Source organism: Homo sapiens, chromosome 2 (genome assembly GCF_000001405.40).
Source record: "Homo sapiens chromosome 2, GRCh38.p14 Primary Assembly".
Classification (NCBI taxonomy): Eukaryota; Metazoa; Chordata; class Mammalia; order Primates; family Hominidae; genus Homo; species Homo sapiens.
This window is the reverse complement of record NC_000002.12, coordinates 87,740,020-88,316,735: the sequence shown is the minus strand read 5'-3', so window position 1 is coordinate 88,316,735 and position 576,716 is coordinate 87,740,020. Positions and strand designations below refer to the sequence as shown.

At 41.0% G+C, this 576,716-nt stretch overlaps 6 protein-coding genes, 3 long non-coding RNA genes, 4 other non-coding genes and 7 pseudogenes across 47 annotated transcripts, besides 18 other annotated features; 10 read left to right on the top strand and 10 right to left on the bottom strand.

Annotated features, from left to right (window-relative positions):
• Nucleotides 1-9,272: 9,272 nt before the first annotated feature.
• Nucleotides 9,273-9,376, bottom strand: LOC124906155 (small nucleolar RNA U13). The gene has a single exon (XR_007088744.1). It is a non-coding gene; the product is annotated as a small nucleolar RNA U13 (small nucleolar RNA).
• Nucleotides 9,377-31,585: 22,209 nt separating this feature from the next.
• Nucleotides 31,586-32,408, bottom strand: LOC124907855 (uncharacterized). Its single transcript, XR_007087131.1, has 2 exons — nucleotides 32,158-32,408; nucleotides 31,586-31,909 (listed from the first exon to the last, which is right to left on the bottom strand). It is a non-coding gene; the product is annotated as an uncharacterized LOC124907855 (long non-coding RNA).
• Nucleotides 87,072-87,164, top strand: RNY4P15 (RNY4 pseudogene 15; annotated as a pseudogene).
• Nucleotides 114,392-114,982: an enhancer, noted in NCBI's record as "H3K4me1 hESC enhancer chr2:88501273-88501863 (GRCh37/hg19 assembly coordinates)". NCBI's record gives its function as "activates a minimal SCP1, AML or CMV promoter by ChIP-STARR-seq in primed H9 embryonic stem cells {active_cell/tissue: H9 hESC(primed)}" and the evidence as "EXISTENCE:reporter gene assay evidence [ECO:0000049][PMID:30033119]".
• On the bottom strand, nucleotides 130,109-146,390 carry THNSL2 (threonine synthase like 2). Of its 21 annotated transcripts, none has more exons than NM_018271.5 (9): nucleotides 146,280-146,390; nucleotides 143,363-143,597; nucleotides 141,903-142,097; nucleotides 141,335-141,487; nucleotides 137,723-137,953; nucleotides 133,889-134,037; nucleotides 133,663-133,788; nucleotides 131,257-131,408; nucleotides 130,109-130,838 (listed from the first exon to the last, which is right to left on the bottom strand). In NM_018271.5, exons 2-9 carry the CDS (start codon nucleotides 143,583-143,585, stop codon nucleotides 130,613-130,615), a joined length of 1,455 nt encoding a protein of 484 aa, NP_060741.3. In that variant the 5' UTR covers nucleotides 143,586-143,597; nucleotides 146,280-146,390; the 3' UTR covers nucleotides 130,109-130,612. The 21 variants fall into 21 exon arrangements, with proteins under 21 accessions (NP_060741.3, NP_001231605.1, XP_024308743.1 ...); NM_001244676.2 differs by lacking the exon at nucleotides 131,257-131,408 and adding an exon at nucleotides 131,012-131,185; XM_024452975.2 differs by having other exon boundaries at nucleotides 143,363-143,598; nucleotides 146,295-146,390.
• Nucleotides 130,113-130,930: an enhancer, noted in NCBI's record as "H3K27ac-H3K4me1 hESC enhancer chr2:88485325-88486142 (GRCh37/hg19 assembly coordinates)". NCBI's record gives its function as "activates a minimal SCP1, AML or CMV promoter by ChIP-STARR-seq in naive H9 embryonic stem cells {active_cell/tissue: H9 hESC(naive)}" and the evidence as "EXISTENCE:reporter gene assay evidence [ECO:0000049][PMID:30033119]".
• Nucleotides 146,454-146,523: a silencer, noted in NCBI's record as "silent region_11729". NCBI's record gives its function as "represses an Ori minimal core promoter by ATAC-STARR-seq in GM12878 lymphoblastoid cells {active_cell/tissue: GM12878}" and the evidence as "EXISTENCE:reporter gene assay evidence [ECO:0000049][PMID:35858748]".
• On the top strand, nucleotides 178,198-179,530 carry LOC101928347 (uncharacterized). The gene is made up of 2 exons (XR_245041.5): nucleotides 178,198-178,401; nucleotides 179,435-179,530. It is a non-coding gene; the product is annotated as an uncharacterized LOC101928347 (long non-coding RNA).
• Nucleotides 179,531-188,673: 9,143 nt separating this feature from the next.
• FABP1 (fatty acid binding protein 1) lies at nucleotides 188,674-193,754 on the top strand. Its single transcript, NM_001443.3, has 4 exons — nucleotides 188,674-188,785; nucleotides 190,388-190,560; nucleotides 192,150-192,242; nucleotides 193,632-193,754. Exons 1-4 carry the CDS (start codon nucleotides 188,719-188,721, stop codon nucleotides 193,680-193,682), a joined length of 384 nt encoding a protein of 127 aa, NP_001434.1. The 5' UTR covers nucleotides 188,674-188,718; the 3' UTR covers nucleotides 193,683-193,754.
• Nucleotides 193,972-194,266: a silencer, noted in NCBI's record as "tiled region #11659; K562 Repressive non-DNase unmatched - State 21:Repr". NCBI's record gives its function as "represses a minimal TATA promoter and a strong SV40 promoter by Sharpr-MPRA in K562 cells {active_cell/tissue: K562}" and the evidence as "EXISTENCE:reporter gene assay evidence [ECO:0000049][PMID:27701403]".
• Nucleotides 203,352-248,911, bottom strand: SMYD1 (SET and MYND domain containing 1). Of its 2 annotated transcripts, NM_198274.4 has the most exons (10): nucleotides 248,735-248,911; nucleotides 232,244-232,420; nucleotides 228,661-228,874; nucleotides 225,594-225,724; nucleotides 223,181-223,219; nucleotides 219,952-220,141; nucleotides 213,586-213,678; nucleotides 210,248-210,411; nucleotides 208,197-208,365; nucleotides 203,352-206,382 (listed from the first exon to the last, which is right to left on the bottom strand). In NM_198274.4, the coding sequence occupies exons 1-10, from the start codon at nucleotides 248,869-248,871 to the stop codon at nucleotides 206,224-206,226; spliced, it is 1,473 nt and encodes a 490-aa protein (NP_938015.1). In that variant the 5' UTR covers nucleotides 248,872-248,911; the 3' UTR covers nucleotides 203,352-206,223. The 2 variants fall into 2 exon arrangements, with proteins under 2 accessions (NP_938015.1, NP_001317293.1); NM_001330364.2 differs by lacking the exon at nucleotides 223,181-223,219.
• Nucleotides 208,631-209,130: an enhancer, noted in NCBI's record as "H3K4me1 hESC enhancer chr2:88407125-88407624 (GRCh37/hg19 assembly coordinates)". NCBI's record gives its function as "activates a minimal SCP1, AML or CMV promoter by ChIP-STARR-seq in naive and primed H9 embryonic stem cells {active_cell/tissue: H9 hESC(naive and primed)}" and the evidence as "EXISTENCE:reporter gene assay evidence [ECO:0000049][PMID:30033119]".
• Nucleotides 209,131-209,632: an enhancer, noted in NCBI's record as "H3K4me1 hESC enhancer chr2:88406623-88407124 (GRCh37/hg19 assembly coordinates)". NCBI's record gives its function as "activates a minimal SCP1, AML or CMV promoter by ChIP-STARR-seq in naive and primed H9 embryonic stem cells {active_cell/tissue: H9 hESC(naive and primed)}" and the evidence as "EXISTENCE:reporter gene assay evidence [ECO:0000049][PMID:30033119]".
• Nucleotides 224,532-224,591: a silencer, noted in NCBI's record as "silent region_11728". NCBI's record gives its function as "represses an Ori minimal core promoter by ATAC-STARR-seq in GM12878 lymphoblastoid cells {active_cell/tissue: GM12878}" and the evidence as "EXISTENCE:reporter gene assay evidence [ECO:0000049][PMID:35858748]".
• MIR4780 (microRNA 4780) lies at nucleotides 234,137-234,217 on the top strand. Its single transcript, NR_039940.1, has one exon. It is a non-coding gene; the product is annotated as a microRNA 4780 (primary transcript).
• Nucleotides 244,992-245,286: an enhancer, noted in NCBI's record as "tiled region #1533; HepG2 Activating non-DNase unmatched - State 21:Repr, and K562 Activating non-DNase unmatched - State 23:Low". NCBI's record gives its function as "activates a minimal TATA promoter and a strong SV40 promoter by Sharpr-MPRA in HepG2 and K562 cells {active_cell/tissue: HepG2 | K562}" and the evidence as "EXISTENCE:reporter gene assay evidence [ECO:0000049][PMID:27701403]".
• Nucleotides 249,055-249,455: an enhancer, noted in NCBI's record as "ENSG00000115593_2:88147915-88148315 (NCBI36/hg18 genome assembly) insert fragment". NCBI's record gives its function as "drives selective reporter gene expression in differentiated C2C12 myotubes {active_cell/tissue: C2C12}" and the evidence as "EXISTENCE:reporter gene assay evidence [ECO:0000049][PMID:22144875]".
• Nucleotides 258,878-259,243: a transcriptional cis regulatory region, noted in NCBI's record as "candidate enhancer chr2.3248 targeted for multiplex CRISPR interference". NCBI's record gives its function as "positively regulates KRCC1 gene expression with high confidence in K562 cells {active_cell/tissue: K562}" and the evidence as "EXISTENCE:mutant phenotype evidence [ECO:0000015][PMID:30612741]".
• Nucleotides 260,626-260,805: an enhancer, noted in NCBI's record as "active region_16167". NCBI's record gives its function as "activates an Ori minimal core promoter by ATAC-STARR-seq in GM12878 lymphoblastoid cells {active_cell/tissue: GM12878}" and the evidence as "EXISTENCE:reporter gene assay evidence [ECO:0000049][PMID:35858748]".
• On the top strand, nucleotides 260,953-289,531 carry KRCC1 (lysine rich coiled-coil 1). Of its 3 annotated transcripts, none has more exons than NM_001304526.2 (4): nucleotides 260,953-261,110; nucleotides 279,685-279,793; nucleotides 282,505-282,602; nucleotides 288,151-289,531. In NM_001304526.2, exon 4 carries the CDS (start codon nucleotides 288,173-288,175, stop codon nucleotides 288,950-288,952), a length of 780 nt encoding a protein of 259 aa, NP_001291455.1. In that variant the 5' UTR covers nucleotides 260,953-261,110; nucleotides 279,685-279,793; nucleotides 282,505-282,602; nucleotides 288,151-288,172; the 3' UTR covers nucleotides 288,953-289,531. The 3 variants fall into 3 exon arrangements, with proteins under 3 accessions (NP_001291455.1, NP_057702.1, XP_016859781.1); NM_016618.3 differs by having other exon boundaries at nucleotides 282,444-282,602; XM_017004292.3 differs by lacking the exon at nucleotides 260,953-261,110 and adding an exon at nucleotides 261,226-261,433 and having other exon boundaries at nucleotides 282,444-282,602.
• Nucleotides 260,976-261,255: a silencer, noted in NCBI's record as "silent region_11727". NCBI's record gives its function as "represses an Ori minimal core promoter by ATAC-STARR-seq in GM12878 lymphoblastoid cells {active_cell/tissue: GM12878}" and the evidence as "EXISTENCE:reporter gene assay evidence [ECO:0000049][PMID:35858748]".
• A 6,053-nt stretch (nucleotides 289,532-295,584) lies between the features above and the next one.
• On the bottom strand, nucleotides 295,585-300,097 carry LOC105374852 (uncharacterized). 3 transcript variants are annotated; one of them, XR_940335.4, is made up of 3 exons: nucleotides 299,868-300,081; nucleotides 296,135-296,226; nucleotides 295,585-296,040 (listed from the first exon to the last, which is right to left on the bottom strand). It is a non-coding gene; the product is annotated as an uncharacterized LOC105374852 (long non-coding RNA). The 3 variants fall into 3 exon arrangements; XR_940337.2 differs by lacking the exon at nucleotides 299,868-300,081 and adding an exon at nucleotides 299,445-299,858; XR_940336.4 differs by lacking the exon at nucleotides 296,135-296,226 and having other exon boundaries at nucleotides 299,868-300,097.
• Nucleotides 297,167-297,682: an enhancer, noted in NCBI's record as "H3K4me1 hESC enhancer chr2:88318573-88319088 (GRCh37/hg19 assembly coordinates)". NCBI's record gives its function as "activates a minimal SCP1, AML or CMV promoter by ChIP-STARR-seq in naive H9 embryonic stem cells {active_cell/tissue: H9 hESC(naive)}" and the evidence as "EXISTENCE:reporter gene assay evidence [ECO:0000049][PMID:30033119]".
• Nucleotides 299,697-299,766: a silencer, noted in NCBI's record as "silent region_11726". NCBI's record gives its function as "represses an Ori minimal core promoter by ATAC-STARR-seq in GM12878 lymphoblastoid cells {active_cell/tissue: GM12878}" and the evidence as "EXISTENCE:reporter gene assay evidence [ECO:0000049][PMID:35858748]".
• Nucleotides 300,017-300,166: an enhancer, noted in NCBI's record as "active region_16166". NCBI's record gives its function as "activates an Ori minimal core promoter by ATAC-STARR-seq in GM12878 lymphoblastoid cells {active_cell/tissue: GM12878}" and the evidence as "EXISTENCE:reporter gene assay evidence [ECO:0000049][PMID:35858748]".
• RNU2-63P (RNA, U2 small nuclear 63, pseudogene) lies at nucleotides 300,189-300,378 on the top strand. The gene has a single exon (NR_199865.1). It is a non-coding gene; the product is annotated as an RNA, U2 small nuclear 63, pseudogene (small nuclear RNA).
• Nucleotides 300,379-305,533: 5,155 nt separating this feature from the next.
• On the top strand, nucleotides 305,534-305,634 carry LOC124906185 (small nucleolar RNA U13). The gene has a single exon (XR_007088769.1). It is a non-coding gene; the product is annotated as a small nucleolar RNA U13 (small nucleolar RNA).
• Nucleotides 309,372-309,666: an enhancer, noted in NCBI's record as "tiled region #1338; K562 Activating non-DNase unmatched - State 23:Low". NCBI's record gives its function as "activates a minimal TATA promoter and a strong SV40 promoter by Sharpr-MPRA in K562 cells {active_cell/tissue: K562}" and the evidence as "EXISTENCE:reporter gene assay evidence [ECO:0000049][PMID:27701403]".
• Nucleotides 312,842-313,413: an enhancer, noted in NCBI's record as "H3K4me1 hESC enhancer chr2:88302842-88303413 (GRCh37/hg19 assembly coordinates)". NCBI's record gives its function as "activates a minimal SCP1, AML or CMV promoter by ChIP-STARR-seq in naive and primed H9 embryonic stem cells {active_cell/tissue: H9 hESC(naive and primed)}" and the evidence as "EXISTENCE:reporter gene assay evidence [ECO:0000049][PMID:30033119]".
• LOC100419917 (lysine-rich coiled-coil 1 pseudogene) lies at nucleotides 312,997-313,728 on the top strand (annotated as a pseudogene).
• Nucleotides 313,414-313,986: an enhancer, noted in NCBI's record as "H3K4me1 hESC enhancer chr2:88302269-88302841 (GRCh37/hg19 assembly coordinates)". NCBI's record gives its function as "activates a minimal SCP1, AML or CMV promoter by ChIP-STARR-seq in primed H9 embryonic stem cells {active_cell/tissue: H9 hESC(primed)}" and the evidence as "EXISTENCE:reporter gene assay evidence [ECO:0000049][PMID:30033119]".
• ANAPC1P5 (ANAPC1 pseudogene 5) lies at nucleotides 323,877-331,009 on the top strand (annotated as a pseudogene).
• Nucleotides 326,918-560,776, top strand: RGPD2 (RANBP2 like and GRIP domain containing 2). Of its 10 annotated transcripts, XM_017004845.2 has the most exons (26): nucleotides 326,918-327,040; nucleotides 327,567-327,627; nucleotides 330,822-331,009; nucleotides 335,947-336,021; nucleotides 498,113-498,177; nucleotides 499,759-499,870; nucleotides 500,315-500,467; nucleotides 504,530-504,760; nucleotides 505,106-505,251; nucleotides 509,845-510,040; nucleotides 516,044-516,131; nucleotides 518,562-518,771; nucleotides 520,888-521,069; nucleotides 521,153-521,328; nucleotides 521,496-521,619; nucleotides 522,543-522,701; nucleotides 522,968-523,105; nucleotides 523,368-523,514; nucleotides 524,395-524,574; nucleotides 524,663-524,746; nucleotides 527,897-528,014; nucleotides 531,567-531,661; nucleotides 532,389-534,612; nucleotides 541,653-541,792; nucleotides 544,372-544,567; nucleotides 559,310-560,776. In XM_017004845.2, exons 2-26 carry the CDS (start codon nucleotides 327,585-327,587, stop codon nucleotides 559,342-559,344), a joined length of 5,505 nt encoding a protein of 1,834 aa, XP_016860334.2. In that variant the 5' UTR covers nucleotides 326,918-327,040; nucleotides 327,567-327,584; the 3' UTR covers nucleotides 559,345-560,776. The 10 variants fall into 10 exon arrangements, 8 of the variants coding, with proteins under 8 accessions (XP_016860334.2, XP_047301690.1, NP_001071638.2 ...); XM_047445734.1 differs by lacking the exon at nucleotides 335,947-336,021; XR_007081580.1 differs by lacking the exons at nucleotides 326,918-327,040; nucleotides 327,567-327,627; nucleotides 330,822-331,009; nucleotides 335,947-336,021; nucleotides 559,310-560,776 and adding exons at nucleotides 490,940-491,078; nucleotides 542,475-542,580 and having other exon boundaries at nucleotides 544,372-544,388.
• On the bottom strand, nucleotides 343,046-344,235 carry WBP1P2 (WBP1 pseudogene 2; annotated as a pseudogene).
• On the bottom strand, nucleotides 347,706-348,147 carry NDUFB4P7 (NADH:ubiquinone oxidoreductase subunit B4 pseudogene 7; annotated as a pseudogene).
• MTATP6P28 (MT-ATP6 pseudogene 28) lies at nucleotides 491,370-491,632 on the bottom strand (annotated as a pseudogene).
• On the bottom strand, nucleotides 491,593-491,794 carry MTATP8P2 (MT-ATP8 pseudogene 2; annotated as a pseudogene).
• On the bottom strand, nucleotides 557,260-568,649 carry PLGLB2 (plasminogen like B2). The gene is made up of 4 exons (NM_002665.4): nucleotides 568,534-568,649; nucleotides 564,354-564,489; nucleotides 563,102-563,208; nucleotides 557,260-559,916 (listed from the first exon to the last, which is right to left on the bottom strand). Exons 1-3 carry the CDS (start codon nucleotides 568,580-568,582, stop codon nucleotides 563,103-563,105), a joined length of 291 nt encoding a protein of 96 aa, NP_002656.1. The 5' UTR covers nucleotides 568,583-568,649; the 3' UTR covers nucleotides 557,260-559,916; nucleotide 563,102.
• Between the last annotated feature and the right edge of the window lie 8,067 nt (nucleotides 568,650-576,716).

Sequence of the window (576,716 nt, the reverse complement as noted above, 5' to 3'; positions counted from 1 at the left end):
TTCATGCCAGTCAGAATGGTGATCATTACAAAGTCTGGAAACAACAGATGCTGGAGAGGACGTGGAGAAATAGGAATGCTTTTACACTGTTGGTGGGAGTATAAATTAGTTCAACCATTGTAGAAGACAATGTGGCGATTCCTCAAGGATATAGAACCAGAAATACCATTTGACCCAGCCATCCCATTACTGGGTATAAATCCAAAGGGTTATAAATCACTCTACTATAAAGACACATGGACACGTATGTTTATTGCAGCACTATTTACAATAACAGAGACTTGGAACCAACCCAAATGCCCATCAATGATAGACTGGATACGTGGCACATATCCAATGTGGCACATATCCAATGATAGACTGGAAATGTGACACATATACACCATGGAATACTATGCAGTCATAAAAAGAATGAGTTCATGTCCTTTGCAGGGACATGGATGAAGCTGGAAACCATCATTCTCAGCAAACTAACAAAGGAACAGAAAACCAAACACTGCATGTTCTCACTCATAAGTGGAAGTTGAACAATGAGAACACATGGCCACAGGGAGGGGAACATTACAGGCCTGGGGCCTGTCAGGAGCAAGGGGGCAAGGGGAGGGAGAGCATTAGGACAAATACCTAATGCATGTGGGGCTTAAAACCTAGGTGATGGGTTGATAGGTGCAGCAAACTACCATGGCACATGTATACCTATATAACAAACCTGCACATTCAGCACATGTATCCCAGAACTTAAAGTAAAATAAAAATAAAAAATAAAAAAAAGAAAAGCAATTAGACAGTATCAACTACATAGCCCGGCAATTCCTCTTCCAGGTGTGTAGCCTGGGACAGCAGTTCTCAAAGTTCTCTCCCCAGTGCCCCGGAAGGGGTCCATGAAGCCACAGCTATTTTCATAATAACATTAAAATGCTATTTTGCTTTTTCATTCTCATTATATCATAAGTGTCCAGCTGAGTTTTCTGGAAGTTAAATAATATGTGATATGACACAGATTAAATGCAGAAGCAGATATGAGAATTCGATTTCTTAAGCTAGACATTAGAGATTTTTAAAAGTATAAGACACTTTCACTCTTCTCTCTAATCTTTTTGTTTTAGAAATGAACATATACTTGTTTATCTTCTATGTGTCATTTAAAAAAATTAAAGTAACATTATTTATAAAATTATTTAATAAATACCTAACATTTTCTCAGTTTTAGTTTCAAATAGGGTCAACACTGGCAGGTATAATATGCATAAACAAAAGCTCTTTGGGGTCCTCAATGATTTTTAAAAGTGTAAAGGGGTCTTGAGACCAAAAGGTTTAATAATCACTGTCCTAGTGATTCTCACTAGGACATAAATGTCTCATATTTATGTGCAAAAAGATATGGATCAGGATGTCCACTTTAGCACCGTCTTAGGCAGTAAGAAATTGGAAACAAGCTGGATGGCCATCCCTAGGGGACTTGCATAAATATTTTAATATATTTGTAAAATAGCACACCATATGGCAGTTGTAGTGAATGAACTAGGTGTATGTGAATCAACACTAAAAATCTCAAAAGCAACATTGAAAGAATAAAAAGCGAGTATCAAAAGAATATATTCAGTGGCCGGGTGCGGTAGGCTCACACCTGGAATCCCAGCACTTTGGGAGGCCGAGGCAGGTGGATCATGAGGTCAAGAGTTCAAGACCAGCCTGACCAACATGATGAAACCCCGTCTCTACTAAAAATACAAAAAATTAGCCAGGCATGGTGGTGCGTGCCTGTAATCCCAGCTACTCGGGAGGCTGAGGTAGGAGAATCACTTGAACCCGGGAGGCGGAGGTTGCATTGAGCTGAGATCACACCACTGCACAGCCTGGGTGACAGAGTGAAACTCTCTCTCTCTCTCTCTCTCTCTATATATATATATTTAGTATTATTCCACATATTTAAAATGTAAAGACACAAAGTCATTCTATGCATTGTTTCTGGAAACATGCAGGTATACTTAAATTTTAAAATATTAATGGCTAAAATAAAATAATACTAACAATAGCAAGTGCTGGAGAGTCTGTGGAGCAACTAGAACTCTCATACACTGCTGGTGTGAACACCAATGGGTGTTACCACTCAAGAAAACAGTTTGGCAGTCTCTTACAAAGTTAAATATACCCTATCATATGATCTAGCTATTCCATTGTTGGGTGTTTATCCAAGAAAAATAAAAGTTGTGGTAATATACACAAAGACATGTACATGATTTTTTTCTCTATTTCTTTCACAGGTGTGGAATGTACTTGAATGTTTATAGTGGCTCTATTGTAATCACCAAAAACTAGAAACAACCCAAATCTCCTTCACAGGTACACGGATAAACAAACTGTGGCATATCTATCCAATGAAATGTTACTTAGCAATAAATATCCACAACAACTTGAATGGATCTCAAAAGCATAATGCGAGTGAAGGAAGTCAGCCTCAAAATGTCACATACTATATGATTCCACTTATATGATACTTTCGAAGAGACAATATTATAGTGATGAAGAACAAATTAGTGGTTGCCAGGGGATGGGTGGCAGAAGGGTATAACTACACAGGGATAGCAGGAGAGAGTTTTTGAAAGTGATAGAACTCTTCTGTACCCTGATTGTGGTGGTCATTATACAAATCTGTGCATGTGTTAAAATTCATAGAACTATACACAAAAGTTTGAAAAGCAATTTTTATATTATTTTTTAAATTTAAATTTTATTTTTAAATGAACTTTTTATTTTAGAATAGTTTTAAATTTACAGAAAAGTTGCAAAGATAGTACAGATAATGTGCATATGCCCCACACTCATTCCCTATGAAAACCCTACATTAGTATGGTACATTTGTCACAAGTAATGAACCAATATTGCTATGTTATTATGAACTAAAATTCATCCCTTACTCAGATGTCCTTAGTTTTTACCCATGTCCTTTTGCTATTTCAGGATCCCATCCAAGATACCACGTTATATTTTATCATCATGTCTTCTAAGGCTCCTGTAGACTGTGACAGTTTCTCAGGCTCTTCTTGTTTTTGATAACCTTGACAGATTGGAAAATAACGACCAGCTGTTTTGTAGAATGTCTCTCAGTTGAGGTTTGCTGTTTTTTTTTTTTTTTTTAATTTAACTGGGATTTGGAGTTTTGGAGAAGAAGACCACAGAGAAAGTGCCATTCTCATCACATCATATCAGGGATTCATACTATCTAAATGACTTATCATTGTTGATGTTAATATTTATCAGCTGGCCAAGGTACTGTTTGCCAGTTTCTCCACCACAAAGCTATGCTTCCCACCCCCATTGCCATATTGTGCTCTTGGAAGGAAATAATTACTTGCAGCCCACACCTAAGGAGTGTGCAGTTATGCTCCACAAGGTCAGGAGTTTGAGAGCAGCCTGACCAACATGATGAAATCCCATCTCTACTAAAAATACAAAAAGTTAGCCAGGCATGGTGGTGTGCGCCTATAATCCCAGGTACTCAGGAGGCTGAAGCAGGAGAATTGCTTGAACCCAGCAGGCAGAGGTTGCACTGATCCGAGATCACACCACTGCACTCCAGATGTTCCTCGAGGAAGGAACATCTACATAAATTACTTGGAATTCTTCTGCACAGGAAACGTACTTATTCTTCCACACTTATTTATTTAATCATGTATTTATATTAGTATGAACCAATGGATGTTTATGCCGTGGATTATAATTCAATTCTGCATTATTATTGTTATCATTATTTCACTCTAATTGTTGGGAGCCGTTGGGAACTCTTTATGTTGACTCATGTGTCCCTTTGACACGGCCCCATTGTTATATGTGAGTGTGTTTAGCACTTCTTCACTTTCTGGCACTACAAGAAGTCCCAGGATCATCTTGTATATTTCCTGCCCCAGCCCCAGAATCAGCTGCTTCTCCAAACAGCCCTGGTTCTTTTTAATGGAGAATGGTGTTAGACAGCAAGGTCTGGGCACTGGGTGTGCTAATTGATACTGGGGTGTCATCTTCAGGTCCTCTTATCTGACAGAGCAAGAAAATGTATGTGTGTATGCTTCCCAATGTACATATGCATATCTATAAATGTGTCCATTTGTATCAATATTAGGCTACCCATGAGTTCATATTGATGCCTCCTACTCTAATTTATCAGGTATTATTCTAACCTTCCCTGTAACTTGTCTGTAACCTCCCACCAGTGAGAAGCCTGGCTCCCAACATCTGCTATCCATTTACTCAATTGATCAATATCTATATATGTGTTTAGTGGCTTCAAAATTGTTAACCTATGCCCCTAAGGGAAAAAATTTTACCAGTTAAAGTACAGTAACTGTCTGCAGTTCCTTTTGCTTTAAGTCATATAGTCTCCCTTCATTTTCAAGGTCATTTTGGTCAGCACTCTGATCAGTGAGGTTATTTCATACATTTCATACATTCACATATTTCATGCACAAATTCTTGTGCCTCAGTCTTCATCCTATCTAGGTATCCTCCAACTTCCTAAATGATTTTTATTTAATTTGCATGCATTAGAGTTTACTCTTCCTACTGTAAAGTTCTATAGGTTTTGACAAATGAATAATGTCACTTACTCCCCTGTACAATATCACTCTGAATAGTTTCATTTTCCCAAAAAATGCCCTTTGCCTCACCCACTCAACCTTTTCCCTTTCCCAAATGCCATGCAACCACTCCTCTGTTTGCTGTCTCTATAGCTTTGCCTTTTCCAGAATGCCATTTAAGTGGAGACTTTTCAAACAGGTTTCCTTCACCAAACAATATGCATTTGATTTGCACATGTTTTTGCATGGCTTGATAGCTCATTCCTTTTAATGGCTGAATAGTACTCCATTGTTTGGATGGATGACAGTTTGTTTATCCATTTTCCAATTGAAGAATATCTTGGTTGCTTTCACTTTCTGATGGTTATATTAATTTTTAAAAAGCTGATAACAACATTAAGGTGTTGGATTTTGTGTGCACATAACTTTTCAAATCAGTTTGATAAATACCTGCAGCTCAAGTGCTGGATTTCATAAGGCATCAGTCTAAATTAATTTGTTTTTCTTTTCATGAACACTGGAGGAAAGGATCTAAATTAATTTTTTCATTTCATTTGATTTTTCCTCCAAGAGTGCTTTCAAAGTTTTTAGGTGGCATATCTTCTGTAAATATTTTTATTTTCACTTTGAAGTAACAATATGATTAGATATAAAATTTTAAGCTTAAATTTTTTCTTGAAAACTTTTAAATATGTTCAATTGTCTTATGTTTTATTTTCTTACATTAGACTACGTTATACTTTAGAAATACCACAATTTTTAAAAAGGCATTTTCATCATGTCAGTCTTTGAACATAAAAGTTCTTCAAGGTGTGAAAGTTCTTCAGTATATAAGCAGAGGAACAGGCACAGTGGTTCACACCTGTAATCCCAGCACTGTGGGAGGCCGAGGCAGGAGGATCGATTGAGGCCAGGAGTTTGAAAGCCTGGGCAACCAAATGAGGCCCTGTCTCTAAAATAAAAATAAAAATAAAAATAGATAAGCAGAACTTGGAAAGTGGATGGCCTGGCACCTCTTTCTAACACTTAGTGGTGGGTATCAGTCAACAGACTCACCTGACAGACCCATCATCTTCACATCTTACACCTCATGTAAGTAGAATTGTGCACCATTTGTCATTCTGTGACTGCTTATTTCATTTAGTCTAATATCTTAAGGTTTATCCATGTTTAGCATGTGACAGGACCTCCTTTTTTAAGGCTGCATAATATTCCACTATATGTGTACACCATATTTTCTTTATCCACTTCTCTGTCAGTGGACATTTGGATTGCTTCTACCACTTGGATATTGTGAGTACCCTGCAATGAACATGGGAATGAAAATACCTCTTTGAGATCCTGATTTAAATTTTTTTGGATAAACGCCCAGAAGTGAGATTGCTTGATCTTAGGGTAGTTCTATTTTTAATTTTTTGAAAAATCTCCATACTGTTTTCTGTAGTGGCTGCACCATTCTACATTCCCACCAACAGGGCAAAGGGGTTCCAGTTTTCTCCACATCGTCACCAACATCTGTTATTTTCTTTATTATTTATTGAATAACAGACCTCCTAACAGGCGTGAGGTGCTATCTCATTGTGGTTTTGATTTGCATTTCCCTGACGATTAACATTGTCTTTTCACTCTGTTTATTATTTATTTTCTTTGTTGTGTAGAAGCTTTTTTTTTTTTTTTTTTTTTTTTTTGAGACACAGTCTCACTTTGTCGCCCAGGCTGAAGTGCAGTGGTGTACCCTCAGCTCCTCAGCTCACTGCAGCTTAGACCTCCTGGGCTCAAAAGACCCTCCCACTTCAGCCTCCCGAGTAGCTGGGATCACAGGCAGGCCACTAGGCCTGGCTAATTTTTTGTACTTTTTGTAGGGACGAGGTTTCGTCATGTTGCCCAGGCTGGTCTCAAACTCCTGAGCACAAGAGATCCACCCACCTCGGCCTCCCAAAGTGCTGGGATTACAGGTGTGAGCCCCTGCACCAATCCCAGAAGCTTCTTAATTTAATATAGTCCCATTTGTCCATTTTTGCTTTTGTTGACTGTGTTTTGGTATCGTACCCCCAGCCCCAAAACATTACCAACACCAATGTCATGAAACTTTCTAATTCTGCTCTCCTCTGGGAGTTTTATGGTTTCAGGCTACTTTAAAAATTTAAAAACGTTATTCCATTGTCTTTTTGCTTCTGGTGTTGCTATTCAGAAATCAGATGTCAATGTGATTCCTGGTTGCTTTTTTTTTTTTTTTTTTTTTAATCACCTTCTTCTTAAAAACTTTTAGCACTTTGTCTTGATGGTCATATATTTTATTAAAATGTATATAGGGTTTTTTATAGTTGTTTCTGGTTGAACACAGGAATGATGTATAGACATTACACCTGCTGTCAGTCCTTCATATGTTTGTTTAAAAACAGCCAATCTCATCACAAGCCATTCTTTTTTTTTTTTCCCTGCCCCAAGCCATTCTTAACTAGGTCATTAAAACAATCTTTGGGCAAGAGCACCTCTGCCAGGATGGCCTCACTGCTTGCACCAAAAACACACTTCTGGTGGCCCCACAACTCTGGCTCCATTGTTTTCAATATTTGTTGGCCTTACTTCATTTTTTACAACTTTATATATTTTTAATAATTTTAATAACTTTATCTGAATAGACATATAATTCATATACAATGCAATCTACTCCTTTAGAGTGTACAATTCAGTGATTTTTAGGATATTTCCTAGGTTGTGCAACTATCACCATTATCTAAATTTAGAACATTTTCTTCACCCCGTAAGGATATCCCACACCCTCTAGCAGTCACTGTCATTTATCTTCTCCCCCAATCCCCTAGCAAGCTTTCTGTCCCTATGGATTTGCCTACTGTGGACATTTCATAAATGGAATCATCCAACGTGTAGCCTTTAGTAAATGGCTTCTTTCACTTAGCATAGTATTTTCAAGGTTCCTCCATGCTGTAGCAGGTATAAGTACTTTATTCTTTTTTATCACCTAATAATATTCCATTGTATGGATTTGCCACATTTTGCATATCCATTCATAAGTTAATGAACATTTGGGTTGCTTCCACTTTTTGACTGTTGTCAATAATGATGCTGTGGACATTCCATTTCTTATTTTTTTAGCAGTGGGGTCCTTCTGTGTTGCCCAAGCTGGAATGCAATGGCTATTCACAGGCATGATCATCACACACTATGATCTGGAACTCCTGGGCCATGGGATCTTTTAGCCTCAGCCTCCCAAGTACCTGGGACTTCAGGCATGTGCCGCCATGCCCACTGCTATGAACATTTTAAACAATTTTTTTGTGTGTGGACATATATTTTCAATTCTGTTGGTTATACATATAGGAGTGGAACTGCTGGTCATAAGGTAACTATGTTTAACATTTTGACGACTGTCAAATGTTTTCCAAAGTGACTACACCATTTTGTATTCCCACCAAGAAAATATGAGAGTTCCTATTTCTCTGCATCTTTGTCTTTGGTATTTTCAGATTTATGGATTTTAGCCATTTTAATAGGTATGTAGTGGTATCTCACTGTAGTTTTAATTTGCATTTTTTCTAATGACAAAAGACATTGAACACTTTTTCCTATGCTTATTTTCCATCTGTGTATCTTCTTTAATAAAATGTGTGTTCAGCTCTCTTGCTCATTTTTCATTGGAGAATTTGTTTTCTTATTAAGTTTTAAGAGGTTTTTGTATATTTTGGCTACAAGACTTTAATCAGATATGTTATATACAAACTACATGATAATTTCAAAGATGAAATTAAAAAAACACGTAAGCCATGAGAGGAAGGAAAAAAAAGCGTGCTGGGGGTATTTCGCGGCACAGTCTCTGGTGCTGGTGATCCTGAGTCCTGCTTCAGGCTTTGCTCCTTGTTAATGGTATGTTCTCCCTGAGTCTCAACTTCTCCCTCTGAAAATGGAGAAAAAATAATATTTCTCTTTGAGTTTGGCTGTGGGAACTAAATGAGGTGATGTGTAAAGATTGCTGGTGCTTAGTGAAGGGTCAATAAATGGTACTTTAAATGGACTTAACTTACCCAGGATTCTCTGGGCAGGGAGGGGAGGAACCAGACACAAACCTTGGGATTTCTGCTTTCAAAACTCATGTCTTTTCCATACTGTCCCCACCAGAGGGCAGCATTAGAAGTCAGGCAGCCCTGGGGAGCCAATTTTACCTCTGCTACCTGCTAGCTGGGTTAACATAGGGAAGGTGACTTCACCTCCTCTCTGAGTCTCAGTTTCTCTTCTCTAGAGTGAGGGTTGGATGAACTAATACACACACACACACACACACACACACACATATATATATATGTCTAGCACTATCTCTGAGACATAGTGTATGGTATCTATTTCATTCATATACATTACCTTTTTTTTTTTTTTGGAGATGAAGTCCAGCTTTGTCACCCGGGCTGGAGTGCAGTGGCGCTATTTTGGCTCACTGCAACCTCCGTCTTCTAGGTTCAAGCGATTCTCCCGCCTCAGCCTCCCGAGTAGCTGGGATTACAGGCACCCACAACCATGCCCAACTAATTTTTGTATTTTTAGTAGAGACGGGGTTTCACCATGTTGGTCAGGCTGGTTTCGAACTCCTGACCTCAAGTGACCCACCTGCCTTGGCATCCCAAAGCGCTGGGATTACAGGCGTGAGCCACTGCACCCAGCCCATTTAAAAATATTTTATGTTTTTCATGTCAGATAGGTACTGTGCTGATATCATAGCAAGGTTTGAGGGAAACACATCTTACACATGAGTGTGAAAACCCAATCATCACACTTATGAGCTGCAAAAGGATCTATACACATTGTTTAAAAGATGCACCATGGTGTATTGGGAAAACATGAACTAAGAGACAGAGTCCTGGGCTCGTGAGCTATCTTGGTCTTACCTTGCTAAGTGACCTCATGCAAGTCTTGACCTCTCTGGACTTTGGAAGACTCTTCATCTAGGCTAAAACATGACAGTCACCAGTAGGGGGGGGCTTTCAAAATCCCAATTAAAAATATGAAATATATATATGTGAATGGTTAACACCAAAAGCAAGATAACAGATGCATCTGAAGAAAAAGAGAAGGGGATGAGATTGAAGAAGGAGGTTCAACTGTATTTACAGTGCTTTATTTCTTAAAGAAAAGTTGGAGTAAATAAGGCAAAATGCTTAGCTTTGATAAATCTATGTGGTAGAACACAATGGACAGTGTTCTCTATGCTTTTAAAAGGGAGAAAAGAGTTTGGTGAAAAGGAGATAGAGGATGGAATATTGGGTAAGGACATTTCAGGCATAAAGAAGTGAGCAGAGTGGCTCACGCCTGTAATCCCAGCACTTTGGGAGGCCGAGGCGGGCGGATCACGAGGTCAGGAGATCGAGACCATCCCGGCTAAAACGGTGAAACCCCGTCTCTACTAAAAAAAATACAAAAAATTAGCCGGGCGTAGTGGCGGGCGCCTGTAGTCCCAGCTACTTGGGAGGCTGAGGCAGGAGAATGGCGTGAACCCGGGAGGCGGAGCTTGCAGTGAGCCGAGATCCCGCCACTGCACTCCAGCCTGGGCGACAGAGCGAGACTCCGTCTCAAAAAAAAAAAAAAAAGAAGTGAGCAGAGACATAGAAGAGATAAAAAGTATGGAATTTTCCAAGATATTTTGATACATAAAATTCAAGGAAGGGACTGGCTGAGATAAGCAAGGAGTAGTAGAGAGGTCAAGTCAAGGAGGGCCTTGTGTGCCAAGCTGGGGAGTATGGACTTTATCTTTTCTACTGTGGAGGTAGGAAGGACAGTCACCAGAGTTGTGTGATATGTACTTTTGCAGTTTGAAATCATTCATTCGTTTGTTCTTCATTCATTCTTTCATTGACCCACTGCCTTTCCAATCTCATGCCAGTCATTGTTCTGGGCATTACAGATGCAGTGTTGAACAGGATGGGCACCATCCTTTCTTTGATGGAGTTACTCTCTTGGGAAAGCAGAGACTGAAGTAATTGATTATAACATTGATTAATTTCAAATGTGATTCACTACTTAGTAGCAGTGTAGAGGCTGGAGGCAAGGACACCAATTAGGGCTTATGACAGTAGTCCAGAAAGGGGAATTAGAGGCCCTGGACCAGGGCAATGGCAGATAAGATGGAGATGAAAAGACAGCATTGCAAATATTCTAGAAAGTGATGACTGGTTGAATGAGGAGGGGAAGAAGAAAGAGCAAATCGTCAATAATATTTCGGCCTGAGTGCCTGGGGGGAGCAGTGGTGCCACACTTTGTGAAGGAGAATAATGTCTTCTAAGTCCTTTCTATTTCCTGCATTTATGGTCCTCAAAATTGTTCAGCATCTAGGGTCCTTGTGTTTTCTGTAGAACATAATGAAATAATGATATTTGTATTCTGCAAATAAAATATATAATTTTTTGCTAGTCAAGCATCATGTTATATTAATTTCTAGCATAAGCAAGTAAAAATAGGTGCTTCAGTTTGAAGTAAAAATTCCAGGAGAAAGAGTTAAAATTAGAAAACATAGTCATTAATTTTTTTCTCTGAAAGTCTAGGAAATGACTTTAGACTTATACTACTTTAGCTGCAGAAAACCTTGGTCTGCTTTGAGGATGCCAGGATTCTTCAGGAACATCATTGGAAGACCTCTATCTTGTATAGCGAATCAGGGCCCTTCCTGGTGATGCTTATAGAGAATGTCATGGATATACTAGTTTTCCTTCCTAGTGGCAGAGAAAGGAGTAATGGAGGGAGAAGGAATAGCCCTACCACGGGGGATTTTTGGTGCTGATGCTGGTAGCGGGAATATCTGTCTAATCCTGAAGCTTCTGGTGATACCAGGATTGGAGGAATTTTCAGTCAAGAATGGGGCTTTAAAATAAAGTGAAGAAAGGCAAACAACCCAATTTTTTAAATGGGCAAAAGATTTGAACAGGCATTTTTCCATTATCAATGCCAATAAGCACATGAAAAGTGGTCAACATTATTGGTCATTGGGAAAATGCAAATCATAATGAGATGCCACATCACACTCCCTATTTTGGCTGTAGTCAGACAGACAGACAGACAGACAGACATGGAATGTGGAAAGTAAAACTCTGTGACATAATTTTTTTTTTTTTTTGAAATAGGATCTCACTCTGTTACCCATGCTGGAATGCAATGGCACAATCATTGCTAACTGCAGCCTCAAACTCCTGGGCTCAAGTGATCCTCTGGCCTCAGTCTCCTGAGCAGTTGGGATTACAGGCATGTGCCACTGCTTCCAACTTTGTTTTCAATTTTCAACCAAAATCTCCAAAGCACAAATTATTAGGCAAAAGGACCCCCTGAGAAAAACCAACAAAAACACTAAATGCAAAAGGCTAAAGAGCATATAAGTAGTCAAATTAATGGTAATCAGAGAAACGCAAATTAAAAGAATAACTGCCAGAAAATACACTTTAGCTATTAGACTTGGAAAAAATTAAACATCTAGATAATGCCAGGTGGCACTGGAGATCAGGGATTTAGGAATTGTCATGTGCCACTGGTGGGTGTATAGGTTGATGAAGTCATTCTGAAAACTTCTCAGTTCTGTACCTGGATAGGTAGCCCCCACAGAATTCTCATATACATATGGGGTTGCTTTGGCAGTTGACAGTTGGAAGCATTCTGGTTATCCATCACTTGAGAACTGGATTAGTAAAATGTGTCATATATATCTGAAGCAGTTAAAAGCATTAGTCCAGACATACAGATAGCAACATGGCTAGATCTTAAAAATGTTGAGAAAAGCAGAAACGGAATTAAATATATACAATTTTAAAACACGTGTCCATAAAAATGGATGTTATACCAGAACATATACAAAAGAAGGATACATATCTAAAATATCAAAACAATTTCATCTGGGGGAAGGGGAATGGAACTAAGAAATGGAAAGAAAAGTGTATGAATAAAGGGATGAATGGATGGCTGGAGGGATGGATGGGGGGATGGATGGAGGGATGGATGGAGGGATGGATGGAGGGATGGATGGGGGGATGGATAGGGAGATGGGGGTGGGAGGATGGGTAGATGAGTGGGTGACGTAAGGATTTCTCAAACAAGAGAGTGACCTTGCAAGGACTTCCAATGACGATATGCCTCAACTGAGGAGGACGATCACCTCAACCCTCTGCATGAGAAGTGCCATTTCAAAAACAAAACAAATCCCTAAATATCAAAGTGATCTCTAGCAACATTGATGAATTTTCATCAAGAAAGCATTTTTAGAGCAAATTCTATTAAGATCTTTGCCTTCTTGATTAGCTTTTTATGCAGCACTGGAGATCTTTATTGAATCTTACTTATGCCAGACACTGTTCCAGGTGCTGGAGGTGCATCCATGAAAAAACAAAGATCTCTGTCCTCAAGAAGCTTATATTCTGATGATGAAGAAAGACAATAAACATGAACATTGTAAATATATCAATTTTATAGTATAATATATCAAAAGTGCCTTTTTAAAAAAAACAGGGCAAAATAGATCAGCAAGGTGTGAAGCAGATTTTTTTTATTATTATTATTAATAGAGAAGTCACTTTGGACCTCACTGAAAAGGTGACTTGAAGAAACTTAGGGAGGAAGCTAAGCAGATATATGAGACAAGAGTTTCCAGAAAGATAAATGAGGTGGAGCAAAGGCCCTGAGGCAGAAGCGTGCTAGGAGAGCAGTGTGGCTGGAGCTATGTGAGGAAGAGGGGAGCAGTGGGCTATGAAGTCAGAGAAGCAAGGATGGGGCTGTGTCTGGGCAGATGATCACGCGGAACCTCAGAGGCAATTGTCAGGACTTCGGCTTTTACTCGAGTGAAAATGAGAGCCATTGCTGGATTTTGAGCATTTTGGTCACTGTGATGAGATCAAACTGTGGAGGGCAGGGGTAGAATCAGTGAGAACCGTTAGAAGGCCAGCGTAGGAATCCAGGTGAGAGACAGTGGCAGCTTGCAGCACAATGAATGGAATTGAGATGGTTAGAAGCCATTAGATCTTGGATACCTTGTTTATTTTGTTTTGAATTTTTTTGGCATTAATATATATAATAGAATTACTATCATTTTTGTTTTATAGAAATTGCATCATATTAGATACATCTTGCTTTTCTCACTTATCAGTAAATTATGGAAACTTCACCAAATCATCTAATATAAAGTTAATTCTTATAGTGGTAGTGAGATGCCTCACAGTGTACATTCAGAAATGTATTCAACCACTGTGCAGTCATACCTACAGATATTGTAGGTTCAGTTCCAGACTATCTCCATAAAGTGACTATCGCAATAAAGCAAGTCACACACATTTTCTGGTTTCCCAGTGCGTATGAAAGTTATATTTCTACTATGCTGTAGTTTATTAAATGTGCAATAGCATTATGTCTACAAAATGCATATAGCTTATCTATAAAATTCTTGGCCGGGCACAGTGGCTCACGCCTGTAATCCCAGCACTTTGGGAGGCCAAGGTGCACGGATCACGTGGTCAGGAGTTCCACACCAGTCTGGCCAGCATGGTGAAACCTCGTCTCTACTAAAAATACAAAAATTAGCTGGGCATGGTGGCACGCGCCTGTAGTCCCACCTACATGGGAGGCTGAGGCAGGAGAATCACTTGAACCCAGGAGGCGGAGGTTGCAGTGAGCCTAGATCGCGCCATTGCACTCCAGCCTGGGTGACAGAGCGAGACTCCGTCTCGGAAAAAAAAAAAAGCTAATGATTGTCTGAGACTTCAGCAACTTGTAATCTTTTTGGTGGTGGAGGGTCTTGGCTCCATGTTAATGACTGCTGACTAATCAGGGTGGTGGTTGCCAAAGGATGGGGTGGCTGTGGCAATTTCTTTCTTTCTTTCTCTCTCTTTCTTTCTTTCTCTCTCTTCTCTCTTTCTTTCTCTTTCTTTCTTTCTCTCTCTCTCTCTCTTCTAGTTGATGAATTTGTAGATTACTACAATGGGCCAAAGCTCATCAGATAGCAGTTTTTTGTTTTTGTTTTTGTCTGAGACAGGGTCTCACTTTGTTGCCCAGGCTGGAGTGCAGTAGCACAATCTTGGCTCACTGCAACCTCTGTCTCCTGGATTCAAGCAATCCTCCCGCCTCAGCACCCCGAAGAGCTGGGTCTATAGGCGCATAGGTGCACACCACAACACCTGGCTAATTTTTGTATTTTTTGTAAAGACAGGGTTTTACCATGTTGCCCAGGCTGCTCTTGAACTCTGGAGCTCAAGCGATCTGCCCACCTTGGACGCCCAAAGTGCTAGGATTATAGGTGTGAGCCAGGGTGTGTGGCCTGCAGTTTCTTAAAATAAGACCACAGTGAAGTTTGCTGCATCCATTGGGTCTTTCTTTCACAAAAGATTTCTCTGCAGCATGCGATGCTATCTGATAGCATTTTTACCCACAGTAGAACTTCTTTCAAAATTGGACTCAGTCCTCAAACTCTGCCCCTAATTTATCAACTAAGTTTATGTGCTATCTTAAATGTGTTGTCATTTCAACAATGCTCACAGCATCTTCGCCATCTCAAGAAAGTAGGTCTCGGCCGGGCGCGGTGGCTCACGCCTGTAATCCCAGCACTTTGGGAGGCCGAGGCGGGCGGATCACGAGGTCAGGAGATCGAGACCATCCCGGCTAAAACGGTGAAACCCCGTCTCTACTAAAAATACAAAAAAATTAGCCGGGCGTAGTGGCGGGCGCCTGTAGTCCCAGCTACTTGGGAGGCTGAGGCAGGAGAATGGCGTGAACCCGGGAGGCGGAGCTTGCAGTGAGCCGAGATCCCGCCACTGCACTCCAGCCTGGGCGACAGAGCGAGACTCCGTCTCAAAAAAAAAAAAAAAAAAAAAAAAAAAAAAAGAAAGTAGGTCTCATCTCAGGAAATCATGTTCTTTGCTCATCCATAAGAAGCAACTCCTTGACTGTTCAAGTTTGATCATGAGATTGCAGCAATTCAGTCATATCCTCAGGCTCCATTTCTAATTCTAGTCCTCTTTCTATTTCCAGCACATCTGCAGTTACTTCCTCCACCAAAGTCTTGAACTCCTCAAAGTGATTTATGAGAATTGGAATCAACTTCTTCCAAACTCATATGTATGTTGATATTTTGACCTCCTCCCTGAATCACAAATATTCTTAATGACATTTAGAATGGTGAATCCTTTCCAGAAGGTTTTCAATTTACTTTGCCCAGAGAAATCACTACCTATGGCAATTATAACCATATGAAATTTATTTCTTAAAAAATAAGACTTGAAAGTCAAAATTGCTCCTTGCTTCAGGGACTACAGAATGGATGTTTTGTCAGCAGGCATGAAAATAATGTTAATTTCGTTTTACATCTCCATCAGAGCTCTTAGGTGTTTAGGTGCATGGTCAATGAGCAATTATATTTTGAGAGAAATCTTTTTTTTTTTCCTGAGCAGTAGTTTTCAAAAGTGGGCTTAAAATATTCAGTAAATCATGCTGTAAACAGGTGTGCTGTCATCCAGGCATCGTTGTTCCATTTATAGAGCACAGACAGAGTAGATTTAGTCCTAGGAATTTTGTAATGGCATATGAGCATTGGCTTCAACTTAAAGTCATCAGCTGCATTAGCCCCTAACAAGAAAGTCAGCCTGCCCTTTGAAGCTTTGAAGACAGATATTGGCTTCTCCTCTCTAGCTATGAAAGTCCTAGGTGGTGTCTTCTTCCAATAGAAGGCTGTTTGTCTACACTGAAAACCTGTTATTTAGCGTAGTCACCTTCATCAGTGATCTTAGCTAGATTTTTTGCTAACTTGCTTCAGCTTCTACATCAGCACTTGCTACTTCACCTTGCATTTTTATGTTATGGAGACGGCTTCTTTCTTTAAACCTCATTAATCAACCTCTAGCAGTTTCTCACTTTTCTGCCACAGCTTCCTCACCTCCCTCAGCCTTCACAGAATTGGACAGCATTAGGGCCTTGCTCTGGATTAGGCTTTGGCTTAAGGGAATGTTGTGGCTGGTTTGATCATTTATCCAGACCACTCAAACTCTCTCCCTATCAGCAATAAGGCTGTTTCGCTTTCTTATAATTAATGTGTTCATTGAAGTAGCACTTTTAATTTCCTTCAAGAACTATTTCTTTGCATCCACAACTTGGCTAGCTTTCAGTCTGTCTCAGCTTTAGGTATGCCTTCCTCACTAAGCTTAATTATTTCTAGCTTTTGGTTTAAAGTGAGAGACTTGTGACTCTTTCTTTCACTTGAATGTTTACAGACCATTGTAGGTTATTAATTGGCCTAATTTCAATATTGTTGTGTCTTAGGGAACAGGAAGGTCTGAGGAGAGGGAGAGAGAGAGGGGAATGGCTGGTCGGTGGGGCAGTCAGAAACACATTTATTAAATAAGTTCACTGTCTTATACAGGTGTGGCTGTGGTGTCCAAAATGATTGCAACAGTAATATCAAAGATCACTGATGACAAATCACAATAACAGCTATAATAATAATAATAAAGTTTGAAATATTGTGAGAATTCTCAAAATGTGACACAAAGACAAAAAGTGAGCACATGCTGTTGGAAAAATGGTGCCAATAGGCTTGCTCAACACAGGGTTGTCACAACCTTCAATTAGTTGTAAAAGATGTAGTATCTGTGAGGTACAATGAGGCAAAGTGCAATAAAAGGAGGTATCCCTTTGTATCCACATTGTTATCTCTTCACTTCATTTTCACTATTTGTGTCTTTGAAAACAATGCTGAAGTAAAGATCCATGTATATGTATTTTTAATTCTGTTATTTATTGTTTTTTTAAGAGACTAGGTTTCGCTACGTTGACTGGGCTGGTTTTGAACTCCTGAGCTCAAGTGATCCTACCACCTTGGCCTCCCAAAGTGTTAGGATTACAGGCATGAGCTAGCACGCCCAGCCAATATATATGTATTAGTATGCACTACTGCTTTTACTAATATGGATAGATTCTTTTTTTTTTTTTTTGAGATGGAGTCTCACTCTGTTGCCCAGAAGAGTGCAGTGGCATGATCCCAGCTCACTGCAACCTCCACCCTCCGAGTTCAAGCAATTCTCCTGCCTCAGCCTCCCGAGTTGCTGGGATTACAGGCGCCTGCCACCGTGCCTGGCTAATTTTTTTTTTTTGTATTTTCAGGAGAGATGGTGTTTCACCATCTTGGCCAGGCTGGTCTTGAACTCCTGATCTCGTGATCCACCCACCTCGGCCTCCCAAAGTGCTGGGATTACAGGTGTGAGCCACCGCATCCGGCCTAATATGGGATAGATTCTAAAGGAATGGGATTGCTGAGTTCAATGGCAAATGCAACTAAGAACATTGTATTATGGAAAATTTCAGACATGCACAAAGTACCGATAATAGTATAATACAATAAGCCTCCATGTACCCATCACTCTGCTTCAACCATTACCAGAACATGAGCAAACCTGTTTCATTTAAATGCCCTCTCCCCTCACCTTCTCCCCACCCCAACAAATGCTGAATTATTTTGAAGCAATCTGGTATACATTTCTAAGGTAAAGACAAGATTTTCGGATACATGGAATGAATGACGTGTATGGGAGAAAAAAAGAGGAGTCAAAGATAGTTCCAAGATTGTTGGACTAGGCAACTGAAAGTCTACCATCAACAGAGATGGCAAAGTCTAGGGAAGGAGCATATTTGGGGGGAAGATCAGGCATTTGGTTTTGTACAGATTGAGTTTGTGACTTATTAGGCAGCTGACTGGAGGTATCTCATCATCAGTGGAGTAAAGAAATTTAGTCTGGGAGAGAGGAAGGGCTTGGAGAGATTTAGGAGTCATTGACTAGTGTTATCCATGAGCCTGGATTAGATCATCAGACAGTGAGAGTAGATAGAAGAAGAAGAAGAATGCCTGCGGAGGCAGAATAACAGCCCCCAAAGATGTCCAAGCTCCTGAACTTGTTACTATGTTATCATAAATGGCAAAAAGGACTTTGCAGATGTGATGAAAGTTAAGGACTTTTGGATGAGGAGATTATCCTGGATTTTCCAGATGAACCCAATCTAATCACATGGGTTTTTAAAAGTGGAGACCCTTTCCCCGCTATGGTCAGAGAAATCTGTAACAGTGGAAGAAGAGTCAGAGATGTAACATTGCTGGCTTTGAAGATGGAGTAAGGGAACCAAGAGCCAAGGAATGCAGACAGCCTCCAGGAGCTGGAAACAGCAAAGATATAGATTCTCCCCTATAGCCTCCAGAAAGTAACACAGCCCTGCGGACACCTTTTTAGCCCAGGGAGACCCATATTGGACTTCTGACCTCCAGAACTGTAAGATAATAAATTTGTATTGTTTAAGACACCACGTTTGTGGCAACTTGTACAGCAGCAACAGAAAATGAATATGCCTTCCTTCATTGAAGGGTAGAGAAGAGGGAGCCACTCAGGGGACTGAGGGGCAGCCAGTGAGAAAGGGGGAAAAGGAAGTTTAGTGCAGTGGCTCATGCCTGTAATCCCAGTGCTTGGCTAGGCCGAGGCAGAAGGATCGATCCCTTGAGCCAGGAGTTTCAGGCTACAATGAATTATGACTGTACCACTGCACTCCAGCTTGAGCAACAAAGAAAGACCTTCTCCCTCTCTCTCTCTCTTTTTTTTTTTTTTTAAAAGGAAAGATAGAGGAAAATGAAGTGAATGTAGATCCTGGAAGCAAAAGAGGATGAGCCAGAGCCAGGGTCATCTGTTACTGACAGGTCAATTAGGATGAAGACAGGGACGCGGCCACCGCAATTAGGGAGTTTGGGGTAATTCTTCTGAAGACAAAGAGGAACAAAGAATTGTGATGACTGTTAAGAGATATTTGTTGTTACTGTTGTTCAAAATGGGAGAAATATTATATAACACTTTCAGTTTGCAAATATAAAAAAATTTTTAAAATGGGAGAAATAATATGTTTATAAGCTGATGGGAGTGACACAGAGCAGGTGAGAAACTGGTGTTTAGAATGAGCAGAGACCAACTGAGGATGTCCTTGAGTCACAGGACAAGGCCTAGTGCACAATTAGAATCACCTTTTTGTTTTCTTCTTTTTTCCCATTTATTTATTTATTTAAAGAGATGGGTTCTTGCTCACTGTGACCTCGAACTCCCAGGCTCAAACGATCCTCCTGCTTCAGTCTCCCAAGTTGCTGGGACTACAGGTGCATGCCACCCTTCCCCCTGCCCCCCAAATTGGCTTTTGACAGGAAAAAGAATGGCAGCGAGTAGGTGAGCAGAGGACATGGAGGCTGCTGCTGGGAGCGGGTGGCTATGGTGGGAGTCTGTGGACCTTCTCTTCTGTTTGCACCAGTTTCCTCAGCAGGAAGATTAAGGCAGAGCAAGGAGCTTTGCAGAGACAAGATGTAGAAAAGTCCTCTCTGAGAGTGGGAAGCTGAACGGACTAGGAAAGAACAGTCTGACTCCCAGGCCAATTAAGGTTCAACTATTTCCAAAAGGAAATAAATGAAACAGAAAGCATCACTAAAAATCGATGTGCAAAGTACACGTTTTCTCCTGATGCTCAATCTCCAATTCCCAGCCCTCATTTGCCTAACAGAGGCTGTGAGCAGCTCTTGGTCTTGGTCTCTCTCTTAGCAACTTTTTGGCCCCTGGGCTCTGTGCTGTTGCCTGCCTTCCTGAAGCTAGTCTGATGAATATCCTGTTCTGTTTAAGGCCAGATGAAATGAATTTTTCTGTTTCCAGCTGCGCCACACCCTTTAGCGACCTCCCACTGAGTTCTGGTTTCTGGTCTAGACAAGACAGTTGGTTTTGGTTGTTATTTTTTGTTTTGTTTTTTGCTCATTTTCATAGCAGAGACTATTGACATCAGCCAGATGCCAGTGAGTGCACAAACCTGTCTCAGCCCAGTTTCTCAGCCCCAACCCCACTCTAGCCTCCTCTCCCAAATGGGAGCTCCCCTTTGCATGGAGAATATATATAGCAAAAGTCTCACATATGAGTAACAATGATACACGGCCTGTAGAAATGACACCATGATCACCAAGGCGTGTTCTTGCACAGACCCTGAGCAGCCAGGGGAAAATGAGCACGACCCTGGAGAGTGAGGGGGAGGAAGTGCTGATTACAAAGGCGTGGTCAAAGCCAAAATGTTCCTAATTCAGTTTGCTCATATTCTGGCTACATATAGGACTCCCAGGGAGGTGAAGCTAGAAAGAAGCAAAAGACCTAGAAGAGCAGTTCTAGTTCGGGAGATATTTTACATGCATAGGAAATAGTCTATACTTCCTGTGGAAGCTTCCAGGACTCCCTGCTTTGGGCCTCTGCTCCATTGGGAGTGGAATGTTTGCTCTTTTAGCTGGAGGATAGCCCTTTTCCTACCTCCATAATCCTATTCACCCATTCCCTCCACCTAGAGACCTCTCCTCCCCTAATCTCCAACAACCAAAATCCTTCTCAGTGTCAAGTCCCTTTTCAAACTGTACATCCTCTGTCAAGGCATCCCTGGTTTCTTCCACTAGTTTTCTTAAGCTTCTTTATGACATCTTGAAACAGTGTATCTCAAACCTTTTTTTTTTTCATTATCACCCTGCTAAGGCATCTTTTAAAGACATTTTCTTCTGTAGATACACCCCTTCCCTAATGAAATTGTAATAGCCCATGGTAAGAGTGTCCAGGAGAAGGTGAGGTCTCCAGGATGTTAAAGCCAAGGTAATAAGAAGAAAGCAATACAAGTCACATGGCTGAAGAACTGGCACAGCTGATTTTCTGCAATGGCCTGAGTGAGGTTCTATCCACAGGATTCCAGATTCTTTCATCCCCTCTTTGATCAGAATACCATTCACTCAGACACCAAAAATCTGGCTCAGACATTGAATGGAAGGCATACTTGAACCAGCAAGGACACACAAAATATAGAATACAGCTCCATTTTGAAAATCTTAACTTTTGAATCAAATAAACTATGGATAGATTACAAAAGATGATTCACACTACAAAAGGCCTTAGATTGTGTCTTTACATAGTAGCATATGGTGAGCTAGAGAAAACAGAGTTTGATTTACAAAAAATATTCACAAAATTTTGGGAATACACGTTAGATTAAACACAGTACACTAACATAGACTCTGAGTATCCAATATCAAAAAATAACTTTTGAAAACATTCTTTTTCTAATGATAAAACAATGCATATTAATTGTAGAAATCTAGAATATATATAATAACCTCTCCCACATTAAAATCACATAACATTAACATGCAAAGTTTATTATTGTTAGTAAACAGCCTACATCCTTCTAATGTTTTTTAAATGAATATTTGTCTTTTTCTAAGATTGAGATCAAGCATCAGATATTGTTTTGTAATCACACCTTGATTTACACAAAACATAATCATTTTTCAATACCATCAAGTATCCATTGACACTATACTTTTTCCCAGTTATATGGTATTCCGTCCTATGGATGGGCTATGAATTATTACTTAATCTCTTATTAACGTTTCAAATGTGTGTGTGTATATACATATATATATATACACGTATATATGTGTATATATATGTATGTGTATATATATATGTATATATATACACACACACACACACACACACACACACACATATATTTATTTATTTGAGATGGAGTTTTACTCTGTCACCCAGACTGGAGGGCAGTGGCATGATCTTGGCTCATTGCAACCTCTGCCTCTGGGGTTCAAGCAATTCTCCTGCCTTAGCCTCCCGAGTAGCTGGGATTACAGGGACCCACCACCACGTCTGGCAATTTTTTTTGTCTTTTTAATAGAGACAAGGTTTCACCATGTTAGCCAGGCTGATTATCATATTTTTTGCTATTATAAACGGTTGAAAGCAAACTTAGTAGGATTTATCGACTTTATTAATATTTTCAAAGAACTAAACTTTGGCTTTATTAATTTTCTTTATTGTCTGTTTTGTATTTCAATTATTTCTGCTTTTAAAACATTTCCTTCTTTCTGCTTACTTTGGGTTTAATTTCTCTCTTTATCTGGTTTCTTAAAGCACAAACTTAGATAATTGTTTTTAAATTGCACTCCTTTAGGTAAATCCAAAAAATTTTGATATTTTGTGATTATATTTTCACTTGCTTCATAATATTTTCTAGATTTTCTGTGATTTCTTCCTTAATCCATGGATTGTTTTAAAGATGTATTGTTTATGGACCTAAAGATGGAAATAATAGACACTGGGGACTTTAAGGGAGGGGAGGCTAGGAGGGAAGCAAGGGTTGAAAAATTACTTATCCTGGCCGGGCGCGGTGGCTCACGCCTGTCATCCCAGCACTTTGGGAGGCCAAGGCGGGCGGATCATGAGGTCAGGAGATCGAGACCATCCTGGCTAACACGGTGAAACCTTGTCTCTACTAAAAATACAAAAAATTAGCCAGGCATGGTGGTAGGCGCCTGTAGTCTCAGCTACTAGGGAGGCTGAGGCAGGAGAATGGCATGAACCCAGGAGGCGGAGCTTGCAGTGAGCCGAGATTGCGCCACTTCACTCCAGCCTGGGCAACAGAGTGAGACTCCGTCTCAAAAAAAAAAAAAGAAAAATTACTTATCCAGTACAATGTTCACTATTTGGGTAACGGGTACACTAGAAGCCCAATCCCCACCAGCATACAATATACCCATTCAACCAACATACACATGTACCCCCTGAATCTAAAATAAAATAAAAAATTTTTAAATAATTAAATTAAATGAAAACGTATTGTTTAAGTTCCACATACTTTGGTTTTTCTGTTTTATTGTTATTGATTTCTAATTTAATTCCATGTGGTCACAGATATATTCTGTAATATTTCAATTTAAAAAAATGTATGGAAACCTATTTAATGGCCTAGTACATGCTCTATGTTGGTGAATTCCATGTGCACTTGAAAATAATGTGATTCTGTTGTAGTTGGATAGAGTGTTATATAAATGACAATTGGGACAAGTTAATTGATAATGTTCAAATCTCTATCTTGACTAATTTATTGCCTCGTTATTCTGTTGATGGCTGAGAGTTGGTGTTAAAAATCTTGACCTCTGATTATACATTTATCAATTTATCCTTTTAGTTCTATCAGTTTTTATTTCACTAACTCTATTATTAGATGCACATACATTTAAGATTGTTTTGTCTTCTTGATGAATTGACCCCTTTATCACTATTAAATGTCCTTTATTCTTGCTAATATTGAAGTTTTGTCTTGAAGTCAAATTTTCTAGTATTAACATAATCATACTAGTTTTTATATGCTTACAGAATATATGGTATATATTCCTCATTCTTTTACTTGAAAGCTACCCGTGTTTTTACATTTTAAGTGTATTACTTTTAGTTGGTATATACTTGAGACTGCTTTTTTTAACCATTCTGACAATCTCTGGATTTACATTGGTAAGTTTAGTCTATCTGTATTTTTTTCTTTGTTGTTTTGTTTTGTTTTGTTTCGTTTTGAGACGGAGTTTTGCTCTTGTTGCCCAGGCTGGAGTGCAATGCCACTATCTCGGCTCACTGCAACCTCCACTTCCCAGGTTCAAGTGATTCCCCTGCCTCAAGCTTCCCGAGTAGCTGGGATTACAGGCACCCGCTGCCACGCCTGGCTAATTTTTTGTATTTTTAGTAGAGACGGGGTTTCACCATGTTGGTCAGGCTGCTCTCGAACTCCTGACCTCAGGTTATCCACCCACTTCAACCTCCCAAAGTGCTGGGATTGCAGGCGTTGAGCTACCATGCCCAGCCTAGTCTACCCATAATCTAATATAGATATTGTTAGGTTCCTAAGTATGTCATTTTGCTGTTTGTCTTCTATTAATTTCTTGTTTTTTTTTTGTTGTTGCTGTTTTTGTGTTCCTTCTTTCCTACCTTCTTTTCAGTTAATCATTTTTTTTTTTAGTGTTTCATTTTAATTCTGCTGGCTTTTTAACTATACTTGTTGGATCGTTTTTAGTGGTTGTTTTAGACAGTACCATATCCATCTTTAACATAGTCTACTGTTCATTAATATTGTACGAATTCATGAGAAAAATGTTAAAGTTTTGTAACTGTAAATTTTATCTATCATCTCTTATCCTTTGTGCAACTTCTGCCATATTTTAATTTCCATATTTGAAATCTTATAATACTATGTTTTTCACAAAAGTATTCATTTTAAAGAAACCAAGGAAAGATGCAGTCTTTTGTACTTACCCACATATTTAACGTTTCCTATGTTATTTTTTCTTCTCTGTGTCTCAAATTCATATGATGTCAGTTTCCTTTGGCCAAAAGAACTTCTTTATCATTTGTCTTAATGTAGCTCTGCTGGTAACAAATTCATCTTTCATTTATCTGCAAATGGCATTACTTGACCCTCATTTTAAAATGGTATTTTCGTTGGTATAAAACAGAAATGTTTTCAGAAGTTTTATTCTCTCTCTCACTCTTAAATCTTACGGATCCCATTCCCTTGTTTTAAAGCCTGTTTTTTGTTATCAGAAGATCATCATCAATTATATCATCGTTTGGTGTGTTTTTCTCCTTCCCGGCTGATTTCAAGATGTTCTTTGAAACGTTTTTGTTGCTTTGTGCGTGCATGCTTTTTTTGTTTTATTTATTTACTGAGTCTTGCTCTGTCGCCCATGCTGGAGTGCAGTGGCGCTGTGTCCGGAGTTGGTTCCTGCCGGTGGGTTCCTGGTCTCACTGACTTCAAGAATGAAGCCACCGACCTTCAGGGTGAATGTTACAGGCTCTTAAAGGTGGCACAGACCCAAAAAGTGAGCAGCAGCAAGATTTATTGTGAAGACAGAAAGAACAAACCTTCACAGCAGGGAACGGCACCTGGGCCAGTTGCTGCTGCTGGCTGTGGTGGCCAGCTTTTATTCCCTTGTTTGTCCCCGCCCATGTCCTGTTTCTGTCCTATCAGAGTGCCCTTTTTTCAATCCTCCCCGCGATTGGCTACTTTTAGACTCTTGCTGATTGGTGCGTTTACAGAGCGCTGATTGGTGCATTTTACAGAGCACTGATTGGTGCATTTTACAGAGCACTGATTGGTGCATTTTACAATTCTCTTGCTAGCTACAGAGTGCTGATTGGTGTGTTTTACAATCCTAGCTACAGAGTGAATCCTCTTGTAAGACAGAAAAGTTCTCCGAGTCCCCACTCCACCCAAGAAGTCCAGCTGGCTTCGTGTCTCAGCGCAACCTTCACTCACTACAACCTCCGCCTCCCGGGTTCAAGCTAGTTTCCTGCCTCAGTCTTCTGAGTACCTGGGATTACAGGCTCCCACCGCCAAGCCAGCTAATTTTGTATTTTTAGTTGAGACAGGGTTTTGCCATATTGGCCAGGCTGGTCTCAAACTCCTGACGTCAGGAGATCCACCCACCTCAGCCTCCCAAAGTGCTGGGATTACAGGTGTGAGCTGCCATGCCCAGCTATGTACTTTGATTTTTGGGGGGTCTGAAAATTGATTTTTTTTCTTAACCAAATTTGGAGATTTTTTAAGCCATTTTTTGCCCAGTCTTTTTTCCTGCCTCATTATCTCTTATTTCCTTCAGAGGCTCTAATCACACATGTCTTGGGCTGCTAGATATTGTCCAAAGATCACCGAAACTCTGTTTCAATTTTTGAAAGTCATTTTTTTGGTCTGTTTTCAGATTGGATTATTTCTGTTGACTCATCTTTATGTTTCATTTACTTTTTCTTCTCTCATCACCAATCTGCTGTTAAGTCCAACCAATTAGTGAATTTTCGTTATTTCAGATGTTACAATTTTCAGGACTAGAATGTCCACCTGGTTCTTATTTGTAATTTCCATTTCCCTGAGTTTGTCTTTCTGTTTACTCACTGTGATCACCTTTTCCTGTAAGTCCTTGAACATATTTTAAAACATCTACCTTAAAGTCCTTGTCTGCTAACTCTAACAACTATGTCATCTCGTAGTTGTAACAACTATGACATCTCATAGTCTGTTTCTATTGCCTGATTTTTTTTTCACTATGGGTTACATATTCCTTTTTGTCTTCACATGTCTAACAGATGTTCTATTATGTACTAGAAATTGTGGATGAGACATTGTAGAGACTCTAGATTATGTTGTTTTTCTCTGAAGTATGTTGATATTTATTCTAGCAGTCAGTTAAGTTACTAGATAATTAACTTGAATTGTGGGGGCTTAGTTTTACACTTATGTAGGTCTGTGGAAAGCCCTGGGTGTTTACCAAGCCTCTCTAATTTGGTAGGATTGAAACTCCAAACTTTCTAGTCTATAGTGAGCGGAAGTTGGGGATATCTCCTTTCAGTTCTGATAGCCTTTCAGTTTTTGCTTTCTGCTAGGTTCCTTGGAGTCTCCACAATACGTGTGCAGTTCAAGGGTTAACCAAGAATTTAAATGCAGATTTTGGGGGCTCCCTTTGCTGTGGCACCTGTATTTATGGGATAAGTTCCTTCCCTCACTTTCCAGACACTTTGGCAGCTCTGAATGTTGTCCTCTGATACCCCAAGCCAGTAAGACCAAGATGTTCTTCTTGAATTGTAGTTACTCTGCGCCACACAGACTTGGGGTCCTGTAAAGGAAAAAACATATTATGTGAATCTCATACAATATGCTCCCCTTTTTTCCATTAGTCAAATCCCTTCCAGTTTCTGCTTGCTTTGGGCCATTTTTCCATGCCTTCAAATTGTAAGTGCAATTTGTCCAGAGTTTACCATTGTAGTCTCTGGGAGGGTTAGACTGATGTAAGCTCCTCTATCATGATGAAAATTGGAGGCACTCCTTTTCTCTTTATAAAAGTAAATCTTATAATGAAATTAATGTTTAATCATTGAAGAAAAACTGAAGGATACCAAAAAGCATAAAGAACAAACTGAAGTAATCCTAACTGGCCGGTTTGCTAGAACTAGCCACTGCCAATATTTTGGTGAACTTCTTTCCAGTCTTTTTGCTATCTATCTATCTGGCAATCAATCATATACATTTCTCTTATCTTGGGGCACCACTGCTTTTTAAATGTGTTTTCCTCCTTTTTTTAGCCATTTTTTAAAAATGGGTTTCTTTTACCCTATCCATTCTTACAACACTGATTGTATCTTTTTGGCAGGTACAACCTGTAAAGTGTCTCAGTATCTTCAGTCCTTGGCAAACTACAGGCATTCAATGAATATAGGCGGAATGACTGAATTTTTCCAGGCAAAGTAGAGATTTTTGTTAACCCACAACTATGCATTCTATGGTAACTACCACAGCCGTTTACAGATGTTTGGTTCTCTCTTCTTTTAACACATGGTAGATTGTACTTTCCTGCTCTGTTGAACATGGTTGGGGCCACGTGACTTGATTTGGGCAGTAATAGCTGTGTGCCACATCTGGGCAGAAGCTTTCAAGACCAGTGCATACTTTGCCAGTTCCTCTCCTTCTGCTGAGGCGATTAGCAATGTGCCCTATAGAGGCTCCTCCATCAAACTGGTCCTGGCTTAAGGATGACGGTAATGTAGAACAGAGCCATTACCCATCACCCAATCCCTGATGGACATAGAGCACAAGCATGAAGTAGGCCTTTATTATTTTAAGCCAAGGGTTGGTAAACTATGCCCGAGGGCTAGTGGTATTTATAAATAAAGTTTTATTGGAACACAGCCACAACTATTCATTTACATAATGTCTGTTTTCACACTACCAAGGTGGTGTTAAGTAGCTGCTACAAAAACTGTTTGGCTTGGCCTGATGCAGTGGCTCACACCTGTAATCCCAGTACTTTAGAGGGCGCAGGTGGCCTGATAGCTTGAGCCCAGGAATTTGAGACTAGCCTGGGCAACGTGGTGAAACCTCATCTCTACAGAAAATTCAAACATTAGCTGCATATGGTGGTAGTCCCAGCTACTCGGGAGGCTGAGGAGGGAGGATCGCTTGAGCCCAGGAGGCAGAGGTTGCAATGAGCCAAGATGGAGCCACTGCACTCTGAAAAGAAAAAAAAAAAAAGAGACAGAGAAAGAAAGAGAGAGAGAGAGAAGAAAGGATGGAAGGAGAAAAGAAAAACTGGAAGGAAGAAAGGAAAGAAAGAAAAGAAAAGAAAAGAGAAAAGAAAAAGGAAACAAAACGAAACTGGCCTGCAAAGCAGAACATATTTAGTATCTGGCCCTTTAAGAAAAGTGTTCTGATTTCTCTCTTAAGTTGCTGAAACTTGGGAGTTTTTGTCACCGCAGTATAATCTAGGCAATCTTAACAATACACAAGCCTTTTATTGTGTATTGTTTTCTTAATTGACACATACTAATTGTATATGTTTATATTGTATACAGTGATGTCTTGATATATATAATGTCTAGTGATCAGATCAAGGTAATTAGCATATCCATCATCTCAAACATTTATCATTTCTTTGCTGATACATAATTCTAAGTTTCCAAATGAGTAGCAAGAACAGCTGGAGGAAGGAAAAGCCATACGCAGTGACCCTAAGGGACCTGACTAGCTAAAGCTGTGCTTCTAAATCTTTTAAAACATATCACATTCCTTTTTTTATATAAACATTTTAAAAGCTCATACCATTCTTGATGTTAAAAATGTAAATCACTCATTCTTGACCAAAAATATCAAAATGGATAATTTCTGGAGAAACTTCCATTTTGATCTTGAAAGAGCCACTTTTTATTTTGTTTTGTTTTTGTGGCATATCATGGTGAACACTAATTCTCCTTGTAAGTGGAGAATGGAACATGGTGGGTTACTCTCAACATCAGTTTCTTCTCTGCTTTGTAATCAGTGACATCCTTCCTTCTAGATTCTGCTAACCACTCCCCAACCCCTAGGAAAGATCATGGCTCTATAAGAGAAACTTGAGGGTAGAAGCCAGAGGCCTGTGACCAGGGCTTCAATAGAAATGTATTTCCTTAATCTGTACACTAAATTCCTGTGACATGCAATTCACTTATATAACAAGCCTGCACATGCACCTGTGAACCTAAAATAAAAGTTCAGAAAATATATTTGTTCAGGTAAGGCAGAGAAAGATAAATACCGCATGTTCTCACTCATATGTGGGAGCTCTCTTTTTTGTTTCGGAGATGGAGTCTCGCCCTGTTGCCAAGGCTGGAGTGCAGTGGCGTGATCTTGGCTCACTGCAACCTCTGCCTCCCGGATTCAAGCGATTCTCCTGCCCCAGCCTCCTGAGTAGCTGGGATTACAGGCACACACCACCATGCCCAGCTGATTTTTGTATTTTTAGTAGAGATGGGGTTTCACCATGTTGGCCAGGCTGGTCTCCAACTCCTGACCTTGTGATCCACCCGCCTCAGCCTCCCAAAGTGTTGGGGTTACAGGCATGAGCCACCGCGCCTGGCCATGTGGAAGCTCTTTTTAAAAAGTTCATGAAAGTAGAGAGTTAAAATTGTGGTTGTTAGAGGCTGGTAGGGAGAAAGAGGGAGAGGGGGAGGTTGGTTAATGGATATAAAATTCCAGCTAGACAGGAGGAATAAGTTCTAGTTCTCCATGGCACTGCAGGATGAATAAGGTTATCAGTAATTTATTTTTTATTTTCGGAAAGCTAGAAGAGAGGATTTGAACTGCTCCCAGCACACAGAAGTGATAAATGTTTGAGGTAATGGATATGCTAAGTACCCTAATTTGATCATCACACATTGTATACATGCATCAAAATATCACTCTGTAGTCCATAAATATGTACAATGATTACATGCCAACTAAAAATAAAAGAAAAAAAAGGAAATTTCTCTCATCCAGTGTCCAAAGGGGAGGCTGCAGGCAGCCTCATCATTGAAACAGAAGGATGAAAGGAGGACTGGGGGTCGGAAGGACATAACCTGGGGTGAGTGTTTTGAGAATGGAGGGATCTTCAGATTAAAGTGGGGCTGACAGGGAGTGCCTTGTACCTGAGCCGAGTTCCCTGCACAATAGAGACTATTCTTGTGAGAGTCCTGAGTGACTGCTGTCTCTACCTGCTGGTGGCACACATGGCTTCTGGTGGCCTCTGTGGCCCAGTGAGTTTCTTTGGCTTCCCTTCCTTCTCCCAGGGCTCCTCTCCTTTCTCTAGCTGTCACAGCCTTCCCTACCCACTGGGGTCCTCAGATCGACACACCCACAGCCTCACAGTCTCACCCCACTTTTCCCCATGGAACAATAACAAGGACCTTTTGCATTTCACCCAGTGCAGAGGCCCGAGGACTGAGACGTCCTGCCCCCACCCCTCGGGTTCTAGCTCTACCTTGACCGGTGTCTAACTGCAACCTTGGGCTGGTCACTTTTTTTCTTGGCTTCATTGTCTTTACCCGTAAAATTAGGAGTTGGATGATATAATCTGTAAGCTCCCTTTTAATTCTCAGGATGTTTTTGCAAATCACTTCAGGGAAATCAGGACAATACAAAGGAAACAAAGAAAAGCTGTCAGCTTTTAGGAAACCTCAATTTATCATCATAAAAAATTCCTCTGAGTTATGGTGAAATGAAAATGGGACCATTTCTTTCTCCACCTTTTGTTGACAGAGGGAGAGCTCCTATGAGACAGGAAACTGCCATTTTTATGTCAAAAGATGGGACTCACAGACCAACAGGTAAGTTTCATGTTGCTTCCAACTGTGAGGAGTCTAAGTGGCAATTTGGGCCCCAGAAACCAATTTGTCCAAGATATTTTCATGATTAATGAGCACACCAGGACTCTTGGAAATCAGGATGGGCCTGAAAATGTTGGAATATTTGGCCATTAAGTGTGCTCTTATTCTATTCCTTAAAAAGGAAAAAAATAGTTTTATTTTATTCAGGGCCAGTGAAGCTCATCCAGCCTCTCCCTCCCTGGAAATCCTGGCCTTCTCTTGATTCCACCTGTCCATTGAGGCCAGACCACTCTTTAGAAGGCCAGATAATAAAAGGTTCAACAGTGGACTCCAGGGTCAGTCAGCATGAGTTTAAATTTCCTCCCACCCTTATCTACTATGGGTAAGTACTTAACCCTTTCTAAGCCTTAGTGTCCTCATCTGTACAATGGGGATCTTATAGGACTGCTAGGATTCAAGGAGAGAAAGCAAGTCATGCCCTTAGCATAGTGTCTGGGGGAACAGTGAACATTCAAACAGCAGCAATTTTTATTATATGAAATCTGGGTGGATTAGGTAAATTCTGTAGCAGGAGGCCCCCAGGCCCCAGTCTGCCATCTGCTCTTCTCCCTATACTCCTTTTTGTAGGATTCATGCTTCCTTGCTCTCCTGAAGGTCAGTGTGCCCTTGGACTTGTGTGCTCAGCAGCAGGCAGAGCAGAAGAGCTGCCTAAGAAACTAGTGGCAACCAAGGGCTCCCGGCATTCGGACTCCAAAATCTTCCCCTTTCACCTTTGGTTGGCAGGCAGGAGGCAAAGCGAAAACACGAGAGGCAGTGGGTGCCTTCCTTCTGGCACAGGGGAGAATGGAGAACATCAAAGCCTAGCTCTGCCAGTGACTTGGCCAAACTCGGTACAGGTGGAGTGGCAAGATGCATGCTTTGCCCCTGCTATTGATGGTGGCCTGGGAAGCCACGTGAGAAGGCGCCAAGTCCCCAGCAACAGCACTCATCTCCCCTCCCCTCCCCACCTCTGCCTCCTCTTCTCCCTGCCCCGAAAAAAGTTCTCGCCTGCCTCCTTCTTGGTTGTTAGAGTTTACCTGGGGTTTCCCCTTGCCCCAGACACCGCAGCCACTCCTGCACCACCTGGGAGATAGAGTCTCACCAAAGCCGGGTTGGGGCCCCTTCCAGGTGCAAAACCAGTAATCGGGCCTGCCTGGGGGCAGGCGGCAGCTGCGGATTGGCAGGTTGGGCGGCCCGACCCGCGAACAGCCGGATCCCGCCCAAACGTGGCTGGAGCTGCGGGCCGCTGGGGGCCACATCAAATGCCGTGAGTCCCTGGGGTTGTGTTCGGGGCGCTGGGCCCCGGGGAGCACAGGGCCAGGCGGAGGCGGAGGGGCCGACGCCTGGTCGACCTGCCTATTTCTGGTTCCCTGGAGGATAAGAGACAACTCCTCTATAAAGACAGTGGTCGCCTTCATCTTCCCGCGGAGCCGCAGTCCAGTCATCCTCCGTGGCTTGGAGAGGCTGCCGGGCGTCTGGGCTGCAGGCGCCCCCAGGGAGTGGCTGGGCACCTGACGACAGAAAGGGTTGAATGACGGCGACGTGACCGCTGTGATTACGAAGATGCCAACATCCGCGAAGATGCTGGCACCCGAACCCCGCAGCGGCCCAGGCAGGCACAAGGCTTCCCTGGAGGAGGATTGAGGCTCTCAGTCCCAGCCCTGTCGTTCTGGGCTGGACAGAGGGATGGTCATTTGCCCCCAGGAGCATTGGAGCAGGAGGGAGCAGCTGGGCTCCCGGGCACGCTTTTTCCTAGGGGGTGACTGGGGGAGAGGCTGGGCCGCAGAAAGGGGTACTGAGGGGCTGCTAAGGCAGGTTACGGGGGTGGGGGCTCAAGACACCCCCGCAGCTGACTTCTGGAAAAAAGACAACCTCGAAAAGCAAGGGCGGGGATAAAAGAATGGCTAAGAAGAAACAAAGATGAAGAAAACAGCAAGCAAACCAAAGACAATGGGGAAAGAGGGGCAGAACCAAGGAGACCAAAACCAGAATTCTCAAATCTAAAGTGGTTTAGGCCGGGCGCGGTGACTTACGCCTGTAATCCCAGCACTTTGCGAGGCCAAGGCAGGTGGATCACTTGAGGTCAGGAGTTTGAGACCAGCCTGACCAATATGATGAAACCCCGTCTCTACTAAAATACAAAAACTAGCCGGGCGTGCTGGTGAGCGCCTGTAATCTCAGCTACTCGGGAACTGAGGCAGGAGAATCTCTCGAACCAGGGAGGCAGAGGTTGCAGTGAGTGGAGATCGTGCCGTTTCACTCCAGCCTGGGAAACAAGAGAGAAATTTCGTCTCAAAAAAAAAAAAAAAAAAAAAGTGGTTTGATGCAATACAGTAGCTCTGAAAGTACAGCCCTGGACCAGCAGCATCGGCATCCCTGGGAGCTTACCAGAAATGCAAACCCACTGAATCAGAAACTCTGGGAGTGGGCCCAGCAATGTGTTTCAGCAAGTCCTCCAGGCGATTCTGATGCTGTCTCAAGTTTGAGAACCACAGGTGTAAAGGAAGGGGCACTGGCCTGAGGGCTGGGAAACTGGGTCCCTCCGTTTTCCCATCATTGAAGGGAAGGGTGGGACTAGATCTGGGGACACGCAGGCAGAGCACACAGAATGAGGTGGGCCAGGTAGGTAATGTCACGGCCCCGAGGGCCTGCACTTTGCGCCAGCCAGTTGTTGCCTGGCTTGAGTTTGGGCCGATGCTACCATGTTATCTGATTTTGCAAGAGAAACTGGAAACCTGGATTTTTAAAATGTGAAATCTCCTGTTTTTTCAAATGTTGGCAACTAATTAAACATTTTTAAAATACTGTTTGGGTCCTCACTACAGGCCAAGCAAGACACACTTGCAGCCTGGATTTGCCCTGTGGGTCCCTATTCATGTTCTTTAGACTCCAGGATCTCAATAGATTCTGAAAGAGCCTGTGATCCTGACATACAAATGTAGCCGCTGCCCTGACATGGAAGAGTAGGGCTCCCCTGAAAATATTATTAGGAGAGAAAGTTGTTTGTTTGTTTTGAGACGGAGTCTTGCTCTGTCACCCAGACTGGAGTGCAGTGGTGTGATCTCGGCTTACTGCAAGCTCCGCCTCCCGGCTTCACACCATTCTCCCGCTTCAGCCTCCTGAGTAGCTGGGACTACAGGCGCCCGCCACCACGCCTGGCTAATTTTGTTTTTGCATTTTTATTAGAGACCCGTGTTAGACAGGATGCTCTCGATCTAGGAAAGAAAGTTTTTATAACACTTCATAGTTAATCATTTGAACCCAGGAGGTGGAGGTCGCAGTGATGGAGCTGAGATCGCGCCACTGCACTGCAGCCTCAGTGAAAGAATGAGACTCCATCTCAAAAAAAGAAAAATTTAAAAAAAAGAACAACTCATAGTCACACAAAAATATTATTGTTCCTTTAATTCCTTCTTTGCTGTTCTCTATTATCCTCCTACTATGGGAGTCCCAGTGTTCTCACTATAACTTAGACCTAAAAAATGCTGACCCACAGAAACATTAAGCAACTTGCTCAAAGTCATCTGCCAGATCCAGCCTGTGTTCTGCCTTCTCTCCAACCACAACTTCCTTGTTAAGGCCCACTCTAAAAACAGCTAGTGTTTATCAAGTGTTTTTTCTGTGGGCCAGACATAGTTCTATGTGCTCTACATGTATTACTCTTTTAATCCGACAACAACCTGATGCAATAGGCATGGCTATTGTCTCCTGTTTATAGATGATGAAACAGAAGCCCAGACAGGTCAAGTTACTTGCCCAAGGTTACCCAGCTTGCATTGCAGTAAGTGGCCAAGCTGGGATTCGAACCCAGGCAGCCCTGCTATCTTCAGAGCACATTGCTTTACCATATCCCCTGCTCTCAATGAGAAGCCTTATCCTACCCCACCCAGATGGGGTCCCTAGGAATGGGGCATAAGGGGTCTGTGCTGATGGAGCAGAGCAGGCTCAGTGCACATGGGGCTGTGACCTATCCAGGTTGGCCCCTCTGCAACATGCCCTCTAATGTAGTCAGTGGGGCTTAAGCTGTCACAGAGTTTGACAGCTTTAACAAAGGAGGTGTCATCCAGAGAAGATGAAAGAGCAGAGCTGTTTATCTGAGGATTAGAGCCTTAAGAAATGTCTGTAACTCTGCAGGCTGCATTTCTGCATCTTATCCTTCTTGTTCCTGATAATGTTCTCCGGGCTTTCGAGCTAAGACTGCCCGGTAATCTAATTTAATGTTACAAGGCTTTCTAGGTAGGAGAGTTGCCTCTCTACGTGTGGCATTTATTCTTAAGTGCTCCAGAATGAAAGAGCACTGAAAAAGGAGTCAGGAGACATGAATCCTAGGCCCAGCCTTATAAACAATTGACTGTAAGACCTGGGGAAACTTATTTTACCTTTCTGGATTCCAGATGCTTCCTTTCCTGTGTTGTCCAAAATGGTAGCCACTCACCACATGTAGCTAGATTAAAAATTCAATATCTCAGTTGTTCTAGCTACATTCTCTGTGCTAAATAGCCACATGTGGCTAGTGGATGTCATATTGGATGGTGCAGATGTGTAACATCTGTCATTGCAAAAGTTTTATGCTTGTGATTGAATTAATCCTAAAGGCTTTGACCATGTAAATTCTACTTTTTGTTTGTTTCTGATGCATAAGCAGTCACTACTCACTATCTGCAAAATATTCGATGGGGATGGCTAATCTCCACCAGTTGGTGGGGTGCTGTGAGCTAGCCACAGTCTAGGCTAGTCACTTCACCTTGTGGATAAAAGGTAGGAACTAGAAAGACCTCCAGTCAGAATTAGTGATGCAGCTTTTGACCATGTACATTCCTATTCTATGTATCCCATTGGCCCATAAAGAAAGTGAACCCTGGATCACGTTATTTGGGGGTAAAGGAAATAATATTGTTGCAACTTTAAGAACTCTTAACAGCCTGCCCCTAACCTGGTGTTGTAATGAAAACATTGGAGGGGCACCATCAAATAATGGTAGAATCTAATATTTATCCAGCACTTAGGCACTGTCCGAAGCACTGAACATGCTTAACTCATAACCCTTTAGCAATGTTATAAGATGGGCACTATTATCCCCACTTTACAGAGGAGGAAGCTGAGGTACAGAGATGTTCAGCAGTGCACTGTGTTACACGGCTAATAAGTGCTGGAGCTGGGATTAGGGCTGCCAGATAAAACACGACACTGAGATTGTACTGGGTATCCTGTACTTTTATTTGCTAAATTGGCAACCCCAGATGTGCTACAAGTCCAGGTATCCTGGCTCCAGTCTGTACTCTTAATGCCTCTGTTTTTCTGCCTCTTAAGGTGGGCCAGGCACAGTGGCTCATGCCTGTAATCCCAGCACTGTGGGAGGCCGAGGCGGGCAGATCACAAGGTCAAGAGATCAAGATCATCCTGGCCAGCATGGTAAAACCCCGTCTCTACTAAAAATGCAAGAATTAGCTAGGCGTGGTGGCGTGCACCTGTAGTCTCAGCTACTCAGGAAGCTGAGGCAGAAGAATCACTTGAGCCCGGGAGGCATAGGGTTGCGGTGAGCCAATATTGCACCACTGCACTTCCATCTGGTGACAGAGCTAGACTCTGTCTCAAAAAAAAAAAAAAAAAAAAAGGTGATTTGGGATGCTATCTTCTAAGACGCAAGACAGCACCTCTTGGAACTATGCAGTACCCCCTCAGTGCCACCTCCAAATCCTCATACTCAGGCAAAATAATCAACCAGAGGGCAAATAATCTGAAAGTACACGATTTCTACAAACTGACACATTACAGATGCTCTGCAAGAGGATCCAGCCTTCCTCTCCTGAAGCATGAGCCCTGCTTCACCCCTAGATGAGTGGGTGCCTTTATTCCCAGAACTCCGCCCACTACCCAGTAGAAGCCCCCTCAACACCAGCTTTAACATTGGACTCAAAGTCAGGCTGGTTCATGAGAATACGTGGGGCTTATATTTTAAAACAGTTTCATGAGATCTGCTAGATTTGAATCCCCAGGGGTGGGGATAGCGGGATCTATATTTTTAAAAATCTTCCCAGGTAGTTCTATTGGGTACCCGAGTTTGATGACCGCAGTTCAAAGGTGCTGCTTGGAGCGTCTGCCTAATCTCAGGAACTTTTCCATCCTCTTAGGGCCTAATCTACATCACATTCCACATACCCCTGTCCCCAGTGCCTACTGCCTACCCTGTTACCCTGAATCTCTGAATCCCTTCTAGTTTCTTCTACTCTTGACTATTTCCATTTTTTTTTTTTTTTGAGGCAGAGTCTCGCTCTGTCACCCAGGCTGTAGTGCAGTGGCATGGTCTCGGCTTACTGCAACCTCCCCTTCCCAGGTTCAAGCCATTCTTCCTGCCTCAGCCTCCCAAGTAGCTGGGATTATAGGGATCTGCCACCATACCCGGCTAATTTTTGTATTTTTAGTAGAGACAGGGTTTTGCCATGTTGGCCAGGCTGGTCTCGAACTCCTGACCTCAGGTGATCCACCCAACTCAGCCTCCCAAAGTGCTGGGATTATAGGCGTAAGCCACCACACCCGGCCCATTCACTCTTATTTATTCATCCCACCGTATAGCTGGATCCTCTCCAGCCTGTATCTCCTATGAATTGGCTTCTATGTAGTCAAATTTCTGGCCCATCGCTATACAGGCATACCTCAGAGCTATTCCAAGATTGATTCCAGACCACCATAATAAAGGGAATATCACTATAAAATGAGTCGCACACATTTTTTGGTTTCCCAGTGCATATAAAAATTATGTTTATACTATAGCGTAGTCTATTAAGTGTGCAATAACATCATGTCTAAAATAACAATGTACATACCTTAATTAAAAATACTCTATTGTGGGTTGGGTGAGGTGGTTAAGGTCTGTAATCTCAGCACTTTGAGAGACCAAGGAAGGAGGACTGCTTGAGCCCAGGAGCTCAAGACCAGCATGAGCAACAAAGCGAGACCCCCATCTCTACAATAATAATAATAACAAAATACTTTACCGCAAAAATGCTAATATCATCTGAGACTTCAGCAGGTTGTAATCTTTTTTGCTGGTGGAGGGTCTTGCCTCGATGTTGTTGGCTGTTGATTGATCAAGGTGGTGATTGCTGCAGGTTGGGGTGGCTGTGGCAATTTCTCAAAATAAGACAATAAAGTTTGCTGCATTAACTGACTGACTCTTCCTTTCACGAAGGGTTTCTCTGTAACATGCAATACTGTTTGATAGCAATTTACCCACAGTAGAACTTTTTTCAAAACTGGAGTCCATCCTCTCAAACCCTGCCGCTGCTCCATCAACTAAGTTTATGTAACATTCTAAATCCTTTGTTGTCACTTCAACAGTGTTCACAGCATCTTTACCAGGAATAGCCTCCATCTCAAAAAAACACTTTCTTTGCTCATCCATAAGAAGCAACTCCTCATCCATTCGTGTTTTATCATGAGATTGCAGCAATTCAGTCAATCTTTAGGCTTCACTTTTAATTCTAGTTCTCTTGCTATTTCCATTCATCTGCAGTTACTTCCTCTACCCAAATCATGAATCTCTCAAAGTCATCCATGAGGGTTGGAATTAACTTCTTCCAAACTCATATTAACGTTAATATTTTTACCTACTCTCATGAATCATGATTTTTTTTTTTTCTTGAGTTGGAGTCTTACGCTGTCGCCCAGGCTGGAGTGCAATGGTGCGATCTCAGCTCACCACAACCTCCACCTCCCGGGTTCAGGTGATTCTCCTGCCTCAGCCTCCCGAGTAGCTGGGATTACAGGTGCCCGTCACCACACCCAGCTAATTTTTTGTATTTTTAGTGGAGACGGGGTTTCACTCTGTTGGCCAGGCTGGTCTTGAACTCCTGACCTCTGTGATCTGCCCACCTCGGCCTCCCAAGTATCATGAATATTTTTAATGGCATCTAGAATGGTAAATTCTTTCCAGAAGTTTTCAGTGTACTTTGCCCAGATCCATAAGAGAAATCACTATGACAGCTATAGCCTTATGATATGTGTTTCTTAAATAATAAGGCTTGAAAGCCAAAATAATTAAATAACTCCTGGATCTATGGGCTACAGAATGGATGTTGTGTTAGCAGGTATGAAAACAACATTAATCTCCTTGTACATCTTGGCCAAAGCTCTTGAGTGACTAGGTACACTGTAAATGAGCAGAAATATTTTGAAAGGAATCTTTTTCTGAGCAGTAGGTCTCAATATTGGGCTTAAAATATTCAGTAAATTATGGTGTAAACCAATGTCATCCAGGAATTGTCCCATTTATAGAGTACAGGCAGAGTAGACTTATCATTAATTTTAAGGGCCTAGGATATTTGGAATGGTAAATGAGTATTGGCTTCAACTTAAAGTCACCAGCTGCATTAGCCCCCAACAAGAGAGTCAGCCTGTCCTTTAAAGTTTTGAAGCCAGGCATTGGCTACTCCTCGTTAGGAAAGAAAGTCCTGGATGGCATCTTCTTCCAATAGAAACTTTCAGTAGAATCAAAATATTCTTCCAATATTTCGTCTACATGGAAAATCTATTGTTTAGCATGGCCGCCTTCATCCATGATCTTAGCTAGATCTTCTGGATAACTTGCTGCAGTTTCTACATTAGTACTTGCTGCTTCATCTTGCACTTTTATGTTATGGACCGGGTTCTTTCTTTGAACCTCATTAACCAACTTCCGGCAGCTTCACTCTTTTCTTCTGCAGCTTCCTCAGCTTTCTCAGCCTTCACAGAATTGAAGAGAGTTAACGCCTTGCTTTGGATTAGGCTTTGGCTTAAGGGAATGTTGTGGCTGGTTTGATCATTTATCCAGACCACTCAAACCCTCTCCTTATCAGCAATAAGACTGTTTCCCTTTCTTATCATGTATGTGTTCAGTGAAGTAGCACTTTTAATTTCCTTCAAGCACTTTTCCTGGTGGGGCATGGTGACTCACACTTCTAAGGCACATGAACCACTTGAGCTCAGGAGTTTGAGACGAGCCTGGGCAACAAGAGGAAACTCTGTCTCTAAAAAAATGCAAAAATTAGCCAGGCATGGTGGCGCACGCCTGTAGTCCCAGCTACTTGGGAGGCTGAGGTGGGAGGATCACTTGAGCCTGGCAGGCAGAAGTTGCAGTGAGCCAAGATTGTGTCACTGCACTCCAGCCTGGGCAAAAGAGAAAGACCTGTCTCAAAAAAAACAAAAAAAAAAAAATAAAAAAGCACACGATGGATTAAGTTCAGCATCTCAAGTGGGCATGGTTCATGGCACCCCAGAACGATTACAATAGTAATACCAAGGGTCATAATCACAGATCACCATAACAGATACAATAATAATAAAAATGTTTGAAATATTATGAGGATCACTTGAGCCTGGGAGGCAGAAGTTGCGGTGGGCCAAGATTGTGCCACTGCACTCCAGCCTGGGCAAAAGAGCAAGACCAAAATGTGACACAGAGGCATGAAGTGAGCAGATGGAAAAGTTGTGCTGATAGACTCACTAAATACAGGGTTGCCACAAACCTTCAGTTTGTTTTTTGGTTTGTTAGGTTTTTTGGAGAGACAGGGTTTCACCATGTTTCCCAGGTTGGTCTTAAACTCCTGGGCACAAGCGACCCACCTGCCTTGGCCTCTCAAGATGCTGGGATTACAGGTATGAGCCACCATGCCTGGCCAAAACTTCAATTTGTAAAAGATGCAATTATCTACGACATACAGTAAAGCAAAGCACAGTAAAATGAGGTATTCGTGGAATCAACCCAAATGCCCATCAGGGACAGGCTGGATAAAGAAAATATGGTACACACACACCACAGAATACTATACAGCCATAAAAAGGAATTAGATCGTGTCCTTTGCAGGGACATGGATGAAGCTGGAAGCCATCATCCTCAGCAAACTAACACAGGAACAGAAAACCAGACACAGCATGTTCTCACCCATTAGTGGGAGCTGAACAATGAGAACACATGGACAAAGGGAGGGAAACAACAGACCCCAGGGCCTGTGGTGGGGGGTAGGGGGAGGGAGAGCATCAGGATAAATAGCTAATGCATGTGGAGCTTAATACCTAGGTGATGGGTTGATAAGTGCAGCAAACCACCATGGCACACATTTACCCATTAACAAACCTACACATTCTGCACATGTATCCTAGAACTTAAAATAAAATACATTTTTTTTTAAATGAGGTGTTCCTGTATTATAGTCTCACGACTCATTCTTGTCCTACCTCCACCATCATAGAATCTTAAAAATTTAGATTTGTGGATAAGGCCTCAGAGAAAAACCCTTATTTTACTAATGGGGAAAAAAAAGCCTTCAAGAGATGAATAAAGCAACCCTCCTACATTGTAGAGAGTGCCTGAAAGGAAGCTATCTGCGAGTTTGGCCTCTGAAGCCCAGACATATGCACATAAGATATATTAAATGGAAAAAGACTACCATTCCAAGCTAGGTTTGATTTAAAGCTAGGTTTTATCTAAAACATGCTTATCCAACCTGTAGCCTGTGGCCTGCATGTGGCCCAGGACAGCTTTGAATGTGGCCAAAAAATTGGACACCCCGATCTAAAACAAAAGCTATTTGGTGAATTTTCACTCCTGCTCCTGGGATGGTTTTAACAATTAGAAATTAGTTAGTGAATGGTCAGGTCAAATCATCTGCCCACAGCCTAGGAATTCTTGGAGACTCTAAAATGTGAGGTAAGTGGGCTGTCAACCATTTGACTGTGAGTCCCCTGAAGAAACTATGACTCTACTACCAACAATCTATGCTGACAGGTGAGACCAACAAATGGGTAGTGGGGCAGGGGAGCTAGGTGTCCTTTACAATCTTCAGCTGAGGGACTAGACAAGCACCCTTCTTTTCTTTTAAAAACCTGCCCTAGGCTGGGCACGGTAGCTCACACCTGTAATCCCAGCACTTTGCGGGGCTAAGGCAGGTGGATCACCTGAGGTCAGGAGTTCGAGACCAGCCTGGCCAACATGGTGAAATCCTGTTTCTACTAAAAATACAAAAAATTAGCCAGGCGTGGTGGTGGGCGCCTGTAATCCCAGCTACTCAGGAGGCTGAGGCAGGAGAATCGCTTGAACCTGGGAGGCAGAGGTTGTGGTGAGCTGAGATAGGCCACTGCACTCCAGCTTGGGCAACAAGAGTGAAATTCCGTTGTCTCAAAAAAAAAAAAAAAAGAAAAGAAAGCCGGGCGCGGTGGTGGCTCACGCCTGTAATCCCAGCACTTTGGGAGGCTGAGGTGGGGAGATCACGAGGTCAGGAGATCAAGACCATCCTGGCTAACATGGTGAAACCCCTGTCTCTACTAAAAATACAAAAAAATAGCCAGGCGTGGTGGCAGGCACCTGTAGTCCCAGCTACTCCGGAGGCTGAGGCAGGAGAATGGCATGAACCCGGGAGGCGAAGCTTGCAGTGAGCCGAGATCGCGCCACTGCACTCCAGCCTGGTGACAGAGCGAGACTCTGTCTCAAAACAAACAAAACACACACACACACACACACACACACACACCTGCCCTAGAGCTGCCGTCTATTAGTAGTCTAATCTGACAAGAACCTTTTGCGTATCCACTGTGTCCCCAGCACATTTAGGCACCCTAGTGTATGACAGAAGGAACGTGAGCAACCTTATTAGAGACAAGACAGAGATGGGACAATTAAGGTGTGCATGTTCCCCACTGGTACCCAAATCAATGAGGACCAGCCTGCATTTGGAAGCCCTAGGAACTCTTCCATGCATTCACAAAACTCTTCAATTCGTTCACAAAATGAGAGGACCTACCATGTGTTGAACACTGAACTGAGTGCTGAAGAAGTGGATGAAGGCCAATAGGACGCGGTCCCCGCCCGCAGGGAGCAAGAGGCTGTTGCTGGAAGTGAAAGAGACCATGGATCCCTAGCATTTGGCCTTTGGATGCATAGGGGACTTCCACTGCAGTGATAGAGTGTTGAATGAAAAGACATTTAGGCCTGTGGGGGAGGGGTCCCTGTGGACCCCAGGATTACTTTGAATGAAAAGGGGGTCCGTTTTTGATACACATTCTCATACATGTTATCCATGTTCTATCATTTAGTAGTTGTGTGATGTTGGGCAAGTTACTTAAACTTCCTCTGCCACCATTTCTTAGCGCTTTTTCCATTTGCTCTGAGAATACTCACTGGCCACGCTTGTGGCTACAGCATTTACTCCGAGATAACTTTGCTGCGAAATATCTCACTTTGATTATTATTTGCTCATCGCTCTAGTACATTGACTTTGGAAACAAGAGACATCATTCTATTGATAGCATTCTGTTTTTAGTAGCAGCATTTCCATTTACAAAATGCAGTAATTCTCCATCACCGAAAATGTCAAATCCTAGAAAACATAGCATTCCTACACGTGATGTTAGCTATCATTCTCAAATAGTTGTTGGCCGAAGATTCATTCGATGGATCTGATTTTTCCAAAATAGACAATTGTGATGATTCAGAAGATTCTGATGTTAGTTCTGTTTAGAAATAACTCCAAGAATGGTTTTTATACTTCATTTTCACATTGAAAATCAGTCAGTTTGCTTCAGCCTCAAAAAGTGTGTCTATGTAAAATTAAATGAGCACTGGCTTTTTTCTAAACAGGAAAAGGGTTAAGTGGTGAAATAGAGATGGTTCTAAAGAGGGTCACCTAACCACCCAGTCAATTCTACCACTGAGTTTTAAAAAAAAATTGTCCTGTCGCTTATTTGATTTTGAATTCCGTAGAAACACTGGAGGTTGATTTTATCACGGTGTGGGACTGTGGCAAAGTGTGGCAAAAGAAGGAGAGGGAGGAAGAGAGACAAGAGCAGAGAAAGGGTAGAAAGGGGGAGAAGCAGTTGGGAGGAGGAGGGAGAATATATCAGACACAATAAGAGCCAGGTGGGAGAAATACTTGATGTTCACTTTTGACAAGTCATTCATAGCCCACACAAAGGAAAGCAAAGCTGTAATAGATAATTATTTAGATCGTATCTGCTTAATCAGTCCCAAATGGTACTCAATTACCAGAGAATTAGAAATCCTTAATTATTGGTGTGGAATTTCAAAAGGCAAACCTAGGGAATATGCAAATGTTCCTGCTGGGTGCCCAGGTGGGACCCAAGTGTGCCAGGCTGCTGCCAGTCATTCACCTGGGAGAGGCACTGGGCCGATGTCTCCAGCAAGCAGCTGGGACAATTACACATTTGTGGAGAACAGCTGGAGATCCAGGAGAAACAAGAGGAAACTAAGCTGTGCCTGAAGCTATATTTGGGTAGTTGTGTCTCATCTATGGCTTTTTTACTTAAAAAAGAAAGAAAGAAAAAATACAACCATGGTACATGTTAAATGAATGAATGAGAAGGTGGAGAAGCTTCTATTAATTTACCGAGCACTCTCTCTCTCATATTGGCCACATTTCACAAAACAGAGAAAATAAGATTTATGTTTAGAAGAGAGAATACCACTTATAATAACGTAACACTTTTTGCTGGGAATTATTTTAGGTGCTTCACATAATTATGTAAGCCTCAGTAACTACCCTGTGATGGAGCAGAGTAGCCTCCTCTTACCCATGATTTGGCTTTCCGTGGCTTCAGCTGCCCTCAGTCTGAAAATATTAAATTGAACATTTCTGAAATAGTCAATTTATAAGTTTTAAATTGAGCACATTTCTGATTAGAATGATGAAATTTTACACTGTCAGCCGGACGCAGCGGCTCACACCTGAAATCCCAACAGTTTGGGAGGACAAGGCAGGTGGATCACTTGAGGTCAGGAACTCAAGACCTGCCTGGCCAAAATGGCAAAACCCCTGTCTCTACTAAAAATACAAAAATTAGCCCGGCGTGATGGTGCATATCTGTAGTCCCAGCTACTTGGGAGTCTGAGGCATGACAATCACTTAAACCTGGCAGGCAGAGGTTGCAGTGAGCTGGGATCACACCACTGTACTCCAGCCTGGGCAACAGAGTGAGACTCTATCTCAAAAAAGAAAAAAAAAAGAAAGAAAGAAAAGAAAAGAAATTTCACACTGTCATGCTCATTCCCACCTGCCCAGGACCTGGGCCATCCCTTTGTCCAAGGTATATGCTACCTTCCCATTGGCGGCTATCTCAATGACCAGATGAAAAAGCCTAGTATATGTCTCACTTTCTCATTTTGGGAGAAAAAAGAGAAAAACCTAGTATATCTAGGGTTCAGTGCTATCTGCAGTTTCAGGCATCCACTGGGGATCTTGGAACATCTCCCCTGTGGACAAGGGAAACTACCGTACTATTATCATTCCCATTTTACAGATGAGAGGATGGAGGCATAAAGGTTAACTAACCTGCTCAGGATTTCGCAGCTGAGTGGTGGAGCTGAGAACCCCACCTGGCAATCAGGTTCCAGAGTTTGCATTTCTAACCAGTAGGAAACACTTCCTTTCCATTCAGTGTATGAAGAGCTGCCTTTGACATGGATACAGTGAGGCATGAAAGGAATATGACATTTTCCTGGAGATTCCCAAACATGGAAGAGGCACCCACTGAGGCCACCTGTGTTGCCTGCTCTTAGCGGCTGACTATGGCATGAGCTTTGGGCCTCTCCTTGTCCCAGCCTGCCCTTGGGCTTCTCTCCTGCCTTTGGGTTTTTCCCCTGGGGCATATTCCCCACCAACCTCTCAACTTTTTCAAGGGAGTGATACCCCACATATAAGTTCTTTAGAGATTCATAAAATGACAATGTGTGTCGATTTTGGATGACATTTACTCAGTGAGCAGAATTCTTCTCCCTGCTCCATCACCTCCCAGCATCACCAAAAAATAAATAAATAAATAATTTAAAAAAAGAAATTCCAGGAAGACTCCACTCCAGGGTCAGGGGGTCCTACAGGTAGTTGAATTGTACCAAAGATTTCTTTCTTTGTGGTCTCATCAAAGTTATGCCAATGGGCTACCTCTTGAATGACCAAATGGAACCTTAACTAAAAACTAGAAGTTCATCTGTGATATAAGATTAAAGATCTATTGCTAGAAAAAGGCCCTTTCCCATGGATTGGTTGTGCAACACTGGGGGGGCAGTGAGGAAGCAGCAGATGCTGAGGAGATCATGCAGGGGATTCTTGGGGCCCTCTATCTACCTGGCAGAAGCATTTTCACTCCAAGTTAAACTTTCAATCTGTTGTCTTATTTTCTATATGTGTATATGTGTGTATGTATGTATGTTTGAATGTATGTATTTTGCCCTGATCAGGAGCATAATGAAAAGTGGCTTGGTCTATCAGCCAGGAGAACTGAGCATTTCTGACTGTCCCCATGAGCTGTGCAATTTTGGGTCTGTCAGCTTCCCTCTCTGGGCCTCACTACTTAAATTTTTAAGACATAGGAGTTGGAAGAGATGTTTTAACCTGGGAAATAATTTAGAATCTCCTGGAGGAGATACAAGGACCACCCCCTTAGCAATCCCTGATGAGAAGCTCCTCCCAGACCCCACCAAGTCCGAGTCCTCCCTTCCTAGCCCAGTTGCCACCCTGATGCAGCCACCCATGAGAACTACCTCAGCCTTCCTGTTGACATTTCAACACTTTTTCTCCCCCGTCACTCCCCCTGCCTCGCTGTGGAGGCCAAAGCCACAAGCAAGTAGGCATGTTCAAACCTTGGTTCTCACGGCACTGCCAAGCAGGCTGTTTGCAGAGGTGAGCCCCATCTTGACCCAGACTTCCAGCCCAGCTTGCTTATCTGCAGATGGCTCTGTGCCTCCAGGCCCAGCACGAGACTCAGTTTCAACACAGCCAAGAAGATCTCAATCTTCAGGGCCCACCCCCTCCACAGGCACTGCCTCCAGCACCTTGCTCACCCCTCTCAGAGACTTGGCTCATTGTCTCGAGGGATGGAGGCACCCCTCACCCTTTTGAGTTTCCCTAGTCCCAGGCAGGAGTGGCACAGCAGCATGGGTGGGGGTAATTGCACAAGTCTCCTCTGGAGGGGCAGTGAGAGCATCTATTTATTATTTTCCTGCTGATTTATTGGGCTGGCGGAGCCCCACCCCTGGTGAGAAAGCTTCTGGAGCTCCTGACATCGCTGTTCTTGAAACCTGAAAGATAGTGGCGGTGGCAGCAGCATGACAAGGCTGGAAGGTTTTGAGTCTTAAGAGATGGTTCTACATTGCATGTGACAGGGCAAACCCCAAGCACTCAGGTCCCCCTTGGGGGACACTCTACCTGTGGTCCTCAGAGAGGGAGTTACTATTTGGGAGACATTAAAGAGGCAGCCCCAAGCAAATTCTGCCCGTTCTTACGGTGTGAAAAACTGTGTCAAAGCATTTATTCTCCTTAATAGGTAATAGGTATAGGTAAGTTCACATACAAGACACTATTTAGAGTTTGCATTTTGCCAACAATTGACCTTCACTGACATCTGAGTTCAGCTAATTATGAGCATTTAACAGAAACCAAAATAAACTCACATTTGAGCACGATGGCTCATGCCTGTAATCCCAGCACTTTGGGAGGACGAGGCATGAGGATTGCTTGAGCTCAGGAGTTCAGACCAGTCTAGGCAACATAATGAGACCTCATCTCCAAAAAAACATTTTTAAATTTGCTGGGTGTGATGGGGCACACTTGTAGTCCCCGATACTCAGGAGGCTGAGGTGGGAGTATCGCTTGAGCCCAGAGGTCAAGCCTGCAGTGAGCAATGATTACACCATTGGACTCCAGCCTGAGCCACAGAGCAAGACCTTGTCTCCAAGAAAACAAAAATAAATAAAATTGACTCAGGAGTAGCAAATGTACCACTCCAGGCTCCCCAGACACCTAATACCTTGATACTCTCTGAGGATTATCATTATTATTATTTTTTTGAGACGGAGTCCCGCTCTGTTGCCCAGGCTGGAGTGCAGTGGTGCGATCTGGGTTCACTGCAAGCTCCGCCTCCCGGGTACGCGCCATTTTCCTGCCTCAGCCTCCCGAGTAGCTGGGACTACAGGCGCCCACCACCACGCCCGGCTAATTTTTTTGTATTTTTTTAGTAGAGATAGGGTTTCACCGTGTTAGCCAGGATGGTCTCGATCCCCTGACCTCGTGATCTGCCTACCTCAGCCTCCCAAAGTGCTGGGATCATAGGTGTGAGCCACCGTGCCTGGCCTCTCTGAGGATTTATACTCCATTCTTCTATGCTTTCTCTCTAAGCTGTTACCTACATCTCCTTCAAGTCCTAGTCCATGTCTAGCCTTAACTAAAAACTAGAAGTTCATCTGTGAGATAAGATTAAGGCTCTATTACTGGAAAAAGGCACTTTTCCATTGATTGCTTGTGCAATATTTGGTGGTAGGTGGGAGGAAGTAGTAGATGCTGAGGAGATCATGCAGGGGATTACTTGGGACCCCCTTCCCATCTTGGAGAAGCATTTTCACCTCAAGTTAAACTCTCAGTCTGTTGTCTGATTTTCTATATGATCAAACTTTCCCTGATCATCCCAGGCCCCTTGACTGCACCTTTTCTGAGCATCTACAGCATGCAGAGCTGACTACATCACTTGGCCCTCCACCATGCAATATTGTCTGTTGTTTGATAACTCATCTGTAAGCGTTATCTCCCTAAATAATCTCCACCACTAGGAAGCCTATCTTTATTTCTTTTGGAGCCTGTCTTCCATTCATTCCTGGCACAGTGCTGATCACAAAGTTGGACTTAATAAATACTTGCTTGATTGAGAAAGATAATACATTGCCAACAGATCAAAAGAAGTCGGAGATAAGGTACAACTGTTCCAATCCCATGTAAGAGGCAGTTGTGCTTATAATTGTTGCTCGAGCTCCCTTCGTTCTCTGATCTTCCTCTTGGGGCTCATGTGATTAGTTCTGGCCAGTGGACTGTAAGTAGCAGGGCCAAGCATCACTTCAAGGATGAAGTGATGGACTTCAAGCTATTGTACATTTTCGCACCCTTCTCTATCCTCGGCCACTCATCCTGTTGTTATGGCAGCATAACAAGATGGCGGTATCTCCATCAGCCAGGTCTCCGCTTGTTCGTGTAGAGCAGGGACTGCAAGGTGAAAGCCATGGGGTGTCTCCAGAAGTAAACTTTGACATGTCTATTAGTTTGCAAGGGCTGCCATAACAAAATAACACAGGCTGTGTGGGTTGAACAACAGAAATTTATTTCTCAGAGTTCGGGAGGCTGGAAGTCCTAGACAAAGATGCCAGCAGGTGTGATCCCTTCTGAGGCCTTTCTCCTTGGCTCGCCACCTTTTTGCTGTGCCCTCGCATGGTCTTTTCTCTGTGTGCGCATGCCCCTGGTGTTTTTCTCTCTGTCCTAATCTCTTCTTCTGTTTTTGAGACAGAGTCTCGCTCTGTCACCCAGGCCGGAGTGCAGTGGTGTGATCTCAGCTCACTGCAGCCTCCGTCTCTTGAGTTCAAGCAATTCTCCTGCCTCAGCCTTCCAAGTAGCTGGGATTACAGGCGTGTGCCACCACTCCCAGCTAATTTTTGGATTTTAGTAGAGATGGGGTTTCACCATGTTGACCAGGCTGGTGTTGAACTCCTGATCTCAAGTGATCTGCCCACCTCGGCCTCCCAAAGTGCTGAAATTACAGGCGTGAGCCACTCTGCCCAGCCTAATTTCTTCTTCTAAGGACACCAGTCAGATTAAATTGAGACCCACTCTAATAACCTCACTTTAACTTAATTACCTTTTTAAAGGACCTATTACCAAATACAGTCACATTCAGAGGTTACAGGGGGTTAGGACTTCAATACATGAATTTTGGGAGGACACAATTCAGTTTATAGCAATGTGTAAAGCCTCTGAGATGTAGGGGTTTGACATCAGTGGAGACTAACCTGACTAATATGGCTCTTGCTCTTATTTTTCAGAAGGAAGGATGATCTCCAGTTTGGAAAGGGAAACACAGAAGATAAAGAGAAATAATTTTAGCCCAGTCTAGGCTCAAAAAGAGCATCTCATCAGGTGTTTCTCAAAGTGTGGTCCAGGGAACGCATGCATTAGAATCACCTGAGATGCCGGTTAGAGCTGCAGATCCCAAACCCCACTCCAGACCTACTGAGCCAGACTCTTTAAGGGCAGCACCTGAGCATCTGCATCTTTACCATACTCCCTGGCAATTCTTATGCACAGGTAAGTTTGAGAAGCTCTGATCCTACCACTTTACATGAGATATTTTCAAATTAGTGGCTCAAAATCCTGACTGCACATTAGAATCATGCAGGAAGCTTTTTTTTTTTAAACAATTTTATTTATTTATTTATTTGAGACAGAGTTATGCTCTTGTTGCCCAGGCTGGAGTGCAATGGCACGATCTCAGCTCACTGCAACCTCTGCCTCCCAGGTTCAAGTGATTCTCCTGCCTTAGTCTCCCAAGTAGCTGGGATTATGGGCGTGTGCCACCAAGCCCAGCTAATTTTGTATTTTTAGTAGAGACATGATTTCACCATGTTGGTCAGTCTGGTCTCAAACTCCTGACCTCAAGTGATCCACCCGCTTTGGCCTCCCAAAGTGCTGGGATTACAGGCGTGTGCCACTGCAGCTGGCCAAGCTTTCTTCTTTTTTTTTGTAAAATGCTGGTTCTCTGCCTTATTCCTAGAGAACCACTGAAATGGTCCAGAGAAGGGCCTAGAGATCATTTTATCGGTGCTCTTGTTATTGTTTTATTAAAGTTCTCTCTGATAATTCTGATATGAACCATTGATCTGGATTAATTGTTTAAAAGCATTTTCAGTTCTTATTTCAGAGGGTTACATAAGAAGAAATTGTTCCAAGCTGATATGAATGTAAACTGGCATCATGTCCTGATTTAAACATGTATGACCTTCAACAAAACAGAAAGTGACTCATTCATCTGTGACTCATCCCCATTCAGATGTCACCACGGACACAGCACAAAGACAGCACAGTCGGAAACCGTGTGTGTAGGTGGTCAGATTGAGGGACATTTCTCTGGCACCAGCAACTTTATCTTCACAAGAAGAATACTTCCTTTAAAATGACCAGTTTTCATGAAAGAATATTTCTTGTCTCTCAGTTTTGCTTCAACTTCCTCATCTGGAAAGTGGGCTTAGCAGCAGTTCCTGTCTCATAAGGTTGTTGTGAGGATTAAGTAAACAAAAGCAAGTTACACACACACACACACACACACACACACACACGGAGCTTGGTTGTACACAAAACTTTTGATTTGACACAAGTAAGCTGTCAGTAATATTAGAATCTGTGGAAAGTTAAATAAGTGTCAGTTGGCAGGACATAAGCAAATGTCTCTTTTTTTTTGAGATGGAGTCTTGCTCTGTCACCAGGCTGGAGTGCAGTGGTGGATCTCAGCTCACTGCAACCTCCGCCTCCCGAGTTCAAGCGATTCCCCTGCCTCAGCCTCCCAAGTAGCAGGGATTACAGGCACATGCCACCACGCCCAGCTAATTTTTTGTATTTTAGTAGAGACAGGGTTTCACAATGTTGGCTGAGATGGTCTCGATCTCCTGACCTGGTGATCCACCCGCCTTGGCCTCCCAAAGTGCTGGGATTACAGGCATGAGCCACTGCACCTGGCCGCAAATGTCATTTTTTTAAAAAAACTTTCATCCTAGTAAGTACAGACTAGTAAATTTGCTCTCTATAGACGCCAACATTTTAGAATCATTCCATCAACAGTGACCACCAGGAGCTAATACAGGTTCACTGAGAATAAGCCCTGTTAAATAAAGGCCTCTTTCTAATATGAATGATTACTGAATTGGCAAATTGGAAGATAAAATACATCTTGACAATTAGCAAGGCATTCGGCAAGTTGTTTATATATAATGAGACTTGTGAATACAATAAAGGCATGTGCTTTTAGTTGAATTCCCCAATTAACTTTTTTAAAAAATGAATTGACAGCTCTTTGAGCTTTCTCTAATGTTTGGCATTCTTCACGGTGTCTTAACTTGGAGCCTTCAGATGCCCAGTGCAAACCCTTAGTCAGTGTGAACACTCCATAAAGATTCATTAAATGAATGCTCCGAAGGGATAAAATTCTAGTTAAAGTCCCCCTCACTGCTCTCTCCTTGGTTCCCATTGTGTTGAATATATTAACTGATAGCTTAGATAACAATGATGGATGATGAGATCAAAGCTCTAAATATTCTCTACATGAAATCAATGAGGAATAAGAAGATAGGCTGGGTGTGGTGGTTTATACTCGTAATCCCAGCACTTTGGGAAGTGGGAAGATCGCTTGAGGCCAGGAGTTCGAAACCAGCCTGGGCAGCAAAGTGAAACCTTGTCTTTACAGAAAAATGAAAAACATTAGCAGGCTGGGACTACAAACGCACACATTTCTAGTTCCAGCTAGTTGGGAGGCTGAGGCAAGAGGATTTCTTGCACCCAAGAGTTCAAGGCTGCAGTGAGCTATGCTTACGCCACTGCACTCCAGCTTGGATGACAGAGTGAGACCCTGTCTCTGAAAAAAAAAAAAAAGATTAAAAAGGAAAAAAAGATGACCTCTTTTTGCTTAATAAGCAAGGACAAAAATGTAGTTGGGAGATCTGGCTTAGCAGCATTCTTGTAAAATCAATGTTCACTTGACAACAAAGTAAATTTGAACCAGGATTGTTCTTGGCAACGGACACATTAAAAAACGTTAGCAAGCATTAAGTTATCCGATGATCATAAGTAATGGTCTTATTGTATTCAGCACCAGTAAGACCTCATTGGAGGATTCTCCTTGATTCTCGCTGTAGAGGGTTGAATTGTGGTCCCTCAAAAGACACATTCATCAGGAGCCTGTGGATGTGATCTTATGTGGAAAAAGGGTCTTTGCAGGTGTAATTAAGGTGGGTAAAGTTAAGTGAGATCATTTTGGATTCAAGGTGGGTCCTAAAGCTAATGACAGGAGTCCCTTTAAAAAGAGAGGAGGGGGATGAGTGAAGATGGGGACAGGGGTTGGAGTGATGCAGCCACGAGCCAAGGAAATCCAAGGATTGCTGGGAGCCACCAGAACCTGGAAGTGACAACAAGTGATCTGCCCATTGAGACTTTGGAGGGAGTGAGGTTCTGCCAACACCTTGATTTTGGACTTTTGGCCTCCAGAGCTGTGAGAGAATAAATTTCTGTCATTTTAAGCCACCAGGTTTGTCAGTGGCATTCCCAGGAAACTAAAACATCCATTATCCTATTTATGCAGATGTGTAAATAAATCAATAAGCACCACAAGGAAGGTAACTAAACTAATGTACTGATTAAGGAGAATAGAACTGAGGTCTTGACATATTTCAGAGGAAAGTGCCAGAGAAGACTGGGAAAGACAGTGACACTGGCCGAGGGCTGCTCTGACTCAAGTCCCCCATGCATCAGCCTCACAGCACTCTTCTCCATTTGCTACTTCGTTCATTCCTTTCTGCAGAAGTATTTCCTGAGCACTGACTATGTGCCAGGCCCACTTCCAAGGCACTGGAGATAAACCAGTGATCAGACAGAGAAGAAAGGCCTGCCTTCATGGAGGTGGAGTTCTGGGGGGGAGAGTTCAGAGAAGGTAAGTAATTGAAGAAGGGAACAAAAGCCAGAATTTTGTTTGTTTTTGTTTTTAATGCCCAGCTCAGATGAAGATTGAAGTCACCAGTAGCAGCCCCAGGAAAGGCTTTTGACTTGAGGAAGTGTTCACATCAAGGGTGAGTTAAAAGAGACCCTTCTTTCACCCTGGAGGAAAACCAAAGTCAGAACTATCTTAAGCATTGATTAATAATAAAAAAGAGTTTGTGGAAAAGTTCCAAATTTTTATCTAGATTTATTTTTCTTATAATTTTCTTCTTTGGGACTCTTGCTTTGTGGTCATAACCAATGTTAAGGCTTTTACCTTTCAAAGGTACATCTAAAGAATTGTGTTCCTTTTTCTTTGGGGCAAGGACCCTATGAGAAGCTTGGGTGGTGGAATCATGAAGCATTACTATCCAAATGGTGGTAATTATTCTAATTGAAGACAAAATGCCTAGGAGGAATGGAAATGCCTCTTGATTGTTACTTTCGAAACCCAGACTTTAAAAAGACTGTGAGAAGCAGAGAAAGCGTTTTCAATTTTACAAAGAAAATTAAGAGAAAAACAATAGGCTTCCCTTGGAAACAGAATCTACTACGAGTTAGCTTTGCTAGAATTCAACTCTTCTGTAAAGTAAAAGATGCCGGTTATAAATGTACCTGGATTTGTAAAAAAGCCAGGAAATTCCAACAACACATCTATTTATCAGAAACAGAGAGTTTTTGGTTACATAGCTGCAGAAGCAGTCTGCTCTATAGTCTTTGATTATGAAAATTTCTTTTATTATTGACTTTGCTTTTAATCCAATGAACTTTGTTATAGAGCTATGTTCCCAAGGGATTTGTTATTTAAAGTAGTGCTGTGTGTGAGAAGGAACAGATGGAGGTACAGAAAAGCAAACCCCATCTTTTCTCCTGGGAGAATTTCTGCTAGGAACAATATTAGTCAACAGAATACATGCAAAGGCAATGAAGACCAGAGGATTTCTTCTTTCTGTGATGGCCAGCAAAGAGGAGCAATCCAGAAGCTGCTGGCCTGAGATCTCACAGGGAAACCACATCCAGGGCTGTGGATTTACCTGAACAAATAGACGGAGGCCTTCCAAAGCTGCAGTCTAAATGCTGTTTATACTGTAAATAAGAAAGACACAAACAGCTCTCTGATGAGCTACTGTCACATCTGGGCTGCCTCGTGGGAACGGAGGTGGGTTAGGGAGGGCTGGGCTGGCTGGGAGTGCTAAGGTCTGCCCTCCTGGTAAAACTTGGGAGATGCAACAGATAAGAGATCTGGAAACACACAATCCTGCACTCTCCGAAAACAACATGGGGGCTGAATTCCTTGCCTATCATTTCTCCAAAAATTAGCCATAGGGGAATGTGAAGCAGGAATCAGACAGCTCATCCAGTAGCCTGTCCAGTGACTGGAATCCCCACCACTCCCTCTTACCCCTTTGGTTGTGCCATTGGTCTGCAAAGGCCCAGATACTAGCATTCAGTAGGGGTTGGTGTCAATAGGGTCAATATTTGTTGGACACTCTGCATAAAGCTCTGTGCTACTGGGTATGGAAGATACAAAGGAAGACAGACAGTCCCTTTTCTCAGAGCTTTCAGCCTAATTGAAGACATAAACTGGTAAAAATTCAGAAAGTGAAGGAGGACTAAGGATGGACCCCAGGGGAGGTGAGCCAGGGCCCAGCCCTCAGGCTGATGGCTAAGACCTGTCTGCTTCCTCTCCATATCTTTCTCCAGCTAGTCCAGTCTTCTGCTGGCTTCCGTCACACTTTGCTTATGACCCCCTGCAGACAGCCCCTTCCCTTCTGGCCTGCTCCCATCCCTTCCTCTTTACCCAGCCAAGCCAGCAAGCCCGGCTTCAATTTCTCCTCCTCCACGAAATCTGTGAACCATCTTAGTGGAAAGTTTTTGTTCCTCCTTTGAGTGCTCACTGCATTTATCGTGTAGAACTGTGGTTCTCAAACTGTGTGCCGATGTGCTTAGGGCACTGCATTGAGCTATGGAATATTGTCCATTTTCTCCAAGAAAACATCTGTCAAACATCACACAAACTCCTAACTCAAGGTAGTGCCCAGTTTCAACATTAGATTGTACCACATTCCTTTTGATGGAATTTTTTTTCCAGTTGCTGTGATTAAAACAAATAAATTCCATGTGAAAATCAATGTGGAACAGAAAATGAGGGTGGCTCTGTACAGCCTGATTCCAAGATCTGAGAAGTTGTGTCGTGCCCATAAATAAGTCATTGTAATTATTTAATAATGGAATACAAACCTTTTTTCTTTCTACTTTTTGCGTATTAATTTTTCAAATGGCTACTAAATTTTTAAGCCACAAACACTTATTAAGTCGTTTGGACCTAATTACTTAATTACTTAATAAACAGAAGTGTTGGTATTTCTTTTGGCCTGGGGCACCATGAGAAAATTACAGAGACACTAAGTTTCCATGACTGGAGAAAGTTTGGAAACTTCTGGTCTAGAAGATTCACTAGACACACATAGCATTTAAGACGTGAATTCTTGTTTTATCTTCTCGTGTGTGTACTTGCAAAGCAAGCTAGGTTTTTCTGCTTGTTTGTTTGGTTTACCCTTGGGCTGGGCTTGAGAGAAATAAGAGAAAGTTTTCTCTGCAAGACCCAAAGACGCTACTAGAAAGGAGAAAAAGTGACCAGCAGTTGGATCTGAAAGAACTAGAAGAGCTTAAATGGGAAGAGAACCAAAGCAAGGGAAAGGCCAGGAGGAATCCATAAATAAAATTAGGTTTAATTAAGTGAGCAGTTAGAGGATTGTATCACTTTTACTCAAAGGCATTTTACTCCTCTGCACAAAAGCTTTTGAACAGCATATGTTGTTTCTTATTTCATAATGAGGGGTAGATTTTAAGTAAGCTTGTTTTATTACTATTAATAGATGTTTTAAGGTTAATACTAATGAGGGAATGAAAAGTTATTTCCATTTATTTGTTTGTTTGTTATGTTTTGTTTTGTTTTCAGTGCTTTATGTCTACAGTTTTCCATGCCGAAAACACTCTACTTAGCTATTCAAACAAAGCACCAGTTCATCCACGGTTGATTGCAGGTGGAAAGATGAACTTGGGAGGAATCTTCTCCCGGTGAATTTGCCAGCTTCTGGTAGGTGGGGATGGTGCCAAGTGCGAAGTTCCTTGGACTCCCTGCAAAGAGTCTCGAATGCTAAATAGCTAAGGGTTTTTGATTGATTGGCCCATGGGGCCCATGAAGGGAGGAAACTTGGGAATTTATAATGATAGTTTAGAATTTAGATCACTTTATGTTGACAGTAGGTTTTTGCCAACACTGTAGTAAGATTAATGGGTGGTAACTCAACCTCTTAGAACTCAGTTTCTTCACAGCATTGATGTGAAGTTTAAATAAGGTCATATGACAGGACAGTGCACAAAATAAACAAGATGATGGAACATGTGCTTCCTTTACACCGTCCCTTTCTTTTGTCCCTTCCTCCAGACATTCTGGCTGCTGACCGACCAGGTGGGCTTTGGCTATCCTTGTTTTGCCCTCTTGGTACTGTATTCTTTTGATTTCTCTCTGTCAAGCTGCCCTCCGACCATCGGTGCGCTGGTTCTCACATTTGTGTGTTTGGTACCTTTTGGTCTGGATTCCTCCCCAGTGCCCTTAGTCTGCCACGGCCAAGCATGACGGCTGGCTTGGCGAGGTTTCAACGGGGATTAGAGGCGTGTGGCTGTGACCACATCTTCAAACAAAGCTCAAACCCGGGGACTCCCCTCCAAAAAACTGTGGATGAGATTTTCCTCTGATCTCAGAAATTTAGAATCAAGTAGTGGGTAAATAGCTGACCCCTGTTCTAAATTCTGGCTCCACCATTAACGGCTGCAGGGTCTTAAGCAAGTTACTTAGTGTATCTGAGCTTCAGTTTCCTCATCTATAAAATGGGAATAAAAATAGCATCTACTTCATAGGGTTGCTGTGAGGATTAAATGCTCATACATGAAAGTGCTTAGAAGCGTGCCAGGTATAGTGGAGGTGCCCCATCCAGTGGTTGTCACCCGTTGAAGTCCTTAAACCTCTCTTGGCTCCAGTCTTCTTCTTTTTTTTCTTTTTGGAGGGTCTTTCTCTGTCACCCAGGCTACAGTGCAGTGGTGCAATCATGGCTCACTGCAGGCTCAACCTCCTAGCTCAAGCAATCCTCCCACCTCAGCCTCTGGAACAGCTGGGTGTGCGCCACCACACTCAGCTAATTTTTAAATTTTCTGTCAAGACAAGCTATTGCTATGTTGCTCAGGCTGGTCTCAAACTCCTGGGCTTAAGCAGTCCTCCCGCCTCAGCCTCCTAAAGTGCTGGGATTGCAGGGATGAGCCACTGTGCCCAGCGAGCCCCAGACTTCTTATCGGCCCAGGGTTGGCAGCATCCGCCCACCTGCTTCACCGTGGTGTTGTAATGGAAATTGCAAGAGGGCTTTCTAAATTAGAAAGTTCTGTACAAACATAAGGCTTCTATTTGTTATTACTGACTTCTTTTATTATGGTCAATGGAGAGCATGGCTGTGCCCAGGCATCCCCCACCACTGTGTGGGACTCACTTCCAGCAGCTGCCTCAGTCCCCAGAGGGCACCCAGGGAGATGTGATGCTTGGATCCTCCCTGGGCTGTGAACAAGTCCAGAGCCTGGTTTTCCATCTCTCCTTTCCTCAATTAGGGGAACAGTCAGGCACTGTCAGTTCTTTTTCAGGTCCCAACAAGCCCTGGGCTGCCCTGGAGGGAGAAGGAGAAGAGAGGAGAGGGAGGAAACTCTCCCTGTAAAACTTGGCTTCAACTGAATAGCTTCCAGTTGCCTTGAAATCTAATCTTCTTTTGAACTCAAATTTGCCGTCAGTCACATTCTTGGAAGGCGATGAGCTCCAGCCCCATCCTGACGGATGGGAACGATAATACCTTTCCAAGAACCCCACTCCTGGGGTGGTAGGAGCTGTCTGTCCGCTAAGGTTTTCTTTCACCTGTTCAGGAAGACTGAAGTGTCTGGGGAGCTTCAGCCCTGGGGAACCCTACAGACATCCTATTATCTGGGCATAGGAGAGACAGTGGCCCTCTTCTTACCTGCTGACGCTAGAACTGAGGAAGATTTTTATATCCCTTTCACAGATGCTTACTGAGTTCCCAATTCCCTGGTTTTTCTATTCCAACCAGCAAAACTTGACCCCATGTGACACTCACTAACTTGTGAATTAATTAATCCAACAAACATGTGTTGCATACTTACCCTGGATTCTAGGCACTGGGAAGGACAGTGGACAGGATGAGCAAACACCTGCTCTCCATGACGTGCACCCCCAACACGTAGCTAACAGAAAGGTCAGGACTGAAATCAGCCAGAGAGACAGGTCTGGACTTCAAGTCAGAAAGTTTGGGCTTGAGAGAGAGCTCTGACAAGTGAAAGATGTGTGATTTTGGATAAACCACTTAGTTTCCGTGAACCTCAGTTTCCTCATCGTAAAATGTGCATGAGTCAGTTTGGGATACTGTAACAAATTACCATAGACTGGGTGGCTTATCCAATAAGCATTTATTTCTCATAGTTCTGCAAGCTGAAAGTCTGATGTCAGAGTGCCAGAATGGTTGAGTTCTGGTGAGGGGCCCTTTCCAGGTTGCAGATGGCCAAGTTCTCATTGTGTCCTCACGTAGAGGAAAGGGGCGAGAGAGCTCTTTGGGAGCTTTTTTTTTTTTTAAATAAGGACACTAATTCCATTTGTGAAGTTTCCACCTTCATGACCTAATCACCTCTCAAAGACCTCACCTCCTAGTACGATCACATTGGGGGTTTGAACCTGTGAATTTGGGGAAACACAAACATTCAGTCTGGAGCAGACATAGTATGACCTGCTCATTCACTGCCGTTGCAATAAAATGAAGGGAAATAAATCATTTGGGCCCAGACATGGTGGCTCACGCCTGTAATCCCAGCAGTTTGGGAGGCCAAGGCGGGCGGATCACCTGGGGTCAGGAGTTTGAGACCAGCCTGGCCAACATGGTGGAACCCCCAACTCTACCAAAAATACAAAAATTGGCTGGTCATGGTGGTGCGCACCTGTAATCCAGGCTACTCGGGAGGCCGAGGTAGGAGAATCACTTGAATCTGGGAAGCGGAGGTTGCAGTGAGATCACACCACTGCACTCAAGCCTGGGTGACAGAGAGAGACTTTATAAAAGAAGAAAAGAAAAGAAAAGGAAGGAAACATTTGTTATGCTGTAACATTACATGCAAATTGGTCCAGTATAGATCAACTGTGCAATTTCAAACTTTGTATTCAGTGACATGACAACATTCGTTGAACACCTACAATATGCCATGGACTTGGATTGCACAGATGATTATTCATCTGTGTACAAATATGTATCTTATGATACAGCCCCTGTCTTCTGGTAGAGACACAGAAGCAGTTGGTTATAAAGCTATGCAGTGAGAGCAATGACAGAGCCACAGAAGAGAGCTATGGGAGCATGGAAGAGAGGACATTTCTGATTAAAAGGTACTGTGAACAAAAGAATGTAAACTAGCTACAGCAAGGTTCTGTGGTTCTATGGCATCGAATATTGACAAGGAGTTCTAGAAGAACAGAGCCGATGGTAGAAAAGGTCTTCCATAAGGTAGGCCCTGCAGACTGTATCTTATTCATCTGCACAATCCAAGAGATGGCCTATTGTAGGTGTTCAATGAATGTTGTCACATAACTGAATACAAAGTTTGGAGTTGCATGGTTGATCTATACTGGGCCAATTTGCATGGTCCTCTCTACCATGGTGATAGAGTTTACCCTCTAGGTGACAGGGTAACACGGAAGGGCTTTGAGCAAGGACATCATAATAGTATCAGATCTGTGTTTTAGTTAACAGCAGTGTGTGAAGGACTGGTTGAATGGGCAACTGCAGAAATAGTGAGTCAATATTACGGTACACCCACAAGCAAGATGGCGACATGAAGTGGGGTGGTAGAAGGAGTTTAGGATGGAGTTGTGAAATATTTAGGATGTGGAATGATAGGGATTGGAAACTGGATGTAGAGTGAATGGGATCAGGAGATGAAGGGATTCCCACATTCCTAGCCTGAGTTTCTACATGGAGGGTGCTTTGGGGAATCAGAAAAGAGAGAAGATTTAAAGGGAGCAGTGGCAAGTTTGAGGTGCTTGTTGGATTTCCAGGTGGCGATGTCTAGCAGCCAACTGAACACAGGTAGTTCTTGCTTTGCATGGTTCTGACAAATATAAATTTCAGTTGCAAGATACAGTTCTTACCACCAGTCCCCCAACAACATGGTTCAACTTTCAGTTACCACAGACATTAACTGTGATTAATGGCATCATGCATCCACTTTGCTGCTAGCTCTGCAGTCCAAAAATCCACCCCATAAATAATAAATGTGCATCATGATCTATGACCAGTCTCATCAAAAAATTCAAAGTCTGTCGAGATTCAAACAATACAGAAATCATGAGGACAGCCCCAAGTCATGCTAACACCCATCTCTGGCCTTCTGCTCCCATCCCAACTCCCCTCACATGGGAAGGACTTCCTGGAAGAAATGGGGCTTCAAGCAAGTCCCAAAACACAATGCTAGAGAACTGTTACATCTTCTGATGTGAAAAGTGAAAGCTAGAAATTCATCAGACTAGCTGGACAGAGATTTCCTGTTTTGTGGAAACAACGTGATTTCTGTCCTACCAGGCATGGAAACTACACCCAGCACCCCAGAATCACAGAAGAAAACAGAGATGACAGAAGACAAATGTCACTGTTCCTCTTCTCTGCACCCCCACCAATGTCCAGTGGCTCTTGTTGGACTGGGGAAATGGGAGAGGAAATAGAAAGTGGGACTGGGGTGAATGGTAGAAACAGCACTGGCCTGGGAGCTTCAATTTCCTCATCTGAAAAATGGGACTATGAAGCCACTTCATCAGCTCGTTGACAAGCGCAAAAGAAATAATGTGTGAGAGAACCTTTTCAACTATGGAAGCCTGTTCAGTGTTCAGCGCAATGAAAATAGCTGAAGAGAGGAGAAAATCGGTCAGGAAAGTGGTATCCTGGTTTCCACCCACCTCACAAACAATAACAGCAGCCACAAATGTTGATGTCATTCCTACTACATGCCAGTCAATGTGCTGTGATTATTAGCTTCTATCTATTTTGTGCTTGGAGCAGGTGACTTGAGATTTACAGGGGTTATCTCATTGAGTTCTCGAAGGATTACAACTCAGCCTTTTGTTATCAGCTAGCACCTCTGTGGGAATGAACTTATCAGGATCCACAGGACAGGGCTTTTTAGATTTGCAAAGGTCCATGGGATGGGCTGCTCCTGGGAAAGCCAAGTTAGGGCACCGGCAGGGCCAGCAGTGGCAGGAAGAGGGAAGGCTTGGGGTCCACTGAATCTGGATCAAGGCTCAACAGCCTCCACTGAGCATCTCTGTGATGATGGGCAAGTGAGTCACCTGACCTCTATTGACCTTAATTTTCAGGAACAGCAGGATATTAATAGTACTCATATCATAGCAATGCTAGGAGGCTTAAATTTAACAATGCACTTGCTACTTTTGCTGTAGGAAATGCTAGCTCCCAGCCAGACCAAAGGGGCTGGTGAGTCTGTCCCCTCTGCCCACTGTGGAGGCTTCACCAGGCAGCACCAAGAAAAGAGCCTAATTCCAGGGGCTGCCTCCAGGGAGCTCCTTGTCAGCCCAGGCCTCACCCCACGAGAGGGTTTCTTGGCCCCCAGAGTCCTTCATGCCTCTGTTTGAGGACAATTTGAGCTGTTCTCAATGTAGAATTCTGGGCTGGGAGTCATAAACAATAGTCAGGGACTAGTCAGACACCTATTGGGCTTGATCCAGACTCTTTACTTTTTTTTCTCCCTCCTACTCTCCTTCTTTCCTTCCTTCCTTTCTTCCTTCTTTCCTTCCTTCCTTTCTTCCTTCTTTCCTTCCTTCCTCCCTCCCTCCCTCTCTCCTTCCCTGTTATCTTCTCTGCCCCCTTCTTCTCATACTTTTTCTCACCTCTCTTTCTTCCTTCTTCTAAAAAAATATTTATTGAGCATCTACTATAAGCCAGATATATTTCTAGAGCTGGGAGTGTAGGAGTGAACAAAACAATGCCCTCATCCTCAAGAGGCTTAAATTATATCTGGGAAGAGAGACAACACAGCAAAAATATGTGCTGATTAAGACCATGGGAAAATAATCAAGGAGGGAAGGTAGGCAAAGAGTCAGGGTGGGCAAGGATGGCATTTTAAGAAGGTTTATTGGGAAGAACTCATTGGTAAGGTGATATTTAAGCAGAAGCTTGTAGTGGGGTGGATTTTATTGGTGCCATCAGCAACCTGGCAGCTGCCAACATCTAAACACACCCATCCATCCTGTGTATAGACACAGTTTTTGTGTGCAGTGTACATATCTCTACGTAGGTAAACGCACACGCGTGTGAGGGTGTTTTCATAGGATCGGTCCTGACCTCCTGATAGAGATGCACCTTGATCCCATGGCCATTCACCAGCTGGCTGGCAAGACAAAACTCCTGTCCTCCCCCACTGCGGCTTGATCGTTGCCTTCCCTTCCTGCTCATAACTGCAGACCTCACTGCAGTGAGGACAGCTTCTACCTCTTCCCCCAAGCTCTCACTGACCCTGTGCTAGTCTGGACACTCTGAGTCTGTCAAGGTGACTGGAAGGGAGAGAGAGGAAGGAAGGTCATCTTCAGGGTCACTTCTCCTGTTTTCCCTTGTAGCCACTCACTGCCAAGGGGCCCTACAGACATGTCCACACACCCTTCTTGTTTCCCACCTGTGGAAACACTCATCCTTTCCTCATCCCCAAGTCCCCTTCCCAGCTCTTGGGCTAAACATCTTGTGAGGCATACTGTACCTGTTTTTCCCTCTCAAGAGAATCACCCATAGCTTCATCATCATTAATGCCTGCCTTTTCCCACAGGGATTAGGTGAAAAGAGGAAAAAGAAAGAGAGAGGAAGGAAGGAAGGAAGGAAGGAAGGAAGGAAGGAAGGAAGGAAGGAAGGAAGATGAGGGGAGGGGAGGGGAGGGAAGGGGAAGGAAGGGGAGGGGAGGGGAGGGAGACGAGGGAGGGAAGGGAGGGAGGGAAGGGAGGGAGGAAGGAAATGAGAAGGCTGGGGCTTTTCACTCACAGAACTATCATTTTTGTAACTGGCCACAACAAGCCTTAGAAGCTCTCAAAGGAGTGGGGTTTGGCTTCAGAGCACCGTGCTCGGGCCATCCTTTAATGCCCCCTGCCTTCTGTTCTGCAGTAACACAGGAGGAGAGAAAACCTGTCAGAAGCAACAGGTGACAGAGGCAAAGGGGAGGACCGAGGATGAGGCCTCGTTGAAAGAGCAAAGGAAGATGCCCAGGGCCACTGGGGAAGGGTCCTGGGGGTGTCCTGCCAACAGACTCCCTGAATCCCTGATCCTCCTCACCCCCTATCCAGCTTCAGCTCCAGCTCTTTTGGAGGCCCTGCCAGGGGCCATGGGACCCCCATCAGTGCCTGCTAGGGGAACACGGCAGTGCAGTTGGTGGTAAAGTCCCAGATACACCCATGGTCTGCCTACCTCAGCCAGAGGGACCCCTGGGCAAGTCTTGTGCCCACACACTTCCTCATGCATGGAAGGGTGCTGTGTCTCCCAGGAGCAGAGGAAAGAACTGCCAAACTCACTTCTGCTCTGAAGTCTAAGAAAACCTAGTATAAACACAGTAGACTCTTTGAATTATCCACATGAAATGTTTAACACATTTAGCCTGGAGGAGATGAGATTTAATAAGGGGATGTTCCCATGGTGATTTTATTAGGAACTTTAATAATCAGCTACACTCATAGAGCGCCTGGTATCGTATCAGTCACCAGGCTTCAGGCACCTTGCCACACACTCTTTTCCCTGAAATCCCTGTCAGGACCCCCCACCCCGACACACACACATACACCACCACCACCAGCACCACCAATGTTACAGCAAGGAAACTTCTCTGAGGTCCAGCGGCATTAAGTAACTAGCTCAAAATCATGCAACTAGTCAGTATTAGTCAGACTTGGAAGCCAGAACTGGCTGACTCCAAAACCTGAAGCCTCTATCACTGAGCTGTTCATCTTCAACTTACACTTCAAGGATTAACCAGGCAGGCAAATGCAATCCTTACAGCGCTGGTTCATAGAAGGCAAATTTGATGACTTGAGTCCTCCATAGTTCTATTGCTTTCTCCTAAAATCTAAGCAATTCTGCAAGACTTAGAAGCTTCTGGAGGCAATTCAGAGATATTTACAAAAACGTTATTCCATTTACGGGTAAGCACCTAATGCTATACAAGTACTTTTAAAATCAACAGTAGGCCAGGCACAGTGGCTCATGCCTGTAATCCCAGCACTTTGGGAGGCCAAGGAGGGTAGATCACCTGAGGTGTCAGGACTTCAAGACCAGCCTGGCCAACATGGTGAAACCCCATCGCTACTAAAAATACAAAAATTAGCCAGGCGTGGTGGCACACTCCTGTAATCCCAGCTACTTGGGAGGCTGAGGCAGGAGAATCGCTTGAACCCGGGTGGCGGAGTTTGCAGTGAGTCGAGATCACGCCATTGCACTCCAGCCTGGGTGACAAGAGACAAACTCCATCTCAAAAAAAAAAAAAAAGGAAAGAAAAGAAAAGAAAAAGAAAACAACATTATCTTTTTAGACATTTTATGTGTTTTATTTTTAAGTTATAATTTGTTACATAAACATGACAACATTCATAGGAATCAAACAATAAGGAAGAATTCACCCCCAATTTTACCTTTTCAATTAGTTCCTTTACACATTCATGGGGAAACCACTTGTAAGACACTTATATACTTTGCCAGAAACAAAATAAGACAAACTCTTTGAAAGTTTCTAAACAGAACTCCTCAAAAACAAAGGATTTGATAATATATATGTTTCCACCCAACTCAAAAATTATCACAAAAGAGGAAGACACTGAATCATTATCACGAGGTTAGGAGTGTTTTCCTAAATACATAGTTCTTATTTCATTGCTTCACCATTCCCCACCGACCCTCACTGCAATTGTTTACCTCCTGCTTTTCACCTTCTATGTCTCAAGTTCTTACCTTCAACTGCCACCAACCCTAGACAAGTCAGCATCTATTATCTCTTTCCTGAATATTATAATCACCTCCTACTCTTTTCCTGCACATGCACAGTTGCTCCTCTGCCATCTATTTTCCATACTGTACCTACAGCGATCTTTTCAAAACACAAATCTGATTGTTCTTAGAATAAAAACCCGAATTCTTAACATGACTCTGAAGGATATTCTTGGCTGCCCAGCAGCAAGCATAACCCTTTTCCTCCTTCCTATGAGAAATGTTATCAGTTAGGGCGTGTTCATATGCAAGCAACAGAGTACCCGACTCACAGCAGCTTAAGCAATAAACACTGTCAATCATCTCATCTATGTTTCACGTTTGGTGTTGCTGCTCGACAATGCTGTCAAAGGCCCAGGCCTTTTACTTGTGCTGTCATCTCCAGTATGTTGGCCATTGGCCCTCAGTAATCTGTCACCTCCTGGGTGCAAGAGGGTTGGTGCAGCACTAAATGTCACAGCTGCATTTAAAGATAAGAAGCCTGGGGAAGACTCTGAGTGGTTAAGGGGCATTGCTTCAAGTGCAGTATCATTTCACAAACAAAAGAAATATTCCTAGAAGCTCCCCAGCAGACTTCTTAAATCTCATGGGCAGGACTGTGCCACATGGCACCTTCCAACCACTAAAGCACCTGGGAATGAAAAAATATGGGAAAGGGAAAAGGTTATTGCCATCACTGACTTAATCCAACCACAATTCATTCCCTGGGACAGAGGGAAGGGCCTATCTTCTCTGTCCTCTACCCTAGCAGAATTGGTGGTTCTGTTAGCAGGAAAGAAGGTGTACGGGGTTGCAGGATGGAATTAGCAGTTGGGACAGTGGCAGAATTTGCCATAGGTCTCCATGCTGTCACCCCACCACCCATGTTTTTGGGGCAGCTGGCCTCGTCCCCTGCTCCCATGGCAGGCCCAAGTCATCAAATGGCAATTTCATCCCTCTGCCAGTAACTGACTTAGTGGGCTGATGAGACATGAAGGGAGGCCTGGGGAGACTTCTGGGAAAGTTCTTCCTTTATTTTTCTAGGAAAGCATTTGGATGCAATCTTGAACTCTTCCTTAGGATATAGTCTTGCATGGAGGTAAAGCTCTTAAATCCTGTAGCCATCTTGCTTCCAGCCTGATATACAAGAATGAGCAGAAGTGGGGCAGAGTTGAGAGATGAGAGAGATCAGAGAAGCACAGATGGAGCCTGTGGCCAGCAGCCTCTGAGATGGCCCCATGGTCCCTGCCTCCTCGTATTCATGCCCTTGTATAATCTCCTTCCTTCAGTGTGGGCAGGACCTAAGAACTCTCTTCTAATGCATAGAGTAGGGCGGAAGTGATGGCATATTATTTCTGATATTAAGTTATAAAAAGATAACACCTTCTGTGTTGGGTTCTCACTCCCTCTCTGCCTCTCTCTTTCTCTATCTGTCCTTCCCTCTCACTCTCTTCTCACTTGCAACTGGGGAAGCAAAGCTTCCATGTTGCAAGCATCCTTATGGAGAGGCCCAAATGGTGAAAAACAGGCTCTCGGCGTGATGGTGTGAGAGGAACTAAAGCCTATCAACATCCATGCAACAGATCTTGGGAGCAGATCCTTCAGCTTGTCAGGTCTTGGGATGACCACAGCCCTGGTTGATAATTTGGCTGCAACCTCTTGAAAGATCTTGAGCTAGAGGCATCCACCTAAGCAATTCTTAAGATTCTTGACTCAGAGAAACTGTGAAGAAAAAGTATATTTTTTTCAGCTGCCAAGTTTGGAGGTAATTTGCTATGCAGCAATAGATAACTAATATGGAGATATTAGATTAAGCCAGTTCTGCAGACTGCTTGTGCTTAGGACTTGCAGTCATATGAGACGATACATTTTCTTATTTCTTAAGCCAACTTAAGTTGGGTTTCTGTTACTTGCAGCTAAAAGCACATTAACTGATAAAAAATAAGGCTTCACATTATCTGTCTGTAGCCTGCCTCTCCAGCAGCATTTGACAATACTTTCCCCCTTCCTTGGCAAAATTCCCCAACCTCCATCTGAATTACATCAAGTCCCCCTGTGATGTGCTTTTCATAGCACTTGTATCTTTCTCTGGGGATTTAAACACAGTGGAGAATTAGCTTTATGGAATCATTCGATTATTTCTGTCTCTCTTTTCTGAGGACAGGACTCATATCTTCCTGGGCACCATTGTATTTGAGGTAGGAAGCGGGACTCAACTCCAGAGGTGAGGCTTGGACATGGAACCAAATTGAGGACTAGCTAAAACGGCCAAGGCAGAAGCAGCTTTCCATAAGACACACCCACCAGTGTGCCCTGTCAGTTTACCATTGCCATGGCAATACCCGGGAGTTGCCACCCCTTTCTGTGGCAATGACCTGATGACCCAGAAGTTACTACCCTTTTCCTAGAAATTTCTGCATAAACTACCCCTTAATCTGCATGTAATTAAAAGTAGGTATAAATATGACTGCAGAACTGCCCTGAGCTACTGCTGTCTGCCTGTGGGCTAGCCCTGCTCTGCAGGAGCAGTCACAAGGGCCATAACGCTGCTGAAGCTGTAACACCACTAAAGCTGTAACACCGCTGCTTCAATAAAGCTGTTTTATTCAACCTCCAGCTCACCCTTGAATTCTTACCTGGGCAAAGCAAAGAACCCTCCCAGGCTAAGCCCCAGTTTGGGGCTCACCTGCCCTGCACCATATCCACATTGCTGGACACATGCTGGAGCAGGACAAGATCTCAGTGAATAATTAGGGAGAAATGAACAAATGCATTGGAAATATACATTGGTTGCTCTAGAGAAAGGCCAGAACTAAGTAGATAGATTTCAGAGTCAGCAGTATAAAAGGCATATTTGACTTCCTCCTGGGAATGTGTGACTCTCCCAGGAAAAAATATGTGGAAGTGAGGGTGAAACTTGAGAATGACCAATCTGTGGAGGTTGGGGAGAAAGAGAACCCAGCAGAGGGGGTTCACAGGTGATGAGCAAGACATCCTGTAATGCCAAGGTCATTTGGCTCTCAGAAGGAACTCCAACTGCTTGAGAAGTGACAAGCACTGTGCATGCAAAGATGTGGCTCTCAGGGTGTCAAGCGGGAATTGTACCCACCAAGCCAGGCTGCAGAACAGCACCTCAGAGTGTGGGGCCTGAGAAGGGCATGTGAGCTACTCTTCCTTATGAAGTGAATGGACCAGGATGAGTCATCCCCCTCCCCACACCCACCTCCCTGTGCCCCATATCACCTAGTCAGCATGGGGATGAGGCAGACAGCGGAAGTGTAGCCTTTGAAGACAGTGCCAATCACACCACTTTTTAACAAGAAAGGGGGTTTTCTCCCAACGCAGATCTAATTGCAGCATCCATCACTGCCAACCAGAAGGCTGCACTGACTGCAGAAGAGTCCCGAGAGGGTGGCCCAGGCACCCAGCGAGTGCCATCGATGTGGAGAATGCAGGCTCCACCTTCTCTTTTCTTTAAATAGCTGAGGCAGGGACTTAGATTATCCTGATAATTGTTTATCCCCCTACTTTTTGTTCAGCCTCTAACTCACGTGTCTAGCTGAGCCTAAAATCCTATCTGGCAATATTGAATGAGGGACAAATGTGGCCCTTATTAACACAGTGTCTATCAAAGTAAGTGCTTGAGACAGAAAGCTAAATGTCCAGATGACTGAAATGTGCTCATTGAACACTAAAAAATAAAGAAAGAAATTAAGCAGTATCAAATTGAACACACACGTGTCACTCACTCTGGCTGCAACCTACAACTCCACACAACTGCCTTCCCTCTTTCCTTCCTTGATGGGTTAAGGAGGGTGGTGGAGGAGTGGGAAACGCATGGTTGGGAAAGGGGATTATCTAGAGCAGGAGTCAGTGAACTTTTTCTGTGAAGGGCCAAATAGCAAATATTTTAGGCTTTATGGACCACGTAGTCTCTGTATTAATCCACTCTCACATGACTGTAAAGAAACACCTGAGACTGGGTAATTTATAAAGAAAAAAGGTTTAATGAACTCATGGTTCCACAGGCTGTACAGGAAGCATGACATTTTCTGGGGAGGCCTCAGGAAACTTTCAGTTATGGCAGAAAGTGAAGGGGAAGCAGGCACGTCTTACTTAGCCGGAGTAGGAGGAAGAGGGAGCGAGGAGGGCAGTGCCACACACTTTTAAACAACCAGATCTTGTGAGAACTCTATCACGGGAACAGCACCAAAGGGGAAAATCTACCGCCATGATCCAATCCTCTTCCACCAGGCCCTGCCTTCAACACTGGGGATTACAATTTGACACAAGATTTGGGCGGGGACACAAATCCAAACCATATCAATCTCCATCACAACGAACTAACTCTGCTGCAGCAAAAGCAGACAGACAATACGCAAACAGATGAACGTAGCCGTGTTTCAATAACACTGTATTGAGGAATATTGAAATTTGAATTTTGTATAATTTTCATGTGTCACAAAGTCTTCTTTTGATTTTTTCAACTATTAAAAAATGCACAAAGCATTCTTGGTTCACACACTATACAAAAACAGGTGGTGGGGCAGATTTGGCCCATGGGCTAAAGTTTGCTGACTCCTGACCTAAAGTAAGGAGAGGAGTGAAAACCATCAAAAGGAGCTTCTAAGACTCCCTTCCCCCTTCCTGCCTTCTCTCCCCTACCCCACCTTTCACCCCATAATATTTAAACTTTATCCTGTAACAAGTATTCTTACATTCCCTCTTAGCTTACCTTGCCTATCTTCTCACAAATACTTACATTTGTGTTAGCATTCAAGAAATTGGTCCTTAACCACACATTCCATTTTCATAGCAGAAGGATTAAGGAAAAGCCAGAACTTTCTACAGAGTAAGATCCTTAAGAAACAGGATAGGTGGATAGGTGGAGAAACAGAAACATGGAGGTGGTAAGACCTGTCAAGAAAAAGTGGCTTTTAAAATTCAACTCTAGTGTGTATATAATTTTTTTTTGAGATGGAATCTCGCTCTGTCACCCAGGCTGGAGTGCAGTGGTGCAATCTTGGCTCATTGCAGCCTCTGCCTTCCTGGATTCAAGGGATTTTCCTGTCTTAGCTTCCTGAGTAGCTGGGAGTACAGGCGCACACCACCACACCTGGCTAATTTTTGTATTTTTAGGAGAGACGGGGTTTCACCATGTTGGCCAGGCTGGTCTCGAACTCCTGACCTCGGGTGATCCATCCACCTTGGCCTCCCAAACTGCTGGCATTACAGGAGTGAGCCACTGTGCCCGACCTAACACAATTTTTAAGAATGGAAAAAAATTCAGCTGTATAAATGTTAGGTTCAGTCAAATGTTCTTTCTATTGCTATACTGTGAAGTGAAACTAATTTCTTGCTAATTATAGTGCCTGTATTTTATTTTTCTTACCTCCTCAAAATGTTAAATAAGCTTCTCTAAGATCTGAAAATCTTCATTCATCTCACTTCAATGACTTTGTTTCATTTGGATGAAACAAATGTCAGATACTGTAACTCGCAATAAAGGAAAGGCCTCACTGCACATACTTATTGTGTGCTAATGCGTTTGAACTTACTATATTTCCAGAAACTTCAGCCTGAGTAAATAAAGGCAGTGGGCATCATGTTTGGAGTCAAACAGACCTGGGTCCAAATCCAGCTCTTTTATTTATTTATTTATTTATTTATTTATTTATTTATTTATTTATTATTTTTGAGACAGAATTTTACTCTGCCACCCAGCCTGGAGTCCAGTGGCATGATCATAGTTCACTACAGCCTCAAACTCCTGGTGATCCTCCTGCCTCAGCCTCCAGAGTCGCTAGGATTACAGGCTCAGGTCACCATGCCCAGCTAATTTTAAAAATTTTTTGTAGAGACAGGGCCTTGCTGTGTTACTCAGTCTTGAACTCCTGGCCTCAGCCATCTGTATTAATCCATTTCTATGCTGCTGAAAAAGACATATCTGAGACTGGGAAGAAAAATAGGTTTAATGGACTTACAGTTCCATGTGGCTGGGGAAGCCTCACAATCTTGGCAGAAGGTGAAAGGCACTTCTTACATGGTGGTGGCAAAAGAGAATGAGAGAGAAGTGAAAGCGGAAACCCCTTATAAAACCATCAGATCTTGTGAGACTTACTCACTACCACAAGAACAGTATGAGGGAAACAGTCCTGTGATTCAATTATCTCACACCGGGTCCCTCCCACGGGAGCTACAAGATGAGATTTGGGTGGGGACACGGAGCCAAACCATATCATTCTGCCCCTGGCCACTCCCAAATCTCATGTCTTCACATTTCAAAACCAATCATGCCTTCCCAATAGTTCTCCAAAATCTTAACTCATTTCAGCATTAACTCAAAAGTTCACAGTCCAAAGTCTCATCTGAGACAAGGCAAGTCCCTTCTACCTATGAGCCTGTTAAATCAAAAGCAAGTTAGTTACTTCCTAGATACAATGGGGGTACAGGCTCTGGGTAAATATAGCCATTCCAAGTGGGATAAATTGGCCAAAACAAAGGGGCTACAGGCCCCATGCAAGTCCAAAATCCAGCAGGACAGTCAAACCTTAAAGCTCCAAAATGATCTCCTTTGACTCCGTGTCTCACATCCAAGTCACACTGATGCAAGAGATTGGTTCCCATGATCTTGGACAGCTCCACCTCTGTGGCTTTGCAGGGTACAGCCTCCCTCCCAGCTGCTTTCACAGGCTGGCTTTGAGTGTCTGCAGCTCTTTCAGGTGCACGGTGCAAGCTGTCAGTGGATATACCATTCTGGGGTCTGGAGGATGGTGGCCCTCTTCTCACAGATCCACTAGGCAGGACCCCAGTGGGGACTCTGTGTAGGGGCTCTGACTCCACGTTTCCCTTCCATACTGCCATAGCAGAGGTTCTCAGTGAGCACCCAACCCCCACAGTAAACTTCTGCCTGGACATCCAGGCATTTCCATACATGCTCTGAAATTTAGGCAGAAGTTTCCAAACCTCAATTCTTGACTTCTGTGTACCTGAAGGCTCAGTGCCATGGGTTTGGCACTTGCACCCTCTGAAGCCATGGTCCAAGCTGTACCTTGGCCCCTTTTAGCCATGGCTGGAGTGGCTGGGATGCAGGGCACCAAGTCCCTAGGCTGCACACAGCAGGGGGACCCTGAGCCCAGCCCACAAAACCATTTTTTCCTTGTAGGCCTCCAGGCCTGTGATGGGGAGGGGTTGCCTCAAAGGTCTCTGACATGGCCTAGAGACATTTTCCCCATTGCCTTGGCAATTAACATTTGGCTGCTTGTTACTTATGCAAATTTCTGCAGCTGGCTTGAATTTCTCCTCAGAAAATGGGTTTTTCTTTTCTATCCCATTGTCATGCTGTAAATTTTCCAAACTTTTATGCTGTTTCCCTTTTAAAACCGAATGCTTTAAACAGCACCCAAGTCACCTCTTGAATGCTTGGTTCTTAGAAATTTTTCCTGCCTGATACCCTAAATCATCTATCTCAAGTTCAAAGTTCTACAGATCTCTAGGGCAGGGGTAAAATGCTACCAATCGCTTTGCTAAAACATAGCAAGAGTCACCTTTACTCCAGTTCCCAACAAGTTTCTCATCTCCATCTGAGACCACCTCTGCCTGCATTTCATTGTCCATATCATTATCCACATTTTGGTCAAAGCCATTCAACAAGTCTCTAGGAAGTTCCAAACTTTCCTACATTTTTCTCTCTTGTTCTGAGCCATCCAAACTGTTCCACCCTCTGCCTGTTACCCAATTCCAAAGTCGCTTCCACATTTTCGGGTATCTTTTCAACAGTGCCCCACTCTACTGGTACCAATTTACCGTATCAGTCCATTTTCACACTGCTGATAAAGACATACCTGAGACTGGGAAGAAAAATAGGTTTAATGGACCTACAGTTCCACGTGGCTGGGGAGGCCTCACAATCATGGTGGAAGGCAAAAGGCACTTCTTACATGGCAAAGGCAAGAGAGAATGAGAGAGAAGGGAAAGTGGAAACCCCTTATAAAACCATCAGATCTTGTGAGATTTGTTACCACCATGAGAACAGTATGGGGGAAACTGCCCCCATGATTCAATTATCTCCCTTTGGGTCCCTCCCACAACACGTGGGAATGGAGCTACAAGATGAGATTTGGGTGGGGACACAGAGCCAAACCATATCACTGTCCTACCACCTTGGCCTCCCAAAGGGCTGGGATTACAGGTGTGAACCACCATACCCAACCCAAACCCAATTCTCCCGTTGGCTATAGGACTTCACTTCTGGAAGCTTTGGTCCCTTTGATGGTGAAACGAAATACTAGTGGTCAATCGTTCTCATGTTTAATGAGCTCACAAATATGAAGTGCCCAGTTAATTTTAGTGTTCTTCATGCCTTCTATATCTGAGACTCTCCGAATCTCCTGTCAATCTGTTAAAACTTACTTTGAGCACCATTGTGTTCACAGAAGAGAGCTCTCATAATCCCACAATTTTTTTTTGATATAGGAGTAAAATCTTAAAGCAGAGCAAGTAGTTTTAAAAAGCATTCAAAGCAAAACCTTATAAAAGGAAGATAATTTTTTTAAGGCAGTCTCAGAATGTTCAACTTAGGTTCAATTACTTGTAGCAATAATTAATAGCTATTAATAAATGAAGCTGGCTTTCTAGAAGTAACAAAGCCAGAGCAGGACATGAGCTCATGGCTGCTCTTGGCTCTTAAATCCCTGCCAAGAAGAAGGGGGAGACTGCCAAGGAATGTTGGGGGGAATTATCAGGCTTGTGGGTTTGCCAGGGCAGAATTAGCCAGGCTATAATGTGTGCGGGTGGGTTGGGGGGTGCTGTGCAGATGGGAAGATGGCTGGAAACAAGGCAGGATAGGAGGAGGTGAGAGGCTGCAGGGGAGGGCTTGAAGGACTGTGGGAAATAGGGGCTGTGGTTGTGATGGAAAGTGGAGGGGCACTGGGACCAGGAATTGGGCCTTGGAGTTACACATGAGCCTTGCTTGTAAGGCCCAAATTCAGTCTCAGAGCTGAAAAAGGCCTCAAGTTTAGGGTGGCTCTAACTTCTCATACAGATTAAAAACTGAGGCCTTAAGGTGTTTGAACTGGCCAAGGACACCCATGTTTTATAAAGAAAGAGCCTCATTTTATATGGCTGGCTTTGTAGGAGTCATCCTCAGAGATGGAAGTCCACCGTCATGTTTTGGCCAAAGCAGAATAGATGTCCAGCAAATGCTGAGCTCATCTTGTAAAAGTCCCAGAGCAATGCCAGCTGCTTGTCCACCAATGTTCCGCAGAGAGAGGGTCTCACACACAGACACACACCACCACAGTCTTTCTTTTGGAATTTGGGGATTGCAGGAATTGAAGCTCACAGTTCTAGCTTTTTAAAATATTTTTGTTGCTACTGCAACAAGTGTTTACAATATTTATTATAATAAAATATTAACACTGATATGAACCCGACACCAGTTTATGGAAATGACTCAGTCTCCCTGGTCCTCTGTGCTGAGAAAGGTGCATGTCACTGGATGCCTGTGACCAGCCTGGATGTCTGCAAAAACACACCTCCTGACCACCCCATCGGATAGTCTCGCAGGAAGAAGTGCCCTCTCCCCTGCTGACTTACACTCGGAGCCACTGGGGCTTCAGCTGGAGGGCTGGGGTTGGAGGCTGTACCTGGATGACCATCCCCTGCCCACTCCTGGGCTCCTCCTCTGGGCGGAGCCTCCCCTTCTACACTCCTCCCTGCAAGGAGAGAGCCTAGCAGTGGGGAGAAGGTGGCCGGTGGGTTTTGCTGGAAAAGAGGTGCCAATTATAGCCTTTATTAGGCTCACACCCGCCGTCTCGCTGCCTTTCGACTGCTCCAGACCACACACACACACTCAGTTTTCCTGCACTGGGATGGGAGACCTGTGTGGTCCTGCCGGCTCACTTATAATAAATCTGTGAGCTTAATAAAAGGCATCACTTCTATCTTTTGATCTCTCTTGAGTTACTCATTAGCTCTGGGTAACACACTTCTTGACTGACAGGCCCTTCCCAGGGAAAACCCAGGTTTGGTGATTCTTCAAACAAAAAATGATGTGTGTGTGTGTGTGTGTGTGTGTGTGTGTGTGTGTGTGTTGGGCATGGGGTACGCTGTGATTTGTGGAGAAGGAAGAGGGAAGGAGGAGCTTGGCCATCTCAGAAGATGTCTAGTGCAATCCCCAGAGGGGAATGAGCTTCCCCAGGACCTGCTGCTGCTGGTGGAGGGCTCAGGGCCCTCAGGGTTTTGGGCCTTTGTGGGCCTCATCTGTTCCAGTCCTTCCTGCTCTTCTTCACAATCCTTCTCAGGACTCCGTTTCTCCATGAAAGCTCTCTGTTTACTCTCTGCCAGCTCCAAGTCTTCGCCTTAATCCAATCTGCTTTTGTTATAAATACACTAAGGCCACTTTCTTGTGTAACCTTTTGCCTATAAATTCCTTGAAGTCACCAATATTCCATTTTCTTTCCTACTCCTTGGCCCTCCTCAAGTCAGCCACACCAGCCATTTGTGGGTGTTGGCTGCCCTTCCTCTGGGTGAAACACTGGCCTTAGGTTTTTTCTGAGTCTTCACAACAGCACCGTGAAGTGAGGATAGCTGAGGGAAACTGAGGCTCAGAGAATTTAGGCAACTTCTCTGAGGTCACACAGATAATAGACAATGGATCAGGGACCCCATCCTAGGGCTGCCTGAATCCACAGGCCCTGCTTATACCCACATTGCCTCTAACCACCCACACTGGGCCCTTCTTGTGAGCTGGTCCCTGCCTTTTGCACTCCTTCTCCACCCAAGCTCAATGTCGAGGTGAAATTCCCAGTGTTCCTGTCTCCCTGGGACTCTCATCGTGCCCACTTTCTCCCCATGACTTCACCCTGGGCCGCGGGCTGCTGTGGGAAACCACAGCCACTTGGAGAGTTGCAGGGAGGACGCCAGACTCAATATCTACTCACTGTGTGTTGGCGTTTCAGCTGACAAAACAACACTACCAGACCAGCCGTGCTTGGTCCTCCTCACCACACAGACACAGCCTTCTTCACAGCCACCCCCACGTGAAACCGCAGGCTCAGGGGCCACAGCAGAGGCAGCGCTGCCGGTTGGCTAAGGGTGCAGCCTCAGCAGTCAGCTGAGGTGGTGTTAGCGTCTGTTTGACCTTGAGCAAGTTACCCAGCTGCTCTCTTCAGCCTCTTCCCATATAAAAGGAAGATAATAATAGAGCTCACTTCACGTACCTGTTAAATGAGATTACCCATGCAAAAGAGCCTGGCATCCAGGAAAATCTTTTGTTTAAAGGTTAAGTATGATTAAGGTTATAGGTTGAATTGCATCCCCAAAAATGATACATTGAAGCCCTAACCCCCAGGACCTGTGACTGTCATTTTACTTGGAAGTAGGGTCTTTGCAGATGTAACCAAGTTAAGCTGAGGTCATTAGGGTGGGCCCTAAACCAATATGACTGGTGTCCTTATAAGAAGACAGAAATTCAGACAGAGAGGAAAACACCGTGTGAAGACACAGACACAGAGGGGAGACAGCCACGTGAAGATGGAGACAGAAACTGGAGTTGCACTGCCGCAGCCAAGGAACTCCTGGGGCCATCAGAAGCTGGAAGAGGCAAGGAAGAACTCTCCTCTAGAGGTTTCGGAGGGAGCGTGGCCCTGCCGACACCTTGATTTCAGACTTCTGGCCTCCAGCCTGTGAGAGAATAAGTTTCTCTTGTTTTAAGTCACCAAGTCTGTGGTACGTACAGCAGCCCTAGAAAACTAATGTAATTAGTATTAAAAAGATCATTAGTATAGCAGCCCCAAGACCTCATAGTTTTGACTTTGCTTTTTATTAGTTGTGTGCCCTTGGACAAATTATAGAGGCATAGGCTATAAGAATTGGAAAAGACCTTATGGCCAGGTGAAGAAACCGAGGCCCACAGAGGGTGGTGACTAGTGCCTCACCCCACTGAACCTCAGTTACTTCATCTGTAAACACAAGATAAATATGCCTACCCTGCCTGCTTCACCAAGCTGTGCTTGAAAAGTCAATAAATCACTTAGGCAGACCAGTTGCCATCATGGTCATGGCAACACACAGACTACTTTCTGCCTTCAGACCAGCACCATGGTCAGTTAGAACCCTGCTTACTTCTGAAGAAGGTGCCAGGCCTAGGATGAGCTGTTAGAAGCAGATGAGATCAACGGCTCACAAACTGGGCAAATGTGGAACAGACTTGGCACCTGAGAGACATTGTGGATGGCACGGATTGGCATCCACAAACAAGGGCTTGGTCTCCCAGGGAAGAATATTGATGAATCAGGACACCTGGGTCCTGCACCTGGTGTTGCTGCCCAACTCACTGTGCATTCTCAGGCAAGTCCCTTACCCTCTCTGGGCCTTCCCTTGCCTGTTTATAAAATGTAGAGCTGGGACCTGCAGTCAGGTTGGCATGACTTCAGTCTCTGATCTTAACCACCATTGTATATTGCCAAAGAGATGAAGAGATTTGCCATTCCTGGGGGTACAGGGCGTAAGTAGCATATATGTGTCCTGAAATCATACAGCTAACAGGCTCAGGAGGTCATCTGGTTCAATGTGCCAGGTGATAACTCATAGGCAGTTATTTATATCACTTCTGGATATTCCAGTGATGTTTGCCTCACTCCCCTTGAGGACGCTCATTCTGTTGGCTTGTAAATAGTCTTCCTTATATAGAAAATGATGAATATAAAGATTAAAAATTTATACAATTCTTATTTTATAAAATGCTTTGTTTCTGGGTTTGTTTGTTTGTTTTTTTTCTTAGCCTATATGACTTTGGGCAAATTACCTTGCCTTGCTTAAACTAATGTGGAGACACTGTGGAGTTGCTGCAAAGGGGAAGAAGGGTAAGGCTGTGGACGCTGTCAGCATCCCTGGATCATGGCAGGTGCTCAAGAAACATAGGTTTTTTTCCACCCTTATGCTGATCTGGAGCTAGGAGATTACGCCTACTCTGTGCCTCTGTCAGTGCTGAAGACAACGTTCAAGTGGTTGCCAAACTCTTAGCATTCATATCACATTCCTCCTCATCCTCATTTTCTTCTTTGTCATCATAACTAACAACTGCAGCAGCATCAACCTCCTCAGCAGCACCAACATCCTCCTCCTCATCATCTTTATCAACATCATCCTCACCAATGTCATCATCTTCTAACATTATTCTCTTTGTTATCACTGTCACACCATACACTTGAATTAATACTAGAATTTACCATGTGTATTACTCAGGATTCTCTGGAGGGACAGAACTAATAGGATAGATACATATTTAAAGGGAAGTGTATTAAGTATTATCTCACAGGATTTCAAGGTCTCACAATAGGCCGTCTGCAAGCTAAGGAGCAAAAAAAAAAAAAAAAAAAAAAAGCCAGTCTGAATCCCAAAACTGAAGAACTTGGAGTCCAATGTTCAAGGGCAGGAAGCTTCCAGGACAGGAGAAAGATGTAGGCTGGGAGGCTAGGCCAGTCTAGTCTTTTCACTTTTTTCTGCCTGCTTTATATTTGCTGGCAGCTGATTAGATGGTGCCCACCCAGATTAAGGGTGAGTCTGCGTCTCCCAGCCCACTGACTCAAATGTTAATCTCCTTTGGCAACACCCTCACAGATATACCCAGGATCAATACTTTGCATCCTTCAATCCAATCAAGTTGACACTCAGTATTAACCATCATACCATGTATTCCCATAAGTGTGCCAGTCAATCCTTCAACAACTCAATGAACTAAATATTATTTTTATTTTACAGATGGTGAAGCTGAATCTCAGAGAACCAAAGTGACTCAAGTTCACAGAGCTGTAAGCTTCAAAAGCAGGAGCCTAACCTAGGTTTTTAGTGGGCATATCATCCAGCCAGCTCAGGTTACACATGGCTGAGGTAGGAACCTGCAAGTGTATTTCAGTGAAGTTTGATATACTCCATCATACCTCATGAATCTGACTTTTCAAACCATAAGGAAAGATCTTATGCTTGAGTGTGTGTGTGTGTGTGTGTGTGTGTGTGTGTGTGAGAGAGAGAGAGAGAACGTGCATATCCCTGGAAACCTCTGGAGCTTTCTTTCTGCCAAGCAGACTTGGGATTCAGCCCACACCTGCAAGATTTGGATGTCTTTTGTCCCCTGAGAGTCTCACTCTGCCTGGCTAATCCAGGCAGAGCTTCCTGCTACCTCCTTACAGGACGCAGTTCAGACCAGAATATTAATGGAGATTACAGCAAGGAGAAGAATAGATTTGTGTGGGGAGCGAGCTGCCTGGCAGAGAAGCTAGGTACCCAGGTAAAGGCCTTCCATGGATGATCTTGAAGCATTCACTGGAAGCAGGATGGGATGTAGTGGGCCCTTCCCAGAGATGCCTAGAACTAACCCATGTCCTGAACTGTGTCTAGGACAAATCTGCCCACACTCTTGTTTTTCTAGATAGATGATGTGCATGCATCTTTTTTCCTTCTGCATGTCAAATTCTACCCAATATAATAGGATGCAGCCCAGTACACGTACATCTCAGTTTGACTAGGATAGTTAGGCTCGCATCTTTTGTACTGATACCTCATCTGGTTTGCCACTGGTCACCATCAAAACTGTCTCTATTTAGACATTAACTATAGTACATTCTTCCAAGGTTGAACATCAAAGAAGACAGGTGACAAGGACCATCAAATGAGAGGTTTGTCATCTGGCTCAGTTGGAACAGCACTAGACTCAGAAGCAGAGGTCTTAAATTTATCATTTAAGTGGTGAACTGTACCACTTTCTGCCTAGGTAGGACTCAGTTGTCTCATCTGTAAAATGGGCATGATTGTACCCATTTCAGAGTTGTCAAATGTGAATGGCCTTAGTAAGCTCTGTTCTGTTCTCTGCAGCCATTCCTTTTAATGATTTGTTTTACTTTCATTTTTCAGTTTCAAGTCAGCCAGTTTTTCTTCAAGGTAGTTAACATCTGGTCCCATGGAATCAGTGGGGATGTTGGGCCAGGGTCAGGGAGCTGTGACAATCTAGTTATGCTTGGAAAAATCCAGCCCATCTCTCAGTGCTGCAACAGCTGGAGCAGCCATGCCCCAGGAACTGCTAACTGGAGAGAGAGATTTGAAAGATCTAGAAGATTATAAAAAGCACTTACTCATTGGAGGTTTAGGAAATTGGAGCCAAAAAAGCAGAAAATGGTATTGGGAGGTGGATTAACTACAATAAAGGCCTGAATTTGTGCAGGGAAGGAAAGGATTGAAGTCGGCCCTGTAAAGCCATGCCCTCGGGGAAGCTGGTTCACAGTGGTCTCTCTAACCTGGTTACTGAGCGCAGCCCTCCTCACCAAGTCCTATGTTGGTGAGTTGGACATGGTGGACACGGTGTGTCCAGTGCCGAAGACACTGCCAACCTTTGCTCTGGCTGTTGCCTCTTCTTGGCAAGCCCCAGTTCTCCCCACCATGTGAATGCAGCCACTTTTCAACAGCCAGCTAAAGACTGTTGATGTTTCCAGCTTTTCCTTGACTCCATCTGTTCCAAGAAGTGTGAATTGCTCCATTCTCATTGTTTTACTCTAAGCTAATCGTTTTTGCAAATGTTGCCATGTTTTATAAGAGACTCTCTGTATCTGTCTTCCTCCATCCACTGTGAGCTCTGAGAGGACAGACACTCTCTTCACCAATCCCCACAAACCCAATGCCTCCAAGAGAGACCTTGGTCATGTTAACGTCGCAGAGACTCTTTATCTGGACCCAAGACATTTTCATCCTTCTGTGCTGGATATTGTTTAAAGGGGGCCTGCGTTTGTTCCTACCCACTTCTATACACTCCAGTGTACTGCAGAGGCTAGAAGGCTGAGAGCTACATTTCCCCAACTCCCTTGCCATCAAGGCCAAGGTTCTGCCAATGGCCAAATTTGCAAGAGATTTGGCAGCTTTAGCAGATGGGAGTTTTATGGTGGCCAGCGATATTTCCCGTGCTCTGCCTGTCATCTGTGCTAGCAGCAGCAGGTTCCTGCAGCCTTCTGACCTCTGGATTGCAACTTCCCAGGGAGCCTGACCACGAGTCTAGTGGTGGCCCCTGACTCCACCCCTTTACTCTAAGTACCTCATTCCCTGCAATACACTCTCTTTTTGAAATATCTAAAGTGTTGTTTTTCTTTTTCTGCACTGAATCTAGACGATACAACATTATACTGACCTGAAACTATTTGAACTCTGGGTTTATAAACAGAAAATTTTAAAAATAGAATTATACTAATATTAAAACATTTTCACCAACAGAATATTTTTGGGATCAAATCTCATCAAGCCAATATAATTTCTAGATTGATTTTTTATATGGCACAGTTATATACCTCCCTCTCCCATTTTCATGTTTATTTTATGGAAAATTTTTTTATCAGGATTGTGTTTTCTTCTCTTTTTGCTGTAAAACTTAATGAAAGATTCAGTTATCAAAGGGGGTTTTATTTTTTGTCAAATTCAATAATACTTATCCTATCTTCTAACATTGTGATTTTTATTTTGTGGTTTTATGTCTGCCAAATCTAATTTTCCTAGTGAGATCCTGTAATTCTCAATTTTGCTGAGAAAATTTAATTATTCTGTCAATTTTTAATCCATAACAAATTTTACCACATACAGCTTTAGCTGTTGACAGTTTAATTAGACACTGAATATTTTTACACAGCCCAATTTTTCTTAGATCAAATTTTTACAGCTTTGATGTTTCCCACAAGATATGACTCTTCAGTTTTTCTCTCTGCCACATTTCACTGTGCACCATTTTAGCTGGTATCAAATTTCTTTCTTGGTTATTATTTGTACAGGTCAATTCTAACAGTAATTGTCACTGTAAATTAATTACATAAAGATCGATTCTTTCCATTGTTTTTTAATTGAAACAAATATCATCAGAAGGACAAAGATAGAGGATGTGTATGCATAATAACATTTCTTCTTTTGTTTCTTCAACTATAAAACCTACTTGTTTTGACGATTAAATTAAACAACACACAAAATACTTAGCATATTCAAAGGACAAACTCAATAACTACTAGTAATTATTATATTAATTCCAAAGATTTGTGAGCTAAATTGAACTGTTAACCCTGTGAGATGGGTATCATTATTATAATCTCATTTTACACCCAAGGAAGCAGACTGGATTGGTGGCTGGCCATGCCAATCCAGGCCATGGGCTCAGGCCTTCTGAGAGTGGATGCCAGGCCTTTCTCCTACTCTATATAGCTCTGCAGGGAAGAGAATGCTTCTGCCCCAAAAGGAGACAGCTCAGCTCTGGGACACATTAAGTAAATATAGGTGTGATATTCATGCCAAGTTATTGTAGAAATTCCATCAGAACATTGGCAAGGGCAGGCTAGGATAGATCTACCCACTGGAAAACAGAGTAAATGTTGCCCAGAAAGTTCGGGCAACAGGCAGAACTCACCAAACAAAGACCACTGAAGGGGGCCAATGACACCTCAGCAACCCCAAGAGCTTTGGGCAAAAGGCACCAGAAAGGAACCTGATCGTACCAGAGATAATGAGACCCCTGCTACCCGTCACCCAGTGCCCAGCCGGCTATCATGGTTTGAAAGAAAGGCAGGGCAACAGAGGGAAACAGCAGCTCATTCTGAACATTGACTGGGGCTAGGCCAGGGCCAGGGCTGCATGTTAGTTCCCTGTTGCTGCTCTAAGAAATTATTACAAATTTAGTGGCTTAAATGATAAAAACATATTATTATATAATTCTGGAGATCAGATGTTTGAAATGAGCCTCACTAGGCTAAACCCAAGGTGTCAGCAAGGCTGCTCCTTATGGAAGCTCTAGCGGAGAATCCGTTTCCTGGATGTTTCCTATTTCTAGAGGCTGCCCACACTCTTTGGCTTCCTTTGGCAACTCGAGGCTGAGTCCTTCTCCCGCTATCATCTCTTTGGTTCTCCCTTCCAATTTTCTCTTCCACTTTCAAGGACTTTTGTGATTAGAGTGGGTCCATTTGGATAATCCAGGATAATCTCCTTATTTTAAGATAATCTAATTAGTAACCTTAATTCCATCTGCAACCTGAATTCCATTTTGCCATCTAACCTAACATGTTCACTGGTTCTGGGGATTATTAACACAGAGACATCTTTGGGGCCCATTATTCTGTTACCACAGACTGACAGAAGTCAACCAGGGTAAAAGTAAGGGCATGAGAGGCCAGATCACTATAGAAAACTGATCACAACCTGCATTACATTCTAGTTATTGGGCAAATTCCTGGGAGATGGTATGATGTAGCTTTGGTATCAGGCAGAAGTGGATTCGAAGTCTGGCTTTAACACATAATGACAGGTTAAGAGCCACACTGTGATATTTCCTCATTCGTAGGGTGGTGATGTTAATACCTAAGTCACATATTTTTAGCAAGAATTCAACAAGACATTATGTATGAAAATGCCTAATGTATTCCAGATATGCTTAATGTCCTTCTACCATTGCTCACTTTACAAGATGCAGCTTTTGTTTCCTTCCTAACATTCATTTATTTGGCAAATATATATGGAACATGAACTATGTGCTGAGTACCATATAAGGTGCTGCAGGGGAGGCAGTACATGGACTCTATCCACCTTCAAAAACACAGCAGAGGGTAGAGGTGGACAACGGGCCAGGCAAGAGGCTGCAGCAGAGAACTTAGAGGAGGGATGGCAGGGTTTTTGCTTCTTCCAAGATCCTCATGAGTCAGACTTTACTGGGCAGTGACTGAGGGAGTCCAAAATCACACAGCAAGGAGCATAAATGGGAGAGGCCAGATGTTAAGAGCATAGAATTTGAATTCAGACCTGGTTTTAAAAATAAACTTTTATTATTTAAAGTTCCAAATACTAACAACAGAAGAAAATATAAAACTGTGTTGTCTAATTCAGTAACCACTAGCCACATATGGTTATTGAGCATTTGAAATATGACTAGTTCAAATTGAGATGTGCCGTAAGTGTAAAACATCCATCAATTTCAAATAGAGTATAAAAGAGAATGTAAAATATCTCATTAGTAATTTTTATAGTAATTATTTTGGATATGTTTGGTTTAAAATATTATAATTAATTATCTTTTATTTCTTTTTTAATATGAATACTAGAAAATTTTTAAATTACATACATGGCTCATATATTTGTATTGAATTAAGCTGGTGTAGAATAAAGGATCTCCAGTTTGAACAATTACTCAGCTTCCATAATTACCAACTTCTGAACACTCTTATTCAATCTATATCCCCACCAGCCTCTGCCTCCACTGAAGTAAATCCCAGACATCATATTATATACATACAATATATTATATTATATTGTATGTAAATATTTCAGTATGTATCTCTAAAACGACTATCTTTAAAAATATAATTTTATTATTACACCTAAAAAAACTAATAATAATTCTTTAATATTATTGAATAGCGATGTCTGGTTCCAGACAAGATCTAATAGACACACTTCTTTCTATTCCTCCAAGTACAGCTAAAAACTCTGGACATAATTGAAAGGACAAATATAAGAAGACTCTGAAAGGTGGAAAAAAGAACTGACTAGGAGCCTCAAGGCTTGAGGAATGACATGGTGGCAAGTTCCTGGATTTTTTTTATTCCTTCATCTTTCGTATATTATGACTTTTACAACCTAGAAATGCAAAAAGGTGTAGACAAAATAATGCTCAAGAAAATACTGTTCTCTTTAGGCAAAGGATAAGAAAAGGGGCAGCCCAGCAGATAAAAAACATTTTTGAAGTTATTCACTCTACTCCATCCAAACACCATGGGAAAAATGAGGCATCTGCCAATTGCAGAAGTCAAATAAGGAGCCTAGGCTTTGGTTCCTGCCCAGTGGTAACAAGGTTCCTCTTCTACTCATGGTGTCAGCAAAGGCTGAGTAGGAAACCTGGACTTCTGCATTATTTTGTGGTAATTAAGTGGCATCCTGCTTTACCCTGCTGGTTCAGTGTCAGCAGAGGCCTGCTAGAATAGAGTGCTTAAATAATTGCCAGAGTTTCATAAAATCCAGCATGTCTAGGATACAATAGAAAAACACCTCTTATACCAAGAACCAGAAATACATCAATTTAAATGAGAAAAGGCAAGAAAAATCACCAACATGGAGATGACACAGACATTGGAATCATCTAACTAGGATTTCAAATACAGGTATCATAAAAATGCTCCAACAAGCAATTACAAACACACCTGAAGCAAATGAAAAACTGGAATGCCCCAGCAAGGAAATAGAAGATATGAAGAAGAACAAAATGAATATTTTAGAACCGAAAAAAAATAACTGAAAGAAAAACTCAATAGATGAATTCAATAGCAGAATGGCAGTGACAGGAAAGAATCAGTAAACCTGAAGATAAATCAAAATAAATTCCCCAATCTGAATAACAGTGAGAAAATAGACTAAAAAAGAACATTGCCTCAGGAATCTGTGGGAAAATAACAAAAGATCTAACATTTCTGTCATTGGAGTCTTAGAAGGAAAAAAGAAAGTGTGGAACTGAAAAATATTCTAAGAAATTATGGCTGAAATTGTCCTAAAATTTTAAATTAAATGGAGTAAACCCCAAACAGGAAAACCCAACAAAATACATACCAAAACACATTATAGTGAAACTTATGAAAACTCATGACAAAAAAAAGATCTTGAAAGCAATAAGAGAGAAATGACACCTTGCTAGAAGGGAAAAAAATTGAATTACAGCAGATTTTCTCATTCAAAATCATAGAAGCCAGAAGGAAGTGGCACAACATTTTTCAAATGCTAGAAGATAAGAACTGCTAACTCGGAAGTCTATGGCCAGCAAAAATATCCTCAAGGAATGGAACAAAAATCAAGGCATTGTCAGATGGACAAAAACTAAGAGAATTTGTCACCAAAAGACCTACTCTATGAGAAAAGCTATAGGAAGTTCTCTAAGCAGAAAGGAGAGGATGAAAGAAGAAATCTTAGAACATCAAGAAAGAAGAAAGAATAATAGGGAAAAAGTTAAAATGTAGGTAAATACAATAGATGTTTCTTCTCCTCTTGAGCTTTCTAAATTATGTTTGATGGTTGAATTAAAATTGAAACACTGTATGATGTATTTCTCAATGTAGAGGAAATACATAAGACAATTATAAGTGGAGGAGGGTATGGAAGCTCAATGGAGGTAATATTTTCACATTTCACATTAAGTGATAAAATGTTTCACCAGTAGACTATAATGTTACATATGTATATGTAATACCTAGAGCAACCACCATTATTAAAAAACTATGCAAAAACATATATTCAAAAACACTATTAAAATGTTCAAGTAGGCTGGTTTGATGGTAGTGGGCTATCAGAACTTATTAACATTAGTGTCATTGAAGTTGGTATACAACACCCCACTGCTAAATTTGACTGGCTTGAAAAAAATGTTCATGCAATCCACAGAAATGCAGGAAAGGGGAAATAGAACAATGGAAAACAGAAGCAATAAACAAAAACAAATAATAAAATGTCATATATCAGCCTTAATATATCAATAACTGTATTAAATATAAGTGATCTGAATACACTAATTAAAAGTCAGAGCTTGGCACAGTGGATAAAAAAGTGTGACTCGACTATAAACTACATGCAAGGAACTCACTTCAAATATAATTATACAGATATATTAAAAGTAAAATGATACGAAAATATACCATGCAAAAATTAATCAGAGGAGAGTAAGAGTGACAATATTACTACAAAATAAAGTAGGCTTTGGAGCAAATCAAATTACCAGAGACAAAGAGGAATGTAACATAATTAAAGGGTCAGTCCACGAAGAAGACGTAGCAATCTTAAATGTGTATACACCAAGCAACAGTGCATGAAAATATATAAGGCAAAAACTGATAGAACTGAAAGGAGAAATAGACAAACACACAACTCCTGATGGACTTCACTACCCTTTTCTCAGCAATTGATACAACTACTAGACAGAAAATCATCAAGGATACTGAGTTCAACATCACCAACCATCAAAAAGATCTAACTGGCAATTACAGAACACTCCACCAAGATAAAATCTATGGTTCTAGATTTTGGTGAATGTCATTTACTCTGGGCTTGGTGCCCTGCATAATAGAAGTCCCTTAAGAAAATGTATACAAAAGTACAAATGATTTTTAGTAACTTCTGATTTTTTTAGATGATTATTTTACTTGTCCTCTGTGACTATAAGAAAACTGGGCCCCAACTAATATGCTGAGAACTCGGTGCCTTGAACAGTGCCTAGCACATACATAAAAAATTGTTGGTTATGATTTGTCCTTCTCAAAAACCCTCACAATGTGGCAGAGAAGACTTTATTACTCTGATTGTCCAGATGTGGAAAATGAGAGAACTGTTGAAAGTTTTTTCACCATTCACCTCAGCATCCACCATTTTGCAAATCAGTATGTTTTCACAGACCTCTCATTGTAAATTTTGGACTGGCCAACGAAACTGGGTGCTAATTGTCCATTATTTCTGGCAAAGAGTGACTTCACTGCATGTTCATGTTTGTCATCTGACCCCTTCATTTTTGTCATCTCATAAGGACACTGCCTCCCGCTTGGCAGTCTCTTTTTTTTATCTAAAATAGCTACCAAATCAGTTACCTATGGCTACAGAATCAGAAATTCAAAAGCAGATCAATATAAGTCACCCAAACTAAAGCATAAAAGGAAAAAACAGTGCATGAGAAAGAAAAAGCTGAAAGTTTTGTCCCAAATTTTTAACTAAATTGAATGCTCCATATTTATTTTTGCACCTTCAAAGACACCCCCTCCTCAATGGCTGCAATACCTCAGTGGGTGTAAGTCCCATCTGAAAGCATGTCCTGTATTATGATTAAGGTCCTTTCTGATGCTGAGGCTTCACCATCAGGTCCTGGAATCACCTGGTAGAGAAACATACTTTTCAGTCTACTGTCCATTTTGACAGAAATGTGTGTGAAGAGAGGTCCTTTAGGGCTTGGTTAGTTTCCGTTCTCTTGTTCTTGTTTTTCTCTTAGGATAAGGAAGGGGCGCACAGCAAAGAGTTCAGACAGGGAGAGCTCTGTTCAATTCTTACTCATGATCATGTAAGGTTATAATTAAGATCACCCAGCACAGGAGTTCTCCAAGGCTGGCCTATGACAAAAACGTGTGGCCCAGCCATCTCCCAGCAGCTTCCCTGTGGCTCCTGTTTCCTTTCCATTCTTGCATTTTCCATTTTGCCTTTTGCCCTGAGACCAAGTTGGGGGAGAGTAGCTCCCTGTCAGGAAGTGACTGCAGGCTAAAGCCTGGGCTGACCCCTGGGGAGTCGTAATCCACCTCTCCCCAAGAGGCAAACCAAAGACTTCTGATCCTGTCACCCGTGACTGAGCTCAACATGCACATTCCTGCTCCCAGAGTCACCAGCCCAGCCTATATCCTCATCAAAACTGACAGGGAAGTGGAAAAAGAAAAAGAAGAAAAAAAGCATTCACTAGGGAGGCAGCTTAGGGTAGAGAGTAAGGGCGACCTATCGTACCCCAGGCAGTATACTAAGTGTGTTAGGGTGTATGAATATTTCTAATTTAATACCACAACAGTCCTACAAATGGTACTGTTACTCATATTTCACAATTAATAATAACATTCTAACATTTATTAAATGCTCATTGTGTGTCAAACATTATGCTAAGTGCTTTATGTACATTATCTCATTTAATTTCAAAATCTCTTATGAGGTAGGTGCTATGATAATCCCCACTTTACAGATGGGGAAACCAAGGCACAGAAAATCTATGGAACGTTCCCAGTCATATAGCTAGTGAGCAGAGAAATCATGATCTGAATCCAGGCCCTCTGGCTCCAGATCTTTTGTTTTTAACCACCTTTCTCTAACTGCTTCATATATGAGGGAAACTAAGGCTCAGAGAGCAAAGTCATTTGTTCATAGTCACACCCAGCTCAGCTGCCCACAAAACTCAAATTAAAACACAAGTCTGATGCAAACACACAGGCTTAAGTGGTTCCAAGATGTATAAAGGGAGGAACCCAACATTTATTGTGTAAGTTTCTACTATGGCCCAAGCGCTGGGCCCAGCACTGTTGCATAAATGTTTAATTTAATCCCCAACCATGGGAAATAGACAATAGGACCCACATTTTTTGAATAAAGATTCTGAGGCTCTAAAAAGTCCAGACCACGGCACACTCAGATGTTGAGTCTTCTGTCCTCCAAGCTGCACTTTGCTCCACGACTACTCAGTTGCATCCTCAGGCGTGGGTGAGCCATGGGACAGGCTCCTACTGTGCTCCTGCTCTGGCAAGAGTGAACTCCCTGCCTTCCAGGCAACCAGCATTCGGAAGGATTTCCCAAATCAGCAGCCCACCTAAGGCCCACTGATTGCATTGGCTGTGATAGTGAGCACCATGGCAGGCCATGAAGAAAGGGGTTTGGGAATGGTGAGGCGTTTTCATGTCCCTCAGTTGGACTCTGGACCAATGTAATACAAGCACATAGTGCTGGCCCAAGGAAAAGAAGTGTCTCTGTTAAAGCAATGGTGGTATAATCCCCAGTTTGAGGTAGAGATAAGACTTCACAGTGATTAAGTTGCGTTGGACCTGGAGGCAGAAGACCAGCACTTTCAGCTCTGTCTCTATCTCATTACTAGTGGTGAGACCTCAGACAAGGGGTCATTTACCATTACTTGGCTCATCTTTGGAAAAGTGATCAAGTGATACTAATCTGAGCTCACACCTGTACCTATGGGACCTTAGACAGGGTAACATATCTTCACCATGACTCAGTTTCCTCACCTGTAAATCAACATAATTACACCTACTTCACCTGCCTCCAAGTCCCCACCCTCGGTGCTTTAGTTAAGGTAGATGTCTTCACTTCTTACCTGGGTTTCAGCAATGGCTTCCTGACAGGTCTTCCTGTCTCTTGGCTGGCCTGGATGGCTTTTCCACATCCTCTCCTAGCCAAGCTCACCATCTGTTATGAGTTTTATTGTATCCCCCAAAAAAATATGAAGTCCTAACCTCTAGCACCTATACACATGACCTTGTATAGAGTCTTTGCAGGAGTGATCAAGTTAAGATGAGGTCATTAGGGTGGGATCTAATCCAATATGACCGTATCCTTAAAAGAACAGGAAACCTCTATATAAAGAGAGACACACAGGAATGAGGCTGCAGAAGAAGACACTGGAGTGAGGCAGCTGCAAGTCAAGGGACAGCAGAGATGGACAGTCACCACCAGATGCTTGGAAGACTCAAGGAATGATTCTACCGAGAAGCTCAGAGGGGGCACGGACCCTCCCAACACCTTGATTTCAGACTTCTGGTCTACAGAACTATGAGCGAATACATTTCTCTTGTTTTAAGCCATTCAGTTGTGGTACTTAGTTATAGCAGCCCTAGGAAACAAACACACCTCCTCCTTTACAATTGGGCATAGTCCCCTCCTCCAGGAAGCTGCTCCTGCACCAGCCTGCCCAACACTCACGCTGCCACCACCATGCCAATACTGTGCTCCCACATCACCTGTGCATGCCACCTCCCGCATTCACCCCAAAGTATTGGGATGGACAATTCACTCGTCTGTCCCCTCCACTGATGGGGTGGGGGAGTGTGAGTACTTCCACATGGGACACAGCAGACTTTCTGTGAAAGCAAGGAGCATGACTTCCCTCCTTCTTCCATTCATTCATTTAAAAACTAGCTTTTGAGCACCTATTACCCACCAAGCACTGTTCCAGGCCTGAGGGATATGTCATTGAATTGGACACAAAATATCTCTACCTTCAAGGAGTTTTCTATTCCCGAGAGCTGGGAGAGACAATGTGTTTAACACGTTAAACAAATAAATGGACAATTTCAGATAGTGACAAATGCTATAGAGGAATGTAATGGGCAAGAGAAGGAACGGTCCTGGAGCATGAAGAGGAGAGAGGAAAGGTTGAGGTGCCCTCACAATGGGTGGTCATCAAAGGCCTCTGCAGGGCAGTGAGGGAGGCCAAGGCCATAATGAGAGTCAGCCACACTCTGGGGCGAGTCTGCCTTCCTCAGGACATGCTACGTGGAGTTTGGGAGGGTGTCTGTGGTGCTTGTCATTTTGTTACCAGCTTCTGTGATTTATAGCGCTGAACCCTACCTCGAGTAGGTGCTCAACAAAACAGTGTTTTGTTGAGGGACTGTCTGAAGAGGGGTGTTATGAGAGGAGTCAGAAACTGCAGAAAGGGCCTAGTATACTGTAGGTATTCAATAAATGTTCTCCTCCCCCTTTCCCAACATTGTTGGCAGCACAGGTAAACTTGGAGCCCATTGGTTCTATACAATTTCTCCATCACCTCTCCAAAGAGGCCAGTTTCCGGAGGCTGCTAACCACCTTGACTGCCTTCCGCGACCCACACACAGTGCCAGGAAGATATTTCAGTCCCTTACAATGCAAGCATTTAACACTGGTGATAAACAGTCTTACTGATAACAAACGAGTTAAACTTTTAAAACTTTTTCACATCACCATATCCCTTCATCTTTCCAACAACGCTTTAATGCAGAAAGCACTATCTCTGCCATTTTACAGGTGAAAATCCCATCTCAGAAAAGGGAAAGATAGCCCAAAAATTCCTCCACAATAAGCAGTGGGGCCCTGGCTCCAAATTCCATGCTCCTCCCACCACATGACAGGAGGGCTGGGAAGAGATTCCAGTTCTTAGATTCACCAGACTGAGGGAGGCTTGGGGAAGAGACACCTGTTAGTGCAAAGCCATGTGACTAGAAGCTGCCACAGTGTGACACCCACAGGTGGCCCTCAGTGAATACTGTCATTATTGGCAGTGAAATTTCCAGAAGCAGAGAAATTCACTGCTGACTAGATAGGTGCCACCAAGTAAGGGGTCAGGGGCTCTACATATGAGATTCTCCAACAGCTGGCTCGGTGACCTAGGGCACGTCAGTGAACCTATTGTTTGATTACTCTTTTGTTTATGAAACAAAGTAACAAACAAATTAAAGCAAAACAAAACAAAAGGAAAAACAAGGATAAGTTTTGTTCCCTTCCTCCATCACAGGGCAGCTGTGAGGATGAACCAAGGCTAGAAAGTGGAGCCAAAGGATGAGGGGATGCTGCTGTGCACCTGGAGGCTCACCCAGTATCTGACTAAACAAGATGCCTATCCAGAGAGAGGGAGAGAGACAGACAGAGATGGAGAGGCAGAGAGACCCTCCTTCCAGAGAACCCTGGGATGAAAGACAGAAGATGGTTAGTTCTTAAACCAGTGGCTGGGGCAAGTGTCCTCCAGCATGTGACGTGTGTGCTAAATCAGTGGCCAATAAACCCAGCTGTTTCTCCCACAGCCAGGATTCCCAGGTCCCAATGAAGGAGTGGAAATGGGAGCCGCTCCTCTCACTAGTCCCTGGTGACCCACACCCAGTGTTTTGCTTCCCAACTCCACGACGTTGGGCCTTGCTGGTCTAGAGGTCTTAGTCCCTGTATTAGTCCATCTTCTGTTGCTTATAACAGAATACCTCAAACTAGGTAATTTATAAATAAAAGGAATTTATTTCCTGCAGTTCTGGAGACTGAGAAGTCCAAGGTCGAGGGGCCACATCTGATGACAGCATTCCTGCTGGTGGGGGCTCTGCAGAGTCTGAGGTGGTGCAGGGCATCACATGACAGGCGGCTGAGAGTGCTCCCGTTTTAGCTCAGGTATCTCTTCCGTTACTTATAAAGCCATCAGTTCCTTCCCCCATGATACCCATTAATCCATTAGCCCATGAATGGATTTATCCATTCACGAGGGTAGAGCCTTCCCGATCCAATCACCTCTTAAAGGCTCCTCCTATCAATATCGCCACATGGGGGATTAAGTTTCAACATGAGTTTTGGTGGGAACATTCAAACCACAGCAGTCCCCAAGGGGGACTCTTCCACAGGGGACAGACACAGCAGGGGTTCCATGGAAGTGGAAGTTGAGGCTGCCACCTGGTCATGCTGGATTCTCGCTCTAGAGAACCAACAAGCAAAGAGGCCATGATAATGTGATTGATCCTGACTCTCAAGGGGAAACCAGGTCGCAACTACACAATGGCGGTAAGGAGTATGTCTGAAATGTGTGGCTTCCCTAGAGTGACTCTTATAACTCCCACATGCTGTGATAAAATTCAATGGAAAACTACAACAGCCCAATTCAGGCAGGATTGCCAGTGACCCAGGCCCCTCAGGAAGAAAGGATCTTGTCACCAAAAATGGAATGGGCAGTGGAAGAAGATAATTATAAATACCAGTTGCCACCACAAGACCAGTTGCAGAAACAAGGGCTGTAATACTTACGAATATTTCTTCCTCTTTTTTGATATGAATATGTTTGAGTGCATATTAACTAATGTCTTACTCCTCTCCCATTCCCCCACCATCTACTATAAGATGCACTAATAGTAGTTAACCTTATATGTCAGTATTTAAGTTATAGGATATCAAAGAACGAGTGTGAATCAGCTAGAAGAATGAACACCACCCAAAGAAGGAAAAGGCACCCTGTATCCTCCTTTTGGGGAAAGAGCTTTACATGTTATCATTGGTTGTATGTTGGAATAGTTATACCATGTCAGACAATAGTATGAGTTTGCTATTGCCTCTATTTGCTAAGTGTGGTTTTAAGAGGTATATATGAGTGCCAAATTGACAGGGGTGTATTGTGGTGGCTTTGTAAGGTGTTGGCAATTCTCTTTCCTGTACGTTTTTGATTAGGGTAGACCACAATATTTTCCTGAGTTTTGGAGGGTGGAGTGAAGCAGTAGCTGTATGGTGTGTAAGCTGAGGGGGCACCAGGCATTGTTGCAACTCCCACATATTGTCACTTATTTGCTGGCTCACTTTGTTGGAATGGGACAGTGGCTATGCCTGTGGCTGCTCCGTCTGCCCTCCTTTTGGCTTCCCCAACTCCACAGCCAGTGTGTGTTCAGCTTCACAATGAAGGGCACTAGCTGCTCCTGCAGGACAGCCTCATGGTGGCAGTGGGAGGCAGGGAGGGCCTGTTGTGGACTGAACTGCATCCCCACAAAATTCTTACACTGAGGCCCTAACTCCCAACATGACTGTGTTTGGAGATAAGGCCTTCAAAGAGGCAAAGTTAAATGAGGTTGTAAGAGTGGGCCCTAATCCCATAGGACTGGTGTCCTCATAAGAAGAGAGACAGCAGAGAGGTGCATGTGCACAGAGAAAAGGCCATGTGAGGACACCAAGAAAGGGTGGTCACCTGCAAGGCAAGGAGAGAGGCCTCAGGAAAAACCACACCTGCTGACACCTTGATCTTGGACTTCCAGCCTCCAGAACTGTGAGAAAATCTATCTCTGTTGCTTAAGCCACCCAGCTTATGGAATTTTGTCATGGCAGCCCGAGCAAACTAATACAAGGCCTGACACAGGGTCCAACTCATGTGTGTGGAATCCAGGCTATGCTTGACGTTCCCCACTTGTCACCCATCTTCCATTCCAAGCTGCTTGCCCTGTGGACTTCAAGCTCTGGCAACTGAGAAGACAAGCCTTCTAGAGACTGCTAAGACAGCTCCCACAACAGCATAAGGACGCATCCTGCGACAAACTCCAGGGTCCTGCTTCTTTGACAGAAGCCTGGCTGGTAGAGGAGGGGAGGCTCATGCACAGGCCTGTGTGGTGGCCCCCGGAGGGTTGGAACTCAGTTGTGTTAAATGGTGGGCACTGGCCAGGGGTGTGGGCACATTGGCAACATGTCCTATGCATCTCTCTCCCAGCCTGGGCAGGAAGGAGCCAGCTTGTCATCAGGGCTCCTCCTAGCCACCCCCAGGAAAGAGGAAATAGAGGCAGAAGCAAGATGAGCAGATGGAACCAGCCATGCACCCAGTCCACTGGGCAAATGCCAGCGACCCCACCTGTAAGCTGCCAGGCCCTGTGCAAGATCAAAACCCTGCAGTCTCCACCACCTGTGCACCAAGCAGCCCAGCCCTGCTGCAGCAGGTACAAACCCAACAGCCAGCTGCTTCCTCCCATATGACAAAGCCCAGAGCCTACAGCTGTCAGGGATTAGAGGGCGCTGCCATGGGTCACTAAGCTGTTAAACTACAGACGCTTTACCTCCTCTGCCACCTGAGCTGACTCCCCCAGCTTTCTCTGCCACCTCCCCCTGCTCTCCCTGGCTATGCTTTCTACTGAAGGCTCTGGGATTGGAGCAGGTTTTGGAATACGGTCCTCTTAATAAGGCCAATGCGGCTTTTAGGATTAATTTTTAAAGAACATAGAATTTGAGCAGCCTGGTTCAGGAGTCCAGAGGCTAGTGGAAAAGCAGAAATCAAAGAGCTCCTACTATGTCCAGTCACAGGGTAACTGTCATGAATTAAGCTTGTATTATGTACCAGGTGGGTTTACATGTATAATCTCAGCAACCCTATGAAATCAGTCATAGCATCTGTACATTCTAGAGAATTGTCTGAGGCTCAGAGAGGTTAGAGGACTAAAAAACCAATAAGAAAATCAAAACCCAGTTTGCCTGACTGGCAAGTCCTTTCTCTCTACCTGGAAGCTTTTGCTTGTTTAAATCCCCCTGGCTTGTCCCAGATGGGGCTAGGGTGTGCATGGGGGTGAGGGGGAGAAGCAAGACGTAGTGAAGTGGTTCTCAAAGTGTGGTCCAACTGGCAGCGTCAGCATCACCTGGAACCTCATTGGAAATGCAGATTCTTATACCGCTCCAGGCCTCCTGAGTCAGAAATCCAACAAGTGCTCCAGGTGATTCTGGTATGTGCTCAAGTTTGTGAACCACTGGCCTAAAAAGCTATGGCTCTCTAGGCATGGCCTCAGGGTGACCTGGCTGAGGATGTGGGGGCTCTAGGGTTAAAAGGGCTGAGCATAGGCTCATACCCTAATAAAATAACACTGCCTGGGGTAGTACAACCCCTTTCATTCACAAAGCCCCTTTCCAGACCTCATTCACCAAACCCTCAGACCAACTACAAGGATAATTCATGTCATGGCCTTCTTTTTTCTGATAAGAGTTTCTGAAAAATGCTGGGTTCAAATCCTGACTTTGCCATTCCCTAACTGTGCGACCTTGGCCAAGTCACATACTTTCTGCGCCTTACGCTCCTTGTCTGCAAAATGAGGTGATCCTGTGCCCCCACCTCCAAGGTTTGAATCTCAGGTTAAAGCAGATGCTACGCCAGGAGCCCAGTGCCGTGCCTGTCACAGCAACTGCCTGTGAAACAGTCGATGCATGTCATTGCTGTGACTGGTCAGGGCTCCGAGAGAATGGAGAGGCTCTGAAGACTAACCCAGGCTGCCTCTCTAACTGCCTGAGGTCCGATCCCTCAAGAACCTGGGAAGGAAGCGTAGTGCCCCAGCTGTTACTCTGCTGCCTGCTAGCAGGGCACCCTCCCAGAATTCTAGAGAAGGCACGGGATTCCCAGGCTGCTGCCCATGCCTCTGGCTTCAGGACTCTGGACTCCTCATTCATCTTCTCTGGGCCTGGGTTTCCTATAAAGAGAAGGGGCTAAATGTGCTCAGAGCTTATCCACTTGCTTGGAGGAGGCTCCCTGGGCTTGTGTGGAGGAGGCCGCGAGGCTATCTGGGCACCAGTGAAAACAGATTCATTTCAGGACCTGTGCAACATAAAAGAACAGCTACACCAAATGCACTCAATCCATTGTAACATCTCAGAGTTATTACAGTGTGGGTTTCCAAACTGAGGAAACTCAGGTTCCTTGGCCCTGAGCACCTGGCTCTCTTGCCACAGCCAGTTTTGCCCCTGCGGCCCCTCTAAGAGGCAGCAGGAAGCATCAAGTGCCTAATCACTTCCTCCTGGATGGATGCGGGAACCTGATCCGCACAGAGGCCGCCCCTCACATTCAGCCATTCTTGTGCTTTAGGAAGAGGCAGACACTGGATGTGCATACTGGTTTCAAGCCCCACCGCATGTGCTGTTTCCTCTCATATTCAATCACAGGATGAAAACCTTCCCTTTAAAAATTAAACAATGTATCCAGTGACCAATGCCTGAAACTCTGTGGTCTCATTTGCTCCTCAGAGCTGCTCTGAGAGCATGGCGTCATTGTTCCCAGTTTTCTAGAAGCTTGCACAGCTATAAAGCGGTGGGGTTAGGATTTGAACTCCTGTCTTCTAACTATAAATGCAGTGTGCTTTGCTTGGAGCTCCCAAGGGTGTCCTGTGACGCTAGAGGCATTGCAGGGAGGCCAGCATGAGGGCCCTGGGGAGGGGTCTCTGCTTCAGCAGGCAGGGTACAGGTTCAGATAGCCTGGCTTCCCATCCTGGCACAGCAACTTTTCAGCTGTGTGTCCTTTGACAAGTCAGTCTACTCTCTGAAGCAAGTGTCGTTGCTCGAGGCTATAAACGCATAAGTTGAAGTGGCAACCCTAGTTATTTTATGGGGAGAGAAAGCTCTGATTGGCTCCGATTTGATAAATAAAATGAATGGAGCTTCATTGTTTCATAATAAAAGTGGTTGATTTGATAGGCAAAATCTTTGAGGAATAGATTCCATAGAGTGGAAGGTAAATAAGAAAGGCATTCCAAATGATGAAAAGATTAGGGACTGTGCCAACCACAGATGCCAGCCAGAGCCCTCAGCCCACCTTTGGACTGGGAGTGATTTTCTCTCAGAGGAGAGAAGGGTTGATCCAAGTACTCCTGGTGGCAAGTCTTCCTGTGGGGCACCTCTCTGTGTTATACCTGCAGGGGCTCATCTGCCTCTCCTTGAATACTTCCAGAAATGGGAGATCCTCTTATAGGCTAAACTCTTGCAGGTTGGATGGCACTGATTGTTAGAAAACCTTTCTGTAGAGCAAGCCAGAACCAGCCTCCCTGGGACCATGCCTTTGGTCTCACTCTGGCCTCGGAGGCCACGTGGTAAGTCCTGGCCAACAGCCCTCCGGGTTTTTGCAGACAAGCATTGGTGTCTCCACTAGCAAAGGCTCCTGTTTGTTTTCAGTACATTGCCCTGGCACTCATAACTACCCAACACCTTACCCCTAGAATGTTCTGGTGTTGTTTAAAAATCAAAGTTAATTGGGCCGGGCGAGGTGGCTCATACCTGTAACCCCAGCACTTTGGAAGGCAGAGGCGGCGAATCCCTTACGTTCAGGAGTTTGAAACCAGCCTCGCCAACATGGTGAAACCCCATTTGCACTAAAAATACAAAAATTAGCTGGGCGTGGTGGTGTGCACTTGTAATCCCAGCTGCTCAGGAGGGTGAGGCAGGAGAATTGCTTGTACTAGGAGGCAGAGGTTGCAGTGAGCCAAGATCACACCACTGCACTCCAGCCTAGGCAACAGAGCGAGACTCCATCTCAAAAAAAAAATACAGTTAATTAAGTTCAGATAGAGAATTTTATAACCTCTCCCATGCTTAGATACCTAAGGGATAATAATACCACCGCTACCCATTCCCCCATCTGTGTAGTCCTTCATTTCCTTCAAAGCACTCTTGCATTCTTTATTTCATTTGATCTCCTCAGCACCCCAAGATAGGCCAACGGGAGACTATTATCCTCATTTCACAGATGAGGAGACTGAGGCTCAGAGAGATCAAATGACTTGCTCAAGGTCACCTGCAAGTGAGTAATGAAACTTATTGAATTAAGGATTCCTGACTTCATGGTTGGTGCTCTTTCTACTACAGCTTATTATCAGAACTAATGCTAGGTTTTAAAAAAAATCAATTTCTAAGACTCTGTCCCACAGGGATATTTTTACAAAAGAAGGCACACGTTTCTGTACAAGGATGATCACAACATTGCCTGCATATTATTGCTTGCAAATGACTGTTTGCAATCCGACTGCCCATCAATGAAGAATTGGTTAAAAATTATGGAACAGCCATTAATGGAATTCTACACGGTTTCCAAAACAGATGAAGTGGTTCAATGTGTATTCACAGGAGGAATAGGTATGCTGTTTGGCTGAGTGTAGAGGGGAGGAAGAATCCACTTCCAAGCTCATGTGGTGGTTGACAGGATTCAGTTCCTTGCAAGTTGTCAAGACAAAGGCTACAGTTGCTTGCTGTTTGTTGTCTCAAGCCACCTTCAGTTTCTTGCCACATGGGCCTCTCCACAGGGCAGCTCACAACACGGTAGGTGGCTTTCTCAAAGTTGCAAAAAGAGAGTCTCCTAGCAAGATGGAAGTTACAATCCTATGTAATCACAGGAGTGACGCCCTTTGTTGCATTCTATGTGTTAGAAGCAAGTCGCAAGTTCTACCGTCACTCAAGGGAAAGGATGCCACAAAGACAGGCATACCAGGAAACAGGAGTCATGCAGGCCATTTAGAGTCTGTCCCCACAGGGGTCAGCCTTCTTTTTCTGTACAAGCCAGATAGCATTTATTTTAGGCTTATACATCAGACGGTTTCTACCGTAAGACAGTTGCAAAGACTCAGCTTTGCCTTTATCACACAAAAGCAGCTATAGACAATATGTAAACCAATGACTGTGTTTCAATAAAACTTTATTTATGGACATCAACATCTGAAATTTATATAATTTACACATGTCACAAAATATTCTTTTGATTTTTTGTCCCCAATCATTTAAAAATGTAAAAACCATTTTTAGCTTGCAGGCCAGATAAAAACAGGCAGTGGGCTAGATTATGGGCCATTGTTTAGTAATCCCTGCCCTAATTTATTAGTTGGAAAAATTAAATTTTTGCATATCAAATTTTTTTAATGAGTTACTCCAGAATTGGAGGCCTCGGGACAGCCTCTCTACATGATCAACTTCTGCTCATTGGAATTGTTCAGTTTAGAGACTCTGCGACTCGTTTTGAAGGAGGGAGATAATCCCTCCATTTGCTAAACCTCAATTCCTTTCTCATTTTCAATATGGTACATTAGGCATGCAGAAAGGCGAATTGGTCTTTTTTTTTGAGATGGAGTCTTGCCCTGTCGCCCAGGCTGAAGTGCAGTGGTACAATCTCGGCTCACTGTAACCTCCACCTCCTGAGTTCAAGCGATTCTCCTGCTTCAGCCTCCGAAGTAGCTGAGATTAGAGGTGCCCGCCACCACACCTGGGTAATTTTTGTATTTTTAGTAGAGACAGAGTTTCACCATGTTGGCCAGGCTGGTCACGAACTCCTGACCTCAGGTGATCCACCAGCCTTGACCTCCCAAAGTGCTGGGATTACAGGCACGAGCCACCTCACCCGGCCCAGCGTATTGGTCTTGAACTGACTTGTTCTGAGGCTAGTAAGTGACCTCTGATCAGAATATACAGGCCACAAATTAGGAACCCAAGTCCAGAGGGGCAAGGTGACTGCTCCTCACTGCCAAGGAGAGGACTGGACACCCAGCCTCCCGCCGCCCAGTGCATGGTCTTCCTGTCTGCCATGTCAGCCCACTCTGATCTTTCCTTGTTCTCACTCTCACTCTCATCCTCTTTCTGTATATGTGTGTGCATCCTAACCCCATCTCCAATCCCCAAAGCTTACTCAAAGCTCCCGGGGGCCTGGTAGAGTGCCTCCCTTGTCTTCTGTCTGCTCATCTTTCTTTTTTTTTTTTTTTTTTTTTTGAGATGGAGTCTCACCCTGTCACCCAGGCTGGAGTGCAGTGGTGCTATCTCAGCTCACTGCAACCTCCGCCATCTGGGTTCAAGTGATTCTCGTTCCTCAGCCTCCTGAGTAGCTGGGACTACAGGCTTGCACCACCATGCCTGGCTAATTTTTTGTATTTTTTAGTAGAGACAGGGTTTCACCATGTTGGCCAGGCTGGTCTTGAACTACTGACCTTGGGTGATCCGTCCACCTCAGCCTCCCAAAATGCTGGGATTACAGGTGTGAGCCACCGCATCCAGCCTGTTTATCCCCTTTGCCTTCTCTCACCCAGGCATTGACTGGGGCATAGAGGGTGGTGGGTCCATGAACAGCAAGAGGTGGGAGGAGGGAAGCAAGTTCTCCAGGAGTCCAAGTGAAATACAATGAGGGTATCTACAAAGGAAGCATTTGGCAAATAAATGTTTGCTGAGCTTTTTGCTTTGGAGAAGAAAGAAAGAAAAGAAAAAGAAAGAAAGAAAGAGAGAGAAAAAGAAAGAAGAAAGAAAGAAAGAAAGAAAGGGAAGAGAAAAAGAGAAGAGAAAAAGAGAAAGAAAGAAAAGAAAGGAAGGAAGGAAGGAAAGAAAGGAAGGAAGGAAGGGAGAAAGAAAGGAGAGAGAGAAGGAAGGAAAGAAAGGAAAGGAAAGGAAAGGAAAGGGAGCGGAAGGGAGGGGAGGAGAGGACAGGAGAGGAGTTGAGTTTGACTTGACTTGGTGTCTCCTCCAGCGGCTCCCACTGGACTGGGAGGAAAGGTAGCTCCACATGGCTAGTGGCAACAGAGGCTGTTCTCACTCAATTTTTGTTCAAGGGTTTGTGAATAATAAATGAACCGTCACTTAATGAAATTATACCCAGGGGCTTAAAATAGAGCTTGTCTCTAGACAATAAAGTCTAGAGTGATCTTTTAAAAACATTAATGGTATCATGCCTCCCCCTGCTTGATATCCTTAGGATAAAATCCCAACTCCTCCCTGCAGACTACAGCCCTGCAGCCCGAGCTGCCCCTGCCTGTTTCTCCCCACTCCTACCCCTGCCTTCACATTGGCCACAGCCTTCCTGGCCTCCTTTCTATTCCTTCAATAATCAGGCTTATGCCCCACTCAGGATGTTTGCATTCTCTGTTCCCCTTGCCTAAAAGTTCTTTCCAAGCTCAGCATAGTGGCCTGTAGTCCCAGGTACTCGGGAGGCTGTGGTGGGAAGATCACTTGAGCCCAGGAGTTCAAGTCCAGCCTGGACAACATAGTGAGGTGCCCTCTCTAAAAATAAATAAATACATATATATATATATGTGTGTGTGTGTGTGCGTGTGTGTGTGTATAGTATATACATATATATAAACTCTTTACACATATACATATGTCAAGAGCTTTTCCCCATAAATGTATACAAATAATGAAAACAAAACTCTTGACTTTTGGAAGAGTTGATTCCGTATCATTCAGGTCTCAATTTTAATGTTGCTTTCTCAGAAGGGCCTCCATCCACCTCCTGTCTGAAGGAGTCATGTACTCTGGTAATTCTCCACTTGGTCTGTCTGTTTCTTTCATATCCCTTAACATCCCCTGCAATCATCCTCTTTGTTTATGGGTCTGTGGTCTTCTCTCACTTACTGCTACATCACCAGTACACACTGCAGCACCTGGCACACAAGGGCAACTCCATAAATGTTCACTGAATGAATCAATAAATGATTCCTTTCCTTTATAAAGGATAATTGCAACCCCAGTGTCCTTCGATGGGTGAATGGTTAAACAAACTGTGGTACATCCATGCCACCAATACAACTAAGCAAGGAAAAGGTGGCAATTATTGATGAACACAAAAACTTGCCTGGGATCTCAAGTTAATTAAACTGAGTTGGGGGAAAAAGCCAATTTTGAAAGGTTACATACTGTGTGATTGCAGTTATGCAACATTCTTCAACTATCAAGACAGACCAGTGGTCTCCAGAAGTTGGGGACTGGGGTCAGGGGAGAAAGCGTGAGTCTGCAAAGGGATAGCATGAAGGACCCCTAAGGTGATGAAACAGTTGTGTATCTTGATTGCGGAGGTGGTTATACAAAGCTAATCATGCGATCAAATTGCATAGAACTATATACATGCATGTACACAAATGAGTGCTTGCAAAACTGGTGAAATATGAACAAGTTCTATGGATTGTATCAAAGTCAATTTCCTGGTTTTGATAGTGTACTAGTTATGCAAGATGTTAACATTGGGGGAGGCTGGGTGAAAAGTGCATGGGACCTCCCTATATACTCTTTTTTTGCAACTTCCTATGAATCTACATTTACTTCAAAATTTACAAGTTTTTTTTTAAAGTTCTGCATAATCTAAAGAAGACAAATTAAAATATTTTAAATATTAAATTCGTTCATAGGCAATATTGTTATTGCCATTGTGATATAAAGTATATCTGATACAATGAAAAGCCTTTTGCAACAATAATTGAGTAATGTGCTTTGCCTCTAATATCAAAGAACAATCCTCTTGTCTTATTGTTGAATTGGCATTTCTACCTGATTAATATCTAACATGGATAGATATTAATAGATACTTGACTGAGAGGTAGAGCATGAATGATTTAGGACCCAGGTCTCCTAATTCTAAATTCTTCATCTTCCCCTTTTCCACCAGTGACAGTTTGGGTAACTGTTTGGAAATCCTAAAGTAACTTAAATGTATTCAGATTTTCAGGCTCTGATGCCTGCACCCATTCCCTCCTCTAGAGGTGCTGTGGCCTCCCAGCCCCAGCCAACTCCAAGAGGCTAATTAGCACTGCTTTTCAAAAACTCAAGGTGGACTAAGAGAGAAAAGCGGCTCTGTTGGTTGTTGCTCATTTGCGGATGTTTTCCCTGCAAAACCACATCAAAGCAGGGAAGCCCACCGTGGACTTGGCCAGAAACCAAAGCTTGCTGGCCAATCTGAGAAGCAGCAAGTTTCATCAGGTAGAAAACCATTTTATCTTCTGGGCCCAGATTCCTCACTAGAGTGGATGGAGGCGGAGCATCTCCCAAGCAGCAAAGCTCTTCCTAAGCTCTGAGCTGGCGTAGGGAGCCCCCAACTTGGAGAGTCCTATCGTGAGCAGGCAGGACTGAGATGGGAGGTGAGCCGCCAAACAAACCTCACAGATGGTCACTCGGTGCCTACGAGGTGCAGGGCAGGGTCAGTGTGGCTTTGGGGAGCAACCCCATCACACTGAGGCACTGAAAAAATTAAAATGTGTTTTAATCTTCCCAAAAGACATTACTGAACACATGCTGATTTTTTTAAAGAGAAATCAGAGGAGTTGCTCTGTTAGAAACTGAAGAAGACAAACAATAAAAATGCCGTGGGCCCCACCTCCTCTCTCCCCACACAGGTCTCCAGGAGATTCCAGCATTCAGGACACACAGAGGAACATGGAGAGTCTCCCAGTGAAGAGTCTATATTGATGTGAAAGCAGCTCAGGATTTAGCAGGATACATGGATTGGAGTGGTAATGGGAGTGGGGTTAATTTGCTGTACTCAGGAGGGCAATTCAGCAAGAGGGACCGTGCATACTCTGATGCATGTGGTCCTGTCTCTCCAGATGCAATTGGGTTTATAGCCATCTCCTCAGCTATGCCCTGAGCTCCTTGAGGGCAGAGTCCATGGCTTTCATCCTTTTTTCTTTTTATTTATTCATTTAAAAAAATGTTTTGAGATAGAGTCTCAGTTTGTCACCCAGCCTGCAGTGCAGTGGCACAATTACAGCTCACTGCAGCCTCAACCTCTGGGGCTCAAGCGATCCTCCCATCCCAGCCTCCGGAGTAGCTGGGAATACAGGTGTGCACCACCATATCGGGCTAATTTTTTTTCTATTTTTTGTAGGAATGGGGCTCTCACTATGTTGTTTAGGCTGATCTCAAATTCCTGGGCTCAAGCAATCCCCCCTCCTTGGCCTCTCAAAATGCTGGGATTATAGGTGTGAGCCACCGTGCCTAGCTGGCTTTCATCTTTAGATCTCAAGTGTCTGGCACTGTAACTGGTACATAATAGGCACCAATAAACTTTGAGTGTGTTAAAAGAAAAACCTTAGACAAATTAAATTTAACAGAGCTTAATTGAGCAAAAAAACGAGTGAATCAGGCCGCCTCCCAAACCAGAATAGGTTCAGAGAGGCTCCAGTGTTGCCACGTGGTGGGAGCAAATTTATGAATAGAAAAAGGAAAGTGGCAGACAGAAAATGACCAGGTACAGAAACAGCCACAGTGTTTACAGCTCAGCATTTGTCTTATTTGCATGTGATTTGAACAGTTGGCTGCCTGTGAGTGATTGAAGTATGACTGCTGGGGTTGGCTGAGACTTAGCTATTGTTACAGAGGCATACTCCTAAATTAGGTTTTCAGTCTGCCTACCCACTAAATTAGGTTATGGTTCAACAATAAGAACCCAAGTGTAGGAGTACAGAGGCTTTCTCAGGCCAGATTTTAGCTTGAAATTAACAAGTGAATGAATGAGTGAATAATGAATGGCTATTCTCCTGGTAATGGAGATTCATCCATGATTTCTGAGCTGTGGAGATGATGCAATTTTATATATGTTTTAGAAATACCACCTTGATAGCGTGTAAGTTTTGCAGTAGGATGAGGGTTTGGGAATTTTAGCTAGGCATCCTAAATCTGTGAGGATAGGGCAAGTCACTTTAATCCTCCTCCACTCTCAACTCTTACCCTGGTCTTAAAAATAGAGCCATGTTGGGGCTTGGTGCATATAGAATCTGAGAACCCTTGAGCTCTTGGAGGTCTGAGGTTTGGGCTAACGTGACAGTCACCTTCCATTCACTGTGCTTTACAGGGACCTTGGACTCTGTAAATATTTGTTGATTCATTAAATGAAGAGGCCTGCGGACTATCACGACTTTGGGAGTATAGACCTTTGTCAGTTCTTAGCTTTGATCCTCCTTCCTATGTTATAGAAATTCCCCACCTTATGAATCTTATTGAAAAGAGCCCATCTCACACTAAGGAGGCAGAAACCCAAGAAATTGCTTACCCAGCCTTCCTTGCAGCCAGAGTGCTGACAGGGACTGAAGCTAGACAACCAGATGCCACCACCTCCCTGGACTTTAATGAGGTGTCAATGACTCCCATTCAATACCCCAGTCATGAACTTCCTACAGGACAAATGCCACCATGGATCACTGCAGACTTCAGTGACATCCAAAGAGCACTCAGTAGATCCAAGGACTCCTCCCTCCCTGCTGCCACAGGTCACAGTGGCCTCAGCTCTGTCCATACCAAGGGATGTCCCCTTAAAGGAGAAGCAGACCAGATCCACCACGTTTACCCAACTCAGAAGGACTTCAAATTCACAATGGAGACTTCTTGATTCAATATTTCAGGTTGTAGGCAATGCTCCATTGTCAAAGGCCAGAGAGTACCTGAGAATTTTTTTCTATTCTATTATTCTCTGAATGTTTTCAGGAGGCAGCACTTTGAGGCTGTTTTATACTAGATAAGAAGTTAAAATCATAATGTAGAGGCTAGTAACATGGACCCCAGAATCAGAGAAACTAGTACTTTGCGCTAAAACCCTCCAGCTGTGTGACTTTGGTACCTAGCACGTGGCGAGTTCTGTCCATTGTGGCTACTATTACTGTAACTAACTGAGGAGACTGTGGAGTCAGGGTGGGAGAGAAGGAGAAGGGACAGGCTGACTCCAAAGACTTGGCCGTATGCCTGGCTGAGCTGGCCAGACAGTGGAAGAGGGATTAAATCTACTCAGTGGAGGCCTGAGGGCAGAGGAAGAACTGAAGGTGTTTGGCCTGGATGTAAGACTTTCTAACAAACATCGGAAGAGGTGCCAGGGTCGCTCTGTGGAGAGCGTAAATCTCCTGTATGGAAGGTTTTTAAGCCAAGACTGGAGAAATGCTTGGTGAGCTATTGGAGAGAGGATTAAATAGACATCTGATTTGATCTAAAGTTTAAGCAGTGAAACCTCCTTTTTAAATGAAATATTCTGTGAAACCCAATCAATGCTGTGACTACCCAAAAAGCATACAAAGCACATCCTCAGAGCCTCAGCAAAGTAGGGAAAAGGAGAGAGAGAAGTTCCATTCGAATAAATGAGCTGAAATCTTTCAATTGGCATACCTGAAAATGAGTTACTTTCATGGAAGCAATTAAAAACAAGCTGTATGTAGGAACGGCGGCACCACAACCTTGGCAGTAATCAGTATTCAGGGCTTTGAAAGTCTTAATTGGGTCCTGAACCCATTATAACAAACAGACAAGCAGAGCTGTTTTGGAGAAAGTAGCAGCAAGACGCTTAGAGAGTCCCAGAGTCCAGTTTGAAGAATCCCAGAGATTCCGTCTAGACGGAAGGTGGGGAGGTGAGGGGAAGTTCTTGCCATTATTACGCTCACTGGCTTACGTCAAGCCCTGCTTAGCATTTCATCTATGATATTATTTAACTTAAATTTGCGTAATAATTTTAACTTTTCCCTTTTTCTTCCATATCTATTATCTTAGTTCTACTTTTATAACATTCCCTGAGGGAGGTTGAAGAGTGTCTCCTTGATCTATATCTTACAGATGAGGAAATGGGTCCAGATCACACAACATTTTTCAGTGGGGAATTTATATTAGGTAAAAAGTGGAGGCAGAAGAGTATGATGAACCCCTATGATATGGTTTGGATCTGTGTCCCCACCAAACGTCACGTCAAATTGTAATCCCCAGTGTTGGAGGCGGGGCCTGGTGGGAGGTGATTGGACTGTGGGGTGGAGTCCTCATGAATGGTTTAGTACCATCCCTTTGGTGCTGTTCTTGTGATAGAGTTCTCATGAGATCTCGTTGTTTAAAAGTGAGTAGCACCTCCTGCCTCACTCTCTCTTCCTTCTGCTCTGGCCACGTGGAGTGCTGGCTCCCCGCTTGCCTTCTGCCATGATGGTAAGCTCCTTGAGGCCTCCCCAGAAGCAGATGCTGCTGTGTTTCCTGCACAGCCTGAGGAAACATGAGCAAATTAAACCTCTTTTCTTTATAAAGTACCCAGTCTCAGTATTTCTTTATAGCAGTGCAAGAAGGAACTAATACACCCTAATTATCTATTATTCATCCCTGACAACAACCATCAACCCCTGGCCAGTGATACCTTATCTATACCCCACCCAAGTTCTCCTTCTAGTTTTATTTGAAACAAATCCCAACCGTTGTATTATTTCATTCGTAAGTATTTCTGTGTGTATCTTTAAAAGATTAAGATTTCTTTCTCTTTTCAAAACATAATCACAATACTATTATCATACCCCCCAAATTAAATACAACTCTTTAATATAATCAAATATCTCTTTGGGGTTTATGTTTCCAATTGTTTGGTAAACGTCAGAATTTTTCCTTTTTTTTTTTTTTAAATCATGATCCAAGTAAGGACCACACATTTCAATCTGTTGATAAATTTTTAGATAGTCTTTTAATCTATAATCTCTCTATCTCATCTTACAATTTATTTGTTGAAGAAATTCAGGCATTTGTCCTATGGAGTTACTCATAGTTTGGATTTTCCCGATTGGATCCCTCTGGTGTGACTTAAGTGTTCTTCTCTTCTCTCCCTCCTCTGTATTCCCTGTAAACTAGTATTTGGTTCTAGAAGCGTGATCAGATTTGGGTCACATACATATTTATGGAAAGCAGGAAATAGCCTTGGTGTGATGATACCCATGCTGTTGGTCCCATGCATGACTTCCATCCCTGCCACCCCGGTTACCGTTCATGAGCCATTGTGCAAACACTGAGCTAGCTGAGGACAGAAGTAGGCTGAGATCCATTGGCTGAGTGATCCTAATTGCTCAGTTGTTTAGTCCCCTCTTTTGCAGTGAAAGCTCGTTGCTGAGCATTAAGGGGTCAATATAAAGATCCTCACACGTGGTTGAGCACAGTGGCTCATGCCTGTAATCCCAGCACTTTGGGAGGCCAAGCCAGGCAGATCACGTGAGGTTAGGAGTTCAAGACCAGGGGCCAACATGGAAAAACCCCGTCTCTACTAAAAGTACAAAATTAGCCAGGCATGGTAGCACGTGCCTGTAATCCCAGCTACTCAGGAGGCTGAGGCAGGAAAATCGCTTACACTTGGGAGGTGGAGGTTGCAGTGAGCTAAGATCGCACCACTACACTCCAGCCTGGGAGACAGAGCAAGACTCCATCTCAAAAAAAAAAAAAAAAAAATCCTCACACTTTGGGCCACTCCCATAGATCCATCCACAAACCTTTTCTCCAAAGTTCTTTGTCCCTGATCTTCCAATGTTGCTTCTTTCAGGTTCCTAACAAGCCAGCCAAGCAATTCACCACAGTCCAGAAGTCTATGTTTACTCTTTCTTTAGGCAACTGCTCTGTCCACAAAAAGAAAATGACCAGATGTAGGAGATATAGGAAAAAACAAAGTATCTTTTTCTTTTCCTATACAGTTAACACAGAACACTTCACCTGTGTGTATGGAATGGAGAGAAGTCACGAATATGTATATGGGGATTTTTCCTCACATACCAACCAAGCAGTTCTCCAGCAGATACCAACTGGGTATCTTATAATTAAATTCAATTCTAACACTATCTACCAGGAGTTAGATCCCACAGGTTGAGGGCTCAGCCTCACAAGACTGCCCCAACTTCAGATGCCAATTGCAAGCTCTAGGTTGTGACCTGTGCTTCTAACTATAAATCAATGTTCCCACCACCCCCTTGTTAGATTCAATTAATTTACTAGAAAGGCTCAGGGAAACACATTTACTGGTTTATTTTAAGAGATATTACAAAGGATATGGATGAACAGCCATATGGAGGAGATACATAGGGCAAGGTACAGGACAGAAGGGGCACAGAGCTTCTATGCCCTACCTGGGTGCACCACCCTCCAGGCATGTGTTCAGCTACCTTGAAGCTCTGCAAACCTGTTTGTTTGGAGTTTTATAGAGGCTTCATTATGTAAGCATGATAGATTACATCATTGGCTACTGGTGATCAACTTAACCTTCAGCCCCTCTCCCGTCTCCAGAGTTTGAGGGGTGGGCTGAAAGTCTTCTGGTGACCAGCCTCAATCCTGAAGCTATCTAGGAGCCAACGGTCACCTCATTAGCATACAAAAGCATTCTTATTCTGGAGATTCCAAGGGTTTTAGGAGTTGTGTGCCAGAAACCAGGGCCAGAGACCAAATGTGTGTATCTTATTACATCATATCACACCAGGTGTCCATTGGGAGATCTCCTGACTGCTGTCTTTTAGGGCCATGCTGAGAGAGGCTGTAGTGCATCCACAGTCCACTTTGGGCCTGCAGCTACCACTAAGCTGACTTATGCATCAACCAAGATTGAACTTTTTCCTCCTCTGTCAGCTGGTCATAGGGAGCATCCTCCCTCCTGCCCAAGACCATAGGTGTGAACTGAGGAAGATGCATTGAACAATGGGGTAAGGGATATGGATGTCAGGACCATCTATCTGTGTGGCTTACTTGCCCCCTACCCCAACCTGCATAGACCCAGTCTCCAGTGTACCACTTTCATTTACGATAGATTTCTGCTGCCCAGCCCATTCTCCTCCCTCCTGCCACCTTATGACTTAGCTCTAACAATACCCAGCTCATGGCCTCATGGCTACTTAACTTCCTGTGGTCAGAGGCTCAATTTCTACAAAGGCCCAGGAACATGTCAGGAGCTGTTCTTGAACTGATGGTGTATAATTCTCTGTTGCAAATGCCTTGACCTCCCTCTAGAATCCTAAGTATTGTGCTGCCACTTTCTCATGGGAGTTTGCTGGACAATCCAGATGGCATCTTTCCATCTTTCTCTGCCACAGATATATTTGATATCATGCAATCTTCTAGACTATATGAGCCAAGCAGCAAGGCTGCTTGTCCTATAGTCTGAACCTGCTATAGGGCCTGTTTTCACTCTGGACCCCACTCGAAGCTAGTGATGTCTGTATCAACTGATAAATGAGTCACAGCAGTATTCCTAAGTATGAAATATGCAGCTTCCAAAACCCCAAGATATCTACTAAGTGCTATTTTTCTTTCTTAGTGGTAGGAATTTTAAGGTACAATAGGTTGTCCTTTACTTTGGAGGGAATATCCTAACCATGTTCCAGAGCACTAGACCCTTAAAAACTTCATCAGCATAGCAGGTCCCTGAATCTTTCATGGCCTTTCTGCTATACTCTAGAGCACATGTCTTTTACCAAGGCAGCCAGAGTATTTGCTATTTTTTTGCATCTCAGGTGAAATTAGCATGATTTCACCAATTTATCATGTCCCATGGGATGTTAATAGATGTTTCACACACACACACAAAAAAACCCTCAAAGCTATATTACCTATACTTTTGCTCTAAAAAAATTTTAAATCTCTGCCTTAGAAAAATACTGGTCATTTATATAGGTGCCGTTGATATTATTATGTGATAATATGCTTTTTAAAAATGGTGTGCCTTATTGAAAAAATATGGAACCAGCCAAAAAGCCCATCAATCAATGAGTGGATAAAGAAACTACGGTATGTGTGTGTATATATATATATACCATGAAATGCTAGCCATCCATAAAAAGAAATGAAATAGGCATTCACAGCAACCTGGATGGAATTGGAGACCATTATTCCAAGTGAAGTAACTCAGGAATGGAAAACCAAATATCATATGTTCTCACTCGTAAGTGGGAGCTAAGCTATGATGATGCAAAGGCATAAGAATAACACAATGGGCCTGGTGTGATGGCTCACGCCTATAATCTCAGCACCTTGGGAGGCTGGAGCAGGCGGATCACCTGAGGTCAGGAGTTCGAGACCAGCCTGACCAACATGGTGAAACCCCATCTCTACTAAAAATACAAAAAAATTAGCTGGGTATTGTGGCAGGTGCCTGTAATCCCAGCTACTTGGGAGGCTGAGGTAGGAGAATTGCTTGAACCCAGGAGGTGGAAATTACAATGAGCCAAGACTGTGCTATTGCACTCCAGCCTGGGCAACAAGCATGAAATTTCGTCAAAAAAATAATAATAAAGAAAGAAAAAAAGAAGAATATAATGGACTTTGGGGCCTCAGGGGAAAGGGTAGTGAGAGGGAGTTGAAGACTAAATGTTGAGTACAGTGTACACTGCTCAGGTGATGGGTGCACTAAAATCTCAGAAATCACCACTAAAGAACTTATTCATGTAACCAAACACCACCTGTTCCCCAAAAATCTATTGAAGTTAAAAAAAAACAGTGTGCCTTATTGAAGAATCCCAGGCAGCATTACCTGATCATAAACATGTGACATCCAATGTAGCTCCATCTATGTGTGGCATACAATAATTGATCCTTGTGTTACGTGATTCTTCAATGATCATTATCAACCCATGCTGTATGTTCAGACCCATAAGATCCAAATATATTTGTGAGGCAATTAAGTATTTCTTGTATTGAAAACATTTCTACTACCTCATAATTTTCATGGATCTAGAAGAATTTTATTTTTAATTGACACATAACAATTGTATATATTTATGGGATTCAATGTGATGTTTTGATATAGCTCCCTGTATTAGTGTGTTTTCACACTGCTGATAAAGACATACCTGAGACTGGGCAATGTACAAAAGAAAGAGGTTTAATTGGACTAAGGTTTAATGTGGCTAAGGAAGCCTTACAATTATGGCAGAAGGCAAGAAGGAGCAAGTCACATCTTACATGGATGGTGGCAGGCAAAGAGAGAGCTTGTACAGGCAAACTCCCATTTTTTAAAACCATCAGATCTCGTGAGACTCATTCACTATCATGAGAATAGTGCAGTGCAGGAAAGACCTCCCCTCATAATTCAATCACCTCCCACTGGGTCTCTCCCATGACACGTGGGAATTGTGGGAGTTACAATTCAAGATGAGATTTGGGTGGGAGCACAGAGCCAAACCATATCACTCCCACATATGAGTGAGAACATGTGATATTTGTTTTTCTGTGCCTGGCTTATTTCACTTAACAAACAAAATTTTTTCTAGGTTTATCCATGTTGCTACCAATGACAAAATTTCCATCTTGTTTAAGGCTGACTAGTATTCCATTGTGTATACATACCACATTTTCTTTACCCATTCATTCGTTGATGGACACTTAGTTTGATTCTATAACTTCACCAGTATGAATAGTGCTGCAGTGAGCATGGGAATAAAAACATCTATCTGCAGCAAACTGATTTTCATTCCCTTGGATATATACCTGGAAGTGGAATTGCTGGGTCATATGGTAATTCTATAGGAAGTTCTTAAGTAAAAAGCAGAATCACGTGCTCCCAAACTGGTTCTGACAGACAATCACAAAGTCAGGCAGCCTCCAAATGAAGAGACACCCTTCAGTTTCTAAAAAGCTGGGAGGAGAGCTGTTCAAAACAAAATAATTAATTGCTAAAAATAATAACAATAAAGCACTGTACAAATATTGCAAAATAGGCAGTTGATCTTTTCTTCTTTGCTACATTGTGCAGTGAGAAAAATAAAATATAAAAATAGACTTGATATTAAACCTGATAACAAAGATCCAAAACAGCTACCTTGCTCTTTATATTAAATGGAAAGATGGTTTTTAAATAATGCAGAGATTTACTTCAATTTAAAAAATTTCTAGGGATCATACTTTACACCAAAAGATATATCTATATTTTTTAAATCTTGATCTATTTAGTTATTAACAAAATAAAAAGTTTAATTTCTGGAATTTCACAATTCTATTCTAAAGTAAAAATATAAATCTCCCTTCAATAACTTCTTGCTCCAAAGAATCTGTGAGACCATGTTCTGCTGTCTAGTGAGATCCAATAACATTACTACATTTTAATCATCTTCATGTCCCTTCAATACATTGTACTTGTAAAAAATATTTCAGAATGACAAGTTCTCTCTCTCTCTCCCCACTCCCCCCCAACTCCCTCCCTCCCTCCCTCCCTCCCTTCTTTCTTTCTTTCCTGGGGTTTAGCTCTGTTGCTGAGCCTGGGTGCTATGGTGCCATCACAGCTCACTGCAGCCTCAAACTCCTGGGCTCAAGGGATCCTCTTGCCTCAGTCTCCCAAAGCACTGAGATCACAGGCGGGAGCCAAAATGCCCAGCCCTTTCAGCCGTTTCTTAACTGTGAGTCCTGGGACAAGCTCCTCAACCTACATCTCCATTTTCTGGCTTTAAGGCAGAACTCCAGTTTCTTGGGGGAGGAGATGGCCATGCTAAAATAATGGTAACCATTAATATCCGCCAGGCATCTGTAGTGTCTGTGCGAGCTATTCCACCCACGAGGGCTTAGGGAGCGGCTGTGGGGCCAGCAGCTTCAGCTTCCTCAGGAAGGTCTCTCTGTGCTACCACCTTCATGTCTCCTAAAAGTACCTGTCCTGTTCCCTCAAACTACCAGATTGCCACATGGCTTTGAGAGGCTGCAGTACAGCCCAACTACCGTCCCCTTCCTGCAGATGCCTTTTGTCTTAGCGGATACATCTGAATTAGCCCAGCAACTACACAGTTTCTCAAGGAGCCTTTGGCGCGTATGCCTTAGTGAGCGCCAGCTTTCTCTCTCTCTCTCTCCTTTTTCCTCTCTCTCTCCTCCTTCCTCTCTCTCTCTCCTCTTTCCTCTCTCTCTCTCCTCTTTCCTCTCTCTCTCTCCTCTTTCCTCTCTCTCTCCTCTTTCCTCTCTCTCTCCTCTTTCCTCTCTCTCTCCTCTTTCCTCTCTCTCTCCTCTTTCCTCTCTCTCTCTCCTCTTTCCTCTCTCTCTCCTCTTTCCTCTCTCTCTCTCCTCTTTCCTCTCTCTCCTTCCTCTCTTTCTCTCTCTCTCCTCTTTCCTCTCTCTCTCTTTCTCTCTCTCCTCTTTCCTCTCTCTCTCCTCTTTCCTCTCTCTCTCTTTCCTCTCTCTCTCCTCCTTCCTCTCTCTCTCTCCTCTTTCCTCTCTCTCTCTCCTCTTTCCTCTCTCTCTCTCCTCTTTCCTCTCTCTCTCCTCTTTCCTCTCTCTCTCTCCTTTCCTCTCTCTCTCTCCTCTTTCCTCTCTCTTTCTCTCTCTCCTCTTTCCTCTCTCTCTCCTCTTTCCTCTCTCTCTCTCCTCTTTCCTCTCTCTCTTTCTCTCTCCTCTCTCTCTTCTCTGTCGCTTCTCTCTCCCTCCTTCTCTCTTCTCTCCCTCTCTCCTCTCTCTCCCCGCTTCCTCCTCCTCCTCTCTCTCTTTCTCTCTCTCTTTCTCTTTCTCTCTCTCTCACACACACACCTCCTTGGGGTTGAAGGGCACACTACCAGCTCTTGGGAGTTCTTTGTGGACAGCCAGCACTCTGGTCCCTACGTGGAAATGGCCTCCTTTAAGGAATGTCACCTGACCCAAGGCTCCCCTTCCTGGACTGCCCGCCCCCAGCGACTGGTTGAGACAGGGGATGGAAACCCACTCCTGCCTCTTTTCCTTCCCTTCCCTGTGGGATGCCACCCAGGGTTCTCTTTCTCTGTTGCCCTCTGGCCCCACCCCCAGGGACTGCCCTGCTCCAAACCCCTTCCAGGAGGCATCTCCTCCGGGAAGTTTCTTGGGCCAAAACCTCCTTTTCCCACTTTAATCTGTGAAAGTTCCTGTTTTGTTTTGATTCATTTTTTCCCTTGGAGAAGGAAAGAGGGAGAACCTCAGAAGAGAAGAGGGAAAGGAAAAGTAGAGTAATAAAACTGTGCTTTTGTAAAGCTTAGTCCAGTTGGCAACAGGATTTTATCCACATTATCTTAGGAAAGAGGAAAAGGGACTCTTCCCTCCAGGCAGGAAAACTACAGGTGATCTTTGTTTTCTTTCTTTCTGTTGCTTTTTGCTTTTCTATATGTTCAGCATTTTTTTTTTTTTGCAATGATCAAATAATCAGAAGGAAAAAACAATAAAGCTATTCTTAAGGAGAAGAAGGGAGCGAGGCCACAGGGCTGGAGGGCTGGACTTCTGTCCCTCTTCATTCGGCACCGGCACCTCCTCCCCGCCCCCGCGCAGCGGCTCAGTTGAGGGCGGCTTGGGCAGAGGAAGTGCGGCTGCGAAGCTCAGAGGCGGCTCAAAGCTAGGATTTCTGGTCGAGCAGATCCCCCCATTCTTTGCTTCCAGCCTCAAATCCCACGCTTACTCACTTCACAGCACCTACTTTTAACCTGCCAAATGCCACTAAATCTGCAAATTAAACCTCTGATTACAGAATTCCTTTTGATGTAAAAAAAAAAGTGGGGATTTTTAAAATGTAATTATTCATACACTAAGATTTTAATTGTGCTGCTTTTCTCCCTCTCTCGCCTTTTTTTTTTTTTTTTTTCCAGGGCAAGGTGATTCCCCTGTGCTGGGCCTGCCCAGGCAGCGCCAGGGGCCGGGTGCAGGAAGGAGCCTGCAGGAGTTTTCTGATGGGGATCAGGAGATCAGGATGCTCCATTCCAGGGAGGCGGGAAGGGGTCTGGGCAGCAGCTGGTGGTCCCAGGTCTCTGCCCCATAGCCTCCCCATCTTAGCCACATATGACAACTAGATGCAAGGCTGCAGTGTCATTTCGAATGTGGGGAGCTTTGAGCCAAGTCCCCCAAGTCCTGGCCTCTGCTGCAGGTTTAACACCCAAAGTGCTGGGACCTAGGCACGTTCTCTGGATGGACAGTCTGGAGCCAGCCGGTTAATGCAAGGAGCAGCGGGGACAGGGCCTGGGCTGCCCACTTTTCTCCAGCTTGCTTCTCCCTCCCCTCTCCAATGGGCAACCAAACAGATCTTTTTGCTTTTTAAAATTGTGGTAAAATACACATAACATAAAATTTACCATTTTAACCCTTCTTAAGTGTACAGTTCTGTGGCATTAGGTACATTTACACTGTCATGAAACCATCACCGCCATCCATCTCCAAAACGTTTTCATCATCCCAAACTGAAACTCCATACCCATGAAACTTCCCATTCTCCCCTCCCCACAGTCCCTTCTAACCACCTATTCCCTTTTCTGCCTCTATGAATTTGACTACTCTAGGTCCCTCATAAAAATAGAATCCATCATACAATATTTGTCCTTTTGTGTCTGACTTCTTTCACCCAGTGTAATACCCTCGAGATTCATCCACGTGTCACAATGTCATTCCTTTTTAAGGCTGAATAATATTCCACTGTATGTATATACTGCATTTGGTTTGTCCATTCATCTGTTGAAGGACATTTGGGTTGCTTTCATCTTTTGGCGACTGTGGGTAATACCGCTGTGAACATGGGAGTTCAAATATCTCTTCGAATCCCTGCTTTCAGTTCTTTGGGTATATACCCAGAAGTGGAATTACTGGATCATATAGTATAGACTGATCTTTTAAACATGCAGATTAAACCATTCTGTTCCACTGTTTGGAATAAAATCCAAACCCTTCTTGGAGCCTACAAGGGTCTGCCTGATAAGGTTCCTGTGGACTCAGGGACCTCCTCTCAACCCATCGTCCTTGGGGGCATGGCCACAACCACATTTACCTTCTTTGGGATTCTCAAACACCCCAGCTCTCCCCAGCCCTAAGCCCCTGCTCTGACCTGTAACTTCCTCCTGGAGTGGTGTGAGCCACTGCTCCAGAAGGAAAATATTTTTATAAAGACAAAAAGATACTTTAAGGAGTTATTAGTTTTCTGGGGCTGCCATAACTATTATAAACTGGGTGGCTTAAACAACAAACATGCATTGTCTCACAGTTCTGCAGGCCAGAATCTAAAATCAAAGTGTCAGCAGGCTTGGCTTCCCTTGAGGGCTCTGGGGGAGAATCTGTCCCAAGCCTGTCTCCAGCTTCTGGTAGCCCAAGCATTCCTGGGCTTGCAGCTGGCATTCTTCCTATGTCTTCACATCATCTTCCTTCTATGTTTGTTTGTCTTCAGGTCTAAATGCCCCTTTTCATTAGGGCACCGGTCATATGGGATTAGGACCCACCCTAATGACCTCATCTTAAACTTGATCATCTGCAAAGACCCTATTTCCAAATAAGGTCACAGTTACAGATCCTGGGGGTTAGGACTGCATCATCTTTTATGGGGTCACAGTCCAACTCATAACAAGGAATGGCATGGAAATGTGCATGGATAGTTTAGATGTGGCGAGAACTTTTATTTGTTTAGCCCCTGTAAACAGCTGCACCACCAGGGCAGGTGGATTGTATTGTCTTGTTCTCTCTTCTACTGAACTTTGGAGGAAAACACTGAAAAAGCCGTGGCTCTTTTATAGATCAGGCACCTGAGCCCAGGGAGGGGACGTCCTGCCTCTGGTCATGAGGCTGTCTTAAGCGGAGTGAGTGCAGGAACACAGAGTGCTGACTTCCCGCCAGGGCTCTTTCCAGATCGGACCTTTTCAGGTGGAAGGGGAGTCTCCAAGATATGGAGATGGAAAATTGTGTGCAAAGACTTTTGTGGGGTGTACCCTCAGGAGATATACCCGTGAGGAAGTGAGGAAGGCAGGACAGGTAGAAAGAAGATGACTCACAAAGCAGCTGCAACAGAGGACTCAGACAGTCCTGTAGGGGCCCAGGAGCTGTCCTTTGTATCCCAGCCTGGACCCCTGGGAAGAGGTGTAGCCTTAGGTGAGGCAGCTCCCTGCCACCCAGGGCAGTGTCCACCAAGGGATGCAGCTGTAAGCTGTGAGCATCTGGTATTCCCAGCAGCTGGAGGATAGATAGGTGTGTAGACCCCAAAGAGGGAACCTGGGCAGAGCATCACAGCATCTATTACACAGCTGAGTAAATGTTTGTGGACAGATGGGAAGGTCAGCAAAGTGAGAGCTCTTGGATGTGGGCCACAGTGAGCAGCACCAGCCCAGCCAAAATGACAATGATGATGTTGGAGGTGAACAGCAGGCAGAGGGAAGCCACGACCTAGCAGTGTGGTCTTTGGCATGCAACATACTTTTCAGAGCCTCTGGTTTCTCATCTGAAGGCAGCGTTTGGGGCACTTCACATGGGGTCGTGTGTCCTGCACCTACCCGGCACACAGGAGCTACACCACAGAATTTAGTCCTTTCCCTTCTCTTGTCAAGGCAAGCTGATCTCTTGACTACATTCCAGCATGCTTTGCCTCTTGGCTGGTGTATTAGTCAACTAGGATTTGACCGCCATTACAAAGTATCACAGCTGGGAGACTTAAACAACAGGGCTTTATCATCTCACTGTTCTGGACACTGGAATTTCAAGATCAAGGTGTTGGTGTCAGCAGGGATGGTTCCTTCTGAGGGTCATGAAGGAAGGATCTGGTCCAGGCTTCTCTCCTTGACTTTCAGGTGGCCATCGTCTCCCTGTGTCTTCACCTGGCCTTTCCTCTACACGTGTCTGTGCCCAAACCTCCTCTTTATAAGGACATGAGTCATGTTGGATTAGTGTACATCCTAATGACCTCATTTTATTACAATCATCTCTTTATAGACCCTATCTTCAAACACAGTCACATTCTGAAGTACTAGGGGTTAGAACTTGAACATATGAATTTTGGAGAGGGAAGAGACACACTTCAGCCTATAACAGCTGAAGGCCTCCCTTAGCCAAAACCTACCACCCTTTAGTAACATATTTGACTCACTCCCTCTAGGAATTTTTCACTAGGTGCCCAGCACTGTACCAATGAGTGCTCAGAACCATCACAGGAAATTGCCTAATGTCCCACTCCTTATGCGTGCGTGTGTGTATTTGTGTATGTATGTGTGTGTGCACGTGTCTCTGTGTGTCTGTGTCTTTGTGCATGTGTCTGTGTGTGCATGTCTGTGCATGTGTGCATGTCTGTGTGTCTCTGTGTGAGTGTATGTGTATGTGTACATGTCTGTGTGTGTGTGTGTGTGCAACTCTGTGCATGTCTGTTGATGTGTGCGTGTGTCTGTCTCTGTGTGCATATCATGTGTGTGTGTGTGTGAATGTGTGTGTGTGTGAATGTGTGAGTGTGTGTGTGTGTGTGTGTGTACAGCTCTTCTGTCCAGGGCCTACCTTCTTTAGGATGCTTCCTTGTGCTTACCTAGGTGCCAAATACTGGATGTTCAACTGTCTGTTGACACCAAACCTGAGATGGAGAACAGCACTTTTTGTTCTGAGGAATCCCATCCTCTCCCTCTGAAGGACCAGCACAAGCAAAAGATGCTGCCCAACGAGGGGTTGTTAGAGTCCAAGGGCACGGGGACTGAGAAAGAAAGCAGAGGACATGGGGCTGTGAATAGCCCAGCCCCACTGATTCACAGACAGGGCCCTGCAGTGCAGAGAGGTGATGAGGTATTGGAGGGCATCCAACCAGAGAGCAGCAGGGGCAGGAGCGGGGAGGAGGCCTCCTGACTCCCAGGCTACTCCTCTATCCACCGAAAGCATCACCTCCGTCCCCAGGACAGGTCTCTGCTTGGAACCATCTACCTAAACCTATGCCAAAACATAGCACGCTTTCTTTTATCTAGAATAGAAATGAGGTTTCAGTTAGATAGGAGGAACAAGTTCAAGAGATCTATCATACCACAAGATGACTATAGTTCATATTATATGCTTGAAAATTTCTGAGTAGAGAAAATGAGGTATGATGGTTCATTGAGAGTAATCACTTAAATCGTAGAAAAATTATCAATTTTCAAAAAATTGTAGAGACTAGAAGGGAAGATTCCTAGCATTAAAATGGCACTGAGGAGACTGTCATGCTTTCTTTGAAGATGCTGATGTCACTGCTGGTGCTGACAGGGTCTCAACACCACCATTCCAGCCTCCTCAGCAGCCTATCCACTGTGAGATCCATGAGACTGCACCAACTCAAACGCGTTCCCTGGAAGTTGAGTTTTACAATAAATCTCCAATATGAACATGCTTACCTGTTTTATTCCTCTTTTTCATCAATCTGAGAGCAGAATAAGGTGCATTGCCAATTTGCTTATTTACCATATTTGCACCATTTTACCTTTTTTTAGCCATTACTTATCACTTTGCAGTATCCCATCCTCCACACTGCCTACAAAGTAATCTCTCTATATCATAAATCACACCATTTCGGCTTCTTCTTTTCTTCTTCTCTCTTCTTCTTTTCTTCTCCTTCTCCTTCTCCTCCTCCTCCCTCTTCTTCCTCTTTTTTTTTTGAGACAGAGTTTCGCTCTTATGGCCCAGGCTGAAGTGCAATGGCGTGATCTTGGCTCACTGCAACCTCCACCTCCCAGATTCAAGTGATTCTCCTTCCTCAGTCTCCCAAGTAGCTGGGATTACAGGCACCCACCACCAAGCCCAGCTAATTTTGTATTTTTAGTAGAGACAGGGTTTCGCCATGTTGGCCAGGCTCATCTCGAACTCCTGACCTCAGGTGATCCCCCCGCCTCGGCCTCCCAAAGTGCTGGGATTACAGGTGTGGGCCACTGCACCTGGCCTCGGCCCCTTCCTCTAATCATTCAATCCCCTAGACCATCCACCCCAAGCCATCACCTATTGGGATAAAGCACAAGCTCATTAGAATGGCAGCCATGTCACACCACAGATGCCATTCTCAGGATGACCCTTGCCTCCCTCTTCACATGCACTCCATCACTTAGGATGCCTTAGCTGCAAGGTACAGAAAACTCAACTAAAACGGGCTCAAATATAACTAGCCTTGTCATCTCCCTGACAAAAAGTGCAGAGGTGAGAAGCTGCGGGGCTGCTCAGCTCAGAGGTTCTCAGCATCACCAAGGCCCTTGCCCCCTCATCTCTGCTCTGCTATCCTTATAGGCGACAAGGTGGCTGCAGGGGCTACAAGTTGCACTGGCTTTCACCCCAGTGGCAAGAGGCACCTATGGTCCTGAATGAGTTTTCCCTATCTCAGGGCCAGAACCAGGTAACAGGCCATTTCTGAAGCTATCATAGAGGATGAGGTACCATGATTGGTTTACACCAGTCCGGCACTTCCCAGAAGCTCAGGGCTCATCCTGACGCTCACCTTTCCTTTGAAGGATTTCCTGTCCCGTGCCTGGCAAGTCTACTAGATATCTTCTCATCCTGTCATTCAACAAACCTCTACTGAGCATCTAGGAAGCGCCAGGCATGGACAACATAGCAGTGAACAAAAACAGTCATTTAGTTACCCTCATTTTGTCCATATTTCCATGATAATACTTGACATGTTTATAATGTTTTGTAGCATATGTGATATTAGGCACCTCTCTGAGCCTCAGTTTCCTCATGTATAAAAGGGGGATAATAATGTACACCTCTTTGTTGCAAGATTTAGAGATAATACACCTAAAGAACCCAGGTGTGCTCAATTTATAGTTGATGCACAGGAATTGGTAACTCTTGGCCAGGCACCGTGGCTCATGCCCATAATCCCAGCACTTTGGGAGGCCAAAGTGGGTGGATGGCTTGAGCTTGGGAGTTCGAGACCAGTCTGGGCAACATAACAAAACCCCATCTCTACAAAAAATAACGAACATTAGCCGGGCATGGTGGCACATGCCTGCAGTCCTAGCTACTAACAAGGCTGAGGTGGGAGGATCACTTGAGCTCAGGAGGTTAAGGCTGCAGTCAGCTGAGATTGTACCACTGCACTCTAGCCCTTGTGACAGGGCGAGACCCTGTCTCAAAGAAAAAAAAAAAAAAGGTAACTCTTTACAGATGTGTTTCCCCAAGACAAAGGGTGTTTCTGTTGCGTCATGAATTCCTTTGACAGTCTGGAATATTTTCAGATGCATAAAATAAAATACATGGGAGAAGAAAGGAAACCAATTATATTGAAAGACAGTTATGAAAATATTTTAAAATATTTGAACACAGAAACATATACTCTTTCTTGATACTTAAATAACACAATATGGTGTCAGGTCTAATAATGTATCAAAGTAGTGATGATGAGTGTTAATGATATTTCAAGATTCCCACAACTGCTGTAATGTCATGTGAAAAGGTCTGTGACTTCTATTGTTGACAAAGACACAGGTGTTGCTAGGATTAACTGGTTTGCTGTCGACATGTATATTTGAAGGAAGTGTTAACCTTTCGTTACAGGCTAAGGAAAATAAAATGCAGGCTTTTTTCCCCCTTCAAGTTTTCAGACCCCCTGAATTCTGTCCATGGACCCCTTGGCGGTTAATAGACTTCATGTTAAAAACCTGCCCCTGGAGTTGGAGCAAAAATGGATCTTTTTTCCCAAGGCCCTAATAATAGTATCCAGTATGGCCTCAATACCTGAAAGACCTTACTAATAGGCTTTTTAAAAATCAGTTAATGAGGCTGGGTGCAGTGACTCATGCCTGTAATCCCAGCACTTTGGGAGAACGAGGCAGGCAGATCACTTCAGGTCAGGAGTTTGAGACCAGCCTGGCCAACATGGTGAAATCCCATCTCTACTAAAAACACAAAAATTGGCCAGGCATGGTGGTGGGCACCTGTAATCTCAGCTACTTGGGAAGCTGAGGCAGGAGAATCGCTTCAACTCGGGAGGTGGAGGTTGCAGTGAGCAGAGATTACACCACTACACTCCAGCCTGGGCAACAGAGCAAGACACTGTCTCAAAAAAAAAAAAAAAATCACTAAATGAGAACACACACAGAGCCCTTGTTTGGGCCTTCTTGCCAGACCTGGAGTCCAGAAGAGATTTAGGGTTTCCAGGGAGATCTGAGACAAAGTCTTCGCATCTGCAGCAGTGGCTGTGTCTACGCAATTTCATTTTCTGAGCTTTGGAAGATGGCTGCTTGAAACCTGCAGAAAACTCGACCCCAAACTGGGAGAACTCATCTCTACAAGCATCCCCAGGGCTCCTTTCCCAGGGCCCAGCCTGTCTTGGGCTGCCTGAGGGTGCTGAAAGGAGGCACTGCTGTACAAAGTGAGAGGCCCTTGAGTTCTCCAGCTGCTCCACCCTGATTAGCTGTGTGACCTTGGCTAAAGCAACTCTCCTCTCTGAGCCTCAGTTTGCTCATCTGTAAGAAGCAAGGGCTTGGGGGGGGATGATGTTTCTCAAATGGTGCTCCAGGCACGCATTCTTGCTGTTTCAGAATTCTCTATCAATGATGTGTGTATGTGTGTGTGTGTGTCTGTGTGTGTATGTGTGGCAGTGGGGGATGATTTCATCTTGATTTTTTTTTTTTTTTTCTGAGAAAAGACATTTTCTGGATCATCAGTCTGGCCACCTTAAAAATACTATCTCAACTGTCACAGGCCAGTAAGGAGAAGCAGACAGAAGGGACACATATACGACAAGCTGGCAACAAGTGAAGACCATATGACATGGGATGTGCTTGGGATGCTGTGCTTGGGATATTTCCCTGTGGTTAGAATAGGAAAAGGACGGAAGAGCAAAGTTATTCCATCAAAACGGGAGATAAATATATGGAATAAACAACAACAAAAATCATGTCCTAGGAATGAAGTGCCAGAGTCCCTCTGCACTGGAGTTCTGAGGGCAGCACGTGATATAGCACAGATGAATGAGATTGTTTTGAATTTTTAAAATTTTGTTTGTAGGTTTGTCCATATTTAATTTGAATACTCATTTCGGCTTATCCTTGTATGGGAGCTATCATCAGTACAAGGAGTTCATTGATTTTTTGTTTGTACATGTTTAAGTAGCTTTATTACAAAAACGAAAACTGTTTCAGACAACATTGGAGGTTTCTGTGATTTTTTTTTTCTTTTAAAGGAGGGAAGTCCCAATATGAAATCTGAAAAGCAATCAATTTAAAATATATATTTGGGGCCCCATTTCCTCGCCACCCCGCCCTCCGACCTGCAGGGCCTCGAATTCCCAGAGAACAAGCTCAGACTTGCCTGCCTGTGGGGTGTGGGAGTGGGGCTGGGGGTGAGGTGGGGGCAGGAAGGGTGGTCAGTCCTCTTTGGAGGGAGGACCTTGGGTGTACTATGCTGCCCTCTTCTGGCCACACAAATCATTGCTGAGTTTATCTTGGGCTTGGAAAATTTGGAGGGTGTGTTTGGCCCTTTGGGCAGGTGGCAGGTCATAGTGACCTTTAGTTGCAGGACCGTTGCACAGAGCTCGCCTCAACCCACCTAAGCCCTCATGGCCTGAATTGAGCCAATTTTACAAGCAAGCACTGTCCCTGTTTGGAGGGAACCTTGGATAAGGGATGGTGGGAGGAAAACGATGATCCAAGCCAGGGATGAGATGAAGGGAAGGGGCAAGAGGGTGACCTCCATGGCCTCCCTGGTGGCCAAAGCAAGGGGAGGTTCCCGCAGTTTCACCCTGTCCTGAACAGTTCAAGCCCTGCCTCCATTCTCAACTGCGTCTATTGCAGGGCTTCTTGGCCTTGGTTACCTTAGCTCCTGAGCATCCATTCAAGGGGAAGGAAGTCCCCTCCCCAGCTGCAAAGACACTTCTGCCTGCAACAGGAGGCCCTGTGCCTTCTCCAGGGTGTGGGTTTATGATAAATCTTTGCAATGACCACACCACTGAGGAGAAGAAAATAGTCCTGACTCTAGAAGGCTCCCTGGGCTCTCGCAGCCATTCAAGACCCAGACCGTTCTTCTCCACACACCCCCAGCCCCCAACCCAGGCATCTTTCTGGGCCTGCAGCTCCTCCTACTGGTTCTTCTCCGGTTGAGCATTCGCAGTGAAGGCTAGATGTGGGGCTAGGGCCTGGGTTTATGGCAGTGGCCTTTGAGGAATGGGTAGTGGGGAAGCGGACCCCGAAACCAACCTCTCAAACACCAAGGTCAGTGCAGGGGTGGAAGGGTAAGAGGTGCCTGGATGCCTGCATGGGAGAGCACATTGCTCAAGCCATGGGGCAGCTCCTGGGCACGGCCATGGAATTCCATCAACCCCAGCCACATCTTTTCTTAATTTTTACCTCTCGCTTGGTATCCAACACTGCCCAGCACATGGTAGGCCTCAGCATCTGCCCAGCTCTTGGCCCCTGGGAGGCTCCCCGGCTGTGGAGGACTGATGGGTGGGATCTGAAAGGGCAGATCTGAGAAGGAAGACTCTTTTGGGCAAAGGCAGTAAGCTCCCAACACAGAAGCTGACCCTGTCCTCTTTCCAGGAGGCTGATGGCCCTGCCCTCGCTGTGTTGCTCACCCCGTTTTCCTGGGGACACAGCTGAGAAAACTCAGCAAATGCTCCCAGGCCTCGTCTATCTCCCCTACTCTTCCAGCAGGGCCCACCCAGCTGGGCCTCCCTGCCAGCAGCTGGAAATCCCCAGAACCACTCTCACTTTCTTCCTACAACACCACCCTCCCCTGACCAGACACCTGCTCCCAACCATCCTCACAGTGAGGAGCTCAGCTCCACATGCAGCCCTAAGTCAGAGGGAAGTTCTTCCCAAAGCTCCTGGCTCCATGCCCCCTGCCCAGGGCATCTGGCCCTTCTCCTAATGATGGGCCCTCTCCTCTACCCTCTACCTCCCCATCTAGCCTTCAGACCACCACACACTGATTTGATGGGAACTTGGAGGCCCTGGGCCCAAAGCACTCCTCCTGGTATGGTAGTCTATCCAAGTGGTTAGGCTCACAGATCCTATACCCAGCCTACACATCCCTCCTCCAGCACACACTGGCTGTGTGGCCTTGGACAAGTTACCTAACCTCTCTGAGCTGCATTCCCTCATCTCTACTTCTTCCTAGACTCATGAGGATTAAGGGAATCAATGTTTGGAAAGTGTTTTATAAAGGTCTCGGCACATCATTGGTGCTCAAGAGAGGAATTGTACTATCCTCATCATCACTGCAAATTAACATAGTTTGTTAACTGGCTAGCAGAACCACTACTGACTAATCTGTGGCACATGGCCCCCAGTGACCCTAACAGATCCTATTGCAGGGCATATTGGCTGGGCCAGGTCAACCTCTAACCCTGTGCCCAAAGCTGCATCAGCACTGTGGGGGGCCACAGAAGAACTTTATCCTTAAGGAAGAGGCAATATCACAGGCAAGATAAGACTAATTCACAAAGCAATTAGTAAAAAATACAAGATAGCTTAAAAGTACTAAATTGTTCAGTGCAGACTATAATTGTGTTAATAGTAAGAACCATTTGTATGGCATTTGAGAGTTTACCCAGCACTTGGAAATACATTATCTCATCTCATGTAATCCTCAAAGCAAACCAGCAAGGTAAGTACAGATGTTCCTCAACTTACAATAGTTACATCCCAATAAACCCTTCGTAAGTTGAAAATATCCTAAGTTGAAAATGGGTAATACCCTCAACCTACAGAAACATCATCATTTGGCCTAGCCTAAATGTGCTCAGAACACTGACATTAGCCTACAGTTGGGCAAAGTCATCTGTCAATACAGCACACTGTGGAATATGGGCTATTTATCCTCGTGATCACAGGGCTGACCGGGAGCTGGGCTCACTGCTGCTGCCCTGCGTTACAAGAGACTATCATACTGCATATCGTTAGCCTGGGGAAAAATCAAAATCTGAAGTCTACTGAATGCATACGAACTCAGGTCTACCGGATGCATATTGCTTTCGCACCATCACCATCCTAAAGTTGCAAAGTCTTAAGTCAGGGATCATCTGTATTGTTCGATGCAGATGAGGAAACCACGGCTCACAGAGATTAAATGGCTTAGTTGTGATCACTACCAGTAAGTGGGTGACTCAGAAAAGACTCCACCCTGATTCTCACTTCATCTGGTACTAAGATCCTGGCTTTTTCCATTAAGTGGTGGGCGTGTGTGTGTGTGTGTGTGTGTGGGTGTGTGTGTGTATTAGTCTGCTCAGGACTGGGTGAGATTTAAATAATAGAAATTTATTTCCTCCCAGTTCTAGAGGATGGAGGTCTCAGATCGAGGTGCCCTCAGCGTTGCTTTAATTCTGGGGCCCCTCTCCTTGGCCTGCAGATAGCAGCCTTCTTCCTCTGACTTCACGCAGTCTTCCCTCTGTGCCACATGTCTATGTCTTAATTTCCTCTTATAAAATAAGGGACACCAGTCCTACTGGTTTAGGGCCCAGCATAAAGACTTCATTTTAATTACCTTTTTAAAGACCCTATCTCCAAATACAGTTACATTCAGAGATACTGTGGATTCAACATATAATGGAATTGACACTATTCAGCTCGCGTGGTGTGTGTGTGTGTTACAGGGGTGGGCACTTCTCCAGACTTCATCTCGTTCTCATCCTTTTTCTCATTTCCCCAAGACTCCCTGTGGCCAGTGTAGCCTCAGTTCAGGTTTCCTGTCGATGTGCATTGTGCCTGGTGTGGCCTTATTCTGGCCTCCCTCACAGGCATGGTGGCCTCTCAGAGCTGGATAGGTCTCAGAACCATTCAGGGGATGGGGTTTCCCTGTGACCTTGGCCCTGCCCTGAGGTCCTCAGAATATGGCAGCAAAAGAGAAGGAGCCACCTGCACGGGCCTGCCCACAGCAGCGCCCAGTGCCAGTTAAAGAGGCCCGGAAAACAGGGCTGCAGCAGCCCCTGGAGGACTCTTGGAGAAGCACAGCCATGCTCCCAGATCCATCCAAGAAAGGAAGATGGCGGGAGGACCCAGGAGCAGAGCCAGGGCCTGGGGAAGGATGGAGGGAGGCAGGCAGCAGAGAAAGCCCCATAAGAACGTGCCCGCTGACACAGGAGGCAGTGTGAGGAGAACTACACACCAAACTGGAGGCCACAAGGTCTGGGTTCAAGTTCCAGCCTCTCTGTTCCGTGTTGCCACCCTGGTAAGTTATCTCGTCTCTCGGAGTCTCAGTGTTCTCACCCGCAACATTGTGGGGGAAACAGTAGCACTAGCTTCACACATTGCTGTCAGGATTAAATGAGCTAATTTTTGTAAAATGTCACCTGGCACACAGTAGGTGCTATCAGGGCTGCATAGTAACTTTTGTGGGTATTAGGCATTTTTGCTTTTATGGGTGTCTTCCTCTGTAAAAAAAATACTTAAAATTCTATTGTACAACTGTGTTAGAAGAAAGATGAATAAAATCCCAGCTCTATTATACTGTTTTCTTTTGGTTTTAAGAGAAACGAAGACATTTTCATGGGCCTCTAATGAATGGTGGCCCCTAAGCATTGGGCCTATCATATCTAATGGGTAAGTGGCCCCAGGGGCTGCATCAGTGTCTGCTGCTGTGGATGTTAAAGTGTCTCAGGAACTGCCAAGTGTCATGGCTGGTAAGGAGTCACTGTCACTCCTTTAAGAACACTCCTTCTGGTAAGGAGTCACTGTCACTCCTTTAACAACACTCCTTCTGTCCTCCTGGAGTCCAGCATCCCTGTCCTCCCCCTCTGGGTACTGACTGCAGTGCCTCAATGTCCAGTGTTTCAGCAGAGGGCGCCAGAGGCCTTTCCCTTTAGTCCCACGGAGATGCAGGGCTGGGATGTTCTGATGGGGAATGCCAGGCAGAGATCGCACCTGGCTGAGCAGCGCCTTCAGACCTCAGGCAGGCAGGAGAAGGAGGCTCTGGAGGACAAATGCCCATTAGGTCATTTCACAGCAGCCTCCAGGGTGGCGGCAACAACGTCCTCTAGTGGCAAAAAATCCCTCCATCCAATGCCTGCCTCCCCTCCCCTCCTAGGGGCTCCCAGCGTCCAAGGCATGGGGCTTCTGTTGCCGTTCATGTGTTTGTCTAAAACTCTCCTCAACCCACACAGGACTAGAATCTGATGAAATGGATTGGAACCTGAGTCAAATGGGCTCAATCCCAAGTGATGTATGAGCAACAGGGCGCCTTGACTCGGTTTGCACATTGATGCCAATGCTTTCCCACAGGGTCTCCATCTGGTGAGCCCCACCTCAACCTCTATGGATGCCAGCACCACCAGGGCCACTGGCCCATGCCTGCTCTGCTGGCCCCTCAAGCCTGGGCCAATGCAGGGCAGCAGGGGGATGCCGCACACACCTCAGCCCACCACTCAGCGGCCCCCAGGGCTGCCCACAGTCCTGCAGCTTTTCTAGGAAGGGACCTGCCCAGAGACGTGCCGCTCCATCACACTGAACAAGCATTTTATTCCAGGGATTCCCAACATGTGAGCAGGGTGGAAGCCTCTGACAAGGTGGGCCAGAACCTTTGGATTTGGTTTGGGGGCCAAAATCAACTAAGGCTCAGAGAACATACAAAGCCTGCGTGAAGGTGGTGAGCTGCTCCCACCTTCACAGGTCTGGGGTCCTAAACCCCTGGAGCCATGGTCAGTCCTGTGCCCAAGCCTCTTCTTTTGCAGGCCCTGAAACTTTCACTACAGCTCAGACACTGCTGCACGGGCCGGGGAGGGAGGGGGTGCTTCCGGCAACTGTTCACAGCCCCTCACTCAGCCTCCCTGGTGACCAGGCACAGACTAGCCAGGGAACGGAGCAAAGCCAGCTGGCTCCAGATCCAGCTGAGCAGCCTCCCGGAAACCTCCTAACCTACGCTTAATGGGGAGGGTGCACAAGGCAGCTCAGAAGGTGCATCTTCCTGGGATCTGAAGCCTAAAGAAAGCCACCTCCAGCCAGGCTACTGGGAGGTGTTGAGGGCATGACTCCTCCACTGTCGGCTAAGGTCCTCAATGGTGTCCCGAAGCATCAGCATCCAGTTGTCACCTCTCCGCATCAGGGTGCAGCGTGTCTCCTTGTGCTCCAGGGCTACGATCTCCGCGGGAGTCTCAGGGGTCAGGCCAGCAGCCAGGACAGCTTCCGGGAACTTGGCTGCAGAGGCAGGGGCGAGGCAGCACCGGGGAGTGCTGTGGGGATGGGGGCAGGTGGCACCCGGAGGACAATGAGAGAATAGAGAGATGGGAAAGGAGAAGGTGGAGGAGGAATAAGAAACAGAGGAAGTTTAGGGATGGGGGGGTATGGAGGACAGAGACACAGACAGACAATTGGCACCTTGAACTTATTGCTACAATGACGCTACCTGGCAAACTGCTCCTCCTGGTTGGAGGCCAGCTCAGCCACCACCTCTGACCATGGCTGTCCCTGGGATATCTGTCACGCTCCCTCTTCTGGGCCCACAGTTTCCAAGGCACAGTTCCACACAGCACCCATCACACTCCATTACAGCCATTTTTTCGTAGTCCTGTCTCTCCCACTGCTTGGAGAAGAAGAGGGCCCCTGAAATTCAAATGGTCCCTCAGTGGCCCAGGCCCCCATTGCCTGTACCTGGGCTGCTGCCTGTCTATCTGCTGGTAATGGTAGTTCACGGCCACCGCTGAGTGGGGGCACAGCAAGTACTGGTTCTCATCCCAGCAGCGGCCCATGGTCTGGGTGATGGCTTCATCCGACACTGACACGGATGTCACTGCCTCTGAAAGCTGAAGGGTCCCAGGTCAGAAAGATGAGGTGTGGGGGGGGGATGTAGGGAAAGATGACAAAACCCCACTCTCCACCACAGATCCACACAAACCCCAGGGATCCAGTGGGACATTCAGACCGAATGGCTCAGATGTGGCTCACAGTAAAAATCTGGCCTCCTAGTTTTGAGCTGACTCACTCAACTTGGAGGAAAGATACGTTTGAGTTTTATGTCAATCCATTTAGTTGGGATTTGGCTCCTAATCAGCAAATATAGATTTGTTCAACAACTTGCCACAGCCAGAAGGCTCGGGGCAGCCACACGTCTGGTGCTTGGTTGTTGGCACACCTCCTTCCTGTCAGTTCCTATTCAGCTCACAGAGCACCTCCCCCAGGAAGCCCTCCCTACTTCCTTCAGACAGAGGAAGATTCCCTTGTCTGTGCTCCCTCGGTGTGTTTGGTTTATTTGATCATCTTCTGAAAATGTATTGCATGCTTACAATACACCAAACACCCTGCATATACTTGACTGCAGTAGGGATCATAGAGTATCACAGATTTTTTTTCTTTTCTTTTTTTTGAGACAGAGTCTCTCTCTGTCACTCAGGCTGGAGAACCGTGACACGATCTTGGCTCACTGGAACCTCCACCTCCCAGGTTCAAGCAATTCTCCTGCCTCAGCCTCCCAAGTAGCTAGGATTTACAGGCATGTGCCACCATGCCCAGCTAATTTTTTTTTTTTTTTAGTAGAGACGGGGTTTCACCATGTTGGCCAGGCTGGTCTCAAACTCCTGACCTCAAATGATCCGCCTGCCTCAGCCTCCCAAAGTTCTGGGATTAGAGGCGTGAGCCATCTCACCCGGCTGGTATCATAGATTTTCATATAGCTACCTGCTGTGAATTAGGGTTCCCAGCAGACAATGAATGTATTTTACTTGTCTTTGTGTTTCTAGCACCTAGCACAGTTCCTCGCTCACAGTAGATATATAACATGAATGCATGAATGCCATTCCAGCAAGTGAAGTGTCTCCTATGTGTATAGCCAGAGAGAGAATGAAGGAGTGGGAGGTATGGTGTCTGTCTTCATGGAGCACCTCATTTATATGAGGAGAAAGAATGTGAATGTCAAAACACACCATTAACCAAATAAATTGATCTTTGGGTGCATCAAAAGAAGCACAGATTCCAGAAGGCCGGAATTCCACTCCAGTCTGCATTGGTATGGCTCAGCCTAGAGAACTGCATCCAACTTTGAAAACAACACTTTAAGGTGGATATTGACCTTGCAAAATTATGTCATGCAAGGGACCACTAAAGGAAGTGGGAAGACTAACTTGGTAAATGAGGATTCTCTAAATACTGGAAACACTCGGATGTAGAATCAGACTGTGTAAGCTAGAAGGAGAAGATTCTAGCTCAATGTAAAGACTTTTGTAATGGTGAGAGCTGGTATGAGGTACTGAGAGTCTGGTCACTGGAGGTATGCACAGTCTGGATGGCCACTCAGTGGGAATGTGGTAGAGAAAATTAAAGGCAGCTTCAGAAATCCTTTTTTTTTTTTTAAACACAGAATAAGTACCATCACCAGGTTGCATTAAAATAAAAACAATCCTTCCCAATTAGATTCCTATCATTCCAAGGGAATAAAATTTCTCCTTTTCCAAGAAAAATAAGAGAGAGAAAGGGAAGGAGGGAGGGAAAGAAAAAAGAAAGATGGAAAGGAGGAAGGAGAGAGGGAAGAAGGAGAGCGAGGGAGGAAAGAGAGAGGAAGGAAAAGGAAGAAAGGAAGAGCTCAACGGAAACAATGGTCTCGGTTCATACTGGATGGGCAAAATGGCTTCCAGTTGACAGTATTATTGGAAATTAACAATAATAATAAGTAAAAGAAAGTTAATGTATCAAGCCATATATTACCAGGAAGTATGCAAAGTGCTTCACATATATTATTTGACTTAAATCTCACAACAACTCTATGAGGTAGGCATTCTTATTATCCCCATTTTATAAACGAAGGAACCAAGGCACAGAGTTTAGGAAACTAGCCCAATGTCTCAGAGCTCACTTGGGATTGAGCTCATTTGACTCTAAACCATGTTCTCTATTACCTCTCCTCATTCAATAAATTATTCCATGTAAAGTGGCCGTAAAAGTGGTGGGCTCATAGCAGGTACTCAAGAAACAGGTGTCCTCTTCCCTTGACCAGACTTCCAAACCCCAAGTCTGCTATGTGGCTGTACCCTTTCCTTTCTCTGTGGTGTGTGGGTAGTGACTGACCTTGCTGTGCAGTTCCTTGGGCAGATTCACACTTTGGGTCCTTTCAAACTGCTCCATGAGGGCTCTTGTCACCTGGCTGTCAGAGCCAGAGAGCAGCCAGAACACCCTCTCCATGTTGTAGGGCACCTGAGCAGAAAGTCAGTTTCAGGTCCAGACTGATCTCAGCCCCATCGAGCCCCACCCAACCAACACCTGGGCCAGATCTGCACACCTCCCCCAGGCCTACCTGAATGTCCATAGCTGATGCCAAGGTTGATTTAACAGCCTCAGAGAGAGAGAAGTCTCCCTGCTGGACAGTCCTGTGGATGATGTCATTGCGGTTCACTGCCACGACCAGACGGATGGGCAGGCCTATCTTTTGAGCAATGTACCCAGCTTAAGACAAGAGAGGAGGAGAACAATGGCTTTTTAGAAATAAAAGCAAAAAGAAAAAAGTAAATTGGGCTTCATCAAAATTAAGAAACTTTTGTGCTTTTTGAAGCTTTTGTGCTTTAAAAAGGACACTATCAAGAAAATGAAAAGGCAACTCGCAGAATGGGGAAAAATGCAATTCATATATCTGATAAGGGATTTGTATCCAGAATATATAAAGAACTGTTGCAACTCAATAATAAAAATACAAATAACCCAATTAAAAATGGGCAAAAGAACAGGCATTCCTTCGAAGAAGACGTACAGATGGCCAATGAGCACATGAAAAGATGTTCAACATCATTAGTCATGAAGGAAATATAAACAAAAACCATGAGATATTACTTCAAACCCTCTAGGATGGCTGGAATCAAAAAGACAGATAATAAAAAGTGTTGGTGAGGATGTGGAGAAATTGGAAAATTCCCACATTGCTGGTGGTGACAAAATGGTGCAGCCACTTTGGAAAACTGAAGTCTGTCAGTTCCTTAAAATATTAAACAGAGTTATCATATAACCCAGAAATGCCACTCCTAGTTATGTACCCAAAAGAAGTAAAAATATATGTTCACATGAAAACTTGTACACAAATGTTCACTGCAGCATTATTCATAATAGCTGTGTTAAACAATCCAAATGTCTATCAGCTGATAAACTGATAAACAAAATATACCACTGTATGGTATATCCATACAATCGAAAAAGTACTGATATATGATACAACATGGATGAACCTTGAAAACATCACGCTACGGGAAAGAAGTCAGGCACAAAAGACCACATCCTGTATGATTCCTTTTATAGAAAATGTCTAGAATAAGAAAATCTATATATAGAGACAAAATAGATTCGTGGTTACCAAGGGCTGGCGAAGGAGGTGGTCTAAAGAAAAGTGAAGAGTGACTGCTAATGGGTACAGGGTTTCTTTTTAGAGTGATGTAAACATTCCAAAATTGGTTATGGTGATAGTTGCACAAGTCTGTGAATATATTATACTAAAAACCACTGAATCATACACTTAAAATGTGTGAATGGTATGTGAATCATTTAGCAATAAACCTGTTACAGACACACACACACACACACACAGCAAGAGAGAGAGGAGAGAGAGGGGAGAGAGAGGGGAGAGAGAGGGGAGAGAGAGGAGAGAGAGAGGAGAGAGAGAGGAGAGAGAGAGAGGGGAGAGAGAGGGGAGAGAGAGGAGAGAGAGAGGAGAGAGGAGAGAGAGAGGAGAGAGAGGAGAGAGAGAGGAGAGAGAGAGGAGAGAGAGAGGAGAGAGAGGAGAGAGAGAGGAGAGAGAGGGGAGAGAGAGGAGAGAGAGAGGAGAGAGGAGAGAGAGAGGAGAGAGAGGAGAGAGAGAGGAGAGAGAGAGGAGAGAGAGAGGAGAGAGAGGAGAGAGAGAGGAGAGAGAGGGGAGAGAGAGGAGAGAGAGAGGAGAGAGGAGAGAGAGAGGAGAGAGAGGAGAGAGAGGGAGAGAGAGGAGAGAGAGAGGAGAGAGAGAGGAGAGAGGAGAGAGAGAGGAGAGAGAGAGGAGAGAGAGGAGAGAGAGAGGAGAGAGAGGAGAGAGGAGAGCGAGCGTGGGAATGACTAGGAGTGCATCACCAGCCCTGAGGCTGTTTTATGTGTCAACCCCCTGCCAGCTGCCAAAGTATTTAATAGATGGCTGACTACTGTAAAACACCAATTTTTGGAAGAGGAAATGAATGTTCCAAGAGGTCTAAATGACCTGTCCAAAGCCTGTTAAGTGTCAGAGTCAGGATTCAAAATATGCCTAAGTCCGGAGCACATGCCCTCCCTCGACTCAGCCTCCTAGAGCCAGCAGTTTCAGACTACTCTCCCTGCACAGGCACCAGGGGAGGCCAGAGCAGTAACCTCAGTCCACCCCAACAGCAGTTCTTGTTTGCATGGAACAAGCAAGGAATTCCTCTCCCTAAGAGGTGTACAGCCCGGACACGTGACATTGTTTAGGAAGGTTTTACATATGGTGCTTTCGTGAGCAGTTTATCTCTGGTGAGTAGCTAAGGGGAGTTAGGGACAACCACACCACCCAACATCACTGTTAACCTGGCAAAACACTTTTATTTTTTTTTTGAGACTGAGTCTCTCTCTGTTACCCAGGCTGGAGTGCAATGGCACAATCTCAGCTCACCACAACCTCCACCTCCCAGGTTCAAACGATTCTCCTGCCTCTGCCTCCTGAGTAACTGGGATTACAGGCATGCGCCACCACACCTGGCTAATTTTTGTATTTTTAGTAGAGACAGGGTTTCACCATGTTGGCCAGGCTGGTCTCGAACTACTAATCTCAACTTTCTCTTTCTTATTTCACCTGATCCTCATGAGAACATCATGATATCCTTGCCTGACAGCGGAGAAATGGAGGCTCAGGAAGGTCCAGGGTCTTAAAGCCAAAGAGTTGGTTCCTGACAGAGCAAAGATGGATAGGAACACCCTCAGCAAATGTTGGTCACGTGTTTATTTTGTATCGAGCACTGTGGTAGGCTCTGGGCTGCAGAGGGCGGCTGGCCGCACGACTCAGTGCATCACTAATTGGAGGGCGATGGGAATGGGGAGCATGGTAGGCTTTATCCCATGAGTGGCAAAGAAGCCCATCCCTCTTTGCCTGCCAGCCCGCTGTTCTCTCCACCCTTCTGTTAGTGGCAGAAGTCAGGAAGCTTCCTAACCACTAAGATGCTTCCGTGCTCTCAGCTAGACCATCCTTGGTGCCCATCAGAACCAATGCCATTGCCGGAACTATCAGGAACAGTAATTCCCCTAGCCTCACCAGCTCTGCAGCCAGACTACCTGGGTCGCGCTTCTGGCCCAGCTCTGTAACCAGGGCATGACTCCTTTCTCTGTGCCTTTGTTCCCTCATTATAAAATGGAAAGTGTCCTCTCCACAGGTGGATAAATGAGTTCATATGTGAAAAGCATTTAGAACTGTGCCAGTTGCATACTAAGTGCTTGATAAATATTAATGATTATTAGAGAAAATGATTTTAATGCTACACAGCTGTACAGCACTTTGCCCTTACAAAGTTTGCATGCACACAGGAATCTGATTCGCTCATCGAGGCAGTCCTGGGAGATAGGATGAGTGACACAATCTCATTTTATAGCTCAAAGGTTGAGTCTAAAGGACTGCTCCACAGCCTCTCAGTTAGTAAAGGACAGAAATGGGGCCAGAACCCCAAGTCCAGAACTCTTTCCACCTCACACGGGGTCAGGGTGGTGTGTCCAGGAATGGGAACAAATGTGCCAGTCAAGCCGCTTGCCCTCACATTGGGTAGCTGGCCAGGGCTGGGAGCAAAGTCCACATTTCTGATTGAGGGCACTGCCAGCCAGCCATAGCGGCTGACCCTTGACCTTGCCTCTCCACACTCTGCTGAGCCAGCGAGCACATCAGGTCAGGCTGTGGGAGCATGTGGGGTTAAGCCATCACCCTCTGCTGCCGGCAGCAGGATCCCAGGATGCTGCCCCAGGCAATGAGGGGGGAAATCTCCTGGGAACTTCTGTGGGGTTTCCCATCACCTTCAGAACTGGGACTCCACCTTCCTTCTCCTCACAGTTGCAGCCAAAGGGCAGCTAGAAGGACTGGGGCCACAGGCATTTTTCTGGAAAGCCCATTTGTGCCCCGGGGATTCCTTACCTGCAAGGTTACCGGCAGCCCCTGTTGGCACAACCACCTCCACCAGGGGTAGGGGATGTGTGTCCAAGGATGGCGTACACTGGAAGTAAGCAAAGAAGTGATGGGCCATCTGCACCAGGACCCGGGACCAGTTGATCGAATTCAGGCTCATCAGATTGTGCTTCTTGACAAAAGCCACATCGGCAAACACAGTCTTGATCGGCTCATCGAGCTCATCGCTGTTTCCCTCCACTGCCAGGGGGGAGAGAAGAGGGCAGCTGTCAGGAGCATGTAGAACCCCCAGGAGGTCAGCACTCACCTGCGACAGGGCCCTCCCAGGCTGAGCCCACCCTCCTGGGACCTTCGCGCAGCCTAGGTTTCTTTACTTTCACGTAGCTTGGCCTCACTATCTAGACTCAGTATTAAGCTCCTCAAGGACAGAAATCATGCCTCAGATTCTTGTGTTCCTAAATATCTGCCCTAGCTTAGAACAGAAAGGGTAGCCAGAACCAGTTCCAATGTTTCTACCATTATCTAAAATAAGATAGCAAATGGCAACCTTCTGGGATCCTGGGAGAATTTCTCTTTGTAATCCATGCCCACTTCCCCCACTCTTCCGCAGAGGAGAAACTGTGTGCCTGATTGGAAAACGGTGAGAGACGTAGCCTTTCCTCCACAGTCCTCTATCAGGGGCCAGGGTGGAAACAGTCACCATTCCCCTGTGGTCTGCCCTCTGCCCTCATTTAGATCACAGAGTAGGTGTTCTGCTCTCTGCTCCTACATGGCAGGTAAGCTTCCATGGACAGAACTTCCCCTCCCTGAAGCTGGGTGTGTACATCAGTGTAATTTATGAGTGAATTACCAGATAAATTTATGGTGAATTGTCCACTAATACAAGTTATATCCTCCAGTCTAGCTCAATGAGCAACCAAGCCAATATTGATTTCTTATCTGATACCCGAGTATGTCTCCATTGGATCTACACTTGGAAGGAAGAGGGGTGAAATTTACTGGGAAACGTGCCAGAGAAGGCATTAAGGGTGCTAACCATTCTGCCCTTCAACACTGTGTAGCAGCAATGGAGCTGGGGGACTGACTCTAGATCCATGTGTGTACCCAGAATGGCCGGGGCCAGTCATGGTGATTCCATTCCTTTGCCAGGACCAAGCCAATCAGTGCCTGGTACTCTCATGGGGTCAGGGTTGGCTCCACAATGAGCATGTGAATAAATTCCGATCAGTGAACCACAAGGACATGTTAGCTGGGTTCTAAAAAAAGATTCACTGCTTTAAAAAAAAGAGCAACAGGAAGGGAGAGACCTGGTTACCTCAAGCAATCACCATATGACCACAAGAGGAATGAGCCTTAGGACTGAGGAGGGCAGAGCAGAGAATGGGAAGGACCTGGGTTCCTGAGAGCATTGTGAGTCACTGAATCAAACAACTGGAAGCCCACTCCACCCCTGGCCTTCCAGTTACGGAAGCTGGAAAATATTCTTGTTGAAGCTGGTCTGAGTTGAATTTTTTGCTACTTCTAGCCAAAAGCATCTCAAATAACAATAAATACCTAGCACTTGCTGATTATTCTGTGCTTAAGAAGAACCAAGTATACAATGTACATGGAAATTAATGACTTTATAAACCAGCTGTCCACATACAATAATCTAAGTGGTCCATCCCTACTCCCTAAGCTTACCAGTCTACAGAAAAATACATATTTGCTGTTATATCCTGAACTAACACACATCCTCCTTAAAACCAAACCAGAAAGCTCTAGAAAGGAAAGAAAGGATCTGAATAGTGTCGTTTATAAACAAAACTGATTTCTGTGAAGTCTGCTGTCTTAGTTTCTCATTTTCTTGAACATGTACACAACAGAAACACCCCCTTCAGGTCCAGCATTTAATGATTTATTGCATTCATCAGATTCCACATTTCTGCCATTACTTTACAACTGGGCACTGTTCTCCAATCCACAAGTCAGGAATGGAGCTTTCACTCACACCCTTAGGTCTGTGTACAAAAAAGACAAGGGAGTAGGAGGCAGGACAGAGGCACAGAACGCTATTCTCTGCTTTGATTCTAGGAAAAAACAGTCCTAGATCTGTAACTAGCAATTTTGGTGCTTAGGGTACAACAAGGACCCTCAGGAGCCTGAATCTTGTGCACTAAAGTCTTGCAACAACTGCAGGAAAATGCAGCCAAATATGAGCAATTAGCAAGGCAAATGTGTAAGATGACACCAACACCTGCATTAGCTAAACCATGGACTTTTCACTGGCAAGTGTATGCACCTGCTAAAGAACAGAGCAGAGGGGCAGTTCGCTTGCTCTTGAACAAACTGACAGAGGGTATTTATGCTGCTCCTTTGGATAAGGTTTGTTTTCACTGTGCTTTTGCTCCTTGTCAAAGCTGATGTTATACAAAAATAACCTCTACAGGATTATCACAGGAAGCCAGGCCAGTTGTAGAAGGAACATTCTCTGCCATCACACTTGCTGTTCTGTCAGGTGAGTGACCAAACTAAGCCAGGCCTCCTGGAAAGCCTGCCCAAGGCCACAGCTCGCCCAGGCCAAAACTTAATCCAAGTCCCCACCTTGCAGCTACCTGGGGTCCAGTGGGGTGTGAGAGGTAAAAATAAAAATGTACAGCTCCACCCACACTCACCCCATCTTTCTCCACTCTCAATCCCTATAATGATTAAATCCATTAGGAATAGATGGCCTGATATTAAAAAAGATGGCTTTTGCCTTTCTCCAAGCACAAAATGCTGTGATTCTCATGATGTGACTCAGGTAGCAGTATAACCAATGGTGGGTACCACTGAGTAGTTCCCTATTTTAAATATTTAGACCAGATAACCAGTGCATGGCTTAGTTGTTCCCATACTGTAAAGAACAGCAGGAACTGTCAACATATAATGACACATTCCTTTTTTTTTGAGACAGGGTCTCACTCTGCTGCCCAGGCTGAAATGCAATGATGGCATGATCTTGGTTCACTGCAGCCTTCTGGGCTTAAGCGATCCTCCCATCTCAGCCTTTGGAGTAGCTGGGACTACAGAAGCACATCACCATGCCCGGCTAATTTTTGTATTTTTTATAGAGTCAGGGTTTCGCCATGTTGCCCAGGCTGGTCTCAAACTCCTGGGCTGAAGCGATCCACCCACCTTGACCTCCCAAAGTGCTGGGATTACAGGCATGAGTCACCACACCTGGCAACACATTCTCTTAAAATAATTATCTAACATGTTGGTGTCCTCTAAACTTCAGAGTCTTGGAAAAAAACCCAAATCACTTGGCTCAGGTTATGACTCTGCATGGTTGCTGACATACATGACACTTGCAGGTTGGACATGCATGGAGGTGGCATTTTTTGGGGTATGGTTTTCAATCCATACTTAGCATGTTGTACTGTTGGTATCAGTTTATGCATCTGTCACCTCCAATAGTTTACTGTGTAGCCAGAACCCTGCCCAGAGCTGAGCCAAGGCATACACACCAACCTCGAATATGATGATGAAAGGAGGACAGTCAGCTACCCAACTGTGCAATTTTGTTCCAGTCCATCTCCCAAAGCAAACCCAATTAAGGCAGGGCTGCACTGTCCCTAGAGCCTCTGCCTCAGCACACACCTCCAAACACATGTACGTTCTGCTTCAGCACCGTTGTCATCTGGAGCTCCTGAATCTTTGTGCAGTGACCTTTGGGCAGCAGAACGATAATGTCCATGTTCTTTGCCCCTTGAACACTCTCAATGGCAGCACTTCCTGTGTCCCCAGATGTTCCTGGATGGGAAGAAAGGAGAACTCTCCCCCTTTAGAACAAAGGGAATGAACGAGGAAAGAAATGGTCCCCAAAGCACTGTTGTCAAATATAGCAACATCTACTTCAAATACTTGGATGATATGAACCTAGCACTCCACCTAGGGTCCATGGATCCACGGATAAAATTCAGGACATAAGTGAACTTGTGAACCACATCATCTTAAGCATTTTGTGCACTTCAAACATTACTCTGAGAAAGTTCCATAGCCTCCATCAGCCTGGCAAAGGGGTCTATGGCACCAGAAAATGTTAGGAACCTTGCTCTGGAAGAACCAGTACCACAGTTCCTGAGTGGCTCTATGAACAGCATCCTATAGGTGGACACCCTACAGTCACAGCACTCAGGTATTCTGCGTTTGTGCCCCAAAAACACACCTACAACCACAGTGACGTGCTTCTCCCTCTTCTCCAGGAAGTACTGCAGGAACTGTGTTGTGCAGGACAGGGACAGGTCCTTAAATGCATATGTGACGCCATGCCACAGCTCCAACACGTTCAGCCCATTCCTCAACCTGGACAGATGGACCACTTCTCTGTGACGGAATCTGCTGAAGGCTCGGTCGATCAGATCTGTGAGGGTAGTGGGGTGGATAGCCAATGAGGGGCCTGGTCTCTTTCTCAAGTTCCCTCTCAGTCTCTGAATATAAAGTTTCCAACTCCTGCTACTAAAAGGCCAAAAATCTTCATCTTAAATGATACCATTTTTGAATACAATTGTAAAAACCTAGAAAAAAGTCTGGGAAAACATGCACCAAACTGTTCATAGATTCCTTATAGTGATTTCCTCAGTGACCAGAATTGGTACTAGAAGACTTTATTTTTCATTTTTTATACTTCTTCATTGTTTGACTGTCTCGTGAGCATGTATTCCAATCAGGGGTCAATTAAATAGCTACATAACACATCAATGTCGCATCCCATCTAATGTTCCTTCCTAAAGATAGGAAGCTTTTTGTTTCTTACATTACTAAATCTCACACCTGTGACGCCAGAGCCTTTGGATGGTTGATATACAGCCCTCCCTAAGGCAGGACTGGAGCAGTCCTAGAGCACAGCTTCTCAAACTGTCACTGGCAAACCAAGCACCTGGGATCTTGTTAAAATGCAGGCTGGTTCAATCAGTCTGAGGCAATCTCGGATTTCCAACAAGTGCCCAAGCAATGCCATCACTGCTGGTCATCAGACTGCATTTTAAGTGGTCCTTTCTCTTCCCCAACCCCAAACCACCACCATTACATTATGGATTTTGTTCTTGCTGTTTAAAGTGTGGCTCATGGACCAGTAGTCTAGTATTATCTGGACATCTGACAGAAATGCAGAATTCTCATTCCTACCCCAGACCTACTGAATCAGAATTTGGTTTTTAACAAGATCCCCCAGGGAATCCATAGGCACAGTAGAGCTTAAGACAAGCTGGTCCAGGACAGTCTTGAAGTCCTTTCTGGAATTAACATTCAAAAAATAAAATAGCAATTTGGGGGTCTGGGTGCTTTATGTGAAGGAAGGAAACACCCCAACATTCAAGTCACTCAAGATGATTCTAAAATCCCTAGTGTTGAAGAGGTTTTTGTTTTTTTTTTTTTAAAGAAAAAGAAAGAAAGAGAGAGAAAGAAAGAATTCTCTGAAGAAAATTTCAACATTCATCTCCCTGGAGACAGGACGAAATCTTTCAGAATATTTTCAATTCTGGGATTCTAGAGTCAGGAAAAGAAATAAAACAAAGTTTGAGAAGAAATGTGACTAGAGACTTCCTAGTGGTTTGGTGATGGATTTACAATTCTGTAGACTGAGCTGGCAGGGGCTGGAAGAGTGAAAGTACAGGTGGGAGCACTCACCATTTAATTCATCTTTTGGAAGGAGCTCAGAGCCAATGAAGAGGGCACACAGCTCCTTCACCAGGCCAGGATAGGAGAGTGTGCTCCACTGGCACAGGGTCCCTCTGTCCAACTGTGGGAGCTCTTCAGGCATAAAGAGGCCCCCGTCAGGTGCATAGCCAGAGAAGAGGGCCCCCTCAAAGTTGACCCGTGGGGCTACGCCCCTGGTGCTGACATACCACATGATCCTGGAGGCCTGCAGAGAGGACAGTCCCAGAAGCACCTGGTCTCCAAGCTCCCACACCCCACCGGGCAAAGCCAAAGCACACACAGTCTCACAGTTAGCCTCTAGACCACCAGTCTCCGGGGCACATGTCCCAGACCTAGAGATGGCAGTCCTGTATCAAGTCTCATGCCAGCTTCATCTACAACTGTGTAAATCATGATTCCACCAATCAAAATGAGGCAATTCCACTGACCTCCTGTCTTCAGGGAGAGGGTATCGGAGCATGCCGGGAAAAGAGAAAGCTTGGTCCTCACCAATGAGAAAGAAGGCCTGGCGGTGGGGACAGATAATAGCAATAGTAGGCAACTGCCAGCTTGATATCCCTCTTGCTAAGGCGAAAGACCAACGCACAGAGTCATACACCCCTTTCAGGGACGTCTCGGTCCACTTCTGCTCAAAAACCAAACATCTTCAATGGTTATTGGAAACACTGTCTACAGCCTAGTAGTTCTCAACTGTGGTAGCTTGTTGGAATCAACCTCAGAGCGTTAAAAAAAATACAACTACCTGAATCAATTAAATTAGACTCTAAATGAGAGGCTCCTCAAGAGAGTCTAACGTGCAGCCAGGGTTGAGAAGAGGGTGACCAACTCATCCCAGTTCGCCCAGGAGTTTTCTGGTCTTAAAACTGCAAGTCCCATGTCCTAGGAAACCCCTCAATCCCAGGCAAACTAAGATGGTTGGTCATCCTAGTGGATAACCAGTGTTCTACCTCTTAGCCTAATCCTAGGACCGTTATAAGTGCTGATATGCAGTCTTTAAAACTAACTGGCCCTGCATGGACTGAGTTCTCTGGTTCCTGGGGAAGCCCAGGACCCCTTAGGCCTAACACTGGTCACACTTCCACATCAGTTACTTTCCCAGGAGCCAGATGCCATGTCAAGGAGCTGGGCTTGAACTCTGAACACCTTCTTCTGGATCATGACAGTGAATTTAGGGGCCCTGGCTTTGACGCCCCACAGTAACTATGGGGATGAATTTGACTAGACATAGCTCTCAGTATTAGCTTGGACTTTCTGTGCCAGGGTGGGAGGGGATCCCCTGCCCTCTAAGGGCAAAGCCACCCAAAGCTCTCTACCTACATGAGGCATATGAGCACTGACCTGGAGGAATTCTCATTTCCTAGTCTGTGGCTCTGACATCTGTGGGCCCCCGTGCAAGTCTCACGTGGGCTGCCACGTGCCACTCTCTTAACTACAAATATTAAGTGTATCTCACTTAGAGACAGAGACAAACTTGATCATACAAACCATGAATCTTTTGAAAGTGATTATGCTGGGACAATGGTATAAGCCAGAACTCTCTCTCTGGCAACCTAGGATACAAGGTCACTCCGTATGGGAGTCCATGTCAAAGAGATGAAATATGGGTAACTCCAAAAGTTAACTGCAGTGGATAAGCAAAGCAGGCAGTATTTCACAAAACAGAACCAGGGTCGGGGGGCAGGTGCTAGCGGTGCCCTCAATAAAGAGAGGAATTTCTGCAATTCTGTGGTAAGAGTTAGAGCCAACGCAAACTGCCCAAGACCGTGGAGTAACAGAAAGGCCTTCATAGGACCAGACTTAAACGCTACGACTGAGCTGCCAAAGAAACCATCGCAGGAGTGAGGGCAGGAGCGAGCAAGGCAGTAAGGTACAGCGAAAGAAAATATTTTTCAAATGCCCTTCCCTGGGTGGAAGGAATATCACACCTGGGGCACTGGGAAGGAGGATATGGAACAACTGTCCAGGAACAGAGGACAGAGGGGCTGGCACGGGGCTCTGAGCAGGTCATGGAAGGAGCTGGCCTGATGAGCACATACCCATGCCCCTCACGCAACAGGACTGTCCCTGTTCTGTCCAATGCCTTCCAGGGGCAGCATTCCCAGGCCAATTCAGCAAAGCTAAAGAGAAATACACATGGTTGGGTTCAATGTAAGCCAGAGGCGGAAATAGCAACCACAGGAGGTGGTGAAGTTGAGGAAGAAAATCAAGTGCTGTTGTTGGGCTGCTCTATGAGGGCTCCAAGCATGGGATGGAGACCCGGACTACGTGTCCCCTGGGATTTTATATTCTAATAATTTTCCCTTGCCACTCCTCTGGACCCTATTCCAGAGTAGAGAAGGTCAGAAAAACTCTGACCAATAACCAGGATAAATAAATACGGAAAATAGGAGTAGCCCGAAGGCTGGGAACAAGAAGGTGGGTAGACAGGCGCCCCTCAGGGAGGTGGAGGGGTTTTGTGAGAAGGGGTGGGACAGGGCGGAGACTCGGACCCCAGGAGCCGACGGCACCCCTAGGGGTGGAGGCAGACCCCGGGCTCTCTGAGGCTACCGGTGCCAGTCATCCCGCCAAGGAGGGCGGCCTAAATCCTCAAGGGACTCGCAGGCGCCTGAGATTCCACTCCCAGCCCCTGAAAACACCACGGACTTCAGTTTCGGGGTTCTCAAAGGACTGCTCAAATCCCGCAGAAAACGCAAAGCATCAGAAACCCCCCGCACCACCCTCCCAAGTTCCTCAAGTCCGAGCGCCGGAACCAAAGGTTCCAGAAACGGGCGGGGCGACGGACGTGGGCCTGCGGGAATCAGGGCCGAACGGAGCCGCGAGAGCGTCCGGAGCTCAGAAATCTCGCCCGCGACGACCCCGGGAGGGCGGCGAGGTTGGCGCGCGTTACCGGTGCGGGGCGCGGGGCGCGGGGCGCGGGGCGCGGGGCGCGAGGCCCGGTGCGCAGCAGGGCTGCCCGGGCTGCGAATGTGCGCACTCCCGAGTCCGCGTCCCTGACGGTGCGGTGGGGCTTCCGGTCGGGGCCGGAGCTAGGGTTCTCAGCTTCGCAGTGGGAAGGACCTGGGGATGGGGCGGGGGGCGGGGGACGGAGGACACAGGACAGAGGAGAGTGCGTGAGCAGCGGTGCGCGATCCCGGAAGCATCACGAGGGGGAAGCCCTGTGCCCCTCCCGCGGCCCCTTTTTTTTTTTTTTGAGACGGAGTCTCGCTCTGTCGCCCAGGCTGGAGTGCAGTGGCGCGGTCTCGGCTCACCGCAAGTTCCGCCTCTCAGGTTCACGCTATTCTCCTGCCTCGGCCTCCCGAGTAGCTGGGACTACTGGCGCCCGCCACCACGCCCGGCTAATTTTTTGTATTTTTAGTAGAGACGGGGTTTCATCGTGTTAGCCAGGATGGTCTCGATCTCCTGACCTCGTGATCCGCCCTCCTCGGCCTCCCAAAGTGTTAGGATTACAGGCGTGAGCCACCGCGCCCAGCCCCGCGGCCCATTTTTTAAGGCGCTTTAGTAAACGCTTTATTGACGTTCAGCCTCGGAGTCTTCGCTGCAGGGTTGTGAGCCCCACAGAACCTCACTTTTCAGTTTAGAAAATGGACAGCAAGGTGTGAAGAAGAAAGGCCCTGCGTTCCTTTAAGATTCTTGCCTCATGTCTGCAGCATCAGAGAGCTGGAGAGCATGAGAGCCTTGCTTCTCAAACTGCGGTTAGTATGTTAGGACTTCAGAACTCACCAGATAGGTGACATCAGCTCCACTCCAAAAATTCTTTATAAAAAATTTTCAGTGGTTTTGGGGGGTATGAAAATTCTTCATATTTTTTGAGAAACACTTTTTATTAAGCGTAGGTCTATTCTAGGATAAAAGCCCGTCACCCCCATTCATTCTTTTAAGAGAAAAAAATGGCAAGAACTTCAAGGAAAAACAAAACAGCAACAACAAAAACTCCCTCTAGATATGCCCAAATGCCCCTGGATTCACATTGAGCTCTTGAGGCCCATCCCACTGAAGCAAAATTAGAGGAGGTAGACCAGAGAGGTTCGGGCAAAGGTTTAGTCCTGGGTAGGCCAGGTCACTCTGGCAGTCCCAGCTGGGCCTCCAGTGGCCCTCTGATGTTGCCTGTTCCCCCCTCTTTCTTCCTCCTATCTCTGACATCCTCCTACATTTGCGGTTTCTGCTTACTCAACTTACCTGTTCTCCAAAATTCAGCCCATACACGGTGCCCACTTGACATAGCCACACAGGTTCATGCAGCTACCATGGACTGACCCTAGTCTGGGTGGGTCTCAGATTCTGGAAAGAGAGGGAGAGACTGGTCACTGCTCAGCTAATGGGATTGGCCTTCTTGTCCCAAGCTGGGGCTGAGGACTTGTCACAGAGTTCACACAGGGGTCAGAGGGGACATTCCAAGAGAGACGGGTATAGGCCAGGCAGGGACCCCCAAAGGGTTTTCATCCCTTCTATCAGGTGTACTTAATCACTCAGAGGCCAGGGAAACTGAGGCCGATGGCAAAAATAAGATTCAGCAGCGTGTTTTACAGCACTCATGTGTGTTACAGCGTGTGTTACAGACTCAACCAGTAGAGTCTGCAAAAGGACAGATGCACCTTCCACGGACCTCTCCCACAAGCCCTCTGCCACACTTACACGGGCCTGCAGGCCTTTGTGATTCTGTGGGCAGGAGGAGTGGCCAGAAGCTCTTCTGTGAATTGTAATTTAACTCCCCAGAAAAGAGAGAAGCAAAACGCTCAGGGAACAACAGGGTTCATTAGGAATCTCTGCCTGGCACATAAAGAACAGTACAGCCGCAGAGAACAGAAACTTCTGCAAGGAAGTTTCTGGCCCATGAGGAAGAAAGAATTCTGAATCGCGAAGCAACAGTAGGGTTGTGGAGTTCTCAGAGACTTCTACATGGTATCAACATTTAGTTTTTGTAGGATTAGCAACCGCTTGTTTTTTTCTTTTCAACCTTATTGATTAGAGTGCTTAGCTGTCTATAACGTTGAAGCCAACGATCTTCCAGCCAATGCTGAAGCAGAGCCCTGGGGTCCATGCAGTGCTGTTTCTTCTGTGTGACCCAGGTAGAGCTATCTTTAGAGAGGCTTCTCCAAAGCTGTACAGGAGAATTTACCTTTGTCACCATGCACTGGATGTAGGAGTTAGGGACCAGATCCCTTGCTAAGGATTAGGTTAGGGCCTGGACTTCTGGAGAAGAAAGCAACCTGCTAAAAGTCCTCCAGCCTTTGTGCAGGGCAGAGGATAGAACTCAGGCTGCTTCTGGTATCCCAGCTGGGCAAAGACAGCAGGGCGGAAGAGAGAGAAGATGACATTCCAAATCAGGACACTATTCTCTCTGAGCGTTTTTGAACTCCTAAATTGATGATACATCATTTTGCCAGATATATGTGGTGGTGGTTTGAGGAAATGGGGTAATATTTAAGTTTAAGTACCCTGAGTCACCCTCACTTCTTGAGTTCCTGACTCAGTAACAAGAGTGCCAAATAAATAGCCCCAAATTGTCAAGCAAAACCTGACTGGCATAATTCCAACTGCCTTCTTTGCAGAAATGATCCTAAAATTCATTTAGAGGTGCAAGGAACCCAGAGTAGCCAATATAATCTGGAGGACTTACACTTCCTAATTTTAAATCCTAGTACAAATCTATGTAAATCAAGATGGCCTGGTACTGGCATAGGGATAGAAAAACAGATCAATGGGATAGAATTAAGAATCTAGAAATAAATCCATACCCATACGATCAATTGATTTTTGACAAGGATGTCAAGACTATTCAATGGGGAACGAATAATCTTAAATAAATTATAACTGGACAACTGGACATCCATACACAAATAAGTGAGTTTGGACCCCTACCTCACACCATATGCAGAAATTAGCTCAAAATGGATCAAAGACCTAAGTATAAGAACTAAAACTATAAACCTCTTAGAATTAAACATAGGTTTAAATCATCGTGACCTTGGGTGAGGCAACAGTTTCCTAAATATGACACCAAAAGCACATGCAACAAAAGAGAAAACAGATAAATTGAACTTCATCGATATTAAAACTTTTGTGCATCAAAGGACTATTAAGAAAGTGAAAAGACAACCTACAAAGTGGGAGAAAATAGTTGCAAATCATATACCTGATAAGAATCTAGTATCCAGAATATATAGAAAGCTCTTACAACTCAATAATAAAAATATCTAAGTCTTAAATGGGCAAAGAACATAAATGGACATTTCTCTGAAGAAGATAGACAAATGGCCAATAGGCACATCAAAAGATGTTTAACATCATTCATCATTAGGTAAATGCAAATCAAAACCACAGTGAGATACCGCTTGTCACGCACTAGGATGGCTTGAATCAAAAAAGATAACAAATGTCAAGGATGTGGAGAAATTGGAACCCTCATACGTTACTGGTGAGGATGTAAACTGCTGCAGCCACTTTGGAAAAACAATTTGGCAGTTCCTCAAAATGTGACCCAGCAATTCCACTCTTAAGTATATACCCAAGAGAATGGAAAACATAGGTTCATGCAAAATACAGCGTAAGAATGTTTGTAGCAGCACTATTCATAATAGCCAAAATGTGGAAACAACCCAAATGTTCATGAACTGAAAAATGGATAAACAGATGTGATCTATCCAAACCGTGGAAAATTATTCAGCCATAAAAGGAATGAAATACTGATGAACAGTATGAATGAATACATACTGACATGGATGAACCGTGAAAATATTATGCAGGTGAAACAAGCCTGACACAAAAGGCTGCATATTGTGTGGTTCTATTTATAAGTAATACCCAGAAACTTGTTCTGGGCATATAGATTTACTTAAATCTATAAAGGCTGAAAATAGATTAGTGGTTGCCAGGGGCTGGGCAAGAGAAAAATAGGGAATGACTGCTAATGATTCCATAGTTTCTTTTAGGGGTGATTAAAATTTCTGGAATTAGTGAGAATGGATGTACAAATTTGTATGAATTTACTAAAAATCATGGGATTGTACACTTTAAAGAGGTGGATTTTATGCTATGTGAATTATATTGTATTTGAAATCTACAAAAAATATAAAAACTGATTGGCTAGGAGTCGGGTTGCATTATCCAAAACAGCTGCCCAGAGAGGAAGGCTTTTAAGGCCTGCAGGGTAGACTGAGTCCTGGGAAGGAGCATGCTGCTGCCACTGGGAGAATAAAACCACCAGAGAAAGCCTGATTCAGGCATGATTTAATTCGTTAGTAAACAACTTTAGAAATCATTTCTAAAATTCAGAGAACAAAGCATCCTCTGTTGCTGGGAGCTTCTCATATGTATTAATATTATGTACTCTTTCCTACTGTTCCAAATACATTCTTCCATTGCTGAATTTATTAAATAGCAGTGAATTCTGCAGAGTTAATACAGATGAGAGATGCCTTTTAGTATTCTGATATCTAGTTTTACTCAATAGCTTTTGAGAAACCAGCAGAATACATCTGAGAAGGGGACAAACAGTTCTGTAGTTATTTTTACTTCTGGGGCTGTTCTTTCACCATCTGAGCAGTGTGTGTTTATAAGAGATGTTTGTAATAAGGACTGGGTGCTGGTTTTCCAGTCATGCCTTTTTCCTTCCCTTGGCCCATGCTAAGCATTGCTCTGTATGCCTGAAAGCATTTGTGTTAAATTCAAAGATACTTCTGTTCAAGCAGATAGGAAAGACATGTCTACCCATTTATCCCTATTGAATAGAATTAAGTAAAAGCAGAGTTTACATCCCCAAATTAGGAGTTTCAGAGGCCACTGGTACATCTGCTCATCCTTCCCTCTAGGGAGAGATTACTCATTAAAGAAATACCCTTCAAGGGAGAAGAGGAAGGCATCACTTGGTTGATCATCCTGGATTGTAAGAAATGTCTCCAAGATGGAAAAAGAGAGGAATTTAACTCTCCAGATCTCTTAGGAGTTCTATACCTTTAGGGAGATACTGTCTTCGGTTTCTAAGGCCATGGCAATCCAAACACTTCCTCTGTTCAGAAAGCCTGACCCATGAAAAACTATGAAATATTCATGGAGAATTTTCTTCCAATGTCCGGAGGCACAGCTACCTGCCACCTTGTATCATGAAGAAGAAAGCCACAAATTAATGATAAGAGAGCAGAAAGATAGAAGGGGCCTGGGACCTTGGTGGCTTCCTTGAGCAACTCAACAAGCCTTGTACTTGCTTGTCTAAACCTTATTTTCTCTTGCAAGGAGCCAAACAATATCCTAACTGCTACGTCTCTTCTATCAGAAACTGACAGGACAGAAGCGAAGCAAAAAAGAAAAAAGTGTAAGGGGCATAAACAATTGTTACAAAACTAGAGTATGAAATGAAGTGCCCGTGTCATCTTCAATGCAACATGCCCTACACAGAACTCTGCATTCTCCCTGCTACCCTTTCCCCACTCTGTAAGCAGCACTGCCATTGGCTCAGCTGCTGAGGCCCCCAAGCAGGCCTTCTTGATTTTTCCCTTTCCCGTATCACCCATATTCAATCAGTCAGCAGGCCCCATGGGTTCTACCCCCAGAATGTATGGTCCACTTCCCACCACCACCACCTCCACCTCCTACCCACTACTACACCCTACTATCTCTGCCCTTCCACCTCACAGTCCATTCTCCCAGCAGCAGAACTGGTCCCAGCACACCAGTGATTAAAGCCTCCACAATTCGCATCGCCATTCCACCATTCATCTCTGAGCCCGTGTGTCCCTGAGTGATTTCTCTAGTCTCACCTTGAAACTCTCCAACCGTCACCCACTGTGATGCTCGAGTAGTATTTAGCTTTCTTCCTTTCTAACACAAGCCAAGCTTTTTCACATCTTTGGGCACTGCTGTTCCTTGTAATTAAATGCTGTTCCCTAGGGTCTTCCATGACGGGCTCTTTCTCACGACTGAGGCATCGGCATTAACATCACCTTCTCAATGAACATTTCCTGATCATTCTCCCTTCCCTGTTTCTCTCTATGATATCGCCATTCTTTCTTTCCTTATTCCACTTACTGCAGCCTGAAGTTGCCTTCCTTATATTTTGTTTTGTTTATTGCCCACCTCCAGCCCAACTCCTGCTGGAACATCAACTGCTTGAGATCAGAAGCCTGCCCCGTTCACCACTGTGCCTACAGCCCTTGGGCCACATACTTGAACTCTTAATAAGTGTTGGTTTTGATAGGTGTGATGGCCACCTCTCTTTTCTAGGAGTGAGATAATAGTTTTAAAACTTCAGAGTGGCCTTAGAGCACCCGAAGAGCCCATCTGCCCATAGTCACTCTATCGTGCTGCCGATTTATTGCCCTCATACCACTATTGCTATCAGATTCATGTGCTTGTTAGTTTTTTCCCCCTTTCTATTCTAATGGAAGCTCTGTGAGAGTGGGAACTTATTTTTTGTATTCAACACTCTCCTCAGCACCTAGAACAGTAACTAGCAACACTCAGTGCATGCTTGTTGAATGAATGAATAAAACACGTACAAAACAACATTGACTTGCATAAACTTCCAGCCACCTGAATATCACTAATAGCACAGAGCCAGCCTGCAAAAGTGGATTTGATACCAACATGAAATTCCGCAACCGGTGGCCATGATAAACACTCCTGGAAAACAATTGTCAGCAAGGACATTGCAAGCTTCAGAAAGGGGGCACACTTCTGCAGTTGGATACATTGAAAACTAGAAAATCTTTGTAGATTGAAGCGGTCTCACATGCAGAAAGGGAACCTGCAGACTGCATAAGTTCCTTTTCTACTGGGCAAGCCAAGCAACCATTTCCTGGGACCCAAATCTCAGTGTAGACCCTATTCTGAAAAAGTCTGCTGTCTCCCTTTAATAGCATTAAATCAGTGGTTCTCACACTCCAGGATGTAAGAAGAAACATCTAGGCCTGTTTTTCTCAAACTTTAATAGGCAAAGGCAACACCTGAGAATTTTGTTACATGTGGATTCTGATTCACTAGACCTGGCATAGAGCCTGAGATTCTGCATTTCTTTTTTTCTTTTCTTTTTCCTTTTTTTTGAGATGGAGTCTCACTCTGTTGCCGAGGATGGAATGCAGTGGCACCATGTTGGCTCACTGCAACCTCCATCTCCTGTGTTCAAGCAATTCTCCTGCCTCCGCCTCCCGAGCAGCTGGGATTACAGGCGCCCATCACCACGCCTGGCTAGTTTTTATATTTTTAGTAGAGATGGGGTTTCACCATGTTGGCCAGGCTGGTGTTGAACTCCCGATCTCAGGTGATCCACCGCCTTGGCCTCCCAAAGTGCTGGGATTACAGGAATGAGCCACCGCACCTGGCCAGATTCTGCATTTCTAAAAGTTCCCAGGGACTCATGCTGCTGGTCTGAGGATCACACTTTGTGTAGCAAGTACCTAGGAAGCTTATTTAAAATGCTGATTCGTGAGCTCAACCTTGAGATTCTGATTTACATGATCAGTGAGAGGGACCCCAGAGTCTTTATTTTTAACAAGTGCCCCAGGTGATTCTGATCCAGTGGTCTGTGGATGTATTTAGAGAACTTATGCATTTGTTTGTCATAATGAAGAGTAATGAGCTAACAAGCTGCCTTGAATAAAGGTGGCTAAAGAAATAGCTAATGGATTGCGGGCATGGTAGAGAAGGAGCCCTTTATACAGGTACTTTCTTACGGATGATGAGGAAGAGTGATGTCAATATGATGTTTGCAGTACGATGTTTGCAGTACAGTGTTTGCAAACAGCCTTTGTTCAGATACCTAAAAATTTCCAACACAGAAGCTCATGAATGTGCTAGTGAAGTCATGAGTTCTTTGGTCTCACTCTGTTGCCCAGGCTGGAGTGCAGTGGCACAATCTTGGCTCACTGCAAGCTCCGCCTCCCGGGTTCACGCCATTCTCCTGCCTCAGCCTCCTGAGTAGCTGGGACTACAGGCGCCCACCACGACGCCTGGCTAATTTTTTTGTATTTTTAGTTGAGACAGGTTTTCACCGTGTTGGCCAGGATGGTCTCAATCTCCTGACCTCGTGATCTGCCCATCTCAGCCTCCCAAAGTGCTGGGATTACAGGTGTGAGCCACTGTGCCCAGGCAAGTCATGAGTTCTTAATACAGAATTTGGCATTGTTCATAACAACGGGCCGGGATTGATATTTCAGGAAATAACCAGAGCTACAGCACATGTGTTTTTGGAAAGCTGATTTTCACAGGCAGTTAGAAGTGTAGGATTAAAGTCTAACTTAATCCCCTACACTCTACCCTTTGCTCGCTCTGCTCAAGCCACATGGCACCTGACTATTCCTCCACGTGACAAACACATCGCCACCTCACATCTTTGCATTCACTTGCCCTTCTGCCTGGATCGGGCTTCCCCTAGAGATCTTCTCTCTTAATGCAGCCAGGTTTCTGCTCAAAGTTCTCCTGTTTAGAAAGGATTTCCCTAAGCACTTTGTCTAAAACAACCCTCTTTGTTTAGCACTTTGTCTAAAACAATCCTCGGGCTTAATTCTTCTGCATAGGCTTATCACTACCAGACACTGGAGAAAGTCACTGGTTTCCTTTCACCATAAAATAGGGCAAGGTCAGCATAGAATTTATTACTTCAGGTGACTGGAAAACTTTAGGTGAACTTCAAGTCGACACAGGTACTATACAGGACATCTGGATGACATAGTTCTGGGTCATGAAGAACAAGCCTGAGACTACAAGAGGCCGAGACTCATTGGAAGACAACACGTGAGTCAGGCAAGACAGCCATAGATCAAGCCCAGGCTGGAAGTAGATGTTGACTGCCTAGAACAGCATCAGCAAACTATGATCCATGGGCCAAATCCTGCCCACTGCCTGATTTGTAAATAAAGTTATACTGGAACCATTTGAGTATCGCCTATGGCTGCTTTTGTACTCCAACAGTACAGTATTGTATAGTGGCAACATAGACCGTGTAGGCCGCAAAGTCTAAAGTGTTTACTGTCTGGCCCTTTACAGAAAAAATTCGCTGGGTTCTGGTCTAGAAGCTCTCTCCTTGGTACAATTACTGTCTGAGAAGTGAAGATGGGCAGCGTTTATTCGAACACTGTTGGGGAGACTCAGAACTTGTGGACTCTATATCTCTCACAATGTGAGACTCCGCGAGACAAAGTTTGGTATTTATTTGTCAAAGGAAGGGGAAAGGAAGGAAGGCACTGGAGACCCAGGAAACAATCCAAGACACAAAGGGATACAGAGGCAAAAGGAACAGTTGAAAACACAGACAACATTGCCAATTAAACCACAGTACTCAGCTGAGCTTGCCTGAGTGCAGAAGGAGCAGGGACACTAGAAGTGTGTCCTGGGCCGTGGGAGGGGCGTGTTTCTGCAGGTGCAGAGATGGGGTGAATTACTCAGGGCCTGGGGAAGGAAACACAAGGAAGACACATTAAGCCCCTGAGGGCAGACCTTAGGAACATCACAGCATCTTCAGGAATCAGAGGTGAATCTCTAACTGTGGGCCCTCATACTCCCACACTAGTCAGGTATTGGATACGGCCGCCCCAGGAGGAGCGCTGGCCTTAGGCGAGCTGTTTCTTCAGCTGACACAATTTGCAACGAAGGTTACAGCTGAGGACCTTCTGCCAGCAGTTCCCAGCAGCTGGGGAAGAAGCTCTCTCTTCCTGCAGGAGCCTCTAGGCAAAGCTTTGCAGCATCTGCCACGTCTACAAAATGATTTAAGAGAAGCAGATGTCGCATTCTTTTGGAACTGACATTATTAAAGTAATGGACATTTACTCTGTCATTCACTCATTTTTATTCCATAAATTGTATAATTATATATATATATATATGTATAATGTGTAATTTTGTATATATTATTTATATGCCAGGCGCTAGGCATATAAAAGAAAGCGTGAAACAAGACCTCTGCCCTCCAGAAGCCCATAGTCTGGAGAGCAGGAGAGGGACAGACAGAGGGACATACATAGCCCAGCTGAGAAGTGCTCTAAGGGAAGCAAGCACAGGCCCTGGCACATCACAGAGAGTAGAGGGGCCTGTGAGAGACTCAATGAAGCCTTCTCGGAGGAGGTGACCTCTGAACTAGCCTCGGTGACTTTGTTTGCAGTCATAGGTGGAACTGAAGAGAGTTTCTGTTTACCCACCTGCACCAGGCAGAAAGTTGGCTGATGCGGTGTTTGACAGCCTTCTTTCCTACATGGTACTGGCACCCTGAGATTAAACTTTCTGGTTCCTTGTTCCAGCAAAAAACCCGAGCTGGTTACACTCACTGCCACTAGATGGCAGTACTTGGTCAAAAGTGCTTGAAACCAGGGTTTTATTACATACCAGCCCTACGTCTGGTTTTGGTTTGGAGGGAGGAGGAAATCCTTAGGAGTGGCAATAGAATTGTATGGATTACAAAGAAAATTTTCTTTAATTCGTTAAATTGCATAAGTCATATATATTCATGTGCCAAAAGAGTTTAAAAATCAAGCAAATATTGGCTGGGCACGGTGGCTCACACCGGTAGTCCCAGCACTTTGGGAGACTGAGGCAGGCAGATCCCTTGAGGCCAGGAGTTTGAGACCAGCCTCGGCAAGATGGTGAAACTCTGTCTCTACATCAAATACAAAAATTAGCCTGGCATGGCACCATGGTTCTGTAGTCCCAGCTACTCAGGAGACTGTGACCCAGGTGGTTGAGGCTGCAGTGAGCTGTGATCACACTACTGCACTCCAGCCTGGGCAACAGAGTGTGACCCTGTCTCAAAAAAAAAAAGGAAAATCAAGAAAATACTAAGGTGTTATAGGCTGCTATAGCCAAAGCAGATTGGAAACTATTGCTAGAAAAAAAGAAGAAAAAGGAGGAGGAGGAGGAGGAAGAGGAGGAGGAGAAGAAACAATAAATGTTTTTCCAGAAAATTATCAGCATTGGAATTTTTTCTATGAGAATTATCTTTCCTTACTATGTCTCTGCTACCTGTTGGTTAACTACCAATTGTGTACCCACATTAGTGATGTTATATTTAATTTGTTTTCCTTGATCTCCAAGTAGCAGTGACTTTAGCCCTTTTTCCTGTTCCCTCGGCTTCTCTGTTAAGTAGATGATGATCGGAAAGCAGCAATTGTCTAAAATGTTTGTAACATATTAGAATCAGAAGATAGGTTGGGCCTTCCCCTACATTTTACAGATGGAACAAATAGAGTTGAGGCTCATCTTCAAGGTCACCCGACTCCTTTTCCAGTACAGGCCTACCTTGGAGATATTGCAGTTTTGGTTCTAGACCACCACAATAAAGTGAAATCAGCAAGTCATATAAATTTTTTTTGTTTCCAGGTACATATAAAAGCTATGTTGACACTATCCTGTAGTCTATTAAGTGTGCAATAGCATTACGTCTAAAAAGCAATGTACCTACCTTAATTTAAAAATACTTAATTGCTAATGTACACAAATCAGTAGCTCTCTTATACACCAACAGGAACCAAGCTGAGAATCAAATCAAGAACTCAACCCCTTTTACAATAGCTACAAAAAAAAAAAATACTTAGGAATATACCTAACCAAGGAAGTAAAAGACCTCTACAAGGAAAACAACGAAACACTGCTGAAAGAAATCATAGATGACGCGAGCAAATGGAAACACATCCCATGCTCATGGATGGGTAGAATCAATATTGTGAAAATGACTATATTGCCAAAAAGAGTCTACAAATTCAATGCAATTCCCATCAAAATACCAATATCATTCTTCACAGAACTGGAAAAAACAATCCTAAAATTCATATGGAACATAAAAAGAACCCTCATAGCCAAAGCAAGACTAAGCAAAAAGAACAAATCTGGAGGCATCACATTACCTGATTTCAAACTAGATTATAAGGTCATAGTTACCAAAACAGCATGGTACTGGTATAAAAATAGGCACATAGAACAATGGAACAGAATAGAAAACCCAGAAATAAACCCAAATACTTACAGCCAACTGATCTTCGACAGAGCAGACAAAAACATAAAGTGGGGAAAGGACACCCTTTTCAACAAATGGTGCTGGGATAATTGGCTAGCCACATGTAGGAGAATGAAACTGGTCCTCATCTCTCACCTTATATAAAAATCAACTCAAGATAGATCAAAGACTTAAATCTAAGACCTGAAATTATAAAAATTCTAGAAGATAACATTGGAAAAACCCTTCTAGACATTGGCTTAGGCAAGGATTTCATGACCAAGAACCCAAAAACAAACGCAATAAAAACAGATAAATAGCTGGAACTTAATTAAACTAAAGAGCTTTTGCACAGCAAAAGGAACAGTCAGCAGAGTAAACAGACAACCCACAGAATGGGAGAAAATCTTCACAATATATACATCTGATAAAGGACTAATATCCAGAATCTACAACTCAAACAAATTAACAAGGAGAAAAAAAAATTCCAACAAAAAGTGGTCATGGCTAAGGACATGAATAGAAAATTCTCAAAAGAAGATATACAAACGGCCAACAAACATATGAAAAATTGCTCCACATCACTAATCATCAGGGAAGTGCAAATCAAAACCACAATGCAATACTACCTTGCTCCTGCAAGAATGGCCATAATTTAAAAATCAAAAAATAATAGATGTTGGCATGGATGCAGTGAACAGGGAACACTTCTACACTGCTGATGGGAATGTAAACTAGTACAATCACTATGGAAAACAGTGTGGAGATTCCTTAAAGAACTAACAGAACTACCATTTGATCCAGCAATCCCACTACTGGGTTTCTACCCAGAGGAAAAGAAGTCATATGAAAAAGATACTTGCACACACATGTTTATAGCAGCACAATTCACAATTGAAATAATGTGGAACCAACCCAAATGCCCATCAATCAACGAGTGGATAAAGAAACTGTGATATATATATGTATATATATACACATCACCTGATTTCAAATACATATATATGATACATATATGTATATACACACATATATATATATGATGGAATACTACTCAGCCATAAAAAGGAATGAATTAGTGGCATTCGCAGCAACCTGGAAGAGATTGGAGATTATTATTCTTAGTGAAGTAACTCAGGAATGGAAAACCAAACGTATGTTCTCACTCATAAGTGGGAGCTAAGCTATGATGATGTAAAGGCATAAGAATGACACAGTGGACTTTGGGGACTCAGGGGGAAAGGGTGGGAAGTGGGTGAGGGCTAAAAGATTACAAACTGGGGGCCAGGCGCAGTGGCTCACACCTGTAATCCTAGCACTTTGGGAGGCCAAGGCGGGCAGATCACCCGAGGTCGGGAGTTTAAGACCAGCATGACCAACATGGAGAAACCCCGTCTCTACTAAAAATACAAAATTAGTTGAGCTTGGTGGTGCATGCCTGTAATCCCAGCTACTCGGGAGGCTGAGGCAGGAGAATTGCTTGAACCTGGGAGGCGGAGGTTGCGATGAGACAAGATCGCGCCGATACGAGATTGCGCCATTGCACTCCAGCCTGGGCAACAAGAGCGAAACTCCATCTAAAAAAAAAAAAAGACTAAAAATTGGGTTCAGTGTATACTGCTTGGGTGATGGGTACACCAAAATCTCTCAAATCGCCATTAAAGAACTTACTCATGCAACAAAACATCACCTGTTCAGTAATAACCTATGGAAATAAAGAATTTTTAAAAATTAAAAAATAAAAATACTTAATTGCTAAAGCCAGGTGTGGTGGCATATGCCTGTGGTTCCAGCTACTTAGTAGACTAAAGCAGGAGGATCCCTTGAGACCAGGAGTTCCTGTCTAGCTTGGGCAACATAGCAAGACCCTGTCTCGCAATAAAAATAAAAATAGATAAATAAAAATACTTTATTGCCAAAAATGCTAGTGGTCTTCTGGGCCTTCAGCAAGTTGTAATATTTTTACTGGAGGAGGGTTTTGCCTTAATGATGGCTGCTAACTGACCAAGGTGGTGGTTGCTGCAGGTTGGGTTGGCTGCAGCAATTTCTCAAAATAAGACAACAATGAAGTATGCTGCACCCATTGACTCTTCCTTTCACACAAAAAAAATTTCTCTGTAGCATAGGATGCTGTTTGATAGCATTTTACCCAGAGTAGAACTTCTTTCAAAATTGGAGTCAATTCTCGTAAACCCTGCTGCTAATTTATCAACTAAACTTATGTCTGTTCTAAATCCTTTGTTGTCATTTTGACAATGTTCACAGCATCTTCACAAGGAGTAGATTCCATTTCAAGAAACCGCTCTCTTTGCTGATCCATAAGAAGCAACTCTTCATCTGTTCAACTTTTAGCATGAGATTGCAGCAATTCAGTAACATCTTCAGGCTCCACTTCTAATTCTCGTTCTCTTGCTGATTTTCACATCTGCAGTTACTTTCCCCACTGAAGTCTTGAACCCTTCAAAGTCATCCATGAGGGTTGCCATCAACTTCTTCCAAACTCCTATTAACGTTGTTATTTTTACCTCCTTTCATGAATCACAAATGTTCGTTTTTCTTTTATTTTTATTTTTTCTTTCATTTCTAGTTATGTGTAATAATTGTACATATTTATGGGATACAGAATACTTCAACACATGTATACACTATGTAAGGATAAAATCAGAGTAATTAGCATATCCATCATCTCAAACATGTATTATTTATGTTGTAAACATTCAGAATTTTCTCTTCTAGCTTTTTGAAAATATACACTAAATTATTATTAATTATATTCACTCTACAATGCTACAAAATACTATAACTTATTCCTCCCATAGAGCTATAATTTTGTATGCATAACCAACCTCTCCCTATCTTCCTCTCTCTACTACTCTACTCAGCACTTAATAACCACAGTTCTACTCTCTACCTTTTATAAGCTCAATTTTTTCAACTCCCAGATAAGAGTGAGAACATGTGATGTTTATCTTTCTGTGCCCAACTTATTTCCATTAACATAATGTCCTCTGGGATCATCCATGTGGCTGCAAATGACAGGATTTCATTTTTTTTATGGCTGACTAGCATTCCACTGTGTACATATACCACATTTTCTTTATCCATTCATATGTCGATAGACACTTTGGATGATTCCATTTTTTGGCTGTTGTGAATAATGTTGCAATGAACATGGAGGTGTAGGTATCTCCTTGACATACTAGTTTCCTTTCCTTTGGGTAAATACTGGATATTATTGCTGGATGTTATGGTAGTTCCACTTTTAGTTTTTTGAGGAACCTCCACACTATTCTCCATAATGGCTATGTTAGTTTACATTCCCACTAACAGGGTATAAGAGTTCCCTTTTCTTCACATCTTCACCAGTGTTTGTTTGTTTTTGTTTGTCTTTTTGATGATAGCCATTCTTACCGGAGTGAGATGATAGCTCCGTGTGTTTTTAATTCACATTTCCCTGATATTAGTGATGTTGAGCATTTTTTTCATATGTTTGTTGGCAATTTGGTTTTCTTGTGAGAAATGTTTATTCAGATCATTTGCCCATTTTAAAATCAGATTATTTGGGCTTTTGGCTGTTGAGTTGTTTGAGTTCCTTGTATATTCTGGATATCAATGCCTTTTCAGAGGAGTAGTTTGCAAATATTTTCTCCCGTTCTCCAGGTTGTCTCTTCCCTCTTGTTTGTTTCCTTTGCTGTATGGAAACTTTTCAGTTTGATATAGTCCCATTTGTCTATTTTTGTTTCAGTTGTCCATGCTTTTGCGGTCTTAGCTGTAAAATCTTTGCCTAGACCTATATCCTGAAGTGTTTCCTTTATGATTTCTTCTAGTGGTTTTATAGTTTTGGGTCTTACATTTAAGCCTTTAATTTTTTGAGTTAATTTTTGAAGATGGTGAGACATAAGGATGAAGTTTCATTCTTCTGCATGTAGATATCCAGTTTTCCCAGCACCATTTATTGAAGAAGATGTCCTTTCCCAATGTATGTTCTTGGTGCCTTTATTGAGAATCAGGTATAAATATGTGGATTCATCTCTAGGCTCTTTATTCTGTCCCACTGGTCTATGTATCTTTTTTTTTTTTTTTTTTTTTTTTTTTGAGACGGAGTCTGGCTCTGTCGCCCAGGCTGGAGTGCAGTGGCGCAATCTCGGCTCACTGCAAGCTCCGCCTCCCAGGTTCACGCCATTCTCCTGCCTCAGCCTCCCGAGTAGCTGGGACTACAGGCGCCCGCTACTACGCCTGGCTAATTTTTTGTGTGTTTAGTAGAGACGGGGTTTCACCATGTTAGCCAGGATGGTCTTGGTCTCCTGACCTCATGATCCGCCGCCTGGGCCTCCCAAAGTGCTGGGATTACAGGCGTGAGCCACCGTGCCCGGCCCCATGTGTCTTTTTATACCAATACCATGCTGTTATGATTACTATAGGTCTGTAATATATTTTGAAGTCAAGTATTGTGATGCTTCCAGCTTTTTTATTTTTGCTAAGAATTGCTTTGGCTATTCAGTGTCTTTTGTAGTTCCACAGGAACTTTAGGATTGTTTTTTCTATTTATGTAAAGAATGCCATTGGTATTTTGATAGGGATTGCATTAAATCTGTAGATTGCTTTGGGCAGTCTGGTCATTTTAACAATATTAATTCTTCCAATGCATGAGCATGGAATGTCATTCCATTTTTGTCTGTTCTGTTCAATTTCTTTAATCTGTTTTTAATTTTCATTGTAGAGATCTTTCACCTTCTTGGTTAAATTTACACCTATGGAGTTTTTTTAGAAATTGCAAATGGGATTGTTTTCTTGATTTCTTTTTCAGCCAATTTGTTTTTGGTGTATAAAAATTCTACTGATTTTTGTATGGCGATTTTGTATCCTGCAACATTACTGAATTTATTTATCAGCTCAGAGTTCTTTGGTGAAGTCTTTAGGTTTTTCTATATATACTATTATATCATCTGCAAAGAGGGATAATTTGAGTCTCTTTTTTCCAATTTGGAAACCTTTTATTTCCTCTCTTGCCTAATTGCTCTGTCTATGACATCTAATAACAGTGATGAAAGTGGCCATCCCCCATTCAGTATGATATTACCAGTGGGTTTCTCATATATGGTCTTTATTGTGTTGAAGTGTGTTCCTTCTATATCTAATTTGTTGAGATTTTTTATCATGAAGAAATATTACATTTTATCAAATGCTTTTTCTGCATCTACTGACATGATCTTGTGGTTTTTGTCCGTCGTTCTGTTGAGATGTATCACACTTACTGATTTTTGTATGTTGAACCATCCTTGTATTCCTGAAATAAATTCCACTTGGTCATGATATATTATCTTTTTGATGTGTTGTTAGATTTAGTTTGCTAGTATTTTGTTGAGGATTTTTGCATCAGTGATGTTAATTTTTCATTAGTGAAACTGACCTGCAGTTTTTGTTTGTTTGTTGTGTACTTGTTTGGTTTTGGTGACAAGGTAATGGCCTCATAGAATGCGTTAGGAAGAATTTGCTTCTCCTCAACTTTTTTGAGGAGTTTGAAAATAATTCTTGTTCTTTAAAATGTTAGTAGAATTCAGTAGTAACGCCATCTAGTCCTGGGCTTTTCTTTTTTGGGAGATTTTTTTTTAAGTGCTTATTCAGTGTTACTGATGATTGGCCTGTTCAGGTTTTCTATTTCTTCCTGGTTCAATCTTGGTAGGTTATAGGTGTCCAAAAATTCATCTATTTCCTCTAGGTGGGCATTTGTTGGCACATAGTTCATAAAAGTCTCTAATGACCCTTTTAATTTCTGTGTTATCAGTTGTAATGTCTTCTTTTTTGTTTCTGGTTTCATTTGGTCTTCTCTCTTTTTTCCTTGGTTCCTCTAATAGCTCGTCAAATTTGTTTATCTTTTCAAAAACCAACTTTTCATTTCATTGATCTTTTTGATTATTGTTTTAGTCTCTATTTCACTTTGTTCTTCTCTGAATTTTTATTATGTTTTTCCCCTCTACTAATTTTGAGTTTGGTCTGTTTTTGCTTTTCTAGTTCCTTGAGGTAGATTATTAAGTCATTTATTTAGTCGTCTTTCTTTTTTGATTAGGTGTTTATTGCTATAAACTTCCCTCTTGGTATTGCTTTTCCTGTATCCCATAGGTTTTGAAGTGTTGTGCTTCCATTTTAACTTGTTTCAAATAATCTTTTGACTTTCTTAATATTTTCATTGACCCATAATCATTCAGGAGCACATTATTTAGCTTCCTTTATCTGCACAGTATCCAGAGTTTCTCTTGTTATTGATTTCTAGTTTAATACCATTTTGGTCTGAGACAATATTTGATATGATTTTGCTTCTTTATTTGTTGAGATTTGTTTTGTGGCCAAATATATGGTGTATTCTAGAAAATGTTTCATGTGCTCATGAGAAGAATGTCTGTTCTTCAGCTGATGTATAAAATGTTCTGTAAATGTCTATTAGGTCCATTTGGTCTATTGTGGAATTTAAGTTTGATATTTCTTTGTTGATTTTATGTCCAGGTGATCTGTCTAATGCTGAAAGTGGGGTGTTGAAGTCCCTAACTATTATTGTATTGGGGTCTGTCTCTCTCTTTAGCTCTAATTATATTTGCCTTATATATCTGGGTGCTCCAATGTTGGGTGCATATATATTTGCAATTGTTATATCCTCTTATGCAACTGATCCCTTTACCATTATATAATGACCTTCTTTGTCTTTTTAAATTTTTTTTATTATACTTTAAGTTTTAGGGTACATGTGTACAACATGCAGGTTTGTTACATATGTATACATGTGCCATGTTGGTGGCTGCACCCATTAACTCGTCATTTAACATTAGGTATATCTCCTAATGCTATCCCTCCCCCCACCCCACAACAGGCCCTGATGTGTGATGTTCCCCTTTCTGTGTCCATGTGTTCTCATTGTTCAATTCCCACCTATGAGTGAGAACATACGGTGTTTGGTTTTTTGTCCTTGCAATAGTTTGCTGAGAATGATGGTTTCCAGCTTCATCCCGGTCCCTACAAAGGACATGAACTCATCATTTTTTATGGCTGCATAGTATTCCATGGTATATATGTGCCACATTTTCTTAATCCAGTCTATCATTGTTGGACATTTGGGTTGGTTCCAAGTCTTTGCTATTGTGAATAGTGCCGCAATAAACATACGTGTGCATGTGTCTTTATAGCAGCATGATTTATAATCCTTTGGGTATATACCCAGTAATGAGGTGGCTGGATCAAATGGTATTTCTAGTTTTAGATGCCTGAGGAATCACCACACTGACTTCCACAATGGTTGAACTAGTTTATAGTCCCACCAACAGTGTAAAAGTGTTCCTATTTCTCCACATCCTCTCTAGCACCTGTTGTTTCCTGACTTTTTAATGATCGCCATTCTAACTGGTGTAAGATGTTATCTCATTGTGGTTTTGATTTGCATTTCTCTGATGGCCAGTGATGATGAGCATTTTTTCATGTGTCTTTTGGCTGCATAAATGTCTTCTTTTGAGAAGCGTCTGTTCATATCCTTCGCCTACTTGTTGATGGGGTTGTTTGTTTTTTTCTTGTAAATTTGTTTGAGTTCATTGTAGATTCTGGATATTAGCCCTTTGTCAGATGAGTAGATTGCAAAAATGTTCTCCCATTCTGTAGACTGCCTGTTCACTCTGATGGTGTTTTCTTTTGCTGTGCAGAGGCTCTAAATCTCTTTAAGCTGATAAGCAACTTCAGCAAAGTCTCAGACTAAAAAATCAGTGTGCAAAACTCACAAGCATTCTTATAACCAATAACAGACAAACAGAGCACCAAATCATGAGTGAACTCCCATTCACAATTGCTTCAAAGAGAATAAAATACCTAGGAATCCAACTTACAACGGATGTGAAGGACCTCTTCAAGGAGAACTACAAACCACTGCTCAATGAAATAAAAGAGGATACAAACAAATGGAAGAACATTCTATGCTCACAGGTAGGAAGAATCAATATCGTGAAAATGGCCATACTGCCCAAGGTAATTTATAGATTCAATGCCATCCCCATGAAGCTACCAATGACTTTCTTCACAGAATTGGGAAAAAACTACTTTAAAGTTCATATGGAACCAAAAAAGAGCCCGCATTGCCAAGTCAATCCTAAGCCAAAAGAACAAAGCTGGAGGCATCTCGCTACCTGACTTCAAACTGTACTACAAGGCTACAGTAACCAAAACAGCATGGTACTGGTACCAAAACAGAGATATAGACCAATGGAATGGAACAGAGCCCTCAGAAATAATGCCACATATCTACAACTATCTGATCTTTGACAAACCTGACAAAAACAAGAAATGGGGAAAGGATTCCCTATTTAATAAATGGTGCTGGGAAAACTGGCTAGCCATGTGTAGAAAGCTGAAACTGGATCCCTTCCTTACACCTTATACAAAAATTAATTCAAGATGGATTAAAGACTTAAATGTTAGACCTAAAACCATAAAAACCCTAGAAGAAAACCTAGGCAATACCATTCAGGACGTGGGCATGGTCAAGGACTTCATGTCTAAAACACCAAAAGCAATGGCAACAAAAGCCAAAATTGACAAATGGGATGTAATTAAACTAAAGAGTGTCTTTTTAAATTTTTACTTAAAAACTTCTTTATCTGATATAAGTATAGCTACTTCTGGACAATTTTGGTTTCTGTTTGCATGGAATATCTTTTTCCATCTCTTCACTTTCAGTCTATGTGTGTCTGAAACTAGGTGGAGTGAGTTCTTGTAGGCAGCATAAAGTTTGGTCTTTTTTAAAATTCATTCCATCTGTCTTTATGTTTCAGTTAGGGAATTTAAACCATTTACATTAAACATTATTATTGATAAGTGATAAATTACTGCTGTCATTTTGTTCATTGATTTCTTATTGTTTTGTATATCCTTTGTTCCTTTCTTTCTCCCTTATTATTTACTTTTGCAATTTGGTGGTTTTCTGCAGTGATATTTGATTCCTTTCTTTTTCTCATTTGTGTGTCTACTCTCTCAGTGAGTTTTGTACTTTTGTGTGTTTTCATGGTGGTAGACATTGTTTTTTCACTTCCAAATGTAGGACTTCCTTAATATTTCTTGTAGGGCCAGTCTAGTGGTGATGAATTCCTTTAGGTTTTGCTTTTCTGGAAAAAAAAACTTTTTTTCTCTTCTGTTTCTGAAGGATAGCTTTGTTGTGTATAGTATTCTTGGCTGCCACTTTTTTTTCTTCCAGTACTTTGAATATATCATCCCATTCTCTCCTGACTTATAATGTTTCTGATAAGAAATATGCTGTTAGTCTAATAGAAATGTCCTTATATGTGACTTGACATTTTTCTCTTGCTGTTTTTAGAATTCTCTCTATATCTGTGACTTTTGACAATTTGACTGTGATGTGCCTCAAGGAAGATCTTTTTGGATTGAATCTATTTGAGTACCTTTGAGCTTCCTGTATGTCAATGTTTATATCTCTTCATTTACTTGGGAAATTTTTAGCTATTATTTCATTAAATAGATTTTCTTTGTTTTTCCCTATTTATTGTCCTTCTGGAACTTCCAAATTTGAATGTTTGTTCTATTGATGGTGTTCCCCATGTTATGTAGGTTTCTTTATTCTTTTTAATTCATTTATTTATTTTTTGTTTTTTGGTCTGACTGGGTTATTTCAGATCTGTCTTCAAATTCAGAAATTCATTTTTTTCTTGATCTGGTATTGTTGAAGCTGTATTATATATTTTTTTCATTCATTAAATTCTTCAGTTTCAGGATTCTAGGATTCCTGTTTGTTTCTTTTTTTATGATTTTGACTTCTTTTTAAAATTTTCCATTCAAATCATAGAATAGTTTTCTTATTTCTTTGTATTATCTATCTGTGTTCTCTTATATCTCACTGAGTATCCTTAAGATCATTATTTTGAATTCCTTTTTCAGGCATTTCATTTATTTCATTTTCTTTGGAGCCTATTACTGAAGAATTAGAGTGTGTGTGTGCATGTGTGTGTGTTTCACATGTCATGTTTCCTTGCTTCTTCATGTTTCTTGTGTACTTATGTTGATATTTGTGCATCTGGTGTAATAGTTGGTTCTTCCAATTTTTGGAATAGCCTTCATAGGGAAAGTCTTCTTCCTATAGATATATCCATAGTGTTGGTTGGGTAGGGTACTTTTGCTGTGGTTCTGGGTAGGCACCATAGTGTACTCTGCATGATTTATTTGGCTATAATCAATGTCAGTGGTGTCAGTGAGTTTCTCAGTGGCTTAGGCTACTATTGTTTGTAGAGGTTGTGGTGAGGCTTTCCTGGGAACTGGGGTACCAGGCAGGCCAGTTCTTAGGCCCCTGAGTGGTGTGGCTGAGCACCATCTGTTGTGGTTGCAAGCCCTGATCAGTCTGGTCCTTGGACCCCTGGGCAGGGCACACAGGTGGCAATAGCAGTGAGATGAGTAGGACAGTCCTTGAGCCCCCAGGAAGCATATCAGGCAATTGAAATGACAGCAACAGTTAGGGTGAGCTAGTTCTTGGGACCCTGGCTAGGACACATGAGTGTCCAAAGTGGTGATGGCATGATTGTGGCAGCAGGCCAGGCAGGCCAATCTTTGGGCCCCCAGGTGGTATGTAAGAATGTGAGCAATGGTGGTAGAAGTCCAGGAAGGCCAGTCCTCAGCCTCTTGGGCAGCATATGCAGGTGTCTGCAATGGCAGTGGTGGTCCAGGAAAGCCAGTCCTTTGGGCCCTGGGCAACAAGTGCAGATATATGCAGTGGCTGTGGTGGTCTGGGCAGACAGCCAGTCCTCAGGCCCCCATGCAGTATGCATGAGCACCTGTGATGGCACTGGTGGCCCAGTCAGGCTGGGTTTTGGGCCCCCAGATGGCTCATACAGGTACACAGCAGCCCCTTCTCTGGAGGGAGTGGGACTACAGTCAATGGCGGTGGTCCCAAGCAGGTGGCTCTCAAATTCTGTGGAACATATGTTTTGGCTCCCTATGTCCTAGGAGCAGCCTCCCTGAGGTGCTGAACTCTCTGTTCCCTGGGGTGTAGGCCACTGCAGGGGCTTGGGTGCTAGGAACACAGCCGCATTGCTGGGTCCAGCCAGGGTTGTAATGCTGCAGCTCTCTGAGTGGGTAGGTATCCCAGAGCAGGATGTTGTGTGGTGTTGGCTCCACTCTCAAAATTGTGCCATGTTGTAGCATTTGGGTCCCAGGAGGAGGATGTGACCCAGAGTAAATTCCTTCTCTGGGACATTAGGCAGCTCTCTATACTACACTCAGGGCCTGTGAGGGCCAAGGGGCTCTCCTGTAGCTAGGATTGCAGGTGTCTGTGGTGAGAATGTGAACCATCCCATCCTAAGTGGAGAAAACAAAGAATATTACACTACTGAGTCCTTAGCAGAGGACCCTTTTAAAAAAAAGTGAACATAAATGAGAGAACAACCAATGAAAAATTATGGAGTATTTTATCAACACTGATGAATTGGGAAGATGATATACAGTGAAAAGTGTGCAGGCAGGGGAATGAAAACACTGGAGCATAGGAGAAGGGTAGCAGAGAGGTTGCAGGTAGACCTTGCAAATCAGGAGAATGCAAAGATCCCCTCCCTTACCTGCATGTTCCTACTGAGGTTTGTTAATGATTCCTAAGTGTGTTGTGGGATCAGGGAAGCTGTGGAAGGCAGCTAGGAATATGGGTCATAGAGCAGCTCTCCAGTGCTTTCCCAGATAAACAGAGATTGAACCTGCTGTGACAGGTGAAGTGGGGTAAGTCAGTTGTGATTCTGGAGCATTCCCTGAAAATGGAGATGATAGGGGTGTGCCCAGGTGGGCACCTGAAAACCAAATCAGTCTCATGATCCTTAATTTCCATGATAATAAATCAGGTGATAATATCTTAAGCTAAAAGGAAAATGAGGAGGAAAATGGGGAAGAGGAGGAAAGAAAGCTTATAAAAACATGTCATTTAGAAATGTGGAGAAAGTAGCTAAAAGAGTTGAAACTGGTTACAGCCATCTCATTACTTTATCTTTTTTGTGTGTTTTTTAATTTGGGGAAGGGTCCTGGATTGCCAAACTTTAGTGTGTCCCCAAAACACCAGGGGAGCTTGCTAAACACCTAGGCCCTGTCCTGAGACACTCTGACTCAGTAGGTCTGTGATCGACCTAGACGTCTGAATGTTTAACTTGATATAGGAACTGAGTGGACCACTTTGGGGAATTCTGCTCTAGATTCCAAGTGGGAGTAGAGAGTGGAATGTAGCAGACCCCAAGTTCTCTTCCAGCTCCACTCCTTCCTACCTGTGTTACTTGTGCAGATTACTTCACTTCTCTGTTTGCTCATTAGTTAACAAGGGATTGCATTAAGTCAAGGCTTCTTGAACTTTTGGGAAGGTTGAGTTTGAGAATCTATTGAAAGCCTTAACAGAAAAATGTAATCTGAAATTTTACACATTCAGGTGTTTCTGGGCTCTCTAGGCTCCTAAAGACTCTTAGTTATAATTTCTTAGAATTAATGTCCTCAAAGATCTGTCAACTTTGACATTCATGGATGATCTGGATTTTGGATGCTGTGGGCAAGCTGGCTGGGGAGAGGACACAACTTGCTTTAGACAGCAGGTTTAGAATCCCAGCTTGTGGGTGGTCTTCTGATATGCATTGAACCAGCACCTCATACTGCCTTTTGCAGGGATGAAGAGCTGGTCACTAACTTGGCAGATACAAACAGGACACCAATCTCCCCCACCTTCACCAAGATAATATTAGCTAAGCATCCTGGGTGTGCTGAGTGACCAAGGACATCCAGGGCAATAAAAAAGCAAAATATCTCAAAAGGGCTGCATTTATCAGAAACTGACTATCAGGAAAGATAAACGGATCAGCCTGAGGAAGTGACCTGAGCTCTACCCTTCTCCTTCAGATCCTAGAACAAATGGCCTTTCTAGAGAAGTACAAAATTTCTTATAGTAATGATTTTGATAATGGCTGCGGTGCTAATTCCTCATTCCATCCATGGACACGTAAATGAAAAACTGGGTTGGGAGAGTTCACACTTACTGGGAAGAGGTGAGGCAATCTGTGTAGTCATAGGTTCAAACGTCCTTAGTCAACTTTGTCAAGACTGACGAGACCTTTCACCTAGAGGGGAGCCATGGTACAGCTCTGCCCATTTTCTAGGGTCACTGGAAGCCTCTGGAATTGAGTGTTGACTTCATACTATCCAGGTCTAATCAAAAGAGCCGTTGATTAGATTGCTGCTTCACAATCTGAATAAGACTATTACGATATGTGGCTCATGGCCAAATGGTCAATGGTCACAGGGCCAAGTTTTTAGATAGGAAAAGTAGGCTCAGGGTCACTAAAGGTGTGAGCCACCCTACTGGGACATACATGCTGGCACCGGGCTCCTGACCTCTGTTCTGCACTCCTCCCATCCTAGAGTGGGAGGCCGCCTACATGGGAGTGGAGAAGTAGAGAGGACCTGGTTTGACCGCGAGGCACACATAAGAAGACTTACCTGCCAAAGATATTAATTTTGTTATCAGCCTGCTGTTCTATATTTTCATTCTGAACCTGGAAACCCAACTGTTACATCGTGACTGGGTTACAGAGCAAATCAGAATCAGGTTGCCAACCGGGCTCAGATTATGCCTTTCTTGCCTTTTTTGTTATTTATATTATGATGTGATCATCTATAGTAATTATTAGTTTTATATTTTAACATCTTTGCAACCAAAATTCTTTTGAAAATGTTATTGGTTTATGAATTTTAAAAACCGGAAACACTGGGGTATAAAGCAGGATTGCTAAAATGCCCCTCTTCACTGTGCCCTGCCCAGGTCTTCTTATTCTGCTAGACTTCTTTTATCACTTCATCTGGTTAACACAAAAAAAACCATAAAACAATGAGAATAGGCAATATACTTTCCAGGGTTATATGCCCTATATTTCAATAGAGAAGATTCACAGATCAACTCAGAAAAGAGATACTCTCCACAATAAAAGTTAAAAATTATCCAAAAACCATCAAGACCTGACTTCATTCCCATTATTTCCTCAAGCACTCACTTCTCTAGTCACATTGACTATTTGCTTTCACACGTTTCTGCTTGGTATATGCTTTTCCTTCTGCCCATAGTGCTATTCCCCTTTGGTCAGACTGTTGAACTCCTGTTTATCCTTCAATATTAGGCCTAAGTATTACCATTTCTGTGAAGTCCTCCATGACTTCTCCCACTCTCTTTCTTTCAGGCAAGTCATATGCCCTTTATCTCTGTGCCCATAGTAACCTGGATGTATCTCTTGTTTAGCATCTAACACACTGCATTTGAAAAAGCTGACTTGATTTTCTGCCTTCCCTATTAAACTCTGAGCTCCCTTCCTCAAAGACTCTATCACCTGGCTCTTTCTACACCCAGCACCTAAAGTACAATGCTTAGCATACATTTGCGCTAAGGAGATCCCTTGGACTCAAATGAAAAATAAGGAAGCAAGTGAAATTGATTGGCTAAAACCTACACCAACCGCCATAGTTAAAAATGCAAGAATACTTTAAAATTTAGAATAAAACAAGATAATCCACTATTACCATTATTGTTATCACAGTTCTGGCAGTTTTAGCCAAGACTATAAGGCAAGAAAATGAAATGATATATAGAAGAATTGGAAGGAAAGAGCTAAGATTATCGCTACTTGAAGATAATATGATTATCAAAAAAATTTTAACTCCTGTTTCTGGCCAAGATTAATCATTCTGCATGGCACAACCAAAAAGCAAACTACATAAAATAGTTTCCAAGACACTAGTCATCATACAATGAAGGAAACTGATCTCTGAGAACCTGGAAATAAATTATGAGAATCTTACAATTGCCCCAGCTTATTGCTTTGAGAGAGTTTCTAGGTTATGGCACAGTTAGGCAAAACCCAGGCAGACTGTGGTTAATTCCTTGAGTTGAGGAAACAGAGCTAAGAGTTCAGGAAGACCAAGTCAGCAAGAGTTTGCAGAAAAGAGTACTGGAGAGGAGACAGATGCACAGGTAAGAACTCCAGAGATCTGCAGATCTTCAAGTAGTCCCCAGACAACAGATCAGCAAGGAAATTATCCAAGGCTAAGGAAAGAACCAACCAAAAGGATAAGAGGGTAACAGTATCTGGCACTCACATAGGGCCAGGAATAGCGCCTGTTTCTACCAGCACAAATGAAAAATCTCATCATTTATGGGCATTGAACACATTATGCTAAAACGTCTTGTCTTAGTACTAGGTGAAGGATTAGCCCTGGCCAGACAGTCCTGCCTATCAAATCTTAAAAGCAAGACTTAAAAAGATCAAAGTATTTCAAAGTAACTAAACTGCATCTCAGAGCAAAAGACCCAGAATATTTATGGGATACAAAACTATTCTCTACTCAACACAGTAAAATTTACAACATATGGCATCCAATAAAAAACTACTAAACATGCAAAGAAACAGGAAAAAATAGCCATAAAGAGTAGAAAATTCAATCAATTGTACCTTTTCAAAATTTATGAATATGCTAAAAATAGAAAACAAGGATATTGAAGCAGTTACTATTCTTGTATTCTATATGTTTACCATGTTAAGTGAAGATAGAAAATATCTAAAAACCAACCAAACAAAACCACATTGAATGTTTAGAGATGAAAACTGCAATGTCTGAATGTTTGAGATGAAAAATAAACTGGATGGTATTAAAAGAATATTAGCAACCAAGCATGGTAGCTCATGCCTGTAATTCCAGCACTTTGGGAGGCCAAGGCAGGAGAATTGCTTGAGGCCAGGAGTTCAAAACCAGCCTGGACAACATCGCAAGACCCCGTCTCTACAAAAAAATTTAAAAATTAGCCAGGTGTGGTGGCACACATTTGTAGTCTCAGCTACTCAGGAGGCTGAGGTGGGAGGATCACTGGAGCCCAGGAATTCAAGGCTGCAGTGAGCTATGATTGCACCACTGCACTCCAGTCTGGGCGACAGAGCAAGACCTGTCTCAAAAAAAAAAAGTTAGACATTATAAAAGAAAAGATTAGTGAACTTGAGGACACAGCAGTAAATACTATACCAAATGACAAACACAGGGACAAATAGAATTTTAAAAATAAACAGAGCTGTCTCTGTGAAGTTTCCTCTGACTTATCCCACCAGCTTTCCTTCAGGCAAGTCATGTGCCCTTTATCTCTGTGCCTATAGCCCCTTGGACATTTCTCTTGTTCCGCATATGATACATTGCACTTGGAAGAGCCAACTCGCTTTCCTGCCTTCTCTACTAAGCTATGAGGCAGTGAGCTATAAGACTTCAAGTAGGCTAATAGAAGTCTGATTGGACCCCCCAAAGGAGAGGAGAGAGAAAGAGGTATGGGAAAAATATTTGAAGAAATAATAACCAAAGCCTTTAACATGTAGATCCAAGGAGCTCAACAAACCCCAAGCACAAGAAACATGAAAAAACTATACCACAGCTCATCATAATCAAATTGTTCAAAAATCAATGATAAAGAGAAAAATATTTAACACAGCCAAAAGAAAAGGCATGTTACCTAGAAGAATAAAGATAAAAATTATAGAAGACTTCTCATAGAAAACAACACAAGCACAGAGTGAAGCAACATCTTTAAAGCAGTGAATGAAAAAAAACTCTGTCAACCCAGAATTCTGTATCAGTAGAACTACCTTTCACAAATGGAGGCAAAATAAAGACTGTTTCAGACAAACAAGCTGAAAGAATTTATAACCACCAGACCCACACTACAAGAAATATTAAAGTCTTATAGGAAGAAAGAAAATGATACCAAATGGAAGTCTGGATACACAAAATGAATGAATACCAAAGGAAATGGTAACTATGTGATGAAATTTTAATTATTATTTACATCTCTTTAAAAGATAGTCATTTAAACCTAAATAATAACAATGTAGTCTGAAGTTTATAACATACATAAAGGTAAGATGGATGATAACAGTAGCACAAAATTCTAGCGGGAAGAAATTAAAGTCTACTACTGTAAGGGCTGGACGCGGTGGCTCACGCCTGTAATCCCAGCACTTTGGGAGGCCAAGGCAGGTGGATCACCTTTGGTTGGGAGTTTGAGACCAGCCTGGCCAACATGGTAAAGCCCTGTCTCTACTAAAAATACAAAAATTAGCTGGGCATGATGGCAGGTGTCTGTAATCCCAGCTACTCAGGAGGCTGAGGTGGGAGAATCACTTGAACCAGGGAGGCAGAGGCTGCAGTGAGCCAATATCATGCTGCTGATCTCCAGCCTGGGTGACAGAGCAAGACTCCTTCAGAAAGAAAGAAAGAGAGAAAGAGAGGAAAGAAAAAGAAGGAAAGAAAGAAAAAGAAAGAAAGAAAAAGAGAAAGAAAGAAAGAAAGAAAGAAAGAAAAAGAAAGAAAGAAGAAAGAAGGAAGAAAGAAAAGAGGGAGGAGGGAGGAAGGGGAAGAAAACTACTGTAAGGTAGAAAGAAAGAGAGAGAGAGAAAGAAAAAGAAAGAAAGAAAGAGAAAGAGAGAAAGAAAGAGAAAGAAGAAAGAAAGGAAAGAAAACTGTAAGGTTCTTGTACTATATCTGAAAAGACATATTATCACTTAAAGATAGCATGTGATAAGTTAAGATGTGTACTTTAAACCCTAAAGGAATCACAAAAATAATAAATATTTCATATCTAGTAAACCAAAAGAAGACAGAGAAAAGAAATAAAGAATACATTAAATGGGACAAATAGTAAACAAATAGCAAGACGATAGATTTCAACCTGACTGTTATCAATGAACACTTTAAAAGTTTATGGTCTATAGGTTTAGGCAATGGTTTCTAGATACAACATCAAAAGCACAAATAATAAAAGAAAAATGATGAATTAAATTTAATCCAAATTAAAAGCTTTTTTTTTTGCTTCAAAGGACACCATTACAACTCACAAAATGAGAGTGAATATTTGCGAATTATATATCTGATAAGGAACTTGTGTCTAGAATATATAACGATCTCTTGCAACTCAACAACTAAAAGACAAATAACCTAGCTTTAAAATGGGCAAAGAATTTCAATAGACTTTTCCCCAAAGGAGATATATAATTGGCCAATAAATGCTCAAGATCATTAGTCATGGGAGAAATATAAATTAAAACTACAATGCAATACCACTTTATACCCACTAGAATGGCTATACTAAAGATGGAGTTGTAACAGCAGTTGGCAAACATGGAAAAATTAGAGCCCTCATACACTGCTGGTATATGAAAAAGATTGTGTTTTGTTAGCAAGGACGATGGGTAGGGTTGGATGCTAGGAAGCAACCAAAGTGTCTGCTGCATTAATAGATATGTGCAGAAACATTCCTGGGTTAGTAGTTGCCTTGCATTTAGGATAAAGATATGAAAGGGAGGCATCTCCAACGTAGTGGAGACCGTTCAGGATTATTCTCAGAAGACCTGCCTTCTCTGCTGTTTCCTGGCTGTGTGGCCTCAGGCAAGACACTTTCCTCTCTGAGTCTCAGTTTTCTTTCTGGTAAAATGGAAGTCAGTGTATACATTGTGTCTACCAAATAGGTAGTTGGACATGAGTAAGTCTTGGTGAGCTGTGCTACGTAGGATAAGGTTTCATCATTTTATTATAGTCTTCGGGAATTCGAAGTCTCTTGAATCAGTCTTTCAATTGATATTAACCAAAAATATATACAAAAACTAGGGTCAGGAGTTTGTTCACTTTGGCTTATTTGGAAAAGGAGTCAAGTGAATGGTTTGAAACCCCTGAATGGTCCCATTTATCCCACATATCTCTGTAAATAAAGGTTTGAATCCTAATTATCATGGCTAATCCTGCCCCTTCCCAAAACACTAGGGTTTCACTTTGCACTGACTTTGGAAAACGATTCCCATCAGAGCTACTTTCAGTAAAAACATCCAAAGAAGGCTGACAGCTTCCAGTCCCATAAGTTATAAGGGAGCAGTGTAGTCAAATAATATTAGTTGAAATTTAACCTAACTGTCAAAAGCTTTGGTCAAAGAGGAATTTGGGGTCAAAGTTGAACCTGTGATTTAACCCGTCCCACATACACACACCTATCAGCAGATGGGGTGATCTGTCTCACTCCCACTCTCAATGGACAATGTGCATTTTGTGAGCTCTGCCTGCATCATGCAATCTTGTACTTCCCAGGCAATTTCCCTGGGGCCACTTCCCATCTAGGGCAGTGGGCTTTAGAGTTTCTATGAGATGCTTATAAGAATATTGCTAAATAGAGTCTTGGCTCTATCTCGTAGACCTCTAATTATTCTCTCATCTTCACTCTGTGCAAGGCATTTGTTTTTATGTGTAATCAAAGATCCTGCCAAGAAGCACTTGTAGATGAAACTGGAGACATTTGTTTTATTCTTATCCGTGCACTCAGGCATTCAATAAGCACATTCTCAGTGCCTTCTAATCTCAGCAACTTTGCCAAGCTCCAGAGATACAAATAAAAACAGTCCCTGCCCTCAAGAAACTTACACAAGTAATAAGCAGAAGAAAATAGAAAAAGAAATGTCATTACAAACCCAAACCTCCCTGTCCAATTTTCTCATTGTACCCTTGACTTAATATTATGATTAATATTTCCTAAAAGTTGAAATCCTCCTAGTAATAGATCAATAGACTGAAAGTAAGCAGTAGAAAATTTGCTTTTTGTGCTTTCTGAAAACTTTGCTTCTTAATCAAATTTTCTAATGTTTTAAATTTAATAGTTCAACCAGAGTTTGAGGCACAAAGGGAGAGATAATAATTCAGGGCACCTCAAGATTTTCCCTTCAACCTCCGACCGAATGGAGCCTTCGGTACCTCTGTGCCTATTGGCCATGCTGCAGGAAAGCTCAGTTATGAAATCTTCCACTCTGAGATCTTGGCAGATCAAAAACTATACGGAGCATTTGGTGAGGTACCATTTATGTGAGGCAGTCCCAAATGTTTGGCACATTTATGGGAAGCATCCTGATGAAGGATTTACAGTGGTTTCTTCTAACTGGGATCACTCCTAGGTCTAGTACTAATAAAGAGAAGAAGATCGGAGCAGCTTTGACATGAATGGATCCATCTGGCCTGGTCTCCATACAAGTTTCCTATGAGTTTGGTGAGTGTGGATCCCCATGGATCATAATCCACCTGGGAAATCAGATGGAGTCTGACTTCTCATCTTGCATCAATGTGACTGGTAGGGATGGGTCCATGCTCTGGAGCTGGACTCTGTGGGTTTGAATCCTGGCTCCTCTGTTTCTGCCCTGAGAGAACTTGGCTAAGTTCCCTTACTTCTCTGTGCCCCAGAGTGCTTATCTCTAAAATGAATTATAATGTACTGTAAATGGGAAAATTAATATAGTGTGCCTAATAGCAGTGAGCATTCAGCAAGTATTAGCTGTGTGTGTGGCTGTAACAGCCAAGGACCGGCTGGAGGAATGCGGTGACTCTACAGCAGTGCACCTCTGAGTCCTAGTGAGACAAGCGACTGTGGTCCAGGTCTGGAAGGAGGCTGGGCAGCGGCTTTTCTCATCTCTACAGTTGGGAACTAGCACTCATCCTTCTCAGGAAGAGGGAGAGAGTGGACTGAATATTTCTCACAAAGCAATGACTGCCTCATTAAAAAAAAAAGTAATCATATAAGAAATATGTGAAGATATTGTGAAAAAATCAAATAAAACAAGTAAAAAGTATCTTTATATTCCCCTTCCCTTCCCACTGCTCTCTTCAGAGGTAACCACTATTCACAGTCTGGGATGTGCCCTTCCGGACTTTGTGGATGTGTATGGGTGTATGGCATACGTAATTTTGGTTACTGGGTTGTTAACTGAAATAAAATCATTCTACATATTTTTCTGTAACTACCTTTTGTTACCTTAACAGTACATTTTTGGAAAATATTTCCAAGTCATTACCAACAGAACTCATTCATCCTTGGTAATGGCTACACGGTAGCCATTCAAATCACAGATGGTCTATAATCTAGGTAATTGATCTGTAATCAAAACTGCTACCAGCCAGCCTGGATAACAGAGCAAGACCCCGTCTCTAAAAAACAAGTGAAAAAACGTGATAGATATTTTGGTTATCTGCCCCCCAACCTATTTCTTCATGAATCCAAATAAGTTCAAACTTCTTGGTTATTCCAGGTCACAGACCCTTCAAGCAATTGTTTAAATGAGAAGATGCTACATTTTCAAGCAGAGACTGATTCACTGTAGCTTAATAAATTTTTACTGAGCCCATACTGTGTATATTTTGTCCTGAGCTTCAGAAACCAGGAAATCCCATTGGGTAAGGGGAGCCTGGTGCAGGGATCAGCAGCCTGAATGAATTCTGCTAAACAACTTTCATCTGGCTTTAGCTATTTCTGTTGAGCTGTCAACACAGATGTTGGGTTTTGCTCTCAGAACTTTAAGGACACGTGGCAATGGACAGACGATCTACTGGAACTGGAGGAGAGGGGGAGGCGTAGTGTGCAAACACACAAATGGCCATTGTCCCAATATTACAGCCATTGCTTAATTCACCAGACATGTATTGAGCCTGTCTGTGCCAAGGACCAGGAAAGACCAGTAGGGGAGACAAAATGAATCCCTGTACCCTGCCACCGAGCACCTTAGTGTCCAGAGGAAAGGAAGGCATAACCTAGGTGAGGTTGTAAGATACAGTGGTCTAAAAAATAAGAGGCCCAGTGATCTAGAGCAGGACAGTTCAGAGTGAAGAGAAATGCTTCTAGCTAGGAGAAGGGGGCAAAAGGAGGGGCAAGGATGACTTTTCTCCCTACATTGCTCTCCTTAGTGGGTGCCATTAACATGCCCATGGTCACCCAAGGTGGGCTTCCAGGGGTATCTTCAGCTTCTGCTCTTCCCTCATGCCCACCTATGATGGACCCCCAAATGCTCTCTGTTACAGTTACAGAATGTCCCTCCAATTCATACCCTCCTGCCTACTCCCAAATTCAGGTCCTCATCCTCTCTTGCCATAACTTTTGCCAGAGTTTCCTAACCCATTTCTGTACCTCCAGGTCTCCCCCCATCCCATCTTTCCTGCTGCCTTGGAAGTAATCTTCAAAAATCACAGATCTGGCCATGTCACTCTTCTGCGTGAGAACTTTTGCTGACTTTTCATTACCTACTGCAGCAAATCCAAAATTTTGTCACTAGCATATCAGATTCACTATTTTAGTTTTTGTCTTATCTTTGTGTGTCCTTGTGCCAGTTGTTTACCTGCATGTCTCAGCTCCTAACCCTCACTTCATCACTCTATTCTGTATTTGGGGATCATGGTGTCTACACATTGTATTTTCCAGACTTCTTTGCTAGCTGTGTCTCTGCTAGGACTAGAATATGCCAATCACCTGCTCAGTGGGAATTAGAAGTCAGAAGTAAGAGACAATCTTCCTTCTGCAGCTTTGCTGGAAATTCTAGTGGTTGCTATTGTGGCTGCAGCCATGCAGTGGGTCTAGCTCCCAGCAGCCCGAGCAGAGGAAGCACCTTTTTCATGGTTCAAACCCTGGTGGAGGTGACGCCACTTTATTGAATCCAGAACTGAAGACACTGTAGAAGCAGTTGTAGATACTTGGGTTCCAGCCCAGGCATTAGCAGCTTTGAATCCTTCTTCCTCTGCTCTCCCAGCTCTTTCCACTCCAGGTAACCAATCTCATGTATTAAATTCCCTCATTTGAAATGCCTAGGTTAATATCTGCCTTCCATATTGGACTCTGACTGATAACGCTCTTGTACTATTTTATGCACTATTTTTCTCTCAATGATTCCCTAAAAATGCTTGACCATATTCTAAGCAATAATATCCATGAGATCATAAGTTGGTCTATATTCTTCTAACACATATTGGACTAAATGCTTAATTATTAATATTAAAAATATTCATCCACGTACCATCTAAAACCATCTCAATTGCTGATATATGCCCACTCTGGGAAAGCATGGTCCAGTCCACCTCCCTCTCACTAGCTAGTGTGGTCCCCTCTCCAGCGCCCACATCCATCTCCCCACTCAGACTCTCCCATGCTCCTCTCTGTCCTGTCCTGAATCAAGGCCTTGCTTCTGCAGCAATTTTTGTGCTTTTGCATGCTTCGCTCTTTCTCCATGAAAGCATCTTGACTTCTTCCCTGACCAGAAAATTTCTTCTTGCTCTTAATTCAAATATTATCTAGATTTTGAAGTTTTATTCAAACTTCATCCTACTCAAAAGGCAGCTTTAACTCCCTTTATGTTTCCTACTAGATAGCAAGTTTTTCATACATTCAAAATGTTAGCCCCGCACAAATCTCACATAATAGGTCAGAGGATGCTTGATGAGTGAATAATTAAGCAGTGGATAAGTCATCTGATGTCTTGTGGCTTCAGCAGGATCTGAAGTTGAAGAAGGAAACCCAAGGGGAGGGAATAGGATGATGCTTGTGATTATGATGAAACACAAGATACATAATTACAGCATGACCCAGATGGGGTAATTCCAGTAAATACAGTATTGGAAGAACTGTAAATCCTTGCTTTGAAGAATTGGGATTCAGTATATATGCTTTACACTGAACCTCTGATAAACACAAGAGTCCAGCAGCCACCCCAGGATCTTTAATTTCTTGAGATCTCTCTTCATGCACATGGACTGTGAGGCTCTTTGTTCTGGAATAAAAAGACATTTCTGAACCAACAGTAACCCATCAATGAATGACTCAAGAAATCAGTGGTGGCTAGACTATTGTCCTGTCAACATTTTCTAGTCATATACTCCATGAAAAGTGTAGTGCTAAGCTCCAGCCTAGAAGAATTTTTAAGCGAGAAGACAAGCTATATCTTTAAAAATTATAATATGGAAATAATAAAAGTCAAAAACACAAGCTTTGGAGTCCAGCAGGCTGGATTTGTGTTTCTACTTGGCAACTTCCAATCTGGGCAAATGGAGGCAGTTATGGACCTCTGTATACCTTAGTTTTCTCAACTGAAAAATGGGAACATATTGCTTGTCTTAAAGTATTATTTTGAGAATTCAATGAGATAGTACAGAGAAAGCACCAAGTGTTAAATTAATGAAAGCTGTTATCATTATTAGTGTATTAGAATAGAATAGAAATTGCTTTGGGGATGTTGGTCTAGGGGTGCAGAGAAGGCAGAGACCTCAGGAGGGCTTCATGGAGAGGAACCAAAGCTCTGAGTTTTGAAGGAGGCCAGGGCAGTGCTGCCGTGGCTCTGAAGGGTTGATTACCCATGGCTTTAAAGCAGAGAGGTTGCAGGGTTGCAGGACTGGGGTGATAAATTGGTCCAGGATTGCTTGGGAGATATTTCTCTTTAAAGTGTCAGGCTGACATTAAACCACCAACTGGACATTCAACCCTCAGGGACAAGGGACATGGGACAAATAAACAGTATTAGCTCTTACAGCCAAAATAGGAACCTAATGAACCAGGCTTGCAGGTAAGTTTTGGGTTCTGTCTTGATTACATCAGCTGACACATGATTGCCACTGCCTGCCACGCCATCCACGGGCTCTACCCTCTACCATGTAAAGGAGAGCTTGGTGGGAGTCCTAAGGTAAATCATGGGAAGGCCTCATGTCATACAACAAGGACATTCCTAACAAGTTATCATGTAAAGGAAAAGATTGTTCATTCAATACACTTTTCTGTGTAGTATAATTCAACAGTGCAAACCACCACCCACAATTTTTGTTTAGCATATTTTTATTTTTGCTCCTCCCCATGGGTTCTTTTAGCAGGGAAGCCTCTAAAAATGCTAAGGATATTGAATGGTTCCTTAGAGCAGGTCTCATTCCAAATACTGTACAGCTGTTACAGGGGAATTCTTTAAAGAACTTACCATGATTGAAGAAACAAAATTGGTGTATATAAAATAAGTCTTAGAAATATCCTTAAATAGTTTTTTGTTGCGGTTTGCACATCCTGAAATTCTACCAAAAGGATTGAAAACAGCACATAGTAAAAACACAAGACTTTCAGGACCAACGACATGGCCAATGAAGCTGATGCAAACTCTTCCCGCAGCATGGCTAGAGTGTCCAGGTTGAAGCATAATAATTTTTCAGCTGAGGTCACAAGAAAAAAGGAAAATCCCAGATGCTAGGAACACAGAAGGAATTAAAAGTCAGAGCAGTAAGCAGTGAGCTGAGTCTGGGGCACCTGAGGTGGTTGCCAGAATTGAAAATTACTCAGATGGCCAGGAGCTTGGGTTTTGCCATCTGGAGCAGGAGATGAAGCCTCAGCACTGCACAAGACACAGCTGCACCTTCAGGAAACCGGGGAATGGAGGCACTACCCACTGGCCCAGAGAGATGGGAAGGAAGCTCGTCCCCAAGCCAGGAGATTGAAAAATTGGTCCTCGCTGGTCATACCTCTGGGACATCTGACAGATGCAAATGCAAAGTGCTCCGATCCCCTGTCATATGAGTGTCACATTTCTGAAGGACTTGACAGTTTACACAATTCTTTTTAAATTTTTTTATTTTTACAATAACCACTTAAAGTTTTTTAAAAAAATTTTAACTTTTATTTTAGATGCAGGGGTACATGTGCAGGTTTGTTATTTAGGTAAACTGCATGTAACAGGGGTTTGGTTTACAGATAATTTCATCACCCAGGTAGTAAGCATAGGACCCAATAGGTATTTTTTCTGATCCTCTCCCTCCTCTCACCCTCACCCTCAACTACGCCCCAGTGTCTGTTGTTCCCCTACTAGTATCCATGTGTTCTCATTGTTTAGCTCCCACTTATAAGTGAGAACACACAGTATTTAATTTTCTGTTCCTGTGTTCGTTTGCTTAGGATAATGGCCTCTAGCTCCATCCACGTTGCTGCAAAGGACATGATCTCATGCTTTTTTATGGCTGCATCATATTCCATGGTGTATGTATACCACGCTTTCTTTATTCAGTCTACTGTTGGTGGGCATTAGGTTGATTCCATGTCTTTGCTATTGTGAATAATGCTGCAATGAACATACTCATGCATGCGTCCTTATGGTAGAACAATTTATATTCTTTTGGGCATATACCCAGTAGTGGGACTGCTGGGTCAAATGGTAATTCTGTTTTAAGTTCTTTGAGGAATCACCACACTGCTTTCCACAATGGCTGAATTAATTCACACTCTCACCAGTAGTCTGAAATGTTCCTTTTCTCTGCAACCTTGCCAGCATGTTATTTTTTGACTTTTAATAGTAGCCATTCTGACTGGTGTGTGATAGTATCTCATTGTGGTTGTGATTCGTTTACGCAATTATTTCACAAGGCAAAAAATGTTGTGACCATTTAACAGATAAGCAAGTAGAGGCTCACCAAGGCTCCACATCAGGTATAAAGAAGAGCTGGGCCCAAACCCAAGTCCTTTCCCTCTGCAGCCCTGCCTGTAGCAGAATTATGGGCTCCTCGGGCCACCTCCTATGTTCAAAACACCCAGGAAATGGGCAGGCTGGCATTGCAGGCACTGAGGTCAAAGGCGCTTGTTCTAAAATGAACACCTGTCATATCCTGGCCACCAAGAGGTGACTCCCCTCCTTTCCCACACCTGCACGCTGCCCGTCTGAGTAGGGATGTGAGAAGAGGGGATGTCTAGTGTGGAGTGAGCAGGGCCAGAATCTTTGGACACTCCAAAGCTGTGCCCACAGAGTGGGAGTCTCTTTTTTTCTTTCTTGAAAGCCACTTGAACTTTGTCATTGCAATTAAGCTTATCTCTTCTTGTGTTTGCTCAGCTAGTGGGTGGAAGATGTCATTACCCTCTCCTAACTTTATGGAAAACTCATGAGTATTAGTTTTTGAAATGGCTACTGATCTCTGTGCCCTCAAGATTCACACACACACAAAAAAAAAAGACAAAGGGAAGTCATCGGGGGTTGCCTAAGAATGGCCATATCTCAGACCTGGGGGAGAGGGGGAGTCCTGGCCTGGCGTTGATCAGCTCAATTTACTTGTCAGGCTGCCCATCTGCCAGGGAAACTGTCAAGGCTTCACTGGTTGTGCCAGGCCCTTGACCAACCTCTGGGTCAGCTGCATTCCCAATGCTGTTCTGAGTCTGCAGGCGTTGCCTGGACAGGGTAGGCAGGAAGTGCAGGGTGAGGCAGAGTGGTCCACAAGGAGACAGCTCATGGGTCCTGCTGTTCCTCAGACACCAGGAAAGGTGCACCTGGTCCCTACTTCACCTGAGGCCTCCGGGGTTGGTGCTGACTTGCTCTATGGAGAAGCTTTCATGACGCTCCTTCCCACTCCCCTCCGTAGATCCCAGAAAGCAGCAGTGTGGGGCATGATACTTGACATTTGCGATCAAGGGGAGAGGGCCTAGTTGTGGAATGTATAAGCCAGACATCCCTTTATCTGAGCGGGATGTCAGGCAGGCAGCTGGGGGCATGAGATAACATGGGCACTTGGAGCAGATTCTCCCAAACGAAGCAACTGATGGGTGTGATGGGAGTTGGGCATGGTAATGACTCTATCACGGTCATTTTCCTCGGTGATTATTTCATTGATTTTAGGCTGCAAAACTCCTAAGCTCCCCATCTAAGCAAGTGTTTACGTATTCCTTCCTTGACAAATGCTAGAAGAGCTCTTTAGGTAGGTAGTGAATAGGATCTCAGGTATAGAGCTGAATTTAGCCCTGGGCTGAACCTTCACATGGTCATTAGACAGACATATGCCAGCTATTGGTGCAGGCTTTAGGTGTCACATGTAACCCAGATGGGATCTAAATAAAATGACCTTGAATTCCTCCAAAGCCCTTCCTAGGATGTCTAGGGACCTGGGGAACCCTGTAGGGAATGCATCCCCACAGACACTCCACTTCCTGGTACTGCTTCTGCATGTGCCATCTCAGCCTCATCACATCCATCCAGAAATAAAGCTCAGCCTTGCATCATTTTCCACTTGCTCACATATTGATTCAGGCACTATATTTTACTGAAGCTTTTGAAATAGTTGGGGTGGAAATTAAAGAAAGATGGATGGGGATTCACTGCAGCAAATGAGCAGCTTCAAAGCCAATGCCATCCTGGAGCTCTTCTTGCCTTGCGGTCACTGGGGGTATCTCAGTGACCCATCACCCCATGCCCTCTTGGTGGCCTCTCTCCTGCCTGCCTGCCACATTCCTCTCTCTCCTTTCTGCAGTCTGGGGGAGGGACAGGAAGACACACCCAGCCTCTCCTGGTCTCCTGCATGAGGGAGCTGCCCTTCTCTTCACCAGCTTGGCTCTCGCTGACACACGGGTCTGAGGTCTGGGGTCTCACACACTCTGTCTCCCAGGCAGCTAATCCAGTCATTTACACACACACACACACACACACACACACACACACACACACACTAGGAATTCTCATGCCAGTTCTTAAGACAATGGATTTTTTACTTCCTTACATATACAAAAATGAAAAATCAGCATCCCATCTGGAGACCAGGGTCTAATATGGACCCCTTTAGTACAATAGACATGTTAAAAGATGTATAATCAAAGCTCAGAGCAAGATGAGAGAAGGACTGTGGGTGTGCCCATACTTCTTTGAGCCACCTCGCCCCTTCCTGCCCGCTGTTCAGGTAGTCGTGGTGATTATAAAAAGCCATAAGTTCTCAGCATGCAGGCCCACTTCGCTTGCTGCAGGGACAGCCCCAATTCATGGCCTGGGAGGCACCTTGTGTCCTAGACACTGTCAGAGGAGGGCCAAGCAGGGAGGGCCAGAGCACCCCTCTGTGCTGGAGGGAAAGGTCTGCTGGTGCCAGAATCTGCATGGCAGGACACTCCATTAGTGAGTGTTCTCTGCCCACACTGCTCCAAAGGTGAGGACCTCCCTGTGGCAGGGTACACCTTAACACCACCTGTCAGGGATGCTGTAGAAGGACCCTGGCACTGGGACTGTGGGTGGAGGAGAGAACTTCTGAAGTGCTTTGCTGGATCAACATGTCCAAATGCTGGAGACCACGGAGGGCAGAGAGAGTGGCATGGACGCCCCCGATGTGTCCACTTGGCCCTGTGGCTGGAACTGTGGCTTGAGGAGAAGGAAGGAAAAAGGATGGAAAGGTAGACTGGAGTTGCCTTTTGAGGGCTGGCAGCCCTGCTAGAAGTTTAGGCAATGGGAGTCATTTTCCAAGCCAAAAATTAGAACTCATGATAGGGACATGGAAGTGTTATTGGGGGTGGCCATCATGACCCGTCACGTGACACTAGGCCATCCAGGACCTGTGGCCTCTGAAGTGATGGGAACCACTGAGGCTCATGCCTGGAGCAGTGGCCCGACTCAGCCTATGCTTCAGGATGATCTGTCTAACCACAGAGTAGAGGAGGCCCAGAGGATGAAGGCTGGAGGCTGCAGGTGAAAAGGTTGACGCCAAAGTCCAGACAAAGAAGGGAGAGAATCTAGGGGTGAGGGGGTGCTTGTAAGGAGCTGCCTCAGAGGCAGGAACTGGGACGTGCACCCATTGGGCACCACGCCTCTCTGTGCTTCACAACAAACTGGCACATCCCAAGGCCACTGGAAGCCCTGCTGGGCCATCTCCCCAAGGCCAGTGCTGTACACATAACCCTACAAGACCAGTTTCCTACACATAACCCTACAAGACCAGTTTCCTACACATAACCCCAGATCCCTTGTCCTGTCTTCTCAGTGGGGCTGGAGCAAGTCAGCAGGTGCCACTTTCTCCTGCCTTGTCTCTGCCTAATAAAATGCGTCTCAATGTTTTACACCTGCCATTTAGCATGGACTGCTTTAACACCTCAAAAAGGCCTGTGGAGGAGCCTATAATCATCAAGGAGGAATTCCCAGAATACAAAATAACACTAGCGGCTGATAACAACTCTAAAAAATAAGTTTGTGTAATAATGGGGGTGAGAAGAGATCATAAGGTTATGTAAATAAGGTGAGGTTTTGAGTTCAAAGGAATTCTCTGGTATTTTTCTGTGTGTGTACACATGCACCCACACACTTGTGTGTATATGTGTACAGACATATATAAACACATGCATATAATGTGTATATATGCATTACATATATGCACATTCATACATCTTTATGTACAAAATACATATATGTATATATAAACACCGATGTACAAACACATACGCACACATCTATATACATACACATGTGTGTGCACATATACACATACCTGCATATACACACATTTCGTGGGGTGCGGAGAGTCACTTAAAGGCTGCAGGGCCATAAGGCTTCCTGCTTGACTGATATTCATTAATGTTTGCTGAATTACAGCAAACCTTTGCTGTGCCCATCCTGTTCTTTATCATTGACCATTGCTCTCAGGAGTTAATGTTTGAACCTGGCCATAAAGGAATCAACAGCTGCTGACCTCTGGCCGCTATTCGAAGGGAAGGGAGCCCCCTATAAAACAGCCTACAGTGGACAGTCTGGTCGGCAGAGCCGCAGGTCAGTCGTGAAGAGGGAGCTCTATTGCCACCATGAGTTTCTCCGGCAAGTACCAACTGCAGAGCCAGGAAAACTTTGAAGCCTTCATGAAGGCAATCGGTGAGTGCTGGACTGAAAGGCAAAGCTGTGGGTCACATCAGTGAGGGTCTAGCTCTACCAGCAGTGGCTATTTAGGGTCCAAATGTTGAGATGGGGGGAGAGATTCAGGCTATATACACAAACTAGGGGGCATTTTACTGACTTCTGGAGTTATTTGCAGCAAGTCCTCACTGCACAAGGCCACCCCATAGGCAAGTGGAAAGAGCACTGAACTAGGGTGTGGTCTGGATTGATGGCCATGTCATTGGCACTTCGTTGTGTGATCCTATTCCTGCATTTATTCATTCTTCAAACAAACAGTGATTCAAGGCCAACCACACACTGAGCACTGTGCTGGATAGATACCAGGGAGACAGATGATAAAGGCAATAAGGCATTTTCTTATCAGGGAAGAGAAGAGAAGAAATAAAGGTAATAAGGCATTCCCTCAGGTGTATGGAGCGCTGACTGTGCCAGGCGACTGTGCTGACCATGGGATATGCAATACCCCATCTATTCCTTGCCAAAAAACTAAGCTGGGTACCATTATTTTCCCACTTTACAGTTAATGCAACTGAAGCCCAGAAAGGTTTAGTAATCACAAGCAAGGTCATGCAAGTAGGAAGTGTTTAAGTTAGGATTGGAAGCAGGCACTGGTTCTCAGAGACCCTGCTTTAACCCCTGTGCCTCCTAGGGTCATGTACAGGAGGATGTGGCTCACAGAGAGCATGGGGGGATGGCTCAGTGGAGGTAAAGAGAAGGCTCAGGCTGAGCTTTGGAAGACAGGTGTCTAGGGAACTGGGGGCAGGGAGCATGCTCCAGGCAGAGGGAGCCCTATAAGCAAAGGGTGTGGCATGGCAAGGGAGGGTGCCAAGAATGAGAAGGGTGCTGAAGACAGCAGGGGCAGGGAGAGAAGGACCTTCAGTGCTGCCAGAGAAGGATCTTCTGCAGGCAAGCCATACCACCTCTGTGTCTCTCATCTCTCCCTCATGCAACAGGACCCTCTGTGCTCACTGTCCACCCACAAAATTTTTGTGAACCTCAATTTGTATAACAGCATAGACAAGTTCTGAAACTGGTAAAGCTCTATCCCAGGGCAAGGGATTGCTGGTATGTCTTCCTCCAGAGCCTTGACTGCAGAGGTGGACACAGGCTTGCCTGGCACAGTGCCGCTTTGTGTATGTTGGCCTGGCATGATTATCAGCAGCTCCCCTTTCACTTGCAGGAGGGACCTAGCTTGGAAGATCAACTCTCTGGTCACCAGGGGTATGGGGAATGAAATGCTCACACTCCAAGAGCAAAGTCATCAAAGGAGGAGGGAATGAGGAAGGAGAGTGAGCAAGAACCAGGGTGCTTACAAGAGGAACGGTTCTTCAGGCCAGAAGAGTGTCCTTTTTATAAATTGACTGGCAAGATAGCAGCAGGCCAGGCCAGGTCACTGTCCCTTCCTTTCTGAGGCCACAGCCGATGCTGCTGACAAGCCCCCAGTGAGTTTCTGTGGCCCCTTGGGAGACACAGTGCCCTTCTCTGTCCCTCCATGTCATGTCGTTTCTCTCACCTACCTACCACGGTCATGAAACTCCCACCTCTGCCCATATCTAAACCTCAGACGGTTTCCACCAGGTCTGCCGGAAGAGCTCATCCAGAAGGGGAAGGATATCAAGGGGGTGTCGGAAATCGTGCAGAATGGGAAGCACTTCAAGTTCACCATCACCGCTGGGTCCAAAGTGATCCAAAACGAATTCACGGTGGGGGAGGAATGTGAGCTGGAGACAATGACAGGGGAGAAAGTCAAGGTAGGAGGGCATCCCTTCTGCTGTCAGAACTTTCCTTGGAACCTGGCCCTGGGACCTCATTCCTCAAGGCTCAAACCTCACAATTCCACCCACAGATACCATCTCTGAACCCACCTCCCATGTGGGAGAAGCAGAGAGACAAAGGCAGCTCTTAGGGAAGAATCTTATAGAGAAGCTGCTCTCCTCTTCCCAGGGACTGTCTGGGGGGTGTTCCAGCCCCTAAAGTCTGAGCTCTCCCATATGGAGGATATGGGAGAACCAGGCATACAGCAGGATTCTAAGTCTCAGGTTCTCCCAGGCCCAGTGCTCCTAGCACTAAGAGTCCTCTAAGCAGGGCCCAGGAGTGGGGCAAGTGGGAGTTTGTGAAAAACCCTTAACTGAGCCCAAAGTCAACTGGCCTTCACTGAACCTAGAGCTGGTGGTGATAGGGAGAGACTTCTTGAAGGAGGTGCTAGCAATACCAGAATACCAGGGCCCCAGACAGGTGCTCAGACCCTGCCTTCAGGGGTGGTCACAAAGTCTCTGGCTTCAGCCACCCCATCTGTAAAATAAGAACAGTCAACCTCCCTAGACTGAAGGCAGTGCAGGGCAGCATCACTTCTGCTGGGCACAACTCATGGTGTGCAATGACAGCTGGGGTGTGGGCTGTGTGAGTGGTTGGCAGATGGTGGCAGGGGGATCCTGGCAATGGGGGTGCCCGTCTCCTCCTCCCTCTGAAACACTCCATGCTCTAGCAGCCCTCTTCTCTCCTCCCCGTGGACAGCTCTGTTCATTGGGCTGGGCGTGTTTGCTTTTTATCTCTTCTGGTCACTCTTTATTTCTGCCTCTCCAATTAGAACATTACAGGTCAGGATGATTTTAGGAGGATAATATTCTTGATGTGCTCATGGTCAAGGGATTTAACTATGGGCCTTTTCCAAATTTTCTTTTTGGAGGCAAAATGTTTAATGTTGCCCAGGGTCTTTGGCTCCCTGCTGGGTTCCTGTCATCTCTTCCAGGATGTATAAGGGCTTGGAAGGAGGCCACAATATGAAAAGTTAACGCTCTGGGAAGAATAATACATACCTGGTTGGGCGGGTGGCTCATGCCTACAATCCCAGCACTTTGGGAGGCTGAAGTGAAAGGACTGTTTGAGCCTAGGAGTTCAAGACCAGCCTGGGCAACATAGCAAGACCTCATCTCAATTAAAAAAAAAAAAAAAAGAAGAATACATACCAAAGCAAAATATGTATTCTCTACTGGTCAATATTTGAATTTTGCCACTACCTCCCTCCATTAGCTTGGGAGAATTGAGATTTTACTTGATTTGATTTTAGCATTTGTATTTGGGGCCACTTAGGTGTTCCATGCTCATTTCTAGATCACATGCCATGAATTAAAGTTCTGACAAAAGAAGTCGTGACATTTTATTTAGTTCTTAAATGCACCTCACTTCTATTTGGAGCCAGAGAACTAGAGGCTTGGGATCATAGGAACCAGAGCATTTTGGTTGTTATGAGCTGAGACCTGTGCAAAGGAAGCAACTTCATTAGCAAGGCTCTTGCCCCCCACCACCCCTTCCTCACAGGTCACCTCTCTGTTCCCTGCAGACAGTGGTTCAGTTGGAAGGTGACAATAAACTGGTGACAACTTTCAAAAACATCAAGTCTGTGACCGAACTCAACGGCGACATAATCACCAATGTAAGTTGGTGGTGCTCTGAGCGTGTGGCTCCCAGTGCTTGAGGGGAGAGGGGAGGTGAAGCATGGGGAGCGGCTCACATACCCTAATGCCACCCCTCCACCCTCCAACCCCCAAACTTCTTTCCTGTGGTCAGTATCTGCCAGCACTTACTGAGGATCCATCATGTCCCAGGCAGTTTACACACATTATCACTAATCCTTTCTGCTCAGCGCAACCAACCAGCCACAGAGGCCTCCACCTGCCCTGCATGCCCAGGGTGCTTCATAAATGCCTTTGCCCATTTAGCGTTTATAAAGAGAATCCCATTCATGGTCATATTATGGCAGCTTACAAGCCTGGCACAGTCCAGTTATGCAGTCAGCCTTGGTGCCTGGCTGCCAGCCACATCCTGTACCCTATTTGGGGGTGAATGGTGCAGTGTTTCTCCTGCAGGTATGTCCCCCTGACTCTTCTTTGCCCCCAGAATATGCTTTAGGGAGTCACAGACAACAGAACACTGCCTCAGGGCGCTGTCATCACTCTATTCAAATGGAAAAATTCTTAAACTAGAGAGAGTGTGAGCATCAACCACCCAATGTGCAGTTTCCACCTCCGCCCCAGCACATTCCCAGGAGAGCAGGGGAGCAGGAGATGAGCTATCCTGCAGTAAGTCCTGGCCAACGCCCTTTGATAGGTTCCATCTCACCTAATCCTCCTGTCTCCTTCGAGGGAGGCTGGATGAGGGATTCAATAGACAGGTTGACCTGTCCAAGTCATCAGCTAATAAATGTTAAATCCAGGGCTCAAACCCATCAAGCAGCAACTATTGCATTGCTGCTGAAACTGAGGGGCTCCTTTTCACCCTGATGACATGGTATGTCATTCCAGCAGTCTTATTCAAGAGAACTGGCAGGGGTGGAGGAAACATCCTTAAAAACTCAAAAGCTGATGCATCCACTGTTTTTATATGCTTCACAGCTATAGGAGGACAATTATGCACTACCCACTGCCTTCCAGGCTGTGTGCCTAGTTGTGTCCATGTACATGTATCCTTGGTGCTCAACATGTATTTGGTGCATAGTAGGTACTCAATGAAATTTTGAGAAATTAGATTGGGCTGGTTTGGATGGTCTTGCTATAACAGTCATTGATGTAGAAAAGAATTCAGTCAAAGGCAGGAGGACTTTCCAGGTGAGGAGGAGAAGTGACAAAGACTTGGCATAGGATTTTGGAAAACATTGCCAACCTTTCCTCCGGTCCTACAGGAAACCAGACGAATTTTTGAATTGTTTCATATGCCAACATATTTGGTGCTGTTTTTTAAGCTTAATTTTGTTTTTTATGCTTAATTTTGTTTTTTACAATACAACATCAGATGAACACTTCATAATTTCTTTTCTGGCTTTCAGACCATGACATTGGGTGACATTGTCTTCAAGAGAATCAGCAAGAGAATTTAAACAAGTCTGCATTTCATATTATTTTAGTGTGTAAAATTAATGTAATAAAGTGAACTTTGTTTTAAAAAAAAATGTCTTCTCAATGCCTTTTCATTGATGGTGCTATTGCTCACCATATTCTCGTAAATATACTTTCGTAAATGTTGATAATCCACATGATCCACACTACCAGGTCAAATCCGAAGAGTAATTCCCTGAACACAAAACCCATGCTGCACACCCAGGTGTTCTGCCAGGAAAGCCAGGTGTGGCTAGATCTGCAGGAAGGCCCTGGAATGCCCTTTCCCAGTCAGGCACACGGGCAAGGAGCTGGAGCCAGAGGATGTGCAGTGGGCTGGCCTTGAGGGTGCTCTCTGTGGGGACAGGGAGCAGGAAGACTGGGCAGAAAAGGAGAGCTATACCCACAAGCACAGCCACAGTACCAGCCCACCAGCAGACAGGTGCAGAAAGGTCGACACTGACCCGCCCAATAAACTTTTCCTCCTGTGGGAGGCTGAGCAAAGGGCTTAGTGAGAGGCGCCAGAAGTGGACAGAGGAGGCTCAGTGGAAGTTCCCTCCATGCTATGGGCAGGGGCAGAAGGTAGAGGAAGGGGAGGAGTCCCTTCAACACTACTTTATGCCAAACTGTTAGGGGTTGAGTTGCATTCCCCCAAAATTTATATGTTGAAGTTCTAGCCCCCGGTATCTTGTAATGTGACTTCATTTGGAAATAAGGTCATTGCAAATGACCATAGGTGGGCCCCTAATCCACTATGTCTGGCGTCCTTATAAAAGGGGGAAACTTGGACACAGAGACATGCACATGGGGAGTGTCCATGTGAAGACTAGAGCTATGCTGCCACAAATCAAGGAACTGTTCGAAGCTGAGAGAGAGTCCTGGACCAGATCCTTCCCTAACTCCTCCAGAGGGGGCATGGCCCTGCTGTCACCTTGATCTTAGGTTAATGGCCTCCAGAATTGTGAGATAATACATTTCTGTTGTTTAAGCCTCCCAGTTTGTGGTACAATGGCAGTCCTAGCAAATTAATAACAGTACTCATACCCCTCAGAGCTGCCATTTCTACCTTCACAAGACCGTTCGGCACCCAGAACTGTAAGCCTTGATGAATGACTGAATCATTCACATTCCCCCTCTTCTCTTCCCACTTCTAGAGTTGAAACTATTACTTGTTACTTGGATTGTTTCCCAGGCCACCTGTAGCACCTCCCTGCCCCACTCTCACCTGCAACTCTCCAGCCCACAACAGCGTCCTCCTCCTTAAACAGGCCACCAACCATAATGCATCCTACCTCATTGTCCAGCACGTAACAGTCACACTCCTAAATCTGGCATCCAAGCCCCTATATCATGGGTCAGCAAACTTTTTCTGTAAAGATCCAGAGAATACATTTTCTCAGCTCTGCGGGCCATTTGGTCTCTGTCACAAATACTTATTTCTGCCATTGCAGTGCAAAAGCAGCCACATCCAAATGGTGTGGCTGTGTTCCAACAAAACTCTACCAGCACTGAAATTTGAATTTCATATAACTTGTACATCATAAACTATTACTCTTCTTTTAATTTGTTCCACCATTTGAACATGTGGAAACCATTATTAGTTTGTACCTTGTATAGAAACAGGTGGCAGCCAGATTTGGCCTGTGAACTGAAAGGATGCTGACTCCTACAGTCATAGCCTGTCCAACCTCTTTTAGCCTGTAATATACATTCTAATCGAACTAAACAACCTTCCACTCCCCTCACAATTCAAGCACCACCTGCTGTGAGATGTCTTCCCAAACTGCTCCGCTGAAAGTGCTCTCTCCCTCTCTCTGCCGTTTTATCTGGACCAGTCTTTGCAATGCCGTTCCTCCTGCCTCGCACTATTATTTTCTCCATATATTTGTTCTCCTTCTCTCACCTGAGACTTCTTCTCAGCCTTGAGGAAGAAACAGATCCATTATTTGGAGAACTAAGGCAGACTGAAGGAAACAGTTTCAGTCTGCCTTTAGAGAATGATATTACTTCAGTAAGAAGTCAGAGTTGGGAGTTACAGGGAGCAAGAAAACAACAGCACACTATGATATGCCATTCACAAAAGTAAACTCCAGATGAACTAAAAAGCTAAATAGGCCAGGCGCAGTGGCTCAAGCCTGTAATCCCAGCACTTTGGGAGGCCAAGGCAGGTGGATCACTTGAGGTCAGGAGTTTGAAACCAGCCTGACCAACATGGTGAAACCCTGTCTCTACTAAAAATACAAAAAATTAGCCAGGCATGATGGTGGGTGCCTGTAATCCCAGCTACTCGGGAGGCTGAGGCAGAAGAATTGCTTGAACCTAGGAGGTGGAGATTGCAGTGAGCCAAGATGGCACCACTGCACTCCAGCCTAGGAGACAGAGCGAGATTCCATCTCAAAAAAAAAATAATAAAAATAAATAAATAACAAGCTAAATAAATATGAAATGTTAGAGATAGATATGACTGTAGATAGCTTCCAATTATAGAAGACTTTTTTATACCAGATTTTTTATGCAAAAACCATCTAGGAAAAGATTAATAAATTTGACTACCTCAAAAACTTAAAGTTTTATATAAAAAAGGCACCATAAACATAGTTTCAAAAAAAGGTGTGGCTTACATAACAAAGGTTAATAGATATAAAAATATTCCCCAAATCAAAAAGAAAATCAACAAGTCAATGGAAAGGTGAGTTAAGGACATTAACAGACATCTCACAATATAAAATACGTTTAGTCTTGTAGTAACCAGGGAGGAGGGATACAAGATGAGGTACCATTTAAAAAATCAAACTAGTAAAAAATTAAAAGGTTGATAACACCTGGGGTTTATAAGGATGTGATGAGCTCTGCCTTTGGTGGTAAAGATATAAAGTGGTGGGCTGGGATTGGTGGCTGATGCCTGTAATCCCAGCACTTTGGGAGGCCGAGGCAGGCAGATCACCTGAGGCCAGGAGTTCGAGACCAGCCTGGCCAAGAGACCAGCCTGGCCAATATGGTGAAACCTCACCTCTACTGAAAATACAAAAATTAGCTGGGCATGGTGGCGGGCACCTGTAATTCCAGCTGCTCGGGATGCTGAGGTAGGAGAATTGCTTGAACCCGGGAGGCGAAGGTTGCAGTGAGCCGAGATCACGCCATTGCACTTCAGGCTCAGCAACAGAGCAAGACTCTGTCTCAAAAAAATAAATAAAATTAAAAAAAAATATATATATATATATATATAAAGTGGTGAACCCCATATGGAGCAACTTTGACAGCATCCATTAATATTTTCAATGTGAAGTCCCTAAAACCTAGCAAAGCCACTGTTGTGTCTCCCTTAAGGAGAGTTTACACACATGCACAAGAAGCGAATAAAGGATGTAATCGCCAAAAACTGGAAACAAATGCTCCTCAGTAAAAACAGGGTTCGATTAACTGTGGTACAGCCATACTCTGTCATAACCTACAATAGAGTAAACCAATGAAGTAGATCTGTATGTACTGACATAGAAGTATCTCTAAGACAAAGCGTTTCTTTTAAAAACTAAGTTTTAGAAATAATATTGACAGTATACTATATTCAAATAAATGTTGTTAAAACATGAAACAAAATTATGTTGATACATCTATGTATGTGAACTCATAGAAAAAAAATCTAATAGTTGGACATCATTATCCAGAACACCAAATAATAGCCATTACCTCTGGGAACAGAACTGGTGGGAGGTCGAGAGCTTTTTGCATTATTTATATCGTTTGAATCTTCTGCAAAGAACTCATTTTGTGAAACTATTATTTTTTATGAGCAATAAATTTTTTTAAAGGCAGATGACAAAGTAAAAATATTGGGCATGAAGACATGGTTCTAGTTAACTAATCTACAACTGTGGACCTCAGCTTTCTCTCCTGTAAAATGGGTAAGACAATCCCTTCCCTCGTGGCTTTTGTAAGGAGCCCATGAAATGATGCAAGCCAAATGCCATCCAAATAAAACATGTCATTATTTCCATTCTCAGATTCCTCAGGGGATGTCAGTTGGGTTTGATACTGAGATTGTTAGCAGAAGCTGTGGTGCCCAGAGAAGTGAACCTCTGAGAACAGATGCAGAGGCTCAGGGAGGAAAAGAGGTTTGCTCTGGCCCACCAAGCCGACAGACAGTGGCACTGAGGTGCTTTGACTCTGGAGTCATGGGAGAAGAAAGTAATGCAGACAAGGTCTTCTCAGCAAAGCTTCCAGGGATCTGACAAAATTCCCAGTCTCCCCGCTAAAGGGGTTCTTCCCCTGAGAACATCTATGGGTTTTTGAGGGGATTGTTTGTGCTTTTTCCTGAAAAGGAGAATTAATTTTATATGTTGAATTTAGATTTTGTACAGGTGCCCAGAGAACTTTGGGCCGGAAGCCTGCTTAAATAAATGGAATAAACAGCTGTTGATGGTGTGGGCTATTTTTACCTTGACCCCTCCCGCACTTCGGGACCCTCCACGCCTCCTCTCTGCCTGTCCTGTGGGCATCCCACCAACAGAAAGTGCTGTTTCCCGGTGACAGACCATTAATTTGCAAAGAGCCAGTTTGGATATCTATGTCCACACAAAAGTAGCCTTTTATTTCCTTTTTTTTTAAAACTCACTGCCATTAGAGTAAGTACAGTGATTGGTGGGCAGGGGAAGGGGCGGGGGTGCTGCCTAACTTAGTCCATGCTTTATCTTCAGAGCACTTTTTCTGTATACACCAGAGGCATGTTGACCATCCCATGATTTTGTAGCATGTTTTACTAGAAAAACATGGAGATGTGGAATTAAATGCATCTTCTCCACATAGCCTAGCCTCTTTCAGCCAAAGCAGGGCTGGGCAGTGCTAAGCCCTGAGGATACAGTGATCCCCGGGTGACTCACTGTCAGTGGGACCATAAGCGTGACAGTGTCATCCACTGTGATGCAGGTGGGTACTAGCTCCAGCCCCTGCTGCAGACCGGATAGGGGTGGTGCCTAGAAAAAACATCTCAGAGGCGGTATGAAAGCATCTAAGGGTATTTGCTTCACAGGGAGATGTGTATAAATGGGGCTTGGCAGAAGAGGAGGCAGAGAAGGAACAGAATCTCTACCATGAGTATCCTATGACTCTAGCAATGAGTCTGAATTTGATCCTGAAGACAGTAGAGAATCATTGAGGGGTTTTAAGCTCTAAGAGTAACATGATACTAAATGGTTTGTAAAAAAAATTTTTCTGGCCACAGTGTCAAGGACCAGTGAAAAGAACCAAAGCTGAATAGAGAGAGGCAATGGTCCAGGCAAGAGATGCTGGGGGCCTCAACCAAAGCCGTGCCCATGAGGACGGAACATAGCAAAAGGTTTAAGCATATTTAGGAATTAGAATCCACGGGCTCTAGTTACTAGACCTGGGATGTGCGTTAGCAAGATGTATCAGTTAAGATGTATCAGCAGGAACTAACGCACACTGTGAGAATTTAATGAAAGTGTTAGAGTAGGTAGCTAGGTAGACATGAGCAGGGCAGGAGAGGGCCCCCCACCAAGGAATGTCAGGCAATCATCAGGTGATGGTCAGGTAGTTGTTAAACTGTCTCTCTAAAATAATAATTGGTCACAGCCAGCGCCAGGGAAAAGCAGTCTCCCAATAGATAGAAAATCCCTTAAGATGGTGGTCAGCAGCTTCCCAATAAGAGCTCAGGATTTGGGCAAGTGGGTTCAAGCATGTTCATTAAGAGACAAAATGGCGGAGCTTAACTAATACATGACCTTCCTCTAGGAACCTTCAACTAGTGAGGAAAAAAACACCTCAGATGAGCATGTGCGCAACTCCAGTAAACACACTGCGCGTGCAGCCCCGCCCAAGTGCTGGCAGGCCACTGCACATGCGGACAGCCTGCCCCAAAGAAAAATCAGGGGAGGAGAGACACAAAAACCCAGGAGCATGCCAACATATAAAACCCCAGATCAAAGGTCAAACAGGGCACTTGGATCTCTCAAGTCCCCCGCTTGGTCCTCTTCCAAATGTACTTTACCTTTCGTTCCTGCTCTAAAACTTGCCTCAGTCTTTCACTCTGACTTATGCCCCTCAGACGAATGCTTTCCTCTCGGGAGGCAAGAATCACACTGCTGTGGACCCATTCGGATTTGCCACTGGTAACAAAAGGACTATTTACAAAGATGTGGTTAGAGTAAAGGGAACCCATTAGGTAGCTGAGGCGCCTAGCCGGCAATGCAGGAAGCCACCACCACCTGTAGACCTGAAGAGACAATGCAGGGGACAGCGTTACCGGAGCCCAGGGAGACCTAGAGCCGTAGGACAACCACCCAATGGGAGCTGGACCGCTGGCTGGGCAGTTGTCGGGGGTGTCTTTCTGCATTCCAGTCTCCTGCTGGTGCTTCTTATTGGTTAAATGAGAAAGAAGAAGTCAGCCTTTCTGACACAAAGCAGGGCAGAGAAGAGTGGAGAAGGCCTGTGGGAGAAATGGAGAAAAACCAGCACAATGGGAACTCCTTCAGTTGCAAGTGAAAGAAATCCACCCAAATGGGTTAGGTCAAAAATAAAAATGGGGCAGGGGGAACATGGTTCACTAGCTCATAGAACTAGAAGGGACAGACGGATCCAAAGCTGCATAACAACTCAATATTTCTCCATCAATATAAGCTGTGGTCTCCGGGGCCTCTCCACATGGCAGAGAGTATGATTGTCAGCACCTCCATGGTCACAAACAAAGCTTGCATTCCTAGAGAACAGCAAGGACTCCTCCTCCTCCAGTTCAGAAGGGAAAGGGTTGCCTAACAAGGGTCCAATTGCCTGGCTTCAGTCACAAGCAGTATGGTTGGAGCCACCTAGTCCCAGGTGCCGATTCAGCATACAGCTTAGCATTTGACATCGGCCTTCGCGGGAGTGTTTACACCAAGGAAATCGGCAAATGCTACAGATCAGGGCTCTTGTTCACATTGTTTTTAAATCTCTACCGGCACTCCATTGACTCATGGGCCATGACTGTGTGTCAGGAAATGCTGTGCTGTAACAGGTTCAGGCTCCATCCTGCACCAGCCTCTCCTGAACCGCCTCCTCAGAGCCTCCTGGTGCAGAGCAGTGTCCCTAGAGAAAGGGCTGGAAAGTGTCCACCAAGGCCAAATATAAGTGCCACTGACGGACACAAACCACATATCTAGAATTCTATCTGCTGCCTCAAATTGTAGTCCCTTGCACTGTCCCAGCTCTTGGCCATTCCCCAGAAAGGTGCTGGGTCTGTAAAGCGATTCCACACCTGCCCAGCACAGATGAGCAGAAGGGAAGCAGTGAGAAAGGGCTGTGACCTACAAAGGGAGAATTTTAAAACCCTGCCTTGGTGAACAGGGAAGACAAAGAAGGCAAACTGGACATGGCCATCAAAGAGCTGTATGGAAAGGAATATTCATTCTCCAGGGGTCTGGACTGCAGGATTCAAGTCCCAGGTCTTCTGCTCAGAGGCTTGCAACTGTGGATGCATGGCGGGTCCGAGGACTCGATAGCAAGACTGCTGTGGTAAGCAGAATGAAGTCCCCCAAACAGTCCATGTCCTAATTCCCAGTCCTGTTTATGTGTTACCTTACATGACAAAGGGGATTTTGCAGATGTGATTAAGGTAAGGACCTTGAGATAGGGAGATTATTCTGGATGATCCTAGTGGATCCAATGGAATCACAAGGGTCCTTATCAGTAAAAGAGGAAGGCAGGAGGGGCAGAGGAGACATGATGACAGAAGGAGAGTCAGAGTGATGTGATTGCTGGCTGGGGGCCACTGCCAAGGAATGTGGGCATTTTAGAGGAAGACGCTTGCTCTCCTGGAGCCTTCAGAAGGAACACAGCCCTGCTAGTGCCTTGATGTTAGCCCCGTGACACCCATTTTGGACTTCTGACCTCTAGAACTGAAAGATGATATATCTGTGTTGTTTTAAGCTACAAAATGTGTGTGTTAATTTGTTCCAGCAGCCATGGGAAATAAACACAACTCCTAAAGACATCTGGGGAACTGTAGCATTGTGCTTGGGCCAGATTGTTTTCAGACCAAGCTTCGTGAGCTGGGGAGGCCAGGACTGGGAAATGAGGACTGAGTGTCTGCCAGAGTGAGCAAAACAGTACCATGGCTTACAGCCGTGCTGCCTATTGTACTTCTCTACGACAGAGGAGTCCTCCTGGCCCAGTTGAGACTGGGATGTGAATGTAATTAATGCTGGGCCAGGAGGGGCAGGGAGCTTCTAGAAGGGCTGTTTACTTTCATGCACTGGATGTTATCCACAATTGTGCACGCCTTGGTCCAGAAGCTTGGACCTCCAACTGCCCTCAGAAATGTTATTCTTGGCCAGGTGCAGTGGCTCACACCTGTAATCCTAGCACTTTGGGAGGCCCAGGCAGGTGAATCAGTTGAGCTCAGGAGATTGAGACCAGCCTGCACAGCATGGTGAAACCTCAACTTTACAAAATAAATAAATTAGCCAGGGGTGGTAGTGCACGCCTTGTGGTCCCAGCTGCTTGGGAGGCTGAGGTGGGAGAATCGTTTGAACCTGGGAGGTCGAGACTGCAATGAGCCATGATCGCTCCGCTGCACTCCAGCCTAGGTGACAAAGGGAGACCCTGTCTCTAAAAAAATAATAAGAAGAAATGTTGGTATTCTCTCTGGTATGTGCCCCCAACTATATTTTTCCCTTTGGTATCCTTTAGAGAAGTACACTCTGTGACTCACCCAAGCAATGGCTATGTCTGCCCTTTAATACATGTATTTGTCAATACATTGATGGTGCAGTGGGCAGATGGCTTCATCTAAAGGGTAATCAGAGGTCTTAGACTTGCTTGGCATGGCCCTAAGGAATAGAGGTTTCAGGATGCATATTTCACCCCAGTTTAAGTGAAGACTTCTTTAATGATCTTTCTACTATCTATTTTGCTACTCCCATGTAGTGAAGCTCCTTTATAGATTGACAACACTGCAAATTAATGTGTTCTGAAGTTAGGCCATTACCATGGTTTAAATATTCCCACCATGGCCAATTTTAAGTTATCAGTGTGATGTTGATGAATGTAGAGTTGGGAAGAGATGTGCCCTGCCGGCTCTCCCAAGCTGATAAGAGCTAGTTCCATCACACCCCTGCTTGCCTCAACCCTTCACCTTCATCTTCTAACTGGGAGAAGGAACTTCCCAGGAGAAGCAAGGTTGGAATGCTCAAAGTGTAATAATAGCTAATAATAGTCACTAAGCACATATGATGGGTTGGGTTCTCAGGGCTTTACTCTTTAAAAAGTTAGTCCTCACAGTAAACTTATGCTAGGTAGAAGTCAGGAAACTGAGGCATGGGTGAAATAACTAGTCTAAGGTCACAAGGATAAGATTAGGAAAGCTGGGATAAAGACAAACTTAGACTGTTTTTCTTAGTGTCCATGTTCTTAGAAATGACACTGAAGTATTTCTCTAAAATTGCACACTCTAATGTGGTAGCCACTAGCCACATTGGCTAACTATGTATAAATTAGTTGAAATTAAATAACATTTAAAATTCTGTTCTTCAATCATATTCCAGTGCTCAATAGTCACAAGCTGCTAGTGGCTACTGTACTGTACTGGACAACACAGATATAATACATTTCCATCATCACAGAAAATTCCATTAGACAGCGCTGCTCTAAAAAGATTGTCAGAAAGAAAGAAGCCACACTTATTTGCTTGGAAACACAAAGTATTTAATAGGATTTGCTGACTGCTATAACATAGAAACTCAAAATACAGTTTCATGGTTCTTTTGCCTTGAAGTAAGCAAATTCATTCATTTGTTCATTCATTCATTCATTTATTCAACACACATTTACTGAGCACCTACCACATTCCAGGATCTGTGCAAGGTTCTGGGGATAGGAAGATGAATAGAAGGACACAGCTCCTGCCCTCCAGGAGCTCACAATCTGATGGAGGAGGTGACGTTCTTGGGTGGTGTTCCAAGAAAGAACAGATCAGAGGAGAGGAGACAGGAAAGAGAAAAAGTTTCACTTTGGACATGATGAGTTTGCTGGGCCTGCAGAACATCCGAGAGGATGAGTGGGGCTGGAGCTCAAATGCAAGATCGGGGAATACAGATTTGAGAATCATCAGCCCTAAGGTGGTCATTAAATGAAGGGTCTGCCTGAGTTCATGCAGAGACTGTGTGCAGAATGACATGAGAATGAATCAAGGACAAAACCAACTCCAGGAAATGTCAATATGTCAGGGGCAGGGAAAGAAAAAGGACCAGCGAAGGAACCTGAGAAACTAGATCAGAAGATCATCACAGGGAAGTGGGTCACCAAAATCAATGGCTGGGAGTGATGATTGACATCGAAAGGCCAAATCACATAGGAACTAAAATGTACCCATTAGATTTGATCTTGGTAAGAGCCCTTTTAGTGAAGGAGTGGGAGTGGAAGTCAATCTGCAATGGATTCAAGAAGAAATGCAAAGTGAAGAAAGGCAGATGATAACTATACAACTAAAAAAAACTCAGTCATGAAGATTAAGATCCAAGAGTTCTCAGCATTTTTACTGATTGCACCTGAGAAGGCCAGTGGGGTGACAAATGTCAAGGATCCAGGATGGAGAAGCAATAATAGATGGAGCAAAGTCTGGGGGTCAAAGCAGGGGAAGGGATCCAGAGTACATTCCAAAGGGAAGAAGGACTTGCATTCCAGTGGTCTGAGAGGGAAGGAGGAGCACAGACACAGAACACAGTTTGTTAAAGACAACAAATATTAGAAAGATAGGATGGAAAAAAAGACTACGAATATGGGGAAATGACCAGGGGCTTAGCAGATAACAATGACAAAGAAGGGAAAAAGGTTTGGGGGAGACATTTTATATGAAGGTAAAAGAGTGATAATTTGAACTAGCCAGTTAGATCCCTGGGAGAAAGTTAGTGCCGTCCCTAAGCCTGTGATGTGGGGGCTTGAAAGACTATCAGTCTTCTTGTAAAACCTTCCAGAAAGGAAATTCTTCAAACAAGACCTAAGTGTCAGATACAAGTATTTTGCAAAAGTGTGGCCCATTTGCAGAGTTTTCAGCCACTGGGTAGTGCTCAGAGGGACACAGCAGGTCATCATGTGGTGAGGATGGAGAAGCTAACATTTAGGCAGAGATAACAAACGTGGGACCTGGTGGGATCAATTTACTTCAAGATGTGGGGTACAGCTCTGAGGTCAATGGTAGTCCTGGGTTGTGTAGAAGTCTTGGTGACACCCCAAACTGAAGGGATCTTTTCCAGGATCTCCCAAAACATTGGTGAGAAATTTGGGGTCTCAGTAGATAACAGGATAACAGGCTAATCTTGGGACTGGTTGATTCTCAAGACCCTCATTTCTTAGATGGAAATCACAACAGCCTTCCAGGAGATCGGGATAAATTGGCCACACCTCTGAACAGGGTCTAACCCAGGTGTACAAGAATCCAGATTCAAATGTTCTTTCTGGTGAGAAGAGCAGAAGCCCCCAGGGCATGACAGAAAAAGAAACTCAACAAGGGAAGTAATAATTATTCAGTATTGAGAATGGAGCTTCATGGGGGCCCATGATAGAGTCTAAGCTGGTAAAGACCACCCAGGCACATGTAACCAAATAAAGCCCCCAAGGGCCAATTCTGCAGGGCCCATGATCAACAGGTATGTGTGTTTCCAAGATTCTCTCTCAGCTTCACTTTGAAAATATTTTTTAAATCCTACTAGGCAAATAGCCAGAAAAATATCAGACATTATCTAAAATCACAGGGAACCACAAGGCTTGGTAATAAGGGTGATAGAGGGACTTATTCCCTCTCTGTGTGTTCTAGAAATATTTCTAGAATTCTAGTTGGAACCCAGACTTTTTTTCCCTGGACTTTAAGACCTCAGTTGGTTTGGGCAAGGCCCCCAGCCAGCTCTTTCGACATATGCACCATTCTGAAGTGGTTTCAGGTCTCTGAGTAGAGCCTACGTGGCCCAAACACAGCCCCTTCTTCAAAACTCCACACCAACCACACAGTATCACATATCCTGCTCAGCCAATTGTGTCTACTGCAGACCACAGGTGAGACCAGCAGCCCCAGAGACACCTGCACAGATGGGTGAGCAGCCACCTGAGACTCCAGGCACCTGCTACCCTCAACTCAGATGTCATACTCTCTGTGATACCCCCACTGCACACACACACATCACACACCAGACACATTCCCTCCTCTGCACCCTCCTCCATATAGTTTATAATTGCATTTATTATTACAGTGTGCTTTAAATGTTTCTCTACATTTTGCTTCCCCACCCAACGACATTTGGAGCTCCTTTATTGGGTTCTAGGGCCTATCATCCAATAATATTTGTAGGAGGAGTTGATCTGGGCTGGGCTAGAGTTAACTTGAATTGAATAGACTTGAATTGAGCCAAAATGGCTCTGGGAAACATAGGGCAGTAAATTCTCACAGCAACAATGTTAAGCATTACCTCAACTTCCTCATTAGGGGTCTCCCGAGAGACCCACCACCTCCAGAGTCTCTCCCTAGCTCCCCAGCCACATCGCCCCTCCTCCACTGGGCAGTCCTCATTGCTTCTTGTGGAACAGAGCTGGGGATGGCTCATTGCTGGGCTCGGCCATGACCTGCATGGGCTGGTTGTTCAGGGCAGCCTCGCGCATCTTGTAGTACATGAATTCGTTCTGGCGGAACATGCGTAGCTCCATCTCCGTCTGCACCCGCATGGCCTGTGGGACACAGATACACCGTAAACAGTGATAGCAAGCCCCTAGGACATGCTGGTCTCTGATATACCTTGGGGTAAATTATTTCCAGCCACGGAGATTCAACTCTACCCCCTCAGAATACACACACACACACACACACACACACACACACACTCATTCATCAAGGGCCTAATGTCCTGGCAGTGGGCCCACTTTGTCAGGGAGAGGGAGTCAGAACCCTGAGAGAGTAGCTGAAGGAACCGTTCTCAGAAAAGAATGCTTGTTCCCAGGAACTGCCCAGTGGGGACCTGGATTTGAACCCTGGCCCCTGCAGATACTAGTGTGGGACCTCAGGCAAGAGACATAATCGCTTCAGCCGTCAGTTTTCTCACCCATTTTGTGGCTTCATACCTTACCGTGGGTTGGGAAGATGACAGTGTGTGACACACAGAAGAGCCCTCATCCTCCCACATGTCCATTCAAGAAATACTTCTTAAGGGCCAGGCATTCAGAGGCCGAGGATACAGCTGTGAGTAAAATTGACAAAGGCTCTGCCTTTGACAGGCTCGGTACCCTAAACATAAAGCTAGTTAGTCCGCTTCTCTGCCCCTCACTTGGTCCTCCTGCCAATTTTAAGGGGCTAATATATTATTTCCATTTTATAGATGAGGAAACCTGGGATCTGAATAGTAAGAGGACATCCATGTCTGAGACCACGCCAGTCCTAAATGTCATAGTCATCCTACATTTTATAACACCAAAGTCTGTCCACCTTCCCTAGACTGTACTGTCTGAGGACAGCCCTGTCACTCTCAAATAAACCAGCTTTTCAAAGCACCAAGGACATCAGCAGCACCATTTGCCAGGCACTAAGTGCATTTCACACATTGACTCATGAACACGCATCACAACCCTATCCTTTCCCCCTATTTTACTGATGAGGAGACTGACAGCCATACATTCAATATTTGCAAAATCACACAACCAGAAAGCGGTGAAGCTGGAACTCAACCTGGAGGTCTGATTCCAGAGCCTGTGATCCCTAACTCCACTCCATGTTACACAGAATACTTTCTAATATAAATGGCTGTGTGCATGCACACACGCACACATGCACACCCCATTGTTTACGCTTCCTCAGTCCAGGCTTGGGGTGTTATGATTCAACAGACTCAGGCTTCAAGTCTTAGCTTTGCCATTAGCTCGCTATGTGACTATGGACAGATTGTCCTCCTTCCCTGGGCCTCAGTTTCCTCATGTGTGAAGCAAGGTGATATGGTTTGGATATCTGTCCCTTCCAAATCTCACATTGAAATGTGATCCCCAGTGTTGGAGGTGGGGCCTGGTAGACGTGCTTGAGTCATGGGAGCAGATCCCTCGTGAATTGCTTAGTGCCACCCACTTGGTAGGAGTGAGTTGTCGCTCTGAGTTCACACCAGATCTGCTTGTTGAAAAAAGCCTGGCACCTCTGCCTCTCTCTCTTGCTCCCTCTTTCATCAGGTGACACACTGGCTCCCTTTCCCTCCTGGCATGATTAGAAGCTTCCTGAGGCCCTCACCAGAAGCAGATGCCAGCACCACACTTCCTATACAGTCTGCAGAACCATGAACCAACATAAGCCTCTTTTCTTTATAAATTACCCAGTCTCAGGTATTCATTTAGGGTAACATGAACAGTCTAACACACAAGGGTAGTGGGCTAAAGCGTTTCTGAGTTCCCTTTTGTCTAGCTGGGAGTATGTGGACTTTTCTAAAGCAGAGTCCACCTGAACTCACACTCCCATCCTCAGAAAGCTCAGGCCAGGAAGGGAACACCAGCCTCAAGACGCTACTTGCCTCTAAGTCCTTAGTGATGGGGTGGGAGGGTCCGTGTGTCACCAGGAGAATGGCATAGGCTTTGCAGATCATCCCGTGCCCCACCTCAATGTTACCAGCATGCCAGTTGGTCAGCCCTGCCCGCATCACGGCCATGCCCAGTTGGGCATTGTTGGGGTGGTAGAGCTTCCTGTGGGAGCATAGCAGATAATTATACATCATACCAATCACCCTTATATCTGCACTTAATTTAATAATGTATAAAGTGCCCTTGTTGATTAAGCCCATCTGTCTTCCCCTCAGCACTGCAAGGCTTCTGTAGCCGCCAAGGGGGAACTGAGGCACAGAGATATGGAACAAGTTGCCAAACATTCTACACAGTGAGGCTGTGACAGCTGAAACTCCGGCCTGGGCTGCCCAGCCAACTCCTTGTGAGAAAAAGGGACCAGGATCATACTTTCTGAGCTTGGGGACTCTAGCCAAGATGGCCGAATAGGAACAGCTCCAGTCTACAGCTCCCAGCGTCAGCGACGCAGAAGACGAATGATTTCTGCATTTTCAACTGAGGTACCAGGTTAATCTCACTGGGGATTGTCGGACAGTGGGTGCAGGACAGTGGGTGCAGCGCACCGAGTGTAAGCCGAAGCAGGGCAAGGCATGACCTCACCTGGGAAGTGCAAGGGGTCAGGGAATTCCCTTTCCAAACCAAGGAAAGGGGTGACAGACAGCACCTGGAAAATTGGGTCACTCCCACCCTAATACTGCGCTTTTCCAATGGTCTTAGCAAATGGTACCCCAGGAGATTATATCCCACGCCTCGCTCGGAGGGTCCTACACCCATGGAGCCTCGCTCATTGCTAGCACAGCAGTCTGAGATCAAACTGCAAGGCGGCAGCGAGGCTGGGGGAGGGGCGCCCGCCATTGCTGAGGCTTGAGTAGGTAAACAAAGCCGCTGGGAAGCTCGAACTGGGAGGAGCCCACTGCAGCTCAAGGAGGCCTCCCTGCCTCTGTAGACTCCATATTATCTGAGCTTGAGCACAGGAAGCTCACAGCATTTGGGAGTACCTCAGACGTCTCCCCAAAAAGTGGTAGGAAGGTCAAGGGAGAAAAAAATAATTTAAATGTCCTTTTTGAGACAGCATTGTATTTTCACCTGGTTGGCACCCTTTTGCAGGGCTTCCTTAGCATGTTGTACAGTTTATCTACATTTTGTTTATGACTAACATCCTCTCAAAGAAATGAACGTGTGTCAACTTATTTGGCCAGAAACACAAATTTGCATGACAACATAAACACAGAAAGCAAGAGAGGGTATTGGCAGATGGAAGGCAAGGGAATTGAATTTTACAATTTTTTTTTTTTGAGACAGTCTTGCTCTGTCGCCCAGGCTGGAGTGCAGTGGCGCAGTCTAGGCTCACTGCAAGCTCCGCCTCCCAGGTTCACGCCATTCTCCTGCCTCAGCCTCCCAAGTAGCTGGGACTACAGGTGCCCTCCACCATGCCTGACTAATTTTTTGTATTTTTTAATAGAGACGGGGTTTCACCATGTTAGCCGGGATGGTCTCTATCTCCCCACCTCGTGATCCTCCCGCCTCGGCCTCCCAAAATGCTGGGATTACAGGCGTGAGCCACCGCGCCTGGCCAGAATTTTACAATTTTTAAGCAAAGTGATTGATGGCTCTTTTAAAAATAAATAAATAAATAAATAAAAGCTCCTAGACTTGCCTGTGTTGATTACAGGGTGGAGGGCAGGGTCCAATCACTTAAAATCAAGCTGGGGTTAGCCTGAAGGAAGTCAAAAGCAGAAGATGCCACCCAAGTGATAGATGTGCTGGAGAATTTGGGAAAGACCAGGGATGACAAATAGGTTTCATCTCAAGCACAAACTCTGATTGGTCATTAACACTGGAGCACCATGATAAAAAGACTCAGTCAAAAAGAGAACCATGATGGATTACTGACGCCTGCTGTGGGTATAGGAGGGAGAGGCACCAGTAAATGTGCCATCTATTTGCCATCCCTGGAATACACACACTTCCAGGAGACTATCTGAGACCTAGAATCGTCACCTACATATAGCCGTCCACCATCCTCCTGGCATAGAACGAGGCCTCCTCAAAGGCCTGGAGGTAGGAAAGGACCTCCGAAACAATGCTCAGCATCCGCAGCATGTAGATGTTGGTGTCAGCAAACACTGGCTCCTGCTTCTCCAGGCACTCCCGGCATAATTTCACAACCTAGAGTGAGACAGAGGCCCTGCCCATTACCATTGCACCAGAGCACACGTTTAATTCACATACGCGACCATCATGGTGATACCAGACAATCATTCTTTTTAAGACTGGGGCAATTGCTGACAGAGGTGGGAAAGCACAGGTTTGGGGTATGAATTGCAAAGTGGTCCTGTTGGCTAAGGTGTAAGAATGGGAAGGGTAATGGTGTGAGACATGGCAGATGCAGCACAGCGAGGAGTTTCCAAAATCAATAGGTAGCAGGAAGCTATGAAAGCTATACATACACACACACACAAACACACACATATATGTACAGTCAGATCTGTATATGCACAAGTTCCACATCCATGGATTCAACCCACTGCAGGTCAAATATATATATATATTTCGAGACAAGAGTCTCACTCCATTGCCCAGGCTGAAGTGCAGTGGCTCAGTCTCAGCTCACTGCAACCTCCCCGTCTTAGCTTCAAGCGATTCTCCTGCCTCAGTCTCCTGAGTAGCTGGGATTACAGGTGCACACCACCACGCCCAAATAATTTTTGTATTTTTAGTAGAGACAGGGTTTCTCCATGTTGCCCAGGCTGGTCTCCAACTCCTGAGCTCAGGCAATCCGCCCACCTCAGCCTCCCAAAGTGCTAGGATTACAGGCATGAGCCCCACCATACCTGGCCAAAAATATTTTAAAAGAAAGAAAGAATCATACAACAGCAAAAAACAATACAAACACATCAATACAGCATAACAGCTATTTACACAGCATTTACATAGTATTAGGTGTTATAAGTAATCCAGAGATGCTTTAAAGTATATGGAAGGATGTGCATAGGTTGTACGCAAAAATACACTATTTTTACAAGGTACTTGAGCATCTGAAGATTTTAGTATCTGTGGCAGTCCTAGAACCAATTCTCTAAAGATATCGATATGTGTGTGTGTGTGTGTGTGTATATATGCATGCGCATATATACATATACAAATATATTTATATATCTTATAAGAACACATTGAGATGAGTACTACTAATAATCCCATTTTACGAGATGAGAAAACTGAAGCACAGAGAGGGTAAATACTTTGCCAAAGTCACACAGATGGTGAGCAATGGATCAAGCACTGAAACCAAGCAGTTGAGCCGCAGCTTCACCACCATTCCTGTGATTCTCCACTCACTGTGCTTTGGAAACATCTGAAAGCTTTTTTAAAACACTGAAGTTCAAGTCCTACCCCAGACCAATTGAAACCAAATATCTGGGAGAGAAACCCTGGATGTGTAGTTTGTATAAGCCCCTGGGTGGTTCTGAGGCTCAGTGAGTTTGAATAATTATGTCCTACTGAAGTGTTCAAGATGGATGAGCAGAGAAGGAGGCTCCCAGGAAGCTGGGAAACATCCCCAGAAGGATGCAGCCTTGGCCCTGGTGAGGAAAAAGATGGACCTGACCGCAATCGTCCTGGAGTCAGGCTTTTCTGACTGACTCTTGTACAGACATAGGATTAGGCCCTACCCTACAAAGTCTAGTGGTCTCTAGATTTTAGGTGTTTGTTGTTCTCCTCTCCTTCCTTTGCTGCTCTCATGGGAGAAATGTCATACAATTCCATTTGAAATCAGTGAGAACTAATTTTGCTCTGAGACTTTCCCAGAGTTCATGAGGCAACCCGAGGTGGTGGGGGCCACCCCGAGGTGGCGGGGAGTGGAAAAATGATGGTGGCAATCAATTCATCCTGAAAACAATCCTCTTAAACCTATGGAGGCAGTGTCCAGAGCCACACCTAGCCCTGCCAAGTCTGAATGGAGAAGGAGAAGAAACGAACAGGAGAGAACCCAGGGCAATGGAGCCAGTGGGGCCCTCCTGCTCACTCCAGCTCCCACCTCGTGCCTCTGACAGATTTTCCATGTTGTACAATAACACTTTGTGTGTGTGACTGTCTACCCACCTGACAGAACTCCTTCCAGGCAAGGAGAGTGTCTTGTGTTGGCCACCCCAGTAAGGGTTTAGAAATGTGCAATAAATGAGTTAGTAAAGAAGGAGGAAGAGGAGAAGGGAAATAGAAATAGAAATGAGGCCAGGCGCAGTGGCTCACGCCTGTAATCCCAGCACTTTGGGAGGCCAAGGCGGGCAGATCATGATGTTGGGAAATCGAGACCATCCTGGCTAACATGGTGAAACCCCTTCTCTACTGAAAGTACAAAAAATTAGCCAGGCGTGGTGGCGGGCACCTGTAGTCCCAGCTACTTGGGAGGCTGAGGCAGGAGAATGGCGTGAACCTGGGAGGCAGAGCTTGCAGTGAGCCGAAATCGTGCCACTGCACTCCAGCCTGGGTGACAGAGCGAGACTCCATCTCAAAAAAAAAAAAAAAGAAATAGAAATAGAAATGAATAGAAATTAATCTCCCAAATCTGCATGCCCTAGTGACATTAACATTCGAGTTGCTTAGCGAGCTTGAGGAACAAAATACTAATTCATGGTCCCTGTTTTCTGTTGCAGATTGAATGAGTCACATCTTAGAGTATGAGAATGGAAATCAGTATTTCCAATAAGCTGCCCAGGTTAATTCAATGCAAATACCCCGCAGGCCAGTGTTTGGCAGTGGGTCTCGGCTTTGGTTACACATTGAAATCACCCAAGAGCTTTAAAAATCTTGATATCAGGGTCCCATGGCCAGAGATTCTGGTGAAATTGTCCTGAGTGGGGGCCTGAGCATCAAAATTTTTCAAAGGTGATTCTAGTGTAGAGCCAGCTGAGAATCCCTGGTGCTTCAAGAGCCAAGGTTGAATGCTCATTTGGGAGAGACTGAAAACTGTAGCTGGCACATGCATTCAATTATGGGAAAACAAGCAACTCACTCCCAGTATGTCCACTGGCATTTGCATTCCCCCATCTCCGATACCAGGTTTAGCTATCACAGATCCCCCAGGGACAAGTGTCTGGCTGCATTTGCTCCCCTCAGACCCAGTTTCATTGGGTTAAACAGTCACTGAGAACGCACCCCTAAGAGATGCTAAAGATTTACGGACAAGAAGAGTCATGATCTCAACCAAGGGACATCTTCTAGAAAAATAACCTGCTTGGTAGCCCCCCTCCCCCGCCGCCCGTTCTCACGCCACTTCCCTCCCTTACTGGAGAATGTTTCCACCCTCCTTTCTACCCCCATCCTCTATAACAAGTGAATTCTTACCTCATGATACAAACCCTCGGAACGAGCCTTGTCTATCTTTTCCAATGTATCCTTGGAGAATTGTATCATCTCCTTCACCACTTCCTGAGAGGGCTGGGAAAGAGAGACACATTGAGCTAGAGATGCCTTCATGAGGCAACCCATTCCACCTTTGAATAGTTGCCATCTTTGACATTCAATGTAGCACAAGGTTAATGTCTTCCTCATTCTGAATGCCTCATTCCTGTAAATGCTACCCAAGATCCTGTAGCTATTCCAGTTCCCTCATCATATTTCTGACTTGTGTTTTCTATTAAGCCAAGTCCCAGACCCTTGCTGTCAGCCAATCATCCCAGCCTGTGCAAATTCCTGGCCCTTTGAACCCCAGGGCAGAACCTGACATTGATCCCTATTGTGTTTTCTCTGGCATTTTGGATTCTATCACCCAAAATATTTGCTGCTCTCCCTCTTTGTTTCAAGTCAACCACATATTCCACAGGTACATCCTTACATTTTTGTTTTCATCCAAGTCATTGATTTAAATACCAGCCAGCACAGGGCTGAAGACAGAGCCCAGGGACTTGACCCAAAAATCATACTCCAATTTGTCTTCGAGTTCATTAAGGAGGCTCCTTGTGATTATAATTATTCAAACTCTTCCAAATGTCTTAGCATCCAGCCTGTATTTCCTTGTCTTGACCAAAAGGATAACAGGAGAATATCTGTCAGCTGTTCCTGTGAAATCTAGACTCATTAGGATTATTACATTTGCCTAAGCAGCCTAGTGATCTTACCAAAAAAAACAAAACAAAACAAGGTTTTGATATTTGAGGCAAGGAAGTGCCAAAATTAAGAAGGCAGTTCCCACAGGGACATAATAATTTTGAAGAAAAAGAGCCAAATTTCTCAAAGTCCAAACAAGAAGTTTACATGCTATGCTTATTCCTATCAGAAGTCCTTTTCTGAAACATTTTTTTTTTGCTTAAGCAAATCTTTTATAACTTTCTTCCAAAATGAAAATAACTTTATTATTTATTCTGACTGTAAAATTGACATATGCAAGTTGTGAAAATTAAAACAATATTAAAAAGTATGGTTAAAAAAAAAAGAAATCCCTAGAACCCACCTAATGACTACAGTTAGTATCTGGGGGAACATTTTCCTATGCATGCATACAGAAATAATATTTAAAATACTTAATGACTGATACAGAAAAAGCACTGACCAATCAAAGCACAGACAGGGACCATCAACAATGGGTATGTCAGCCCAGCACGATGGCTCACGCCTGTAATCCCAGCACTTTGGGAGGCCCAGGCGGGCAGATTACCTGAGGTCAGGAGTTTGATACCAACCTGGACAATAGGGTGAAATCCAAGCTCTACTACAAATACAAAAATTAGCCAGGTATAGTGGCACACGTCTGTAGTCCTAGCTACTAGGGAGGCTGAGGCACAAGAATCACTTGAACCTGGGAAGCGGAGGTTGCAGTGAGCCGAGATCACACCACTGCACTACAGCCTGAGTGACAGAGTGAGACCCTGTCTCAAAAGAAAATTAAATTAAATTATTAGATTAAATTAAATTAAACAATGGATATGTCTAAATGACTTTACCAGTAAGCACTGGCTGAATTTCAGTCCTACGTGTGCACACACATGCATATGTGTGTGTATGTGCCTATAGGATTGACTATTTTTTCTAACTGGAATTATACCATATATCTGTCTATAGCATTTTTTCACTCAGTATATTGTAGACATTTTCCCATATCAATATAAAACTATCTATATCATCATTTTAATAAATGTAAAGTTTTCCGCTATATGAAGCTAGGATAACTTATTTAACCAGTTCTCTGGTTGTCCAATTTTTTCACTCTGAAGAGTTAGACTCAACAGCTTCCTTTCGATTTGCGGTTTACATTGTTTTGTGAAGCCACCCTCAGTAAACTACCAAAAAGTAACAAGAGAATGGGCTTTTGTTCCAATGAAAATGTATCCCCCTCTGTAGACCATCTTCCCTCCTTCTTCCAGCTGTCCTGGACCAGTTCTGCCATGGGTTTTCATCTCGCAGTATGAGAGTCCTCTGGCCAGGACACCTTGCTTCAGGGTCAGGCTCTCCTAAGGAAAGGGGTACTATATTTGTTCTTCTGCCCACCTCACCTACTTTGGCTTTTGTGTAGCTCTTGGCTATCCCTATAATTTTGGCTATCCTTGTTTCCATATCCTTCTGTATCTGGGCCTCCCGGGAGTTAGTTATTCTATGTGTCTACCTGTATTTGTTCCATGGCCTGACTCTGACAATGGATGCACCCATCAGTGCGCTAGCTTCTACTTGCAGGTCTCACTCCTAGCTTAACTTTTGCCTTGACCTTTGATTTGGCTGAGATTTCTGGCTTTGGCTGCCCTCCTGCCTGCTACCAGCTGCTGCCTTGTGCCCCGGAATGCTGTTCAGCCCTCTGTGAACTCAAATCATGTCTTTGTTCCAAAGAAGTCATTTCAGTGTGTGACTGCTTTCCTAAGCCTATTGGAATTAAGCCCATGTCTTGCCTGGTTGTGCAGAGTTCTGTGACTGGTGGACCAGAGGTGTGCCATCAATCTGTCAAACCTACATTTCTAGTTATAGCCGTAGCTTATTGCCCAAGTAATGACTCACAAAATCATGTATAGTGTATGACCCCTAATATCTAATCTACTGTAAATTCTATTATCTTTAAATCTCAAAATTCTTAGTGAATCTTCTGGAGTAATCAGAAGCTTGTAGGATAGATTAAGAGAATACTAACTGGTTAAGTGTTCATCAAAGTCTTGCTCAATTTGATGATGTAAGGGAGTGTCACTTGAAGCTCTGGAAGTGAGTCAATTTTTTTTAAAGAGGCAACTTACAAGATTCCCCAAAACAACCTGGCAGAAAGGTTGTTAATTAATAAGTGCAACATGTGATAAATCTACTCTGAGAAAGGAAACGGGGCTGTTCCACTTGGCTCCACTCTTCAGAGAAAAGGCAGGAACACTCTGATTTGCAGACAGGATTTAAGGAACCCCCGCTGTGAAAGGCCGCTGTCACCAGGAGCATCAAATTCTACAGAAAACAAGGAGGAAGAGGGGGGGAGGAGCCAGAGGCATAGGAGAAGGAGCAGGAGGTGGGGGATCTGAGGGGCTGGGGGAGGAGCCAGAGGAGAAGGGAGGAGCCATAGGAAAGGGGGAGGAGCCAGAGGATAAGGAAAGGGGCCAGAGGATAAGGGGAGGGGCCAGAGGACAAGGGGAGGGCCAGATGAAAGGGGGAAGGGCCAGATGAACGCGGGAGGAGCCAGAGGAAAGGGGAGAAGCCAGAGGAAAAGGAGCCAAAGAGGAAGGAGAAGGGGTAAGAAGGATGTTGGTTCCCAAGCCTGGAAAAATTGGCACATTTCTCTTTGATTTTTTTCTTTTCTTCTTCTTTTTTTTTTTGAGATGGAATCTCGCTCTGTCGCCCAGGCTGGAATGCAGTGGCACGATCTCAGCTCACTGCAACCTCCACCTTCTGGGTTCAAGTGATTCTTCTGCCTCAGCCTCCCGAGTAGCTGGGATTACAGGCATGGGCCGCCATGCCCGGCTAATTTTTGTATTTTTAGTAGAGATGGGGTTTCACCATATTGTCCAGGCTGGTATCGAACTCCTGACCTCGTGATCTGCCTGCCTCGGCCTCCAGAAATTCTGGGATTACAGGCGTGAGCCACCGCACCCGACCTGGCACATTCCTATTTGAAAACCATGGGTAAAGGCTGGAGAGAGAAAGGGAAAAACCCACCAGGCACTGTGGCTCATGCCTGTAATCCCGGCACTTCAAGAGGCTGAGGCGGGCGGATCACTTGAGGCCAGGAATTTGAGACCAGCCTAGGCAACATGGTGAAACCCCGTCTCTACAAATAATACAAAAATTAGCCAGCAGCGGTGACATGCACCATGGTCCCAGCTACTCAGGAGCCTAAGGCAGGAGAATCGCTGGAGCCCAGAAAGTCGAGGCTGCAGTGAGCTGAGATCACACCACTGCACTCCAGCCTGGGTGACAGAGTGAAACCTCGTCTCAAAAATAAATAAAAATAAAATAAAATTTAAAAAAGAATGATTATAAAAGAAAACCTAAGCAGCCTAAACAAAGACAGTCCAGAGACACAACTGAGGAAAAATGTCATAAGTTTTGCTATTATTTTCCCGTTTTAAAAATATTTGGTTTTTATTTCTACATAGGTTTACATACGCATATATTAAGGAGCTAGGAAAGATTTTGATGGCAATTGAAGGTTTGAGGCTGGTGTACTGATGGAGGCTTATCAGGGTGGGGTACAGCATTATAGGGAAAAGAAAGGAAATGATTGTGATGACATTGTAGATAGTCCAGCTTGAGGAAATGGTTAATAAGTTAGTCCAACTCCCCATTTTACAGATGAGGAAACTGAGGCCCAGAAGGAAGAGACTTGGCCAAGCTCAGATGTTTAGAGTCATAGCCAGTACTAGTACACAGGCCTCATAATTCTTCTTCCAGTATTCTTCCTACTACATTATGATGGCCTTTTTTTAATGCCTGAAGAAGCATTTGCTTTTAAAAAGATATACTCAATTTTTTTCTGCTCAGTTAGTATAGGTGAGTTATTTTTGAGTTGTTTTGATAGAGAAACTCAATTTGATATAAAATATAATAGAAAGCTTTTGCCTTGAATTCAGGTAGGTTCAAGCAGAAATCATCAATCTTTTATATCAAGAGAAATGCCAACTCTGCAATTCATACTGGAGATGTGTGTGTATTGTCACCAGCTGGTAACAGCATATCTAAAGTGAAGGGATGGGAACTAAAGGCCACACATAGCCTACTGAACTATTGAAACTGCCAGGTAAACATCAAAAAATCTAAAGAAATGATCGCATGGTTGTTTTATTTTAGAATAGAGAAAAGAGGGTCTGGCCTCTTAATAAAAATAAATAAATTAAGCAGTGTGGAAGCAAGTTATGAAACAAATACTCAGGGCCAGTCTCCAGGAGGGAAGGCTGACTGGCTCACAGATAAGACATGTTATCCGCAGGTTCTGAAAGGTCGGGGTGAGGGTGAGTGCAATAACAAATTCTTTTCTGTAGCGCCCATGATGCAGTGCTCAGTGCCTCTCACATGCATCCAATATACATGTCCTAGAATACACACCTTTGATTCTCTGAAAAGAGGTTGTTCCTATAGAAAACATAAATCCTTGGACCCCAACTGCTTTGTCTCTGCCTGGGAGGGGTGACTGTCAATCTCTTCACCCCAGGCATCGCTGGTCCTCCTACTTCTGTCTGTATGGAAACCGAGTATGCTTGCATGCACATGGGTGTGCATGTGTGTGTGTGTGTGTGTGCCTTTTAATGTTCATAAATGGTAGCACACACAGTGTTAGGGGTTAAATTGTATCCTCCCAAAATTCATATGTTGAAGTCTAGCCCCAGAAGCTACCTCAAAATGAAATCTTACTTGGCAATAGGGTCATTGCAGATGTAATTAGTTAAGGTGAGATCATACTGGAGTAGAGTGGGCTCCTAACCCAATAGGACTAGCGTCCTTATAAAAGAGAATGTCATGTGAGACGCCTCCATGCCTGTGCTGATCCCCCTCATCCTCCCCCTGAGCACAGCTTCACTGGAGGAAATGGACAAGAGGAGTCAGTGCTTTCTTCGGTTTTAGCTTCTTGCTTACACCATTGCAGTAAGTGATTAAATACTTCACTCTCATTTCTGCTCTGTTGCTTTAACTGGCTACTCTGACACCTGGCGGCTCAGCTCTCTCTCCCAGCTCAGCTGGGTTCCTGACCTCCCCTCAGCAAGCCTTCCTCTGCTGCTCAACAGACTCACCATCAACTGGCAACAGCTACCCAGGAGTTCAGGATGTTGACCAATCTAAACCTAGCCCTGTCTCCACACTGCCCATCCCCATGGGACTAGGAATATCTTTTTGATAACCAGATGATAAATCTCTTTGCCCATCTGATTTGAACACCTTAAATTCTCAACATCACTCAACTCATAAAGGAGTAAGAGGAGGAACCAAAATTTCCAGTGTCTACTCCGTATGCCACTCCTTTTACACACGTCATCTCCTTTAATCTTTATAACAACCTCTTGCAGTGGGGCCATCATTCCTATTTTACTGTTGAGAAAACTGGGTGACTTCCCCAAACTCAAACACCTGGCAAGTGGCAGTGCCAGGACCTAGCTGGGACCTACCTGCGGTGCTCTGCTCTCATGCCCTGCCTCCTCCCCAGGGTGACAGTTGCTCCCTAGGAAGCTCATGGGCAGGGCACACGGATTAGCTGTGAAACCACCTGTGACTGGCTCCCGGAGAAGACAGACACAAACACCTCAGCAGCAGGGCTGTGTGTACCTTGGGGTTGTCTTTCACCCCCAGGAAGAGGTCATCCTTCAGTTTTTTCTGGCAGTGTTCACATGTGCAGTCAAAGTAGTACTGCTTCTTCAGCTGCCTCTTGCGTTCTTCACTAACGTTGAGGAAGTCAATATAGGACACAGTCAGCTCCTCTCCTTCTGAGATCTTGCCTAGGGCCCGGAGCTCAATTCTGAAGCAGGGTGAAAGGAAAAGGTGAATCGAATCCAGGCCTACTGGAATGGGATCCGTGCTCTCCAAGGCTTCATGGAGTTGGGTCTCAAAGACAATGACTTTCACTGACACTCAGAAACTCCCATTGACCCCACAAAAGGAGAAATGTGACCTAAAGGATGATTTTCTGGGTAATTCTACTCTATTCCTTAGAACCGTCTGATCCATTCCATTCAGTTAACTACTGTGGAATCAGCTCAAATAGACTCCTAGTAGAGAGCTGGGCTTGGTCATAAAACCAGACAGAACGTCCATGCCCGTAAGCCTCCTTTTACTTTTTAGCTACTGATTGTCTGTAACAAAGGAAGGGAGAAATAATAAGGCAAAAACTCCAAACAAGAAAAAACCTAAAAATATTTTCTGGTTAGTTTGGGGACTACTCTCTCAGAAACATACACATTCGGTTACCCACAACCTTGGCCCATTCTGTGTCTAACTTGAAGTCACCTCTTAACCTTCAGTCCAATGGTTCAGGCCAAATTACCTAAGGAGACTTAGCCCACTGGAGATCACTGAAGGCAAATAAACAAAGGCTGGCTCTGTTAGCTTACTGCATTGTTCACTTTGGTGTTTATTGGGAGATGTGGCTTACTGGTTGAAGGTAGTTAGCAAGGGCAGATGGCATTTCAGTTCCCTTCCAGCCTAGACCTGACCCTCAATTAGCTACAGCACTACCCACCTTACCTAATGTGATAGGTACTGAAGATGTTGAAGGTAAAAACCCACTGCAGAACTGACATCCAGCTGAGCCAAACAGGTGGAGGTCAGTCCGTGGACCTCTCAGCCATGCATCCTCCACCACAAGGCCAGACAGCTACAGAAAACAAGTGGTGGGCCCTGCAAGCTGGGTCCTAAACCATGCTCCTGTATCTCCCCAGAATCCTGGGACCTCCCTGCCTAGTAGGAAGCCATCATCCAGAGAGGAAGTGGCAGGATGCAGAGGGCTGGGGAGAGCATCTGCACAGAGATCCGTGGTCACTTCTTTTACCTTCCAGAAAGGCTCAGTTGGACAGCATGCAAAAGCAAGGGCAAGACTCCAGCACCTGAGAAGAGTCCCAGTCAAAGGCAGCCCCTTCCCTGTGGTCTGAGGTGACAGTCAAGGGAGCAACTGCTGAATGGTAGTGACGTTCATATCCAGGCATCTGAGGTGACCACTTATGGATAAAAATCCTTCTCCCAAAGTGAGATACACTGACATGCCTATTAATGTGATAATATGTATAAAAACAACTCCTGTGGAGCCTGCAAAACTGAAGTGCCTGCTCACCATTTGTCCCTCCTTTCCTTTGTTCCTTACCCCAATTTTCAGCAGCAGCGGTTACTATAGTGATGAATGGCCAGTAGGAGAGGAAGGCCGGGTGATTCTGCTCACAGTTCTGCTTAGAATCCTATGTCTGAGCTGCAGGGACACTCATTTCACAAATGAGGATAGTGACACAAGAGGGATAGGTCCCACAACACTTTCGGGACAGAGCCAGGATTGGAACTTCATACCATCATGAATGGTACTTCATACCATTCACAATTGTCCTCAACATAGTAGCCTTGCCTGGTTGCTTTCAGGCTGCTTCCTGGGTCTTCAATGCATGGGAATTAAGATGCATCAAAGCCCTTGATTTTTAGGACTCTACTAATGTCCTTAATAATTCTGTGTGAGAAACTCCTGGGCCAGGATAGAGTGTGGATCTCTGGTGTTTAACTCTGTTGGGTAAGTAACCAATTCTGCCCCCACGAGTCCCTTTTACAGAGGCAGCCCACCATAGTGACATATTCTAATGCAACAGTGAATCAGTGGCCAATTGGGCTGGAATTTCCAGTAATTTTACTTCCCATCATGATTGTGCCAATTCTTGCACGGTCTCAGGGTGTCTGATTATTTCAATGGTATTAGAAATTTTTCAAAACCAAATTAACTTAATGTCACTTAAATATGAAAAGATGCATATATGTATGCCTGATTTTACCTTACTTGAAACTGGAGATTGGGGGAGGGGAATGGAGACCAGCCTGAAATAAGCACTGCAGGAGGCAGGAGATGAGGGTTTTAGCCCTGGCTCTCCCTCCAACCAGCTTTCTTGGACAAGCTTCATCCCCACTCTGGACCCCAGACCCCTTCTACCTCAAACAATCTGCAATTCCATAGTTCAGCTAATTGAGCCACAAGTAGGCAGCCTATTTAAGTATTTCTCACAGAGGTTAGGGACAGAGCCCAGAGCTGCAGAGACTTAGAACTAGGAAGGTCCCTAGAGCACTCTCCTCTTGACCTTTCTCTACAGATGTGGAACCCAAGTCCAAGAGATGATGTGAATCATCCAAATTCACGTGCAGTGCACACCAGCACAGACTCAAGTGCACCAACCACTTCTACCCCAGCATTCCCAAAGCCCAAACTCTCACACAGCATTTTGTTCTTAATCCAAAGACTATTTCAAGAGCTGTCAACCCCACCCTAAGACCCATCTGGGGCCATTTGGTTGTCATTAAGAAAAGTAAAATTTAACCTAAACTACTAATTCATAGTTGGTCAGAAGCAGTAAGCGGAATACTAGGAATAAATATTTATTAAAAATATCAGTTATAGATGCTATTTTTTGGAGCCCAGTCTGGGTGAGAAGTTGGGGCTTATAAACAGACAGTCCTTTAGTAGGTCAGTCACAGTCCCCATTTCATGGTAAGCAGGGTTTAGGGAGACAAGATAGGCTTTTGCTAAGACGATGTGGACTACAAGGGTTCATGCTTCAAGGTTGGAAGAGCAGTGGAAGTGAGGCATGAAAGGGAGGAAGAAAGGAGGCAAAATAAAGCAAAGGCAAGGCAGGTGATATGTGGGTAAGGAAAAAATGGTTAATTTAAATGCATTAAAAAGATGAGACACTGGGATGCAGAAGGACGTTATGGACAGATGGCAGCCAAGAAGTCTCGGGAATGGGTGGCCCCAGCAAACCAGGTAAGTGAGGGAGATGGGTCAGAGGAGCAGGGATGCTTGAAAGGACTGACCCACCTCATCTGGGTATGAAACATGGATTTCACTGCCTCATGACTGAAAGACAAAACAGACACCCATATGGAAATCATTATCATTGGCTGATCAGGTGTGATCCAGTGCAAGGGTGTACAGCATTCTGGGTCACAGTATCAAAGCTTTGGCCATCACAATAACCTTTATCCTAGCCCCTTCTAGCTGGACTCACTGGACAAGACACAGCCTAGTATAGGGAAAGTGCACTGAATTTGGAACAAGACATTCTGGATTCAAAGGTACTCAGCCCTGACCTGAACAAGTTCCTTCCCTTCCCTGTGTTTCAGTGTTCTCACCTGTAATGAGACTGTCATGAGACAGTTAAAAGCAGAGTGCTGGAAAAACATGCACAATGTTGTTATTATCATTCTATTAAGCATCCTGGGTGAATAAACATTGCCTCTTTGGATGTCTGTCTTGGAAAGAGTTTGAAGTGCACATGGAGTCTGGTTAGGTCACAGAGATAGTATGTAAAAATTGTTGGGGTTCAAATTGGGCCCCTAACCCCATGTCTAGGGTTCTTTCCACTATGGCAGGTGGCTAGACAGGAAATGCAAAGTCACCTTCTCTTGCACAAAAGCCAAGAAGCCTGGATAAAATGTGGCTGCTAGAAATTAGTAGATGCAAGGAAGCCAGAGCAGACACAGAAGAAAGAGTTCCTAGATTCCTGTGGTTGTTACACCCAATGACAAGAGGAGCCTTGGGTCACCACCACTTAGAAGAGGGCCATCTAGAAGGCCCAGGCCCATACATGGCTGAATTTGATCCTCTCTGCCAACCAGGTCAAGCTCAGTCAACAGCCCCTCTAGGGAGGATTCCATGAGATCCAGGCCAGTGACCCCAAAAGGCTTCAGAAAGGAAACACAAATGCTGAGAAAAGATTATCATCTGAGTCCAAAATAAACTTTCCCATCTTGAGTGACTTTCTCAATTACTTAAGAGCCTGGTTTCAGAAATAGGAAGGAAAAGAGAAATCAGGGTACTTGGCATATTGAAGCTTAGGCCCGATTCTCAGCTGAGAACCAGACACCATTGTCTGGCTTCTAGGAAGTTTTTGGGGGAAACTTGCTCATTGTTGATGGCTCAAAGTCAGCTTGTATCTGTCATAAAAGCTCATCTCTAAGAGCAAAAGCAATTAATATTGCTCGGGCCTCATTCCCCTACATTTCCCCATCCTGAGCCATGGACCACCAGGAGCTCATTCCATCTGCTGATTCTTCTCCATTTGTACCCCACCCCCAAATCCATCATGTGCCCTTATGTCCCCCCTCATCTGTGCTGTCTCAGAAAAGGGGGCTGGCCTCTGAGGGTTGCGTCACCCAGGTTTCTTTGCGGTCTGGCTTCTGGTTGGGGTTTGGCCAATGGTAGGAGAGCAGAAGGTTGGGGGAATGAGGGGTTGGACTATCTAGTCCATTGGCTTCCTCTTTTCTGAGCCATGGTGCCAGCTGGCTGGTTTCTCTAGACACAGTTATAAGCCACAGCTGAGCTGTTGGGGGCCCTCTATCCCGGGTCCAGCTCTCACTAGCTGCAGAAACAGTGCTTCCTTCACCTGCCCTTCCAGGCCTAGAGGTGGTGATGGTTTCATGTGTTGCTAGTCCCTGGGCACCTCACCATTCCTGTTAGTTTCTTTTTGTTGTTATATTATTTTGTTTGGTTTGGTTTGGTTTGGTTTTAGAGACAAGGTCTCACTTTGTCACCCAAGCTGGAGTGCAGTGGCATGATTATAGTTCACTGCAGCCTCAACCTCCTGAGGTCAAGTGATCCTCCTGCCTCATCCTCATGAGTAGCTGGGACTGCAGGCACACACCACCATGCCCGGCTAATGTATTTATTTATGTATTTATTTATTTTTTATAGATACGGGGGTATCACTGTGTTGTCCACGCTGATCTCAAACTCCTGACCTCAAGTGATCCGCCCCCTCCTCGGGCTCCCAAAGAGCTGGGATTACAGGCATGAGCCACCAGTCCCTGCCCCTTGTTAGTATCTTAAACCCTGTCCACACTTCTGTAAATTGTCCCTTCATTCAATTCTATTTGGGTAAAACCTTTTGAGTGTGCCTCCTGATTCCTGCTGAGACCTTGACTAAATGACCTCTAGACAGATAATCCTAGGCTTCAAGTTTTAAAATAGTAGTTAAAGGTTTATCTAACCTGTCCAGGCAGCCCCAAGAAACATACACATTCAGAAATGACCCAGGTTGAATTCTTTGATATCCTCCATGATGCCTTTCTCTCATTCACAATTATTCTGGAATGAGATTTCTATGTGCTATACATTTAAAATTTATGCTAGTTCAGGTTTAGCAGGTTGACTTTGGCTTAAGTCAAGTGGAGAAAACACCATAGGTCTCCCCATCCCCTTCACACACACCCCCACATAAAGACATACTCACTTGCCATTGTTAAATATGACAGTACAGTTGGGCCAACAGTCATGGTTCACCAGGCCCAGGTTGGGGAAGATGCCTACGCCCACGGCCTGCAGGCCTCTCTGATCACTGAGAGTAAAACCGTTGCAGTTAATCTACCCAGGGGAAAAGATGAAAGAGTCAGTCGACAGACATGGACAGAACAACATCCTAGCTGTTGAAAGGAGTTTTAAAAAACAGAAGACCCAGTCTCACCCTGGAGATGCTTAGGGAGTCTGGACACAGAACAATTAGTCTCCTGTTCTCTGCGTGACTCCAGATGACACACAAGATTAGGGCCATGGAACAGTCCCATACCTGCAAAAATGCAGCCCTACCTTGAAAGTTTTTTGTGGCTCTATTCTAAAAGAGTCAAAGGTGGAAATATTTTCCTTTTTCTGTATCTGGGTCTTACATGAGTATTCCTCAGTCTCTGTCTTGGTTTTTCTCTCTGTACCCTGCTTTGTGTGCGCGTGGGCGTGTGTGTGTGTGTGAGCTTTTCCTTCCCCTGTTTCCTCTGCCTACTCAGTTTAAACTCCTGTAGCTGTTCATAAAAAAAAATTGACATCTCTTTTGATTATTTTGTATCTGGTGCATAGTTTTATATTCCCTGCTCACAGTTGTTAAATCTGATGAGTGCCATATTTAACACTTATCTCTGAGATTCAAGGCAAATCAAGTTGGTTACTACTGATGTGGCATCCAAGTGATTTTCTTTTCCTTAAAAATAAATTTTTCTTTACAGAAACAGACACCAAATATCTGCTCTCACAGTAGGAAAAATACATAAGAATAAATATAACGTAGAATACATTAGTAACTGCATGCAGATTTCCACTTCATCTATAAATACATCTATGAATACATGCTGTACATAACAGAAACTCAGTAGACATTTATGCCCTCACATGGATATTTGTCATAGATATGGAGGAGTGTCACTTTCTCCATTTATTCTCATCAGACATTTAGTAAGTTCATGATGTTAAGCCTCTGAGTACCACTAACAAGCTGTACTACTTGGAGCAAACTTCTTTCTTCTCTGAGCCCTGGTTTTCCCATCTATAGGTTGAATAAATTGGACTAGATAAGCTCCAAGGATCTTTTCAGCTCTAACCTTTGGTAATTATATGACCTCTAGCCCTAGTCCCCAGACCTATCAGGGATGCCGAAGATTACTCAACACACCAATTCACCCCAAGGCTATAGAACATAACAGGTAAAAGTAAAAGCTTAGGCCAGGCGTGGTGGCTTACGCCTGTAATCCCAGCACTTTGGAAGGCAGAGATGGGCAGATCACTTGAGCTCAGGAGTTTGAGATCAGCCTGGGCAATATGGTGAAACCCTGCTTCTATAAAAAAAAAAAAGCAAAAATTAACCAGGCATAGTGGTATGCATCTGTGGTCCCAGCTACTTGGGAGGCGGGAGGATCACTTGAGCCTGGAAGATGGAGTTTGCAATGAACCATGATTGCACCACTGCACTCCAGCCTGAGTGACAGAGTAAGACCCTCATCTCAAAAAAAAAAAAAAAAAAAAAAAACAGGTAGAAGCTCTGGCTCCTGAAAATACAGACTGCTTCTAGACTTTCCCTGGGCACAAGCTGACCATGTGGCTTTTGGAGGTCATGTAACCCCTCTGGGCCTAGGTTTTCTGTTCTATAAAATAGAAATACTGAAAGCATGGACCTTACCTTGTGTTGTAAAGATTGTGTAAAATAATACATGGGAAGCTGTGGTGGTTAATTTTGTGTGCCCACATGGCTGGTCAATGGTGCCCAGATATTTGGTCAAATACTATAATGTATGCTTCTGTGAAGGTGTTTTTGGATGAGATTCACATTTAAATTGGTGGAGTTTGAGTAAAGCAGAGTGCCTGCTAGAATGTGGGTGGGCCTCATTTAATCAGTTGAAGACCTGAATAGAATAAAGACTGATCTCCCCTGAGCAAGGAGTTCTGCCAGCAGAATGCCTCCGGACTTGAACTGCAACACTTCCCTGATCTCCAGCCTGATGGCCTACCTTGCAGATTTTGGACTTACCAAGCCTCCACCATTGCGTGAGCCAAATCCTTAGACTCAATCAATCTCTCTCCCTTTGCCCCCCAATATGGTGAAGACTGGAGAGATGTCAGTGTGATGTTTGTCCTCCTCCGTCCTCAGCCTGCTCACCTTCACCACATAAAGGTCCTGGCCTACCAGATGGAACACATCCATCCCCACAGCCAGGACCTGAGCCTCCTCATCCACCGGGTTCTCGCCCCCACTTCCCGGACTCTTATGGCCTCGTCTGGCTTGGTTGCTCCCACCCCAAAACCCTGACTCCCCTCTCTCTGGCTCACATCCCCCACTGCTCCAGGCTTCACATCAATCCTGCCTGGCAGACCTGGAAAAAGGTTTCCAAAGTGACTGGTGGGCAGGAAGGGATAGTGATTGGGGGTCTTTATTTTCAACGTGGAGAGGAAAAAAATGTAAAAAGTGCAGATAAGTAAGAGGATAAATTACCATCCAAATCTACCATCCAGAGATGGATAAATAAGTAAAATTTGTATGTGGGATGCCAATTCAGATACAGCAGGAATGGCCTCACAGTAAACAAGGCCAGAAGACAGAGTCCAGGATGAGGGGTCTTCACTTCAAACTCCTGTCCTCCTTCAGTCCTCTTGGCCTCCCCTCCCAACTCTGGCCTGACAGTTTCTGGAAACTTCTTAGTTGGACGATCCCAGCTGTCACCATGGCCCCTCCTTGATAAGGAATCATACTCTAGAATCTCCGGATTTTATTAGTTGGGTCATTTGGAGGCCTGTCCCTGGGCTCAGAAATGGAAGGGGCAGTAGATGTTTCTGCTACATGCGGTAAATAGAAGGCGGTTTCTCCAGCGCCTCTGGCTGCCTGGGCTAGATGAGACCTTTATGGAAATAGAAATCAGGGTCCAGGGCAGACAGGGCTTCTGCCTCTTAGTTCACTTCTGAGAAGCCCCACCCTCCCCAAGTGGGAGGAGGGAAGGAAAGAGGAGACAGACAGGGAGGATGGAGAAGGGACGCAGGGGGCCTACCACTCCGAAGATGTGCGAGATGTACTGCATGCTGAACTGCTGGCTCTGCGGCGGCCAGTACTGCAAGAATGTGTCCACGTCCACCCGCAGGTCCTTCTGCTCCTCCTCCCCAAAGTGCTCCACGTGGTTCTGCAAGTCGTCCACGGACACCAGGCAGCCCTCCGTGAGCCCGGTGCCTTCTCTCTCCACCCGCCACATGATGCGCGCCGCCAGCCTGTGGGAAGGGCAGCGTCAGGAGGCCACTACAGCTGCATTCATTCCTTCAACACACATTTACTGGGTGTCTCATGCATGCCAGGCACAATGTTGGGCCCAAGATACGTTTTTAAACTAGATGGATGGAATTTATTCTATCATGATGCTTCATATAGTGGGGGAGAGGTAAGTAAACAAGCACATTTTACATAGAAAGTGCTATGCAGAAAAAATAATACAGGGTGGCATGATAGAGAGTGACTGGGGTGGGGAAGCTAAGGTCTTCCAGGGAAGTGTCACAGAGGAGGCACATTTGAGCTGGAATTGGAAGGGGTGGAGGAGCTGGCTCTGTGATACTGGAGAAAGAGCACTTCAGGAGAGGGCAGTGAGTACAAAGGCCCTGAAGAAGGAATGAGCTTGGCATGATGGAGAAGTAGCAGGAAGGCAGAGGTGGCTGGAGCACAGGGAGCAAGAAATGGAGACCAAATAAAGGTGGAGGTGTGGGCAGGAGCCAGGTTCCGTGGGGTCTGGGGAAACAGAGAGGTGCGGCAGCCTGGGTCTCTCAACAGTGTGGCCTACTGGGATGAGCCCTGCATCAGGAGTCTAATGACCTGTTTCCACTTCTTACTGTGTGAGCCTGGGCAAGTCACTTGACCTCTCTGAATCTATCTGGTGGCTTGTAAAATAGGGAAAATAGTCCCTGCTATGCTAACCTCCAGAGGTATTCAGAAGACAAAGTGAAGTAATAGGTGTCTGCATTGTGTGTGAAAGTATTGGTATTCTTTTTTTTTTTTTTTTTTTGGAAGCTATACAGTGTACTCTTTATTTATTTTTATTTTTTTGCAAAGTAAAACTCCACAAGCAAGCATTTTGGGGACTGTGGTGGGGTGGGGGGAGGGGGGAGGGATAGCATTGGGAGATGTACCTAATGCTAGATGACGAGTTAGTGGGTGCAGCGCACCAGCATGGCACATGTATACATATGTAACTAACCTGCACAATGTGCACATGTACCCTAAAACTTAAAGTATAATAAAAAAAAAAAAAGATAGGGATGGGTAGAGATAAGGATAGGGGTAATCTCCTAAAATAAATTTCATTTCTGAAATCGGTACTAATAGAAAGTTGATTGAAAACATAACATGATTTGTTTTATTCCACTTTATTTTTGGCAATCATAAGTATTGGTATTCTTAATGATTGGGGAGTGAGAAAGTGGAGAAGGCAATCTAGGCCGGGAAACAGTGTGAGCGGAGGCCTCGAGGCAGCCACGGGCATGCCACGTGCAGGAAGCAGGGAGGGGCCTGGCCTGGCCGGAGCGGGGCTCTGGGGGAAGAGGAGGAGGCCAGGTGGGACAGGAGGAGACCTATAGAGACACAGGGACTTGAGTATGAGACAAAGGGGTATACTTCACCCCGAAGCCCTCTTTGTTAACTATTAGGTGGCCTGTGATGAAGCTTATGACCCAGGGACACTTTAATGTTCCTGCCACCCACTGACTGCACACTTTTCAGGCATCTGGGAGGGGATGGTGGTCCAGGACAGATCCTGTCCCTGAGGAGAGATCTGCTGGGCAAAGCACAGGCCCTCTCCTCATTTTTTTTAATTGAAATTTTAATTGAGATAATTGCAGATTCACAGGCAGTTGGAAAACAATACAAAGAGATCCCTTGTACATTTTGCCCAGTTTTCTCCAATGGTAACATTTTAGAGAACTAATATCACAGCCAGAATATTAACCCACCTGTATCATTCAGATTTCTTCCGTTTTACTTACACTCATGAATGTGTATGTGTGTTTAATTATATACAATGCTATCACCTATGTAGCTTCATGTATCCACCTACACAGTCAAGACACTAAACAGTGCCATCACCTCAGGGTCCCTTCTGTCCCCCCACCTCTTTTTGAACCATTTTAACCATTTTTAAGCATACAGTTTGGTGGCATTAAGCACACTCACACTGCTGTGCAACCATCACCAACCATCTGTTTCCAGAACGTTTTTCATCTTCCCGATTTCTCCTGTTTGAGTCACTGAGTTATTTCTGGAGAAATGCCCCGCATGGGACTCCAGGTGCCTGGAAACTGAGGTGTCTTCACAGGGAGCCCAGGGCAGCACTGGGGAAAATACGACTCAGCACAGGGAAGATCTGCTGCCTCCAAATACCGAGGAAAGGGTCATGAAGCTCAGAGAATAGAGGTCAATGGGTGGTAGATTTCAACTCAGTCACTATCATAGGAGGTGCCATTTACTTCAGGTCTTGAAGGATATGTAGTGTTTCAATAGATGGAGCTAAGGGGCATGGAGAGGTTGACTGAGCCATTTCATCCTGCAGGTTCCTAAAAATCATCAGGATATGACAATTCCATTCTGTGCCTTAACTTCACACACTATGCACACAGTGAAAATGCTCCCAGTCACCATCTCCATCTCCTTTGCTCTGCAGTGCTGGCTTCCTGAGCATCTCCCTGCAGCCCAGCACTGAGCCCCACCCCAGCGGAACCTCCAGGATTGGGAATCTCTTGGGCTGGAGCTATAGGCCTTGAGATTCTGATGATGGCCACCAGGAAAGGCCATTAGTTGCAAACTCAAATGCACTCTCTGGTGTAATGTGTATGACCACAGGGAGCAGTGGTGCTGCTGTGACTTAGAACGCTCTGTATTTTTTCAAAGGTGGCAGATACTACTCAGCTCTAGCCTATTTTGCCAGATTTTCAGTTTTTTGTTTATTTTTTTTTTCAAGAGAAGTCAGAAATCCTAATTTTAAAATGTGAAATTTCCCAATTTTTAAACATTGGTGGATCAATTTAAAAATACTTGCCCCTTGTCCGGGCATGGTGGCTCACAGTTGTAATCCCAGCACTTTGGGAGGCCGAGACGGGTGGATCGCTTGAGCTCAGGAGTTCGAGGCTACCCTGGGCAACATGATAAAACCCCATCTCTAAAAAAATACAAAAATTAGCCAGATGTGGAGGTGTGTGCCTGTGGTCTCAGCTAGTTGAGAGGCTGAAGTGGGAGGATCACTTGAGCCTGGGAGGTCAAGGCTGCAGTGAGCTGTGATCAGGGCCCCTCCACTCCAACCTGGGCAACAGAGCAGACCCTGTATCCAAAATACCTAAATAAACTAAACATTGGGGAGCCCTACAGAAGGAATCTGCAAGCCAGTTTCAGCCTGTGACTGCAGTTTGGAATCACTGCTGTCAACAGCCAGTTCTCCCTCTTAGACCTTAAGGGAGTGAAGAGAAGTGACCATATCCAGTCTTTGAGGCTGTTTCCTGACTTGCACTCAGCTTGGCTTCCTTAGATCTGGGAATGTTGTTACTGCCACCATTCCAGCCTGACATTTGGAAATCTGAAGCACCACCAGGGTGCCCAGCTCTCACCTGATGTTCTCATTGGGCACCTTCCCATATCTCTTGATGGCCGAACATTCATTCTTGTGGTTCAGCCAAGCATCCTTCTGGCAGGTGCGGTCGCAGTAATGGGCAAACTTGCACTGCCCACAGCGATGGAGCTTCTCCTGCCTCTTGAAGCAGGTGTGGCACACAAAATTAACAAGGCTGGAAATGGAGAAAGAAGACACATGATTGGGAGCACAGTGGAAAGGGCACCCTGCAGCCAGTGGGACACCTGTGTTCCAGTACTGGTTCAGCTGGCTGGTCCTTATTTATCTAAACTTCAGATTTCCACCTTCCAAAATGAGGAGTTTGAGCCTCCAAAGGCCCTTCCCAGCTATAACAATTACTTTAGCAATTTTTTTTTTTTGAGACAGAGTTTCACTCTTGTTGCCCATGCTAAAGTGCAATGGCACGATCTCAGCTCACTGCAACCTCGGCTCACTGCAACCTCCGCCTCCCAGGTTCAAGCGATTCTTCTGCCTCAGCCTCCTGAGTAGTTGGGATTACAGGCATGTGCCACCACACCCAGCTAATTTTTGTATTTTTAGTACAGACAGGGTTTCACCATGTTGGTCAGGCTGGTCTCGAACTCCTGACAAGTGATCCACCCGCCTCAGCCTCCCAAAGTGCTGGGATTACAGGCATGAGCCACCGCGCCTGGCCTACCAAATATTTTTAAGTGACCCCCATGTGAAGGACACTCTTACCCTCTGCATATAAGCCCTTCAATTCAATTCAGGAAGGGTAAATTGATGACCTAAATGTATTAGGCACTGGGAATACCACAAATTACTAGAGAAACAATTGAACTTGCAGTGTGGTGAACTAGTGTTATTCAGAACACAGTATTGTATGCAAAATAATATCTACACACTATGATATATGTCACAGTTTGTGCATTTTGCAACAGTAAGAATGACAAGATTACTGATTTCACTGTCATTGACATATTCTCCCAGCTCAGAGCGAGGGTGGAAGTGATGAGGAGGAAAATGCATGCCCATTCGATGGGTGAGGGAGAGAGGTGTGGGAAGATGAGGATCCCCGCCCGGTGCTTCCAGCCTCTTAGTGTTCCCATTAGAGAGCCCCGTGTATCCCATGTTAAACCCATCGTTCAAACAGAAAAGGGCATAGGCTCCATAGGAAATGTATTTCAGGACACAGCCTGACATCCAGAGTGAGAGAAATCTGGTATGATGTACAGAATCTCTGGACCTCAACCTCATGCTCCCACAATGTGGGGAAGAGAAATCCTCACCTCTGAAGCAAAGAAATAATGAAAACCATTTCCGTGATGTGCAGGGGAGCGCTGAGCTCCTGGGAAGGAAGTGGATGGGTAAACTCAAGCAGATGTCCACAGTCTAAACAGGGATCTCCAAAGTATAAGAACACAGGAGCTTTTAGAATCACAGAATTCCAGAGCCTGGAGGGAGAAGCTTCCACAGAACATTCAGGCACAGAAATCCTTTGTGTCTATCCCTGGCCATGAATATTCTAATTCCCACAGTGAAAAGGAGTTCATTGTTTCTGAGAACAGTCAGTTCATTGTTGGCCAGTCCTAATTGTTGCAAACTTCCTCCTTGTGTTAAGCTTGAATTTGTCTCCCCAGAAAACCTGCTCCTGTACCCTAATTTGGCCTTCTGTGTCCTTGCCCAATGGAACAAGCCTGGTCAGGTCAGTTCTTCAAGAATTTGAAGACCACTGCCTTGCTTCCCATTCATTTCTCTCCTCCAAGTTAAATACTCCCAGATCTTTAAACAATTCTTTGTACATGGTTTCTAGAATTCTCACACCTTTCTGGTGGCCTCTGATACACCTACAGAAATCCCTGTAGCCGAAGGAGGTTGGGTTTAGCTGAGAAATCAAGCAAAATGTGCTGGCCAGTGCCAGGGGGTCAGGCTCAAGGACCAGCCCAAAGGCCAGGCCTGACCCTTGAGCCTGATCCCTAGCACTGATCCCAGCATGGCATCTGGAAGGGGATAGACAGGTGCAGAGCCAGCTGAGGGCACCGCAGGGGCTACTGCTCTATGCTACATCCTGGGCTTCCTAAAGTCCAGGCAGTTTTCAGCCTCTGGCTGGCCAGCTCAACACACTGCTGTGTCCCCATCCACTAGGAGGTGTATTGCTACTAATTTGTTAACAATCATAAAGTACTTGAGGGCGTGAAAGTTTAGTGCTTATTTCTAATAAGCAGATTCAAGGTTATCCTCATAGTAACAGCTTCCTTACTCTTGCCTTCCCTTAAACTTTCCTAGTGAGCAAGGAGTAGAATTACACTAGCATACTTAGAACTGCGCAGGATATGCAGCCCATCATAACTAGGCCACAGAGGGTGCACCCTCCCTGAGAAGGTCATTTGTCATAAGTGCCCCAGCAGAATAGAGCACATGGGGCCCACATGGAACTCCGGCCACTTAGTGAACTCTCTAAACCCCTGGAGATAGAGAGCTATGAATTTCTTACATCTGCCTCAAGTCAGGATTGCATTTTCTGGCAGGAATTTGCAGTCCATTAGCAGGAACTGGACTCCTGAAAAATCCAAGTAAATTGGATTCCAAGACGGCTCCAAATCTTGTCTCCTGGCCAAACACAGGTAAGAGCTTGGGTGTCAACACTTCACAATTATGGTGCCCAGAACAGAGTGTGCTATTCAGATGTGGTGCCATGTACACTTGCCGGATCTCCACATTATGCTTCCATTAGTTTCTTTAGTGAAAACCTCACATTAATTTAGGGTCAAATGGCCGGGTGCAGTGGCTCACACCTGTAATCCCAGCACTGTGGGAAGCCGAGGTGCGCAGATCACCTGAGGTCAGAAGTTTGAGAACAGCCTGGCCAACATGGTAAAACCCTGTCTCTACTAAAAATACAGAAATTAGTTGGGCATGGTGGGACATGCCTGTAATCCCAGCTACTCGGGAGTCTGAAGCAGGAGAATCGCTTGAACCCAGGGACAGAGGTTGCAGTGAGCCAAGATCGTGCCACAGCAATCCAGCCTGGGTGACAGATCAAGACTCTGTCTCAAAAAAAAAAAAAAGAAAAAATTAGGGTCAAATTACAAATATAGTCAGTAGAACCTCCCAAGCTTTCTCAAAGGTGCTGCAGTCAAGACAGAGTTTCCACTCTGTTTGTCTAGACAGAATTGCATTTTCTAGACATCTTTATGGAGGTATGATTGACATACAACAAGTGTTAAAAAATAACACTTTGATAGGTTCTGACATATGCATCTACCCACAGAACCATCATCACAATCAAGATAATGAACATATCCAGGCCAGGCGCGGTGGCTCACACCTGTAATCCCAGCACTTTGGGAGGCCAAGGCAGGTGGATCATCTGAGGTCAGGAGTTCAAGACTAGCCTGGCCAACATGGCAAAACCCCGTCCCTACTAAAAATACAAAAATTAGTTGGGCGTGGTGACGGGCACCTGTAGTCCCAGCTACTCCGGAGGCTGAGGCAGGAGAATCGCTTGAACCAGGGAGGCAGAGGTTGCAATGAGCCAAGATTGTACCACTGCACTCCAGCCTGGGCAACACAGTGAGACTCCATCTCAAAAAAAAAAAAAATTAAATAATGAATATATCCATCAGCTCAAAAGCTCCTTTGTGACACTGAATTTTTTAACTTGGAGTCTTCACCTTTATCCCTAACTGATGGTTTTCAAGGTAGCATTCCAAAACATCAAGGTCATTTTGAATTTTCTTCTGTCATCTTTTATATTGGTATGCTAACCTCTGAGTCATCTGCAAATTTCAGAGTATGTCTTAGGTTAGGAACGAGGAAGGAAGAGCAGATGTCCACCTCTGGGGCATCAGGGCTCAGACCAGGAATACAAACCCAAGGCAGGAGAGAAAGGGAGGAGAGCCAGGAGGTGGTCTGGAGAGGGAACAGTTAGACGCAAGCACAATCATGCTGTCTGTCCCTTGTAACCTGCCACTTGTAACTCCATGCCTGTCTGTTCCAAGGTCGCCCATCAGAGAGCAACCCCACACCAGAACTGCTCTCATATTTTACACCCAAATTGACATTTTAGAATAGCCTAGTACAATATCCTCCATCTTTTTATTCATATACATATATTCACACATTCATATTTCATGTATACACTAATATGTGTGCCTACCAAACAAAAACATTACACTTCACAATTCTCTGTTTTATTGTTTTAAATTTCAAACACAAATGAAAATTCCAGGTGATCACCTAGGTAATCACCTAGGTGAACACTTAGAACAACAAATTTTGAGTCTTCATCTTTATAATCACTGCTTATTTCTAATCTACTTAAAAATGTGGGAATATGTGGTATCACAAGGATTGGAGACATAGACTGTGGCCAACACAACCTGGAACAACTCTGAAGCTTAAGAATTTACCCTCACAATGAACACATGTAGTTGAGTCCACATGGCTGACTGTATAACCAAAGGTCCTCAGAATTAACTTCCAGGCAGAATACAATGTTTATTAAAAGATATGTAATTTTAAAATGTGCTAAAATGAGGTTTACCCAAGAGCAGTTTTTCAGAACTTAGACCCTTATGGATTTTGGGGTGAGGAGAAGTATTTTATCCTTGACGTTGTTTAGAATTGCTGGTACATGGTGGTAACAAAAAACAGATTGACTTTTATTGTTTTTTGTTTTTTCTTTTGAGATGGAGTCACACTCTGTAGCCCAGGCTGGAGTGCAATGACATGATCTCGGCTCACTGCAACCTCCGCCTCCTGGGTTCAAGCGATTCTCCTGCCTCAGCCTCCCGAGTAGCTGGGATTACAGGCACCCGCCACCACACCTGGCTAATTTTTGTATTTTTTAGTACAGACGGGTTTTCACCATGTTGGTCAGGCTAGTCTGGAACTCCTGACCTCGTGATCTGCCCACCTTGGCCTCCCAAAGTGCTGGGATTATTGTTTTTAAATTCTGTGCAAAGACCCCTTACTCAGTGACCTTATTGCAGACATCAGGGATGGACCCCTTGCATAACCCTGTCCTTACTTAGTCCACGCTGCTTGTGGGGTTTATTACGGCAAGTTTTCCTAGCCTGGCTCCAACAGAAAGAATATGTCTGGCCTGGCATTTGCCTCCAAGCTCCCATTAACTAACTTAATACACTTCTAATAGGGCCTGATTATAGAATAATCTATCTGCTATTAACTGTAGCCATATTATGTCCCTAAGAATAAATTCCAGTGGCATGACCCTCATGTTCTCAAAGTCACTAATAACCACTGTGACCAGGAGAAGGCTGGAGACAGAGCCTTCAGCTGCTGCAAAGCAGCCTTCACCCAAGATTGGGTGACAGGGAGAACATTACACTTATATAATCATTTTATCAAGCCTTGGATCAATTCCTGTTATCTCATGAGATTCTTTGCTGTAATAAACTTCGAATACTTTTCATAAAAAGAAAATGTGATCAATGATTTCTTTTCCCATGGTGAACTTGGATGGGTTCCAAATATGAACCACCAAATAGTTCCTCCAGGATCACAGATCTGTTTTATATCCCATTCTGTAATTTTGCTAGGGCCTAGAGCCAAGTTTTAAAAGCTGGTGAAACCCAGGAAGCATTAAGTTATCGTTCTTAAATTTAGGTTTCCTTTGGGATGAAGCTGAGCTTCTCTCTATGCCCTCGGCTGCTGGTAGGGCTTAGCTGCAAGGCTGGAGCTGGGGAGAAGGAGGATGCAGAGTCAGGCTTTTGGAACTTCAGTGTGCACACACAACACCAGCAATCTTGTTAAAACTCAGGTTCTGATTTAGTATGTGGGGTGGGGGCTGGGATTCTGCATTTCTAACAAGCTCCCAGGCAATACTGATGCTTCAACTTTGAGTAGCAAGAATTTTTTTGTTTTCCTTCAAATGTAGTCTGAAATTTTTTTTAAGCCTGTCCCTCTGGTTCCCATCTCCCCTCATCGGCATGGGGTTGGGTATTATGGAAGGTCAAACCTAGAGTTGGTCAGAGCTGGGTTCTACTCCTGACTCCAATATCTACTGGCTGTGTGACCTGGAGCAAGTCCCCTAACTTCTCCAAGCTTTTGTTTCCTTATGTGAAAATGGGAATAGCAACACCTAGATCTTGCTATCTTTTAGACTACTGACCAGTACTTTTGAATGAAATATACTTACTATTTTAAAAAATTCAAGCAAGATGAAAATTACAAGAAGTTCTGAAATCTCACCACTCTCATAGTGATTTTAGAGTTAAAAGAAATAACATGTGTAAGATGGTCAGCACAGAGCCTGGCACTGGATAAGTACTCAGTGGACATCAGCCCGGGCCACCCATCCTGCCTGTCACTCAGAGAGGGCTGGGCCAGGTTGATCGCTGAGCTCCTCTCACCCCCAGCACCAGCTCATTCCAGGCAGCTGCCAGAGAGGAAGACAGCCCAGCTACAGGAGAACATCGTATGGGGACAAGGGCACTCCCCTGACAGAAATGCCCATCCTGGTCGGGCATGGTGCCTCATGCCTGTAATCCCAGCACTTTGGGAGGCCGAGGCGGGTGGGTCACCTGAGGTCAGGTGTTTGAGACCAGCCTGGCCAACATAGTGAAACCCCGTCTCTACTAAAAATACAAAAAATTAGCCAGGCGTGGTGGCGGGCACCTGTAATCCCAGTTACTAGGGAGGCTGAGGCAGGAGAATCGCTTGAACCTGGGAGGCGGAGCTTGCAGTGAGCCGAGATCACGCCACGGCACTCTAGCCTGGGTGACAATGTGAGACTCCGTCTCAAAAAAAAAAAAAAAAAAAGAAATGCCCACCCCTCCCCTGCCTTACTGCCCCTAGTGCAGGAGAGTGTCCAAATAACATGAAGTCCTAAAGCCACTTTTTGGATTCCGAGAAAGAGCATTTGTCCCAGGCAGTCTTAGCTGGGTGACCTTCAGCAAGTCTCGTTTCTCCCGAGTCTTACATTCCTATTCACACAAGAAGGTATCAACTCCCACTTACACAGCACTTTGCCATTTCAAAGAGATGTTTTTAGTGATTCGTTTTTTTAAAAATCTTCACAGCAACCCTTTAGACTGGCCGAGATCATTATCCTCACAGGGATATTATTCTCTTAAGGGTCCCTGACGCCGGACGCTGCTCCCAGCACAGAAGGCGGGCGGATGCAGCTACAAGGCCCACCTGCTTGGCCTGCAGCCTTGAATGTGCCCTGCTCCAGCAGCTGGTCCCCTCTCACTCTGCTCTGCAGCCCTGCTGGACTCTGTGATCTGTCAGAGTGAAGAGGGCTGGAAGGGCAGCTGCTGCTCAGCTCCTTGTATGGAAATAGTTGCTCACGGACAGATAAATGCAAAGACAAGGTGCCTGCATGGTGGGCAAGCCCTCCAAAAACTCAGCCAGAGAGGACAGGACCAACAGTTCAACCGTTCTGTCTTTCAGGGATGCTTACAAACTCCCAGCCTGCCAGAAGGTCTCTCCTCAAAAATTAGAGGGAAGTGTCTTTTTTTTTTTTTTTTTGAGACAGGGTCTTTCTCTGTCCTCCAGGCTGGAATGCAATGGCATAATCACTGCTTATTGCAGCCTCAAACTCCTGGGCCTAAGCGACCCTCCCACCTTAGCCTCCCAAGTAGCTGGGACTACAGGCACATGCCACCACGCTTGGCTTGTTTTTATTTTTATTTTTTTGTAGAGATGGAATTTCATTATGTTGCCCAGGCTGGTCTCAAACTCTTGAGCTCAAGCGATCCGCCTGCCTCAGCTTCCCAAAATGCTGGGATTACAGGCGTAAGCCTGCTGTGCCCAGCCTGGGGTAGGTGTCTTAAAGAACATCCCATCCCTCAAGTACCCAGATAACTTCACAATATTTTAAATTCTTTTTCTCATTCCTTCTTCTTTTCTTCTTTCCCTCTGTCTTTCCTTCCCTCCCTGCTTCATTCTGCAAGTATTTATTGAGAATCTGTTATGTGCATTGAGCTAGGTAATAGAGGGCCTTAAAAGATAAAGGAAGGCGGGGCGCGGTGGCTCACGTCTGTAATCCCAGCACTTTGGGAGGCCGAGGCAGGCGGATCACAAAGTCAGAAGATCGAGAACATCCTGGCCAACACGGCGAAACCCCGTCTCTACTAAAAACAAACAAACAAAAAACAATTAGCTGGGCGTGGTGGCGGGCGCCTGTAGTCCCAGCTACTCGGGAAGCTGAGGCAGGAGAATCGCGTGAACCCAGGAGGCGGAGCTTGCGGTGAGCCGAAATCACGCCACTGCACTCCAGCCTGGGCGACAGAGCGAGACTCTGTCTCAAAAACAAAAAAGATAAAGGAAATACCGACTTTGCCTTCAAGCAGTCCCCAGGCTGGGATGGGACATAAACACATATAAACAAGGCAGGACCCACATTCCACAAGCATGGTAACTTGCTGTAAGTTTCGAGGAAGAGAGACTACTTCAACTGAGGTAGGAGAGGCAATCTAGAAAGGCATCACCTACGAGATGAGGAGGCATTGTTCTGACCTCGAGAGATAGGCTGAGTTTGTACTCAGAGAAGGTTGAGGTCTTCCAGAAAGAGGCACTGATAGGCAAATGTGTCGGTGTGGGGGTGTACATATAGGAGACAGAGTTAGCCGTTGGATGAGATCATGAGATTCATGTTTGCACTGACTATTAAATACCTTGACATAAGAAGTCAGTGGGGGCTGGGGTAGTGGCTTACACCTGTAATCCCAGAACTTTGGGAGGCTGAGGCAGGAGGATCACTTGAGCCCAGGAGTTTGAGACCAGCTTGGGCAAAATAGTGAGACCACTGCCTCTACAAAAAACAAAAATAAAAAGTAGCCAGCCATGGTGGCAGGCACCTGTAGTCCCAGCTACTCCAGAGACTGAGGTGGGAGGATGGCTTGGGCCCAGCAGGTAGAGGCTGCAATGAGCCATGATTGTGCCATGACACTCCAGCTTGACCAACAGAGTGAGACCCTATCTCAAAAAAAAAAAAAAAAAAAAAGAATTAAAAGGTACTGTTTCCTTGGATCAAGCCTGGAGATTGTCAATTTATTTTTAACATCCCTTTTTTTATTAAAACATCAATTCTCAAGATTTTCTCTGCCACAGCTCACACACCCTACTAAGACCTGTATACATTTCCATGGCCTAGCTGAAGCACCCCCCTCAATTCATGTTCAGAACACATCCTGGGATGCGAGTGGGTAAAGATAGCATCATTATGGGGACAACCTGCCATTTGATCTAATCCATCTTTAAAAGGCAATCATTCTCAGACTTCTGGATTTAAGAATTATTGAGCAATATTTAGCAATACAGCTCACAACAGGTTGTGTAACATGTCGACATGTCTTGCCTCTGCAGCTAAAAGTGCCAAATGAAAAGCAGAATTCTAAGTCGACTGTGGTTATTCTCAACATCCAATGCAAACATTTAAGGCTGTCACTTGAATAGTTTAGCACTTACTCATTTTCTGAACTAATTGTTCCGGAATTTCTCTAATCCTTTTATTAAATTATTTCCATTTATAGCATCATTTATCCCCCAATAACCAACCACCAGCTGTTATCAGATTAAAGGCCACATGTGTGTTTGTGTGTCTGCCAGGGCTGATCCTGCCATTCCCACATGCTCACACAGAATTACACTGACTAACCCCACCTGCTCTGCCGCACCTAAGAAAGCTCATAACTGGTTCCATTTTCAAAAAAAGCCTGGTTGACAGTAATTTATTTACAAATACTCAACTTTTTCTCATGTTCCCCACTATCTTTTTCCCTATATACACACTATATATACATAATCTCCGGGTCACTTTCAACTTTGTAACCAGAATAATTTAGAGACTGCTCAAGTTTTTATTTAAAGAACTTTTAAAAAAAAATCCACTAACTGTCCTTGCTCCTTCTTAACATATTTTGTGATGAATTGGATCAATCTAGAAAATTCTTTTTCGTTGGGGTAGACTGAATAATAGCCCCCCAAAAATTGTCAATGTCTTAATCCCCAGAACTTATAAATAGATTACATTACATGGCAGAGGAACTTTGCATGAGTGATTAAGTTAAAGACCTTGAGACAAGGACAGTATCCCAAATTTCCTAGGTGGGCCTAATGTAATTGCAAGTCCTTATAAGAGGAGGCAGGAGGTCAGCAGGGAACAAGATGTTACACTGCTGGCTTTAAAGATTCAGGAAGGGGGCCATGAGCCAAGGAATGTGGGCAGCCTCAAGTAGATGGAGATAGCAAAGAAACAGAAGTGTCAGCCTGTTTTAGACTTCTAACCTCCAGAACTATAAGATAATAAACTTGTGTTGTTTTCAGCCATTGAAGTTACAGTAGTTTGTGACAGCAGCAAAGGGAACTAAAGGCCAGGTGCCTAGGGGCTCACGCCTGTAATCCCAGCACTTTTGGAGGCTGAGGCAGGCAAATCTCTTGAGGTCAGTAGTTTGAGACCAGCCTTGGCAACATAGTGAAACCCCATCTTCTTTCCCTCTCTCTTTCTCTCTCTTTCCTTCCCTCCCTGATTCTTTCCACAAGTATTTATTGAGCATCTGTTATGTGCATCGAGCTAGGTAATAGAGGGGAGAACTAGACATAAAGGAGTAATAAACAAATGAGTTATGCATATACTTAAAAATTGAGGGCATCAAAAGAAAACAACAATTCATAAAAGAACAAATGTTAAAAAACTTTCACTTCTCTAATAATAAAAAATTCAAGTTAAAACAATACTAAAAAAAGTTTTAACAGATTAAGTTGACAAACATGAAAAAGTGAAATAGTTTTCTGTGTTGGCCAGTATTGGGATGAGGAGACAACCCCTGTGCTGCTAGTAGAAAAATGTATGATCTCCTTTGATGAGGTAATTTGGAAATCTATATCAAAAGCCTTAAAAACGTATTTTGAATTCAAAATTTATACTTGTAGGAATTTGTCTTTAATACATAATCAGAGATATATGGGAAGATCTACTAGGAAAAAGAAGAGCACACCCTTGATCTCCAAAACATAGCATCTACAAATTAGTTCAGCCCTTGTAGAAAGCAGCCTGGAGAGTTCTCAAAAAACTAAAACTAGAATTACCATTCGACCCAGAAATCCCATTACTGAATATCTACCTGAAGGAAAATAAATTATTCTACCAAAAACACACCTGCACTCATATGTTTATCACAGCACTATCCACAGTAGCAAGGACATGGAAACAACCCAGGTGCCCATCAATGGTGGATTGTATAAAGAAAACCTGGTGCATATATACCCTGTAATACTACACAGCTGTTAAAAAAGAACAAAATCACGTCCTTTGCAGCAATATGGGTGCAACTGGAGGCCATTCTCCTAAGCAAATTAATGCAGAAACAGAAAACCAAATAACATGTTTTCATTTTGAAGTGGGAGATAAACATTGGGTATGTATAGACACAAAAATGTGAACAATAAACACTGGAGATTCCAAAAGGGGAGAGGGAGGGAGAGGGTGAAGAATTGAAAAGCTACCTATAGGGTACCATGTTCACTACCTGGGCAAGCAGATTATTAGAAGCCCAAACCTCAGCATCACACAATATGCCCATGTAGCAAACCTGCACATGTACCCCCAAAATCTAAAATGAAAATAAAAACTAATATATGGCATCTAATTAAATTAATATACAAGTCAACAAAAAGAATACTATGCAGCCATTAAAATGGTGTAGAAGGATATTAATGGTTTGAAAGTTGTTCACAACATATTATGAAGTAAATAAAACAGGTTACAAAATAATCCAACTTTTTTGAGAGAAAAAGTGTATACAACTTAATTACATTGAACCTGAAATTATTAAATGCACCATTTTTATTCACTACTAAGAAATCAAAAAAAATCTGCCAATTAAACCATAATCAGCCATAGATTTTAGGATACATTATGATTTCAGAGAAGTTAAAATATGTATTCTGGAATTGATAAATATAGCATATTATGTATGTCCCATTTTCCCTCCATTCTGAAATAAACTTCTTTTCCCATATTTTAATATCCAGAATTTAGGGACATTTTGTGTCTTACAATCAAAGCATATATTTAATGTAGTGTTTCTGCCAGGCGCAGTGGCTCACGCCTGTAATCCTAGCACTTTGGGAGGCCAAGGCCGGCAGATCACTTGAGGCCGGGAGTTCGAGACCAGCCTGGGCAACAGGGTGAAACCCTGTCTCTACTAAAAATACAAAAATTAGCTGGGTGTGGTGGCATGCACCTGTAGTCCCAGCTACTCGGGAGGCTGAGGCAGGAGAATCACTTGAGCCCAGGTGGCAGAGGTTGCAGTGAGCCGAGATCTCACCACTACACTCCAGCCTGGCTGACAGAGCAAGATTTCATCTCAAAAAATAAAAATAATAACAATAATAATGTAGTATTTCTTCCAGGACCCCCACCCCACCTATAACTCATCAGAATCAAGAAAACATTTTATATGCATTGTATTTGCATCAGAAAACAAGGAGGATATACACCAGAATGTTAATAGCTGGGGTTTTTTTTTTTTTTCCAAATGTTAAGATTGCAGAGAATTATTATTTTCTTCCTTAACAACAACAACAAAACCCAGCATTGCGAATTCCCAGTTTGACCCCATGCTATGTAGAAGCTAGGAGGATCACTTGGGCTAAGGTACCACAGAGCTCCCACTCACTTTCCCCCTGAGAACTGGAAACTCTCAGAGTGGAGAGTTAAAGGGGCAGAGAGCAACTTTTACCCACTCGTGCATCACCCCCGGTATCTCAACTACCATAAAATACTGTGTCCAAAAAAGGCAACCCCTTGGTAACGGTACTTCACTCCCTTCCAGCCCCCAACCACAACACCTAAGAGGATGGCAAATAGACTTCATTTTTAAATGCTAGTTCTCATTGATTGGTAGTAGCCCCCTGGAGGACCTGCTGGAAGGGATTCTGAGGCCAAGTTGGAGTTCAGGAGGAAGGTGTGCCTGATTGATTAGTCATGCCTAGCACTTAATCCAAGTGCTACATAATAGCTAGGCCTGAAAGAATTTTCCCAGCTTTATTCTTGCTCTCTTACCTTCAAGAAGAGTACCTGCTTTTCCGACCATCAAAGGTGAAGAGATCCTAACCAGACTAAGGACCATAATTTAAGGGCCTGGATTGTTACTGTTAATGCTAAACAAAGCCCATTCTAACAAAGACACAATTCAGGTTTACAAACCAGCATTTCACAGTATGGCATTATATTTTAAAGCCAAATAACACATATATTACTGGCCTAGTAATTACACTTCTGTGATACACACCTCATGTATCTGCTTTCCAAGAGATAGGAGCAAAAATGTTCATAGCAACCATTCACAGGAGAATGGAAAAATAAATTTGGTACACAGACACACACAAAGTTTATTCATTTTATTAGTTTCACAAAACCATACAGATGAATAATAAACATTTCATTGAAAGAAACAAGTGGCATAAAACCACATATAATATTGTACCTTTGTTTAAAAGATCAAAAACAAAACATAACTAAATTATACATTGTTTAGAAATATGTGACTGTGATAAAACTATTACTGTTTTTTTTTTTTTTTTTTTTTTTTTGAGAAATAGTCTTGCTCTGTCACCCAGGCTAGAGTGCAGTGGCATGATCTTGGCTCATTGCAACCTCTGCCTCCCGGGTTTAAGCGATTCTCTCACCTCAGCCTTCTGAGTAGCTGGGATTACAAGCACCTGCCATCATGCCTGGCTAATTTTCGTATTTTTGTAGAGACAGAGTTTCACCATGTTGGCCAGGCTAGTCCTGAACTCCTGACTTCAGGTGATCCGCCCGCCTGGTTCTCCCAAAGTGCTGGGAATACAGACATGAGCCACCACACCCGGCCAAAACTATTATTTAAAAGGCAGTAGAATATACAACACAAAACCTAGGATAATTACCTTTGGAGCAGGCATGCAACAGGATAGAGAAGATGTAACATATTGGAATATTCTAGTTAAGTTGGTTTGGTGTTGATTTATTGCTATGCTTTATATAATATATGTTAGAATATATACAATATAACATATAATATATATGTTAGAATATATAATACACACTGTTTGAAAGAATTAATTTTCATTTAATGCAGTGCTCAACTAAAAATAAAATCTTTCTCCACATTTGTGTGGAAGAGTAGGAAAGCCTGTCTTGCAGTAAGATGGATTAAAACAAGCCAGTTTTGTACAGTGACTTTTGTGGGTGACTCAGTCCCACCTCTGCAATCAAGTTTCTCATCTATGGTGGCTGAGCCTCACCAGGAGCCTAAAATGCATAAAACTTTCCTTTAATGCCTCTTTGGGCTGTCTCTGGTATAACCAAAGAAAGCACAGCTCCCTCATCTATGCAGTGACAAGTTTGGGTAAAGCATTTTTTGAAAAAAAAACTATCTCTTTTAGATTTTTTTTCAATCATTTTAAACGTCATTTATACCAATTATCCCACTTTTATTACCATTGTAAAAATAATATATGATTTTATGTAGCATTTATCTGCAATGTATATGAAGGTGTTTTTATAGTTGTTACTTCAAATGAATGACAAATTATTTATAATAACAAAAACATGGAAACAATCCAAATGGCCAGTCATCAGCAGGTAATAGAAGAAGACGTAGCCCTTAAGTACTATGTCTCTGAAGAGTGTATAATAGCACAGAAGATGTCAAAATTATTAAATGAAAAAGCATAATAGCTTGTATAATGAGTATATTACAGCCAAATGAAACCTATGTTTTAAAACAAACCGAAAATAGATACCCAACATGTTAAGAGTGGTTATCGCTGTGTGATGTCTTATCTTTCTAAATTTTCTAAAATGACAATGCCTTGCTTTTATAATGGAATGAAAGCCCATTCAACTTTAACCTTCTTGAAATGGAACTGATTGGCTAGATTGACTTTGGGGAATTGGAAGCAGCAAATGGAGATGTTCTTCACAAGGCCAGGCAGTAACTCACTGGCAGCGCCAGAATTAGTGTTGACAGTCCCTGTGTTTCTGGGTTGTTTTCACTCTGAATCCAGCTGGCTCCCTAACTGTACTCACCCCTCCCCTGACACATACACATACACACACACAGATTAATGAAATAAGACAAGCTCCCCCTGAAAAAGTCACCTCAGCCCCTTATTTTCCTCAAGTGGTGGTGAGCCATATGCCCCAGTTCACACCCTTTTCCCTGAAGGTCTTAGTGGGCAGGAAGACAAGAGAATGTGAATACTAATCAAGTTATCTGTGGGAAGCAGTGCCCTTTCCCAGGGTGGTCAGTGCAGCCAGCCAACCACAAAGCCTAGGTTATCAGACTCAAACCACATAGATGTCAAGCAGGTCACCCCAACCTTGATCTCAGAAAATATTGACAATTTAATGTAATCACCATGTAGGTTTGTTTAAAATGAAGATTTATTACTAATTTAAAAGCTTGGTAGTCTAGTGTGGCCAAGGTCGTGAGGAAGCGGGAATGTAAATTTAATAGAGCCTGTTTGGAGAGCCTATAAAACTGAAAACATCACATCCTACGGCCCAGCAATTCCTCTTCTAGTCCTGTGCCCTGGAGAACAATCGAACATATGTACAGGTAGACACGATCAAGGATTTTCATTTTATTTCATGAAAAATTAAAAACTACCAATTGTCTCTCAATAGGGGAATGGATAAATAAAATGTCATATATTTATAGGATGAAATATTTAAAATTAAGATTGATGATTCATATGGCATATGAATCTATATGGATAGCTCTATAAAGGAAATAGATCTTTGGAATTTAAAAGAAGTATCTATAGATTTAAAGTTCCTGCAAGGATAGACATCAAAAACGTGTTGTTTAGGGAAAAGAGTGAGTTCTAAAATGACATCTGAAGTATGACACCATTTCTGTAAAAAAAAAAAAAAAACCAGACAGACTACAGCCATCCATCTTGTTAAGTGCAGATATATGTATGTAATAGCACAGGAACATTCTAGAAGGAAATACATTGAAATAATAGCAGGGGTAATATCTGAGGAAAGACAGAGGGGACTGGGATTGGGTGATACTCAGATTTTTCAAGGGAAAGTGGATTCCTGGGTTATTCATAATTATAAATATACAAATAGTTCATAATTTTTAAAGTCTCAGCAATTACTTTATCTGGTAATGTATTTATAATAAAAAGAAAGCTAAAAATATAGAGCTTTCTGTCGGAAAATGTTTCCCACAGCACCACACCCACCTTTCCACTCCCAGCACACCCTCTCAGCCAAGTTGGCCAGTATTGGGAGAAAGTGCCCCCGAAGCCTTTGCTCACCTTCACCACCCTTCTAGGAGCCACAGCAAATCACACTGGCAATGATCCCTTGCAGAAAAATTTGTGCCAGAAAAATTAGCTCTCAGAAGTGCCATTTTGTTGAAAAAAGAGCACATGAATTTTATCCCTTCCCCTGATGATTTTTGAGAGCAAAGTATTTTAGAGTTTGGCCCCAGCCAAACTAACAGGAGAGAAGGCAACTCCCCACATTTCATACCTGTCAAAAACCACTGCGGAATAAGCCCGCTCAGCAAAGATGATATCTGCAGCCCAGAACTCCTTGGTGGCCTTCAGACCCCTTCCTTTGCCCTCAGCGGTGAAGACCTCCACGTTCTCCATTCTCCCTATTGTCATCTCAGAGACTGTCAGGCCAGCGCGGCAGTTATTTAACACTGAGCCAAGTCTCTTGTCATTGCTATTTCAGCACCTTCAGCATCCCAAAGAGCAAGACTATAAATGGACAAGCCACCTCCCCTTCCCTACTCGCTCTCAGCTACTGGGCCCTCACCTCCCCCTCTGCTACTTTTCCTGGAGGTGGGGATGGGACAGACAAGAGAACAAGTGAACTGGGAAGAGTTTCATTCATCACCCAGCAAAGCCGACAGAACAGAAAATGACCATGGGTTAATATGGCATAGGGCCTGAAAAGTTTTGAGAGGTTCCATTGCAAGCAGAAGCTATCTGTATGTGCTAAGTTCTGAACTGCAACAATCCTGTTCGGCTTTAGTTGGAGTAGGGAACATTTGGTCAGGAGGGTATTTTTAGCAGCCAGATGCCTCTGTCAATCAAAAGCAGACAGCTGGAATGGTCCCATAGAAACAAGGTGATATTTGCTGCTCTGGGACCCTTCAGCTGTCAGGCTTGCACTTTCTCAAGTGAGATGGGCCCTCGCCCCACCCTTTTCAGTCTCTCTCCCAAGGGTGGACTGTTTAGCAGCAGAAGCTAAACTGAGGGCTGGGCACGGTGGCTCACGCCTGTAATCCCCACCTTGGGAGGCCGAGGCACATGGATCATCTGAGGTCAGGAGTTCAAGACCAGCCTGACCAACATGGTGAAACCCCGTCTCTACCAAAAATACAAAAATTAGCTGGGCGTGGTGGCGGGCGCCTGTAATCCCAGCTACTGAGGAGGCTGAGGCAGGAGAATTGCTTGAACCTGGGAGGCAGAGGTTGCAGTGAGCCGAGATCGCGCCATTGCACTCCAGCCTGGGCGACAGAGTGGGACCCCGTCTCAACAAAAAATTAATAAATAAATAAATAAATAAATAAATAAATAATAAGAAGAAGCTAAACTGAGCCCTTGGCATATACGTAACAGTACTATTTAGGCTCCAAGGGGGCATTTTTCCTCTCCAGTATCACCTGGGGCTCTTACAGCACCCCCTACTCCACAGCATGGAATTCCCTGTTCTTAGCACTGCTGGTGATGCTGGTATGCTGGAGGCAGGCTGGATACAGACAAGGCAGGCTATAAAAATAGCAACCCCCATCTCTATCTTTCTATCAAATTTCCTTTAACATGTGTCTGCTGCCAGGAAAATACCAACGTGCTCTGTCCTTCTTCTTACTCAGGAGTGAGGACACTGGAAAGACGAATCTAAAATCCCCGTTGAACTAAATGCCACTGTTCTTGGCTATCAGGCAGCTTTTACTGAGGTTTAAAAGAAATACACTTGCAGATCTGGAGCTCTGGCTTGACTTCCATGTAAGATTTTTAGTTCCTGGGATGCATCTATTTCCTGGTGGGGGTTGGGGGTGGGGGTGACGGCGGGGGTGGGGGGCAGTGGGCAGGGGCATTTCCTGGATTTTTCTGAGTGTATGGTTTCTGAGTCAGATGAATCTGAGTTTGAATTCTAAGCCTGCTACTACCACTTGAGATGGAACCTGTGAAACAAGGGTGATAATTTCTACCTCACTGGATTGTGAGAGTTAGATAATATGTAAAAGGGGATAACACAGCACTTAGCACTTCATAAAGTACTCATTAAGTGATAGCTATTCTATTTTATTTACTCTGTCACATTATCCTCCCTAAACTATCACGATGTACCAGAAATTTTAACATGTCTTCAACCAATTGAATCTCCCAAAACACCTTCGACTCTTGGAAGCATGTTGAAAGTTCATTGTCTGATCATATATCCTGATTTTTAGGTAAGAATACATAGCCATGACAGCAAGAGAATATCTCTGCAGCTTCTGATGTACACTGAAGAGCAAAATAACTTAAGACATGTAAAGTTAGGTGCCTCAAAAAGTAAACACTGCATGCTCCCAAGGGGAAAAACAATTCTACAAAACAGAGAGTTAAAAAAAGAGAAAGAGGCCGGGCACAGTGGCTCACGCCTGTAATCCCAGCACTTTGGGAGGCGAGGCAGGTGGATCACAAGGTCAGGAGATCGAGACCATCCTGGCTAACACGGTGAAACTCCGTCTCTACTAAAAATACAAAAAATTAGCTGGGCGTGGTGGCCGGCGCCTGTGGTCCCAGCTACTGGGAGGCTGAGGCAGGAGAATGGCGTAAACCGGGGAGGCAGAGCTTGCAGTGAGCCAAGATCACGCCACTGCACTCCAGCCTGGGCAACAGAGCAAGACTCCGTCTCAAAAAAAAAAAAAAAAAAAAAAAGAGAAAGAAGGCCAGGCGCAGTGGCTCATGCCTGTAATCCCAGCACTTTGGGAGGCCGAGGCGGGTGAATCACTTGAGCCCAGGGGTTTGAGACTAGCCTGGGCAACATGGTGAAACCCTGTCTCTACCAAAAATACAAAAAATAAACCAGGCATGGTGGCGCATGCCTGTAGTCTCATCTACTCAGGAGGCTGAGGTGGGAGGACCACTTGAGCTCATGAGGCAGAGGTTGCAGGGAGCCATGATCATGCCACTGCATTCCAGCCTGGGTGACAGAGCAAGATCTTGTCTCAGAAAAAAAAGAGGGAAGGGGGGGGGGGGAGGGGAGGGGAGGGGGGGAGGGGAGGGGAGGGGGGAGGGGAGGGGAGGGGGGGAGGGGAGGGGAGGGGAGGGGAGGGGAGGAGTAGCAGAGCAAGCTCTTGTCTCAGGAAAAAAGAGGGAAGGGGAGGGGAAGGGAGGGGAAGGGAGGGAAGGGAAGGGAGGGGAGGGGAGGGAAGGGAAGGAAAGCGAAGTGAAGGGGAGGGGAGGGGTTTTCAGGAAAGGAGAGGAGAGGAGAGGAAATATTAAAAAGGTTTTTTCCCTGTAATCCCAGCACTTTGAGAGGCCAAGGCAGGCAGATCACGAGGCCAGGAGATTGAAACCATCCTGCCTAACATGGTGAAACCGCGTCTCTACTAAAAATACAAAAATTAGCTGGGCGTAGTGGCACACGCCTGTAGTCCCAGCTACTCAGGAGGCTGAGGCAGGAGAATCACTTGAACCCAGGAGGCGGAGGTTGCAGTGAGCCGAGATCATGCCACTGCACTCTAGCCTGGGTGACAGAGCGATACTCCATCTCAAAAAAAAAAAAAAAAAAAGGTTTTTTTCAATCCAGGTTGACTCCCAATGAATACCCTGTATCCACATTGCCTGGCAACTCAGGGTCTTGCAATAACTTGTCTGCCCTCAGGGGCCAGGGGCTCAGCCTGGCTCAGATGAGCTTGTTCCCTAGACTAGGCACTCTTGGAGCAGGTTCAGCCCAAGCCACGGACAAGGAAGAAATTTACCAGCCCCAAGACCATATGGAGAGAGGAAGCCCAGGACTTTAATTATACCTGTGGGCCTCAACCTTATCAGAACAATGGTTATTATATTATTAAAGGGTGGTAGACAGAATAACAGGCCCCAAAGATGTGCAGATTCTAATGCTTAGATCTGTGAATATGTTACCTTATATGGCAAAAGGGACTTTGTGAATGTGATCAAGTTAAGGATCTTGAGATGAGAAGATTATCCTAGATTATCCTGGTAGGACCAATGTAATCATGAGGATCCTTATAGGAGGAAGGCAGGAGGGCCAGGGTCAGAGGAGATGCGACAATGCAACCAAGAGGGTCAGAGTCAGAGAGATATTGAAGGGGCTGTGTTGCTGACTTTAAAGATGGAAGAAGCGGCCATGAGCCAAGAAACTGGAAAAGGCCAGGGAACAGATTCTTACCCTAGAACCTCCAGAGGGAACACAGCCCTGCGGACCTTGATTTCAGCCATGTAAAGTCCATTTCTGGCTTCTGACCACCAGAACTGTAAGATAATAAATTTATGTTCTTTAAAGTCTCTAAATTTGTCATATTTTGTCACAGCAGCAATAGTAAATATAGTAAATATTTACTATATTAGTCTCATTATAGTAAATATTATGTAACATGCTTTTTGTTACTTTAAAGTGAAATTCTTACATAATATAATTTATTCGTTCTTATACCTAAGAAAAATGACTAGTCTAATCTAACAAAGGTGAAAGAAAATCAAAGTTAATTTGTAGTAATATCTATTTATTGTAAATTAAATGTGTAAATGTGCTCACTATGCATATGCTTGGGTACAACTATATTAGAAGATGAGATAAAATGGCTAGATGTTTGTACCTCTAAGTGGAATCACTATGATAGTGAGAACAAAAATGCAGATTGATTTTGAGGACACAAATACCATATTGTTGCCTGTGACCATAATTTTCTGAAATGGTGAGCGACTCTTAGGGGAGTTCTAAACAAAATAAAGTTTGATCTTTCTTTGGTTAACAAGAAGTTGCATTGCTGGAAAATTCAGCATATATTAAAACTTTACAAAAACTACTTTACGATTACTTACAAAATGGATTTCCAGACTCAGACAATCATAAACTGGCTTTTTGCCTACCTGAAGAGCACATACAGATATTTGAGGCTGTGCGGGGTGGGCAGAGAGTCTTCATTGTACCAGGCTGTCCCCTGCTTCTCAGGGGATCTAGCATCTCTGGCCAGGATTAAGGACACAGAGTTGACAGTAGTTCCCAGACTGTTGGTGGGGAAGGGGGCATAAGGCCTTCATATGTCACGTATCAACATCAATCCTATGTAAAAGTTTTTTGCCCATCTGCCTGTGCTGCAGCCCTTCCCAGTTTGTTTTTCCCCCTACTGAAATCCAACCCTTTTTTGATGACTTTGGTGCTGCCGAGAATATGCCTGTAGCATCCTGCAATCATTGTGACAAACAAAAGTTCTTCCCACATTTCTAAAATGCTTCCTATGTAGTAGATTTGCCTCCATTGAGAACTACTGGTCTTTGTCTTGAGAAAAAGCACATCTAGAGTTTTGAAAAGATTTCTTATTGATACAGGAGATAGAAAAATTATTTAGGCCGGGCACAGTGGCTCACACCTGTAACCCCAGCACTTTGGGAGGCCAAGGTGGGTGGATCACTTGAAGTCAGCAGTTCGAGATCAGCTTGGCCAACATGGTAAAACCCCGTCTCTACTAAAAATACAAAAACTAGCCAGGAGTGGTGGTGCATGCCTGTAATCCCAGCTACTAGGGAAGCTGAGGCATGAGAATCACTTGAACCTGGGAGGTGGAGGTTGCAGTGAGCCGAGATCATGCCACTGCACTCCAGCCTGGGTGACAGAGCAAAACTCTGTCTCAAAAAAAAAAAAAAAAAAAAAAAACTGTTTAGGCAGAGAGTGAGGGCAAAAGAGTGCGCAGCAGAACTTCCCTTCTAACAAAAAGCAGCCCTAGAAATCATTTCCTTCTAGCAAAGAACAGCCTGGAAGACCGAACTGCAAACATAGATAAGGAAGCTGGAAGCTTGCACAGGGGATGCTGGCAGCTGCACCAATAGAAAAGGGCTACCTGGGGGCCAGGCATGTCGAACATGGGGCTCTGCCTTCCCTTTTTTGTTAGCATGTGTACAGTAAAAAAGAAATGGGCCACAAAGAGAAGCTCAGGTAGAAAACCCACCTGCATAATAAAAGATTGGGGTGGGGGCTGTCAGAGATTCGAGCCCTGTGCAGATGACACACCTGGTCCTAACCCATTTTTCACATCCTATGTAGATCAGACACCACCTCCCCACTAGCTCGTCTATAAAACCCTCTTCATTTCAGCGTGGATCAACAACCCATTTTTCTGGGACCCCTCTCTGTAGCAGAAAGCTATTCTCTTTATTTTGCCTGTTGAATTTTTGCTGTTAACCTCACTCTTTGTGTGTCCACATTCTTAATCTCCATGGCTGTGAGACAACAAACCTCAGATGTCACCCCAGACAATTAGGCTGCTTCATTATTGACCTATTGGAGATGACTGGGCAGAGAAGAAAAGATTAAGGAAGCAGGCCGGGCACGGTGGCTCTCATGCCTGTAATCCTAGCACTTTGGGAGGCCAAAGCAGGTGGATCACCCGAGGTCAGAAGTTCCAGACCAGCCTGGCCAACATGGCGAAACCGTGTCTCTACTAAAAACACAAAAATTAGCTGGGCATGGTGGTGGGCACCTATAATGCCAGCTACTAGGGAGACTGAGGCAGGAGAATCACTTGAACCCGGGGTGGAGGACAGAGGTTGCAGTGAGTCGAGATCACACCACTTCACTCCAGCCTGGACAAAAGAGCAAAACTCCATCTCGGAGAAAAAAAAAATTCAGGAAACACATGACAGCCATTGTTGATGTCTTACATCTTGAAATACGGAAAAAGTAGATCCATTCTGCATCTCCTAAGAGATCAATCTAGGGGCCAGGGTGGACATAACTGTGTGACCATGTGATATAGTGATTAGGATCGTAGACTTGAGCTTCACAGACCTTCACAGTCATGTTTCTGTAGATAAGCCCTTCTCCACTCCAGGAAGATGTCAATTTTTCCATTGTTAGTGGTTTTAGTAAGCATCCAGGCACCTTCTTTTTTTGTATCTGAATAAAGAAGGGTAGTGAGAAAGGGAGAAGAATGAAATAGCTCAAGCCAAAGAGCTCCTGGTCCAGGAAAGAGGCTGAGCTGGGAGATTTCAGACAAGGGGATGACAAAAATTACCACTAAGGAACAAGATGTCCAGGCCATCGCTCTGTCTCTATTTCAGCTGAACTCCCCAACACACACATACACACACACATACACAACCCCTCCCCAACACACACATACACACACAAGCCAAGAACATTCCTATGGATACCCAGCATTCCCTCACCCTAAAGAATGTGAGAGGCAATTGATGCAGGATTTACGAAGCAAGGGTCATGCTGGGTCCCTAATCAAAGGTAGCTCAAAGGTAGAAGAAAGGGACATGATGAGGCCAGGAGTAGGGGCTGTTTTGGGAGAGTTATCAGTGTATCATCAAAAGGCTAGGCATGGCTTCAAGTATCCTCTTAATGTAAGAAGGGGCTCTACTTGTTAAATTGCATCATAGGTAGAATCTGTTCCCAGATGCCACTTTGCAGCCCCCAAATCTTTAACTGTAGTCTGTGTTTGTACTACTGCTCTGAGCCTTTGAGCTAATAACCTCAGAGGCCTTGAGAGAGTGAGTACATTTCCCCTGTATGTTGCAATTCAGGGAATATGTACAAATAAGTGTGAAAGAGTGTAGATAGCAATCAAATCCATGTGGTTTGTGATACGTCTTGAATCATTGGGACAGCTTGTGTGTCTGTATTAATACTGTAGCTGTTAATCTATCTATCATACCTGGAAGAGCTCCAGTCATCTCTTTGAAAGACCCACTGGCTGAGCCACACACCTGCAATGATCACCATCTAGTGGCAGATCAAAGGAGCTGCAAGATTTTATATCTGAAGACTACTTTAGTTAAAGGACAGCCCTTATCCCTGGATTTGACCTCCTTTGTACCCAGAGCTAAGGTTCAATTAGACCAAGGTCAAGGTTCCTTAACCTCCAAACTAAGAATGGTTTGTACCTTCTTTAATGGTTGGGAAAAAAATCAAAAGACTATTTTGGCCAGGTGCCGTGGCTCATGCCTGTAATACCAACACTTCAGGAGGACAAAGCAAGAGGATAGCTTGAGCCCAGGAGTTTGAGACCAGCCTGGGCAGCATAGTGAGACCTAATCTCTATAAAAAATAAACAAAATTATCCAGGCAAGTTGTTGCACGACTGTAGTCTCAGCTACTCGGGAGGCTGATGTGGAAAGATCACTTGAGCCCCAGAGGTCAAGGCTGCAGTGAGACGAAATTGTGCCACTGCACTAAGCCTGGGTGACAGAGTGAGATCCTACTTCAGAAAAAAAAAAAAACAAACTATTTTGTGACACATGAAAATTACATGAAATTCAGATTTCAGTGACCATAAATAAAAGTGTATTAGAAAACAGCTGCACTCATTTTTTTTGCGTATTTTCTATGGCTCCTTTCACAGTGCAACAGCAGAGTTGGATAATTGCAACAGAGAACATATGGCCCACAAAGCTGAAAATATTTACTATCTGACCTTTTATACAAAACGTTTGCCAACCCATGCTTAGATTAATAATAGCTTAATACCTGGCAATGTCACATAGGCCCAGAGTTGGGGAGAAGCTCACTGCTTTCAAGTACATTCACTGACTGATTCATTCATTCATTTCATACACTGTGTGAGGGACCTGATCAAGGAAGAAGTTCTTGTGCACAACTACCATTCACATTCCAGGGTGACAGGAACAGGTGTCCTCCTTGATTATCCATGATATCCTGCATAATTGCATCCTTGACAAAACTTCACACTCTCTAGTCCATGTGTTCTTACTAAAAAAGCATGCTTGCTTCCCTCTTTCTCCCTCTGGCTCCAAGAAATCCTTAGTTGTGCAATCCTTTCCTCCCAAGAATTCCTAAATTCACTCATCCTGCATGCATTTATCAGCCCGTGTATCAGGCACCGTGCCCACTGCCCCAGATATAAAGATGAGTAAGGCTGGGCATGGTGGCTCACACCTGTAATCCTACCATTTTGAGAAGCCAAGGCAGGAGGATCACTTTAGTCCAGGAGTTCGAGACCAGCCTTGTCCACATACTGAGAGCCCCGTCTCTACAAAAAATACAAAAATTAGCTGGGTGTGGTGGAGCACACCTGTAGCCCCAGCTACTCAGGAGGCTGAGGCTGGGGGATGACTTGAGCCCAGGAGAAGGCTGCAGTTAGCCACGATCATACTCCTGCACTCCAGCCTGGGTGACAGAGCAAGACCCTCTCTCAAAAAATAAAGTAAAATAGGCGCGGTGGCTCATGTCTGTAATCCCAGGACTTTGGGAGGCCGAGGCGGGCGGATCACAAGGTCAGGAGATCGAGATGATCCTGGCCAACATGGTGAAACCCTGTCTCTACTAAAAATACAAAAATTAACTGGGCATGGTGGCACGTGCCTGTAATCCCAGCTACTCAGGAGGCTGAGGCAGGATAATCACTTGAACCAGGAAGTCAGAGGTTGCAGTGAGCCGAGATCACGCCACTGAACTCCATCCTGGCAACAGAGCAACACTCTGTCTCAAAAAATAATAAAATAAAATAAAATAAAGATGTGTAAAATGTAGGCCCTGTCTTCAAGACATTGACCTTTAAAGGGGATTATGGAAGAGCATGTAAGGGTGGTGAGAGATAGGAGGCTAAGGGGAAGGGTATCCAGGGCTCTGAGGAACCAACGAAAGCTTCGGAGAAGAGACAGACAAGAGAAGTAGGGAGGGTGACCAGAATCTCAGAACCAGAGGAGATCACTTCAGACCCAAGGACATGGCAGCATGTGCAGAGACATGAAGGCCAAGAAACAGCGTGACAGGTGCAACAACTGCAATTGGGAGGCTACTGCGGGAGCTACAGATGCATAAGTAGTATACTTCTCTTTACCATCTGGCACCAGACTACTGCATTTTATGTCCCAGTGTTTCATATACATTTGAAAGCTATTCTAACAGCAACATCTCTTCGAATGTGTGACATTGTTCTTTGCTTACGTTACCACAAGTTTCATGGCACCCTTTGAGGTGGATATTGTGGCCATTTTGAAGATGAAAAAAATGGAGGTTCAGAGAAGTAAGAAATATGTCTGAGGCCTCCTTGTGAAAAACATCTCCAAAGTATAAAACCTGGAAAAACTTTGATCCACACGCACAAGGAGACTGCACAAGAAGGTTAAAGCAGCACCAACTGGAGGAGCAAAAATAGGAAACAAACTCAGTGTCTACCGAAAACGTGTAGGAGAAAGGGTAAGTAGTGGTGCATTCATAAAATGGAATATTATTGAACGGTGAAAGTGAATGAGAACCTCACATATCAGCATGAGTTAATATAAAAAAGGCCATGTAAAAAACATTGCAGATGAATAAACAGTATGTATAATAACACTTACGTAAAGTTCTAAACCATGCAATGCAATATTTCATGTTACTTAGGGGTACATACATATGTAGTAAAATTATAAAGAAATACATGGAAATGAAAAATGCTGAATTTAGAATAGTATTTATTTCTGAGGGAAAGAGAAATTCGTGAGGAAGTGGAGAAGAGGGCATTCCAGAAAGAGGGAGAAGCGTATACAGTACTGTGAGTTGAGTTTTGCAATAGTGTGGTATTTACAGGAATCAGTATAGGTTTAATGTTGCTGAATCACAAGTAATAGCAGGGTGGGGAGGTAAGGGCAGTGGAAAGATAATGAGATCAGGGAGGTGCACAGAAACCTCATAGTACTCAGTTTGACCTTTTCCAACAGACACTGGGGAGCCAGTAATGACTTTTAGAGAGAACCCTTTGGCAGCAATATGGAGAGTAGACTGGAGCAGTTGAAGTCAGAGGGAGATCTTAGCACGTTTCTAGCAAGAGTTGATGAGAATCTGAAATAAGGCAACGGCAATGTGACAGGAAAGTAGAGAATACCCAAAATAAACTCTTCCACAGTATACCAGGAGACGTGCCCATCAACAGGAAAATCAGTGGAGTCGTGTCCAGCAGTGAAATGAACAAATTACAGCTGTCTTCAACAGCTTAGACGAAATTCAAAATATTAAGTGAAACAAACGAGTCCCAGCGTACTGCATAAAGGTGTAAATCTTATAACGTTTAAAAACAATCTAAATGTGTTTTAGCCATGCCTATGTGTGATAATAAATAGAGAAAGGAAATGATGAATACAAACCAGGTTAGTGATTTCTTTGGGAAACAGGGGATGAGATGATGAGATATACACATACATACATATTTGTGTGTATAATGTATATTATAGATGTACATGCTGAAAGAGCAACAGGGAGAGAGAGAAAAAGGTCATTTATGGACCAATGATGACGACGTATGATGACAAAGGATTGTGCTTAATCTACTCTGTGTATTTAGGGCATAATAAAGGAAAGATTATAACTGAGGCTTTATTGTAAAGATCATAAAATGTTTTGTTTTACTTATATTCCTTTTCTTTGTCTTTTTCTTCCTCCATGCATGCTTGCTTGCACGTAGTCATTTCAGTAGAGGGTAGTCACTAGTGATTGATTAACTTCATATCCTAACCCCAGAGTGCAGGCAAGATTGATGAACTTGTTTTTCTTTTAAAGAACAATGGACCTGGCACGGTGGCTCACGCCTGTAATCCCAGCACTTTGGGAGGCCGAGGTTAGTGGATCACTTGAGCCCAGAAGTTCAAGACCAGCCTGGGCAACATAGTGAGACATCCCCACCCCCTGCCCAATCTCTATAAAAAATGAACAAAAATCACCCGGGCATGTGTGCATGCCTGCGGTCCCAGCTACTTGGGAGGCTGAGGTGAGAGGATCGCTTGAGCCTGGGAGGTCGAGGCTGCAGTGAGTGGTGATCCCACCACTGCACTCCAGCCTGGGCGACAACGCGAGACCCTATCACAAACAAAACAACCATGACCCTTAGGTCACGCAGACCTCCTTGATGGTCCAGATGGGGCATCATCTAATGGGGCAGATGAGACCTAGAGTCCCAGGGAGGAAACAGCTTTGATCATGGGGGATCCCACCCTCTGTATTCTTACCTTACTCATAAAGGCCCCCCAGTTACGTTCTAAGGCATGTCAGTATTTGAGAGACTTCTTCTCCCGCTCTCTCGCTTTGGCCAAACGGAATAAACCTTCCCCCGCTCCTAAGCACTGAATATGTCGGTGTTTGGCTTACTGCGCATTTGTTACACGAACCTATATTGTAGGTTCTGTTGATAAGGCAACAGATCATGTATTTTTGAGATACTTTGAGGGTGGAACTGTAAATTTCCAGTTTTTTTTTTTTTAATCAGTTGGCTTTATATTCATTCTCCCAAGGCGAGCGAGCGACCCCCACGAACTTTTCCTTGCCCCAAAAAGGAGGGCAGACGGACAGGATCAAAACCAGTCGCGCCAGCAAGACATTAGAGCCGCGCCGGGAACTGCCAGGCCAAGCGGGCGAAGCAAGCAGCAAGGCGGGGCTCAAGAGGCTTCCTGGGCGCTGGGCTGGCCGCGCAAGCGCAGTAGCGCGTCTCGCCGCCATGGCGTCTGTGCTGTCCAGTCATAAGCCGGTAGTGGCGGCGACTTCCCCTCAGGAAGCCGGGTCTCCGCCTCCTCCTCCCATCCAGCCTGCTCGGCGGCGGAGGCGGCGGTGGCGGCAGCGGTTGTTCCTGCCTCTCCGCCACCTCCACCGCGGCTTATCCCCTGGCTGGCGGCGTTGGCGGGGCGGGGGACAGTAGTTGTAGACGCCCGCCCCTGCCTCAGAGAAGGTGAGTTCCCGCCCCGGCGGCGGGGGCGGCCCGGTCTTCAGCCCCTCAACTCCTGCGCTCCAGGACAGGCCTCGCGCGCCCAGCCCGCCGGGCGCGCCCCGAGTGTGCGAAATGGCCGACCAGGGCGCGGCCCGAGTCCCGCGCACCCCTCACCGGCCGCCGCCCCCGGAAAGAGACGCCAGGGCTTCCGAGTGGAGTGCGGAGGGAAGGGGCGCTCGGCTTGCGGAGGAAGCCGAGGTCGGAGTGGGAAACTAGGGGCGACCAAGAGGAAATCTAGACCCGGAGGAAATCTAGACCCGGAGCGTCAGGGAAAGGGAAGTGGGGTGAGGAAACTCGAAAATTGAGGGGACAGGGATAAATAGAGAAAAGCCCAAACGTGGAAGAGAGTAAGCTTCCGTTTGGTGAAGTTCAGCATCCTGGAAAGTAGAGACTTTGACGTAGGACGCTTAGGGAGAGGTGGATTTAGGAATCGGGGAAAGCAGGAAGTAGCGGGGCCCTTGGGGGAAGAGAAGAGGGGATGAGGTTTAGGGGGGGATCACTTTGGAGTTATCCTAGGCTTTTGAGGATATGGCCCTATAAGACAAGCTTCTAAGATTTATAGGCCCGTCTTGATAGTGATCTGGGGTTTTATGTGTGTGTGCTTTTAATCCTCTAATTTAGAGACGGAGGTCTCGCTGTGCCCAGGCTGGAGTGCAGTGGCGCGATCATAGCTCGCTGCAGCCTCCAGCTCCTGGGCTTAAGCGATCCTTCTGCCTCAGCCTCCGGAGTAGCTGGGACTACGGGCGCGAGCTACCGCGCCCAGCTGAGTTTTAATATGTACCTACCAATGTCAGAGATACACGAAGCTGGACGTTAAAGCGTTGAAAAAGGATTTTATTCCGCAACTCCTGACAGAGGGGAAAGACTGAGCTCCATTCCTATTTTCACCGAGATGACTGCGAGTTTTAAAGGGAGATGAAGGGAGTAGGGAGTGGGAAGAGAGGGCTCAAGTAGAGTCAGGGAGGTGAAAAATTACAAAGTGCTGATCATTGTAAAAACGCAAGTAGGCCAGCTGTGTCTCCTATCTGGGAATTATCTAAGATAAAATACTATCCTCCCACAGAGACTGGGAGTCAGGCCCAGTCCTTCCTGGTTACATTTCAGAGCGATGGCTTTCAGGTCCTTGAGAAAGACACTCCTGAGTTGTAAGAGGTACAAACACATCTCAAAGGAACAGAGGAGGATTCGTAGTTGTGAGCCCTTTTTAGTAAATGCCTTTTAAAAGGGAAGTCAGGGAGCTGTTATTAGGTGTTGGCTAGAACAAACAGTAAAAATTTTTTTGACAGCCTGGCTTTTCCAACAGGAGCTCAAAAGAGGGCTGGATTGCCCTCATGGACGTGGGCTTAGGCTTCTAGAGGCCATGTTAAATTTTGGTCGACTCTCCAAGGATGGGGAGAGCTTTTGCAGTTCTCCAACACATTGCCCCTAACACAAAATGCTATTTCTTATCCATCTTAATCTAAGAGATGTTTGAGTTCTTACTATAATAGTTCTATATGTCTGCAAACAGCCTGCTGGTTGCAAATCATGAGATAAGGCTTAAAGCAGTTTTGGGAATGATTTTAGTTGATAGTGCTTGATCCCACTGCAGAAGACCTAAGTAAAACATTCAGCCATGTTCAGTATCAAATTTTTTAGTGTTTGCTGTGTTGCCTTATGTTGCTTTTTGTCTTCAGAGTGAAAGATGATGGGAGCCAGAATATTGTAGAATAATTTAGATTCCTTTTTCCAAGAGAGACACCTATAAATATAACCCCATAAAAATACTGATTTCTTCTTTATCCTTTTTCATGATGAGATATTGTATTTTGTGTGTTATCCCATAATATTTTACACAATTGACTTTGTGTCTATTGACTTTGGAGAACTGGCGGAGGAGTAAAATACTGCAGATTTCTTAAAACATTTTTGTAAGCACTTTTTCTGTTCACTAAAAATGGGGATTAGTCATTGCAACCAAATGATGAGACTATTAAGTTCTCTTAGTGAAGGCAGTTTTGGAAGACTAGATTTAGTGTCTTCAGTCAGCCTGGATTATTTTGCTTTTATAACACATTTCCTGCCTCTCACTAATAAATAAGCCTGAGCAGTTAAAAGACTACAATTCAGTTTGGCTCACATGGCCAGACCACAGGAAGATTTGGAAACAACTTGTCGTGGAAAAAAGCTTTTTGGCAGACTCAGCATGTGTTTTTGTTTTTGATTTTGCAATGACTTTAAATATGTGCAAAAGACTTTAAAAGATGTCAGTTCACACAGTACTAGCAGTAACCTTTCTATTCCACTTCAGGGTGGTAAAATGAGAATACTGGAATAGGAGTCTGACTAGTTATAGGTTCTAGTGCTAGTTTCTCCTACAGCTAAATGACCCTGAGTAAGTCCCACACTTTCTGGATTTGAGTTTGGTCATCTGTCGGTGGGGGAATTGGACTAGCCCAGTGACTCTCATCTAGGAATGATCGTACCCCCGAGAAGACCTCTGATAATGCGGAGATATTTTAGGTTGTCATCATTGAGCAGAGAGGGAGAAGAGCCAATCATAATTCCAAGAGACAGAATCCTGAATGTTGAAATCCTGAAAGATGAAAATCCCTAAAGTCTAAAATCCTCAAAATCACAGTCACAAAAGACTAAAATGTTGAAAATAATAAATGTGGGAAAAGTACTTTTTTTACTTCTTTAAAATATGTTTGTTTACATTTTTAAAGGGGGATTTATTTAAGAAACAAAAACATGACAACACTTTGTAGGTCATTTCACGCAATGAAAGGCAATAGTAACATTTTGCAGACACAAGTATACTAACAGTCACAACATGCATGTAACAGTTATGAGCAGATGAACTGTATTCATGAAGAAGTAGATCAAAAAGGGAAATGTATAAAAGCATGTCACGATGGTTGGTAGTCGTGTGCACCTAGCTTTATAACTGGTCATCTGAAATACTGTGACAAGTCTTTTGATGAGATAGATCAAAAACTATAATGGGTCACTCACTATTCACTTACGCAGTTGCCCAAAGGGCTGAAACCTCAAGAAATTAAACTATAATGGGTCACTCACTATTCACTTATGCAGTTGCCCAAAGGGGTGAAACCTCAAGAAATTTTTATCTTTCACAAATGCAGATATGCAAAAGACATTTCTTATCTCTTCATTTATTGAGGAAGTTTCAGCGTTTTTAGGTACATGCACAGTGCTTACACACAAAGTCAGTGTTCTGATAATGTACTTTCATGAAGTCAAATTTGCAAAAAATGCATAAGACAAATTAGAACTCTCAGTCTCTGCAGTTTACACTTCCAGTATTGGACATGATGCAAAGATGAAATACATAGCATGGTGAATTATTTTTTTAAAAAAAAGTCTGACAGTTTAAGATAGTGGAAAAAAATAATTTGGCAAATGAGAAAATGTATTACAGGAATAGATTATGGGCAGTTGCACAGAGATAGTCCATGAAAGCTGCCCTAACATGCAGCTATCCTGCAATTGGGATTTTGGCCTTTTGGGATTTCAACATTTGGGATTATCTTCTAAACCCACGAGGAACATGGTGAGCAAGTGCAGGTGCTACCAGCACCTACTTGGCATAGGCCAGAGATGCCACAAATATCCTAAAATACACAAGACAGTTCCCACACTCACACAGCAATGGATTATCCTACTCATAATGCCAGAAGTGTCGAGGTTGAAGAACCCTGCACCAACCAAACTCAGTTCTTTTACAGCTTTAAAATTGTGAACTGATTTAACACATCTGTGTTGGTATTCTTTCCATGGCTTGACATGGCTGGGTACTAAAATTGTAATTCATAAAGCATATGAAACTTTGACCTATAATGGCTGACATTCAAAAAGTAATCTCAGATGACATTCAGAGTAATCTCTGTTAAGGTTGAGACTATTCACTAGAATTTCAAAAACAATATAATTGTTACCTAAAAAATTACCTATTGTCACTTTACTTCCGGTAAATATCTTTCATTAAAATTTCAGTTACTGCCACTTGACAATTGGCAAATATTTGATATGTCACACTATCTAAAACATGGCTAGGACTCAATATATTTTTATTTTAGGTATGTATAAGAGTTAATTGCCAATGGAAAAAAGGTTGCTTGCACTTAGCTAGAATTTTTTTAAGACTTTGTTAGCAGATTCCTCCAAAGGTATCAAAGAATTGTCATGTTTCCAGTTATTAAAATTCTACTCTGACTTTCAAAATTCCGATAGGACCATTAAAACTGATTTGAAGAGCATCTGCTAATCCATTTTCACCTATACCGATCCTTCTGAGGAACTCCTCTGTATTGGTCTGGATAAAGAGCAAATATCAGTAAGGATTAAAAATTGGCAAAGGTTGTTCATGGTGGTTTACGCCTGTGATCCCAACACTTTGAGAGGTCAAGGCCAGAGGATTGCTTGAGCCCAGGAGTTTGAAATCAGCTTGGGCAAAATAGTGAGACCCTGTCTACAAAAAAAAAAAATAAAAATTAGCCAGGCATGGCCCCGCATGCTTGTAGTCCCAGCTACTTGGGAGGCTGAGGTAGGAGGACTGCTTGAATCCAGGAGGTCGAGGCTACGGTGAGCTGTGATCACACCACTACACTTCAGCCTGGGTGACAGAGCAAGACCCTGTCTCAAAAAAAAAAAAAAAAAGCAAGTAAGGAAGATATAGAAGGCATAAGGTTACAAATAGGAAATGGAAAAAATTAATCACAAAAATCCAAAGAAACACCATGTTTCCATAGTTAAAAGAAATAGACATACTTAGAATTTATTATTGTGGTGTCAAGATTTTCCAGGACACTTTGTAATTTATTTGGTGAAGTTTCTCAAACACTTTTGACAGTTAAAAAAAGTTTCACTAAATAATGGTATTCCTGAGTAATCATAGTAAAAACAAAACTACAACAAAAATTCTTGGTTATCTACCTGTTTTTATTTTTTATTTATTTATTTTTTGAGACGGAGTCTCTGTCATCCAGGCTAGAGTGCAGTGGTACAATCTTGGCTCACTGCAACCTCTCCCTCCCTGGTTCAAGTGATTCTCTTGCCTCTGCCTCCCACGTAGCTGGGATTACAGGCATGCACCACCATGCCCAGCTAATTTTTGTGTTTTATTAGTAGAGACAGGATTTCACCGTGTTGGCTGGGCTGGTTTTGGACTCCTGACTTCAAGTGATCTGCCTACCTCAGCCTCCTGAAGTGCTGGGATTACAGGTGTGAACCACCGCACCCAGCTCTACCTGTTTTTAAGAAAAAGAAAAAAAATTGACTCGGTTTTGGAGTGAAGGACATTTCTGGCTACTTATTGAGTAATTAACTCATTTACATAGTAATTGCCTAAAAATATTTTCGTTTGTTTCCATGATATTAAGCGGAGACTCAAGTTAAACAACATAAAGAAAATCTAGCTAATAACCCTTCTTAAGTTTATTCAGAAAACATTTTTGAGTTCCTGTTATGTGCCAGATATTATACTTGGTACTAAGGGTATACAGATGAATTAGGCCAGCCCTTTTAAAGAGCTCAATAGTTGTATTTATTAATGAAATTAGGGAGAAAAATAAAGAGCAATTGGAGAAAATGTAGTTTTAAATATGGATTAGTCAGACTCCTGAGATATCAGGAGTAGTTCATTGTTTTGCATAAATATGTGCTCTGCACATGACATGTTTGTTACAGGCACACCAGAGCACATTATGTTAATGTAGATCTGAAGTTGGCAGCCTGGAAGAATGATTAGAGTGTGTCTGGAGAAACATTAATGATTATTTGTTAGTTTCAGACTTGCTGCCTTTATTAGGTGTCAGTAAGTGAAAATATTAACTAAGCATGTTAAAATGACTAAGAATTGCCCCTACTACATTCACCACATATGTTAGGACAGAAGTGTTGATCTCAGTTTTTGTTTGTTTTTGTTTTTCTTTTGAGACAGGGTCTCACTCCGATTGCCCAGGCTGGAGTGCAGAGGCACAATTTCAGCTCACTGCAGCCTCGACTTCCCCAGGCTCAGGTGATTCTCCCACCTCAGCCTCCTAAGTAGGTGGGACTATGGGCACATGCCACCATGCCCAGCTAGTTTTTTTGTATTTTTAGTAGAGACGGGGTTTCACCATGTTGCCTAGGCTGGTCTGGAACTCTGGACTCAAACGATCCACCTACTTCAGCTTCCCAAGGACGTAAGCATTGATACGCTTCCCCCTTCTTACAAACCCATTCACATTAACTAACCCATTAGAAGGAATGGCGCATGTTTGATGTTCTTTGATGTAGGATATCTGCCTTGGATCCAAGTAAAACTAACTTCACAAGCATGATCCCTGAGGTAGCTAGCCATAGAGTACTTATGATTATTGGCATTCAAAGACTTACTTTAAATAAAAAGATAAATTTGATACTAAACATGTACTCCCAATTAATGACTTTGTTACTTCATTTGTATTTTGTCATTGGGAATATGCCATAATAAACCCTTAGTTATTTTTGTAATTGTTGTATTAATGTAAAGTAGCTAGAACATGGCAAACTGTAGATCAGACACTAGTCTCATTTCCTGAAAAAGCAAGATTAACAATGAGCATTATATTATAGCAAAGAGTATTCATGCTGTTGACAGGTATTGGGCTGCATTGTTACCCCAATTAAGTTCTCTGAAAACACTTTAAATAGGATTTGACCTCTGGGGAAAAAAGGAATCAAACAACATGTTTTGGCAAAGATAACAGAATCAGTTGCCTAGTCTCCCAAAATTTAGTGCTGTGCTCTGCGTGGTCTTTACTAAGATTAAGATAGTATTGGATTACAGAACTCCCTAAGAGCAGGCATAAAACAAGGATGTCCATTCTCACCGCTTCTATTCATTATTGTACTAGAGCGCCTAGCCAGTACATTCAGGCAAGAAAAATAAAAGGTTTACAGATTGGCAAGAAATAATACTGTCTTTATTTGCAGAGTATATGATCATCTATGTAAAAAGCCCCATAGAATCTAGGAAAAGGCAACTAGAATAGTGAGTTCAGCAGGGGAGTAAAGTACAAGTTCTATATATGTAATCAATAGTATTTCTAAATGCCAGCAAAAAGCTATTAGAAACATTTTTTTAAAAATACTATTTACTGTTATATCAAAAAACAAAACTGCATTCATAGGCCTTCTCATAAAACATAAGATACTTTTAGATAACTTCAATAAAATACGTTGAGGCCAGGCCCAATACACCTGTAATCCCAGCACTTTGGGAGGCCAAGGCAGGTGGATCACTTGAGGTCAGGAGTTAGAGACCAGCTTGACCAACATGGTGAAACCCTGTCTCTACTAAAAATACAAAATTAGCCAGCCATGGTAGCGCACGCCTGTAATCCCAGCTACTCAGGAGGCTGAGGCAGGAGAATTGCTTGAACCCAGGAGGTGAAGGTTGCTGTGAGCCGAGATCCCACCACTGCACCCCAGCCTGCGCAACAAGAGTGAAACTCCCATCTCAAAAAAAAAAAATACACTGAAAATGACATAACATTGCTGACAGAAAAAAAGGTGCAAATGATGGAGAGATATAAAATGTCTCCTAATATATGTTAGTGAGTTAGATTGAAAAGTCTAGGACCATGTCAGTAATTTGGTGTATTTATTAGAGAGGAAGAAGTAAGCTACTGACACCTAAAATATAACCAAATTAGCATCCTAATTTTGCTCATAAAATTTTTTCCTCAAAGATTAAAGATATTTAGTAACCATTTAAAAACCTATTATGCTGGCCAAACATGGTGGCTCATGCCTGTAATCCCAGCACTTTGAGAGGCCGAGGCGGCAGATCACTTGAGCTCATGAGTTTGATACCAGCCTGGGCAACATGGTGAAACCCCGGTTCTACTAAAAATACAAACAATTAGCCAGGCGTGGTGGTGTGTGCCTGTAGTCCCAGCTACTCGGGAGGCTGAGGTGTGAGGATCACTTGAGCCTGGGAGGCGGAGGCTGCAGTGAGCCAAGATCACGCCACCGCACTCTAGCCTGGGAGACAGTGAGACCCTGTCTCAAAAAAACACAAACCTATTATGCTGTTATGATTAAATGCCATTATCACAACAGGTCACGCTGTGAGGCATGAAAATTTTTATTACATTTTTTATTCAAATTCAGTTGATTTATTCATCAAACATGAGATGTCTGAAAAACATTTCATATGGTGCAAGAGTTAAATTAGGCAGGGCACAGTGGCTCATGCCTGTAATCCCAGCACTTGGGAGGCCGAGGCAGGAGGATCGCTTGAGCCCAGGAGTTTGAGACCAGCCTAGGCAACATAGCAAGGCCCTGTTCTTTAAATAAATAAATAAATAAATAATTCAGCGTCAAGTTGCGTTTTGTGAGAAACATGTTCAAAAAGTTAAATTCAGGTTTTGCTGTTTCTAAAAGGTAGGTAGAATGTAACAGATTGGTAAATCTAGAATTAAGAAAAGTAGAATGATTCCTAGTATTTAAGATATGAAGCTCTTTTTAGACAGTTTTGAATTATGAGTCATGTGTTTCATATTTAATACAGTAGTTGATGTGCAGTTTTTGTTACTTTAACTTTCACAGTGGTTTTACATATTTTTACTGAAATAAAGACCTGGCTGGGCATGGCGGCTCATGCCCATAGTCCCACTGCTTTGGGAGGCTGAGGCAGGTGGATTCCTTCAGCCCAGAGGTTCGAGACCAACCTGGGCAACAAAGCAAGACCTCATGTCTGCAAAAAAAATATAAAAAATAAGCTGGGCTTAGTGGCAGATGCCTGTAGTCCCAGCTACTGGGGAGGCTGAGGCAGGAGGATCAATTGAGCCTGGGAGGTTGAGGCTGCTGTGAGTCGAGATTGCACCACTGCACTCTAACCTGGGTGACAGAATGAGACCATGTCTCAAAAAAACCAAACAGAAAGTTGGTTCAAAATCAGAGCAATTAGAAAAGAGAGTAAGGATCAGGTCCATCCTTCAACTTCCATAAATACAGTCCCTCTAAAACATCAGTTAGCTTGAAATACAAAGAATTAGGTACTCCTTTCAGATACTTCTGCCTTGTTTATGGGTAACCATATTTGTCTTTCTGTAGTTACTAGACTAATTGGTTGGGAGAACATCTCACTATGTCAGTTAAATAGACAAAATCCTGAACCACAATACAAATAGTTCATCCATACAGCACTTACCTTGTTCCATGCATTCTTCTAAGTGCTTTGCATGTATTAATTTCTATAAGGACCACAACTTTTTGAGGTATATGTTATGTCTCTATTTTAGAGGTAAGGAACCTAAGGCGGAGAGGTTAAGAAGCTTGACCAGGGTTACATAACTTAATAAGTGGCAGAACTGATTCCAGGCTTCCTATATCTGTTTCACTCAAAGGAGCAATGGAGCTAAGTAACAGTATTACAGTCACTAGTTCTTAGTAGTGCCTGAAGTGACTTAACCTTTGTTGGGTGGATGATCTTTCTGGAAACAAAGCCAACATTTCAAAATCAGTTTAAGGTAGAATTATCTCTTATTCCAAAAAAAGTTTAAACTCCTTTAGTTACTTTATTGAGGTACATTTTACTTATAATAAACTCCACACATATAACATGTACAATTCAGGCCGGGCACGGTGGCTCACGCCTGTAATCCTGGCACTTTGGGAGGCCGAGGTGGGTGGGTCACCTGAAATCAGGAGTTTGAGACCAGCCTGGCCAACATGGTGAAACCCTGTCTCTACTAAAAATACAAAAATTGGGCATGATGTCTCATGCCTGTAATCCCAGCTACTCGGGAGGCTTAGACACAAAAATTGATTGAACCCAGGAGGCAGAGGTTGCGGTGAGCCAAGATTGCACCACTACACTCCAGCCTGAGCGACAGAGTGAGACTCTGTCTCAAAAAAAAAAAAGTACAATTCAATGAATTTGTGATAGGTGTATGCTCCCATGAAACCACTATCATAAGCAAAATGTCAAACATTTCCATCAACCCCAAAAGTACTTATGCCCCTTTACAATCCATTCGCCCCTCTACCTCTATCCCTGGGCAACCATTGATCTGCTGCTATTACTAGAGATTAGTTTGCATTTCTAGAACTTTTTATAAATAGAATCATACAGTAGATACTCTTTCATGTCTGTCTTTCGCTCAGCGTGATGGTTTTGAGATTCATCCGTGTTGCATGTGTTGCTGTTTTGTTCCTTTTTATGTCTGAATAATTGTATGGGTATATATCACATTTTGCTTATCTGTTCAGCTGTGGATGGACATTAGAGTTGTTTCAGGTTTTGGCTGTTACAAATAAAGCTGCTGTGAACATTCATAGACAAATCTGCATGGATATGTTTTCATGTCAAATACACAGTTGTAGAATGGCTAGGTCATATGGTAGCTATGTATTTAACTTCATAAAAAATTAAGCTGGGTGGCTGATAATTTTTTACAGTGGCTCACACCTGTAAACCCAGCACTTTGGGAGGCCAAGATGGCCAGATTGCTTGAGCCCAGGAGTTAGAGACCAGCCTGGGCAACATGGCAAAACCTCATCTCTACAAAAAAAAAAAGTACAAAAAATTAGCCAGGCATGATGGCATGAACCCATAGTCCATCTACTCAGGAGGCTGAGATGGAAGGATAATTTGAGCCCAGGAGGTCAAGGCTGCAGTAAGTTATGATCATGCCACTGCACTCTAGCATGAGCTACTCCATCTCCAAAAAAAAAAAAAAAAAAAAAATTATCAAACTCCTTTGTAAAATTATTGTACCATTTGACATTTTAGCCAGCAATGTATGGGAGTTCTAGTTATTTAACATCTTTACCAGCACTTGTTATTCTTAGTCCTTTAATTTTAATCATTCTAGTGAGAGTGTAGTGGTATCTCATTTATTTTTATTTTTATTTTTTTACTAGACAGCATGGCTCTTTTCAGTTTATTGCATGAAGAAGTTACGTTAGTCCAAGTTAAAAGCAGACCCCTCATTGTGGTTTAATTCATATTTACTTAGTCATTAGTATATATTCTTTTCTGAAGTATCTGTTCAGACCTTTTGCCCTTTTTAAATTGAGTTTGTCCTATAATTGAGTCATAAAAAGTCTTTATATCTTCTAGATGTAAGTCCCTTGTCTGATACGTTAGTTGAGAATATTTATCCTATATTCTGTGGCTTGATTTTCTTTTTTCTTTTTTTTTTTTTTTGTTTTCTTTTGTAGAGACAAGGTCTTGGTACATTGCCCAGGCTGGTCTTGAACTCCTGGACTCAAGTGATCCCTGCTGCGTTGTCCCCCTAAAGTGCTGAGACTGCAGGCGTTAGCCACTGTGCCCAGCCAGTTTCCATTTTTTTAATGGAGAGATATGTAAAACATGGAGATCAGAAAATGTTTCAGATTTTTAAGGAGGAGAAATGGATATCAGAATGTAGACTGAGAAGTTTTACATCAGTTAGGAAGGCAGCATGCCACAAGTCAGTAACAGATTATGGAGCCAGACTGCCTTGTCATTTACTAACTGCAACCATGGACATGTTCCTTAACCTTTCTGTGCTTCAGTTTCCTCTTCTATAAGATATAGAAAGTAATTGTACTGAGCCCATAGAGTTCTTATGAGGATAAAATTAGTAACGTGAGGCCGGGCGCAGTGGCTCATGCCTGTAATCCCAGCACTTTGGGAGGCTGAGGTGGGTGGATCACCTGAGGTCAGGAGTTGGAGAGCAGCCTGACCAACGTGGAGAAGCCCCATCTCTACTTAAAAAAATACAAAAAAATTAGCTGGGCTTGCTGGCACATGCCTGTAATCCCAGCTACTCGGGAGGCTGAGGCAGGAGAACCGCTTGAACCCGGGAGGCAGAGATTGCAGTGCGCCAAGATGGTGCCATTGCACTCCAGCCTAGGCAGCAAGAGCAAAACTTCATCTCCATAAAAAAGTTACTATGTATAAGTGCTTGGAACAGTACCTAATACATTGTAAGGGCGATGCTGTAAAAGTGTTACAGGACAGGTTATTAATAGGTCGCTTGTGAATGTGATACTTTGAAATAAACATTAAAAGGCAATATGCATTTATTGAAAACACAAGTCATGCCATGCCTAGTTTCTTTTATGAAAGATTACTAATAAATCAAAAGAATGTTGCAGGACCATATTTCTTTAGTGAGCATAATGAGATTCCCTGAGGTTTCTGAGATACAAGATTGTGCCAGGAATATACTTGAAGTTTAATTGGCATAATTTATTCAGAGATTAAATAATGACTTTTTATATGAAATGGAAGTTTTAAGACTAGAGTTCAAGAAGTTCATGAGTTGTTAAGGTAAACCATGAAACTTGAAATACTTCTGCTGTGTGTGTGATTGATCTCTTTAAGCTGTAACCCCTAGACCTCCTGACTACAAGAGTTTACTCCTATCTGCCTATAGATTGTTTTGGTCAAAATGATTGAGATTGAGAACCACTGCTGTAGAAAGGATGGTTACAATTTTAGAAGGGCATTTCCTGTATTTCAAATATCAACAAAATGGAAAAATAAGACTTCAGTGTAGTACAAACAGATCAGACCCGTAAGAAGGAGAGTAGTAGGGAGTAGAGTGGAGAAGCATAGTGTTAAAAAAGATGCTGAATTTGATTTTGAAATAAACTCAGATGTTATCAAGTTATTAATATCTTTCTAATTAAACCCATAGATTGCTAATAAATAGATAAATCCTAGATGCAAGAAGAGAGTAGATTCTTTGTAGCATGCCATAGGTATTATCTTGCCCTTATCCTGCTTAAAGTTTTCACCAGTAATGTGAATGAAGTCATAGACTGAATGCATATAAAAAGTATGTGTGGGAGCCATAGCAAATACCAAGATTAAGATCATTTGAATTTTAAAAAATTCTCAGGTGGCTGCGGTGGCTCACAACTGTAATCTCAGCCTTGGGGAGACCAAGGGAGGAGGATCGCTTGAGGCCAGGAGATCAAGACCAGCTTGGGCAACATAATGAGATTCCTGTTTCTACAAAATATTATTTAAAATTAGCTGGGCATGCTAGCACATGCCTATAGTCCTAGCTATTCTGGTGGCTGAGGCGAGAGGATCACTTGAGCCCGGGAGTTAAGGCTGCAGCGAGCTATGATCATGCCTCTGCACTCCAGCCTCAGGGACTCTGGTTTTTTAAAGAAAGAAAGAGAGAGGTGGGGTGGGGGTGGGCAGTCAAAGAAAAGAAACAAAGAGAAACCTCATTTAGGAATAGTGGTCTAGGCCGGGTGCAGTGGCTCACGCCTGTAATCCCAGGACTTTGGGATTCCGAGGGGGTTGGATCATGAGGTCAGGAGATCGAGACCATCTTGGCTAACACAGTGAAACACTGTCTCTACTAAAAATACAAAAAATTAGCCGGGTGTGGTGGCAGGTGCCTGTAGTCCCAGCTACTCAGGAGGCTGAGTCAGGAGAATGGCGTGAACCTGGGAGGCGGAGCTTGCAGTGAGCTGAGATTGTGCCACTGCACTCCAGTCTGGGGGACAGAGGGAGACTACATCTGGAAAAAAAAAAAAAAAAAAAGATAATGGTCTAAACCCATAACAAGATGAAGTATTAATTCCTGCATTTAGAAAAATAATTCAGTCAACATCCATATCACATGGGAGAAGATAGCCAATATCGGGGGGGAGAGATGCTACCTCCAGGATTTTAACAATTGTAAAGGTCATTAGAAACCAATAATATGATGACTATTTAAAAAATAACTAATGCTAAAATAAAATGGTAAGGATGAAAATAATGTCCAGGTTAGAGGAAGAGATAATTTCACTTTACTCCACAACAATCACAGTCTGTGTTCTTCAAACTATATAATGCTGCAACCTTTGTAATGAGTAAATATATAGTAATCACTATGCAAGTGAAAGAGAGGTGATGTCAAAATTTTCTGAGGAAAGATTTCTACAAATGCCTAGAGTTCACTACCGAGCTTTCTTTCCTCTAGTGGTTCCTGTTACCCATCATGTGTACTGAAGTTTGATACATATACAATTAGTTCAGGGACCCAACTGTTTTAATTTGTAAGGAATTTCAAGGTACATAAAACATCTGCAGGTTGTTTAAACCCAACTTGACATAGAGGTATTAAACACATAGAAGAATGGAACAGGAAAGGAGAGATGTGCAAGATACTATACATTTGATAGAATCTGGATTTGTTCCAAAATCAAATTCACTGCTTTTTGAATGCTTAATGCTTATTCATTCCACTCCCTACTTCTCTCCTTCTGGGGGATAACAACAACAGTAACAACTCTTCTTCCTCTTCCTTACTTTCTCTGTCAAAGATAACTTTACGCAGGATCAAGGCCTTAGAATTGTCTCTGCCCCCACTCTCCCGTCTATCTGCTCTTCCCAGCTATCACAAATTCCTTTGATTCCACCTTTAGAATATCTCTCATATTCTTCCCTTCCTTTCTGTTAGCTCTGCTACTTTTTTGGTGCAGCCCAATAATCTCTTGCCTGCAACAGCTACCTAACAATATCTCCATTTTGAGTCTCTTTTTCTTCCCCTATTGACTGCAGAATTAAATCCAAATGTCCAAATAAGGCATATTATGATTTAGCATCATTCCACCTTTAGCACTGTCTTTCACTACCTTTATGCATGTCTTGTTTTATCTAAAGCAGAAATGCCTTTTCTAATGCCCTTCTGTCCTCCAGAATACCCTTTCTTTACTCATGTTTTTTTCTCTAAATTTTACCCATCTCCTTAAGTGTCCATTCAGAATCTATTCTTTACCACAAACCCCTCACCAAGAACACATTATACCTTCTTATGTCTTACAGCACTTTACACATTTTTGTCTTGCATCATAGTTCTTTGCATATCATTTTTTACAAAATTATGAATTCCTCAATATTAACAATTGTCTTGTTCACTTATTCCCAATGTGTGGAACAGCTATGTGTAATGTAAGGGAAAGGGTTGAGATAAACCAAGGTTTAATATCTGCCTTTATCAAATAGCACATGTGGCAACATATTTTAATTTCTTTAAATCCCAATATCCTAATCTTTATGAGAAATTCTTGCAAAAGTAAAAAACAGAAACAATAATCTGTTGTTTGGCATACAGTAGGCATTCGATAAGGTTCATCTCTTTTTTCCTATCCTTTCCCACAGTACTCACCAGAGTACCTTGAAGACAAACTCAATAAGTAGTGATAAAGTTTAATAAAGTCCAAAAGCATGGAGAACTTGAACTAAATAATGTTATAGGTATTGAAAAATGAAAGAATAGCTTTGAAAATATTATAAAGCTAGAACAGACATGACTCAGGAGGAAAATGGCTGAGATTTTGAGCTTGAGAATATTTTGCTATTTAACATAAAAAATGAGAGCTTAGTTGGCAGAGGAATTAAAGGTAACCCCAAGTTTCTTACCTCAGCTTACAACATTGCCTTTTAGAAATGCCTGGTTGGTATTAAGGGTTGAACCAGGAAGGAAATTATTGTTCTATTTTAAGATATCTTGAGCTTCTAAATAACTAGTCCTCAGTAAGCTTTCCATGTATTCTGATTTGTTTGTCACCAAAAGACAGTATTTACCTGTTCTTATTAAAGATTTATTTTTGTAGAGACAGATGTCTCAATGTGTTGCCCAGGCTGGTCTCAAACTCCTGGTCTCAAGCAATCCTCCCAGCTCAGCCTCCCAAAGTGTTGGTACTACAGGCACGAAGCACTACGCCAAACCAAGATTTTTAATGGAAAAGTCACCATCACATCACCATGTCAGTTTTTGTACAATAATTCTGAGTCAAGGGAAGTTCTGAAAACCTTTGTATTAACCTTTTTACCTTGCTGACCTTAGAGTCAAATGTAATTAAGTCCTTTATTTTAAAACAACTAAAAAATAATTGAGATATTATATATAATATATATATATTTTCTGAGACAGTCTCACTTTGTCGCCCAGGCTGGAACGCAGTGGCGCAATCTTGGCTCACTGCACCTTCCACCTCCTGGGTTCAAGAGATTCTCGTACTTCAGCCTCCTGAATAGCTGGGATTACAGGCATGTGCCAACATGCCCGGCTAATTTTTTGTATTTTTAGTAGAGACAGGGTTTTGCCATGTTGGCCAGGCTGGTCTCAAACTCCTGGGCTCAAGTAATCCGCCCGCCTCTGCCTCCCAAAATGCTGGGATTACAGGCATGAGCCATCACACCCAGCCTGAGATACATTTTTAATACTCTTCAAGTCCTTTCTAAAATGTTTCTGATTTATAATTATCTTGAGCACATAATATTTTTAAGCAAATCTTTTTAACCCATACACTGGCATTAATATTAAGATTAGTTTGAAGATACCCAGTATAACTTAAATATTTATGGAATTTTTAAAAGTACAAAGTCCTGTATATTTTTTGCAAAAATTAATACAGAGATGTACAAAGAGCAATATGTTAAATGTTTGACCCTACTCATTTTTGACCCAATTTCCCATTTCTCAAACCCCATTAAGTTTAGCATATATCTTTTCAGATTTTTTTCTGTGGATACTGAGCTAACACACAAGATCAGACTGTCAAATCAAACGCATCAGGTTTACTAATTATTTCAAGGATACAGGCAGTCAAGAGACTCAACTGAAGCAGCGTGTCTAATACATGAAGGATGGCTCCTCAGACCATGTAATATGGTTAGGCTTTGTGTCCCCACCCAAATCTCATAATGAATTGTAATCCCCATAATCTCCACATGTCAAGGAGAGACCAGGTGGAGGTAATTGAATCGGGGGCAGTTTCCCCCATGTTGTTCTTATGATAGTGAGTTCTCCCGAAATCTGATGGTTTTATAAGGGGCTTTTCTCACTTCACTCAGCACTTCTCCTTCCTACCACCTTGAAAGGAAAGTGCCTTGCTTCCCCTTCACCTTCCACCATGACTGTAAGTTTCCTAAGGCCTCCCCAGCTGTGCAAAACTGTGAGTCAATTAAACCTTTTTCCTTTATAAATTACCCAGTCTTTGTTATGTCTTTGTAACAGTGTAAGAACAGACCAATACACCATGTTTTCCCCTTTGGACATGTATCTCTGGCCCAGAATAAATAGTTAAGGTTTCTAAGTAAGATTCACAAGATCACCTCACACAGTGGGAATGTTTAAATTGTGACTCATCTCCATGTTATACCCTAGAGAGTTGTATAGCTTATGTGGCATTCTTCAGAAAGAGATGTCTCATAGATTCTGGGTTTATTTACTACAGCTAATCTTTAGCCAGGGACATCTTGCTAAGAGCATTTTAGTGGTAAGATGTCTTCCTCCCAGCAAATATCATTAGGCTCTTTACTTGAGGTCTGGATGTCACCATCCTTGTCTTTTTCCCTCTTCTCCAGGAAAGGAAGTGAATGGATTGGAGGCCAAATGCATTAATTCCTTCCTTACAGTAAATACATATGTATATACTTAAGTTTGGGTTGTATATGTTGGGTTGTTTATACTAAAATTGGATTTTATGATTGAGCAATTGATTGAGTTCTACATATTGTTTTTCCCGTTAATATATCATGGGCATTTCTCCATGACATTACATATGATTCTAACTCATCCATTTAAACTGCCGTGTAGAAAGTACAATTTTGATGTTACATGATTGGCACCCTATGTATAAACTGGTAAACTTCTATAAAATAAATTTTAGCTGTTAGGAACTTTAGATTGAAGTATAGACCCCAAGTGTAAACGTAGTAATTTTGGCATAGATAATTCATTAAGTGAGAAACACTTTCAGCAAAAGTTGTAGAAGCTAATATGTGAATATGACTGTAGCTTTGAAGGGCTTGTCTGAGCTCTATTCAGTGAAATTTGTGTGGTTGTATTTGTACCAGCCATGGAAGAAGGTTGCCTACCACAGGTTAAGATAGTCTGTGGGCTGGGCTCAGTGGCTCATGCCTGTAATCCCAGAACTTTGGGAGGCCAAGGCGGGTGGATCACCTGAGCGCGGGAGTTCGAGACCAGCCTGGGCAACATGGCGAAACCCCATCTCTACAAAAAATACAAAAATTAGCCAGGTACAGTGACATGCGCCTGTACTCCCAGCTACTCAGGAAGCTGAGGCAGGAGAATCACGCTCTGGCCTGGGTGACAGAGCCAGACCCTGTTTTAAAAAAAAAATAAAGATGGTTTGTGGTTCCCCCATGTGATTCTCAGATGACATTGGTGATGTATCTAGAATCATTAGCTGTCTTAAAATCGACTGCATTTCTTGAGATTGTTAGCTTTAAAACATAAAATGCCAAGACTGGATTTCTTAGCCCAGGCTTTCAATATTGGTGCCCCAGTAACTTTTCCTTCAGGATGGTGTTTTGTAGACTAAAAAATATGTTAATATATTAAATATTACAGTCTTACTAAATATTTTCATATTAAAATTGTTATTCTAATGAGCAAAAATTTATTACTCTAGCCTTGCAAGCACTCAGAAAATTAAGATTTGAGATGGTATATGAAATATAGTAGTTGAAGTTTAAAAATATTACCTTAACTATTTAATATAATCTTCTGTCTTACCTCTCTTTTATTGATAGATACCACATTGAATGAACAAAGACTGAACTTTGTTTACAGATACCTTTTATAAAAGATGTCTGTGGAGTAGTGTTACAGTTCAAATAACAAAGGATTTTGCATTATGAGGTAGGTTGAAAATAGAAGGAATATGTCCTAATGTCACTTTTTAAATGTAGTGGGTAAACTTCATATATGTCATCTTATTTAATCCATACAAGAAAAGTATTGTCCTTTTGATGACTGACTCAGAAAAGGGAAATAACTTCCTGACTTACATTTGGGGAAGTAGGATTTAAATTCAGATCTTTCTAATTCTGAAGCTCATTTTCTTTTCCTTTCTCCATTCTGTCTTCTACCTTATCCAGAAAGCCACTGTATCAGTTCTTGTGGTAAATATAAGGAAGATATTATGAAGCTTGAGCAGGAAAATATTAATATAAGTCAAGAGATATTATAGATCCCCAGAGTCTTCCTTTACTAATCAAATTAATCAAAGGTTACAACATAATATGCAGCAGTCTTACCCTTGACTTTGCCTTGTTTTCAAGGCACAGGATTATAGAATGCTAGCATTGGAAGGTAAAATGTCTAATGATTGTACTTCCTTAGTTTATAGATGAAGAAACTGAGATCCGGAGGAGTAGTGATTATTTTTAGATAGTCATGGGCATGACTAAGCCAATAAATGAGATCTGATTCCCTGTCCAGTGTTACTTCCTTTTATATGGTATAGCTCCTCACTTGTATCATCTTTGCTGTATAATAGTATCCTGGAGAAAGAATAGTCTTTTGTATACTACATTACAATGGCTTTTCCCATTCTGCTCTTCTCACGCTCTGAGACCTGGATGAGCTACTGGATCTCTTTAATCTGTGGTGTCTGGGATACCAAAAGTAGTAGATACATTTACTTAAATGAAACATAAGGCCTGCTGTGGTTTTTTAGAGAACTCATCTAGTTTTCCCTCTTGATAATCATGTCAGAAACTGCATTTTATTTCATGTGTGATGGTTGAGATTAAAGTACCATAATTACAGTCATGTCTTAGCCTTGGATTGAGAGAACTTGGATTCAAGCCTTGACTCCACCATTAATTGCTGAGCAAATCACTTTGACCTCTCTAAGTATGTTTATTCAACCTGAAAAATGGAAGTGACAATCTCTGTCTTGCCCTAATTCTTAATCTACTGTATTCTAGTCTAGTATATTTTGGGCTCAGTCTTCAGAGCCCAGAGGTCTAAGAAATAGTCAAAGGGCGGGCTCTGTGATAACTTGAGTTTCATTGAAATTTTAAAAATAACTTTCATGGGATTATAAAGTAATATTCAATGTAGAAAAATACAGAAAATATACATCATTCATAACTGTGTTCTGAAAATGTTAGTGTCCTTTTCCCTACATTTACATTTTAGTTACTCTTACATGGTTGGCTTTAAATATATTCAGAGATTATTTTCTGTTATGGCTTGAACCCATAACAGTTTATTCCTTGTCTCATTTAAGAGTGTGGAGTTAGGCAGTACAAAGCTGTTAGGACAGTTCCATGATCATCAGAGAGGACCCAGACATTTTCTTTTTATTCTAAGGCCCTGACTTACTTCCTCATGTTCTCTGATGACTGTTTGATTTCTAACCATGGCATCCTCATTTCAGCAGCAGAAGGGAGGATCCCTCCTAGAATCCTACACAACACTTCAGCTTTCTTCTTATTGACCAGAATTATTCACATGGCTACATCTTGCTTTAAGAATGGCCAGAAAATGTAGTCTAAAAGACTAAAAGCTAGACACATTTCCTAAGGTTTGTTACTAAGGAAGAAGAAAAAAATGTATTGGAAGGCAACTGGTAGTCTCTGTCACAAACAGAAACATAAAACTTTGTGTTAGAAGTAATTCTAATCATAGGATTATCTACTGAAGCTGATACTTTGATTTGAAAGCAAGCGAAATTCTATTCGTAAACTTTTAGTTCAGACCAAATATATTAAAACTCACAAGTGCTTTTTCAATTTATAGTTCTTTTCAATTTATAGTTCTTTGGGGTATATACCTAGGGTAGAATAAATCTGGAGTAATTTCTTCTTAAATAAACAAAACTTATTTATTATTCCAGGGTAAAAAAAAATTGCTCAAAAAGTTAGGGCTTTACAAGCACAGAGAGACAAATACCATATGATCTCACTTATACATGAAATCTAAAAACTTAAGGAAGTAGAGAGTAGAATGGTGGTTACCAGAGGCTGGGTGGTAGGGTTGGGGAGTGGGGACAGAGAAAGGAAAGACATTTGCCAAGGGGTACAAAGTTACAGGTAGATAGGAGGAATAAGTTCTGGTGTTCTATTGCACAAGAAGGTGACTATAGTTCATGTATATTCAAAATGTATTTATTATTTCAATATTTTTAAAAGTAGCTGTAAAAGATTATTTTAAGTGTTCACGTTGCAAAGAAATGATCAACATTTGAAGTAATGACTATGCTAATTCACCAAATTTGATTATTCCACACTATATACATGTACTGAACTATCACATTGTATTTCATAAATATATACAATTATTACTTGTCAGTTAAAAATAAAACTATATAAAATATATTGTTATAAAAATAAAGTATGTTTAAACATTTTTAAAAGTTAGGGTTTATTTTCAGATTTATAAGAAGCAAATTAATAAAATGAAGGTGAATTTTGTGAATTTTCAGATGATTGGTCTATGTTGATGTGATTATAAACTTTGAATTATTTAATCTTTGTAACAAGATTGTGTTTGGTTTCAGATGAGTGAGAGTGGAGAATTGGACAAAAATTGATTTTTGATCTCTGAATTGTGGTTTTTAGCTCACCAGTTATTGTGTAGTCTCACTATTTGAAAATTCATGCTGAAAAACTGAGTGAATATGATCAGATTTCTCCACCAAATTCTCAGCCTGATAAGGGTAAGTAAGGTTCCATTCACCTCTTTATTCATCTCTGTGCCATCTGTGGTCCTTTGGAACTGGCTTCTTTCACATAGCATAATGTCTTCAAGCTTCATTTGTGTTGTAGCATATATCAGTACTTCATTCCTTTTTATGCTGAATAATATTATATGAATATACCATATTTTGTTTATCCATTTATCAGTTGATGGGCATTGGTTGGTTATTTCTACTTTTTAGTTGTAATGAATAGTGCTGCTGTGAACATTTGTTTACAACTTCTTGCATGGACATAGGTTTTCATTCTTTTGGCTATATATGGGTGGAATTGCTAAGTGGAATTGATGAAACTGCTGCTAAGTTATTTTCCAAAGTAGGTGCACCATTTTACATTCCCGCAAACAATGAATGAAGTTTCCAATTTTTCCACATTCTTGCTAACACTTACTAGTATCTTTTTTTCACTATAGCCCTCCTAGTAGATGTAAAGTAAAATCTTTTTATTACCAAAAAATTTCAAACATACTTAAAAATAAAGAAAATTGTATAATGAACCTTCATGTATCCATCACCCAATTTCAACAATTATCAACATCTTTTAAATCTTATTAGTGACTTTTTTTTTTGAGACGGAGTCTCTCTCTGTCACCCAGGCTGGAGTGCAATGGTGCAATCTTGGCTCACTGCAACCTCCACCTCCCGGGTTCAAGCAATTCTCCTGCCTCAGCCTCCCAAGTAGCTGGGACTACAGGCATGTGCCACCACACCCGGCTAATTTTTTGTATTTTTAGTAGAGACGGAGGTTTCACCATGTTGGCCAGGCTGATCTCCAACTCCTGACCTCAGGTGATCTGCCTGCCTCAGCCTCCCAAAGTGCTGGGATTACAGGCCTGAGCCACCGCGCCCAGCCATTAGTGACTTTGTAAAAACAGCATTATTGAGGTATAGTTAGCATATAATAAACTGTATGTATTTAAGGTATACAATTTGGTAAGTTTTGGCAGATGTATATAGCCATGAAAGGATCACCACAATCAAGATAATGGACATACCCATCACCGCCCAAAAAATGCCCCTTTAGAATCTTTTCTTCCCACCTCTCTCCCCAAGCAACCACTGTTATTATAGTTTCCATTTTCTAGAGTTTTATATAAATGGAATCATATCGTATGTACTCTTTTATCAGACTTCTATGACTTTTTATTTATTTATTTTTAGAAATGGGTTCTTGCTGTGTTGGCCAGGTTGGTCTTGAACTTCTGAGCTCAAGCAGTTCTGCCACTTCAGCCTCCCAAAGTGCTGGGATTACAGGCATGAGCCACTATGCCTAGTGTATCACTATTTTAAATAGTAAAAAAGAATTACAATTATTTTCGTTATTTTGAGATTCACTCACGTCATGTGTATCAATATGATTTATTCCTTTTTATCACTGATAGTATTTCATTGTATCGTTATACCACTGTTTGATTTAATCCATTCACCTGTTGATTGACATTTGAGTTTCTTTTCTTTCTGGGGCTATCACAAATAAAACTATATGAACATTCATGTCTTTGTATAGACACCCAGTCATGTGTCCGTTAACGACCAGGATACATTCTGAGAAATGTGTCATGATTTTCTCATTGGGCAAACATCATAGACTGATGGTATAACTTACTACACACCCAGGCTATATGATATAGCCTATTGCTCCTAGGCTACAAATCTGTACAGCATGTTACTATACTGAGTACTGTAGACAGTTGTAACACAACAGTAAGTGTTTGTGTATCTAAACCTATCTAAACAAAAAGACACAGTAAAAATGTGGTATGAAAGATAAAAAAATAGTACACTTGTGTGGGGCATTTAGCATGAATGGAGGAGCTTGCAGGACTGCAAGTTGCTCTGAGTCAGTGAGTGGTGAGTTAATGGGAAGGCCTAAGATATTACTGTACACTGCTGTAGACTATAAATACTGTAAACTTAGGCTACATTAAATTAATTAATTAATTAATTAATTTTGAGACAGAGTATCACTCTGTCACCCAGGCTACAGTGCAGTGGCGCGATCTCGGCTTATTGCACCCTCCGCCTCCCAGGTTCAAGCAATTCTCCTGCCTCAGCCTCCCTAGTAGCTGGGATTACAGGTGCCCACACCACACCCAGCTAATTTTTGTATTATTACTAGAGATGGGGTTTCACCATGTCGGCCAGGCTGGTCTCCAACTCCTGACCTCAGGTGATCTGCCTACTTCAGCCTCCCAAAGTGCTGGGATTACAGGCATGAGGCACCACACCCAGCCCATTAAATTTATTTTTAAAAATTTTTCTTGTTTTAGTAATAAATTAACCCTAGCTTACTGTAATTTTTTCACTTTATAAACTTTTAAATTTTTTTAACTTTTTGACTATTTTGTAATCACACTTAGGTTAAAACACATTGTCCAGCTGCACAAAAATATTTTATTTCTTTATATCTTTATCCTAGCCTTTTCCTATTTTATTCTTAACTTTTTTTTTATTTTTATTTTTTTATTTTTTTGAGATGGAGTCTCACTCTGTTGCCCAGGCTGGAGTGCAGTGGCACGATCTCGGCTCACCGCAACCTCTGCCTCCTAGGTTCAGGCGATTCTCCAGCCTCAGCCTCCCAAGCAGCTGGGATTACAGACATGCGCCACCATGCCCAGCTAATTTTTGTATTTTTAGTAGAGTCGGGGTTTCACGATATTGGCCAGGCTGGTCTCGAACTCCTGACCTCAAGTGATCCACCCACCTGGCCTCCCAAAGTTCTGGGATTACAGGCATGGGCCACCACACCTGGCCCTATTTTTTTTTTTCACTTGTTAAACTTTTTTATGAAAAGCTAAGACACAAACACACACATTAGCCTAAGCCTTCACAGGGTTCAGGATCATCATCACTGTCTTCTCCCTCCACATCTTGTCCCACTGGGGGGTCTTCAGGGGCAGTAACATGCATGGAGCTGTCATCACCTATGGTGCCATCTTCTGGAATACCTTCTGAAGGACCTTCCTGAGGCTGTTTTACAGTTAACTTTTTTTTTTAATAAGGAGAAAGAATATACTCTAAAATAATTTAAAATATAGTATAGTAAATAAATCATAAACCAGTTATCAAATCTTATGTACTGTACATAGTGTATGCTATACTTTTATATGGCAGTATAGTAGATTCGTTTATACCAGCATCACTACAAACACATGAATAATGAATTGTGCATTATTCACATTACTGTGACTTTTTCAGCTCCACTATAATTTTATGGGACCACCATCATATATTCAGTCCATTGTTGACCAAAAGATTATTATGCAGTGCATGACTGTATCTCCTTTTCCTTTAAGGAAATACCTAGAAGTAGAATAACTGCATCATATGGGGTAAATGTATGTTTAACTTCTTAAGAAACTGCCAAACTGTTTTTCAAGTGGTTGTACCATTTTACATTCCTATCAACAATATTTGAGAGTTCCAGATCCTTATCAGCACTGGTATTGTCAATCTTTTTCATTTTAATCATTCTGGTAAGTGCATAGTGGTATCTCATTGTGGTTTTAATTCACATTTACTTGCTGATCAGTGCTTTTAAACATCTTTTCATGTGCTTATTGGCCATTTGCATATATTCTTTTCTGAAGTATAGGTTAAAATAGTTTGCCCATATTTAAGCAAGTATTTGTTACATTATTTTTTATTATTTTTCTAGTCAGAATTTGTATACTATTTAAGTTGAACAAGAACTATATTTTCTAACTTGCCAAATTAGGCTTCATTTAGATTTTCTTTTTAACCTCAAATTTCCAAATTTGAAAAACTGGCTGATCATTAGTCTCAAAAAATTAGGAGGGAGTATATCCCATGTTGAACTGAACATTTCTTCCCTTTAGCAGAAACAAGCCTTGTTTCTGAGAGCTGAAGAAATGTTCAGTTCTACATGGGATATATGCCCTCCTAATTTTTTGAGATAAACTGTATCACCAAAAATATATAGGGCAGGTGGGACACAGTGGCTCACACCTGTAATCCCAGCACTTTGGGAGGCCGAGGCAGGCAGATCACCTGAGGTCAGGAGTTGGAGACCAGCCTGGCCAACATGGTGAAACCGCATCTCTACTAAAAATACAAAAATTAGCCAGGCGTGGTGGTGTGCACCTGTAGTCTTAACTACTCAGGAGGCTGAGGCAGGAGAATCACTTGAACCCTGGAGGCGGAGGTTGCAGTGAGACGAGATCGTGCCATTGAACTCCAGCCTGGGTGATAGGGCAAGACTCCATCTCAAAAAAAAAAATATATATATATATATTTTTTTATATATATATAATATTATAATTTCATAGTAAGTACATTTTCTGCTATATTTGTATTTATTCAGGATTTGAGGTGAGGAAAAGAATCAGGAACAGTCTTGCCCTTCCCCCCAAAAAAGAATCAAGCAAACAAAAATGGTGTATCTACTGCAAGTTTCTTCTGAAACTCTTCTCCAAATCAGTCCTATCCCTTTTCAGTTTTCACCCCTGTTTCTTCCCTTATTCCTCTCACCAGTACTTTAAGAGAGAACAAACCAGAAGACATTCTAGAATGCTTTTTTCACCAATCAGAAGTAGTGGAATGAAATCCAAGCCTACACAGAAGATACAGAACTCTGTGCTTTCATCTTCCCTCATACCTGATACCTAAAAGTAGTTTTCATCTTATAACTGAATTTCTGATTTTCAGCATTCCCAATCAATTTTATAAACATCCTTTTATTGTTAAGTCTTACAGTACTCTCGTCAGGTGAGTACGTTTATTTTATCTTGAGTAAACTGAAGATTTTAAAAATCAAATTCTGTATCTGTGGTTCCTTTACTTCTCTTAGAAACTAATATACAGGAAACCAATTCATGAGAACTTCAGAAATTAATTGAACATTAATATCAGCCACCCACCGTGGTTGTGTGGTTCCTATCCACACATCCCTGCTTATCTCACATTTTAGCCCTATGACAGCAACATGTGTATCGGTTCCTTTCTGCCCTCTTCGTCTCACTTCTGAGAAGGGTAAAGTTACTGGTACGTGACCTGGGAGGTATCTGACCATCCTGATGCTACCCTTTGGCATATAATGTCAAGATACTCAGCTTTTATGCTGAAATAGGTTGTAATTTGTTTGAGCTGCTTTGTTTTTCAAAGCTCTTTTTAAGAGCAAAGGAGGCCAGGTGCAGTGGCTCATGCCTGTAATCCTGGCACTTTGGGAGGCTGAGGTGGATGGATCACTTGTGGCCAGGAGTTTGAGACCAGCCTGGTCAACATGGTGATACCCCATCTCTACTAAAAATACAAAAATTAGCTGGGCGTGGTGGCACACACCTGTAATCCCAGCTACTCGGGAGGCTGAGGCAGGAGAATCACTTGAACCCAAGAGGCAGAGGTTGCAGTGACCCAAGAGCAACCCCACTGCACTCTAGTCTGGGCGACAGGGCGAGACGCCATCTCAAGAAAAAAAAAAAAAAAAAAAAGAGCAAAGGAAATGCTCAGGACAAGATGATCTGGTAAGAATTTTCTCCCTTTTTTGCAGAAAATCCCGTTTTGTCAACCTAATGAAGCATTCAAAGAAGACATATGACTCTTTTCAAGATGAACTTGAAGATTATATTAAAGTACAGAAAGCCAGAGGCTTAGAGCCAAAGACTTGTTTCAGAAAGATGAAAGGGGACTATTTGGAAACCTGTGGGTACAAAGGAGAGGTTAATTCCAGACCCACGTATAGAATGTTTGACCAGAGACTCCCATCTGAAACCATCCAGACCTACCCAAGATCATGCAATATTCCACAAACAGTGGAAAATCGGTTGCCTCAGTGGTTACCAGCCCATGACAGCAGATTGAGACTAGACTCTCTGAGCTACTGTCAGTTCACGAGGGACTGTTTCTCAGAAAAACCAGTACCCCTGAACTTTAATCAACAAGAATATATTTGTGGCTCACATGGTGTAGAACATAGAGTTTACAAGCACTTCTCCTCAGATAACAGTACCAGTACTCATCAAGCCAGTCACAAACAGATACATCAGAAGAGGAAAAGGCACCCAGAGGAAGGCAGAGAAAAATCAGAGGAGGAGCGGTCTAAGCATAAGAGAAAAAAAAGCTGCGAGGAAATTGACTTAGACAAACACAAGAGCATCCAAAGAAAGAAAACAGAGGTGGAAATAGAAACCGTACATGTCAGTACAGAAAAGCTTAAGAATCGAAAGGAGAAAAAAAGCCGAGATGTAGTCTCTAAGAAAGAGGAACGTAAGCGTACAAAAAAGAAAAAGGAACAAGGCCAAGAAAGGACAGAGGAGGAAATGCTTTGGGACCAGTCTATTCTTGGATTTTGAAGCTTTCAAAGTTGGTTCTCCCAAAGTTAAATTGAAAAAATAGGTGAGAGCTTGGTTTTATGATATCCGTGTTCATACCACTTTTCTTATGTGAATAGGTTCTTTAACTTCTAACAAAGGCCTAGTAAACAAAGTGTTTAGCATGCTTGCTCTCCAACACAGAAATTGCTTTTCCTCATTTTCTAAAAGCATTATTACATTTTTTGAACATATAGTGTAATTTCCTTTAATGAAAGTGACTCTGCTTTTATTCATCAAATTGCTTTGATGGTGGAAATATTTTCTGTTGGGAGGTTATTTATTTTAAATTGGAGGATTAATGACCTTTGCACAATCTGTTTCTTGATTGGGTTTGTTATAGTTTTGAGTTGGGTATTTTATGTTCATTGGTTTTTCTCTGTGAAGCAATTTTTTTCTCCTTTATTAGATCTAACTTGCAGTGTATTTTCTAGGCTGGAAAGTGGAAAATGAAATATATTATAATCTTAGGTTACATAAAGTTTCTAAAGTTTCAAAGAGTCTTGATACAAAATCAGTTTATATTCTGAAAATATTTATAATAAAGTATTCTAATTTCTACATGTTGTTGTGTGTCAGTCTGTTCCTATTTAACAATGATTTTTCTCTTGGGAGGAGGAGAGAATAACTTGGCAGTTCATCATACTTAACAGGCAAGATCTTTTGGGTAGGTCACACTTTGAAGCTGTAAAAATTCCTTATCTATCATACCTTGCTTGCTCACATTTGAACCTGGTTTTTAAGGTAGAAATCTATGACTGACTGTTACAGGACCCCACCACTTACCCAAAGTTAGCCTTTGGGTCGGGGGTTTCCTCACTATAGTCCCTTCACTGGTCGCCAGAATGATGTTATAGGAAAAGGGGTCCGAATCTAGACCCCAAGAGAGGGTTCTTGGATCTCACGCAAGAAAGAATTCAGGGCAGGTCCATAGAATAAAGTGAAAGCAAGTTTATTAGGAAAGTAAAGGAATAGAAGAATGGCTACTCCACAGACAGAGCAGCCCAGAGGGCTGCTGGTTGCCCATTTTTATGGTTATTTCTTGATGATGTGCATCCCCCTTTTAGGCCATATAGGGTAACTTCCTGACTTGGCCATGGCATTTGTAAATTATCACGGCGATGCTGGGAGTGTAGCAGTGAGGAAGACCAGTGGTCACTCTCGGTGGCCATCTTGGTTTTGGTGGGTTTTGTCCGGCTTCTTTTCTGCAAGCTGTTTTATCGGCAAGGTTTTTATGATCTGTATTTTGTGCTGACCTCTTATCTCATCCTGTGGCTTACAGTGCCTTAACCATCTGGGACTACAAGCCCAATAGGTTTCAGCCTCATTTTACCCAGCTCCTATTCAAGATGGAGTTGCTCTGGTTCACATGCCTCTCACATGCCCACAGTTTTTTCAGATAGTTAAAACTGAAGAGAGAGGAGTTTATCAGAAATAAAATGCCATTAAATTATTCTGTCCTAATCAGTGTTTTCATTCTAATAATCCCCTTTTTTGTGATACGCATCTCAAGTATTTAAGCATCACTATTTTGTTGTAGAAAGACTGATGGCCTGAGAATCTGAATCGCAGGAGTCTAGTCTCAGCTATGCCATGAAGTTGTTATGTGACTTTGGGGAAGTCAATTACTTCATCTTCCTCATTATCAAATATGACTAGAAAGACTGGCCTCTAAAAATGCCTTGGATAACAAGAAGACTCTGTGAAATGAAAATTCCCAAGCCCCACTTAAAAAAAGAAAAAAAAATTCTCTTTGTATTCTACAATGTTGTGCTTACATGTCTATTATAATATTAACATTAAAATTGTCTTGCTAAAATTATTTTTACCATGGTAGGGAGATGGAAATTCACACACAAAAGTTATCTGCCCTTCCCATTTTGTATTCTAAAATACAACTTTTAGCCTGAAAAGATAAACACTGGATACAATCATTATTACTTAAGCTTTTATTAGCATGCCTATACTCTTAACTCTTCCCATCTGTGATTTTTTTTAACCATCTGTGATTTTTAATTGTGTGTGTCACCTTGACTGGGCTAAAGGATGTCTGAGTAGCTGGTAAACATTGTTTCTGGGTGTGTCTGTGAAGGTGTTTCCAGAAGAGATTAATAATATTTGAATTGGTGAATTAGTAAAGCAGATGGCCTTCCCAATGTGATCATCCAATCTGTTGAGGCCCCAAACAGAACAAAAGGGAGGAAGAAGGGCAAATTTGCCTACTCTTTTTTTGCTGAGACATCCATCTTCTCCTTTTCTTGGACATTGGTGCTCCTGGTTCTCAGGGCTTCACATTCAGCTAGAACTTACACCATCAGCCCTACCCCCCCAAGTTCCCAGGCCTTCACACTCTGAATTAAACCACAGGCTTTCCTAGTTATCCATCTTACAGATGGCAGATTGTGGGTCTTCTCAGCCTCCATAATCATTTCACATGAGCCAGTTCCTATAATAAATCTCAAAACACACAGGCCAGGCGCGGTGGCTCATGCCTGTAATCCCAGCACTTTGGGAGGCCACCAGAGTTCAGGAGTTTGAGACCAGCCTGGCCAACATGGCGAAGCCTTGTCTCTACTAAAAATACAAAATTAGCCAGGTGTGGTGGCACACGCCTGTAATCCCAGCTACTCGGGAGGCTGAGGCAGGAGAGTTGCTTGAACCCGGGAGGCGGAGGTTGCAGTGAGCGAAGATCGTGCCATTGCACTCCAGCCTGGGCAAAAAGAGTTAAACTCCATCTCAAAAAAAAAAAAAAAAAAAATCATCTTAGACTGTGGCCTAGAAGGGGAAAAGGTGACCATTAGAACCCAACATGGAATTGTTATAGGAGTTATTAAGAAATTATTTTAGGCAGCTAGAGAGGAAAAGGGGGTCCTTGGGAAGTTGTTTCTTTTAAAGCAGCTCCAGAAACATTTATCTAGCAGGAAAGCCCCTGCTCTTAGAGCTGGGCTGGCAAGCTTTGCTATGCAAATCCCGGCCATTAGAAACTGGGTCCACCCAGACATGGCGATTCCCTCAGTCTTCTCCCTTGCCCCAACATATCCCCATGTGTGTAGAATGACATGGCACCCTGCATTTGCATGTTAAAAGGCTAGGATGGGAGGGCCAGTTTTTTCACGGGCTACGTGAATGACATACCTGTCTAACCAATCCCCTGGGCCCTATGGAAACCAGACACCGCCTCCTCCAGCATCCCAGTATAAGCAGCCACTTTTCTGCGGCACACAGGGTTTTCTCTTTGTTTGAATCCCTCCTCCCTTTATCTCTGTACAGGGGAGCTGTTTTCTTCTTCTTTCCTTCTTTCTAGCCTATTAAACTTTTTGCTTCTTAAAACCAATCCATGTGTGTCCATGTCAATCCTGTCAGCGCGAGACCAAGGACCCTGGTGTTCCTCCAGTCATCGGAGCTGTATCAGAATCACCAAGAACAGAAAAATTAGACTATTCCCGTTCCTTGATTACTTAATCCTATCAATAAGGAAATAAACTTAGTGATATATTTGCCTATAGGTAAGGAATATAACTTTTTTTTAAGATTTGGACAAAATGATAATATAGGCTAAAAAACTATATGATTAGGTAGATTTATAATTGACTATGTGACTAGTCTCCAAGTGACTGAGTAGATCCCCAAATCAACTGTTCTTCCATGGCACTGACAGAGTAAGATTTTGTGCAGTGATTTTACTCCCTCTGTTTTTAACATGTCTGGTCTACTGGTCAAAAGAAAACCGAAGTAGAGCACAAGCAGGCTGTGAATTATCAGTCCTAAAAGATTCCTTCTTCTCTGAAAACCCCAAGATAGTATAGTCTTTATTGACAGGTATTACAAACAAGGTCAGCTGAATTATCAGCATTTTTAGAGTTGACAAAATTCTTTTCCACAGGTTATTTTGAGTCTAATGCTTGGGGGAAGTTCAAAACTACCGTTGACCCTTGAACAACATGGCCTTGAATTGCACAGGTCCACTTATACACAGATTTTCTTCTGCCTCTGCCACACTTAAGACAGCAAGACCAAGGCCGGGCGTGGTGGCTCACGCCTGTAATCTCAGCACTTTGGGAGTTCGAGGCGGACGGATCACCTGAGGTCGGGAGTTCGAGACCAGCCTGACCAACATGGAGAAACCCCGTCTCTACTAAAAATATAAAATTAGCCGGGCATGGTGGCGCATGTAATCCCAGCTACTCGGGAGGCTGAGGCAGGAGAATCACTTGAACCCAGGAGACGGAGGTTGCAGTGAGCTAAGATCACACCATTGCACTCCAGTCTAGGCAACTAGAGCGAAACTCCATCTCAAAAAAAAAAAGACAGCAAGACCAACCCCCTCCTCTTCTCCTCCTGAGCCTACCCAACTAATGTTGAGGATGAAGATTTTTATGATGATCCACTTCTACTTAATAGTAAATCTATGGTCTCTTCCTTATGATTTTTAGTAACATTTTGTTCTCTAGCTTACTGTATTGTAAGAATATAGCATGTAATAGAGGTAACATGCAAAATAGGTGTTAATCAACTGTTTATGATATGGTAAGTCTTCCAGTCAACAGCAGGCCATTAGTAAAGTTTTGGGAGAGTCAAAAGTTATACTCGGATTTTCTACTGCACAGGGTTCAGAGCCTCTAACCCCCACGTTGTTCAGGAGCCAACTACCTAAGAATATTCAGTAAGATACCAAAGTACTGTGATTTCTTCCAAATGGTTTCAAAATAGATGCCATGGTTCAGTTGTTAGCAGCACACAACTGAACTACACTGAGTGGAGCAGGCAGATTCTTTTTCCAATTTTTAAATTAAAACCATAAAAATTGAGTAAGGGCATACTACAAGTACGTGATAATGACAGTCTTGAGGAAGCACCTATGACTTGCATGATAGTTTTTAAAAATTTAGGACAGCCAGGTACGATGGTTCACACCTGTGATAAAAGAAAAACTTCAGCCAAATTAAATTTAAAGGAGTTTAATTGAGCAATAAACAGTTCAAGAATTGGGCAGCCTTCCCAGCCAGAGTAGGCTCGGACACTCCAGCGCAGTCACACGGTGGAAGGTTTGCGGACAGAAAATGGAAGTGAGGTACAGAAACAGCTGGGCTTGGCTACAGCTTGGCATTTGCCTTATCTGAACGTGGTTTGAACAGTTGGCTACATTTGATTGGCCAAAACTCAGTGATTGGCACAAGTGTAGTCTGTTTACACCTCCACTTGTCACGATATACAGACAAACCTTTAGGCCAAACTTAAATATATAAGGAGGCAGCTTTAGGCTAAACTTGATTTCAATACCTGTATTCCAACACTTTGGGAGGCCGAGGCGGGAGGATCACTTGAGCCTAGAAGTTAGAGATCAGCCCAAGCAACATAGTGAGACCTTGTCTCTGTGAAAATAAATTAGCCAGGCATGGTAGCATGTACCTGTAGTCCCAGCTACTCAGGAGACTGAGGCCAGAGGATTATCTGAGTCCAGGAGTTCAAGGTTGTAGTGAGCTACAAGAGCGCCACTGCGCTCCCTCCTGGGCCCCAGAGCAAGAACCTATCTCAAAAAGAAAAAAATCATGACATAAGCAATTATGTGGAAATAAGGTCACGCCTGTCAAAGTAATCAGCTGAAAGCAGTTGCCTCTGAGGTGCTGGAAAGGGGGAAAGTGGAGATAAGGGAACTACTTTTCTTTAAAAAAAAAAAAAAAAGACATAAAACTAACACTTCAGGCCAGGTGAAGTGGCTCATGCCTGTAATCCCAGCACTTTGGGAGGCCAAAGCGGTTGGATCACCTGAGGTCAGGGGTTCGAGACCAGCCTGACTAACATGGTGAAACCCTGTCTCTACTAAAAATACAAAAATTAGCTGGGCATGGTGCCGGGCGCCTGTAATCCCAGCTACTCGGGAGGCTGAGGCAGGAGAATTGCTTGAACCGGGGAGATAGAGGATGCAGTGAGCCGAGATTGCACCATTGCACTCCAGCCTGGGTGACAGAGCGAGACTGTCTCAAAAAAAAAAAAAAAACAAAAGCAAAAACAAACAAAAAAAATTAACACTTCATTACCTCTGAATGGAGTGACATTAAAAAATGTTTTTTTTTTTTTTTTTTTTTTTTTTTTTTTTTTTTTTTGAGACGGAGTCTCGCTCTGTCGCCCAGGCTGGAGTGCAGTGGCGGGATCTCGGCTCACTGCAAGCTCCGCCTCCCGGGTTCACGCCATTCTCCTGCCTCAGCCTCCCAAGTAGCTGGGACTACAGGCGCCCGCCACTACGCCCGGCTAATTTTTTGTATTTTTAGTAGAGACGGGGTTTCACCGCTATAGCCGGGATGGTCTCGATCTCCTTAATAAATAAAAACAATTTAATACTTCAAACTATGGGCACACAAAACGTTGATAAAAATAAAAAATTTAGAAATCTATTATTAATAGGACAGCATGTTGAGAGACTTTAAAGGAGTTTTTTTTAAGTATTTTAAAAATAATCTCAAATTTATAGAAGTCTTGGAATTAAAGTACGAAGAACTTTTGTTTTGCTAAATGATTTGAAAGTTCCTGAGCTGACTTCTTATAACCCCTACATACTGTGTGTCTTCTGTAAACAAGGACTGAATCCAATAAAATTGTAATATAGCTAGCAAAAATCAGGAAATCAACATTACTATATTTCTACCATCCAACCAACAGACCTATTCAAGTTTTGCCAAGTCAGGATCCAGTTCAGAATCACCACTGCACTTATTTCTCACATCTCTTTCATCTTCAGTCTGGAACAGTTCTTCAGTCTTTCCTTAACTTTCATGACCTTTAACACTTCTATTACAGGCCAATTATTTTGTAGAATTTTCCTTAATTTGAATTTGTTGCTTTAGGATTAGATTCCAATTATATATTATTGGCAGGAGCATCATAGAAGTGATGCTGTGTTCTTCTTGCTAGACTATCAGGAGGCACACGATTGCAATTTGTCCTATTACTGATGATGTTCATTTTGGTTACTTGATTAAGGTGGCACCTGCCAGATTTTTCCACTGTGAAGTGACTTCCTTCTGTAACTGATGAATATTTTGTGAAGAGCTGCTTCGAAATTACGTAAATATCTGTTGATTTGAAAATACAACAAAATTATACTATGAATTGAATAATACATCTAAATTAATTTGCATTTTATCAATGACAACCAGATCCACATACTTTTGCAAAACAGTTGCAGGTGTGTGTGTGCAACAGGTTGTTGACTTAGGCAATGTGTGGAATGTTCTGGATTCCTAGACCCCAGGCAGTAGCTGTAAGACAGTTTTGAACTTTCAAGTAAGACAAACTTAGTTTTGATTTCCAGTTGTACACTTAGAAGCTATGGATGGTAGATTCTTTGTTGGGGAAAATAGCAGCAATTCTCACTCCCTGTGTCCACCCCTTTGGTTGTCCCCTTCCATACCGGCTGGCCATGCCTTTGTGACCTGCTTTGGCCAATGGGAGAATAGCAAATATGACATAAGTGAGACATGGAAAGTTCTTGTGTTGCTGCCCTTATGCTGCTTTTGCAACTCAACCCCTATGTTCAAGCTCTCCTGGATGAGACTTGCAGTCGCATCCCCATCACCCAGCTGACGATGAGCTCCTCCTGTCCCTAAAATATGAGGCCCCTTGGCCATCCAGCCCCCAACCAGTTGTTGAGAAACAAGTATTACCTGTTTGAAATCATAAATAGTTGGGTGGTTTATGATGCAGCAAAAACTAACTTACCTACAACATGACCTCATATGAGTTTCTTAATTTCTCTGAGTCTCAGCTTTCTCATCTATAGGATGGAGATAAGGCAATCACCCTTGCTATTTTGAGGATTAAATGAGAAAATATATGGGAAGTGCTTGGCATAGCATAAATACTCAACACATATGGTAATTTTTTAAAAACCCTCTATATTAGTCCCTTTTAATTAAAATTTTAATTAAAAGAAAAACAAAACAAAACAAAAACCTCTGCTGGCTGGACTAGGGGCAGCCCTCGGGCTAGATGCACTGATTTAGTACTTTTAATAGTGGCAGGAGGCAGACAAACCCCTAGGCAGATAGTGGCATGTCCCCAATGAAACCCAACTTTCAAACCAAAGGCAGTTTAAAGTCGGAAAGCTAAGCTACAAGTCTTGGATAAATCCATGGACTGAACTGAGAACCTCTCTTCCTGTTGGTGCACTTTCCTCTGACTGATCCCCACCCTTCACTTACTTTACATGTATCTACCCTTCCCTAATTGGTTTTCTACACTGTCATGCCACCTTTGAATGGTGCCTTTGTTTTAGCCTTTTTTGCATACTTGTAAACCAATCAGCATGCAGTCCCCACTTCTGAGCCCATAAAAGCCCCAGACCCAGCCACACTGAGAGAGAGACCACCCGACTTCAGGTCAGGGACCACCCTTGCATCCCCTCTCAGCTGAGAGCTGTTTCATCGCTTCATAAAACTCTTCTCCGCCCTTTTCACCCTTCCATTGTCAGCAAAGGGTATGAAAAAGGCAGTAACACCATAGCCCTCCACATCTCCCCCACCGTCTGTGCCCAGTGGCAACCCCTTGCCATGAGCAGCAGTGCAGGGCCAGGCCAGCCAGGGAGCCTCCAGCAGGAGCAGGCAACAGGACTGACAGAGTTGTTAACACACCCCCCGTTTGTTGTTAACATGCCCCTGTTTGTCAGGCTGCTGACAGTGGGACTAAAACAGCTGTTAGCATGGCTGTAACACCCCCTCTGGGGCTTCAGAGTCGAGCGCTTTCCTGTTTGGGTGCCACCACGTTCCCTTCATCTGGATGCCAGAGTTCACCCCAGGAGTCGCTTCTGACAGGCCTGATCCAGCTGCAGGCCCCAAAGGGACCCCACTCCTGTGCCAGCACTTGGAGTGGCTGGCAAGATGAGGCACTCACTTGATCACACACCCCCTCCTACTGGGGCTGAGCATGCAGTCTCGGTGGCTGCAGGATCCCCACCAGAGTGCAAGCCCAAGTGGGCAGGGCACCTCCTGCCTGGGGCAGAGCTAGGCATGGGCAGGGGCATCACCAGCCAGAAGTCTGCAGTTGGAAAATTGAGAAAAATCCTGCGTCACTTTGGAAGCAGCCTTCCTATCCTAGAATGCCAGAGGGCAAGCATCTGAAAGATCTGGAAGGATAAGGCAGCAAAGGCCAAGATGTGAAAGTGCACTGCCCCTGTCAGAGGCGATCGAACTAGAGCGATTCCATCTTGAATAGGCGCTGGGTAAAATAAGGCTGAGAGCTGCGAGGCTGCATTCCCACTAGCTTAGGCATTCTAAGTCAGGATGAGATAGAAAGTCCGCACAAGATACAGGTCACAAAGACCTTGCTGATAAAACAGGATGCAGTAAAGGAGCTGGCCAAAACCAAGATGGTGATGAAAGTGACCTCTGGTCATCCTCACTGCTCATTCTATGCTAATTATAATGCATTTCCATGCTAAATGACACTCCTGCCACTGCCGTGACAGTCTACAAATGCCATGGCAACATCAGGAAGTTACCCTATAGTGTCTAAAAAGGGGAGGAACCCTCAGTTGCAGGAATTGGCTTTCCCGGAAAACTCATGAATAATCCACCCTTTGTTTAGCAGATGATCAAGAAATAACTGTAAGTATAGTCAGTCGAGCAGCTCATGCCGCTGCTCTGCCTATGGAGTAACCATTCTTTTATTCCTTTACTTTCTTAATAAGCTTGCTTTCACTTTATGGACTTGCCCCAAATTCCTTCTTGCAGGAGGTCCAAGAACCCTCTCTTGGGGTCTGGATAGGGACCCTTTTCCAGTAACATCCCCATCACAGCCCTAATCATTAGGGGACCCTCTAGGCTCTTCCCTGCCCTCCCCAGACTGTCTTCCTTAAACATGCTGGATGCAGGGGTGCATCAGTGACTCCGCTGGTGCCTCCAGGAACATAAAGTATGGACCTCTGTGGACAACAAACAACCCAAAGAAAAGACGACCCCTCACAGGCAGGATGGATATCCACTTATATGTACGTCGGTGTGCTGGGGCCGGGAGGCTTCTAATAACAATGTTACCGCTGCTTCACACGGAACAAAGCTGAGGCTCAGAGAGATTAAGGAACTTGTCCAGGGCCATACCGGAGTCCAGGCCCGTGTGCTGTCATGGTCTGAGGTTTGAACTCCAACCGTTTAAAGAGCTGGGATAGAACTGGGGAGGGAGTGTGGTGGGTGGAAACAGCGGGCAGATAGATGGTGGCTGGACTCCAAGGGGCCTAGGGTCTGCCAGAGGGACAACAAGTGAGGAAAACAGGCCTCGGGGTGGATGAGCGAATCCTCAGAGGAGGATGGGCGCAGACCCGGAGGGCCGTGAAAGGTGACAGGGTTATTACAATCTTGGTCGCATAAGAAAGGGGGTAACTAGCGGTTTCTCGGCTGAAAAAGAGGAGGTGGGCTGGAGGTTCCCCCCTCCAACCGCGCGGAGCACGCAGCCTCTCAGCAGGCTGCCACACAGGGTCCCCCACCTCCGCAGCTGCGGGGCCTGAACTCGCCAAAAGGAGGTTCCTCCTGCACGCGCGGCTTCACCCTCCCTCCAGGGCTCCCGTTGCATTTCACGCCCTGCCTAAGGTCGCCCGCCGGTGAGGGCGGAGGAGGAAGAACCGCAGCTCCCGAGGACAGAATCCGCTTCAAGGCACCTTGACCGTCGCCCACCCACACCCTGGCTGCGGCCCGCCGCCCTGGTCCCCATCGCGCTGTACGGTCTTCCCTTCCAACACCGAGGGCGTTACAAGGCCGCCCTGTCCCTGCCACTCATTCTTATTAGTGACTCCTCCCCCATGCTTTCCTCAGGTGAGTTCCCACCGCTCTGCCCGAAACAGTTTCGTCCCACACTTTTACGGCCACTTCACCCCAAATTCCCTTCCGTCTGGGCAAATCTTGTCCTTTACCCGGCATTGGGGTCGCTCCAGAGCTTTCAAACCAGCTTCCCCAGGGCGCTGTGCAGGGCCCGGCCCCTTGGTGGCCACGCCTCCCGGGCGCAGAGCGGGTGGGACATGCAAATGAACGGCCCTCGCGACCAAGGAAAAGGGGCGACAAAGCTCGAAGTCACTAAGAGTCAAGGAGCGGACAAAATGTCTCAAAGGGCCTATGTTTTCAATATAATATTTACATCAGAAAGCAGGTGAGATGTTTACCGAAGGTGAGGTTTCTCACCGTGACCTTAAGGTGGATGAAAGAAGGGAGGACGTGGGAGGCCCCGGGTAACTGGTATCTCTTTTTTGCTGTTTGGTTAATGATTGAGTGTAGTGTGTGTTCTTATCAGTTTAATATCTGGTATGTTCTTCTGTTTGATGAACGCTATATTAAACGCAGTTTTGGAACGGGGAGTTGGAGTAAGAGTTTACTCTATCTAGTCTACGCATCGATTTGGTATTGCAGTACTTCCAGAAACGGTGCACCTGCTAACCATTAGTGACAAAAACAGGTTTGTAATTTTGGAAACCTCAGAAGGTTGCTTCCAATTTCACAGCAATATGGCTAAAGAAGAAAAAACAGGTATGCTAGCAGTTTAAGAAACAGGGGTCTACAACTTTGATTAAATTTTCCAAAACGAGGTGGCTGACACACGCAATCCCAGCTCTTTTTGAAAGAAAATGGCTTGAGCCCACGAGTTCAAGATCAGCCTGAGCAAATATGGCGAGACTCAGTCTTTTGAGATAGTGCGATCCTGGCTTACTCACTGCATCTTTGGACTCCTGGGTTCGAACATCCACATCAGCCTCTCAGCAGACACGTGCCATAACAACGGGCTAGTGTGTATTTTTTTGTTTTCATATGTATATATGGTTTTTGTTTTTGTTTGGTAGAGAGGGGTGTTTCCCCCGCGTTACCCAGACTAGTCTCAGACTCCTGGGATTTGGGCTTTGGGATCAAGCGATCCTCACCCCCAACCCCAAAGTGCTGGGATTACAGGTATGAGCCACTGCACCTGGCACTCTACCAAAAAAAAAATGTTTTTAATTAGCTAGGCATGGTGGCTCATGCCTGTAGTCCCAGCTACCCAAGAAGCTGAAGTGGGAGGATCGCATGAATCCAGGAGGTCAAGGAGCCATGATTGTGCCACTGCACTCCAGCCTGGATGACAAAGCAAGACCCTGTCTCAAAAAATAACAAAGATAAAAAGGAGGCCGGGCGTGGTGGCTCACGCCTGTAATCCCAGCACTTTGGGAGGCCGAGTCGGGCAGATCGCCTGAGGTCAGGCGTTTGAGACTAGCCTGGCCAACATGGTGAAACCCTGTCTCTACTAAAAATACAGAAATTAGCTGGGCATGATGGTGGGTGCCTGTAATCTCAGCAAAGAACAATCGCTTGAACCTGGGAGGTGGAGGTTGCAGTGATCCAAGATCCCGCGACTGCACTCCAGCCTGGGCAACAGAGCGAGACTCTGTCTCAATAAAAAAAAAAAATAAAAATACCAGCCTGGTCCACATGGTGAAATCCCATCTCTACTAAAAATACAAAAATTAGCCGGGCGTAGTGGCGGGTGCCTGTAATCCCAGCTACTCGGGAGGCTGAGGCAGGAGAATTGCTTGAACCTGGGAGGTGGAGGTTGCAGTGAGCTGAGATCAAGCCACTGCACTCCAGCCTGGGCGACAGAGAGACCTTGTCTCAAAAAAATAAAATAAATAAGGAAAGGCCAGGTGCGGTGGCTCACGCCTGTAATGCCAGCACTTTGGGAGGCAGAGGTGGGCAGATACCCTGAGGTCAAGAATTCGAGACCAGCCTGGCCAACATGTTGAAACTCAGTCTCTACTGAAAATACAACAATTAGCTGGGGCGTGGTGGTGCACGCCTGTAATCCCAGTTACACCCGGCCTGTAATCCCAGTTACACCGGAGGCTGAGGCAGGAGAAACACTTAAGCCCTGGAGGCAGAGGGTGCAGTGAGCAGAGATCCACCACTGCACTCCAGCCAGGGTGACAAAGGGAGACTCCGCCTCAAAAAATAAAAGTAAAAAATAAATAAATAAATAAAAGGGAAAAAGGCAGGTTTCATATTAAAACGGAGGGCATGAGGGATAGAGCCATACTGGAGTCATCAGTTACCTGGAGCACTGTTCTTCTGCTCCTAAAACCCACTTATTATTTTGTTCTCAGGAAGTGGATGTGTCAGATATTACATAATAAGCACAGATACTACCCTTGATCTTGGGTAGAAGCAATAAATTGCATTTTTGATTACAAATCTTTAGTCTTTCTATAGGTAAAATAAAATTTCATTTGCAAAACTTATTTACTCCTAAGGGCTTGAGGACACAGCCATTGATTGGTAAAGGTGTGGTGTTTTTGAGTCTTTCTTCTACTGTTGGTGGAGGTGGGTTTATATCATCCTTGGGTACGTTATGACAAGATTAAAGGAAGATGGGGAAATGAGTTGCTCATTGAGGAAAGGTCAGGGAAATCTAACTGCATAGTTCTTTTTCAAAATAAAAGTTGCATAGCAGCCTCACCTCATCTGTTATAAACCAGGACAGGACAGGCATGGTGGCTCAAGCCTGTAATCCTAGCATTTTGGGAGGCTGAGGTGGACAGAGCACTTGAGCCCAGGAGTTCGAAACCAGCCTGGACAACATGGCAAAACCCTGTCTCTAGAAAGAAATACAAAAACTTAGCCGGATATGGTGGTGTACGCCTGTAGTCCCAGCTACTTGGGAGGCTGAGGTAGAAGGATCACTTGAGCCTAGGGAGGTTGAAGCTGCAGTGAGCCATTATAGCTCCACTGAACTCCAGCCTGGGTGACAGAAGCAGACCTTTTCTCAAAAATAAATAAATAAATAATAAAAGCAGGACAAGGGAGTTTTATACCCTGGTACCCCCAAAAGAGATGTTGAAATGGGAAGTATGCAGTACTTGTTCCCCTTTGTGGGCTAAGCAAGCATGGGCTTTACTTGGTTATTGGAACTTTTGGCCCTCCAGGGTGAAACCGTAGACATAGGAGCAGCTTAGGGACAAGAGAGAGCCATGGAAATAATGGATAAAGTAAGCAAGAAAGTGATCTGTTTAGCATATAAATGCTCCACACCAAGGTTTATTTCAGGGCTGGAAGAGCCTTAAGGAGTCTGGGTGGGGCAGCCCTTGTCCATCACAGCAACAAGAATATCCCTTTTTGATAAATTTCAGCATCTACAGCCCTTGGCAATGCCATCATTAAGTGACTCCTGGCCCAGCTCAGTGGCTCAGGCCTGTAATGCCAGCACTTTGGGAGGCAGAGGCGGGTGGATCACCTGAGGTCAGGAGTTCAAGACCAGCCTGGCCAACATGGTGAAATCATGTCTCTACTGAAAATACAAAAATTAGCTGGGCATGGTGGTGCATGCCTGTAGTCCCAGCTACTCGAGAGGCTGAGGCAGGAGAATCACTTGAACCCTGGAGGCAGAGGTTGCAGTGAGCCGAGATTGCACCACTGCACTCCAGCCTGGGCTACAGAGTGAGACTCCATCTCAAAAAAAGAAAAGAAAAGAAAAGAAAGAAAGAAAGAAAAGAAGTGAGCCCTTTCCTGCTTTCACTTCAGCTTGTCTGATAATAACTAGCATCTGCCTTCTGTACATTAGATATCTTCCAAGTCTCTAGAGCTTATAAAACAGCAAGAGCAGAAATCCCACACACTGTGGGGAGGTAGAATGGAAGGAGGGCAGGCATTGGCCTTGGAATCAGAAGATGGGTTTGAACATGCTATTTTCTATAGGTGGCTAAGGGCAGGTCACTTAACCTCTTTAAACTTTACTTTTCATCTTAAAATGGAACTAAAAAAAAAAAACCCATTTGCCTCAGCAAGGGTTATTTGAAGATGAAATGTGCCAGTACCATGCCCATATATGTTACTTGAATCAAATAATCAGAGCGCAACATTAGGGAGCCCACAATAAAGTGTGAAATTTCATGGTGCTGAGCCTGACATTCAGGGCTGCCCAAAGGTGAAATCTGTGCCTACCTGCTCAATGGTGACAATAATCTCACCAAGACTGGGCAGCTACACAGCCTGGACTTGCAGGGGCCTCCATTTTGTTTCTTCTCCCACTTTATCTTCCTTTCTCCCAAATTTCTTCACATTGCAATTTTTTTTTTTTTTTTTTTGACAAGGAGTCTTGCTCTGTCGCCCAGGCTGGAGTGCAGTGGCGCGATCTTGGCTCACTGCAAGCTCCGCCTCCTGGGTTCACGCTATTCTCCTGCCTCAGCCTCCCGAGTAGCTGGGACTACAGGTGCCCGCCACCACGCCAGGCTAATTTTTTTGTATTTTTAGTACAGATGGGGTTTCACCGTGTCAGTCAGGATGGTCTCGATCTCCTGACCTTGTGATCTGCCTGCCTCGGCCTCCCAAAGTGCTGGGATTACAGGCGTGAGCCACCGTGCCCAGCCTTTTTTTTTTTTCCTCTCTCTTTTTTTTGAGACAGAGTCTCACTCTGTCGCCCAGGCTGGAGAGCAGTGGCGCGATCTCAGCTCACTGCAACCTCCACCTCCTGGATGCAAGAGAATCACTTGCCTCAGTCTCTCAAGTAGCTGGGATTACAGGCGCATGCCACCATGCCTGGCTAATTTTTGCATTTTTAGTTGAGATGGGGTTTCGCCATGTTTCCAGGCTGGTCTCGAACTCCTGACCTCAGGTGATCTGCCCACCTTGGGCTTCCCAAAGTGCTGGGATTACAGGAGTGAGCCACTACACCCATCCTGCAAATATTCTTTTAATAAAGTCCTTATCTTTGTAAGCTTCTTCAGTACTTGAAATCACACCTAGCTGGGTGCTGTGGCTCATACCTGTAATCCCAGTACTTTGGGAAGCCAAGGCAGGAGGATCACTTGAGCTCAGGAGTTCTGAGACCAGCCTGGGCAACATGGTGAAAATCTGTCTCTACTGCACACACCTGTGCATGTGTGCATGCCTGTGGCACACACCTGTGGTCCTAGCTACTGAGGAGGCTAAGGTGGAAGGATCAGTGGAGCCCGGGAAGTCAAGGCTTCAGAGAGCCGTGATCGCGCTACTGCACTCCAGCCTGGGTGAGAGTGAGACCCTTTCTCAAAAAAATAAATAAAACATTTAAAAGCGAAATTACATCTGACATAAATAAGCAAACCCACAAATTGCACAGGCATTATATGTGACATTGGGCCTAGGGCTTAAAACGTGTGGCCTTTCAGGATTCTAGGAGAAGTTTGGTGGACAAAGTCCATCTTCTGGGAACACAAAAGAATAAAGAATGCTTATATAAATGGAGCCGTAAGCCATATTCATATACTGAAAGTTGTAACGCTGGAAAGATGTCAGTTCTCCTCAAATTAACCTACAGATTCGGTGTAGCCCCAAGCAAAACTGCAAGTGTTTACAGAAATTGATGAGCCAGATTTAAAGTTTATATATAAACAAAATGCCAAGAGAAATCAACACATACTTGAATACGGAAAGACAGGAATAGGGAGATGACTTGCTCTAGCAAATATAAAGACTTCTCATGAAGCTACAGTAATGAAGACAGAGGAGTACTGGTGCAAAGATATGACAGAATACAGAAACCAGATGCAGAACTATGAACAAATGGACATTTGTTGAATAACAAAGGCAGATCTGTTTGCAGTTCATAAGCATGATGATTGGATTTTCACACTCATGTGTGGGATGAGCCTTTCTCAAACCTGGTAAGGTCTGCCTGTTACCAGTCCAACATAAGAAAAAAATAAAATAAAATAAAATAACAAAGAACTTCAGAGCAGTGAGGGAGACAAACTTCAGTAAATGGTGTTGGAAAAGTATGGTATGTGATATTGTGAGATACATATTTGGTCTTCCCATTTCCTGGCATACAACTCCTAAAATCCTTAGACTCTCCAAAGTGATATATTTTTGTGTGCTAATGAGTTGATTGATGGCTGGCAACCCCTAGGTAGCTTCAGAAGGGAGCTAGTCACAAGAAAGACCAAGGCAGGATTAGAGGGGTGGGATTTTTGTGCTCTGACCCCCAACCTCCAGGGAGGGGACAGGGGCTGAAGGCTAAGTTGATCACCAATGGCCAGTGGTTTAATCAATCATGCCTATGTAGTGAAGCCTCCATAAAAACCCAAAAGGACAGGGTTCAGATGAGCTTGTGGACAGCCGAATGGAGGTTCCTAGAGGGTGGAACATGGGGAGGAGCTTGGGAAGGACCTGGAAGTTCCCCCCCCTTCCCTCATATCTCACCCTCTGCAGCTCTTCATCTAGTGTTCATTGGTATCCTTTCTAATATATTTTATAATAAACTAGCAACCATAAGTAAGTGTTTCCCTGAGTTCTGTGAGCCACTCTGGCAAATTAACTGAACCTAAGGAGGAGGTCCTGGGAACCCTAATTCATAGCTGGTTGATCAGCAGCACAAGTAAAACAGCCTGGGGCTTGCAACTGGCCTCCAAAGTCAGGGGCAGGGGCAGTTTTGGGGACTGAGTCCTCAACCTGTGGGACCTGACGCCATCTCCAGGTTGAGAGTGTGAGAAGTGAATTAGATTAGAGTGCACCCACTGGTGTCAGCTGCAGAATTGACTGTTTGCTTGGTGTGTGGGGGAAAACTCCATACATTTGGTCACAGAAGTCTTCTGTGTTGATTGTTGAGTGAGAGAACAGAAAAAACAGAAACCCCTTGGGTTCCCCCCACCATATCTTCAAACAAATGAAGTAGGATGCCTGCCTCACGGCTTGCACAAAAATCAATTCCAGTTGAACTATATATCTATGAAGCTTTTACTTTGTATTTACTTATTTTATTTTTTTGAGACAGAGTCTTGCTCTGTCACCCAGGCTGGAGTGCAGTGGTACAATCTCAGCTCACTGCAACCTCCACCTCCTGGGTTCAAGCGATTCTCCTGCCTCAGCCTCCCATGTAACTGGAATCACAGGTGTGCACTATCATGCGCAGCTAATTTTTATATTTTTAGTGGAGATGATGGGGTTTTGCCATGTTGGCAAGGCTGGTCTGGAACTCCTGGCCTCAAGCAGTCCACCCTCCTTGGCCTCCCAAAGTGTTGGGATTACAGGTGTAAGCCACCTCACCCAGCCACCATGAAGCTTTTTTTTAAATTTTTTTTATTTTTTTGAGACAGAGTCTCGCTCTGTCATCCAGGCTCACGTGCAGTGGCATGATCTTGGCTCACTGCAACCTCCGTCTCCTGGGTTCAAGCGATTCTCCTACCTCAGCCTTCCGAGTAGCTGGGACTACAGGCGTGCACCACCATGCCCAGCTAATTTTTTTATTTTTAGTAGAGATGGGGCTTAGCCATGCTGGCTAGGCTGATCTTGAATTCCTGATCTCAAGTGATCCGCCCACCTCGGCCTCCCAAAGTGCTGGGATTACAGGCGTGAGCCACCGCACTGGCCCACTATGAAGCTTTTATAAGGCGTCATATGAGAATATGTTTATGATCTATGGCAATGTTTCTGAAACATGGGGACTTCTGGCAATGTCTGATGACATTTTTGGTTGTCACAACTAGGTTGGAAGGGAGTTGCTACTGTTATCTAGTGGGTAGAGGCCACGGATGCTGCTAAACATCCTATAATGCACAGGACAGCCCCTCTCAACAAAGAATCATCTGACCCAAAATGTCATCAGTGCCAGGTGGAGAAACCCTGGTCTAGGATTAGGAAAATATATCTTAAACATGACATTAAAAAGCACTATCCCTCTCGGGAGGCAGAGGTTGCAGTGAGCCGAGATAGAGCCACTGCACTCCAGCCTGGGTGACAGAGGGAGACTCCATCTCAAAAAAAACAAAACAAAAAAAAAGCACTATGCCTGTTAAGTTTGATTCCTATGTTGGACAACATTAAGTGTCCATCAAAAGATACCACCACCCAGGGAATGAAAATACAAGGCAAACAGTGGGAGATCTCCACAACACACAGAGCCAGCAGAGGGCTCATTCTTAGAAGACAGATAAGCAAAAAATGCAAACGACCCAACACAAGAATGTTCTAGAGACCTGGACCCCCGTGGCACAAAAGAGAAAAACACTGGCCAATAGACATAAAGAAGGTACTCAGTACCATTGTAAACAGGAAATGTTGATTAAAATCACAATTAGATATGGAATTCAAGGTTTGACAATTACAAGTGTTGGAAAGAATGTGAAGCCCCCAAACACTGCTGGGGGAAGGATGTAAATTGATATTAACTGGGTGGGCGCGGTGGCTCACGCCTGTAATCCCAGCACTTTGGGAGTCCGAGGCGGGCGGATCACGAGGTCAGGAGTTCGAGACCAGCCTGGCCAATATGGTGAAACCACATCTCTACCAAAAATACAAAAATTAGCCAGGTATGGTGGCGTGTGCCTGTAGTCCCAGCTACTCAGGAGGCTGAGGCAGAAGAATCGCTTGAACCTGGGAGGCAGAGGTTGCAGTGAGCTGAGATCACACCCCTGCACTCCAGCCTGGGTGACACAGCAAGACTTCGTCTCAAAAAAATAAATAAATAAAATAAATACAAAAAATAAGCCAGGCATGGTGGTGGGCACCTGTAATCCCAGCTACTCCGGAGGCTGAGGAGGAGAACTGCTTGAACCCGGGAGGCCGAGGCTGCAGTGAGCTGAGATCACGCCACTGCACTCCAGCCTGGGCAACAAGAGTGAAATTCTGTCTCAAAAAAAAAAAATTGGTATTAACCTCTTTTGAAAAACCTTTGGTATTACTATGTCTGATAAAGCTGAATACACCATGTTGTGTAGCACAGAAATCCCACTTCTAGGTAAACACTCTGTAGTAATGCAAGTTTATGTATATCAGGAAGTATATACAAGAATATTCATGACAGTGTTGTTTAAAATGGCCTGGACTTGGGACAGTCACAATGCCCTTGAACAGATCAATAATCTGTTAATATCCCTCTATCTATATACACACACATATATACATAATGCACACACATATATGTGTGAATATATGAAATATATATACTTTTTTTCAAGAATAGAATACCATACAGCTGTGAAAATGAACGTGGTAAAATTCAGAAATACACTGTACAAAAAAGTGCAGTGTACAATTCCATTTACATAAAGTACATTCCAAAAAACAGGCAAAACTATAGTATTTCGAGTCTTGCATGTAAGTAATAAACTATCCAGAAAAGCAACGATGAGATTTCCCCCCAAAACACAGGCTAGTGGGGGACAAAGGGACAGTTAAGGTTAGGAGGGAAAGGAGACACATCTGGCATGTGGCTCGGTTCTGTTTGCTGACCTGAATGGTGGTTGGATGGACTTTGTCTTAGTGATAAACCATTGTGCTGTAGATTTTCGTTTCGTGCACACTTCTGCATGTATGCTATATTTCACAAATTAAGAATTAGTGTTTTATTAAATTTTTTTCAAGATAAACTCTTCAGACAGGATTTAATAATACTGATTAGGTTATAGGCTGATTGCGTTCCAAGGCGATAAACTTGGGCGTTCCTAAATCACTTTAGTGTCTGTAATTGAATTTGTTTCTCCTGAGAATGGAGCTGTGGGAAGAGAAGGCCTAAAACCAAAGAGGCGGGGGCGAAGGAGGGGGTGTGGCTTCCTGCTTCCTGGGACTGGTAAGCAGCGAGGAAGCTGGAATTCTCCTGGAGCTCAGAGTAAAGCTCCCCGCGCCGTGCTAGAGCTCCTAATTTGCTTCTGAGTTCTATCTAACCAGGTGGGCCTCTGCACTCTGTGGGGCCCCGACGACTGTAGTCTAAAGGGTGTGAGGGTTCCATCTGTTTTGTGGAAATTTCTCTCAGTAAACTAATGCATGGCAGTGATTCCAGGTAAGAGGTGAACCAGACGTTTGGCGGCGTTTGGATGACTAGTTGTTATGGAAGACGGCTGAGGGGCAAATGAGAGGAGGCTGTGTGGGACGCACAGCTGAAGTGGGTAGGACTCCTTAGATCTGGGGTTCTTAGTGGAACTAAACATGTTGGGAGAGGTCAGGGCCTTTCTTCACTCATGTATTCATTCAGCAAGTATTTATTAAGCATCTACGTCAAGCACAATTTGACATGTTGAGGAAACAGCAGTCAAGGAATCTCTACCCATGAGGCGGAGTCTCCCTCTGTTGCCCAGGCTGGAGTGCAGTGTCGCCATTTTGGGTCACTGCAACCTCCGCCTCCCAGGTTCAAGTGATTCTCCTGCCTGAGCCTCCCAAGTAGCTGGGACTACAGGCGTACTACCATGCCCAGCTAATTTTTGTATTTTTAGTAGAGATGAGGTTTCACCATGTTGGCCAGGCTGGTCTTAAATGCCGACCTTCAGTGATCCTCCCACCTCGGCCTCCCAGAGTGCTGGGATTTCAGGGGTGAGCCACCACACCCAGCCAAGAGAACCAGCATCTTAACAGCTCTGCTGGGCGCAGTGGCTCACGCCTGTAATCCCAGCACTTTGGGAAGCCAAAATGGTTGGATTGCTTGAGTCCAGCAGATCCAGACCAGCCTGGGCAACATGGCAAAACCCCATCTCTACTAAAAATACAAAAAATGAACCGGGCGTGGTCACGTGCGCCTGTGGTCCCAGATACTCAGGTGGCTGAGGTGGGAGTAATTGAGTAATCGATTACTTTAGCCCAGGAGGTCAAGGCTGCAGTGAGCTGTGATTGTGCCACTGCACTCCGGCCTGAGCAACAGCGCAAGACCCTGTCTCAAAACCCTCGAGATATCTCAGTATCATAAAGCACTCTATTAGGGAATGGTGATGTCCTGGAGGAAAATCAAGCAGGGAAGGGGCAGAGGGTGTCCCATGGGGAGGGTCGTCAAAACTCTGAGAAGGTGACATTTCCAGCTAAGACCAGGGAGGCAAGGGGGCTTCCAGTGTGGGTGCAGAGGTAAAGAGCTTTGCAGGGTTAGGGACGGGGAGGACCTGAGGCCAGGGTGTGCTTCTCTGCTGCCTTCCAGCTGGGAGACGAGTGTGGCTGGACAGGAGGAGCAAGAGGATGGTAGTCAGAGAGAAACTGGAGGCCTCAGGACAGGGAGTGACCCACAGTGTCAGGCCTTGTAGGCACCGTGGGAATCTGGGCTTCCTTCTGAGGGAGGGATGGAGGAGCTCTCTAATGCTTTTTTTGTTGTTTGTTTTGGGACAGAGTCTCGCTCTGTCGCCTCCACCTCCTGGGTTCAAGCGATTCTCCTGCCTTAGCCTTCTGAGTAGCTGGGATTACAGGCGCCTGCCACCACACCCGGCTAATTTTTGTATTTTTAGTAGAGACGGAGTTTCACCATGTTGGCCAGGCTGGTCTTGAACTCCTGACCTCAGGTGATCCGCCCACCTTGGCCTCCCAAAATGCTGGGATAACAGGCATGAGCCACCGCCCCCGGCCCTCTGATGGTTTTGAGCAAAGGATTTTGAGCTCTCTACTGGTTTTGAGATAGCCAGGATGACATCACATTAAAATGGTTATCCTGGCAGCTGGTTTGGAAATAGGCTCATTGAGCAGGTGCTGGAAGACCAGTGAAGGGTGACTGCCCTGATCCAGGGGACATGTGGCACCCTGGCCCAGACAAGAGCAGTTTAAGTAGAAGTGGTCAGATTCTGGACAAGTTTTTTTGTTTTTCGTTTTTTGTTTTTTGTTTTTTGTTTTTTTTTGAGACGGAGTTTCGCTCTTTTTGCCCAGGCTGGAGTGCAATGGCACGATCTCGGCTCACCACAACCTCCACCTCCCGGGTTCAAGCGATTCTCCTGCCTCAGCCTCCCGAGTAGCTGGGATTACAGGCATGTGCCACCACACCCGGCTAATTTTGTATATTTAGTAGAGACGGGGTTTCTCCATGTTGGTCAGGCTGGTCTCGAACTCCTGACCTCAGGTGATCCGCCCGCCTCGGCCTCCCAAAGTGCTGGGATTACAGGTGTGAGCCACCGCATCCCGCCGGCCGAGTTTTGAAAATAGAGCAGTTGGCAGGATCTGCTGATGGTGCTGGCTGTGAGGTGTCGAGTAGTGGGTGTCTCCCAGGAGTTCGAGGCTTCAGTGAGCCGTGATCATGCCATTGCACTCCAGCCTGAGTGACCCTGACTCAAAAAAAAAAAAAAAGAAAGAAAAAAGAAATTAGTAAACTAAAATGGAGGCGAGTTCTCAGAATAAGACTGCTAGTAAAATATTTAATGCTACTTGTCCTCATTCCTGCATCTTAATGAGAACATTAATAGCTACAAGTCACTGGCCACTTGCTGCATCCCTAGTGCTTCAGTTGTAGTCACTGTCTTAGTCCCCACAACACCTATAAGGTTGATACCAATCTCAGAGATGAAAAGCATTCTGAGCTACAGAGTATGACTGAGCAAGCAGGCTCTGAACCCTCTCTCCCTGGGTTTAAATCCTGCCTGTACTTTTTGGCTGTGCGTGACCTTAAGTAAGCAACCCAAATTCTCTGTGACTCAGTTTCTTCATTTGTTAAAAAAAAAAGAAAGAAAGAATAATCATAGTTTGGGAGTTTAACACAATAAATAGCATCTTCCTCTGTTTTTTCACCTCAGCTATTAGATTTAAAATAGATGGAATGTGAGTGACCTGGAAATATGTTTAATTATCTCTCTATTATTTCTTTCTTGGCATATAATAAGCACAGGACTAGCTTGTTCTGTTTTTGTAGAATTTATGAATGATTTTAGATTAATTTAGTTGCTTGTCTATTTTCTTGAAACAACTTAATTTTCTTTTTTTATCACACAAGTGATAGTATTTTTGGCAAAAATCCAGAACAATTAAGTAAGACTAAAATTATCTAAATTCCCCCTACACCTGGGGTAACCACTGATAAATCATATGCCTATCTATATGTGTTATATTTATTTATTTTATATAGATCCTCAAATGTACACAGTGTTTTAAGGCTCATTTTCTTAGTCCATTATATTTCATGATTCTCAGTCTATGTCAAAAATATTTTCAACATCAGTGACTATGTAGTACTTACAGTATATTACATAACATAACCTCCCCTAGAAATTGGAGTCTGATCTTTTTTTTAGGACACACAAAAAAAATCATAGCAAAATAATACATTTAACAGAAAGCTTCCCCCCATTTTCCCTAACAGATTCATCCGTAATCAATATAATGGAAAATTCTAAGACTTCTGACTCTTTTCAACATGAACTGGAGGATTATATTAGAAAGCAGAAAGCCAGAGGATTGCAACCAACCCTTTGCTTTACAAAGGTGACGGAGGACTCCGCGTGCCAAGAAAGGGGCCCCACTGAGCCTCGGGGGCCGGAGCAGCAGGGACTCCCCTTCTGGAGGCCCCACGTGTTCCCCGCTTCCTTGGAAAGACTGAGGACCGTGGAAAGCCGGGTACCTCCCTGGCCTGAAATTCCTTATGCGCCACGAAGACTGGAATCTGTAAACCACAGTCAAAATAATCAGGACCATTTCTTCAAACTCCGGTGGCTTCCAAGCCCATCTGGGCAGGGAGAGAACACAGGCGTCCGCGGGGCGCACGGCAGGGAAGGTTCCTGTTGCCTCTTCTGGGAGCCCCGCGGCAGCGCCCAGCAGGCGGACCGTGGGGACCGAGGCCTGAGGAGGAGGCACGGGGAGGTGGGAGGACGAAGAGCGGCCGGGGAGGAGCAAGCAGAGCCCAAGAGGAAGCACCGCGCGAAGGGAGACTCACACAAAGGGAACAGGGGCAGGAGGAAGGCCGAGGGGGCGCCAGGCAGTGCAGAGAGGCCCAGACGCAGCAAGAAGAATCACCAGGGTGGGGATGCCGCAAAAGAGGTGAGAAGGTCTGGGAGAGAGAAGAAGGGGTCAGGCAGGGAAGGCCCAGAGGAGAGGGACCTGTGGGATGAAGCCATCCTCGGCAGTTGTTACTGATGACTGCGGACTGGGGGCCCCAGTATTAAATCATTTGAATCCACTGGAAAGGATGGATTAGATAACACTGAAGCAGTTAAATGGCCACCTGCTTGGAAGAAAATAAAATCTAATCGGCACCTCACACTCTTATTCAAATATTAAAACCCAGATGGTTTACAGATATATGTGTAAAAACTAAAATATAAAAATATTCAAAGAAAATATGGGAAAAGTATTTTAAATCTTGAAGTATGGATGGCCTTCCTAAATAAAACACAAGCCAGAAACCATCAAAGAAAAATTAATAGATGTAACTGCCGAGATATTTTAAATTTGTGTAAAGTGGAAGATTTTGTTGTAAAATTTGTAAAATGGAAATTTTAAAAATAAAGCATTGTATGTGTGCATCAAACAGCTCTGAAAGATACACAATGCACTGATAACTGTGGGTTCTGGGATCAGAGAACTGAGTGGGTGGGGAACAGGTTGCAGTTGACTAACTTCTTTTTTTTTCTTTTCTTTTTTTTTCTTTTTGTTGTTGAGATGGCATTTTGCTCTGTCGCCCAGGCTGGAGTGCGATGGTGCGATCTCGGCTCACTGCAACCCCCGCCTCCTGGGTTCAAGTGATTCTCCTGCCTCAGCCTCCTGAGTAGCTGGGATTACAGGTGCCCACCACCATGACCGGCAAATTTTTGTATTTTTAGTAGAGACGGGGTTTCACCACGTTGGTCAGGCTGGTCCCAAACTCCTGACCTCGGGATCCACCCGACTTGGTCTCCCAGAGCGCTGGGATTACAGGTGTGAGCCACTGCGCCCGGCTTTCTAATAAATACTTTTAAAGACAAGCAACAAGTTGGGGAAAATTTTATTTGCCTCACTGTGAATATCCCTGTGCAAGTTACGGAATTATTTGCCTCTGAGCTCCAAGCAGTCTTTTTGCTCTGCAAAACAGGACCTTAAAGGACGCCTCTGGTTTGCCAGCTGGCTTGATGCTAGTCTCTGCCAGTAGAGGGCGCTGGAGGGTCATTGTGAAGTGGCAGGTGGAAAAACTTTGCCTAAGTTGGCCCTTTTCTTGGGGGGGGGGCGGGCGGTGTCCATCCGTCCTCGTCCGTGTCCGTGTCCTGTGTCCTCTAACAAATTTCTTTGTCCTTGGTGGACTGTGTGACCTGGTTTTCTCTGCAGAGGTCTGAATCTCAGTTGTAGGGGACAGACCCTCTTCCAAGTTTCTCAGTTCCTTGTTCACCACCCCTCCACCCCATAGATAGGGCTTGGAGGGCCGGCACACTACCACCTGCAGATCAAATCCAGCTTTTTTACTGCCCTCGATCTGAGAAGATTTTACATTGGAACCTCAACTAGGCAAAATGTTATCCCAGCAAAATGGATCCCATTCTTTTCATTAATAGGACGTTATTCCAAAACGTGTACTCATTATTTTATTTTGAATTTCATGTTTAAAAAAATGTGGACATTTGCTTCTGTGTTGTTATATGAGGACCTGCCTAATGTCTTTGATTGTGCCTCTTGCCTACAAAGCCTAAAATATTACCTATCTGGCCCTTTACAGAAAAAGTTTGTCAGCCCCTGCCTTATAGTCCTCTTGAACCACTTACGATAGTTAACCGTCTTTTATCAGCTAAGAATTCTTGGCCTGGCGCGGTGGCTCACACCTGTAATCCCAACATTTTGGAAGGCCGAGGCAGGCGGATCACCTGAGGTCGGGAGTTAGAGACCAGCCTGGCCAACGTGGTGAAACTCCGTCTATACTGAAAAAAAAAAAAAAAATTAGACGAGTGTGGTGGTGGGTGCCTGTAATCCTAGCTTGTCAGGAGGCTGAGGCAGGAGAATGGCTTGAACCCGGGAGGCAGAGGTTGCAGCGAGCCAAGATCGCGCCATTGCACTCCAGGCTGGGTGACACAGTGAGACTCCATCTCAAAAAAAAAAAAAAATATTTTCCAGGCTGGGCACGGTGGCTCTTGCCTGTAATCCCAGTACTTTGGGAGGCCAAGGCGGGCAGATCACTTGAGGTCAGGAGTTCAAGACCAGCCTGGCCAACATGGTGAAATCCCATCTCTACTAAAAATACAAAAATCAGCCAGGCATGGTGGCACACGCCTGTAATCCCGGCTATTTGAGAGGCTGAGGCACGAGAATCACTTGAACCAGGGAAGCAGAGGTTGCAGTAAGCTGAGATCGCTCCACTGCACTCCAGCCTGGGTGACAGAGCAAGAGTCTAACTCAAAAAAAAAAAAAAAAGAATTCTTTTCTGTTTGTTTGAGACAGGGTCTCCCTCTGTTGCCCAGGCTGGAGTGCAGTGTTGAAATCATAGTTCACTGCTGCCTCCAGCTCCTGGCCTCAAGTCATCCTCCCACCTCAGCCTCCCAGGTAGCTAGGACTACAGGTACAGACCATCACCCCCAACTAATTTTTAAACATTTTTTGTAAAGATGGGGGTGTCACCATGTTGCCCAGGCTGGTGCTGAACTCCTGGCCTCAAGCAATCCTCCCGCCTTGGCCTCCCAAAGTGCTGGGATTACAGGCATAAGGCTCCACACCCAACAACATTAATAATTCTTTTTTTTTTTTTTTTGAGATGGAGTCTCGCTCTGTTGCCCAGGCTAAAGTACAGTGGAAAAAGGAGGGTCTGGAGGGAAGGATGGCTCCTGCCCTTGTCCAGGGAGCTGGGCAGGCATGTGTCTGGGCTGAGTTCTGGCTTCCTTGTCCCACAGGTGGCTCAAGCTGCCTGACCCGCTGACAGAGTTCTCTTCCTCCCAGGTAGGTGTCTAGAGCAGAATTGGCCAGTGTTGCTGCTAGTTCTGATTCAGGTAGAGCGGGACCCACCTCCTGGGTCCCCTGATTCATAGGATACAGATACAAGTGTCTGTGTACATTGGGTATAAGGTGACTAAACGGTGGCAGGATGCCTCTGCTTGGGTTGTCCTTAAGGCAGGAATGGTGAGAAGCAACCCTGGAGCTGGAATAAGGAGGTGGGGGGTAGGGAGATGCTCTGCCTGCCTTTTGGAATAGCCTCTGAGAACATAAAGGAAAACAAACTCTGTTTTCCCTGTACTCTCACAGCATGAAATATTTCTGTGACCTCAGATGTATGGGAGTTTTTCCCCACATGTCAATCCTCCAGGAGGTGACACCAGCTGAGTGTTCGCTAATTAAATTCAATTCTTTGGGGTTTTTCGTTTTTGTTTTTGTTTGTTTGTTTTTTTGAGACAGAGTCTTGCTCTCTCGCCCAGGCTGGAGTGTAGTGGCGCGATCTCGGCTCACTGCAAGATCCGCCTCCCGGGTTCATGCCATTCTCCTGCCTCAGCCTCCCGAGTAGCTGGGACTACAGGCGCCCGCCACCACGCCCAGCTGATTTTTTTGTATTTTTAGTAGAGACGGGGTTTCACCATGTTAGCCAGGATGGTCTCGATCTCCTGACCTTGTGATCCGCCCGCCTCGGCCTCCCAAAGTGCTGGGATTACAGGCTTGAGCCACCGCACCCGGCCTTGTTTGTTTGTTTTTGATACTGAGTATCTCTCTATCACCCAGGCTGGAGTGCAGTGGCGCGATCTCAGCTCACTGCAACCTCCACCTCCTGGGTTCAAGTGATTGTCATGCCTCAGCCTCCCGAGTAGCTGGGATTACAGGTGCCTGCCACCATGCCTGGCTAATTTTTGTATTTTTAGTAGAGACGGGGTTTCACCATGTTGGCCAGGCTGGTCTTGAACTCCTGACCTCAAGTGATCCACCCACCTCGGCCTCCCAGAGTGCTGGGATTACAGGCATAAGCTATCACGCCCAGCCTTAAATTCAATTCTGACACTACTTACCTGAGAAAGTGTCAGATCCCACAGGCTGAGGGCTCAGTCCCACAAGACTATCTCCCATTTCTGATGCCAACCACAAGCCCCATGTCGTTTTACCTGTGCTTCTGACCAAGTGGTTAGAAATTGGAGTTCTTAAGCCCACCTCCTTGGGTTTAATTAATTTGCTATAGTGGCTCACAGAATTCAAGGAAAAACTTACTTACATTTACTGCTTTATTATAAAGGATACTACAAAGGATATAGATGAAGAGATGCATGGGGTGAGGTTTGGGGGAAGAGGCTTGGAGCTTCCATACCCTCCCTGGCCTGCCACCTTCCAGGAACCTCCATGTGTTCAGCTGTCCAGAAGCTCTCCAAGCCCTGTCCTTTTGGGGTTTTTTGTTTTGTTTTGTTTTGTTTGGAGTCTCGCTCTGTTGCCCAGGCTGGAGTGCAGTGGTGCCTTCTTGGCTCACCGCAACCACTGCCTCCTAGGTTCAAGCAATTCTCGTGCCTCAGCCTCCCTAGTAGCTGGGACTACAGGCACACTCCACCACGCCAGGCTAATTTTTGTGTTTTTAATAGAGATGGGGTTTCACTATGTTGGCCACGCTGGTCTCACGCTCCTGACCTCGTGATCCGCCCACTTCAGCCTCCCAAAGTGCTGGGATTACAGGCGTGAGCCACCGCACCTGCTTTTGGGTTTTTATGGAGGCTTCACTACTTAGGCGTGATTGATTAGATCATTGGCCATTCGGTGATCAACTCAACCTTCTGCCCCTCCCCCTCCCTAGAGGTTGGAGGGTGGGGCTTACATTTTTAGTCCCAACCCTCTCATCCTGTCTTGGTCTTTCTGTGACCAGCACCATTCAGAAGCTATCCAGGACCCCCAGTCATCAGTCAACCTAGTAGCATACAAAAAGACTTATCACTTTGGAGATTCCAAAGATTTTCGAAGCTATATCTCAGGAAACAGGATGAAGACCAAATATATATTTCCCAAATCATACCCCCTTAACTTCCCACCACCAAGTGGCTGATTTGCCCTCGAACCTGAAAAGCTCAGAACTGGTCATTTCCCCAATAGGTGACCAGGCCTGCCAGCCCAAGGGCTCTGACCCAATGAGCTTTGTAACATCCTAAGTGGAAGCTAGTCCACGCCATTCAAAGGTTTATTAATACTGTGGATCATTCTAGAACTGAAGGTCCCTCTGAAGAATCAACACTCTAGGTTGCAGGGTCCTAAGGAAAAGAGACTAGAAGGAGTAGCCACATGCAAAATTTCACCCTGGTGCAGTTTTATTCATGGTTCAAACAAAAACTCAGAGTGGTTTTGTTATCAGGGTAAACAAACTTGTAATTTTACTTTCCCCAGTGTTAGGAAAGCTCCTTCTGCACTGTGAATGCTGAGCCATGAGTATTAATTAGGTTGTGAACGTGTAGAACATTAAATAGACATGCAAACTTGTGTGTCATGCAAACATGCAACAATGTGTGTGCAAACACATTGATGTGCAGCTCCCATTCACAATCACAGACATGAACACTGGGAAATAAAAGTAAATTACTAAGCCCCCCAACCAACTGAACAGATCCCATCTTGGCCAAGGGGACCCCAGAGAAAACATAAAAACTAAGTTTCTAGCCATGACAGGATGGGACTTTAGACATACCTCATTGTACTACCCCACCCCACCTCGCTAACTGCCACTAGGCTTTCCTCCCTAAGGGTTAAACAAAAACCGGAAACCAGAAAAAAGATTCTCTGGCTAGGCTCAGTGGCTCATGCCTGTAATCCCAACACTTGGAGAGGCTGAGACAGGGAAGCATTGCTTGAGTCCAGGAGTTTGAAATCAGCCTGGGCAACATAGTGAGACCCCATCTCTACAAAAAAAATTTAAAAAAATTAGCCGGGCAAGGCGAGGCACATGGCTCATGCCTGTAATCCCAGCACTTTGGGAGGCTGAGGCAGGTGGATCACCTGAGGTCAGGAGTTTGAGACCAGCCTGACCAATATTAGGAAACCCCGTCTCTACTAAAAATACAAAAATTAGCCAGGCATGGTGGCATGTGCCTGTAATCCCAGCTACTCAGGAGGCTGAGACAGGAGAATCACTAGAACCCAGGAGTCAGAGGTTGCAGTGAGCCAAGATCACGCCATTGCACTCCAGCCTGGGCAACAAGAGCAAAACTCCGTCTCAAAAAAAAATTAGCCGGGCATGATGGTACATGCCTGTAGTCTCAGCTACTTGAGACGTCGAGGTGGGAGGATTGCTTGAGCTGGGGAGATAGAGGCCGAGGCTGCAGAGCTGTCATTGCACCACTGCACTCCAGCCTGGGCAACAAAAAGAGACTCTGTACCGCCCCCCACCCCCCCGCCAAAAAAAAAATATGCTCCACTGCTAACTTCAACCAACCATGTGACTGGTTCTCCATTTTGTAATTTCAACACTGACCAACGTTCCTTCCTGATAAGAAACCACTGCCCACAGGAGTGGTTCTGGCCAGTCTACAGAGGTTGCACACAGAGGGCCTTCATGTCCTCTGCTTCACCTTTTGATGTATAGGGCCTAATTGTAATACATTAGGTTAACCATCTGTGACAGTTAATATTAGGTGTCAACTTGATTGGATTGAAGGATGCCTAGATGGCTGGTAAAGTCTTGTTTCTCACTGTGTCTATGTTGCCAGAGGAGATTGACATTTGAGACAGTGGACTGGGAGAGGAAGACCAACCCTTAATGTGGGTGGGCACCATTCAATCGGCTACCATCTCGGCTAGAAGGAAGCAGGTGGAAGAAAGTGGGCTAAGCTGGCTTGCTGCGCCTTCTGGCTTTCACCTTCCTCCCAGGCTGGATGCTTCCTTCCACTCCTCCTGCCCTTGGACATCAGACTCCAGGTTCCTCGGCCTTTGGACTCTTGGGCTTACGTGAGTGGTTTGCTGGGGGCTCTTGGGCCTTTGGCCACAGACTGAAAACTGCACTGTTGGCTGCCCTGCTTTTGAGGCTTTTGGACTGGGACTGAGCCACTACTGGCTTCCTTCTTCCTTAGCTTGCAGATGGCCTATCATGGGACTTCACCTTGTGATCATGTGAGCCAGTTCCCCCTGATAAACTTCCTTTCATATATACATATATCCTATTAGTTCTGTCCGTCTGGAAAGCCCTGACTAATACAACATCTAAAGTTGAACATAGGATGCATGTTGCATTCATTAGCCTACTATGCCTGTGCTTCCTTTTCATGAATATTCATAGCTCCTCTTATAACCTGTTGAATATATATACATGGCCAACCCACTCAGAGTAAATTGCTGTTTCCTTAACCCCTCCCTTGAAGGGCTGCTGGCTACAGTCCATGCTTCCTGACCTGTCAGAATGGCCACCTGCAGGCTGCAACCCTTTATGAGAAATAAAGCTCTCTTTTCTAAACTTATGAACCTTGTCATTTGTCAGGTGACAACATAGTGATACACATACACACACAGCAACCTCTAGTCCGTCAACCTGAAATAATCAAAGGGATTAGAATAGAACTTTGAAGGGCTTATTTAAGCACGAAGTTTGAGGACATCTACCTGGGAAATCAGGACAAAATATCAACATAAACAGGAATTTGGAAGAACTTGATTCCAACCCTCATGGGTGACTTTGAGGGGCTCAAAACTTTAGTGGAGGAAGTCACTGCAGATGTGGTGGAAATAGCAAGAGAATTAGAATTAGAAGTAGAGACTGAAGATGTGACTAAATTGCCAAGATCTTATGATTAAACATGAACAGAATTGCCAAACTTGAACAGAATTGCCAAAATCTTATGATCAAACTGGAAGAGTTGCTTCTTCTGGATGAGCAAAGAAAGTGGGAACATACAGAAAACAAACATTAAATGGCAGATTTAAATCCCACTAGGCCACTAATTAAATACAATGGTCTAACACAAATAACAGAGACTAGCAGAAGAGATTAGAAAATATAGCCCAACTATATATGTTGGTTATAAGAAGTGTTCTTCAAATATAATGACATAGGTAAGTTAAAGGATGGAAAGAAGATATATTATGCAAACAGTAATCAAAAGATAGCTGGAGTTGCTATAAAGTGGGGAAAAAAAAATGACCAGGAACAAAGAGAGGCTTTAAAGGGCTATATCACCAAGAAGGCACCCTTGAGTATTTTGTAAATGTCAGTTCATTCCATTTTGTTGATAATGTTGTTCATGTCCTCTCCATCCTTGGCAATTTCTTTTCTCTTCTTTTTTTTGATACAGTATCTCGTTCTGTTACTCAGGCTGGAGTGCAGTGGTGGCATCACAGCTCACTGCACCCATGACCTCCTGACTCAAGCGATCCTCCCACCTCAGCCTCCCAAAGTGCTGGGATATTACAGACATGAGCCACCACATCCAGCCTGGCAAACTTTTTATGTAGGAGTTCAGACAAGTAACTTAGCCTCTATGGGCCACATGCAGTCTCTATTACATATTTGTCTTCTGTTTTTTTTTTTCCTTAACCATTTAAGTACATAAAACCTATTCTTAGCTCACAGACTGTACAAAAACAGGATACAAGCCAGATTTGGTCATGGAACATGGTTTGCTGACCAAGGATCTAAATAGATGCAGAGAAATCATTTGATAAAATCAAATATCCGTGATGAAAAAAAACCTCAGCATCTAGAAATAGAAGGGGACTTCCTCAAATAGACGAGGGACATTCAAAATTTTCACTGTGCCTCCTGATGAGGAGGAAGGGACGGCCATGACTTTTTTCATAGTGTTTGTAAAGAGTAGGGCAGATATAGTGAAAAGTTTCTGTCCTGGTCGGTCATTCTTTTCCCAACACTTTGGCTGGAAAGAGTAAGATTTTCTTAGGGCGTGTTTTGTCTGTGAACGTTGGCATGTCTGCGTTATAGGCACTTTGAAAGCCTGAGGCCTGGTTATGTAAGGAGTCAAAAAAACCAGAAACCTAGGGAATTCATCATTAGGTCATTCCTGGGTCTCAGGTTACTAGCCAGTTTGTCTTCTTTTCTTCACTTTTTCAGAATCTTCTGTTAGTTGCATTATAAATTTTATTCAGTTTTTTTTTTCTTTTTGGTGATTAATGAGGGAATAGCATGGTATGTGCTTATTCCATCTTTTCGTAAATTAGGGGTTTGAGATAGCTTTTAAAAAATTATGCATAATTAGTTCTCACTGTTATTTTTGTTTTTTAAGCCTAAGGATTTTATTGGGGCAACTTCTGTTATTTTGTTAGCTGTTGAGTAGTGTGTTAACATGAATATGTACATTGTTAAGATCTCATTTTAGTTCTGAGCATCTCCTTTTTAGTCTTATCAAGTTTTCAGCCTGTACAGATGTGAATTTCTGTTTTTGCTAAGTACCCTACAGATAGCCAAAATAAGGAGTGGTTAGCACGGATTGTCAACTCATTCTTTTTTTTTTTTTTTTTTTTTGAGACAGAGTTTCATTCTTGTTGCCCGGGCTGGAGTGCAGTGGCGCGATCTCGGCTCACTGCAAGTTCCGCCTGCTGGGTTCACACCATTCTCCTGCCTCAGCCTCAGAGTAGCTGGGACTACAGGTGCCTGCCACCATGCCCGGCTAATTTTTTTTTTTTTAATTTTTAGTAGAGATGGGGTTTCACTGTGTTAGGCAGGATGCTCTTGAACTCCTGACCTTGTGATCCGCCTGCCTCGGCTTCCCAAAGTGTTAGGATTACAGGCGTGGGCCACCGCACCCGGCCGCTGTTCTTACTGTCTTTATGACCAATAAGGTAGAAGAGTACATAGTGTACAGATTTTTGTATAATGTGCTGACTATATTAACATTCCTCTCCTTGCCTTCCAAAAAAGTCTTCAGTAATGAAGAGAAGGAATCCAACCAAGAGAAATTATACCAAGGTATGAGAGGTCTAGGTGGGCAGATGGCTTCAGCCCAGAAGTTCAAGACCAGCCTGGATAACATGGTGAAACCCTGTCTCTACCAAAAAATACAAAATTAACCAGGCATAGTGGCATGTGCCTGTAGTTCCAGCTACTCAGGAGGCTGAAGTGGGAGGATCACTTGAGCCTGGTAGGTTGAGGCTGCAGTGAGCTGAGATCATGCCACTGTACTCCAGCCACAGGGAAAGAGTGAGATCTTATCTCAAAAAAAAAAAAAAAAGAAATTATACCAACATATTTGCAGTTGGATAGTGGAATTGGATAGATTATTGACATTTGAATTGTTTCTTTGCTGTGTTTGGTGAGCATAAACTTAGAAATATCAAAAGAAATATATGTTTATATTCCTTAACATTTTATTTAAGGATGTGATGCATTAAAGGCAGTATTTTTTTTTCACATGTTTTTATTGCTTAAAGGTGGGAAAGGTTTTTATTCCTGGACTGCCAGCTCCCTCTCTGACGATGTCCAACACAATGCCTCAGCCCAGTACTTCACTTGATGGCGTTAGTGCTCCAAAGCCTCTTAGTAAACTCCTTGGATCATTGGACGAGGTAAGAAAAGGACTAGGTGCTGCCAAAAAGTTAACATTTTTTAAAGAAGTTTGGTTAAACATTAGTTCTTTCCATGGTTAACTTAATTTTAGTTTCTACTTGCAGAATAAATGTTTTCAAACAGAAGTGATTCAGTTAACATACACTGACCTCCCTTGTGATGTATGTGATACTTTTTGAAGGTGCTGGAGAGATGGAAATGATACATTCTTTTCCATCTAGGGATCTCACAATTGTGTGGAGTTGATGTACTGTCTGCATAAGAAATTAGAATTTAAGAAAGACTCATGACTCAGTAATGTGGAAAAGAGAGTACCATCGTTGATTGACTGATGGGAAGATAACATCCAATGGGAGGACATGGCAAAATCAAAGCCTCATCTCTGAGAGACATGTCAGTCTTCGTTTGGACCTTGGGGATGAGTAGGATATCTGTAGGTAGAAAGGAGCATTCAGGGCAAGGAGAAACTCCACAGGCACAGGCAGGAAGGCCAGATAATGCGGAACATTTTTTAATGGATATTTGTATCTTCATCTCCTAGTCATAAGGACTGAATAAATCTGTAGAATAAATACTTATAAAAGTACAAGTAGTCTGTAGGGTGAGGCAGGATAGGGATTGGATAACAATAATAACCTTTTTTGAGCATTTTCTATGTGCTAGGCATTGTTCTCAGTGCTTTATTAGTAATAATTATTTCCTTAGAACAGCTTTATTGAGAAGATAGTACTATGATTCTTTTTTTTACAAATGAGATAGAGGTTACAAATGAAATAAACCTACTAAGTGGTAGAACTGGGATTTACACTCTTACTAATGTGCTCTTAAAGGGAGAAAGGATGAAAATGTGGTTTTCTTCTGAATGCAATTGACAGGGCATTACAGGATTTTGAGAAAGGAGTTATGAGGTTTTGGATCTGTGTTGTAAATAGGTGTATTTTGGGATTCAAGATAAGGAGACCAGTTAGCCTCCAAGTGAGGTTGTCTGTGTCAGTTTAAGAAGTATGAAGAGGGTCTGAGCTAGGGCAGTATATGTGTGGAAAGGAGGGATTAATATGAGAGGCCTTGAGAGGTGGAAATGAGTTTGTCAGCTGATTGGTTTTGTGCTGCTGGGCTGGGGAAAGGTGATGTGGAAGGAGGCTCCGAATTCTCTGAACGACCTGGGAAGGTACCTGGATTTACCAAGTTAGGAAGCCTGGAGAAAAGTGGTTTGTATTTAAAGGACATGTGAGTGTGGATGTTTAGGGACGGTTCAAAGGGAAGGTTAGTGCTATCTGTTGTATTTGATAATGTCTATGTCTTCATTATATTTTTAAACATGTGCCACATTGAATTTTTTTTCCTTCAAACCAGCACATTTGCAGAACATTCAAAGGGGGAACTGGAGAAGTGTCAGAGTGTTTTGTGTGATTTGGAAGAATTTCTTTTATAATGGAAAATGGTTTCCAGCTTTTTTAGAATTCTATAAGCCTGGTAATAGTGCCTTTTTGATAGGTGTAAGGTCATGGAAATGATAGTCTGACACATTGGCTGATGGCTTTTCCACTTCTCTGGAAGATTTTGCTAGTAGACTTAGAGCCAGGACCAGTGGAGCTGAATTTTTCCTGGTGACTTTTAGAGTAGAATCTGGAATAGAATAAATACATCTTAGTCTTGATTGTCAGTGTTGACAAGATATTCACTTAGAGATATATAAATTGAATTAAAGGAATCAAAAAAGGATCAGTGGTCATGACTAGAGATTAAGATTGGAAGCATCTGCATGTAGATAGTAACTAAGACCATTTAAATTTTTTGTTTGCATATCTGCAGTTAAGCAAATAAATGCTGTTCCTGTATTTTTGAATAAATAATTGCCTATAGGGGAAATACCACTAAATACTGGTCTCATTTGTTGGCTTTTTCATTACTGTCCTTTCTTCCTGGGCTCTTAGTTCCTCAGCTGCCTCAAATCACAGTTTAGTTTTTTTTTTTTGAGATGGAGTCTTGCCCTGTCATCTAGACTGGAGTAAAGTGGGGCAATCTCACCGTACTGCAACCTCCACCTCCTGGGTTCAAGCGATTCTCCTGCCTCAGCCTCCCAAATAGCTGGGACTACAGGCACCCACCACCACACCTGGCTAATTTTTGTATTTTTAGTAGAGGTGGGGTTTCACTATGTTGGCCAGGCTGGTCTTGAACTCTTGACCTCAAGTGATCCGCCCACCTCAGCCTCCCAAAGTGCTGGGATTATAGGCATGAGCCACCGCGTGCCCCGGCTCACAGTTTAGTCTTTAGCCCTGTAAGGTTGCTAACAGTGCTGCTGGCTTCTCTCCCTCTTAGCTATGACTTTCCTTGCATATTGTCAGCCTTTCCATATGTTCCTCTTACCACCAAAATTTGCAGATGGCCAGAGCAGAAAAAGCAAGGTTCTCCAAGAACGTTGGCCCCTTTCCCTGCAGTTGCCTTCTCTCCTAGATCTTGGTCCCTCAAGTCCAGGTTGCTTCCACAGCTTTTCCACAGCCACCAATCAGATGTTTTCCTTTTACCTACCTTTTCTAGCTGTTTCCTGTGAGGACCTTGGTTTGCTGGTACTTCATTGTATCTGGAACAAAATGTTTTAAAGAGCCTGGGTCTTGCCGTGTCATCCAGGCTGGAGGGCAGTGACTATTCACAGGCTCACTACAGCCTCAAATTCCTAGGCTTAAGTGATTCTCCTGTCTCAGTCTTCTGAGTAGCTGGGACTATACAGGTGTGCACCACCATGCTTGGCTTGGAGCAGAATGTTTTTGAATCATTACATATTATTGTTTGTTAGACCATATGCAAAAAAGAAATAGTTAAATTTCCTTGTCCTTAATTTCTCAGAAAAGAATTCATTTGTATTGTATTTACGACTTTTTACAGGTTCTTCTGTTGTTCCCAGTTCCAGAACTGAGGGATTCTTCAAAACTTCATGATTCTCTCTATAATGAGGATTGTACTTTCCAACAGCTTGGAACTTACATTGATTCTATCAGAGATCCTGTCCATAACAGAGTCACCCTAGTAAGTACAAACATTTGGTAGCTTTCCAAGAAGTGGGCTGGCATTTCAAATTTGACAGAATACAGAATTTTGTCTGAAAAATGACAACAAACATTTCTCATGATTTAAAAAAATCTATTGTGTCATTTTTTGGCACTATTTTACTTTTTACTATACAGTAATTCTGCTTGTTTTCTACAGTTTCTGTATTATTAAAAACTTCATGAAAACAAAAGCTTGTTGAGTCAGTTGAATTGTATATTGATGTGATTTTTTGTCATCTCATTAAAACTAAATGTCCTTTTGATGATGGTGACTCACTGTATAAAGATTAGACACTTTTTATTAAAACAAGCATTTTGGAAAACATTTTGCAAATAATTACATTTAAAGTTTCTGAAGTTTGGAAGTGTTCATTTCTGTTTGAAAATTGTTTTTCATTTATTTTATTGCTTTGATGGGCAAAGTCTTGTACCAGCTATTTTTAAGACATTCAAAGACTTAGAATGCACAGATTTTATTTACTTTCTCATTTGTTTCCATCTAGGAACTGAGTAATGGCTCCATGGTTAGGATCACTGTTCCTGAAATTGCCACCTCTGAGTTAGGTACGATTGAGAAGTTTCATTTATAAGACATGAAGTAATTGTGATTTACATTAATAACTGGGGTTTTAAACATTATTTTGCCATTTTTGAAGCCACTGGATCAAGTTCTTAGCTTTGTAGAGGAGCTTTAAAGAGCTAGGGAGTGCTTTGTGATGTCCACTCTATGTGTGCTCTAAGGCTGGAGTACAGGTGAAGGATGTGCTAGTTCTGTTCCCTGAGGTTCTTCTGTTGGGGAATATTGTGCAGTATAATAATATATGGACATGCCTGCTGGGCATGGTGGCTCACACCTGTAATCCCAACATTTTGTGAGACTGAGGCAGGTGGATCGCTTGAGGTCGGTAGTTCGAGACCAGCCTGGCCAACGTGGTGAAACCCTTTCTCTACTGAAAATACAAAAATCAGCGGGGTGTGGTGGTGCACTTCTGTAATCTCAGCTACTTGGGAGTCTGAGGCAGGAGAATTGCTTGAACCCAGAATGCGGAGGTTGCAGTGAGCCAAGATCGTGCCACTGCACTCCAGCCTAGGTGATAGAGTGAGACTCAGTCTCAAAAGAAAAAAAAAAAATATATATATATATATATTTATATGTATATATATGGACATGCCTCTTGCAAGAACATCTGGGAAACTGGAAGCCTAAGCGACTAAGATAATTCTTGGCATATTTAATGTTTTTTTTCTGTAATGTATTAATGATGTTTTTAATTTTAAAATAAATATCTCAATTTTCAGATAAATTGTGAAAGTAACCTAATTGCCTTAATTGAATAAAACTTAATATTATTGTCAAAATACAATCAGAATTATCTTAATAAATATTGGATTCTGCTTGAATTATTCCTGAGATGCAATTTCAAAAATGCTAGAGGAGAATATTTCTGAACATAGCTTAGTAAACAAAATGTTAGAATTGAAGGGATTTGCCAACAAACGTAGGTTAAGAAAAGAATGCCTGTATGATATAAGGAAGTTCATGACATATCTTGGTTTCCAATCTAACTGCCAAAGCAGGACATTGGCAGATTGTAGACAAGAATGACTTTTTCATTTTAGGAATCTTCACTGCTGGTAAATGGTATTCCAAGTTGCTATAGAGATTCCTTGCCTTCTAAAAGGTATTTCGTAATCACAAGGCCAGGTACCTAGAAGTATGATAAGCCTAAGCAAAATATATAAAAACAAATAATAATGGAAGAAATTAAATAAATAAAAACAAAAAATCTTACCCCTTTATAGCCAAATAGAAGCCCCATAGTTTATGCACATAAGTTTATGTACTTTACCTGCAAAGGGTTCTCACACACTCATGCAGCATTGGGTTTACACTTATTTTGGATTCAGCTATGACATACTTGGTTATATGGTATTTTAATATTATTTGCTTCCAACCTGTGCTGTGTGAGTTTGCATATTGCAAACTGACGGGATAGAGGATATGCTGATGAGGGTGGGCCCAGTGGCATGACAGTGGAAAGGGAAAAAAGAATCCTGGAAGAGAGGATATGTGAGTACACAAACATTGCAGTTTGGGATTATTTACTACTAAAAGCAGATTTGGGTCTCTTCACAGTGGTAGCCCTGGCCACTCTGAGGGGATCATTGTATGACAGTGTAGTGCTATAATTGATGTGGAGCCACTGAGAATGGTATAAGGCCAGGTGTGGTGGGCTCGTGCTTGTAATCCCCTCCCTTTGGAAGGCTGAGGTGAGGGGATTGCTTGAGGCCAGGAGTTTGAGACCAGCTTGGACAACATAGTGAGACTCGGTCTCTACAGAAAGAAAAATAAAATCAGCCAGGCATGCTGGCATGCATCTGTAGTCCTTGCTACTTGGGAAGCTTGAGCTGGTGGACCACTTGAGCCCAGGAGCTGGAGGTGACAGTGAGTTATAATTGCACCACTGCACTCCAGCCTGGGGACAGAGGAAGACCCTGTTTCCGCTTACCAAAAAAAGAGTGTTGTAAATTATGTGGTATCAACTCTTAACCCTTTTAAGGCAGAGAGCATGTGAAACATTTTAGAAACTGAATGACATCAGAAATAAAGTTATAAAGCTTTGGTTAATAGGCATGTTAAGTCATTTAGAACATCATGTAATGCTAGCTAAGCATTGCTATTCGTGGATGCATATATTGAATATTATATATTTACTGAAGTATGTAGGCAGTATTTTATATAAATGTATAAACATAGAAGTTGTATGTTTTTCATAGTGATTTTTTTTTTTTTGAGACAGTTTCGCTGTAGTCATCCAGGCTGGAGTGCAATGGCGTGATCTTGGCTCACTGCAACCTCTGCCTCCCGGGTTCAGGTGATTCTCCTGCCTCAGCCTCCTGAGTAGCTGGGATTACAGGTGCCTGCCACAATGCCCAACTAATTTTTGTATTTTTAGTAGAAATGGGGTTTCACCATGTTGGTCAGGCTGGTTTCGAACTCCTGACCTCAGGTGATCCACCCACCTTGACCTCGCAAAGTGCTTAGATTACAGGCGTGAGTCACCATGCCTGGCCCATAGTGACTTTTAATTTGTCACCCGAGCTAGAACATCTTTAAGAGTGAAGGGGAGCAGTTAGTAATTGCTGGGCAATGGATGTAAATCAGGACTGTCTCTGGCAAACTGGGCTATTTGGTTACTTTATTTCTGATGCAAAATTAATGATCAAAAAGCTGTCCTTGGCTGGGCACAGTGGCTCACACCTGTAATCCCAGTGCTTTGGGAGGCCAAGGCGGGTGGATCATGAGGTCAGGAGTTTGAGACCAGCCTGGCCAACATGGTGAAACATGGTCTCTACTAAAAATACAAAAATTAGCCTGGGGCAGTGGCAGACGCCTGTAATCCCGGCTACTTGGTGGCTGAGGCAGGAGAATCGCTTGAACTCAGGAGGCAGAAGTTGCAGTGTGCCAAGACCGCACCACAGCACTCCAGCCTGGGCAACAGAGCGAGACACTCTCTCAAAAAAAAAAAAAAAAAGCTGTCTTCAGACCCCTTTCAAGCCCTGTTGAATTCAGTAGTTGGTTTTAGTTTCAGATGATGGGTTAGGTAATGCTTGCATCTCATTGGCTCTTTAATGACAGTTTTCTTTTCATAATAATTGGCCTTTACATAGTAGAAGTTAAAAAAACTTGGTTATTGAAAGGGGAAAAGAAATGCATGCAGAGTAAGAATACTAAAATTAATCTTTGCTTTTAATAGTACAAACATGTTTGCAAACAATTAAGTTTATCCTGCCAAAAGAAATAGCAGTTCAGATGCTTGTCAAGTGGTACAATGTCCACAGTGCTCCAGTAGGACCCAGTTATCACTCAGAGTGGAATTTATTTGTGACTTGTCTCATGAACGTGATGGGTTTTAACACAGACCGCTTAGCATGGACTAGAAATGTAAGTAAATACAATTGTTTTCTTTATGAGTTATTCTGTTAATGTAATGGTTGCATAATTGGTAATATAACATTGAGACTACATAATAGGCGTACCATATTCAAAATAATAGAATGATATTAAGGTTTATTGTATCTATATGTTGTAAATCAAATCTCACTTAATATTTAATATTAACATTTTACTAGTGATTATAATTACTGAGCTTTAGAATGTTAAAGCATATATGACTATTTCTCATTTCACCTTTGTAAAATGACTGCAAGTTATGCTAGGATTAGTGATAGTCTTGGTTTTATTGATGAAGAAACTGGATCACAAAGAAATCACAGATCTGTGATTTTTTAAAAACTATGACTAGACTGCATCTTCTGACTCCTTGTTTAACATTGTTTTCTGAAGATAAGATTGTCTTTTTACACACATATTGCTTGGGATGTGAAGAGGAAGGTTTGATTTGAGGGAGATTTAAAGTACTTTAGCCGAGTACTATACCATCTACTCTGTACTTATACCATCTACTCTGTTAATGGTATAAGGCCTTACCTCTCACCCTCTTCCCCCAGTAACATCCTTACAGGCCCTTATTAGATTATTTACAAAATCAGCAGAGTGGTGTCCTCAGTATTGGTGATCTCCTTCTAGCTTTGGAGATCACTCCCAGGACAACTTTGCCTGGGTCACTCTGAAAAAAAATCACTCTAGACTGTAATTACCCCTTTTCCAGGTAGCTCAGCTGTACCATTCTATATGTTTTAGCCTTGCACACCAAATCCTTTTTTTTTTTTTTTTTTTTTGAGACAGAATGTTGCTCTGTCGCCTAGGCTGGAGTGCAATGGCACAATCTCAGCTCACTACAGGCTCTGCCTCCTGGGTTCATGCCATTTTCCTGCCTCAGCCTCCCGAGTAGCTGGGACTACAGGCGCCCGCCACCACGCCCGGCTAATTTTTTGTATTTTTAGTAGAGATGGGGTTTCACCATGTTAGCCAGGATGGTCTCGATCTCCTGACCTCGTGATCTGCCCGTCTCAGCCTCCCAAAGTGCTGGGATTACAGGTGTGAGCCACCGTGCCTGGCCAGCAAATCCATTTTTAAAACTTGTTTTTTGTCTTAATTATGAAAGGAAAATGTGGAAAATGGAGGAATTAAGAAAATAATTATACTACTCAGAGATAACCACTCTAAATATTTTTGATGTTACCTTCTATATAAAAATACCAATGAAAATTTCCCGTTATCATTAAAAATTTTTTCTAAAATATCTCCATCATTTCTTCATAGTGTAGTTTTATCATAATTAACCAATAGCTAATAATTGTACCTTGTGAATCTGTTGTTTTCGTTATTGTAATTTATAAACATCCTTTTTCACGACTCTTTAACCACATCTCTAGTTACTTCCCAAGAATTGAATCTTAAAAGAGAAACTGTGAGGTCAAGTAATGTTTGGAAAGGGGTTCGCCGGTGCCATTCTTACTAGCATCATTTAAAAGCGCCCATTTCACCACAGTGTTTATTTGTGGTGTGGTGAACCTTTGCCAGCTTCCTGAGAAATTTTATCTTATTTCTCTATAAGTAAATGGGAATGGTTTTTTCAAATTTTCATCAGTTATTTATAGTTCTTATTTTTTTATTCATATTTCATGTCCTTTGTCTATGTTCCAGTCTCTTCTCAGACCAGTGGCCAAAGTAATCCTGTTTGATAACGTCAGGTTGCGTTCGTCACGCCTCTGCGTAGAATCCCCCAGTGACTTCCCATGTCACTCAGAGTAAAGGCCATAGGCTTATAAGATGCCATGTGACCTAGCCCTTGCTCACCTTCCTGGTCTTATTTCTTAATGCTTTGCACGCATCATCCCAGCCACATTGGCCTCAGCTCTGTTCCCTGAGCACTGCCAGCATGTTTCTGCCTCTGAGTGTTTGCACTTGCCATTACCTCTATGGAGAATGCTTTCCCTCCGACAAGACGTGCTTAGGTCTTTATTCAGATGTCACCTCAGTGCTGCCTGTCCTGTCTCTCTCTATAGAATTACACCTGCCTCCATACCTTTAGTGCCATTTACCTGTTTTTCTTTCTTCTCACTTAATTAAATATAATATACTGTATGTTTTACTTATTTTGTTTTGTGTCCCTCCTCCCCCAACTGGAATGTAAATTCTAGGAAGGCAAAGATTTTTGCTTAGTTTTGTTTACTACTCTCTCTCTCCAGGACCTGTGGTATTGCCTGGCATAGAAGGATACTCAGTGAACATTTGTTGAGTGAATGCCATTTTCCATCTGAGTGAGATACTGTTTTTAAGAGTTTGTGTCTATTTCAGCACATGAAGGAATTGCTGTCTGCAATTTCCTTGAGAAAAATCTTATGGGAAAATAGGGACAATTTTCTTTTCCTTTCTTTCCTTTTTTAAGACGGGGTTTTGCTCTGTCATCTAGGCTGGAATGCAGTGGCGCTATCCTGGCTCACTACAACCTCTGCCTCCTAAGTTGGAGCGATTCTTGTGCCTCAGCCTCCCGAGTAGCTGGGATTACAGGCATGCACTTCCACGCCTGGCTAATTTCTGTATTTTTAGTAGAGACGGGGTTTTGCCATGTGGGCTATGCTGGTTTCAAACTCCTGAGCTCAAGTGATCCTCCCACCTTGGCCTCCCAAAGTGCTAGGATTACAGGTGTGAACCATGGCTCCTGGCCTTCTTTTCTAATTTTAAACAATTGTATCCAAGTGACATTATCCTCAATTTTTCTGTTCTTTATTACATGTGAAAAGATTAAGCCTCATAGAAACTGGATTTCTACATTATGAAAAAGCATGTCAGCTTTCTGTAGTTTTGTGTATCATTGTCCTTGGAACTTGTTGATGAGTACAGATTGTTGTGTCCTAGTCTCTGGCAGAGAACCTATGCCCCCTCGCGTTTCCATGTTTTGGGGAGGACTGAGCACCTACCCATTTTTTCCTTTGCAAAGAAGGACATGACTCTTTGACTTACTTATTGCATGATAATTATAAAGGAAGGAATAAGGAAATCAATTCTTGAGGCCAAGTTGCTTTGCCATTTATTTATAGGACTGCGTGGTTAAACCCTTGCTATCTTTTGTCCTCATAGTCAAAGCTTAGGATGAAATGGTCCTCATTGGCAAATGGTTTTCATTTTGCTTTGTTCAGATTTATTCTTTTTGTTTTCACATATATAATGTGGTGGAGTACAGAATTTCTGCCAATGACTCGTTACACAATTTTTGGCATTTCTTTGTGCTTTCTTTAATTTGCTGATGTGTTACATGAGTGCACTGGACTGTACATTGTAGGAACAGTTGCATTTGGGGTTAACTTTTTGTGGCTTTTGGGCTGCTCTTTTTTTCATTAGATAAATATTGAATCCCTGCTGTGGGCCAGGCATGATGCCAGGTTTCTCACATATACCCCAAACAAAACAGATTGTTCCTCTGGAATTGACTGTCTTGAGGGAAACAAATAAGTAATATTTGATACATGTGTTATGATAGATGAAGGGTAAGGGTCCATAGGAGCATATAACAGGGTTGGCTAACCTGAGACACATTGAAAGAGTGAAGATTAAACAGATCCATGTATGGCACAAAGAGCCATCCTTATCAGGCAGTTTCTACTTTCTCATAACTCCAGGCCTTATGAATCTGATAATTATAGCAGGGACATTCTTTTTGACTGTGGGACTTTGTGTGTGTTACATTTTGGTTGAAGTTTTAGGTTAGATAGTTACTGTTATATTTGTTGCTTTGATTTCACTGTTACTACCAGGTTTTTTATAATATATATGAGTTGGGCTGTTTTTTATTTGAATGCTTCACAAGCAAATCTTCTCTCTCAATAACATTCGGTTTTAAAAATCACTTTATTGCTACCTATGTTTAGTTTTTATATAGAAATCAACTCTGTTTAGGTGAGTGAGTTGATAAATATGTAAGTTTTTCAGCATAGGAAAATAGCCATTGCCATTTATAGAGTTACAGTTTATTAGTTGATGGTCAATGCCCATGTGAAGTAGCTGGGGCAGCAAAGATTATGCCAGGGGAAATTGAAGAAGAGCAACTTGCAGAAAACTGCTTTGATGTAGTTGTACTAGTTAAAAGATAGGCTCACTATTGTAATAGAAAGGCCTCAAAAGATACAATGGCTCAAACACAATAAAAATGTCTGTCTTGTTTACATAACAGGGCTTAGCAGATAAACAGGCCACACAGTTATTCAGGAACCCAGGTTGATGGAGGATCTTTTGTCTTCGGTTCAAAGCTTGCCGTTGGTTGACTGCATTCCAGTCAGGTGGAAGGGGCAAAGAGCCTGGAGGAGCAGGGGTAGGACTGGACTGGTCCTGGAAGTGATGACAGTGACTTCCATTTATAATTAACTCTGTCAAAGGGTCACACCTAACTTCAAAGGAGGCAGACGTATGTATGTAGTCTGGCTGTGGGTTCAGTAGAAAGAGGAGAAAAAAGATTTTCCAGAGTAGCTACTTGTCTCTGCCATAGAATTGTTAGATAGTTTACTGTAGGTGGACTGTAAATAAATGTTTGCTTAGTTCTAACATTTGACTGATATTGGGTTGATCCTTTGAGACTTGGTATATTGTGGATATGCCTAAAGTTTCTTTTTCTACCAAAGATGTGATGTAATCTATGTTGTTACAGAAGTAGGAGAGGGAAGGAAACTACCATTAAAATCAGTCCTTAGGAGCCCAGGCACTGTTCTAGATGTTTGCATATATTAATATGATTTCATTTCATCTTTACAGTAACCTGGAAGAAAGATATTTAAATAATGACTTTCCAGATCAAAAAATGAGTTTTGATGGCTTTTCTCAGTTTTCATAATTGGCAGAACTGATTTCTGAATCCTTTAAGTTGATCAGTTGACAGGAATGCATTTATGATTTTTATCTTTTCTTTTGGGGTTACTTTTCAGTTTGACTTTGAAGGATCACTTTCCCCTGTCATTGCACCCAAAAAAGCAAGGCCTTCTGAGACTGGATCTGATGATGTAAGCATTATTATTTCTTGCTAATATAAATTAATTTATGGATATTCATACTATTCTTCCACTTCTGTGGTATTCCTATCAATTCCTCTATCTTTCCAACACCTTTCACTTTATTTATTTTAATACTGAATAGCAATTATTTTGAAGAGTAGGATCTGTTACATTTTCTATGGTCTTTAATGATTATCCAAAAATTAATGTATGTATTACTGCATGATTTCAGTTTGGGTTTGTAGACATTTTATTATCAACTGATCACCTGAAATGACAGCATTTACCTTTTTTATGCAGTGTTTTTTAAATTAAGGTTCTCAATCGTATCAGGTTCCATGGTATATTCCTTTTTTTTTTTTTTTTTTTTTTGAGACGGAGTATCGCTCTTGTTGCCCGGGAGGGAGTGCAGTGGCACGATCTGAGCTCACTGCAATCTCCGCCTCCCAGGTTCAAGCAGTTCTCCTGTCTCAGCCTCCTGAATAGCTGGGATTACAGGCGCCCGCCACCATGCCCGGCTAATTTTTGTAGTTTTGGTAGAGACAGGGTTTCACCATGTTGGCCAGGCTGGTCTCGAACTCCTGACCTCAAGTGACCTTCCTGACCTTGGTGTCCCAAAGTGCTGGGATTACAGGCATGAGCCACTGCACCTGGCCTCCATGGTATTATTCTTAAGTGGTCCAAATATGTTTTTTTAAATTGTGGTGTAATTTACAAAAATGAAATACATCTTGAGTTTACAGTTTGATCAGTTTTAATATATGCACACTCATGTAACCTACACTCCTATATAGACACAGAATATTTTTATAACTCCATAAAATTTCCTTGTGTGGTTTTTTTTTTTTGAGACGGAGTCTCGCCTTATCGCCTAGGCTGGAGTGCAGTGGCACGATGTTGGCTCACCACCTCCTGGGTTGAAGCTATTCTCCTGCCTCAACCTCCTGAATAGCTGGGATTATAGGCATGCGCCACCACGCCTGGCCAATTTTTGTATTTTTAGTAGAGATAGGGTTTCACCATGTTGGTCAGGCTGGTCTTGAACTCCTGACCTCGTGATCTGCCCACCTCGGCCTCCCAAAGTTCTGGGATTACAGGCATGAGCCACTGGGCCTGGCCCCTCTTGCTGTTTTTAATCAGCTTTATTCTCTTCTTCTAGCAATCACTGATCTGAATTCTGTCACCATATCTTAGTTATGCCTGTTCTAGAACTTGATGTAAATAAAATAATATAGTATGTAATCTTTGGTATAAGATTTATTCAGCATAATGCTTTTGAGATTCATTCATATTGTTACAGATACCCGTAGTTTGTGCTTTTTTATTGCTGAGTAGTATGAATATACCATAGTTTGTTTATCCATCCTTCTTCTGCTGGTAGATATCTAGGCTATTTCCATTTTTTTTTTTTAAGTCATGAATAAAGCAAGCTACTGCCAAAATTCACTGGCAAGTCTTTGTGGATATATATTTTCTTTTTTTGGGGGAGGGGGACAGAGTCTTGCTGTGTCATCCAGGCTGGAGTGCAGTGGCACGATCTCGGCTCACTGCAACCTCTGACTCCCGAGTTCAGGCAGTTCTCATGCCTCAGCCTCCCCAGTAGCTAGAATTACAGGTATGCGCCACCATGCCTGGCTAATTTTTGTATTTTTAGTAGAGACTGGATTTTGCCATGTTGGCCAGCCTGGTCTCAAACTCCTGGCCTCAATAATCCGCCCATGTTGACCTCCCAAAGTGCTGAGATTACAGGTGTGAGCCACCATGCCCGGCCCGTGGACATACATTTTCATTTCTTTTTTTTTTTTAAGAGACGGGGTGTCACTTTTTGCCTACGCCGGACTGCAGTGATGCTATCGTAGTTGGCTGTAATCTCGAACTCATAGGCTCAAGCCATCCTCCTACCTCAGCCTCCAAGTGGCTAGGATTACTGGTATGCTTCATCATGCCTGGCTAATTTTTAAATTTTTTTGGCAGAGACAAGGTCTTACTATAATATGTTGCCCAGGCTGGTCTCAAACTCCTGGGCTCAAGCAGTCCTCCTGCCCCTATCTCCCAAAGTGCTTCGATTACAGGCATGAATTTTAATTTCTTTTAATTTAATTTAATTTCTTTTAAATTAAAATTCACATCTGTAATTTTAATTTCTTTTAATTTAATTTCTTTTAAATGAAAATTCACGCCTGTAATCACAGCACTTTGAGGGGTAGGGGCAGGAGGACTGCTTCAGCCCAGGAGACCAGCCTGGGCAACATATTATATAGTAAGACCAGTTGTCTACCAAAAAAATTTGAAAATTAGCCAGGCATGATGGCGCATAACCTGTAGTCCTAGCTACTTGGAGGCTGAGGTTGGAGGATGTTAAACACTCTTTCATGTGCTCATTAGCTGCTTATGTATATTTTTGTGAAGTTTCTGTTCAAATCTTTATCAACTTGTAAATTAGATTTTAAAAAATATGTAAGCTGGTGAAGTTCTTACATGTTCTAGACGTGAGTTCTTGACCATATTTTCCCTTAGAATGTGGCTTTAACAGTGTCTTTGATGAGCAGAATTTTTTATTTTAGTTATCCAATGTATCAGTTTTTTATTTTATTTTATTTTATTTTTGAGATGGAGTCTTGCTCTGTTGCCCAGGCTGTAGTGCAGTGGCATGATCTCAGCTCACTGCAAGCTCCACCTCCCAGGTTCACACCATTCTCCTGCCTCAGCCTCCCGAGTAGCTGGGATTACAGGCACCCGCCACCACACCTGGCTAATTTTTTGTATTTTTAGTAGAGACCACGTTTCACCATGTTGGACAGGCTGGTCTTGAACTCCTAACCTCAAGTGATCCACCAGCCTTGGCCTCCCAAAGTTTTGGGATTACAGGCGTGAGCCACTGTGCCCAGCCAAGGATATTCTTTTTATAACATTTTCAAAAATTAAGGCATATTGTGTATACAGGAAAAAAAATGAAGCCTATGATTTATATTTACAATTGCTTTGATTTAATACAAATTAAAATATTACTGTTTATGAGAATGAGATTCTAAATGTAAATGGAATTCACAGAATGCATAATTTTTTTCTCGTTTAAAGAAATAGAGTCTCGCTGTATGCCTAGGCTGGTCTCGAACTCCTGGGCTCCAGCCATCCTCCCATTTCAGCCTCCCAGAGTGTTGGGATTACAGGCATGAGCCACCACGCCTGGCCTTGTACATGTTATATAGTGACCATTTTGCACAAGATTGTTTGCCAGATGAATAATTAAAAAAATCCATTTAGTGTACTTTCCTTTAAATATTTTCACACCTGGAGTTAAAACATTGTATTTTATAAAATGTTATTAATATAAAAATACTTGTAAATAAACTTGTGGCTATGTAGAATGTAGTAGAGGACTTTTGCATAAGCCCAGAGCCTAGTTTCTAAAGGTCTTTAGCAATATATAATAGACATAGAGGGGAAAGAGTTGGGGGAAATCAGAGGGAGGTATAATTCTGGTCTCTCGTCGTTCAGTTCTTTTTCATTCAGTTCTCTCAGGCACGACTCCAGCCACTTAGTTTTATATTTCAACTGGATGTTGACCCAATTAAAACAATTCACAGCTCCTGAAGATGAAATACTATGAGTCCCTGCTTTGGACACATCTGTAGTAGAGTAGGAAAAGATAAATATAACCCAAGTAATTGTTACAGAATCTTCTGAAATATACAAATGGTAAAAGGTTTTGTAGGGCGTGTACTGGGGAAAAAGATAATTTTTCAACATGAACCTTTTAAGAGCTTGTGAGTCTCAAAGAGTCTTTAATTGATAGGTGATATGGATAATACTCCCCTTTGGGAGGAGGTTTATAATACATAAACAACCTCCCCACCCTTCCCTCGCAGCTTTCTGTCCTGTACTACAAGAACAACAAAACTCCAACTAGTCAGAATTGCAAGTGGTTTATGGCCCCCCATATAGATTGAAAACTTGCTAAGAGACTGCACTGGAGAACCTGAAAGGATGAGGATGGAAAAGATGATTATACTTTTCATTTGCAACAGGGCTTTCATTTGATTCTCACATTAATCCCATGTGGTAGTTAATTAAGGTAGCATTACAAGGTTCAGTGAATTGTCTGAGATCTCACAAATACAACCTAGATAAGAACCCAGGTATTATTATTTTCAGTCTTGCAATATTATTTTCCTACTTGCAATATTATCTTCACTCTTCATTAAGTTTGCACAGCAAAGTAATGGAATAAGTTCTGGGCTTTAATCCTTGAGTAGTTTGGAACTGTAATGTGTTACATTTGAGAGAGAGCCCTTCATTTTGAATAAAACCTTGGTACTGATCCTGATCTTCTAACTTGGGTTAATGCTCTTCCCCTTTTCATGATTTTTTTCATTTGTGAAATGAAGTAGTTGCACTAGATAATTTTCAATTTTCCTTCCCACTTAAATCAATTTTAATTAAAAAAATTGCAGATGCCTTTTCTCAGATTGGAGTACACTTTTTGCTCCACACAATATCTGGTGTGTAAATTGGTATGTTCCGTGGAGTAAATACCTTTCCTGACTAGCCATTAACTTACTTCTGATTCCTGAATCCACTAATTTAACTATTGTTGAAATTACTAAAGGAAATTTTTCTTTAGCAAATGTAAAAACTCATATCAGGTCTCAGGTTTGATGTTGTAAAGCACTCTGACTCTTAGGAAGACTCTTTTTTTCCCCCAACCTCTCATAAACAAATTATTTCATTCATTATAAAATTTCATTCATTACATTTTCATTCTTCAGACTTGCAGTGTTTCCTCTCTGCTAAGTATAGTGTTAAGCACTGGCAAAAGAACTCTGGACACAACATCATGAACTTGCTCTCTGGGATCTTATAATCTAGTTGCAGAAGCAGATTGGTAAATACATAGTATAGCACAAGTACTATAATGGAGGCCTGAACTGAGTGCTGTGGGGGTACACAGATGAAGGCTTCTGGGAGACATCATGGCATAACTAGACCTGGAGGATGAATAAAACTTTGGCCAAGTAAATACAGAGATACACGAAAAGCATGGATAAATGGCACAAGTAGGTTCAGGGATGATAAAAGTGTTAGTATGTGGAGAGTGTACAACTATTTTGGGGAATGGGGAAACAGATTAAATTTGGGGCCAGACCCCGAAGGATGTGGGGATCCCATCAAAGTCTTTTAAGCAGGAGAATGATCAGATGCATTTTTTGGTATACTACCTGGGGGATAGGAGGAAGTGGACTACAGAAGGGGAGATCAGTAGAAGGAAGACAAGTTAGGAAGCTTTTCAGTCATTTTCATTAAACATGAAGCTTAATACATATTGTTCTAAGATCAGGAATACAGCAATAAAGAAAAAAACTTGCTGTAATGAAACTTACATTTTCTTGGGAGAGACAGAAAATAAACATGAAAAACAGATGTGTTCAATGGTGATAAAGCAGAAAGGGAGATGGGGAGTCAAGTGCATGTGGGGAGGGTGTTTAGGGAAGCACTTATGAAAGAGTAACATTTGAGCAAAGAGCCCTGATACAAGACAACAATCCAGACCCAAGACATTTGAGGAAAGAGCATCCATATAAAGGGAGTGGGAGGTAGAGAAAGCCTGGACCAGGAATGAGCCTGGTATGATTGAGGAAAACACAAGGGATGTGGCCAGAGAATAATAAGAGAATAAATTAGAGGGGTAATAGGCAATTGTATAGGGCCTTGTAAGCCATTGTGTGGACCTTGGATTTCACTCTTGAGTGACCTGGGAGCTAATGGGGGATTAAACAGAGGAGGGACAGGATCCTCTATGGTATATGGTAAATGAGTAGTATGGTAAATGAGGTAAATGAATAGTAAAAGGAACTGCTGTGGTAATTTAGGTAACAGATGATGATGGTTTAGGTGAAAATGGTTGGATTGTGGATATGGTTTGATTGGTGTTAGAACCAGTAGGATTTAGTGGTGGCTGGATGTGGACAATGAGAGAATAGAATGAACCAAAGCTATTGTAAACGTCTAGAAATCAGATGAGGACTTGACCAAAGGCATTGGCAATGAGAAAGTAGACAGGCACCATTCATGAGGTATTTCTTAGCATTGATAGAGTTGGATATAAATATCTGGAATTTTTAGCTGATTGAAATGTTAGTTGAAATGAATGATACCACTCAAGGTATGTGTGTCAAGAGGTATGGAGAAGAGCACAGAAGTTTTTGTAAACCAAGGGAGGAGAAAAGAAGGGATAGTCACAGAGCAGTAAAGAAAAATAAAGGTTAAAAATAGGTCACAGGATGTACATTATCCTAAGTTAAAATATTTTAAGGTTTGAATGAAAGGGTGCTGCAGGGTTTGCAAACTGGTGGGCTTCAGGCCTAAAATCTGCCTATACTGTTGTTTTTGCCTGACAGAATATCTTAAAATATCTGTATTTGAAAGCATTTAAGGCTTGACTTGTGCTCTACGCTCCACAGTCTTATCGTTCATAGTTTCTTGGCAAACTCACCACTCAAGCTGTGCCTCACTTATTTAGGAGATCTGCCTCACTAGGGTAGACATTTTAGGTTTATGACTCTTAAGTTTTCACCTGGACAGATTGGCTAACAAAAAGAACCTCACAGGTGGGTGACCTTGAATTCACCAGGTCATGCCATCAGTTCAGAGCGGCCGGAGAACTCTGTTCTCTTGTGCATTGATGCCCCCGGAGTTGTGAAACACAGTGACCCTGCTTCAGTTTTTTAGATTTAGAAACTGATCAGTGTCAGAGCGATCAGACACAGGAATGTTAATTCATGTTCAAAAATAATAACCAGGCTAGCATTTGTTTAGCACTTGCTATGTGACACGTACTGTTTTAAGTGCTTTACATGAATTGTTTAATCCTCACAACAACCCTGGGAAATAGGTCCTATTATTAGGCGCCCTTTCTACAGATGAGGAAACAGACAACAGATTGGTAAATTTCCCAAGATCACAAAGTAAGTCAGTAGGAACTCAAAGTAACCTGACTCCAGAGCCCACACTCTTTTTTTTTTTTTTTTTTAGCTGGTTCACGTCTCTTTAATGAGATCAAAGGCTCCTGTGTATGTCTTGCGGGGGTAAAGCTAGCACAGTCCCCCAATACTGCCCCTCTCCTCAGGGCTCCAGCCCTTTCAGGCAGATTCTAGGTAGGCAGGGAGGGGCCAAAAGGAACGCAAGGAGTTGGGACTAGGGCTGTTTCTGGTGGGCAAGTAACCCATCCACCCTCTCAAAACTACGTATGGGATGTCCCCTTCACTGGAAGACAGCCCCATGGGAAAGACCTGCGGTACAGAATCTGGGGGCAGTGCACACGGGGAGTAGTCCTCCAGATCTGGCAGGGTGGCACTAACCCTCACCTCCTTGACTGGCTCACCCTCACCGGAGGCAGGACAAGGGCAGAGCTTAATACCGGAGTCGCCAGTTAAACGGCGATAGCGGCAGGAGGGGGGTGTGGGGGCAGGGGTCACCCCTGCCCCAGGCTCACCCTCCTGATGAGGGAGGGCACTCTGGTGGGAGGAAACACCTTCCACATTTGTTCCTTCAAAATGGGCAGGGCAGCTGGATGAGGAGGAACAGCAGGTTTGTTCACTGGAAGCAGTCAAGGGGCGGCCTGGGGCGACAGTATAAGGCGCGGAGGCGGGGGGCGGGGGGTGGTGCCTGGGCGGTGAACCACATCCTCGTAGGCTGGGGGCTTGAAGGTGCTGAGGAGGCGAAGGTCAAGCAGTGAACCGGTAGGGAAAGGACCAGCCCCATGGCATGCCCCATGATAGGCCAACAAGTTGATTTCACGCTGCCGCTGCTGTTGTTGCAGCCTGAGTTTAGCTCGTCGGTGGCGGAAGGCCCAACAGCAGCTAAAGAGGATGAGGACAGTCCAGAGCAGCCAGAACCACCAGAGCTCATAGTAGTAGGTGCAGCAGCCAGTCTCCCTGCAGCAGTGACCACTCTCACAGAGGTAGGGCTGGTTGTTCACTCCTGGGCACAGCTCTCGAAGCTGCTGTTGCGGCGCCCGAAGTGCCCCCCAGGCCTCCTCGCTGCCGTTCCCGCTGCTGGCCCGAGCCATACCTCCACCTACAGCCCCCTGAGGACCACAGCCTCCTCTACCGCCAGCCGCCCCGCCCCTGCCACCTCTGCTGCCACTGCCATGGTCCCTGCCCGGCCCATCTTCGCTGAGGCCACCATCACTCCGCGGCCGGAGCTTCCATCCCCAGAGCCCACATTCTTATCTGAGCATATACATCCCCATCACAAGAGAACGCCAGTTTATTCAAGTAAAATAAGGACTAGAAATTTACATCAGGGAATGTATTCTTTCACTGTAGAATGCTGAATGGAAAACCAAATTTCAATAGTTGCCTACTGAACAAGATCATGAGATAACAACAAGGGAGTTGATTATAAATGACTAGAAGTTTTAAATGGCATCGACTCTGATAAAGTGATAATCTCAGCTCCATGATATACTCGTCAAGCAGTTACTTACATCAATCTGCCTTATAGGATATCCTTTCTCCTGGTTAATGCTTATGTGATAGTGTTTTGTACCTTTCCTTTTTCACTGCTTTCATTGCTGACCAAACTACTCACCTCCATATTTCTGGTAGATATATTTCTTTTCATTGCATGTTAGTATCTTAAATTTAGTCCTATCTTTTACTTGATCCTCCGTGCTTGACTTCCTAATCTATGTTCTGGTTTATGTTTTAGTTTTACAGTTGAGCTTTCTGAGGACATTCTTATTCCCAGTATCTTTTTTTGGGTGGTTGGGTTCTGGGAGGTGGTATTTGACTGCTGCTGATGTGTACCAACCAAGACAGTAGTCATTAAGTGACTAACAATAATGATTTCAGCAGATTATTATTACTCTTGGCAAAGAGCAAGCTTTCTCTATTGTAAATGATTTTATATTTGTTTTGTTTTTCTTTATTTGTAATTTGAGTTCTAGCTTAACATTATTACTTCAGATAACTGTTAATACATTTTCATAAATCATACTCACATTCTTGAATGGCAAATAAATAAATAATCAAGTTCCAAGTAGTTTCTAAAGAGAGTAAACATTAAAAGTAAACATAAAACTACATAAAAATCGATCACAGTCTATTCATAAAGTTGGTATGAAAATAAAGATCCTAGATTTGGAACCCTCATGATACTCAATATTTTACATATATCAGAGTTTGTAATTTCCATAACTTCATTTGGTAGTTAGACATATAGACAGAGAAGATAATAATATATTCATTATATATATATTTATATATAATATTCATATTATATATATATGTCTATAACATTTAGACAGAGAAGATAATAATATATTCATTTTATAGTTTAGGAAACAGACTTGGAAGGGCAAATAACTTGTCTAAGATGACTAAGCAGCTGAGTGAGAACCACAGCCTATCTGTGGCATTCAGTTTCAGCCATCTTTCCCTTGCTTCATAAGGATAGTTACTCTGGTATCAGTTGCTGGATTGGGATTTTGGGCATTTATAAATGTTTTTATTTTGGATATTACTGAATCACAGACAATTTCATCTTAGTTAATTAAAAATTCATCTTACGTGACACTTGTCTAAATCTTAAAATATTAAAATTTTAATGTATAAGGATGTTAATAATCTTTATATTTTAAGAGACTATGAAGTCAAGTCTAGCTAACTTAGATCTGTAAGTTTTTAGCTATGGAAAGCAATTCTATTGTGTACAAGTTTCAGCCTGTGAAGGGAATTCATTGAAAATGTATAGAGATCAGAAGAACTAACACCTTTCTTGCATGGATTTTTCTTGATTATTGGCAGTTAACAATAAAATGTTATTAGATCACTGGTGCTTCTGTGTGGGGTTGAGTTTTTTATGATATCTTCTGTTAGACCCATAAGGGAGGCTGTGAGTTGTTTTCTACATCCTTGGAATATATAAGATCCTCTTTTAAAATTATATTTTATATAAGCACATGAAAATGGAATGAAATAATGAATTGACATAGGAATTACCTACATATTTTGGCTGTACATTTAGTGCACAAAATATCCCTTTTTTGAATGCCAAATGGCCAAGTGTGAAAACCAATATTTGTTAAAGCTGGAGCAGAAGTCGGTATCATCATCATAGAGTAAACTTCTGGCATATGTGAAGATATGAAATGTTATCCCTGAAGTTATTATAATTTATTCTCAGAAATATTAGTAATCTTATTTTAAGAGTAGGACATTATAGTGCAGTAATGATAATTTTCTCAGTGCTGCCTGTTGCTAGATTGTTTCTATGATTGCTGTCATGCACATACAGACACTAAATTGAGGGTCACTTTCCACTGAAGTTAGTGGAATACAAAATAGGTGGAGGAACTTTCTTCCTCTAACGTCTTTATATGTGTCTGTGTTTATATATACGTGTATGTATATAAATATGTATACACATATATAATATCTGGAGCAAAAATGATTATGTTGTAAGAACTTTTGGAGGTTTTCCTCCTCATAAAATTCCGAAGTGGTAGAGTTAACATTCTGCTTTTAATTTATCTACAAAAACATGTGAAGAATCCCCAAATAAGATTTTCTCATAGAAGATTCATGGATTTTGAGTCTCAGAAAAAAAAGGAAGAAAAAAACTTCATGGTATAAAACAACTAAAAATTAAACATAGTCTTTAGAAATGATTTTGTTTAGTATAATTAATACTGGTATGACAACTGAATGCAATTGAAATTATGATATAAAATTTCTATTCTGCTTTGTATTTTTCATTAAAGTTTTTATAATTGTCATCTGAAAAAGGATTTAATATTCTTAAATTCATTAGCTAACTCTCTCAATATTATTACACTATTATTTGCCTATTTGAAAATTGTTACTTTCTTTCGTACATAAATAGCATTCATAATCATTGTGACATTTTCTTCTTGCATTAATGTACATTTATACTTCATCTAATTGAGAAAATTTTAACATACAAAGTGACACAAAAAGATTTTCATTCCAAGTTTTATGTAAAACACCTAAAATTGGAAAATGAATATTCAGATACTAAGAGTAAATTTTTTTTTTTTTTTTGAGACGGCATCTAACTCTGTCACCCAGGCTGGAGTGCAGCGGTGGGATCTTGGCTCACTGTAACCTCTGCCTCCCGGGTTCAAATTATTCCCCTGCCTCAGCCTCCTGAGTAGCTGGGACTACAGGCCCACAACGCCATGCCCGGCTAATTTTTGTATTTTTTGGTAGAGACGGGGTCTCACCATGTTGGCCAGGCTGGTCTCAAACTCCCAATCTCAAGGGATCTGCTGGCCTCAGTCTCCCAAAGTGCTGGAATTACAGGCGTGAGCCACTGCACCTATATGACATACTTGAAAAAATATTCTTGGGCCGGGTGTGGTGGCTCACGCCTGTAATCTCAGCACTGTGGAAGGTCGAGGGTGGATCACCTGAGGTCAGTAGTTCAAGACCAGCCTGGCTAACATGGTGAAACCCCATCTCTACTAAAAATACAAAAATTAGCTGGGTGTGGTCGCATGCGCCTGTAATCCCAGCTACTTGGCAGGCTGAGGCAGGAGAACTGCTTGAATCCAGGAGGCGGAGGCTGCAGTGAGCAGATTGCACCACTGCACTCCAGCCTGGGAGACAGAGCGAGTCTCTGTCTCAAAAAAAAAAAAAAAATTCTCACTTTCTGTTGTTGTTGTTTGTTTAATGATTAATAGACGATTTATTTAAGCAAGAATACATAGTCATCATTGCCAGACTTAATATGACAGGTTAAATGTTGGACCCAATTTTCCTTCCCAGATAAGTTTTTCTTTCCTATCCCTGTCAGTTTTGAAAACATAATACCAGAAGAAGAGGGGCCCAATTCCACACAGAGCTCCCAAGAGTGAGTTTTTAGGAGTGGGTCTGAAATTAGGAAAGACACTTGCTGATCTTGCATAGGTCCAAGGAATCAAGGCAGGATTTTCGATGAGCCCTCGGCAGTTAGGGTAAGCAGGTTTCAGCCAGGCTCTTAATGGTCAATCACTTGGCTTGCGCCCGCTGGGTTTCCGAAGACATGTCCTATTCGGCTGGTTTGAGGGCATAGTGGCCAGGGGTGAAGGAGTATACTTTGGGAACGACATCTTGGCGACCCAGTGCACAACTCACTTTTTTTTGGAAACGAGGTTGGCTCTGTCGTCCAGACTGGAGTGCAGTGGCGCAATCTCGGCGCACTGCAACCTCCGCCTCCCGAGTTCGGGCGATTGTCCTGCCTCAGCCTCCCAAGTAGCTGGGACTACGGGCGCACACCACCACGCCCGGCTAAATTTTGCATTTTTGGTAGAGACGGGGTTTTGCCATGTTGCCCAGGCTAGTTTTGAGCTCCTGGGCTCAAGCGATCTGCCCGCTTTGGCCTTCCAAAGTGCTGGGCTTACAGGCATGACACTGTGCCTGGCCAGATTTTTGTTACCCTGTTTAGATATGATGGTAACTGAATGATCATGCAATCTCTGACCATGTGACATTCAGGGATACCAAAAATGACTTGAGATGGGCCAAGGCAGAATTGGAGAAGCATACTTTGGCTGAATACTTAGGCCAAAGTATAATTTGGAACATTTCTTTTAAAAAATCTACTCCCCTATGCCTCCCAGTTGCAGTACCTTACAATTACAGTTAATCTAGTAGCAGATACTTGATTGGGATATTAGGTATTTACAGACCAAATGCCCATTGGGATATTACTCGGTAACAGGCAGTTTCACTCTGGTTCATTGTAGATTCATCCAGTAAGCATTTCTAGAGAACTGCTATATGAAAATATTGTGGAAAGTATCAACTTTTTAAACTTTTGATGTCATGACACCTAGAAGATTATTTTCTGATACTCATATTCTAAGGGAATTTTATTTTCTGAGATTTGTTTCTGTGGAATTTCTAGTTCCCCAGTCTGCACTGAAAGCCTAAATCAAGAGGATAATTTGAAAGGTAATGAAAGTAAATCAATTCTAGCTTAGATACCCAAGAGAGTAAATGAAATATAAAAATAATAACTTTTAAAATGTCTCAAAAAAAAGCTATGGTAAGCTAATTCTGTTTGGTTTATTCATGCAATAGTCTGTCTCTGCTTATGACATAAAGTATAATATATTTTAGGAATAGTGTGGTTTTCTTCATGATGTCAAACATACAAGCTTATGGATATATTTAAAAATTCTTAATTTTCTAGATTAATGTTCAGTACTACTTCTTCCATCTTGCATTGGATGGGGGCAGATAATTAATAATTATCAGATATTTTCTTATCAAAAACAAATTTGTTGGAAAAAAAATTTTTTTTTTTTGAGATGGAGTCTCGTTCTGTCACCCAGGCTGGAGGTGCAGTGGCGCAATCTCGGCTCACTGCAAGCTCCACCTCCCGGGTTCACACTGTTGTCCTGCCTCAGCCTCCCACGTAGCTAGGACTACAGGCGCATGCCACCATGCCCAGCTAATTTTTTTGTATTTTTAGTAGAGACGGGGTTTCACTGTGTTAGCCAGGATGCTCTAGATCTCCTGACCTCATGATCTGCCTGCCTTGGCCTCCCAAAGTGCGGGGATTACAGGCATGAGCCACCGCACCAGGCCTCAATAAAATATTTTATAAATACCTTTAAGGAATAATACAAACACAACCAGAGCTTAAATAAATAAATGTAAATCAATCTGCTTGCTGGTTAAGTAATGAGTTCAGTGTTTCCGCACAGAAAGTGGGAGAGATAGATGAAGAAGAAAATAAAGCTTATTACATGTTGGGAAGGATTCTAGGCACTAAGTTCCTTTTTTTGAGACAGAGTCTCATTCTGTCGCCCAGGCCGGACTGCAGTGGCTCCATCTTAGCTCACTGCAACCTTTGCCTCCCAGGTTCAAGAGATTCTCCTGCCTCAGCCTCCCAAGTAGTTGGGACTACAGGCACCTGCCACCATGCCTGGCTAATTTTTGTATTTTTAGTAGAGATACGGGTTCACCATTTTGACCAGGTTGGTCTCGAACTCCTGACCTGAAGCGATCTGCCCACCTTGGCCTCCGAAGTGCTGCGATTACAGGCGTGAGCCACTGTGCTTGGCCAGTTCTAGGCATTAAGTTCTAATTGGTTCATTTGGGGACTCGAAATTCTCCATTTTATTTTATTTTATTTTATTTTATTTTTTCTGCTTTTGTCACAAAAGCACAGACATTGCTTAACAAAGAGGTCTGAGACAGGATATGAATGTTAAGCTCAGGGACATAGGGTCAACACTTTTGAGTGCACAGACTGGGAACCTGGCAGAGTTTTAACAATCCCCTCCCCTATTTTCACCATCCCTTAGTCCTGTAGAAGTAGAGCAGATGATTACGTATTCACTGCTGTATGGCTTATTACCTTTGTAGGAATTCTAACTGAAGGGCTTGGCATTTGGCCTGACTGAATATCAGAATCCCTTTATTTTTCGTTCCATTGCAAAATAATTTTTTGTGCCATCAGTGAAATAACAGCTATGCAGTGGCATATACAGCTCTGGAGACCAGGCATTAGAAGACTGTGAGACAAGAATAACCAGAATGATGATAAGGAGACACTGGAAGTCACTTTAGATTGATGACCAAAGATTTCCTTATTCTGACCAGGAGGTCAGATCTCAAAGGTCCTTCTGAGTCCACTTTTGATTAGCCAAATTGTCTTTTCTTTCAGTTTGACTATAGGTTAGTCAACCTTCCCTCCACATTCATCAGGGACTGTTAGCAATATGTCATATTTTTTTCTTGGTGTACCATTAAGCAATCTAAAGCTATGCTGTTACCTGTAACCACTTGGATTAATTATTTTAGATTAGTTGGTTATACTTCTAGGGCTTTATGGCTTTATCTTTTCAGTCAGCATTATTAACCAAGTTTTGATAGCTTTTTCAACTTTTGTAACCCCCATCCAGGGAGATCAGTGTCCTCTCAGACACTTCCAGGTAAGCATGATCTCCTGGAAGACATGAGAAGTCTCTTAAATTGTCTAATTATTACATTGGAGCTACATAATAACTCCAATATACCTGGAGTTATTATGTGTATATGCAAGTTAGGTTCTAATGAGGCAAATATAAGTAAATATGTTGTTGATTCAGGAGGTAAAAATTAGGAGAGCCACGTGTAGTTTTAAAAACAAAAGAGGAATTACTTGTAACAAAAGTAAGTAAGAAAGGAATTCTCAGTTATCTCTTGGGTAGAGATACCTTGCATAGAGTTCAGCAAAAATTGCAAAGGTTGTCATAGGACTATGGAGGCCATTAGGCTAATTAAAATTTATAATATTGCCCATATATTTGTACTAAGTCTCATTCCTGAAGGATTTTATATTTGGGTTGAGGCTTTGAGAAATTCTAAGACTGGCTTGGGCAGTAAAACAAACCAAGTAAAAATTGCCATGGCTGTAAATAGTCAAAAAGGGGTAAGCTAAGTTTCTGCAAACTAAACAATTTCAGAGGGTGTAAGAATGTATTGGATAAAGGATGAAGATAAAAAGCACTTTGGAGACTATTGATACTCATCAGATTTTACCACTGATAATTTTTCAAGAGGAACTGTTTATGAAACTATAAAGAGAAAATGGAGATACAAAAAGCCATCCAAGATGTAAATGCCGAAGGCCAAGTTTTGAGATAAACAGAAAATCACAAAAACTCATGTCAGGTGGTTCTTCCATGGCCCCAGTGTGAGCAGACAGTATTTTCCTTGAGGAGAAATACTAGTTTGGTGGGGGTAAGGTAGGGAGTTAGTTTAAGGATTAATCAAGAGAACTATACATATGCTATTTAGGTTGAGGGTAAAGATCAGAGTAGGCATGGGCAACACCTAGACTCAATCAAGTTACCTATCAAGCAAGCTGACATATTCAGACAAAGCAAGACTCCATCTCAAAAAGAAAAATAAATAAATAAAAAGAATTCCTTCATTATTTTGTCATGCTTTAAGGCCCAGGACAGGCCTAGGCAAAAGTTTTGATGGCCTTTTGTTACATCCCAGCCTTTGTATAAGGGCACTGGCTTTTAGTATTTAACTTCATTCAGTCATTACTGAAACAGTTGTTATGGAAGTCTGCATTAGTGAGACCTGGCCTGCCACAGGAGGTTGCAGTGAGCTGAGATCGTGCCACTGTACTCCAGCCTGGGCGGCAGTGTGAGACTCTGTCTCAAAAAAGAAAAATGATGCAGAAAGATTTGTTTGACACAGAGTGGGCATAAACTTTCAATTTGTCAAAAACATAGTATCTGTGAAGTACAATAAAATGTAGTGCAATAAAATGAGGTATGCTTGGATAGCAAAACATCATGTTGTACCTAGTAAAGGTATACAATTTTTATTTGTGAATTATACCTCAGTAAAGCTGGACAAATGAACTGTATTTGCAACATGGTAGGAATATATGACATTGGACATTAATGCAAATGGAATTTTCAGTGCCATGGTGAAAATGTTATACCACTGAACAAAAAAAAAGTAGTGTGAAATGAAGTAAAATGTGAAAATCCCTAATAAATGCAGAAATATGAACTGCTTATCCAAAAGAGAAAAGTCTTTTGAGTTCCTCAAGAAGATTCTCTCTTTGGATGCTGGGCGCGGTGGATGCCGGGCACCTGTATCCGAGCACTTTGGGAGGCTAAGATGGTTCACTGGAGGCCAGGAGTTCAAGACCAGCCTGTCCAACATGGTGAAACCCCGTCTCTACTAAAAATACAACAATTAGCCAGGTGTGATGGCACGTACCTGTAATCCCAGCTACTCGGGAGGCTGAGGCACAAGAATTGCTTGAACCTGGGAGGCAGAGGTTGCAATGAGCCGAGATTGCGCCACTGGAGTCCAGCCTGGACCACAGAGTGAAACTCCGTCTCAAAAAAAAAAAAAAAAGAAAGAAAGAAAGAAAAGAAGGTTCTCTCTTTGGGCACTCCTTTTCAACATATTCAGCATAAATGAATTAATGATACCATTTTTACTAGGTGAGTGTGTTTGGGCAAGTTGCTTCAGTGCTCATTCTCTTGGTTTCCTTTTTTTTTTTTTTTTTTTTTGAGACAGGGTCTTTCTCTGTCACCTAAGCTGGAGTGCAGTGGAGTGAACATAGCTCACTGCAGCCTCCAACACCTAGCCTCAAGAGATCCTCCTGCTTCAGTCTCCCAAATAGCTGGGACTACTGGCATGTACCACCATGCCTGGCTAGTTTTTAATTTCTCTTTTTTTGTAAGCACAGGGTGTTGCTATGTTGCCCAGGATGGTCTTGAACTACTGGGCTCAAGTGATCCTCCCACCTCAGCCTCCCAAAGTTTTGGATTACAGGCATGAGCCATGGTACCTGGCTGTCTTTTGCTTTCCTTATCTGTAAAAACTGAGGATAATAACAGTACCCTTACAAAGTTGGTGGAAGAATGATATTAGTTAATACAAATGAAGTGCTAACAAAAAGAGCTTTGGAACACAGCAAGTACTTGTTAGGTATGGCTATTGTCATCAACACACTTTTCAAGGCAAACTTGTGGTTTCACCTATCACCTGAGATATATGACTTCTAAGTCCATCAGATCTTCTCTTTTGGTTTTTATTTTTAAATTAATTAAATATTATTATTCTTATTATTTGAGACAGAGTCTGCTCTGTCACCCAGGCTGGAGTGCACTGGCACGATCCCAGCTCACTGCAACCTCCACCTCCCACGTTCAAGCAATTCTGGTGCCTCAGCCATCCAAAGAAGCTGGGATTACAGGCGTGCACCACCATACCCAGTTAATTTTTGCATTTTTAGTAGAGATAGGGTTTCACCATGTTGGCCAGGCTGGTCTTGAACTCCTGGCCTCAAGCAATCCACCCATCTGGGCCTCCCAGTGTGCTGGGATTACAGGCGTGAGCCATCGTGCCTGGCCCTCTTTTCATTTTAGAGATAGGAATCTCATTCTCTTCCAGAGGCTGGAGTGCAAAGGCATGAACATAACTCATTGCAGTCTCCAACTCCTGGGCTAAAGGGATGTTTCCCCCTCTGCCTTTGGAGTAGCTGGGCCTCAGAACTGTGCCACAACTACTGGCTTCCATCAAGATCTCTGTCCTACCATTTCATCTTCCTACTAGGCTATCCCCACATGGATAGATAAATGGTACCTCAAGTGAAAGAAATCAACTACCTAAAATAGGATTTTCCACTCCAAACTAGATTTTCTTTACATGTCATTTCTGTTAATGTGGGTCACACACACTGGTAAGCTCAGAATCATCTTTTTCTTTTCTTTTATTCACATCCAATATGGTTGAAATAAAACAAAATGCTGTTTTTCCTTTTTTAGAAAGGCAATACTTGTTCATTATATCAAAATTTAGAAAATATGGAAAAACAAAAAGGATAAAAAATTATCCACAACCAAAATAGCCCAAATTTCCAGTTAAAAATATCAACGCATTTGATATTTGTCCACATAAGACTGTAATGTTTACACAAATGTGAGCTTTTAAAATCTAAAAGGCTCTCACTATTAAAAATGTTTTGTTAAATTTTGTTTTAAAAGTAAGATTTTAATATCCAAATTCCCAAAATAGACATTTTTGAAGATTTGGAAAATACAGACGGCTGAAAATCTTTACATTATTACTGTTAAATTTTGGTATGTTCTGTTATTCTGCTAGTGAAATATATATAGATTTGGGGGGCTATTCCTTTTCCTTTTTTTTTTTTTTTTTTGAGACAAGTGTCTCACTCTGGTGCCCAGGATGGAATGCAGTGGCGCTATCACAGTTCATTGTAACCTGGAACTCTTGGGATCCTCCCGCCTCGACCTCCCAAAGTGCTGGGGCTACCGGCTTGAGCCACTGTGCCAGGCGAATGGCTGTTCCTATATACACAGTTGACCCTTGAATAACATGGGTTTGAACTGCCTGGGTCCACTTATAAGCCGACAGAAAATACAGTATTGGAGGGGCCTGCATATAGAGAGGTCTGACTTTTCCTCTAAGTGTTCCACCCGCAGGACTGACTGCGGGATTTGAGAATGCGCTTTTTTTTTTTTTTTTTTAGGAAGTCTTACTCTCGCCCAGGCTTGAGTGCAGTGGCGCGATCTCAGCTCACTGCAACCCTCGCCTCTCAGTTTCAAGCGATTCTCGTGCCTCAGCCTCCCGAGTAGCTGGGATTACAGGGGCCCACCTCCACGCCCGGGTAATTTTTTGTATTTTTAGTAGAGATGGGCTTTCGCCATGTTGGCCAGGCTGGTCTCCAACTCATGACCTCAGGTGATCCGCCCGCCTCGGCCTCCCAAAGTGTTGGGATTACAGGCGTGAGCCACGGCGCCCGGCGGGCAAGACACCCTCAGAGCACAGGGTGCTGCCAAGAGCCCGGCCGAGTGCAGCTCGAGCGCCGACGTCGCCAAGGATACACAGTGCTGACGCAGTACACAAGTGCGTCACAGTGGTCCTCCGCCGGCTACGTCAGTGGCTTTCAGGCGCTTTCCTCTTGGAATTTATAAGTTAATCTTCCATTTTTTTAAATTAACTTTGTTTGGCATGGCTATAGGGCTCAGTAATAATTGTGTGCACTTTTATCAGTAGGATAGTTTTCTCTAGAACATTTTCAATGTTTGTTTCTATATGAGATGGTATTAACTCAGGTTGTAAAAGAAATAGTATAAACCTAGAATACCATAGTATTTTTTCAATTGTATTTCAGTTACGCCTGGTAACTCTGAGGTATCTGTTTAGGCTGTCCTTGAATAAGGAGGCTCTACCTCAGCACACTCACAATATAGTGAGGGCCAATGTCTGATCTTCACTTCTATTTCTTGAGGATAACATATATAGTCTTAGATGGGTAGAAGAAAGGAGATAATTTGGGAATGGGAGCATGGAAATAGGTTACATTCAATTACTGGCATATGGACTTTGAAGACCCAGGTAAAGATCCAAATATGTAGTTAAGGCCACAGGACTTGAGCCTACACAAGCTTTTGAAGCTTGAAACAAAGGAGGGGAATGTATGCTTTAATTTATAATGCAATTTAATTTCATCATTTCTGTTTTTGACAAACTGGCTCTTATTTAATTACTAGCTAACAAATTACAAGGCAAAGTTAAGCACACACACATACAAATCTGCTAAATCATAAAGCAGGAAAATATTTAATAATTTGTATCATTCAATAGCCAAATTTGTTTGCATGCTCATATTACTGTAGTCAAAACCAAAATCAACACTTTTTTCTGAAAACTATTGTTCTAAATTATTGAATTTATATTAAAGGCACATATAGCCTATCCAGGCCATGTCACCACTCACAGCTCTATCCTCCCTATTTTGAGTAATGATGCTTATGGGTATTCAGGGCAAAGGAGGTATGTCAAGAATATGTTTGGAATTATTGCATGAAGAGAATATTATCAAAACCCACTTAGAATAATGGAGAGATCAATTTCAAAAGCAGAAAGAGAGGGAAGAAATGAGTTCATACGGTACATCTGTATATCTTATAGAGAAGATCTGTAGAAAAATGGACTAATAATAATGGGCTGGTGAGGAAGACTGAATCATCTGATTCTATTGAATGGTTAAAAAAGAATATATAAAAAATAGAAACATAAAAACATCTGTGAGGGAGACAAACACGACTATGTTTAAAAGGCTCATGAATTGAGGTTTTGTTTCCTTGTATGCCCCCCAGCCCCCCCAAAAAGAAACTACAAAATATAATTTTCTTAAAAGCTTCAGAAAGTACAATTTTTAACAAGAACAGAAAACCTTTGTGACTATACAGGCCACAGCTGACACTGATCGCGTGTTTTGCAGCCAACCTGTAAGGATGTTAATAAGCTTTTAATACCTATGCTGCCATTTCTGAACACAATAAAAAAAAAGATGATGCTGATTGGTATACAATCAATCAACCCTGCTTGATATGGTTTAGGGAACATGTGTGAGTTTAAAAATCATTTTGTACAACAATCACTGAATCATCAGAGAATACAGTAGTATCTACTGTGTTACATGAGAAATAGAATCTGTTTAGGGTTTAAATTAGACATCATACATTATGTGTATGATAGGTTTAGGTTTAGACATAAAAACATATGTTTAACTAGCTACATCTTTAATATACAAGTATAAAGAAACCATTCATTCATGAACATCTAAGTTAAATTCACAGTATATACTTAGTGCAGCCATGATTCTCTTTGCTAGATTACTGACATCACAGTAGGTTTCTATGATTCTCTCTTGAATAAAGCAATGATGTGAAAAGCTCCAGGACACAAGCTGCTATTATAGCCTCCTGAAATCAGATTTCCAACTACAAATGGTCCTGACAGATCCTTAAGGCATTATTCTTCTATTGATAACAGGGTAATTGTCACTAAGTTGTCTTCCTTTGTTCTTAGGCTGAGGTCTTTTCTGGTTCCCTGTTCCTTCCACTTGCATTATAGTGATACAGACATTAAATTCATAAACTCATTTATTTTCTCATTCTAATGTTTAATAAAGGACTAAGACCTATCAGATACTATGTTTTATACTGGGAATTCAGTGGTGAACACTACAAAACCTAGGCTCTCATGCCCTTCATACTGATGTGGAGGAGTGTAATAAATGTCAATTACATTGGTTTCCTCAAATGATTCTGTGGTTTCAAGGTGGCATTAGAAACACTAGAAGACATGCTTAAAAAAAATATATATATATATATCTCCCTGAATTCCACATATAGAGATTCCTTTTCATTAGATTTGAAATAGAATCTGGAAATTTACAGTTAACAAACAAACGAAACAAACTAAAAATCTCTCCAAGTGTGCTTTGTGGTACACAGTTAGGCTTAGGAAACATTGGTCTAGTGTAAAGTAACATTTGATTTTGTAAAAGAGAGCAACAAAACCATGTATTTATTCTCTTCCATCAGAAATGTTGAGGGCCAGCATAGCTCATATGAGCTCTGTGGGTGGTAATAGTGATAGAGGAATGAATGACCAGAACATAACCTACTGGAAGTAATGACTTCCTGAAGTTAGAGTTTGAAAGTCACATATGTAACAAACTTAAACATGTATCCCTGAACCTAAAAGCTAAAAAGCACCAAAAAATTAATTTAAATTGAAAAATACTAATGAGGTAGTAACATTTTATTTTAGAATTTCTAAATTTAGAACATGTGTATTTTAAACAAAAATCAGCTTTTTAAATTTCAGCATTTAATTACATAACATTTTAATAGGAGATAGAAATGTTTAACCTTTAAATTCTGCACATATGTGGTGTATATGCAGGAATATTTCCACATCTCTCAATCACATGCAGGCTTTAATCCATTTAAGTATTGAATTAAAAAAAATTCCCCACTAACAGATGTATCAGAAGCCAAAACAACTGGTTAGCTAATTAATACAAAAATGCCTGAAACTAAGAATATGTTCATACTTAAAATAGTAATTACTGGTTTATGCTCATGAGATTGATGAATATCTACTCTGTGGTGATATAGTTAACCAAGTTAAGACTTCAGGTTCAAAATAACAATTAACCATATGGAGTTATACCTTCTCCACTATGTAACATGAGAAATAGAGTCTGTTTAGAGTTTAAATTAGACATCATACGTAATTTGTAGGTATAAGTAATTTTCCTAAGAATTTTCAAACAATTTGGTTAGCAACAAAGAACAAGCAAAACTCAAGAAGAAAAATGTCTAAAATAATCATAAAAAATAAACATATGTTTAATTAGCTACATCTTTAATATAGAGGAGCTGATATACAAGTATAAAGAAACCATTTGTTCATGAGCATCTGAGTTAAATTCACAGTATATACTTAGTGCATCCATGATTCTCTTTGTTAGATTATAGACATCACAGTAATTTTCTGAGATTCTCTTTTGAATGAAGCAATGATGTGCAAAGCTCCAGCAAACAAGCTGTTTTTATAGCCTCCTAAATGACAAAAATGCACAACAATAAACACAAGGGGAAGAAAACCACAATGAAGAAGTGATTTTTAACAATTATCTGAAGTTGGTGCTATAGACAATGGTTGTGACTCCCCCCCAAAATTCATATGTTAAAATCCAATATCCAATGTGATGTTATTAAGAGCTGGGGCCTATGGGATGTGATTAGGTCATGAGAGTGGAATCTTCATGAATGGGATGAATGACTTTATAAAAGAGGTCCCAAGAGTTCTTTTGTCCACATCCATTATACGAAGGTACGGCATAGAACTGCCATCTATGAACCAGGAAGTGGGTCTTCACCAGAGAACAAATCTGCCTGTGCCTCTATCTTGGACTTCCCAGTCACCAAAACTGTGCAATACATTTCTGTTATATATAATGTCAAGAGGCCAGCATGATACGTTTCTGGAAAGGTTCTCTTTCTGGCTTGGAGATGATTGCTTTTTTGCTGTGTCTTCATGTGGCTGGCAGAAAGAGAGAGAGAGAGAGAAAGCAGATAAGCTCCTGTGTCTCTTCTTATAAATCTCATAATGAGAGCCCCCCCCCAGTGACCTTGTCTAAACCTAAGTATCTCTCAAAGGCTCCATCTCCAAGTGCCATCACGTTGGGGGTTAGAGCTTCATCTTGTAAATTTGGGTGGGACTAAATTCAGTCCACAGTAACACTTTTAGATTTGAACTTTTCCACACTCTGTTGCAAATTAAATCAATTTCTTTGGGACGATATTTGGAGCACTCTGTTTATAGCCTCCTCTTCCCAAGAAAAATCCTTGAGCCATGGCTTTGGAGTTGAAAATGGGGACAACGTCACACTTATCCCTGAGCGACACTCCCAGTTTAAGACTGGGTGCTCAGTTCCAGGAGAAGACTCAGATCTTCTGCTTGCCTCTCCCAGCATGAAGTTGCCATCCTGCAAGAGAGGAAAAGGCTAATCAGTGACGCAATATTCTTGGCAGTGTTTCACCCAAGGTAGAGCCTTAGTCTCACAAGCGTGAGCTGGGAAGAAAAAGGAAGCTCCTATTTCTTAGTTTCACTCACCCAGAATTTAGCAACAGGTAGCTGGGGACTGGATGAGGAATGTCAACATCCTGCCCATGCTTCCTGGGAGGGTAGTCCCGTGACTAAAAGCTGGAGGCAGAAGAATTCCTCCATTTTTGGCTGCATCAGTCTGGAATGGAGTTTCTGGCTCACTGAGCTCTGACAGAGGAAAAAGAGAATGGTTCTTGGTTCAATAACCACAGACTCTCACTGTTCTTGAAGAATTTTAATAGATTTTTGGAATAAAGGTTTCTTAATTTGCTATATACATTTAGTACCATTTCCTGAGACTTAAATGTAGACACACACGCACGTGCGTGCACACACACGTACATATATAATAAATACAACATATATATAAAATATATGTATAATTTTCAACAATTTCACTGGGTCACAGGTCTAAGAAGATTCTCACCTTGTAACACCAGAAGTGGAACAATCCTAGTAGTAATGTATTTAACTGCTTGAAAAAAAATTAAAATTATTCACTAGAGAAATAAAATTAGTTAAAGAAAACAGAGGTTATTGTTTGGATATTTTCGGCTCATAGCAAATTAATGGGTGTTCTGCAATTTAGTAGTTCCAGAACATACATTCAAGCTTCTACTCTTTTTTATGATAAACTAAAACCCATCATTTGAAATCTCCAACCATGTAAACAACAGTCTCTAGTAGGTTTTTGCTGCTTCATTCTAAAATATGAACAAAGAAATATCACCACACATCTAAGAAAAACATGTACAGAAAGAAAATAAGAAAAAACAAAAAGCAAATCAGTCCAGACGAAAGAAACAAAATTAAAAGAATAAAAAAACTATAGTAAGTTTCCAGAGAGTGAATCCAAAAAAAAAAAGGAGGAAGAAACACACAACTATGGAAAAAGAAAAATGTCTTTGAAATTTAAAATCACCAACAAAATTTTTAATATAAAAACTTGAAATTAAATTTAAATAAATCTCATAAAAAAGATTAAAAATGTGGAAAAATATAAAATTAGTCTTTGTTTCGTAGTTTTAATATATGATTATTGGGCATTCTATAAAGGGAGAATACAGAATCTATGAGTAAAACATATTCAGTAAATAATAGAAGAGACTTTCCCAAAGAGGACACAACTTTTCATATCAAAATACCCAGAACAATAAATGAAAATTGATAACCTTTCTTTTCTATATAATTGTAAAATTTTATAACAGCAAAGAAAATACAAAAACAAAGTGTTCCTGGGAGCTAGGACTGGAGTTGTTGATAAGCAGTCAGTTACGTACAAAAGAATGTGTAGTTCTGACATCAAACTTTTCATCAATTATGCTGAATGCGAGAAACCAATGAAGAAATGCTTCAAACTTTGAGAAGAAAATGCACGGATGTGAGAAAGTTTTTGCTCCCTAAACTATCAAATGTAAAGGTGAAAATAAAGAACTTTTCGGCCGGGCGCGGTGGCTCATGCCTGTAATCCCAGCACTTTGGGAGGCTGTGGGGGGGTGGATCACGAGGTCAGGAGATCGAGACCATCCTGGCTAACATGGTGAAACCCTGTCTCTACTAAAAATACAGAAAATTAGCCGGGCATTGTGGCGGGGCGCCTGTAGTCCCAGCTACTCGGGAGGCTGAGGCAGGAGAATGGCGTGAACCCAGGAGGCGGAGCTTGCAGTGAGCCGAGATCGCGCCACTGCACTCCAGCCTGGGCGACAGACGACAGAGCGAGACTCCGTCTCAAACAAAAAAAAAAAAAAAAAAAAAAAAAAGTTTCAAGCAGGAAGGTCTTGAACATGTTCATTTCGCTCATTTCATGTATTTCAAGATGTTTTTTGAGAATATCCTCTAGGAAAAATGCAAAGCCAGGAAGATGAAGACATAGAATCCAATAAAGCAATAAGGGAAATTTCAGCATTGCAGCCATTTAAGAGTCCTACAGAACAGTCCAGCTGACAGTGTGAGGACAGGGGATCCAGAATGGAAGATTCTGCATTATGAAAGAAACTGAGAGACTAGATAAAATGATTAAAATGATTGTTAGCTCAGAAAAATTTGAGATGGTAAAATCAATTGTGGCTTATAAAAAAGAAAAAGCCATTTGAAATAGCTAAAATATTTGAAATGGCTAAAAATATTCTACTATATGCAGTTAGGTGGCTGTGACTTTGAATGTGTAGAGATAGGAGTGTGGTCTTAAGCATACTACTGTTGGTTAGCAGAACCGACATAGCTATTTTTAACTAAAAATTTGGAACAAATTGCTGTTTTTCTGGGTGAGCTACACAAAAAAATAGTCGGCTTGTGTTGCAAGGGCGTTTTGTATGAATACGTGTTCTTAAACTTTGTAATCTCATTAGGAGGACTTTAGGAATCGATATATCATGTTTCATTTATTGGCTACATTCATTAAATGAAGTGACAGGCACTACTTAAGTTGCTGTTTTTTTCTCTTCTTTTTTATTTTTATTTGCTGAATTTGTATAATTGAATTCGTATAAAATAAATGGAGAAAGGTGCAAACTCTCTGTCATCCTTCCTTTGGACCTTTCACTGGAAACTGTGCAGACCTTATCATTCGATATTAAAACGATACGCAATATAACTTAGGTTAAAAGCATGGTGGAGAATGATGGATTAATGAATGACAAGGAGATGAAAGAGGCATAGATGCAATTATGAACAAATAAAAATATCTTGTAATATATTAACAAAATGTTAGATAGCTGCTTAGATACAGATAGGGAGCTTTAGGTATAGAAATGGATAGATGAATAGTTGGGATGATGAGTGAAAAACCTGACAGACAGGCTTGTAGAAGTGAAAGTAGGTAATAAAAGGATGATGATGAGAAAGAAACTGATGGAGCGATGGTCAAAAAGAGTGAGAAATGGATAAGGATATAAACACATGGGAGATATTTATGCATTCATTTAATGAATATGTATTGGGCAACTATTAAAGGCCAGTCACTCACTGTACTAGGATTGGAGACACAATGTGAGCACAAAGAGATATATGTCCTCTGCCCTCATGGAGCTTGAAATTAGATGTGTTATTTGTGGGGCGTGTTAGGTGCTACAAGTCATTTTTTTATATGTAAGGAGTCAGAAAGGGATAGTGATGCAAGTTTTGCAATGGTTTTAAGTACAACTTCAAAATAAAGAGAAGACATTATATGATACTAGACAAATAGATAAAGAGTTGATGAAGATGGACGCTTGCAGGGCAGCTAGGTCAATAAATAAATGCACAGATGAAAAGAGGGATGGTTGATAAAGAGATAAAAAATGGTAACTATAAGTAATTAATGTTAATGAATGCAAATATGAAATAATGCAGAGGTAAACGGATTCATGATAAAATGGTAATATATAAAGACACAAGTGTGAAGAAATCAACAGTTCCTTCAGAAGGAAGTTTCAAATCTACCCTCCATATTTGTATTGTTTATATATTATTGCATCTCTTTAATTCAGGGAAATAAGGACACGGGAAGAAAATGTCTACCCAGATGAAGTACGATTAATATTTTTAAATAGAAAAGAAATCAATGCAAACAAAGCCTTTAATCTGAGGAACAGTTTTGGCTGTAGAAAATTATTGCAGATTCACACACAATATATTTTAATCCGTTTCAAAAGCTGAATCTTATAGTAATTATGTACCAAAGCAATTGGCTTGTAAAAGCTCCTTAAGCTTTCAGAGTCCCATAAATATGATAGTTGTTCCCTATTTTTAGCCATCAGTAATGGTTGCTTAGCAGCACTGGAAACTCTTGTCAGAAACCACCATCACATTGTAGATGGCACTGGAAACACTACTCTGCTTACAAACTCTCACCCAGTATGTAAGCCAATCAACTAGAGCTGCCAAGGGATAAATTTCACAAAACACCCAAAGAAAGAAACCTACCCTGCCAAGGAGGGAGATAAGTGCAACATGAAACAAACAAAGACTTGGAAGTTCTTTATTTTTGTTCAGATGTCTTCTAATTACACAACGATGAAAAACAAGGTTGAAATTTCGGTGTAAATTAGATGAGTATTGACAAGTTTCCAAATAAACTGAAAAATGCCTTACATCTGTAGGGTGCCTTGTTTTATCTACTTCATCAGAGTTGGCATTAATTCATTTATTACACACTTCATATACATTACAGCAGAAGCCTTATTATCTAATTGTGACCAATACTTAGTTGATTAATTGAAAACATTGGCTGAAGCTGAAAATCATTTACAAATTACATATACTTATCTTAGATAACGTATGTATTTTACATAATATAAACAAACATTTATGTTTCTCTGTGTTGGCCTCATTTTTCTTTCTCATGGCCTTTTAAATGTGTGTGGGTCCTTTGACTAAGCTTATCATTGTAAACCACATGATAAGGCATCATCTCTAATATTAAGTTTCACCTTCTATGAAATGTAGCAGAAACTTGAGGACACCCCTTAAGCAGAATGCTTCTAGATTTTTGTTTTATTTTTTCTAAACTCTCTCCCATATCTAATTGTATAAAAAAAATTAAAAATAGTAAAAATTTTTTAATTAACAAATTTCCTTTATCAAATCTTTTCCAATAGTTTGAGGTTTCATAAAAAGAATACTTCTCATTTTAAACTTATATTTAATTAGTTTCTATAATTTTCAATCAAATCAAGTTATTATAATAATTTGTACATTTGGCATAAAGTGATTTGGAAATGAACATAAAGGCTGTTGGTGAGCATACAACTCAACAGGTGGAAGCAGATGTATACAAGTGGGTAGGCAATTAGCTGTGAGTTTTCAGTATGCCTTAGAGCATTCATCACTATATTTTACAGAAGTAATAGAGTGCATTATTAATCTAGCAAGAGGCTAGATAAGAGTGTTTTGGGCCTGGTGCGGTGGCTCGTGCCTGTAATCCCAGAACTTTGGGAGGCTGAGGCGGGCGGATCACAAAGTCAGGAGTTTGAGACCAGCCTGGCCAACATGGTGAAACCCCATCTCTACTAAAGATACAAAAGTTAGCCAGGTGTGGTGGCACACATCTGTAATCCCAGCTACTTGGGAGGCTGAAGCAGGAGACTCGCTTGGAGGCGGAGGTTTCAGTGAGCCAAGATCGCACCATTGCACTCCAGCCAGGGTACAGGGCGAGACTCTGTCTCAAAAGAGTGTCTTGACATTCTGTTCCAGCCATTGTGCCAAGCTTTGAGCACATCAACTTGTAAGTCTCTGTCCTCAAGGAACTAACTACATTAAAACTAAATTTCAAAAACGTTTTCTTTGTACAGTTGAGGTGAGTCTTTGTTCCATCTCTTACTCAAGCTGTGGCATTTTCCAGTAATTTCCTCTCTCAGGGGTTCTCTCTGTCTACATAGTGAAACTTTATTACAGATATCTCGAAAGTCCCTTGCTACTTTCTTGTTCTAATAATTAGTTTTTGCAGTTTTGGAGTTGGTACGCATGTTCTTGGTTAGGATATACAAAGACAATGATTAAACCATGGACCTTCATATTTTGATATTTCTGATTAAGATTTAATAATGCCCTTAGAATTATATTCTAGGTTTGGGAATATAATAAATAAGTTACACATGACTGATGGCAGTCTGATATAATGGTAGGACTAATGAATTAGGAGTTACAAGGCTAGGGTTTGAATGGCAGCTCTAAGAATTTATAGCTTTTTGTTCATGGGACAAACCCATTGACCTCTTGAGATTTCAGTTTATTCCTCATAAGATAGGATAACCATATGGGTATCCGTTATCTATTGCTGTGTAACACATTATTTACATCTTTGAAGCTTAAAAAACAAATGCTTGCTACATCACTGTTTCTATGGGTCAGAAATCCAAAAGCTACTTAGCTGAGTGGTTACAGCTCAGAGTCTCTCATGATCTTGCAAGTCAAGCTGCTGGTCAGTGCTTCAATCATCTGAAGGCATCACTGGGGTTAAGGGACTCATTTCCAAGCCCACTTATGTGGCCTCAGTTCCTCACTGGATACTGGATAGAGGGCAAAGGAAGAGAGTTGATTGTGAGGGGGTGCTGGAGAACAGCAAGAAGGAAGTCACAGTCCTTCTGTACCCACTGGAAGTGACATCTCATCACTTCCACCATATTCTCATTGCTGGAAGCAAGTCACTAAGTCTAGCTCATACTGAAAATGAGTTCAGCTTCACTTCTTGAAAGGAAGCCTATCAGAGAATTTGTGAATATAATTTAAAGTTATCAAATATGTAACACTGATATTACCTGTCCTCCACCTACTAAGATGGCCCCCATCTAGTATATTTGAGAGATGCAGCAGCAACAATGACAAGAATAACAAGAAAAAAGATATATCTATGATTGAATTATTTTCAGGTGGAAGCAGCTTCTTGCACCTTCCTCGGCTCCACTGCCTGGGACTTCTGGACCACTGCCTTCTTCCTGACAATTAGGTTATCTCTAGAGACATCACAGAGAGGTTACTGTAGGGCAGCACATAGTTTCTTGTATGGTGTGCCACAGTAATCTCCGCAACATGGCCACACAAGCTATGTTGAATACAGCCTCATTATACTTTAATGTATACTTGATGACCAACAGAGGACATCTCTTATTGCAATATCACAAACCCAGACATGAACATTCTATGTATCTATTCTTCAAAGCCTCACTGGACTTTTCTCACTCAAAACTTTTCTCTAAAATTCTTCATCTTTCTGTCATATTTGCTAACCTCTCTCTTTTGGTTATCTCATCCTTTATTTATCCAACTTCAGATATTCTTGTTCACCTCTTATGCAGAGCAATTTAACTGTTTTTTCCATTCCCTTGTAATTCATGCCTTCAGGATGTCACTTTTGACCCATAAGTGGCATGTGAAAACATTTTCCTAAACATGGTTCTCTCCCTAATAGTGCCCACTGTTAAGATAATATTTTCTCATACTATCTGTTCATTTATTTATTTATTCTTTCACTTATTGCTACATAATTTATTGAACCACATATGATACATTAAGGTACTATGCTATATTTTGGGTATGCAAATTTTATGAAGACACTTCTATGCTTTCCAAACCATCATAGTCTAAAGGGAAAGATGAACAAATAAAATGGAAGGTGAATGCAAGGAGCTTTCTTAGAGAGTAAGAGGTAAGATCTACGATAAATCTTGAAAATTTCTTGTACGTTCTTCAAGCAAAATCTTGAGGACCTTGGAAAAAGATATCTAGGCCAGCAGTTCTCAAACTTGATTGTGCAACAGAATCATCTGCTGGTTTTCGTAAAGAACATATACCAGAACCCGCCCCCATAATTTCTGATTCAATAGGTTGGGGGTGGAGCCTAATAATTTGCATTTCTTATGAGTTCCTTGGTGGTGCTGATAGTGATGTGGCTGGTCCATAGATCATAGTTTAAGAACAACTTCTCTAGGCCAAGACAGATGAGCATCATGCACCTAGAATATTGAACACAGTTAAGAGAGGCTGACACTAACCATCCAAGGAAAATAGTGATGAGAAGTGAAATTAGAAAACCACGAACAGATCATGACACACATTGAAAGTCATGTTAAGAAGTTGATCTTTATATCATAAGGGCAGTGGAGACATTGCTTTTTTTATTTTCTTTTTTTTTTTCAGACAGTCTCACTCTGGTTGCCCAGGCTAAAAGTGCAGTGGTGCAGTCTCTGCTTACTACAGTCTAGACCTACTGGGCTCAGGTGATTCTCCCACCTCAGCCTCCTGAGTAGCTGAGATTACAGGCACATGCCACCACATCCAGCTAATGTTTTGTGTTTTTAGTAGAGAAGAGGTTTCGCCATATTTTCCAGGCTGGTCTTGAACTCCTGGACTCAGGCAATCTGCCCACCTTGGCCTCTCAAAGTTCTGGGATTACAGGCATAAGCCACCACTCCCTGTGAAAACATGGCTTTTAAGCAAGAGCATGTACATTATCATAAAGCTTTAAAAAGACCACATTAGCTGGAATGTCAGGAATTGAATAAAGTTGAGGGCAGATACCCAACAAGCAGATTTAGGAAATTCATACATCACATGAAAGATGAATTAATCTAATGGATATTGGGTTAACAATAATTGCCACCGGGTGCGGTGGCTCACACATGTAATCCCAGCACTTTGGGAGGCTAAGGCGGGTGGATCACCTGAGGTCGGGAGTTCGAGACCAGCCTGACCAACATGGAGAAACCCCGTCTCTACTAAAAATACAAAATTAGCAGGGTGTGGTGGCACACGCCTGAAATCCCAGCTACCGGGGAGGCTGACGCAGGCGAATAATTTGAACCCAGGAGGCGGAGTTTGCGGTGAGCCGAGATTGTGCCATTGCACTCTAGCCTGGGCAACAAGAGAAAAACTCCATCTCCACAAAAAAAAAAAAAGCACACAATAATTGTCATTAAAATATAATAATATCAATAACGATGATGATGGCCAGTATTTTAAAACACTATGGGGCATGTATGAGTCTAAGATTTTACATGAATTATTACATTTAACTCTCACAGCAGCCCTATGGCAAACATTTGATTATTAGCCCCATTTTATCAGTAAGGAGAATGAGCTGTAGAGAAATGAAGCCATTTGTCTAATGCCACACAGCTCAGAAAGATGAATTCAGAATCCTATTAATCCATTACCTTTAACAGGAAAAAACCACAATTACTTTTGCACCAACCTAATGTAACGCTTAAGGTTCTTGCCTAGCCACGCCAAAGAATTGGTGTGGTGGCGGACCGCGGCGAGTGATGGAGACAAGGACCGAGAGAGAGAAAAAGCTGTAGGCTTTATTGAGCAGAGTGACACAACAAAGCTTCCACAGTGTGGAAGGGGTCCCGAACGGGTAGCCAGAGTTAGATTATACGATTGCCTTTTAAACTCTTTAAGGCAGGAAATACGTGCAGTGGGAAGATGTTACCAGAGCGAGAAACACAGACAATTAACCACTTGTGACATGTTTTAGATCTTGAGGAAAACCGGAATTGCAACTTAGGTTTCATCTATTTTATGACCTTTCAGTGGCATGGCAAAAAAGACAAGATCTCACAGGACTTTACAAAGTATGTTTACAAGGAATTGGAATTGGGAGCATAGATAAGGTCTGCTGGTCACAGAAAAACGGGCAGTTAATATTCCTTTTACTTTAGTCTCGGAGGAGGGGGAAGGGAGAGAGGGAGAAAGGACACAGGGAAACTTAGAGCAAAATTTTCAGTGTTTATAGCTTTCTTGGGGAAGAAAACACATGCACAAATCCTGGTGTTAGGAATATTTTAAGCATATATCTTCAATATTATCCATCCAGGACCGAAGGAAGCCCTGATGCAGGAAATGAGTGAGTTTCACAGCTTTCTGAGCCCCTACTTGACCCAGGAAGTCCAGCTGGCCCCTCCTCTCACTAATAGTATAGACACTCTAGTTCTGAGTCCATTCTTTTAACCCCATTATTTGAGGCACAGGGAGGAGCTAATGGTCATGGACAGGTTTACATTTTGTGCAACTAGGTGATTATAAACAAATATCAGGGTTGAACTCTCTTCCAGGTTGTGTGGTGACCTGGCCTATGGAGCTGAGTGCACCTCTTGTGTCCTGGCTCTCTCTCATTTACTGTAACAGTGTCTAAGAGTGAAAGCCCAACCAAAGAGGAATTTTTTACCCCATTCTACTTTCACTTTCTGGGATTATAACCCCATTAACCACTCAATGTGACCAAAAGGTCAGGGGCAAGGGCCTTTGAATGGCTAAATGAAGAAAGTTCATTGCAATATTTATAGCATACAACTGTGTCACAGACATTTACAGAGATATTCTTCTTTGAGACAGTCTCCTCCATGATCTAGCTCTTTCCTACCACACTGATCTGAGCTCCAAGCGCTCTGCTTGGTTACTCAGTGACAGTCACACTGGCTTCCATGCTGCTCCTCAAATGCACTAAGCATGCTCCTCCTAGAAGCATTTGCATTTCCTCTTCTCTGCCAGAAATCCACGGCTCATTTGCTCATGCATTTCCTATTGCTGTGAAAATATCTCATTAGAAAGGGTTTCTCAACTCTTACCCATCAATCTCACAACCATCACCCTGTTCTGTTATCTTCATAATACTTACGACTATATGTTACCTTGTATACTTGTTTACCAAGTATCTATTTTTTGGTGTCTTTTTATTGTATGTCTCCCCTTGAGGGAAATATCCTAAAGAAAAGAAAAAAAAAACTTAGTCTGTCTTGTTCACTCTTAGATTCTCAGTTTCTAAAACAGTATCTGGCACATAATGATTATTCAATAAATATTTATTGAATAAATAAATGCATAGTTGAATTTTATATGATGTCAAACTTGATTACAAGCTCCATTAAGAGAGGAACTTTGTCTTGTTCACTGCTGTATCTATATTTACATAGAACAGCGTGCGGAACATAGCAAGCACTCAATAAATATCTGATGAATTAATGTCTCTACCTTTTTATTTAATTGTGTGATAAGGAAAAGGTAGGGACTCAGTCCCAGGGCGACAATTCAGCCCAGTGATCAAAAGAGTCTGATGAAATTCAAAACCATTTAAAACTACTTCCCATTCCTCTCAAAATAAAGATCATCTTTAAATACATTAACATAAGAACAATGCCTGGGTCTATATAGGTTGTTCTGTTGGAATGTCAGCCCCTTGAGATCAGGAAATGCATTTTAGCTCACAATTGTATCCCCTGTGCTCAAGGAATATTTGTCAACTGAATGAAGGAAAGGAGGATACTTTTATTTGCTGTCAATCTCTCTCACTGGGGATATATAGAATAGTATTTTGGATACATGGAGAACATATTTTTACTACTACCCAGCTTTCCATCTTTGGAAAATTCTAGCTGGGCACAGTGGTTCATGCCTATAATTCTAGCACTTTAGGAGGCCAAGGCAGGAGGATTTCTTGAGGCCAGGAGTTCCAGACCAGCCTGGGCAACATTGAGAGATCCTGTCTCTACAAAAAAATAAAAATTAAAAAACCGCCGTGCTGGCGGGTGCCAGTGGTCTCAGGTGCTCAGTAGGCTGAGGTGGGAGGATTGGTTGAACTCGAGAGGTTGAGGCTGCAGTGAGCCATGATTGCACCACTGCACTCCAGCCTGGGTGACAGAGTGGTTAATTTTGGTTAATTAACATTGGTTAATTATATTCAGTTATTTTCTACTTTTCTTTTTTGGAAAAGATATTATAGATACAGTTAAAGCCCCAGTGTGGCCCTGCCTGAATTCATCTCCCTCCATGCCCTTCCAGAAGTAATCATTTTTCTGAATAAGTATAAATCATTCCTACACACATCTATATATTACTACTTCCTGTGTATGTGTCAATAATCAATATTCAACACTGTTTGCATATTTTCAAGCTTTACATACATTACATATTTTGATAAATTATATTCACCTATACACTTTATTCAGTAGCTTGCTTTCTTGCATGGCATTATAATTTTGAAATTTCTCGATGTTGATATATGTAGATTTAATTTGTTCATTTCAATGGAAAAATATAATTGCATTGTATAAACACACAATAGAATTTATAGATATTAATATAAAATTAACTTTTTTCTCTTGATAGATACATTGCTTCCCACATAAACAATCTAAATACAATTATAAACGATGTTATAAATGATGCTTCATTGAATATCTTTTTCATTTTTTTGTGTTCCTGTTTATGAATTTATGTAGGTTATACAACAATGTGAATATACTGAACACTACCGAACTATAAACTTGAAATAAGATGGTAAATTTTGTGTTACGTATATTTTACAACAATTGAAAATATTTTCTCTAGAGCAGCAGTTCTAAAATGTTTTGGTCTCAGGACCAGTTTACACTCTTAAAAATTATTGTGGACCTCAAAGAGCCTTTCTTTTGTTTATGTGGGTTATATGTATCAGTATTTAGTTTTAAGAATTAAAACTAAAAAGTGTTAATATATTTATGTTTTAACTAATTTAAATATAATAATAAACCAATTACATATTAAAATAAATGACACTTAGGAAAAATAATTATAATTATAAAATAAGACATGTAGTGAGAAATGTGACATCATTTTATATTTTGGAAAATATCTTTGATTTCTGACCAAAAAAAAAAAAAAAAATGCCATCTGAATTTTCCTAATCCAATCTGGAGTGAAACATCTTCTTTGCAGTATATCAGTAAAATCCAGCCCCAGGCAGAAATGAGGTAAGAAAAGACAGCAGTGTCTTAATAACCTTTTTGGGTAATTATGGATATTCTTTGATATTACACCAAAACTCAATAGGTGGTAGTTTCTTAAAGGTTATTTGCAATGTAGAATCTGAAACCAAATCAATGAAAAGTTGTATACTTATTTACGTTAAACTCCATTTGTTTTTCTTGTGCTTTGGATTTTTACTGATGACTAATTTGTAACATCTTGAATTGGTGATTTAGAAAACGGTGGTTCCCTAAAGTATGTAGACCTTCCAAACGCAGATCTTTTCATTTATACAATATAAAAAGTTATATTTATGGATTTCATTGCCAAACTCATCAGAAAAGTCTTTAAGTATTAGGAAACGGTCAAGATTGCATGGTAGATAAAAATTTTTGAAAAATTCCCATTTTTGCTTGAATTTTCAAGTAAGATCATTGGCAACAAACACTCTCATTTGTTTTCCTTGAAGTGGTACACTCCCTTCATTTCTCAGAAAATGTCTGCCAAAAGCTTGTCTAAATAACAATAGTTTGACAAAGCTATAGTAGACAAAACACCATGAAATTCGTATTGAAACAGAAAACATAGACCAATTGAATAAAACAGAGAACCCAGAAATAAATCCATGTATTTGAAGCCAACTAACTTTTGGAGGAGGCTTCAAGATTATATATTAGAAAAAGAACAACTTACTCAACCAACGATGATGGGAAAACTGGATACTCATATGCAGAAGAATGAACACAAATCAACTCAAAATACATAAAATACTTTAATGTAAGACCTGAAACTGTAAAACTACTAGAAGAAAACATAGAGGGAAAGCTCCACGACATTATTGTAGGCAAAGATGCTATAGGAAAGACTTCAAAAGCTTGGGCAACACAAACAAAAATAGACAAATGAGGCTACATTAAGCTAAAAAGCTTCTGCACAGCAAAAGAAACAATCAACAGAGTAAAGAGACAATCTGAAGAATGAGGGACTATATTTACAAACTATATATCCAGCAAGGAACTGATATCCAGAGTATACAAGGAACTCAACTCAAAAGCAAAACAAACAAACAAACAAAAAACAAAACACAACATTATGGAACAAAATAAAACAAAATTCTCATTACAAAATAGGCAAAGAGTCTGAATAGATATTTTTCAAAAAAATACAAGTGGCCAAAGGTATATGAAAAAATGTACAGCAGCACTAATCATTAGTGAACGTAAATTAATACCACAATGAGATATCATCTCGTCCCAGTTAAAATTACTATCATCAAAAAGACAAAAAAACCACAAAGGCTGGTGAATATGTGGAAAAAAGATAACCCTCGTATACTGTTGGTGGGAATGTAAATTATTAAGTCATTATTGAAAACAGTATGGACGTTTCTCAAAAAACTAAAAATAAAACTACCACATGATCCAGCAATTCCACTATTGGGTATACATTTTTAAAAAATCCATATATCAAAGGGATACCCACACCCCCATGTGTATTGAAGCACTATTTACAATAGCCAAGATATGCAATATCCATCAGCAGGTTAATGCATAAAGAAAATCCAGTATGTATACATAATGAAATACTATTTGGGCATAAAAATGAATGAAATCCTGTTATTTGCAACCACATGGGTTAAGCCTGGAGGACATTGTGCTAAATGAAATGAGACAGACACAGAAAGACAAATAGCACATGTTTTCACTCACATGTCGGAGTTGAAAAACAGCTCTGAGCTCATAAAAATAGATAATAAAATAGTAGTTATTAGGGACTGGGAGGGTAATGAGGAGGAGGAATAAAAGAGAGGTTGGTTAAGGGATACAAAATTGCAGCTAGATAGGAGGAATAATTTCTAGTGCTCTATAGCACTGTAGTGTCAATATGGTTAACAGTAATTTATTGTGTATTTTCAAAAAGCTAGAAAAGAGGATTTTAAATGTCCCACCACAAAGAAATTACAAATGTTTGAAGTGATGAAAATGTTAATTACCCTGATTTGATCATTACACATTGTATACATGTATCAAAGTGCCACTCAGTATCCCAAAAATATATCCAAGTATTATATGTCAACTAAAAATAGAAGGAAAAACTAGTAAGTAGAAAACAATGGTTTGTCATTTATCTTTTCAATTAAAATGGCAGTCCATGAATAAAAGCAGCTAGTTCAATTTGGAACTCAATCACAGAAGTGCATTTCCTTAAGACATTATCTACTTTGGTATAAAGTAGAAGTACTTTGTGTGTACCTCCCATTTTGTCACCAATAATATTTTTTAAAGATACATTCTCAAGGTTTAAGATTTAGTGCAGTTACTAATTTTTTTGTTTCGTTAAAGATATTGTTAAATAAAACTTGCTTTTTTCTTCTTGTCTTTTATTTTCCACTGTGAATATGTGATCATGAAAAATAAGATGTTTACTAGTATGTTTTGTTACTCCATCTTGATTCATGTTAATGTGCTATCAGTTTTAGTCATTGATTTTACTCCATTAGTACACAAGTCAATATGGTGAAAAAGGCAAATAATATCTTAGTAATAATATAAATCTAACTTGTCCTTTCCTGACCATCTACAAGCATCTCAAGGACCTCCCCAAGGGTCCCCAGCTCACTCTGAGAACCACTGTTCCAGGTGTATGCCTTAGAGTGAAACTAATGGATCAAACAACATGCACATATTCAACTTAATTAGAAACTATGAAATTGCTCCCTGTTTATGTCAATTTAAGTTTACATTGGCAGTGTATGAAGTACCCCATTTCTAGCCCCTGGTATTGTCTTACCTTTTATTTTTTAGCCAAATTCCTTTCCTAAGAATAGTTTCGTTCCTGTTGCATCTTGTAACCTACTGAGTACAGAAAATGTATGTGCTTTTCAAATACACATATTCAAAGGTAGCATACTATACACACTGTTCTAAATCTTGCTTGATTTCATTAATAACATTTCATAGATATATTTCCTTATCAAAAAATATAGATCTGCTTTATTATTTAACAGCTGCAGAGTTTCCCATTTTATGGGTATACTATCCATAAACTAACCATTATTTTTATTCGTAGCTATTTACCAATTCTATATATTAATCTTTTTTAAGCTATTCATTTTTTCAAATAAAATTTCCCCAAGATTCCACTTTTCATTCCACTTCGTTTATGGTAATGTTACCAAATATTTTTTATTACAACCTAAGCCAGTGATAGAATTATTTTCTTCATACTGTCATTGTTTCATCATTTGTAATGCATACTTTCCCATCTTGTAGTCATTGAGCCAGTTTTCTATATAGTATTCTAAAAGTGTTGCAATTTTGATTTTCACATCCAGTTCTTTTATCCACCTGGATTTAGTTTTGATCTGCTGTGATGCACAATCTAATTTTATTTTTTTACACGAATAACCAATTTTCCGGTATCATTTATACTTTCCCCCTCATATTTGAATTGCCATCTATTTCATATTTTCAGTTTTCACACATAAATATACCAGTTTCTAGGATGTCTGTTCTACTTGTCCGTTTGTAATCATTTCAACAAGACCACTCTGTCTTAATTGCCATTTTTGGATAAATGTTGATATATAATAGGACAAGTCCCCATACTTTGTTCTTCAAAATAGTATTATTGGTCTTTGTAGATAAATGGCAGAAAATGACATTGTGGATATTGATTTGTAATTTTCCTTTGTTTAAACGTATCAGTTTCATAGTCTTTACATATTGTTTCTTTAAATTGATTTAATTTGTAATAAATATATATTCGTAATACTGATTATTTTGTTTGCCTAAGTTCTTAGCATGAAATTTCTCATTATGTTTTAGAATTCTCATGTACAGGCTTATCTTTAAAGGGAGAATTTTTTCTTTCTCATTTTCTTCCTCTCTCTCTTTCTGTCACACACACACACACACACACACAAACAGAAAATTTATCTTGAATAAACTCCCGTTGCTTGTTTGTATAATTTTATCCACCAAACCCCTTAAGTGCCATGCAGACTCTAGTTTTTCTTACGATGCCATTTATTAATCATAAACAAGAGAAAATCACAGGGCCATCAAATGGATAACAAAGATTTCTGGTCATAGATCCTATCTTTATATTTTCAATTTCCTAGTTCCTGAGTTCTTTAAAATTTCATGGTCCCAAACATTTTCCCAGCTAAAGAAGATGGGAAGTGATAATTCAGGGTCTGATTTCTAGCAAAGAACTTTGCTTTGGTAACCTGTCTTTATAGAGGATGCTAAGTTCCTAATACTACACAGGAGCACAAGTCCTTGTTCCATTTGTCCGCTTACAAACAGCCTAGCGCAGCTGCACCTTCAGCCCACTTTAACACTGTGTTTCTCTGTTGTCCTTTTGGTTCAGAGAGAAATTATATTGCTTTTGAATTTGCTATGTTTTTGTTTGTCTTTCCTTCTGATAGTTTATCAGTCATTTCCATATGCTTGGGACACAAGTGGTTAGTTAAACTGGACACTTGTTGTGCCATCTTTATTAGACTTGTTATTCTGTTGTAATGGTTTCAAGTACTAATTTTATATTGTCTTTTGCTAGTTTCGTTTCTTTGTTTTTCTTTGAAATGCGAAAATGTTCATGCTCTTAAAGAATATTAGGGAGAAGTTAAGTAGGTGGGCTTTTCAGTTTCCCTAACTCATTTGGTTTATGTGTTATGAATGTGCTGATTTTTAAATTTAAATTTTCTGATCTTTCTATTCAATGATTGACTCAAACAGCACAATCAAGTAAATAGTTTGTTCTTAATCTATTTTGTGAAAGACCATCCTGAGTTCTCTCTCTTTCTCTCTCTCTCTGTCTCATTTCTATACTAAATAAATCCAGAAAATCCTGGGCTGTCATCATCTTCATTGGGAGATACGCTGTCATATTAGATTGCTGATCTGGTTCATTTCAGAGTCACCCACCATAAATAACCATCTTGGATTTCAGAGATATGTATGGGTAATTCACAATGAAAGCTAACACTTTCAGGTAGAACACAGCATGTGTTTCCAATCCCAAGGCTACAGTAGTTCTAAAGGACTTCTCTGTGTGACCAGATGGTGCTAGGGACAACACGTGACCCTGATAGTGTTCACATTGAGGCTCTAAGTTCAGTTAAAGACTTGCAAACAATAAGACACTTCAGAAAAGCTTACTACTTTCAATGTTAATACTGGGTATTTTCACCTCAAATTATTTCAAAAATAAGAAACTGAAATCTTTAAGAATACAATGGGAAGGTAACATCTTGGTATCATGATTTTCACAGTTTTTCCAGTCCACATTGAAAAAATATCTTTCTTTGCTCTTATTGGAGTTATAAATTAAGCTTACTTGTATCGTTAATCGTAGCAAGTTGGAACCCTTCAAGATTTCTTTTTTATAAAAGAGAAATAATTTCCAATCAGCCACACAGGCTGCATTGTTGCCCACACAATCACCAATAATTGACATAACATTAAATAGTTTCCATGGCTTCATTAGAATTTATTCTAAATATATTAGCTTCTGAATGCAGGATTGAAAAATTAAAGTAGGTGTGAAATTGTTTGAGTTAAAAAAAGACCCTGAAACACATTTTTGCCATCATTTAAATGTGAACGTGCACGCACACACTACACATACATTTTGAAAAGCCTAGTAGTTCATGTTCAGAGTTTTTAAATATTTGGATTATGCAGTCTGGGTGAGGTAGGAGATAAATTTTAAGAAGAGAGATGGTGGTGATGATAATGATATAATAAATTGATGGGAAAATAAGTCTCATTCTTAGAAGCATAGGATTTTTGTCTACTAGAGAAATATGTAACATGCTTAACTCATCTAGTATAGAACAATACTTGTTTCTTTCTGATTATAAAAATAATACATGCTTATTATTGAAAGTTAAAAGTTGAGTTTTTTTAAAGTAAAATCACCAGTAATCTTACTACCCAGATAGCTGCTTAACAATTTCTTTTCTTTTATTCCAGTCTTTGTCCAGTGTTTGTGCGTATGTGAATGGCAAAATAAGAATCATAGTTAATATGCTTTATATATTACACTGTACTTTTTATTTTTCACTTGATTAATTTTTGGCCACTATAATTTTTCTCATTAATGTTACTGTGAAATATTATTTTTAAATTCTTCATAATAACCTACCCAAATCCTATGAAAAATCTTCAAGATTTTCGTCATTTATTTTGGGACATTTTGTGACATTAAGGCTCATTTCTTTCTGGGCTGTTGTAAATAAAGCCAAGCTTAACATCTCTGTGCATAACCTTTTGCTAATTGTCACAACATCATTTCATTACTATTTCTATAACCTTTTACTAATTGTCACAAGATCATTTAATTATTCTTTCTCTACCCACTGACATATGATAGAATCTTTAGCTCCATTTTAATGCACTCAAATATTTACATCTTTAAAAAAATTATCCTGTGATTTTACTTCTCTCTTCGGCTACTGCTCTGTTGACCTTCAAAGCCATTTTAAAAAATTAATTGTCCATATTAACTCTCTCCAATCCCTTACTTCCCACATACTACTAAGGTGTTTCAACCAGATTTTGCTCTCACTGCTGTACTGAAACTTCTCCAACTAAGTTTACTTCCTCCAGCTAAGGAAACCAGTATCACCAATGTAATGTAAACCTTCAAAAATTGTATTTCTTAATGTCACAGTAATGTCCAATGTAATTGACATCTACCTCCTTGAAATACTCTTTGCCCTGAGTTTGTATGACATCACAGTCCCCTAGTTTCTTCCCTTTGCCTTTTCTTTCACATTTCCTTTGCTAACTTATCCAATCTACCTAACCCTCTAATATAGTTTGGACGTTTGTCCCCTCCAAATCCCATCTTGAAATGTCTGAGGTGGGGACTAATGGGAGGAATTTGGGTCATGCCATGGGGGAAGATCCCTGGCAAATGGCTTGGCGCCCTCCTGAAGTAATGAGTGAATGTGAGATATACTTGTTAAAAAGAGTCTGAGACCTCCCCCATCTCTCTCTTGCTCTTTTTTCATCATGTGACATGCCTACTCTCCCTTTGCCTTTCTTCACGGTTATAAGTTTCCTGAGGCTTCACCAGAAGTAGATGCTGGTGTCACGCTCCTACAGCCTGCAGAATCTTGAGCCAAAAAAAACTTTTCTCTTTATAAATTGCCCAGTCTCCAGTAATAGTCTTTATGGCCAAGGCAAAACAGACTAACACACCCTTGAATCTTGGAATTATTCAAAGCTCTTGTTCTAAGTTACCTTCACTTCTCCATCTAGACATTCAAACATCTTCACTTTGCAAATATGTGCTTATTGCTCAAGACACTTTTAAATTTTGTCTCATTTGACCTGACTCTACCGGCTTTTTCTGACTCTACCAGATCTTTCAGATTAGCTAACATATTGTATTTTTGCCTAATGAGATCATAATATTTACCGCTCATCTCTAGTTTAGCACTCATTACATTGTGTTTTAATTATATTTTATATTTGTTTTCTCCACTATTAATTTTCTGACTGACAGAAACCATATTTTGCTCGTGTTTTTATCTTCCATAGTGCTTCCAACAGTCCAGGCCCTTAGTAAGTGCTCATTTAATGCTTATTGAATGAATGAGTAAATTATAGCTGCTCTCATAAAGCAAATCTGATTGCATGGAGGAGGAATCCCATCAAAATAGCATAGCTAAATATTAGAAGTATGGTAAGGATACATGAGAATTTACAGAATTTAGTGATAGGAAATGTAACATGACCTCATGAGAATTTAGAATCAAGACAATTTTTCTGTGTGTGTGTATGTGTGTGTTTATGTCTGTTTGCTGCTCCATTCTCCTGCTTCTCTCTCAGAAAAGCCTTTTCTCCTTAACTCTCAGCAAACACACATGACTAATCAGAGATACCCCAGAATTGGAGCCTCAGCCCATGACTCTACATGACTCTTGAACTAAATTTCCTACTAATGACTGACCCAGTCACTGGACCCCAATTAAAGTTTCTAGTGAAGAGTATTTGAGTGGTCTGATGAGAATATAATGGTCAGGTGTCCATCTGTATTCCATTCGTTTGTGATGAGGGATTGATATCATTATATGGTGCATGTGTAAACTTGCCCTTATTATAGGCTATGGACTGGGAATATTTTTAAAAGTGATGATATAGGTTGTATGATCACACTGGGAATCTCTAAGAAACAATACCATGATTACCTCTTAAAGTTTTTAATACCATTAGAATTTTCGCTAATTCAGAACTATGTTCTGTGCAACTCTGCGCTCTGTAGTCCCTATTCCTGTCTTGATCCTCAGCGATTTTAACATTCATATGGAAAATTATCTCAACACCAGGGGTTCTCAGTTCCTGAACTTTCTCTCTTCCAATGATTATGCCTTCCATCCCACTTCAGCCACTCACTCCCACTCATATCTGAAAATAACTACCAATAACTGCAAATGCTAGGTAATCTCAATGGCAAGTAACCCACCCTCTGATCGCCATTTCCTATCTTTCTGGCTCAGTTCCTCTAGAACTACAATTCCAACATCCTTTGCTCCCACCAGGACCATAAATATTTTTATCTTTTGACTATCATGTATTTGATATGTTTTCTTTCCTCCTTGTCTATCTTAAATTTGACTTTGAATGATAATAATCACCGTTTGTACACATCTTCAATACTCTTGAACTTACCATTTTATAATATATTCTTGATAAAAGTAAAACTTGCATTAAATCCGATGTTTCCTATTCAGCATATGAACCAGTAATCTTTGACACTTTTTCCCTTCTTTATTTATAACATCTTTTACAAAGTCCTACCAATTTTGCCTCTTAAAAGTTTATTTTCTTCATTCAAACATTAATTTTTGCCAGTGTTATTTCAACAGACTCTTCACTCTCTACTTTTTCTTTATGTGAGTACTTCTCTAATCCAGTCTCCACAAAAATATCGGAGTTTTCTGAAATTCAAACATGCATGTATTACTTCATGGGTTAAAATTATCTAATGGTTTCCCGTTACATGTTGAATAAAGTCAAATCTTTTAAAATAGAGCATAAGCTTTTCTAATCCTCATTTCTTAAAGCTTCTTGGCTTATATTTTATACCACTGCAGCAATGAAGTTCATAGAGCCATAGCATTTGGTTGTGTACAACCATATTTGTTGGGATGACAACTTTCGTAGATACCAATATTCTCTCTACTGTTTCATGATTTTTCTCATATCTTTGTTGTTTTTTTTTCATGGAATACTCTCTTTGTTTATTTTTATCTAGAAATACCGGAAAGATAGAGGCAGATACTGTTTAATGATATCAGGATCCTCTATTGACACATTCAAATTATTCAATCCCTCCCTTACCACCACCTGAATGAGAATGTAGCTTTTCTGATACTAATTTTAGTTTTAAAACCATGCACACATGCCCTGAAATGGTCTAGGATACACTGCTTTGCTCTGTTCTTTCACAATAAAATTACTAGCTCTGAGTATAAAAGAGTAGCGGGAAAGAAAGTGCGGAACTTCACAAATCAAGCAAGATGCAAATTTGTCCAGAAAGTATAACTGCAACTGCATGGCGCCAAAAGAAAAAATACATCAAAACATGCTACATCTGTTCTTACCTTGTGTTGCCATTTCACTTCAGGTAAAAACTTCTTATGCTTGGAAAATTAAATTGAGGATTTAATAAAATGTTATACTTGGGTGTATGTGTGCTAACTTCTCTGACATTCAGATATATTTTTAATGAGATGTATAAGTTTTTAAGTATCAAATTTGTAAAGATTAAGCAGATGTTAGAAGTAAACATTTCTCAATATTTATAGCAATCTTTTAGAAATATACGTAAAACCATTTTAAATTGCAATCTTTTTAGGTCAAAAATTCAAAGTCTAGAAATATATAAAAATGGATTAACCTGACAATTGGGTGAGGTATACATGCACACACATATGCAAACAAATGATCTTATCAAATAACTGTCTAAATAATAAAAAACTGGAAACAGATGGTTAATGAAATGTATTGTAACAAGTCCATAAAATGGTGCACCATGTAACCGTTGGTGGTAATGAAAAATATTTGTATTAATTGACATAAAAAGGCACCACGACATATTTTGGAGTGTCAATAGCAGTGTGCATAGAGCATTTAGAACAACACACACACCTGCATCCTCAGACATGGTGTATATATGACTAAGGATACATCTGAAAAGACATTTTCAACATATCAAAAATTTTTAATGCTACTATTTTTGGCTCCTTTTACTTTCTTTATTACAATTTTCTGTGTTGTTTGAATTTTTCACAATGATTACATATCAATTTTTATAATCTGATGAAAAGTTATTAAATTTAATTTAAATGTTAAACCATTAAAGTACAAGGAGAATATATTCATGAATGGTTTTATTTTTAAATGGATGGGAAATGGATTTTAAGCCTAATACCTAAGTCAAATTTAATACAGAAAGAGATACCTAGTTTTGACTGCATAGAAAGAATTTAAGCAATGCAAATTGCAAAACTCATGAACAAACACTAACAACCATAAACAAATATTACAGTTACATGGGATAATGGATTAAAGAATGTGTTTACAACATGCTGAGGCTGAGATGGCTGAAATGACAGAAGTAGAATTCAGAATGTGGAGAGGAATGAAGGTTACTGAGTTAAAGCAGTACATTGTAACCCAATGCAAGGAAGACAAAAATCATGATAAAATATTACTGGAGCTGATAGACAAAATAGTCAGGATAGAGAAAAATGTAACTGACCTGATTGATAGAGCTGAAAAACACACTACAAGAATTTCATAATGCAATCACAAGTAGTAATAGCAGAAAAGACAAAGTGGAGGAAAGAAACTCAGAACTTAAACACTACCTTTCTGAAACACCACCTGTTCCTTCAAAACTATTGGAATTTAAATAAATAACTAAATAAATATCTCATTACAAAGAAAGTTAAAGAAGAATATGATTTCTTCCTAAAGAATTGACTTTGCTATCTATTAAGACACTAATTTTATTTTTCTTTATTTGTCTACTGATTGTTTCCCCAATGAGATGGTAAGCTCCCTGAGGACAGGGACTATGTCTGCTTTTATATTGCATATTCCACCTTCAGCTTAGCACAGTGTCTTGGTAATATTTTGGAAACTTTAAATAAATATTCATTCAAATAATAAAAAAAGAAACATTGCAGAAGCCAACAGACAAAATAGCCAGTATAGAGAAGAATGTAATTGACTGGATAGGGCTGAAAAACACACTACAAGAATTTCACAGTGCAACCACAAGTAGTAATAGCAGAATAGACAAAGCAAAAGAATGAATCTCAGAGCTCAAGACTTCCTTTCTGAAATAAGACAGACACACAAGAATAAAGAAAAAATAGTGAAAATGAATGAACAAAACCTCTGAGAAATATGAGATTATGTAATGAAATTGAATATATGACTGGTGTACCTGAAATAGATGGGGAGAATGGAACCAACTTAGAAAACATATTTCAGAATATCATCCATGAAACCTTCCCCCAACCTAGCTAGAGGGGACAGCATTCAAATTCAGGCAATGCAGAGAACCCCAGTAAGATACTCTATGAAAAGATCATCACCAAGACACATAACCACATGGTTCTCCAAGGTCAAAATGAAAGAAAAAATGTTAAAGGCAGCCAGACAGAAAGGCCATGTCATCTACAAAGGGAAGTACATCAGACTAACAGCGGACCTCTAAGCTGAAGCTCTATAAACCAGAAGGAATCGGGCGCTAAAATTCAATGCTCTTAAAGAAAGAATCTCCAACCCAGAATTTTATATCTGGCCAAACTAAGTTTCGTAATCAAAGGAGAAATAAGATCCTTTTCAGGCAAGCAAATGCTGAAGAAATTTGTTACCACCAGAACTGCCTTACAAGAGCTCCTGAAGAAATCACTAAATATGAAAGGAAAGACCATTACCAGCCACTACAAAAGCACACTGAAGTACACAGACAAGTGACACTATGAAGCAACCACATAAACAAGTCTGCAAAATAACCAGCTAACATCATGATGACAGGATCTAATCCACAAATGACAACAATAATACTAAATGTAAATGGGCTAAATGACCCAATTAAAAGACACAGAATGACAAACTAGATAAAGAACCAAGATCCATTGCCATGCTGTCTTCAAGAGACCCATCTCACATGCTAAGACACACATAGGTTCAAAATAAAAAATGGAGGAAAATTCCAGTCTTTCCAAGGACAGGAAAAACAGAAAAAAAAAACAGAAGTTGCTAGCCTAGTTTCTAACAAAACAGACATAAAACCAATAAAGATAAAAAAAGACAAAGAAGGGCATTACACAATGGTAAAGGTTTCAATTCAACATGAAGATCTAAGTATCCTAAATATATATGCACCCAACATAGAAGCACTCAGATTCATAGAGACCTTCAAAGAGACTTAGACTTCCACACAATAATAGTGAGAGATTTTAACACCCCACTGACAATACTAGACACATCATCGAGGCAGAAAATTAACAAAATATATTCAGAATCTGTACTCAGCCCTGTATCAAATGGACTTGATATTTATCTATGGAACGCCCCACCAAGAAACAACATAACATTTTTTATTAGTCTGGTTTCATGCTGCTATAAAGAATTACCTGAAACTGGGTAATTCAAAAAGGAAAGAGGTTTAATTGACTCACAGTTCAGCATGGCTGAGGAGGCCTCAGGAAACTTACAATCATGATGGAAATGGAAGCAAACATGTCCTTCTTCACATTGCAGCAAGGAGAAGCATTGAGCAAAAGGAGGAAAAGCCCCTTATAAAACCATGAGATCTCGTGAGAACTTACTCACTATCACAAGAAGAGCAGCATGGGGGTAACCACCCCAATGATTCAATTACCTCCTACTAGGTCCCTCCCATGACACATGGAGATTATGGGAACTACAATTCAAGATGAGATTTGGATGGGGACACAGCCAAACCATATCACATTCATTCTTCTCATCACCACATGGCACTTACTCTAATACCAATCACATAATCAGAAGCAAAACATTCCTTAGCAAATGCAAAAGAACTAAAATCATAACAACTACTCTCTCAGACCACAGCACAATCAAATTAGAAATCAAGACTAAGAAATTCACTCAAAACCACACAATTACATGGAAATTGAACAACCTACTCCTGAATGACTTTGGGGGAAATAATGAAATTAAGGCAGAAATCAAGAAGTTCTTTGTAATTTATCAATCAGAACAAAGAAAAAAAAATACCAGAATCTCTGGGACACAGCTAAGGCGGTGTTAACAGGGAAATTTATAGCATTAAATGTCCACATCAAAATGTAAAAGGATCTCAAACAACCTAACATCACAACTAAAAGAACTAGAGAAGCAAGAGCAAACAAAACCCAAAGCTAGCAGAAGACAAAAAAGTAACCAAAATCAGAGCTGAACTGAAGGAGATAGAGATGCAAAAAACTATTCAAAACATCAGTGAATCCAGGAGCTTGTTTTTTGAAAAAAAAAATTAATGAAATAGATAGATAACTAGCTAGACAAATAAAGAAAAAAAAAGAAGGTTCAAATACAATCAGAAATGACAAAAGGGATATTACCACTGACCTCACGGAAATACAAACAACCACCAGAGGATATTATGAACACCTCTATACTTATAAACTAAAAAAAAAAAAAAAACTGGAAGAAATGGATAAATTCCTGGACAAATAACACCCTTTCAAGATTGAACCAGGAAGAAATTGAATCTCTGAACAGATCAATAACAAGTTCTGAAATTGAGACAGTAATAAGTAGTCTACCAACCCAAAAAAGCCCAGGATCAGAGGAATTGAAATCTGAACTTTACCAGCTGTACCAAGAAGAGCTGGAGCCATTTCTGCTGAGACAATTCCAAAAATTTGAGAAGAAACTCCTCCCTAACTCATTGTATGAGACCAGCAACATCATGATTCCAAAACCTGCCAGAGATACAACAAAAAAGAAAACTTCAGGCCCATATCTTTGATGAACATGAATGCAAAATCCTCAGCAAAATACTGGCAAGTAGAATCCAGCAGCACATCAGAAAAGCTTATCCACCACGATCAAGTAGGCTTTATCGCCAGGATGCAAGGTTGGTTCATCATATGAAAATCAATACATGTGATTCATCACATGAACAGAACTAAAGACAAAAACCACAAGATTAGCTCAATAGATGCAGAAAAGGCTTTTGAAAAAATTCAACATCTATTCATGTTAAAAAGTCTCAATAAACTAGTTATTGAAAGAACATACCACAAAATAATAAGAGCCATATATGGCAAACCCATAGCCAACATCATACTGAATTGGCAAAAGCTGAAATCGTTCCCCTTGAAAACCAGCAAAAGACAAGGATGCCCTTTCTCACCACTCCTATTCAACATAGTATTGGAAGTTCTGGCCAGGGCAATTAGGCAAGAGAAAGAAATAAAAGGCATCTAAATAGAAAGAGAGAAAGTCAAACTCTTACTGTTTGTAAATGACATGATACTATCTGTAGAAAATGCTGTAGTCTCAGCTCAACCACTTCTTAAGCTGATAAACAACTTCAGCAAAGTCTCAGTATGCACAAATCAATGTGCAAAAACCATGAGCATTCCTGTATACTAACAACAGTCAAGCTGAAAGCCAAGTCAGGTATGAACTCACATTGACAACTGCCACAAAAAGAATAAAATACCTAGGAATACAGCTAACTAAGGAGGTGAAAGATCTCTAAAAGGAGAACTACAAAACACTGCTCAAATAAATCATAAATGACACGAACAAATGGAAAAATATTCCATGCTCATAGATAGGAGGAATCAATATCATTAAAATGACCATACCATCCAAAGCAATTTATAGATTTAATGACATTCTTGTTAAACAGCCATTCATATTCTTCACAGAACTGGAGAAAACTATTTTAAATTTCATATGGAACTGAAAAGGAGCCTGAATAGCCAAAGAAGTCCTAAGCAAAACACACACACACACACACACACACACACACACATACACACACACAAAAAAAACAAAGCTGGAGGCATCACACTACCCAACTTCAAACAACACTACAGAGCTACAGTAACCAAAACAGCACAATACTTGTACAAAAACAGGCAAATAGATCAAAGGAACAGAATAGAGAACCCAGAAATAAGACCACACACCCACAGCTATCTGATCTTTGACAAACTTGACAAAAACAAGCAATGGGGAAAGGATTGTGTGTATGCAGAAGACTAAAACTGGACCCCTTTCTTACACCTTATACAAAAATTAATTCAAGATGGATTAAAGACTGAAATGTAAAACCCAAAACTATAAAAAAAACCCTGGAAGACAACTTAGGCAATATCATTCAGGATATAGGCATGGGCAAAGATTTCATGAGGAAGATGCCAAAACCTATTGCAACAAAAGCAAAAATTGACAAATGGAATCTAATTAAAATTAAGAGCTTCTCCACAGCCAAGGATACTGTCAATAGAGTAACCCGACAACCTACAGAATGGGAGAAAATATCTGCAAACTATTCGTCTAGCAAAGGTCTAATATCCTGAATCTATAAGAAAGTTAATAAATTTACAAGAAAAAAAAACCCACCTCATTAAAAAGTGGGTGATGGACATGAACAGACACTTCTCAAAAGAAGACATACATGTGACCCACACAATCCTATGAAAAGAAGTTCAACATCACTGATCATTGGAGAGATGCAAATCAAAACCACCATGAGACATCATCTCAAACCAGTCAGAATGGCTATTATTAAAAATTCAAAAAATAACAGATGCTGGTGAGACTGTAGAGAAAAGGGAATGCTTATACACTGTTGGTGGGAATGTAAATTAGTTCAACCATTGTGGAAGACAGTGTGGTGATTCTTCAAAGACTTAAAGATGGAAATGTCATTCATCCCAGCAATCCTATTTCTGGGCATATACTCAAAGGAGTATAAATTATTCTATTAAAAAGACACATGCATGTGTACGTTCATTGCAGCATTATTCACAAGAGCAAAGACATGGAAACAACCTAAATGCCTATCAATGATAGCCTGGATAAATAAAATGTGGTACATATAGACCATGGAATACTATGCAGCCAATAAAAGGAATGAGATCATGTCCTTTGCAGGAACATGGATGGAGTTAGGGGCCATTATCTTTAGCAAACGAATGCAGGAACAGACAACCAAATACTGCATGTTCTCATTTATAAGTGGGAGTGAAAAAATGAGAATACATGGACACATAGGGAGGAACAACACACACTCGGGCCTATCGGAGGGTGGAAGGTGGCAGGAGGGAGAGAATCAGGAAAAATAACTAATGGGTACTAGGCTTCATACTTGAGTGATGAAATAATCTGCACAATAACCCCCCATGACGTAAGTTTACTTATGTAACAAACCTGCACTTGTACCCCTGAACTTAAAAGTTAAATAAAACCCTCAAAAGTAAAAAGAACAAATAATAATGGATTAACATTTCTAAAATATAAGGAACAGTTACAAATAAGCTTATATGATTTAACTAACTGACATTAAATGACATTACCAAATTATTTAAAAATTGAATACAATATGAATTTATTTTAATAATCATGTATCTATAGCAAATAGAAAATGTCAGAATATCACTTTTTCTTATGTCACCTATTGGAATGGACAAGGCTTTTCTGGGAAGTCATACACAAAATCAGTGAAAATTCTCAGGAACTGGCTCTATGTGCTTTGATATAAATGACCCTTTTAAACTATAAGTAGGTTTCCATTTTTTTTTTCCAAAGACAGAATTGTTTTTTTCTTTAAAAAAAAAGACATGATACTATAAACTGTAACTCTCAACACCCTAAGTAATAACAAAAGAAGCAAAACATATCTGTAGATGTTTACAAACCATCACTGATTGATTCTGATTCTGAATAAAAAAAATGTAAGGACACTTCTTAGTTGTTCTGTTGTTTTCTTTTCTTTAATCTCAGATGCTGTACATAGCAGACACATCTCTCAACTCCTTTCACCTTTATTTAAATGGAGCAGCTACAACATGGTGACAAAAACATGGACTTTAGAGTCAGTGAGTGATTTTTTTTGAATGACAAATGTTGTAAGCCTCCGCATTTGAAATTACTGAATCAAAGAATATAAGGTTACTAATACCTCCTAAAAAGGCAGCCAGTAGGGTGTATATAAAGCACCTAGCACAATTACTGGCACATAGTATGAGTTCAATAAATATAACTATAATAATTGTCATCCTTAACAATTATGGGAGGTGATAAGGGTGGGAATGTACTTTCTGTCTCTGAGGAGGACTTATGAATTTCTTATCATTTCGTCTTCATTGGTAGGATTCAGTTTTATGACAATCACATAGGAGTATAGTTTCTCAGTACATGCAATGTGAGAAGCTTTGAGACTTGAAATCTTGCCCTTCAGAGATGGACACTGAAATATTTGTTAGTACATGAACAGGTCACTCAGTTCAAGCATGAAGGACTAATTTTGTGGAATTCTGCTCTGAGCTAATTATATTTTTAAATTGTCCTCATTTGAAATCTGTGAATATTAGTAAAAATTATTTAACACAATGAAAAGCAAAATAAAACACTGAATGTACAAGGTATCTATTTGTTAGACTACTAGACTGGGAATTGCTAACCACTGTTTTAACTGCAGCTCTTTCTCACTACGGGGGACATGTATTTTTAAGAATTTATAATTTAAGATTTACATTTATAATTTGTAATTTAAGACAAAATTTTAACTTTTTTAAGAATTTAGTTTGTACATAGGGAAATTTGAATTGCATATTTTTCTCTTTTTTGAGGATACGAAGCTGAGTTAAAGTCTTTTTATTTTATTTTTTCTTCATTTCTTCTAAAAAAATGGGATATGCATGCAGAACATGCAGTTTTGTTATATAGATATATGTGTGCCATGATGGTTGCTGCACCTATTGATCCATCCTCTAAGTTCCCTCCCCTCACCCTCCACACTCCAACAGGTCCTGGTGTGTGTTGTTCCCCTCTCTGTGTCCATATGTTCTAAATGTTCAACTCCCATTTATGAGTGAGAACATGCAGTGTTTGGTTTTCTGTTTCTGTGTTAGTTTGCTAAGGATGATGGCTTCCAACTTCATCCACATCCCAGGAAAAACATGATCTCATTCCTTTTTATGGATGCATAGTATTCCATGGTGTATATGTACCACATTTTATTTATTCAATCTATCACTGATGGGCATTTGGGTTGGTTCCATGTCTTTGCTATTGTAAATAGTGCTGCAATAAACCCCTTCCTTACACCTTATACAAAAATTAACTCAAGATAAATTAAAGACTTCAATGTAAAACCCCAAACCATAAAAACCCTAGAAGAAAAGCTTGGCAATACCATTCAGGACATAGATGCGGGCAAAGACTTCATGACAAAAATGCCAAAAGCAATTGCAACAAAAGCCAAAATTGACAAATGGAATCTAATTAAACTAAAGAGCTTCTGCTCAGCAAAATAAACTGTCATCGGAGTGAACAGGCAACCTGCAGAATGGGAGAACATTTTTGCAATCTACCCATCTGACAAAGGTCTAATATCCAGAATTTACAAGGAACTTAAACATATTTACAAGAAAAAAAAACCCATCAAAAAGTGAATAAAGGATATGAACAGACACTTCTCAGAAGAACACATTTATGCAGCCAACAAACATATGAAAAAAAGCTCATCATCACTGATGATCAGAGGAATGCAAATCAAAACCACAATGAGATACCATCTCATGCCAGTCAGAATGGTGATTATTCAAAAGTCAGGAAACAATAGATGCTGGTGAGGCAATGGAGAAATAGGAACACTTTTACACTGTTGGTGGGAGTGTAAATTAGTTCAACCATTGTGGAAAACAGTATGACGATTCCTCAAGGATCTAGACCCAGAAATACCATTTGACTCTGCAATCCCATTACTGGGTATATACCCAAATGAATATAAATCATTCTATTATAAAGACACATGCACATGTATGGTTATTGAATTGTATATTTTTCAAAGGGAGATGGGGAATCTAAATTGCTCTGTGGCTGGTATTAACCTGAAAAAATAAAACTGGATAAAATAAGCACTAAAATTGTATTTTAGTTTTGAACATAGTGATAAAGATGTAAGTGCACAAAAGATAGGACAAGAGCAAAACAAGTCATTGAGGAGCTTGGTGTTGTGGCCCATTCCTGTAGACTGGAGTCTGACTTAAGTATGAATCCTGACTCTAGAGTGTTGCAGAAGTTACTCATACTCTCTGCTTCCAATGCTTCCTTTGAAAATTAGGATAATATTTACCTTTTAAGATCATTGCAAGAATTAAATGAAATAAGATGTAATAATTAACATAGTTCCTGACCTACACAAGGGGCCTCCCAGTGAATATCATTCCTTTACTGCCTTTTCTACATAAGATAGCCATTTTGATTATACTTGTAAGCTGCTGGACCAGTGACTCTGTCAATTGAGGGTATTCTAACCGAACACCAAAAAATGAGTACAATCAAGTCAATTCATTTAAACAATCAATTCTGACAAATAAGTAAGTTAATCATTTTTCAGAATAAATTAAAATAAATAAATAAACGAGTATCTAATGCTCCCTTCGATTTCTCCTGCTGGCTGAGTATAGATCAAATTCAGGTACAGATATCAAATATTTAATCTATGTAGTACTGAACTAATACAGATCAAAAACCACAGAAGATTTTAATGTTTAGATTTAAATATTACATCAAGTGATTGTTTAAGAAGAGTTAAATTATTGGAAGTATTTCACACTGACTTAAAGCAGACAAGGTAGTTGCCAGACTGAGCTTCTTAGCTACTAATACATTTATTACTGGCATTCTAAAGCTTTTGTGAGAGATATACTCTTGGAAAACGACATGTAACTTAAAAATGAATGTCAAAAGCAATCTTCTCCTAGAAAAAAAGTGATGAAAAAGGCATGTGAAAATCATTGCTTGATACCCAGCTGCAGCAGCCAAGTCTCTAGGGCTGTAAAACAGAAAAGCTGAGAATCCTCACTGCTCGAACGCTATTCTGCAACCAGGGCAAGAGGAACCATCCCATGAGTGAAGAAGAGACCAAAAGCTTCAACTAAGAATATCTGTGGAAAGAAACGGCTGCCAAGTTTATCTGACACCACTTTAAAATGCCCAGCTTAAGGTACTGTCTGAAAGTAGCTTCAGGGAAGATAAATTTTGACTTTTCCCACATCATAGCTTGCCTAATGAATTTGATGGAGCCAAGTTTATTTTACTGAAATGATGCAGGGCCAAATAACAAGGATTTAACAGAAAAAAAAAACTTTGCAGTGCAAATGAATAAAAATACAGCACAATCTGCAGGCTTGAATTATTAGAAACCTAGTGCTGAAGAAGTTGGGCCAGTTGCTGTCATTCACTCATAAACTCTCTATCTGCATTGCCTATTAATGTTCTGATTATTTGCTGAGGACAAAATTATTCTGAATAACAACTCAAGTGTGATCATGTGATAATTAAACTATTATACCCATAAGTTAACGTTGTGTAAGCAAAAAAAGAAAAGGCTAGAATATATGTATTGAGTAACTAGTCTGTGCCAAACCCTGCACTGAGGATACTTCAAAAGAATCACCTCCGTCATGATCTTAGTAATCACATATAGATAATATCAATTTCACATTAGAGATGTTGCCACCCAATGAAAGCACATTTGAGGAGCTGATTGGCTGGCAACACATTCCCTTTCTCTTGTAACCTGTATTGTTCATAAAGAGCTTGTACAAATATTACACTCTACCTTCACGAGAAGCAAGTAAGAAAACTAGGAGCTTAGTGATTTTCCAAAATTGTTATACCTATGAAGTGGGAGGGAGATTGCAGTCCAGTTTGTTCTGATTTCAAAATTTCTGCTGTATTTTCCAGTGTACCATACGGTGAGTCTTTGTTCCCTAAACAATTGCTTGAGAATACTACATTAAAAACACCATGTTTCAAGTTATGTAACTATCACAGTATAAAAATATGATAGGAGGCCGATAGAAAAGCATTTTCTTTAGATTTTAGTACTTTGGCTTTCAAATGTTTTTCAAATATAGGATTCAAAAATTACAAATGCATTCAATTGTGCTCAAAATGTTTCTATGGGTGAAGATTCACAATGCCTTTCATGAAAGAAAAAGCACTGCTCCAGAAGGATTATCAGGTTTTCTAATTTATTTTTTTTGTCTCCCTATGAATGCTGTCACATTTTCATAGAAATTTGAAGAAAACACATTTTTTCTCATTCTCCTGCCCTCCAGTCCACGAAAAGTTTCTTTCTCTTCCAGTAGGAAGCAGAGGATATGCAATTACTGAGTGTTGAAATTCATTTTAAGCCTTAACAATTTTCTACATCTCTTTGCTTAAAATGTATGAACTTTAACAAAATCCTAATATAATTCAGGAGTTAAAGCTAGAGTTAGGAGACATAATATTAAAAAGGCAGGAAAAGATGGGGAAAGACATTAGGAGAAAAAAAAGAAAAAAAGATAAAAAGAAACAACAGCATACATTATTGATTTTAGCTCTGATCCCCACAGATGCATTGGGATCAGATTCAATTCCATCCTCCACCTCCCAGATGCACCCTGCTATCTTATTTTCATCTCTGCCCAAACCTTTGCTCTTACTGACTCTTAGAGTTGAAGAGCCCTTTGAGATCATGTCTTTCCAGTGAGTACAATGGGGACCAGTCTAGGGAAAAGGAACTTCTGCAAGGTCATGACATTGGTCCACGGCAAGTCAGGATTGCAATCAAAGTCTTTCAATTCCCAGTCCTTCCACTGTCAAACATTTCAAAATGAATAAAATAGTACAATTGATTGTGTATGGGAACTTTTTAAAGTTAGAAACAAAAAGCCGCTACCCCAGAAGGATTTTAACCAGAACTAAAAATTGGAAAGATTTTTCCATGCAATAAACTGTTGTTGCCTCTAACTACAGATCTAGTTTCTCTCAAATCATGAGTTTTAATGACTTTATTAATACTGTATCTTAATATTCATATTCCACTTTTTAGGTAAATATATTTGACCAAGATATAAACTTTCTGGTAATGAACTTTATAATATGTTAGTTACTATACATATAAACCTATTACTTTTTTGGTTTTTTTTTTTTTTTTTTTTTTTGAGACGAAGTCTAGCTCTGTTGCCCAGGCTGGAGAGCAGTGGCTCGATCTTGGTTCACTGAAACCTCCGCCTCCCGGGTTCAAGCAATTCTTCTGCCTCAGCCTCCTGAGTAGCTGGGACTACAGGTGCACGCCACCACGCCCAGCTAATTTTTTGCATTTTTAGTAGAGACGGGGCTTCATCATGTTGACCAGGCTGGTCTCAAACTACTGACCTTGTGATCCGCCCGCCTCAGCCTCCCAAAGTGCTGGGATTACAGGCGTGAGCCACCGTGCCGGGCCTACTTTTTTGGTTTCAAAAAAATTGGGGAAGCCAGCTGATCTACTTACATCACCTTGACCATCAAGTCAGTCTTGTTTCCTTTTGCTATGCCTAGAAACAGAATCACAATCAAACACCAAGGCAATATCAGAAAATGCCTCCAGGCTTCCACTTCTTATTTCTTCCTCTGACTGTGGGCAGTTTCTGACTCTTTCAATTTTACATCTAGATTCTCCCCTGTCATTGTGTCCCATTTTAATGTGGCAGCCTACCTCAGGTGAGTGTACACTATTGACAACCTGGTAATGTGACATTGTAGAAGGTTGTCTCTGACAAATGGCCCCAGCACTCCATGGCTCACATTATGTGCATGAGAACATAAACCTGACTTCAGCATAGACAGCCAGGATACCATATACAATGGTCCTGGCTTGCAGGAAATACCACTGACTCTACTATCTGTCTTTTGCCATGTGATATTATGGAAAGAACAAAGGATTAAGTATCAGGAGAACTTTTTTTCAAGTTCCTGCTTTGGGATCTCAATCTTCCTCCCTCTGCCAGATACTCCTCACTTGTAAAATGAGGAATCTGATCAGTTCAGGTGTTCTCAATCTTGGCTGTTCATTGATATTCTACGAAGATTCTTTAACATGCAAACTCCTAGCCACCACACTTCATCTATTGAATCATAATGTCCAGGGACCGGCTCTAGAAACTGGTAATTTTTAAAAGCTTCCCTGGGGGCTTATTTGTTCATTCAGTACAGGGCTTCACTGCGCTAAGCATCCTCTGTAATCCTTTGCAGGTTTATAGTTTGCTCACATACTCTGAGTGAATTAACAGGCACTGATAATAGCAATAGAGTCTATTTAAGCTTTGTTATGTTGATCAGTTCAAAATCAGTTGACAGCTAATTAGCATCTCTACCTTACTTCCAAACTCTTTTGTCTAGGCACATTGTCCCATTAGGGAGTGGCTTTCTAACAAATTATCAAGATGCCCGTGGGTTTGACTTTCTACATCAGCCTATAACTATCATAAGGAGATAGATACACACAAGATGTTTTCATACATTATTTACATAATTTTTATCATTACCCTGTAGGAAAAGAACTATCCCCTCTGTTTTATTAATGGGAAATTCTAGGTTTAAGGAGGTTAAGTGACTTAGTTGAAGGTCACTCAGTAAATGAAGAAACAGGATTTGAATTCAAAACTTCTAGATTCCTTCTTATTTTACTATGACATATCATACTATGTGTCTGTAAACACTAGTTATGACCAAAGCAAGTCATATAACCTGGAAGAGATTCCCTTCATGATTTGATCCTGTGGTAAGAACAGACAAATAAGAATCAATAGTCAACAGAACCAGACTGAGAAAACGTCTGCTCTCCAACAACTTAGATCAGTATCCAAGGACTGGGTACTCTATACCAGTTTCTAGAAAGTTCTATCCCTGAAAGAGCCTTTAGAGTTCACCAAATCTAGTGTCTTCGTAGAAATGGAGAAAGTCAGGAACAGAAAAGAAGCACTACTGCTTGGGCGTTGTAGGTAATTTCCAGCAGAGACGAACCTAGAAATTAGGTCTTCTACATTACTACATTCAAAGCTTTTTTTTTTCTTTTTTTCCCCAATATTAGATGCTATCATAGCAACTTAAAAAGATAGTCAGTGGAGTAGTTCTAAATGACTACAAAAGTAAAGGACATTTATCAAGAAAGAAGAAAGCTTTGAAGTTGCTTTTTTTCCCCACTTGAGAGTTTTCTTAGAGATAAAAGCCACTGAAAATATTCCTCAAGATCCTAAGTTCAAAAAAGAGAAGCAGCATTATTACTCATCAAATACATAATTAATTAATATCTATCAGATTTAGCACATTTTATGGTCACGGTTTCTTTGTTCTTATGACATATTCTTGATTATATATACATGATGTCTTCAATGTCATATTATTGGTTAAGAACACAATTTTCAATAATGGCATTGTTTCTTTGTGAAAATACCATTCATTTTACAATTATTTGCTTTGTCTTGCAGTTTATAGGAATGCACTATGGCAGAAAGTAGATATTACATATCTGATCATTAAGTGCCTGATTTACCACGATAATATAGAAGTTAGATGGCCATTTTAAATTGTGTACTTTAGGGCAAGGTACTTATATTCTCTAATATTCAATTCCACAATTTTCAAAAATTGCTATGTTGATTACACGAAATTATATATGTAAAGTGCTTAGTATAGTATCTGAACTATGATAGATGTTTGCTAATTGCTAGACATAATTATTATTCCAATGCTTCTGCTGTATCAATGTGTGACCTTTCCCACACTACTTCTCTATTATATATGCTACAAAAACAAAACAGATATAAAGTATATCTTTGCATTTTTCCACTAGAAAACTATTTTTAAATTTGTTTTCTTAGTTTTTATAGTCATAACAATTCTTTTGCTGAAAGAATCCTGAGTTATATACAACACGTAAAGTATTGCAACCTCTGCTGTTGAAACTTCACCTCATTATCACTCATTTGGCTACTGCCACTGTTGAGTTACTGATTTACTCGCAAGAGCAGCCAAACATGGTCCTCTTCAGGGCCAGTCAGATAATCAGATGTACCCATAGTGTAATTTAATTCACAAACAAGTTACATTTGAATAGAAGACACATGCATTATTTCATATTATTACAATAATAGTTCTATCAGATAGGTATATTATTGATGTCTCTATTTTAGAGATGAAGAAACTGAAGGCTAGTGAGGTTAAGCAACTTTCCCCAGCACACAGAACACGTAAGAGATGGATCCTAGATTTCAGAGCTAGAAATATAACCCACTCCTCGGCAGTGCTTATCATAAATTTTGGTATTTCTGTTTAATAACCTAATAACTATGTATTTTTGATGCTTTTGAATACTGGAGGTAACTGCCACCACCCTTGCCAGCATGGATGCTGTGCAGGGTCTTGTATATGATTGGCTATGCTAACTATTGTGTGTGTGTGTTTGTGTGTTTCTCCTCTCTCTTTTCCCTAGTAATTTTTTAAAAAGGAGTTCATTGATGGTGGTGACCTTCCCAATTTAGTCCCTTGAGGTAAATTGTAATGAAATTATAGAAGAATCACAATCACCTGCTGATGAGAGCTGCAGCTCAACATAAAAATAATAACTATTTGGATGACCCTCTTTTGCAGAGACAATAAATTAGTCTTGCTTTCCTATTTGCCTGCTTATCAGGGGTTGGTTTTATTATCTGAGTCTCTATTACTGAGTACATATTAATACACTGGTATTGGGCAGTCTAAGACGTGGACCATTCCAGTAGTATTTTTGGTTTCCCAGAATTTGAACACACTTACTCTATTGTAAGAAAATTTATCATGTATAGGTGTCCATGGAAAGCAGATGCAAACATTTCAGAGGTAATATCCAGTGTCCAGTGCTAGGAGAATTGGTGGTGTCACATGCATTGTCTGTGAATCGCAGAAGCAATTGTGACCTTTCTATCAGACCAAATATGTCCTGCAGTCTTGGACATTGTCCATCTGTACAGCACCTCAGCATGATTTGCAATTTCTGGGAAATCTTTAAGTTGATATTCTTTAATACTTTTTTTAATGTGTAAACTACGTGGTTTGTTTTCATTATCTGCAAGTAATAACATGACTGATAAAAGGCTGTTGTATGACTTAAACTAGCCAATCCGTGTAAAGCATTTAGTACAGTTCCTGGTATATAACATTCTCACAATAAATACACAAGTGTGAGTTGTGAATGGATTATGGAGTGATAAGAAAGAATATGAATGAAAACAATAGTTATCTCTGCAAGGTGTGATTATATGAGACTATTTTTATACGTACACCTTTATAGGAAGTCCTGAGACACTTTATGAAATTAAAAATTGCAAAAATAAAGGCAGTAAATAAATGCAAATGAAGTGTGGGTGTTTAGCATCACTTCAAATTCAAGACTCCCTCTGATTACTACCAAGGTTAAAAGTCCATTTTTTGAGTTCTATGTGAAAAGTAGAAAAACAAAAACAATAAGAAATTTGATCCAAAATGTTTCAAGTAAAAATTTAATGGTTATAAAATATTAGTGCTTTGAAGCTTCTAAAGGATAATAGAAATTTATGTTCAATACCACAGGACTTGTAAGGTTAATAGAGACTACATTATGAAATTGTAAACATCCAAACATTAGCATGACTGCTACCAACTCCTGATTTCCATTCCAAAATGCCAGAAAATTATTCCTCCTGAAATTTTACATATTTTATTAAATGGCAACTACATTTTTTCATTTCCTCAAGGCAAAACTCTTTAAGTCATCTTCGAGACATTGTGTGTGTCTCATATACAAGAATGAGTGTTAGGAAATTCTTCTCATTACTTCTGCAGTTATGATACTGGTGTAAGTCACCACCATGTCTTGCTATAGCCTCTTCACTAGTCTCCTTACTTCAGTCTTTACCACCCTTTAGTCTATCTTGAATGAAATCCCAGAATCATTACATTAAAAAGTAAGATCTGGCCAGGCATGGTGACTCATACCTATAATCCCAGAGCTTTGGGATACCAAGGCAGGAGAATGGCTTGAGCCCAGGAGTTCAAGATTACAGTGACCTATGATCACACCACTTCATTCCAGCCTGGGAAACACAGTGAGACCTTGTCTCTGAAAACAAAAGTCAGATCCTGTCAGATTCTATCATTCCTATATTCCAAACCCTTCAATGGCTTCCACTTTCATTCAGTAGAAGACAATGTCTTTATAATAACCTATATATATATAATTTTTTTTCTGACTTCCTGACTTTACCTCCTACCTTTTCCTTTTTGCTTACTGAGCTCCAGCTGGACTGGACTCCTTGACTTACCTCAATATTCCAAGTACATTTTCACCTTGGAGCCTTAGTCATTGTTGTGTCCTCCACCTGTAACCTTTTACCTTAGATATTTGCATGTGTCAGTTTGTCACTTTCGTCAAGTCACTACTCAAATATTAAATCAAATAAGCGTCCTTTGGCCACCCTACTTAAAATAAAATCACTCCATTGTCACAGGCTATCTTCCTTACTTTGTTCATCTGTATGCATAGTATTTATTTTCTTCTGACATTTTAAATATTTCACTCGTTCATCCGTTGGGTACATCTCCCTGTATTAGTCCATTCTTGCACTGCTATAAAGACATTCTTGAGACTGGGTCATTTATAAAGAAAAGAGGTTTAATTGGCTCATGGTTCTGCAGGTTGTACAGGAAGCATTGTGGCTTCTGATTCTGGGGAGGCCTCAAGAAGCTTCCAGTCATGGTAGAAGGCATAAAGGGAGTGAGCCACTTCGCGTGACTGGAGCAGGAGAAAGAGAGACGAGGGGGAAGCTGCAACACACTTTTAAATGACCAGATCTCATAAGAACTCACTCACTATCACTAGAACAGCACCAAGGGCAAAATCCACCCCCATTATTTAATCACCCCCACCGGGCCCCACCTCCAACACTGGGTATTACAATTTGACATGAGATTTGCACAGTGACACAGATCCAAACCATATCACTTCTCCTACTAGTAAATAACTTCAATGAGGACAATAATAGTTTTTTTTTTCCTCCGTTTTATTCCACTGCTATATGCTAAGTATCCAGAAGTATAGGTGATAAAAATATTTGTTGAATGATTGAAAGGATCTCATTAAAAATTCCATCCTTCAACTCAAACTTGGGACAGCAAATGACTAAATGTCAACTAGTGAAGTTTTAAATAGAACAATATATAAGAATTAAATTGATTAAATAAACAGGCAGACAAAGAAAACAGATCATTTTAAATAATTTAGAAACAGTAAAAGCTTGTCTCGATGATAGATTATAAATTATTAACACACTTGCTTCTTGGTGTGATTAGTAATAAACTGAGACAGTTTTTTAGACATGAAATTGGCTGATGCCACACTAATATTTTGGGAGACTAGAATGAAAAGATTTAGTAGGGAGCACTGTTTACCTTTCTATCATTTAATGAACCTCTGTACACACCACTGTAGTTTGCCTTTCTCTCTTTCCCTCCCTTCCTCCCTCACTTCCTTCTTTTCTTCTACCTTTTCATTCTTCTTTATATGTTATTTATTATGAAGTTATTTAGGCATTGTGATTAGTGCTATGTATACCCTAAAATGGCTTCTTTCTCCACTTTTACTGAAAACAAGCATTATAAATTTCTGTGCTCCATATCACATAGAGTTATGTACATTGCTGTAACAAGAAAACAGTGGGGATCTCGATAGAACAAGTGACTATATTAAACATACTGTTTGGAGATAGTGGAATATGGTTGAAAAGGGAGATATATATATATACACACATATATATGTGTATATATATACACGCACATATATATGTGTATATATATACACACACATATATATGTGTATATACACACACATATATGTGTATATATATACACATACACATATATATGTGTATATATGTATATATACAAAAATTGTATATATGTATATATACGTATATACACACATATATATACATACACATATATGTGTATATGTGTATATATATACACATACATATATACATATACATATATACAATATATATAATATACATATATATACAATATATATAATATACATATATATATAATATATATAATATACATTATATATACAATATATATAATATACATATATATACAATATATATAATATACATATATATATATATACACACACACACACGTATATATTTAGAAAGTTCCTTTAAGTAAAATATATCAGGGCAAAAATAACAGGGTCTAAGTACTTCATTATATAAACAAGTTTCCTTTTTATTTAGTTTATTTTATTTTTTTTGAGACGGAGTTTTGCTCTTGTTGCCCAGGCTGGAGTGCAATGGTGCAATCTTGGCTCACTGCAACCTCCACCTCCTGCATTGAAGCGATTCTCCTGCCACAGCCTCCTGAGTACCTGGGATTACAGGCATGCGCCACCATGCCTCGCTAATTTTGTATTTTTAGTAGAGACAGGGTTTCCCCATGTTGGTCAGGCTGGTCCCCAACTCCCAACCTTAGGTGATCCGCCTGCCTCAGACAAGTTTCCTTTTTAAAATGCAAATTCCACATTTACTGAACTACTGTTATTCCCAGGACTTCTCTGGGTGTTTGGTGATCTCACATAGTTATATAATTTTTGCTCTCAATCTAGTTTCAATCAAAAAATTGTTAATACAATTACTTAATTCCTAATTAACATACTCAGTTGAGTGATTATTAAACTCCTGGGGCCATGTCCTACATATGTGAGGCCAAAGACCTGTATACAAAATAGAGAAGAAACTACTGGATAAATTTTTCAGTTAGAGGATATTACAATAAGATATAAAAGTATACATATATGTTCATACTCTTTTCTAGCAAAATAGATAATATGAGAGTCACACATGTTACTCTCCAGCTCTTTCCACTAGAAGATGATCATGTGCGGTGTAGGTGGGCCATGGAGCCCCTAAAGCTTTGCATGGTGCCTGGTCCACAGTAAGTGCTAAATAAATATTAGCTGAGTAAGTGGACATATGATTGATATTTAAATCATGAAATGTGCATGGCTTACAATTTAAATATTAGAAAATTGTTTAGAATAGCCAAATTTGGATCACTACACAGACTGTTAAAATTTCCTTGAATCGTCTTCAACCACATCATTATTAATTTACAATTGTATAGGTTATTCATTTCCATTACTCATTTGATATTAACAAAAGCTATGAAGATAAGGTAAGAGTAATATATATTTATTCTTATAGATGAAGAATTGAAAAGTCAGAAAAGCAACGTGATTTGTGCAAGGATGCTGAGGTTTTTAAATGTGAAAACAACTGCAGATCTTCTGACTCCTTGTATAAGAGGCATTCGGCTATACTTACTTCCAATTTAGAAATATTATGACAATAAACTGTCTGTGTTTTATTTTGTTTTATTTCACCACTCCAATCACTGCTCTTCTTCTTTAAGCAATTAGCATGGCAGAAAATAATAAAATAATTAATTTTAAAAACATTTAATAGCTTAATAGTGATCAGTAAACATAACAAATTACCATCAACTGAATGCTGTGTTACATAGAGTGTCAGGTAGAAATTATTAACTCTAAAGTATTTGATTTGTAAAATGTCAACCATACATCTACTCTCCACTCTTTATCTTTTAATTTAGGAATAATGAATTTCTCGTTGTTAAAAAATGCTTTCTCAACTGTCTTCAAAAGTCTAAGCTAAAATATCAAAAATAGACTGAAAACCATCTACAGAATACTAATCAAAATTCTCACAGTGATTTTTGGGTTCAGCAGTTTGCCTAGGCTGAAACTCAACCTTATTTTCTTTAAAAATATGCATACATTTGTAACTATAACAATCACATTCCCGAAGAACCCAGGAAAAATGTATTTTTTTATTATTATTATACTTTTAAGTTTTAGGGTACATGTGCACAACATGCAGGTTTGTTACATATGTATACATGTGCCATGTTGGTGTGCTGCACCCATCAACTCATCATTTAGCATTAGGTATATCTCCCAATGCTATCCCTCCTCCCTTCCCCAACCCCACAACAGTCCCCAGTGTGTGATATTCCCCTTCCTGTGTCCACGTGTTCTCATTGTTCAGTTCCCACCTATGAGTGAGAACATGCGGTGTTTGGTTTTTTGTCCTTGTGATAGTTTGCTGAGAATGATGGTTTCCAACTTTATCCATGTCCCTACAAAGGACATGAACTCATCATTTTTTATGGCTGCATAGTATTCCATGGTGTATATGTGCCACATTTTCTTAATCCAGTCTATCACTGTTGGACATTTGGGTTGTGTAGAAAGAAAATGAAGCACATTTCCTAAAAAGCCATATAAGGACATTTAAATATTTTTATAATTATTTTCACTTACCATTTTATTTACATAATTTTGACAGCTGAGCGACCTAGTAATATTTTAAAATATATTTTCTAATTAAACACATTAAATTGTCCCAATGGCAAACACCTGGAACATAATATTCTTGCAGATGAAATTTGACTCAGAGCCAAATAATTTGATATAAATTCTGAATTTTATCTTCTGTCTTCTTTTTGTAAAGGGTTCATGTAATTTTCTCTCTCCTAGAAACTAAGAAGCGTCAATCAGGGTACTATTTCTACTTTTCTCAATATATTGCTCTGGAATTCTGGATCAGTCATAATCTTTTAATGTCTCTCAACTGTAAAATGGGGCTAATCACAAGGAGTGGATCCAGACTTTGTGGAAACAAAAGCTTATATATTTGGACATGTGGTCTTTAAAACCTCTCCAAATATATACCTGTGAAATTATATGGCTTTTAATTATCTTCACAGAAAACCCATATCTACTAACACTGATCCTATCTGAAGATAAAGAAAGGTGCCATATATACAGAAGGCGCATTCACAAAACATCATGTTTTTACTCTGTTAACCTCACTCAAATCTAAGGAGAATTGGTAGTTACAGCACAGCTTCTGGACTGCAATCCTATATATCTCCAGAAACTTAGAATGCACTTAAGAAAAGGTGGGTATCCTGCTAAGAGTAAGAGATTAAGAAACCACCTTCTCAGACCCCAGTGTGCATTGTTCACCTCAAGAGAAAGAAGTGTGAAGTCCATTTTAACAGCTGACACTTTTAATTAGCTATGGGAATTCTATTCAAAAAGCATTTATTGAGAGTTGAAAATATGCAAAGGCACATAGGTACATATGTGAATAAGACAGCTAAACAAAGGTTGTTCATAAAAGAGGTAGTATTGGTACTGGAGACAGATTGGTATGTAAAAGTTATAAAACAGTGCTTTTATAATAAAAGGGAAATACAATCGAAGAATTCTTTAAAAAGATAATGGGTGGAAACAATTCAGAGCTAAAAAAAAAACAACCTGGTATCTTCGAGATGGAAGACATAGGGAATTTAAATTCAGACATATGTAACATGGAAAAAAGGGACTAGCTAGATTTTACTTGAGAAGCAAATGTTTTGGTCCATATGATCCAGATTCATATGTCTTTGCAAACTTGGCCTAACTGCACCATGCTCCATCAGATGAATTTTTAAAGACCCAAAGTTCCCCAGTGAAATCACAATGTATCTTTAATTTGAAGTTGTTTTCAAACTCATAAACTCAAAGTGTTCAAAGGCCAACTAAAATGAGTTCAGATTCCTAATTTTCTTTATTAACAGCAAATACTAAAATACTGAAATAAAGCATTTAATGTAAATTCACATAGCTGTAGCAGTATAACACACTATTTTAACTTGCTTCTGTCAAACACTCCTGTTAGTCAAAGCTAAAAATAAAAAGCATCCTTCCAAATGATTCATCAGGTTATTTCCTAATCAATAGTACATAATCCTGACAAAATTACATTGACTAATAGTTTAATAACATCTGCAATAACAATTTTATTGTTTTCAAAGAAATTATACATTCCATCTTGATTTAATTTACTTCAGGTGCAACATTTCCTTATTAATAACAGGAAATATTAAATGTTAACAAAAAAGAAACCGGTACATGCATTTTTGACCCCAGAAAGTAAACATTCACCGCAGTTTAAGTCAACTCTGCATTGAATAAATTTCCTCTATCCCTCTGATTTCTGCCAATCGATTTCATTTGAGAAAACATTAATTTTCTGAAAGCTCTTCGCTAGTCAAAAGTAAACACAGGCTCTGAAAAAAAAAGACACATTCAACCTTGATTTGTATAAAGGTCAGATTGCTCAGTTTACGGTCCAGCATATACATCTGTCTTTCCTACTCTATTCTACAATGTTTGAGAGTAGGGGCTCTAAATAATTTCAGCATTCCCTGTATCTAATATCTTGCTGAAACAGAGTAGGTTACATCAACCATTTTTGGAAAGAAAAAGTGAAAGCATGAATCAATCAGAACTAGAATCAAGTTCCTCTGTGTCTAAGGCTTCCTTCTACTATGTTTATACTGTCTCCTATTAACAGGTACAAATTTATCCCAGAACAAGTGCTAACTTGAAATTTGCTACATAATAGGCATTAAAAGAATACAATCATCTCTCATTATCCATGGGAGAGTGTTTCTAGGATCCCTGTGGATATCAAAAGCCAGGAATGCTCAAGTCCCTTATATGAAATGGTATAGTATTTGCAAATAACCTGCACACATTCTCCTGTATACTTTAATCATCTCTAGATTACGTATGATGTCTAACACAACGTAAATGCTATTCAAATAGTTATTGTACTCTATCATTTATTATCTGTATAATTTTTATGTTGTAATTGCTATTTTGTTGGGGTTTTAAAATATTTTCAATTTGTGGTTAATTGTATCCAAAGATGCGAAATCAGTGGATACAGAGAATGAGAGGACAGCTGTATTTGTTGAATGAATAAAAGAACTCACAACAAACAGTTGATGCAAGTATAACAGTGAAAGAAAAATAATTCTTTGTACCTACAAGTCTCCTCTAAAAAGATGAATCCCGTCTATTTCTACTTAGAAATTCATTTTTCACGTCTGTGTAGCTGTATGGGTTTGGATATGCAGGCTTGAGAATCAAGGCTGAGAGAGACAAACACATCTGCCTAACATGAGGCAAAGAATTTGGATTTCTCCATGCAGTACTGGATGGAGGGTATGAGAAGTGGGAAGAGGAAGAGAAGAGAAAGTAGCCAGTATGGCATGATGGTGTGATGTTAGAAACTGCATGGAAGGAAAGTGTCTGTGCAAATACTCCAGAGACGGGTGGTTGGTGAGCGTTTTTAGAATACAGATATCTAATACTGAAATTAAGCTTTTTGGTACTTTGAAAATGCAAATTCTTTCCTCAGTCTCTATCCTTCACAAACCTTGAATAAACTCGACTACATTTCCAAAGAGTTTGTGGCATGTTTTATGAAAACCAAGAGAGAAGCTGTGTTATGTATTTGAATTGATACTATGAGGGAACAGAGACAGGACTCATCGGAGCAAGATTCCCATGTCAGTGGTGATCATTAAAATATCTCCGTGAACTGATGAACGTCTTGAAGAGTGTGTTAGGCTACCACAGGGTGTGTCATCCGGGCTCAAGCCAATTAATCATATGCCCAAGTTTTGGTAACACTTGCTGACACCTGGATTCCTCAGGGTACGGGAAAGTACTAATTTTTATAACATTAATGTGCTAGAAATATAAAGGGAGGTTTGTACTCAATGAAATAAGGCTCTCAAGAAAAAAATCACATTCTATATAGGCAATGCATTAAAAAGAGCTAAATATACTTTTCTGGATGGGTACCAAAAGAAATAAATTATATATTTTAAAACATTTCCTGAGAGGAAATGAAATTTTAAAAAGGCTTGTGTAACTCACATTTAAGTGAGCAAGGAACAGCAAAATGGCAATTTCTCACTTCATCCAGGAAGAGAAGACATGCTGAACAGGAAGAAAGCAACCGTAATGTAAGTGACTTTTGAGTGGTGCAGGGAGAGACTCCTAACAGCATTCAAAATAGAATTTGTCCATTCAGGGAATCACATAAAACTACCTCTAGGACAGCTGCATTGGGCTTTAATTTGAGTGTACAGGCAGCTGCAAAGACATTTGCAGAGCTGGAGGAGTCACATATCTTGCATTTACACAGATTGTATAATTAGCAATTAAGAGCAGAAACAGGGCATTAGTAATATCTGTACTTTGAAGGGTGAGTTTTCAGCAATTGCTGACGCATAAACTGAAAACTCTTTGAAATGCCTACATTCCCTCTGACTGTGGCAGCCAATACTCTGATGTTTACACAATCTACATTTGCAGGAAGAATCCTGAGACCCACAGCAAATCAGCAATGCTCCTCATGGGAGAACTCCAAATCATACCCCATCCCTGACTCTTAGGACCTTTGATAAGATGGTTCCTTGTGCATTCAGCAGCAGTGTTATGTTCTGATCATTCTGTTTTTACTTTATTTTAAAAAAACAAAACAAAGAACAATAAAAACAACCTCAGCTTTTCCTTCTGTTAATAGTCTGAGAAGGCATGACGTGAACAGAACTTGGAGGCTGGAGCAAGCCAGAGACTGAAAATAATTTCATACCTGACACTCAGCTCTGATCCCTACTTCTCAGTCAGAAACAGTACAGAAGCTCCTCAGGTTTCAGACAGCCCCCTTTATTACCTCCTGACATTTTGAAATGGGTGGAGACAATCAAAGTAGTGCTCCCTCTTGACTTCCACTTTTCTAGTTAAGAATCGAGAGATTTAAGGACACAGTAAGAAATGAGAATTAAATAAATGCTAAGCAGTTCAGCACATATGATCAGAAGCAATTCCAACTGTTCAGTTGTGGAATAAGTCCTACTCAAAAGCCAGGCTGTGGAAGAAGAATCATGAGGTGTTTAGGGAGGCCCAGTCACCTGCTGGTGTGTGTCGGAGGAGGAAGTTAGTCCAGTCATTGTCAGGTAACCCAATACAAATACCACCTCTGGATATTAGAGCTCGAAGTTGACCAAAGGCCATGGGTTCAAGCCCCTGAATTAGCTCGGAGACTGGAGAGGTTATGTCTCTTGACGGAGACAGGAGAAGCTCTTTATGTTAACATTCTCCTCAAGGTTTGACTCACCAGTTCAAAATATGACTTCTCTGAGGCCCTCACAGTTCCTACAGCCCACAGCAACCCCTTCTTCCCCTTCTTATCTTTGATAAGATAACCATCTTATCAAAGGTCCTAAGAGTCAGAGATGGGGTATGATTTGGAGTTCTCCCATGAGGAGCATTGCTGATTTGCTGTGGGTCTCAGGATTCTTCCTGCAAATGTAGATTGTGTACACATCAGAGTATATTACCTTTGACTGAGCAGGTAATATAGGGGCGGCAGTTTTCTCGGTGTTTTATATACACCCTCATTTAATTCTTATCAAACTTCTACCTCAGATGTGTAGAGTGAAACTTTCTCTCTCTCTCCTTGGACACCTAATGGCAGGCTGTAAAATAATTTCTGTAGGTAGAAATTGTTGCTCTTCCTCTATCTCTCACAAGCTTCTCCCTATGTGAGCAGGAGTGATTCATCTGATTTGTTAGATGGCAAGAATCTGACTCTAACCCCTTGGTGCGAGTTTCCCCAGTGCGAGGGGAAAATGAATAAATGTTGAAGCTCACTTGTGCTCTTTACCTGGAGCTCTCACTACACTGTAAGGCAAGCTAGGATTATGCAAGCAACTAGATTGCAGACCCAATTATCCCCACATGTAGGGGCCAAGGTTTAGACTTGTAGGAAAACAGTAAAAAGTCTGTGGCATTCTCTAATATATCTATTGTGTAATTAAAGCTAATATTTGGTTCTCTGACCTTAGTGCATACATTTCAGTTTAGACCATGGAAAATAAAACAGTATGGTAAACGATTCACCTTAAACCTGGCAACAGGTAATTTGAACCCATATTATAAGAAGAACTCAAGTTCTAAGTGACTCATGTAACTTGTCTGCTTGTTTCCTATTTCATACCCACAATTCTTTTTTTTTTTTTTTTTTTTTTTTTTTTTTTTTTTTTTTTTTTTTTTTTATTATACTCTAAGTTTTAGGGTACATGTGCACATTGTGCAGGTTAGTTACATATGTATACATGTGCCATGCTGGTGCGCTGCACCCACTAATGTGTCATCTAGCATTAGGTATATCTCCCAATGCTATCCCTCCCCCCTCCCCCGACCCCACCACAGTCCCCAGAGTGTGATATTCCCCTTCCTGTGTCCATGTGATCTCATTGTTCAATTCCCACCTATGAGTGAGAATATGCGGTGTTTGGTTTTTTGTTCTTGCGATAGTTTACTGAGAATGATGGTTTCCAATTTCATCCATGTCCCTACAAAGGATATGAACTCATCATTTTTTATGGCTGCATAGTATTCCATGGTGTATATGTGCCACATTTTCTTAATCCAGTCTATCATTGTTGGACATTTGCATACCCACAATTCTTTTCAGCTTAATTTATCAAATGTAAGCTACCAGAAGGCAGGGATTGCATCATTATTTTATACTTGTATTTTTATTTTTTGAGACAAGGTCTCACTCTGTCACCAAGGCCGGAGTTCAGTGGTGCAATCATGGCTCACTGCAGCCTCAACCTCTCTGGGCTCAGGTGCTCTTCCCACCTAAGCCTCCTGAATAGCTGGGCCTAAGCCTCCCAAAGTGCTAGGATTACAGGTTATTATTATGTTTTTAAAAAATCAAGGCACAATATACCGCTTAGAGGGTTCAGAAATATATGCAGGTGATTTAGGTGTACTAATGCATTCATTAAAAATAATCAAGAGGTACCTCCTATGAGGAAGGTACTATAAAGAGCACTTTTATTATATAACATTTACTTTTCACCTGTTAGGTTGGTATTTGTATCCCCATTGTAAAGCAAAAATCGGCTTAGAGAGACAAAGCAAATTGCTGAAATTCACGCAACTAGAATATGGCCAAGCTGGAATTAGAATAAAGCTTTTTCTAAGTCAACTTTTGCATTAACGCTCATTTGCCTCCAACAGGTTGGAAAGTTTCCTAATAGTCTTTCTTATCAGTAAGGAGGCCAAATTCTCACATTCCTACAATTCAACATCACTCTATAAGAACTGATAACAGCAAAGGAACTTCTAATCCTGGAGGCGCCACATGGCTAGCACGGTATTTGGCAGAGTGGGTATTGAATAGATTATTGTAGGTTGAAAAATAATAACAAATTCCACAAAAATAAAAAAAAAGCATGCCTCAGTAACATTTATAAAAACTGGGTTACATTTCGGTAGAGAAAATCTACTGTCTTTAAGGCCAAATATATGTGAATGTTTTAAGTATCAAAAAATCTAGAATTAACTTCTGTTTTTTCCTCTCACTATGTTTGCTACTATAACTGCTGTGGTCTACAGAGTCTTTATCTATATAATGTAGATATTCATATGCTTGGCTTATTTCATAGGGTTGTAAGGAGTATGAAAGAGATGAAATAATTCCAGGGAATACATCTGTCATAAAACTTTTCATCAAGTACTGTCATTATTTGTTTTCGTGACTATCTTTCACACCAAGCTATGAAATTCTTAAACAGAAAGACAATTTTATTCTACTTTGTGTTCTCCATATTTCTCAATATAAAAATCATTAAATGAATGAATTATATAAATAATTGATAAAATAATGAAAAATAAACACTTTTTTATAGAAGAGGTTCATTATGTTTATATATATATAAATGTTCATAAATATAATCTGTGTATATATGCATAACTGTATGCGTATGTATAATAAAGTGATTGAAATGTTGTAAAAGTGAGTTACTTTTAATTGTTAATTTCCCTGCCCCCATTCCACCCCTCCTCATCATCGGAATTGGTAAGGGCTGTACAGCTCTGTAAATTTACTAAAAATGATTGAATCGTACACTGAAAATGAATACATTTGGTGGTATGTAAATTATAGCTCAATTGATTTTTTTCTTAAAGTATTTGTTTTATTCAAGTTGAAATAGTTTTTGTCTTATTTTGTTTTTATCTGGTGTTTGTTTCACATAGACCTGACACTTCGGATTTAATACAACATTCAAATTTCCTATCAGGATGCTCTTTCCTGCTTTCAGTAGGCCTGCCATATTCTCTATTTCAAAGTTAGTATCTTAGGGAAGAATCCTGTGAACTGCAGAATGTGCTCTGAATATCTACTGGTCTCCAGTTCAGTGAGGTGTCTCTGTTCGTGTCCTGTGACAGCGCACACTGAAATGCGGCTGCACCTCTTACAAAATTTTGTCCTCCACGCAGATATATGTTGCTGAAGTTCATGTTCCTGCCATGGCCTATGACTGTGAGATCTCTGTATTTTGTGGCTTCTTTTCATCAGTCCCAGACTAATTTTGATTTACTGGTTTTCCCAACCCTTAGGGGTCTGGTAAAAATATCTTGGCTACTTTCTTCCTATCAATCTGTAATGAATAGGGTTGTTTAGAGTCTGCCCTTAAATGCAGATTCAAGACGTCTTTCTCAGGCGTTCCTAACTTAATGCCTGTGTGGCACCTTGTCGCTCCAGAGTTAGGCTAATGTGGGGAATCTTTATGATTATTTCCATTTCCCCAGGCTACTGTCAGACTTTCCCTGCTCTGAGAATACTGCCAAACTCTCCTCTGTAGTGTGTCCATACAGAGGAAGAAGCCAATATACCCACATCTGACCACTGTGCCCTGTTTTGGGAACCAAAATCTAAAAACCAAACTATCTGTCTTTGCTTTCTTGTTATAATAATCTTAATATACCCACCCACCCCCTTCTTTCAGGAAATAAGTGGGTGGCTCTTTGTCAGGGGAGGGGAGCTCAAGCTGAATACAAAAAATTATAAGGAAAAGCATGTCGATATATTTTAAAGCTATTATCTGCATTGAATGAGATAATTATTTTAATACATACCTCCCCTTCTAGATCATATATGACATAAATTACGGAGGAAATATTACACTGTAATGCAAATGAATTTGAGGTCAGAACGAATTTTAATATCAGATCCAAAATACTAGTTTCAAAAAAAAAATGTTTCAAAAGGGTATAGAATCAACACATCAGAAATAGTAAGCCACATAGTATACATTTTACCTGAAGGCAGAAACTGAAAGGGATACCTTTTCAATGCCAAGGTAGAATTGCTATAAATCCACATTGTTTATCTGTGACTATGAGGGCTAAGATGATGGATATAACTGTAGCTAATTTCAATTACAGTAACACATAGCCAGATAATGGGATCATTAGCACTAGAGTAGACGGAAATATATGCTAATAGAAATTCTGCAGGTATCTCTAAGATAAACTGTTTGAAAAGAGAATGCTTTGTCATACCTGTATCAGATTAATTGAATCCAAAGACCTAATCCATGGCTTGGGAAAATAAGTTTTTTATGATGTTGTGAACTGTCTTACAATTATGAAGACAGCTTGACAGCTAATAACACTCACAGCAAATACAGAATAAAGAAAACCTTACTTGATGTCAGATCCTGCCCTGCCAGTGTTGTTTCTACTTTTGGATAGACTGTGCCAATACCTTGATCAGTCAGAGCTCAGCAAGTGGGTTCTGAGCTATCGTATCTCATGAGCATTCTGGGTGGTCTCTAACCCACAGATTCATGATCTCTAGTTATGGGCAGCCTTATCTGTTAATGCAAAGTATTGTCCACATTTTTCATGACCTACATGTGCTATAAAGTCAAAGAGACTTGAAAGTACTGGCATAGACCCACAATAGCAAAGAGGTTTCAACATATGAGGTTGCATCACTTGTTAGTAGCTTCCTGGAATACTACACTGAGAAAGGTTTTGGCATGAAGATCAGATAAAGATCAGTGGAAAGGAGTGTTGTACTCAATTATTAATACTTATCATATGTCTGGGGGGAGGAACCTATGGCTCACTTTCTCTCTATTTGTTGATCTTGGCATATGTATTATAATTCTGAGTGTAAAAATAAACGGTATTTGCTAAGGACATGAGATGAGCTGGTATATATACAAAGTGGGGGGTGGCCTAGAGACGAGTAAGAAACTGTTAATCTAATTTAGCGTGAGACAGCATTTGACTGCAAATCTTTCCCGTGGGCCTGCAACGTGTTTATAATGTTTGTTATGAAGCCATTCTTGGAGAAAAGCAATAAATACTGTAAAGTATCTGTTAACAGCAAATGGCTATAATGATTAGTGTTTTCATCTCCACTTAAGGTAAATGTAGCCTGCGTCTGTTATCCTGGCTTAAGATGTCAGGGTCCCAAATTATCCTCTGTTAATCCAATGCGTGCTGTGGCAGCACCTCATTTATGCCACATTTTATTATTCAGAAATGGTCTGCTGTATTACACTATTCTAGCTAGAATAAAGGCAAAATTAATTAATATAAGATTTGAAGTTTGAGTAAAAATGCTTATTAATAGATTCTAAACTTTAATGATCTCTATATTTTGGAAATAATTATATTAATGGTTATTTTTTTCATTCTCGTGTCTTACCATCACCAGCTATCTTATAATTAAATGCTCAGTTCTATTACTAACCGTGTCCTAAAATTCACGCTAGATAATAGTAATTCTCAAAGGCATTTCCTCCTAATATTTTCCATATTTGCCAAAGCAAGAGTTAGAAAGGTGAACACTATTTAAAAGGTTAAAAACCATCTATACCTACGTATCAAACTAAAGGCAAGAAATATTTTTATTATGTCATATCTTTAAGTGTAATTTAATTGCTGTATTTATTTCAGTGTAAAGGAATCAATTAAAAATGAAACTATTTCATATGATAAAAAGTAATTTGTTTTACTTCAACATTTAAAACCATGCTTTACAAGGGTGCATTATTAATACAATAATATTTTAATATGAGCAATTTTTGTAATTGCATCTAAACTTCATATCTACATTTTACTTAGTATCTTTTTTTCTGCAAGGTTTCTTCTACAAAATCATAGTTGCAAATGCATTACCAATATCTTTATTAATATAACTAAACTTCACAATATCTCACAGCCTTTAAGAAGTCCCAGAATACTTGAACATTTAAAATCACATTTTACCCCTCCTTCAGAGGTTAAATGCTACCACCTGGAGGACAACCATAATCTAATTCAATGTGCATATTTGTACACTGATGTTGACTAAATTGGATTAGAGTTCTTCCAACTCTAGATCCCCAAATTCTTCACAATTCTCAGTCAGTGACACTATAGTACCATTTGTTTTATTTAATGTAGGTGGCCATCTGAGGGAAAATTATAGATGAAAGCAGAATACTGGGAAATAATGAAAGACTTTCACTAATGAAATAAAAATTGTAAAGATCCTATTATTCAGAAATACTGTTTTCACATTCTCTGAACATAGCCTATGTAACTTTTTCTTTTGGCCATCCAGGTATCTTAACTACCCTAGAGAGGAGTACCCAATGAGACAGGGGTCTGGCTTTCATCAGTTTCATCTTTGATTTTTAACTTAATTCTCTTGATGGCTTTTTAAAATCACCAGCACAGCATATTTTAATCTCCATGTATTTTATTCTCTGTAGCAAATGGCAATTTCTCTTCAAGGAGAATCAGAGTTCCAATGTCTTAGAGTTTCAGCTAGGCTATATTTACATTCATCAAACACAGTTTCCAGAATTTTCATTTCTAAAATTATGTTTTAAGACAGAAGCTAGTAGAACTTGTCTTATCCACTGACAGCTGAGACCACTAACTTGTATAGAAAGCTGCTACAAATTACTCAATGGTTTAAAAATTCAATATAGCTATTAAAGGATGCTGTTTCACTGTAAGCATCAATAGAGAAACTGAGCCTCCAGAGAGTTATAAAGAGGTGGAGTTTGATTTAGAATTCCTCCATCTCCAAATTACCTAGCACTTGTCATGTTATCCTGGACTTATCCAAAACCCTTTCTTGCTTACCCCAGTGCTTTATTCAAATCATTGGTTTAAACCCATATTTCTAAAACATGTTTTTTCTCTTCATTTTAGTGTCAATTTTTTACTAGCTAGGTTTTAGAAATAAAGTAATAAGATTTCATTAAACATCATTACTAAATAATTTTTTTTATTTAGAATGATTGTTACATTTAGAATGACTTCATTTAGAATGATTGACATCTTTCTATTAACCCCAATTCATTCATCCAATGAATGTTATATTGAATACCTACTATAAACCAAGCATTAGGCTTGGAAATTAGATACAACTTTTAGAAAAAATAGACACAATTCCTTACATTATTACTTAAAATCTCATAAGAAGCAATAGATATTAATAAAATAACCACAAAGAGAAGGACCTGATGTCATGAGTGGTTTTGACCTAGACTTGGAATTCAGGGAAGGTGAAGTTCTGGGACTGTGCTGATGGAGGTGATATCTATAAAGTAAGAATGAATAAGAAGAGAAAGAGGAAGAGAAGACTATTCCAGAACCCATGGTAGGTAGGAACTTTCCAAGTACAAGGGCATATGAGAAGGCCAGCATGACTAGAGTAGAAATCATGGGGAAACAGTTGAAGATGAAGCTAAAGTGGTAAGGGGAAGCCACAGGTACTTGAAGGTCATGATCCAAAGTTTTTATTTTTGTTCTTTTAACCACAGAGTGATGTGAAGTTATTTAATTGTAGAAGATTGTAGATGATGATGAGGTTTGATTAGATTTGCAATTTGAAAAAAAGGCAGTCCTGTTACTGCAGAGATAATAAATTGGAAGGTAGAATACTTAGGAGACTGTTGGAGTACTACATGTGAAAGAGGATCATGATAATAGCATCTACCAGGAGTTTAAGCATGTGAAGCCCTGGACACATCCAAGTGGAGATTTTGAATAGGCCCACTGAAACATGTCCTTGGTATTCAGAGGAAATATCTGGGCTAAAGGTATGATTCACCACATTGGGGTAGTTGATTTTAAATGGTTTGCTAATTTAAGCTAGCATATTAGTGTGTTCTCATGCTGCTATAAAGAAATACCTGAGACTGGGTAATTTATTAAGAAAAGAGGTTTAATTGAATCACAGTTCCTCATGACTGGGGAGGCCTCAGAAAACTTACAATCATAGCTGAAGGCACCTCTTCACAAGGCAACAGGAGAAAAAATGAGTTCCAGCAGGGGATATGTCACACGCTTATAAAACCATCGGATCTCATGAGAACTCACTCCTCACTATCACGAAAACAGCAAAGGGGAAACCGTCCCCATGATTCAATTACATCCCACTGGGTCACTCTCAGGACACTTGGGGATTATGGAGACTATAATTCAAGATGAGATTTGGGTGGGGACACAAAGCCTAAATGTATCATTCCACACCTGGCCCCTCCCAAATCTCATGTCCTCACATTTCAAAACATAATCATGACTTCCCAATAATCCCCCAAAGTCTTAACTCATTCAGTATTAACCCAAATGTCCAAGTCCAAAGTCTTATCTGAGACAAGGCAAATCCCTTCTGCCTATGAGCCTGTGAAATCAAAAGCAAGTTACTTACTTCCTAGATACAATTGGGATACAGGCTTTGGGTAAATATACCTGCTCCAAATGGGAGAAATTGGCCACAACAAAGGGGGTACAGGCCCCATGCAAGTTCGAAATCTAGCGGGTCAGTCATTAAACCTTAAAGTCCCAAAATTATCTCCTTTGACTCCACGTCTCACATCCAGGTCACTCTGATGTAAGAGTTCGGCTCCCACGGTTTTGAGCAGCTCCGTGCCTGTGGCTTTGCAGGATACAGCCCCCCTCCTGGCTGCTTTCATTGGCTGGCATTGAGTGTCTGTGGCTTTTCCGGTGCACGGCACAGCACAAGCTGTTGGTTAACCTACCATTCTAGGGTCTGGAGGACGGTGGCCCAAAGCTGCACAAAGCATGGGCCCTGGGCCTGGCCCAAGAAACCATTTTTCCTTCCTAGGCCTCCAGGCCTGTAATGGGAGAGGCTGCTGTGAAGGATTCTGACATGCCCTGGAGACATTCTCCCTTTTGGTGATTAACATTTGGTTCCTCATTACTTATGCAAATTTCTGCAGCAGGCTTGAATTTCTCCCCAGAAAATGGGTTTTTCTTTTTTATCCCATCATCGGGCTGCACATTTTCCAAACATTTGTGCTCTGCTTCCTCTTCAATGCTTTGCCACTTAGAAATTTCATCCCCCAGATACCCTAAATCATCTCTCTCAAGTTCAAAGTTCCACAGATCTCTAAGGCAGAGGCAAAACGCCACCAGCCTCTTTGCTAAAGCATTGCAAGAATCACCTTTATTCCAGTTCCCAACAAGTTTCCCATCTCCATCTGAGATCACCTCAGCCTGGACTTCATTGTCCATATCACTATCAGCGTTTTGGTCAAAGCCAACAAGTCTCTAGGAAGTTCTAACCTTTCCCACACCTTCCTATTTTCTGAGGCCTCCAAGTCTCTAGGAAGTTCCAAACTTTCCCACATTTTTCTGTCTTCCTCTGAGCCCTCCAAACTATTTCAAACTCTGCCTGTTACTCAGTTCCAAAGTGGCTTTCACATTTTTCAGGTATCCTTACCACAGCACCCCACTACCTCGGTACCAATTTACTGTATTAGTCCATTCTCAGGCTACTATAAAGAAATACCCGAGACTGGGTAATTTATACAGAAAAAAAGGTTTAATTGACTCACAGTTTTGCATGACTGGGGAGGCCTTGGGAAACTTCCAATCATGGCGGAAGTCACCTCTTTGCAGTGCTGCAGGACAAAAAGTGAGTGCCAGCAGGGCAAATGCCACACACTTATAAAGCCATAAGATTTGGTGAGAACTCACTGTCGCAAGAACAGCATGGGAGAAACTGCCCCCATTATTCAATTACCTCCCACCAGTTCCCTCCCACGACATGTGGGGATTATGGGGATTAAAATTCAATGTGAGGTTTGGGTAGGAACACAGAACCTAACAATATTAACTAGCAATTAAATATATTTGTTCAAATGTATACAGTAATGTTTAAGTTCCATCACTGCCTATCTACTTATAAGTTTTCCCCCATCTCAAAGACATAAATAAATTTTAAAAAAATGCTTATTTGATTATAACAAATCATCAAATAGAACAATGATTTTGTGAAATTGCAGGCTGCCTTTCTTACTGCCCTCCAGGAATCATTAATTGAAGTCTGAGAAACCAAATTCTAGGATTAAAATTAAAATACAAAATGTGAATTCTATGAAAGTACACAGCCTTTATTAAATAGGCTAAGAAACAAAAGAGTTCAGGAAATTTCCAAGGAATTCTGGAAGTTATTACGATGTCCTATATTCTTTCAAAAAATGATTTGTGGCTTTTAAATTTACACATAATGCAAAAGAGAATAATCAAAAATAAAATTACAACAAAATCAATAAAATGAAAACAATGACTTTGATATTGTTAATCATAGCAGATAATTACATACAATAATTGGGCTCTGAATTGAGTATTCTGCATTCTTATCAGTTAAAAGAAAAACATAGGAGAAATGTTGAGGTACATCAGTTCTATATACTGAACACAAATTGAAATGTATTATCTGAAAATTACATAAATCACAAAGTTGAAACTTTCCTGCAACATCTAGAATGCAACCTTGTCTTTGTTGCATAATTCTCAGTGTTGGGCAAAAGAGGTTATCCGTATTTTCTCTTGAGATAAGTTATTTTGTATTAAATTCAAGAAAACCATTATTCTCAGCAAACTAACACAGGAACAGAAAAGCAAACACTGCATGTTCTCACTTATAAGTGAGAGCTGAGCAATGAGAACACATGGGCACAGGGAGGGGCACACCACACACGGGGGCCAGTTGGGGGAGACTGTTGGGGGAGAGAGTTTTAGGGAAAACAGCTAATGTATACTGGGCTTAATACCTATGTGATGGGTTGATAGGTGCAGCAAATGACCATGAAACATGTTTACCTATGTAACAAACCTGCACATTCTGCACATGTACCTCGGAACCTAAAAAAATAAAATAAAAATTGTTTTAAAAATAAAAAGGCATTCATTGTGCCTCGAGAACCTGATAGAAATTTGGCATAGGTAAAACAGTTGTTTGGCAAAATGATTGCTTAGTTGTCTGAACTCTTCAGCATGTACCAGTGGCTTTTTAGAACTCCGTTTTCTCCTCTTGTGTAGACCTTCAGTCATTGAATGTCATTTATAATGAAGCAATTTTAACAGACTTTAACTCACAGATGCAGAAACAGAGCTTAGCACTGATGTGAAGATCATATTCTCTTAGATATCGTTTCTTAACGTGGAAGCTACTCTTTCCTCCAAATAAAACAATTATTGATCTACTTTTTTAGTTTAGGTAACAAATGGTTAAGTTTTGTAAGTTATAAGGGAGCCAGGCAACTCCTGAAACACATTTTTGGTAACAAGCTACTTTAACTGGCTTTTCATGCGGAAGACTAAATAAATGTGTTGTGTTTTGTAAATGCACAAAACAACAGTGTTATCTGTATGAATTTGTTTGTAAATATAACTCTTGTAAATTCTTAAGTGGCTTTCGACTCATCTATTATTTTAACGGAAATATAAAAAATAAGAGATGCAGGTTGTCTTGTTTCTAAAAGAGACTTGTTACATACTGCGGTGCAAATTATATATTGGTTCAATTCTATCTTATGACAATAGTGAGGTCTTCTTGAAACTGAGAGTACTCCTCTTTAAGTACTGATAAATGCTAATAAATGCTTTACTGAAAACTTTGTTACATGAATACAAAACCTTAATTACCAAGCCAATTATTATGTTTGCCATGACTTCAAAGGGATATTTCTTCAGGGTCTTTCCTGTGAGGGGATGTTTAATAACTTCTTTGGGACCTTCTGCCTGTGAAACAGTATAGACCTATACTTTGGTGCTTTTAAAGAGCAGGATACTAGAAAAGAAATTGGTTGTTTGGGGATTGATTGTTGAGATGTCAGAAAGAGATGCTTACAAAGCCAATATTTGGTTAGGTAATATAATAATGATAGAAGTCATTTCAATGTAACCTTAGAATTTCACAAAGTATTTTCACATTTATATAATGTGAATATGAACAACATTCTGGTAGGTAATACATAAGACATAAATATAAAACAGTAATTCAAAGAGATAAAATCTACGGGTTTTAAATATTTCTGTCTTTTGTAAATTTGCTGATTATTATCAGCCTCAGTCCTGCATTGCTGTATCTTCTCTTTCTCTTTCAAGTGTCCAAGAGCTTTTCTTGCTATTCCTATGAAACCCTAGGTTGTGGCTATATTTAGCAGACTATGAGGAATACTCTTGGCCTCATCCAATTTTTTCTCCCTGGGTAATTTTAAGGAAACAAATGATCCGCAATCAAGATATACTAATTGTTCTTTCCTTGCTGATGGATGACATGGATTACTTTTTAAGATTCAATTCAACAGGGCATTTATGAAGTCACCACTATGTGAGTCTTGTATGAAGGTTCTGGTTCTGATGCATATCATTGTTTTCAAGGAGCTTGCAATTTGACCGACTTGAGGGAAATATACATCATTAAAAACATAGCAAGGAAAAAGGAAATAATCACTCTATTAGAAGTTTAAGCAAACATAGTCAAGTGCAGAGGAAAGCACAGCAGTTATAGAAGGTTTCACAAATGAAATATTGTTTGATCTTGATCTCAAAAATTACCAGACTTTAATAGAACTATATACACAAAAGAAACATGACTGTGGGTGGAGGGTATTTGGCAAATACTGAAGAGTTGATAAGGCTAATCAAAACATCTCATTGAAAATATCAACTATAATATGAACAAAGCATTTTCTTCAGAAATAAATGATTATGTCAGAAACATATTTTTTAAAATAACATTTTCAAAGCTATGCTTCATGCTTTTATAATGGTCCAAAAAGAAAACATCTGCAGACCTATAAGAAAAAATCTAATATAAATTTCCCTTTAACTGTTCATCTCAATTCCTTCCACATAAAATTCAATAATCAGTTGCTTCTCTGTGAGTGTCTCCAGGACTTGTATGCACATGATTGTTGACTGGGGTTTATGGGAAGATTTGCAAGTATCCTATCATGTGGCTTTTCTGGGTTGATCATATTCGAGAGACAGTAAATACTTAGAGTTTGCTGGGAACCGTGTCTTTAAAAAATATAAGTTTTACTATGTGTTTCCCTACACTTTTGTCTTAGCAGATAGAAAATAGCCTCAAGTATTCATCTTGTTCTATTCAAACAAAGCTGAGTTGCATGCTACCTTAGTAGTAAACAGATGGATTTTACTTAAGGCAGAATCGGCATAAGCATTAGCCTTCTGTTCCATTATATATCTAGGGTTACATAATCAATTTTGTTAATACCTTAAAACATGCATTACCATTCATGGAACAGATCTGCCATTGTGGCGAATATAAAGGAATGGTTTTACAACTTTTCCATTTAGAGTAACGGGAAACTGAGAAGGTTTATGCATTTATTTATCCAGTGCTATTTCGAATATCAATAAAAACCAAGATGTTATTTTCAATAGATTTGTTAAAGTTATCTGAGATGACTTGTTCAGGAGACTAGTGTGTTTTTCATTAATTTCTGAAGCAAGAGAAGTCGTAATATGACAACTGCTACGTTTCACCAACAAAGTCATTTAGTAAGAAAAAAATAAATTGATTGTTTACCATTATAGAGTCAAAACAATACATTCTTTGATTAATTTTTTTCACTGCTCAACTTTTTGAAAGGAGGTATGAGTATACGACGCATTCCTTATTCTTGAAAAAAGCTTGCATAATTATTAAAACATCAAAGCAAAGCATATTCTGGTCACTAGAGTCCACACTTAATCTTGCTAATTGCTGTTTCCTCGCAGGTTATATCATGATGTTTAGAACACAATAGGTATTTATAAATGATAGATAAACTTATACAAAAAAGATAACACAGTATCTTCAAGATGCTGCTACCACTTTTCCTAGGTTTAAGTTTGGGTACATTTGATGGCATGTAAACTTTAATTGAATCAACACTATACAGACTCCATCACCATATCTTAGGTGATTAAAAAGGTACTCACCTCAAACACACCTAAGAAATCTATTTTAGTATGTGACCATTAGATGTATCTTGATATTCAAATATGGAATATGTTGACAAGTAAAAACTAAGATATTAAACACAGTATCAAATATAGGTTTAAGCATTTAAGAAATTATAAATTATCTCAAGAAACTGATGAATGATGTCATGTTAGTTTCATATTGTTGCATAATAAACTACCACAAATTTAGCAGCTTAAAAGAACATTCATTTATTATCTCAAATTTCTGTAGGTGAGAAGTCTGAGCTGGGGTTGGCTGGAGTTAGCTGAATTCTCTGATTAAGGTCCTATGAAACTGAAATCAATATCGCCAGAAAGACTGGTCTTATCTGAAAGCTCTGAGGGGGAATCTGCTTTCCAGTTTATTGAGGTTGTTGGCAAAAATCAAATTTTCATGGTAGTAGATGTAATGTCCCTGTTTTCATGTCCTAGAGGCTGCCCACATTCCCATATACCTTAGCATGCGACCTTCTCCATCTTCAAACCAGTAACACTGACTTGAGGTCTTCCTGTGCTTCATAACTCTCACTTTCTTTTCTATGACCAGCTGGAGAAAAGGCTCTGATTTTAAAGGGCTCTTGTAATTAGCCCTGACACACCCAGATAATCTCCCTATCTTAAGATCAACTGATTTAAACACTTAAATATATCTGCCATATCCTTACACAGCAGTACCTAGATTTGAATTTGATTGAATAACTGGGACAAGATAAGTAACTGGAATAAGGAGTCAGGAATCTTTGAGGCCTTCAAATAATTTTGCCAACCACATATGGGCTTCATAAAATCGGGTAGTAAATTAGGAAAAGAGAAGGGTAAGCAATACAAAGAATAGCTGCTTAATATAGAAAGCCCCTTATAAGCTTTATTAGGCTTACATAATAGCTTATATTAAGCTATTATAGATTTATGAGGAAAGTCATTGTCAGCTACAATTTCATCTTAGAGAGCTCCAGATCCAGCTGAGATCAAGAAGACCAGAGAATGTCAAAAGAAACCCTTGAGAGAAAAAGAAAGAAAAGAAATGAATCAATGAGTTCATTTGTTTGAATGCCTGAAAAAATAATATTAAAAGGTCTTTTACAGATCTAACATATTTAATAATGTTTAAATTAAATTGAATTAGGCCAATAAAAAGATGGAAAGTTAACACTGGGATATGACAAAGAGTTGTACAAAAAAGCAAATGTAACTACAGCACCCTATGTGGCCCAATTGTGGGCAGTATTTACATACTCCTGACAAATGAACCACTGAATATTAATTTAAGAAAAATTGAAATGTAATTCTATTGATAATGTTGAAAGAGAGATAAAGTAGAGTGAGATAACTAAATTCTCATCTACCAAAAAAGGAAGTCAATACATATTATATGGAAAGAAAAAATACAAACATAGCAATCAAAGCTATTATCCAAAAATGTGGAAGCAAACACATGAATTAAGAGATAAAACTTAAAAGTGCTTGCTCTGGAGGAGTGGCACATGGGACTGCTATTCTCCATAAGCGCTTTAGTGCCCTTTGACTTTTTATAGTATAGTCAAAAGTTACATTAATAAATATTAAGCTAATTAAAACATATTTTAGACATATACATGTTTGTCAATAAGGATTTATGAAAACGTATTTCAAACTTCAGGAAATCAAATAGTCTCAAATTCTACCTTCAAATATTAATAAATACATCAACTGCATGTGTTCAGTTGAAAACTCAGTAACATCACTTGCATTAGTTAAAATGAGACATTCATAACTGGCTAATATCTAACTTGATACTCATTTTCCTGAAAGCAACGCTAACTAATATATGCATATATAACTTCACTTCAGGCTTGTTGAAGCTAGCTAATTCTCAATATTTTGCTAGTCTTAGCATCATGATAATCTTTTGTCAATATCAAAAACACTATTTTGCTAATGTGTCCTAATGATGATACCTCTGAATGTCAAATAACAAGTCTTTACATTGGGAGAAGAGGACTCAACACAAGCAGACAGTTGCCAGGGCACTACCAGTCCAGGATATATTTTCTTACACTTCACTTTCATACTTCAATTGCCTCCCTTCCAAGCCAATTGTAAAAATTCATGCATAATCTCAAGAAATGCCTTAAAACAGACCAATACGTTCAGGTAATGTGAACGGTGCAACATCAATACTTTTCTGTGTTTTAACAGTGTTACCAGAAAGGGGTCCTGATCCAGACCCAAGAGAGGGTACTTGAATCTTGCACAAAAAAGAATTCAGGCCGAGTCCACAGTGCAAAGCAAAAGCAAGTTTATTAAGAAAGTAAAGTGGTGAAAGAACAGCTACTCTATAGACAGAGTAGGGTGTTCCTGAAAGTAAGAGGAGGGACTTGTCCACTCTAGGTACAATACTTGCTCATATATGGGATAAAAAAAGATCTCAGTTAATTTAGAAAGTTTATTTTGCCAAGGTTGAGAAGGTCCACCTGTGACATTGCCTCAGGAGGTCCTGACGACATGTGTCCAAGGTGGTCAGAGCATACCTTGCTTTTATATATTTTAGGGAGACATGAGATATCAATCAACGTATGTAAAATAAACATTTGTTTGGTTCGGAAAGGCAGGACAACTGGAAGCAAAAGCAGGACAAGTCAAAGTGGGGAGGGGGCTTCCAGGTCACAGGTAGGTGGGAGACAAACAGTTGCAGTCTTTTGAGTTTCTGATTAACCTTTTTAAAGGAAGTTATCAGATTTGCATTTATCTCAGTGAACAGAGAAATGACTTTGAATAGAACGTAAGGCAGGTTTGCCCTAAGAAATTCCAAGCTTGAATTTTATTTTTTTCTTTAGCTTAGTAACATTGGGGGCCCAAGATATTTTCCTTTCACATAAGAAAACAGAGCAATAGACCTAAGAAGAATCTGCCTATGACTCTTGAAACTCCACAAAGAAAACAGAACACCCCAAAAGGAGTGGGTGGTGCCTTTGTTTTGAATTCTTTAAAGGGATTCAAGTCACTAGAAGCCTTCTTCAGATTTTTTTGGTACTGCAGATGGCAAAGGGAGAAGGAGATATAGGGTGGAAGAAAAGTACACAAAATAACATTTTATTTTAAAGACAGGAAGCAAACACAGAAACCGAGCACTTTTGTTTGTTTCTTGTTTGTTTGTTTGTTTGTTTGTTTTTCTTCTTTTGAAGCTGCGAAGAAGTTTGACCAGATTAGAGCAGCTTTATTACCTATAATTTGGAATTCTCACTTGAATTTGACCATGTCAGGTAGAGTTGGTCAAATCTGATGGAAGAAAGACCAGAACACACAACAACAACAACAAAATACCCCAACAATATGATCGCAGAATGTTCTAATGGTAGAGAGAAATTAAGACCAGCTGGTTGTTACACCTTAGCCAAGACAAAACCCTAACTCAGCTATTTACCTAGGGATGGGTCTCAGGCTGAAGACTGCTCTCTATCATCCTAGAAACAGGAAAAAACTCAAACTCATCTTCCCTGCAGGAGCAAAATCAAACTTCATAAAGGAGTTATTGGCCTTCCATCATCACAGAAGCAGGAAATCTTGCCTTACTCGTTGAAGGCAAATACAACTCCAGAAAAAAAGGTGAATTGTACAGCAAAATAAATTTTAGATTTTGACCAATTTTTGGACATTAGGGATTCTCTGGAGAGGGTGCTCCCAGACCTCAGCACACTGTCCTGTTGCTTTGGGCCATAAAGTTAGCTCATGCTGGTACCAAGCACCAATAGGAGATTTGTCAAAGGTCAAGTCCGTAAGAACTTGTTTTATAATCAACAGAATAAATTTTTAATTTTCTATCAGAAAGGAAGATTCACTTAACATAAATTCATTTCACACAAAAAAATGTCTAGAACACATCTCTTCTATGGAGGAAAGAACATCTAACACCAAAAAAGAAATTACCATATTGTGTTCATTTTAATTTCTAACTTTAATCTCTAATATGTGGCTTAGCTAGTATGTCAGATAAAAACGGACCAGTTATTGATTTTCATTTCACTTGAGATTGTCTTATCTCCTTAAAATTTAAGTGGACCAATTTTTATTGTCAGTAAATACAGTTATCCAGCAGCTAGGTCTACCATCTTTCATAATACTTTTTGAAATATCCTGAAGAATCACAGTAAAAAGGTCCTGAAATATATTGTTAAAAGTATAGGCAAAACAGAGTAATACCATGTGCAGTCTTTGAATGCCAAGAATACATACGTAATATAATGGGCATAAGGAAAAAGGGCAGTAGATTAATTGTGGAATGGTATCCAATGTGAGAATGTATTTTTCACACAGTCACAAAAATGATTTCCCTTCTGACCTAAGAAAATTTTTTATTTAAAACAATTCAATGCATCCCTATTCTAGGTAAGTTTATACACGGTTATAAAGTCATTTAAATAGTTCTTAACAACTTCCATTCTAATGTTGTTTTTTTTTCTCTGACATTCTTTTAAGTTATGCATATTGTGCCAGAAAGACGAAGGATTTATTCTGCCCATTAGTCATAAAATATTGTTTTTATGTTATGAAGTATCACTATCACATGTCTATATTTGAACTGCATATCAATCTCTTCTTGTTATCACCTCTAGCCCCTGAGTAAGGAAGATGAATAATACAGAATTTTATATTTTCATTGTAGCTAGAGAAACTGAGGCATGGAACATAAAACACTTTGTTTTAGTCTTATAAAATATTCCCAAAATACACTTGGGATTCAAATTGAAATCCTCCTGACTCTTGTTTATTTTGAAGGATTAAGATCAGTTCACTCTTTGATGTTTGCAACGTTGTGAAAGAGTCATTAAAGGACGAGGATGCTCCCTTTTTCATCCTTTATTTTTTCCTGTTCATCATACTGCAGCTCTGATGACTAGACCTCAGGCAGCCATCTTGGTCCAGAAGGTGGAAATGACATTTTGACAGTAGAAGGATAATCTGATAATCACAGAGTTGCCATGCAAATCTTGAACTGTTTACTTCTAATCTTTGTTAATGTGTGAGAGAAATAAACTTTTTTTAAAAAAAACAGTAGTTTATTCATTGAAGGGAGTAGAAGGACATAGTTTTTGGTAGATAGGTTCTCCTGTGTTCTAGCCTGGGAAGTGTGCCAACTTATGGAAAAAGTCATTATTCTTATTCATCAGGTTTTTTTCACATAATGAAAATTTTACAGTGAATTCTGGCTGGAAAATGCATGGGTGTAGTTTGTTTTAATGACTTCTATGAATGATAATTTATTTAACTTTCTTATCTCAACTGAAAATTAAGTAAGGGCCTCATAACACATTGCAGGTTGCCTGAGAATGTCAAGTAACACTAATGCTCAGCTTTACGTTTAGCCTATCATTTGGTTTTTTATCTGAAACTCTTCATAGACTGTTTCTTTATTCCTTGACTTTAAAAATGAACAATAAGTGACCAAATTCTATCAGAATTTTACATACTATCTCACAAATGAACATTTATTGCTTTTGTACGATTAATTTCTTAGAGTGGTGTGTATCCAAAATGCCATCATCTGAGAAAGCAGATCAATATTTTATTGTGATTATAGGCCCCGCCACACTTAGAATATTCTCCAGGCTGTCCCTCTTAATTTCAACTATATAAAGAAAAATTGCGAAGAGACTTGACCTAGTATTTTGATTAAACTATTCTTTTCACAAATATTGATCTATCATATGTCAAATTTCACTAGAATTACTGAGTATTTGGATTATAGTTCAGTCTTCTCCATTTATACACATTTAATTTAATTGTAAAGATAGCTGCATCTCATGCTTTTACAAATATTTTTAAGAAGAAATACATTTTCCATGCCCCGATTTGTTCTTCATTTCTTTTAACACTTCTGTTTCTATCACATCCAATGTTTTTACTAATATTTTTGTGTCCAATGTTTTTACTAGTATTTTTTCTGCAATATTTTTTTCTACAAAGAAACCTCTTTTCTACTAAAATCTTGGCCCTAAATCCATTTTTGATTCCAAAAAGAAATAAAATGTGGGTGTATAATCCATTTGAAAATTAACAAATAATGATTTATGTGAAAGAAATTAGTTACTTTATTTTTAATAGCAGCATCGTTAAATCCTTGCATTCTAGGTTTGAAGAGCCTTACCTATGTATGTTGATCCAGTAAGTTGAAGTGGAGATTGAAATCTAGTTTTTAGAAAAACATTCATGTGTTTCTGTTGCAGCTGTTTCACAAGATCAAAACTCTGCCAGAAAGATATGCCTCCTGTCATTTTATACCAGAAATAGTCAAAATTATCCCATGTCTGCAAGTTAGAAATTTAAAATTCTCCTTGTCATTTTAATAATTAATTTCAATATTCCAAACACTGTTTTATTTTGAATGCCATGGGCTGACCAGATGGTGTCCAGAAGTACCTACTCCTCTAAAAATAAAATGTGGAGACTCAGATTCTTCTTCAAAATGTTTTCTTTCTATATCCAAAGGTCAATATCCAAAATGATGTAATAAACATTTGCTTAATTTTTTAGTGCTGTGGTTCATTGGTTTAGATTTAAACCTGTTTTCCATACAGCTATTATACATTCATTGATTTTATACACAATATGCGTAGTATATAGATGTTGTTACTCAGTGCTTCATGATGTAAAAAATAAAGGTAATACTGAATTACATTTTTCTTTTAATTAATCTTATATGATAATTAAAATCTATTTTCAGAACTAGAGGCAATAGAGCAAGTTTGTCGAATCCATATAAGTGTCATGGTTTAGCTAGGTGAATTCTTAATAAGGACTTCAAAACAGGCTAAATTAATGGTATTAAAAGAAACACTGCTTTCTAATGAGAGTTATGGATTTGGTGGCTGATTGCAATGATTATACAATGTAAAATCTATGTAGTACCTAAGAGAATCACTGCATTTTAACTGGATTATTGTGCCTTTGAAAAATAGAAATCCACTCAGCTAGGTACATTATATTCCTAAAAACAAGGAGGGAGTCTAAACTTTCTTATTTCTAGTTCAGTAAGATTCTGATTTAAGCAAGGAATCCAAAACAAGAAAGAACACTTAGAAAACACACGAATGTTTTTTACTACCTGCGGTTTCGATCAATAAGATATAGACTGATACTGACAAATCTAATTGGCTCTGGCAAACCAGAGTGAGGTATTATCATTTTTACAGATATTTTCAGTGTCTGAAAATAAAATGGCCTAAGCAAAGCACACAGTCTTGGCCTTTTGCTTGGAAAACTAACATTTTTTTAAATATTCAAAAAATTTAAAAAATATTTATAGGTCCTTGACTGACACTTAAAGAATATGCATGGCTATAATTTTTTTTTTTCATTTTAAAACCTGAATTTTATTTAAAGTAATTTATCAAAGGCCTGAAGTATAGCTGAATTTTTCTAAGCACAAGCTCTCGGGTCAATCATCAGGCATATCCCAGGTAGATTCCTTTCTAACTATGTGACCTTGGGTACATGCTTAACCTCTCTGTGTTGTAGTTTCTCATTTGAAAAATGGCCAAAGTAATAACTCCTGTCTCCCATGGTGATTGAGCACATTAAATGAGTTAATGCAATTTGTGCTATAATTTGTGCCAACATCAGCTCATAAAAAGCAGTTGTGTGCATTTTATCTCAATCCCGTGTTTGTGGTGAGAGAATGTTCACCATGGAATTAATAAAATTCTACAAATAAGGGCATTTTTCATCAGAAATCTTGTTGTTAAACATTTGCCAGGACTGGACTTGTGAATAGACTTAAAATCACGTGTAACAGGGTGGTTCCATCAACAAAACAATTATGTATAATATGATTAGCTGTCAGAATATCAACACTAGAGAGGACCAAAGAAATTTATTCATTCAACTGAAATTTAAGTGTCTACTAAATTTAAGCCATTTGGTCACTTAACGTAAGTGCACAGAACATACTCGTGCAGATTACATTGTAGTATTAGTGTAGACAGAAAGTTAATAAATGCAATAGGTAGTGTAGTTGATGGAATAAAAGCTATCAAATAGTAAAGTAGAAAAGGAAGATAAAGGGGCAGGATTATTTTGTAGCATGGACAAGGAAGACTGCAATGAAAAGGGGGCATTTAAGTAAAGACGAGAATCTGGTAAGGAGGAAAGTCATGAGGATATCTGGGAGAAGACTGTTCCAGGCAGCAGGAGGAGCAAGTGCAAGGGCTATGAGGTAGAAACGTGCCTAGAATATTATTTTATTTTATTTTTTCAAGAGAGGCCAGCATGGTCAAATAAATAATTAATGAATTCAGAGATGTTAAAAACTGTGAGATTTTTGGTGTGGTGGTTCTTTAAATATTAGTTAGAATTTATCTATAATGTATTTGTTTCTTTAAAAGTGAAATAGAAAAACACTGAAAATTTTTAACAAAGAACGATTCTGTGACCTACGTTTTAGCAAGACTGTTTGTCCTGTGGTGTAAAAAATCATCTGTGATGAGTAGCAAGGGAAGAAGCAGGGGTAGCATTTAGAAGTTTTTTTGAAATAATTTAGGTCTGAGACGATGGTTCTTTGGACCATGGGGAGATAAGTAGAGGTAAATACATTAGATTGACTGTAGATAATTCTATTGCTTAATCATTATAAATTTTTGAGGCCTTGAGTTATATTTTTATTTTATTAATTTTGTCTCATGAATTTCTATTAAGCCTTTGAAAAACATGATGAGTAACTACATAGTTTCCTTGATTTTGTTGTACTTGAAGAAAAATTCATATTTGCCTTTTACTGACATTTAAAATCATGTCATTGCTGGCAATTAAAACAGTGTGGTTGCAAAGAAACAGAGATAATTTTACTTCATCCTCTTTTATTTGGATGTCCTTTATTTCTCTCTCTTGCCTAATTGCTCTGGCTAGGACTTCCAGTACTATATTTAACAGAAGTAGTGAGAATGGGCATACTTATTTTTTTCTGATTTTAAAGGAAAAGCCTTCAATTTTAATTCCTGAGTACGATGTTAGCTGTGGGCTTGTCATATATAGTCTTTATTATGTTGAGGAATAGTCCTTCTTTACCTAATTTGTTAATAGACTTTATCATAAAATGATGTTAAGTTTTGTCAAATGCTTCATTTGTATCTATTGAGATGATGGTGTTGATTTTGTTCTTCATTCTGTTGATGTGACATATCACATTTATTGATTTATGTATGTTCAACCAATCTTGCATCCCAGGGATAAATCCCACTTGATCATGGTAAATGATGACACTTTTAATGTATTGTTGAAGATATTATCCTCATAACCCCATGATAAAGTTAAAAAATCTTAAATTGAACCACCCTAAGTTGGAGTCCATATGCATATTGTTGAAGATTTTTGCATCTATGTTTATCAGTTATATTAGCCTGCAGTTTTTCTTTTCTTGTAGTGTACTGTACTAGCTTTGGTATCATGGTGAGGCTGGCCTTGTAAAGTTAGTTTGGAAGTACTCTTTTTCTCTTCAATTTTTTGGAAGAGTTTCAGAATGATTGGCATTAGTTCTTTAAATGTTAATTAGAATTCATCCATGAAGCTATCTGGATCTGGGCTTTTCCTTGAACAGACTTTTTAATTTTTATTTAATCTCTTTACTTGTTATTGGTCTGTTAAGATTTCCCATCTTATCATGATTAAGTCTTAGTAAGTTATATGCCTCTAGGAATTGATTCATTTCTTCCAGGTGTTTTAACTTGTTGGCATATAATTTTTCACAATAGTCTCTTATGATCCTTTGTATTTCTGTATTATCAATTGTAATGTCTCATTCTTCATTTATGATGTTATTTATTTGTCTTCTCTCTTTTATTCTTAGTTAGTTTAGCTAAGGTTTTGTCAATTTTATTCACCTTTTCAAAAAGCCAACTCTTATTCTCTTTATTTCTATTTTTTTCATGTATTTATTGCACTTATTTTTGCTCTGACCTTTGTTATTTTCTTTCTTCTGCTATCTTTGGGACTAGTCTGTTCTTCTTTTACTAATTGCTTAAGATGTAATGTTAAGCTCTTTATCTGAGAGCTGTCTTCTTTTTTGATGTAGATTTTAATTGTTATACACTCCCTTCTTAGAACTACTTTTGCTGCATCCCATAAGCCTTGGTATGTTCTGTTTTCATTCTTGTTTTCTCAAGATATTATTTAAATTTCCTGTTTAGTTTATTCTTTGACTAAATAGTTGTTGAGGAGTGTATTAGTTATGTTTCACTTATTTGTGAATTTTCCATGACTCTTCCTGTTATTGATTTCCAGTTTCACACCATTACGATGGAAAATGATACTTGATATGATTTCTTTTTATTTCAATGTGTTAAGAATCGTGTTGTTGCCTAAAATATAATCCATCCTGGAGAACGTTCCTTGTGCACTTGAGAAAAACGTATATCCTGTTGCTATTGGGTGGAATGTTCTGTATATATCCGTTAGGTCCATTTGTTCTTACGTGTAGTTTAAGTCTGATGTTTTCTTATTGATTTTCTGTCTGAATGATCTGTCTGTTGCTGAAAGTGGAGTGTTGAAATACCCTATTACTATTGTGTCACATTCCATGTCTCCTTTCGATTTATTATTATTGTTTTGTATTTAAGTACTCCAATTTTGGAGCAAATATAATTGTTAGTTCCTCCTTATGAACTTACCACTTTGTCATTAACTGTTTTGTCCCTTTTTACAGTTTTTGACCTAAAGTTTATTTTTTATAAATGAAATATAGCTACCCTGATCTCTTTCAGTTTCTGTCTCCCTTTAACGTGTTTCTCCATCAATTCACTTTTAATATGAGTGGCCTTTAGGTTGAGATGAGTCTATTGTAGGCAGCATATAACTGGGCTTTGTTTTTTTCATTCCTTCAGCTACACTAAGCCCTTTAACTGAAACACTTAATTCATATACTTTTTTTTTGTAATTGTTTATAGGTAAGGATTTACTACTGCCACTTTGTTAACTGTTTTCTGGTGTTTTATTAGGGCCTTTTTTTTTATTTCTGTCTAGCTTTTTTGCTTTGATGTTTGATGGCCTTCTGTACTGCATTGTTTGGATATCTTTTTTATTCTTTTGTGTTTTGTTATAAAATATTGTTTTGTGGTTACCCTGAGGTTTACAAGAAACATTTTATACTTGTAACAAGCTATTTCAAGTTTAGAATAATTGAATTTTGATTGCAGAGAAAAATTCTGTAATTTTACTCTCTTTCCATTTTTTACTGTTTTGGTGTTATACTTTACATCTTTTTATAATATGTGCCTCTTAACAAATTATTGTTGCTTTGTTTTTAATAGTTTTGTTTTTACACTTTATAATAGACACATAATTAATTTATCCACCACCATTACAGAATTAGAGTCTTTCGGATTTGTCAATGTATGTACATATAGAAAATCCTAAAGACTCCACTAAGAACCTGTTACAACATATTTAAAAGTTCAGTTAAGCTACAAAATAAAATACCAACTTACAAAAATCAGTAGTGTTGCTACACACTAACAATTAACTCACCAGAAAAAAATTTAAAAAACAGTGTTATTTATAATACAATAAAAATATTTATAATTAAATGTTACCAAGAAAGTGAAAAACTGTAAGCTGAAAACTATAAAACATTGATGAAAGAAATGGAAGAAGGTGCAAGTAAATGAAAAAGATATCCCATGTTCATGAATTAGTAGAATTAATATTGTTAAAATGTTTATATTACCCAAATTGATCTATAAATTCAATGGAATCCGTATCAAAATTCCAATGGGAATTTTCACAGAACTAGAAAAAATCCTAAAATTCATATGAAACTACAGAACACCTAATACTCAAAGCAATCTTGACCAAAAAGGACAAAGCTAATGGAATCATACAATGGGATTTCAAAATATATTACAAAGCTATAGGAATCAAAACAGAATGATACTGGCCTAAAAATAGACACGTTGATTAATGTAGTAGAAGAGAGTCCAAAAATAACCCTGCGTAACTAGTGTGAGTTGATTTTCAACAAAGGTGCTAAGAATCCACATTGGAGAAAGGATAATCTCTACAATAAATGCTGTTGGGAAAACCGGATATTCATACACAGAAGAAAAAAAAGAACCCTGATTTCACCCTTATATAAGAATCAACTAAAAATAGAACAACAACTTAAAGATAAGATTTAAAATAATAAAATTACTAGAGTAAAACAGAAAAAAAAAAACTGTGTGACATTTAACATAGTTTCGATGTCCTCTCCAAATCTCATGTTGTGATGTAATCCTCAGTGTTGAAGGTAGGGCCTAGTGGGAGTGGTTTATGTCATGGAGATAGATCCCTCATGGCTTGGTGCTGTCTTTGTAATGGTCATCTGGTTGTTTAAATGCATGACATCTCTTCTTTCTCCCCCAACTATCTTTCTTGCTTTTGTTCTTGCCACGTGAAATGCCTGCTCTCCCTTTGCCTTCTGCCATGAATGAAAGCTTCCTGAGGCCTCATGAGAAGTTGAGCATATGCTGGTACCAGGCTTCTTGTATAGCATGCAGAAACATGAGGCAATAAAACCTAGTTTTGTATAAACTGCCCAGTGTCAGGTATTTCCTTATAGCAATACAAGAACAGCTTAACACAGAAAGTTGGTGCCAGGAATGGGTTATTTTCATAAAGATACCTGAAAATGTGGACGCGACCTTGGAACTGGATAATGGGCAAAGGTTGGAAGACTTTGGAGGACTCAGAAGAAGACAGGAAGTTGAAGGAAAACGTGAAACTTCTTAGAGACTGGTTAAATGTTTGTGACCAAAATATTGATAGTGATATGGACGGTAAAGTCCAGGCTGATAAGGTCGAGCCACTGCTTCAGACATTTTAAGCCATAAGCATTGACAGTTTCCATGTGATGTTAATCTTGCAGGTGCACAGAGTAAAAGAGTAAAGAAAACTTGGCAGCAACTGCCTAGATTTCAGAGGATGTTTGAGAAAGCCTGGGTCCCCAGGAAAAAGTGCGCTGCAGGAGTAGAGCCCTCACAGAGAACATCTGACAGAGCAGTGTGGAGGTAAATTGTGGGGTTGAAGGCACCACACAGTGTACCCACTGAGGTACTGCTTAGTAGAGCTGTGGGAAAGGAGCCACCATCCTCCAGGCCCCCAGAGTGGTAGATCCACCTGCAGCTTACACCTTGTACCTGGAAAAGTTGCAGCCACTCAACAACCTGTGAGAGCAGGCATGGGGACTGAAACCTGGAAAGCCACATAAGTGGAAATGCCTAGGGCCTTGTGAGCCCACCCCTTGCACTAGTGTGCCCACCCCTTGCACTAGTGTGCCCACCCCTTGCACTAGTGTGCCCCAGATGCATGACATGTATTCAACGGAGATTATTTTGAAACTTTAAGATTTAATTACGGCCCTGTTTGATTTTGAACTTGCACAGGGCCTTCCCTTTGGCTGATTTCTTCAATTTCCAATGGAAATGTTTATTCAATAGCTATACCCCATTGTACCCCATCGTAACTTGGAAGTACATAACTTGCTTTTGATTTCACAGACTCATAAGTGGAAGGAACCTGCCTTGTCTCAAATGAAACTTTAGACTTTGGACTTTTGAGTTAATTCAAAAATGTGTTGACAATTTGGGTCCTATTGAAAAGGCATGATTATATTTTGAAATTTCAGAAGGACATAATCCCAGTGTTAGAGGTGGGGCCTGGTGGGAGATGTTTATGTCATCGAAGCAGATCTCACATGGCTTGGTACTGTCTTTGCTGTAGTGATCTGATTGTTTATGTATGGCACCTCCCCCACTCTCTCTCTTGTTCACATTTTCACCATATGAGATGACTACTCCAACGTTGCCTTCCACCATGACTAAAAGCTTCCTGAGGCTTCACCAGGAGCCAAGCAGATGCCAGTACCATTCTTCCTATAAAAGCTACACAACTGTCAGTCAATTAAACCTTTTTTCTTTATGAATTTCCAGGTCTCAGATATTTCTTTAGAGCAATGCAATAATGGCCTAACACAATATTGCACTGGGCAGAATACTTAGATATGATTATAAAAGTTTGAGCAACAAAAACAAAAATAGACAAAAGACACTGAATCAACCTAAAAATCATTTGCACAGCAAATGAAACAATTAATAGAGTGAAGAGATTACACATGGGATGGGAAAAATATATGCAAATTATATATCCAGTAAGTGGCTAATATCCAAAATGTACAATTAACTCAAACTACTTAGTAACAATAAAACAAATACAACTCTTATAAATTGGTAAAGAACTTGAATAGACTTTTCTCAAAAGAAGACATATGAATGTCCAACAGATATATGAAAAAAAGTTCAATGTCTTTAATCATCAGAGAAATGCAAATTACAACCATAATGAGTTTTACCTCCCATCTGTTAGACTGGCTATTTTCAAAAAGTGAAAAATAACAAACATTGGCAAGGATATACAGAAGAGAGCCCTTATACACTCTTGGTGGTATTGTACATTAGCATAGCCATTTTGGAAAACAGTATGTAAGTTTCTTAAAAATCTAAAATTAGAGCTATTGTATAGTCCAGTAATTCAAATGCTGGGTATGCATGCAAAAGAAAGTAAATCATTATATCAAAGAGATATCTGCACTCCCATGTTTGTTGCAGCACTGTTCACAATATCCAAGATTGGGAAGCAATCTTAATTTTCATCAACAAATGAATGGATAAAGAAAATGTGGTACATATACACAATGGAGTACTATTCAGCCATAAAAAGAATGAGATCCTGTCATTTGCTACAACATGGATGGAACTGGAGGTTATGATAAGTAAAATAAGCCAGGAATGAAAACACAAACTTCACATGTTCTCACTTATATGTGGCAGCTAGAAACTAAAACAGTTGAACTAATGGAGATAGAGAGTAGGAGGACATTTACCAGAGGCTGGGAAGGGTACTCAGTGTGTGTCAGGGGTGGGGGGATGTGAGGATGGTTAATGAGTTAAAAAAAAAAAAGAAAAAAAAATAGAAAGAATGAATAAAGACCTAGTATTTGACAGGAAAACGGCATGACTGTGGTTAATAATAATTTAATTATACATTTTAAAATCAAAAGAGTATAACTGGAGTGTTTTTAACACAAAGGATAAATGCTTGAGGTGATGCATACTCCATTTACCAGGATGTGATTGTTACACATTGCATGCCTATATCAAAGTATCTTATGTACCCTATAAATATATGTACCTACTATGTACCCACAAGGATTAAATATTAAAAATTTAAAAAGAACGAAAATAGAATGATGATATAATTATAAAATTCCACTACTATGTATATACCCAAAGGAAATAAAATCGGTATGGCAAAGGTATTTCTGCACACCCATGTTTATTGTAGCACTATTCTCAATAACCAAGATATGAAAATAACCTAAATGTCCAACTATGGGCATTTTAAAAGGTAAAGTACTACATATAATTGTAAAATGAATACGATTCAGTCATTAAGATGAAAACAAATAGAAAATTCTCTAATTTGCAACATGAATGAACCTATGTTAAGTGAAATAAGCCGGCCACAAAGAGACAAATACTGTATAATATCTCTTATATATGAAATCTAAAAAAGTCAAATTCATAGAAGTAGAGAGTAGAATGGTGGTTACCAGAGGCTGTGGGGGTAAGCGTTTGGATGGAGAAATTAGAGATGCTGGTCGATGGGTATAGTTATATTTAGATAAGAGATAAAAGTTCTGATGTTCAACTGCACAGCAAGGTGACTATAGTTAATAATAATGTATTGTATATCTCAAAATACCTAAAAGAGAGAATTTTAAATGTTCCTGTCACAGATAAGTATTTCAGGTGATGGATATACTAATTACACTTATTTCATCATTATAATGTGTATGTGTATCAAAATATTACTTTGTGACACATAAAATACACAATTATTTGTAACCCAATGCAAAGAAGCTAAAAATCATAATAAAACAATACAGGAGCTGATAGCAACAATAGTCTATTTAGAGAGGAACATAACCAACCTGATGGAGCTGAGAAACACAATACGAGATCCTTCACAATGCAATCACAAGTATCAGGAGCAGAATAGGCCAAGCAAAGGAAAGAATCTCAAAGCTGGAAGATGATCTTGCTGAAATAACAGAGGCAGACAAGAATAGAGAAAAAAGAATAAAAAGCAATGAAAAAAGTCGCATGAAATATGGGGTTATGTAAAGAGACCAAATCTATGACTGACTGAGTTACCTGAAAGAGATAGGGAGAATAGAACCAAGTTGGAAAACACACTTCAGGATATAATCCAGGAGAACTTCCCCAACCTAGCAAGACAGGCCAATATTCAAATTCAGGAAATGCAGAGAACCCCAGTAAGATACTCCATGAGAAGATCAACCACAAGACACAATCAACAGATTCTCCAAGGTTGAAATGAAAGAAAAAATGCTAAGGGCAGTTGGAGAGAAAGTCCAGGTCACCTACAAAGGGGAAGCCTATCAGACTAACAGTGGACCTCTCAGCAGAAACTCTAAAAGCCAAATGAGATTAGGAGCCAATAGTCAATATTCTTTTTTTTTTTTTTTTTTTTTTTTTTTTTTTGAGACGGAGTCTCACTCTGTTGCCCAGGCTGAAGTGCAGTGGCATGACCTCAGTTCACTGCAAGCTCTGCCTCCTGGGTTCGTGCCATTCTCCTGCCTCAGACTCCCGAGTAGCTGGGACTACAGGTGCCCGCCACCACGCCCAGATAATTTTTTGCATGTTTTTAGTAGAGACAGGGTTTCACCGTGTTAGCCAGGATGGTCTTGATCTCCTGACTTCGTGATCTGCCCTCCTCGGCCTCCCAAAGTGCTGGGATTACAGGTGTGAGCCACTGCGCCTGGCTGTCAATATTCTTAAAGAAAAGAATTTTCAACCCAGAATTTTGTACCTGGCAAAACTAAGCTCCATAAGTGAAGGAGAAATAAGCTCCTTTTCAGACAAGCAAATGCTGTGGAAATTCATTACCACAAGGCCTGCCTTGCAAGAGCTTCTAAAGGAAGCACTAAATATGAAAAAGGAAACCATTACCAAACACTACAAAAACACACTGAAGTACAAAGACCAATGGCACAATGAAGCAACTACATAAACAAGTCTGCAAAATAACCAGCTAGTATCGTGATGACAAAATCAAATTCACACATAACAATGCTAACCTTAAAGGTAAATGGGCTAAATGCCCCAATTAAAAGACACAGAATGGCAAGCTAGATAAAGAGTCAAGACCCATTGGTATGCTGTCCTCAAGAGACCCATCTCACATGCAGTGACACAGATAGGATCAAAATAAAGAGATGGAGAAAAATCTACCAAGAAAATGGACAGCAGAAAAAAGCAGGGGTTGCAATTCTAGTTTCTGACAAAACAGATGTTAAATCAAGAAAGATAAAAAAAAGACAATGAAGGGTATTATATAAAGGTAAAATGTTCAATACAAGAAAAGCTAACTAACCTAATTATATATGCACCTAATATAGGAGCACCCAGATTTATAAAACAAGTTCTTAGATACCTACAAAGAGACTTAGACTCCCACAGAATAATAGTGAGAGACTTTAACACCCCACCAACAATATTAGACAGTTCATTGAGACAGAGAATTAACGAAGATATTCAGGACTCAACTCTGGATCAAGCAGACCTGGTAGATACCTAAAGAAGTCTCTACCCAAAAACAACAAAATATAATATACATACTTCTCATTGCCCCACAGCACTTACTCTAAAATTGATGACATAATCAGATGTAAAACACTCCTCAGTAAATGCAAAAGACTTGGACCACAGTGCAATCAAATTTGAACTTAAAATTAAGAAATGAACTCAAAACCACACAACTACATGGAAATTGAGCGATCCGCTCCTTAATGACTCTTGGGTAAATAATAAAATTAAGATAAAAATCAACAGGTTATTTGAAACTAATGAGGATAAAGAGACAATGTACTAGAATTTCTGGGATGGAGCTAAAGCAGTGTTCAGAGGGAAATTCATGGTGCTAAATGCCCACAGCAAAAAGTTAAAAAGAACTCAAGTTAACAACCTAACATCACAAATTTTTTTAACAAAAACTAGAGAATCAAGAGCAAACAAACCCCAAAACTAGCAGATGACAACAAATAACCAAGATCAGAGCTGAACTGAAGGAGATGGGGACATAAAAAATTCTTCAAAAAAAAAAAAAACCCCACAAATCCAGAAGCTGTTTTTTTAAGAGAAATAAAATAAAATAAAATAGACTGCTAGCTAGATTAATACAGAAGAAAAGAAAACAGAATCAAATATACACAATCAGAAATGATAAAGGGGATATCACTGACCCCAATGAACTACTCACAGCTATTAGAGAATACTGCAAACACCTCTATGAAAATAAACTAGAAAATCTAAAAGAAATGGATAAATTCCTGCACACATACAATCTACCAAGGAGCCAGGAAGAAATTGAGTCACTGAATAGACTGAGAAATTGTTCTAAAATAAAGCCACTAATAAATAGCCTACCAAGGCAAAAACAGCCCAGCACCAGAAGGACTAAAGGATGAATTCTACCAGAGGTAAAAAGAAGAGCTGGTACCGTTTCTACTGAGACTATTGCAAACAATTGAGGGACTCCCCTCTAACTCATTTATGAGGCCAGCATCATCCTGATACCAAAACCTGGCAGAGATACAAAACAACAACAACAACAACAAAAACTTCAAGCCAATATATTTGATGAACCTTGATATAAAAATTTTTCAATAAAAGGCTGGCAAACCAAATCCAGGAGCACATCAAAAAGCTTATCCATCGTGATCCAGTTGGCTTCATATCTGAGAGGGTATAAACTGTTGGTTCAACATATGCAAAGCAATGAATGTGATTCATCACATAAACAGAACAAAAGACAAAAAACACATGATTATTTCAATCAATGCAGAAAAGGCTTTTGATAAAATTCAACATCCCTTCATGTTAAAAACTCTCAATAAACTAGGTATTGAAGGAACATACCTCAAAATAGTAAGATTCACATATATCAAACTCACAGCCAATATCACACTAAATGAGCAAAAGCTAGAGGCATTTCCCTTGCAAAGTGGCACAAAACAAGCACACCCTCTCTTACCATTCTTATTCAACATGGTATTGGAAGTTCTGACCAGGGCAATGAGGCAAGAGAAAGAAATAAAGAGTATTCAAATAAAAAGAAAGGAAGCGAAATTATCTTTGCAGATAGCATTATCCTACATCTAGAAAACCTTATCATCTCAGCCCAAAAGCTCCTTAAGCTGGCAAGCAACTTTAGCAATGTCTCTAGATACAAAATCAATGTGCAAAACTTGCTAGTATTCCCATACACCAACAACAGGCAAGCAAAGAGCCAAATCATGAATGAACTCTCATTCACAATTGCTATGAAGAGGATAAAATAAGGAAAGTAACGGACATCTTCAAAGAGAACTACAAACCACTGCTCAAAGAAATCAGAGAGAAAACAAACAAATGGAAAAATATTTCATGCCCATAGATAGAAATAATCAATATCGTAAAAATGGCCATACTGCCTTAAGTAATTTATAGAGTCAATGCTATTCCCATTAAACTACCACTGACATTCTTCACAGAACTAGAAAAAACTATTTCAAAATGCCTATGGAACCAAAAAAGACCCTGAATAACCATGACAATCCTAAGAAAAACAAACAAAGCTGGAGGCATCATATTACCTGACTTCAAATTACACTACACTTCAAATTAAACTGCAGTAAACCAAACAGCATGGTACTGGTACAAGAACAGACACATAGACCAGTGGAACAGAATAGAAAACTAAGAAATAAGACCACACACCTACGGCCAAGTGATCTTCAACAAATCTGACAAAAACAAACAATGGGGAAAGGATTTCCTATTTAATAAATGGTGCTGGGAGAACTGGCAAACCATATGCAGAAAATTGAAATTGGACCCCTTCCTTACACTATATACAAAAATTAACTCAACATGGATTAAAGGCTTAAATGTAAAACCCAAAACTATAAAAACCCTAGAAGAAAATCTAGGCAATACCATTTAGGACATAGGCATGGGCAAAGACTTCATCATGAAAATGCCAAAAGCAATTGGAACAAAAGCAAAAATTAACAAGTGGTATCTAATTAAATTAAAGAGCTTCTGCACAGGAAAATAAACTATTATCAGAGTGAACAGACAACCTAGAGAATGGGGGAAATTTTTTGCAAGGTATCCATCTAACAAAGGTCTAGTATCCAGGGTCTAGGGGAAACTTAAATAAATTTACAAGAAAAAAAAAACCATAGGCAAAGGACATGAACAGACACTTCTCAAAAGAAGACATTCATATGGCCAACAAACATGAAAAAAAGCTCAACATCATTGATCATTAGAGATATGCAAATCAAAACCACAATGAGATACTAATATGGTTTGGCTGTGTCCCCACCCAAATCTCATCTTGAATTATAGCTCCCATAATCTCCACGTGTTGTGGGCGGAACCCGGTGGGAAGCAATTGAATCATGGGGTGGGTTTTTTTCCATGCTGTCCTCATGTTGGCGAATAAGTTTCATGAGATCTGATGGTTTTATAAAGGCAGTTTCCCTGCACTTGCTCTCTCACATTGCCTGCCACCGTGTAAGACAAGCCTTTGCTCCTCCTTTTCCTTCCACCCTGATTGTGAGGCCTCCCAAGCCATTCAGAACTGTAAGTCCATTAAACCTTTTTTTCTTTATAGATTATCCAGTCTCATTTATTTCTTCATAGTAGTATGAAAATGGACTAATACAGATACCATTTCACACCAGGCAGAATAGCTGTTATCAAAATGTCAAAACAAACAAACAAACAAAAAAAACAGATGCTGCCAAGGTTGCTGAGAATAAGAAATGCCTTTACACTGTTGGTGGGAATGTAAATTATTTCAACCACTGTGGAATACAGTGTTTCAATTCCTCAAAGATCTAGAGGCAGAAATACAATTTGACCCAGCAATTCATCACTCAGTATATACCCAAGGGAATATAAATCATTCTATTATAAAGATACATGCACACATATGTTCATTGTAGCACTATTCACAATAAGAAAGACATAGAATAAACCCAAAATGACCATCAGTAGTAGACAGGATAAAGAAAATATGGTACATATACACTATGGAATACTATGCAGCCATAAAAAGGGAATGAGATTATGTCCTTTGTAGGGACATGGATGGAGTTGGAAGGTATTATCCTCAGCAAACTAATGCAGGAACAGAAAACCAAACACCACATGTTCTCACTTATAAGTGGGAGCTGAGGGCCAGGCACGGTGGCTCATGCCTGTAATCCTAGCACTTTGGGAAGCTGAAGAGGGTGGATCATGAGGTCAGGAGTTCAAGACCAGCCTGGCCAACATGGTGAAACCTCGTCTCTACTAAGAATACAAAAATTAGCTGGGCAGGGTGACACGTGCCTGTAATCTCAGCTACTCATGAGGCTGAGGCAGGAGAATTACTTGAACCCGGGAAGCAGAGGTTGCAGTGAGCTGAGATTGCACCAATGCACTCCAGCCTGGGCGACAGAGGAAGACCCTGCCTCGGAAAAAATAATAATATTAGTAAGTGGGAGCTGAATGATGAGAACACATAGACACATGGCAGGGAACAACACACACTGGGGCCTGTTGGAGGCTTGGTGTTGGGGGAGTGAGAGCATCAGGCAAAATAGCTAATGGATGCTGGGCCGAATACCTAGGTGATGGGATGATCTGTGCATAAAACCACAATGGCACATGTTTACCTATGTAACAAACCTGCACATCCTGCACATATACCCCTGAACTCAAAATAAAAGTTGAAAAAAAAAGGATAGAAGAAAAGTCTAAAAACAATTAAAAACAACAAAAATATTTCTATTTTTTCTCAGTATGTTTATATATTCCTTTAAGGCCTTCTTCACATTTGTAATAGCCATTTTAAAGTTTTTTTTTCTGTTTATCATGTTTGTTATTTCTGTGTTCATTTCTTTTGTGTGATTTTCCCCTTGGTTATATGTTATATTTTCCTGCTTCCTAACACATCTTCTAATTATTAATTGATTTCTTGATAATGTAACATTATTGGTTGTCTGGATTTTGCTTTATTTCTTTAAATAGTTGATATAAGATTTCGCGCATCAGCTCAATTCTTTTAAGGTTTGTTTTTAAGTGTTGTTAACATGAGTCAGAAGTATCCTTTACTCTGAGGACATTTTAGGTCTACTTTTTAGAAATAGCCATTCTGGTGTCTTCACTGAATGCCCTAGGTGCTAAACAAGTTTTTTCCACTCTAGCTACTGAAAATGCCTCTTAGGCCTATGTGAATTCTGGGAATTGTTCAGCATACAGTTGTCTCCCAGTTGCTCTCTGTCTAGCCTTATGGAATTTCACCCTGTGCATGTTCAGCTTAACATTTAGTGAAAGACCCAAGGGAATCCATATGTACATTTTTGAATCTATTTTTTTTTTTTTTTGAGACAGAGTTTCACTCTTGCTGCCCAGGCTGGAGTGCAGTGGTGTGATCTCGGCGCACCGCAACCTCCGCCTCCCGGGTTCAAGCGATTCTCCTGCCTCAGCCTCCCGAGTAGCTGGGATTACAGGCATGCACCACCACGCCCGGCTAATTTTGTATTTTTAGTAGAGACAGGGTTTCTCCATGTTGGTCAGGCTGGTCTCAAATTCCCAATCTCGGGTAATCTGCCCACTTTGGCCTCCCAAAGTGCTGGGATTATAGGCGTGAGCCACCGCACCCGGACCTGAATCTATTTTTTACTCTCACCCTCCCTTCTCTATTACTCTATCTGACAAATTCCAGTTGGTAAGGCTTTCTTAACTCAGTATCCTCAATTTAATAGAACTACTACGATATGTAGGGATTTCCTGTCCTTGCACCATAGCCTACAGTTACCCGCAGGGAGAAATCCTGGGTGATCATAGGACTTACTTCAGTGTTTTCACTTTTCTTAGTGATTGCTATCCTTTACTATCTGCTTTCCACAGCCCGAACTTATTTAATATGCTTTTCTAGTTTTTTAAGAGAATGAAACTATTCTGGAGCCAATTACTTTGTCATGGCTCAATAAATTATTTTAATGACTATTAGGTAGCGTGAAGATAGAATATATTGTACATACTGTCTCACTTAATAGAAAGGAAGGGGTACCATTAATCACTATATGAGATAATAGATGAAAATTACAATTGTCTCAGGAAAACAAGATACAATCTTACCCTATTTTAAAAAGTAGATTACGTGGCAGTTAGTGGAAGATAGATCAGAATGATGAGTAAGAGCAGAAACTGGGAAGCCAGTCAGGACTTCATGATGGAGATGATTGTGTCCTGGACTATACTGATATTTGTAAAAATGATAGAGAAGTAAATGATATTTGAGATACATTTTGGAGGCAGAACTTTGTTACCAATTGATTGAATAATAAAAGATAAATGGATAAACTAGGCTAGTCAAGGATGACTTTAAAGTTTCCCAATTGTGTTTATTGAAAGAGTATGTTTCCATTTGCTGATGTAGGAAATATTAACAGAAGGAAAACGTTTGAAGAGACAATGTTCATTTCAATAGTGGGTATGTTGAATTATATATGTTTGTGAGGCATATGGGCACGCATAAAAGTTCGAAAAATGTGGTGTGGTACAGTCAGTGTAGCTGCAAAGGAAAACAAGAACAAGGCCTAGAAGGAAGAGGTTTGATTATATTTACAGGTCCAACAGAGTAGGGTCGCCAAATGTCACAGAGGACCACAGAGGGCTAGGCTTTTCTCACATGGAAAAAGATAGAAGCAAAGGGAATCCAGAGCCAGAGTCTTTATGGGGGTTTCTATGGGAAAAGCAAGGCCGGACAGAATAAACAACTTAATATTGGCTGGTTTGAATAATTTGAAAGGGCCTTGAGGTATAAAGACGGTCTCCAGTTTTTTTTTATATTTGGCCCTAGGTGATTTAGGGCAAGGTAAATCTTGGCTTGGTGTGTAAAGAGTTAGACAAGGCTGTGAATGGAGCTATAGACTTTGGTCTATAGACCAAAGATTGGCTCGATTGCACATGCAAGACATGCTCCCAACCTGGCCCTTTACTAACTCAAAGAATTGGCTAGCCCTGGCCCTGGCAGTCTTTACATGGCTAGTAGCCTTTGTAAGATGTCAACACATCATAAAATACATAACATTTAAAAAAATGATTAATACAGTAGTCAAATGTGACAATGTGCAGAGAGATCAGAAGTTAGATATACATTTTTAATCAATGTTTTATAGTTCACAATTGGAGCCAGGAAGTGTATTTTGATGTAGAAAAGACGAGAGTTCAAAACATATTTCAAAGATACTGTAATCTTTGGATAAGTAAGAAGAAGTGAAGGAAACAGAAAAGAAACAAATCAGAGGGGAAAAACACAAATCAGAAGAACAAGGTGTAATGAAAAACAAAGAAAGTGAAAGTTTTTAGAAGACGGGAATGATCTACTTCATCAAATGTTCCTGTTAAATAGTCTTTACTGTATTACGTTAACTTCTCTTATAGTCAGTTTTTACTTTTAAAAAAGCTGGAATATAAATACTTTGTAGAGAGGTGTTCGAAATTTAATATATAAAGCAATGCTACTCAAATTTAGGTCTGGATACCAGTGCTAATCCAGGAATTGTTTGATTCTGGTTTGTGATAAGTACATAAATTGAAACAGAATGTTAAAAAAGAAATGTTTACAGAAAACTTTATGTCTCTTGAATCTAATCATTTAAAACATAGACTTGACTCATGTCTTTGCTTTTCTCTATTAAGTTTATATTAATGAATTATTTTATTTTATAAAAGTGTGAATCCATGGTAGATGGAGAGAAAAACTGTTCTTAGACTACAGATAATTTAGGAAGTACAGATCTAAAACAAACATCATAGTGCCCTTCTTTAAATTGATATTGGTAAAACCACATCTATGAGGTTGTGTGTGTATGTGTGTGTACAGAAAAGATGGCTGAGTTATATTTAAAAAAATAAGACAAAACTGCTTTCTTATAGGTTTCAGTAACTTTAAAATCTAGCATTTCTATTATAATCCAAGCATGTAACATATACATATAAAATCACAAAGTAATTACTAAACCAGCATATCAATCTAGTCAAAATTACACTAATTAAAAGAGACTGCATGATAAAGCAATTAATGCCTATTTTTTAAGGGTTTAAATAAGGACCAATACATCAATATGGTTTGGGATTAGACTAGAATTTTCAGATACCTTAAACTTGAGTTTATAAAGTTGGGACAATTGATTAAGTGATTCATTCAACCAAATTCATCAAGACCTCACTATGAGTCAAGCACTGTTCTACTGCTGATAATATAGTAGCAAACAATAGTTACGGTTTCAGTCACAGAGTTTATAATCTAGGGTTGGGGAAGAGTTAAAGTAAAACACACAGTGAATACAATATTTGAGGTGGTGATGAGTGGCATACTGAAAATTTAAAGAGGGTCATTTGGAGTGCTGTTTTACATAGGATGATAAGGTAAAGACTCTCTGATACAGAGGTATTTGCACAGAGACTTGGACTAAATGAAGGAGTTGGTCATGCTGATATTTGGGTAAAGAGTTTTTCCAGAGAGATGGAATAGCAAGGGCAAAGGACTTGAGATAGAAGTATGTTTGCCGTTTTTGTGGAATACCAATGGGGCATTGTAACTTGAGAAAAATAAAGAAGAGAGGAGTAAAAGACGAAGTCAGAGAAATAGTGGGAACACAGATCTGTAGGGCATTTTAGGACAAAATAGGGCTTTTTTGCTTATACTTTTATCTAATTTGGAATCCATTGATGATTCTGAGCACAAGTATCATATGACTTGACTTATATTTTAAGAATGGTTCTGTTTTTTGAACATGGAGGAGTGCACATTAAGAGTCAAGGACACCAATGGGGAGACTGTGCGGCAAAGTGAGAGATTATGGAGGTATAACCACATCTAGATCAAGGTTGGAGTGTCAGTGGAGATGAGAAGTGGGGGATTTTGACTACCATAGTAATCTTTCTATAATTTGGACCTGACTTATTTCTCCAGTGTCAGTTCCTATTATATCTTTTCCAATGATGACAAGATTAATATTAATGCTAATAGAAAGTATTAATTGAGTGCACGCTATGTTCTAGACACTTTTCTAAGCAGTGAGAAGAGGCGAAGAAATATACTTTTCACATAATGCCTCGTGTTAGACTATTGTATATAAGCCTGTCCTATTCACATGAGAATGTGAACACCTCAGAGATAAGAGCCATGTCTTATTTATCTTTAAAAATCCTTTAGTACATGGAATAGTGCCCTGAACATAGTATTTACTCAATAAATCTTTGTTGTGTCTGCTCATAAAGATAGTGAGGGGCTGGGCGCAGTAGCTCATGCCTGTAATCCTAGCAATTTGGGAGGCTGAGGTGGGCGGATCACCTGAGGTCAGGAGTTCGAGACCAGCCTGGCCAACATGATGAAACCCCATCTCTACTAAATATATCTATTTAGTAGAGATTTTATAATATATAATATTATAATTATATATATTATATTGTATATGTCAAATAAAAAAGAGTTTGACGTCCACAAATAAACAATGCTTGTTAAATTCTCAAATTATAAGAATAGAAGCAAGCTTGGCCTTATATTCACACTCAAAAATAAAAAAACTACCAAATTAAAAACCTATTTTTGAGTAAACATAATTGGGACCTTAATGTTTCAAAACTGAAGTATGATGTGTTTTGGTTTTTGTATGTTTGTTTGTTTCTAAATTTTTACTTTTTATTTTTAATTTTTGTGGGTGCATAGTAAGTGTATATATTTATAGGGTACATGGGATGCTTTGACAGGCATGCAATGTGAAATAATCACGTCATGTAGAATAGGGTTTCCATCTTCTCAAGCATTTATTCTTTGTGTTACAAACAATCCAACTGTGTTTTGCAAGAGTACTTATTTTTTACTGTAATTCATAGTCATGAAATCTCTTGAGTTCCCTAGGCCTTATCTATATATGACATGGAACATGGCCTCCTTCCATGAAGCAGGGGCTTAATCAACAGGAATTAGTCCTGCCCATTTACTCTGTGCCTGTTGCCTGGCTTTGGATCCCTCAGATCTGGTTTTCCTTTCTAGGGCTTCAACCAAAGTTTGTAATTGAGTTTGGGACAAAAAGGTGTCTCGGGGGATGCATGGATTTATTTAGATTAAGTCCCAGACAGACTTTGCCAAATTTGCCGTTATTAGCCAGTGGGATGGCTCCTCTGTTGCTTTCCTATCATAAGCAGAGTGCAGAGGTAGGAAAAGAAACCTCTCACATAGAAAAGGAAAAAGAAAAAAAATCGATTTAGGTGGAGAAGAACCTCTTCCTCTATGCAAATGGATTCCTTAAATCACTGTATCCTTCCTCTGGCTCGGACAAAGCCGGACCTCTCGCCCGGGGAGGAAAGACTCTATGGGCACATGGCAGGAGGGGATGGCGGGTGGGACATGCTGGCCAACTAGCCACGTGAGGCCCCTGGCCCCTGAGACTGCCCTGGGGCCTGGGCAGCAGCCACAGTTCTCTCCCACCCTGCATGGCCATTGCAAACATACCCCTCGCCCCACATGTGCAGACACAGGTGTGTGCCGTGGATCCGCCCAAGCACCCCATCCAGGAGGGAAGGGGGGTGAGAAGGGGAGCCACCATGCACCCTGCGTGGCTGTGGATCTTTGGCTAGAGGTGGGGATCGCACCTCTATGAACGAATGGAAATCACATTGTTCTAAATTGCATATGTGGTGGCTAGGCCAAACACTCATTTTACCTAGTAACATTTCTGCAGTTTGTAACAAGATCCTTATCAATAATATTCAAAATGATGTTATAACATAGCAATTTAATAGCTGGAAAGTTATTAAAAATTCAAGTGTAGAGCAGCAAACAAAATTTAATCAGGAAATTTGTTACTGACTTCAAATGATTTGACACAATGATTAATTATTTGTCCATTATATGAATAATGGACAAAACAAATGATTTGTCCATTCAATTCTACTTAGAATATACAAATTTAGATAAAATATAGAAACGACTCTGTGAATACACACAAAAAAAACAAATTTTCCACTTTTTTATTCCACAAAAGCAGTCTGTTACTTATTTGAAAACAGCAAATTTATCTTCCAAATTTATTATGTAATACGAGTATCCTTGTGCAAGATGCAACTATGAACAAAACTGATTGTGCCTCTGTTTTCGTGCTTCAGTGTTTTAAAAGTACTTCAAAAAGACAAAAAAATAAAGTATCTCAAAGCCAACCAATGCTTCACAGAGAAAAAGACAGTAGAAAAGTTACATAAAATATAAATAACTTTTTCTTAAAAGCATTAGGGAACTAATACAGAAACAAGACCAGAGTGCTCAAGATTCTGGGAGAGAGAAGAAACACTGAGAGTTGAGTAGATACTTTTACCTCAGGAGTCCATTTTGTCATAAATGGACTGAGAGCTCAAAATCCAGTCTTTGCTCAGGCAGAATGGTTGCTGAAAGACAGAGGTATAAGCAAAGTGTTTGTCAGTGTCAACAAACTAGAGAGAAAATTGAAAGCTTTATGGCACAAAATGTTCAACATATTAAATAGCAGAAAACTGGGCATTGAATGTGTATTGTTTTATTTTCAAAAAGTTTGCCAAATTCTGAAGCTACAAGTAGCAAGGTGCTGAAAAGCTAAGCTGATATTCTCTGTAAAGTGGTGTAAAGTTTTCTGCAATTTATTTTTGCTCAGGAGATGAAAAGGAAAGCTGAGGACCAGCCAGTGAAGGGAACTCAGTTATGATACCAGGCTCTCAGTTGTAAGGTCTAGACTCAGTCACACTGTAGTTGAAAGTATGTACCCTGGGATCAGTGTCAAAGCAGAAGTCTACCAAGCTTTACAAAAAGTGCAATGAAGCTCCTATTGAAATCAGTCTCTCTGTTAAGATTAAAGTGAACAGTCCTCATTCTCTCTGCTTAGCAGAGGAAATTCGAAACTATGTGTGCAGGAAAATATTACCACATGGAGTGTGTAACTTCGTTTATAACTAATACCTTGCCTTCGTCAAAAACTTCCTCCTACCAAAAGACAGAATCCTATAACCAAAAGGAAGATTAACAAATAAAATAATAACAGAGCTGAGGTATTCCAGATATTATAGTTGGAAGGCAAATAATGGCAGATAAGAGAAAAAAGTGAATGATTTCATTAGAATATTAGAATTTATTGTTTTAACTAGAAATTTTGAAAAAACAAAATAAATGAAATTATAAATTGGGTAGATGGATTTTACTGCAGGTTAGTCATAGCATAACAACATACTGGGGTACTGCACGAATGGTCACACCTATAAATTAGATTTCATCAAAGTCTAAAGATTCTTTTAAGAGGAAGAAAACCAAGGTACAGACAGGGAGAAAATATTTGTATACCATGTATCTAACAAAGGATTTATATCCAGAACATGTAGAGTAGTCTTAAAAGTCAACTGTAAAAAATTAATAATAACCTAACTGGAAAATGGTCAAAAGGTATGAACAGACATTTCACTGAAAAATGATCTACAGATGGTAAACAAGCACATGAAAAGATGTTCAACCAGTTGTCTTAGGATTCTCCAGAGAAAAAGGGGCAAGAGAAGATCGATCTATCTACTATCTACTTACTATCTATCATCTATGTATCTATCTATCTATCTATCTATCTATCTATCTATCTATCTATCTATCATCTATCTATGTCTAGCTATATAAGATTTGTTATAAGGAATTGGCTTACACAATCACAGAGGTTGAGAAGTCCTATGTTCTGCTATCTGCAAGCTGGGGGACCAGAAAGAGAGTGGTATAGTTTCAGTCCAAGTCCAAAGGCCTGAGCATCAGGGGAGTTGATGTTAAATGACAAAGTCCAAGTATGAAGGCCCAGTGACCAGAGGAACCACTGTGTAAGTCCCGGTCCAAATGCAAAGGCCTAAGAACCAGAGCACTTATGTTCACAGGCAGCAGAAGACGAATGTCCCAGCTGAAGCATAGAGAGTGAATTCACCCTTTCTCTGCCTTTTTATTTTATTCAGGCCCTCAACAGATTAGATGATGCCCATTTACATTGAGCAGGGGCATTTACATTTACTCAGTTCACCAATACATATACTAATTTATTTCAGAAACATCCTCATGGAAACACCCACAATAATGATTCACTAGTTATCTGAGCATCCCTTAGCACAGTCCAGGTCAACACATTAAATGAACCATAACAAGAAGACCCCTTGTCAACTGGGCACATGTACACATCTCCTCAAGCCATACTTAATCTCCAAATTAAGACAGGAAAATGGTCATAATTCCTCCTGACATGATGCAGCTATTCTGCATACAACAAAAAATCCATTGATCTCCACACAAGAGAAAGTAAAGTAAATGAGTGATGTTTACTCCTCTCCTGACATCCCGTAACTTAAATACTATGATGTAACATTGACAATATTTAAATACTAATATAAAGTCAATATGTTTTATTTTAAATTATTATAGAATAACAGAGAAAATAAATCAAAGGCATTTGCTTTACATATATACATATATATATATATACACACACACACACACACGTATTTGTGTATAAACACAACTGTATTCATAACAAAATAAGAAGGGAATACTCATGATGATGACAGTCCTCCTTTTGGAAACCGGTCACATCATCAAGGCTGGTATTTCAAACTACCTTCCTCTACAACTCATTCTGTATTCCATTTGCCTTCAGCAAGCATCTTAGCTGGTTGTCATTTTTTACCTGGCAGGGTAACCAAACCTTAATTCCAGAAGGGCCTAGGCCAATCATAGTCCTGCCTAAATTGGGCTGTTTTCGATTTTCACTGATCTTAATTACAGTGCACAGTCATAATAAGAGAATCCGTACAAGATTTCTATTATTCTATACATATTTTTCCTCCCCACCATTGTAGAGTCACAGTCCATATTCTTCTTGGTAGTTGGGATCATTCGTCCCAGCCAACAAAGTAATTCCCTTCTTAGCCTATTGACTGAGGCAGGAGGAGCCCAAAATTGCTGGGTGTCAGTCTTAACTTCCAGTTTGATACAATCATTGTTGTGTCTTTTTCTGGAAACATCCCTCCCTCTGGAATTAAGACCTTTAGGCTAGCAGAGCATAAAGTCACAGGAACAGGAAACAAAATTTTTGCCTGTAGGTCAGTAGAGGTAATAATGAATGTTACCACCACTCCAATTTCCGTCTGAACCCCTGAATCCTGGTAATCAGAGAAACAGCGCTATATCTTGAACACTGATTAAGCTGAATTGCATTCAATTCCATTGAAGGGGAATCCTCCCAGTGACCTGCTATAGCAAAAATACCATAGACTGGATAGTTTAAACAACAAAAATGTATTTCTCATGGTTCTGGAGGTTGGGAAGTCTGAGATAAGATTGCCAGTATTGCTGGATTTTGGTTATGGCCTTCTTCCTAGTATGCAGAAGGATGTCTTTTTACTGTGTCCTCACATGTTGAAAACCAAACACCAAGAAAAGAAGCCGTGGTTTATCTTCTTATAAGGGCAATTTTCATTTGTCTTAGTCCGTTTGAGCTGTTATAACAAAATATCTTAGAATGAATAATGTATAAATAACAGAAGTTTATATCACACAGTTTTGGAGTCTGCAAAGTCCAAGATGAAGGCACTGACAAGTTTTGTGTCTGGCGAAGGCCCATTCCTCATAGATGGCACACCCTTGCTATATCCTCACATGGTAGAAGGGATGAATGCTGTGTCCTCACATGCTGGAAGGCATGGAAGAAACCAGAATGCTCCTTTAAACTTTTTTATAAGAGCACTAATCCCATTTATGGGGGTAGAGTCCCCATGACTTAATTACTTTCCCTTAATTACTTTCCCTTACCTATTACCACATTGCATATTATGTTCCAACATACAAATTGGGGGAGGACACCAACATTCAGGCACAGCATCATTCGTGGGGGATCCACATTCATTACCTAAAACTAAGGCCCTACCTCCTAATACCATCACATTGGGTATTAGGATTTCCACATGTGAAGTTTGGAAGTACACAAAAGTTCAGTCATAATACATGGTGTCAAAAGTTGTAATTGTAAGAAGTGAGTGCCTGGTAGGAAATATAAGGGTGATTCTAGGCACTAGTAATTTTGTTTTATGACTTTGTTTATGTTCTGTTTACATATGTACATTCACTTTAAGAAAGTTATTCTAGCTTTACACTTATGAGTCTTGTACTTTTCTGAATAGATACTGTAGTTCAATAACAATGTACTTCAAACAATATATTTCTAAGGGAAAGGAGTTCTGAAATATAACCATTTTGACATACTAAAGTATATACTCCATGAAGCATTACATTAACTGCAATATAGACACACACACACACATATATATACACATATATATGTATTTCCATGTGTAGATATAAATTGACATAATCAATGATTGAGTCATGTGTACTCAGATATGCTTTCAAATGTCTTCCTTTCTCAATCAGATCCAGAGGCTAGAAAACCTAAGCAAAGATGGTAGCTATATGGTCTGCAATGGTGCTAATGAATAATCAATTCTATGAAAATGACAAACTATCAAAGAGGCCAGATTTATCAACATAATAAATGAAATTTAAGAAATTGAAAATTTTCCCTACCATTTAGATCCTTGATCTACCTCTTTAATATCTTGAACAAGCTTAGCTATTACCAGGGATTGGAGCAAAGGAGATGATAACCAAATGGAGAAGAATTAATTCCATTTGCAGACAACCTCTTCACTGTTGGAAATTGCAGATAAATGTAAAATACAAAATTGGTGGTTCATCAGAGAGTAAATGTTCCAAACATTAACTTTCTAATAAGGTCATGATAAATCTTGATTAAAGGCATGTCAAACCAGTTGCTTATTATTTAAAAGAAAAGAAATCTAGAAAGAAATATGTATCCATTAACATTGAAATTAGAAAATTCAATACATTCATAAAACCCAGGCAATTAAAGACTTCAATTTGCTTTTTATAATAAAAATTGAAAATGTCAATTCTATAATAAAGAGAAACCTTATTTCTATCTGGTAAAATCTTTGGCTCCAGATAGCCATTGTTAATTTTCAAAAGATGAAAAAAAAAAAAAAAACACTTACACAAATGGAATGTATTATGTATCCAAATGATGTAAATGACAAATCTGTTCAGTGAAATTCAAGAAAAAAACAAAATTATGCATGCAAATACCCACACACTGACACTCACACATACATCCTTACATACATTAATTATCTCATTAATACAGTAGTAAAGCTAATCTGAATAATAATGACAAGTTTCCAAGATCATAATAGAGAAAAAGGGGGCTAATAAAATCATATTTTAAGATAGTCATATACCTTTCTGTGACAGGAAGCAGGTTGAATTCTAAGGGCTGGTAAGAAGAAGCAGAATTAAGAGAAGCCATACTTTTTTCTTGGGTGTAAAACCAAGATCCCTATGAGATAAACAGACATGCACGGATGTGTCTATGCATACGCAGACACACACACACAAACACACTTTGCACATCACACATTACACATATATTACATGGAATTAGAGTTTGTCTCAAATGAAACTATTGTGGCCTGTTGAAGCTTTCAAAACCTTCCAGTAGAAAAATTGCCCTAATTTGGAGGGTCTGCTTCCACAGCAGTGGGGTCTCTGATTCTCTACTCATAACATCTACATCCATTAGATGGAAAACCCCTTTTGAATGAGGGAATGATTCAACATATTTATGTCAGTTGCTATGGTCTGAATGTTTGCATTCCACCAAAAAACTGTATGTTGAAATTTAATCCCCAATGTCAGGGTATTTGGTTGTGGGGCCTTTTGGAGATAATTACATCAAGAGTAGAGTCTTCATGAATGGGATCAGTGCCCTTAAAAAAGAAGCTCCAGAGATATTTACCTGCCCTTTCTGTCATGTGGATACACAACAAAAAATGCTGTCTATGAAGCAGGAAGTGGCCAGCACCAGGCACTAACTCTGCTGGCACCTTGATCTTGAACTTTCTGGTTTTCTAAAGCTGTGAGAAACAAATTCCTCCTGTTTGTAAAACAGCTTGTCAATGGTAGTTTGTAATAGAAGCCTGAATAGACTAACACACCAAAGCATTGGTAAAGATATCATTAAAGTAATACATACGCTCAGGAGCTAGAGTGTTTAGAATGACTCTAGGACATGAAAATGATAATTGGACAGAGTTGACCTAAATGCATCAGCACATCACAAAGAATCTCCCCAGGAGAACTCAATATCTGAATAATTGCTGGCACCACTGAGTTCACTAAATTTTTTAGTGTCTATTATGTACTAAGCACTGATCTAAACATTAGGGCTACAAAGATAGATCAAAGATAGATAATACATAATATCTCTTACCCTCACATTTTTCTAGTCTATTAAGGGACATACATGCAAACAATCTTAATCCAGATAATATCGGGATTGTGTCGGCAATATATATGTGCATAATATGATCGTGTGCCTCCAAAAGTAAGAGTAATGAAAGATGCCCATTAGATTTTGCAATTAGATCGTCAGTGGTGATCTCAGCGAAATAACTTCCTGCCATTCCTGGGATAAGAGTCACATTATGATGAGTTGAGAAAAGCAAGAACAATGAGAAAATCATGACAGAAAGTTCTGATTATGGGCAAGAGCAAGAGCTGAACAGGATGAAGAGTTAAGAGGAGGAATGTGTGTGTACATGTGTGTTAGAATGAGTGCCGTCTGGATATATTCATAAATTTGGAAGGAAAGAGTTGAGTGAGAAGGAAAAAGTTTAAAATAAGAAGAGAAAGTGAATGAAAAATTGTATCTGTGTGAGATGGAAGTAAGACAGGATAAAGAGCACAGAATAGGAGATCATACAGAAGAAGAAGGAGCCCTCTACAAAGTTATTAGATTTTAGAATACAGAATGTTGTTCTCTATTCAGAAAGTTTCCATCCAAATATTTTCTACTAGGTAAATACCTCTCCCCTCAAAACTCTTCTCATCTTTCATCTCTATGAAGAGTTTCTCTGAAATCTCACGGTCTCTCAATTGTGACCCCACTCAACTTTTATATATATATGATCTCAATATGTTTACCATGCCTGCTCTTATTTGTTTACTGTATGCCACTAGACCAACATTGTAAGATCATTGAATCCAGATACACTGTATGCTTCATGTATATTATTACATCCTAGTGAGGTGTCAGACTTATGGCCTGCATTTAAGAGATATTTGGTAAATATAAAAGAAAATGATTGGCTATAGAATAGCATGCAAGGTAGGAGGTAGAGATGATGTTGCAGAAGAGTTTACCCAATTATAAATTATGCACAAAACTAAAAACAAAACATTCTCAGATGTGAAAATAAACAACCATAAAAACAAAACTTTTATAAGCAACCCTCAAGCAAAATTGGAAAATGTGGAACTTCCATTAGAAAATATTAATAAAATGAAATAATTAGAATATTACCTATAAAAATCTATAAAAGGCAACCAAATTTATACTCCATGGACAATTCATAGTGTTGAGTTCTTTCATATTTGAAAAAATAATGGATGAAAAATAAAAAATGAACATTAAACTCAAGACACTAGAAATAATTTTAAAAATAAAATGTGTGATAAAGAAATTAATATGCATAAATAAAAGCAGCTTGTCCTTCCACAGTGGCTCACTCGTGTAATCTCAGTGCTTTAAGAGGCCGAGGCAAGTTTGTGGTTGCAGTGAGCAATGATTGCTCCAGTGCACTCCAGTCTGGGCAACCGAGTGAGACTCTCTCTCCAAAAAAAGGGGAAAAAAAAAAGCAGCAAAAGCTTTTTTAAAAAGCCACATATCACAGGTATACCCCCGCAACCCCAAGGAAAGATACACATTTCTGCAGGATGTTTTAAAAACACAAAAACTGGACAAGAAAGGTTAAACAGTGACTATTCATTTTTATTTTTATTCTGTTTGAGACGGAGTCTAGCTCTGTCGCCAGGCTAGAGTGCAGTGGCGCAATCTTGGCTCACTGCAACCTCTGCCTCCCAGGTTCAAGCAATTCTCCTGCCTCAGCCTCCCAAGTAGCTGGGATTACAGGCACGCACCACCATGCCTGTCTGAGTACGTATGACTCAATCATAGATTATGTCAATTTATATCTACACATGGAAATACATATATATGTGTATACATATATATGTGTGTGTGTGTGTCTATATTGCAGTTAACGTAATGCTTCATGGAGTATATATTTTAGTATGTCAAAATGGTTATGTTATATTTCAGAACTCTTTTCCCTTAGAAATATATTGTTTGAAGTATATTTTTATTGAACTACATACAGTATCTACTCAGAAAAGTACAAGACTCATAAGTGTAAAGCTAGAATAACTTTCTTAAAGTGAATGTACATATGCAACCAGAACATAAACAAAGTCATAAAACATGCTAATTTTTTTTTTTTTTTTTTTTTTTAGTAGAGATGGGGTTTCACCGTGTTGGCCAGGATGGTCTCAATCTCCTGACTTTGTGATCAGCCCACCTTGGCCTCCCAAAGTGCTGAGATTACAGGCGTGAGACACCGCGCCTAGCCTCGACTACTATTTTAAGTATACGAATATTTTGGGCCAGGCGCGGTGGCTCACTTTGGGAGGCCGAGGCGGGCGGATCACAAGGTCAGGAGATCGAGACCATCCTGGCTAACACGGTGAAACCCCGTCTCTACTAAAAATACAAAAAATTAGCCAGGCGTGGAGGCGGGCGCCTGTAGTCCCAGCTACTCAAGAGGCTGAGGCAGGAGAATGGCGTGAACCTGGGAGGCAGAGCTTTCAGTGAGCTGAGATTGCACCACTGCACCCCAGCCTGGGCAACAGAGCGAGACTCCGTCTCAAAAAAAAAAAGTATACAAATATTTTAAATATTATTGAGTATTTACAATTTGAATTTTTAAATTAAACATTACTTATTTAGTAAGCCATAACCTATTATAAAGTGGATATTAATTTGTCTATAATCTATAAAATGTGCATAATTTTCCTAATCTATGCTATGAAAATAAATTTTTATTTGTCTTTCATAAGAATTCACATTTTTGTAGGGAGTTCAGGTTGTAAAAGCATAGGCTCAGTATCTTTAAAATTACATTCTTCTGTTTTGGCCTTAGATGGATTTGTAATTCATTTAGTTCATGGACCATCCTCTTTGACTTTGGGTCTTTCAACAAAAATGTTGGATAATGACAAGCAAAAAGAGCCATTAGTTTGTTACCTACAATTTGAGTAGTGTCCTAAATTTTTATGGCTAACAGATAGTATAAACATCTGCTGATAGTCAAAGCCCTATTGTTTGATGTGGAAATTAATGAGGTTGGTGTGGGTTTAAAATAGTTTCTCAGAGAAATAAAAGTGAAAAAATTCGTCTGCACCAAGGCACAACTAAAATTGTGTTGGGGATCATGTATTTTCAGAACTGTGAGTATACATAGCTATCTGGTATTTATTCAGCATTATTCATCCACACACCAAAATGTATTTTTAGGGAAGTGATGTTAGAAAATTGATCAGTTTTCCAACACTTGCAACATAAGCAGCTGGGCCATGTCTTTGTTAGGCTGCACTAGTGACCTCATAACCAATAGGTTTTTCATTACTTTGCCATGGGGCTGCAAACTCAAATGCCTCTACATGTAGGACAGGTAATCTAAAGAGACAATAGACCATATGTAAGACTAGAGGACATAATGAGATCTATATGGCCCTATCAAGATTTTTATTCTACCTTAAATCATGCAAGTCAAATGTTCTCTCAACAATGGAGTGAAACTGTGAAGACCATTGCTTAGAGCCAGGCTGTATAGATTTGAATCATCAATCCCATGCTTGCTAGGTACAATGCCTTAAGCAAGTTACTTAAACTCAACTTCATTAGCTGTAAAATTGGGCTAATAATGCTTCAAAGTCTCCTCAGATTCTTGTGAGCATTACTTGAGTTAATACCAATTACGTGCTTAGAATACCGGGTCAAAGTAGGTATCATATATGGGTTTTCCGTGATCCTCATTTTGGGCCTTTTCTAACTTCCTAAATGTTAATTTAACATTTATTTCCTGCTTTCAAAACTTAAAAGTGCTAAGCACTTGAGCATATTCTGAAATCCAACCAATTTTTAGATGGAGGACTCTAACAGGCCCAAGTACATTGATCTCATTGTTATTTATGATGAGGTAATTAAAAACCACATTAATTCCAAACAATGGAGAAATAGCTATTCAATTGTAGCAAATCCAAATAATGCAGAATTAATCTACCATTATAAGTGCTCTTCTACCCCAGCCAGGCGTGGTGGCTCACACCTGTAATCCTAGCACTTTGGGAGGCCAAGGTGGGCGGGTTGCCTGAGCTCAGGGGTTTGAGACCAGCCGGACAACACCGCGAAACCCTGTCTATACTAAAATACAAAAAGTTAGCTGGGCATGGAAGCGTGCGCCTGTAGTCCCAGCTACTCAGGAGGCTGAAGCAGGAGAATTGCTTGAACCTGAAAGGCAGAGGTTTCAGTGAGTCGATATCACGCCACTGCACTCCAGCCCGGGGAACAGAGCCAGGCTCCATCTCCCTGCCTGCCCACCCCCCCAAAAAAAAGTGCTCTTCTGAAGAGTGTGCAAAAACATGGTATTCTTTGATGATGTGTCTTTAAATGAAAAAGGCAGAAAGCAAACATATATACACTGTATGACTGTGTATATATAAATACACACATAGTAGCAGAAAATAGTTTTTTTAATAGGATTAGGGATAAATTTGAATTTTCTATATTGGGCACATTTCGTATTCTTGGACTATAATACTTTTACAAAATTGTATTAAAACACAAGGATTTAGAGCAACAGGAGCTCTCAATCATCGTTGGTGGGAATCCAAGATGGCATAGCCACTTTGGAAGACATTTTGTCAGTTACTTACAAAACTAAACATAGCGCTACCATACAATTCAATAATTCACACTTCTTGATATTTACACAAATGAGTGGAAAACGTTTGTCCACACAAAAACCTGAAAGCCTAAGGGAAATGTGGAGATAATGGTAAAAGGGTACACAATTTCAGGTATAAGATGAAGAAGTTCTGAGGATGTAATTTATAGCATGGTGACTAGAGTTGATAATATCATATCGTATACTTGAAATTTGCTAAGAGAGAGTAGATCTTAGGTTTCCTCACCTCCTTATACACACACACACGCACACACACACACACGGACAGCATACCTATGTGTGGTTATGGAAGTGTTGATTAATTTGATTGTAGTGATCATGACACAATGCATATGTATATCAAATCATCACATACAACTTGAATACGTACAATTTTTATTTGTCAATTAATATCTCAATAAAGCTGGGAAATAACTGCACAGGAATTTTTACAACAGCTTTATTTATATTTGTAAAACTTGGAAACAACCAACATGTCCTTCAATAGGTGAATAAACAAACTGTGGTGCATTCATACGGTAGAATACTTTAGTGATAAAAAGGGATGTGCTATCAAGCCATGAAAAAATATGGAACAATCTTAAATGCATATTGTTAAGTGAAAGAAGCCAGTCTGAAAGTGCTACTGACAGTTGAGGTGGAAGCCAATCCTCCTAACACAGCTCTGGAATACCAGACAGTCAGAACTGGAAGATGTGCAGGTGGAAGTACCAACACAGAAGGTGAATATTTAAAGGAACATAAAAGGAATGGCTGCATCTGACCACACTGGCCACTTGCCATTCCGGTTTATACAGAAGCATCCCAGTGCTTACTACCAAAAGACTGTTCTCTAAAGAAATAATGTGTTCATGACCGGGCCCAGTGGCTCACACCTGTAATCCCAGCAGTTTGGGAGGCTGAGGCGGGCGAATCACGAGGTCAGGAGTTCAAGGCCAGCCTGGCTAACATAGTGAAACTATGTCTCTACTAAAAATACAAAAATTAGCTGGGCGTGGTGGCACGCACCTGTAGTCCCAGCTTCTCAGGAGGCTGAGGCAGGAGAATCGCTTGAACCCGGGAGGCAGAGGTTGCAGTGAGCTGAGATCACGCCATTGCACTCCAGCCCTGGGCAACAGTGCTAGACTCTGTCTCAAAATAATAATAACAATAATAATAATATGTTCAGCCTGGGAAAGTTAGGCTCATTGGAAGGTTTTCAGCACACACGATTCTGTTTCAATTAATTATGAAGTGATAAGAAACAGAGTGAGTTGGTTATTCACCAATCCTCCAATGCACAATTAAGAAAAGTTGAGTAGGCTACAATACTTACTCAATTACACAGAACTCTTCCCTTTCAGATAAGGAAGGCACCTATTAGGGAAACAATCTGCTCTACAAATAGTCAGCCTAGGCCTTGATTTTTACAAAATGACTAACCATCAAAGATAAACCCATATTTGAAAAAAATTGTACAAAATAGAAAGAGCATAAGGATTAAATTGAATATTTTACACTAGGAGAAATACATACAATTCAAGGAAGAAGTATGAAAGCAAAATATAATTAGGCTACTCAAGTATATTTGGGATGATACCAATTTCATCAATAAAAAGGGACAGGATTTTATATAAAAGCAAATGTAATAGAACAAATGAGAATGTATAGAAATTAAACATCACCAATTAAAAGTTGGAAGTCATTAGAAAGAATAAAATATATAATCAAGAATATCTCTTGAAAATAGAGTTAAAAGGCCAGGTGTGGTGGTTCAACATGTAATCCCAGTGCTTTGGGAGGCCAAGGTGAGAGGACCGCTTGAGGCTAGGAGTTCAAGACCATTCTGGACAACATCGCAAGATCCTGTCTCTACAAAAATTTAAAAAAAATTGCCAGGGGTGGTGGCACACACAGGTAGTCCTAGTTACTCAGGAGGCTGAGGCAGGAGGAACAGTTGAGCGTGAGAGTTCCAGGCCATGGTGAGCTGTGAATGCACCACTGCATTTCAGCCTGGGTGATAGAGTAAGATGCTGTCTCTTAAAAAAATAGAGTCAAAAGACAAAAAAAAAAGTGACAACATATTGGATAAATGTGACTAATAGGAATTTCAAAAAGAAATTACAGAGAGGAAGTTACCAGGGGCAAAAATATTACTCATAACTAAAGACAGGCAGGAATGAATCATCAGACTCTTTAGATTGAATGAATCACCACTTACCGAGCAGGTCATTAACTCAACCAGTATTTACTAAGTGCCTACTAAGGGCAGGCCTATTTCTGGGTGCTTGTAATACAGCAGTGAACAAAACAGACAAAAATATTTCTGGCTTTATGTAGCTGATATTCTAGATGAGGGAATCAGACAATAAATGTAAAAAATTTGTAATACGTAATATGTCAGATGGCTATGACTATTATGGAGAAAATAAAACAATAACAAATAGGAAGTGCTGGAGAATTTGCTGTTTTTAAATAAAATAGTTAGGGAAAACGCCCATAATAAGGTGACATGCCATCAGAGACTTGAAGAAATTAAGAGACTGAGTTATGCAAATATATCTAGAAGAACATTCTGCGCAGTAGAAACAGCAAATGTGACAACCTTGAGATGGGAGCATGTTTAGTATACACAATCAATAGCATAGAGGCCAAAATCTCTGGAACACAGAGCAATAGAAGATGAGGTCAGAGGCAAAAGGCTTTGCAAGCCACTGTAAGAATTTTAAACTTTTCTGTCCAATAAATGGGAAGTCTGGAGGGTTTTGAGGGTAGTCCCAGTAATGTGATCTCATTTACATTTTTAAAGAACCCCTCTGGGCTTTCTAATGAGAATGCTGTCATTAGAGCAGAACAGAAGCAGAGGCTCCTCTGTAAGAGAAAGGGCTGAATTAATTCCAAGTGAAACATGGACCCTTCTACTTAAGCAACAACATATATCAAATCCTTCATAGAACCATGCTCACAACTACTGCAAAAAGTCAGTGGCACTAAGGACTAGCTTCACAAGTATTCTTTTATGGTCCCATTATCAATGTCTCTTTGTAGATTGCAGATGTAAAAGCATCTTATAGGCATTTTCAATATGACATCAATGGCCCCTTTCACACTTTAAAAAGCATTGAGCAATAAAATTATATTTATTTATAAGACAGAGCTAACAACTCAAATTCTAGAGTCAATAGGTTATATTACGTATTATGACAGTGGCATATGTAATTAATTTTGGCTTTTTAAAAAGAAGCTGTACAGTGTTCAGAGACAGACAGGTTCTTTCCTAATTAAAATAAACACTCTGACACCTAAGTAATAAATTCACATTTATTTTCTAAGCAGAAGCTACTCCTAAAACAAAGACATAAGTATCTTTTTTCCTTTTGGGAAAATTTTCTAATCAGTAAACTCTTAGATCAATTCTCATGATTCTTAGAAGATTAGACAAAAACATGAATTTAGTAAAGTGAATAAAGAAAAGAGAAATAACATCAATTAATCCCATATGAGTTCATTGTATCCTCATATTCATTGATTTTTCCCCTATAGCCACATCTATGGTTTTTTGTTGCTGTTGTTGTTGTTATTGTTTTGTTTTTTTTTTGAGATGTAGTCTCACTCTGTCACCCAGGCTGGAGTGCAGTGGCCCAATCTCAGCTCACTGCAGCCTCCACCTCCTGGGTTCCAGCAATTCTCCTGCCTCAGCCTCCCAGGTAGCTGGGATTACAGGCACACGCCACCACGCCCAGCTAATTTTTATATTTTTAGTAGAAATGGGGTTTCACCATGTTGGCCAGGCTGGTCTGGACTCTCGACCTCAGGTGATCCACCTGCTTCGACCTCCCAAAGTGCTAGGATTACAGGCGTGAGCCACCGCGCCTGGCCTGTTTTTTGTTTTTTTGAGATGGAGTCTCACTCTGTGGACCAGGCTGGAGTACAGTGGCACAGTCTCAGGTCACTGCAACCTCCACCTCCCGGGTTCAAGCGATTCTTCTGCCTCAGCCTCCCAAGTAGCTGGGATTTTAGGTGTGTGCCACGAAGCCTGGCTAATTTTTGTATTTTTAGTAGAGGCAGGGTTTCACCATATTGGCCAGGCTGGTCTCAAACTCCTGACCTCATGAACGACCTGCCTCGGGCTCCCAAAGTGCTGGGATTACAGGCGGGAGCCACCACGCCCGGCCATCTGTATTTTTTTAATCAAGGTGAAATTCGCATAACATAAAATTAACTGTATTAAAGTATACAATTTAGTGGCATTTAGTATATTCACAATTCTGTATGACCACCACTTTTATCTAGTTCTAACAATTGTTTAACAACCCTAAATAGACTCTGTTCACAGTAAGCAGCCATTTCTTTCAGCCCCTGACAACCATCAACCTGCTTTCTGTGTCTGTCTCTACAGATTTGCCTATTCTTTAAATTTCATATAAATAAAAACATACAATATGGGACCTCTTGTGTCTGGCTTTTTTCCTTTAGCACAATATTTTGAAGATTCATAGTGTAGCATGTATCAGTACTTCATTTCTTTTCATCGCTATACAACATGATATTGTATGAAATTCATTATTTGTTTTTTCATTTATCAGTTGATGATGGACATTTGCGTTGTTTTCCCCCTTTGGCTATTGTGAACAGTGCTGCTATAATTATTCATGTAGAGGGATTAGTTTGAATACCTCATTTTGCTTTGTTTGGTTATTAACCAAAGAGGAGAAGTTTCTGGGTCTTACGGTAAATTCATGTTAGGAACCCATTTATTGTTTTTGAGTCCTTACAACTCAGCCAACATGCGAAGCTTTGTAATACACCTAGTTTTGTCAATCCCTTAAATGCAAATTGAGAGCCCAATTTGATGTTGTTGGTGTCATAATGAAATGATTGTGACACATTCCTAAGAAAACAACCAAGTATGCTGTTTTCTCGTGTAACTTCCAAAGAAGCTCATATTTCATCTTTTGAAGGTAATAGCCAATTTCTTTGAGGTGGTTGAGGTGTAAGTGACAAATCTGACCAGCTTATTAACTTAATTGACTTGTTGATTTCTATTCATTCATTAATACATTTATTCATTTAATCGTTTATTCAATCAATAAATAATATTTGAGATAATGTGTTGGGAATGTTGAATCGAAACAAGTGAACATGGCATTTGACTTCAAAGGATTTATCATTACAAAAATAAGTACGTTCAATTAAGTTTTAGCCATGCCAGGGCACAGTTGAAGACTAAGGAGAGAGCATAGTCAATTTTCTTTGGCAAATTAAGATTGGCCAAAAAATTTAAATTCTTCACAGGTGAAACGGCACGTAAAGTCAGATTTGAAAGATGAGAAATTATTCTAAGGCTAGTTTGTCGATTCCAGGACATTTTAGATGTAGGGAACATCAAACCCAAAAGCATGAAAGCCCCACGTGGACAGAGCTGAATATGTTACATCAGCAGTTTTCACCACATAGATGATTGTATTATAATTAGCATGCTGACTGACTAATACTAGTTGTATGACTATATACAATATTCCTCTGAATGTAGGTAACCAACATGTCAGTATAAAGGGGAAGTATTGGATTTGAAAGGAATCTAGTTTAGAAGGCAAGTTACCATTTGGTTGGCAAATACTTCACCCTTCATATCACAGGCACATTTGTACACATGGGTAGATATACTCTAGTCCTGTTGTCATGTTTTTATTTTTTTGTTGTTGTTATCAGTTGTGTGCCTAGCACATATTATTCCTATCTGAAAAACGAGAAAAATCTGAATACACTTGTCCATATAAAGATGGAAAAACTCTTATGATAATGTTTTGGAAAAAAGGAAAAAAAATCTCAAAATTAATAAATGACTTCAATTATTTCCTGGAGTGAGTAGTAATTATACTAGTAATTGTATGCTATGTCATCTGTAAAATTATTCTGATAAGTATAAGAATCATAGCAATCATATTTCAACCCTTACATCTCAACTAACTATAATAGTCTTTTCAAATAAAAACAGACACAATTCATTCCCTTAATTTTCTCAGCTTTGTAAATTTGTATTATCATTATTTATTTCCTATATAAATACATTATCAGTATATGCATTTTTCTTAGTTTATCTTATGCTTCATGATTACCTTTGAAACACTCACTACACATGCTTGGAAGAAAATACAATTTTTCTCTCCATAAATTATCGTTTTGGCATTAAATATTTTGTGAAGACAATATACATGCTGTTACTAGAGCAATGTTTAATGTTTTTTTGTAACTCAAACGTCAATTTTCTGAAAAAATAATTTGTAAGAAATGATTAAACTTCCAAAGTTACTTTGTCATAGGTCTCTGAGAAAGTATCCTAGGACTAGCATTGATACCAAAATAAAAGAAAGGGCTTATATTTATCTATTTGCACACACACACACACACACACACACACCACACCCTCAATTATTTTCCACCCTTTTTAAACCAAAACCTCTAATTTTGGCCAGGATGTCATTTTGTAGAGCTCGTTGAAAGCCCTTTGATGTGGTATCCAGATTTATTTTTTAGGTTATTAAACCCCAGGTTAAGACACATGACATAAAAATGAAGCCAGAGTTGTTTCTGTGTTTGTGTTTTTATCATAAAGATTTTAATCCTCATGCCATCTCAATTTGATTGTGTAACACTGCAATATTATTTTTACATTCTCTAGCTCTGAAGTTATTGGAATCGTACCAATTAACCACAAATGAAAATATATATGATACTGAATAACGTGTATTCTTTGGTTTCATTCCTCCAGAATTCATTTCTCAATCAGTCATATGTTCATTCCAAACTGATTCTAAATATATATCAAGAGGATTATAAAACAAAGATTTTCACTAAAACATGGACTACAGCCGAAACTGCCAAAATTAAATTCATCATGTAGCATCACTACATTTTTTACTGAGAAATAATGAAAATAATCTGTACTTTTAAGTAAATAAAAATAATGAAACTATGAATTAACAATTTGTACAATAGTAATATATTTTAATTTATTTTTAAAGCTATAAATTGGTTCAAAAGACAAACTACAGCAACCTCTGTCATGCTTAATGGATAATGTATAATAAAATACAAATAAATCAGGAATAGCAAGAAGCTGTATTAATAACTATTGATTGTATGAGAAAATATGTATTACTCCTTGCTAATGAATTTGGAAATCTAGAAAATATGACTTATTTTCTAGGAAACCACAGGATGTCAAAACAAAAAATAGAAAACTTCTAAACTGTGAATCAACCTATACTTATGAAAAAAATAAAAATTATGACATGGGAACAATAGACACTGTGGACTTTTAGAGGGAAGAGGAAGACGTCATGGGTCGAAAAACTACCTGTTGGATACCATGCTCACTATCTGGGTGCAATGCAACCATGTAATGAGCGTGTACATATACCCTCCTATCTAAAATAGAAGTTCAAAAGAATTAAAATTAAAATCAAAATTATCTCAGATAGGACCGGGCGCGGTGGCTCACACCTGTAATCTCAGCATTTTGGGAGGTTGAGGCAGTCGGATCACAAGATCAAGAGATCGAGACCATCCTGGCCAACAGGGTGAAATCCTGTCTCTACTAAAAATACAAAAATTAGCTGGGCGTGATGGCATGCACCTGTGGTCCCAGCTACTCGGGAGGCTGAGGCAGGAGAATCACTTGAACCCTGGACGCGGAGGTTACAGTGAGTCGAGATTGCGCCACTGCACTCCAGCCTGGTGACAGAGTGAGACTTCGTCTCAAAAAAAAAAAAAAAAAATTAAAAAACAATTATGTCAAATACTTAGCTCAAAATAATCTGAAAAGCCAGACAACTTTACACTGAAATATCTCCATACTTTCAAGAAATTATGAATTCTAAACCAAACTCTCCTACAATAGAAAAAATATCAAAACATGCTAATCACTTTGCCAAGCAAGAAATACCTGTATATTAAAAAACAGAAATATAACACAAAAACTGCAATGAGATTTGAATATAGATATGAGAATTCTAGAAAATAAAACACAATGGTATGTCATCCAAATATAAGTTGGTTAGAAAAAGGTTTTACGCTTAACATGCAAAGTGGCTTAACATCAATAAATGTAATAACATATATCATCAAGTAAAATCAATGGTAATCTGGAAAGATACTAAAAATTCAGTTGATAAATTTCATTACCAATTTGATGAATTACCACTGTTGATGAAAAACAAGTTCCTAAGAAACTAGGAATATCATTTCTAAAAAAGTAAAAACACAACTGCATTGTCATTAAAAACACGGAAAAATAAGGCTAATATTGCCTTAATTAAAAAAAGAAGACAGAGCAGCAACTGAAATAAGATACAAAACAGTTACAAAAGACATGGTTATTTTCAAAAACTGAAAAGGACAAAAACAAAAAACTTTTAATATACTTCTGAGGCAGAAAATAAACCACAACAGCTAATCAAAATATAAAAAATATTCCACTTGGTATCACCTGAAGGAAGGCAAAATAATATACAAATATAACATGACTTTTCTAATGTTTACCATTTAAAAAATGCTAATAGCCATGGTTGAATGATCTAGAAGGAAGGTATTTCTCCATGAAAAGTTACCAGATGTTTAAGGCTTTTGGTATATATCTGGTAGTTTTTGCACGTATGCTCATAGCGTTCTTACACAAAGTTTGGCTGCAGGAATGTTCATCAGAATATTTAATTCAAAAAATTGTTGAGAAATATTTATACATATTTATAGGATGCATGTGATATTTTTTACCAACATAGAATGTGTAATGATCAAGTCAATGTATTTGGGGTTCACATCACATCCAATATTTATCATGTCTATGTATTGGGAACAATATCATAATGTATAAATAATCTAATTGTTCAATAATTGAGAATATTTTAGTAACCACACTGTGCCTGCATAATTCAATGGTATGCAAGCATTGAAATAATGAGTGTGGATGTTTATTTAAGAGTAATGAAAATCTCCTGAAATTGGTTGTATTAATGGTTTCTTACCTTCGTATACATCCTAAAAGCCATTGAATTGTACTCCTTAAATAAGTGAATTGTATGGTATGTGAATTATATACCAATGAGGCTATTACCCCAAAAAAACACCACATATAGGAAAATTATGATATACAAGTAAAATTAATGGTGTTTAAAGAACTTAATTGATCAAAAGCAGTATACAAAACACTATGCACAATATAATGTACTGTTTATAAAATGTATAAGAAAAAATGAATGATAAGAAAAGTATTTTGAAATTGTAATCAAGAAGAGAACTCGAACATAAATCAAATTTTAATCATTAAGAAAATAAAATCACAATAAAGATATTTTAAAATTATAAGATAATACTGTCAATAAAATATGCTAATAAGTATAATTTCTAATTTAAAGTATAAGTTTCTATGCAAAATAAAATTATCTTAAAGCAAAAGTCTTGAAAGAAACAATGACAATGGAAAATATTAAAAAAGGTAATAAAGCATTACTAAAAATATAGCACTAGTTTCATTTGGTTTTACAGAGAATTTATTTAAAATTTCAAGATCGGATAATTAATATGCTGTATAAACTCTTCTGTCACTTATAAAAATAACTAAGATTTATATTTTGCTAAGCTAGTTTAAAACTAATACCATGACCTTATAGATAATAACACAAAGTTGTACAGCCTGATCATGCACATGCTAATTTAAAATATATTTTCAACAAACCCCCCCTAGCAAATCAAACTCATTTGTGTATAAAATGATGCTATTCTGTGGTGAGGAAATTATTGTTTCATCAATGAAAAAATAGCTTTATATTTTCTTTTATGAATATGTTACTATACTAAATCATATTTTATCTATAACATAAATAGAATGAGAAAAAAATAGCTCCACAGAAGAAATGTCCACAGAAAGACATTTAATTTAGCATTCATACCTGATGTTACTAACATTGAGCCCTTAGAATATGTTGGCCACCGTAGTAAACATTTTACATTTGTTACCTCATTTAATCCTTACAATAACTCTATAAGATAAGGCACTATCAGCTTCTTTATTTCAAATGAAGAAAAAGGCTCAGGAGTTTGAGTCACTGAAAGTTCAACTAGGAAATGCAGAATTTCTCCATAGGACATACTCTTAGCCACAGTGCAAGTTTACCATAACCTAAGAGCCAACATTATTTTCATTGGAATAAAAGACAAGAAATAATATGCACTGTCATCAGGATTATTTAATACTAGTCTGAGTGTATTGCTCAGACAATAAGAAAAGAATCAGTAATTTACCTATTTGAAAATTGATGACAAAATAATCGTTATTTTAAGGTGCTATGATTAGAAAAATAGAAAATGCAAAAGAGGCAACTACAAAATACTGCAAGTAATAGAAGTAAACTGGATGATTATAAACTAAATATACAAAATCAATAATTTCCTTATAAATGAGATATTACAGGTTAGAAAATATAATAGAAATATATATTTGAAGAAACAATGAAATTGTAAAATAAAATAAAAAATTAATACAAATAACATAGATAATATCTTAAGAAATTTTAGAAATTACTGAGAGACTTAAGAAATGGAAATTTAAAATTCCATCTTTCTGGACGAATTCACTTGAATATATATATATAATGTATCTCCACATGACATTAATTCACCTTTATTAATTTCGAAACATAAAAATTATTCTGTCACCTAAAATTACGTGAAATTATTTTAAAAAGTAAAAACAAGAAAACCTTCATGAATCATCACTGAAATATATAATAGGCAAATCAGAACAAGAGTGAATGTTTTGCTATCAGCCTAGATGTACCGAGTCCTTGACTACATTATAATATCTAAACAATCAAGAATATGTGTAAATAGATAAGAAAAGGTACTTTTAAATAATTATAAAATTAAAAATATCATAACTGCAAAACACTATTAATAATTATTTTTATTCTGAAACCGTGTATCAGAATAAGTAAAATTGAATTGAATAATTTAAAGCAAAAACTATTAAAAACCTATATTTAAAATTTTATTTTTTTATTTTATTATTATTATACTTTAAGTTTTAGGGTACATGTGCACAATGTGCAGGTTAGTTACATATGTATCCATGTGCCATGCTGGTGTGCTGCACCCATTAACTCGTCATTTAGCATTAGGTATATCTCCTAAAGCTATCGCTCCGCCCTCCCCACACCCCACAACAGTCCCCAGAGTGTGATGTTCCCCTTCCTGTGTCCATGTGTTCTCATTGTTCAATTCCCACCTATGAGTGAGAATATGCGGTGTTTGGTTTTTTGTTCTTGCAACAGTTTACTGAGAATGATGATTTCCAATTTCATCCATGTCCCTACAAAGGACATGAACTCATCATTTTTTATGGCTGCATAGTATTCCATGGTGTATATGTTCCACCTTTTCTTAATCCAGTCTATCATTGTTGGACATTTGGGTTGGTTCCAAGTCTTTGCTATTGTGAATAGTGCCACAATAAACATACGTCTGCATGTGTCTTTATAGCAGCATGTTTTATAGTCCTTTGGGTATATACCCAGTAATGGGATGGCTGGGTTAAATGGTATTTCTAGTTCTAGATTCCTGAGGAATTGCCACACTGACTTCCACAAGGGTTGAACTAGTTTACAGTCCCACCAACAGTGTAAAAGTGTTCCTATTTCTCCACATCCTCTCCAGCACCTGTTGTTTCCTGACTTTTTAGTGATTGCCATTCTAACTGGTGTGAGATGGTATCTCATTGTGGTTTTGATTTGCATTTCTCTGATGGCTAGTGATGGTGAGCATTTTTTCATGTGTTTTTTGGCTGCATAAATGTCTTCTTTTGAGAAGTGTCTGTTCATGTCCTTCGCTCACTTTTTGATGGGGTTGTTTGTTTTTTTCTTGTAAATTTGTTTGAGTTCACTGTAGATTCTGGATATTAGCCCTTTGTCAGATGAGTAGGTTGCGAAAATTTTCTCCCATTCTGTAGGTTGCCTGTTCACTCTGATGGTAGTTTCTTTTGCTGTGCAGAAGCTCTTTAGTTTAATTAGATCCCATTTGTCAATTTTGGCTTTTGTTGCCATTGCTTTTGGTGTTTTAGACATGAAGTCCTTGCCCATGCCTATGTCCTGAATGGTAATGCCTAGGTTTTCTTCTAGGGTTTTTATGGTTTTAGGTCTAACGTTTAAGTCTTTAATCCATCTTGAATTAATTTTTATATAAGGTGTAAGGAAGGGATCCAGTTTCAGCTTTCTACATATGGCTAGCCAGTTTTCCCAGCACCATTTATTAAATAGGGAATCCTTTCCCCATTGCTTGTTTTTCTCAGGTTTGTCCAAGATGAGATAGTTGTAGATATGCGGCATTATTTCTGAGGGCTCTGTTCTGTTCCATTGATCTATATCTCTGTTTTGGTACCAGTACCATGCTGTTTTGGTTACTGTAGCCTTGTAGTATAGTTTGAAGTCAGGTAGTGTGATGCCTCCAGCTTTGTTCTTTTGGCTTAGGATTAACTTGGCGATGCGGGCTCTTTTTTGGTTCCATATGAACTTTAAAGTAGTTTTTTCCAATTCTGTGAAGAAAGTCATTGGTAGCTTGATGGGGATGGCATTGAATCTATACATTACCTTGGGCAGTATGGCCATTTTCATGATATTGATTCTTCCTACCCATGAGCATGGAATGTTCTTCCATTTGTTTGTATCCTCTTTTATTTCATTGAGCAGTGGTTTGTAGTTCTCCTTGAAGAGGTCCTTCACGTCCCTTGTAAGTTAGATTCCTAGGTATTTTATTGCCTTTGAAGCAATTGTGAATGGGAGTTCACTCATGATTTGGCTCTCTGTTTATCTGTTATTGGTGTATAAGAATGCTTGCGATTTTTATACATTGATTTTGTATCCTGAGACTTTGCTGAAGTTGCTTATCAGCTTACGGAGATTTTGGGCTGAGACGATGTGGTTTTCTAGATATACAGTCATGTCATCTGCAAACAGGGACAATTTGACTTCCTATTTTCCTAATTGAATACCCTTTATTTCCTTCTCCTGCCTAATTGCCCTGGCCACAACTTCCAACACTATGTTGAATAAGAGTGGTGAGAGAGGGCATCCCTGTCTTGTGCCAGTTTTCAAAGGGAATGCTTCCAGTTTTGGCCCATTCAGTATGATATTGGCTGTGGGTTTGTCATAGATAGCTCTTATTATTTTGAGATACATCCCATCAATACCTAATTTATTGAGAGTTTTTAGCATGAAGGGTTGTTGAATTTTGTCAAAGGCCTTTTCTGCATCTATTGAGATAATCATGTGGTTTTTGTCTTTGGTTCTGTTTATATGCTGGATTACATTTATTGATTTGCGTATATTGAACCAGCCTTGCATCCCAGGGATGAAGCCTACTTGATCATGGTGGATAAGCTTTTTGATGTGCTGCTGGATTCAGTTTGCCAGTATTTTATTGAGGATTTTTGCATCAATATTCATCAAGGATATTGGTCTAAATTCTCTTTTTTTGTTGTGTCTCTGCCCGGCTTTGGTATCAGGATGATGCTGGCCTCATAAAATGAGTTAGGGAGGATTCCCTCTTTTTCTATTGATTGGAATAGTTTCAGAAGGAATGGTACCAGTTCCTTCTTGTACCTCTGGTAGAATTCGACTGTGAATCCATCTGGTCATGGATACACCCTCCCAAGACTAAACCAGCAAGAAGTTGACTCTCTGAATAGACCAATAACAGGCTCTGAAATTGTGGCAATAATCAATAGCTTACCAAACCTATATTTAAAATTTAAAGAAATTATATAATTGTAATATGAGACTGTGGTGTTAGGTTTTTCTCACATTGCTATAAAGGAATATCTGAAACTGGGTAATTTATAAGGAAAACAGGTTTAATTGACTCAGGGTTCTGCAGGTTGTACAAGCATGGTGCTATTAATAGCAACTGCTCAGCTTCAGAGTCGGCCTCAAGGGAGCTTTCACTCATGGTGAAAGGTGAAGCGGGAGGAGGGATGTCACAAGGCCAGAGCAGGAGCAAGAGAGAAGGGGGGATGTACCACATACTTTTAAACAACTAGATCTTGTGTAAACTCACTCATCACCAAGGAAATGTTGGTAGGCCATTCATGAGGGATGTGCTCCCATGATCCACACACCTCTCACCAGGCCCCAACACCAATACTGAGGATTACATCTCAACATGAGATTTAGAGAAGACACCCAAACTATATCAACTGTCATACAGATTAGAAAGTTATAGTCCTATTAAAGTGTCTTGTTGATTTGGGAAATTGATGTGACAAGTGAGAAAGTTAGGATAGAACATGATTGTGTCAAAATTTAACAGTGATTTCCTTCTAATACAATTATATAAACATCATTTTAAATATATTTTTAAGTTTTCTACAATGCATATATTTCTTTTCTGTTTAAAATAAACTTTACTGAGCTATGATTTGTATAGCATAAAATGCAGTCATTTTAAGTGTACAATTTGATTTATATTGACAAATGTATATACATCAATAACTATATAGAAAAAGATATTGAGTATTTCTTTTTTTCTCATAAAACTACCTCATGCTCTTTGCAGTGAATTCCTCACACATCTGAACAAAGGAAAATACTGGTCTCCTTTATCTTATTAACAGTTTTACCTTTCTAAAACTGTATATAAAGGACATCATACTACATGCATTTTTCATTTCAACTTCTTTTTAAATTTTTTTTTTAAAATACATCCATGTTTTGTATATCAAGGGTTCATTTATGTTTTTTCTGGGTAACATCCTCTATGTACTACTTTCTAAGGCTGCCATAACAAATTACCACAAACTGTGCAGCTAAAAATAACAGAATTTTATCATCTCAAAGTTCTTGGAGAATAAAAGTTCAAAATCAATGAGTATGGCAAGTCCATATTGCCTCCAAAAGCTCTATCAAAATATTCTTTCTTGCCTCTTCTAGCCTCTGGGAGTTACCATCAATCCTTGCTCTTCTTCAGGTTGTGGCAGCATAAATCTAATCTCAGCCTCTGTCTTTACATAGCCATTTTCCTCTGAGTATATTGGTGTCGAAGTTTCCCTCTTCTTATAGGGACACCAGTCACTGGATTAGAATTTACCCTAATCCTTCATGACCACATCTTAACTTGACTACATACGCAGAGATCCTATATCCAAATAAGATCCTATTCACACCTTCTGGGTGGACATAACTTTGAAGGGGATACTCTTAAATTCAGTACACACCATATGGATGAACCACAATTTATTTCTTCATTGGTCAGTTATTTCCATTTTCTGGCTTTTACAGTAAGTGTGCTATTTGTGTAAACACTCTTGAGGAATAATGTGTTTTTTTTTTCTTTCCAACATTTATTTTAGGTTTGGGAGTACCTGTGAAGGTTTGGTGTATAGATCATTTTATCATCTGGATAATAATCCTAGTACCCAGTAGGTGGATTTTCAATCCTCACCCTCCTCATACCCTCCACCTTCAAGTAGGCTGTGGTATTTACTGTTCCATGTTTTGTGTTCCCGTGTACTCATTGTGTAACTTCTACCTATAAGTGAGAATATGTGGTATTTGGTTTCTTTTTCTGCATTAATTCATTTAGGATAATGGCCTCCAGCTCCATCCATGTTGCTGCAAAAGACACAATTTTCTTCTTTATTATGGCTGCATAGTATCCCATGGTGTACATGTACCATATTCTCTTTATCCAGTCCTCCACTGATGGGCATCTATGTTGATTTCCCATTGTGAATAGTGCTGTGAAGAACATATGAGTGCATGTGTCTTTACGTTAGAACTATTTATATTCCATTGGGTATATACCCAGGAATAGGATTGCTGGGTCAAATGGTTTTCTCTATAACATCACCAGAATCTGTTATTTTTTGACTTTTTGATAATAGCCATTCTGACTGTTATTAGATGGTATCTCATTGTGGTTTTGATTTGCATTTCTCTTATGATTAGTGATATTGAGCATTTTTCATATGCTTGTTAGCCACATATATGTCTTCTTTTGAGAAGTGTCTGTTCATGGCCTTTGCCCATTTTTTAAATGGGGTTGTTTGTTTTTTGCCTGTTAATTTGTTCAAGTGTCTTATAGATTCTGAACATTAGACCTTTGTTGGATGCATAGTTTGCAAATATTTTCCGTCATTCTGTAGATTGTCTGTTTTTTCTGTTGACGGTTTCTTTTACTGTGCAGAAGCTCTTTAGTTTCATTAGGTTCACTTGTCAATTTTTATTTTTGTTGCAGTAGCTTTTGGATTTTTTTTTATGAAACCTTTGCCAGGACCTATGTCCAGAATGGTATTTCATAGGTTTTCTTCTAGGGTTTTTATAGTTTTGGGTTTTACATTTAAGTCTATAATCCATCTTGAGTTGATTTTGGGATATGGGGAAATGAAGTAATTCAGTATCAATCCTCTGCATATGGTTAGCCAGTTATCACAGCACCATTTAGTGAATAGAGAATCCTTTTCCCATTGCTTCTTATCGTCAGCTTTGTTGAACATCTCATTATTCTTCTGCGGAAATAGAATGGGCCTAAGATGTCCAATACTTTGTTCAATAGGAGTTGTAAAAGTGGGTATCCTTGTTTAATTCTGGTTCTCAAAGGGAATGCTTCTAGCTTTTACCTGTACAGTATTATGTTGGCAATGGGTTTGTCATAGATGGCTGTTAGTATTTTGTGCTATCTTCCTTTGATGCCTAGTTTGTCAAGGGTTTTTAACACAAAGGAAGTTCAGTTTTATTGAAAGTCTTTTCTACATCTATAATCACGTGGTTTTTGGTTTTAGTTCTGTTTATGTGATGCATCACATTTATTGATTTGCATATATTGACCCAACTTTGCATCCCAGGAATGATGCCTACTTGATCATGGTGGATTAGCTTTTTGATGTGTTGCTGGATTAACTTTGTTTGTATTGTGTTGAAGAATTTTACATCTAAGTTTATTGGGAAAGTTGACCTAAAGTTTCCTTTTTTGCAGTGTGTTTGACTGGTGTGGGTATCAGAATGATGTGGGCTTTATGGGATGAGATAGGGAGGAGTGCCTCCTCTTCAACTTTTTGGAACAGTTTCAGTAGAATTAATACCAGCTCTTCTTTATATGTCTGGTAGTACTACTTGACTGTGAATTCAACTGGTCTTGTGCTTCTTCTGGTTGATCAGCTTTTTATTAGTGATTCAATTTTAGAACTCCTTAGAGGTGTGTTTATGGTTTTAATTTACATTTGGTTAAATCTTGGGAGGTTTTGTGTTTCCAGGAATTTATTTAATTCTTCTAGGTTTTCTAATTTGTGTGCATAGATGTGATTGTAATTGTCCCTGAGGGTTTTTTGTATTTCTGTATAGTCAGTAGTAATGTGTTCTTCTCATTTTTGAATGTTTCTATTTAAATCTTCTTATTTTTCCCATTATTCTAACTAGAAGTGTATCAAACTTATTTATTCTTTCAAGAAACCAAGTTTTGGTTTTTTGCATCTTTTGCATTATTTTTCCCTTCTTAATTTCCTTCAGATCAACTCTGATTTTGGTTATTTCTTTTCTTCTGGCAGATTGGGTGTTGGTTGCCTCTTATTTTTCTAGTTCTTCTAGGTGTCATGTTAGGTTGTTAATTTTAGATCTTTCTAACTTTTTGATGTAGACATTTAGTGTCATAATCTGTCCTCTTAACACTATTTTTGCTACACCCCAGAGATTCCGGTACGTTGTATCTTTGTTTTCACTAGTTTCAAAGAATTTCTTGATTTCTGCCTTAATTTTATTCTTTACCCAAAGTAATTCAGCAGCAGGTTGTTTAATTTTAATGTAATTTTATAATTTTCAGAAATCTTATTGATATTGATTTCTATTTATATTGCACTGTGGTCTGAGAGTGTGGTTGGTGTGATATCAGTTTTTATGAATTTGTCGAGAATTGCTTTATGACTGTGTGGTCAATTTCAGGGTATGTGCCATGTGCAGATGAGAATAATGTATATTCTGTTGTTGTTGGGTGGAAGGTTTGGTAGAGGTTAGGTCTATTTAGTTAAGTATCAAATTTGGGTCCTGAATGTCTTTGTTAGTTTTCTGCTTTGATGATTTGTCTAATTCCTTTACTGGAATGTTGAAGTCTCCCAGTTTTACCGTGTGGTTATCTGTCTATTTGTGTGTCTCTAAGAACTTGTTTGATGAATCTGGGGGCTCCTGTATTGGGTCCATATATAGATAGAATAGTCACATATTTTTGAATTGAAACTTTTATCATTATGTAACGCTCTTCTCTGTCCTTTTTGATGATTGTTGGTTTAAAGTCTGTTTTGTCTGAAATAAGAATAGCAGCCCTTGCTCATTTTTCTTTCTGTTTGATGATAAGTTATTATCTACCTCTTTACTTTGAGCTTATGGGTGTCATTGCATGTCAGATGGCTATTTTGAAGGCAGTATACAGTTATGTTTGGCTGCTTTACCCAATTTGTCACTCTGTGCTTTTTAGGTGGAGCATGTAGCCATTTTCATTGGATGTTAATATTGATACCTGTGGATTTAATTCTGTTATTGTGTTGTAAGCTAGTTGTTATGATGACTTGATTGTGTTGTTCATTTACATTGTCAATGATTCTTGCAATAGCTGGTTAGGGCCTTTTGTTTCCAAATTTAGTACTCCCTTAAGGAACTCTTATATGGCAGCTCTGGTGGTAACAAATTCTCTCAGCATTTTCTTGGTCTAATAAATATTTAATGTTTCCTTCACTTATGAAGTGTAGTTTGGCTAGATATTAAATTCTTGGTTGAAATTTCTTTTCTTTAACAATGCTGAATATAGGTCCCCAGTCTCTTCTGGCTTGTAGGGTTTCTGCTGAATGGTCCATTGTTGGCCTGATATTTTGTTTCTGTTTTCCTTTCTTTTCTTTTCTTTTTTTTCCTTCCTTCCTTCCTTCCGTCCTCCCTCTCTCTCTTTTTCTTTCTCTTTCTTTCTTTCCTTTCTTTCTTCTTTCTTCCTTCCTTCCTTCTTTCTTTCTCTATTTGTCTGTCTCTTCTCTCTAGTTCCCACTAATATTTTTTCTTTTTCTTTGACCTTGGAGGATCAAGGACTATGTGTCTTGGGAATGGTCATCCTGTATGGTATCTCACAGGGGTTATCTGAGTTTCCTGGATATGAATGTTGACCTCTATAGTAATGTTGATGAAAATCTTGTGTACAATATCCTTAAATATGTTTTCCAAGTTGTTTGCTCTCTCTCACTTTCTTTCAAGGACACCAATTGAAGCAGAAGATATAAAAAGAAAAACAAGTTTTTCTGTACTAGGCTCACTCACTCCAAGACCCAGGGAAGGGCAGGGCTCTGTGGAGGCTTTGATAGCACTATCTGCAGAGCCAAGGCTAAGAAGGAATGGGCTCCAGAGTCTCTCCCTCCAAACCCAGAGCAAGGTTGGGAAAAACAAGTTTTTCTCTTTCAGCTTCCACTTTCCCCCTTACTATTCTCACAATTATCTTTGCAAGTTTTGTAAGTTCCTGTTTTTCCCTTCTGTGCAGCACAACGAAGGTCACAAGATATGCCTGAGTTGCAACACCTGGCTTGAGTTGTAAAACCTGTCACTGGTTGATAAACTGCCTTTGTTCTGCTTCTGTAAGCTTGCTTACCCGCCTTACAGATTTCACACCCTTTTCAGATGCATGTATAAAAGTGGAGCCCTGTCTTTGTTCAGGGCTCAGCCTGTGGATGTTAGTTCACTGAGCCAGTGGTCACCTAAATAAAATTCTCCTGTTCCACACATTGGTCTCTCTAGTCCCTCAATTCCCACAACACAATGACCAATGAGTCATAGGTTTGGTGTCTACGTAATCCCATATTTTTCAGAGGTTTTAATCATTCTTTTTATTCTTTTTTCTTTATAATTGTCTGACTGAGTTGATTCAAAGAACGGATTTTTTTGAACACTGAGATTCTTTCCTCTGCTTATTCCTTTCTCTTGTTGATATTTCTGATTGTATTATAAAATTCTTATAGTGACGTTTTCAGCTGTATCAGATCATTTTTCTTCTATGACTAGAATTTGTTCTTATATGTCTAAGAACCCTTTGCCTACCTCAAAGTCAGCAACATCTTCCTACAATTTTTTCTAAAAGCTTTTAATTTTGGTTGTTATATTTAGATCTATGATGCATTTCCAGTTCATTTTTGTATATGGAGTGAGATAAATGTAAATATGTATTTTTTTATCTACAGATGTCCTGTTTTTCTCAGAACTATTTGTTGACATATTATTAATTCCATACTTAGTTACCTTAGCACCTTAGTCAGAAAATCAATTGATCATATACAGCAGTTATATATTGAGTCTTCAATTTGCTAATGTTAGTATTACAACGTTGGGCTTCTTTTTCAAAATTGTTTTTCTGCATTATAGGTCTTTTGCTTCTTATAAGTTTCAAATCCACTTAACCATTTTTTTAAAAATCCTCATGTTCGTGTGAGATTACAATAAATCTATGTAACATTTTATGAATATGGGCATCTTAACAATATTGGAACTTCAAATTCATGAATACAATATCTTTCCCCACTCATTTATGGCTTTTTAACTTTTTCTCAGCAATGTTTATGTGTTACAGTGTATAATTTTTGCATGTATTTTGTTAAATTCATATCCAATTGTTTCATATTGTGTTAGTTTGAGTGATATTTTAAATCTTTCCAATTGTTTGTTACTAGTAAGCAAAAAATCTATTTTTTCTATATATTCACACTGTATCCTGAATATGTGCAAAAGTCATTTGCTAGCACTAGTAGATTTTCTGTGCATTTTTTACTATATTCTACATCTATGATCATGTAATCTTCATATAAGGAGAGCTTTAATTCTTGCTTCTCAGGCTGAGGCCTTGCATATTTTTTCAACCTTGTCTTACTTGTTATGGCTTTCATTACAATTTTGACTTCAAATGGTGTGCACAGATACCTTTTTCTTCTTCCCCGGTTTAGAGCTCAGTTTTTCACCAATAAATATGATATAAATTGAAGGTTTTCTTAGATGTTATTTATCAGATAAAGGAAATGCACTTCTAATTTTCTGATTTTTCTCCGCTTCTCTGTTCATGGTGAATCACGCTGATTGATTTTCAAATATTAAACCAATATTAAATTCCAGGTAAAAAATCCACTTGGTTATGATGTAGTATACATTTTATAAATTGATGGATTTTGTATCCTAATGTTTTATAAATTTTTTTGCATCTATATTCATGACAGACATTTTTCTGTAGTTTTCTATTATAATTTACGTATCAGATTTTGATGTCAGGACAATGCTGGCTTTCTACTGAAAGCTGGAAAGTGCTCTCTTTTCTGCATTTCCCGATAAAAGTATTTACTTTTTAAAATATCAATTAATTATATTTAAGCTTTGGCTTCTTTAGATAAATAGTATAACTAAAATTGTAATATAAGATATGTAGCTTTTAACTATCATTCATTCTTTGAAATATTTGGGTTATATAACAATTATTACTGTTATTATTATTGTTATTGTGCTATTACCAGCTTCTCCATATGGTAAAACTCCCCCACATTTTATTTTATCTTGTTTCAGCTTCACTATGCTATAATTAACAAAAAACTATATATATATTTGAAGCATATATGATATTTTTATATATGTATAAAGTGAGGAATGACGGGATCAAGCTAATAAACATATCCATCACCATACGTACTTATTATTTTTTGGTGTTGAAGGCAGGTAAGATCTACTCTATAAACAATTTTAAAGTATACATTATGTTAACTATTAACTACAGTCACCATGCTGTACAATAGTGCTCTGGAACTTATTCATCATTCTAACTAAATCTTTGTACTTTTCAACCAAAATCTCCTCAAACTCCTCGTTTAACTGGCAGTTTATGTTTATGGCTATAATGTATAAAACTGTTATGAATATTCTTGCTCATGTCATGGTGAAGGTAAGAACTCATTTCTCTTGGAGTGAAATTGCTGGCTCACCAGATGTATGTATTCTTAGATATAGTAGAAACAGCCAAAATTATTTCTGAAAAACTGACAGCAATTTATATTTCCACTGGCAAAATATGGGATTGTCAGTTCCTTTACATCCTTGTCAACATTTGGTATTATTTGTCTTTTTAATTTTAGTCATCAGTAGGTCTGTAGTAGTGTCTCATTGTGATTCTATTTTCATTCGATTAATGACTAGTTGCGTTGATCATTATCCTATGTGCTTATTGGTCATGTACATATCATTTTCTGAAAGTCTTGTTCAGGTTCTTTTACTATGTTATATTTATTTATTTATTTATTTATAGACAGAGACTAGACTCTCTGTCACCCAGTCTAGAGTACAGTGGCATGATCGTAGTTTACTGCAGTCTTGAATTCCTGGGATAAAGTAATCCTCCCACTTCAGCCTCTGGAGTACACACCACCAAGCCTGGCTAATTTTTATTTTTTTTTTAAAGAAAGGTTCTCGCTATGTTGCCCAGGATGGTCTCAAACTTCTAGACTCAAGCAATTCTCTCACCGCAGCCTCCCAAAGTGCTGGGTTTACAAGACTGAGCCACTGTATCCAGCCTACCATTTAGTTTTAAATTTAATTGCCTATCTTGTTTTTAATGACTTCCAGGATTTCTTTATCTATTCTAAATAAAATCTTTTGTTAAATGCATATTTTAATAATCTTCTTCTGTGTGTGGGTTTATGGTCCAAAGAATAAAAGTTGTTACTTTCAACATGGTCTGATATTTTGATATAGTTTATATTTACCTACAGTAACTTTATTTAGAGATTGTGTGGTATATCTTTTCTGTCCTTTCTCTTCCAGACTTTCTGTGTTGTTGTAGTTAATATTTGTCCTTTTTAAACAGCATCTAGTTGTATTTTCTAATTGTTCCGACAGTTTGCTTTTCAATTAGAGTGTTTAGTACATGTACATTTAAAACAATTACTAACATAGGTAGGTTCAAGTCAACCATTTTGCAACTTGTTTCATTATTTCTTCTTTGTTTTTGGTAAATTTATTTATTTTCAATTAATCATCATTCTTATACAATTAGTTCTATTATATTAAGTTTTACTTGTACATTCTTTTATTAATTTTTATTAACATCTTTAGGTTACAGAATGCATTCCTAGTTATTATAATCAACCATTTTTTAGTAGTACTAATATTTTTATAAAACTGCACAAATTTTACAAAGCATATATAACTATTCGCACCATTTCCATGCCTTTTGTGATATTTGTCATATATTTATATACATATTTATTATAAATCTACCAAGATTTTGTTGTTTCTGTGTTAACAATATTATTAAAATATTATTTTATAATTATTTATATATTAAAGCTTCTAATACTCTTCATTTTTTTTTTACTGTGATTCTGCTTCTCATGTGGTATCATCATTGATTTCAGCTTGAGAAATTCACTTAGCAGTTCTGCTGATGAATTATCTCATCAATCTTTTGTTTGAAAATGATTTATTTAGCTTTCAGTTTGAGTGATATTTTTATTAGGGATACTATCATAGGTTGGTAGGTCTTTCTCTTTATTAGGATTTTGTTTTACTTAGTATTTTAATAATAACTTTCTATTGTCTTCTGGCTCCATTTCTTATGGAAAATAATCTAGTTGTTAGTATTACTGTGGCTGATTTGAAAGTAACATTGTATGTCTCTTCCCAAATCACAGCTATTTTTTTAAGATATGTTTTTTCACTTTGACTTCAGCTTACAGTAATTTGACTAAGCATATACATGGGGTTCTCTTTGTTTTTATTTTGGTTGGGGTTCACTCATATTCTTGAATTTGTCAATTGAAGTCTATCAATTTTTGGTATTACATATTCAAATATTACATCTGCTCTATTTTCTCTCTCTTCTCTTTCTGTACCTCTAACAACATATATGTTAGATATTTTAATGTGCTCACATTTTCCTTACACTGTGTCCAGTAAAAAAAAATCATTATTGCCCTGTGCTTCATATTGACTATTTTCCATTGATATCTTTTCCATTTTACTAATTTGTCTTCTGCCATGTCCTGTTTGCTGTTAAACATATTTTATATGGCCTAAGTTTGAGACACTGCATTTTTAATCTCTAGAATATTTATTTGGTTATTTCTCATGAATCCAATTATTTAAGTTACCATACTTTCCATTATTTTATTGACTATTTTCATTGTTTCATGCAAAAACATATTTCTCGTGTTTTATTTCATGCAAAAATAACTTTAATTTTAAAGCCTGTGTGGTAACGCAACTATGTTAATGTGCTGTAGGTCTTTTTCTACTATTTGTGATATGGTTTGACGGTGTCCCACTCCAATTCTCATCTTCAACTGTAACTCCCATAATCCCCATTTATCATGGGAGACACCAAGCAGGAAGTAATTGAATCATGGGGGTGGGTTTTTCCAGTGCTGTTCTCGTGATAGTGACTGTTTCATGAGATATGATGGTTTTATAAAGGGCAGTTCCCCTGCACATGCTCTCTTGCTTTCCACCATGTAAAACATGCCTTTCTTCCTCCTTTGCCTTCTGACATGATTGTGAGGCCTCCCCAGCCATGTGAATCTGTGAGTCCTTTAAACCTTTTTCTTTATAAATTACCCAGTCTTGTTATTTCTTCATAGCAGTATGAGAATGAGCTAATACAGTCAATTGGTATCAGTAGAGTGGGGTACTGCTATTAAGATACTGAAAAATGTGGAAGCAACTTTGGAACTGGGTAACAGGCAGAGGTTGAAAGAGTTTGGAGGGTTCAGAAGAAGACAGAAAAATGTGAGAAAGTTTAGAGCTTCCTAGAGACTTGTTGGATGGCTTTGACCAAAATGCTGATAGTGAAATGAACAATAAAATCCAGGCTGAGGTGGTCTCAGATGTAGATGGTGATCTTGCTGGGAATCTCTAGATAGATTTCAGAGGATGTATGGAAATGCCTGGATGTCCAGGCAGAAGTTTTCAGCAGGGGTGGAAAATGCTGTGAAAGTACCCAGGAGAGAGCCTGTACCCTGCAAAGTCTCAGGGGCAGAGCTGCCCAAGGCTGTGGGAGCCTACCTCTTGCATCAGTGTGACCTGGATGTGGGACCTTCAGTCAAAGGAGGTCATTTTGGAGCTTTAATATTTAACAGCCTCACTGAATTTTGGACTTTTATGTGGCCTGTAGCCTGTTCGTTTTGCCATTTTTTCCCATTTGGGTGTATTTACCCAATGCCTTCACCCCCGTGTATCTAGGAAGTAACCAGCTTGCTTTCGATTTTACAGGCTTGCAGGCCGAAGAGACTTGCCTTTTCTCAGATGACACATTGGACTGTGGACTTCTGAGTTAATGCTGAAAGCAGTTAAGATTTTGGGGGACTGTTGGGAAGGCATGATTGTGTTTTGAAATGTGAGAAAATGAGATTTGAAAGGAAGGGGTGAGGGGCAGAATGATATGATTTGGCTGTGTCCTCAACCAAATATCATCTTGAATTTTAGTTCCCATAATCCCTACATGCCATGGGATGGACCTGACAGGACTCAACTGAATCATGGGAGCGGGTTTTTTTTCTCTTGCTGTTCTTACAATAGTGAATAAGTCTCATGAGACCTGAAGGTTTTATAAAGGGCCGTTCCTCTGCACATACTCTCTTGCCTGCTGCCTTCTAAGACTTGCCTTTGCTCCTCTTTTCCCTTCCACTGTGATTTTGAGGCCTCCCCAGCCATGTGGAACTGTGAGTCCATTAAACTTCTGTTTTTTTGTTTTTTTAAATTACTGTGTCTCAGGTATTTCTTCATAATGGTGTGAGAACAAACTAATACAACTTGTTTACATTGTCTTTTTTATTGGGTTCTAGACATCTAATGTTTGCATTTTACCTTCCCAACAAGAAAACAGATTGACACAACTGTTCTAGAAAGTAATGTGGCAAAAATAATCAAGTAATATGGTAATAAGAATATTTAAAATATCTATATCATTTAATTTTCTACATGCATTTCCAGGAATATAATTAATGAAAATTAGTAGAATTATTAAAAAATATTTGAGTACATGTATCTTCACTGCAGCACTGTTAAAGCAATTTTAAAGTAGAAAGCAATGGAAATGTTCAAGAAATGAATAAATAAACACACTATAGTCCCTTCTTGTAATCAATTACCATGTGGTCACAAAAATTAAATTTTCAACAATTATTAAAGAAGAAAGACAAGCTTGCTGTCACATATTATATAAAGCATCAGGATATACACTGTATGACTGTACATGCATTTATCTATAACTGTATATCAGCTGGATCACTTTGTCTTTTCGGAATAAAAATAAATTGATTTGCAACAACTTTCTTTTTATCTTTGGAAAGTACAAAGATTTCCTCAAGTTTACCAGGTACTAATTTTTTTTCTGACATTCATGATTCTAACATTTTTATCCTAATGATGTCTCAATCTCATTTGCATCTCAATTCCCATGGAGATTTTCTTTTATCTGCTACATACAGACATACAAACAACTAGAATAAAATATATTAACATTTATCACTGAATTTGTTTTGGTTTAAAAATCTTCAACTATTTTTATTTCATTCATTATACTTGTCAATCATTTTACAATGACACTATTGTATTTTAATCAAAATATTCTTTAAAAAACAAGAACAAAGAATCATTGATGGGAATTATGAAGAAAATCACTTAATTGAAAATATTTACTAGTTGGTAGTTTTAGTCAAATTAACACGAGAATCCAATTCATGATTTACGTAAGCAACTAGAAAATTTAATCAGAAATAATTAGTGTAGTGGCAAAATGTAAATACACATTCCCCACCAGTTAGTCAGGTATGGTTTCTGAAAGCATAGATACAGGAAAAAAATCTTCATTATTTAGACAAGCACAGAAAGTGAGCATAAGCAAATACACACATACATACACTCACACACATGCCTTTTATGAATTAATCAGGCATGAAAAGTGTAACATGTGTGTATCTTATACATTTGCCACGATCATACTGTAACCATACACAAAGATACATGCATAAAAACACACATAAAATTTCTCTGGTACTTTTGCATACATAGTTGTCATCATCTGCACTAATGGAACTTCTTAAGCATTTCAATATGCTGCAATCAGAGGTATAAAATTTGAATGTATTCTGTAGTAATATTTTTAATTCTGAAGTAAACTGTGAGTCTACATATTTTCTCACACAAATTCGAGGAAGAGTACCTAGAATTCAGCAGGGCTGTGAAAAAGCATACCATAGATTATTTTTTCAGATAATTGAGCATTAAAGTATTCTCTGGGGTGTATAGCACCAAAATTGTTTTTCCGTAATAAAACAACTTTAAAAAACAGTAAATTAGTAAACATATATTATAACTAAGTATTTTACAAGCACAAATTTTAAAATAAAGAAATATTTCTAAAGGTTTGCCTATGTTTAACCATTGCCAAATGAAATGACATTTCTCACTTTCTTTTTGCATGGAGAGAAAGGTAGAATGAGCAAAATTGGAGCTCAAGAAAAATTTGTTGATTGAATTATCTTAAATCAGAAAAACAGTTGCATTCTACACCAGATAACCAGAAACTTAAATGACGACATCAAAATTCTATCAGCTGATGTGATACGTTTGTAAAAACAATGTAAACTAAAGTAAGGAAATATATGAAGCCAGGATTTATTATTGCTGTCTACATACTAGGCAATATAAAGTGTGCTTCATGTGACTTGTCTCATTTAATTTCTCAGTAACCCTACAGTTAAGGTACTTTATTATCCAAATTTTATAGTAAAAAAATGAAGGTTTATAAAGGTTCAGTTACTTTTTCAAGGTCAAAAAGCTGAAAGTGAGAAAGTTGGAATTTGAACCCAGGTTATCTCTGATTTAAAAGTTTTTTTTATTCTACTATGGAAATCTCCTTCTGCCATACAATAAGATATAACAAAATTATCTTTGTTACTATTTTTTTGCTAACCATAAACCTCAAGGGGTAGAGGAATATAAACATTCTCAACGGGCATCCAATACCTTTAAAATCCATTTTTTCACACACACATGCACACGCATACACACATTATTCTTTTTAACTCTTACACTTCCTGTCAATCTCATTTTTTGGAAATTAAATAGGTATACAGATAAATTAGACAAAGAGAGCACGAGAGAGAGAGAAAGAGAGAACAGAGAGAAAGTCTTTCTGAGTTTGGCATTCTAGTAGGAAGAGGCTATATTAGATTAGATTCTACTTCATTCTTTAATCCCTGCAAGCATCATTTCCACAGGATTCTTGGTGCATGGGTATTCAGCATTAGAATGAACACTTCGTGGGACTTTATGCAGCCACCTGTTCCAATACTATGCACTATTAGAAAGTTATTCCTTAAATTGAATAAAATTTTTCTACCCTATGACTTTCTTCCCTTAATGTTAGTTATACCCTCTGGGCCTACAGAAAAAAGTCTATTCTCTCTTCTGCATGACAGCTCTTCAAATATTTCAACACAACTGGCATGGTTCTCCTTAGTTTTCTCATCCCCAGGCTAAACACCCACAGAAGATTATACTGTAGCATTAATATCTCCACCTTGCATTTCTCTACACGCCCACATGTCTTCTCCTTTGTTACTTTTCTCTAAAACAGTGGGAACAATGAAAAATTATGACATATATGAACTTAATTACATAATCTCAGTCACCTCCTACTTCACTCCCCCACATAGCTTCTTTGCAGACCTTGTAGTGAAGTGCTGTAGCATTTAGAGGAAAGAAATCATTCAGGAATCATTTGTAAACCAACAAGGTTTATTTTAACCCTAAAAATCATAGAAATGTAAAAGACAAGCACATTCTAGAATTAATCATCATTCCCATTGAAGCTATTCATGGTAGCAAAGACTAAATAAATATATGAAAATATTTTATATTTTAAAAATTGTAATGAATTTACAAAATTTACAGGAGCAGATACAGTAACAGGAATCAGCTATGTTGCTACAAGTATATTTTAGAATCAGATTTCCATTTGAATTTCAATTATGCCATTTACTAGCTGTGTGTTCCTATAGACTTTACAAGTAGTATCTGAGTCACAATGTCTTTACAAAGAGAAAATAATTCTTAACTGAGATATTTACTGTAAAGATATAAACAAACCTATGTATAGCAGATTGGAACAAGTTCAGCTTATCTGAAAGCATACAAATGAAAATATTGAAATAAGCAAATGAATGGTTTACAGCACCCGCCTCGGCCTCCCAAAGTGTTGGGATTACAGGCGTGAGCCACGGCGCCCGGCGGGCAAGACACCCTCAGAGCACAGGGTGCTGCCAAGAGCCCGGCCGAGTGCAGCTCGAGCGCCGACGTCGCCAAGGATACACAGTGCTGACGCAGTACACAAGTGCGTCACAGTGGTCCTCCGCCGGCTACGTCAGTGGCTTTCAGGCGCTTTCCTGTTGGAATTGGCGACTGCTGCGGGGCTGAGCGCTGGTTTCACGCGTCTCGGGAGCCAGGTTGGCGGTGCGATGAGGCGCAGCAAAGCCTACGGGGAGCGGTACCTCGCCTCGGTGCAGGGCTCCGCCCCGTCGCCTGGAAAGGTGAGTGGATCTCGAAGAGACCGACGGCCTCGACCTGGCCGGGCGGCGGCCTCGACCTGGCCGGGCGGCGGCCTCGACCTGGCCGGGCGGCGGCCTCGACCTGGCCGGGCGGCGGCCTCGGCCTCGGCCTCGGCCGGGCGGCGGCCTCGGCCTCGGCCTCGGCCGGGCGGCGGCGGCGGCGACGGCGGCCTCGGCCTCGGCCTCGGCCTGGCCGGGCGGCGGCGGCGGCGGCGGCGGCGGCCTCGGCCTCGGCCTGGCCGGGCGGCGGCGGCGGCGGCGGCGGCCTCGGCGTAGGAGCCCGAGAAGATTAGTTGTGGCAATAAAAATGATTAAGGATACTAGTATAAGAGATCAGGTTCGCCCTTTAGTGTTGTGTATGGCTATCATTTGTTTTGAGGTTAGTTGGATTAGTCATTGTTGGGTGGTAATTAGTCGGTTGTTGATGAGGTATTTGGAGGTGGGGATCAATAGAGGGGGAAATAGAATGATCAGTACTGCGGCGGGCAGACCTAGGATTGTGGGGGCAATGAATGAAGCGAACAGATTTTCGTTCACTTTGGTTCTCAGGGTTTACTATAGTTTTTTATTTTTATGGGCTTTGGTGAGGGGGGTAGATGGTAATTTGTATTTAATATTTTTAGCTGAGTGATGAGGAATAGTGTAAGAAGTATGGGGGCAATTATGGTGGGCCATACGGTAGTATTTAGTTGGGGCATTTCACTGTAAAGAGGTGTTGGTTCTCTTAATCTTTAACTTAAAAGGTTAATGTGCGGCGGCGGCGGCGGCGGCGGCGGCCTCGGCCTCGGCCTGGCCGGGCGGCGGCGGCGGCGGCCTCGGCCTGGCCGGGCGGCGGCGGCGGCGGCCTCGGCCTCGGCCTCGGCCTGGCCGGGCGGCGGCGGCGGCGGCGGCGGCGGCCTCGGCCTGGCCGGGCGGCGGCGGCGGCCTCGGCCTCGGCCTCACCTCTCTTACACTTAGAGTCTTTTTTTTTCCCCCAAATTTAAAGTCATTTACATTAGAACCTGGGGATTTCAACGGAATATGGATTAACTAGTGAGTAACTTTGGAACATGTGAAGCTATTCTGTAAAGTTAGGTTTGAGTGAAATGACAAAACAGGGTGCTTTGGATAGAAGGTAAGGAATGGAGGGAGAAGAGGCAGTGGCTGTGAAGAATATAAAGAGGTTAGTATTCTCCCCCAGTTTGGCAGAGGCTGGCCATCTGTGAACTGCCCATGCTTTCTAGAATGTCTGAGTTTTGGAGTGTGATGATGCGTCTGTATATCATATCTTTCTAGTCTTCCATTGTGCTTTCATTTGTTAATCTTCTCTTGTTTTGCCATTTTTCTACTCCCTCACATGTGCTTTTGCCCTTCTTAAAAATATTCTTCGTCTGTAATCCGAGCACTTTGGGAGGCAGAGAGACCAGCCTGACCAACATGGTGAAAATCCGTCTCTATTAAAAATACAAAAATGAGCCGGGCGTGGTGGCAGCGCCTGTAGTCCCACCTACTCGGTAGGCTGAGACAGGAGAATTGCTTGAACCCTGGAGGCAGAGGTTGTGGTGAGCAGAGATTGCGCCACTGCACTCCAGCCTGTGTGACAGAGCGAGACTCTGTCTCCAAAAAATAAAAAAATAAAAAAATATATAATTCTTTCTCTAGTTTTTCTTTTTCCAGATGGCTTCTGTTTAGTTTTTCTATGTTCTGTCAAGTTGGTTTCTTATTCTGCAGCTGATTCCTACTTCTCAAACTCTACTTGACAGCTCTTATTTTTATTTATTTGTTTTTTAGAATAGGGTCTTGCTGTGTTGTCCAGGCTGCCATCAAATTTTTGGGCATAAATGATCCTCCTACCTCTGTTGCCTGAGTACTTAGGACTACAGGCAGGCACCTTTGACAGCTGTTAGTTTTTTTTTCTGCCCTTTACATCTATACTTCATGCTTCTGAGTAACACACACATATACTTTTGTTATTTTGAATTCCCTTTCTCCCATTTTAGACATTTTGTTTTCTTTTTTTTTTTTGAGACAGAGTCTCGCTCTATGGCCTAGGCTGGAGTGCAGTGTCGCGATCTCGGCTCACTGCAAACTCTGCCTCCGGGGTTCACGCCATTCTCCTGCCCCAGCCTGTAGCTGGGACTACGGGCACCCGCCACAACACCCGGCTAATTTTTTAGTATTTTTAGTAGAGACGGGGTTTCACCGTGTTAGCCAGGATAGTCTCGATCTCCTGACCTCATGATCCGCCCGCCTCAGCCTCCCAAAGTGCCGGGATTACAGGCGTGAGCCACCGCGCCCGGCCCCACTTTAGACATTCTGTACTGGCTATTATGCTCCTCCAAAACTGTCCTCAGACACTTTGCTTTGCCCCTCATTGTTTCAGTACTGTTATTGGAGTTTTTGTTTAAATGAATATTTAACATTTATATAAATATAAGGTAAATATTTTGCATTTGAATTGCCCTTGTTGTGCAGTTTTGTTTTTCCTGGACTGAATAATTGCTTTATTTTTTGGTTTGCTTGTATGTTGTGTTACTACTTGGTTACTTAAACTCAGCAACTTAAACCCTCAAATGTGGTCAAACTGGTCACATAATCCGATCAATTTCAGCTTAAAACATTGATTGATTGATTGATTGATTGATTGTCTGTCTACCTGGAATACCCTTACTAACCGACTTCTCCAACCCAGATTGGTTTTTCTTCCTCTTTGCTACACAGCTGTGCTCTTGGGACTTCCCTTTATCACCAGTTTGAGAATTCCCTTCATCTTTTTTCTGAGTTAGACCCTTTGTTTCTTGTATCTCATGTCATCTTCATTTACTTTCTTTGTTTTGGTGTAGCATAGTTCACTTGCTTTGAGGAAAAGTGGATGAGAGGTTTTTTTGTTTGTTTTTGTTTTGGGACAGAGTCTTGCTCTGTTGCCCAGGCTGGAGTGCAGTGGCATGGTCTCAGCTCACCACAACCTCCGCCTCCCGGGTTCAAGTGATTCTCCTGCCTCAGCCTCCCGAGTAGCGGGATTACGGGTGTGCGCCACCATGCCCGGCTAATTTTTTCTATTTTTAGTAGAGATGGAATTTCACCATACTGTTCAGGCTGGTCTGGAAACTAATGGTATGTCTTTAAAACATCTTTACTTAATTTAGTTGATCATTTGGTTATCGAATTCTGAGTTTGAAATAATTTTTTTCGCAATTTTGAAAGCATTGCTCCATTTTCCAGAAGTTCTGTTGTTAGGAGTCTGATGAGAGTCTTGTTCTTGGTAACAAAGGTTTTCTGGAAGTGTCCTTTCAATTGGGAAACTCATTTCTTTCAGTTCTGTAGCGTTTCTTGTATTATTTCTTTGACCATTTCTTACCCTTTTTTTTAATGATGTTTACCTGAAAGCTGGAGTTTCTCTAATTTTTCTCTTATTCTCCTCTTTTGTTTGTTCTGCCTTTTGAGAGATTTCCTTACCCTTATGTTCCAGGGGAAGAAGACTGGGGAATTCATGTTTCAGTATCTAGACTTTTCCTCATTGTCCTGTATAATCACGGCCTTCACCCTTGTTGGGACTCCACAGATTTGGAGCTGATCAGATGGGTTTGTTGAGAACAGCAGCTTTTTTGGAGGATTTTAGGGGGAGGGAGATTCATTTGACTGTGCAAGATGGGCGACAGAGCGAGACTCCGTTTGAATTAAAAAAAAAGAGAGAGAAATTTAGAACTGCATAATGAAAAAGTAGGCCACAAATGTTAAGTTTTGGACAATTACAATTACATCTCTATCTTACTGTGCAAGATAGCGATGATGTGGCATCTCTTAGGGTCTTACTGTTCCTGTTTTCAGCCCTGCATCAGTTCTTGATATTTGGCAGCTTAAGTGAATTCAGGTATTTGCTTATAGTGACATCTGCTGTCATGTAAAGAAGTACTGCTTGAATCAGATATTGTCCTGTTTACATAACGTGGGCTGTGCTCCTTCCTAGCTGTATATCTTTAAACAAGGCATTTGCCTGCTTGAGCTTCAGTTCCCTTGTAAAGTGAGGTTAGAGGCAAAAGATCATACAGAAGAATAATTTGTAAAGTTGTTTAATTATCTTAAGATTGTCTACTTTAATAACATAGTTGGAAGCAAAGAAGGTAATGGAATTATTTTTCTATTATGTTTTGGCATTGTACCTTGAATCTATTTCTTCATTTTGAAAAGGGGGAACTGGCCGGGCTCGGTGGCTGAGGCCTGTAATCCCAGCACCTTCGGAGGCGGAGGAAGTCAGATTACAAGGTCGAGAGAACGACACCATCTGGCCAACATGGTGAAACCCCATCTCTACTAAAAATACAAAAATTAGCTGGGCATGGTGGCGTGCGCCTGTAGTCCCAGCTTGTACCCGGGACGCAGAGGTTGCAGTGAGCTGAGATCGAGCCACCGCACTCCAGCCTGGCGACAGAGCAAGACTCCATCTCAAAAAAAAAAAGGAAGCGGGGAACAAGCCTTGTTCCTTTATGTGCTGTCCTGACTGTTGTGTATTATTTTTGTTAAGATTGCTATAGTTCTTTTTTTTTTGAGATGGAGTCTTGCTCTGTCGCCAGTGCTGGGATTGCAGGTGTTAGCCTGGCATTGAGCAACGTTTTGTAATTTAAGCATACAAGTCTCTCACCTCCTTGTTTACATTTATTCCCAGGCATTTTTTTCATTTAGATGCGATTGTAAATGGAATTGCTTTCTTAATTTCCTTTTCTGATTGTTCGTTGCTGGTACAGTAGTCCCTTCTTATCCACAGTATTGCCTTACGTGGTTTTACTTACCTGCGTCACCCGTGGTCCAAAAATATTGAATGGAAGATTATATAAATAAACATTTCATGAGTTTTAAATTGCAAACAGTTCTGAATAACATGATAAAAATCTCACAGCCTCCTGCTCCGTCCTACCCAGGACACGAATCATCCCTTTGTCCAATATATTCATGCTGTATGTGCTCCCCACCCGCTAGTTACATACTAGCCATCTCAGTTATCAGATCAGTTGTTGGAGTATTGCGGTGCTTGTGTTCAAGTAACCCTTATTTTATTTAAAATGGCACCAAAGAGCAAGAATAGCGATGCTGGCAGTTCACATATGCCAGAGAGAAGCCATATAGTGCTTCCTTTAAGTGAAGAGGTGAGTTTTTGACTTAGGAAAGAAAAAAGATCGTATACTGGGGTTGCTAAGATCTACGGTAAGAACAAATCTTTTGTCCATGAAATTGTGAAGAAGGAAAAAGAAATTTGTGCTAGTTTTGTTGTGACACCCCAAACTGCAAAAGTTACAGCCACAGTGTGTGATAAGTGCTTTGTTGAGATGGACAAGACATTAAATTTGTGGGTGGAGGACACAAACAGGAAACATGTTTCGATTGATGGCAACCTGGTTTGATACTGTTCATCGTTTTGGACATTCACTGGGGTCTTGGAATTTCAAAAATAAGATGTTTGAGTGGCTGTATACTCTTTATCACATGGATGGAACATACTCTGGTTGTATCAGCTTTTTTTTTTTTTTTTTTTTTTTTTGAGATGGAATCATTCTGTTGCCCAGGCTGGAGTGCAGTGGTGCGGTCTTGGCCCACTGCTGCCTCCCGGGTTCAGGCGATTCTTTGCCTCAGCCTCCCAAGCAGCGGGGATTACAGGCGTGTGCCACCATGCCCAGCTAATTTTTGTATTTTTAGTAGAAAGGAGGTTTCTGCATGTTGGCCAGGCTGGTCTCGAACTCTTGGCTTCAAGTGATCCACCCGCCTCAGTCTCCGAAAGTGCTGGGATTACAGGTGTGAGCCACCGCACCCAGCCTGGTGTGCATCAGCATTTTGGACTTTGGAGTTTACGTAACCAAGGAGCCAGGCTGTGGACCTTGTTTATTACTTGAAGAATTCAATATTTATTTCTGCCTTTTTGACTCCTTGACTGTAAAATACTGATCTGATCTGTAGAGAGAACAGTACATGTACTATTAAGGCACAGGGAATCCTCAGTGCCTTAATAGATCGTAAGTACTTACTTATTCTTTCCCATAGAGGCTTACACATGGTAGGAGAAGAGATTTCTGGAATACCTTTCCTCCCCAAAGAAAGCTGGTTTCTTTTGTTTGTTAAGTGAGAGAGTGGTACCACAGGGTTTCCAAGATTTCCAAGGCTGATGAAAATTCTTAACTTCTGTTGTCTGCTTGTCTTGCTTTCTTGAATTTATTTTTTGTATGTTATGTATTTATTATTTAGAGACAGGATCTCCCTGTGTCACCCAGGCTGGAGTGCAGTGTCACAGTCATAACTCACGGCAGTGTCAACCTCCTGGGCTCAAGTGATTCTCCTTCCTTGGCCTCCTGAGTAGCTAGGAACACAGGCATGCTCCACTATGCCTGGCTATTTTTTTCCCCCTGGAGACAGGATCTTGTTGTGTTGCACAGGCTGGTTTCAAACTCTTGGCCTCAAAGCTAGCCTCCCACCTTGGTCTCTGAAAGTGCTAGAATTAAATAGAATTAAAGGTGTGACCAACTGCACCCAGCTTATTTATGATGACGATGATGATGATGTTTGGGAGATGGAGTCTCTGTCGCCCAGGCTGGAGTGCGATGGCACGATCTCAGCTGACTGCAACCTCTGGCTCACTGCAACCTCCACCTCCTGGGTTCAACTGATTCTCGTGCCTTAGCCTCCCGAGTAGCTGGGATTACAGGCACCCGCCATCATGCCTGGCTAATTTTTCTATTTTTGTAGAGACGGAGTTTCACCATGTTATAACGCCAGGCTGGTCTCAAACTCCTGACCTCAGGTGATCCGCCCACTTCGGCCTCCCAAAGTGCTGGGATTACAGGCATGAGCCGCTGCACCCAGCTCTATTTTTTGTTTTGTGATAGGAAATTATAAAACATGGAATTATGCATTTGTCAGGCTTTAAAAAAAACTTTTAAGTGAATGAAAATGGCATATTTGAACATAAACTTAGGGCAGATTTTTACTACTTTTGAAAAAATGTTGGAAAATATTTCTGTATGAAACGTAAAACAACTTTTAATTTTTTTTAGAAGTTGAGAGGATTCTATTTTGCAAAGCTGTATTATGAAGCTAAAGAATATGATCTTGCTAAAAAGTAAGTACAAACTGTAACATGTATTCTTTTTTTAAAATCAATGCCTTTTCTCATTTTCTTCTTTGAAATAGGTAAAAATATGTTCTTAGTAGTTCTTCCTAAGTGTATTCTGGAATAAGGGATTTATCACTCAGACTGATGCTAAGGACCAGCCTAGATTCCATTGAGATTGAAACCGTAATTAGTGTTTTCTGCATGCTGCTGCTTTATACCAAGGGCAAGAAATTGTTTGGCTTAAAACACTTTTTCTAAAAATTGTCTTCTGTTGGAGTAAAAGAGGACCATGCCTATATCTTCATTTGTTTTTGGTTAGATATCTGATACCTTAATCAGATGGAAAATAGCAATGAATAAAAAACTGTAATTGTAAGGCAGGAGAATAGCTTGTATAAAAGATCTTTAATTGACACAATATGTGATGCTCTAAGGCTCTATCCTAGGGATAAGAAGCTTGGTGATTCTGATTTCCTGACTGGGAGTGGATTAAAGCAGGAAATTAAGAGGGAGGCAGGGTTTTTTTTTTTTTTTTTTTTTTTTTAGTCAGTATCTGTCTCTCTTGCTCAGGCTGGAGTGCAGCAGCTGGCTCCATCTTTGCTCACTGTAACCTCTGCCTTCTGGGCTCAAGAGATCTTCCCACCTCAGCGCCCCAAGTAGCTGGGGATACAGATGAGCACCACCACACCTGGCTAAGGTTTGCATTTTTTGGTAGAGACAGGTGTCACTATGTTGCCCAGGCTAGTCTTGAACTTCTGAGCACAGCAGTCTGCCTGCCTCGGCCTCCCATACTGTTGGGACTACAGGTGTGTGTTACTGCTCCCAGCTGGGAGGCAGGCTTTTAAAGGCATCCAAAGGAAGATGGAAATGCTGGTAAGAAAGGAAAATGGTGGTACATAAATTATGTAACTAGCAGCACTGTGACTGTTAACTCTTGTACCTTTTTACTGTGAGACTTTAATCCCTTAGTTTGGGTCTGGCCTAATTTCTCTGATGGTAATACTGTCAAGGAACCTAGAGGATATTTACTTATTTTAGTTGTTACTTGATTTGAGAAATGGAAATTTCCTGTATTTGGTACTGTAATTAGTAATTTGTCTTCTGTTCGATTTTAGCTGGATATAGTACTGTTAGAAATTACTTTCTTGCTTAAAGGGTAGGTGTATTTCCCTTTGTTGTTTGGGAAATTGTTGCTGTTTAGTATTTTGCATTATGATAACTTTAAAAATGTTTACTATAATCACTTCTAATTTATTTGCAAAACTGTTAGTGCTTTATTAAAATGTGATCAGGAAGAAAAAGCAATTTATATGTTCATTTCTTATGCGTGGATAACACTGGAGAAAAATTTGGTAAATGTGACATTTAATGGTAAAACGAGTATGTGGTCAACTCTATGTACGTGTTTTTAAGTATTACCCATTTCTTTCTATGAATACTTCTGAGTTATCTGCATAAATAGTGGTAGTTTTGAGTAACAATATAAACGAGTTTAGTGGTTGCTTTGGTTTAAGATGTATTCTTCGGTTAGCATTTAAAAGTACAGTTCTAAGTTTAATTTACTTTTGTATTACTTTTGAAAAACAGATACGTATGTACTTACCTTAGTGTGCAAGAGAGGGATCCCAGAGCTCACAGATTTCTGGGTCTTCTTTATGAATTGGAAGAAAACACAGAGAAAGCCGTTGAATGTTACAGGGTAAGTTATAGGATTCAAATATAGCCTTTGCATAGCCAAACACATGATGCCCAGAGAAATTTATATAAGTAAGTCAAATATATTTTATGAATATCATAAAACAGGCATTGGTATCATAGTACAATTATGTGACACAGCTTGGAACAGATTTAGAATTGTTTAACACCTATAAATTGTAAGTCTAACATGGTCAGAAATGGTGTTCTTTTGTGTTCTTTTGCATTCAAATGACACAAATATAATTTTTATTTGATTCATTTCCAGAAAATTCCAAGACACTTTTATTTTAACACCTTTGAAGTAACATGTTTTCTCTAGAAGTAGAATTTTTTAAGGGTTGGAGTGATAATTTTTAACCTTTATATATAAGTATATAAGTATATATACTCCTACATACATACATACAATTTATTTACTAATCTTTAATTTCTTTTCTGATATTAGCGTTCACTGGAATTAAACCCACCACAAAAAGATCTTGTGTTGAAGATTGCAGAATTGCTTTGTAAAAATGATGTTACTGATGGAAGAGCAAAATACTGGGTTGAAAGGGCAGCGAAACTTTTCCCAGGAAGTCCTGCAATTTATAAACTAAAGGTAAACATACAAAACATAAAGGGAGAAAACTTAAGACATAACCATTTCTAATATTTGGAGTTTAAATTACTTTTCAATAGCAAACCTTAAGCCCAGGTGTTTGTGTTTCCTTTAACATTTTTCTTTTAAAAAGTGTATTAAAACCTTTCTGAGCATCTGCTGTCTTATTAGGCATTGTTATACTTTATAAGTGACATCTCATTTACCCTTCTGGAATAATTAATATTTTAGGGATTTTACAGTTTAGTAGCTGTAAACTAAGTAGAGCTAAGATTTACATTAAGTTCTGTCTGGTATACAATTTTTGCTTCATTAAGTGAAAATTACCTACAGGATGACAATTTAGGGATATTTTAAAGAAGAGTTTTCTAATAACTATGGTCTGAAAGTAGAAGGGATTGTATTTTGAGATAGTAAAGTTTTCAAGGAAAAGATAAAAGGTGGTTTCTCTAGTATATAAGATGTAATTACTAAAAATGGTAGGAAGTTCTTGCTAGTGTATTGACTGGTCCTGATATTCTTTATAGAGCAAAATATAGTTTACTAAGTAACTGTTCTGGAGAAAATCTACACAAATATGTTTGGCAAACATTTAAAATGTATATTGTAATATTTTATATATTAATGTATACTTTATTGTGTATGTACAATATAAAATTATAAATGTATATTTGCCTTTAGCCTCCTCCTACCCCCATTGTATATGTTTCTGATAGAAATTTAAAAAATTTTAATTTTGAAATAATTATAGATTTTTTTGCACAGGAAGTTGCAAAGATTGCACAGAAAGATCCTATATGCTACTTCATTTTTCCCCAATGCTTATACAGGTTGAGCATTTAAAATCTGAAATCCTAAATGCTCCAAAATCTGAAATTTTTTGAGCACTGACATGATGCTCAAAGAAATGCTCATTGGAAAATTTTGGATTTCAGATTTTCAGATTTGGGATGCTCTGCCTGCTAAGTATCCTGCAAATATTCCAAAGTCTGAAAAAATTCAAAATCTGAAATACTTCTGGTCTCAAGCATTTTGGATAGGGGATACTCAACCTGTTTAACCCGACCAAAGCACAATATCAAAATCAGGAATTTTGACATTGGTACAATGTGTATGTATATAGTTTTCTTTCATTTTATCATGTGTAGATTCATACCACCACTACTGTCAAGATACAGAGCTACTCTATTACCACAGAGATCTTCCTCATGCTGCCCCTTTTGTAGTCATGCTATTTACTTCTCTTCACTATGCCTGACCTCTGGCAACCATTAATCTGTTCTCCATCTTTATACTTTGGTGATTTCAAAATGTTATGTAAATGTCATCATGAAATGTGTGACTTTTTTTTTTCTTTTTTCGTTGTTTTTGAGACGGAGTCTCGCTCTGTTGCCCAGGTTGGAGTTCACTGGCGCAATCTCGGCTCACTGCCACCTGTGCCTCCCAGGTTCAAGCAATTCTCCTGCCTCAGCCTTCCGGGTAGCTGGGACTACAGGCACATGTTACCGTGTCCCGCTTATTTTTGTATTTTTGCAGAAACGGGGTTTCACCATGTTGGCCTGGCTGGTCTCGAACTCCTGACCTCATGTGATCTGCCCACCCCAGCCTCCCAAAGTGCTAGGATTACAGGCGTGAGCCACCGCGCCCAGCCAAGCATGTGACCTTTTGAGGTTGGCTTGTTCAGTCAGCATAATACCATTTGTGATCCATATTAAGTTTTGTATATCCATAGTTGGTTCCTTTACTTCTGAGTAGCATTTCATGGTCCACAATTTAACCATTCACTTTTTTTATTTTTATTTTTTTGAGACAGAGTCTTGCTCTGTCGCCCATGCTGGAGTGCAGTGGTGCTATCTCGGCTCACTGCAACTTCTGCCTCCCGGGTTCTCAGGTGATCCACCCACTTTGGCCTCCCAAAGTGCTGGGATTACAGGTGTGAGCCACTGTGCCCAGCCTTAACCATTCACTTTTGAGGGGCATTTTGGTTATTTCTAGGTTTTGGCTGTTGTTCAACTGCTATGAACAATCATGTCCAGATTTTTGAAGCTGAAAAAGCATTGAAGATGCTTCCAAAGATAAATATTACTGATAAGTTTTTCTCCCCAGTAATAAGCAGCTGGATTTTAAATATTAGTCTAAAACATGAGGTCTAATTGTGCAGATTTCTTTACTCTCTTAGGTGTTATGCCTCAAACATAACTCCCATATTGGGCGTGGCAATCCAGTTAATCTGGTGTCAGTAGTGTTAAAGAACATATGTAATGGCAGGAGATTGTTTTCTTGCAGTGTAACAAGTTAGATACTTTGAAGCACTCTTTAAAGATTTTCTTTAATAACTTGAAGGCACTGTTAACACCTTTCCTGTATCAGATTTTTTTTTTTTTTTGGAATTGAAATCCATGAGATTTATAATTGTCATGCAAAGTAATTCCATTTCTCCTAAAATTTAAGGCTTGCTAAGGTAAACAGTTTCTGACATTTGTTTAATGAATGAGAGTATTACTGTTGAGAAGGCTTTTTCTCTCAAGTATGAGATAGAACTTTTTAAAAGCACTCATAGTGGTTTTTTAAAAAATGTTTAACATAGAGTCAAAGACTAGGGCTTTTGCAATAGGGAGAGACCAGGGTATCATCCATCTCATCCAGAAGAGGAGAAATTGATAAAGGAGAGAGGGGAATGAAATACAGAGTAGTAATGGACGGCTTGGTCTTGAGAGCTGGGGAAAGACGAGTTTAAGTAGGTAAGGTAAAATGGAATTTATATGTGATAGCATCAGGTTTCTCAGTGAAGGATGAATCTAGGTTATAAGTTGAAAGTGAGGGTCAAAGGAAGGTATGGGGAAGTTGAGGAAATAGGAGGAGGTGTGAAGTGTCAGGGAGTGGAGAAAGTGAGTCTGTTAGTACTAAAATGGCATTTTGTTTTAGGCAGCACCAGTTTGATGGTTGAGATAATGCAAATGAAATCGGTTAGCTTGGGGTTATGATTTCCCAAATCTAAGCACACAGAAACCAGTTGGGAGGGTTCTGAGGAAAAGAGGGAATTAGTTGAAGGGATCTGTAAGCAAACAGTAATTATGGATATAAGGGATTATAGCATTTTTTGCCTGACAGAAGAAAGTGTGTGTATTTATATGTGTTTACAGGTGCTTAAAACTTGATGATGTTATTGTCTTGAAGGGAACTTGTCATGTGGTGGAGAAGTATATTTCTGAAAGTAAGGGTACGTAGGCCCTCAGTGAGGTGGAAGAATAAGAAGGATGGTATGGTCGTTTCGGTGGTATGACCAAAATGCAGATTTTGAAGACCTGTGTCAGTGGCAAGTGGATGGTTGAGGTTGGAGTAGAGGATAACATGACTGGAGATGAGGTGATTAAGGAACTGAGTAGTCAGCTTGGGCAACACGGCAAGACCCCATCTCTACAGAACGTTAAAAAAAAATTAGCCGGGCATGGTGGTGCATGCCTATGGTCCTAGCTTCTTGAGAGGCTGATGGAAGAGCATCGCAAATGAGAAGCGAGTGGCCACAAACCCTACTTCCTCTCCTTGTATGTAAGTTCAGAGAGAAAAAGCCATCATGGTAGTGGGGGTTATCCTGAGATGATACTGTCTTCATTTAAGATCAGGAGGTGATGACAGTGCTTTGAGATGATGATGAAGGTAACAGAACAGTGGGAGGAGAGGGGATGTGGGATTGAGTCAGATTTAAGGAGATACAGAGCAGTTTGAGCATAAGGACCTTGTTGCTGAGGATTGACTGGGGAGGTCTAGGCTTCTGGTGGTGACTCAGATGGACAGGGATGTGTGGCAATAGTCCTGGTAGTCTCTGAAGAGAGTATAAGCTACTGCAGTAATCACAGATGCTTTTCTTCACATACAGTTCTTGAGGCTTAGTTTCTGGGTTGTAAGCAACTCTCAGAAGGGACGAATAAGGTATATAGGATGGTGTTTTTGGTGGCATCATCATAAAACTAGACATAGTGGAATGGTGCTTTTTGGGAGCATGACTTGTTTAAAATTGCACAAGTGTTACTCTAATAATTTTTCTTTTTCCCCTCTAAATAGGAACATCTTCTAGATTGTGAAGGTGAAGATGGATGGAATAAACTTTTTGACTGGATTCAGTCAGAACTTTATGTAAGACCTGATGACGTCCATATGAACATCCGGCTAGTGGAGTTGTATCGCTCAAATAAAAGATTGAAGGATGCTGTGGCCCGCTGCCATGAGGCAGAGAGGAACATAGCTTTGCGTTCAAGTTTAGAGTGGAATTCGTGTGTTGTACAGACCCTTAAGGTAGATAAAAGCTATTGGGTCTTTACATTTCTATGTAGGCAATTAGCATACATCTTTTTGTACTAAAGCAGCAGTGCCCCGCAGGACTTAAATTTCTTTTATTTAGGTAGAACAGTTATAAAATGAAATTTTTACCAGGATCAGTTAAATTTATAATGGGAAAGTTGGGGAGATAACTATGATAAATGTATATATTTTTGGTGTTTTCATTTATAAGGTTGATGTAAAAATCAATGTAGTTTCACAAACGTGGTTAGAGTGAGAAAAGGAATTTGTAGGCATAAAATGGTTAATTTCTTAACACTTGATTAAGTTTTGTAACTTACTATTCATTCCACAAAATAGGAATATCTGGAGTCTTTACAGTGTTTGGAGTCTGATAAAAGTGACTGGCGAGCAACCAATACAGACTTACTGCTGGCCTATGCTAATCTTATGCTTCTTACGCTTTCCACTAGAGATGTGCAGGAAAGTAGAGAATTACTGGAAAGGTGCGTTGACTTTGAGGAGAATGCTTTAGTATAAATTGTAGTTTTTCTTTTTGCAGTAAGTTCATTGCTCTAAATTTCTTTACTGCATCATTATTTCTATAATGTACCTAGGAGTTATAGTTAATACAGTGAACCACTAGGAGGCAATCTTATTTTTCTTCTTTTACGGGGAAGTTCTAATTGGTTTTATATGACTTTCCTTTTTAGAGAACTCTTATAGTTCAAGCTTGATTAAAATTAGCCTTATGGTTAAATACTCAGGTTTGTCATAGTCAAGCTTAAAATGAATGTTCTAACTGCTATTTCATATTTTATTTTTTATAATAGTATAATCTTGAGTGAAAATTAAGGTTCATCTGTCATCAGATGGCTAGGTTCACATGTACTAGTATAAGCACTTAGCATCACTGGTATTTCAGAAAATACTGTTTTAGCTAAGAAACAAAATAACTCAACTATGTGATTTACCTTTTTTCCTAAATTTTGATTTTGAAAACCAGTGTCTCCATTTTGAAAATAAATTCCATTGAACAAAAACATCACTTGGATTTGTATAAAAATGTTAGTTTAGAGCAGGGGTTGGTTAGAACTTGTGGGCCAAATATGGCCCCTGCCTAATTTTGTTAATATTTATTGGAATGCAACATGCCTCTGTTTATGTATTGTCTGTGGCTGCTTACATACTACAAGGTTGGAATTGAGTGGTTGCAGCAGAGATTGTATGCCTGTAAAGCCAGATTAGTAATCTCCTCCTTTTTGTAGAAAAAGTTTACTGATTGCTAGTTTAGGCTGTCCATTTGTTTGGAAGTTAATTTATTTCCCCATCTGGTATAAGGAAAGAAGTTCATTTCACTGAGTGCAGGGAGTAGGTAATTTTCTTGAAAAAGTACATAGTGTCCTAAATTGGTAGGGTAAGAGCAGTATCTAAAAGAACTAACATAACTTTAAGATTATTTTAGAAAACATGTAGGATGTTTTATTTTGTGTTCTTTGTATACTCAAATTTTTTGGTCACAAGTTCCTTTTACATTTTTCTTAAGGACATCAAAGATCTTTGTATGTGGGTTCCTTTTTTTCTTTCTTTCTTTCTTTTTTGTTTTGTTTTTTTTTTTTTTTTTGAGATGGAGTCTTGCTCTGTCACCAGGCTGGAGTGCAGTGGCATGACCTTGACTCACTGTAACCTCCGCCTCCCGGGTTCAGGCGATTCTCCTGCCTCAGCCTCCTGAGTAGCTGGGACCACAGGCGCACACCACCACGCCCAGCTAATTTTTGTATTTTTAGTAGAGACGGGGTTCAGGATGGTCTCAATCTCTCTTTTTTTTTTTTTGAGACTGAGTCTTGCTCTCGCCAGGTTGGCATGCAGTGGTGCAGTCTCGGCTCACTGCAACCTCTGCCTCCTGGGTTCAAGTGATTCTCTTGTCTCTGCCTCCTGAATAGGTGGGACTACAGGTGCCCGACACCACACCTGGCTAATTTTTTTTTTTTTTGAGACAGAGTCTCGCTCTGTCACCCAGCCTGGAGTAGAGTGGCGCAATCTCGGCTCACTGCAAGCTTCACAATTTCCTCTCAATGCTCTGAATAAGAGCTTATCCTCCTGCCTCAGGTTGTTCCCCACCAGGAAGCCCCAGGAGGGCCCTGAGGACAGCCCTTGGCCCTCAGAGGGGGAGGCTCAGGAGGGGAGATGACCATGGGGATGGAGTCACTCAGGGGAGAATCCGGACCATGAGGGGGTGACTTGGGGGCCTGAGGGGAGGACCCTGAGGAAGATAAAAAGCTGGTGCCACCCTAGGCAGTTTCACAGTGTGGCTTAGGGTGGTGGGTGACAGATGGTTTGTCAGATCAGTTAATCAGGACTCATGGGCCCTTTGTTACCCCCCCTTGTGAACCTCCCAGGTTCACGCCATTCTTCTGCCTCAGCCTCCTGAGTAGCTGGGACTACAGGCGCCCACCACCACGCTCGGCTAATTTTTTTGTATTTTTAGTAGAGACGGAGTGTCACCCTGTTAGCCAGGATGGTCTCGATCTCCTGACCTCGTGATCTGCCCTCCTCGGCCTCCCAAAGTGTTGGGATTACAGGCGTGAGCCACCGCGCTCAGCCCACACCTGGCTAATTTTTGTATTTTTAGTAGAAACAGGGTTTCATCATGTTGGCCAGGATGGTCTCGATCTTTTTTTTTTTTGAGACGGAGTCTCGCTCTGTTGCCCAGGCTGGAGTGCAGTGGCGCCATCTCGGCTCACTGCAAGCTCTGTCTCCAGGGTTCACGCCATTCTCCTGCCTCAGCCTCCCGAGTAGCTGGGCCTACAGGTGCCCGCCACCACACCCAGCTAATTTTTTGTATTTTTAGTAGAGATGGGGTTTCACTGTGTTAGCCAGGATGGTCTTGATATCCTGACCTTGTGATCCGCCTGCCTCAGCCTCCCAGAGTGCTGGGATTACAGGCATGAGCCACCGCGCCCGGCTGGTCTCGATCTCTTGACCTCTTGATCTGTCTACCTTGGCCTCCCAAAGTACTGGAAGGTCTCAATCTCTTGACGTCGTGATCCGCCTGCCTTGGCCTTCCAAAGTGCTGGGATTGCAGGTCTGAGCCACTGCACCTGGCCGTATGTGGGTTATTTCTGTCAGTGTTTATTACATTAGAAATTAAAACAAATAAAAAATGTAATCCATTAAAAATGTAATAAGCCCTATTGTGTGTTAATAATAATAGCTTTTTTTTTTTTTTTTTTTTTTTTTATTTGAGACGGAGTTTGCTCTTGTTGCCCAGGCTAGAGTGCAACAGTGTGATCTCGGATCACTGCAACCTCTGCTTCCCAGGTTCAAGCGATTCTCCTGCCTCAGCCTCCCAAGTAGCTGGAATTACAGGTGCCCACCACCACGCCTGGCTAATTTTTTGTATTTTTAGTAGAGATGGGGTTTCACCATGTTGGCTAGGCTGGTCTTGAACTCCTGACCTCAGGTGACCCACCCGCCTCAGCCTCCCAAAGTGCTGGAATTACATGTGTGAGCCACCGCGCAGGGCCAATAATAGCATTTTTTATGAAAAATAATTATTTTCCAACAGCAAAAAAGTAGTCAGAAAAGTGTCATTGTTTTTGCATTTTTGTAAATCTTTTTAATGTCTCGCTTAATAGAACATAGCTAGATTCTCATTTACTTCCTCTTTCAGTCTGTAAAACTATTACATGTCATGAAGCCTCTAGAAAACTCAGCTCAGCGGGTCGCGGTGGCTCAGGCCTGTAATCCCAGCACTTTGGGAGGCCGAGGCGGGTGGATCACGAAGTCAGGAGATCGAGACCATCCCAGCTAACAATGGTGAAACCTTGTCTCTACTAAAAATACAAAAAATTAGCCGGGCATGTTGGTACGCGCCTATATTCCCAGCTGCTCGGGAGGCTGAGGCAGAAGAATCGCTTGAACCTGGGAGTCAGAGGTTGCATTAAGCCAAGATTGTGCCACTGCACTCCAGCCTTGTGACAGAGTGAGATTCTGTCTCCAAAAACAAAAACAAAAAAACTCAGCTCTACATACATGAGAAAATGAGTATGTAATATATAAATTTTTTTTTGGTATTATTGTAAAAGTAATTTTAACTTCATGGATCCCCTGAAGGGGTTTTTGAGCACCCTCAGAGATCTTTAGACCTCATTTGCTCTGGTTGCGTTATTGTAAGCCACTTTAAAATCATGCTTCACGTTTAAGTGTTTGCTTTTTGCTTTTACTTTTCTTCCAAAGTGAGGATTTGGAGAAACATTAGGATTTAGAAGAACTAATTTAGAATATAGATTACAAATAATAGGCCAGGCATAGTGGCTCATGCCTGTAATCCCAGCACATTGGTAAGCTGAGGCGGGCGGATCGTGAGGTCAGGAGTTCGAGACCAGCCTGGCCAACATAGTAAAACCCTGTCTCTACTAAAAATATAAAAAAAGTTTAGCGGGGCATGGTGGCAGGTGCCTGTAATCCCAGCTACTCAGGAGGCTGAGTCAGGAGAATCACTTGAACCTGGGAGGTGGAGGTTGCAGTGAGCTTAGATCGTGCCATTACACTCCAGCCCAGGCGATAGTGAGAGACTCTGTCTCAAAAAAAAAAAAAAAAAAAAAAAACAATTTAACGCTGTAATGATCTATATAGTAAAAAGAGCAATTGCTGTATTGATACTCAAATACCTGTCAGTTACTTACTTATAATTTGGAAATGGTATGTCTAATTTGAGAAATTACAACTGTTAATTAAATAATGAAATTATATGATCAGGAAGAAACTACAAAATAGTCTCCCAACTTTATCCTGGTTTATTTTGAAATGTGCACCTATAATCACTAATCTTATATTTATCCTGTGATTGGAGGGCTGGAAATAACTGGGAATAAGACATCATTTGAGAGGTTAAGCATGAAGTATAGGAAGTATGCAGGATAAAAATAAGCATTAGATGATTCATAATTTATAACATGGGGAATAAGAATTATTAGAAGTTGAATGTGGAAGATGAAGCTTGAAATAAAATTTTTATTTTGTTTTGAATTAAATGAACCATGATTATTCACAGTGCAGTAAGTGTGTATCATCTGTTTGATATTTTCATATTACAGTTTTGATAGTGCTCTTCAGTCTGCAAAATCTTCTTTGGGTGGAAATGATGAACTGTCAGCTACTTTCTTAGAAATGAAAGGACATTTCTACATGCATGCTGGTTCTCTGCTCTTGAAGATGGGTCAGCATGGTAATAATGTTCAATGGCAAGCTCTTTCTGAGCTGGCTGCATTGTGCTATGTCATAGCATTTCAGGTAAGTCTTCCACTTGTAGGAGCAATTGACATTTCACGGAGTCTTGATGTGTTTTAAATGAAGGTGTGCTCTGGTATGTAATGACAATATGTGAACAAACTGTGGAATTAAAATGAAATAGTCAATTTGATACAGTGGAAAATAACTAAGCATACACAATACTGGTGAGGCTGGTGAAACAGGGATGTTGAGTGCACTCTTGTCGAAAGCCTGCATTGCCATGATTTGTTTGTAGACAAATTTGAAGAGTTTGATCTTTTTACTCTGCCATTTTTGGGAACATGATAAAGATGTAATCTCGTATTATGGGTAAAGCTTGATTCAAAAAGGTGTGTTACTTGGACAAAATCCTAATAAGTAGATGTAGGGCAATGGCTTTATAGCCTATGATAGAAGAATATGATTGCAATTTAACATGTTAATTGAAACACATGTATATAACATTTATGGCTGTATTGTGTATATGTAACAGTATATCTATTAATCTTTGAAAACATAAAACCTTTTCTTATTTTTTATTTTTTTATTTTTTTTGAGACCAAGTCTCTCTCTGTTGCCAGGCTGGAGTGCAGTGGTGTGATCTCGGCTCACTGCAGCCTCCACCTCCTGGGTTCAAGTGATTCTCCTGCCTCAGCCTCCCGAGTAGCTGGCACTACAGGCCCGTGCTACCAAGCCCAGCTAATTTTTTGTATTTTTAATAGAGATGGGGTTTCACCATGTTGGCCAGGATGGTCGCAATCTCTTGACCTCGTGATCTACCTGCCTTGGTCTCCCAAAGTGCTGGGATTACAGGCCCGAGGCACTGTGCCTGGCGTGCCTGGCCTTTTTTTTTTTTTGAGACGGAGTCTCGCTCTGTCGCCCAGGCTGGAGTGCAGTGGCACGATCTCGGCTCACTGCAAGCTCCACCTCCCGAGTTCACACCATTTTCCTGCCTCAGCCTCCCGAGTAGCTGGAACTACAAGCGCCCACCACCATGCCTGGCTAATTTTTTTGTATTTTTAGTAGAGACGGGGTTTCACCGTGTTAGCCAGGATGGTCTCAATCTCCTGACCTAGTCATCCACCTGCCTCGGCCTCCCAAAGTGCTGGGATTTACAAGCGTGAGCCACCATTCCCGGACTTTTTTTTTTAATGAGCTTGCATAACTTTTGAAAGGAAAAGAAATAAGCAGTCTTCCAAAAAAAGCATTAAACCAGGCTTAGAAAAATGATTAATTTTAGAGAAGGATTTTTTGCTTGGGGAGGGAAAAAAAAGGATTCATTACTTTTAGAGAAGGCCCCTCCTTCTAATATAAATCTTTTTTTCTTTTTGAGACAGAGTTTTGCTCTTGTTGCCCAGGCTGGAGTGCAATGGCGCCATCTGGCTCACTGCAACCTCCGCCTCCCGGGTTCAAGCGATTGTCCTGCTTCAGCCTCCCGAGTAGCTGGGATTACAGGCACACGCTACCACGCCCATCTAATTTTGTATTTTCAGTAGAGATGAGGTTTCTCCATGTTGGTCAGGCTGGTCTTGAGCTCCTGAACTCAGGTGATCTGCGTGTCTCGGCCTCTCAAAGTGCTGGGATTACAGGCAGTGAGCCAGCATGCCCTGCCTAATATAAATCTTTTTATTTTTATTTGAGACGGAGTCTCGCTCTGTCACCAGGCTGGAGTGCAGTGGCGCAATCTCAGCTCACTGCAACCTGTGTCTCCTGGGTTCAAGTGATTCTCCTGCTTCAGCCTGTCACGTATCTGGGATTACAGGCACACACCACCATGCCTGGCTAATTTTTTGTATTTTTTAATAGAGATGGGGTTTCACCATGTTAGCCAGGATGGTCTCGATCTTCTGACCTCGTGATCCACCCGACTCGGCCTCTCAAAGTGCTGGGATTACAGGCATGAGCCATTGAGCCTGGCCTGTAAATCTTTTAAAAACACCGTTGATAGACAGTTCACATGTTAAATGCTAATATTGGCTCAGTAGAAACTTCTGTGTTCATAAGGAATGGATTAGTGAAAATTAATGGATTTAGTGAGGTTCACTAGGTAATACAAACATTAAAAGGTTCTTATAGAAATTCTCAAGTAACTGATAGTTCTTATTTTTATTTATTTTATTTTTTTTTGAGATGGAGTCTCACACTCTGTCGCCCAGGCTGGAGCACAGTGGCACGACCTCGGCTCACTGCAAGCTCCGCCTCCTGGGTTCACGCCATTCTCCTGCCTCAGCCTCCCGAGTAGCTGGGACTACAGGCACCCACCACCACGCCTGGCTAATTTTTTTGTATTTTCAGTAGAGATGGGGTTTCACCGTGTTAGCCAGGATGGTCTCGATCTCCTGACCTCATGATCCGCCCACCTTGGCCTCCCAAAGTGCTGGCATTACAGGTGTGAGCCACCGCGCCCTGCCAATAGTTCTTATTTTTAATGGAAACTTTAAAATTTATCTGTCTGTGTGTCTATTAGAGTCTTGCTGTGTCACCCAGGCTGGAGTGCAGTTGCGTAATCGTAGCTCACCGTAACATTGAACTGGGCTCGAGCTTCCCAGAGTGCTGGGATTATAGGTGTCAGCTACTGCGCACAGCCTAAAATTTTTCGATATGTAGTTTTGGGAGGCAGAGTCTCACTCTTGCTCTGGCTGGAGTGCAGTGGCATGATCATAGCTCACTGCATCCTCGAACTCCTGGGCTCAAGTGATCCTCTCCTGCTTCAGCCTCAGCTCAGTAGCTGGGACTACAGGTGCCTGCCACCATGCCTGGCTACATTGTTAAATTTTTTGTAAAGACAAGGTCTTGCTATGTTTCCCAGGCTGGTTGGTCTTGAACTCCTGGCTTCAAGTGATCCTTCTGCCTTGCCCTCCCAAAGTGCTGAGATTACAGGTATGAGCCACCACACCTGACTGTGAACTTTTAATCATAATAAGTTAGTTTCCCTCTTAATCCATTCACTCAGGTCTCCTTTCCTAGATGACAGCTACTGTTAGGAGTTTCTTGGGTGTTCAGAAATATTTTTTGCATATGCAAATGTGCAATACATTCTTTCTCTGCTTTTAAAAAATATTGTGCCTCAATGTGGGTGTGCTTTACCTATTGCCAGATGCCTTGCTTTTCTGAATGTTTCTTCATTGTTCCACTTCAGCACAGAGATACCTACCTCAGTCTTTATTAGCTACCACATATTTCTGTAGAATGAATATATAATAGAAACATCTTAGATGCTTGTATTTTATTTGATCAGTTTATTTTAAAGCTTAATGAACAAATGATTATAAGCATAAAATGTAGGTTATGTGCTGGCATTTGGGTATTTAAGAATTGGCTAACTTTTATGGCAAGATTTTCAGACTCTTAATCAGAGGAATACTGTGGTTCTAGTAAGTGCATCTGCATTGCAGCTAGGTAGTTAACAAAGTATCTTGAAACCTTTTAGTTAAGATGAGGAAATAGCCAGGCGTGGTGGCTCACACCTATAATCTTAGCACTTTGGGAGGCTGAGGCGGGCGGATCGCTTGAGGTCAGGAGTTTGAGACCATCCTGACCAACATGGTCAAACCCCATCTCTACTAAAAATACAAAAATTAGCCACGCATGGTGGCAGGTGCCTGTAGTCCCAGCTACTTGAGAGGCCGAGACAGGAGAATTGCTTGAAACCAGGAGGCGGAGATTGCAGTGAGCCGAGATCGTGCCACTGCAGCACTCCAGCCTGGCGACGGAGCGAGACTCCATCTCAAAAAAAAAAGAGGAAATAGTGAATTGAGATGATTTGATTGAGTGGATTCACAACTAATTAACTGGTCACAGATTCAACTGTTGAATAATTTTGTAAAAGAGGCCGGGTTTATGAATTGAGGTCAGTTTGAAAACAAAAAGAATGATGTCAACATTTTGTTTCTTACTTTGTGTGCTCTTTTCAACATATAGATGACAAACTTTGACATGATGTTTAGAAAACTTGTGAGTAAAAGGATAGGCGATATGAATATTTCTAAAATTCAAAATCAGAAGCTTTTAGGTTCATAAATCATATATTTTGAAAAATGAGCATGTTTGGAAAGAATTATATATACATGGTTTAAAATTCTGGCGGCTCTTAAGAATATGCTATGAAGACTCCTTTCTGTTCCCTAGTTATTTACTTTCTCCAGCCCCAAAGAAACTAATGTTATTGCTTTCTTGTGTGTTCTTCAGGAAATGTTTTATGCATCTCCAAGTAAACACACATATATCCCCTGTCTTTAAAGGAAGGAGGAAAACATTTGAACATTGCATTTACTTTATTTCCATTAACTGTATCTTGGAGATGTTTCCATGTCAGTATATATAAAGGGCATTCTCATTAGTTTGGATGCTTGCATATTATTCCATTGTATGGATGTACTGTAGTTTTGGAGTTTTTAAAACCAGGGTCCTAAAACCAGGACATTAGCTTGCTTTTACTTTTTTTTTTAATGCTACTTCAAGTAATTTAGCAATGATTAACTTGTGCCATGAATTCCTGAAAGAATTGCAGTATCAAAGTATATCTGTGCATTTATAATTTTTAGAGCTGTTGCCAAATATCTAACCCTAAAGAGGTTGTATCAAATTACATTTCCACCACCAATTAAGAAAGTGGTGATAGAATTAAAAGCCGATGCTCTAGTCACCCATATAGTTACTTTTGGCATGTTTCTAGTAAGTGGGCATTGCCTGTGACTGGACGTTTTCAGTGATGGGCATTCATTACTTTTCAAGATAGCCCAGTGCATCTTTAGGTGGTTTGGCTCTTGGTACTTCCTTATATAGAATAAAAATATTCTTCAAGCCTTCTACCTGTTGGTCTTGTTTCTTCTTTTGATGATTTCTTTTATAAAATAATTTTAATACCTGAAGGCAGCTGTCACGTCTTCCCTTCGCCATTCTATTCATCATGCTTTTTTTTTTTCCATAGGTTATTGCATTAGGATCTCTTTAATTTCCTGGTTGTCCCATTTATTCTAGTGCTATCCCCTGTTATCCATACTCTGAAAATGTGTTATCTACAATGTGGCATTTCCAAGTGTCATTTCACCTGTACTTTTTAAAGTAGGGTGTCATATCTACTCAAATAGGACAACATCTGCTGTTGTCCTATTTATTCAGGGCAGAAAAGTAATATAATTAAATTTTCCATTTCTCTGAATGTAACACGAATGTGCTTTTAGTAGAAACTAATTTCTCAGAGCTGCTCTGTGTATGCTTTTTTTTTTTTTTTCTTTTTTTGGAGATAGGGTCTCACTCTGTCACCCAAGCTGGAGCACAGTGGCATGATCATGGCTCACTGCAGCCTTGACCTCCTGGATTTAAGTGATCCTCCTGCCTCAGCCTCCTGAGTAGCTGGGACCACAGTTGTGTGCCACCACTCCTGGCTAATAAAAAAAACTTTTTTTAGAGATAGGGTCTCACCGTGTTGTTCAGGCTGGTCTTGAACTCTGGGCTCAAGTGATCCCCCCACCTCGGCCTCCCAAAGTGCTGGGATTACAGGTGTGAGCCAACATGTCTGGCCCCTCTTTTTTTTTTTTTTTGCGATGGAGTCTCGCTCTTTCACCCAGGCTGGAGTGCAATGGCGCAGTCTCGGCGCGCTACGACCTCTGCCTCCCAGGTTCAAGCTATCCTTGTGCCTCAGCCTCCCGTGTAGCCGGAATTAACAGGTGTGTGCCACCACGCCTGCCTCTTTGTTTTTTTTTTTATTATTTTTAGTAGAGACTGGGTTTCACCATGTTGGCCAGGCTGGTCTCGAACTCCTGACCTCAAGTGATCAGCCCACCTTGGCCTCCCAGAGTGTTGGGATTACAGGTGTGAGCCACCACGCCTGTACCTGGCCTATCTTTCATAGGTTATATAAATTCCTTGGTTCCCAGTTTTTGCAGTCTTTTCCAATTCAGTTTAATTAATGGTTAACTGTTTATTCATTATCAAAAAAAGTACAGTGTAATAGACAAGACCATGTTACTATTAGAAGTATGGGTATCATCAAATTAAGATTTTTGATTCTAAAATTATTAGGTTCCAAGACCAAAGATTAAATTAATAAAAGGTGAAGCTGGACAAAATCTGCTGGAAATGATGGCCTGTGACCGACTGAGCCAATCAGGTAATAGTAATATTAAACTAATTTAATTTAAAAAGAAAAAGGAATTTCTGTTAAGGCATATCTTATGATAAAATCTTCATCTGTCCAGGAGATAATTTGTCAAAATTATTTCTTTTTGCCGTATCAGTTAAGAGCAATAGGTATGGAAGAGATGCGAAGAAATAGCACATTCTTTAAAAAAAATGAATATTTGATATTGTTTGTTCCTATGTGGAGAGGATTTCTTAACTCTTTCTTCATCTGGCTGCTAGAGCCTCTAGCCTGAATATTTAGTCACTTCCTGAACTAAGTATAATTATTGATTTGCCAACCATTTAACACCAGCTGATTCTAAAAACACTGCTGTGGGGATATAAAGATGAAGAAGATACGGATCTGTCTTAAAGAGCTGAGAGCATAGTGAGGAAGATAGAAGATATATACTTACCTTATATTAGGCTCTTGGAATTTGTGGATTTTTTTCCCCCGTTTTTGGCTTGGGATGAATCCTAAAGGTCTGTTGCATATTACCTGTGATTTTGCTAAGATACAAACTTTAAGGTAGTTAGATGGCCATTGAATCAAGCAGTGAACTGAAGAAACATAATGCTTCCTATAAGGAGCAGTTTTGATATAAAATTGGATGAATTTTGTAAAGAGCAAGATGTAATATTAAATCAAAGTTATTATAAGCTTTGGTGTATAGTTAGGCTGTTGGCCAAAGCTCACATTGCTCTTTTATTCCATAGCCCACTTTTTTTGTGGGAGCTAGGCTTTCAGTCCTTAAAGTGACTTTCTACTTTTTTCCTTTTCTCTTTTCCTTCTACCCTTGCAGGGCTCTCATAAGTGCCTTTGCATGGTGTCACAGTTAGATGAAAATTGCCTGTATTTTTTTTTTATGTCTTTGATCTGGGCATCCCGAGGGTGCCTCTGTAAGTGTGCTGAGACACAACTGTGTAGTGGTAACCAAACCTAATTGCCCAGCAGAATTAACTCAAAGGAGGGTTTTTAAAAAAAGTTGAATTGAAATATAATTCATGTACCATACGCTTCACCCATTTAAAGTGTACAGTTCAGTGGCTTTTACTATGTTCATAGAGTATTACCACTGTCACCACAGTCAGTTTTAGAAGATTTTCATCACTCCATGAGGAATTTCTTACCTATTAGCAGTTACTCCCCATTTTACCCAAACCTCTCAGCCTTGGCAACCGCTAATCTGTCTCTGTAGGTTTGCCTCTTCTTTTTTTTTTTTTTTGAGACGGAGTCTCGCTCTGTCGCCCAGGCTGGAGTGCAGTGGCGGGATCTCGGCTCACTGCAAGCTCCGCCTCCCGGATTCACGCCATTCTCCTGCCTCAGCCTCCCAAGTAGCTGGGACTACAGGCGCCCGCCACTACGCCCGGCTAATTTTTTGTATTTTTAGTAGAGACGGGGTTTCACCGTTTTAGCCGGGATGGTCTCGATCTCCTGACCTCGTGATCTGCCCGCCTCGGCCTCCCAAAGTGCTGGGATTACAGGCGTGAGCCACCGCGCCCGGCCGGTTTGCCTCTTCTGAACATTTCACATAAATGGAATCATGTAGTATGTGGTCTTTTGTGACTGGCTTCTTTCATTTAGCAAGGTTTTCAAGGTTCATCTGTGTTATAGCATGTATCAGTATTTTATCCGAGGACTATGATTTTTTGATTGCTTACTGTAAACCTATGGAATAAAAATCTCTGGGAACAAGGCCTGGAAATAATTCTTTTTTTTTTTTTCCTGAGACAGTCTTACTCTGTCGCCCAGGCTGGAGTGCAGTGGCGTGATCTCGGCTCACTGCAAGCTCCGCCTCCCGGGTTCACGCCATTCTCCTCCCTCAGCCTCCCCAGTAGCTGGGACTACAGGCGCCCGCCACCAGGGCCGGCTAATTTTTTTTTTTTTTTTTTTGTATTTTTAGTAGAGACGGAGTTTCACTGTGTTAGCCAGGATGGTCTTGATCTCCTGACCTCATTATCCACCCAGCTTGGCCTCCCAAAGTGCTGGGATTACAGGCATGAGCCACCGTGCCCAGCCGGAAATAATTCTTAAAAGCTGTTTAAAGGAGGATTCTGATCAGCCAGGTTCAGAAATCAGTGTATCAGATCAGAGAATAAGAGCTTGTCCCTGTTCTCCTATGGCCACTTAAATCCAGACCTTTTCATCTAAAATGCAAATATGTTTGGCATTTTTCATACACATTCCTGTCTTTTTTCCCCCTTCTGCTGTCTTATGTAGATACTGAGAATATTAAACCTGTACTCTTTTCATTTGCTACATAAGCACCCGTTTTGTTGTCCAGCTGTATTTTTTGGGTTGGAGGGTTAGGTCTGCAATAATCATGTTATTTCCCCTTTGGGTATACAAATGAGACAACGTGAGCAAATACAATCTGTATTTTTAAAGTGATGGAAATAACTTAAATTTTTTTTTCAGGGCATATGTTGCTAAACTTAAGTCGTGGCAAGCAAGATTTTTTAAAAGAGGTTGTTGAAACTTTTGCCAACAAAAGCGGGCAGTCTGTGTTATATAATGCTCTGTTTTCTAGTCAGTCATCTAAGGATACATCTTTTCTTGGTAGCGATGATATTGGAAACATTGATGTACAAGAACCAGAGCTTGAAGATTTGGCTAGATACGATGTTGGTAAGTTATATGTTTCAGAGGAAATGGTCTCCGTCTTAATTATTATAAATTGCCCATAATCTTATTACCCAGAAATAACGACTTAATATTTTCCTGTATTCCTTTTGTGTGTGGGTTGGGCTGGGGGGAGTTTGAATGTGGTGCTGTAGGGGTGGCATGTATTTTTTGTTGTTGTTGTTGTTTTTGAGACCAAGTTTTGCTCTTGTCGCCCATGCTGGAGTGCAGTGGTGCGATCTCGGCTCACTGTAACCTCTGCCTCCCGGGTTCAAGTAATTCTACTGCCTCAGTCTCCCAAGTAGCGGGATTACAAATGCCCACCACCACGCCCGGCTAATTTTTTGTATTTTTAGTAGAGACGGGGTTTCATCATGTTGGTCAGGCTGGTCTCAAACTCCTGACCTCAGGTGATCCACCTGCCTTGGCCTCCCAAAGTGCTGGGATTACAGGAGTGAGCCACCGCGACCAGCCTTGTTGTATTTTGAGACAGGGTCTCGCTGTGTCACCTGGGCTGGAGTGTAGTGGCGTGATCGTAGGTCACTGCTGCCTTGAACTTCTGGGCTCAAGGGATTCTCTTGCCTCAGCCTCCTGAGTAGCTGGTACCATAGGCACATGCCACTCGGCCCAGATAATTTTTTTTTTAATTGGTAGAGACAGGGTCTCCCTTTGTTGCCCAGGCTAGTCTCCAACTCCTAGGCTCAAGTGATCCTCCTGCCTAAGCCCCGCAAAGTGTTGGGATTAGGCCTGGCACAGTGGCTCATATCTGTAATCCCAGCACTTTGGGAGGCCGAGGCGGGCAGATCACCTGAGATCAGGAGTTCGAGACCATCCTGGCCAACATGGTGAAACCCCATCTCTACTAAAAATACAAAAATTATCCGGGGGTGGTGGCATGTGCCTGTAGTCCCTACTCAGGAGGCTGAGGCAGGAGAATCGCTCCAACCCGGGAGGTGGAGGTTGCAGTGAGCCAAGATCACACTGCTGCACTACAGCCTGGGCGACAGAGCGAGACTTCGTCTCAAAAACAAAAGTGTTGGAATTATAGGCATGAGCCACTGCATCTGACCATATTTTTCATCTAAATGGTTGTTTATGTATGATTTATCTTGCTTCCTTCATGAATTCTCTCCCATAGTCTCTGTATTAAAACTATAAATATCACTTTTATTGGCAATATAATCTTTTTTATGAAGTAGTCATAATTTGCTTGCAACTTTCTGTTATTGGGCATCCAAGTTTTCTCAACTTTTCCACTGTTAATAATCATACTCTGATAAAAACTTCAACAAAAAGTGTCTTCATTGCAAGTTATTTCCATAGAGATACCTAAAAACAGAATTACTGAGACAAAGGACATGAACATCTTTAAGTCTTGCAAATTGCCAAAATGACAGAAAGATTATACCTCTTCATGCTTCCAGAAGCGCATAACCTTTTCTTTTCTTTTCTTTTCTTTTTTTTGAGACAGAGTCTCGCTCCGTCACCCAGGCTGGAGCGCAGTGGTGCAATCTCGGCTCACTGCAACTTCCGCCTGCCAGGTTCAAGCAATTGTCTTGCCTCAGCCTCCCAAGTAGCTGGGACTATAGGCATGTGACACCATGCTCGGCTAATTTTTTGTATTTTTAGTAGAGACGGAGTTTCACCATGCTGGCCAGGCTGGTCTCGAACTCCTGACTGCACATAACCTTTTCAATATTGACTTTCTTGTAGAAAAACAGATTTCTTTACTGTACCGATGGATTAATATAGTGGTGTTCCATTGCTTTAATGACTTAAAGGAAAACCCATTGTTTTGGGGTTTCTTATTAGGTTAGGTGTTCTTTATTTGGCTTTTGTCAGTTGATTTTGGTTTATTGAGTTCTAGTCAGTGTCATTTTTTAAGATGGACTTAAACATTCTTCATCACTACTATTTTTATTAAAATTTCTAGAAATAATCAAGTGAGAATGCATTTAATAAGAACATGAGATTTTGCCTAACATAGAATTCCCTCCAGCTTTGATATAGAAAAGCAGTTATATAATTAAGATATATATAATGTGAATTGTTTATGTTGGCAAAACTAATGGCACAAAGAAAAATTTCGAACCCTTAAGCCAATTTTTTTATTTTATTTCAGGTGCTATTCAAGCACATAATGGTAGTCTTCAGCACCTTACTTGGCTTGGCTTACAGTGGAATTCATTGCCTGCTTTACCTGGAATCCGAAAATGGCTAAAACAGCTTTTCCATCATTTGCCCCAGGAAACCTCAAGGCTTGAAACAAATGCACCTGAATCAATATGTATTTTAGATCTTGAAGTAAGCAAAGATTTTAACAAATTAAATATTCTGAATTTTGTTTAATTTTTTTTTCTAACTTAACTTTTCCTTAAATAAAACAGGTATTTCTCCTTGGAGTAGTATATACCAGCCACTTACAATTAAAGGAGAAATGTAATTCTCACCACAGCTCCTATCAGCCGTTATGCCTGCCCCTTCCTGTGTGTAAACGGCTTTGTACAGAGAGACAAAAATCTTGGTGGGATGCGGTTTGTACTCTGATTCACAGAAAAGCAGTGTAAGTAGTAAAACAAAAATATTGCTTTCACTTAGTGCGTAGGTTTTACCGGGGATTTAATCCTCATGTGAAGATTTAATTTGTCATGTGACCCATTAACATATATGTATGTAAGCGCTGAACTGTGTATTTAGAAAACAATTTTAGTAAATTGAAGTATTTTTTAGACCTGGAAACTCAGCAGAATTGAGACTTGTAGTTCAGCATGAAATAAACACTCTAAGAGCCCAGGAAAAACATGGCCTTCAACCTGCTCTGCTTGTACATTGGGCAAAATGCCTTCAGAAAATGGTGAGTTTTAAAGTATAAGCATTTTTAAAGAACATTACCTTAATTTTTTAAAATCATGCACTTTTTATTGAAAGTTTTTTTGTTCAGAAAACAGCAGCTTGGTCATATTATGACAGATGTGTTTTTTATTGCTGCAAAATAGTTAATGTAGTTAAATATAAGCACTTAGAGGAGCAATGCCTGGCACACAGTGAATGTTACATATTAGCTGAGCTGTTACTGTTATTCCTTAATAATTAAGTTCTGATAATTATTCAGCCTGAAAATTAAAAAAAAAAATTAGCACAAGGCTTTGTAGGTAAGACCATTATAGATCTTTCTAAATATTTAAGGTTTGTTTTGTGTCACCATTAGGTGAAGATGGTCAGCCTTTTGAACAAACTGACACTACAGAAGAGGCAGGTTTCAGCTATCTAAAAATGGCAACTGTTAAAAAGTAGTTGGGATTGCTACATTAGGGTGGTATCATTAGAAGTGTTTAAAAGTTGAGTGTAGAGGCCGGGTGCGGTGGCTCACATCTGTAATCCCAGCACGTTAGGAGGCCGAGGCGGGCAGATCACAAGATCAGGAGATCGAGATCATTCCTGGCTAACACGGTGAAACCCCGTCTCTACTAAAAATACAAAAAAAAACTCTACTAAAACTACAAAATTAGCCAGACATGGTGGCAGGTGCCTGTAATCCCAGCTACTTGGGAAGCTGAGGCAGGAGAATTGCTTGAACCTGCACGGCAGAGGTTGCAGTGAGTTCACTGGTATTAAGGTGGTTTAGTTATTACAGTATTTGGAAGTTGAACAAATGACTATTGAGGTACCATTTGGTTTTGACTTGAAATTTTAGCCAGTTCTTACAACCTGTAAATGAACTTTAGATCTAATCATGCGTGTTCCTTAAAGTTGTGTGCTTTTAACTTTCTTTTTTAGGGCAGGGGTCTTAATTCTTCTTATGATCAACAAGAATACATAGGGAGAAGTGTTCATTATTGGAAGAAAGTTTTGCCATTGTTGAAGATAATAAAGAAGAACAGTATTCCTGAACCTATTGATCCTCTGTTTAAACATTTTCATAGTGTAGACATTCAGGTAACAGAGTTCCTTTATGAATTTATTGGAGATGGGAATTTCCAGTTTATAAACAAAGACGTGGAGCTATAAACTGCTTAAATTAATTGCCTTGTTATTTAACGGTAATCTTGTTTTCTAAATTCACTAGCTCTCACAGATAAGATATGACAGAGAAGAGTAATGAGATGTTTGTCTCTTAAGATCATATAAAATCTTTGGAAAATCATTTGGGTTTTATATTCTGAGTATAAACAATTTGACTAAAAACTATTCTGTGTGTTTAGGCATCAGAAATTGTTGAGTATGAAGAAGATGCACACATAACTTTTGCTATATTGGATGCAGTACATGGAAATATAGAAGATGCTGTGACTGCTTTTGAATCTATAAAAAGTGTTGTTTCTTATTGGAATCTTGCACTGGTAAGTAGATGCAGTACTTGAGCTAAAAGTTTTATTTATTTATTTATTATTTCTTTTAAAAGACGGGGTTTCTCTGTTGGCCAGGCTAGAGTGCAGTGGCACAATCTTGGCTCACTGCAACCTCTGCTTCCCAGGCTCAAGCGATTCTTGTGCCTCAGCTCCCGAGTAGCTGGGATTACAGGCATGAGCCACCATGCGTGGCCAAGCTGAAAGTTTTTTGTTTTAAAAAGCTAATGATTTCATAAAAGCACTATTTGTATAGATTTTTCACAGGAAAGCAGAAGACATTGAAAATGATGCCGTTTTTCCTGAAGAACAAGAAGAATGCAAAAATTATCTGAGAAAGACCAGGGACTACCTAATAAAGATTATAGATGACAGTGATTCAAATCTTTCAGTGGTCAAGAAAGTAAGTAGCAGGTTGTTGTATGTACGTTCTTACTGATAACCCACTGGTCAGTGTTTTTGCGTTGGTCTTATATTTTGGTAATTTCAAAAATACTCAGTAATATGTTGTTATTAATGCACAGAAGGGATGTGTGTGTCTAAATGCTTATATTTGCTTGCTTTGTCTTAGGTTTGGTGTGTCTTTTTAAACTTGGGAATCTAGGTGTTATCTTAGCAGTGTAATCAAAACAAATATTATAACCTCAGGACTAATTCTTAATGAACTTTGCTGAAATTGAAAGTTGTTGCTGACAACTTAAGAGCATTTCTTCTCATCCTCATCAGCCATTATGAACGCCCTTGTTTTCTTGCTGTCAGCTGTTTGAGATTGTCATGATGATGTTAAATTATGTTCAGTCTTCTGAGTGTTTTGTTGATTAATTTGTGTTACTACTCTTTTATTAGGATTTATGTTGTCTGGTGTATTGTAGCATCTGTATTTCTGTCACCATTGAAAATCAGTTAGAAAACATCAGTAACTTATTTTGTTCACTTGGAAAAGCTTTCCAAGTTAACATTCCTCTACAATTATCATGGTTAACAGAAGTAATAGAAAGAGCATGGACTTTAGAATCAGAAGATGTTAGATTGTACAACACTTTTCTGTGTTCATGAAGAAAAAAATAGAATAAAGACAAAAAAATAAAAATAATAATACAAAACAGCAGAAAAACAAAGAAAAAAGATAATTAAAAAACACTTTCACGTGTATTATTATTTAAAGTGTAAAGTGCTTATTAAAATGACAAAAATGTAAATAAGATAAAATATATCATTTTAGAGTTTTTACTTTTGGAATTTTTTGCAAATGAAAGCCCTTAATTAATGTCTTTTATTTTTAGTTGCCTGTGCCCCTGGAGTCTGTAAAAGAGATGCTTAAGTCAGTCATGCAGGAACTCGAAGACTATAGTGAAGGAGGTCCTCTCTATAAAAATGGTTCTTTGCGAAATGCAGATTCAGAAATAAAACATTCTACACCATCTCCTACCAAATATTCACTATCACCAAGTAAAAGTTACAAGGTAAACAGGAAAGAATGGAATCATTTCATTGTGAAATTGTTTCTAAGTGTTTTAAATGCTCTTTTGTTATTTTTATTTTTTTTTTTAGTATTCTCCCAAAACACCACCTCGATGGGCAGAAGATCAGAATTCTTTACGGAAAATGATTTGCCAAGAAGTAAAGGCCATTACGGTAAGTCACTTAATTTCTCTAGCTGTACTTTTTATTCCAAGATTCCTTCCCTGGCCACTCTCTCACTTTTTTTCTGAAGCTGGTCAGAATGTCCCCTTGCCATCCAAATAGTATGGCAAGGGGACATTTTGGTCTTTTTTTTTTTTTTTTTTAAGACAGGGTCTTGTTGTGCAGGCTGCAGTACAGTGGTATGATCACAGCTTACTGTGGCTTCGACCTCCTAGCTCAAGAGAGCCTCTTGGCTTAGCCTGCCACGAAGCCAGGACTACAGAGAGTCACACGCCACTAGGCCCAGCTAATTGTATTTTTTGTAGAGATGGGATTTTTCCATGTTGCCCAGGGTGGCCTTGAACTCCTGGCTCAAACAATCCTCCTGCTTCAGCCTCCCAAAGTGCTGGGATTGCAGGTGTGAGCCACTGTGCCCAGCCTACATACCTTGGTCTTGACCCTTTACCATATTTTGTTTTGTTTTGTTTTGAGATGGAGTCTCACTCTGTTGCCCAGTCTGGAGTGCAATGGTGCGATCTTGGCTCACTGCAACCTCCACCTCCCAGGTTCAAGCGACTCTCCTGCCTCAGCCTCCTGAGTAGCTGGGATTACAGGCACCCGCCACCAGGACCAGCTAATTTTTGTATTTTTAGTAGACACAGAGTTTCACCATGTTGGCCAGGCTGGTTTTGAACTTCTGACCTCAGGCGATCTGCCCGCCTTGGCCTCCCAAAGTGCTGGGATTACAGGTGTAAACCACCACACCCAGCCCTTTACTATATTTTTGAAAGTACTTTATGTGTCTCTCTCCTCATCTTCCACAAAATTTGAGACCTTCAAAGGTAGAAACTGTTTTATTTAAAATATAAGAGTTCCTGACACAGAGAAGGTTCCCGAGTGATTGAACTGCTACAGTGTACTAATCATACTCTGGTCTATGAGTTCATTCTCAGATTAGCTGTGGATTACATGTGTTTCAAATGTATAGCTAGGAATTGAAAAGTGGTCTGAGCTTCAAAAAGTCTTGCTATATTTTAATACTTCCATATGAATTTGACTTAATTATGTAAGGAAATAGTTATGTATATATATCTTATTTTAACAATAGGGTTCAAAGGAGCTTGACTTTTTTGGAATTGGAAATAAAAGTAGGTTCTTTCATGTTTATCAGGCAAGAACTAAATTATACTGCTAAAGTTACATCAAGGATATGCTGATGTGTGGCGATTATTACAGTGTGATCAGCAGTATTTGCAAATTAAGAGAATACTATTTGGTGGGGAAGACATTTTTGAATTTGCACAAAAATCTTGAATGTTAATTCTGTGTAGTCATGGCCTATGACAATTACATACAATTTTGACTTAACATACAGGTTTCAGGCTCCCAACATTGTATTCTGTGGAAGTATAGTGGAGCACTAGTCCATGAGCTTGAAAAGCTTGGTACTAGTACTGACTCTGCCATTAATTAATGATCTTGGGCCAGTCACTTCCTTCGTGACTGGCTTCTTATCTTTAAAATGAGAGAATTATTGAAGCCAGTTCTCATTACACTGAATGTTAAAAATTACAGTTACAGCAGTGATTGCAAATTCAAAGCTCTGGTGCGGATACCAACAGTGACCATAAAGTTTTCTAGGTGATTCCACTAGTTTCTTATTTCTTGGATGTGTATGTGTAGCATCTGGACTAGGCACTGTAGATGGATGAGTGGGGGAAATTTTATTTAGCTTGAAAATTGAGATAGTTTTGGACCTCATGGTTAGGTCTTTCTGGGAAATTTTTATTTGAAACACTTGTAGAAAAAGAAAGCAGACATGCTAGATCTGTCCCTGACCTCACTTGTTAGAACTGGTCGGATTCCTGGGCTGATACAGAGAAGTTTGAAACTTTTCAAAATTTACCTGTTTTCTGATACCACTACAATTTCTTTGGAAAAAGAATTTCCTGTTAAGTGTCTGTTTTGTAAGGGGACATTTTGTAGGTTCTAGGGTTGGGTATGGTGCTGTCATTTAGTTTTCTTCAGCAGAGATCAGGTAGCCACATAGCTACACTAGACGGCATTGTATCTATCTGCCATCTTGTCAAGGCAGCAGAGTTGTGTTAAGAGAACATTTTTGGAGTCAGATGTGGTTCAAATTCCAGCTGTTATTCCCTGCATCCCTTTCTCTCATTTTAAGATAGGAGCTAATATTGTTTACCTAACAGTGTAGATAGTATAAAAATTAAGAGTTTAAGTGCATTGGACGTATTATTATATACATAATAAATTATCTGCAGCTACTGCTTTTTTCCCTTTCCTGGTGGAGCATTTGAACGTCACCTGGAGAATTAGTTGTATTTTGTTTCAGCATGGGGTTAAGTGAAAAGCTAATTTGGGGAGGTGATTTGGAATGTCAGGTAGTCCAGATTGCAGTATAGAAAGAACACACTGAAAGGATGGTCAGTGTAATGTTAGAGGACTGTGAAAGTTGGGGAAAGAAGTTTAGTTTGTAGGTACTTGTTTTTTTGAGCAGGGAATTGTCTTGGCTGGAGGTGAATGTCAGAAAGGTTAATGTAGGCAAGTGTAGAATGGAAATGAAGGTGTGATCATTTAGGAGGTTATTTGTTTAGGTGAGAGAGTTAATGAATTAGGTTTTGTATTAACGAATGAAAATGGGAGCAGATAAATTTTTAACAAATTAAGAATCATATTTTAAAATCAGCACCAGGTACCTAGAACTCATTGGCAAATAGAAACTTTCAAAAGATATAATCAGGTCCGGGCGTGGTGGGTCACACCTATAATCCCAGCACTTTGGGAGGCTGAGGTGTTGGATCACTTGAGGTCAGGAGTTCAAGACTAGCCTGGCAAACATGGTGAAACCCCATCTCTACTATTATACAAAAAATTAGCCGGGTGTGCTGGCTGACGCCTGTAATCCCAGCTACTCGGGAGGCTGAGGTGGGAGAATTGCTTGAGCCCAGGAGGTGGAGGTTGCGGTGAGCCAAGATTGTGCCATTGCACTCCAGCCTGGATGACAGATCGAGACACCATCTCAAAAAAGAAAAAAAGAAAAAATCAGTTATTTAAATTTAAAAGAGTAAGTTTCCCCAGCACTGTTTCTGGCATGATATAATTAAATGATTAAAATTATTTGATTTTTTTTTCTTCCAATAGAAACTAAATAGCAGTAAGTCAGCATCCCGTCATCGTTGGCCCACAGAGAATTATGGACCAGACTCGGTGCCTGATGGATATCAGGGGTCACAGACATTTCATGGGGCTCCACTAACAGGTGAGCTGGCAAGTGCATAATCGCATATTTTAGTAAAACTACTTTACTTCCCTCTTTTAAGTAGATAACGTGTGAAATCACCTTGTTTATATATGTTTGTTAATATACATGTCAACGTCTGTTTATATGTGACTTCAAAAGCTGTATTTGGTGTTACGGAGATTTTTATAATCCCAAGCAGAAAAAACGAGCCGTATGTGATCACGTGTATATAAAGGCTTAAAGAACACTTAATCCACACCTCAGATGAGCTGAGATGAGATTATTCCTTAAATTGAAAAATGTTATTGAATAGAGTTATGCACTAAGAAATGCTTAATTAAGAACCTACACCTCTGGGGAATTATTTTGATGATAATGATGAGAGGCAGGACGTTATATAGGAAATCTTACTTAATTTGAAATATTATGGTTATATAAAGAAAGAAAAGGAGTTTGGACCTGAATCATACAGGGTTTTTAAGTTCTGCTCTATCACTTACTATAATAGCTGTGTAAGTTAACCTGTCTGAAATGTGGAGATAATACTTGCCTTACATAATTACTATGAGCATTTGTGTATGTGCAGGTGGGCGTGGGTGTGTATCAGACATTTATTAGAGTATACAGTAAACAGTTAATGAACTAAGGTTACTAATAGTGTTTACTGTGGGTTGGCTATGTGCAAAAGTGCTTTGTGAATGTAATTTGATTTAATTACAGTAACTTAGAATGGCCGGTACCATTATTAATCCCTTTTTTATAAATAAGGAAATGGATAAAGAAAGGTTAGGTAACTTACTCATTATTATACAGCTAGTTATTGATAGAGCCGAGATTCACACTCCAGTGGTGTAACTCCAAAGCACTTGCCAGTATAATACATTGCTCCCAGGCAGCCAGAAATAAAAAAATTGTTCCTTTTACGTACGACAGACTTCTGAAATGGTAGTAGTAGTGCCCTTTTTTTTTTCTCTTTTTAGCCCAGGAAAGATTTAGAATAAAATCTAGTTTAGATGAGCACATTTGTGTGATGGTTCCTATAGTTAAGGCAACCCCACTAGCCTTTTGTGATAGTATCTTCTCAACACAAGCAAAATAACAGAAAATCTTTGTGAAGTCAAGCTTATTAAATGTCGTAAGTCATAGATAAGTATATGAAATGTCTAACGTTCAAACCTTGTTTTCTTAAAACCTTACACATCATATAGGTCCTTGTAAGAGGATAAACAAACCGGCTAGCCTTTCCTGGGGCTTTTTTAGTGACGTGTGCAGTCAGTTATTTGGTGCCTTGTGGGTCATGATTTCCATTTCTTCTGTGTACAGGCATAAAAGGTCTTCTGTTCTTATACAAGCATGTAAATCCAACATTCTCATTGTCTCATTTTATTCTTGCAATGACCCTGTGAAATGTGTAGAAGCAGCATATCCTCATTTTACAATTGAGAAACATGGAGACTCCAAATGGATTATTTACAGGTTCACAAAACAGCTTTGTGGCACTGAAAGGGCGAGAGCCAAGATCTCCTGATTTCTGTTCCTGTGTTCATAGATTCTTTTTCCTTAATAAAAGTAAACATATATCAAGATGGTCCTTGTTTTTTTAAAATAAGATGATTAAAATTAAAGATTAATGAGCTCATAGGAGATACTCAGAAGTACTGAACAGGGTGAAGAAAACTAAAAACTAACCACCTTATTAACATTTCTTATATTTGAGAGCATTTCCTTCTGGTTCTTTCTCTATACATATAGTATTTTTTATGAGATTGTTACCATGTTACTATGTTGTGTGTAGATGAGCTAGCCTGTTTTTTAAATGTTACTTTAGTTCTGAGCATTTTTAAACTTAAATGTTTTTTGAATATTAATGAGTTCATGGTGTCCCATCACATGGAAGTACTGTAAATTCTGTTCCTTTATTTATGTTGTTTCTGGTTTATGCCATTACAAATTCTAGGACACTGTCCTAGTTTTGTAGGGTATTCAAAATATTCAGTTTATGCTCTTACCACTAGTATCTGATAGTGCCATTTTCGCACTTTTGCTAATGCTGACTTACTAGTTTATAAAATCCTTTGCCAATTTGTAGGAACAAAAGTTATATCAATTTTTAAGTTTTTTTAATACTAGTCATGCTCAACAATTCATGCAAATGGCAGTTGGTAGTTTTGCCATCTTCAACGTGGGTACCTTCCAGTTGTTTGGTTTCTTGGTAAAACTCACACAAAACAGATGGAGAAGAGTTTTTGTATATCAACATGAATGTTAATGTGATTTTTTTAAAGCCAACGAACACATTTGTGTTCCTTGTGAGATCCTGTGCATGAATTTGTCAGGTAATTTTTTTGACTTGAACATTCTCATAATAGCTTCAATTTGCACAATGCAACCTTGTCATTTTGCAGATTTTCAAGGCTCACTTCAAAAACATGTTCCTTGAGGCCTATTAACATTTCTTTCCTAAATTGTCTATTCATATGGTGCTTTAAAAAATTAGATTACTTTTAGTATATTTATTAGAGCCTCACAGTTTAGAGTCAGTAGTCAATTAAAGTCCCTACTTAAACTTCAGACTAAGATTTTTTTTTTATTTAATATTTTATTTTTTCTTTTTGCTTTCATGCAGACAGACATTTTGCAAGACTTTAAGATTCTTGGGCCATTTCTGTCAGGTTGTTCTGTGTTCTGTGCCTGCTTCCTCCCCATAGTAATTTCAAAATAGTTATCCTCACCTCTGTAAGGTTTCCAAAATCAAACTTGGGCTTCTGGCTAGCCTTTTCTAGGTCTTGATTTTTCAGTGCTTTCCAGAGGCAATTGTTTGGAACCTCTTGGCACAGTTTCTGTTTCTTCTTCCATGTACAGGCATAAAAGGTCTTTTGGTTGTTTTCTGGTAAAACTATCATAAAACAGTTCAAGCAAATGACTATTGGTAGTTTTGTCATTAACATGGGTGCCTTCTAGTCGTTTTGTTTCCTGGTAAAACAGACCAAACAGAGGGAGCAGACAGTTTGTACATCTGTATGAGTGTTGATGTGCTTTTTATTTTAAGCCAGGGAACACATTTTATGTTATTTATGACATCCTTTCCATGAATTTGTCAGGTGATTTTTGAGCTGAACATTCTCAGTAATAGCTTTAGTTTACAAAATACAACCTAGTCTTTCTGCAGATTTTCTAGGCCCACTTCAAATGCATTGACCATCAGATGGCATCTTGGTTCCTTACGTCCTTTCTGTGACTGAATGTCCATAATTCCACATCATACTGATCTTTCTTAGAAAAGGCAACAGTTACTTTCTCCTTTATTCCTTTTTTAATGCTTGTGAGGTAGTTCTTGTTGATCACAGCGATGCTATTCTCTTATTCTTCATGTCATATTTAGCAATTTTTTTCTAGTTTGTCATTTGATAATCTTGATTGGTATATTTTGATGTACAGAAATTTAAAATTTATGTAGTTAAATCTTTCTTTAATTTCTATTGCTTTTGTATTTATAGCTCTTGCCTAGATAGTCTTAACTGTAGTATAGACTTTAACAGTGTTTTCTTTCTTTTCTTTTTTTTTTTTTAGTTGCAACTACTGGCCCTTCAGTATATTATAGTCAGTCACCAGCATATAATTCCCAGTATCTTCTCAGACCAGCAGCTAATGTTACTCCCACAAAGGTAACAAAGGAATAATTTATACATTTATAATTATTTTCTTTTTAAATTGTTTAGGGTTCCTTCAAATAAATTCAAGAGAGCAGTTCACTATTAAAACTTTTATGTCCCTTAAAATGTAGATATTTTAAATTTATCTCCAAATACAGAAATTATCCTTCTTAGTCACCTTATTTTTGTGTTAATAAGTGTGAATATTTAGAATATTTTAAAAATGGGAGTGGTGGTGGTGGATCCTTCATCGTTCTGTTTTAACAGAAATAGAACTGTAATGCCCTTGCTGACCCACTATGTGGTAAGTACTTTCAGGCCTGATACAGCTATATATATAACAATTGATTGAAGACTCAATATTACAGTGGTAGTTGAATGTGACAGCTTTGAGGACAGAGTGTTGGGGTGCATTTAGACCCTTGTTCTTCTGCTTATTTTGACCACAGGCAAGTTTCTTAACCTCTCAATGCATCAGTTGCCTCATATGTGAAATGAGGGTAATAATAATACCTTAATTCATAGGGTTTTTGAGGATATTAAAATGAGATAATAATGTAAAGTGCTTAGAACAGTGCCCAGCTGGCACATTAATAAATGCTCAATAAATGTTATCATCATCATCATCATCATTATTGTTAACATCATTTGATAAATTGTTTAGGAATGAAGAAGGTATTTATTTCATGACTATTTTGGGCATGTGGATCAAGAAAATTCACCTTCATTTATGTTTCAGGGTTCTTCTAATACAGAATTTAAGTCAACCAAAGAAGGATTTTCCATCGCTGTGTCTGCTGATGGATTTAAATTTGGCATTTCGGAACCAGGAAATCAAGAAAAGAAAAGTGAAAAGCCTCTTGAAAATGATACTGGCTTCCAGGCTCAGGATATTAGTGGCCAGAAGAATGGCCGTGGTGTGATTTTTGGCCAAACAAGTAGCACTTTTACATTTGCAGATGTTGCAAAATCAACTTCAGGAGAAGGATTTCAGTTTGGCAAAAAAGACCCCAATTTCAAGGGATTTTCAGGTGCTGGAGAAAAATTATTCTCATCACAATGCGGTAAAATGGCCAATAAAGCAAACACTTCCGGTGACTTTGAGAAAGATGATGATGCCTGTAAGACTGAGGACAGCGATGACATCCATTTTGAACCAGTAGTTCAAATGCCTGAAAAAGTAGAACTTGTAACAGGAGAAGAAGGTGAAAAAGTTCTGTATTCACAGGGGGTAAAACTATTTAGATTTGATGCTGAGATAAGTCAGTGGAAAGAAAGGGGCTTGGGGAACTTAAAAATTCTCAAAAATGAGGTCAATGGCAAACCAAGAATGCTGATGCGAAGAGACCAAGTACTAAAAGTGTGTGCTAATCATTGGATAACAACTACAATGAACCTGAAGCCCCTCTCTGGATCAGATAGAGCATGGATGTGGTTAGCCAGTGATTTCTCTGATGGTGATGCCAAACTAGAGCGGTTGGCAGCACAATTTAAAACACCAGAGCTGGCTGAAGAATTCAAGCAGAAATTTGAGGAATGCCAGCGGCTTCTGTTAGACATACCACTTCAAACTCCCCATAAACTTGTAGATACTGGCAGAGCTGCCAAGCTAATACAGAGAGCTGAAGAAATGAAGAGTGGACTGAAAGATTTCAAAACGTTTTTGACAAATGATCAAACAAAAGTCACTGAGGAAGAAAATAAGGGTTCAGGTACAGGTGCAGCCGGTGCCTCAGACACAACAATAAAACCCAATCCTGAAAACACTGGGCCCACATTAGAATGGGATAACTATGATTTAAGGGAAGATGCTTTGGATGATAATGTTAGTAGTAGCTCAGTACATGATTCTCCGTTGGCAAGTAGCCCTGTGAGAAAAAATATTTTCCGCTTTGATGAGTCAACAACAGGATTTAACTTCAGTTTTAAATCTGCTTTGAGTCTATCTAAGTCTCCTGCCAAGTTGAATCAGAGTGGGACTTCAGTTGGCACTGATGAAGAATCTGATGTTACTCAAGAAGAAGAGAGAGATGGACAGTACTTTGAACCTGTTGTTCCTTTACCTGATCTAGTTGAAGTATCCAGTGGTGAGGAAAATGAACAAGTTGTTTTTAGTCACATGGCAGAACTCTACAGATATGATAAAGATGTTGGTCAATGGAAAGAAAGGGGCATTGGTGATATAAAGATTTTACAGAATTATGATAATAAGCAAGTTCGTATAGTGATGAGAAGGGACCAAGTATTAAAACTTTGTGCCAATCACAGAATAACTCCAGACATGAGTTTGCAAAATATGAAAGGGACAGAAAGAGTATGGGTGTGGACTGCATGTGATTTTGCAGATGGAGAAAGAAAAGTAGAGCATTTAGCTGTTCGTTTTAAACTACAGGATGTTGCAGACTCATTTAAGAAAATTTTTGATGAAGCAAAAACAGCCCAGGAAAAAGATTCTTTGATAACACCTCATGTTTCTCGGTCAAGCACTCCCAGAGAGTCACCATGTGGCAAAATTGCTGTAGCTGTATTAGAAGAAACCACAAGAGAGAGGACAGATGTTATTCAGGGTGATGATGTAGCAGATGCAGCTTCAGAAGTTGAAGTGTCTAGCACATCTGAAACAACAACAAAAGCAGTGGTTTCTCCTCCAAAGTTTGTATTTGGTTCAGAGTCTGTTAAAAGAATTTTTAGTAGTGAAAAATCAAACCCATTTGCATTTGGCAACAGTTCTGCCACTGGGTCTTTGTTTGGATTTAGTTTTAATGCACCTTTGAAAAGTAACGATAGTGAAACTAGTTCAGTAGCCCAGAGTGGATCTGAAAGCAAAGTGGAACCTAAAAAATGTGAACTGTCAAAGAACTCTGATATCGAACAGTCTTCAGATAGCAAAGTCAAAAATCTCTCTGCTTCCTTTCCAATGGAAGAATCTTCAATCAACTACACATTTAAAACACCAGAAAAGGGTAGGTACTTTGTTGTTAAAGTTAAGCACAATTTTTCTTTCTTTTAATGTTTAGCTTGATGCAGACTCTTTGTGGGATACTAATGTTGGGATATAAACGATGCTTTGTGAACACCCCCAAAATATTTGAGCAATTTTTTTTCTCCCTTAATAAGTTCACGGTGAGGTTTCAAAGAGCAAGAGAACTTAGTTAAAGACATTTCAGTAACTGGAAGATACTTCTATCATGCTAGGGCAGAGCAAAAGAACTTGGTACAGTGTACGGACTCATGCTTGAATCATGCGCATTAACGTGAGTCTTTTTTTAAAGTGTTCATTTTCATTTGTTCTGTTTCTTTTGTCACTCAGAAAACATGATATTGAGGCTGGGCACGGTGGCTCACTCCTAGAATGCCAGCACTTTGGGAGGTTGAGGTGGGCAGATCACTTGAGCTCAGGAGTTCGAGACCAGCCTGGCCAATGTGGTGAAACCCTGTTTCTACTGAAAATACAAAAATGAGCCGGGCGTGGTGGTGCGTGCCTATAATTAGCAGCTACTCAGGAGGTTGAGGCAGGTGGATCGCTTGAGCACAGGAGATGGAGGTAGCAGTGAGCTGAAATCATGCCACTGCACTCCAGCCTGACTGAGTGAGACTTTGTCTCCAAAAAAAAAAAAAAAAACAAAAAAACAAAAAAAACCATGATATTGAGATGTTCTCATTTTATGTGTTGTATGTCAGTCTTGCTCATGTATTAAATGAGCAAAGAATGAAACTACAGGGATAAATGAATATGTAAGACAGTCAGATTGGTGGTATAAATTGAGGGATTCTGGCTTTTTATGTTTTAAAAGCATATTCATTTTGTTTCCTAAAATGTTAAAAAATGAAATATTCTTTATTTTCTAGGATTTAATTTTAGCCTTTTTAAATCTAATCCCATGGCCTTTTGGACTAGCACCCCTTCCTCACAGCCTGAGAGCAAAGGTATAGAACTAGCATTCTCAGTATGAGATAACAGCAGTTTTTAGCAGCTGGTAGCCCTTAGGAAAGTATTAATAACTGTGGCTGTATGAAATGAAGTACTTACCACTACAACATGAATGTTAAAGAATGCCAGTTTAAGCAAAGTACCTTTTGACTGGTGGCATGACACCCTTGTTGGTTTGTTTTTTAAAATGTACTGGGATGCTGATTTGTAATGTACTTCATTGCTCTGCTATTTCAGGTCTGCTCAGTGAAGACCTATGTTTTATCTAATGTTTATCTTTAGCCACTAACGTCTGCCAGTATTCACATGTAGTGGCAACGGCATGTATACAGTATGGAAGAGTGTCCCTGTAGGGCTGTTCTTTTGTGCATGGTTTAGAAAAATGTTGTATTTGAAAATGGACCCCATTTTTAACAGCCAGCATTCTACAGCTTGCATATTATATATGTTGCACAGATCATTTTTAGAAGTGTGGCTACTAGAGTGGAACAAGAAGTGGGATCTGTTGAAGGCCTTCAAGAACAGGTTAGGGAAGTGAAACCTCACCCTTAGTGACCAGTAACACATCTTAGCCATGCCAAACAAGTACAATGATAAAATAACAATCTCTGATTTTTTTTTAAGTATACCAGTTTTATTACCAGCTAAGGTAGCTCTTAATCTTTTATTTTAAAGATACGGTCTTTGAGAAATGTGAAAAGTGTTAACTTAAAAGTGGATGTATACTTGCGTACAGTTTCTGTGAGCTCTAGGTTAGGAATCCCTGACCTAAGAACGAATGTGCCTATACACTACTGTAGAACATAGAGCCTTATTCTGTTTTGAATCTGATAATGTCATTGTCCCAAGGGACCTTAGAAATGAAGACTTTAGACATGAGTAAACTGAGGCCAAGAGAGGCTATCTGATTTACCCAAGAGGTCTTTACTGAGTAATAGCAGAAGTGGAACAAGAATCTGTATCTTACGGTGTACTGTTATTTCTCCTAGCTAGGAAATGATACTAGGTTTTCGTTTATAATGAAGGAGAGGGACAAATTTAACATTGTAAAAGGAAGGGCACTGGTTCTGCAGAGCAGTGTCATCCAATAGAAATAAAATATAACCTGTGTATGTAATTTAAAATTGTCATTTGGTGCAATGGCTTGTGCCTATAATCCCAGTTACTTGGGAGGCTGAGGCAGAGGGATCACTTGAGCCCACAAGTTCCAGGCTTCAGTGAACTATGATCACATCACTGCACTCCAGCTCTGGGTGACAAAGCAAGACCGCATCTCAAATAAATACATAAATAAATAAATTTTCTAGTAGCCATATTAAAAAGAATAAAAAGAAACAGTTAAAAAGGGAAACAGATGAAAGTAACTTTATCGATAGATTTGATTTAACTCATTATGTCCAAAATATCATTTTAACTTCTAATTAATATAAAAATTAATGATATTTTACATTATTGTTTTTCACCAAGTCTTCAAAATCCAGTGTGTGTGTTTACACTTACTGTTAGCATGTCTTGATTTGGACTAGCCACCTTGTGAGGTTTTAATAGAATGTGGCTAGGCTACCATATTGGACACCATAGCTCTCAGAATGTTTCCCTGTCACCAGTTGGTATACATGGCATGCTTCATAACTGGCTTACTTTATTAAACTCCTTTAGCCAGAAGTTGTTCTTTACATTAATAGATCAGAACAGGTTGCATATAGAAGTTTTTTCTGTTTCTAATTTTTTGCCCTTTGCATTGATGGTGGCTGGGGATGGGTTGTTTTCAGCCATATGAATGGTCTTAGATTTTATAGTGTTAGCTACCCATAGAGTAACAGTTTTTATTTAATTTTATCTAGTATCATGCTTGAACACAGGCAAACTAGATGCAACTCTAGTCACCTTCCATTCTTGGCAATTGTTAACTTTCCTTACAGGAACTAATCACAGTTGGCTTTGGATTAGTTTCATATGTATACTAATACTTGCTTATGTTTTAAGATTTTTTTCAATTGCTGCAAATGCATGGATATTTTGGTAAACTATTGTATGCTAAGTATAGTTAGGCAACACTTTAAAATTTTTAACCTTTTTAAATTCTAGAAATTTGTAGTAATTCTTTTCAATGACTATTAAGTAAACACAAGATTTTTTTGTTTTCTTTCGTTTTAAATAGATTCTGTGTTCACTTAGGGTTTTTGGTAGAAAACTAAATCAGGATGCTAATTCTAATTCATGATTATCGTACATCTCTGCATCAAAGTATATGTGTTTTTTATCAGTATGCTGTTTTAACCTATAGATAGGTTCCATGGTTTTTATTTTCAGGTAGAGTATTAACGTCAATACTTAATACCTTATCTTTGTCAATTTTTTTGACTGGTGTTACAGCAAAAGAGAAGAAAAAACCTGAAGATTCTCCCTCAGATAGTCTCGGTCTCCTGACCTCGTGATCCACCCGCCTCGGCCTCCCAAAGTGCTGGGATTACAGGCATGAGCCACTGCGCCTGGCTGACACATGTCTTAATTCTGGTATTCACCAGATTTGTTTCGTGTTCTCCGTTGTTAGTCATCAAATTTGTCTACTTTTTAAATAGAAACATTAGCTAGAGCAAGGAACTTAGAAACACTCAAGCAGCACTGAATGTGTAGAATTGCATAACCAATATAGCTTCTTTGCTTTCATATTTACAATTAGTTGGAGTTTTAGTTCAGCCGTACCCAGTATCTTCCATTCTGCTTCCAGGAAGAAATGGAAAAATGTCAGCCATGATGATGCAGTATTTTAGTAGCAAGTTGATGGTGTTTTGGTTTCCCATGGGAAATATTGTCACTGGAGCATTAGCAGCTATCGGTCACTTATTAGGGTAAAAAAGCAACTTCAGAAGAATTTAACATATGCCAAAGAATCAACAAAGGAAGTAATCAGCCAGGGCAAAGGTCGCACAAGAGATTGTAATCTAGCAATCAGCAGTGGAATAAGCAGTCAGCTTACCAGAAACCCAGGAAAATGCTTTAGAAAGGGCAGTCAGGACTAAGGCAATTTAATGAAATGCAAAATAAATGAAATCTGAAGTTTAAAAATCTAGATTACAATTCTGGTTTCTAACTCAGTTATGAGACCTTGGGCAAAGTCATTAAATTTCTCTGAACTTCAGATTTTTGGGAGTCAATAAACCAATACATGTCAAAGGGCCCGATAAACTTTACAGTTTAGACCAGGCGTGGTGTCTCACCCCTGCAATCTCAGCACTTTGGGAGGCCAAGGCGGGTGGATCACATGAGGCCAGGAGTTTGAGACCAGTCTGAACAACATGGTGAAATCCCATCTCTATTAAAAGTACAAAAATTATCTGGGCGGGATGGCATGCACCTGGAAGTCCCAGCTACTTGTGGGGCTGAGGTGGGAGGATGGCTTGAGCCTGGGAGGCAGAGGTTGCTGTGAGCCAAGATCGTGCCACTGCACTCCAACCTGTGTGACAGAGTGAGACCCTGTCTCAGAAAAAATATAGTTTATCAGCAAACAGGAAAGTCTTGCTAGGCAACGTAATTGATTAGTTCTGTGCCCTGGATTCTGGGCTCTTAACTGTATGAGCACTGTAGGTGTGAGCAGCAACAATTAAGAAGCTGCAGAGGTAAAGGTATAAGGGCAGTGATTGAGGATGTCTACCAAGCAGATTTCGGCAAGTGTGTTTCAAGAAGTATGCCGCAATCTGAAATACCTAATCCTGAAAAATTGCTAGAATCTAGTCTTTTAATTTTGGCCAGTATTTAGCAGTAGTTTGGCCCTCTACTCTAAATTAATAAAAAATAAGTAGTACTATATTATGAGCTGTGTTATCTAACAGTTTATCTTAGCTAGTAGCAATTAATTTATAGCTGCTATTAAAATGACTAACGTAGTTAAAAGTTTGATGACTAAGTTTTTTTTTGTTTGTTTGTTTGTTTTTTTGAGCTGGAGTCTCGCTCTGTCGCCAGGCTGGAGTGCAGTGGCATGATCTTGGCTCACTGCAACCTCCGCCTCCTGGCTTCCAGCAATTCTCTGCCTCAGCCTCCCCAGCAGCTGGGATTACAGGCACCTGCCACCGTGCCTGGCTAATTTTTGTATTTTTAGTAGAGATAGGGTTTCACCATCTTGGCCAGGCTGGTCTTGAACTTGCTGACCTCGTGATCCACCCACCTTAGCCTCCCAAACTGCTAGGATTACAGATTTGAGCCACCACGCCTGGCCTTGATGACTAAATTTTAGGAAATGTTTTAGCAATTCTTCATACACCTTTCACTTATAGTTACTTAATTCCTCTACTCTTATCATTTGATATTTTCATTTTATTGTGTATCTCTGTAAGGCCGAATCAATAGATTTTGAACAATCTCACACTTAACCTTTAAAAAAAATCTAATAGGCCCAGTTTCCTCTCAGCAGTCTTTGAAGAACCTTCGAGAAAGGAGAAACACAGACCTCCCGCTTCTAGACATGCACACTGTAACCCGGGAAGAGGGAGAAGGCATGGAGACAACTGATTACGGAGTCTGTGTCTTCCGCCAGCACATACACACAGTCTTTAGAGCAGCTGCTTAATTCTCCCGAAACTAAACTTGGTCTGTTACTCTGTCTAAATATGTTCTTCTTCTTTAATTTCACTGTCTTATTTAATTACTATTACTCTAAGGTACATATGCTTTTTTGGGCTGCTCCAATAAAATTTCTTTCAATATTCCACTACCTGTTTGTATTAGGGTTCTCTAGAGGGACAGAGCTAATTGGATGGTTGGATGGATGGATGAGATGGATGGATGGATGCTTATTAAGTATTACCTTACACGATCACTAGGCCATCTGCAGACTGAGGAGCAACGAGAGCCAGTCCAAGTTCCAAAACTGAAGAACTAGGAGTCTGATGTTCAAGGGCAGGAAGCATCCAGCACAGGAGAAAGATGTAGGTTGGGAGGCTAGGCCAGTCTCGCCTTTTCAGGTTTTTCTGCCTGCTTTATATTCGCTGGCAGCTGATTAGATGGCACCTACCAGGTTAAGGGTGGGTCTGCCTTCCCCAGCCCACTGACTCAAATGTTAATCTCCTTTGGCAACACCCTCACAGACAACACTCAGGATTAATACTTTGCATCCTTTAATCCAATCAAGTTGACACCCAGTATTAACCATCACACTGTCCAAATGGAAAAATTATTAAACAAATCTTTTTTAAAATAAAATGCTAGCTCTTGCCCTAGGCTTGAACCATAAATAAGTGGTGGGAAGTTTATAGTCACAAATAGGTGGTGGGTATTAGAAAGCAGGATAAACTATCCTCTCACCCTTCCAAGAAACTGACAGTTTCAGTTTATTCCTCTTGATGAAGTAATGCTAAATTTTTGTAGTGATGTTTTGGTATATTTTATTACCTGTAATTAATATTACTGTTCAAAATTTAGGGGGAATCTGTCATCTTCCTGAAACTTCAGAATCACCTGGAGTAAGGGTCATTTGTATTCATGGTCACTGACCACATGGGGTAGAAACTGCAAGTCATGGTTCCTTCAGGCAAAGTTAATAGTGGTGACACGGAGGCATCATGATAGAGCAGCAGACTCCAGAAGCCAATTTGACTTTGTGATTTCTGAAAAAATTACCTGTCAACTGTGAGCCTGTTTCATCGTCTGTAAAGTTTGAATAATGATACCTACCCCGCCTGATAGAAGATTCTTATGAGGGAACATGATACGTGACCAGTAAATGTTAATGCTTTCCTTATACGTGAAATGACATAAAATCTTGGAATATTAATAGATGGGAAGAAGATGTGTAATAAAACTGTCTATAAACACAATTCTGACAAATTTCAGAACTGGGACTCATAGGGCTTGTATTCAGTTAGATTACATGCTTTACAACAGAGATACTGTTTTATTTGTGTCACCTACAACATATAATCTGTTGATTGAGGTATGTTGAATAGATGAATGGCAAAGAAAGCAGACCTATAAAATATCACATAGTAAGATATTTATATTTAGATTTTTCTTATTTAGAATCTTCATCTGTAATGTATGATTTTGAAAATTAATTCTTGGAACAACATGTTGCAGAGCCTCCATTATGGCATGCTGAATTTACCAAAGAAGAATTGGTTCAGAAGCTCAGTTCCACCACAAAAAGTGCAGATCAGTTAAACGGCCTGCTTCGGGAAACAGAGGCAACCAGTGCAGTCCTTATGGAGCAAATTAAGGTGAGATCAGAAACCTGGCCACTGTGAAAACCGCCAGTTTGGTTTTCTGGACCCTCCATACACATGCACCCAAGTTTAAAAATTCACATTGCAGATGCATCTATAACGTCTTGATCTTTATATTAGATTATTAGATTCCTGATGGTGAGAAATAAATATTGCCTTTTTTTTTTTTTTTTTTTTTTTTTTTTGAGACAGTCTTGCTCTGTCACCCAGGCTGGAGTGCAGTGGCACGATCTCGGCTCACTGCAAGCTCCACCTCCCAGGTTCACGCCATTCTCCTGCCTCAGCCTCCCGAGTAGCTGGGACTACAGGTGCCCGCCAACATGCCTGGCTAATTTCTTTGTATTTTTAGTAGAGACAGGGTTTACCATGTTAGCCAGGATGGTCTCGATCTCCTGACCTCGTGATCCACCTGCCTTGGCCTCCCAAAGTGTGGGTATTACAGGCAAGAGCCACCGCATCCAGCCAAAATACTTCTTTTACACCTATTACATAAAGATTATTTCTTAATTCCTACTTTTCCTAAGAAACCGTAATAGATTTAGAAACTAGAGAGATGTTCACAAATCATTGTTCACATATGCTTAAATAAAAAATGGGTGTGAGTCTTTGAATTCTAAAGATAACCAGTGAATTTAAATTATTCAACTGATATTTATAGTACTGAACTACTAAACAGTTTTCAGGTGGAGATGGCAAAGTGGCATGGGAAGTTTTTCCTGTTTAAAGTAGACACCAGAAACATCTAGGAATGTTGCAGAACAGTTGAGGATTACTCAAATGAGGTATTTCCACCCTGGCTCACTGATAAATCACCCCTCAGAATATAGTCATACTGCTTATTGAGGAGTTCTTATGACCCAGGCCCTGGGCTCTACATACATTATTTAATCTCATCACTGGTTGAGAGAAAAATTGAAGCTGGTAAATGGTGGAACAAAATTCAAACTCATAGCTGTCTGAAAAGTACATGCTTTTCCCCTGTACTTTGCTGTTCCTAGTAGATCTGTCCTGCCACTGTGCAAGGCCACTAGCTATCCTTGTCAGATTATTTTAAAGCCGAATTCAGTTATTTTCAGTAAATTGTATATATCATGACATTCCACCATTAAATACTTCAGTATGCATCTCTATAAAATAGCATTTTCCCACTAATAAAAACATTATCATAGCTAACAAATCACTAACTAGCCCAGTAAACCTAAATGACTTATTTAAATGTTATATTTTCTTTTTTTTTTTTTTTTGAGATAGTCTTGCTCTGTCACCAGGTTTGGAGTGCAGTGGTGCAATCTCAGCTCACTGCAATCTCCGCCTCCCAGGTTCAAGCGATTCCCCTGCCTCAGCCTCCCGAGTAGCTGGGACTGCAGGCACGCACCACCATGCCCGGCTAATTTTTTTTATTTTACTAGAGACACGGTTTCACCATGTTGGCCAGGACGGTCTGAATCTCCTGACCTCATGATCTGCCTGCCTCAGCCTCCCAAAGTGTTGGGATTACAGGCATGAGCCACCACGCCTGGCCAAATGTTATATTTTCATAAATTTATACTCTCTTCATGATTTCTTCGTCTTCTTTATTGTCACTTTTTTAAATGGTCCTAGGTTTGAGGACAAAGTTCGCTAACTTTCTTGCCTAACCTAAAATGAAAATATACTAAAAGCTATGGCTTGGTTTCAACCTGGAAATCTTCCTCAAAGACTTGAACATGATACTACCTTTTTTATATCGTTCTTTGCCTCATTTCTCTGATAGTGTTTTACATTGTCTTATATTCCTGAATTTTCACTGTGTCTGAACTTTTTAAGTGCCGTTCACTGTGGACGTCTTAACTGCCTGGGACTTCAGGAACAGCGTAGGGGCAGGGGGTTAGTGGAGGCTACCGATGTTCCCCTCAGCCCATTTTCAGAGCCCCATGCCATACTGGCTTAGTTTCTATCAAAAGTAGAAGGCAGAGGGAACATCTTGGTACCAACCCATGGCTCCAGTTAGTTGCTCCTCATGGAGACGTTCCATCAGTTCCCCAGCTTTCAACTCCATTTCCATGATACCCTGTGCTTCTGAGACAAGAACTCCAGTATTTACACAGGATGCATCCTCTCCTGTCAGTGATACTTGGTAAGCTGCTGGACTGACTCATTTCCACCTCTTCATCTGTTTCTCGTGAGAATGTCTTGACGTTATCTCATCTACTTTTTCTCCTCTTGTATTAGCTTGTTGCTTTTCTACTTCACCCCTCTTCCTTCCAACCCCAAATAGCTTAGGACAATGGAGTCATATAGCCCAACACTTGGTTCATATGCAGCAATCCACTTTCTAGGCAAATGCAGCTTTGAAACTATCTCATAGTTGGAGTTCCGGTTTTCATGTCAAATGGATTTTATACGGTGATGTCATAAACTCCTTTGAAATGCTTCACATGCAGCTGCTGTAGTTAACTGAATTCCTTCCTTTATTGCCATATGGAGGGAAGGGGGAAATTTGGGGGGAAGAGAAGAAAAATACATGAGTTCAGTCTGCCATATTTAATCAGAAGCTCCTAAAGCCCATTTTTAACTCATTTCTCTAACACCAGCTTCTCAAAAGTGAAATAAGAAGATTGGAAAGGAATCAAGAGGAGTCTGCAGCTAACGTGGAACACTTGAAGAACGTCTTGCTGCAGTTCATTTTCTTGAAGCCAGGTAGTGAGAGAGAGAGCCTTCTTCCTGTTATAAATACGATGTTGCAGCTCAGCCCTGAAGAAAAGGGAAAACTTGCTGCGGTTGCTCAAGGTGGGTAAAAGGAGAGTCTCAGAACTTCTGACTTCTAACTTAAACTAAACAGCCTGGTGGTTGAGAAGTTGTCTGTATGTGTAACTTTTCAATTTTGCTCATTTGTATTGGGTCTGTCATATGAGTAGGCCGTGACTAGATTTGAAAAGCTGACTTTTTAACATCTTGAGGCAACTGTAGTACATTTATATAATTTTAACGTTCAGCAAAATACAATAAGTGCTTAGCTTGATCTTCTAGCTCTTTGAAAATTGGATTTTTATCCTGGTGTTGAGTTCTGGTGTTCAGCTGAACGTGGTTTTGTTTTAAATTCTACTTTTTAAAAAACATTTATTAGCTTGTTCCTTTTCTACTTCACCCCTCTTCCTTCCTCCAACCCCAAATAGCCTAAGACAATGGAGTCATATAGCCCAACACTTGGTCTATATACAGCAGTCCACTTTCTAGGCAAATGCAGTTTTAAAACTGTGCCATAGGCCAGGCACTGGTGGTTCATGCCTATAATCCCACCACTTTGGGAGGCCGAGGCAGGCGGATCACAAGATCAAGATACTGAGACTATCCTGGCCAACATGGTGAAATCTCGTCTCTACTAAAAATACAAAAATTAGCTGGACGTGGTGGCATGTGCCTGTAGTCCCAGCTACTCAGGAGGCTGAGGCAGGAGAGTCGCTTGAACTCACGAGGTGGAGGTTGCAGTGATCTGTCACGCCACTGTACTCCAGCCTGACGGCAGAGCGAGACTCCCATCTCAAAAAAAAAAAAAAAAAAAAAAAAAAAAAAAACTATGATGTAGTTAGAGTTGGTTTCCATGTCAGATGGATTTAATACTGTGATGTCATTAACTTCTTTGAAATGCTTCATATACAACTGCTATAGTTAACTGAATTCAAGCTGCATCTTAAGAATTATGGTTTCATTTTTGTTTTAGTTTTAAATTACTTTTATTTTTGACATTTACAAGCACAAGGAAGACGCTATAATCTCTCTTGAGTTGTCACCCATCTCTAACGGTTTTCAACTCATGGACAATCTTTTGGCGTAAATAGGGGAGAGTTAGAGACTTAAATCCCACACATCATTTCTTTCCCCAGTGAATAATTCAATGTTTATTGGATTTCTCTGTCACCTATACCTAGTTTATGTTCATTTTGCCTGTGTTATTGTGAATGTCTTTTTATAGTATCCTAAATAGGGCTCATATATTGCATTTGGTTGATGTTCCTTAAGCTTTATTTTGTTGTTGTGTTTTTGTTTGTTTGAGACGTAGTGTTGCTCTGTCACCCTGGCTGGAGTGCAGTGGTCCGATCATGGCTCACTGCAACCTCCGCCTCCCGGATTCAAGCGATTCTCCTGCGTCAGCCTCCCAAGTAGCTGGGACTACAGATGCACGCCAGCTAATTTTTCTATTTTTAGTAGAGACGAGGTTTCACCATGTTGGCCAGGATGGTCTCAATCTCCTGACCTTGTCATCTGCCCGCCTTGGCCTCCCAAAGTGCTGGGATTACAGGTGTGAGCCACCACGCCCGGCCATTTTGTTTTTTTTATCTATAACAATTACATATATAAATATATTTTTAATGTGCCACTTATTAATTGAAGAAAGTGGTCATTTATGCTATAGCAGTCCTATATTTGGTTTTTAATCATTACAGGGTAACACTGAGCTTGTTCTAATTGCCTATAAATAGGAAGATCCAGGTGCAATTGGGTGGGATGGTGGACAAAAATACACCATAGATGGTATTGTGTGCTTTCTAAGACATCAGGAGGCCCAGAATGTCCAGACATCTTACTTTTGACTGATTGACCTTATCTAGTTGGTGCTCTTTAACATGTTCCCCATCCCCTGTAAATCCTAATAACTAAACTGATAAGAGTCATCCTCAAAATTGAGCAGGCATCTGAATCATCTGGTATACTTACTAAAATTCCAATTGCTGGTCCCCAATTTCTGACCCAAGATTCTGCATTTTTAGCAATTCGTTGCTGATACTTCTGGTCTGGGGCCCATACCTTGAGAATCCCTGGTCTAGAGGCCTGATAAGATTCAGGCTTAATTTTTTTTACAGACATACTTCATAAGTAGTATTGATAGTTTCTTTGAATCTGGTTTTTAATAATCTTTCTAATGATGAAGGAGGAATGTTCTCAATACTGACAGTAATCTCAGTTCTTCAAACTATAGGATAGGTTTCTATAGCCACAATAGTATTTTTGTCACAAGGGCCCAAATAAGAATACATCATGTATATTTTTAGTAGTTATTCAAATTACAAGTTCACTGTCTTTAATTTATTCTAACAAAAGTAAACCTAATTTTATAGTTATAAAAAAGAAGAAATCTACTTCTAGTCACCTAAGAGTAAAACTGCCCCTATAAAAAACAAGACAGAAATCTCAAAATTATAACTAATTTTATAGTTATAAAATTAACCAGGACTTTAAGAATGTTTGCATTTTAAAATTAAAGTTTTCAATAGTTTTCAATACAACAATGATATTATCTCAAAATACTCAGCATGTCTAACAGGTCTCTTTTAAAAGCTCAGCATGTTTAATGTAGACGTTGCTAACGTCCAGGTGGCTCCTATAAGTTAAGGGTCCATTGATTTAGAAGTTCTAAAAGAGACTAACCTAAGGGATACCAAGAACAGATATTTTTAAAGAATTTCATAGAGGAGATACACATTAGAAACCCAGAACTCTAAGATGTGCATTTGGTAAGTCCTGTAAACAGACAGGAAAACACATTTAAATTAGTTTGCCCTTTAAAGATTATTTCCTACTTGTCTCTTATCAATGTGAGTACATAAAAGAGACCTTATTACAATTAAAAACAATGATGGTTTAGCAGCAGATTTAGATACCTTACATTTTCTCTTTAAGAGAGAGAATGTAAGGCCTGGCACGGTGGCTCACACCTGTAATCCAGCACTTTGGGAGGCTGAGGAGGGTAGATCACCTGAGGTCAGGAGTTCGAGACCAGCCTGGCCAACATGGTGAAACCCCGTCTCTACTCAGAATACAAAAATTAGCTGGGCGTGGTGGTGCATGCCTGTAATCCCAGCTACTTGGGAGGCTGAGGTAGGAGAACTGCTTGAACCCAGGAGGCAGAGGTTGCAGTGAGCCAAGATGGTGCCATTGCACTCCAGCCCGAGCAACAAGAGCAAAACTCTTATCTCAAAAAAAAAAAAAAAAAAAAAAAAATGTAAACTACAAGATAGTTCAAAAGAAATTACACAGAATTCAGCATGGGAGAAACAAAAAACAAGAGTGGGAAAAGACATCAAACATGTTTTTACTAATCGAAGTTCTAAAAGGAGAGACAAGAATACAGCACAGATAATATATGAAGAGAATGGCTGGAAATCTTTCAGAACTGTTGAAGGATATCTATCCACAGATTCAAAAACCCAATAAAATCTCAAGCAATATTAAAAAAAAAAGAAGAAATCTACTTCTAGTCACATAAGAGTAAAACTGCCCCTAAAAAAGACAGAGAGAAATCTCAAAAGCAGCCAGAGAAAGAAGACACATTGCCTCACAATAGACTTCTCAACAGCATTGGTGTAATACTATCTCATGTACTAAAAGAAATAACTGCCAACCTTTTATATTTTCCAAGATCTCTTCTGGAAAACAAAAACTTTAAGAATCTGCCTTCACTGAAAATTCTTAATGATGTACTTCAAGCAAAAAGAAAATTTCCTAGGTAAAAGTTCTAAGATGCCAGAAAGAAAGACATGCAAAGGAAACTTACCACCATATTACAGATATGGACTGTCAGTCTGACTGGTCACACTAGGGGCATTTGGTTACCAAGGCCTTGAAAATAATAACCAACACTGCATACATGAGGGATGCCAGAAGAAAGGTCTGAGAGCCACTCTTCCTGGCACTGAAGGAAACAGGGCCCATCAGAGCAAACAAGTACCTTTTACCTCTCTCCTTGGAAGCAAATGTTTATAATCTCTGGTTTTGTGTAAAGTTTATAACAGTATTTTTCATTCAGGTTGCTACCTATTAGTGGATGGTGAAATTAATTTGGTGGATCACATTCAGAATATTTTTTTAAAATCAAAAGAATACAAGCTGGGGTCAGTGACTCACAGCTGTAAGCCCAAAAGTTTGGGAAGACCAGGCAGGAGGATTGCTTGAGAACAGGAGTTCAGAATCAGCGTGGGCAACATGGCGAGACCCTATGTCTACAAAAATTTTAAAATATACCAGATCTGGTGGCATGTGCCCATAGTCCTAGCTACTCGGGAGGCTAAGGCAGCAGGATTCTTTGTTATAAGGAGTTTGAGGCTGCAGTCAAACTTCTGGTCGAAATCCTGGTCATGCCACTGCATTTCAGCCTGGGCAACAGAGTAAAACCCCATCTTTAAAAAAAAAATTAAGAAATAAAAATAATATGTGAAACATTAGAATATGTTGAATCTAGTAAGGATAAGCAATTATTTCTTGAAACTCTACATATATACATGAGTGTTGGTAAATACCTGACTGTATCATCAGCTCTAGATATAAAATGTTTATGATGTTGGCTGTGAGTTAATGAGGAATAGTTTTCCTTTCTGTGGGTTTGGGTGTATTTGGGAAACATTAGCTAAGGGGGTAAAGTAGGTTACCCAACTCTGAAAAGCAGCATCAAAATCTTTATAATAAACACATACTAGGGGCCCAACTTAAATTTCAAGCAGATGTCATGAGCTGCTCAGAGTAGCATGTTACAACTCTGCGTTATAAGGTAAAATGACACATTGCCTCACAATAGCCTGCCAGATCTGAGAACACAGCAAAATTTTTATTTTGTCAAAAATCTCATATTCAGCTTACACCATTCATTTCAGGTGAACATACAACAGTGCATTTCAGTTTAGGGAAATGTTTACAGTCATCTGGTTCTCTTTATTCCTGGGAACAAGGTTACCTCACTTGGAACACATAACCAGTGCCAAGTTGTCCATCCCTAAGCAATATTGCTTCCTTCTACTTTCTAGAAGTTCTTCAGATTGTGGAAGAGAAACTTTTCAGAGTTCTTTGCCCTCATTCCCTCCTCCAGAAATTCATGCCTTTGTATAATCTCTTCCCCCTGAGAGCCAGTAGGCTAACCTAATGAGTTATTTTTAACCAGTAGCATACAGCAAAAATGATAGATTACAAGAGATTGTGGCTTCTATCTTGCTAGCGGACTCTCTCTGTCTTCTCTGCTTGCACACTTTGTTGAAGCAAGCTACCATCCCAGAGGCAAGGAACACAGGCCATCAGTTTAGCAGCCTTGAGGAACTAAATTCTTCCAACTACCACATAAGTTTGGAAGTAGATTCTTCTCCAGTCCAGCCTTCAGATGAGACCCCAGCCATGCCAACATCTTGATTGCAGCCCTGTGAGAGACCTTGAAATAGAACCATTTCTGATCTCCTGACCCACAGAAACTGTGAAATAAATATGTGTTAAGGTACTAAGTTTGTAGTAATTTGTTACACAGCAGATTGTAAATAACACGTAGATAAAACCAGACAGAACAGAAAAATAAAATGGCTTTAAATCTAGAAAGTTTCCCCATGTAAAATTTTGAAAATGCTACTCTGCCTAAGGTCAAACCGTCATACATATATACGTATGAAAACACAGAAAGGTGTCTGGAAGGGTAATACCAAATTAAATCTTTATCCAAGAGGAATGAAAACCAGTATTCACACAAAAACCTATGCACAAACCTTGTGAATATATTAAAAACCAGTGACTTATGCACTTTAAAAAGGTGAATTATGTGGTATATGAATTATATCTCCAAAACATTTAATTAAAAACCTGTACACAATTATTCATAGAAACTTTCTTTAAAATTGCTAAAAACGAGGAAGATCTCAGTTATCCTTCAACTGGCAAATGAATAAACAAACTGGTACAGCCATGCAATTGAATACTGCTCAGCAATAAAAAAGAATGCACTGCCAGTACAGCAACATGGATAATTCTCAAATGCATTATGCCAGTTGACAGAGGTCAGACTCAAAATACTATGTACAGTGTGATTCTACTTATATGACACTGAAAAAAGCAGTACTATAAGGACAGAAAACAGGTTAGTGGTTGCCAAGGAGTGGGAGAAGCAGCCAGGGAGAACTTTGAGGAGGTAAAAATGTGCCAGGCCTTGGTCGGTGGTGGTACATAACTGTGCATTTGTCAAGACTCAGTGCTATACGCTGAAAAGGGCAGGTTTTACTATAAGTTGTACCTCAATAAACATGATTTTTAAATGATTAAAACTTTGGTTTTTGTTTGTTTTGGTTCAGTTTTAAGGTTTACCATAAATCTATTGGTTTTAGATTCTAAGTTGTATATAAGCTTCTGTTTTAAAAGAACTTTTTTAAAAATCCTCTTATCATCAACAATATTTAGTTGTGCTGGAAATTTTATTTTGGAATTGTTTAATAGAGAAAGACAATAAATAATGTTCAAGAACAGACATTGATTCATAACATCAAAGTATATTGTGAGAAGATGGTATTTCAGAATAGAGGAAGAATTTCTTATGTGCTGGTAAGATTGTAGATAATCATTTCTGCATAATTTTCATAGCTGGATTGCTTTAATAAAGCCACTTAAAGGTTAAGTTCTAGATTGCTTCATGTTGCTTATCAATGTTTTAAAGCTAAAATAGAAAATTAGCTGTTAAGTTGGCTCAACCGGAAATTCAGTATATCCTTTAAAAAGAGAAATTTAGTAAGCAGTGTGTCTAAAGAATGACATATGGTTGGGTACAGTGGCTCGTGACTGTAATCCCAACACTGTGAGGCTGAAGTGGGAGGATCACTTAAGCCCAGGAATTTGAGACCAGCCTGGAAAACAGCCCAGCCCAGCCCATGCCTGGCTAATTTTTTTTTTTTTTTTTGGATTTTAGTAGAGACAAGGTTTCACCATGTTGCCCAGCTGGTCTTGAACTCCTGAGTGCAGGCAATCCACCCACCTCACCCTCCCAAAGTGCTAGGATTACAGGTATTTGGTTTTTTGTTTGGTTTTCAAGCAACCTTTCTCAATTTTGCTATGCTCACTCTTTCTTCACATGTTGGTACTGGCTAGATACAGATTTTGCTTTCCTATTGGAGACTCTTTTGAGAGCTGGCTATTCCCTCTTGCTCCTTTTCTTTTTTCTCTTCCCTACTTTCAAGTTTCTTGCTCTTTTTCTTACCCCATAAGTTACCAGAAATTCATACCCCCTTGAGAGGGCTTTTTCTTTGAACTTCAGTCTTTAGTTTCATCAACTTTTCTAAGGAAATTGATCTGTTAATGAAAGTTGGCTTGCTTGACTTCAGAATATCTGTATTATTCAATGATGTGTTTTTCTGGTTGCTTTGTTTGAGCATAGTGTAAATATCACCCATTGCATAGCTATGGCAGTGACATAAATCTAGCAGCGTAAGATCGAGAAAAGCTAGAAGTCCCACCACAGATTGTATTTCAGTGAAAGGGATTCATTTTAACTGCTTATAAAACTAAAGAAAACTTATAAACATGGAAAACAATTATTAAACCCACCATATGCTCATACTGATATTAAATGGTGTGCCAGATTCTAGAAAGAGTTACCTTTTGGTAAGAGCACTGCTTGTTAACTATGGTTGGTTGCTTTAGATGTCTAGTGTGTACACAAAAGCATGAATTTTATTCCTTATAACCAAAGTAGAAACCTACTCTGAGCAATTTGACAAAAGGTTTACATTATTTATTTTAGTGTAGTTTAAGATTACAGTAAGATGCAATTCCCAAAGAGTGAAATATAAGGCTGGGCATGGTGGATCACGCCTGTAATCCTAACACTTTGGGAGGCTGAGGCAGGTGCATCACCTGAGATCAGGAGTTCGAGACCAGCCTGGCCAACATGACGAAACCCCATCTCTACTAAAAATACAACAATTAGCCAGATGTGGTGGTGCCCACCTGTAATCCCAGCTACTAGGGAGGCTGAGGCAGGAGAATCCCTTGAACCTGGGGGGGTGGAGGCTGGAGTGAGCTGAGATCATGCCATTGCACTCCAGCCTGGGCACACTCTCAAAAAAAAAAAAAGTGCAATATAACTTTTCACAAAATATGGAACTGTGGTAGTCTAGAACAATGTCTCAATATACCTCCTACACGAAGTATAATAGTAAATATCTGTATTTGGTGGCATAATATGCTCTTAGTATAAACCAAAAACACATGCTGAGCATTGGACATTGTCCAATGTTTAATTCATATGATTCATTCTGAGTTTCTGACTGAGATCATTCTTTCAGACTGTGTATTTCTCCTGGGATCCATAAAATATGCAGCCCTAACATGATTTCATTTTTGTTTCCTTTCCTGGAAAAGGAGAAATCATTCAGATCAGCTTTCATATTGCCTTATAGACGATGACTTCAAAATAGTTTTAAAGGGACTCCTTTGTTCTAGAACTGCTCTAACACAGTAGCCACTAGCCACATGTGGCTATTGAAAGATTGAAATGTGGTTATTCCAAATCAGGATGTACAGTAAATATAAAATACACACCAGATTTCAAAGGCTTACATGAAAAAAGTAATGTGAAATATCTCACTAGTAGTTTTTATAGTGATTACATGTTGAAATTTTAACATTGTGAACATATTAGTTTAAATAAAATGTATTGTGAAAATTAATTTCATGTTTCTATTTACTTTTGATAAAAGTACTACTAGAGGCTGGGTGTGGTGGCTCACTCCTGTAATCCCAGCACTTTGGGAGGCTGAGGTGGGAGGATCACGAGGTCAGGAGACCGAGACCATCCTGGCTAACACGGTGAAACCCCGTCTCTACTAAAAATACAAAAAATTAGCCAGACGTGTTGGCAGGCGCCTGTAGTCCCAGCTACTAGGGAGGCTGAGGCAGGAGAATGGCGCGAACCCGGGAGGCGGAGCTTGCAGTGAGCTGAGATCGTGCCACTGCACTCCAGCCTGGGCTTCAGAGCGAGACTCCGTCTCAGAAAAAAAAACACTACTAGCACATTTTTAAATTACTTGTAGTGATCTCATTTGTAACACATTACATTTCAATCGTATACTGCTTTTCTAAAGAGTCACTGCTAAGCCCTGAAATTAACTCCAAATACCTCCCTGGGATACAGTGCCAAGGAAGGGGCTTCCTTGAACTTCAACCTCTAAAAGTAAGCAAGAATTGAGAAATATCTTCTGCTTTGAAAAATATTCACTCCCCAACGCTAATACATCAATTACATATTATTTGGGGGCTAACTAAGCTCCTATTTTAAAATGTAAACTGAAGAAATCAGGCCAGAGTCATTCCCATCTTAGTGCCAATCATATAATCAGATAATTAGATTGCTCTTTCCCTAAAGCCTGTTTAGTTTTTTTGTTTGCTGGTTTTGTTGTTGTTGGGTTTTTTAATTTGTTTTTGTTGTTGTTGTTGTTGTTGTTGTTTTGAGATGGATACTCACTGTGTCACCCAGGCTAGAGTGCAGCGGCATGATCTCTGCTCAGTGCAACCTCCAACTCCTGGGTTCAAGCGATTCTCCTGCCTCAGCCTCCTGAGTAGCTGGGACTGTAGGTGCATGCCACCACGCCCGTCTAATTTTTTTGTTTTTTGGTTTTTTTGTTTGTTTTGAGACAGTCTCGCTGTTTCCCAGGCTGGAGTGCAGTGGCACAATCTCGGCTCACTGCAACCTCCACTTCCGAGGTTCAAGCGATTCTCCTGCCTCAGCCTCCCAAGTAGCTGGGACTACAGGTGCATGGCATTATGCCTGGCTAATTTTTTGTATTTTTAGCAGAGATGGGGTTTCGCCATGTTGGCAAAACTGGTCTCAAACTTCTGGCCTCAGGTGATCCAGCCGTCTCAGATCAAAGTGCTGGGATTACAGGCATGAGCCACCACTCACAGCTTGCTAAGGCCTTTTGCCAAGACAAATTAGCTCTTAGAGAACCACAGGATTCCTTTTGTAATGTATTACAAACTAAAGTCTTACCTACTCTTGAAGAGTAGAAAACATGGAAAAGTTCTATGTTAGCCCTTAGAATAATTAAAAATTCATAAGCTCTGAAATAAAGACAGGTAATAAAATCATTGCGTATGACAAAACAAAAGTTTAAATTGGCGTTTGTAAACTCTGCATGAAAGCCAGGTTTCTCACTACTAGAAAAAAAGTTATAAATAAGCCAAGGAGAATTCCAGAATGAATCCTGTGGTGCCAAATATATGTTAACTACAAGGAATAACAGTGACCTTACACTGGAAACACCTTAACCATGGGCCAAGGTTAAAGATATAACAGCATTCTCACACCCCTTGCATAGCTACCCCCAATGTTAACATAACTGTTAACAAATTATCAAAACTAAGAAATTCGTCTTGGTATAGTATCACTAACTAAACTCCAGACCTCAGTCAGGTTTTCCCAGTCTTTCCTTCAGTGTCCTTCCTCTGTTTCAGGATTCAATCCATGATCCTTGACACTTGGTACTTTGTCAGATGTCCCGCTGTATGGGTTTGTTTGATGTTTTCCCATGATTAGGGATAGACACTGCAAGACTCAGAGCTACTTTACAAAGAAGCCTCTAGGGAGCTCCCCAGAGAAGACAGGGGAGACAACACAAGGACACTAGAGGAAATTTTAGCCTCTGACATCCATGACTATATAGCAAAGAGTAAACAAAGCCTAACTCCTAGCCAGAGAAACACAAAATCTCATACTAAAGCCTTATTTAACTCAGTTCGTTTCACCCAGTACATCATATACAGCCTCAAACAAAAAATTACAAAGCATACTAAAAGACAAGAAACCCCACAGTTTGAAGAGACAGAGCAAGCATCAGAACCAGACTCAGATATGAAAGAAATATCGGAAGTATCCAACCAGGAATTTAAAATAACTAAGATTAACATGCTAGGGGCTCTAATGTAAAAATGGCATAACATGCAAGAACAGATGGGTAATGTAAGCAAAGAGATAAAAACACTAAGAAGAAATAAAGATGAAATACTAGAAATAAAAAACACCATAACAGAAATGAAGAATGCCTTTGATGGGTTCATCAAAAGAATGGATATGGCCAATGAAAGAATCAGTGAGCTCAAAGAGATGTCAATAGATACTTCAAAAGCTGACACACAATGAGAGAAAAGAATGAAAAAGAAAAAACAGAACAAGAGTCAAGAACTGTGAGACAATTACAAAAGGTGGAACATGGAGACTTTTTGGAAATACCAGAAAGAGAAGAAAAAGAGAAAGCCAGGCATGGTGGCTTACGCCTATAATGCCAGCAATTTGGGAGGCCGAGGCGGGCAGATCGCAAGGTCAGGAGATCGAGACCATCCTGGCTAACACGGTGAAACCCTGTCTCTACTAAAAATACAAAAAATTAGCGGGGCGTGGTGGCAGGCGCCTGTAGTCCCAGCTACTCGGGAGACTGAGGCAGGAGAATGGCATGAACCTGGGAGGAGGAGCTTGCAGTGAGCTGAGATCGTGCCACTGCACTCCAGCCTGGGCAACAGAGCAAGACTCTGTCTCAAAAAAAAAAAAAAAAAAGAGAAAGAAACAGAAGAAACATTTGAAGCAACAGTGACTGAAAATTCCCCCAAATTCATGATAGATAAAGCTATGGTCTGAATGTTTGTGTCTCCTCAAAAGTTATATTGAAACTTAATCCTCAATGTGATAGTACTGAGGTGGGGCTTTTGGGAGTCAATCAGGTTACGAGGGCTCTACCCTCAGGACAGAGATTAGTGCACTTATGAAAGAAGCCCCAGGGAATTAGCTAGCCCCTGACACCATGTGAGGACAAAGCCAGAATGTGTCATCTATGAGGAAGCAGGGCCTCACCAGACACTGCTAGTGCCTTGGTCTTGGACATCACAGCCCCTAGAACGGTGAGAAATAAATTTCTGTTGTTTATAAACTCTCCAGTTTATGATATTTTTGTCACAGCAGCCCAAATGAACTAAGGTAGACATAAAGGAACAGATCCAGGAAGCTCAAAATACATCATTTCAATAATGATCTTTAAAACTTTGTTTGAAATTATACTGATCATTCCGCTGACTGCTGAATGACCTGGCACCGTCTCAGGGTTTTAGTCTGGAGTTTTTGTTTATGCTCATGGCCTCACGGAGAACAATATTCACCTGAAGTGACGGCGCTTCTCTTTTTATGTTGTTGAGAAGCATGATTGGCTCTTTTTTTGCAAAATTATTCACAAACTTAAACTTTGATTCAGAATTATTGAAGTAACATGGTGAGGCAGAGTAATATGTGACTTAAATTTTATGGAGTACTAAGGAAAACGGGCAGACTTAATATAAAAGTGGTGCATTGGTGGTGCTTAAGGGCAAATACCGATAACATGGTGTACAAATAAAGGATCCCGATGATTCAAACAGGTGGAAGTGATGGGAGAACTGAGTTGTCACACAGTACCATATCCACACTGTCACACAAATCTCACCTTTATTTATTCCCTTTTGCACTAACGTAGCCAGAAATGTGAAACGATGACAGTTTTTTCAGTAGGTATTTTTTTTTTTTAGTTTTTATCATTGACCTTTGAGGTGCACTATTAAATTGCTCAGTCCATTAAAATAACGGATTGCTGATTTAAAAACTGGTTCCTTGCTTAGCTTCAGCAAAACAGCAAAGTCTACCACATTAAATGTATATTGTTTATTTGATTTTTATTGACTTTGTTGTCTTATTTTAACTACTTAATTGCAAATCTGTCTTGGGGTTAACACTGTGTAAGAGTTTTAAGCATAAGAAGTCTGTACTTAGAGTTTAGATGTAGTTTTATATTTGTACATGTTGATGTAACATTTTAATAATAATAATTCAGGTCTGCTGGGCATGGTGGCTCATGCCTGTAATCCCAGCACTTTGGGAGGCTGAGGCGGGCGGCTCACCTGAGGTCGAGAGTTCAAGACCAGCCTGACCAACATGGAGAAACCCTGTCTCTACTAAAAATGTAAAATTAGCCAGGCATGGTGGCACATGCATGTAATTCCAGCTACTTGGGAGGCTGAGGTAGGAGAATCGCTTGAACCCGGAGGCGGAGGTTGTGGTGAGCTGAGATCGCACCATTGCACTCTAGCCTGGGCAATGAGAGCAAAATTCTGTCTCAGAAAAAAAAAAAAAAATCAGGTTAATTCTGGGATCTGAGCAAAGTTTTGCTCCTTTCCGAGAGGTGAACACGTTACGCAATTATTAATAATATCCCTGTGGGAAGGGGCTTTACAACAAATTATTTTACAGGTGAAGGGCAGAAATGAAAACATTTTCTAGAGCCACTCCTGCCCTTCACACTCAGGAATGTCGCAGTAGTCATATCTCTGTTCTGGATCAGTAGTATAGCACCAGGGCCCCTGCGCATCGTTGTCTGGATTCCTCCAGTCCCTCTGAGGGGTGTGTAGCAGGTGAGAATCTGGGGAGGATGGAAGAGAAGCACTTAGACTATATTCTAAAAATCAGCTTGCTATTAGCAAGGCAGAAGGAGATGCTCTCGATTCCCATCTGAGATTGTCATCCAAATGCATTTCAGCTGGGTGCTGCAGCATTTGTGTGGTCAGATTTTCAATTTCTCTATTGATAGGCTGCTTCTGGCACAGTAGCTAATATTACCATTGCTACTGTGACAGCCAAGTCTTAGACAGAGAGCCAAAATATTTTTATTGCACAGTCAGGAGAAATATAAAGGCCTCAAAAGCCTGCCATGGTCTTAATTCATTCCAAACACCTGCTTTTGTCAGTTGCCCTTTTCTCTGTAAAAATTTTCGTAGTTAACACCATTTTGTCCATGTGAACTATGTGCCAGGAATTCCACTAACATCTTTCCACACATTCTCTCTTTTAGTCCTAATAAAAAAAACCATTTGAGGAAGGTGTTATTATCCCTGTTTTACAGATGAGAAGACTGAGTGGCAACGTAAAACAAAACAAAACAAAACTTGCCTAAGCATAAATAGCTATGAAGAAGCAGATCAAGAATTCAAAGTTGATCTGTCTGATTCCAAAGTCCTGGTTTTCTCTGAAATGCAGCTTGAATTATTGGGGATGGAGGAGGGATTTAAACTTATTTTCAGTTCTAGAGATGAGTTGCTGTATAGAGACAACCATTTAGATGACAATCACAAGACTTACAGTCTAGAAAGGCAGGTTTTATTTCTGGTTCTTCTGTGAACCTATTTGGGTAACCCCCACCCCCCAAGACCTCAGTTCCCTCATGAAGATGAGCCTAGACTACCTCATAAAAATGGCCCAGAGTGTCTCCATGGCCCCCGATAGTCTCTGACTTCGCCATTTGGTTGAATCAGTTTTCATTAACTCACGGGGAATATTTGATCTGCTCATCTCATAGGGATATAGCAAAGGCAATTTGTTGAGTGTTGGGGGAATGGATAAAGGTGAGTAACACTAAGTTCCTATTTGATAAGTGTCATTACTGAGAACTTAAGGCCACCTAACACCAAACTGGGAAAAGCACAAAAAAATGCACTAAAATAAATAATAGGCAAGTTGTGACATTTGAATTTCACGTATCTTCATTTTCATTTTTATATTTTATTTACTATTTTGCTCCACAATTTGAGTCAAACATGTGATGAGAGTTCTAACTTGATATGTTTACTTCAGTCCCAAACATAGTCATCTTTGGTCTTTTCTCAGATTTGGCCTAAAACTCGTAGTTTCATTGATTTTTTTTTTTAACTAGGCATTCTTCTATGTTCTAGGTCTTCAAGAAACCTCCATACCCAAGAAAAAATAGAAAGCAACCATGTTCTACTATGGTGCCAAAAATAGTTGAACATCGACATCAAAAAGATTCTTTCTGTCTGCTTATTCACATATTCTGGTTTGAATTAAAAGTGATGAAATTATCCTAAATACAGTTGGCCCTCTGTATCCATGGGTTCCACATCCACAAATTCAACCAACTGTGGATGGAAAAGACTTGAAAAAGATGAGAGAAAATAACAATATGACAATAAAACATAATACAAATAAAAACAATACAGTATAACAACGATTACATAGCATTTACATTATATTAGGGATTGCACAAGAGAAGGTATGTAGGTTATATGCAAATACTGCACCATTTTACATAAGGGACTTGAGAAGCATGGATTTTGGTAGCCACAGGGGTCCTGGAACCAATCCCTCACAGACACAGACGGACACTTTACAGTAGATGAACACAAAGATGAAAGGAAAAGTCTGACCTAGGTCTGCGGGGAGAAGTGGAACTCCATTTTTGACAGGTGATGCCATTTTTTGTTTTGGACATCGTCCCTCTGTAGTTCTTTCCATTCCCAGTCTTGCACTCTGAAAGATACACTGAAGGAAAGTCCACACAGTGGTCAAAGTCTTTCACAAGACACCACGTGAAGGTCTGCACAGCACAGTCACATTGAGAAAAAGATCTCATGCACCAGACCCCCTGTTTCTGCTTTCTAAAAGATCATCTTTTGCACCTGCAAAAAGGCTGCAGTAAACTGGGCCATTCCATACTTTGATTCATGTATTCAAATGCTACTTATGAGCTCTCTGTGTATTGAGCCCCACCAGGATGCTGGGGACACACGGGGCACAGTGCAGCCAGAGGCTTGGCCATCATAGAGCTCACATTCTAGTGGAATCAGACAGGGGGGTTACAGGAAATATTCAAGTAAACAATATAAAATGAGATCACTTAATGATGATACATGGATACATGTTACATACATGATGAGACAGAGTAAGAGAATGGGGAAAGGGTTTTTAGATGGGGGAATGGCAGGCTTTTCCGAGGCTGAAAGAGATCCAACCCACTTCTATTTCTTCAGGCTCCCAGTGATATGAAAAAGTGCCAAACAGGACTATAAAATTGTGGTCTACTGTAAATGGTTTGCAGTAAAAGTTCTCAACCAGCTTCCACTCAACCAACTCACCAGTTAGACAATGGGCCCTCTCCTGTGTTTAAAACAGTCCGGTGCCCACCTGGGTCCACATGCAGCTGGCAGGTGTTTGCTAGTGTGCCCACCCATGTCTGTTCCCCCCACGTGAGTTATGTGCTTACAACGAGTCGTTTCTTTGCATTTTCCAACTTTCTTACATTTATATTTAATTAAAGATGATCTAAACTGAGAAATGAATGTGAAAAGAAACAAAGCTCTTTTTTGTTTGGTTTTTAACTAAATTAAATGTTTTTAACAAGTTGAAACGTGAATCATTTAAAAAATTGCTATCAGATCCACAGAGGGCAATCCACTCATATAGTTGACTATAAAGCTTGAGGAGGAATTCATAAAAATCTAAAGGTTTTACACATGCAGATTGATTAATAAATGTCGAGATATGGTCCACTTCAAAAATAAGGAAAGTAATTATTGTAGATGTTGCACTAGAGCATAGTTTATGCAGGAAATGCACCAGAGACCTTCTACTGGTGACCCCATATTCGAAGAAAAAAAGCCTCTGCTCTACATCAAGAGGTGTCAAGTACACTTGTGTTTTCAATGAAAATATAAAATGTTTAAGGTATATTTGCACCATCATTTAAGGTTACCCACTTTAGCCATTTTTAAATTCACTGATCAATCACATGGGGAGTACTCCTAACGTACCTACAGCAAACTAATGCTTTTAACCCAATACTACCTATTATGATTGCCAGTACATCTTCATTGGGACATAGTATTACAGTAGACATAAGACACTCATCAAAGTGTAAACTCAAGGTACTTTGTGAAAGGGAGGTCTAGGGGTCAAGGAAGATTTGCAAAGGAGGTGATGATTGAGCTGACACCTAGGCGATAAGAAGGAGCTGGCACAGCAGGACAAAGGTGAAGAGGGTCCCAGGCAGGAGGGCGTGTGCTTGGGGTGGTGAAGGAACAGAAGTAAGGCCAGAAACTTTGTAGAAAAGTTTAGCAAGCCAAGCAAACAGCAGCCGGGGGTTACGTAAATAATGCCGGGCCCTGGCACATTTGGGAAGTCTTTGGGTCTTATTTTAAGGGCACTAGGAAGGGCTTTAAACAGGGAAGTTATATTTCTTCGAGATCAGGTGTACAGCTACAAGTAGCCCCAACCAGTGGTGATAGGGTCTTGGACTCGGTGAAGGCAGTGTGGCTGGTGGCAAGTGGCAGAAGTAAACGTGATCTAACACTGACTGTTCCTGGAAAAACCCTGGCAGGTAAGTTAGCAGCAGGTCAATATCCCACAGCAACTGTATGTACCCACCGGAGTTTATATAACCTTTTGCTCCCTTCTGTCACTTTGAAAACAAGCAAACTAAGCCTTCAAACTTCACACTTCAAACTCAACCTACAGTCATTCCCATGTTCCTTCTGGTTAACAATTTACAAATGACATATTTAAATGTTAGCATTTTGTAGAGAGAATCAGGAGAATCAGGGTTTTTTGTTTTTTTTTTTAAATCTGGTACAATTAGGTCATCCTATTTAGTTTACCGTTTGCTTGCTACTTGTAAGAACTAATAACTTTACCAGATAAAGTTTAGATTTCATCTGTACTTTAATCTCAAGAATTCGAGATAAATAGTGGTAAGGAAGAAAGTACAATGCGTACAGCTAATGAAACCCAGGAAGATGAGTCAATGCATAGAAATAATTCCAACCCAAATAAATACTATTTAAAATGCTACTTGGAGTTTTGCCGTGATACTAGACACAATATGGCAAATCATCCTCAAGAATACAAGAACTAAGGTGTTTCCAGTCCTCTTTAACACCTGTGATGCAGGATATTTGGAGAGCTAAATTGTTATTATTAACAGTCTTAATACCTGGCCACCAACACAGTAGAGGAAACAGTTTTTAAAGTGTCATACATCTCTTCAAATATTCATACGCTTAATGAAACATTCGCACATCTAAAAAGGCATGCAATTTCTATTGAAATCCTGTGTGCCTCTTATTCTAAGCAGTGGGACTATTGACCCACATTTTAAAATAAACTATAGAAAAGGAACTGTAACTTTTACACATTTTTAAAAGACAACATATCAGAAATCTGAGAAAAATATAGACCATGTCCCCCAAAATGTGAAAAATTTAAGAGTAAAAAATAAGATTTGTGTCCCAATCTAAATGTTTCTGAGGATTAAAACACCTCAGTATTTCTGTTTTACAAGGCTTCGTCCAGATGTTAGGGCCCAAGGACCATGGTCACCCTGCAGAATAAGAAGCCAAGACCAAAAGGAATGCTTAGACTTCCCATCTCCTTGTTAAATATAAAATAATATTTTAAAAATCTTATTTTCAGGGTCATAGAGGTAGAAGTGATTTTGTAAATCTAATCCTTTCATTTTTTGAACAAAAAAAAATTAAATCTAGGAGGTGAAGTAATATACTCAAGCTGACATGGTTAGTTAGTAATCAAATCCTGTCCTAACTCAGAATTCAATTTTACAACACCATAGCGCCTTCCTCCTCTGGTCTCATAAATTAAAGATAGAATAGAGAAAGAGGAAGAGTGGGAGGATGGGGAGGACAGTAGGAGGAGGAGGAAGAAAATGTACTCACTTTACTTTTCAAATAAAACTGCATCTCTCATCCTAATGATTATGGAGGACTTCCTGTTTTCAGCCATTATCACACATTGTTGCTCTTTACTGTGATATTGGAATGCCCTGCAGAACGAAGCAGGAAATCCAATAAGTATTTTTCTTTATTTAAAGAAAACAAATGTTTATTAATAAATGAGAAATGCTAAAGATCATTGACTATCTTGAGGGACCAGAGAGCTCAGAATTGCTGCCTCTTTCAGTTATTTGGGCATGGCATTGATGAAGTACTGAACAAAATACACCAACGTGGCAGTAAATCTTATCTGCCCTTACCTTCCCTCCCTCATAATTTTCTCTTTCTTTCTGTTTCAACTGTTTTACTTCTTCTTCACTCATCTTCTTAATTTTTGTTTTTGGGTCAGAAAGAAGCAACTCTGGTTGCTTTGAACCCATTCCCCAAGATAGTCCATCTCCATGACCTCCCAACTCTGATCAGTTCCCCTGAACCTCTGCCCCACATTCCACCCCACCCTGGCCCCTGACCCCTCCCATCTCCATCCCGTGGTCCTGCTATGGGTGCTCAGTCTGGCATCCATAGCTACTTTCCCAGGCTCATCACCTACACAAAGTCTCTGCTTTAGTCAACTTGATCTCTTAATGGTCCCCCTCAGAAAGTGCAGGGCCGCATCTTCCCCTGCCTTCCTGGTGCTTTTCAAGAGCTCTCTCAACTCCAAACCCAGCTCGGTTCCCACCTCCTCCCTGAGCCTTCTCTAGCTGCCTCAACCTTAGGCACTGTTCTTTCTTCTGGATCTGGGTAGAACATGCATTGATTATGCCTGTAGCTCACTTAGGCTGTCTTTTTTTTTTTTTAACATTATATCCAGTCACCTTAAATACTGAAGGGCAGGCACTGGATCTTGTAGCTATAAGTCATTGCTCAGATCTATCTAGGACACTTTCATTCATATGATCCTCAACAAACATTTACTGATGATGATGTTAAAAACTGGAGCTCAGAACAATAACTGCTAATGTTTATGTCCGGTGTAAAAACAAATAACTTCCTTTTAGGGTATTTTTCTAATGAAGACTCCAGTAAACCTTAACAAGAAGCTGTTAGTATGGCTTCACATGCTATGAGCAAATATAGTTCCAAACTCTGGCTCCATAAATTTCTCTTTCCTCTTAAATCGTTAATAAATTTGTGAGTAAATTACTTGCCATCTGAATTACAGATTTCTGGGTAGGTGCAACGACGATGAAAATACCTGCAGGTGAATTCTTTGTCCTCTTCACATTTTGCTGCACATTCTTCTCTGCTTCCTGCCCCCAGCTGCTTCTTAGTGACACTGAACAGTGAAGGCCCCTGGGTATTCACATAGTCATCCAGGGGCTCTCCTTGACCTAGAGGTGGGAGATCCAAGTGGAATAAATGGTCAGTAAATCAATGCCAATGTCTAATTGTCATGACTTCCTTTTAATCTATTTGGTTAGCATTAACCAAATAAAACTTGCTGTTTACTGGAAGTAGAATGGGTAGCTATGAATCAAAATGTTTAGTTAAGAACACACAGTTGGGCATGTGGACATAAATAAAGATGGCAACTAAAGACACTGGGGACTACCAGAGAAGGGAGAGAGGGAGCGAGGCAAGGGCTGAAAAACTACCTATTTAGTAGGTATTTAGCTCACTACCTGGGTGATGGGAATCATTTGTACCCCAAAGCTCAGTGTCACGCAATTTAGTGATGTAACAAACCTGCACATGTACCCCTGACTCTAAAAGTTGAAATTATAAAACAAAGAAAAACAGTTTCATTAACAGATTGCAAGATAGTAAAAGATTAACTGGATTGATAAACAGGTTAGAACTATGGAACCACTACTATGTTACCATATTAGTGGATATAAATCCTTAAACAAGAACAAATTTTATGTTTGCTATCAATTGTGCCATGTCATGAGAGAAGAGTAAGGCACCATCAGTGGCAGTTGTGTTACCAAGATTGATGTTGATTTGTTCATCCCTGGGTAGAAATGGAACTTGGAGGCCATTGTTTGATTTCCTACAATATGCGCTTTGGTTCTGACACTGTCACTTGAACTGGTGGGAAGCATCCTCTGAATGGTCCCTCCTTGAGACACATAAATTTTGGTGCATAGATGATGGTGGAAATAAACAAGAACTGAACTAAATTATGTTGCCAACTTGGACAAAAATTGGGCAAAACACTGGAGGGTAAGAAGCTCCCCAACAAAGAAGGCCATTTTTGTACTGGGCTGATGACAGTCACACAACACTACTAACTGGGGAGAAATCAGTTTTTCCAAGGTGTTGACAGGTATCTGGATTTCGGAGGAAATTGTAAAAAAGCAGAACCTGGGACAAATACTGGTCTTGGTTTTTCTTTGAGATCAAATCTGAGACAACGAATCTGTCCGAAAGCTGCTTTCTGCCTGGTCGTGGCAGAGGGTGGCCAAGGGGGCCTCAGCTGTGCTCCCACCACAAGGCTACAGGGTGTTCCCTTGTCCTGAGGCTCTTCCGGACATCTGGCTGAGCTTTGGTAGGTCTATTCCAAGCCTGGAGATGCCAGCTCCATCCTTCGCACAGAATGCTAGTGATTTTCACAGGGGTAAGAGGCCAAAAGAGGCTAATAAAATGAAGATAGCCAAGCTCCATGGAATTAGACAACAGGACAACCTTGACCACTTTGAGGGGCGTGGTGGGGGCTGCAGGCAGAGGGAGTGGGTTATAGAGTGACGAGGAGAGCAGTGGAGGCGGCAGCGGGAGACAAGCCTGGCTCTGAAGACAGCGAGCCCTCCAGGGAAGATGAGGTCAGGGGAGGTTCTGAAAGATGACACACTGCAGAGCGCACTGGTTTGTATGCTGATGACAAATATCCAGTAGGAAGGCAAATGAACAGATTCTCATTCTCAGAAAGGCCCGTCCTGACCTCCTGAGGGTACACAGAGCACAGGGAGGAGGATGCACGCTCATCAATTCATGCAAAGTCCTCGGCCAAAGTCCCCCTGCTCCCCACCTCTGGGACTTCGTCCTTCCTCAATTTAAGACATTCCGGGCTGGAAAAATGGATTATTGAGCAGGAGTTGGCTGATGCATTCTAAACCTAATCCACTGAAAAGCACTTGAGAGATGTATCAAAAGATCACAAAGAAATAGATGCTTTAGGCCCATATCCATGTCTTTACCCCGCACTTTCTGCCAACTTGAACTCTCATTTCCAAGAAGAGTTGTGTTTTGGTTAATTCTATAGCTCGCAGTGTGACTTCAAAACACACAATAAATCCACAAAGTGTGTCCTACGGTGAGTTCAGTTAAACTTTCTGAAGAGTTTTTTTGAAGTATAGCAGAGCAGGCTACAATTGATATTCAAAAAAAGAAAACTTCCATTTATTTCCCCCTTCAATTAAGTTCTCTGTGTCATGTTATTATACTTCATAGCGCATCGCTGCTGAGATCCCCTCCCCAGCTCCTGTCCCTAGGAAATATCCCAAAACAGAATCAAACTTTTTTCTTTTTAATTTGAAATAATTTTCCCCCATTTTTTTTTTCTCTTATTCACCTCTAGGACTCATATGGCAATAGGATTTGATAGGGCTTATTTGCTGGCAAGGAAACATCAAATCTTTTAGTGGAAAAATACATTTATATTATAGGCAAAATGCAGATGTATATTGCTACTGATGCAAATGTATTTTATTAATGGTGTGAGAATTTCTTCCTCACTGTGGTGTGTGAATGTGTATGCATATTTGCATGTGTAAAAGACTTAATTTGTGAAATGGAAGATGTTTCTCCACTTCCCACTAAGCATGGCTGTAAAAGAAACTTTTTCCTCTCCCCGGGCATTGCAGCACACTGGAAAGATGATACATCCACAGAAAGCCTGGCTTTCCAAAAGAGCTTATGAGAGAATGTTCCCCCCAGGTTGGTTAAAACATTGGTAATCCTGTGGCGGAGAAGTTTGTTCTAGCCTTTGGGTGTAGCCCACTGAATAAGTTCACAGTGATCTATGTCATAGTTTCCATGCATTGAAATATAATATTCACACCCCCAACATACACCAATTTCTTACAAAAATTTCTTTAATTTTCTCCTGCTCTGTATTTTGTTTGATAGCTCCTTGAATGGCTTCCACTAAATTCAAATGTATTTGACTCTAAAGTGCAACTTGTAAAATTTTATCTGGTAATTTATAGATTGAATTTCAAGTATACATTATTTACAGGAAGAACTACTAGCAAATCGTATGATTCCGTTCGTATGAAATGTTCAAAATGGCAAAGATATAAATACAGAAAGTAGATTAGTGGTTGCCAGAAGCTGCAGATCGGGGGTAACAGCTAAGGAGAGTGGAGTGCGTTTTTGGGGGTATGAATAGTTTTAAAATTTATTCTGATGGTGGCTGCACAACTCTCAATATATTGAAATCCATTGGATTGTATGCCTAAATGGGTGAATTCTATACATTAATTATATCTCCATAAAGCTTTTTTTTAAAAAAAGAAAAAGAAAAAGAACTACTAGGACATGTTTAGAATATTATTTCAAAGGCTTAAACAAAGCTGAAAAGTGAGAAGAGCCCTAGATTCCTTCTGGGAAACCTGGCTTAAATCCAGTTTTCTTTATTTCCCAGATTTGAGAATTTGGTCACTGAGCAAATAACATGATTTTCCTGTCTAGATTTCTTTGTTTATAAAATGAGGGTGAATATGCTACCCTACCTATACCGCGAGCTAAATAAGCTAGTATTTGTAAAGGACACACACTCACACTCACATTCACACACAGGTATGTATGTATGTGTAAAAATGTAGCGACCTAACCCAAGCACTAAGTGAGTATTTGTTGAATCACTGTCTGCACACAGCATCTGGCAAATGGATGCGTGTGATTTTTCCGGGGATTAGAGGCAAACGTATACTGATGGAAAGCCTTCCTCAGGCCATAACAAAGGGAGAAATGCTGAATCCCTGACGCTGCCACCACCATGAACTGGTGAGAGAACAGAATATATTCAAAGAGAAATTTCATTGTTTTAACTTGCAAGTGAGGGGAGCATGACACCGTAAGAGAGATTATATAAATTAGTCAAACTGAGAACCAGGCGAAGAGCTTAGCCGTCCTTTGCATAGTTAGCTACATTGGCTCTTTTTCAATTAGACTGGCCATTATGTGGGTGCACTCATTTAGATTTGAAAAACCACCCATTATTTTCTCTGCGCATTCATTCCAGCACGCTGACAATCTTCACAGGAAAACTAAACTTATTTCTTGAAGAATTCCTCAATCTTATACAAGATTTTCAACTGGGAGTTTCATGAATCAAAAATTAAATGAATTGCACATAAAGCCATGGCATATGTATTTGTACTGCATTGTGGGAGAAAAAATAATTATTATAATTTAAAAAAACTATGTCTTACCTGATTTCAGAAATAAAAGAAGTAGAAGAACCACTTCCTTATGTTCCATTTTGGGACTGGCCAGCAGTGCCCAGAAAGTGTGTCCCAATCCCAGGATGTTGTTGACTTACATGAGAGTAAACGCATCCACAGACCAGATAGTCAAATTAAGTTAATGATTCTCTCAGACACCCACGCCACTGGCTCAGCAGGGTTCAAACATGACCTTGAATAAAGGGTCCTTACAAAATGATTGAGGGTGGAATCTGCAATAGATGCTGGGAAGTGGTGAAAGCAATCTCCCCCCTCAGCTGCTCCACGCTGCCTTCATGTCTCCTTACTCCTTCCCTCACCTTTGTACTTTATCTCTCACAATTAGTCTTATTTCCTCCCCTCTTCTTTTATTCCCTTTCTTTTGGAGAAAATGAAATCAGAAAAGTATCTCACATTTGCTGGAACCTTCCATGACGAGACCCTCTGCCAAGCGCTGCACGTCCATAGCCTCCCTCAAGCTTCCCAACAGGCAGTGCTGTTCTCATTCCTGCTGTACGAGGGATGGGGCTGAGGCCTTCCCCAAGGTTGTGTCGCTACCCAGGGGTGCAGCTGATAGACAAAACCCTTTCAGGTCCTGGATGACAAACTTAAGTTAGGTGTAAATGTTAATATCTCCACATCCTACACCAAATGACATAGAAATTACGACATAAGTGAAAGTATCTTATTATCTTCAAAATTTCTTTATTCCCAGTGAACTCACATGTTTTCTGTAATTATAAATTATAAGACATCAATCTTTCCCCCAAATGAACGTATGGCATATTATTATATTCTCATTCTCATGAAATAAAGCAAGACTGGTAGCACTAAGTGGAAAGCGTCTATCTCAATTTTAAATGTTGAATCTGTACTTTTCCCTGGCTTAAGTCTAGAGCAACCAGGTAGTATATATGTTGTAAAACTTCTATTTTAGTGTTCAAAGATATTTAGCAATAAATCAATTGACCTCTCTATTTTAGATGTGAAATAAGGACCAGAAAGCATTGTTCCTCTTTCCAGGCAGTGAAATTCCTGCCTATTCATTAACTGGCAAAAGAGTAGAGGTGGGAGCCCAATGGTCTTGGGTGGAACATCCTGTGGAATTCCCTGGGATTGAGGAATCATGCAGAACCCTCAAGAAGAAACCACACTGGGCAACAAGAGGGTGGCCCCATGTGAGGAACAGGGGGACCGAATCGCATTTCCTGATTTCCTATTCTAGCCTCACTCTCTTCTCTCCTCAAATTCTTACCACTCCCTTTATCCTCTCTGACTCACCTCGTGGCCCAGTTCATTAAAGGGGACAGAAGGTGGAGGCAAATTGAGAAACCAGCAGTGGGCAGACGTTTTATTTTTAATGTGAAATGTCTCTTAGGGGGCTTATGTTGATGTGCTTGAGAAAGTACTTTGGGGAAAAAAAAAAACAAAGTCTACTAATATATAATGCTTCCAGCATGTATTTATTTCCACTTAAAATATTATTGTAGCAGTTCCTCTTGGATAAGGCATCTTGGGAATGATGTTATCAGAAATTCTACATCCACATAATTTTCTTTTCCTGTTGTTTTGGTTTTGACTTGGGTGGTGTTGGTATAGCTTTTGCCCACCTTTCCCCTGGTAGGTGTTGGATGCATTAAATTCTACAAATGCGATTTTATAAATTAGTTGCCCTCCTAATGGCCTCCTGGCTGTACATTCTTCCCTACCTTCATAATCCATCAGCATCGTGAAAGCACAGAGGGACATTGAGCAGAGTTCTGTGCTGGCGCCACCGCACTCTGTAGCCTGTAAGAGAGCAGCAAAGAGGAATGAGTTGCTCAGGTATAGACAGGGGTGGATGCATAGAGACTTCCACTGTGGCACGGCCCTTCATGTCCAGGGTAGGCATGAAGCAATGGACTATTCCAGATTGTGCATAGGAAACCACACTGCACTCTTAGACGGATTTTTGCTCTAAAGACAACTAATTCAAAATAAGGTGCTTTCTACCTGAAATAATGGCATGAACTGAGAAAAGAGATATAGAGAGATCTCTGTGTACTACGATCAGGTTGCACATATTCTGAGATTTATGTATTCTTATTTAGTTCAATTCCTTATTTACTGACCACTTACTGTGTACAATATTGTATTAGATTCTTTTAGGATTACAGTTGACCCTTGAACAACTTGGGGGCTTGGCACACTGACCGTACACAGTAGAAAATCCAGGTATAATTCTGATTCCCCCAAACTTAACTACTGATAGCCTGCTGTTGACCAGCAACAGTTAATAACATGTATTTTGTATGTTATATGTATTATATACTGTATTCTTACAATAAAGTAAGCTAGAGAAAAGGAAACGTTTCTAAGGAGAAAATACATCTATGGTACTGTTATGTATTTATCCATACAGTAAGTTTACACCGCCTGTTTACAAGATGAATCATCTGTCTGAAATGGAAGCAACCCCAGCTACAGACCTCAGTCTCTGTTACATATCAAGCAAATCAAGTTTTTCTTGTAATGTCAAATGTCATGACTTTTCTCTGCTTGTTGGGAGCACTTCCAGCATCACTAGTGCCACTTCATGTGGATCCCATGGTGTTATTCAAGGTTTACAGTACAGCGCGAAACAGGATGAAAAATACACGTGAACAGGGAGAGGGCACTTTTTACTGGGATGCGCAATTCACTGGGGATGACCTGCTCATGATGGAATGTTGAGTATCACAGAACGTTTTAAGTGGATACTTGCAACACCTGAGCTCATTGCAACAGCAACAGGAGGAGGCTATGAACTTATTACCGTACTGTGGTATGCACTACGGTTAAATTTATGCAGTTACAATTTAATACTGCATCTTGATGTTTGTATACACTTCTCTCAACTGAGAATAGCACCATATACGATCTGTGAGTGTGTACATAAGTTTTACTAAATTTTAACTTTTGCAATAGTTTTGTTATATTTTATGGTAGTAAATAATAAAATAGACTAGGTATCTACATACATTTTATGCATTCATGACATACTTAACTTTTTCTATTTTTGTTGATATTTCTAGCTGCATGGTTTGTCTTTGAGTTTTTTCAAATTGTTGCAAAACTCCAAAACATTTTCTAACACATTTATTGAAAAAAATCTGTGTGTAACAGTTCAGACGTGTGTTGTTCAATGATCAACTATATGTCTAAAGAGTACAAATCAGTCTGTAACCTTCCCCAGCCTCTCCATGCTAAAGGAACTACAGGAAACTTTCGCACTCAAGATGTGTGGAGATTCTGCTGCTGCACTTGTAGCAGGCATAAGAACGTTCAAATAGGCCGGGCGCGGTGGCTAATGCCCGTAATCCCAGCATTTTGGGAGGCCAAGACGGGTGGATCACGAGGTCAGGAGTTCGAGACCAGCCTGGCCAGCATGGTGAAACCCCATCTCTACTAAAAATACAAAAAATTAGCCGGGCATGGTGGCATGCTCCTGTAGTCCCAGATACTGGGGAGGCTGAGGCAGGAGAATTGCTTGAACCCAGCAGGCAGAGGTTGCAGTGAGCCGAGATCGTGCCATTGCACTCCAGCCTGGGTGAGAGAGCAAGACTCTGTCTCAAAAAAAAAAAAAAAAAAAAAAAGAACATTCAAATAAGATTGGAGACAAATTGAATTTCCTTAGCTCTGCCCAGCATAAGGCCTGCAATCAAGATCCACTCAGGTCCTCTTATGAAGGAATAGACGTCTCTTCCAGCATTAAAATGGTAAATTCCTTGCAAGTATTTACAAAGAAAGTTATAAACACCAGGAAACATCAACCTCACCAGGAGGTGAGGTAGAGTTCACCCTTCCATCTCACCTGAAGTGGAAAATGCAGCCAAGTCACAACTTCCTAGGTGATGCACGTCCATGCAAGCTGGACTGCATTGCTGGCCTGACATTTGCACCTGGCAGCTCCTCGCCACCCCCTCTTTCCACCTTCCTTGAGCCCAGGCTCTGCTGCCCGGGAACTGCCATTCTAGGACAGCTCACTTCATCAAGATGAACTTCTCTGAATAGCCCTAAGAGGACAGTATCATTTCCAACTGGAAATAGCAAGAACTTAATTAATCTACTAAGGATTCATATAAAGCATCCCTCTGTCGTGGTAAGGGTCCTCGGCAAGTTTATCTGTGCCCTCGATGCCAATGTGCAGGTTGTTTTTACTGCTGTTTTAGTGTATGAGAGCATATCAGCGAGGAGACTTCTACTAATTAACCTGGAGGTGGCTCTTCTTTCTTTAGTTGCTCTTTTCCACATGTTAGCCTTTGTTCATCAGTCCCCAGGACCATGCAATGAGGTGCTTATCAGCCCTCATGTCCCGTAAAGAGATAGCAGGCTATCTCTCAAGTTAGCACAGTGGTTAAAACGTAATCCACTAGGGGGCATTTTCCTTTCCTTTCTTTCTTTCTTTCTTTTTTTTTTTTTTTTTGGAAACAGAGGCTGGCTCTGTCACCCAGGCTGGAGTGCGGTGGTACAAACACAGCTCACTGTAGCCTTAACCTCCTGGATTCAAGCGATTCTCCCACCTCAGACTCCAGAGTAGCTGGGACCACAGGTGCACGCCACCATGCACAGCTATTTTTTTTTTTTTTTTTTTTGTATTTTCTGTAGGGACAGGGTTTTGCCATGTTACCCAGGCTGGTCTTGAACTCCTGGGCTCATGAGATCCTCCTATCTCAGTCTCCAGAAGTGCTGGGATTACAAATATGAGGCACTTTGCCTGGCACTAGGAGACACTTTCTCAGTGAGACCTAACTCATTTGGGGCTCAGTGAGGTGATATTTTCTTAATTGAGTTGTGCTTGAAAAAATCTAGATATCTATTCATCTTTGAAAAAATTAATTTTCATTGGCTGTCTCCTCATCATTAATAAGCATGGCTGTGTTACATGCTTAAGACAAATATTAGCAGAGAAGAAGAAAGTCAGACCCGGATAACTTAGCAGCCTGCACTGAGGTGGCACCAGGACTCCCCAGAGGAGAGACGAGGGTCCTTCTGCTCTGAGGTCCAGACTCACCATGGATAAAACAGAGTTGCACCAAATCATCCTTCCCATCTCTCACATTGATTGTTCTCTAAGCTCATTCAGAGAAAAAAAAAATCTTATCTCACAGTATGTCAGGGAGATAAGTCATGTAGAAAAACCTTAAAATATTTTCAGGAAAGCAAATGAGTGCACAAAAAACCTGGTGAAATCTGAGCAAGGTCTGCAGACTAGTTTCTGATATTGTGCCAATGGCAACTTTCCAGTTGTAATCATGAACTATAGTTATGTAAGATACTGCCTGAGGGAGGCGGGGCCATAGGCACAAGGATCTCTCAGTACTATATTTGTAACTTGTTGTGTTTATACTTATTTCAAAACAAAAATTATATGTATATATTTATATATGTATACATGTTATGTTTGCAACACATGTGCCTATATTTGGATACATGTGTCTATTTTAGGAGGACCTAGGATGATGTAACTGCTTTCATACTAGTTAAGAGAATTCCCAAATTTCAGGGAAAGTCTAAAGTTATAGAGTTCCTAACTCAGGGTGCAGAACTCGGACTTTGGCTGATTCTCGTGAGCTCCTGGGATGAGTGGGTGGGACAGAGAGGCTTCTCCACCACCACACTCCTTCCCTGGCTGGAGACCAGATGGTTAAGGACTGATGGGTGCCAGAGAGCAGCAGCCCTCCATGTGGGTCCAGAACCCAGAGGCTGGAGTAGTTCATGCCTGCTCCTGCCTCCCAGGTATTCAAGGGAAACCCACCATCTCCACACACCAGCAAAACACCAGCAAAACAGAGGCCCCAAGTAATGACTTCTCCTTTCTCATCTTATCTTGCCACCTGACCAGCTCCTGGGCTCCTCAATCCAAAGTTGGGGAAGAGAGAAGGGAATGTCAGTGGAAACCACTTTTGCTATAAACTCTCATCCTTCAGATGTTCTTTCAGTGGGTACAGTGTTTAGTGCTGTGCTAGGTGCTGGGGAATCAAGAGTAAATAAGAGGCCATCTTTGCCCTCAGGGAGTTTTTGGTCTCATGGGTTTGGGGCAATGCAGGTCTGTAAACTGGAATTGTAAAAGTGAAGTGGCCCAGGTCCCATTTGTTGTAGTGGTGCACAGAGAGACAGTCTTGAGAGGTGAGGAGACATTTCCCAGAGGAAGTAACATCCAAGTTGAGACTTAGAAGACAGCTGGAAGGATGAGAAAGGAGAATAATTCTGTGGAGTCCTAATTAGGCAAAAGGAATCAGGCTGGTGACACTGAGGAAAAAAGAAAGAGAAAGCAGATAAGCTGTAAGTTTGCCTTTCTTCATGGTCCAGGACCATAGCCCTCCTGCACAAATAGCTCACAATCTTCCTGTGCCCAGCTACCATCAGGCCCTCAGCTGATGGAAAAATGCAGGTTATCCCACTGCAACCTTGGTGTTATCAGTACTGCACAAAGCTCTCTTCAGCACGCAGCAAAAGCAACATCCTATAAAACCCCCAGCAAGCCTTTGTCTCTTGGCATTCAGTTCCTCTCTTGCTGGCCTGCCTGTTGCTGCCTTGCAACATATTTTCATACTTTCTTCAATAAATCTGCCTTTATCTACAACTGTCTTGGTAAATTCTTCTTACTGCCCATGGTATACTGGCCTCAGATAGTTGCTTCACCTGCTACACATTCTTTAAGCAGAAGAAATATATGTGCAGGGTCCCAGAGGCAGGAGGAGCAGACAGATGAGAGGAATTTGGCTAACATGGGGAAATGGTCCAATTGCGCAGGCTTCTCACTCTGTTTCAAGAAGTTTAGACTTCAGCCAAAGAAAGGCAGGGACTACTGTTACTGAAGGCTTTTAAAATCCAAGGGTGGCTTGATCCCTCTGATTGCAGCACAGTGAGGAGGTCATAGGAGGTGAGAGATGAGAGGGGGTGAAAGAAGGCAGTGGAGAAAGAGAAAAAAGAATGGATTAGGGGGATGTTGAGAAAGTAGAATTGACATGATTTTGTGACTCATTGAATGTGGGGAATGAAATCAAGTATGCTGCCTGAATTTCTGGCTTGGACATCTGGTGGACAGTGGATCATTCATTAAGAAGGAATGCATAGGAGGGAATAAGATGAAATTGGCTGGGGACAATGTTATGTTTAGGAACTTGAGAAAACCCAAGTGGAAATTTCCAGAAGGGAGTTGAATATTCTGGTTTAGAACAGGAGTTGGCAAACTATAGCCCATGAAGCAGGCTTATTTTTATAAATCAAGTTTTATTGGAACATGGCCACACCCATTCTTTTACTATTTTCTGTGGCTATATTTGCACCACCTTAGCAGAGTTGAGCAGATGTGACAGAGACAGTACAATGACCAGCAAGCCGATAAAATATTTGTTATCATCGCTTTACAGAAAAAGTTTGCCAATTCCTGGTGTAGAGCCTAGGAAAGAGGTCTGAGCTGGAGATGTGGAATCAGCAGTTGTCAGCAGATAGGTGGGACTGAAGCAATGGGGGTGGACAAGCTTGCTCAGAGAGAAAAAAATAAGCCCTAGGATAAAGCCCTCAACAACACAAGGACCCAGAAGAAGAGAATTCTGTAGAGATGACTGAGAACAGTTAGCCAGAGGGGAAAATTGACAGTGTGAGTCCAGAGAAGCCAGCAAAAGTGAAAATTGTAAAAAGGTGGGAGTGGTCATGGGTACCAAAGACTTGTGAGAAATCAAGTGAGATGTATCCTGTGTATGCCAGAAGGTAAGAGCAAATGAGGCCAACATAACCTTAATAATACCAATCTCAATGGCCCAGACTCCAGCAAAGTCTACTCTAGCTACCGCTACCACTAAACATATGTAAAACTCAGTAAAATAGCAATTTTAATTAAACAAATTCCTGACCTATCTCTGTAATACTCCTTTCCCAACATTTTTGCCTGCATATTCTTTGATTGCCTCTTCAATAATGTTGTAATATCATAGTCTATGAGAGAAGAGAATAATAAACTATTTTGGCTCTAGTATTTTATTATTGATAGATTTAAATTTTTCTTCTGGCTTCATAGCTCAGGATCGATAATGGAAGATAAGTTTTCAGGATTCTTGGCACACTTAGGAAAATCTTTATCAAACTATTTTTATGTATGAACTGTAAGATTTGGAATAATTCCCAGATGGGATGAGCTACACTCTTTT

Coding starts and splice junctions, on each gene's coding strand:
- THNSL2 (NM_018271.5), bottom strand. CDS start 143,585: ATGTGGTATGTCAGCACCAGGGGCGTAGCCCCACGGGTCAACTTTGAG. Junction 141,488..141,902: donor GCACGTCACTGTGGTTGTAG/GTGTGTTTTTGG, acceptor CTTCCCATCCAG/GAACATCTGGGGACACAGGA. Junction 130,839..131,256: donor ATAGACAGGCAGCAGCCCAG/GTACAGGCAATG, acceptor CCATCCCCACAG/CACTCCCCGGTGCTGCCTCG.
- FABP1 (NM_001443.3), top strand. CDS start 188,719: ATGAGTTTCTCCGGCAAGTACCAACTGCAGAGCCAGGAAAACTTTGAA. Junction 190,561..192,149: donor TGACAGGGGAGAAAGTCAAG/GTAGGAGGGCAT, acceptor TGTTCCCTGCAG/ACAGTGGTTCAGTTGGAAGG. Junction 192,243..193,631: donor ACGGCGACATAATCACCAAT/GTAAGTTGGTGG, acceptor TCTGGCTTTCAG/ACCATGACATTGGGTGACAT.
- SMYD1 (NM_198274.4), bottom strand. CDS start 248,871: ATGACAATAGGGAGAATGGAGAACGTGGAGGTCTTCACCGCTGAGGGC. Junction 220,142..223,180: donor ATGTTTCATACCCAGATGAG/GTGGGTCAGTCC, acceptor ACCCTGCTTCAG/AATTGAGCTCCGGGCCCTAG. Junction 210,412..213,585: donor CCGAGGGTTTGTATCATGAG/GTAAGAATTCAC, acceptor GTCTCACTCTAG/GTTGTGAAATTATGCCGGGA.
- KRCC1 (NM_001304526.2), top strand. CDS start 288,173: ATGAAGCATTCAAAGAAGACATATGACTCTTTTCAAGATGAACTTGAA.
- RGPD2 (XM_017004845.2), top strand. CDS start 327,585: ATGGTTAGGATCACTGTTCCTGAAATTGCCACCTCTGAGTTAG. Junction 336,022..498,112: donor CTGAGACTGGATCTGATGAT/GTAAGCATTATT, acceptor AATTTTTTTTAG/AAGTTGAGAGGATTCTATTT. Junction 500,468..504,529: donor CTGCAATTTATAAACTAAAG/GTAAACATACAA, acceptor CCCTCTAAATAG/GAACATCTTCTAGATTGTGA.
- PLGLB2 (NM_002665.4), bottom strand. CDS start 568,582: ATGGAACATAAGGAAGTGGTTCTTCTACTTCTTTTATTTCTGAAATCA. Junction 564,490..568,533: donor TCTTTTATTTCTGAAATCAG/GTAAGACATAGT, acceptor TCCCACCTCTAG/GTCAAGGAGAGCCCCTGGAT. Junction 563,209..564,353: donor GACAAAGAATTCACCTGCAG/GTATTTTCATCG, acceptor TTCGTTCTGCAG/GGCATTCCAATATCACAGTA.